Source organism: Equus przewalskii, chromosome 5 (genome assembly GCF_037783145.1).
Source record: "Equus przewalskii isolate Varuska chromosome 5, EquPr2, whole genome shotgun sequence".
In the NCBI taxonomy this organism is placed as follows: Eukaryota; Metazoa; Chordata; class Mammalia; order Perissodactyla; family Equidae; genus Equus; species Equus przewalskii.
This window is the reverse complement of record NC_091835.1, coordinates 417,647-924,340: the sequence shown is the minus strand read 5'-3', so window position 1 is coordinate 924,340 and position 506,694 is coordinate 417,647. Positions and strand designations below refer to the sequence as shown.

At 38.7% G+C, this 506,694-nt stretch overlaps 5 protein-coding genes and 1 long non-coding RNA gene across 87 annotated transcripts; 3 read left to right on the top strand and 3 right to left on the bottom strand.

The window, feature by feature from the left end:
• The first annotated feature begins 66,359 nt into the window (after positions 1-66,359).
• Positions 66,360-67,045, top strand: LOC139083194 (small ribosomal subunit protein uS5-like). The gene is made up of 2 exons (XM_070618155.1): positions 66,360-66,440; positions 66,545-67,045. The coding sequence occupies exons 1-2, from the start codon at positions 66,360-66,362 to the stop codon at positions 67,043-67,045; spliced, it is 582 nt and encodes a 193-aa protein (XP_070474256.1).
• Positions 67,046-67,708: 663 nt separating this feature from the next.
• On the top strand, positions 67,709-120,818 carry ACADL (acyl-CoA dehydrogenase long chain). 27 transcript variants are annotated; one of them, XM_070618176.1, is made up of 14 exons: positions 67,709-69,906; positions 70,069-70,239; positions 73,657-73,797; positions 77,752-77,900; positions 83,233-83,305; positions 87,854-88,079; positions 88,923-89,110; positions 90,350-90,463; positions 101,892-102,186; positions 102,892-103,016; positions 104,857-104,934; positions 110,546-113,169; positions 114,365-114,479; positions 117,496-120,818. In XM_070618176.1, the coding sequence occupies exons 1-5, from the start codon at positions 68,621-68,623 to the stop codon at positions 83,253-83,255; spliced, it is 1,770 nt and encodes a 589-aa protein (XP_070474277.1). In that variant the 5' UTR covers positions 67,709-68,620; the 3' UTR covers positions 83,256-83,305; positions 87,854-88,079; positions 88,923-89,110; positions 90,350-90,463; positions 101,892-102,186; positions 102,892-103,016; positions 104,857-104,934; positions 110,546-113,169; positions 114,365-114,479; positions 117,496-120,818. The 27 variants fall into 27 exon arrangements, 26 of the variants coding, with proteins under 26 accessions (XP_070474277.1, XP_070474286.1, XP_070474292.1 ...); XM_070618185.1 differs by lacking the exon at positions 77,752-77,900 and adding an exon at positions 74,162-74,247; XM_070618191.1 differs by lacking the exon at positions 77,752-77,900 and having other exon boundaries at positions 70,069-70,211; positions 87,915-88,079.
• A 4,210-nt stretch (positions 120,819-125,028) lies between these two features.
• On the top strand, positions 125,029-262,374 carry KANSL1L (KAT8 regulatory NSL complex subunit 1 like). Of its 13 annotated transcripts, none has more exons than XM_070619810.1 (15): positions 125,029-125,167; positions 141,541-142,648; positions 171,548-171,689; positions 181,517-181,714; positions 185,899-186,020; positions 203,081-203,246; positions 241,748-241,910; positions 243,237-243,344; positions 251,986-252,114; positions 254,113-254,231; positions 255,036-255,160; positions 256,636-256,690; positions 258,469-258,581; positions 259,672-259,837; positions 260,692-262,374. In XM_070619810.1, the coding sequence occupies exons 2-15, from the start codon at positions 141,570-141,572 to the stop codon at positions 260,920-260,922; spliced, it is 2,916 nt and encodes a 971-aa protein (XP_070475911.1). In that variant the 5' UTR covers positions 125,029-125,167; positions 141,541-141,569; the 3' UTR covers positions 260,923-262,374. The 13 variants fall into 13 exon arrangements, with proteins under 13 accessions (XP_070475911.1, XP_070475909.1, XP_070475905.1 ...); XM_070619808.1 differs by having other exon boundaries at positions 203,078-203,246; XM_070619804.1 differs by having other exon boundaries at positions 203,042-203,246.
• On the bottom strand, positions 243,436-249,846 carry LOC139083447 (uncharacterized). The gene is made up of 2 exons (XR_011540152.1): positions 248,421-249,846; positions 243,436-245,156 (listed from the first exon to the last, which is right to left on the bottom strand). It is a non-coding gene; the product is annotated as an uncharacterized lncRNA (long non-coding RNA).
• On the bottom strand, positions 262,222-277,996 carry RPE (ribulose-5-phosphate-3-epimerase). Of its 9 annotated transcripts, none has more exons than XM_070619820.1 (7): positions 277,770-277,951; positions 274,744-274,832; positions 271,683-271,762; positions 266,984-267,123; positions 266,462-266,596; positions 265,818-265,904; positions 262,222-264,167 (listed from the first exon to the last, which is right to left on the bottom strand). In XM_070619820.1, the coding sequence occupies exons 1-7, from the start codon at positions 277,878-277,880 to the stop codon at positions 264,042-264,044; spliced, it is 768 nt and encodes a 255-aa protein (XP_070475921.1). In that variant the 5' UTR covers positions 277,881-277,951; the 3' UTR covers positions 262,222-264,041. The 9 variants fall into 9 exon arrangements, with proteins under 9 accessions (XP_070475921.1, XP_070475922.1, XP_070475925.1 ...); XM_070619821.1 differs by having other exon boundaries at positions 262,222-264,196; positions 277,770-277,947; XM_070619824.1 differs by lacking the exon at positions 277,770-277,951 and adding an exon at positions 277,104-277,548 and having other exon boundaries at positions 262,222-264,196.
• Positions 277,997-279,526: 1,530 nt separating this feature from the next.
• On the bottom strand, positions 279,527-497,992 carry UNC80 (unc-80 homolog, NALCN channel complex subunit). Of its 36 annotated transcripts, none has more exons than XM_070619770.1 (65): positions 497,859-497,992; positions 496,815-496,863; positions 493,983-494,139; positions 492,518-492,819; positions 486,871-486,994; positions 484,104-484,177; positions 480,767-480,906; positions 457,991-458,252; positions 456,743-456,877; positions 454,482-454,698; positions 453,656-453,832; positions 452,419-452,687; positions 450,996-451,364; positions 445,894-446,040; positions 441,838-441,985; positions 439,625-439,773; positions 437,278-437,444; positions 436,424-436,522; positions 432,468-432,682; positions 431,145-431,251; positions 429,686-429,782; positions 411,631-411,803; positions 394,726-394,938; positions 391,024-391,195; positions 388,065-388,198; positions 382,204-382,369; positions 377,008-377,211; positions 374,762-374,862; positions 369,614-369,814; positions 362,692-362,799; positions 361,379-361,517; positions 350,655-350,836; positions 350,011-350,142; positions 347,411-347,597; positions 346,655-346,786; positions 344,906-345,049; positions 341,594-341,694; positions 340,505-340,591; positions 337,327-337,510; positions 335,436-335,530; positions 333,904-333,993; positions 333,127-333,228; positions 330,830-331,010; positions 329,461-329,729; positions 327,857-327,991; positions 326,173-326,311; positions 325,442-325,538; positions 318,935-319,105; positions 315,578-315,670; positions 314,201-314,236; positions 313,633-313,851; positions 309,115-309,315; positions 306,730-306,853; positions 305,666-305,791; positions 304,290-304,413; positions 303,348-303,554; positions 300,375-300,559; positions 299,370-299,535; positions 297,813-297,992; positions 294,857-294,995; positions 292,626-292,682; positions 286,114-286,195; positions 285,058-285,169; positions 284,241-284,440; positions 279,527-283,431 (listed from the first exon to the last, which is right to left on the bottom strand). In XM_070619770.1, exons 1-65 carry the CDS (start codon positions 497,948-497,950, stop codon positions 283,168-283,170), a joined length of 10,050 nt encoding a protein of 3,349 aa, XP_070475871.1. In that variant the 5' UTR covers positions 497,951-497,992; the 3' UTR covers positions 279,527-283,167. The 36 variants fall into 36 exon arrangements, 34 of the variants coding, with proteins under 34 accessions (XP_070475871.1, XP_070475872.1, XP_070475876.1 ...); XM_070619771.1 differs by having other exon boundaries at positions 346,655-346,783; XM_070619775.1 differs by having other exon boundaries at positions 391,060-391,195.
• Between the last annotated feature and the right edge of the window lie 8,702 nt (positions 497,993-506,694).

The window sequence follows — 506,694 nt, the reverse complement described above, 5'->3', positions numbered from 1 at the left end:
GGATTTTTTATTAATTAAAATAAATTCAGAATGTGAATTATTTGATATGTGGCAAGCACGCAGATATTTTTCTTGGTTTCTTTAGTACTGTCCTTTGGATTTATATGAAATGTTAGATTAAAATCTTTAACAACTCCCCATTGCCTAGAGGATAAAGTTCAAAGATTATGAAGACACACAGGACATTTTAGGAACTTTTTCAGTTTTGTTTCCTGGCGTTTCTTCTTAATTATTCTTCTCCCCAATCATGCTGAGTGGTGTAGTGAGTAAGAGCACAGACTTGGGTTTCAATCTGTTCTGTCACATCCTAGATAGATAACTTTGATTATATCTCACATAAAATAGGATATTTAGAAAGTCTTGCTGTGAGACTTAAATAAGACAACATAGATAAAGCGCCTGTGTCAGGGCTATTTATTTTAAGGACTAAATAAATGAAATGGTGGTTATTATGATAATCATCACCTCTTGAAATTGTTATGAAAGTTCCTATTCATAAAATTACTTTACATCTTCCAAGACTTTGCGTGGTTATTACCTCTTCCATTGACCTTTCCTCCCTTCATCCACCGTGAACATCCACCAATATGTTCCTATAGCACCTTGTACCTATTATCATATTTATAATATAGCACCATTATTTGTCTGCATCACAAGATATCTGTATCCCCAGAACCTAGAACAGTGCCTGACACATGGTTGACACTAAATAAGTATTTTTAAAAAGCATGAGCAGATGGATGAATGAAATTATTCCTAATGTCTTCCATCCCCTTAATCTTGAAGGTAAGAAACACGTCCTATTGACATTTGTATCCTGAATGTTTAGGTGAGTAATCAAGCCCAGTAGGTACTCAATAAAAGTTTAGTAAACAGATTAATGAATTAATGAACACAAAGATGTGCTAATAAATGAAAATCCTACAATTTCAGGTGAGATAACCCTGAGGTATGTATCCACCTTCTAGAACCAGATGGCAAATGGGTACAAACTGTTTTCAATTGGTAGTGTTTGTTTGGAACGCTTTTTTAACCAGGATTATGTGGCTGTGCCCAACTTCAATAGGAAAGAATGCTGTAATTGATTAGCACTGAAAGAATTGTTGTGACTCTGCCCTGAGACACGAGGGAAGTAGTGGCCTGCATGCCATGAATTTGCTGCTCCTGAGGATCTAGGGCATTCTCTTCATCAAATCAGTCTGTTTAAAAAAAAACAATTATTATGAGGACAATATTGAACTGATCACATTTTCAAATTATTCAGCTGGGTCCTGCTCTACCCAGACGCACCAGTGAACAAAACATAAAAAAACAGCAGTCTTCGCGGATTTACCTTCTGCTGGTGAGAAAACAGATAATTAGCTAAATATATAAGTATCAATATAGGAAGTTATAAGATGATGCTGTAGAGAAATGTACAGTAGGGGAGAGGGAATGGGGAGCACAAAAGGAAGAGGAGGACTGGGAACAGAAAGACCAGGGAAAACGAGAGAAAGTTGAGAAAAAACTCAGAATAGGTTAACCTCGATATTTCATATTTTTAATTTTAAAGACAGTTTCTTCCCCCCAGATAAGTAATCCTAATCATTGCTTTATTTCCCCCTACCAATATATGAGTTCAGAGTTTACCTGTCAAATTCCGTAGGTTGTAACCCCTGAACATCACATGGCAAATAAGATCTAACAAAATTTAACCCAGTAAAATTAGTGCATCTCTGCAGTTGGTTTTTGTCTCAATGTCAAAATTCAAATTCCATTACTTTTAGCAAATAAAACACAATAAAGCTTTATGCTATAAAATATACACACACACTCAAAAGGTTGAGAAAGATACCAAGATGTTACTGATGGTTGTGTATAGACAGGTATAATTCTGAGATTTTTGTTTGCTTGCATTGTTTTCTTTACTTTACACAGGCATTCTTGACGTTTCATAATATGAGTATATTGCTTTTGTAATTAGCAATTAAAGACAAAATAAAAACTTCTTTTAATTTTTAAATCACATAGTGGCAGTAGAACTAATGTCAAAAGGAAGACACAGTAACAAAAACATTTTTTAAAGACAAATACTATACTTGCAAAAATAGGTGGCAAGGAAGTTTAGGTTTTAAAAGAAATGAGTATCCAAATAAAAATTAAATAGATATTCAATGAAAACTTCCACACAAATTACCCAATTATCATTTAGTTGTTTATGGTGAAAAAAAAACCCAGCAATTTTCTCCCAAAATTTCAAAAGACAGGGATGAAACTATCTCTGTTAGGTGGTATTTGGCAAGAAGGCTCAAGTTTTCATTTATTTGGGGCACTATTGCTAAACAAGGCGTTCCTGGTTTGTTGATTTCTTTGCTTAGCTTCTGCTCTGTGATGTGATGTGATGTGTGCACTATCCAAGATGGAGGCAGAGCAACGTGCCAGGAAAACCATTTGATTTGTCTTTTGCCTGGCAGTCAGGAAGCTCAAAACAAATCTAATATGTTTGTACAGTTCTCCCCATATAATTATTTTTTCCTTTCTTAACATCTTTTTGTCTCAATTTTTGCATTTATTTTTAACTGCCCTATCAAAAGTGCTTTTATTGTAAGCCCTATCAAATCTGTTTAGGAAGATTGGTGGTAGAAACTCTAATAACCATATTGATAGACTTCATGGTTTCATCTTTCCAGATATAAACTTTATTTACAACCCATGAAAATCAACCTCCTGGATCAAATAAAAAAGATGATAAAATGGTTCATAACATTTCTGGACATCAAGCATTTTCTACCAAAGAATATTTCAACGAATAAAGTATAACTAAATCAGAAACAGATTTAATTTCCCTTGAAATTCACATGGCTTTAGACAGAATTTAATATGTATTATTTGCTGAGTTTGCTAAACCCAGATAAAAAGAGGATTAGCTAAAGTTTTCTAAACAACTAAAATTGTATTTTTTTCCTGTTTCAACTGAAAAAAGAATTAAACTTGAGAAGTGTCATAAAATATAATTGAAAATATGGAGACCCCCAATGGAGTAATAATAATAAATCAGACTCTTATTGTGGGTTTCCTTACTTCAGAGATCAAACTCACACTTGAAAGTCCCTTCATGATAACATATGTAACGAGAATTGAAATTAAAATCCCTGCCTTTCTTTCTTCGCTTGTGGCACCATCTCTTCCTCGTGTGTGTTATTTTTCTCTTGAACTATGCTAAGCTTGAATACAAACAAAAATTCTGTACCTAATACAAAGTTGTTTCCTGAATCTTGGATAGGCTTAGAGGTCAGTCTTGTCATTTGATGAATTTCTGTACTTTATTGGAGATGTCGTGGAGAATAAGACACAGTTACACACATTGAAGATATTTTTCCCAAATGGCAACTTCTTGCTTCTTAAAGGGAGAGAAATTAAGTATTCATATCACGTAGGTTTTTTCTTTGAGAAAAATCTCTCAGAACCAGGGAACGTTTCCCTGGTCAATGGATTTTTTCCCCACTTCATGACACTGTAAAACCTATAACTGATTTGTTTTCCTCTTTGCTGCGATCTGTTGGACACAGGTACGACCCACCTCTGGCATCCGTGCGGGAAGGACCTCTGACATGAATTTCTGTGTATGGGTCTTTGAGGGTCAACTTTTGTACAACTGATTCTTTTCAATAGGTTCAGCGATTTTCTTCAACCACTTCTCAGACGCTGAATGAAACTCTCTCTGGGGACCTGCAGTCATGTGGCAGACCCACCCGTCCTTTCGTCTTTCCCGGTCCCCCTTGAGCCAGCAGCGCTACCTGGGCTCTGGCGCTGGGTTGCCTGCACCTCTGTCTTTCCGGAATCATTTGGATATTTACTGCGTATAAAACGTATTTATAAAAATTACTTTAAAACTGAAAGTGTTTATGATATTGATGAAAACATAGGTTCCATAAATTTAAAACAATTCAACAAAGATGGAAATTATTGAGTACGCCAAAGCAGCAAATCAGCCTCAATCCCACACTCATGTGTTGGTTGACTGGATTTCCGATTATGAAGTTAAAGTACAAAATTAAGAACATGTGTGAAATGCTGGAAACGTGTGATTTCACGCTGTGGCTTAAAGGCAGGAGGACTCCCCTTATTACATCGGTCTTTGGGTCCACGCTTGCAGGACAGCTTCTGTACACACTTGATAGTAACTTTCTCTCTCCTGATTCACCCATTTCACTTTGATTTTCCCTGTACCTAGTTTTCTTTTCTCTTTTATAGCCTATTTAGTTGACTCTATTTGCTTTGATAAGGTTCCTCACCATTTTTGGGATGAGGTGGAACATACAATTATCAATTAAATATTTATCAAATAAACAATGGCTTGCTTACCGTTTTATAGAGTGTTGAGGAAAGTTATTTGCGCTGGTTTTGCTCTTCGGGCAGGCCGTTGTGATAGAAGGTTATGGGCTAAAACACCAGGAAGATTTACATATGAGGTTATAGGCAAGCTGCTTGATCTTGCTGGATTTCTGTTTCTTTTTCTATAAAAACCGGGATAAGACCACTTTCCCAGGAATGGTGGGGATCAGACAGCCTTGTGCACTAGGTGACCTTGCCAGCATTTGGGATATATAGTCGTTACTCTCCAAGTGTAAGCTACTGTTCTGATGACCATGTGCAGCTTACTGCTCTGTGTTATAAGTTTTGCTTCAGCTAATATAAATACATATATTAGCCTATATATTTGTGCATCACTTCTGCAATGACCCCCATCACCTCCTTGTCAATTTGCCCCTCTTCAGCTGGTTCCCTTTTATTACAGTTATTTACGGGATCTGGAGGATTATCCCTTCTTATATGAAGAATTAATTGTAGGATTATTTAGATGTGGTGTGTACAAAGTACAAAAGCCTATCAAATTTTCTTCCCCAGAAAAAAATATTATCTAAAAGGCAATATATATCACAGCAAACATCTCTGATTTCTCCAGTTAAGTTTTCTTTAAATATTTGTGGTGAATTTTCTCTAAAAGGTCCCTTCAGAATTTAATATAAAAGATATTAGGGCATGAGCTATTGCGGCTTTTACCCTAATTACTCATCCACATTTAGGGAGTCATCTGGTTGTCATCTTGACAATGCATGTTACTATACTGACACAGATAAAATAATTTTGGAAAAGAAAATAAAAGAATTGGCCTCCTAGCAAACACCTAGAAAGCCAATAGAACGGCCTGCTTGAAGACAGGAGACTTCGCGCCGGTGTCTAGTGCCCCGCTGCGGTGCAGCGGGAGAGCAGAGCGGAGCTTGCAGAGGAGCAGCCGGCTGCGCTCAGAGAACGTCATTGCGGTGACTCAAGCCTTTGAAGTGGAGGAAAGTGGAAGTGGGATTAACATGTTTCAAAAAGTAGGACCAAAGCTCTCCTCCTCCAAGGAAAAAGTCCCAATTTACTTGATTACTGACACATTATCTCACCTTGCAAGCTCCAATTATGTAAAGCAAATGCGTTGGTGGTTCTCTTTTAATAGCGTTATTTTGGAACAGGACTGCCGTTAAATACTTTATATCTGGAGATGTCTCTGTCAAGAAGATTCCTCTAATCCAGTGCATATTCCATCAGACGGGACAAAGTCAACAAACGAAAAGATCGGTTTTCCACAACTTCCAATCTCCTTGTCCGTTTAACTATACCACTCACGTTTTATGTAATGAGATAGAGAGAGAGAACTGTATTTAGTAGAACTTCTATTGGGAAGAGGGTTGTATCTGCTTTTAAGAAATGCTTTAATATGCTGGCCGAAAGCAACAGTAATGTTTTCATTGCATAAGAGAGATTGGAAAACATCGTAAATGTTGGAGGATTTGACCTGGGAGGGAAGATATTTCACACAGCAGCTCTAAAGGAGAGCAGCGAGGCGGAATAGAGCTATTTCCTGCTTGCACCCCATCAAGACCCGCCCAACCAAAAACGCAATTATTTTTGGACTATAATTCCTTGTTGCCCTGCCTCTTTCACATAAAACATCGACGATGTCTGTGCAGCCATGCCACTGCCTTTGTACTGCAGCATGCCAGCTCTCTGCAAAATTAATGACTCAGCCAAATACCAAAAGAACTTTTCTAAGTGATTTTCTCACCTCCTAAAAAGACATTTACCTCTTCATTGAACTTGATCAGCCAATTAAATTCTAAAATCTATAATTTGTGCATCACATGCAATGACCCGCCCCCATCACTTCCTTGTCAATTTGCACCTGTTCAGCTAGCTCACTTTTATTCAAGTTATTTATGGGGTCTGGAGGATTGTTCCTTCTTATATTAAGAATTAATTGTAGGATTATTTGGATGTGGCTTGTGTGAAAATACAAAATCCTATCAAATTTTCTTTCCCAGAAAAAAATTATAACATTTCTATAGGAATAAAACCAGGCTACATTTTTTTCCTAAAAGCCTTTTAACGTTTGACCTCAAACAAAAAACTAAGAATGAGCTGCATTAAGCCGTGTTTCTCTAATGTTTTAATTATGTAACCTAAGTTACTCCAGGCTTCCCACCAGATTGTAGGAACAGATAGGCAGACATTAACAGCAAAAGGTCAAATTTCACTAATGTTTCCTCCCCCTCCACCACCACCACCAACTTGTTAAGGCAAGTCATCCAAGCTGCTATGTAGGAGACTCCCCTCGCTCTGCCCTGACCAAGTGTTTCTGGGAGTCCTTAGGGCTATTTCGCAGACGCTCATGCTCATCCTTCCTGCCGAGATTCACCACTGAACTGAGCACCCAGGAACAACCACCATGCGCCTTAGCTTGGTGGCACCTGCTGGATATACCAAATCCGCGGTGTACTTGCTATTTTTCACAGGTATCCATTGGGCACCAGTATTTGTGTTGGACACCCACAATTTGCCACTGTGCATCTGCTGCATTTGGCCAGGTCTGCTGGGCGTCACTATCTCCTGCCCCGATTGAGTCATTGAGGTGTCTTAACTTGTCAAAGCAACACAGTTTTCTGTTTAAAAATAGGAGACAATGCCACTCTCCCCTTATGTTAAATTCTATTAAGGGTCCCTACACACTGCTGCTGATATGGTCAATATTTCACAATTTAAATGAAACCAATTTTTGTTAAGGTATGATTTTATACCCTCTCAAATAGGGCATGCATGGAGTACTGCATGAAAGTGTACCATTTGTGCCCAAAGAAAGAGCTGAGTAGAGACTGTTAGACCATGCACTGCTGGCCAAGCCATTGGTGAGGGGCTACAGCTCCCCAGAGGATGAGAAGACTTTTTCTTCCTACAAAGGTGACAGTGCCTCCCTGAGCCATGGAGCCTTGTGCCCCTGGGACGGCATACACCCAAAGAAGGTACCTGTTTGTGCAACAGTGCTACAACGGCCAGCAGCAGCCTAGGGCACAGGCATTCCTTTAGTGGGGCTGGGACAAGGAACCAAACCAAGTGACAGGCACCATGCAGTATTCAGAACCAGCCTTCCCACCACCCCTGCAGAACCAAGAATCGAGGCTTGCTTTCTTACTTAATCAAATGCATTGTGCAAAACTCCATTTTTCCTCAATGAGTTATCCCAGAAGTCTCCCCGGTCCTCATGCAAGGGAGCTTCTGGCAAGACCTGTCATCTAATTTATCAGATATGATCAGACATAGATTACTATCCCTTAGACCGAAGCTAGAATCCTACTGTCATTGAATAGTCCTGTACACTGTCTGAACACTTGATGTAATTTTTCATAAAATCCTTTCTGAAATAACATTTTATATTTTTAAAAACACCTTGCTCTGTAAATTGAACTAAGAGTAAGTAATAAATATTAAGTATACTTCCAAGGTCTACAGTCACCTTAGATGGCATTGTCCTGCCTTAAGATGTTCCACACCTCAACTCAGGGGTGGCAGCAAGCATGGAAATACAGATTCTTCCCCCAGGGGTCTTTATGCAACATTTGCTGACTTGAGAAGCACTTTGATTTAGAAGAAAAAGCACTAAATTCAACATCAGAAGATTTGAGTTCTAATTCTAGCATTGCCACTGGTTCTAGCCATGGCCAATTTTCTAAGCCACAAAATGATGGCAAAACCGATTCTGCTTATTTCACTTGGTTGTTATGAATGTCAAATGGAAATATTTGAGAAACTACAAAAGCACTGGATAAATGTAAATCATTATTATCATCTGCTATCCACAAGCACCTAGAAAACATTTTATAATGAAACTCTTCATGTAATGATGCTTAATGAAATGGAATATTTTTAAATATACAAAGAGAAAAAATATATATATCCATTATTGCAGCATATTTTCAAGGATTATACTCCAATTAATTAAATTTCAAGATATAATTATTCCATTCATTTAAAAATTATTACACAACTTGCTAATGTCAGCAATGTGCATTTATACAAATAATTCATCTTCTAGCCTCACGATACGTATGAAGAGAGCCCTGAAGGGGAGTGGGGAACCCTGGACCCATTTCCAACCAGTTGTGGAATTTCAGCAAGCTCTGTGTCTTCAGATCTTCCCTTCTGAATCCCGTGATTATGAACATTTAAAGAGAATCAATCAAACCCTGGAGCGTAGTCTTCCCAAAGACAGAGCAATACACTGGCTTAAGAAAACCCATTTCCAAGGAGAATTCTCTCAAGAGTGTTGCAAAAAGAAGCCAGATATGATGGGCTGATAAGACCAATATGTGGAAAGTATTAATAGTAATTTCCTAGTCTGCTGAATGTCGGAAAGTCTATAGGAATACCAGTGAATTGTTTGTGTTAGACAAGAAATGAAAATAGAAAAGACTTCTCAAAGTGTCACTTTTTAAATTTCATACAATTCTTCCCCCACAATTCACCATTGCATTTCTACAGTATGCATACTGTATGAAATGCATGCGTTGGTTCCAGTGATATTTTTCTTTGTTGTGTTTCTTGGGAGATCGAGCAGATCTTTTGTAAACTTTTTATTGTTGTAGAGTCACATGAAGTTGCAAATAAATATACAGGGAAGTGCCATGAATCATCCTTTCTGCCTCCGCAAGTGTTGACATCGGGCATAACTATTGTGCAATAACAAAACCAGCGAGCTGACATTAGTACAGTTCACAGAGCTTAATCAGATGTCACCAGTTACACATGCGCTGGTGTGTGTGTGTGTGTGTGTGTGTGTGTGTGCATGCGTGTGTGGTTCTATACAATTTTATCCCATCTGTAGCTTCATGTAACTGCCACTACAATCAAAATACAAAACTATTTCCTAACCATAAGGCTCCCTCTTGCTACCCCTTTATCACCACACTCATTCTACCCCCAAATCCCTGACCCTTAATCTAGTCTCTACAACTGTGTTATTTCAAGAATGTCATAAAAATGAAATCATACAGGATTGGCTTTTTTCATTCAGAATAATTCCCTTGAGGTCCATCCAAGTGGTTGTGTGTATGGAATTCAGTTTTTAAAACCCAAATGAATCATCATTCTTCAGATGTCTCATTTGAAAATCAACCCATGTAATGATAAATGTTTATCCTCGTTTGGTAGGAAAAGAAACCCGGTTTACTTTTAGGCGAGGCAACTATCAGAAGTGATCCTACTCTTTCTGTCTTATCTTAAGTAACACTGTTCCTAATCTATTCAGATAATTATGCTCAGAACATCTGACTAGCTACAAAAAAGTCTTGTTCTTACAACAGCCTTCTAGATTAGTTGGTTCAATATGTCTTGTACTATACTATATATAAAGCATTCAACTGAACTTTCTATTACCAAAGATCTATGCTTTCATATACATTTTATCTCCAGTTAATGTAGCAATGATGGGCAACAGCATTCTTAAAACAGTTTGTGGTAGAATGAACAACTGTTAATCTCTTAAAGGAAAATTCATTGAACAGTTTGAAGAGAGAGAGAGAGAAAATATACCCTCAATCTCTTTAAGACCCTTCATCATCTTACTCTAGCTGAAATTTGGCCTTCCCCTAAGAACTCTGTTTTCCCTGCAAGTGGTATCTATTTTCTTTCCACACCTCATATATACAAGGTCTGGAGATGAAGAGAGTCACTTCCAGAACATTCTTTCTCCTTCCACCATAGAACACTCCAGCTTTGAAGTTCCTGCCATCAAGCCATGCCAACTGCTGTCCCTCCTTGCTGTAGTCATCTACAGAGCCCCAGGTCACTCACCTTCACAAGAACTGAGGATTCAAATGTCCATGCAAATGATCCTTCCAACATTCTGACCTCACAGTACCAATAATCTTGTCCTCTAACCATATCCCTCTAACCATATTCTCTTGTGCATGGCTTCCTTCCCCTCTTGCTTCCACAAGGAAATAGCTTCCACAATGCCTCCACTAATGTCAATTGTTAATTTTCTCTCTCTACTTGATCACGTCCATCAACATACACATTTGTTGTAATGTTTCCTATGTTTTAAAAAAAACCATCTTGACCCCACTGCCCCCTCCAGCTTTTCCCCAATTCTCTCCTCCCCTTTATAGAGAAGCACTTTAAATCATCATCTCCACTTATTGTTTGCAATTCCTCCCCTCTAATTTTTCTTCTTGAACCCACTGGATCTTCACTTCCACTGCTCGACCAAAACTGCTCTGAGCAAAACAACAATTTACTCCCATTTCATAACTGAATTCTCAGTCCTCAACTTAATTGAACTATTAGCTGCATTTGATGAAATTGATCACTCCCTCCTCTTTGAAACTCTTTCTTCAGGACTCCACACTTCCCAGGTTTTCCTCCTATCTTCTGAAAGCTCTTTTGTTTTCCCAACCTCTGTCATCTGTTTTTCTCTTCACTCACTTCCTAGGGGTTCTCATCCAGTCTCATAACTTCAAATACCATCTATATGCTGACAACTTTCGAATTAATTCTCCAGCCTAGTTTTCTCCCCTGAACTCCAGGCTCATATATGTAAGTTCCTGGTAAACCTCTTCATTTGGATGTATCACAGTTATTTCAAACATAATATATCCAAAAATGAAATTCTGATTGCCTCCTCCCCAAAGCCTCTTCCCTACCCAGTATTCCCCAATTCAACAAGAAACCTTGGAATCATTCTTGATTTGTCACTTTCTCCTACTCCTCATATCCAATCTATTAACAAATTCTGTCAACTCTGTCTTCAGAATAGACTCAATTTCTGACTGTGACCACTCCTCACTCCATCTCTATTGCTAGCACTCTGGTTTTCAAGCTACCATATTTCAACTGAATTATAGCAATATCTTCTGAATTCATCTACCAACTTCCACCCTTGTCCATCTTACAATCTGTTCTCCACAACTCAGCCACAATTATCCTTTTTAAACATAAGTGACATTACTGCACTCCTTGGTCAAAACCCTCCGGTCCATTTCCAGCTCACTTGGAGTAAAAACCAATGACCTTACAATGTCCTGCAAGATCTTTATCATTATGTGGTTCCCACTACATCTCTCACTTCTTCCCTTAATCATTCTCCCTCTTTCACATTCTCTTCTTGCCATTCCAGTCCCCTGGCTGCTTCTTGGGCACGGTAAGCAAATAAGGACTTTATACCTGCTATTTTCCCTCCAGGACAGCACTTCCACTTGTTACATTCTTGGCTCATTCCTTTAATTCCCCTGAATCTCTGCTCAGATCAGCTCTATCACCGACACTGACCACCTCTCCTACTTTCTTCTGCTTCATTTACCCCTTTAGACCTTATCATCTTCAGATATACCATCACTGTTTATTTCTTGTCTCAGCACCTCTTTCCCACCCACAGAAAGTAAGCTCCATGAGGGCAGGGACTGTGTTCAGCACCCTGGACAGTGACCAGCATAACATAGGGCCTCTGCTTTGGAAAACACTTATTTGTGATACAAAAATATAATATTTATCCAAATTATTTTTAAAGACGAAGAAATATGTTTTATTGTTGTTTTGAGTTAGGATTTGTTTACATAAAGAGTTTTAAAGGATTTTTAAAAGAATTTTTAAGGATTTAAATAGGTTAAGATTTTTATAAATTGTACTTATGGACAGTTAGGGGAATTTATTTGACCGTTATCTTCAACCCACAGAGTTTAAGGAACGATATTCACATCCCAGGGTTTTTTTTAAAAAATTTATCATGAAACAATTTTAAGCTTACAGAAAAGATGCAACAATAGTACAAAGAACTCTCATGTATCCTTCACTATATTCACAACAATTAACATTTTTCCACATTTACTTCATCATTTCCTCTCATGCACGCACACAAGGGAATAAGTATAGACATAATGCTCCTTCATTCCTAAACACTTCTTAATATCAAGCAATTTCAAATGGAAATAATAAACTAGAAATACTGCTAATTGACCGGCATGGAATATTATAAGCCCAAATGCAATTCTTTCTGACTTTAGGAATAATTAAGATTTTAAAAATAATTCACATACTGAGTTCTTAGTTTCTTGATGAGCAATATATACTCTTTACTTTATTCCTCTCATAAGAGAGTATAGAAAAACCTAACAGTATGAAATAACTTGGTGAGCTTGGGCAATAAAAGGACACGTCCTGTAGAAAAAGTAGCTTAAACTGGAACTATTTGTCTTATGTACTAATATTACCACCAGAAAAAATAAATACAGGTTATATGTAATGGAAGCATTGGGGATGATCGCAAGGCTCTAGGGAAAAACCAATGAGTACAACAAATCCTTAAGTGATTCCCAAGGAGAGGAGAATATGTTGAGTAGAGATGAAGGGGGTCAGAAAGAACTGACCTATTTGAGCTGAGCTATTAAGGGTGGCTTGGTTTCCAATGAATAAACAAAGGAGACAAGGGCACATGTTGCAGAACACATGGCAAGAGCAAAGGCCCAGAGGTAAGAAAGTGAAACGTGCTCAAGAGCAGCAAGACCAGTCAGTTTGGAGCAGGAATGTATATGAAAGATAGCAGCACAAGAGAATGCTGGCAAGAGAGGGCGGGCTTGGTTGGGAAGGACCCTGCATATAAGCCATATTTCAGTGAGTTCTGAACCCACTGAAAGTGTTTGAGCAGAGAAGTGAAATGGAAACCACTGAAGGTATTTAAACAGAAAAGTAAAGTGCTCAGAGTGGGGTTCTGAGGATACTTTTAGGACAAAAAGAAATTGAAAAGCAGATGGGAAAATATCACAGTGATCCAGCTGTACTGGAGCCATTGGGAAGGTAAAATATTAAGGACTTGTTCCATGAATGAGAAGAAATTATTATTTTAACGTTTTAGGCCTAGATATCTGAAAAATGGAAGCAATATTATAATAAATCAGGAACCCCCTTAGAGGGTGATCTTCATGAGAAAGGGGGCCACATCATCTCCATTCACCAACGTATGTGTCCCTGGTGGCTGACGTGGTGCCTGGTGTTCATTCAATCAATATTTGATGAAAAAAATGAACAGATTAATCTAGGAGGATAAATTAAAAGAACACTTTAGGAAAAATCAAATTTTTGAGAACACATAGAGATAATGAGCAACGTGTAGGGATAATAACAATTAGAAATAAAGAACTGAACCTTGGGAGATTGTCAAACCTAACTGATCTAACACTTATTGGATGTTTTTAAAAATACTTAGTACCAGGGATTTAAAAAAAAAAAGAAGGGAAAGATACTGTTCCTACCCTCAAGGTACAAAGGGTTTATTAGAACAGAAATCCATATTTTTGATTGTTTTCTAGATGGAAGTGAAAATTTGATGAGATCTTTAAAGAAGGGAATGCATAGAAGACAAAAGGTAGCAGTTCTGGATCAGAATATTTAAGAGCACCTATTTAATGGGTGAGAAGAAAAAGAACCTAAACAGGAGATAGACAAAAGACTTCTCAGAGAGGCTGGGGGAAAACAGAAGGACAGAGGTCAGCAGAAAGGAAAGTATCAATGCATGTGATACTGTTGAAAAATCAGGTTATTGAAAACTAAGTTATTGGTGAGCCAGAAAATGTTAGGAGTAAAAACAGATGCTAGAATGGAAGAGGGTTAAGAAATGTTTAGGAAACTAAAGACATGGGATGTAAATTTGTTGTTGTTCGTGCCATCCAGTCAATTCTGACTCCTAGTCCCTTGTAGATAGCAGAGCAGAACCCCACCCGATCTTTTTGTGCCATCCCCCCCCCGCCAGTGCTATATCAGACAATGTTCCACTTGTTATTCATAGAGTTTTCATGGCCAATTTCTTCAAAAGTGCATGGCCAAATCCTTCTTCCTAGTCTGCCTTAGTCTAGAAGCTTCACTGAAACCTGTCCACCATGGGTGACCCTGCTGGTATTTGAAATATCAGTGGTAAAACTTTCAGCAACACTCAGCCACCACAGTATGACAACCAACAGACAGGTGATGTGGTTCCCTGACCAGGAAATGAACCTGGCATGTGGCCCTGAATCTTAACCACTAGACCACCAGGGCTGGCTGGAATATAAGTTACCCTTTCAAGAAACTTGGTAATGAAAGGAAAGATATAGGGAAAACAGGACAATTAATTTAAGAATCAAGGCAGAGTGATTGCCTTTTAGGATACTCAAAACTGACATTTTTTTCAGCATAGGAGGAATTAGGTACAGAAAAATCGGCAATCATCCTCCTTTGTCACTTCTTCCATACTCTTTACCTATTTCTATATTGTCTAAATCACACCACAATATAATTAGGTCTATATTTCTGTTTCCCCTTGACTGGACTCCTTGAGTATATCATTCACCTTTGAAGTCCTAGTACCTGGCACATAGGAGACACTCAAAAGTTTGAGAGCTTGAACTGAAAACTCAAGACAAGAGAGGATAACTGACTGAGTATGTTCCTGAAGGAAGTAGGAGAGTTTAAGATGGAGGAAAAAGCCTTGGGGAAAAGAAAGGGGGCACTTCTACGTTCAAGACAAGGGGAGAGAACTGAATCTGTGACATATAGGCACATTGGGGAGTAGAGAGGTGGGAAGCTGAGGAAATCCCCTCAGATAAACTGGATCCGGTTAAGGAGAATAGATCTGCTGAAAGGTGTGGGAGGGAAAGCTGAGGAGAATGGAATACATTTGCAAGAGAGCTAGAAAAAATGGGACAAAAATTGTCCAGGGCCAAGCGAGAAATGCTGAATTCATAATACTTATCACAGTTGTTCTCAATCCTGGATGAATATTAGAATCACTTGGGAAACATTTTTTTTAAAATAATTTATGTTCTTGCTCACTGAAATTCTGATTTAAGAGATCTGGAATGAGATGCTGGTTTTGGCATTTTTAAAACCCTCAGGTACTGCTAATGTGCAGCCAGAAATAAAAGCCTCTGGCTCAGTAGAACTTTGTGTTTAAACGGAAAGTACTTAGCATTATTGGTACTGTTTGGATTTCAAAGAGAGAAAAAAATGACAGCAGAAGCTAACATCATGTCTATAAAGACAGTGAATGGGGTAATTCTATGTACTGCAGTTCACTGATTGTCATCTCTGCTTTAACTGCTGTGAAAGAAATGATCAGCTATGGTGCTGGTTTTTCTCTACATGCTCACAGACTTCTGTGAAGGCACGTTATCCTTAATGGTATTTCTCTCTCTCTCCCTCTCTCTCTTTCTCTATCTCTTTATCTCTGTCTTCAGTTAGAGGTTGGAGTCCCTCTGCTGATCTGAATGCAGTCTGTTATTTTACACAAATTACAATGCAAAACTTCATACGTTCCTCCTGAGCACCAGATAGTTCAGGTCCAGCAATGGAAAGATCTCAGTTTATTGATATTTTTACTACCATCACTGACCCAGATAAGATCACTTAACACAGTCTTGCTCTATAAAGCTCTAATCGTATCATCACTGTGTGGAAATGAGCCTGTATTTACTTGACAAACTGATTAGAGGAGATTGAATGCACAGAGTTAAGGATAACATATCTATGGCAAAGAAAGGGAAACCCTCTAAATAAAACACCAGGCTCCACTTAGCTCTGACACAAAGGCAGTGGCCAAGGTCCACTATAAGTAGAAATGTGCTAGCTGTTCCTGGACATTTTTATTTCTCTTTTATTTTGTTGTAAATTACATACTTAACAAGAAACAAAAAGAAATATTCTGACACAGTTCAAGGGTTAGTATTCTTTCAAAAGTACAAAGCAAGTTTTCATCTAAATTTAATTGCAAGAATAATAGCTAACATTTCTTAGCTTCCTATTATATGTCAGACACCAAGCTAAATGCGTCAGTTCATCTAATCCTTAGATCACCACAGGATAACAGCTATTGTTACTCCTATGTTACAGAAGAGGAAATTAAGTTTCAGAAAAACCTGCCCATGACCACAGAGCCTATAAATGGTAAAATCAAAATAGAACCCAAATCTTTCAGCAAGCTCAAGTACTTTATCATGTTATATTAGAAAATTAGGGCTGTAAGCAATTATGGAAAATACATCAGAAATTAGGGCTAAAAGCAATTACGTGCAAGTGTCTTGATTATTCTGGGATGTGGCACCTTCTCCAGACAGTCTTCCCTTTTTTATGTTCCCCAAACTTATTGAAATGAGAGCTTGCCTGGCTGAGAAGGAGTTGTGGATATTCTGTTGCACACAACAAGAGAATGCTGATACTGTGTGGAGTTTTGTTATTAGCTTTATTTTATTTTATTTTATGTGGAAAGTATGTGTTTGAGCCCACTTGCATAACAAGCTATTTGCAGAAATTGGGAGACAAAAGCTTGGAGAACTAGTTAACATGAGTATATTGAAGGACAAAGGCTTCCTAAAACTACATAGAGTGCCTCTAGTGTTGAGATTTATGTTACTCTATTGCCATCTTCTGGTTTTATTCTAAAGCGCATTTTCTAATTGTCAATCTGGTTGTGCAGATAGGTGAGAAATATTTTCATAGTGTTATGTATCTCAGAATGTAAACTCTGGAGATTGCAACAGACAGCATAACTTTAGACTACACTCTTCATTTTATACATTAGTTTACCTGTTCACTCACTAATTAATTGATAAATATCAATGAATCTAGGACTGAGCTGAATGCCTCGATAGGACAGCCAAGTTGTGGTTCCTTCCATCAGGAAAAACTCAAGCCTTAAGGAAAGTAAAAGACTTATTCAAAGTCACCCACAGGTTCTACAGATATAAGGCAACCAGAATTTATCATAACAAAGTTATAAGTATCCTTTAATTTCATATAAAGCACCTAATTAGCACTCTGTATAGTCATATAAAGCAATGCAAGAAAACAATGTCTAGCCCTTGTCTACACCCTTCCGCTCTTACATGTCGCCATTCTTCCCTTCGAAATTAATGCCCAATGTTACTGAAGCATCATAATCAGCTACACACAAGCTAGAGGATGTTGTCCATTATCATCCTTGAAACACTACAGCTATAATGTGATCCAATAAACACGAATGCATCTATAGGACACGACAAATCTGAAATCAGATGGAATTATCTTAAACTTTTAACGCCTTAGAGGTGACATTTCTCTACTGTAGAAGAGGAAGCAAATTAGTAACCCACTAACTTAGGCTAGCTCCAATGCCACTTTGTTAGATCTGCATAGGAGATTTATTTTTAATTACTTACAAAAATTCGAATATTAGAGTATTTCATATAAAAATTCTAATTTTATATTGTGCTTGAAAAATTGAAAGATCTGAGACAGGGAGAGCATTTCTGCATTGTAACAGCGGGCTAGCCCTGAGTAGAAGCTGTCCCCTTTGGATGGGGCATGGATTCCCAGATTGCCTTAGTCCCCACCACATCTCCCCAGATGATCCGTTTTACATGTAAAATTCTTCTCTCTTTAACGTAATATTAAAACATACATGTACATATAATAAACATAATTCTAGTTTATCCATTTTGACTCTAGTATAATATTCTATTGTAGGAGTATTACTGAATTTATTTATACATTCTTACATTATTTATTCTTTACATTATTACATTATTTATACACTATTCTATACTAATGGATATTTAGAATACTCTCATTTTTCTACTATTATAAACAATTCTGCAATAAACATTCTTACATGTTTTATATATTCTTATATGTCTTATATGTCATATATATTCTTATAGAGGTCTCTTTCTGGATACGTGTGACTTTTCTATAGAGTAGTGGACCTCAAACTTCAGTGTGCGTCACTGCTACAGGGAGGGCTAGTTAAACACTGTTGATGCCCCTCCCCCGGCGTTCTTTCTAATTCAGTAAGTCGAGGGTGGGGATCTAGAATTTGCATTTCTAACAAGTTCTCAGATGACACTGATGCTGCAGGTATAGGGAACACACTTTGAGGGCCACTCCTGTAGGATCTACACTGGGGAGTGGAATCACCGGCTTACCTGCAAGTTAAAGCATCCTCAGCTTGACTGAGTATTGTCCCATTGCACTCTCAAAGACAGGATCATAAATAACCACCCCACTATAAGTTTTCATAAATTCTCTTTGTTCAACATTTGGTGTTGTCATATTTATAATGTTTGCCGATTTGCAGGGCTTGAACTGGTATCACATTACAGTTTTAATCAGTAGTTTTCTGATTGATGGTGAGCTCAATCATCTTTGCCTATATGTATGGTTGTGTGGTTTTCCCTCTCCTATGAATGGCCTATTCACACTCACTGTCTGTGTTTGGGAGAGTCTGTTCGACATTTTCTTTTTTTTAATGTTAAAATCTCTGCTTCATTGATGTACCATCCAAGCCATCCTCCCCACACCAATTCTCAGTTGTTTTTTTTTTTTAAAGATTGGCACCTGAGCTAACATCTGTTGCCAATCTTTTTTCTTCTTCTTCTCCCCAAAGACCCCCAGTACATAGTTGTATATTCTAGTTGTGAGTCCCTCTGGTTGTGCTGTGTGGGACACCACCTCAGCATGGCCTGAGCAGTGCCATGTCCGTGCCCAGGATCCAAACCAGTGCAAGCTTGGGCCACAGAAGTGGAGCATGTGAACTTAACCACTCAGCCACAGGGCTGGCCCCTGTTTGACATTTTCTAATTGATTTGTGGAAGTATTTTTTATATTCTGGATAGCAATTCAGTATGTCTTCTAATATATAGAATTTCTTAACTTTAACAAAATCAAATTTTATCAATCCTTTCCTTTAAAGATTTTTAAAAAATTTTAAGAGAATTTTCTTTAGTTGGAGGCCATACAGATATACTCTTTTCTAAATGTTTTGTAGCTTTTCTTTACACGTGAAATTGGTTTTGAGATGTGGTATGAGCTAAGAATTTGTTTTATTTTTCCATATAGATAAGATATTGTCCCTCCATCATTTATTGAACAATTCACCCATTTTTGTGCTGCTTTTTAATGCCATCTCTGTCATTTATTAAGTTTCCATAAACAGGAAAGTACTTTTTTGACTGTCTAGTTTGTTCTGTTAGCTTATTTGTGTATCTCCTCATTAATAATTCACTTTCTTAATATGGCTTTGTAAGCTTCCTCCTCGTCTTGTCCTTCTTCAGAACTGTCTTGGTTCCTCCTGATCTTTTGCTATTTCATATGTATTATAGGATTTTGCTTTTATAGGAATTTTATTAAATTTATAAAATAATTTCGGGAGAAGAAGCATCTACTCTTCTCTACCAGCAGTAGTAGTCTTGGGTACAGACTGGCAATGAAACTCATTAGAAATAATTGACTTTATCCAGTGCCAAGTTTACTCAGCTTGAAGAAAAAATACACAGCAGCCAACATACAGCGTGCATGACAACAACATAGACAAAGTCTGGTGACTCCCATGGCTGGCTTCTAATTTCCAAAAATCACCACCTGGAACACATGTGGTCATGAACGACAAAAGTGAGTGTGCAAAAACAGCTCAGCCCAGTGACGCCATCCACACTGAGGCCTTCGGGTTTTACACCCTCCAGTCGTGAAGTCTCCTCAGGACCTGGTGACAGGCGTCCACTCTTCAGTGAAGCTGCGTCTCTTCAGCGCTGACTGCTGACCAGTCTCAGGATACTTAATGTTCAGTCTCGACGACGAACACCAGATGCTTGGTCCGCCACGTTCACCGTTTCTAAACGTTACTGACAAATAGGAAAGCAATTGAATTTTTCATATTGATCTCATAGAGTAAACTTCATGAGATCTTATTTCTAGTAATTTGTCACAGGATTCTTTTGGATTTTTACATATAGGTGATCTTTATCTGCTAATAACAAATTTTGTACTTTCCATTCAATCTTGACAACTTTTATTTATTTTTTCAATTTTACTGCTCTAATAACTAGAACTTAATTTTAAATAAAAGCGATATTAGGAAATTAAAGGGAATATTTGTGAGGTTTTGACATTTATTGTAATATTTGTTGCAGATTTTATTGGGTTTAAGATGTTCTACTTCTAGTTTATAAACATTTTTATCACGATTGGGCTTGGACTTTATTAAATAGTCCTTTTATTCTTAATTTTTCCCTTAATCTGCTTTGTTTCATTTTGATATAGCTACAGTAGCTGTCTTCTGCTTCACTTTTACTTAATATATTTTATTGATTTTTTACTTCCAAATTCTGTAGGTTCTTATGTTTTCAGCACATCTGTCATAAACAGTTTATGAAGTTTTTTTTTAGAAGTTTCCTGTTGCTGTTATTTTTGTTAATGGTTTTAATCCAACCAAATTCTCTCTGTCTTTCAGCTGGCGAGCTTAAATCATTTATATTCCATAGGATGTCTTTCATTGATTGTATCTTCTTTCTGTCTGTTCAAAATAGTTTTTCTACTCTTTCTCCAAACCGCTTATTGTTCATATATAGAAAAATTATGCATTTCTGTACACTACTTTTTACCCTGATACCACTATTGTATTGTATAGAATAGTTTCTTTAGTTGATTCTGTTGGCTTACTAGTTATACAATAATATTATCTACAATTAGTCTTTCCCTCCTTTTTAACTTTTGTGTATATACGTCTTTTTCTCTTGAGTCCAGTACAACGTTAAATAATAGCGGTGATAATGAGCAACCTTGTCTTATTCTTTTAAATTCCAGCTGTTTTTGTGGGTGCATATTTGAAACCTAAAGCCAAGTGAGGTCAAGCCAATAGTTACGAATCCTTAGGAGAGCAATTTTCCCATACCCAGAGCCAAAATTGAGATACATAAGCTTCCTCATCACCCCCTTGCCTGTGCTTGTGGGCAGACCTTTTTCTTTTCTGTTGAAAAGTAATTGATGTACAACATTATACTAATTTCACATATATAAAGAATGATTTGATATATGCACATAGTGTGAAATGATCACCACAATTAAGTCCAGTTGACACCTATCACCACACATAGTAACACATTCTTTTTCTCGTGATGAGAACTTTTAAGATCTATTCTTGAGATGTCATCATCATGGCAGCGTGAAAAGATCCTTTTGTCTCTCCCCGTAAATCTAAAGAGAGTAAAACATCCATAACTCAACAAAGGCTACATTGCACAACACACCAAGATGCTGGAAAGAGCCACACGTTGTTATATACAAAGGAGGGTGAACTGGAGCACATGGACAAAGTTAAACAGGGGAACAGCAGAGGCAGAACCCAGAATCCTGGACCCCCACAGGGCTGAGCCAGCCACCCCAGCTCCAGAGAACTCAGCCGGCAGCAGCAGAGGCATGCATGCAACTCCAGCCAGCAGCTGTGGTGGCACCTGTGGCCATGGGAAGTGGAGCAGCAGCAGAGGTGGAGCCCCATGATCCTGGACCCCCAGCCTCACTCAGAGCCTGGTAGCAGTGAGGGAGATGTGCACAAGACTCCTACATCCCAACCTCAGTAGTACCTGTGACCACAAAGTAACAGGCAAAAGCTGAGACAGTGCCTCATATACCAGGCTTCCTCCCTCCCCTCCCCCTCTCCCCACCACTGCAGCAGAGCTTCCAACCCAGGTGATCTTGAATGCTGCTAAGGGGTCAGCCGTCGCTGTGTCCCCAGTGGTAAAGCCGGCAACCACAGTGACACAGCAACAACAACACGTCAGTGACCCCCAGAAATGCAGACAGTGACAGTGAGAATGCCAGGAGATGCCAAATAGAGGTGGCAGAAGGTGGAACACACAGATCCTCAAATATACCCAGAGGCAGCTCAGGTAAGAGAAACCAGAAACTAGCACTATAGTGCCACACACTGAAAAACAAAAGAAAGGCTTCTAATCTCCAAGCAGTTGAAAAGTTTGAATCAAAACAAAGCTATATCTAAATAAAAACCGTGTTTGCTACAGCAAATGCACTGGCAGAGAAACGACTCAGCAAGCACCACAAAAAGCCATGGTACCGTGGCATTACAGAAAGAAAACAAGTCTCCAGAAACAAAACATAAAGTCATGGAAGATTTTGATCTCACTGAAAAAGAATTCAAAATAGCTGTCATGAAGAAACTCAATGACGGACTGGCCCAGTGGTGCAGCAGTTAAGTTTGCATGTTCCACTTCCGCAGCCCAGGATCCACCAGTTTGGATCCCAGGTGTGGACATACACATCATTTGTCAAGCCATGTTGTGGCAGGCATCCCACAAATAAAGTAGAGGAAGATGGGCACAGATGCTAGCTCAGGGCTAATCTTCCTCAAAAAAAAGAAAAGAAAAGAAACTCAATGAAATACAAGAAATCTGAGAAAGGCAGTTCAACGAGCTCTGGAATAAAGTCAATGAACAGAAGGAATACTTCACCAAAGAGACTGAAACTCTGAAAAGAACCAAACGGAAATTCTGGGACTGAAGAACTTAGTAAATGAGATGAAGAATGCATTAAAAAGCATTGGAAATGAAGCAGATAATGTGGAAGAGAGAATTAGTGAGCTCAAAGATATAAAACTAGAAATGATCCAGGTAGAAGAGAAGAGAGAACTAAGACTTTTTCAAAAATGTAGAGATTCTATGAGAATTATCCAGCTCCATTAAAAAGGGCAACATAAGGGTAACAGGTATCCCTGAAGGAGAAGAGATGGGGAAAGGAGCAGAGAGCTAATTTAAAGAAATAAAAGCTGAGAACTTCCCAAAACTTGGGAAGGAGCCAGATATAAAAATCCATGAAGCTAACAGAACAGCCAATTATCTAAAAGCAAAAAGACATTCTCCAAAACACATGATAATAAAACTGTCAAAAATCAACAAAAAAGAAAGAATATTAAAAATAGCCAGGGAGAAAAAGAAAACAACCTACAAGGGAACTCCCATTAGGCTATCAGCAGATTTCTCAGCAGAAACCCTATGGCCAGGAGAGAGTGGAAAGATGTAGTCAAAATATTTAAATATAAAAACTGTCAGCCAAGAATACTCTATCCTGCAAAGTTATCTTTCAGATATGAAGGAGAAATAAAGGCTTTCCAAGACAAGCAAAAGCTGACGGAGTTCACTGCCACTAGACCAGCCTTATAGGAAACGTTGAAAGGAGCTCTCTTACCTGAAACAAAAATGCAAGGGTACACAAAGCTTTGAGAAAGGTGATAAAAAGACAGACAGAATCAGAAAATTGCAAATCTGTATCAGAACAGGATAGTATACACTTAATTATAACATAAACGTTAGAGGGAAAGGAAGCATTGAAAATAACTATAATCACTTCGATTTGGTAACAAACTCACAATACAAAAAGAGATAATTTGTGACAACAAAAACATAGAAGGGGAAGAGGAAAAGGATGGAACCTATATAAGCAAATGAAGATAAGAGGCTGTCAACAGAAAAAGGACTATTTTATCTATGAGATCTTCTATACAAGCCTCATGGTGACTACAAAAAAATTCATAACAGAATCACAAAAAGTAAAAAAAAGAGGAAACTGAGAAACAAATCACAGAAAACCAGCAAACTGAAATGGCAGACACAACCACAAGGAAAAAGAAACAATGGAAATTAGAGCAACCAGAAAACAAAAGATAAAATGGCAGTATTGTCTTCATATATCAATAATCACCCTAAATGTAAACAGATTGCATTCACCAATCAAAAGACACAGAGTGCCTGGGGGCTGGCCCTGTGGCATAGTGGTTAAGTTCATGTGCTCTGCTTTGTTGGCCTAGGGTTGCAGATTCAGATCCTGGGCATGGACCTACACATCATTCATCAAGCCATGCTGTGGTGGTATCCCATATACAAAGTAGAGGAAGATTGGCATGGATGTCAGCTCAGGGACCATCTTCCTCAAGCCAAAAAAAAAAGAGAGACACAGAGTGTCTGGATGGATTCAAGAACAAGACTCAACAATATGCTGCCTTAAGGAGACCCACCTCAGCTCTCAAGACAAATATAGGCTCAAAGTGAAGGGATAGAAGCTGATACTCCAAGCATATGGCAAACAAAAGAAGGCAGGTGTAGCCATACTTATACCAGACATATATAATGAAAAATCCATTCAGAAGACATAACACCTATTAATGTATATTCAACTAACATAGTAGCACCACAGTATATAAAGCAATTATTTAGAAATCTAAAGGGAGAAATTGACAGCAACACAATAATAGTAGGGGATCTCAACATCCCACTTACATCAATGGATAGGTCATCCAGACAGAAAATTACAAGGAAATATTGGCCCTAAATGAAACAATTAGACCAGATGAACTTAATAGATACATACAACATTCCATCCAAAAGCAGTAGAATACATATTCTTCTCAAGTGCACATGCAATATTCTCAAAGATAGACCATATGTTGGAAAACAAAACAAGTCTCAATAAAGTTAAGAAGATTGGAATCATATAAAGCATATTTTCTGACCACAATGGTATGAAACTAGAAACCAACTACAAGAAGAAAGCTGGAATTCACAAGTATGTAAACACTAAACAACATGCTACTGAACAACCATTGGATCAATGAAGAAATCAAAGGAGAAATCAAAAAATATGTGGAAACAAATGAAAATGAAAACACAACATACTAAAATATATGGGATGCAGCAAAAATGGTACTAAGAGGGAAGTTTATAGCAATTCAGGCATACCTTAAGAAATGAGAAAAATCTCAAATAAACAACCTAACATTACATCTACAGGAACTAGAAAAATAAGAACAAATGAAGCCCAAAATCAGTAGAAGGAAGGAAATGATAAAAATAAAAGTGGAAATAAATGAAATAGAGACTAAAAAGACAATTGAAAGGATCAATGACACTAAGAGCTAGTTCTTTGAAAGGATAAATAAAATTGACAAACTTTTAGCTAGACTCACTAAGAAAAAAAGAGAGAAGGCACAAATACATATCAGAAACAAGAGGAGAAATTATAATAGATAACACAGAAATATGAAGAATTATAAGAGAATACTATGAAAAGCTATACACCAAAAAATTGAATAACCTAGAAGAAATAGATAAATTCCTAGAATCATAAAGCCTTCCAAAACTGAATAAAGAAGAAATAGAGAATTTGAATAAACCAATCACTAGTAAGGAGATTGAAATAGTAATCAAAAACCTCCCAAAAAACAAAAGTCTGGGACCAGATGGTTTCTCTGGTGAATTCTACCAAACATTCAAAAAATAGTTAATACCTACCCTTCTTGAACTCTTCCAAAAAATTGAAGAGGATGGGATGCTTTCTAACTCATTTTATAAGGCCAACATTACCCAGATGCCAAAACCAGACAAGGATGATGCAAAAGAAGAAAATTACAGACCAATATCGCTAATTAACATAGATGCAAAAATCCTCAACAAAATATTAGCAAATCAAGTACAAGACATTAAAAGGTTTTAACTGGGATCTATTCTAGGGAGGCAAGGATAGTTCAACATCTGTATATCAATCAACATGATACACCATACTAACAAAATTAAGACTAAAAATCATATTATCATCTCAACAGATGCAGAGAAAGAATTTGACAAGATTCAGCATTGATTTATGATAAAAATTCTCAGTAAAACTGGCATGGAAAGAAACTACCTCAACCCAATAAAGGCCATATATGACAAACCCACAGCTAACATTATACTTAACAGTCACAAACTGAAAGCTATCTAAGAACAGGAACAAGACAAGGATGCCCACTCTCACCACTCTTATTTAACAAAGTATTGGAAGTTCTAGCCAGAACAACTATGCAAGGAAAAAAAACAGAAGGTATCAAAATTGGAAAGGAAGATGTAAAAATGTCACTGTTTGTGGATGATGATTTTATATGTAGAAAACCCTAAAGAACCCACAAAAAAACTATTAGAAATAATAAACAAATACAGTAAAGTTGCAGGGTACAAAATCAACATACAAAAATCAGTTGCATTTTTACACACTAACAATGAACTAGTAGAAATAGAAATCAAGAATACAATCCCATTTACAATCATGATAAAAAGAATAAAATACCTAAGAATAAACTCAATCAAGGAGGTGAAAGACCTGTACACTGAAAACTATAGGACATGGCTGAAAGAAATCAAAGATGACGTAAAGAAATGGAAACATATCTTGTGCTCTTGGATTATAAGAATTAACATAGTTAAAATGTCCATATTTCCTAAAGCAATCTACAGATTCAATGTAATCCCTGTAAAAATCCCCATGACACTTTTCACAGAAATAGAACAATGAATCTTAAAATTTTTGTGGAATGACAAAAGACCCCAAATCAAAGCAATCCTGAGAAAAAAGAACAAAGCTGGACGTATCACACTCCCTGGTTTCAAAATACACTACAAGGCTATAGTAATCAAAACAGCATGGTACTGGCACAAAGACACACATACCAATGGAACAGAATTGGGAGCCCAGAAATAAACCCACACATTTATGGACAGCTAATATTCAACAAAGGAGCCAAGAACACACAATGGAGAAAGAAAAGTCTCTTCAATAAAAGGTGTTGGGAAAACTGGACAGCCACATGCCAAAGAATGAAAGCAGACCAATGTCTTATACCATACACAAAAATTAACTCAAAATAGATTAAAAACTTGAATATAAGACCTGAAACCATAAAACTCATAGAAAAAAACATAGGGAGTACACTCTTTGACATCGGTCTTAGCAGTATCTTTTTGGCTATGTCTCCTCAGGCAAGGGAAACAAATTAAAAAATAAAGAAATGGGACTACATCAAACTAAAAAGCTTCTGCATAGTGAAGGAAACCATTAACAAAATGAAAAGGCAACTTACCGGTTTGGAGAAGATATTTGCAAATTGTATATCTGATAAAGGATTACTATCCAAAATATAGAAAGAACTCATACAACTCAACATTAAGAAGAAAAACAGCTCAATTAAAAAATGGACAGATGATCTGAACAGACATTTTTCCAAAGATATACAGATGGCCAACAGGCACATGAAAGGATGTTCAACATCACAAATTATTAGGGAAATGCAAATCAAAACCACAGTGAGATATCATCTCATGCCTGTCAGAATGGCTATTATTAAAAAGACGATAAATAACAAGTGTTGGAGAGGATATGGAGAAAAGGGAACCCTTGTACACTGCTGGCAGGAATGTAACTTGGTGCAGCCACTGTGGAAAACAGTATTGGAGATTCCTCAAAAAATTAAAAATAGAACTACCATACAATCCAGCTATTCCACTTCTGGGGATTTATCTAAAGAACACGAAAACACTAATTTGAAAAGACATATGCACACCTAGGCTCATTGCAGAACTATTCACAATATTCAAGACTAGGAAACAATCTAAGTGCCCATCAACAGATGATTGGATACAGAAGATGTGGTACATATATTCAATGGACTACTACTCAGCCATAAAAAAGATGAAATTTGTCATTTGTGACAATATGGATGGAACTTGAGGTTATTATGCTCAGTAAAATAAGTCAGATGGAGAAAGATGAGTACACTATGATTTCACTCACATATGGAAAACTAACAAATACATAGATACAGAGAACAGATTGGTTACTAGGGGGAAAGGGTGAGGCGGGAGAGTGAAAAAGGGAAAGGGGCACAAGCATACAGTGACAGATGGAAACTAGACTTCTGGTAGGGAACATGATGTAGTCTATACAAAAGGCAAAATATAATGATGTACACCTGAAATTTATACAGTGTTATAAATCAATGTTACCTCAATAAAAAAAAATAAAGATCTACTTTCTTAGCAATGGTAGACTTTTCTCTTTGCCTTTTCTCTTAGCTTGTAGCCATTTAAGGGTTCCAATTTAATGCAGGATCTCTGTTTGTGCACTTCACCTTTTGGATAATCACTTAAACTCAAGCCCTTAATTGCAGAGATCAGGGAAAACCCCTTCTTGCCACAAAAGACAACTAAATTTCCAATTCTCACTTACTGTACTCTTTCTTTTACTCTTCATTTTTGACAGTTGAGCTTTCTCTGACTTTCTTATAAACTCAACTATGAATATTAATTTAAATTTTAAAAAGGTAATACATTGTTATAGTAATCAAAATTTTAAGTAAGCCATGAAAATTCTCTCTTTTATGCCAGTCTACCATCCGCTCAGTTCCCAACACTACCCACACCCCCCCAAAAAAAAACTCCACAGGTAACAATGGTTGTTTCTTGTATATCTTTCCAAATTTTCTTTATACTTGTGCAATCAAATATAAAATATATTCTAATTATCTCCCTCTTTTTACTCAAAAGGTAGCATGCCATACACATTATCCTCTTCCTTGCTTTTTTTTCATTTAACAATATATCTTGGAGATCAAAAGATATTTATACATAAATTGCTTCCTCATTTTTATACAGCCATGCCATATTTTATTGTTTGACTGATCATAATTTATCTAGTCAATTCCATATATTTGTAATATTTACATTTTCTTCTATTGCAAACCATGTTGCAAAGAATAATTTATGTCTAGATCATTTACCAGGTATGCAAATATAGCTATAGGATAAGTTCCCAAAAATTGTATTACTGGGTCAAAAGGTATAGGTATTTGTGATTTTGATAATTATTACCAAATTGTCTTCCTTAGGGGTTGTAATAATTTGAACTTCCCACTGTGAAATGTGAAACAAAATGGAGTCACTTATGTCTAAGGGGTTTAAAATGGAGCTGGGAAGCCATTAAGGAACTGGGGCTCATGCACGTCCTCAACAGGCAGGACGTAAACTTTTGAAGTGAGTAAAGACAAAAATTCAGAGACCGCAGCATGAGATCTGCAACTCATCACCTTGACAGAATTTTACCTCCCTCTAACTAGCCTTAGCAATCAATTGGTTAGCCAAGATTAGCTTTCTGCCGCCAACTCCAATTAACATTGTTTGTCATACAAACCTCCCTCTTTTGTCTTTAAAAGCCCCTACCTCGTACTCCCTTGCTGGACACTATTTGGGTTGTTATCCAAATCTGTGCTCCCCACATTGTAATTCTTTGATCCCAAAATAAATGTCTCTCTGTCTCTCATTTTGGCTCTTTATATTTAGGTTAACACCACCGACAGTGTATAATCTGCTTAGTGCTACCGATACTTACTTAGCAAAAGTCCATGGTGGAAAATTGGACAGGAATGATTAGCTCTGAGTCTGGGCTCCTACAAATTCCAATGCTCCATGCTAGCTTATGTATAGCCATTAAAAGCTCATCTGGTGTCTCCTTGTCCTAGTAGAGTTCCTCACCCATGGCAGCCTTGCTCCTCTGCCCACCTGTCTTGCAAGGCAATTGCATCTAGGGGTGAAAATGGGTGCAGGTCTCTCTGATGTGCCACCCAGATCCCCATCAGATTCATCCCTCTCTGAAGTTCAGTTTACTCAGTCTTCTTTGTGTCCACAGCTCTTCAAAAGCTCTAAAAATAAATAGGACTTCTTTCGTCTGTTTGTTTATTCAGGTTTTCTCACTACAGATGAAGCAAGGGTCTTGCCCTTACGTATCCTACTTGAAAGTTTTCTTGTCTTATTTTGGACAAGAAATGAAATACCTCTAGTGCTTCCCAATAACCATGATACTGGGTTGAGGGCTGAGATAGAATATTTTATGATTTTGAGGAAATATCCATCAGTCTCTATTTTATTGAGAATTCTTTTATTCATCAATGTTTGTTGCACTTTGTCAAATACTTTTTAGTATATACGGAGAAAATAAGAAAATTTTTGGAATATATTAAGCACTCTTACGACTTCATATATTAATAAATTTCATCAATGCTTCATGGATACTCAAAGAATATATTCACCATACTACAAAAGTTAATTTTGCTTTGTAAAGTAATCTTAAAATGTTTTTCAATTAGTATATGAGATAAGCCAACTTAAATATGTGAATCAATTTATCTTATTTTTTTCCAAGTCTTTTACTATGTAGAAGTGATTTTTCTATAAAGTTATTCTGTTACTGAGGAAGTTTTATATTTTTGTTTTAGTGACTATTGTCATAATTACACCATAACATAAAGCCCATTAACCCTCTATCAAGTCCCTCCTACAAATGATGACAAAATTAAAGTGTTTTCTCTACCCTGCCCTAACCTCTCCCCTTCACCATTCAATTTTGGTCAATAATATTATCATTCTAATTGTTTTCCTTTGTACTATTGAATATTGTTCTGCAATCAAAACTGCATGCAGAGCAACACCCATTCATGATGAAAACTCTTCACAAACTACAAATAGAGGGGAATTTTCTAACTCGATAAAGAACATCTACTAAAAACCTACAGCTAACATCATGCTTAATGAGAAGAAACTCAAATTCTTTTTACTAAGATCAAAACCAAGGCAAGTATGTCTCCTCTTATAAGTCCTTTTCAACATTATACTGGCAGTTCTAGCTAATGCAATAAGACAAGAAAAGGAAATAAAAGGTATATAGATTGGGAAGCAAGAAATAAAACTGTCTTTGTTCACAGACACAAAGATCATCTATATACAATACCCCAGAGAATCAATAACAACAAAAAACCCTCCTGGAATTAATAAGCAATTACAGCAAAATTGCAAATATATGAGGTTAATGTACAAAAATCAACTGCAGTGAACACGTGGAATTTGAAATTAAAAACACAGTACCATTTACTGTAGCACCAAAAATTAAAATACTTAGGTATAAACTTAATGAAATATGTACAAGATACATATGAGGAAAACTGCAAAACTCTAGCAAAAGAAATCAAAGAAGAACCAAATAAATGGAGAGAGAATCCATGCTCATGGATAGAAAGACTCAATATTGTCAAGATGTCAGTTTCTCACAATTTATTCTATAGATTCAATGCAATTCTAATCAAGATCCCAGCAAATTATTTTGTAGATATCAACAAACTGATTCTAAAGCCCACAGCGGAGAAGCCAACACAATATTGAAGAAGAACAAAGTTGGAGTTCTGACACTACCCAACTTCAAGACTCTCTGTAAAGCTACAGTAATCAAGACAGTGTGGTATTGCTGAAAGCATAGACAAATATATCAATGGAACAGAACAGAGAGCTCAGAAACAGACTCACATAAGTATAGCTGACCGATCTTTGACAAATGAACAAAGGCAATACAATGGAGAAAAGATAGTTTTTAAAAATGTGGTAGTGGAGGAGAAGGGGTGGAGCAAAATGGCGGGGTGAGCTGACCCTGGATTCTCTCCCCTCCAAAATACAACAAAGGATTGGAAAAACTGAATTTCAGAGAATAAATCTAATGCCAACACATTGGAGACCTACAATACCAAGAAGGCGGAGAACATAAACCTTGCTGACGGCTGCGGAGGTGCTGGAACAGGTAGGAGAGAACGTCGTTCCCTCCCCTAGAGTCTGTGATCGCTGCTGCGCAGTCTGGGAAGGAGCAGGGGAGGGGCCACGCGACTGGGGAATCATCCAGGACTCCTGCCGCTGGTTCAGTGGAAACCTGCTGATGGGGGAAAGCTTCTGTGCATGGGGTCCCCATAAACCCAGGGCCTCGGGAGACCAGAGAACAGAACTGATCTGAATCCAGATCGGCTTGCGAGAATAGCAGCCCCTCCCTCACGGAAAAGTGCACTGGGCGCCGCCATCTTGCCCAAAGGTGGAGAGCTCAGAACACGCGGCTCTCGACCCCCATCTAGTGGCGACAGGCTGTAACTGCAACTGAATTCTACCACCATGAAAAAAACCGCTCCTCTACCATCCAGCAATTTATAAAAGCCCCAGACCAGAAGGAAAACAATAAAAACATAGAATTAAGTCCTGAGGACTTGGAATTAGGTAAACTAAGTGATAATGAGTTCAGAGCAGCTATAATCAAAAAACTCAATGAGGTAGAGAGAAAGATAGAGAAACAAGCCAATGAGTTCTGGAGTTACTTCACAAAAGAGATTGAAATTATAAAGAAGAATCAAACAGAATTACTAGAGATGAAAAACACAGTGGACCAGATAAAACAGAATACAGATTCCCTGAAAGCCCGTGTGGACACCATAGAAGAGCAAATTAACATAATTCAAGATAGACAGGCTGAATGGCTCCAGACAGAGGAAGAAAGAGAACTAAGAATTTTTAAAAAACGAGGAAAATCTCCGAGAGATAGTGGATTCAATGAGGAGTAAGAACTTAAGGATCATAGGAATTCCCGAGAACGTGGAAAAGGAAAATGGAGCAGAAAGTGTGCTTAACAAAATTATTGAAGAGAACTTCCCAAATCTAGGGAGTGACAGAGAAATGTGTGTAGAGGAAGCTTTCAGATCGCCTAGATTTGTCAATGTAAAAAGACCCACTGCAAGGCACATAGTAGTACAACTGGCAAGAAGGAAAGATAAAGAAAGAATACTCAGGAAAGTAAGAAAAAAGAAGAGAATAACCTACTAAGGAGCCCCTATCAGACTTCCAGCAGATTTCTCTGCAGAAACCTTGCAAGTTAGGAGAGAATGGAGTAACATATTCAAAGCTTTAAAAGATAAAAATCTTCAGCCAAGAATACTCTATCCAGCAAGAATTTCCTTCAGAGATGAGGGAGAAATTAAATCTTTTCCAGACAAACAAAAGTTAAGGGAATTTGTAACTAAAAGCCCTCCACTACAAGAAATCCTCAAGAAGGCTCTCATAGCTGAAAAAAGAAAAAAGGGAGAAAGGGGTCACAATCCACAGACTAGGGAGACCGATGAATAGAACCAGAACAGAATAGCAAATATTCAACTATAGCATTAGGGTAAAGGTAAGGAAACTACCAAAGCAAGAACGATCTTATCACTCTAACTACAAATTCATAACACGAGTTGGAATAAGAAATGAAAATAATTATTTAGGAGGGGAAGAGCAAAGGGTCTAAATCAGTATTGGCCAAGTAAGTAAGAGACCACCAGAAAACAGACTATATTATACATGTGATTCTAAATACAAACTTCAGGGTAGACACTAAAATAAAATACAGAACAGAGTCACAAATCATAAGTAAGGAAAAATCTAAGAAACCCAGCATAAGAAATTGCAGTATTAAATGGGTAGGCTAAAGCACACAGGAAAAGAAACACAGGAAAACAAGATCATGAGCGACAGATTGACAGCATTAAGTCCACATGCATCAATAATCACTCTCAATGTAAACGGATTGAACTCTCCAATAAAAAGACACAGAATGGCAAAATGGATTAAAGAACAAGATCCAACAATTTGTTGCCTCCAAGAAACACACCTCAACCCCAAGGACAAACACAGGCTCAGGGTGAAGGGGTGGAGGACAATACTTCAAGCTAATAGCAGGGGGAAAAAAAGGCAGGTGTTGCAATTCTTATATCAGACAAAGTGGATTTCAAAATAAGACAGGTAAAGAGAGACACAGAGGGACAATATATAATGATCAAAGGGACACTTCATTAAGAAGAAATAACGCTTATAAATATCTATGCACCCAACACAGGAGCACCAAGATTCATAAAGCAACTATTAACAGACCTAAAGGAAGATGTTAAAAGCAACACAATAATAGTAGGGGACCTCAACACCCCACTCACATCAATTGACAGATCATCCAGACAGAAAATCAACAAGGAAATAGTGGAGCTAAATGAAAAACTAAAACAATTGGACTTAATGGACATATATACATCACTTCACCCTAAAACAGCTGAATACACATTCTTCTCAAGTGCACATGGAACATTCTCAAGGATAGACCATATGTTGGGAAACAAGGCAAGCCTCTATAAATTTAAAAAAATTGAAATAATAACAAGCATCTTCTCTGATCATAATGCTATAAGGCTAGAAATTAATTACAAGAAAAAAGCTGAGAAAGGCATAAAGATGTGGAGACTAAACAACACACTACTGAACAAGTAATGGATCATTGAAGAAATTAAAGAAGAAAACAAAAAATACCTGGAAACAAATGAAAATGATAGTATGCCATACCAACTCATATGGGATACAGCAAAAGCTGTATTAAGAGGAAAATTCATCGTAATACAGGCACATCTTAACAAACAAGAAAAATCCCAAATAAGCAATCTTAAACTACACCTAACTGAACTAGAGAAAAAAGAACAAATAAAGCACAAAGTCAGCAGAAGGAGAGAAATAATAAAAATCAGAGCAGAAATAAATACTATTGAAATGAAAAAGGCAGTGGAAAGGATCAATGAAACAAAGAGCTGGTTTTTTGAGAAGATAAATAAAATTGACAAACCCCAAGCCAGACTTACAAAGGAAAAAAGGGAGAAAGCTCAAATAAACAAAATCAGAAATGAAAGAGGAGAAATAACAACAGACTCTGCAGAAATACAACGGATTATAAGAGAATACTATGAAAAACTATATGCCAACAGAATGGATAACCTAGAGGAAATGGATAAATTCTTGGACTCCTACAATCTCCCAAAGCTCACTCAAGAAGAGGCAGACAATTTGAACAGACCAATCACAAGGAAAGAGATTGAAACAGCAATCAAAAACATCCCAAAGAATAAAACCCCAGGACCAGATGGCTTCCCTGGAGAATTCTACCAAACTTTCAGAGAGGATTTAATACCTATCCTTTTCAATCTATTCCAAAAAATTAGGGAACATGAAACACTTCCTAACACATTCTATGAAGCCAACATCACGCTGATACCAAAACCTGACAAGAACACCACGAAAAAAGAGAACTACAGGCCAATATCACTGATGAACATAGATGCAAAAATTCTAAACAAAATTTTGGCAAGCCCAATTCAGCAATTCATCAAAAGGATCATACATCATGATCAGGTGGGATTCATACCAGGGACACAGAGATGGTTCAACATCCGCAAATCAATCAACGTGATACACCACATCAACAAACTGAGGAATAAAAACCACATGATCATCTCAATAGATGCAGAGAAGGCATTTGACAAGATCCAACAGCCATTTATGATAAAAACTCTGAACAAAATGGGCATAGAAGGAAACTACCTCAACATAATAAAGGCCATATATGACAAACCCATAGCCAACATCATACTCAATGGGCAAAAACTGAACGCCATCCCCCTGAAAACAAGAACGAGACAAGGATGCCCTCTATCACCACTCTTATTCAACATAGTACTGGAGGTCCTGGCCAGAGCAATCAGGCAAGAAAAAGGAATAAAAGGAATCCAAATAGGGAGGGAAGAAGTGAAACTCTCGCTGTTTGCAGACGACATGATCTTATATGTAGAAAACCCCAAAGAATCCATTGGAAAACTGTTAGAAGTAATCAACAACTACAGCAGAGTTGCAGGGTACAAAATCAATTTGCATAAATCAGTAGCATTTCTATACTCTAATAACCAACTAACAGAAAAAGAACTCAAGAACACAATACCACTCACAATTACAACAAAAAGAATACAATACCTTGGGGTAAATTTAACTAAGGAAGTGAAGGACCTAGATAATGAAAATTACAAGGCCTTCCTGAGAGAATTGGATGACGACATAAGGAGATGGAAAGACATTCCATGTACGTGGATTGGAAGAATAAACACAGTTAAAATGTCTGTTCTACCTAAAGCAATCTACAGATTCAATGCCATCCCAGTCAGAATCCCAATGACATTCTTTACAGAATTAGAACAAAGAATCCTAAAATTCATATGGGGCAACAAAAGACCCTGAATTTCTAAAGCAATCCTGAGAAAAAAGAACAAAACGGGAGGCATCACAATCCCTGACTTCAAAACATACTACAAACCTACAGTAATCAAAACAGCATGGTGCTGGTACAAAAACAGGTGCACAGATCAATGGAACAGAAGTGAAAGCCCAGAAATAAAACCACACATCTATGGACAGCTTATCTTCGACAAAGGAGCTGAGGGCATACAATGGAGAAAAGAAAGTCTTTTCAACAAATGGTGCTGGGAAAACTGGAAAGCCACATGTAAAAGATTGAAAATTGACCATTCTTTTTCACCATTCACCAAAATAAACTCAAAATGGATCAAAGACCTAAAGGTGAGACCTGAAACCATAAGGCTTCTGGAAGAAAACGTAGGCAGTACACTCTTTGACATCAGTATTAAAAGGATCTTTTCGGACACCATGCCTTCTCAGAGAAGGGAAACAATAGAAAGAATAAACAAATAGGACTTGATCAGACTAAAGAGCTTCTTCAAGGCAAATGAAAACAGGATTGAAACAAAAAACAACCCACTAGCTGGGAAAAAATATTTGCAAGTGATAAATCTGACAAAGGCTTAATATCCATAATATATAAAGAACTCTCACAACTCAACAGCAAAAAATCAAACAACCCAATCAAAAAATGGGCAGGAGACATGAACAGACATTTCTCCAAAGAAGATATACGGATGGCCAATAGGCACATGAAAAGATGCTCATCATCGCTGATCATCAGGGAAATGCAAATCAAAACTACACTAAGATATCACCTTACACCCATTAGAATGACAAAAATATTTAAAACTAATAGTAACAAATGTTGGAGAGGTTGTGGAGAAAAAGGAACCCTCATACACTGCTGGTGGGAATGCAAACTGGTGCAGCCACTACGGAAAACAGTATGGAGATTCCTCAAAAAATTAAAAATAGAACTACCATACGATCCAGCCATCCCACTACTGAGTATTTATTCAAAGAGCTTGAAGTCAGCAATCCCAAAAGTCCTATGTACCCCAATGTTCATTGCAGCATTATTTACAATAGCCAAGACATGGAAGCAACATAAGTGCCCATCAACAGACGAATGGATAAAGAAGATGTAGTACATATATACAATGGAATACTACTCAGCTGCAAAACAGAACAAAATCATTCCATTTGCAATAACATGGATGGACCTTGAGGGATTATGTTAAGTGAAATAAGCCAGCGAGAGAAGGATAATCTGTGTACGACTCCACTCATATGAGGAATTTTAAAATGTGGACTAAGAACAGTTTAGTGGATACCAGGGGAAAGGTGGGGTGGGGGGTGGGCACAAAGGGTGAAGTGGTGCACCTACAACATGAATGACAAACATTAATGTACAACTGAAATTTCACAAGATTGTAACCTATCATTAACTCAATAAAAAAAACAAGTAGTAGTGGAACAATTGAATATCCACATTCAAAAAAATGAATCTACACAAAGACTTTGTATCCATCTCAAAATTAATTCAAAATGAATCACAGATCTAAATGTAAAATACAAAACTCCTAGAAGATAAGATAGGAGAAAATCTAGGTGACCTTGACTATGGTGATGACTTTTTAGCTACAACACCAAAGTCATAGTCCATGAAAGAAATAATTGATAAGCTAGACATCATTAAAGTTAAAAGTTTCTACTCTGCAAAAGACACTGTCAAGAGAATGAGAAGACAAGCCACAGACTAGGAGAAAATACTTGCAAAAAAACATCCGATAAGGAATTGTTGTCTAGAACATAAAAAGAACCCTTAAAACTCAATAATATGAAAACAAACAGGGCCGGCCCTGTGGCCAAGTGGTTAAGTTCTCACGCTCCACTTCGGCGGCCCAGGGTTTCACAGGTTCGGATCCTGGGCGTGGACATGGCACCTCTCTTCAGACCATGCTGAGGCAGCATCCCACATGCCACAACTAAAAGGACCCACAACTAGAAACATACAACTATGTACCAACGGTGCTTTGGGGAGAAAAAGGAAAAGTAAAATCTTTAAAGTATTTAATAAAAAAGAAAAAAAGAAAGAAAACAAACAAACCAATTTAAAAATAGGCCAAAGACCTAAACAGACATCTAACCATAGAAGACATGCAGATGGAAAATAAACATATGAAAAGGTGCTCAGACTTATATATCACCAGGGAATTGCAAATTAAGTCAATAATGGGATATTACTACATACATATTAGAATGACCAAAATCCAAAACACTGACAACACGAAACGCTGGCGAGGGTGGCACAAAAGAAAGTCTCAATCATTGCTAGTGGGAGTGCAAAATGGTACAGCCACTTTAGAATACAGTTTGATGGTGTCCTACAAAACTAAGCGTTATCTCCCCATATGATCCAGTGATCACATTCCTTGGTATTTACCTAAAGGAGTTGAAAACTCTGTCCACACAAAAACCTGCATGTGGCTGTTTATAGCAGGTTTGCTCATAATTTCCAAAACATGTAAGTAACAGAGATGCCCTTCAGTAGGTGAATGGGTAAATAAATTGTGATACATCCAGACATCCAGGAATATCATTCATCACTAAAAAGAAAAGAACTATCAAGTCATGAAAAGACATGAAGGAACCTTAAATGCATATTGCTAAGTGAAAGAAGCTGATTTGAGAAGACTACATACTGTAAGATTCCAACTATATGACATTCTGGAAAAGGCAAAACCACGTACGCAGTAAAAAGACAAATGGTTGCCAGGGGTTGGGAGGTGGGGAGGAATGAATAGGCAGAGCACAGAGGATTTTTAGGATGGTGAAAATACCCTATATGATACTATAATGACGGATATATGTCATTATACGTCTGTCAAAATCCATAGAATGTATAATACCAAGAAGGAACCCTGACGTACTCTACGGACTTTGGGTGATAATTCTGTGAATCTAAAACTGCTCTAAAAAATAAAGCCCATTTTAAAAATGCAAAACAAAAGCTTCACGCAGGCCTTCTGCCAAGAGCCCAGCTGCCAACCAGTTTCTGCAAACAAGAAATATTGCCTTTGCAATTCGGAGTGAATCCTTCACCTTAGCAAATGTATTTTTACTGGAACTTTCTCAAGTCTGCTGCAACTGGGCTCTCTTTCGATCGTCCATGCTTCTTTTCACTTTTTTCCATAAACTTCTGCCTAATTTCAACCCTGCTCACACCATGTCCCAGATTTTTTTTGCAAAAAAGGAGAAAGCTTTTACATTCAAGGATGAGTTCCTTACTTTCCGTATATTTCTGTGGCTTTTGCCCAAGAGCATCCTGCAGTTGGTGGTTGTAAGCAACGGCTATCTCTTTTGCATTTCAGGTTAAACTTCCCATTTAGAAATATATTTCTGTAATGTATTTCTTAGATCCATCACTACTGAGCCCTCTCACCACTCTATGCACTTTTTTTCACTTCTTTTTTTGAGGTTCCTATTAGAATGCAGATGCCTTATGAAGATTTTGTATTTATGTTAAGGTCTGTGAAATATCCCCATCTCCTAATTTATGAGATAAGTTTGTGAATAGCTGTTTTCCTTGTTTCTCTTGCATGATTTTTATGAGGAGAAAGAGAAAGAAGCTGACATGTACCCAGGTACATACCAAAAGTCTCACTATGGATGCAAAGGATGTTTATTATACTTTATCTAGTATTTCTATGTGCCTTATAATGGAAAGAGTAATGGATGCTGTGCAATGGCCAGATTCCCATTCAGGATGGAGGCACTCATCCCCCAGGTTCTGGGAGTGTTGGGAGCTGACAGCTTTCATTGCCACCTCCAGTAGCAGTTTACATCCAATACCAGGTCAATGCTGCTCTATAAGCACTTGGCACCCTTGTCTCAACTCAGAACAACTCTAAAGAGTTATCCCCACTCCAGATCTCCCTGTGGGATTAGCTAAAGCCTTTGTTGTAACTCTTACCACCCAACGGGGGTTCATCTGCCTACCGCAAGACATGCCAATAGTTGGGAGGCAAGGAGATAGGAGAGAAAGGGTTTTATTATAGCTTGCCATAAAAGGGGAAGATGGCCAACTAATGTGCAAAAGAACCATCTTACAGGACAAAAATTACAGGCCAGTTATATAGGAGGCTGGTCTCCAGGTAGGGGAGGCTTCTGGTCTTAGTTCCTGACAGTATTTTGTTTTACTGCATGTGCATCAGAGACTGGAACAAGGCCCTATACCCTGATCTTGCAGTTGTCATTGATGGTGGCTACCAGCATAGACTCTCTGACCGGGGGGTCATCACATTCCTAAGGAACTCAAAAGAACAAAGTTATCAACTTATAGCAGATAGGAGGGCCCATAAAATCTACAGAGCATGTCTCTGTTAGTTAATCAGAGGTCATTCAAAGTTACAATATGGTTCTCTTCTACAATGTGGCTTCCTTATGTCAACCTTAATTTGAGCCAGTATCATAACTGCATTACAGTTTAACTCCTACCTCTGCCCAATTTTATTTTCTTCACTCCTCACAGGTATTGATCCTAAAAGCACTCCCCCAAAACTTCTGATATGCTAACCTCCATCTCAAAGTCTTTTCTAAGGCATTCAACCTAAGACCATAGGCTCCAGATGTAGACTGAAGAAGCAAATGAAATGAAATTTTGGACCTGCATCATGTTGACTTGAAAAGCCTCAAAATTAGTTTATTTGGGAATAGCCAAAAGAATTGCAAGTCAGGGTGTGCATACTATGGCAAACCACGGGCAAACCCAACAAATAAGGAAGGGGAGCTGCCTTAGAGAGTAAAATGGGGAGCAGAGAGGGGCTGTTCTAAATGAAAGTCCATTGCGGGAAAGTAACAGTTCTAGGCACCAACAGCTTCTCATTGGCTGAGCTGTGGCATTTCTCATCGGCTGGGCTGTTGCTGGGTGGGGAGAGAAATCTTCCTTAAGTAGTAAAGTAGTTTTACTTCCTGTCAAAGATGCAAGTGTCTGTGTCTTCCTGTTTGGTGTAAATGATGATGTATAATAGGGCATAAGAGCTCCCTCTACAGGTCTTCCTGACTCCAATTTAGTTAAGGTTTCTTTTACTAATTTCCACAATCACATGCCTTCCAACTGGCAGTAAGGATCTCATCACTGGAGGCAGGAGAAGCATGAATATCCCCCGGCATGCTGTAACAATGAAATTGTTTACAATGTCATGGATAGTGAAGTAGGATGGATTGTTGATTTAAAGGGAGTGTACTGAAAGGGACAAAATTTAAGCCATTTGAGAAATTCAGAGGAAATGGTAAATATTAAGCCTATAGACTTAGATGGCTTTGGGGTGTATTAGTTTGCTAAGGCTGCTTTAACAAAGTACCGTAAACAACAGAAATTTGCCATCTCAATTCTGGAGGCTAGAAATCCAAAATCAAGGTATCAGCAGGATTGATTCCTTCTGAGGGCTATGAGAGAGAACTTATCCCATGCTTCTGCCTAGCTTCTGGTGGTTTGCTAGTAATTTTTGGTGTCCCTTGGCTTATAGAAGCCGCACCTTGATCTCTGCTTTCACCTTCATGTGGTGTTCTCCCTGTGAGTGTCTCTGTGTCCAAATTCCCCCTTTTTCAAAGGATACCAGTCATAGTGAATTAGGGTCAACTCTAATGACCTCATCTTAACTAATTACATTGATAATGGCCCTACTTCCAAATAAGGTCATATTCTGAGGTACTGAGATTTAGGACTTCATCATATGTATTGGAGTTGGGGGGACACAATTCATCCCATAAAATGGGTGAGGGATACATGCATTAGAGAAGGACAATGCAAGGATGAGGGCAATTATTTCCCAAATAAGTGATAAATGTATAAACCTTTACATATCTTCAGCAACATGTAAAGAGATTTTCATCTATAGCCAGAGAGAGGAAAGACTGAGGATTAGGCCCAAGGCTTAATTACAAGAGTATTAAAGCACCAGAGAAGGTTGAATTCTCAATCCTGGTAAGTCTGATGGTTTCCCTGATTGGAAAGGCCTGGGACCCTGAAGAATGGAATAAGGACGTTTGTTTTGATGAACTCAGCAATCTTGAATCCCAAATCCTCCTGAATTTTCTGGGTCGACAGAAGTGGCTCACTCTTCTCTGTTAAAAACCAGCACTCTCTAATGACTTGGGATGGTGCAGAGGCCTCTGCTTTGAAAGACAATATGTACCTCCCTCAAGATCTATGCCATCCCTGATACAGACCCTGATAACAGTTTCCCTACATTAAACCCAGCACATATGGGGTTAAAACCAAAACACTCATTCCCTGCTTACTCCCTGGCTTCCTGGCTCCAGAATCCACTATCCTCCATGGAAACAGACACAGCCAAGGACAAGCATCTGGATTCATTATCTCCTCCCTGCAAAGACATATGGGCTGGTGGGAAAGCTGCTGACCAGCAAGGTCACGGGCTCCCTCCTCTCTGCAAGTAGTCTCAAGGCCAAACACAGGCTGGTGGGAAAGCTCTGACCAGCAAGGTCATATGCTCCCCCTCCCCTACCTAAAACCCCAAATAAAAATCCTTCCTTTTAGCTTTTTGGGGAGTTTGGGATTTCAGCATTAGCTGCCCTCTCTCCTTGCTCAGTGCTGTGCAATAATAAATTCCTACTTTCTTCCACTATCCCTGGTGTCAGAGATTGTCTTGCTGTGCAGCAGGTGAGTGAATTCACTTCAGGTTTGATATCATCCCCTCCTTTTGGCCACAATAACAATAACTAGGGTTAAGTCACAACATAATCTGGTGGAGGAAGTGCTAAACCTACTAATATAGGAATGGAATTATACCCCAAAGGAGCTGTAAGACCAAGCCAATATGTACTGATAGGGGTCATGAGAATACATATGAGATTGTACTCTGACTGTGAGGGAACAAGAAGAATAGAATATAAAATTGGATAAGGGAGAGTTTATCAATATGGGAGCACTCTCCCATAATACAAGATTTAATGCCCTATAAAGGACACTGGGAAATGGAGATAATACGCTGCTAGGATGTTTCAAGGAAGCTTGGAGAAAGCATTTGCCCACATTAAATGAACTAGAAGTTTCAGACTGATGTGGCAGACAGTGAGAAAAGGGATCAAAAAGCTCACAGAAACTGGCAGGCTAAAGTGGACATATTATGTAAGGCTGGAATACTCAACAGATGAGTATGCTGAAAGACATTCTGTTTACCAAAATGATAAACAATGAGTTTGCAGATGCACATCAGCACATTAAGAAGTTCAATGGTGTCTGTCTACTAGAGGCCAGGATTAACAGCAGGAGATGCTGTTACAGAGTTGGGCTCTTTCACAGGAATGGAGATGACAGGATCCTAGAATAACAAAGGCCAGATGGGATTACTTAAGCATGAGAAGAAAGATGGGCACAAATATTGTCATGAACGACCAGGGAGACCTGACCTACATAGAGCTATGGAGAAGGTTAATAGAACATAACATCCCCAGGAGCATGAAAGATGAGCAGCCAGCAAGTATTGCTCAATCTGAAAAATCTAAATCAAGCAAGGATGATCAGGAGCCTGAGGGCAGCTGCCATAAAATAAAGTCACGATAAACCCTTGCTTAATTTTCAGACAGGAGCTAGTTTTCAGATTCAGTACCCATTAACCGAGGAGAAGCTGGGAAAACAACCCTGAAACACCACACCAAAGCATACAGTAATGGTTCCTCCTCTCTTCTCATAAGCAACTATGGCCATTTGCTCAGATAACTGAGGATTATTGGCATTGATGCCAAGCAACCCAAAGCACTATCGTGGCCCCCTGATTAGTGGTGTGCTATAGCAGGACCAGAAAATAAATGGAGAGTCCTAGCCCAGATCTGGCTCACAGTGGATCTACTAGGTCCATGGACTCACCCAGTGGCTATTCCTTGAATTCATAATAGAAATGCACACACTTGGGATTTTTCAGAACCCCAACATTTGTTCCTTGGCCTGTGATGTGAGCGCTATTGTAGTGAGTGTATTAGTTTCCTAAGACTGCCTTAACAAAGTACCACAAACTGATTGGCTTAAACAACAGAAATTTATTGTCACACAGGGTTGGTTCCTTCTGCTGGATAGGAGGAAAAGATCTGTTCCAGGGCTCTCTCCTTGGCTTGTAGAGGCTGTTTTCTCCCTGCGTCTCTTTGCATCATATTCCTTCTACATGTGTCTGCCATCTTATAAGGACACCAGTCATAGTGGATTAGGGATCTACCATATTCTTAATTAGATCTGCAGTGATCCTATTAACCCTATTTCCAAATAAGGTGACATTCTGAGATACTACGAGTTAAGACTTCAATATATGGATTTTGCAGGAGAAAGGGACACAATTCAACCTACAATAGTGGGGAAAACCAAATAGAAGCCTATGAAACTGCTGCAGCCAAGATAGTAAATAAAAAAAAAATACATCCCAGAGCAATGATTTGTGGTACCTTTAAAGAACTATAGGGTGCAAGAGTGGTGGTTCCAGTCACATCTCCATTTATTGCACCAGTCTGGCCCCTACAAGAGTCAGATGGACGCTAGAGAATGACAGTGAACTACCACAAACTTGGCACATAAGTACCACCAATTGCAGTAGCCTCAGATACATAGTATACAGCCAATGATCTAACAAATATATTGTTCTCCATCCCTAACAAGAAAGATGATTATCAACAGTCTTCATTCTCTTGTAACAAAATAGTACACACTTATGGTCTTACCTGAAGGCTACGTTAAATCTCTGCTTCTCTGTCATAAGAGAGTCTCAAGAGACCCAGATGATCTGGATATTCCACACATCACTTCATTCCACCATAAAAATGACATCACATTAGTCAGTCAGATAGGCAAGAAATGGCAAGTACAACACGCGTTCCAGAGGGTGGAAGATAAACTCTCCAAAGAGACAGCGTATTCCATACTTGGGAATACTGTTCTGACCTCCATAGCAGTGACAAAAAAGCTGGCAACTTTGAGAGAGGCTAGAGAAAGAGGCTCCTCAGCAGGCCACATAGGCCATATGACTTAGCAGATCCAATATTATTAGAAGTTTCAGTTGTAGGAAAGATGTCATGTGGAGTTTATGACAAGCCCCAATGGAGAATACACAGAATATCCCTGGAAGAGTGAATCACCAGGGCATTCCCCACAAACTGTATTCATGCAAATTTCTGTCTCAAAGTCTAAGTTTTCAGATGATCTAATCTCTAGAAGATTCTAAATACCTCCATCTAAAATTATTCCTTAAATTGTTAACACTTAGACAGTATCTTGAAAAGATATACACTTTACTGGAATGAGACCATCGCCCCACCAGTCAGCCCCAGGTTCAAAGTCAGCAATTACGTTACCATACTGATGCCTGTATGACAATGAAAAAGCTGGACTTCTATAGACCTGACTCACTGGCCTCCAGCTCATCAACTCTCTCCTCACCGTCCCTCCCTGCTTGCTCTCCCTTTTTACCTCCCGGTCCTGCATTAAATCACTGGGGAGTTTATAACACAAGGGAATGATTTCCTTCCTATGTGAAGAGAACACTAATCCCAGTAGCTGTTGTTTAACTAATGTCACATGTTATTTAAAAGAGAAGAATGATTCATTGAAGCAGTCTCACCAACTTAGAATCCACATTAGAGAAAAACTTAACAGTTCAGAGTGGAACTGGCAAGAAATGACAGATTTTTCCACAAACTATTTCATGATTATAAATTGACCATATTCCAAGCAGCTAATGAGCCATATCTTCTATTTTCAATATTCAGGTGAAATATTACCCCCACCTCCAGTCTGTTGATGCTGTGGTCTGAGTGTTTGTGTCCCCCCTCCAAATTTGTATGTTGAAATTCTATGCCCAATGTGATGGTATTAGGAGATGGGGATTTGGGAAGGTGCTTAGGTCGTGAAGGTGGAGCCTTCATGAATTGGATTAATGCCTTTATAAAAGAGGCTCCAAAGAGATCTCTTATCACTTCCATCATGATACAATGAGTGAGGATACAATGAGAAGTCTGCAACCTGGAAGAGAGACATCACCTGACCATGCTGGCAACCTGATCTTGGACTTCCAACCTTCAGAACTGTGAGAAATTATTTTATGTTGTTTATAAGCTACTCAGTCAATGGTATTTTGTTAAGCAGCCTGAATGGACTAAGACAGTTAGTGAGCCCTGTCAAGTCTCTCTCCAAAAATATATATTGAGAACATATTCACTTCCCTCTGTCTCCACTACCACATCTATTTCTGGGTGACCATTATCTCTTACCCAGAAAAGCTCAGTAACCTCCTAACTGGGCTCCATAGAACCACACACTGATCCCTTCTCCACAAATGTAAACAATCATTCTACACTCCTGCTTAAACCACCGCCCCGTCCCCAGGACTTCTGTTTGATGCTAAAATGAAATCCCAAATCTGTATCCTGGTCTCCAGTGCCTGGTATGACCTGGCCCCTGATTGCCACCCCTCCCCACATCTCACACCACTCTCCCACTCACTCACTACATTCCAGTCCAAACACAACAACCTTTCAAGTTGTTCTCCCTCCAGGGTTTGCACCTGCTCTTCTCTCTACCTGGAAGGTAGAGATGATCACAAAATTAAAAACCATCTGCTACTCCATTTTGGAGTTTCATATATCTTTGTACATTAACCAAGAAATAGCACATACATTGGGAATCCACTTCTCAAAACTAACAGGGGGTAGGGGCTGGCCCCGTGGCCGAGTGGTTAAGTTCGCACGCTCCGCTGCAGGCGGCCCAGTGTTTCATTGGTTCGAATCCTGGGCGCGGACATGGCACTGCTCATCAAACCACGCTGAGGCAGCGTCCCACATACCACAACTAGAAGAATCCACAATGAAGAATATACAACTATGTACTGGGGGGTGTTGGGGAGAAAAAGGAAATAATAAAATCTTTAAAAAAAAAAAAACAACTAACAGGGGGTAAGTAAAAAAGAAAAATTAGGGGAAGTAACGGAGAAGTACTGTCTCTCAGAATCCTAGGGAGCATGTATCTAGCATTGGCTGAGCAAAATGAGGAGGAAGACAATACGCCCCTGCCCCTCCAGCCTCCTATGTTCCCCCTTGTGAGAGCCATGGACAGCACAGAATTCCCTCTGGACTAAAGTGCTGGCCAGTACATGACTGTGCTCCCTTACTTACAAATTCAGCCATTTTAGAGCTGTCATATTTAATGTCACTTTCCTGCTAATATAAAGAATTAGACCATTGGTATAATTGCAATGATTCTAGATGAAGCAGGAAAACTGAATTAGGTATGAATGGGTTTCTTCACAAGCATCCACCCTCCCTAGAAATATGTTTCAGGAAATTGAATTACTTAACCCTAATTATTGGATCTTTATAAGTCTGACAGCTTTCAAAAAGGAATTCTCTAGCTTCATATTCAGAAACAAAATCTGCATTATTTACTTTCTACAGCTCTAATTGTTGCTTTACTCTTGACTAAAGTCAAAAGAAAGACCATGCAAGAGGGGAGCATGAAAACAAGATGACACAGTTTTAGCCTTGCCTGCTCATTATCTGAGTTCCAACTGACCATAAATGAAGCAAGTACCACCAGGATTCCTACTGCATTCTAAATTTTTGGTATATATTAGGATTCTCCAGAGAAACAGAATCAATAGAAAGATAGATAGATAGATAGATAGATAGATAGATAGATGGTGAGATAGATAGATAGATAGATAGAGATAGAGAGCAAGAGAGAGAGAGAGATTTATTATGAGGAATTGGCTCATTTGATTATGGAATGTAAGGAAACAATGGAATATAAGGGAAAGTTACTACGCACCCGCAGTTGATACTCAGTGTTCATTCATTCATGTAGTAAATATTCATTGAACTGTCATCATGTGCAGGACAAATGTGGCAGTGAATGAAACAAGACCATGCTGCACTCATCAAAGTTCTGTTAAAAAAAGGGGTTTTTTGAGGAAGATTAGCCCTGAGCCAATATCTGCCACCAATTCTCCTCTTTTCTGCCAAAGACTGGCCCTGAGCTAATATCTATGCCCATCTTCCTTTTGCTTTATATGTGGGATGCCTGCCACAGCATAGCTTGATGAGCAGTGTGTAGGTCTGCGCCCAGGATCCTAACCGGGGAACCCTGGGCCACCGAAGCGGAACGTGCAAACTTAACAACTATGCCACCAGACTGGCCCCAAAAGATATTTTAAAAGTCTAATGGCTAACATTTTTTTTGCCACTGATAAGGGCAAATCCTATGCTAAATATTTTATTCACATGCATTTCTCATTTACTTCTCAAAAATCTAAATTAATTCCCATATTTTAAAAATTACGTATGAAGGAAATGTGGTTGGCTGAATAATGGCTTCCCAGAGACGTCCCCGTCCTCATCCACAGAACCAGTGAGTGTGTTAATTTACATGGTAAACTGGAACCTTGAGGATATGACTCAATTAAGGATGGTGGATTCTGGGTTCCAGGTGGTCCCAATATAATCACAAGGGTCCTTATAAGAAAGAGGAAGGAATATCAGAGTCATTGGTAGATGTGAAGACAGAAGCAGAGGTGAGAGTGATTTGAGAAGGGACCATGAGCCAAGAAATGCAGGCACTTCTAGAGGATGAACAAGGCAGAAACCATCCTCCCCTAGAGGCTCCAGAAGGAGCACAGCCTGATGAGACTCTTGGTGTTAGCCCAGCGAAACTGACTTCAGACTCTGACCTCTGGAGCTTGACATAGTAAATTTGGGTTGTTTTACGGCACTACATTTGTGGTGACTTGTTATACCAGCAATAGGAAACTAGTACAGGAGGACAGAATTCTTAGGAGGTGAGGGCACTAAAACCACTGGTTCTCAATTAGGGCCCTACCTTCCAGTGATTGATTCATCAAATCTGATGTGGGAGCAGGTTATTTTGAAAATGTTCCTCCAGTGACTCTAACATTCACTCACAGATGAATAAAAGCTTTTGGCAGGGAAATGAGAGATGAGAACTCTCTCCTAAAATGTCGTGCAAGAGGTAGAACTTCCAGGCCACAATTACATTTCATTGCATCCTAGTGATTATTTATAACTTTAAGTTGTTAAATCCTTCTACCCACCGAAATTAAACACTGTAACTAAATAGGTTGAGGATAAAGTAAAAATCATAAAAAGTACAATTCTGTACTCACAAAAATACGATTTTGTGAACAGGTTTTTACCTCTTCACAGATTTACCTCCTCATAAATTACAGATGGATATACTTTGCCAATATTCTTTAAGATCTTTCAGCATTTTACCTAATTTTACCTAAAGCTGTCACTTAATCTTTTTGTATATCTTTTGTTTGATATTTCACCATAGAAAACAAAGCCCCCATCTGTATAGGTCCCACTATACTCTACCTCTGTATATCTCAGAGTCCTTAGGAATCTGTTCATCCTACCCTTAATAGCTCACTTACTCAAGCGTACTCTCTCATCCAATGTCATTGTTTGTTTAGCACATACAAGACTCCCCTCTACACATCCTTTGACTTGTGGAGATACACAGACAAATAAGACACAGTCTCCACCATCAAGAAACCATTTCCTCTCTGCTTTATCACCAATTTGTAAACTCCTTTATAACTGTATCTTTTATATCAGATTATAATTTTTTATGTCTATGTCCCAAGACTTGAGCTCTTGTGGGCAGGGAGCAGGTCAGGTTCATCTCTGTATCTGGGGAATTCCATAAATGTGAGCTTACACATGGTCCTGATGGACTGAATCAACCCAAAATGTGAATAAGGTAAACACACAGAGAATTCACCCTACAGATCGAATTTCTTAAATGAGAACATAGAAAATCACATTATATTGGGAGGATTTTACCAGATGGAGATAGCAGATATGGCATATTCAGGGCTTCATGGTCAGCAACCATTTCCTTTTCCTCCTGAGCACAAAGGAAGACAATATGTTCCAGCCTCCTCAATATAGATGGAGCCAAATGAGGCCACATGGGATCACGTGATGAGTTATGGCCCATGAAATGTGGGTCAAAAGAATGTAGGCTACTTCCAGCCCTGGCCCCTAACATCTGTTGGCCTTCAGAGTTTCAGTTCACTTTTTTCCTCTTTCTCAACAACCCCAGGGGCCATAAGTCAAAGATATTGGTGTTATAAAACAGAAAAAGTCTGGACACCTAAATGTCTGCATGTAGTCAGCCTCCTCCCCCAGCACCATTTTCATTAAGAACCATGATATAAGAAAACAATAAACTTTTACAGCATTGAGACCCTGAAATGTTGAGGTTGTTTATTACAGGGGTTATGCCCTGACTAATACAGACGAGGATGGCTTTCCAGGCAGCAGGAGTCACACAAACAAAAGCAGAAAGGCAGGAAAGCACATGCAATGGCTGGAAAATATAAGAAAGAAAGAGTCAGAAATCCATCCTAATGAAAAACTGAGAGCCAGATGCCAGAAAGGCCTAGATTGATGAACAAATGTGAAAGAAAAGGAACAGCAATAACTTTTTAAAAGTGATGAAATCAAAATAGTATTTTAGGAAGTACAGCTTGGAAGCAATGTGATCTAGATGAAAATTTAAGTTCTTTTGATGGGATAAAATCCCAACTCAAGGCAAGCTATGTGACAGCTCATTGGCTGCCATGTCAGTGAGGAGGACTGGAAACAGACCAGGTGCCTACCAGTAGCCCTCTTTTCACCTCCGATTCCCAGGAATGACATCAGCATCATGGTGGAGTGAGCTTTCCTGGTGATCACTCCCCTCCATGATACAACAAAAAAGACATTCATACTTCAACAGAGGACATCCAGACAACACAAAAGAAGTCTGAGAGACACACACAGCCATACCTTGGAGGGTGGAGAGGCTGGAGCCTGCCTGGGAGGAGGTACAACAGGGTAAGAGAAAATTAGCTCCCTCCCCAAAAGACTGAGATCCAGAATTGCATGCACCCTGCGAGACAGAAGGAAGGTGGAAGGGGGTGCCCATTCATGGGAACATCAAAGATCCCTAAGGTCCCTCACAGCCTAGGAGAAAGTCTCTTACCAGGGTGAAAGCTAACACAGGGGTTACTTCATGAAACCTACACCCCAAGAGAGCAGATAGCAAGTGCAGAACAAGTAAGCCCATGAGAGCACACAGAAGAAAGTGCTCCTCCCTCCCACCAGCCCAGTACCTTGGATCTCGGTGGAATGGAGAAAGCTCAGAATACGCAGCTCTTGACCCCCACCCAGTGGTGATAGGTAGTAATGGCCATAAATAATACCAGGATGCAGAAGAACAGAGCCACGCCATCTAGAAGTATCAAAAATTATATTAAATCTCCAGACCAGAGAGAAAATGACAAGTATCCAGAAATCAGTCCTGAAGACACAGAAATATGCAATCTAAATGACAGAGAATTCAAAATAGCTATCATCAAAAAACTCAACGAGTTAAAATAGAATGTAGAGAAACAATTCAATGAGTTCAGGAGTCACTTCACAACAGAAATGGATACTATAAAGAAGAAACAATCAGAAACATGGAGATGAAAGACACAATGGATGAAATAAAACAAAATATGGCTTCCCTGAATGCTCAAGCAGACATCATAGAGGAGCAAATCAGCATAATTGAGGATAGACATATTGAAATGCTCCAGATAGAGGAGGAGAGAGAACAAAGGCAAAAAGGAAATGAAGAAAGTCTCTGAGAAATATCTGACTTAATTAGGAAATGCAACATAAGAATTATAGGTATTCAAGAGGGAGAAGAGAAGGAGAATGGAGCAGAAAGCTTGTTCAAAGAAATAATAGCTGAGAACTTCCCAAACCTGGGGAAAAAGATGGAAATCCAAGTGAAAGAGGCTATCAGATCTCCTAAATATGTCAATGTAAAAAGACCTACTGCAAGGCATATAGTAGTGAATCTGGCAAAAGTGTATGACAAAGGAAAAATACTAAGGGCAGCAAGGCAGAAGAAAACAACCTACAAAGGAACCCCTATCATGCTTTCAGTGGATTTCTCTGCAGAAACCTTACAGGCTAGGAGATACTGGAATGACATATTCAAAGCTTTGAAGGACAAAAACTTTCAGCCAAGGACAAAACTTTCTACCCAGTGAAAATATCCTTCATATATGATGGAGAATTAAAAACATTCCCAGATAAACAAAAGCTAAGGGAGTTCATCACAACAAGACCCCTCCCTGCTACAAGAAATCCTCGAGAAGGCCCTCATACCTAAAAAAATGGGGGAGGGGGGAGAAAGGGGTTATAAATTACAGAGTAAGGAGATAAATAAGTAGGAAAAAATCAGAAAATTGTAGCTATACATCAGAACAGGTTAGCAAATACTCAAGTATAACACTAAAGATAAAGGGAAGGAAAACACCAAAAACAAACATAATCTTGTCATTTTAATTACAAACTCACAGCGCAAGATGGAATAACATGTGACAAAACAACTTAGGAGAGGAAGAGGAAAGAGACTGAATTAGTTTAGTCTAAGGAAATAAGAGGCCACCAGAAAATGGACTATTTTACCTATGAGATTTTGAATACAAACCTCATGGTAACCACTAAACAAAAATGCAAAACAGAGACACAAATAATAAATAAGGAGAAAACAAAGAAATCCAACATAGAAAACTACACAACTCAATTGGTAGACCAAAACACATGGGACAAGAAACAAAGGAAATGCAGGAGATAGATCATCAAGACAGAAAATCAATAAGGAAACAGTAGAATTAAATGAAAATGAAAAGCTAGACTAGTTGGACTTAATAGACATATATAGAGCACTCCATCCAAAAACAGCAGAATACACATTCCTCTCAAGTGCACATGGAACATTCTCAAGAATAGACCATATGTTGGGAAACAAGGCGAGCCACAATACGTTTAAGAAGATTGAAATAATAACAAGCATCTTTTCAATCACAATGCTCTGAAGCTAGAAATTAATTCTAAGAAAAAAACTGAGAAAGGGACAAAGATGCGGAGATCAAATAACAGGCTATTGAACAACCAATAGATCATTGAAGAAATTAAAGGAGAAATCAAAAGATATCTGGAGATAAATGAAAATGAAAACATACCATACTAAGTCATATGGGATGCAGCAAAAGAGATACTAAGAGGGAAATTCATCGCAATACAGGTTCACATTAACGAACAAGGAAAATCCCAAATAAGCAATCTCAAACTACACCTGACTGAATTAGAAAAAGAACAAACAAATCCCAAAATCAGCAGAAGGAAAGAAATGACAAAAATAAGAGCAGAAATACATGCAACCGAAACAAAAAAAGCAGTAGAAAGGATCAACAAAACAAAGAGCTGGTTCTTTGAGATAATAAATAAAATTGACAAACCCCTAGCCACAATTACAAAGAAACAAAGAGAAAGCTCAGATAAATAAAATCAGAAATGAAAGAGGAGAAATAACAACGGATACCACAGAAATACAAAGGATTGTAAGAGAATACTACGAAAAGCTATATGCCAACAAAATGGACAATCCAGAAGAAATGGATAAATTCTTAGACTCTTACAACCTCCCAAAGCTGAATCAAGGAGAAATAGACAATCTGAATAAACCAATCGCAAGTAAAGAGATCAAAACAGTAATCAAAAGCATCCCCAAAAATAAAAGCCTAGGATGAGATGGCTTCCCTGGAGAATTCTACCAAACTTTCAGAGAGGTTTTAATACCTATCCTTTTCAAGCTATTACAAAAAATTAGGAAAGATGGAACACTTCCCAACACATTCTACAAGACCAACATAACTCTGATACCAAAGCCTGACAAGGACAAAACAAAAAAGAAAAACTACAGGCCAATATTGCTGATGAACATAAATGCAAAAATCCTCAAAATATTGGCAAGCTGAATACAGCAATACATCAAAAAGATCATACATCATTATCAAGTGGGATTTATACCAGGGACACAGGGATGGTTCAACATCCACAAATCAATCAATGTGATACACCACACTAACAAAATGAGGAATAAAAACCAGATGATCATCTCAATAGATGCAGAGAAAGCACTTGACAAGATGCAAGTCATTTATAACAAAAACTCAACAAAATGAGGATAGAAGGAAATTACCTCAACATAATAAAAGCCCATATATGACAAATACACAGCCAACTTCATACTCAATGGGGAAAAACTGAAAGCCATCCCTCTGAGAACAGGAACAAGACAAGGATGGCCATTCTCACCACTCTTACTCAACATAGTACTGCAGGTTTTGGCCAGAACAATTTGGCAAGAGACAGGAATAAAAGGAATCCAAATAGGGAATGAAGAAGTGAAAATCCTAAAAGTCCATCAGGAAACTACTAGAAATAATTAACAATTACAGTAAAGTTGCAGGGTACAAAATCAACTTACAAAAATCAGTTTCATTTCTATACTCTAACAATGAACTTACAGAAAGAGAACTCAAGAATACAATTGCATTTACAATTGCAACAAAAGGAATAAAATATCTAGGAATAACTTGAACCAAGGAGGTGAAGGACTTATACAATGAAAAATAGTAGATGTTGTTGAAAGAAATAGATGATCACATAATGAAACGGAAAGAGATTCCATGCACATGGATCGAAAGAATAAACATAGTTAAAATGTCCATACTACCCGAGGCAATCTACTGATTCTATGCAATCCCAATCAAAATCCCAATGAAATTCTTCATGGAAATAGAACAAAGAATCCTAAAATCCATATGGGGCAACCAAAGACCCCGAATTGCTAAAGCAATCCTGAGAGAAAAGAACAAAACTGGAAGCATCACAATCCCTGACTTCAAAATGTACTATCAAGCCATAGTAATCAAAACAGCATGGTACTGGTACAAAAACATGCACACAGATCAATGGAACAGAAGTGAAACCCCAGAAATAAAATCGAACATCTACAGACAGCCTATCTTCAACAAAGGTGCCAACAACATACAATGGAGAAAAGATAATCTCTTCAATAAATAGGTGTTGGGAAATCTGGACAAGCACTTGCAAAAGAAGGAAAGTAGACCATTATCTCATGCCATACACAAAAATAAACTCAAAATGGATCAAAGATTTGGAGATAAGTCCTGAAACCATAAAACTCCTGGAAGATAATATAGGTAGTACACTCTTTGACATCGAACGTAAAAAGATCTTTTCAAATACCATGTCTTCTCAGACAAGGGAAACAAAAGAAAAAATAAACAAGTGGGGCTTCATCAGACTAGAGTTTCTGCAAGGCAAAAGAAACTAGGATCAAAACAAAAAGACAACTCACCAATTGGGAGAAACTATTTGCAAATCACATATCTGATAAGGGGTTAATCTCCATGATATATAAGGAACTCACACAAGCGAACAACAAAAAAACAAACAGCCTGATCAAAAAATGGGCAGTGGAAATGAACAGACATTCTTCCAAATTATACAGATGGTCAATAACCATATGAAAATATGTCCAACATCACTAATCATCATGGAAATGCAAATCAAAACTACACTAAGATACCACCTTACACCCATTAAAATGGCTATAATCACAAAGACAAAAAGTAACAAATGTTAGGGAGGGTGTGGAGAAAAGGGAACCCTCATACACTGTTGGTGGGAATGCAAACTGGTGCAGCCACTGTGCAAAAGAGTACAGAGATTCCTCATAAAACTAAAAATAGAAATATCATATGACCCAGCTACTAGTAGATACCCACTACTGGGTATCTACCCAAACAACTTGAAATCAACAATCCAAAGTGACATATGCACCCCTATGTTCATTGCAGCACTATTCACAATAGCCAAGACATGGGAACAATCCAAGTGCCCATTGACCAATGACTGGATAAAGAAGATGTGGTGTATATATACAACGGAACACTACTCAGCCATAAAAAAAGACAAAATCATCACATCTGCAACAACATGGATGGACCTGGAGGGTATTACACTAAGTGAAATAAGCCAGCCTGAGGAAGACAAACACCATATGATTTCACTCATATGTGGAATATAAACAAACACATGGACAAAGAAAACAGTTCAGTGGTTACCAGGGGAAGGGGGGTGGAAGATGGGCACAGGGAGTAAAGGGGAACACTTATACGGTGATGGACAAGAAATAACGTACAACTGAAATTTCACAATGATGTAAACTACTATGAACCCAATAAAAAAAAAATCCCAACTCAAGTTAGATTATCGAAAAAAAGAGTTTTCTCACTCACATAAGTAAAAAGCCAGGTGTAATTGGATCCAGGGTTTCATTAGGACTCAGTCTCCCTCCTTATTACTCAGCTTTCCCCTCTGATGGTTTTATTCTCAAGTTGTGATAATCCCCAGCAATTCCAATCTTGCTTTATATTAAGATCAAGTCCAGTAGAAAGAGATTCTCTTTCCCAAATAAAAGTAGAGTTATTTTATTATATAAAAATAACGCTCTGAAATAATTGCTGTTCTCAAGTTCAGGTCACATGCTCTTGGCTGCAGGAGAAGAGCAATCCTATTATATCCATGACTCATTGCTGCAGCAATGCTGTGTAACAAACAGCCACAGAGCTTCAGAGGCCACAGTGATGAGCATTTACTGCTCACATGCCCGGGGTCTGCTGGGATTGGGCCAGGAAGGCTCTGTCCCTCTCACAGCCTTCCATGGCTTAGCAGGAGCACAAAAAAAGAATCAGAAACACGCAAAGCTTCTTGAGGACTTGATTCACTTTTACGTAATTCTATTGGCCAAAGGAAATCAGACAGGTGGGGAAATAAATTCCAACTTTATAGGAAAACTCCAAAAGGTACATGCTAAAGGGTGTGATATGACAAAGATGAAGAACTGAGACCACTGATGCAACAATCTACCACACCCCTCAAAACCCCATGGGCAGAGTGGGAGAGGGATGGTTCTCTAAGGGAGACGTGAGTGCTGTTACTGGAAAAAGTGGTGAATAGATGCCGGTTAGCAAAGTCACAAGATGGCCACTTGTGGCTGATGGAGCAGAAAGCAGAGTGTCTGAAAACAGATGCAGCACTAGTTTCCTCTGGCTGCTGTAACAAATACTACCAACTGGATGGCTTAAAACGAAAGTTTATTCTCTCACAGATTGGAAGGGCAAAAGTGTGAAATCAAGGTGTCAGTAGGGCAGCGCTCCCCGAAAAGCTCTGGGGAGAATCCATACTTTGCTTCCTCCAGTTTCTGGTGGCTCCTCACACTCCTTGGCTTGGGGCTGAAGATCCAGTGTCTGCTTCTGTCTTCACATGGCCTTCTCCTCTGTGTCTCTTCTCCTTTTCTTACACAGACACTTTTTAAAAACTTTATTTTTCAGAGCAATTTAAGGTTTACAGCAAAATTGAGGGGAAGATGCCAAGACTTCCCATAAACTCCCTGCCCCGACATGTGCATAGCCTCCCCCGTTATCAACATCCTGCACCAGAGGACATTTGACAAACCTACCTTGACAAGTTATAATCACTGAAAGTCCATCACTTACTTAGCGTTGACTTTTGGTGTTGTATATTCTATGGGTTTGGACAAATGCATAATGGCATGATGGATATCATCATAGTATCATACAGAGTATTTTCACTGCCCTGAAGATCCTCTGTGCTCCTCTCATCCCTCCTCCTCTCCTCCAACCTCCGGCAACCACTAACCTTTTGCTGCCTCCATAGTTTAGCCGTGTCATGCAGTTGGAACCTTATAGTGTCTACCCTTTGCAGATTGGTTCCTCACTTAGCAATATGCATTTAAGGCTCCTCCATGTCTTTTCATGGCTTGATAGGTCTCTTCTTTTTAGCACTAAACAATATTCCATTGTCTGGTTGTACCACAGTTTATTTATTCATTCACCTACTGCAGGACATCTTGATTGCTTCCAAGTTTTGGAAATTATGAATAAAACTGCTATAAACATTCATGTGCAGGTTGTTGTGTGGACATAAGTTTTTAACTCCTTTGGGTAAATACCAAGGAGTGTGATTGTTCGATCACATGGTAAGAGTATCTTTAGTTTTGTAGGAAACTATCAAACTGTCTTCCAAAGTGGCTGTACCATTTTGCATTCTCAGCAGCAATAAATGAGAGTCCCTGTTGTTCCACATCCTCATATCATTTGGTGATATCAGTGTTCTGGATTTTGGCCATTTTAGTAGGTTTGTTGTGGTATCTCACTGTTTTTTGTTTTTGTTTTGTTTTGTTTTTGAGGAAGATTACCCCTGAGCTAACATCTGTGCCCATCTTCCTCTATTTTACATGTGGGACATCTGCCACAGCATGGCTTCACAAGCAGCATGTATGTTCACAACCGGGATCTGAACTGGCAAACCCCGGGCCACCGAAGCGGAGCGTGCGAACTTAACCGGTAAGCCACCAGGCAGGGTCCTCACTGTTATTTTAATATAGGCACTTTTCATTGAGTTTAGTGTCCACCTAGTGAATCCAGAATGATGTCATCTTGAGATCTTTAACTTAATTCCATCTGCAAAGACTGTTTTCCCAAATAAAGTCACATTCTCAGGTACCAGGGTTAGGACTTGGACATATCTTTTTGGAGGCTACAGTTCAACCCATTACAGATGCTATTAGAAAGGGCCAGTAAAGACAGAATACAAACTAATACAGAGTCTTTGATAGTGAGAATGTAAAGAAAGCAATGTCTGAAAAATGTTAGAAGTAGAATCACTTGTATTTGAGACGGGTGAAGCTTGTCCATTTCCCCAAACTTTGAGGCCAGGTCATAATAAAAGCAAGTCTCAGACCAAAATCTACTGCTTGTACAGACGTTTATTAAACATGTATTTGCGAGCAAGAACAAAACGGTTCACACTGCATGATAAAAAAAAAAAAAAAACCCAGCTCTTTTTCCTATTAAGTGTTCTAATGACCTTTGTATAAAAGTCCACTTGAAGCTGACTCAAAAATATTCCAGAGGCAGATTCTATTAACATTATAGTTGTCATCAGAAATCCAGTAGATGGACACAAGATCGCTTGAGGATAACACTCATGGTGCTAAGTGTGGGAAGCATTTCTGAAATATTCCAGCTAATCGTATAACTTTAACACCACTAATTATCCCAGTACTATCTGATTAATGATTATGATGATGAATAAGTCATTAATTTTACCAATTAAAATATATTTCTGATATTCACTTTGCTAATTAGCAAGGCATCTGGGTTTGGTATCCACATCTGGTGAGACAGAGAAGGCAGAAGCACTTGAGGAAACTGAGGCACAGAAAAGAGTAAGTGATTGCCCTAAAGTCACGTAGATAGCAAGGGTCCCAGCTCATTAACTCTGCATCCCACAATGATGAGCCTGGTCTCTTCCTCTTAATCTCTCTGGACTACTTATATTGGTAAATACTCTAGACGCAACTTGACTCTACTGCTTTGAGGCTAGAACTAAAAAGAATAGGTTGTAATTGAAGCTGTAGAAGTGATTAAAGAAAATGTGTGACGCAAGAAACCCATCTCAAACTTTTCCACATTTACTGTCATCTGATGAAAAGAATCCTAAGGGTTGTGTGTGGCCAAAAAGGTTAAGGTCCATTCATAACAGTAGTTACTTTGAGTAAAATACTTGTTTGAAATAAATTACAAGCAATTAGTTCCTAGTTTCATAAATCCTAATATGAGATCATGTTTAGTACCCCCAGATAATACTGATTTTAAATAGGGTGCCAATATTTGCCACTATTGTATTTTTAAGGGACTTTACTTGCCAGCAATTTAAATATATTATTTGTGATCAAAGTTCCTCCATGATCAAATTGTGATCAAATTGTTGTCCATAGTGGGAAGAAAGTTCAAGGAACTTTTAAAAGTTAAAAAAGAAAAAACTCGTAGTTTTCCCAAGTGGAACTCATTTATTAAATTCTTGGGATATTTTTAGCATAGCTCTAATTTTGAAATTAGCGCACCAGGAGAAAGGTGATCTCTAAAGCAAGTTTACACAGTTTGGGAACAGATCAAGGTCAGTCTCTCTCTCGCTCCTTGCTCTCTCTCTAACATCTTTCTATCTATACATCTTATTTAATTGAGCGAACCTTCGAATGTAACAACCTTCAAATTTATGGTTTGCTGTGTAGACACAAAGATACTTTGTCAAATATCCCCAAAAGGCAAATACCTTTAAATTGAGAAAATGGGACACCGTTCATCAACTCCTTGACTGTCAATCTAGGAAGATAATATTGTGCTAGAATTTTCATTAGCTTCAAAGCTGACATACTATGGCATAGATGTCTGCATTTCATCCAGAAGCAGCTGGGTGAAAATTCACAATGCAAGCGTCATTTAGTGCCTGTCTCCCTCTGGTAATAAAAGAAAACCACTATCACCCTCTGGCTATTCAAAGAAAACCCCAGGGATTTGTCTCTGCAGTTTCCTCTCTTTAGCAAGGCCTAATAGCTGAGGCAATATCCGCTCTCAATCTGCAGATTCCACCCAGGTGTGACTGAGACCACACCTGCCTGCAGACCTCAGACAACCAGCAAGAGTCCAGGAAGCTGGCACAACCTTGCACAGCTGACACTGACATGGTGCCTCTTCTGGCTTTTGCAAGCTTTGGGGCTCTTCCTTCTCCATGGTCACTGGTAATTAAGTCTACTATGGGATGCCAGGATTTACCTCTTGCATCACAGCAGCAAGCTCCCAGTAGCTGTTCTTTATCCATCCTTTCTCTGTGCCAGCAGCTGGCACCAAAGTCCTTCGCATTTATTTCGTTCTTTCTTCTACTATAAGAACCAGGACCCAGGAAGGCCTGGGCCTGGATTTTGAGGGAGGGCTGAGCTGTTTTTTTCACATTTTCCCCAAAGCAATGAAGTCTTCCTCATCCACTCAACGTTTCCAAGCCCCAGCCTCAACCCAGGCCCGCTGTTCTGAAAATTCCACTTTGAAAGAGAGGCAGTTGAATGGTAGGAGGCTTTAGCTAGTCAAAATGTGTGATGGTTAAGAAGAAAATGTTTACTAACCATTTAACCAGGTGGTTTACTAATATTTCATTTAGCTTCACAACAATCCTCTGCAGTGTCCCTCTTTCACAGTTGAGAACTCTGACATCTGGGATAAGCACCTTGCCCAGGGTTCTGCAGATGGTATTCGATAGAGTAGATAGAGCCCACTCAGCCTTCCATAGCATCTCTTTATTTAGTATACTCTCCATCTCTCTCTCCCCACCTCCCTCCGTCTGTCTTCCCCTCTCTGCCCTCCCATCTCCTTTTCAAGATCAAGGTTCAGAATAATTAAAACAGTGAATAATTAGCTCATGAACAGACACAGGACTTATCTCCATTGTACTGTTAGCCCCTGATTTATATTTATTTGTTTACTGTCTGCTTCCACACTCAAGCTCCACAGGGCTAAGAAACATGTTTTATTCAATTTTGACTATAGCACCTGGAAGAGTGTCTGGCATGCAGGCAAGTATAAGACTCCCAACAAATATTTGCTGAATGAATGGATGGATGGACAAGCAGATGAATGGAACAGAAAGTCTAGAAATAGATCCAAATATATAAGGGAATGCAAAGATAGGGGTGGCATTTTAAATCGGTAGAAAAGATGGATTATTCAATAAATGGTGCTGGGAAAAAATGGTGAGTCCTGTGGGGGAGAAAATGTATCATTATCAATAAGTTTCATAGAGATTGAAGATTTATATAAAAAAATGAATCTATAAAAATTCTAATATAAACTGTGGGAGAAATTTCCTGTGGGCGCAGATTGGGGCACTCCTATCTGTTTCCATAAAGCACTGCACTTCTTTGCCAGTTAATAAAATGGCATCACGCTCTGTTGTTGGAAGCGTGTGTATGTTTACGTGTATATGTGTGCCTGGCGTAAGGGGGGTGGGGCCCGGCAGAGAAGTAAACACGGAAGGAGAAAAGTTGATGATTTCTTGAACAGGAGAACAGATGCCTCTTTCTCTTAGAGTGAAAGGAAGAATGGGTGGGCATGCAGACAGATTTGAGGGGACATGGGAAGTTGAAGGAGTTCCCGGCAGACAGAGTAAGTGCAGGATGGTTCATTTAAAATAAACAAATAAATGATGCTCTTGAATTACAAGTGTAATTCATGGTCCACATACTTTCAGTCCAGAAGCTGACACTCAACAATATTAAAACTTGTAACTATAGATTAATTTTATGAAATATTTTCCCTTTGATTAAGATGCCGATCACTCAAGAAGTGTACCCTACAGAAACAATCCTCCCAATTTAGGAAGGGGCTGTAGCAGACACATTCTGTCATGATGTTCAGGTTTCAGTGGAAATTATGTCAAACTTACCTACTCAAATAAAGCTTAAAAAATTGTCGAATTGAGGGGCTGGCCCAGTGGCATAGTGGCTAAGTTCACATGCTCTGCTTCGGCAGCCCAGGATTTGTGGGTTTGGATCCTGGGCATGGAGCTACACACCACTCCTCAGGCCATGCTGTGGTGGTGTCCCACATACAAAATAGAGGAATACTGGCACAGATATTAGCTCAAGGACAATCTTCCTCAAGCAAACAAAGGAAGATTGGCAACAGAGGTTAGCTTAGGGCCAATCTTCCTCACCAAAAAGAGATTATCAAATTGAGACCAGGTCCAGTTACTATGGCAAAGGACCTATATTCTGGGAGAAATCTTACCACGAAGGCTTATCTTACCCTGAACAAAAGTCAGCTCTGCAGAAGAATAATTCCACGTTACACAAGCAAACTGGCTTAGCAATCATCCTTCTGACACTGTCCAGGACCCATACAACAGCATTGCACATGCTCAAATTCCTGTAGTCAAAGACTGTAACACACTAAAACTTGTACAAAATTTCTCCACTTGATGAGATCACTTTTGCTTTGCAACAGAGAACATATATACTTCTAATGAGCTCTGTGCAAAATAAAAACAAATAACAGAGCAACCCTAGAAGATGGATTTTGTAATTCTTTTGACATTTGAGCGATAATTTCTTGTTTAACAAGGGGTCTGACTAGTATGTTTATTCTGGGCATGGCCCAGAGGGAAGCAGTGTAGACACAGGTCAGGGTTTGAAGCGTGAGTATTAAACACATCCACTCTTTTTTTTTTTTTTTTAAAGATTTTATTTTTTTCCTTTTTCTCCCCAAAGCCCCCAGGTACATAGTTGTATATTCTTCGTTGTGGGTCCTTCTAGTTGTGGCACGTGGGACGCTGCCTCAGCGTGGCTTGATGAGCAGAGCCATGTCCGCGCCCAGGATTCGAACCAACGAAACACTGGGCCGCCTGCCGCGGAGCGCGCAAACTCAACCACTCGGCCACGGGGCCAGCCCCTAAACACAACCACTCTTAATCCTGACAAGCGGAATTTCTATAAAAATCCTGTGGGCTAAAGATACTTGAATTGTTTTTTTTTTTTAAGAAAATGTTCTAAAACATAAAACAGCAACTACTTTTGAAACTATTGTCTTCTGCAGGGGAAAAATATATATATTTCAGATAAATTTTGAAAAACAAATTCCAGACTCATTTTTCGCAATGTATCATCGAGATATTCTTCAAATCAAATATAAAATAATAAAATAATACTTCCTAGTCACTCAGTTTTTATAAATTTATAAACAGGCAGACACCTAGTGACTCCGGTTAGAGGAGCTGGCATTTTCCTCAGTCTAGGAAAGGACCACGTGGACCACGACATGGACTCACAGGTGTCAGAGCAGAAGCACTGAGCAGCCTCATCCTAAAGCCCCTCCCCTCTAAGAGGCATGGCACACACAGACTCCAGCTTTTACACATACAAGATGTGTATCTTTGTGTAATATCAAATAAGCACTAGAAGAGTCAGAGAGGAAGAGCTATATGCGGGGAGGGGCTGTTGTTTCCTTCTCACACTCCAAGGGTTAAGGAATTTTACATTTCAATTGGAGAACTGGGGTAATTTTTTTTTCTTCTTTGAACTTCGAGTTTTTTTAAAAAGTGTTTTTAGGAGTTGCTCTGCCTTTTTTGTACTCCAAAACACAGATACTTCTCAATGATGACAATAATAATTACCATTTACTGAGTGCTTATTATAATCCTGTCATTGTTCTAACCACTTGATCCCCATTATCTGAAAAGTCCTCCCAACACCCATGATATAGGTACTGTCGTTCTTTGTTTACAGGTGAGTAAGTGGAGGTTCAGAGAATTTATGCTGCACCTGCTAAGTCCATGCCCCTACTAGCTGGCCTGCTGCAGTCAGCATGTGTACAAAGTGCCCGCAGAAGACTCAGGCAAGCCAGGGCATTTCCCCAGCACCAGGCAGACTCCAGCTGAGCCCTTGGTGCACTTCCCCTTGCTTCTGTTTTAATTATGAAATAATCTCTTAACTTCTTGGTTCCACTTTCCTGAACTTTCCTGCTGTCTGACAGGCGGCCCCGTGACACTGCGTATTTGTCATCACAGCTAAATGAAGTTTAAAGCTTCTGAGGAGCTGGACAGCCCCTCTGTGCCGTCACGGTCTGGAATCTCGCATTCTCCTATGAAGAGTGAACACTTTGCTCCCCCAAAGGTGAAGAAAGTTTAAAGACTCACATTCTCAGCAGTTGCTTCTACCAGACCAGAACATGTAGCCAGAATTATTACTCAGTTTTAGAATCTGGACAAATGAAACTTTCGTACCTTAGCTTGTTGTAGTATTAGCTTTAAAAATCCCTCGTGTTGATTACAAACTGATTACAACACTTTCAAAGTGTTGACTAGTAAAGGGGGCTTTGCCATTCTCTCTCTTTTTCCAAAATTGGGAGAACCAGCAACTGAAAGAAATAAACGGAGTACCCCTTGCTCACCCAGGGATCGGGCCACAACACAAGGATTATCTACAGTGTCCAGTGAAGATATTGGTCTAAATATTGACAACTAGAAGGAGCAGCTGCTGCAAATCCTTTCCAAATGAATGACAGCTGACTCAGTCAGAAGGAAGGGTCAGGTTCCGTGGGTTTTGTTTGTTGCTCTGGCGACTTGGGAAGAGCACAGCAGCTCAGAAGAACTAAGGTAAGGAAGACAGTAATGTAACTATGTACTGGGCTCTGACTGCTGCCAGCCTGGATGCTTTACATATCTTGTCTTGCTTTAGCCACAAAACAATCCTGTGAGGTAGATACTATTAATATCTCCATTTCACAAATAAGGAAACAGAGACATGGAGAGATGAAGTCATTCAGAGCAAGATTTCCCACCTTGAGATGTCCAATCTGTCAAATGCTGTCACTCATGTTTTTCCACTGTGCTGTAAAAATAAAGGGGGGAAAGAAGCAAACCAAGTAGGCCCCCCCACAGTGTCAGCTCCCTACGTGGTACTGTTACCTCGCTCCTTCACTTATCACACCCTGTCTTGTATTTCAAATCATCTTGGGCAGTCTAATTTTCATAACTGTATTTCAAGCTCTTTCAAAGGACAGACTTTATCTCGTACAACATTGTGCCCTCAGCTTTAGGAGGAACTCAATAAGTATTTTTTGAGCAAGAGAATAAATGAATAACTGAATGAATTTCACTCTCCCAGGCTTTGGGGACTCTTTATCTCCTACCACTTCAAATTTAAATTTCTTGGTGTGATATTCAATAATAATAGAAGTACTGGCCAACAATCACTGAATAGTTACAATGCAGCAACCCCTGCGCCACATTCTCTACCAGCACCTGCACCTTAATCCGGACAACGACAATAGACAAGTGGTGAGGAGCAGAGTCGGGAGGCAAACTTAGGTAGTCTCACCCCTAAATCTGTGCACTCAGCCCTGTGTCGCGGGTGCCTCCCAGGCGCTACCTCGCTACTGAACCTGAATTTCTACTTCCTCCCAACATACATCCTCCAGTTAGATTGGCTTTCTTGTTGTCCTTCCTTCCTTCCTTTCTATAAGCCTTTCCTAATTTTGTTCCACGCTCACTTAGTGTCCTGATCTTTCTTTCCCTTCTGCTAACTCCTAAAGATCCAGGTTCAAGGTATATGCACTAACTGGAATGTTCCCTGACAACTCTGACCCTAATAGACATTTCAGTTAGTAAAAGCATGGCTTGTAGAACTCTTGGGTGAAAGACGTGACTTATTCCTGCCAGGAAGATATATAGGGAAAGGGTTCATGAAACATTGGGTGATTTGCCTAAATTATCTGGGTAGTTTGTTTACCCTTTCGTTTCATTTTAGCCCAAATCACTCTGTGCTCAGAAGCATATTTGTTCTTATTTCACAAGAGGAAACGTAGTAACTTTACAACAGAGAAACCTGGTTGACACCATCTTAACCAAATAAAGAAATTAAAATTAAGGTGTTTCAAATTAACCTCACCAAGTATGGGACAAAGCAGCATCAGGGACATTCTGATGCAACATACTGAGAGGGACATCACATTACTTATGTACCAATTCTGTCATGAATTACAAAAAAATCTAATTTTTGTCAAATTGATTATAAAAAGCCATTACTAAAAGTCATCATCGCCTGCAAAGGCTTGTGAGTATGTGAGTGGACGAGAAGAAAATCAGCTAACACTTACAGAGTGTTACATGCGGAGGTGCAGCAACAGCGTCCTGGCCCAGGTCATGGCCATGGTCGGGGCAGAGGTCAAGGTCAAGGAGCTTGCTGAGGCAAGGCCAAGGGGAAGAAGTGGCTCCTCATCACTAAGCTGGGCCCCCTGATCAGGACATGAGACAAAGTTCTTGGAGGAGTTCTATCTCTTCTCCCTGTCAAGGAGTCTGAGCCCATTGACCTTTCTCTGGAGGCAGCTCTCAAAGGCGGGGTTTTGAAGAATAGGCCCCTGCAAAAGCTAACCTGCACTGGCCGGTGGACCAAGTTCAAGGCATTTGTCGCCATCAGGGACTACAACAGCTATGTTGGTCTGGGTGTTAAGTGCTTCAAGGAGGCAGCTGTCGCCAGACACAGGGCCATGGTGCTGGCCTACATTTCCATAGATACAGGGTGGCGAGGCCACTGGGGGATCAAGATTGGCAAGCCCCACATCATCTCTTGCAAGGTAACAGGCCTCTGCGTCTCTGTGCTGGTGTGCCTCATTAATACCCCCAGAAGCACTAGCATCATCTGGGCCCCTGGGCTCATGAAGGTGCTGAGGTTGACCAGTATGGACAACTGCTACACTGAGGCCAGAGGCTGTGCTGCCACCCTAGGCACTTTGTCAAGGTCACATTTGCTGGCATCTCCAAGATCCACAGGTATCTCATCCCACCACCCCTAGAAAGAGACCGTGTGTGCAAAGTCTCCGTGTCAGAAGTTTACTGACCTTCTAGTAAAGACCCACAGCAGAGTCTCTATGCAGAAGATCCAGGTTCTAGCTGTAGCCACCACATAGTGTTTTTATACAAGAAAAATAAACTGAATTAAGACTGAAAAAAAATCAGTTGTGTTAACTATACAGAATCCTAGACCTCATCATTAGACCTTCTGATTCAGCACGTGCTGCTGCTGAAGTGACCTCAGACACACCCACCACAGAGATAGTGTCTTATCATCATCCTCATTTTTCAAAGGCTCAGGGAGACCACGCAGAGAAGGGTCTCTCATTGCCCCATACTAGCAGGTTACTTGATCAGCTAATTATCATCTTGAAAAACCAAGAGTTTGGTCCCATGAAGCTACTAAATACCCTGGCACAGACTCCTTCTGGTCCAGGTAGGTCAGACCGTCAGCCAGCAAGTCCAGAATTCTAGCAAGCCCGCATGGAGCCGTATGCTCCCACTGCCAACTAACATTATTCACATGCTTCTGTTTGGAATGAAACTTTTTTAAGCTTCTTTTTTATTTTCAGCATTGTTTTTAGTTCTGTTGCCACCCAAAATTGGGGTTCTCTGCCCAATGCACATAAACAAGCTAATTAATTATGGCACCAGCCTTTGAGGGCAGAAATCAGCTTTTTATTCTGCCAGATTGATCTCCAGGGTGACATGGGGCGTGTGCCCTCAGATCTGTCTCCCCGATTCAGGATTTGGGAGGAAATTTAAGAGGTTAGGGAGAACAGACTGGCACAGGGAAACACTGGCGGGGCAGATTTTGATTGGTGGGCTTCAGGCATTAATGGCGAGGTTCTGAATATTTATGATAGGGTTCTAAGCACGTGGTGGAGAAAGAATTGTAACACCGGATCTTCCTGAATGTGGCATCCCTCACTTCTGATAAGAGTCCGGCTTTCAAGTTGTAGTCCTGCCCTAGTCCTGTGGGAAGGGCATCTTTGGTTCTGAGGTCATTTCAGGTCAAGATTTCTTCTGAAAGACAATCCTTAATCATTTTTGTTGATCAGGGATGGAGGTCTGTTCAAACTGGCTCTAAATGGGCCCAGGATTACAGTTCTTCATTTCTAACACAAAATGTGTCTTTCTCACTTGCATCATTTCAGGCCCTAGATAACTCTCCTCCAGTTATAACGCCGTCACGTCTGCAGAAGTGCGCTCTGTAGACTTACCGTAAAGCTCAAAAAACCTTCAGACATTTCCTTTCACCAAAACACCAAATCCATGAATTTCAATACCTCAGACTTCATCCGGTTGAAATGTGGATTATAAAACAGTACTTGATGAATGAGGAAACAGGAAATGGCCAGACAATTCAAATGAAGTACTATTGGAGAACTGAAGTTTTAAAATATATTTTAATCTTTTTTTTCCAGGAAGTGGACACCAATTTTTGCAAGACAAGAATGATAACGGCACAGTTCTTTGGCAACAGTGTTCGTGTAGTTGTCTGTGTGAAGTCAAGCAGTTCCCGATTGTTCACCTTACTTTCTCGGGGCTTGTGTTCGGGTCCATTGTGAGGCTCCATGGCTCACAGCCGCTTCTCACCGCGGCTCCGGAAAGAGCTGCTTAGACAAGGAAGACGCTGCGGCAGTCACCGCTCTGCTGGGAGAGTCTCCCGGGCGATAGGACGCCCGCGGGCCGTGTCGCCGCCCACTGTGAGGCTAGGCTCCCGGCGCTGTCGGCGGCCGGACGGAAGGCAGGCAGACAGCTCGGCCGCCCGGCGGGTCACCGAGGAGTCGCGGCCGTCCCGCCCCCGTCAAGGCCGCGCGCCTCCTCCGCGGCTGCCTGCGCCCGCGGGCCGGCGGCCCCCTCCCTCCCCACGGCCTCCCGGGGGCGCGGCGCGCGGCGGGCCCCCTCCCTCCCCACGGCCTCCCGGGGGCGCGGCGCGCGGCGGGCCCCCTCCCTCCCCACGGCCTCCCGGGGGCGCGGCGCGCGGCGGGCCCCCTCCCTCCCCACGGCCTCCCGGGACGCGGCGCGCGGCGGGCCCCCTCCCTCCCCACGGCCTCCCGGGGGCGCGGCGCGCGGCGGGCCCCCTCCCTCCCCACGGCCTCCCGGGGGCGCGGCGCGCGGCGGGCCCCCTCCCTCCCCACGGCCTCCCGGGGCGCGGCGCGCGGCGGGTCCCCTCCCTCCCCACGGCCTCCCGGGGGCGCGGCGCGCGGTGGGCCCCCTCCCTCCCACGGCCTCCCTGGGGCGCGGCGCGCGGTGGGCCCCCTTCCTCCCCACGGCCTCCCAGGGGCGCGGCGCGCGGTGGCCCTCCCTCCCTCCCACGGCCTCCCGGAGGCGCGGCGCGCGGCGGGCCCCCTCCCTCCCCACGGCCTCCCGGGGCGCGGCGGCTCCCTCCCTCCCCACGGCCTCCCGGAGGCGCGGCGCGCGGTGGGCCCCCTCCCTCCCACGGCCTCCCGGGGGCGCGGCGCGCGGTGGGCCCCCTCCCTCCCCACGGCCTCCCGGGACGCGGCGCGCGGCGGGCCCCCTCCCTCCCCACGGCCTCCCGGGGGGCGCGGCGGCTCCCTCCCTCCCCACGGCCTCCCGGGACGCGGCGCGCGGCGGGCTCCCTCCCTCCCCACGGCCTCCCGGGACGCGGCGCGCTGCGGGCCTGCGGCCTCGGGCTGGACGTGGGAGCCGGGACCGCGTGGCAGGGGAGCCGCAGCGTCGCCGCCCGCTCCCCGCGGGCCGGGCCGTCTGTGCAGAGCAGGGCGGCGGCGGGTGCGGCGTGGGGAGCGTGGCATCGGTCGGCTGGAGGCGGAGAGCCGGGAGGGGCTACCGCCGCCCGGTGGACTGGAGGGAGCCCCGGCAGTGCCCAGAGAGGACGGTGAGGACAGGAGAGACCCGTCAGGCAGGCACGTTAACTGGCGGTTCATTGACAAACGCTTGTTGAGGCAAATAACCCATAATCAGTCTATAAATCAAAATTGGGGTGAGTTTATTAGGAGCCAGGTCGAAGGACTATAACCCTGGGTCTGTTTTCCCCAAGGAAGGAAGAGCACCAAATAGTGGGGTGTCCAGCGTGGTTGTATACCGTCTTGGAACAAAGAGCTTTCATCTCTCGTGACAAGAATATCTCCTTTACTACTGTCAGGAGAGGTTTAGCTGCCACAGCAAGTCGGTGGTCAGCAGGTCAGTGGTCACAAGGGGAGCACAGCAGGTCAGTAATTAAGCCTTACTTCCCAGAAAGAGATGCTTATCTTTAAAGAAATGCTGATATGGAGGAAGCTACATCTCTGTCTTTAAGGGCATCATTCTCATCTTTGGGGCATAGTAAATATTTAAAGCAGGTGTACAGTGCATGCTCAGCAGGCCACTTCAGGCCCTTTTGGGAAAACAAGGTCAGGCTGAATTAGATTTAAACCAAATGGCTTCCTCACATGCTCCAGTATATCCTATTGCTTTTCCTTTATTTATCAGGAAGAAAATCTACTCTCATACAGAGAATGTTGGAAAAAGGAAGACCTGAGGGTCCCTCTGAATAGGTCAGGGGCTATAGTTTTATTATAATGGTTCTTAAACTTTAGTGTGCGTGTGAATCACTTAAGGATGTTAAAATACAGATTCTGGTTCAGTAGGTCTGGGGTGAGGGCCGAGATTGGGTATTTATAACCAGTCTCCAAGTATTGCTGGAGGTGCTGGTGGAGACTGTCTCCCTTTTATAATGTAAATGAGACTTAAAAATAATAGTAATAATTAAAACCTAGCCTGTTAGATTAGTAGCAGTTTATTGCCTTAGGAAACAGCAGACAATTTATTCAGGACAGATTTCCTGGTCTGTGTAGAGGAAAAGGGCCAATTTATTCAGTATAGGTTCCTTTGGTCTTTAAAGTAAGAAATGGGTGTTCCAGCAAACTTGCTGTCAAGTGTCCCGATTTTCTTCCCTCTGCATGTTCTCTCTTGAACACCTTTGGCTCACCTGAAAGTCTTTCTAGCACTTCTTTCACTTTCCTGTGTCTTGGTGTATTTTACTTAGAAATATTCTGAAAGTTCCCTTAACATGGCATATAAAATTTTAAGATGCAGGCAGACTTGAATGTAACTTCTGCTCTATTATTTACTGTTTTGACAAATGCTTTAGTGTCTTAGAGCCCCAGTTTTCTAGTCTCAGCACACTTTTTTCCCTAAGGAAAAGTCGCAAGTATGGAAAAGCTGTATGGACACATGTGTGCATTATAGTTTTATTTCTGTGAGCAAGAAGTTGGAACCAAACACTTCAGTTATGGGATAAAGTAAATTTTAGTCTGTTTGATGTGACATTGCAGTGGTCTGCAAGGCCCCTGCACGTCCTGGTTTCCTGTTACCTCTGACCGCATCTGCTACTCTTCTCATTGCTCAATTCGCTCCATCCACACTTGGCCTCCTTGCTCTCTCTAGAACACGTCAGATACCATCCTGCATACAGCCTTTGCTCTACTGGTATTCCCATCCTAGAATTCCTTTACTCTGGAAATCTGCTTGGTTAACTCTGTCATCTTTAAGCATTTGTTCAAATCTCATTTTTCTAGCTAACCCACCCTGACTGCACCACTTCGTACTGCAGCCTCTGTCCTCGCCTTGTCCCAGACGTGCGCTCTGATGCCTGCTCTCCTGTTCTTCTCCGTAGCGCATATCCCCTTCTAAGTTATTATATAATGTGCTTCTTTATTTATCATTTGGTATTATTCAGTCTCCCCTTCTGGAATGTCAGCCTGAAGATGGAGATCTTTGTTTTGCTCACTGGTGTATCCCAGGTGACCTGAACAGGGCCTGGTACGTAATAGGCACTCAGAAAGTACTTATTGACTCAGTGAATGAAGAAGCCACTAAAGAGGATGATTTGGATTAAGAGTAGCAACCAGGAAAATGTTTCTGAAGACGAACGGCAGTCCCAGTATAAAAACTGTAGTATTAAATGTTCGCAACTAAAGGTTACCACTTCAGAGACATCTCAGATTGTGTTAAATAAAACTCAACTAAAAGTTGCAAATAAAAAATAAACCTAAAGCCAAATGACACAAAATGTATAATAAGTGTATTAGCTCCAGCTGCCGTAACAAAATGCCATGCACTGTGTGGTTTAAACTACAGAGATGTCTTTCTCATCATTCTAGAGGCTGGATAGTCCAAGATCAAGGTGTGGGCCAGTTCAGTTCCTGGTGAGCTTGCATCCTGGCTTGTAGATGGCTGCCTTCTCCCTGTGTCCTCATGTGGCCTTTCTTTGGTGCTTGTGCGCAGAGACATCTCTCTCCTTCTTATGAAGCCACCAATCCTCCCAGATTAGGACCCCACCCTTATGATCCCATTTAACTGTGATTACCTCCTCACAACCCTATCTCCAAGTACAATCACACTGGGAGTTAGAGCTTCAATGTATGAATTTGGGGGACACAATTCAGTCCACAGCATCAAGCAAAAATACATAAACTAGAACAAGATAATCCATTTCAGGGGGAAAAAAAGATTGAAACAACCTAGTTGCTAATAAATAAGGCTAAATCTTCTGGACAAAGACTGAAAAAGAAAAAAAGAGAAAAATAGCATGGTCCAACTAAGGAAGAGAGAAACCCAAACAGGATTTCATGCAAAACAGAAAAACATCCATTGGCAATATTTGAATGTATGATAAAAAGGTTTTGGGTGGTTAACAGAGGGAAAGGGGGGAGGGAGGAGGGCAAGAGGAGTGATTAGACACGTGTGTGGTGATGGATTGTAATTAGTCTTTGGGTGGTGAACATGATATAATCTACACAGAAATCGAAATATATAACGATGTACACCTGAAATTTATATAATATTATAAACCACTGTTACTGCAGTAAAAAAAAGAATTAAAAAAAAAATTTTTTGGATGTGAGCATGAAAATGTGCAAAGTGGTACACAGATTTGCAAAATCTTTTCAAGAGTACCCCAGGGGGAAAAATCTGAAGAGCATTGAACTAAAGGACTGCATAGCAGTCTCAGTTTAAGCTCAGTGTAGGGGCAGGGGAGGGAAGAGTCAGCTTCTGAAGGTCTTGAATAATTCTCTACTAACGCTTGCAGAGATTGGTGGGCATTCTGATTTTGACTGACAGCCAGCTTGGCTCTGTAATATAGCAAGAACATCAACATGGTTTATATCTTACACACCTGCCATTTGCAACTGTGTGATTCTGGATAGAATATTAATTTGGGGGAGTTTGCATTATCTTAAACATTGTACATGACATGAAAACTTATCAGTATTGTTTGATTGTAATATTTGAACTTTGCATAGTTTAATCCACATCAAGTGACAACACTGTTTTTCCTCAACTCAAACATGTGGTTAGTTCTGGCATGATGTCCTCTTTATGGATTTGGAAGTGAAGAGTGAGTTGAATAAGGGTTAACTGCTTCTTAATCTTATCTAGGTGAGGTACATCCTATCAAAAGTGGTGCCCAAATCTGAACAGGTTTGTCAAATTTCAGGCTCTTTCTGCCTGCCTCTAAAGTGTCTCTGGGGAAAAAAAATCAGGGTTTTTCCATGTTGTTCAGTGACATTAGTTTGGATATGAAGAGTAACAATTCACTTAATTTTCTTAACATATATATATTTTTAAGATGTTCTCATTCCAGAGGGAAGGAACGTCCAGAAACTCCTTCTGCTAAAAAATTAACAGATATAGGAATTAGAAGAATCTTCTCTTCAGAGCATGACATTTTCTGGGAAAGTGTAAGGAAGTTTTTTCAAGAAGAATTGATTCCTCGTCACGCAGAGTAAGTGGACATTTTCCTTTAATATACAGTAGGGGTACTGATATCGAACTTGAAGTGAGTTCGCTCACACATTGTGCAGCAAGCCAATCTCTGACACCGGGTGTAGTGGAAGAAAGTAGGACTTTATTATTGCACAGCACTGAGCCAGGAGAGAGGGCAGCTAACACTGAAATCCCAAAATTCCCCAAAAAGCTAAAAGGAAGGACTTTTATTTGGGGTTTTAGGTAGGGGAGGGGGAGCATATGACCTTGCTGGTCAGAGCTTTCCCACCAGCCTGTGTTTGGCCTTGAGACACTTGCAGAGAGGAAGGAGCCCATGACCTTGCTGGTCAGCAGCTTTCCCACCAGCCCGTATCTCTTTGCAGGGAAGAAACAGTGAATTCAGGTGCTTGTCCTTGGCTGTGTCTGTCTCCATGGAGGATAGTGGATTCTGAAGCCAGGAAGCCAAGGAGTAAGCAGGGAATGAGTGCTTTGCTTTTAACTCATATATGCTGGGTTTAATGTAGGGAAACTGATATCAGGGTCGGTATCAGTACAATAAGGGCCATTTCCTAGAATGCTGTGTGTTCTGCAGAAAAGTTACTGTGTTTAGTGTTTTATAAACATTCTTACTGCTCTTCAGTATAATACAGTGATATTAGGGGACTCAAGCTTATTGAAAGGTTCAAAGGTTTATAAGTGAATTTTAAAATAGATAATTCAAAAATAAGAAGGAGATCAAAAGGTACAAATTTCCATTTAAAATAAATAAATCCTGGAGATGTAGTGTACAGCATGGTGACTATAGTTAATTCTGTATCGCATATTTGAATGTTGCTGAGAGTAGATTTTTTTTTTTAAAGATTTTATTTTTTTCCTTGTTTCTCCCCAAAGCCCACCAGTACATAGTTGCATATTCTAGTTGTGGGTCCTTCTATTTGTGGCATGTAGGACACCGCCTCAGCATGGCCTGATGAGTAGTGCCATGTCTGCGCCCAGGATCCGAACCAGTGAAACCCTGGGCCCCCGAAATAGAGTGCGTGAACTTAACCACTCCGCCGCCAGGCCGGCCCAAGAGTAGATCTTAAAAGTCCTCATCACAAGAAAAAAAATTTTCTAACTATATATGGGGATGGATGTTAACTAAACTTATTGTGGGGATCATTTCACAATATATACACATATCAAATCATTGTGTTGTACACCTGAAGCTAATATAATATTATATATCAATTATACCTCAATTAAAAAGAAAGAAAATTTGGAAATTTGCAACTCAATCTAAGAAAGGTATTTTTGAAAGCTCTGGTTAAGTGGCCACAAAATATTGGTCAATTTCATATTCTTTGTTTTCTACTTTATGAATGACTTAAAATGCATAAAAGCTCAAAAAGGCCAGCATAATGCAAATCTTGGTAGGCAATTGGCTACCTCAAAGTATTTTTATTACTGGGCGAGATATTGATTGATTAAGTAATTACTGATTACATACTTTACTGATCCAAAAACTGTGATTTCTATTAAAGTAGGATTTTGCTATGTTTCCAAAATTTACTCAGTGCCAGTACTTTACTACAATTAGAATGGTTTTTTAAAATATTACTTAAAAAGAGCTTTCATAAGTTTTTATTAATACTTTCTTGGTAAGAATAACCAAAACTAGCTAAACTCTGATGCCATACATAACTAATCTTAGGTAAAAAGCAACCAGCTTCTTAAAGACAAAAGAAATGTAGTTTACTTCACTCTAGGAGAATTTTTGTTTATTTCTTTACTGATTTTAAATTTTGTTCCAGAAAAATTGTTGATGAAGACTTGAAGTAAAAATAATAGAAGTTGACAAATTTGAGGTTGACAATAAAATAGTTCCAAAGTTACTTTAGGCAATACACAAAACATACCAAAGCAACACAGGAGTCAAGCTTTCTTTTAAAATTTCCTGAGGTCTCTGTATTTACCTTTAATCAGTATCTTCAAATACCCTATATCTTACTAACCATGTCTAATTACCACTTAAAAAGATAAAACAAAAATTCTCAGATTGTTTACCTGTCTCCAGCTAGCCATTTCTTTCCTCATTTTCATTTTTAAAGGAGAAAAGCAGAGGTTGCACAATCCTACTAAAATATCTAGTTTTTTCATAAGTTCGTTTGATGGAGCCATGCTGTAAGGTGCTTCTGCTCTTCTGTGGTTTCTACTTAAACTGTGATGAGGTTGCCCATTCTTGTCAGCTGTCATATATGCTCGTCCCATTAGTTCAGCAGTTTAAGGAAACATGCAGAGGGCAGTTGCCTTTACAGGACAGTTTGGGCAAATTCCCACGGCTGTGTGGCACAACTAAGACTACCAGCTGAGAGAACCTACACCCATGAATATCACTGGGTGCGATTTGCAGGTCCAGCAAGTAGTCAAGAGCAGGGGCAGGGAAAGAAAGCGGCAACTATGAAGAGGTTAGGAGGAGAACAAGGAGGAGAAATGGTAAAAGAATCATGCAGGTAGAAGGGTATGGCCAAATGTCAACAATAGTTACCTTAAATTAAGGGAGCATTCCTGCACAAAATCATTCATAAATTCAAATTGTCACCATTTAAATAATACAAAAAAATGTTTTTGTAATTTTACAATGTTTGTTATTTGCAGATGGGAGGAAGCTGGAGAGGTGAGTAGGGAGCTTGGGAAAAGCTAGGACACAAGGCCTGCTCAGTGTCACCATGCAGCCCAGTGAATCGCGATAGCACTGGGAGCCTGGTGCTTGGCAGCTGTGGTCTGTGGGGAGCAGTGAGTGTGGGGACATTTGAAGCTGAGTCTTGTTTGTAAGCACACTGCTCACTGTTCTAAAATCATGAAAACGATGTTTTCTAATCTTCATATAAGATTGGAACTTCACTGTAAGACATGAAAGATTATGCCACCCTGTACTCTTGCACATTTTTGAATGTAGGAAGATAGGAAAATCTCTTTTTAAGTTGTTAAAATAGGTGCTGTTGAAAATTAAAGAGATAGCTTCATTTCTAATTGACCTATTTGGTTATTTTTCCTCCTTTAAAAAGAAATTTTAAAGAGAACAGTAGAGTAGAAAAATATTACTGTCAAATATACCAAAAGTTTTATATATGATAGCAAAGAAAGATTTCACTTGATAAGTGGGCAAAAGATTTGAACCAGTTCATCAAAAAAGAATGCAAATAGACTTTTTTTAGATGAAAAAAGTTCATCCCTACTACCTGGTGGTATCATTGTGGGTATCTACAAAAGTGAGTGAAAATGAAAGATCATAATACCCCGTGCTGACAAGGTTGCTGGGAAAATAACGTACTCATATACTATTTGCAGCATTATAAATTAGAACAGTAAATACTTTGAGGATTAAAAATATGGATACATACAAAATGTGAAAATAGGACTGCTCTTTGATCTAGGATGCCACTTTGGGGAATAATCCCCCAAATTTGGAAGTAATCTAAATATCTGGCAGTGGGAGAATGACTAAGTAAATTATGGTACATAAGCAATTTGTAATATTTTGCAGTTATTTAAGAATATTATTGTGACAACTGTGATTAAAAAAATAAGATTTTTCGTGTCGTATAATTTAAAAAGAAAACAGTTAAGTACAACATTTACACCATGACTGCAGCTGTATTGGAATATATCCTTATGGCAAAGGTAATTTGTCAGAATGAAAATAGTTGCTGTGTTGGGATAATACAGTTGTAGGTGATTAATATTTTTAAATGTTCCATCTTTTAATTCACTAAATAAGTGTTCGTTGAGTTCTGTTAGAGTACTCTTATGTTAGAGCCATAAATTAAAAGAGTAGTAAAAACAAAAGGTTTCGGGGAGACAGGCTATTACCACACAATGTGATAAGATCTTTAATATTTTGTTGTTTTTTTAATTGGAAACCAAAGAGACTAAAAATAGAACAAAATAGCTATTTTGTGCTTTAAATTTTCTTCTTTTTTTCATATTCGAGTTGGGCAGGCCCAGGTTTTAGTCTTCATTCGGATATTGTCATGCCCTGTATTGCAAACCACGTCTCGGAAGAACAGATGAAGCATGTACCCCTGGTGATGGCAGGGAGATGCACTGGTGCCGTGGCAGTGAGAGAGCCCAGGCTGGAGGGTAACTCAACGTTCAATTGGTTTTGAGGTCTTGGAAGCAATGCTTTAACAGCAAATATTTTCCCAGTACTTGCTTTATACAAAGCTGAGATATTAACACAATGTAACAAAAATAAATGATAGGATATGGGTTGAATTTTGGGCAGATGAATTTCAGATGTGGTGTGACATTCATATGGAAATGTCCAGCAGTCTGTTAAAAATATGGATTTGGAACTCTGGAGACAGACTGTAGGGGCAAGAGGTTTGAAAAGCCATTCATGTATAAGCAAGAACTGAAGCAACGGGAATGAATATGATCATGTATTCAGTCGTTTGACGGTTCTTAGTAAGTGCCTTCAGTGTACCAGGTATACAGTGGCGAACAAAACAGCTGTGGGCCCTGTACTTATTGAAGAGAATGACAAGAAACAAATGAATATGTTCATAATTATAAATTGTCATAGGTACTGTGAAGGAAACTAAGTGCTATGCCAGAGACTAATGGTACATGTGTGTTTGGTGGGGAAAGAAAAAGCGAATTTAGATAGAAGCACTAGGGAAGACCTCTGAAAAGTGGTGATATTTAAGCTGAGATCTGACAGATGAGAAGGAACCAGTTATGGAAGGATGGGGTGAAGAGCTTCCACACGGTGGGACCTGATCCTCGTGCGGTGAAGTGAAAGGATGGAAAGGAGACCGAGGAGGAGACCTGGGTGTCCTGTTTCATTTGGAGCTGCACAGGATGCAGCAACAGAGACAGAAGGATTGAGTTTGAAGGAAATCTCGACAAGTGCTGTCACGAGCCTGAGGGGAAGTGAGTTTGAAAAGGCGATAGGACAGGAGTGAGAAGTTGGTAATGTGAAGGCCACAGAGAGGTTGAGACTTGAGAAAAGGTCACGGCAGGCCACTGGTGATCCTTTGATCCGGACTTCAGTGGAGAGGAGGAGCGGAAGCTGCTTCGGAAGGCAGTGAGATGGTATTGAGAACACAGGCTGATCTTCTCCAGAGTTGGGAGGTGAAAGGCAGTGTAGAGGGGGCGGTAGTTTAACAGGCAAGCGCGGTAAGGAAAATGGTTTAGGTAAAGAGAGCAGTGACCTGCAGGCCAGTGGGGCAGAGGCTGCAGAGGAAGGACCTGAGGACGTGGCAGAGGCGGTAATTGAAAGTCCAAGACTTGTTTCTGCAAAGATCAGGCCCTAATGATTTAAATGTTCTTTTTTGACACCGAAGTTTATTTTTAAATGTCTTAATATTCTATAGTGTCACTTGGCAATATGCTTGAATTGTATTTATCTTTCCCAGATATAAATCTGTAATTACAGGCGAATACTGATACTTAATTTTGCAAAAATATCTGCCTTTGTTTATTTCTGTTGCCTAAAAATGTGACCTGAAAGAAGTAGGAATTTAATCTTCTTCCTTTGCTTTTAAGATAACTCTCTTAAGATAACTGGCTGACTGCCCAATATTCTGATCACATCACATTAGCTCTCTGATCAGCGTGTTCCAGTTCCAACCCACTTCATGTTACCTCTCATCTAGAGGCAACAGAATAAATGAGAGATCTTGATTTATCTCCAACTTCCACTACAGAGGCTTGCTTGATTTTAGCTTATTTAAATTCTCTGTCCTCATCTGTGGTTAGGAACACGAAATTAAGAAGGACGCTGAGGATGAGGATGGAGAAAAGAGGCGGATTGTTTGGAAGTCTGGTGCGAGTAGTGGAAGGATAGCAGATCAGTCTGATGTTTAGAGAGACCAGCCAAGGGGCCGTGTGGGTAAGAGACAGCGAAAGTGGAGGAAGCCGCCGCGAAGGAGAGGGTTAGAGTGTTGAGGGGTAAGGTGAGAAGTCTAGAGAAAGCACGTGGGAGGGAGAGAATACAGAAGAGGGGACTGTCAGAGGTGGCGCGGCTGCTCGCTGTGTCCTCGCTTTGATCTGGCTTTCACAGAAGGAGGTTGAGTTCGCTGGAAAAGACCCAGGGCTTCACCGCCCCTTGCCTTCCATATACACAGGAGACTCCTTTATGTACACTTATGTACATTTGCACGATCCTGGAACATTTTATATGCTTTCAAGCTGATTGTCTTATTTGGCCCTCCCAATAACCTGTAGGAAATATAGAGATATTGTGATCCCTATGTAAGGAGAAAACAGAAAATGACAAATAAAATATTTTAACCAAGCTCATAGAGCAGATTGATGCTCTGACACCAGCGGTGTGATCATGGGCACAATCTCTGAGCCTCAGTGTCTGTATCAGTGAAATGGAGAAAATGATGCTTACTTAAATGGGATTATTGGGAGAGTCTGAATTCTTGGCAACACTAACTGGTATATTTTAAAGCCATTTTTATTGTTTCATATTTATCATTCAAAAGTTTTTTTTAAAATCAACAAACTGAGCTAGTCCTTACCTTTGTTACCTTTGATATGTCCTTGTATAGAAGAATTATTTTAATAAACCATATACAGATTTTAGTAAACTGATACTTCATACTGATTTATGATGAAAATTATGATGCTAGAATACAACTAAGGTCAGCCCTGTGGCTGAGTGGTTAAGTTCATGTGCTCCACTTTGGTGGCCTGGGGTTTGCCGGTTCAGATCCTGGGTATGGACCTACACACCACTCATCAAGCCTCACTGAGGCAACATCCCACATAGAACAACTAGGACTTACAACTAGGATATGTAACTATGTACTGGGGCTTCAGAAAAAAAAAAAAAAAAGAGGAAGATTGGCAACAGATGTTAGCTCAGGGCCAATCTTCCTCACCAAAAAAATTAAAAAGTGTAAAAAAACAACTCAGATACTTTAAAAAAAAAAAAAAAGAATACAACAGCGTGCAGCTTTAATATGTTCCCTGTAAGCATCCATCCTTTTGCTGAAAACCAGGCTACAGAATGACTCACAGATTTTTGTCATTTAACTTATCCTCTCAAATAGGTGGCCTTGTTTCTAATGTCAGGTGTCCCCAAGACTCCCATCCCAGGGTCTGTGACTTGTCAGGAGGAGTCCCAGGATTCGGCATGTGATCGTACTCACAGCTATAATTTATTACAGTGAAAGGGCACAAAACAAAATCAGTGAAAGGAAGAGCCTCGTGGACTGAAATCCACAGAAACCCAGGAGCAGCCTCCAAGAGTCTGCGCCTGATGGAGTCGCACAGCACCGCTCACTTCCTTCAGCGAGTCGTGACAACAACACCGCTCGCTTCCTTCAGCGAGTCGTGACAACATGTGCAATGCTGTCTCCCAGGGTGGCTTCTTAGGGACTTAGGGCCCGGGGCTTTGTTGGAGGCTGGCACACGGGCGCCTTCTGCCTAGTGTGTACCGTGAGCTGAGGCTGCCGGAAGGAAAGCAGACGTTCAGCATAAGCCATAGTGTCGGCACAAACAGTTTAGGCACAGCGAGCCACTCTCACCCGTTCTGGGAACGGTGAGAACTCTCCTGAAATCCGAATTCACAGACACCAGCCAGGAGCCAAACTCGGAATCAGGCCTTTCCAAGGATAGCAGCTTGAAGCCTGCTGTATTAACTCTTTTCTGCACACTTGACATTTTTAACAATGTAATTCAACTAATGTTTACTGAGTGGCTGTAATGTGCAAAGCGCTGTGCTGGGTGCGGGGCACGTAAACGTGATCTTGATATACACCATCTCCTCAAAAGACTCGAGTCTAATAAATGGGGTAGGTGGGAAAGAGGAGATTTTTTTATTAATAACTGAAATTCAAGGTAAATGCTCTAGGAGAGTGTGTTAGTTTCCTATGGCATCTGTAACAAATTACCCCAAACTCGGTGGCTTAAAACAACGGAAATTTATTCTTTCACAGTTCCGAAGCCCAGAAGTCCAAAATCAATACCAATGGGCCCAAACCAAGGGCCAGACCCCCTCCAGAGGCTCAAGGGGAGAATCCATTCCTTGCCTCTCCCGCCTCCTGCTGGCTGCCAGCATCCCTTGCTGTGTGGCCTCATCACTCCAGTCTCTGCCTCCGTGATCACCTTGCTCCAGCTCTTCTTTGGTCTATGTAATCTCCCTCTGCCTCTCTCTCGTAAGGACATCTGTGGTTGTACTTAGGGCCCATCCAGATAATGCGAGATAATCTCCCCATCTCAAGATCGTCAAATTAATTTCATCTGCAAGACCCTTCTTCCGTATAAGGTCACACTGATGGGTTCCGGGGATTAGCACCTGCTGTCTCTGAGGGTCCTTATTCAGCCTGATACAGAGAGCCGTAAACAGACTACCATGGGGTACAGAATACAAAGACCTACACGGGAAGAAGAATCAGGAAACTCTCACAGCAGTACATGATGGGGACTATTTATACATGATCTAGTCAATGTAGGATATTTAGGGAAATACGAAGCTACCTAAGTGCTCAACAATAGGAGATTGTTTTTAAAAAGCGTGATAAATCCATACAAGGAAATTCTATGCTGCTAATAAAAATTATCTTATAGAAAAACATTAGATATTAAGAGATCAAAATCATACGTATGGTTCCAATTTTATAAAAATACATATAAGTGTGTATCTGTTTCTATAGAAAAATACTAGAAGGGGCTATCCCCATGGCATAGTGGTCAAGTTCAGCATGTTCCACTTTGGCGGCCCAGGTTCACAGGTTCAGATCCTCGATACGGACCTACACCACTTGTCAGCCATGCTGTGGTGGCAACCCACATATAAAGTAGAGGAGGATTGGCATGGATGTTAGCTCAAGGCGAATCTTCCTCAGCAAAAAGGAAAAGAAAGAAAAATACTGGAAGGATGTATTTTTTAAATGTTCGTTCCAGGAGGTAAAATAATTTTTCTTCTTTATCTGGAATATTGTCTGTACTTTTAATATTTTAATTATGAATATTTGTTTTATATTTAGAAAAATAGTCTATTCTACTTTTAGAGCAGGCTTGATAGAAGAAGTGGCATTTGAGACATAGTCTTTTAAATCTAAACTTTTGAGCAACAGAGATAGGTGAAGGGGACCAAGGTGACTACAGGCAGGCTAGTATATGCTGGCAAATAACCTCAGGGATATACTAGGCCATGAAATGTCATCTGAGTCCAATTAGGGGGTCTTGAATGCTAGTTGGACCTTGTTATGCTCTATAAAATCTGGTTAGTTTATGTAATGTTAATCAATATACATTTGTATAAGCACTTTAGAATATAATACATCAGACATGATTTTTCAGTGCATTTGTGTAAACATTCCTATATTAGTTAAAGATCTACTTTTACAATGGTGTAACCTGCTTGAATTATCACATTATATATGTACTTACATAACAACATTTGCATAATTCAATTTTTACCAATTAATTAACTTTTCATCCTTTTTTTCAGTTACAGTGATTTGCAAGGAGTAAGAACAAATGCCAGAAAGGATGGAAGTGACTGGCTTGTCAATGGAAGCAAGGTGTGTAATGAGGGGCTTCGTCGCCCTTCCCTCCAGTCATGCCATGGGTGACAGCGTCTCAAAGACTCCTTGTCACTGATTCTTTCAGATCTAGGGATTCACGCAGGAACTGAGTTTATTTGAGTTCACACAGGAATTGAGTTGTTTTGCTTTGGAGACAGTAAGAATTTTGCAACATTTCTGTTACATGAGATCTGTTCCTCTTCCATGTTGCATGCTCCCTCACTAATATGGAAAATGTTCTTTTAGCTTCCACACAGCCCTTATCAAACCAGAAAAGGGGAAGGGAAGGCTCACATTGTCCAAATATGGGACAAACAATAGTTAATGGTTAATAAATTTGATGTTGATGAGAAACTGGGGAAAAGACTTTCTCATAAGTATCAAGAAGAGTTTCACAAGATCTTAGGTGAAAAGGATAGTTTTGATAGAATTTGAGAGTCCTTCAGTCGTTCTGAGAGTCACATCAATTACAAGTCCCCTCCAATTAAGGTTACAGACAGGCTTAGGAAGAAGTATATCCCTTAGAGTCTAATATCCAGTGATGGCAGAGGGTTTTTTTAACCTAAAACTGTGTCTGGTATACACTCAGTCAACATTTGTTGTTGACTGAGTGTTAAGTGAGGAAAAGATGTTCATTTTCTACACTAAGGAAGTCTTCCCAAACATGTATTTCAAGACCTGCTGAAGGACTAATTTTTGTTTGTTTTCTTTTAAATTTTTAAAAAATTTTCTAATTAGTTTTACATTAATTCCTTTGCATTTACTAAATCATAAGCTTAAATGTTGTGGCACTGTCAAACTGCTATACAATTTTCTAAACACTCTCAATTTCTGTACTTATGCTGTCAAGGACTAATAGCAGTTTGTGTACTGACGTCAGTCTGAGGAACACATTTTGAGCAGCCCAGTTCTAAAGACCATTCTGTAATCTAGTTTGACAGTTACTAGACAGAAAAACAATATCTGTGGTATCAGACTGATCTGGAAAATGTGCACCCTGTCTCACCCTTTGATGTGCTGATATGCATTATGAACCTCTAAAAGTTGGATACAGTATGTCTTATGCCCTAGGAAATTCTCTTTTTATAGACTACCATAAGTCACTGGTGTTTTTCAAATATACTTTAAGAAATATTAGTCTAAATTATTCATCCAAAGGATTATAATAAACAAGTGCCAGCTCTGATATATAATCAGTAAACTCTGCACACACAGGGCTTATTATGACAGAAGAGTTGGAAATTTGGTCAAAAGTGAAATGGAAAACATATTCTCCTATGATTTTAGCTTTCTAAGCAGGCCCAATCTGCTAAGTTACAGCTGTCAACTTAAAAAGCAAATTCGCCTCATATTTTAGCCTCAAAATGACTTTATTCAGGAATAGCCAAAAGAATTGCAATTTAGAATGTGCATGCTATGGTGAACCCAGGCAAATCCAGCAAACAAAGAAGGAAGCTGCTTTTATAGAGAAAAGAGGGAGGGAGGGGCTGCGCTAAATGAAAGTCCATTGGGAGAGAGTAGCAGTTGTGGGGGGGGCAACAGCTGCTCATTAGCTGAGCTGCAGCATTTCTCATTGGCTGGGTTGTGGCATTTCTCATTGCCTGGGCTGCGACCTTTCTCATTGGCTGGGCTGTTGCTGTGAAGGAGTAAAATCTTCCTTCAGTTGTAAGGTAGTTTTACTTCTTGTCAAAGATGCAAGCATCTGTCTCTTCCTGTTTGGTGTAGTTGACAATGTGTGATAGGGTGGGAGAGCTCCGCTACAGGCTTTTCTGACTCTGATTTAGTTAAGGTTTCTTTTATTAATTTCCACACTGTCTTCTATGGGAACAACCCAGGAAAGTACCACTGGCTCTATTTCAAAAACTCTATTAGAAATAACAAAAAATTTAAAGGAGTAAGTAAGTAAATATAGTGCATAGATAAGATGTACCCATTAAAGCATTGACACAAAGTTTTTAATGGTATAGGAAAATAATTATATTAAGTGAAAAGATCATATTAACATGTAAGTGAAAAATCCATATAGAATGTAAATATAGAATAATTTCAACTTTATTTAAAAAGACCAGAAAGGAAGTTCACAATGATATTTGTATGATGGACTCATAGAAGATTTTTTTTTCCTTTTTCTTTATAAGAATATGCTATCTATATAACAGCTACAGTGAGCTTATGTTATAGGCATTCAATACCAAAAAAAAAGAAAGATGACCCTCTGTATGGATAATCCCAGCTCTATTAAAGTTTTGACTGTTATAATTAGGAAAGAAATCAAGAAAGTCCTCTTACAAAGAGAATTACCTTATAACTTTGTTGGAAAAAGAGATTGATTATGGTGGAAATACTCACATTAGGTCAGGCTATTGCAGAAATCATTCAGAATCTATTAACCTTCTTCTATAATCATGTCCAAGAACAACCGTGGGAGAACTCCATTCAGCCTTACCAAATTGAGATCAGAGTGTTAAAGTGAACAATTTTGGCCCTATAGACCGCTCCTTCCTTCCTTTCCATTCTATTGTTTATTACCTATAGTTAATATATGTCTGAGACCATGGATTTAGAGCATATGAGTACTAATTCCTGGATGCTGTGTGATTGAAAACAAACAAAAAAACCCCACCATTTCAGGAATTCAACACAGCTACACAAATGGTCATTAACATCTTAGAAAGGAAAGAAATTGGGAGACCTGGAGGGTTTTTGAGCAAGGGAGTGGTATAACGTAGTAACACTGTAGAAAAATATTTTTACCATGATGTGTAGAATTTTTTTGAGGAATTTGTTTTCTCATTTATTCAACAAACATCCTTGAGGCCTCCTATTGCCAAACGCTATTCTAATTACTGAGGGTAGATATGTGGCTCGGAAACAGCTGCTGCCCTCAAGGAGCTCCCGGGACAGAGAGATGCTGAGGGTCTTTTATTATTGTGTCACTTAGAACCAAGCCACCACTACTGCCTTCATTTTTTCTCATGTAGACAACTCTAACATCATTGGCCCATTTCCCATTATTTGTAAGTGTCAGCATTGTGGATTTTAGAGCATAAATCTTCTCATAAAGGGCATGGGTGTTAGGTGATGAGAGTAACCGACACCATTTTGTACCTCCACTATTTCAAAGGGATAGAGACAAAAATAGATCATTTGAATACAATTTGATAAGTACTAAGATGATGGTAAATTCAGGGGCTATGGGAGCACTTAACCCAGCCTGGGGACTTTGGGAAGACTTTTTGGAAGAGGTGCTGTCTGAACTTCATCCAGGATGAGTAGGACTCATCCTAGCAGAGTTGGAAAAGGGCCTCCCAAGTAGAGGAAACAAGATTTCCAAAGACCCATAGGTAAGGACGACCTTGGAATATGGGGGACAGCAAGTAATTCAGTAGAGCTGATGTGAGAAAGGGGAATGAGGGAAAAGTGGGGCAAGAGGTAGCGGGACTGGTAAGCTAGTGCCAGTTTGTGATGAGTTTTATATGCCGTGCTAAGGTTTAGAATTTATCCCAAAGCCTATGAGGAGCTATTCACAGATTTTAAGATGTGAAAGTGGTGTGATCAGATTGCATTTAGAAAGATCTCTCTGACATCACGATGGATAGTAGAGCTGCAGAAAGATCAGTTGTAGGAACTTAAGTAAGAAACGATGAGGGCCCTAAATAAGATATGGCATGGAAGTGAAAGGAAGTGAATAGATTGAAAAAGTGTTGAAATGCTTAGAGAGAACTAGATGTCAAATTGAATATGAAGCAGTATGATAACACGATTTATTGACCCCGTTCATTGAGATAGGGAAAATAGGTCAATATTCAGGATTAGATGGAAGTAGAGGTGGGAAGGAATATGTTCTGCCCATGAGTTATCAGTTGGAACGCCCTAGAAGCAGGTTGATAATACAGGTCTGGAAGCTAGCAAGAAATTTGACTTAGATAAAGGTTGGGAGTCATCGGCTTATGGATGGCAAGTAAAGCCATGGAAGTGGTTAAGATGACCAAGGAAAGATGCAGAACGAGAAGATAATTATAATATTTGCTCTCAGTATATTTGTTTTCTGAATAAATACTACCTGATAATCTAATATCTCTTATTTAGTTTGTTGTTTTATCCCTCCTTAATCAGTATCTTCCTTATTTAGGCCATTTGGAAAGAAGTAGGCCGACTATCATGAAAATCAAAACTATGCCTTTTCAAACACTGTCAAATCTGAAAGTACAAAGACTTTAATGGTATAATGCCATTTAGAGCACTATAGATTTAGATTCCTTTTTCTCATCTGCAGCTTCTTTCTAAAATACAGTTCATCATTTTTATAGACAATTTTGTTTTAATTTGAGAGAACATAACATCTGTTAATGATTATTATTATTTACAATATTAATAATGGAAAGAAAATGTATAGGCTTCATCTTTGAAGCATTGGGTATTTCCCCTGCTCTGTAATAACCTCATGTGTGGATAATGAACTCTGAAAATACTTGGATAGAGGACAGAGGGTGGTACGGAGCACGTCTTTTCTGATTTTGTGTTCTTGAATGTACTTTCCCCCAGTCGTGCCTTGCACATGGCCCTGAGTTACCGTGGAGCATCACAGTATATCGGGGTGTTGCAGGTGTTCATCGCTAATGGGTGGCTCAGTGATGTTGTGATCGTAGTGGCGGTCACAGATCGTGAAGCTCGCTCTCCTGCCCATGGCATTAGCCTTTTTCTGGTGGAAAATGGAATGAAAAGATTTATCAAGGGATGAAAGCTACATAAAATGGGACTAAAAGCCCAGGTAAGTCATAATATAAATCATATTCAGGTAGTAATTCAGCTTACTCAATTATTAATGATAAATGATTATTTATAAACAATTGGGTTTACACAATTATGCCTTATATAGAGAACTACATATGGCCCAATCATATGTTCCTATGCTAAATTCCAAAATACGCTTTTCAGAAATAATAACGGAAATTTACTCCAGCATTTATGCAACTGCATCTCTTTCTGGTGGTGAGTAATGGAAGTGAATTTTGAATATCTGCTTTAGAAAAGGCAAAATTAACTGCATGACAATAGGCCCTCTATTTATTAAACTGATTAAAGAAAATTATGAAATAAGAACAGGAAATATTTTTTCTATTATTTTATAATTATTTTTCAATTACCAAAAATCCCCTACATATTTTGCTTAATGTGCATTAGAAATCCTTAGTCCTCAGTACCTAGAGAACTGGACAGTATTGGAACTAGAATGACAGAGTATTGAGTGGGAAAGCCACAAGTTGTGGAATCAGATGGGCCTAGCTTTGAATCCCTAGTTTACCACTTCCTCGTTGTGTTCATTAACCACTCCCACATGGTTTCCAGTTTTTGGGGTTTTTTTTTGTTTTTTTCTTAAATGGAAATAATAGTCACCTCATCGGGTTATTGGGAGATTTAAATGAAATAATTGTGTGATCTCTTAGGGTACTGCAGAGTTATTCTGTGAAGATGTACAGTTGCCAGCTAGTGCCCTATGTGAAGAGAATAAAGGCTTCTTTTAAAGATTGGCCCTGAGCTAACATCTGTTGCCAATCATTTTTTTTCCCCTTCTTCTCCCCAAAGACCCCCAGTACATAGTTGTATATTCTAGTTGCAGGTCCTTCTAGTTCTGCTATGTGGGACACCACCTCAGCATGGCTTGATGAGCAGTGCTAGGTCCAGGATCCAACCCGGTGAAACCCTTGGCCGCTGAAGCAGGGCGCATGAACTTAACCACTCAGCCACGGGGCCGGCCCCAGGAATAAAGGCTTCTATTACCTCATGCAAGAGCTTCCACAGGTCAGAAGTATTAAAGATTTTATCTTTTGATTAGATAATGGACTTGGAATTGAATAACATAGAACTATATAAATCCATGCATACAAAACTTGTGATACAGCCAATCATTTGAGTGTAACTTGAAGTCATAAAAAAAATATATGAGTTGTGTAGGCTAGATAAGCAAATAACTGAACTCAGAGGTACCCAGTCAAAGCTTATAAGTGAGTAGGGAAAAATAGATATTTCAGTTCTGTGATTCTTTCTTGGAATGATTTTAGCTTCTTAACTACGTCAAAGATTCTTAGCTCTTTGTAAGGAAGTATCAGCCAAAACATTTGGCAGGTTTTTTAATAATACTTGGGAATCAAAGGGGAAAGCTGTTAAGTTCACACTGAGAAGTTTTGGCCACACAGGGTCAGTCTTCACATCTGTGTTTTTGGAGTGTGGTTGCTGAGTGATCATTGACCTCACAGGTCAACATAAGAGAGTGCATCTGCCCAGTGACTGCCACAGCATGGGCTAAACATGAAACTGGGGACAAGGGCTAGGAACACTGGCATGGAAATAAAATATGAAAATCACCATCAAGATGGAATTAAACTGACTATGGATACCTTTGCACTAATAGGCAGAATTTAAGCTGTGCACTTTACAATGTTGATTTCCAGAGATATGTTAGGAAATGTGATGTGCAGAGATCAATAACTTTGGAATTTCTTTTCTCATAGATGAGTAAAGAGAAGAGAGAATTAAATAAATTACATAGATATCTATATATAGTACAATCATTCATAAAAATAATGGTTTGCTGGGGCTGGCCCCGTGGCCGAGTGGTTAAGTTCGCGCGCTCTGCTGCAGGCGTCCCAGTGTTTCATTGGTTCGAATCCTGGGCGCGGACATGGCACTGCTCGTCAGACCACGCTGAGGCAGCATCCCACATACCACAACTAGAAGAACCCACAACGAGAAATATACAACTATGTACTGGGGGGCTTTGGGGAGAAAAAGGAAAAAATAAAATAAAATCTTAAAAAAATAAATAAATAAAAAATAATGGTTTGCTTTAGAAAGTTATTACAGATATGTTAAAACATTCTTATAAACCTCTATGGGAGCCTTTTCTTATAAAGAATTAAGAAATAAACTAATCTTTAGGAGTTTTATAAAGGTTAGTTATAGAATTTATTATTATTGAAATCAGGTGAAAATCACTTTTGTAATTAGAATAATGTTCAAGACCTAATTTTTGGGTTATAGGAAAGGCTATTGATTGCTGAGTTGGGAATTTCAGCCAGTGAATTCATGTTTGAAGAAACGAGGACCTACGTTAAACAAAGAGAAGCCTTTAGGAAAACAGTTGCACATATACAGGTAAGTTTGTCATCATGGTTTAGTATTAGATGATATCACTTTCCTCATCTGAAATGCATCTAGGCTAAACATAAATATGGAGTAATTTTCCTATACGTGTTGTTAGAATCCATCGGAGTGGATGAGGTCACTGAAGGAGAGAAGGTAGAGAGTAAGACAAGAAGCGAGCCTAGGACAGAGTCCTGAGAAAAATTACAAGATTTAGAGGTAGAATAGGAAAGGAAGAGCTTACAAAGACAACTGAGAATGGACAGTTGGAAAAGAGAAAGCAAATCAGGTAAGTGTTGTCAGAGAAGCCAAGAGAAAGAGGATTTCAAGTAGGAGGGAGTGGGCCACATGCTGCTTAGAGGGAAAATAAGATGAAGGTCAAAGAGTGCCCATTGGGCGTAATGATATGGAGGTTTAATTCATAAGAGCCATTGATGGACTGGTTTGCAGGTGGTGCCAGACCAGAGTGAGTAGAGGAGGAAATGGAAGTGAAGAGGTAAAAATACTGATGGCAGGCAACTCTTTCCTGAGTTTGGCCCTGAATGGTGGCTGAGAGAAAGGTTGATGACTGGGACCAAGAAGAGAAAAGGGAGGAGCAAGTAGGGAGGAATTTTGGGGGTCAAGCGAGATATTTAGAGATGGTTAATTTTTTATTATTATTATTAGGATGAGAATGCTGGAGCATATTTTAATACCTAGAGAAAGGATTTAGTAAAGTGGGAAAGATCGTAGATATGGAGAGGATGATGAGCTGCGTATGATCTTTGAGAAAGTGTGAAGGTGGGTGGCAAAGCACATGGAAAGATAGGCCTCCCCACTCGTACAGGACAGGAGAGGTGCTGCCTCCATTGTAGCAGGAAGAAAAGAGGAAAGGATGGGCATGGGTTCAGCTCTGTTGGTAGAAAATGGCAAAAGCTCTCTTCTGAAGACTTCCATTTCCTTCAAGAACAATAGGGAAATTAAGTTCTTGAAAGAGAAGTAGGTGAAGAGGGCATGTACGTGTCCGAGGAGAGTGAGGAAGGTTTGAAATACCCATTCAGAGTGAGAGACTGAACTAACTAGAGAAACACAATAAGCCTGCTTGCAGTATCCAGGGCTCAGGTGAGGTTACTGACCATGAATTTATAGTGGTCCCTTCTGTTTTTGTGTGCATCAGTCTTACTAGAAGGGTTTAACTGCCAGGTTCAAGCACAGAGAAGGTGGATGATTGTGTTTAATTAGGGTTGGGTTTTACCAGGAAGTTTAATGTATTTGCAGAAGAACTCAATAAGTGGTGGCCATAATCACTAGCAACGCCAATCAATTTTAGACCCTCCAGTTTCTTCTTAAATGAAGGAACAGTTTATACACAATGCAGTCATCAAATTGGTGAAACATTTTACCAGCAAAAACCCTGGAGTTGGAAATCTACTTGAACAGTTTGAAGTGCTCCAGGTACTTTCGCCACAAGCGGCTTTACTGTAGACATGTCTGCCGCAAGCATTTTCGCTGCAAATATTTTTGCCACATAACTAATTGGTTTTAAGGCAATTTTGCTGCAAAAGGTAAAATAAGGAAAAATAAAAGAGGGACATTAAAAAGGACATAATGAAAAATTAATCACAAAACCAAAAAGACTTTATTGTCAAGTACAAAATATTTGAATACATTTAAAATGTGTGTAGATTCACGGCACTACTGCACAAATAACTGACTTTATTTTGCGGGTTATACCTAAGCATTTGTCAGCCAAGTCTTTTGTTCTTAGTATTACACTTTTTTTTTTTTTTTTTGTGCTTGTGATGCATCTATGCATCTTCTCACTTGGCATCCATTGCACTTTTTCTTCTTCACTAAAATTTCTTCCTTCATTAAGAGAGGCATCAGTTTCCAAATACTAGGATGCATATTTGTAACTGAGCTTTGTATGGCACTGTGAAAAGCCTTCTACTCTGTTTTTGTTCTTGGTATACTGTCACAGTGTCCATTGATAGACATTCCAAAGTTCTATGGGAAATGTGAAGCTAAGATTTATATAATGTTGACCTTAAACAAATAGATAGCCAGTTCTTTCTCCAGCACAAATGGGTTCATTTGGGATCAGCAAAGAATTGCAAGTTGGGGTCTGCAACCATGGTGAGCTATGTGCAAGATCCCAGCAGTAAGGAAGGAGAAACTCTTTTATAGAGGGGAAGAGGAAATTTGGAAGGCGGTTGTAAATGAAGAGTCCATTGGAGGAATTGAGAGTTTGACGTTAAGTGGCTTCTGTTTACTAATTTGACGTTTTCCCCCTTTGATCAAGATCTTTCTCTGAAAGCATCGCTGATCAAGAGTCAGGTTTTTCTGGTTTCAGCAGCTTTTTGTCCCTCAATACCAGGAAGGACTTTTCCTCAGTGATGTCTTACAGGGAAAGTGCACAGATTGGAAACCTATTGAGGTCACTGACCTTCAGGTAACAAAGAGGGGTGGAAGGGAAAACTCTTAGCTTTTTTCTTTTCTAAAGTCCATATGTTATGAAGGTCATAGGCATTGGAGATTATCAGGAGTGTTATGTCATCATCAAAGGTTTGGCGGACAAACTTCCAACATGCCTGCTCTGGACATCCTGGGAAAGCTGTCTCATCAGAGACATGTAGTCTGTTTCAATTCTGGGGAATCTTTACTTTCAGGTCACCAGCTGACATGCAGGTCCAGTCAGGGTTTGGTGCTTTCTTTAGGTGTGTCATGCGAATCCGAGAGTCAATTTCCTGGAGTTTTGTGGCACAAGGTTAGTTAACAGCACCTAACAGGGGCCTTTCCAGTGAGGTTGAAGAGAGTCCTACTGGAGGTGTCTTTTCCAATAGACAGAATCTCCATGTTGCAAGGTGTGGTGCTTAAGGTCTTCATCTCCCTGGACTGCACTGTGAAAGATTGCTTTCTCAGAACATGGTTATTTTTAATAGAAGCAATCAGGCCTTTGCAATACTAGAGTATATCTCATTTTATCAGCTGTGGGTCAAAAGAGGCAGGAGCCAAGTGCCTTGGGTATCCTGTGACTCTCTCAAAGGGTGAGAGTTTATGAGTTCCAGAGGGGATGGATCTGAGATCTAGAAGGACCAACTGCAATGCTTTTGGCCAAATTTTGCAATTGAAGATCTCTGCAAATTTTGCCAATTGAGTCCCAATAGCATTAGTGCATTCAACTAAACCAGAGGACTGAGGGTGGTAAGCAGAGTGAAAGTGTTGTAAAACCAGCCAAAGAGTGCAGACTTGTTGAAGTCCCGGACTGGTAAAATGGGTTCCTTGATCACCGTGAAGCTCGAGCGGAGTTCCCCAGGTGGGATAGTTCTTCCCAAAAGGACTTTCGCCACAGAAGAGGCAGCAGCCTGTCTGCAAGGGAAGGCTTCAGTCCACTGAGAAAGCACGCAAACTAGGACTAGAGCATATTTGTCTCCATGAGACGGGGAAGCTGTATAAAATCTATTTGCCAAACCTCAGGTGGCCCATTAGGTAGTTTAAAAAGTCCAGGGGCAGTACAAACGGGCTTCCCTGGATTGTGGTTTGGTCGAGTGGGAAGCATGAGATAGGCACTTTTTGTGGCCTCATTAATATTTCCCCACCAACATTGATTCATGAATGCTGTCGTTTTGCGAGTAGACCAACAGTTTAATGCATGCACAGTGGTTAGGAGTGGGAATTTGAGAATCTTTGGTAGGACTCAGTTGTTATTTGGTCTGAACCAGACCTCTTTTTATCAAACCAATAATTGTTGAATTTCCAATCTTGTCTTTCCTTTTCTGAGGCCAATTATTTGGCTTCTCTAGCCAGTTTTTCTAAGTTATCATTTGGGGAAATATCCTTTTGGACAATGGCAGAGGCTGTTGTTGGTTCCTTTAAGGGCTGCATTTCTTGAAGAAACATCAGCAAGGTGATTTTCTTTGGCTTCCAGGAAGTCAATTTTAGAATACCCCAAGATCTTAACAATAGCTAAAATGGCAGGTAAAAGTATAGCATCCAAGAATTCCTGAACATAGGCACCATTTTTAATTCCTGAACATAGGCTGATCAATAGACAGGTTCTCTGCACATAGTGGACCTGTTCCTCAGTGCCAGGAAGGACCTTTCTTGGTTATTGTGTTCCACAGTGGAGCGAAAGTGCTTAGTGGTTGGAAACCATTTAGGCCTCATTTGAGTAATACGGAAGTTCAGGAGGGAGAAGTCTCAGGAATTTCTTATTTAAAGTCTGTGGTTGGCCAAGGTCATAAGCATCAGAAATCATTTTAAATTGTTGAACTAACATCACCTTATTAGGTACATCATCTTTACAAATGTTCGACAGGTGATAAGTACAGAATTTTGCAATAAGTATACAGAGTAAGATTAAAAGCAATACTATAAGCCCAGTTTGCAGGATGGTTCTAAATCAGGAGCGCAGACCTGACGGTAACCAGCTGACCAAATCAAATACAGTGGATTATTTGGTGAAACTTGTAGCCAATGTGCTTGCTCTCTAATCTTATGTAATTGGGTTTCTATTTCCCCAGAGGCATTTATCCGTGTGCAACAGGAGGTGTTCACCACGGCGCAGACACCTCCTTGCTCAGCAAGGAGATAATCGAGGGCTATGTGATTATCCAAAACTACCTTGGCCAGTGAGTTAAGCAACCACTGCTGAGCTGAAATTGCTTTGGCTGTGGAGTCAGCCAACTCATCTAATGTCAGGGAGACATTCCTGATCGTTTGTTCATTGGCACTCACTCCGATCTGCGGGAGGAAAGTATTCCCATGGTGGCAAACCCAGAATCATGCACACCTCCTGGAAGTTCTTGGTGAAAGTGGTTATAGAAGTTTAATGGGAGAGACCAGCGAGAGGCCTCTGTTTGGTCATGTAGAGAGAGTAGGACAGTCAATACGGCAAAGGCACACTGTCCTTGTGTTCTCCAGCTGTCAAGGCAGTGAGTTTCCCAAGCATAAAGCCCATTACAAAACTTCCACATGTGAAAGTATAACCAGGGGCTGTACATAAGGCTCCCACATAAGTGAGGGTATCTATGGACTCATTCATTGGTATAGAGGCTTTAACATATTCTAAATAAGGCTCACACATTATGTTGTTACATCCAGAGATGTTGCCAAAATATATGGGTATAATCAAGAAATTTACAGACGGCCCAAGTTACATTGGGGGGTGCCATCAAATTTTTCATACAAATATTCAGAATATCTTCTCTTTCCCTCCCAAGGCTAGATTAAATTGAAACAAGGTACAGGTTTAGGCAGGCTTATCACTCTGGCTATAAAACTGGACTGTGGAACAACTTAGACAACGGCGTTTGAAATCCCAGTGAAATTCTTAAAGGGTCATTCCTGTCTTGGACTGAGTGAGGTTTCTGATGGCAAATCCAGCAATCAGAGAGGGGTTTTTTTTGCAGAGGATTGGGAAATGTGGACAAGAGCATTGTCCTTCCAAGAAAGAGAGGGAGAAAATAAAGGAAAAAGCAACAGTGAGAAGAGGGTATCCAGGCCTGGTCCAGTCATCTTGGGAAAGCTGTCTGCCTCAGATGCCAGCTGCTTCTCTTCTTAGCCAATTTGACTTGGCGTCTTCAGTGTTTGTGCAGGATCAGATGTCAGGCGCAGTCTTCTTTAGCTGTGAGATGTGTACCCAAGGCTCGAGTCCCTGAAGTTTGGCTGCCCTGTACGTAGTGAGGAGGACCTGGTATAGTCCCTTCCAAGGATATTTCAAGGGCAGCAAAATATTGGAAATGTTAGTTTGGAATGTTGTAGCCTGACATTTAAGGAAACTAGAAGAATTTAGGATCTAGTCCAGCTTACAGGTATATAACAAAACCTTAAAGACAATTAATATGACTAGGAAGGGGCTGTTCTAAACAGAACTAATTTGGGTTTAGCATTTGAATCCTCAGAGGGTCCGATTTTAAAGGGGCAGGTGTTTGCTGGAGAGGTGACTGGCTGTCTATTTGTTTACGGTCAACACTTTGGTGGCTCATATAGGGATCCAAGGCAGACTCCCAATGACTCCGAGGCTGGTGAGGGAGTGCCCTCCCCAAGGAACGAAGGGCACCAAAGAAGTGGGGTGTACAGGGTAGTTATATATCATCTTCGAACAAAGAGCATACATCACATCTGACAGGAAAGTCCCTTTGACAATTGTCACAAGATGCTTAGCTGGCACAGCAGATTAGTGGTCTGCAGGTTGGTAGTCACAAGGTGAGTGGTCACAAGGTGAGCACAGCAGGTCAGTAATTAATCCTTACTTTAGGGAGAGATACTTATCCTTAAATGCGTATATGGGGGAAGTTGCAGCCCTGTCTTTGAGGGCATCATTCTCGTCTTTGGGACATAGTAAATATTTAAAGCAGATGTACAATGCGCGCTCAACAGGCCACATCAGGCTCTTTTGGAAAAAAACAAGGTCAGGCTGAATTAGATTTAAACCAAATGGCTTCCTCCTATACTCCAGTATATCCTGTTGCTTTTAATTTATTTATCAGTTCAAATGAATAGCCTGATTTAAAGAGTCAGACCAAAGTGCCACCCAACTACTTGCAGACAGAGGACCTTAACCAGAAAGGGATGAAGCCTTAAAACAGATCTCAAATAAAGCGTGGAGAGCCTCAGAGGCACAGAAGGCAGAAGCTCAGATCCAGGAGAAACACTGACCCCAACTCCAGGGCTGGTGAGGAAAGCAGCATGCTCAATGGGCTCCTCTGTGAGTACTGCACCTGTTTGCCACCAGCCTCGGAGTTGTTGGGGGTCTTCCCTGGATCCTGATGTGAGCCACCAAAGTGTTGACCTTAAACAAATAGACAGCCGGTTATTTCTCCAGCAAAAACTGGTTCATTCAGGATCAGCAAAGAATTGCAGTTCAGGCAGTTCAAAACCATAGCAAGAACGTGCAAGTGCCCCAGCAGCAAGGGCTGTTGTAAACAGAGGAATTGAGAGCTGATGTGTAGCAGCTTCTCATTGGCTGAGCTGTGACAGTCTCTCATTGGCTGAGCTTCCTGCCGGTCAGGAAGAGGAAGTCTTTCTTCTTGCTCTCGGGCTCTGCTATCATCCCAGGGCAAGAGAGCTCCCCGTTTTGGCCTCGTGACTCCAATTTAATGATATTTCTATTTATTAATTTGACTGTAATATAAAAATGGGAGTACTGTGTCAATGGAGAAATGAAACCAAACTGTCAACCGGTTATTTTGTCTTTTACGCACAATTGCCTTATAGCCAATTAGGTATGCAGGGAAAAGGTTTGCAGCGAAAATTCTTGTGGCGAAGATGTCTACAGCAAAGATGCTTACTGCGAACACGTCGGACATGGTGTTAAGTAGAATGACTTGCCTGAGAGGCTTTGTGAAGGGAAAGGGGGAGATGACACACTTCGGTAGCTTTTCAGGAGCAGCGCTATGGAAATTAAGTTCCGGCGTGGTGTAAATCCTGGCACAGCTGCTTCAGTCTGTGTGGTCTGGGCAGGTTGTGTTCTCTCCCAGAAGTACTTTCCTGTTTGTGAGATGTGACTAACATCAGTAGCTACCTCGTAGAGTTACTCTGAGGATTAGATGAGATAATACACAGAAAGTGCTTAGAATATTGCCTGCTTAGTAAAGTAAGTTCTCATTAAAGTTAACATTATTGTTATTTTTCCCTTACGTAATGCCTTCCTTCATTTTGTTCCACCAAGGAGAGTTTTTATCAACTTCTTCCTCTTGCTCCTAATCTGGATTTGCTCCATGTCATTTTTGGGAACTCTTTGCTACCAAATGTTCTTCAAGTTAACTGTTTCCATTCTGAAAAAACTTCTTTATATCCTAACTTTCTTATTGACATATAGATCTAAAAACAGTTCATCTGAATCTGTAAAAATGAGGCACACAATCAAGAAAACATTTTAAAAAACAGTATGACTTGACTTGCCTGGATTGTAATTTCCTTAAGAGCAAGGGTGTCGTACTTTGTGTTCCCTTTCATTTATGCATGACTGATTTACACATGTCACTGACTTCTCAGGGACTGCCCTCTTCCCCCAGGCATTTAGAAATGTTGGGGGGCGGGGTGCACTGTGACAGGGGTGTAACTGGTATTTCGTGTCCTGGAGGCCAGTGTTGGTTAAATGTCCCGTAATTCAGAGAGATCTTTGTATAGCAACTAATTGTGTCACTCAAAATGCTAGTAGTCTCCCATGGAGAAATACTGACATACACAATTTATTCTTTTTTGTTTCACTGAGCAAATATATATTGATTGCCTTCTAAAGGTTGTGTGCTGAAATGTAATTTGATAGGTCTAACTCTGGAAATACACACTACAGCCTCCTAACAATATGAAAAGAGTGATACCACTGGTATCACTCTGTGACTTTCCCAACTGTACCCAAAGTGGAATTAGTATCATTTGCTTCTCAAATTAACCACCACCACTTTCACATTAAAAACGTGTATTAAAATGCTCATGCCTTTAGCCCTATTCTGGAAACTAAAAAAAGTGAAACAAATAGACATAATTTATATACCCTTGGAAATCTACTCTTCCTGTGTCTGTGGACTTCATATGAACTTACAGTAAAGATGACTGATATTACCCGTATTGCCTGTATAGCTCAGACTGTTAAATGTGATTTCACATTTAACCATGAAAAAAATAGAAAATTGATATAATGTTTTCCTATAGGAGAAAAAAGTTCTTCTCTTCTAAAATATTTATTTATCTAATATGTGTGTATATGTGTATGTATGTATATATGTATTTTGATAGTAAAAACAGAAGTAGTTTTAATCCTTTTCAAAGCAAGCGTCATTTTATAGTTGCCTTCTTTCAAAGTAGTTTACTAAAATTTCACTAGGTGGCAGTAGCATTCTGCTTCCACAGGTATGTGATTGCTATGAGTAGTAGTGTGTTTTCCAGCTAAATGTATGTTCTGAGATTTCTGAGACATTTCTTCTGATCTTCATGTTTTATCTAAATAGGTATCTTTGAAGAACGTGTTCGTGTTCAGTCTCGGTGTGTACTCAGGAGACAGGAGGCCAGTGCGCACCTGCCCGTCTGTTCTAGAGCTGGGGTCATGTGGCTCCCGTTGCTGAACTGAAGTAGACAACCTTTAAATGTCATGTTATACTTGGCCAAATGTCATCTTATGACCATATAACTATTCAATTTCCTTTCTCTTTGTTATCCTTCAATTTTGAATATTTGGGGCCTTTCTGACCATTTGGATGAGTTTCACAAAATATGCTTTTCTTTTAGAATGGAGACCTACATACTTAAGTAGCAAGAGTTACAAGATTTTCATTTCTTTTCATCCATACTCTCCATAGTTGACGTCAAGTCTTATGATTTTCCATGGAATGAACAATAAAATAGTGAAATTCAGATACTAAATAATGATAATGTCTGGCATTTATTGACGCTTTCTGTGTGCCAGGCATTGTCCCAAATGGATTGTCTCACTTTTTTTTTCCACAACAACTCTGTTGAGTAAGTATTATATTCATCTTCATTGTACAGATAAGAACATTGAGGCATAGAGAGGTTAAATAACTTGACCGAGATTACAAAAATATTTTAATTCTGAGACCTACACTCTTAAGCCATACTTTACTTTTACAACCCAGAAATTTAGATAGACCTTCTTTTCCTCCAATTCACCCACGGACAATGAAGTGAAAATTCAGTGTTCTTTTCTAATGCAAGCTTTAGGTATTTCCTGTGAGGTATACGCTCTTGATTTTAAGGTAACAAAGTTCTAGGAAAGGAACAGGAGAGGTGAAAAATAACGCTTCTGTTCCTACATTCCTCCAGAAGACCTTGAGTGTGGGGTTAATTATAAAGTTAGGTAGCAAGCCTAAGTTGTTATATTTTACATCTGGGGCATAATATAGTAGAGCACAACTATTGCTGTTGTGTAAATGGAATACTGGGTTTGACAACCTCTCCAAAGCATCTTCCAGTTCCATAATTCTATGATTCTAAGAATTTTGTCATTCAGAACTCTGAAAGAGACAGCATCTGATCCACTTAGTAATTTCAGGGGAGTGTTTTTTTAATGCTAGCTGCAGTATTATCTATTAGTAACTGTTAATAAATATTAAAAAATGCTGCCTCAAGCATGTCGATCATTCACAAAAAGCTCCTTACTAGTAACATGTGGTACAATTATGAGCCACCATTCATTAGAGAGTAATTTCTGAAAGCATGATGCAGTGTCTGCAGTGAAGAGCAAAGACCAGAGCTGTTTAGTAACTCTGAATTCAATGCCAAGAATGTGTAAATATTTCATCTTTTTATCCCCAGATAGTAAATTATGTACTCTTGGAGGCATTAATTCCTTCAAACCTGTGGACTTCACTGAATGCACTGAAGCAAGAATTCTAAATGAGCATCCTGGTCTGAAATTTAACTTCAGCTTCTAGAAGCTCCCAGCATTCCCACAGAAACAGCTCTCACATGAGAGAATTGGGCTTAGAGATCTTGATTGTCTCACACTGTAAATAGCGCATAAATTCTCAAATGTGCCATCATGGGGGGAGGGGGCAAAAGTATCCTGAGACTTGTCAGATTCCCCTTTATTTTCTAAATGAGGCATCATAGGTAGTGTCATTGCACTAAACCAGGAGCAGGTTTAGAGCTCAGTTTCAGGGATTTTCATGGAATATATACTCATCTGTTTTCAGTGTATAGAGGAGTGTTTCTCTACTCTTTTCATGTCTTGTTCCATCTTTAGATTTGCTGTGAGTAAACTTGGATTGAGGGATGAAAGTGAGAAACTTTGTGCTGACTACAGAGTAAAGATTTGGCCTAATTAGATATAAATGAATAGAAAGGAAGATAGAAAAAGTAAGGGAAAGAATGAGGGGGAAAGAAAAGTTTTGATGTAACTGAACATGTTCTGAATTAGAGGCCAGGGTACAGAGGTGGAAAAAGAGTCACACCAGCCTTCCCTCCGCTTGGTTTAGGATCATTTGATGCCAGTGACATTGTTTCTAGAACAGGGAGGGGTAAAACCGAGGCAGAGGCAGCTGGTTGGATTTTTCACGAGCACAGTAGCTATGCTGACACACCTGTGAGGCATCTGCCCCTCAGAGCTCCTGCTGCACCTGGTACACCCTGGGCTTGCCTGGTCCCGGGTCTCATTAGACCCCTTTTCTACGCTTTTCCAGAAATGGAAATCGCCCAAACTGTCCCCACCACAGTGATGTGGAAAAGTTTGGTTTTGTGGTTTGAGCATTGCTGTAACCAGTAGCAGAGGCAGGGCCAGTATCCTCGGAGAATTTGGTCCCTAAAGCCTCCCTCGAAGAACTCAGTCATAGCTTTGGACTTGCCACTGCATGGATGGGGTGCATTTCACTTCTCCTTTGAGTTTCACTGTGCCGCCTTTTGTCACTAACTTCAATGCCTTTGATTAGCCACGGTGAAGGTCTCCCTCCTAAATTCCACAGCAGAATGATCAAAACTCTGTTTCCATCTGAATTTCCAGAAGGAAGATACAGCCAGCTGACCATAGCTGGGCCTTGAACCTACAGTGCGGTGTATTTTGGGAGGTTACTCAAGATGGAAAACCAGTATTTCAAATACAAGCCAGTTTCCTGAAGGAGGTTCAAGAATTGGTACCAAAGAGACCAGATGTAAACCCAGAATTCAAGGTGTGAGAGCCAAGAGTCAGGAATGCAAGAAAATTTGATTGAAGTGAGAGCAGTCGAGAACAGTTGAAGATGGTCCGGATAGAATGATGTCCAAGAATACTATTGATTGTCTGTGGCCAGCAGGAGGAGGTATGTAGGTGTGTTAACATTAACAGTTCCAGGCCATTCAGTTCAAATTAGAGACTGTGCTAGACAAGCTATGGAGAGCATAAGAGGGAGGCTGGGGAGAGGTGGAGAGGTTGGGGGAACTTTGATCTTTTGAGTGCTCTGATTCTGTTGTTCTTCCGTTGCATTCCACAGACCTAGATTAAATGCTTTGCAATATAAAATAATGTCTAATAAGACAAATAAAATTTTTGATGTTGTCCCTCCAGTTTATTACTTTATTACTTTGCTCCAAGACAAAGAAGCCGAATAGAGAAACGTGTGTACCTAATTTCATTAATAAAGAAAAATTCTTCATGGATTTAGATTCCAGGGGAAAATCAATGTTTTCAGTAGCTGTACCTAAAGGTCTGTACCACAAGATGGTGCTCATCCATTAAAGTCATGCTGTTTTTCAAGAAGTTGCCCCTCAATGGTCTAAATTTTTTAATCTAAAACATGAGATGTTATTTATGTATTTACTTTTCTTTTAGTACAAGTTTTCTTAACAAGGAAATACAGTGGGTTTTAAATTTAAGCTGTTTAGTTAACATGTGCCTCTTTTATGGAGAGAAAACCTCCAGGAATTCCACTTTTGTTTTGCTCTAAAGATCTTTTATTATATAATTTTTGATATGCTAGTGACTCAAAATGTGCTCATTCTCTTCTTTCATTTCCTTTAAACTCGAGATGGTGCAGCATAAGCCAGCGGAGTTAAAAACTCAAATTCGTGTAACCAGAGCTTTTGTGGACAGCTGTCTCCAGCTGCATGAAGCGGGCCGTCTGGACTCAGCCGCTTCCATGGCAAAATACTGGTATGCGGGCGACAGCGATTGCAATGTGGTGTTTGCACAGGCTGTTAGGGAATTCTTCCAACTTTAGACTCAGGCTGGAGGGTCTCAAAGGAAGAAGCCTATGTAAATGAAAACTAGAAGCGAGAACCAACGTATTTAAAAATGCTGAAAGGTCCTATTAAGCGTATTTATAATGTGCTAAAAATTACTCAAGTTGATATTTAACTTTTAGCTTGCCATTGAAAATAAAATATTAAGAGATTGAAGTAGGATGACTGATTAGTTCATTCAAGTAATAGTTTAATTTCAGCTTATCTGAAGAGCAGCAGTTTAGTGAGACCAAAAAAGAACAGTAAAACTTAGAGACCTGAGATCCTGAGATAGAGTCCCAGTTCTTTCACTAAATAACTGTACTCAAATTTAATTCTCTCTGGGCCAAGATTTTGACATCTGTGAAATGAGTGGATTGGATTGGATTTTTATATTGTGGTGTTTTCCAGATCTAAGAAAAATTTCTAAAGAAGTGGCTGTCCCATAAAAATTGCACACACTCTACTAGGTAAAAAGGAAAAATGTCCTATTAACTTTAGAAAGGCTTTCATTTGCATTAAAGATGATTAGCAATGTTATTAAAGATGAGTTAATTGAAAAAAGACCCCTATAAGGCTTTTGTGTATTTTAAGATACAAGAGCATAGTTTAAATCAGATTCGGGAAGTGGGTTTGGTTTCCTCTGTTTTACAAAAAACAAACATTCTTACATCTCATTAACCCAAAAATAACCTAGAAAAAATTCCTGTCATTATTCATTAACTTGCATTCAGTTCAGTCAGAGGTAGAACAGGGAAATATGCAGAAGAGTGCTTTATGTAATGATTCCAAGATAATAAAATTGCGGGGATGAAATTGGTGTGGAATTACTAGGAACTTAGACTTTTGAGGAAAGCATTTTACATTTACCTTTATAGCAAGTTCTTTGACTAGTTGGAAAAAGTGTAAAAATATTTTAGATAAGATATTTTTGGAAGAATAGATATTTGGACAGCTTTTGACCTCATTCTTCTTTGAAAACACTGGGTTTATAGACATGCTGATATTTCACATTGAAGCAGAGGAAGCGACTAGTTATGGCCCAGTAAATATTTCACTAAAATACTTACCAAACACAAAAATTTATAGAATTCCAACTATTGTTGCCCCCAAGTCTTGTCTGTTAATCATTATATTGTTACTGTATTCTTAGGGATATCCTCACCTGTCCTCTGGCTTAAGTTAAAAATGATTTTAAATAGGAAAATGTGTCTATGCTTTCCTTTGCTTTATGTTTTCCACTATTGAAAAATAAGTTGAAAAGAATTTTGAGCTAAATTCTATTTTTATCTTAAGTTGAATACAATCTCTACCAGTTATCATATGGATTTTAAAGATAATTAAGATTGTTGTGATAAGATCAGAAAAGAGTATTTCTCAAGTATTGCATATTAATACACATATACTTCAGGAGTAATAATTCCTAAATCACCTTTAATAAGTTTACTCTATGATGGCATGTACTTTAAGAATAGTCTTCCTTCTTAGGTTTTCCTTTTTTCTTTCAGTTTATTTCTGAAAACCTTAAAAAAACTTTTTCACAGTTACTGAAATTCAGAATTGCAACCTTCAAGTAGGAAGAGACATCTTGGAAGGAGAAAAAGACATATTACAAAGGCAAAAGGAAATAGGTGGCTGTAAAATTATACAGTTAACTTAGATCATATAGAGAATCTAAATAAGTTAGACCAAATTCAAATTTTTACTATATCCTTTTCAGGCCTAAAGTAGCCAAAACTTAATAATCTAAACTTTCTACATTTTGTTTCCAGCCTCAACAAGAACCCAGCCAGAAATATAGTTGATGAGGAAAGTATTCATTGTGTGAAAACTCTCCTGAGATTTATTTCGTATGTAATTTGTATCAATCTTCTCTGGTTGACTAATATGGCTAACTTTAATTGTTTGATAAATGTATGCATGTAAGCACTCATAAATCATGTTTCCTGATTGTGAAGCACCTCATGAAAATCCATTTTAAACGTTTCTTTCCTGCTTTTTTATTTTGGTCGTCTAGAGCATCTGAGTTACAAAACAGACCAGCTTATGACTGTGTTTAGCTCCACGGAGGCGGGGGGTACATGTGGGAGTTCCCAACCGCAAAGTGAATATGGCTGTGGTATGACACTCTCCTGGATGATGGGAAGAGAAAGGAAAATTTCTTTCCTGTACTTTGTACATTGAGAATAGAGGGAAAAGAGGTGCAAAACCTTTGCATTTTCAACTGACTGCAGAGTGTTTTCAGGCAGATGGCAATAGCTTTATGTTATTGGCTCACCACTACGATTTTGTCATTTTAAGGAAAAGTGAAGAGACCAGTAGCCTAAAGCTTGATGCTTGGCTTTATTGAATCGTTGTACAGAAGGACTAATATCACTTTTTTATAGTTTAATAATATTTTATTTTATTGATTAACCATAATTATACAGGTTATTTATAGTTTTTTACTATGACAACAATGCTACAACACTTTTATACATTGATCTTAGATACATGTGTTTTCGATTACAACAGGACAGAGCCCCAAAAGTAGTACTGCTAGTTGAAAAGTATGCATATTTTAAATATTAATACGTTTCTGGATTATTTCCTCCCGTTTGCAGCAACTCAAATGAACAAAGTCTGTGGATGACTTCTCCTCCTAAGCTATGAATGTTATTGCCTTTTAAAGTTTGTGTTAATCTAATGGGTGAAAAATAGGTTATTATTCTTCCTTTAATTTGCATTGACTATTAATTATTTTATTTTATTTTACTGTGGTAAGAACACTTAACATGAGATCTCCCCTCTTCACACGTTTTTAAGTGTGCTGTCCAGCATTGTTCACCAGGCGCGATACTGTATGCAGATCTGTAGAGCTCATTCATCTTCCTAATTGAAACTTTATGCCTATTTATTAGTGAATCCGCATTTCTCCTCCTCTTAGCCACTGGCAACCACCATTTCTGTTTGAGTCTCTGAATTTGTCTATTTTAGAACGTCATATAGGTGGAATCATGTAGTATTTGTCTTTCTGTGACTGACTTATTTCACTTAGCAGCATGTCCTCAGGTTCAGCCAGCTTGTCACAGACTGCAGAATTTCCCTGTTTTAAGGTTGAATAGGATTCCATTGTATGTATATACTACATTTTCTTTATTCCTTCATCTGTCCATGGACATTGAGGTTGTTTCTGCATCTTGGCCACTGTGATTAATACTGCAATGAACATCTGCCTGCTAATATTGCTTGGAGGTCCTGATTGCAATTCTTTTGTATAAATACGTAAAAGTGGGATTTATGGATCATATGGTAGTTCTGCCTTTTTTTAGGGACCTCCACACTGTTTTCCATAGTGGCTGCACCAAGTTAAGTTCCCTCCCACAGTGTCCAAGCGTCTGATTTCGCCACATCCTGACCAACACTTGCCGTTTGTTTTTTTGTTAATAGCCATCCTGACAGATGTGAAGTGACGTCTCATTGTGGTTCTGATTTGCATTTCCCTGATGATTAGTGACAGGGAGCATTTTTTCATATACCTGTTGGGTATTTAGATGTCTTCTTTGGATATAGCACTTGTTTAAAAGGAAAACACAGAAAAATGGCACTACAGAAAATTTAACCTGCATCTGAAAAGGATCTAAGTTGTCATATTTAAATATTTGATTATTTACTTTGCTCTAAAAAACAAAAGTATTAATTTCTTCCAACTAGAGTTATTTCTTTCAAATTAAAAGAAATTAAATACACACTTTATTATATCACATACAAATCTTCCTGTTATTAGTTTAAAGCAGTCCAAGTTTGTCAATAGGCCGCATCCTCTTCTGTATTTCTCCCTCCATCTCTGTAATTTCTCCTTTCCCTCTTCCCATAGTCTTTTGCCTCAATAACTTCCTCATGGCATTTCTCCTCATCACTCTAGAAAATATATTTTTCCTCTTATTTAACAATATTTTCAGTTTATAAAATTTTCCCAAGGAAGTTTTTGCTTTATAGAGGGAAGTCCAATTTAGTTCTGAATCTGAGAATGAGAATGCTGTGGGCTTCTAAAAACTTTCTAATTTTAATCTAAATACAGAGTATCTAAAGGGAAAAATGATCAAACTAGTATTCAAACTGACTTTCAAATTTATCACTTTGGCAATCATAATTGAAAACATTTGATGCACTTATAGTCCTTAATGAGGAAAATAAACATTTTATTAAAGTTACACTTAGAATAGAAGCTCCAGCATAGATATAATTTACTAGTTTTCTGTAGCCATTGGGCAGCTCAGAAAGCTCAAATCACAGGGTGTATATAATTTATAATCTTTTATAAAAACTCAGCAAGAACTAGGGCTTGTTCCTTCCTTAGGAATGTGTGCATGCAGTAGCTAACTGGCTTCTTTTTTTATCCATCCTTGGACTTGGGTTTTGCTCTATCCTTCCAGAACTGCTTCAAATAGGCCTTAATCAGAAGCAGATTTATTGTTTAGCTTTGTATAGTCATGACACCAGGAGTAAACACTGAGTTACGCCAGCACAAATTAAATCATCACGGGAATTTTGCCTGTGCGTTTTCATGTTTTATTCAGAATATTAATTCATCTCATGCACAATATTCGTAATGCTAAGAAGGTTAAATAATAATGGATGTTTCTATTTTCTACTTCACTGTGCTGTTACAATGGCTGCTGGGAATGTAGCCACGTCGTGGCTCATTGTGCGTCTAGTTTAGTTTGGGTTCTAAGGAAGGCATAGCAGGTGGACAGGGCCCAGGATCAGAGTGCAGCATCAGTCTTGGTCTCTTTTCTCAGAGGCAATTCCTTCAGGTCAGTAACAAGCAAAAATTGTAGCTTGATGGCTTCTTTGAAATCCCTGGCTTCAATTTGAAAGACATGTTTCCTTTCAGAAATAATAATCCCCTTCTTGGCCAGCTTATTAGTTCAAAGATCATATGAACTTTTAAACTAGATGGCTCTCTCTCTCCCCGACGACATCGGGAAGGAACTTTTTATAAGATAATGGAAGAGAGCAGTAGATAATATCAAAAAAGCTAATCCAACAAATTAGGCAGTATGTGGATGCAGTGTACAGACTGATTTGATAGAAAAAAATCATGCTAATTGTGTTTCTCATATCCTCAGATTAAGCTGTATTATTTGTGTGTGTGTATGTGTTGCTGACTCTTGGTTTCACAGATAAAAGTGGTACCTTTTTTGCTTTTCTGTTTTGTTTCATTTTATTTGTTTTCGGGGTTTTTTTGTTTGTTTTTAAAGAGCTGGTCTTGAGCATGTGAGTCTGTTTCTGTCTTACTCAGGCTTGGGACCTCTGAGAAGTGGGGCTTGAGTTTGCCACTTTTCAGGCCTTCTCTGCCGTGCTGGGAAGAGCAGCCAGAGATACAGAGCGTCATCCCTGTGGGGCTAAGCACCCTCCTGCTGCCTTGCTCTGTGCACTTTAGTTGACGACTGAATTTGATTAGTAACCTATAAAAGGTCTACTGATCTCTGTCATTGCCTGCTCCACTGGAACGTCCTTAATGTGAAACACATGCCCTGCCCGGTCCAGCCTGAGCCCGCTGAAGCCGAAGCCAGGTGGGCCCAGTAAATGCAAGCGCTGGATTCTGTAGGCAACAGTGGAATCTCTTCAAAAGAAGAATTATATTTGAAAACACAAAGGTCTCTAGGTTTCATGTTTCATCAGAGAGTAGGTGTTGAGACTTTAAAATTCCTTTGTAATACAGTAATTGAAATAAGTAAATAATTACCCAGTTCTTACTGTTTGCATGGTACCATGATGAATATGGAGAATAATAACCAGAATTGGTCATGTTCCTAGAGAGCGGTCACATTTAATGTCTCAATTAAAAATTATTAAAAAAAAGAACAAACAGATTCTATACTTAAAAAATATGCCTTTGCATTTGTCTGCTAGGAAAGTCTGAAGCTCAATAATGCTTCCCACCCACCTGGGCCAATGACAGTCTTGTGCTGTCATAAGAAAGGTCCTTGCCAACGTGCTGGGACACCCACCTTCTCCCTCCAATGGCCAGTACTCTGTTATGTGACCATGAAATAGCAGCCGTTAATTAGTAAATGTATTAACTTCTCTGCCTCTCGGTTCCTTTACCTGCAAAACGGTAATATTTATCCTCCCTAACTCCTGAACTGAGAGGATAAAATGAGGTGAGAAAAGGTAAAAACAACTGTACAGTGTCGTGGTTGCTGTCACCGCCACCAAAAGTGAATTCCTAATAACATTTTTTTGTTTTTTTCTAGCAGTGGACTCAGCCACTCAGTATTTTAACTTCCTATATTACTGGAGTGACTATTAACCATTTCCAAAAAATAAGTTACTTGTTAACTTTGTGGGAAGTAATATTTTCTGAAGCGTCAATTTATACCCGTGATGGCGGCAGTGATGGTGGGAATCTTAAAGAAATGTTATAAAATACGTGCTCTCTTTTTCTTTTGTTTTCTGTAAAACCAGTGGATTTAAACTTTTTGGGGAAACATTAAAGATAACAAGAAATTAAGACATTCCATCCATTTCTAAATCCCAAACAACCTCTTTTTTAGAATGCTATTATATGTGCTGAATTTCACAAAATTAAATCAAATGTAACATATTTATAAAAGTTATTTTGAATTTGTACTCTCTTAAGCAAACTAAAACAAAGCTATGCAGGTAATCAATATCTTAATAGAATTTTATAATTATACCAATCTGGGATGAATGCCATACTGAGAAAAAAGTAATTTATGAAGAAATTTTATTGTTTGGATTTTATTAAATGAATACTTTTGTTACCTGATGAGACAAAATTTATAATTTCTAATATCTTTTGTTTATTCATTCAGTCATCTTCTGATTTATCCAGAGCTTATGTGGATGCCTGAGTTTGGCCAATCTCTGGTGGCACCAATGAAATAATGGGGGAACTGATTGCAAGAGAGATTGTGGTGACAGGCAGACGTCTGCCCACATCCTGGAATCCTATTACAACTAATCTGGTTTTAAATCTGCTCAAGATAAAATGCAACCTGGAAAGGGAGCAAACACTAAACATGCTCCCTCTGTAGAGGAAGGAGTCAAATACAAAAAAAGATTAACACAATGGGAGGAGAAATCTTTGAATCCAAAGATTCTAAAATTCTCCAAAATAAGGCTTAACTTTTAATTTTGTATATTACTAAAAAGCAAAGATTTCCTGATTCTAAAAGCCTTAGTGTCTTATTTATCCCTAAAATTCTAAAAAAGCATAATTGCTTAAATCTTGCAGATTTATTTATTATTAATTTATTTAATTTATTATATAATTATAAATAATTAATTTATTAATTTAATTAATTTAATTTAGGATTTATTATTAGGCAGAAATTTTATTATACTGTAAAAACATTAATAATACTTAGAGCTCATTGACTTTGAAAGGGAAAGATAAATATAATTTAGAATGTAAAATAACTTCAGCTATCTTTGCTCCCAATTCCTCAGACATAGTGGTTTCTACTACCCACCCTAAGCCTGTGTTGGTGAGCAGTGGAGCCCTGTCTTCAAACAAAAGCCTGTGCAGAGTCCCTGTGAGATGCTGATGAACGAAGAGCCACTCTAGTGGAAGCGGGAAGCCTTCCTACCTCACTGCCTGGGAACCAGCATTTGCCTCCCCCAACTAGAGAACGCGGTTGCTTCTCTATCTACTGACACCTGGGCTTTCAAGAGATTTCCATCCCAGTTTAATTTATAGGAGAACACAGAACAATCCATCATCCTTTAGTTTCAAGATATTGGTAGATTATATAGATATCAAAACAGTAACTTTTATTTTGAAGCAGTGTACTTTTTAAAGTTAATTTAACAAATCTTTATGTCTTCTCTAAGCCACGATGTTGAATATGATGGCAAATGAAACTGGCAGGATCTCTGCCTGCTTAATAAGTGAATAAGCAAATAAGTTGTCATAAAGAAGTAAATAAGATAATTTCAAATCATGATAAGTGCAATAAAAGAAATACAGTGATCATTTAGAATAGGAAAGTGGGAGACAACACTTAATTTGAGACTTAAAAGTAATTGTTATCGTGGGGCCAGCCCCATGGCTGAGTGGTTAAATTTGTGCGCTCCGCTGCGGTGGCCCAGGGTTTCGCAGGTTTGGATCCTGGGTGCAGACATAGCACGGTTCATCAGGCCATGTTGAGGTGGCGTCCCACATGCCACAACTAGGAGGACTTGCAACTAGGAGATACAATTATGGACCAGGGGGGATTTGGGGAAAATAAAGAAGAAGAAGAAAAAAGATTGGCAACAGTTGTTAGTTCAGATGCTAATCTTTAAGGAAAAAAAAAGATTGGCAAGAGTTGTTAGCTCAGGTGCCAATCTTTTTTTAAAAAAAGTAATTGTTAACAAAAAAGATAAACCATTAATTTGTAAACTGCTGCATCATTTCAGGACGTGATTTCTTTGTATATACTGGTGAGACAGTGAATAAAGTCATTTTTAAATGGAAACAGATGTATTCTTGTTCAACTTAGAAAACCTAAACATTGCATTTGGTGTTGTTGATATTAAACATTGGTTTTTTTTCTGAGGAAGACCAGCCCTGAGATAACATCTGTTGCCAATCCTCCTCTTTTTCCTTGAGGAAGATTGTTGCTGAGCCAACATCCATGCCCATCTTCCTCTGTTTTATGTGGGATGCTGCCACAGTGTGGCTTGACAAGCAGTGCTAGGTCCGTGTCAGGTGTCTGAGCCTGGGAACCCCGGGCTGCTGAAGCAGAGCATGTGAACTCAACCCACCGGGCCAGCCCCTTAAACATTGTTTTTTAATGTAATCATTGCAACTGGGTAGAGCAGAAGGAAGAGAAAATACTTAGACACTATTCCTTCCTAGAATTAACACACCTTTGATTTGCTCTTGGGTAGAAGTTTGTATGATTGCCAGCTTGAGTTCTTGCTCATATGTGCTAAATACCATGCAAAATGGGTTAAAATAAATTTTTATTCGATTTTACTGTATTTGCCACTTTCATCTTCCTCCTACTACCTGGTAGCAATACAGGACTAGACCACCTGCCCCCAAGATCCTGTCTGTTTTTTCTCAATCTTAAAGGAAACTAGATTTTAGAAGCACATCTGTAGGACAAAAACTAAATTAACATAGCAGGAAAAGCCTACTGTGTAGTGGTGGACAGACCTGGGTTTGAATGGACTCTATCATTTAGGAGCCATTGGACCGCAGGCAAGTAATTTAACATCTCACAATTCTTTCAGGTGCAAATGACAAAAGAAACCCAATTCACACGATCCTAAGCAAAAGTACTAGCTTCAAAGGATTGTGGAGTAGCTCACATAGTCTAAAGAACTGTGGGAACTAGGGTCTCAAGGGCCTGTGTCTGGGGCTTAGAACTGCCAGCACTTACACTGTATCCAGTTATTTTTACTTTTCTTTGCAAATTGACCCAATGGACACTGCAGAGAAATGCCATTGCAGGGCCTGTAAAGATGACCTTGGGCTGCTCCAGGCCTACATCCTTCAGCACGATGTCATTTTAAGGTAGGGAAAGGTGCTCTGTGATTGACAGTCCCGTCAGGAACACGCGGACGGGGGAAGCAGTTCCTGAAGCAGGCAGTGGAATTGTCAAAAGAAAAGGAAGACAAGTCTGCTGGGTAGACATAAATTCTCCTCAGACACTCACAGAGCTGTTAACAGTCCACAGAGCTAGGAACAGATTCCAGGAATCTTTATATAGCAGAAAGTGAAAGGCTTTCTAAGGTAGGATATTTTCTTAGAATGATCTCTGGGATGTTTTCTGTCTCTCCTAAGCTGGGTGTTTTCTTTGTCTTGCCAACTTCAGTGTGGTTTTGCACCCAAGAAGAAGCATGGGTTGTGTCATAGGCTTAAAGCTGAAAGCAGAAAAGGGAATTCAGAAGGTGTTTCTTAGCCTTCCCTTTGGTTTTATTTCTTAAATCGCTGATCTTTGTGTTTTGCCTGTGTGACTTTGTCCCCTAGGGAGGGGATTTATCATCTATATCTCATGCAGTGCCAAGTGCTCAAGAAACGATGAATAATAATAACGCTCAAAAGAACTGACTGGTCCAACACAGCAAGAAAGCCACACTGTGTAAGTAATTAATGAGAATCAAAAAGCCTGAATAACTTTGGTTTTTGGTGAGATTTTTAGAATCATAATTATTGCTGTAAAATTATTTTTGCCCTTTATTTATTTGATGGTGTCATTAAAAATCACAATATGTAAAGGAAGCTGTTTTGATTTGCTATTTAAAATCTAACTGCAAATCTTTCCTCATCTAGTAACTTTAGTAGTTTATTGCTCAAGGTATAAGATTTCCAGGAGACTGGTGTTTTTCATGTGTCAGTATTATTTTGGGCACACACAGCATTTATTTATTTGGAGTCATTAGAAACATTTGACATTGAGATGGAAAACAACTGTAGGCCTGTGATGTCTACTGCTTTATAATAAATGTTGAAAAGAAGTTCTACTCTACTTTTGAAGTCTCATTTTCCATTTTTAAGAAAAAGTTACAGAAAACTTCAAACATACTCAAAAATAGTGAAGATAGTATAATGAACCTCTAGCGTCAACATTTGCCAATGTATCTCCCCCACTTCTTTTTTCTCAGTTATTTTAAAGCAAATGCCAGACAATTTTATTTCACACATACAGATATATTTCAGAATAGGTATCTGATTTATGAAGATGTTTTTACATAACATCAAGGACATTATCATAATTTTAAAACTGTAATGAGTTCCCAATTAACGTTAAATTTGTCTTGGTTGTATCAAGAATGCCTTTTGTAGTTGGTTTGTCCAAATCAGGATGCAAACAAGGTCCATAAGTTGCTTTTTTTTTGTATTATCTTCTAAGTCTCTCTTTTTTTTAATAATAGTCCACTTTCTCTCTTTTTTTCTTTTTCTTTTTAAATTTTATTTTTTTAATTAACATACAGCAAATTTGCCTGGCTTAGGTATACATACATACAGTTAAATTGCCTTTGTTTTGGTTCTTTGAATTTTTGCATGTATATAGATTCATGCAAACACCACCACAATCAGGACACAGAACAGTTCCATTACCCCAAAAACTACCTCGTGCCCTTTATAGTCACATCCTTTCTGCACCTCTAACCCCTGGCAACCACTGATCTGTTCTCTGTTATTACAGTTTTGTCATTTTGAGACTGTCATATAAATGGATCAAATAGTATGTAACATTTTGAGAATGACTTCTTGGCAAAAATGAATTTAAGATTCATTCATGTTGTGTGAATTAATAGCTCCTTCCTTTTTAGCCCTAATTAGGATTCCACTGTATGGACGGACCACAGTTTGTCTGTTGTTCACCTACTTAAGGACATTTTGGTTGCGGAGATTAAATACCCAGAGAGGAGCTGTTGAGTCATAAAGGTGAATGTATGTTTCACTGTCTGGGAACTGCCATGCTGTTTTGCAGAATGCCTGTACCACTTTGCCTTTCCACCAGCAATGTGAGAGTTCCAGTTGCTCTGCATCTTCTCTAGCACTTGTATTTTTTATTTCAACCATTCTAATAGATGGATAGTGGTATCTCCGTGGCTTTAATTTGCATTTCCCTAATGGCTTATGATATTGAACAGCTTTTCATGTGCTTTTTTGACTTCCACATATCTTCTTTGGTGAATTGTCTGTTCAGATCTTTTGCCCATTTTTCAGTTGGGTTGCTTGTTTTCTTGGTATCCAGCTTTGAGAGTTCTTTATGTATTCTGATATTGTCAAACATAAGGCAAAGCCAGGCTGACACAGATTCAGCTAGTAAAGAAAAATGAGCCCTTTTGGACTCCGTTTATTGCTTACATAGAGAGTGAAAAGACGAGTAGCCAAAGGTGCCAGCTCTCTGTGGCCTTTGCACAGGATGACACTGAAACAAAAGAGGCCAGAGGACTGCGGCAAGAATGAGGGGGCACTCTGTTACTGAGGATTCCATTCCATGATGCTGCTGATCAATTTTATAGCTGCAGGTGTGCCCTAAGGGTAGCGAGGCAGAAAGCCTCGTACCCCATCAGAACACTGCAATGATAGGAAACTGTCTCTTGACAGCCCCCTGGGTAGATAGGGAAACGAATGAGAAATGGCCTGGTAGCAGCATCTTGCAAGTCTCCCGTGTTCAGATATTCCAGGGCAGTCTCAGGGCTTTCTGTCAAGATTCAGCTACCTACGTGGCCTCTGTAGAAATGTGCATGGTCGTCAGACTCGGCTGCTCCCCTGTAGATCCAAGTCCTTAGTTGGATATGTGATTTCTAAATATTTTCTCCCTATCTATAGCTAGTTCTTTCATTCTCTTAATAGTGGGCTTTGTAGAGCAAAGTTTTAATTTTGATGAATTCCAATTTATCATTTTTTTCTTTTATGGATCACACATTTCATATCATATCTAAGAACTCTTTCCTCAAACTCAAGTCATAAAGTTATTCTTCTTTTAAGAATTTTATATTTTACATTGTTCATTTAGATCTATATTCCATTTAGTAATTTTTATAAGGTGTGAGATTATGTCAAGGTGCATTTTTTTGCATATAGGTCTAATTCTTCCAATACCACTTGTTGAAGAGTATCTTTTTTTCATTGAATTGCCTTTTCACTTTTGTCAGATCAATTGACCATATTTGTGTGGGTCTATTTCTGGACTCTGTTCTGTTTCATTAATCTATGTATCTTCCCCTTTGCTTAGTTATAGTAGCTTTATAGAAAGTCTTAAAATCAGATAAGGAGATTCCTCTAGCTTTATTCTTTTTTTCCAAAATTGTTTTGGCTTTTCTAATTTTTTCTCCTTTCCATATAAATTTTCGAATCAACTTGTCTGGATCTACAAAAAAAATCCTGCTGGGGTTTTGATTGGAATTGCAGTAAATATATAAATCACCTTGGAGGGAGTTGCTATTTTTATCATGTTGAATCTTCCAATCCATGAATGGGAATGTCTCAATTTATTTAGATCTTTGATTTATTTCTTCAGCGTTTCATAATTTTTAACATAGAGATCCTATATGTTTTGTTATATTTACCATTAAGTATTTCTTTTTTTTTTTTTGGCAGCTACTGTAAATTGTATTGATGTTTAATTCTGGTTTACAATTGTTTATTGCCAATATAATTGATTGTTGTTTGCTGACCTTGTATCCTGTGGTCTACTAAACACACATAAATTCTGAGAGTTTTTTGTAGATTCCTTGGGATTTTCTAAATAGACAATACTGTCATCCATAAACAGGGACAGTTTTATTTCTTGTTAATCTCTATGTCTTTCATTTCTTTCTTTTTTCTTTTTTTCTCTTTCTTTCCTTCTTTTCTTCTTTCTTTCTTCTTCTCTCTCTCCCTCCTTTCCTTCCTTTCTTTCTTTCTCTTATTTTACTTACCAGGACTTCCACTACAATATTCAGTAGGAATGGTGAGAATGGACATCCTTGTTTGTTCCTGATCTTAGAATGGAAGATTTGGGCTTTCACATTAAGTATGATTTTTTAAAGTAGATTTTTAGTAGATGCTCTTGATCAGGTTGAAGAGGTTCCATTCTATTCCTAATCTGATGAGAGTTTCTATCATTAATGGATGTTGAATTCTGTCAAATGCTTTTTTTTCTACATCAATTGATATGATCATGTGGTTTTTCTTCTTTGGATTATTAATATAGTGGATTACACTGATTGAATTTTGAGTATTGAACCAATCTTGCATTCCTGGGCTAAACCCCAGTTGGTTATTGAGTATTATAATTTTTGCATATCATTTGGTTCTATTTGATATAGTTTATTGGTAATTTTTGCATCTGTCTTCATGAGGAACATTTGACTGTAATTTTCTTTTCTTGCACTGTCTTTGCCTGGTTTTGTTATCATGGTAATGTTGACCTCATAAAATGAGTTAGGGATTATTTCTCCCTTTTTCCTCCATTCCATTGATTTGTTGGAAAAAACCTGGTTATTTATTTTGTAGATTGTCCACCATTATTGATCTGTCTGATTGATCTCTCATGGTGACTTCTAATTTATTTCTCTATTCCCCTGTGTTTCCTGGAGGCTCATTGTTAGAGCTGGAGGCTTGGTTAGCTTCAGGCCCAAAAAACTCAGTAAGTGGTGCTGTGAATATTCTATTGCATCACACCATGAGACACATAATATCTAATTATTTCACTTTATAATATAATATTAGTTATCCACTGAGATTGATCAGTGGATTCAGATGGTATTAGTCTGATACCTCTATAAAATTCCCCATCAATATTTTACATGGTTTTAACATCCATTCATAATTATTTGCAAGATCTATTATTTCATTAGGAGCTGTAAAAAGATGATTTTCTAATTTTTTAACTCCTTTTGCATGTATTAACTTTCATAAAGAAGAACTTCAACTTTTTGGTTAGTCTGTGTGTCTGTGGGTCTTCTAGGAACCAGAAGTGGAGACACAATTAGAAGTGCAAGACGTTTGCTGAGAGGTAACACCAGTGAAAGATGAAAAGGGAAAGAAGTCATATTGGGCAGGGAGAAAAGAGCCTGAGGCCCTGAAGCAGATCTGACAAAGCCTTGCCCAATCCATTCCAATGAGGAGCCCTGGAGGCAAGACTGTCTGTTAGAGGAGTCCTGCATTTGGCAGAAATGGCCAGCCCCAATTTCCTCTGCCCTGCTCAGTCATTGTCCAAGCCTGCTTGGGAAGAGGTTGGCCTCAGCTCAGAAGCTCATGTGAGTCCTGAAGGTGCTAAGAACTGGAGGCTCAGTTAACTGTGCTCCTTACAACAAAGCGGCAAGTTCTTTCTTGAAGAGAGATCTGGGAGTTGGCACCTCTGTGGCTGCCACACCTTGAAAGAGAATGTGTAAATAAAAGGCAGAATAAATTTTTGATTTTTTTTCCTTTTATCAATTTTTAGAGTAATGAGTGGGTGCCCTAAGAACCTCCCATGATAATGATTTTTTTAAGTATCAATAAGAACTCATGGATTTTGGAAATGTTTATGTATTTTAATTAATTGCAGTCATTATTCTTTTTGATGCATAAATTGTTTCATCTTAGGCCAGTAAGAGTCCCTTCAAGTTTGCTCTTGTATTTTTTTCCTTTTCATTATGGAAAATGTGAAACATATACAAAACTACATGAGAGAATAGTATAATACACCACCATGTTTCGTCACCCAGCTTTGACAGTTATCAACTCATGACTAATCTTTAGTCATCTATATCCATATATACCCCCTACTCTCATGGATTATTTTAAAACAAATACCAGACATCAGGTAATCCTGAATCATTTTGACTTGACCCATTATTTATGACAGTGTCCTTGCTCTCTGATACAACAAAAATTTCCTGTCCTAGAGCTGAAATCAGCCATTTTCCCAAAGATCCTAGTTTATTTTAGTGGGGTTTTCCTAGTTTCAAGCTATTACCAAACTTATTTATTTTACTTTGTTTCATAAAATCCCTCTTGAAATTATTTTGATTACTAAAAATTGTACTTTTCTTTAGCCTTTTCCTTAAATCTAAGCTTACCAGAAGTTTAACATATCCCAAGACAAGTTATGTTCCATTTGACAGTAGAAAATTATGTTAGATAGACTGTTTTCTGTTGCAGGAAACAGATAACCCAAATCAAATTTGGCTTAAAAAATGAAGGAAGAGCTCACAAAACTGGAAAGCTCAGAGATAGGGCAGGCTCAAAGCTGGGTGACTCAACAGCTTAGCTTGGTCACTGAGGACTGGCTTCACCCGTTCTTTACATCTCTGTGTCCTGCCGTTTATAGTGTAGGCCTGGTTTAAAACTGGCTCCTCTAATGGTCATGGGATGGGCTTTCCTGTTCATGTCCAGAGTGAGAGAATGCACTTCTGCCCAGAATTTTGGACAAAGGAACTGCAGCTCACTCTCATGGGTCTAGTTTTAGTCATGTTGTCGACCTCTGAACCAATGATTGTGCCAAGGGAAATGGAATACGTTAGTTGGCTTAAGCCAATTCAGGCACACTTTGGGATATGGCCATAGGAGCAGATTCACTCAAAGCACATGAGATGGGTGGAGGGCTGGATACCAGCGTGAAAATCAGGAAAATGTTAGGAAAGGGAGATTGTGGAATAGAAACCAAATAGGCAACTAACAAATATCTACTATAACAACTACAAACTAGATCCTGGTTGTTAGCATCAGTGCCTGAAGATCATCACATCTCAAATGAGACAGTCTCATTTGTTGTCACATTTAAAATTTCAAAATTAAAATCATTTCAACATGACTTTCATAGTAGAGAGTCTTAATATCCACCCATGCACAGGTCTCCTTTCTGGGCACATGAGAAGTTTATATATCCTGGTTCTCTTGTAATTGGGCAGAGCTGTGTGACTAGTCCTTGTCAATGGATTGTGGATGCAAGTGATGTATGTGTCTTAACCTGTGGCAGCAATTGTAGAGGTGCTGTGGAGGTGACATAAGAACAAAGCATGGAATATAGATGCAACATATGGAAGGCAAGTGTTCAGGAAATTTACCTGGACCTGCAACAGATTTTGTGTGAGATAAACTTCCTTTGTGTTAAGTCACTGTGATTGGGGGTTATTTGTTACTGCATCATAACCTGACCCATCATGACTGATACAGCTTTCATATGTTCTTACATGATATATAACTGAGGAAATAGAACTTGTGTAACATTAATATATAACACCTTTAGTGACCCCCAAGAAATTGCTATGATGTTCACATTTCATATGAAATGAATCAGACTGTTGGAATAGTTTTTCACTGTAGTGATTTCTGGCCAGTATTTCTGGATATGCCCGTTTAGTGTAAAGACCTATGGGATTAGTGTTCCATAAACAACACTTTTATCATTTCATTTCCTTATGCAAAAATCTTTAATAGTTCCACTATTACCTATGGAATACTTTATATTCCTTACTTAAACTTGCATCACAGCCTTTCATATTTTGGCCCTAACCTACCTTTGCAGACTTGTCCACCATTATTCTCTTTAATTGCATCAATATGTTCAGCATTCTTAACACCCTGTGCACAACACAGAGCCTGAAAAGGGAATGTAGTTCAAAAACTCTCTTGTAGCTGTCTTTTTGTTTGACCTTTCCCCCCGCAAACTAGCTTGCTACATTTAGCTGACTCTGGTTTAGACATTTTGTTTTGGAAACTGGTGGAGACCATTGCCTAACCAACATCTATTCTTTCTTTCTTCCTAAACAATAATCCCTATACTATTGGAGGTGACAATATGTTCAACTTTAGCTGTATTTCCTAGTCCCCCCTGCAACTAGATATATCCATATGGTGAAGCTGTAGAATTGTTGAGAGGGACTTTAGGAGAGGCACCGTGAAGGTCCTGTTTGCCTTCTATCCCTTTCTTATCTGCTGCCTTGAAAGTAGTTATGACGGCTGGAGTTCCAGTAGCCGCCTGGGACCATGAGGTTACTTTGAAAATGGAAGCTAGGGCTGAGAATGGCAGAAGAGAATAATAGAAAGGAGCCTGGATCCCTGGTGACCTTGTGAGCTGTTGTATCAGCTCTGGGCTATCTACCTCCAAACTTTTTTTTTTTTTTTTTTACCATGTTTCATTGAGTCTTAAGATGCACCTTTATTTATATATCATTAAGAAAAAGCCCACTGCCAATGAAACTGATACAATGCTTTCTTATTGCATTAACACTGAGGTTGTTCCAATTTCAGAAATAAATTGTAAAAAAAAGTCTTAGAATCAATAAAATGTTATAAAAGAAATAATTAACCTTTGCGTTTCTTTTTTTATTTTTTGAGGAAGATTTGCCCTGAGCTAACATCTGCTACCAATCCTCCTCTTCTTTTTCTGAGGGAGACTGGCCTGAGCTAACATCCGAGCCCATCTTCCTCTCCTTTTATATGTGGGACGCCTACCATGGCATCGCTTGACAAGTGGTGCATAGGTCTGCACCCAGGATCTGAACCAGTGAACCCTGGGCCGCCGAAGCAGAACGTGTGAACTTAACCACTGCACCACTGGGCCAGCCCCAACCCTTGTGTTTTTAAGCTATCATTACTTTGGGCTTTTGGATACATTTCACACAGACTATCTGTCTCCTGACTGATACAGACTAGTTTTTAATTTTTCTGCCTGTCTACATTTTGGACTTAAAACTCCTTGAGATTTCTGAGTCAGCTTTCATCAGAGAATCCTTGTTTTAAAAATCGACTTTATTGAAGTATAATTCTCATACATTAAATGTACCTGTTTTAGTATATGTTTTGGTGAGTTTTGACAAATGCATGCACCCATTTAACTTCCACCCTGATCAAGATGTAGAGTATTTCTATCATACCTTATATCCATCCCAGTCAATTCCCCCCACTCCAAGCCTAAGCAACTGCTGATCTGCTTTCTGTCATTATAGGTTAAATTTGTCTTTTCTAGAGCTTTATATAAATGGAATCATACAATATTTACTTTTATGTCTGGCTTCTTTCACTCAGTGTTCTGTTTGAGACTCATCTATGTTGTCTTGTGTATCAATAGTTTGTTTTTACTGCTGAGTAGCATTCCGTTACATGGATGTACCACAATTTACCTTTTCACCAGGTGATTCATCTTAGGGTTATCTCCAGCTTAGGGTATTGTAAATAATGGTGCCATGGATACTTGTATGCACAGGGAGCCATTTTTGATTCCCATATAGCCATGGGCCAGTCCTGACCACTCTTGTATCCTGTCCTGGTTCTAAAATCCTATAGCTCTTGCTACCCACCCCTGCCCTTTGTCTCCTTGTCTGTTGATACAGGCTAGTTTGAGATGCATCTGTCCTGAATAGGAGTTATCACCTTTAGCCCTGCTGCTTCTCCTATTCCACTTCTTAAACATGATCATAAAAAGAAAGAATTAAATATACCAGAATATGACAGTGGAGGACAGTTGCCCTGGGCACAGAAATATAGAGGAATACATGGTACAGGCTTCCAAACCAGCTTTCTATTCTGTGAGAGGTAGTAGGGAAAGAACTCTGGCTTTGGAGCTAGGCAGGTCCATCTTCAAATCCCGGGTTGGTCATTTATTAGTGGGAGAATTCAAATATATTATTTAACTTCATTGAGTTTCATTTTTTTCTACCTGGAAAATGAACAGAACACTCACTTTGAAGAATGTGAGAATTAAATGCATGCATTCATTCAACAAGTAATGTGTTGAAAACCTACGTGTGCCAGTTCTTGTTCTAGGCTTTGGGAATAGAGCTGTGAGCAAAACAGCAAAAGTGCCTGACATCATGGAGCTTACATTCTACCTTGAGAGACAAGACAACAAAAATGAAAATATCAAAATCTATGTTATGTTAGAAGATGGTCAGTGCCATGGACAAAAACAGAGCAGGGAAGGAGGATAGAAAAGGCTGTGCTTGTAACCCCTCCTTGGCCGTGAGCTGCTTGAGACAAGGGTATGATCCTTCTCTTGTATTGCTAGCATTTGTCATAATGTCAGCTGAATATTAAGTGATGCACAGGTTTCCTGAATGCAAGGAGGTACTGAATAAAAACCAGTGCCGAGAAGAGAAGTTTATCTCATGAAATCATTGTAATACTGCTTACCTGGACACTTTTACGTGCTTTCAGGCAGGTAATAATTATGTCAGCAAGAATGCTGCCCTTTCCTTCTCCTTGTTCTTGCTGGTTCTGTAAGTCTCCTAGCTACAGTTATATTTTTTATTGGAAATCAGAAAGCTTTTAATGTACCTTCTGAATATTATATCCTTGAGTTAAAAAAATTAACCACATGCATTTTTCAGACTTTTGCTGAATGAGGAGTGTAGAAAACCATTTGACAAATGGTTCAGTATGTCACTTTTTCTATCAAGGAACTTTGGTATTCTACAGTTTTTGGAAAACTGGCATGCACATGCTGCACATATTAAAATCATGCTTTAGAATAATATTGAATATCAAGGGATGATGTGTTTAATAGGTGGTTAAATGGGGTAAACAAAAACGGTATGCAGTGGCATCTCACACATATAAAATACAGTAGGCCTTACAGATGATTGTGCTTTTCCTCTTTGTGCTTTTCTACATTTTTTACGTCAAACTTGTATTATTAGTCATTTCCTACCCCAGAAATTCCTATCATTTTTCAAGTATCATAAACTGGATATAAAGAAACAAAATTTTATTTGTATGGTGGCTTGATAGACTGAAATATTTAAGTTCTGCAAATTTGGCAATTTGCACAACTGACTATAAGATAAAAGAATTAACCTAGAATATTGGAAACAGCCTACCTCCTAGGGTTGTTTGATGAACAAATTAGATAATGTATGCAAAAATGCCTTCTGAATAATTACTTGTGTAATTACAAAGCTTCATACCTGCATCATCCGCTATAAATTCCATGAGAGCGGGAAATTTGTTTACTGCTATATCTCCAGTACTCATCATACAATATGTGTTCAATAAATATTTGGTATGACTATTTTGTTTTGGTAATTGATAATTATTTCAGAGGAGAAAATTGTATCCTCAAGTGATTTGATGGCACTACGATTCCTTCAAATTAAAATCTGAATTCCTGTTATTCAAGATTTACTCAGTCTAGCTGACAATGTCTTTTCCAGCCCCGTAATGTGATACACACAACTTGTACTCAAACTCAGAGACTCTCCTGAACTATTATTGATGCCTTCTTTCTTTCTCTGCCTAAAGTCTTTTAAAATACCCAGCTCAAATAAAAAAACTTCCTTTGCTTTATTCATTTTTGTATTTCTGTCCCCAGGGACTAGGACAGCCCTTTGACTATGGTAAATATCCATTAAATATTTGTTGATTTATTTTCACAACACATTTGCGTACTATTTTTATTCCAGTTAAGGTAAATCAATTTCCCGAAACTCTTCTCTTACCCCATATGAAGGTGTTATTATTGTTTTGAGCAATTTTTAACAAGTATTCTCTCCTACAAATGCAGCTTGTCATAAAAATTATTGCAGTCATGTCACAATGTACTAGAAAGACGAGCAATGAGCCACTTATTCTCCAATTCCAGTAATCTGTGTCATGTCTTAAGCTTTGTTACAACTCCATCTCCTTGGATTTCACCCGCACCCCCACCCCCACCCATGATCTCATCCAATTAATGAGATTGAAATAATAGCAAATGTCTTTCTGAATCTAAAATTCTAGGGCCCTTCTTCCCCTAAATCATTCCATGTGTAAATTACGTGCTTAGGAAAGCCTGTATTTCAGGAGCTATATTTAGTGCTCAGTTTATTTAAAAAAAAAAAAAAAACTGAGTGCGTGGCTGGGGCAAGGCCGGGTGTAGTTCAGCGGCGAGCGGAGCGCCGGGCCAGGTGCAAGAGTCTCGGCGACGTCACGTGTCCCCGGCCAACTATCTTCATATAAAACTCCGCTTATTTGCGCTACTGCGGACCGGAGTCAACTCCAAAGCCACTCAAACCAGCTTTGTACAGGTCTTACATAGTTTGAGCTGCCGGCTTCTGATTTTCACCATAAAACGACCCAGCTGCGTCCAAGGCAGATGTCACCCGTCTTCGGGGGTCTTACAGAATTAGGACTCTGGGTCGGAGCGCAGAGCCCAGGCAGCAGCACACTGCACACACCCCGACTCGGCAGCTCCGACGAGGCTCTCGGCGGCAAGCGGGCGCGGGCGACCTTCCGCTCGCTGTTCTCCCGTCCCGGCGGCACAGCAGCAAAGCAGGGCGGGGAGCCGCGGGCCGCGCGCCGGGGCGGGGACGGTGGCGGCGGAGGCCGCCGCTTCCAGAACGCTCCGCCGCCCCGCAGGCCCCGCCCGCCGGGGCTTCCCCGCCGCCGCGCTCATTTGCATGGCGCGGCCCCGCCCCCGCTGCCATTGGCCGGCGCCGCCCGCCCGCCCGCCCGCCGCCCCTCCCGGCCCGCTCCGTCCCCCGGGCCGCGGCGCTGCGGGCAGCGAGCGGACTGTTAAACCGCGGCGGCGGCGGCGGCGGGCGCGGGGCTCGCTCTGAGACAGGCGGCGGCGCCGGGCGGGGAGGCAGGTGGGCGGGCAGCTAGCGACCACCTCAGCGGCGCCCACCACGGCCGGGCCGACGGGGCGGCGGCGGAGGGGAGCCAGGGCGCCCCAGCAGGCGAGTGGCCGGCGGCTCCGCGGCGGGCCGGGCGGTGGGCTCTTCTGCGGGACGGCGGCGGCGCGGGGAGGGGAGCGGAGGCCGCCGGCGACCGGCCGCAGCCGCTGGGCCCGGAGCCCTCGGCGCTGTCGGACTCCGGGTCCCGGCACGGGGTCGCGCCGCAGGGCAGGGGTCGGAAGGCAGCCAAATTTAAACGGCTGAAGCGAACAGCCCTGGCCGGGCGGAGGGGCGGGGCGGGCCGCGGCGCGGTCACGTGGGCGGGAGGGGCTGGGCAGGCCTCCCTTTTGTTTTGGCTGGCGCGTGCGCAGAAGGCGGGACACGTGGTCTGAGCCCGCCTGCCTCGGCGGCCGCGCCTCCAGGCGATGGTGGCGGTGCTGGGCGGGGCGGCCCTGAGGAGCGGCCGCCCGTGTGGGCTGTGCCCTTGTCGTCTTGAGTAGTACTTCGCCGCAGGCTCACGCTGACTTGGCTTTTAGGACCGGATGGGTTGGGGGGATCCAGACTCCTTGGGGAAGGCGTCTCCGGGTCCGGGTGGCGGGGCGCGGAGGGCGCGGGCGGCGCTGCTGGTGTTAGCGGCGGCGCACGGGGCTTCCGGCCGCCGGCCTCGAGGCGCCTGGCGGGGCCGGGCGGGAGCCCGGGAGAGCGCCCTCCTGAGAGGCTGGCGGAGAGGGGGCCGCGCCGCGGGGCACGGGACTGCCGGGGAGCACGGCGTCCGCGGCGGGGGGCTCCCATCCGTGAGCTGGGGCGAAGCCACACAATGGGAGAGTCATGGCCAGGCCGGGCGTGCACGTCCTCCGGGCCCGCGGCCGCTGGCTGCTCTGCCTCCCGGCTCCCAGCCGCGTCCTCAGGTGAGTCGCGGAGGCCGCCCCTTCCGCGCAGCTCCAGCCCGCGATCGCCGTGTCTCCCCCAGCCTTTCTGGGCTCATGTTTTACGTGAAACTTTCCTTAATCCAGGCCAGTCCTAGCACACTGATTTTTTACATATACTTTTTGCGTGTGTGTCGCATGTGCCTTTTCAGATAACAGTTGCTTATCTTGTTAAATAACCTTGTTATAAAATAACTTGGAAAATAAAGATGAGTGGAAAAAAAATCCAAATAATTTGTATTTCTTTCTAAATGTTTTCCTATGCATATTTGTCTTTTTCCTAAGATTGGGATCCTGCGGTATTTTCATTTAACTTTACCTCATAAACATTCCCCTGTCATTAAATAGTCTTTGGAAAAATTACTTTTGGATGCCTAACGTTACATCTGGTAACTCTCATCTTTAGAATTTTTCCTGCTGGCAGATGTTTGAGGCGTTTCTGCTGTTTCGCGAGTGTAAGTTTCACTGCAGAGGTGGCCTTATTCCGTCAAGCTTGGAAAGTGCTTTTCCGGCGCTTTCGTGAGAGGAATGACGAGGTCAGAGTCGGGGCGTTTGGCGCACGTGTTTGTGAGCTTGTGACACCGCGAAAGGAGCATCCCTCCTGTTGTGTCTTGGTTCATCTGGCATTGGCGTTAAGACGGAACCCTTGCTTTCACTGGCATTGAGCTCTGTCGTTCGTGTCTGACGGAGCCGTGTTGTTCTGACTCGCGGTGAGCGCGGGGGGAGAAGGCGCCCTGCGTGGCTGCCGCGCTGCGGGCGCCCGGGGTGGCTGGTGCTGTTGCGGTTTTGCCCTCTGGGAGGTCGGGAGGGTGCCCTGCGTTTCTGTGTGACGCCGGGGTCCGTCGTTGGCAGTGTGCTGCTGTTTGACCCCCTGCTTTGAGCGCGGATCCAAGCGCAGTTGTCTGCTGAGAGGTCGACTCTTCCCGCCGTCCAGCTGCCGCGGCCCTTGTCCAAGAGCGCCAGCCAGTTGTGATGCCATTTAGCACGATAACTTGGACTGTTTCCTTTATTCATTCATCCATCTTGAGTGGAATTCACTTACATTATTCTAGTTTCACTTGCAGCCTTTTCTGTGTTTAAAAAGAAAAAAAAGCCTACGGTCTAAAATTCCCTGCTTCATTATTGAGAGTGTTCGTGCTAGCCCGCTTATTGATGCCTGTAACATCTTTGACTGCCTTTAACCTAATACATAAACCTTATATGTCGTATGTAATTTTTTTCATAATTTTCATTTATTCAATTATTTGTCTCTCCATGTCCTTTTACATTTGTTTATACAGTATTAGATAGTAGTTGAAGGAGGCAGAAAGGTTCAGAATTGTGTTTAGGATTGTTTTTGCCAGTTGGGTTTGCCAAGTTATAAACAGCAAGGAATAGAGCTCCTTGCAACAGAAGTCAAAGCTAATAGGGAATTAGCAAGCCGTTTACTGACTTGAAAGCGTATCGTCTCTTCTGCCTCGGTCCTTAAAGTCTTGACTGCATTACAGGACTATAGTGGAACATTGTACGTAGTGATGACCCTGAGTCATCAATAAAAGCTTACATTACTTTCAGTATGTTTGACTTACAAAGGCGGGGAAAGTGTATCGTTTCCAAAAGGTTTTTTTTTTCCTTTTAAATGTTGTCCTGAAAAGAGACTTCGCTGAACTATGCTCCTTATTCCACGTGGGATAAATAAACAACCAGCCAATGTTAGTAAACATGGTAATATTGTACCAGGCGTGTAGATAGTCCATAATGAAAATCTGAAGACAATTCATAATGAAAGTTTTTAATACTTGATAATATTTTTAGGTTTTTAGAAACACTTTTTATTTTTATGTGGATGTGATATTCTCTAAGTATTACAGAATTGGGAGAAAAATCGTTCATTTATGATACTGAGGCTTTGTTAATATTTTTAGTGAACTTTTTGTTCTTTTCCAGTCCCATGAGAAGAATTCTAAAGCATGTTTTGTAAAGTAATTTTTTTAAAATGTTTTCTTTGCAAAATTTTTTCCTCCGTCTTCTCCCTAAAACCCCCCAGTACGTAGTTGTATATTCTAGTTGTGAGCGCCTCTGGTTGTGCCATGTGGGACACCACCTCAGCATGGCCTGATGAGCAGTGCCATGTCGGTGCCCAGGATCCGAACCAGCGAAACTCTGGGCCACCAAAGCAGAGCGCCCGAACTTAACCACTCGGCCACAGGGCTGGCCCCTAAAGTAATTTTTAAAAATTTTCATTTGGTGGTCAATCATTAACCAGTGTTTAATCACATGAAGTTCACTTGGAACCAGAATGTATAGAGTGAGCAAATGTAATAGTGCACTTCTAATTGTAAATTTCTGAATCCAAGTTTGGTGTACTCAGAAAAAAAATGACTTCATTTATATTCGTATGAATCATGCACTTATAACTGAATAGTAATAATTCTGCTTGAAGTATGATCTGTTTGATGTGCTATGTGGCCACCCAAGTGGTGTTATCTTTAATTAAATTCCTTTAGTCTTCAAAGAGAATTCCTTTTTAGGCATAGTTTTCAAAGTGGAAGAAGTTCTTGCTATAAACACTATTGAATACTAAGTACTGAGCTAACTGTACCCTGGTCGTGCCAGTTACTGCAGTTTTCTGCTATAAATTGAGAAGACCCATAGGGCATTAAGAAATCTTGAAAACACAGCAGTGTATTTCGTATTCATACTTTCTGTAATTCCTATATTTTGGGGGAATAAAATCATACCAGAGTAAACTCTTTTTCAATACTTTTATTGTTTAATTGGATTTTTCCTTTGAGTTAGAAATTAGAAATTTTGAGTCCCCTGTTATTTCAGTAATGTTGGAAAGAGCTTTTCATATTTTGCCAAAAGAATTTGTCTTTCTTTCCTACTCTTTCTCTGACTTATTATAATGGATTGGCTATCTGAAACACATTTGAGTTGTAAGTGTGAAAGTAGTTTAATGTTTGTTCCTACTTCAGGATTCTCCCCTTTCTCAGAAATGCCATTGGTAGTCTTTTCACTTTATTTTAATTTAAGGATGAATCTGCATTCTTTATAATACTTTTATTCCTAGCTTGTGTTACTGTGTTTAAGATAATTCAGATTATCCAGATTCCAGTTGAAAGAGTAAATTTAATGTTCAGGGGTAGATTTGGATAGGATATTTTTCATGGATTATATATATTCCTGCTAGAATATAAATCATAGTCAAAATCAGAAGTGGTATTTTAGGGGGATGGAAAATCAGATTTGGTTTTTAATTTTTAATGTTCATTCTCAGGAGGAAGGGTGGTTCTTCTTATCTAGATTGTCTAGATTATAGTTTCAACTCTGAAATAGACCAGATTAGCAAACTTTTGATTTTCTTTAGAATGTATGCCAAAAATTGTTATATATGACCTACATATTAATTTGTAAAGACCTGATTACTAAGTGTTGAGATCAATTCAGTAATTATTGACATCATAATTATCTCAATATGTATATGCAGCTTTTGAGGGATGACATGATACTTACTATATCTCATGATGTCCAAGGGATCAGATTGCATTTAATTAATGTTAAGTTCATAAATATGTATGATTTATAAATCTTAAAGATTAAGTCACTAATGGAAACATTTTGGAGACAACAGGACAACACTTTATTTGTAGTAACATCAGAACAGCTAATTTCTTCCTTAATTCACAATGAACATTCCTTGCGTTAAATTGTAGGCCAAAAGTTAGGATTTATGGTATAGACTTAACCTTACAATCCCCCCATTTTTTTCTGAATTAATTTGATTTTTATATTACAATAATAAAATTTGTTATAACCAAAAAGAAGGAAAAAACTTTTGATTTTCTGTAGTTTTTAAACGTTTATTATTTAAAGGCATAAACTTTGTCTCATCTCACTGAAATTTTCTTTCTCACTATTTTTTATGAGACTTCAAAGAAAAGTGGATATATATTGAGATCTGAACTGTTCACTGTAGGGTTATTTATTTGGTGGATTATCTGTAACAGTTTTACGACATCTGTGTTTGTTTTTTTGCCACCCCAAACATTTCTGGGCTGCTAAAGTGCTATGGAATTATTATTATTTATTTATTTGGAGTTAAACTGGAATGTAATTTGAAAACCCTGTAGTAAAAACTTTAGTAAAAGTGAAAATCATGCCCAGAAGATAGAATTGATTTTTGAATAATCTACAACTGTTGCCTCTTGACAGATATTCAAAATGATCTCGTTTTCTTTGACAGGGTTGTGATATGGTTGGTTTCTTAACTTGCAGTTTTGCTTGTTAAATCTTGTTAGCTTAATATTTTAGTTTCTGTATGTTGTGGCCAAAAGGAGTTTAGTTTTTTTTCAGTTTTATCTGTTCCGGGTTCTTTGAAGTTCTGTATCATTAGACTAAACTCTTTGAAAGAAGGGACCTACTTTGCTTGATTATCTCGAAATAAGTAATCATCAAAGATGATGCTGGTGCCTGGAGTAAGTAAAGTACAGTATTTCAGCAGCTAGAAAGAAATTTCTTAGATTTAGCTAAGATCCAAATACTTTTTTTACACATAATTATGTGCATAATTAGAAACTGAATAATTAGGAACCAAAGTAATTAGAAACTGAATATTCATAAGAAGATCAAGATGCTTCTTAGCTCTTTGAGGATTTTCGTTTTCCATATTCTTTCTGTATAACCTAAAATATTATGGGTGCCCCAAAATACTAAACAATATGTTTGGGTAAGAACTTTGGGGACTGAAATATTTTAGTTAATGATTGGTTCTTGTTTACTTATGGGGACCATATACTTTACACTTTCTGCTGTCTAGAACAATAGTCTTTAACCACATGTGACTGTTGAGCACTTGAAATGTGGCTAGTCCAAGTTGAGTTTGTGCTAAATGTAAAATAAACACTGGATTTTGAGACTTAGCACACATACAAAAGAACATAAAATATCTCATTAAGATTTTTATATTGATTACAGGTTGAAGTAATAATATTTTGTACATAATGAGTTCGATGAAATTGAAATTTATTTCATATGTTTCTTTTTACTTTTTAAAATATGTCTGGTAGCAAATTTAAAATTACACATGTAGCTCACGTCCTACTTCTGTTGGACAGCAGTGTTCTCTACTAACATTTCCTAGCCTTAAGACTCTTCCCAATAAAATATCTCATGAACCTCCTTCCTTGAAAGTTTGAAATAATTTTATTATTTTGGATGGTATTTATTGAAGAGGTGTTTATTAAGGGCCTGCTAAGTGCTGAACAGTATTCTAGGCTACAGCAATGAATGAAAACATTGAAATCCTGCCATCGTGCAGCTTTCATTCTAGTGGGAAGAATATGTGATAAATAATTTTTAGTAAAAATTTTTAAGTGAACTAATTGTAAGTATACCATTAATTATTTATAATTTCATGTAATATAATTTTAATACAGTGCTTCATTTATTGAGTGATAATATGCTATTTAATGTACTTTTGGCATTTCTCTTGTTTGGTGTTCTCTGAACTTCCTGCCTCTGTGGTTTAATGTTTGACATTAACTTGGAGAAATTCTCAGTCATTGCTTCAAATGCTTTTTCTGCTCTTTTCTCTCTTTACCTTCTGGTATTCCTATTGTATGTATGTTAGTACCTTTTATAGTTGGCTCACAGTTTTTGGATATTCTGTTCCATTTTTTTCAGTCTTTTTTCTGTTTGTTTTTCACTTTTGGAAGTTTCTATTGACATATCCTCAAACTCAGAGATTCTTTTCTCAGCCATGTTCAGTCGACTAATGAGCCCATCAAAGGTATTCTCATTTTTGTTACAGTGTTACTGATTTCTGCATTCTTTTTTGATTCTTTCTTAGAATTTTTATCTCTCTGCTTACATTATGTGTCTATTCTTATATGTGGTCTGCTTTTTCTGTTAGACCCTTTAGTAAATTAATCATAATTTGTTGTTGAAGTTCTTTTAGGTTCACAGTCTGAGGATTCCGACATTCCTGCCGTATCTGAGTCTGGTTCTGATGCTTGCTCTGTCTCTTGAAACTGTTCTTTGCCTTTTAGTATGCCTTGTAATTTCTTGTTGAAAGAGGGGACATAATTTGCTTGGTAAAAGGAACTCCGGTAAATAGGCCTTTCGTAAGATGTGGGGGTATGGGAAGCATTCTATAGTCTGATGATTAGGTCTGTCTTTTAGAGAGCCTGCCTGTGCCCCTGGACTGTGAACTTCACAAATGCTTCTCAATTTGTCCCCCCTCTTAGGTGGGACAGGATGACTAGAGGGGGCTGTTTTTGGGTGTTTTCCTTCTCCCACATGGAAGGCTAGTACGGGCTGGAGTTGCATATTCCTTTAACTTTTAAGAAAAAGCAAGACTTTTCAACAGATTTCTCAGAAAACCATGTATCATCTCTCATTTCTTTAACCTCATTTTATTTGGCCTCACTAGCTCTTGATGTCTTCTCTGTATACTGTTAAACACTTTGGTATCTCAGTTCCACTCTCTCTGGAATTTTCTTCTACCTCACTGACTGGACTTTTTAAGTCTCCTTTTAGGGCTCTTTTTCTTTCTTTTTTTTTTTTTTTTATTAATGTTATGATAGATTACAACCTTGTGAGATTTCAGTTGTACATTTTTGTTAGTCATGTTGTGGGTACACCACTTCTCCCTCTGTGCCCTCGCCCTACCCCCCCTTTTCCCTGGTAACCACTGATCAGATCTCCTTATCAATATACTAATTTCCACCTATGAGTGGAGTCATATAGAGTTCGTCTTTCTCTGACTGGCTTATTTCGCTTAACATAATACCCTCGAGGTCCATCCACGTTGTTGTGAATGGGCCAATTTTGTCTTATTTTATGGCTGAGTAGTATTCCATTGTGTATATATACCACATCTTCTTTATCCAATCATCAGTTTCTGGGCATGTAGGCTGGTTCCACGTCTTGGCTATTGTAAATAATGCTGCGATGAACATAGGGGTGCAGCGGACTCTTGAGATTTCTGATATCAGGTTCTTAGGATAGATACCCAGTAATGGGATGGCTGGGTCATAGGGTATTTCTATTTTTAACTTTTTGAGAACTCTCCATACTGTTTTCCATAGTGGCTGTACCAGTTTGCATTCCCACCAACAGTGTATGAGGGTTCCTTTTTCTCCACAACCTCTCCAACATTTGTCACTCTTGGTTGTGGATGTTTTTGCCAATCTAACGGGTGTAAGGTGATATCTTAGTGTAGTTTTGATTTGCATTTCCGTGATGATTAGCGATGATGAACATCTTTTCATGTGTCTATTGGCCATATTCATATCTTCTTTTGAGAAATGTCTGTTCATGTCCTCTGTAGGGCTCTTTTTCTTTTGTAACTCCTCCTCCTTTGCCCAAATAAATGTGAGTGATCCTCAGGGCTTGATCCTGGGCTCCCTTCTCTTCTTTGCTTATACTCTCTCCCTCAGTAAATTCTTCTAGACCTTTGGCTTTAAATACTATTTATATGCCAGTGACTCCCCCAAATAACATCTCTAACTGTGACTTCTTGCTTAAACTCTAGGCTTGTTTATCCAACTGCCTCCACTTGGTTGGCTGGCTAGTAGGCACTTCAGACACAACGTATGCCAAACAGAACTTTTTATTTTTCTCTTTCAACTTTCTGTCTCCCAGGTCTGCCCCGTTTCAGACAATAACACCACTGACCACTCAGTTGCTCAAGCAAAACAATGTAGGAGTCATACTTGATTGCTTTCTTGACCTTAACCCCACAAAATCTGTCAAAAGTTTTGTCAGCTCTACCTTGAAACATTCCCTAGATTCGCCATTTTTATTTCTACTGCTTCCTCCCTAGTCCAAGCTGCCAGTACCGTCTCTAGTTTAGATTACTTCAGTAGCTTCCTACTTGGTCTCCATCCTTCCGTTCTTGGAAGCTGTTTCCATTCTTTCTCCAATGCAAATCTTTTCTCTACAAAACAGCCAGAGTCATTTTTAAAAAATGTAAATCAGATCATGTTACTCTCTCATCCATTATCTTCACTGGCTTTCCTTTGACTTACATAAAATGTCCATGGTTTGGACCCCAATTCCATCTCTAATCTTGTATCCTGGTACTCTTTCTCTCTGGCTCATTATGTTCTAGACGTATTTGTCATTTTAGTTCCATAAAGACACCAAATTTATTCCTGCCCTAAAGCTTTGTTAGTTGTCCGTTTTCATTGTAATGCTCTTACCCCAAATCTTGGTTAGATTTTTATTGTCATTTCAGGTCTCAGAGCAGATGTCGTCAGCACAGAGGCATTCCTTCATCTACAAATCTAAATTAACTCCTGCCCCAATGTAGTCATGCTCTATCACTTTCTTTTGTTTACTTTTTATGAAAACACTCTGTAACCGTTATTTAGTTGATATTTTCTTATTTGTATATTAATTCTATACTACCATTAGCTAGAATGTAAGCTCTGTGAGAAGGGAAACCTTATTTTTCATGTTCACCACCATCTTTCTAGTGTTTAGGATAGTGTCTGTTACATGTTGCTCAATAAGTATGTGTTAACTGAATTGTTGAATGTTTGGTTTTAGATTGAATATATATCAAATGGAGGTTAAAGTCTTGCTTCTTCCAAAAATAGACAAAACTACATTTATGATTCAGTGTTGGCCATTTCTTCATTTTCTGCTTTAAAAGAAGTCAACTGTTTTATTTCCATAAAAATTTTTGAAACATTTTTAGTTTGTTTTGTTTCTAAAAGATGAAATAGGTTTTCAGCTGCCATTCAGAAGCACTTTAAATAACATGTTGCAGTATGGATACTCTTTATACCCAAATGAAAACCAGATGGCTTTACTTGTAGCTAGATAGTCTGTCTTGGTTTTTAAATTGGCTTCTGAAATACTGGAGGAAGCTGTAAGTGCTATAAAATAATTACGATCATGTGGAATACAGTTTATGGAACTAATGGAGGTATCTTGAAGTAAATTTGCAGTTATTATTTTGCTCTCTCAAATCAGTATTCCTTTCCTTATGCATTCTGCCTCTAACTAGTCCATTATGAATGAAAGTGAAATAAAACACGATTGATAATAATTACAATTTAAAACTATATAAAGGTCAAAACCATTATTGAGAGTTAACCTGAATGGTAAATTCTGGGACTTCCAGGAGTATGTACATCTGATTTGTACCAACTCCTGAACATGTGTCTTCTGCATATATGTCAAAGGCTCCCAAATTGTTATGTTTTAAATTATTTTTAAATATTTATTTTATTTAATATTTATTCTATTTTTGAGAAGGTCCAACTTATCAATTTTTTTGAGTCATATTTTTGGTGTCATATCTAAAAGATCTTTGCCTAACCCACTATCACAAAGATTTTTTTTGCTTCGTTTTTTATAGAAATTTTATGGTTTTAAGTTTTACATTTAGGTCTATCATCCATTCTGATCGGTGTGACCATTTTTATGTATGGTATGTGGCACGGGTTAAGGCTCAGTTTTTTGCATATGGATGTCCTGTTGTTCCAGAATCATTTGTTAAGAAAACTAGTCTTTCTACATTGAATTGCCATTACGGCGTTGTGAGAAGTCAATTGACCATGTTTGTGTGAGTCTGTTTTGGAGCTCTCTATTCTTTACATTGATCTATGTGTCCATTCTTTTAGCAGTGCCGCACTTAGTTGACTATCATAAGTTGATAGGTAGTATGGGTCCTTCAGCTTTCTTCTTTTTTTGTTATTGCTATTTTAGTTCTCTTCTCTTTTCGTATAAATTTTTGAATCAGTTGTTGATATCAGCAAAAAATCCTGCCAAGATTTTGATTGGGATTGTGTTGAATCTATAGATCAAGTTTGAGAAGAATTAACATTGTAATAATATTGAATAATCTAACCCTAACACTCTAAAATCGAGTGAACACAGTTTATCACTCTATTTATTTAGGTCTTTGATCTTTTTCATTGGTTTTTTTTTTTCAGGATATAGTTCCTGCACATATTTTTTAGATTTATACCTAGGTATTTCATATTTTTGGAGCTATTGGAATTAATACTGTTTTACAAATTTCTACTTCCAATTTTTTGTTTCTGGTATATGGAAATATAAGTGATTGTTGTTTCTTGACCTTCTGTCTGCCGCCTTAGTAATCATATTAGATCTGTGAGCTTTTTTCCTTCTTTTTTTTTTTGGTGAGGAAGATTGTCCCTGACCTAACATCTATGCCAATCCTCCTCTATTTTGTGTATGGGATGCTGCCACAGCATGATTTGATAAGCAGTGTGTAGGTCCATGCCTGGGATCCGAACCTGCAAACCCCGGGCCGCCGAAGTGGAGTGCACTAACTTAACCACTATGCTACCAGGCCGGCTGACCTAGGAGCCTTTTTTATAGATTTCTTGGGATTTTTCTGTGTAGCAAGTCATATCATCTGTGAACAGACACGGTTTTACTTTTTACTTTCCAATCTGTGTAGTTTTTTATTTCTATTTTCGACTGTTGTACTGGCTAGGACCTTCAGTATGATGATGAATAGGAGTGGTAAAAACAGACATCTTACCTCATTTCCAATCCTAGGGCAGAAGCACTCAGTCTTTCATCATTAATTATAAAGCGATCTCTAGGCTTTTGTATATTTGCTCTTTTTTAGGTTAAACAGTTTCCCTCCTTTTCCTAATTTGCTGAGTTTTTTTTTCTAATCACGAATGGTTACTGGAGTTTGTTGAATGCCTCTTCTTCATCTATTGAGATCATATTTTTTCTGTTTTAGTCGTTTGATATGGTGAATTTCAGTAGTTAACTTTTTAAATGTTGAACCAGTCTTGTGTTTATGCAATAAGCCATACTTGGTTGTGATATATTATCCTTTCTATATGTTGCTGTGTTTGTAACATTAATTTTAAAAATAATAATTGAAATAGGCATTGTTACTACTTATTACTACCTAAATCCTGGTACACCTTTAAAAATCATGACTCACTTGGTTATTAATTCAGTCAGCAAATACCTGACAATTATTGTGTACCAGGCATTGTTTTAAGTGCTGGGGATTAGAACATTGAACAGAATAGAGTTCTGCCCTTTACCTGTATTCCTCCCTAGAATGTAATAAAATGTCAGGTAGTGCTTAGTGCTACGAGAAACAATAAAGCAGTGTGAAGGAGTGGAGATCCGTGATGTGAGGGGCCAAAGCTATTTTCAATATGTTGGTCAAGGCAGGCCTCTGTGATGACTGTAGAGCAGAAAAATGAATGAAGTGAGGGAGCCAGCTATCTTATTTGTGGAAAATTGTTCCAGGCTGAGAGAATTGCAAGCACAAAGTCCCTGAAGCAGGGACTTGCTGGTGTGTGTTAAGAATAGCACAGTGGCCTGTGTTTCTGCCGTGTGGTAACCAGTGGAGACAGTTGTAGAAGGCGAAGTAGTCAGGGACCTGATGATGTAGACCTTTCTCGGCCATGGTACAGATGACTTTGGATCTAAGTTTAACGGCACCCACTTATTTATTCACCAGATATTCATTGAACACCTGCTGTATGTCAGATACTTTTTCGTGTTGTTGATATAGTACACAAAATAGTAAAAAATCCCAGCCTTCATAGGTCCTTAGAAGTGTTAGTGACAAGAGTAGTCATTTACATAATATGGAGGAGGTTGTCCGAAGTGGTCGAGTGTAGAGTAATCAGTTAGGAAACGTTGGTGTACACAATGATTACGTATTTAAATAATTTTAAAAGTTGGAATAAATACACTGTTTTATGCTAAAACTATGAATATAATTAAAACTTTTTTTATTTACAGGAGGCATCTATTTTTATGCGTCTCATTTGGTTGCAAAGTGAAGAGACTTTCAGGCTAGGATTTTTTATAATGATACACTTGGGAATAGAGTGCAGAAGAACTTCATGGAAATCCTAGAATAGGAACTGTGCTATGGCTGGGCCTTCCAGAGACTAGAACCCAAAAGTCTTCATATCCAAGTGTATTAGTTATCTATTGCTGTGTAGCAAACTGCCTTCAAATTTAATGACTTAAAGCATTTCTTTCAGAATTTCTGTGGCTCAGGAATCTAGACGTGGCTTAGCTGAGTGCCTGTGACTCGAGGCTTCTCACACAGCAGCAGTCAGGGTATTGGCTGGGTCTGGAGTCATCTGAAGGGTTGGCTGGGGCTGGAGTCATCTGAAGGGTTGGCTGGGGAAGGATGTGCTTCTCAGACCACTTGCATGGCTTTTGGCAGGCTTTTTTGGTTATTCCTGTCTGTTGGCTGGAGACATTAGTGCTTGGCCATGTGGGTCTTCCCAGCTCATAACATGACCCCTGGCATCCCTGAGTGAGAGAGTGAGATAGGGTGACAAGATGGAAGCTTAGTCTCTGTAACCTGGTCTCGGAAGTGACGTCTCGTCACCTCTGCTGCCTTGTTTGCTAGAAGCAAGTCACTAAATCCAATCTCCACTCAGGAGGAGAGGGTTACACGAGGGCATGAAACCCAGGAGGTGGGAATTATTAAGATCCTTTTAGAAGCTACCTGTCATACCAAGTAAGCCCTAGAGATCTCACCAGAGTTTGTGTATGTTTATTCTAGTTCTCTACCATAAATGTGCCTTAGCTACTCTCAATCTCTACATTTCTTTTCCTTCTCTTTTTGCTGCCAACTCTAGTTTGTAACTGTCAATCTGTGTAGCTTTTCTCTACCTCTTATTTTTAGTTTTTCCTTATCTTAATTTATCTAGAGCCTAAGATGAATTCTCCTGCTTCCTGATATTTCACCTTCTGCTCCTGTTGCTAGCCACTTTGATTATCTCATTAGCACCCTGTTCACATTTTTGAGAGGGAGAAAGTGGGTAGGGAGGGGACAGAGTTTAGTATTTTGAATATGACCACCTCATCAGCAAGAACTATGATTAAGGCAGTTTCCCTTAGAGAGCAATGGACTTATCTGAATACTACTGTAGATGTTTATAGATTAGAAGATAATAGTCAATCTGTCAATCAAGTGACAGATTGAATCTTGAAAAAAGAATTCTCGGTGCTACTTTGTTTTATAATTATTTTTCTATTTCTCATAAAAGTAGAGTGTAAAATATATATATGTGTAAATCCCAATAATCTGATTATTTTTGTTTTCCTGGTTTTCTTTTTGGATTTAAGATAAATGAAAATCTGGTTTATAGGATTTATTATTTTTGAGACATTGTATAAAACTGTATACATTTTGAGACATACAGAATTTGGGGAGAGGATTATACAGAAATCGCTAGTTGTTTTTGAGACATTATGCAGTAAAGTGTAAAGAAGGCAAAAATTTGTATTTTTATCACATAGAATTAACAACAGTTAACATTTGTTCATTTTGCATTAAGTCTTTTCCCCCCAATTAATAAACTTGTAGTTAAAACTCAACTCTTAAAGTGCCAGTCTTAGTTTTGTTTCATGGAATTTACCTGATGCAACTACTGTTACAAATTTGGTGGATATTTTTCTGGTTCATTTTTTACTCTTATTAACATGTAAACACAAATACACATTACTGTGTGTATATATGGTATGGTTTTGTGTTTGTATTTGATTTATATGATACCATGCTATGTATATTCTTAAGTGTTTTTTTTCTAACTTTATACTGTTTCTAGGGTGTGTCCATGTTGATATATAGAGATCTATGTCATTCTTTTTTAACTGCTATATAGTGTTCCATCATATTTTAGTATCCATTCTCTTATTGTTAGATATCTAGGTTGCTTTGAAAGAATGTTTTGCTGTTGTAAACACTGCTCTCTTGTGCACCTGTGACAAACACATTTTCCACATTATTGTCAAATTCTTGAATCAATTTATAGTCCAAAGAGATGTGAGAAATCTTATTTATCTACGTTCCCATGATAAATGATATTTTCAGACTTAAAACAGTATTCTTGAATTTGGTGGTTGGAAAACTGGTCTCTTTATTACTCTACATTTCCTTCATTGCTGTGAGACTGAGTATATATGTTTAATGACCATCTGGATGTCCTCATCTGTGAAGTGCTTGACTGCTGTATCCTTTCCCCATTTGTGTGGGTTCTTTATCTATTCTGGAGTACTCATCCTTTGTCTGTTGTACATGTCGCAGATATTGTCTCCTAGCCCATCACGTTTTTTTAACCCTGTGTATGGTTTTTTTTAATTACATAGAAATTTTTGTGCCTTTTTTTCCTTTTGATCATTCTTGTTTGTCTTTGGAAAGAATCAGCTTTTGGTTTTGTGTTTATAAATAGGAACGAAGGATGTAGAGTTACAGCTAGCACCCGAGGACATACAATATGGGAGTGTGGCCATTTAAATAACTACTAACTGTTATGTGTGTTGAAACAAAAATTTGAAGTACAGTGGTTCCAAAATATCTTCAAAAACTTATAATTGTTAATGATATGAAACTTTTTCACTAAGCATTCAGTCTTCATAGTTTTCAATAGTACTGGATTAACTTTTTCTATGAATCAGAATATACTGTTTTGTACTTTTTCTTTTGGTAAAATACGATGAAATTTGTTTAATTGTGACATTAATCTTTAGTAGTCGTCTGTCACAGTCCCCACTGTTTTCCAGGCAAGGGTAGCAGCTTTTCTAAGGATAACTGATGACTATCTGTTTGTGAGAAGGGAAAAAATGATTACAGATGCTTTTTCAGGAGTAAGTTTTGCGCATTGCAGTTAGGCGAGTTTTCACTATCACATTTGTTTTTTTTTTTTGAGGAAGATTAGCCCTGAGCTAACTGCTGCCAATCCTCCTCTTTTTGCTGAGGAAGATTGTCCCTGAGCTCACATCCGTGCCCATCTCCCTCTAGTTTATATGTGGGATGCCTACCACAGCATGGCTTACCAAGTGGTGCTGTGTCCACACCAGGGATCCGAACTGGCGAACCCCGGGCCGCCGAAGTGGAATGTGCAAACTTAACTGCTGCGCCACTGGGCCGGCCCCTTCACTATCACATTATTTTTAAGGGCTGTGAAATTATGTCCTTTTTGTTTGTAGTTCAGTTCTCTTACGTTATTTAGCATATTTTCGTTATTTAGCATATTTTAGTTATTGTTATTAATACGGTTCAGATTGTGAAGTTTAAATTGAGATGTGGAGATTTTGAGCAACTTGTTATATTTTATACAGATAAATAATTCTTGCTTTTGGCTGAAAGTATGAGATTGAGTCACATTTTTAAGTATTAGTCCCAGATTCCAGGTTGGAATTTTTTCTTTTGACTCTCACTAAACATTGTCCAAAAAATTGGAATCTTGAGATGTAATTACATCCAAACATATTTGTCTCACATTTATTGTGCTAGGTTGCGTGCAACTAATTGGAGTATGGAGTATTAGGCTCACAGTTAGAGCAAAGAATAGTTTAGTCCTTGTTGAATTCCTTATAAGCTAGGAAAGAGCAGAGATAATGTTAGGAGTTGGGAAATAAAGGAGGAGTTTGGTTCCATTCACCAGAATGGATCAGAAACATTGAAAATGTTGCCCTTGGAAAAAGTATAAGGATAAAACTTTTTTTCTAGACATTTGATCATTTATTTTTACATTATTTTAGGTTTCCAGTAATTATCTGCAGGATTCGCCATGACCCCAGCTCTGAGGGAGGCAGCAACAAAGGGTATCTACTTTTCATCTTTACCAAGTACCATGGAGTCTGACAAGATGCTATGCGTGGAAAGTCCAAGAACTGTAGATGAAAAGCTAAAGGGAGATGCTTTCTCTCAGATGCTGGGATTTCCAACTCCCGAACCTACCCTTAACACTAATTTTGTGAATTTAAAACATTTTGGCTCTCCTCAGTCTTCAAAACACTATCAGACAGTTCTTTTAATGAGTTCTAATTCTACATTAAATAAACACAATGAGAATTATAAACAAAAGAAATTAGGAGAACCCAACTGCAATAAGCTGAAAAACATACTGTGTAATGGCAGCAACATTCAGCTCAGTAAAATCTGTCATTCTCATTCTGAAGAGTTCATCAAAAAGGAACCTCTGTCAGATACCACAAGCCCGTGCATGACAGATGTACAAATTATTTTGGATTCAAATATAACCAAAGACACTAATGTGCAACTGCAAAACTGTAAATGGTACCAAAAGAATGCACTTTTGGGTAAAGTTACTGATGCTGAGATTCAAAAGGGTTTATTACACTGTGCTCAAAAGAAAATGGGGCCTGGCCACTCAAATGTGCCTGCTAGTTCCTCAGCTGCTGAGAAAGAGGAGGAAGTGAATGCTCGTTTACTTCATTGTGTGAGCAAACAGAAAGTCTTACTTAGCCAGGCTCGAAGAACTCAGAAACATCTGCAGATGCTCCTGGCAAAGCATGTTGTTAAGCACTATGGTCAGCAAATGAAATTTTCCATGAAACATCAACTCCCCAAAATGAAGATCTTTCATGAACCTACCACAGTTTTAGAGAACAGTTTACCTAAATGCACTGAAATTAAGCCAGACGTCAATATATTGACTGCAGAGAATAAATTGTGGAATGATACAAAAAATGGCTTTGCACAGTGTACAGCTGCAGAAATCCAAAGATTTGCACTGTCTGCTACAGGGCTGTTGTCTCATGTTGAAGAGGGTCTGGATTCTGATGCAACTGATAGCAGCTCTGATGACGATTTGGATGAATATACCATTAGGAAAAATGTGGCAGTGTAAGTGCAAAATCATTATTAGACCTTTTACTGTTCTGTATATAGCAACAATTTTGTCTTGATTTCAAGATATGTTGAAAGGAAATAGATTTTCTAAAAACTTAATGCTATAATATTTAAGTTACAAGACTTCGGTGAATTTTTAAAACATTCTATATTTTAAACTACTGTGTGTGAATATATACATACTATTTAAAAATAAGTTACTCAACTGTTCTGTCCAGGAATAATGAAAGCTAATTAGCAGCATTTTTTCTGTTCTTGAATGCAATAGGCTATGGACTAGGCTTAAAATTTTGCTTAAGTGATCTAGCCAATATGTATAGCTAAAACTCAGAAAATTTGAAGTCTTCACATAGGGAGCCCTCATTGGCTTCAGGAGTTTGTCAGTTGAGAGTACATATAAATTGACCTGCTAATTTTTTTTGTTATTGAATGCTTGTTATGTGCTGGACCCTAGAGATTCAGTTGTGGGCCAAATATTCACAGCCTTTACCCTCTCGGGAATCTCCTTCAAACAGGGATATCTAGATATTTAAAAAAGCAAAATAAAAACACAAAGAAAAAGAGTTTTACTTATCAAACCTTGTTAACATTCCAGCTCTATCTGATGCAAGTTTCTGAGATGATGGAAATGTTCTATATCTGTGTTATCCACTAGGCACTACCTCGTGTGGCTGTTGAGCACCTGAAATGTGGCCAGTGCAACTGAGGAACTGAGTTTTTCCTTTGTTTTTCTTTTGTGAGGAGGATTGGCCCTGAGCTGACATCTGTGCCAATCTTCCTCTATTTTTTTTTTCTTTTGAGGAAGATTAGCCCTGAGCTAACATCTCCCACCAATCTTCCTCTTTTTGCTGAGGAAGACTGGCCCTGAGCTAACATCCATGCCCATCTTCCTCTCCTTTATATGTGAGACGCTTACCACAGCATGGCTTGATAAGTGGTGTGTAGATCTGCGCCAGGGATCCGAACTGGTGAACCCTGGGCTGCTGAAGTGGAGCACGAGAACTTAACCACTGTGCCATCATGCTGGACCCAATCTTCCTCTGTTTTATGTGGGATGCCGCCACAGTGTGGCCTGACGAGTGGTGCCAGATCTGCACCCAGGATTTGAACTTGTGAACCCTGGGCTGCTGAAGTGGAGTGCACGAATTTAATCACTATGCCACAGTCTGGCCCCTCAATTTTTATTTAATTTGAATTTTATTTAAATAGCCAGATAAAGCATAGTTTTTAATCTAGCTTTCAGGGTCAGGGAATCTGTTAATATCTCTAAATTGATGCAAACTACTCTGTGTGTGTGTGTGTATGTTTGTATATAGTATTTTGGGAGGAGGAAGTCCATCATTTTTATAAAATTCTCAAAGATGAATGAGAATCATTATAGAATTAGAAACAGCACATTAATTTTTACTAATAAATAGAAGATCAGTATTATATTAATTTTTATAGTGAGGATAAAATGTAAAGCAAAGTGAGCATTCCAGTCTTTGGGTGTTCTGTTATCACTATATTTGAAATATATTTGAATGTGGGAGCTAATAGTTATTGAGCACATATTAGTTTTCTGACTGGCATTGTGCTATTTATTTTACATATGATATATTATTCAATCCTTTCAACAACTATGGGAGGTAATTGTTGTTATATTTATTTTACTTAAGAAGAAACAGGCTCACCTTGGTTAAGTCACTTGCCCGTGGCCAAAAGGCAAGTAAGTGGTAGACTAGGAATCTTGTCCATGTATGAGACTTTAAACCCACGTTCTTTTTGTTGGGCCATGCAACTTTGTCAGCATTATATCACTGATGCTTGTAACCACAAGAATGATTAAGCACGTGTTCTGAAAGTAGTCCAGAAATTTATCCATTTTTATATTTATAATGCTTTTGAAGTAATTCAGTTTAATAAAATATAGTAGATAAATTTAGTAAATGATTTACTTTTTGTTGAGAAGAGCTGACTGGCAAGTTCACCTCTTTTAAGCTAGAAACAGAAATAAGAAAATCTTGTCTTTCTAGATTATTTTGACTTTCATTAATATTCTGTTTCATTGATCTCCTACAGCACTTAATCTGCCATAACATTTACCATTAAATCATATTTTGTCCTATGTGATTTGCTAATTTATCTATTAGTCTTAATAACTCAACACCTAGTAAGGGTGGAAACCACATTTTATACTTTAAAAAGATCTCTTATATATTAAGCATATAATTACTGATGGCTGAAAACATTTTGTTTTAAGATTTGCATTTACTTCTGGAGTTTAGTGAGAAAACAGTAAGTTCAGACATTTCTATAAAACATACACAGACAGGGAAATTCAAACTTTTGGAAAAAATTTTTATACAAAGCATCAAGCAATATACATATCATCTCTTTTCTTGTTAACTCTACCAGTTTATTGAGGAAAATTGAAGTAAAGTAGCCTGGAAAAAAATTTGGGATCAGGCTTGGAAAGTTTATTTCTCATTCTAGCTTTCTTTCTTCCCGTAATCAACTGGAAGGGCTTCAGGGATGCTAGACATGCATTTTAGGAAAATAATGAATCTAGTAAGTTTAATATTCTTTAAGATAAACTTCTAGCCTCTTGCATTATTGACCATTTAATATTATGATGCCTTGGTTATTAAAGCTCATATCTGTATTTCCACAGATCAAATACACTTTGTTCTAAGATTACACTCATCTGATCAATTCAAATCAATATTACTAAATTTATATAATAACTCTCTAAATTCCTTAATTCATTGAATTATTTGATAACTGTCTGGGTTTTTTTGTTTGTTGCTTTGTATTTAGCTATTTGAACTCTATTTGACATTTCTTGATTTTATATACCTCCCCCAAAATTAGATAGTAAATTTTGAATATTTTTACTAATGCTAATAGATTTTTTGTGGGAAAGATTGTTTTGCAACATTTTATTAATTTTGACATTGAATTTGGAACAAATAACAGCATTAATTATTTGTATCTTTTGATGTGAGTACAAAAATGGTTTTTTAAATTGGAATTAGATCTGTTTCAAGTTGTTAAATTCATTTTATAATTTAAAACATCCTGATGAGTTAATTTTTTCTTTTATTTTTACTTTCTTCTCACATCTCTGAAAGCTCATTTTTCAAACATAGATGAATATTTTTAACGAATAAAGTTCAGAATTAAACATAAAATAGATAAAAAGGGTGCATTTTGTGGATCTAAATTTTGAGGTGAGTACTAACGCATTCTTTTCATTCTCTCTCCTGAATATGAATAGACTTCTCAAATTGTAAGATTCAGTGGCAAATACTAAAGCTGACTTCAGCTTAATTTTAAGGAACTTCCGAACGAGTACTACTTTTTCTCTCATTGTATACCCACTACCTAGCATTGTCTACTTTTTTTTTTTTGGTGAGGAAGATTGGCCTTGAGCTAACATCTGTGCCAGTTTTCCCCTATTTTGTATGTGGGACACCTTCACAGCATGGCTTGATGAACTGTGTATAGGTCCACACCTGGGATCCAAACCTGTGAACCCTGGGCTGCTGAAGCAGAGTGTGCGGACTTAACCACTATGCCACTGGGCTGGCCGCACTGCTGTCTACTTTTTAGTGGCTGTTTGGTATTTGTTGGGTGAATGAATGAATCTTTCTCTATTTGTATATGTAGTTGTGAAGATAAGAAAATTGGGGTTGGGAATCTGAAATTTCTCTCTGTATATTTATCTTTTCTTCTTCCATTTTGTAGTTATCTTTATTTGATTTTTCCCCCCTTTCTTCCTTTGTCTCTGGTATCAAACTGGCCACAAAATATATCTTACACATCTTAGAACCAGCATGAATGTGTGTTCAATGAATGAATGAATGAATGAATGAAATATACCAAAATATGGACATTAAAAAGTAATTATTATAATATTTAACATTTGCAACTTTAAAATTGATAAGTAAAATATGTCTTAAAAATCTTAAATTACATTACTATAAATGTCTTCTATTCTTTTTTTTTTGTTTTTAGTTTACATCCCTGATAAGAAAACAAATTTATTCAATCTTATCAGGAAATTTAGCTGTGAAGGAATGTAATTGTTTTAGGAAATTGGAAAGCACTCACGTTAGCCATTTCTATTACCATTGTTATTTTAAATATATATTTGACTTGCCCCTTTTCCCTTCCCTCCAAAAATGTAGGCAATAGTTTATTGATAATGACATTACTGATATCTTTTAAAAATAACTTTTGCTTGAGAGACTAGTTTGCATTAGAAAATTTTTTTCAAGTCAGTTTCCTTTGGAAAGGAAAATAAGAGGATTTTATATTTTTTGTAAGTTTGAGATATAATCCTTATACTATAATATGAATGGAATTTCACCCCATTGTTCTGTCCTTTGGTGAAGAAACACAGATTCTGAACTGAGTTGTGTTACAGTCATGGCTTGCTCTGTGACCTTGAGCAAAGGTTAAGGTTATTCTGAACTCTGATTCAGATTCTTCTATTTCGGTCTACTTTAAAGAGTTCTAGAGTTAACCTGGTGAAATATTAAATATAAAGTACATATACATAGTAAGGCACTGATTTCACAGCCAATAAAGAGTGTCTTGTCAAGCAATTTGCTGTTGTGCTAGACTGGAGCTTAATATTCTACGGGAAGCTCGGGGAGCCCGTGTAAGATACGTGTCTGAGTTAACCCATTTGAGAGGTGAGGAAGCTGGAGTATTTGTACGTCAAATCCCATCAGTTACTGGGTGAAGGCTGTTCTTGGTTGTGTTAATTCTCTGGCACTTCTGTTCTGCCACTTGGGTGACAAAGCAGACTAAAGCAACAACAACAGAAAGTCCCCCGGTCAAAGAAATGCAGGTACTGGCAGCTGGAAGACAGTTGTGTGTGCTGAACAGGTAAGTGAGGAGTGTGGGCGGGTCCCTGACAGATGCTGCTACGGTTACGTTACCTCTCATCTTGTGGTGAGGCCATAAGGTTCTAGCATTTGTTTTCCTCTGGGAACTGATAATTAGTTACTTTCTTCCAGGATGCATGTGGGAAAACTCAGAGATTTTGGACACAGACATGTTCTTATCCTCCTAATTTGTAAAAAAGAAAAAAACATGGTGTCTTGTCTTATTTGAGGAAAGCTGCCAGTATCTTCCAAATCACCCAGCTGTCTTGGGTGTTGGGAGAAAAATCCCTTCATTCCGCATGTTAGTCCCCATGTATTCAAATTTTCTTTGAGTTTTTGCTTCAGTATGTAAATTGGCAGTCTTGATAGGGAAGGAAATTCTTTTAAACAAAATTAGACAGTCACCAAGAAAGAAGGGAGAATTTTTCCTATTTAGTTATAAGCCGTCAGGTGAATCTTTCCAAACTGAAAGACAAAGGAGAACTAAGTAAGTAGTTTCTTGCAGACGCACAGAAATGAATACTCGTAGTTTTCTTCGTGCTTTCCTATTTTGCTGGTAGAGAGAAAAAAGAGTAAAAAACCAGGTGATAAATTTCCCCTTGAGAAATTGGATAGATAGGAGTATGAACTAACTGTGACATTCTGAGAGTAAAGACTAATAATATTTAATTAGTAAATTACAAATAAGAGTACCTTTAATATTTGTATAATGTGAAGTTGACAAACTGTTTTTGCATTCGTTACCTTTTAAATTGTCTAAATAGATGGGAGAAGTTTGATTTTATTTGTTTTATTTTACTTGTATGGGAAACAGAAAAAGTTGAATGAAAAACAATCCTAGGTAAACTGCAATGATATTCAGTGACGATTTGTGACAGAAGGGTAGTGAAGAGTAGAAATTCAAAATGTAATTGTGGAATGGATTAATAGCTACAAAATGGTAAAGAAATATTTCTATTGTGGCATGTGGATATTGTTGAGGACAGTAATACTTCAGTTAAAATGAGCTCATTGTTTCCTATTATTTTAAAATTTATTTTAGAGCAGTTTTAGGTTCACAGCAAAATTGAGCAGAAAGTACAGAGATTTCCCATATATCCCCTATTCCCCCTAGGCACAACCTCCCCAACTATTGACATCCCCTACTGCAGTGGTACTATTTGTTAGAGTCAGTGAACCTGCGTAGATTCACCATTATCACCCAAAATCCATAGTTTACATTAGAGTTCACTCTTGCTGTTGTACATTCTGTGGATTTGGACAGATGTACAATGACATGTATCCACTGCTGTAGCATCATACAGAATAGTTTCGCTGCCCTGCAAAAGCTGTGCTCTGCCTATGCAACCTTCCCTCCCCGCCGACCCTTGTAAACCACTAATATTTTTACTGTCTCCATAAGTTTTTCCTTTTCAAGAAAGTACTATAGTTGGAATCATATGGTATGTAGCCTTTTCAGATTGGCTTCTTTCGCTTAGTAAGAGGCATTTAAGTTTTTTCCTCGTCTGTTCCTGGCTTAATGGCTCATTTCTTTCTAGCACTGAAAAAATATTCCATTGTCTGGATGTACCACAGTTTATCCATTCACCTGTTGAAAGATGTCTCCATGGATTCCAGGTTTTGATAATTAGGAATAAAACTGCTATAAACATCCACATGCAGGTTTTTGTGTGGACATAAATTTTCAGTTTATTTGGGTAAATACCAAGGAGTGCAATTGCTGGATTGTATGGTAAGAGTATGTTTAGTTTTGTAAGAAACTGCTAAACCATCTTCCAAAGTGACTATATTGTTTTGCATTCCAACCAACAATGAATGAGAATTTCTGTTTGCTCCACAGCCTTGACAGCATTTGATGTCAGTGTTTTGGATTTTGGCTATTTTAATAGGTGTGTAGTGGTATCTTATTGTTATTTTGATTTGCATTTCCCTAGTGACATATAACGTGAACTATGTGATGTGAAAGATATGAACATCTTTTCATGTGCTTACTTGCTATATGTATCTCTTCTTTGATGAGGTATCCATTCAAGTCTTTTGCCTATTTTTTAATTGGTTTGTTCATTTTCTTACTGTTGAGTTTTAAGAGTTTTTTGTATATTTCGGATAACAATCCTTAATCAGATATATCTTTTGCAAATGTTTTCTCTCAGTCTGTGTCTTGTCATCTCATTCTCTTGACAGTAGCTTTTCAGAGCAGAAGTTTTTAACTAATGAAGTCCAGCTTGTCGATTATTTCTTTCATGGATCTTGCCTTTGGTGTGGTATCTAAAGTAGTGTCACCATATGTAAGGTCACCCAATTTTCTCCTATGTTATTTTCTAGGAGTTATATAGTTTGTGTTGTACATTTAGGTATATGACCCATTTTGACTTAATTCTTGGGAAGAGTGTGGGGTCTACGTCTAGATTCATTTTTTTGCACGTGGATGTCTAGTTTTTCCAACACCATTTATTGAAAAGACTGTCCTTTCTCCATTGTATTGTCTTTGCTTCTCTGCCAAAGGTTAATTGACCATATTTATGTGAGTTTACTTTTGGGCTCCCTATTCTGTTTCATTGATCTATTTGTCTGTTCTTTTGCCAGTACCACACTTTGTTGATTGCTGTAGCTTTATACTAAGTCTTGAATATGAATAATGTCAGACTTCTGACTTTTTTGTTCTCCTTCAGTATTATGTTGGCTATCCTGGGTCTTTTGCCTCTCCATGTAAACTTTAGAATCAATGTGTTGATATCCACAAAGTAACTTGTTGGGATTTTGATTGGGGTTGCTTTGAATTTGTAGATCAAGTTGAGAAAAACTGACATATTGACAATATTGTGTCTTCTTCTTCATGAACATGGAATATCTCTCTATTTTGTTCTTTGATATCTTTCATCAGATTTTTGGAGTTTTTCTCATATAGATCTTTTACGTCTTTTGTAAAATTTATACCTAAGTGTTTTATTTTGGGGGTGCTAATGTAAATGGTAATGTATTTTTAATTCAGATTCCACTTATTTATTGCTGGTGTATAGGAAAGCAGTTGACTTTTGTATATTAACTTTGTATTCTGCAACCTTGCTATAATCGCTTATTAGTTGCAGGCTTTTTTTGTGATTCTTTTGGATTTTTTCCCATAGATAATCGTGTCATCTGTGAACAAAGTTTTATTTCTTCCTTACAAATTTGTATTTCTTTTATTGTCTTATTGCATTAGCTAAGATTTCCATTACAATGTAGAAAAGGAAGGTGAGGGGATATCTTTCCTTGTTCCTGATTTTAGCAGGAAAGTTTCTAGTTTCTCACCATTAAGTATGATGTAGCTGAAGGTTTTTGGTAGATGATATTTATCAAGTTGGAGAAATTTCCTCTATTCCTCGTTTACTGAGAGTTTTTATCATGAATAGCTGTTGAATTTTGTGAAATGCTTTTTGTGCCTCTATTTATATAATCATATGATTGATCTTTTTTTTCAACTTCTTTTTGACTTTTTTTTAGATTGGCACCTGAGCTAACGTGTTGCCAATCTTCTTTTTTTTTTTTTTCTTCTTCTCCCCAAAGCCCCCCAGTACATAGTTGTATATTCTAATTGTAGGTCCTTCCAGTTGTGCTATGTGTGATACTGCCTCAGCATGGCTTGATGAGCAGTGCCATGTCTGTGCCCAGGATCCAAACCAGCAAAACTCCAGGCCACCAAAGCAGAGTGTGTGAACTTAACCAGTTGGCCACGGGGCTGGCCCTTGATCTTTTTTTGATTGAGGTCATAATAGTTTATAGCATTGTGAAATTTCAGTTGTACATTCTTATTTGTCAGTCACCATATAAATGTGCCCCTTCACCCTTTTGCCCACCCCGCAACCCCCTTCCCCTCTGGTAACCACTAAGCTGTTCTCTTTGTCCATGTGTTAGTTTATCTTTTACACATGAGTGAAATCATATGGTGTTTGTCTTTCTCTGTCTGATTTATTTCACTTAACATAATACCCTCAAGGTCCATCTATGTTGTTGTGAATGGAACGATTTTGTCTTTTTTTATGGCTGAGTAGTAGTCCATTGTATTTATATACCACATCTTCTTTATCCACTCATCATTTGATGGGCAATTGGGTTGCTTCCACTTCTTGGCTATTGTGAATAATGCTGCAATGAACATAGGGCTGCATAAGTCTCATTGAATTGTTGATTTCAAGTTCTTTGGATAATTATCCAGTAGTGAGATAGCTGGTCATAGGGTATTTCTGTTTTAATTTTTTGAGAAATCTCCATACTGTTTCCCATAGTGGCTGCATCAGTTTGCATTCCCACCAGCATGCATGGTGTATGAGGGTTCCCTTTTCTCCACATTCTTTCCAACATTTGTTATTTTTTGTCTTGGTGATCATAGCTGTTCTAATGGGTGTCGGTTGATGGCTTAGTATAGTTTTTTTTGTCTTGGAAGATTGGCCTGGAACTAACATCTGTTGCTGATCTTCCTCTTTTTTTTTTTCCTCCCCAAAGCCCCAGTACATAGTTGTATGTGCTAATTGTAAGTCCTTCTAGTTCTTCTATGTGGGATGCTGCCACAGCATGGCTTGATGGGCAGGTCCATGCTCAGGATCCGAACCAGCAAACCCCAGGCCGCTGAAGTGGAGTGCATGAACTTAATCACTACGCCACTGGGTCAGCCCCCTTAGTGTAGTTTTGATTTACATTTCTCTGATGATTAGTGATGTTCAGCATCTTTTCATGTGCCTGTTGGCCATCTGTATATCTTCTTTGGAAAAATGTCTGTTCATATCCTCTGCCCATTTTTTGATTGGATTGTTTGTTTTTTGTTGTTCTGTTGTGTGAGTTCTTTATATATTATGGAGATTAACTGCTTGTTGGATATATGATTTGCAAATATTTTCTCTCAGTTGGTGGGTTGTGTTTTTGTTTTGTTCCTGGTTTCCTTTGCCCTGCAGAAGCTCTTTAGTCTGATAAAGTACCAGTGTTTATTTTTTCTTTTATTTCCCTTGCCCGAGTAGACATGGTATTTGAAAAGATCCTTCTAAGACTGATGTCAAAGAGTGTACTGCCTATGTTTTCTTCTAGGAGTTTTATGGTTTCACATCTTACCTTCAAGTGTTTCATCCATTTTGAGTTAATTTTTGTATATAGCGAAAAATAATGGTCTTCTTTCATTCTTCTGCATGTGGCTGTCCAGTTTTCCCAGCACCATTTGTTGAAGAGACTCTTTTCTCCATTGTATATTCTTAGCTCCATTGTCAAAGATCGGTTGTCCTTAGATGTGTGGTTTTATTTCTGGGCCTTCAACTCTGTTCCATTGATCTATGTGTCCGTTTTTGTACCAGTACTATGCTGTTTTGATTACTGTAGCTTTGTAGTATATCTTGAAGTCAGGGATTGTGATGCTTCCACCTTTGTTCTTTTTTTTTAAGGATTGCTTTAGCTATTCGGGCTCTCTTCTTGCTCTATATGAATTTTATGATTATTTGTTCTATTTCTGTGAAGAATGTCATTGGGATTGCATTGAATCTGTAGAATGCTTTAGGTAGTATGGACATTTTAACTATGTTTATTTTTCCAACCCTTGTGCCTGGAATCTCTTTCAATTTCTTTATGTCATTATCAGTTTCTTTCAATAATGTCTTATAATTTCGATTGTATAGGTCTTTTATCTCCTTGGTTAAATTTATTCCTAGATGTTTTATTCTTTTTGTTGCAGTTGTAAATGGAATTGAATTCTTGAGTTCTATTTCTGTTAGTTTGTTATTAGAGTATAAAAATGCAACTCATTTTTCTAAGTTAATTTTGTACCCTGCCACTTTCCTGTAGTTGTTGATTATTTCCGATAGTTTTCTGATGGATTCATTACAGTTTTCTATATATAAGATCATGTTGTCTGCAAACCGAGAATTTCACGTCTTCATTGCCTATTGGAATCCCTTTTATTTCTCTTTCTTGCCTAATTGCTCTGGCCAAAACCTCCAGTACTATGTGAATAAGAGTGGTGAGAGTGGGCACCCTTGTCTTGTTCCTGTTGTCTGAGGGATGGCTTTTAGTCTCCCTGTTGAGTATGATGTTGGCTGTGGTTTTGTCATATAGGGCCTTTATTATGTAGAGGTACTTTCCTTCTATCCCCATTTTGAGAGGTTTTATCATAAATGGGTGTTCGAGCCTGTCAAATGCTTTCTCTCCCTCTCTATGGAGATGATCATGTGGTTTTTATTCCTCATTTTGTTAATGTGGTGTATCATGTTGATTGATTTGTGGATGTTGAACCATCCTTGTGTCGCTGGTATAAACCCCACTTGATCATGGTCTGTGATCTTTTTAATGTATTACTGTATTTGGCTTGCCAATATTTTGTTGAGAATTTTTGCATCTACTTTCATCAGCGATGTTCACCTGTGATTTTCCTTCTTTGTGTTGTCCTTGTCTGGCTTTGGTATCGTGGTGATGTTGGCCACATAGAATATGTTAGGAAGTGTTCTGCCTTCCTTAATTTTTCAGAATAGTTTGAGAAGAACAGGTATTAAATCTTTGAATGTTTGGTAGAATTCTCCAGGGAAGCCATCTGGTCCTGCACTTTTATTTTTTGGGAGGTTTTTGATTATTGTTTCAATCTCTTTACTTGTGATTGGTCTATTCAGGTTCTCTGTTTCTTCTTAGTTCAATTTTGAGAGGCTGTATGAGTCTAAGAATTTATCCGCTTCTTCTAGGTTGTCCAGTTTCTTGGCATATAGTTTTTCATAGTATTCTCTTATAATCCTTTGTAGCTCTGTGGTATACATTGTAATTTCTCCTGTTTGCTTTCTAATGTTATCTATTTGAGCCTTCTTTCTTTTTTTTCTTAGTGAGTCTGGCTAAGGGTTTGTCAGTTTAGTTTGTCTTCTCAAAGAACCAGCTCTTTGTTTCATTCATCTTTTCTACTGTTTTTTTTTTTCAGTTTCAATTTCGTTTGTTTCTGCTCAGATTTTTAGTATTTCCCTCTTTCTCCTGACTTTGGGCTTTGTTTGTTGTTCTTTTTCTATTTCTGTTAGGTGCAGTTTAAGATTGCATATTTGAGGTTTTTCTTTTTTGTTAAGGTGGGCCTGTATTGCTACGAATTTCCCTTATGACACTTTTGCTGCATCCTATGTGAGTTGGTATGGTATATTTTCATTCTTATTTGTCTCCAGATACATTTTGATTTCTCCTTTAATTTCTTCAGTGATCCATTAGTTATTCAGTAGCATGTTGTGTAGTCTCCACATGTTTGTCGCTTTCCCAGCTTTTTCTTGTAGTTGATTTCTAGTTTCAGAGCAATATGGTCAGTAAATGTACTTGATATGATTTCAATCTTCTTGAATTTATTGAGGCCTGCCTTGTTTCCCGACATATGGTCTCTATGACAGTTTTCTTAGTTTTCTCTTTATTTATTATTTGTGTCTCTGTTCTGATTATTTGTTTAGTGGTTACCATGAAGTTTGTATAAAAAATCTCGTAGATGAGATAGTCCATTTTCTGATAGCCTTTGATTTCCTTAGACTAAACCAATTCTATTCATTTCCTCTTCCCCTTCTGGGTTATTATTGTCACAACTTATTCCATCTTGTGTTGTGAGTTTGTGGTTAAAATGACGAGATTATATTTATTTTTGATGTTTTCCTTCCCTTTATCTTTAATGTCATGATTGTTCTCTAACCTCTTCTGATAGAGAGCTGCAATTTTCTGATTTTATCTATGTATTTATCTCGTTGCTCAGGGCTTTGTAAACCCTTTCTTTTTTTTTCAGGTATGTGGGCCTTCTCCAGCATTTCTTTTAGGAGGGGTCTTGTGGTGATGAACTCCCTTAGCTTTTGTTTATCTGGGAAAGTTTTTATTACTCTGTCATAAATGAAGGATATTTTCACTGGATAGAGTAGTCTTGGCTGAAAGTTTTTGGCTTTCAGAGATTTGAGTATTTCATTCCATTCTCTCCTAGCCTGTAAGTCTTCTGAGAAATCTGCTGAAAGCCTAATAGGGGTTCCTTTGTAAGTTATTTTCTTCTGCCTTGCTGCCATTAATATTTTTTCTTTGTCATTGACTTTTGCCAGATTTACTACTACATGCCTTGGAGAAGGTCTTTTTACATTGATATAGTTTTGTGTTCTATTAGCTTCTTTTGCTTGTATTTCCAACTCCTTCCCCACGTTTTGGACATTCTCAATATTATTTCTTTGAACAAGCTTTCTGCTCCATTCTCTTCTTCTCCTTCTGGAATACCTATAATCCTTGTGTTGCATTTCCCAATTTTGTCAGATATTTCTCAGAGAATTTTCTTCATTTATTTTTAATCTTAGTTCTCTCTCCTCCTCCATCTGAAGCGTTTCTATATTTCTCTCCTCCAGACTGCTGACTCCTCCATAATATCAGCTCTGTTGTTCAGGGAGTCCAGATTTTTCATCTCATCCATTGTGTTTTTCACCCCCAACATTTGATTTGTTTTTCTTTGCAGTTTCAATCTCTTGTGAAGATGTTCCTGATTTCATTGAATTGTCTATATGCATTTTCTTGTAACTCATTGAGTTTTTTTATGATAGCTATTTTGAATTCTCTGTCATATATATATTTCTGTGCCTTCAAGATTGATTTCTGGGCACCTGGCATTCATCTTCTGGTATGGAATACTAAAATATTTTTTCATATTGTTTGATCAGTGAATTTGTGCCTCCATATAGTGATAATATTTGGTTGCAGCTTCCACCTGCTACCACTAGTGGGGGTCCAGAGCTGTGTATTCTGAGCCTGCCATGACCCTGGCTCACTTGCTTCTAGCTGCTGCTTTTCTAACGTATGCTCAGGCTCTCTGGCCAACTAGCTGATCTGGAGCACCAGGCTGGGGGAGGGCCTCTTTCTTTCACCTGAGTGATCCCAGGGGTTTCTTGCTCTGACCTTGCTAGCTGCTCTCCTGGGGTGCTGGCTTGATGAAGACACCCTGGCAGTAGCTTAGCCACCTCTTTGTGGGGCTTTCCCATGGGCTGTGAGGGAACTTGGAGAGCAAAGGTATTGCCACGGAGGGCAGCTCCTGCCCACTCTCCTCTCAGAGCTATGTGCAGTCTTGCATCTTGGGTTGCTGCCATACAGGAGGTAGAGGAGATCCCTTTAACTCCTCCACTTCCTCCAGGGGGTCCATCACCTCCATCTTCAGACATGTGGCTGTGTGGATATCTCAGACGTCTTTTGTGCTATGTGAATGTCCTCTGTTGGTATATGAGTGTCCTTTTGTTGTGTCTTAGTGGGGAGAGTCTAAGAGAAGAGCTCAGTCTGCCATGATGCTGACTTTGGTGATGAGATGCCTGGTGATGTGATGGATTACATTAATTGATTTTTGAATGTTGAACAAACCTTTTATATCTAGGATAAATTCCACTTGTTCATAGTCTATAAATTTTTTTTTTTTAAATATTGGCACCTGAGCTAACAACTGTTGCCAGTCTTGTTCTTTTTCTGCATCTTTGCCCCAAAGCCCCCCAGTATGTAGTTGCATATTTTGGTTGTGTATCCTTCTAGTTGTGGCATGTGGGACGCTGCTTCAACATGGTCTGATGAGCGGTGCCATGTCTGCACCCCAGATCTGAGCTGGCGAAACCCTGGGACACTGAAGCGGAGTGTGCGAATTTAACCACTCAGCCATGGGGCCCGCCCCATACATGTTTTTATACATTGTTGAATTTGATTTGCTAATATTTTGTTGAGGATATTTGCATCTATCTTCAAAGAGATAGTGATCTGTAGTTTTCTTTTCTTGTAATGTCTTTGTCTGGTTTTGGTATTAGGGTGATGCTGGCCTAATAGAGTGAGTTAGGAAGTAATCTATCTGCTTCTATCTTCTGAAATAATCTGTAGTCCATTGGTAAAATTTATTCCTTAAATTTTTGGTAGATTTTACCAGTGAACCCGTTTGGCCCTGGTGCTTTCTGTTTTGGAGAGTTATTACTGATTCAATTTCTTTAATAGATAAAGGCCTATTCAGATTGTCTATTTCTTCTTGTGTGAATTTTGGCAGATTGTGCATTTCAAGGAATTAGCCCATTTCATCTAGGTTATCAAATTTGTGGACTTCAGAGTTGTTCCTCATATTCCTTTATTATACTTTCGGTGTCCGTAAGATCTGTGGTGGCATCTCTTCTTTCATTTTTGATATTAGTAGTTTGTGTCATCTGTTTTTTTCTAGTTAGCCTGGCAAGAGTCTTATAAATTTTACTGATCTTTTCAAAGAACCCCCCCCCCCCTTTTTTTTCCCTGAAGATTGGCACCTGAGCTAACATAGGTTGTCAACGTTGTTTTTTTTTTCTTTTCCCTTCTTCTCCCCAAAGTCCCCCAGTACGTAGTTGTATATTCCAGTTGTAGGTTCTTCTGCTTGTACTATGTGGGTTGCCACCTCAGCATGGCCTGATGAGTGGTGCTAGGTCTGTGCCTAGGATCCAAACCGGCGAAACCCTGGGCCGCCAAAGCGGAGTGTGAGAACTTAACCACTCAGCTACGGGGCTGGGCCCAAAGAACCGCTTTTTGGTATTCTTGATTTTCTTGATTTTTCCCAAAGGATTTCAAGTTTATTGATGTCTGCTGTAATTTTTCTTTCTTTCTTTTTTTGTACTTACTTTGGATTTAATTTGCTCCTCTTTTTTTAGTTTCCTAAAGTGGAAGCTTACATGATTGATTTTTAAATCTTTCTTATTTTCTAATCTATGCATTTGGTGCTATAAATTCTGTGCTTTTCCCCGTAAGCACTGTTTTTACTGCGTCCCACTCGTTTTCATGACTTTCATTTGCATTTTCATTTAGTTCATAGTATTTTTAAATTCCTTTTGAGATTTCTTCTTTGTCCCCTGTATTACTTAGAAGTGTGTTGTTTAATCTCCAGGTGTTTTGGAATTTTCTGTTTAATTTTTCTGTTACTGACTCTTAATTTAATTCCATTGTGATCTGAGAACAGACATTATATGATTTCTGTTTTCTTAAACTTGTTCAAAGTGTGTTTTATGGCCCAGAATGTGTTCTCTTTTAGTGACTGTTTCATGTTAGCTTGAGAAGAATGTTTAATCTGCTGTAGTTGGATGAAGTAGGCTATAGGTTAATGGTGATTTTGAGTTCAGCTATGTTCTTGCTGATTTTCTGCCTTCTGGATCCATGCATTTCTGATAGAGGGAATGTTAAAGTCTCCAACTTTAATAGTGGATTCATCTATTTCTCCTTGCAGTTCTGTCATTTTTTGGCTTACATCATTTGATGCTCTTTTGTTAGACACATATACGTTAAGGATTGTCATCTTGTTCTAGTGTTGACCCTTTTATTAATATGTAATAGCCCTCTTTATCCGTGATAACTTTAAAAGCTCTGAAGTCTGCTTTGTCTGAAATTAATATGGCTACTTCTGCTTTTTTTTAATTAGTGTTAGCATGGCGTAACTTTCTCCATCCCTTAACTTTTAATCTGTATGTATCTTTATATTTAAAGTGGATTTCTTATAGACAATTTCTTATAGTTGGGTCTTGTTTGTTGATCCACTCGGACAAACACTCTTTTAATTATGTGTTTAAACCATTGATGTTTAAAGTGATTATTAATGTAGTAGATTAATATCTACCGTATTTGTCATTTTCTTCTGTTTGTTGCCCTTGTTCTTTCCTCCTATTTTTGTCTTCTATACTTTTCCTGCCTTTTGTGGTTCTAATTGAACATATTATATGATTTCATTTCTCTCCTTTCTTAGCATGTCAATTATACTTGTTTTAAAAAACTTTTTTTATTGGTTACCCTAGAGTTTGTGGTATACATTTACAGCTAATCCAAGTTTACTTTCAGATAACACTATACTTCTTCCCAGGTACTGCAAGTACCTTACATTACCAAAATAACCATGATTCTTACCTTCTGTGCCTTGTATCACTTCTGTTATTCATTTCACATGTATACATAAGCATATATAGGCATATATAAGCATGTACACACATACATACATAATCAGTTACATTGTTATTATTATTTTGAACAGTTAAATCCGTTATCTGTTAGCTCCATTTAGAATAAGAAAAATAGAAGTTGTTATTTTACCTTCAGTTATTCCCCAGTGTTCTTCCTCTGTTTATGTAGATCTGAGTTTCTGACCTATATAGCTTTGTTTCTTGCTGAAAAACTTCTTTTAAAAATTTGGCGGCTAGAAGAAAGATGTCAATATAATGTGGAATTTGGCTTGGGTTTTTCCAAACCACTTCAAACACATTACTGCTTTCAAATGATCAGGGGTAAGCTTTTTCACAACTAAAGAGAAAGTCTTAGTGGTATAAGAAAAATGCAGGAAATTCTGTAAAAATACTCTCCTATAGTGCAGTGAGTCGCTGGTTAATTGGCTTAAAATATTGCTATATTATGCCCCTACGTTAAAAGATCTGAGGAAGTTGCAGGTTTCATTGAAGAAGCTATGAAGATAATTCCCTTGTGTTAAAAAGAAACTGATTGATGAAGAAGGGTATCTGAATAGTATTTTAAATTTCTATTAAACTGGTTTCCATTAGAAGTGAATGTCTTCAAGGAGCCACATCAAAGGAAGAAGCACGAGCTCCATGATATGAAGCTGTAAAGGGTGGACTGGCTTGTTCTTAATACAAATGCCAGTGGAAATTTAACTGTACTAATATTTTTATGAGGATTGTTACTGTTTTATTAGAACTCAGATTCAAAATTTTCTTAGATTTTGAGCCATCTGGCTCTGTTTTTTTCATAAGTTCAGTTACTTTTTTTTTTTTTTTTTAGCAGAACAGGGGTTATTCAGGAATGCATATACGATATTGTAGCAGAAACACTTGTCCTCAGTTCTGGGTTAGTGGTAGTCACCTTTTTGAGTAACAACGGTGGCCGAATCATCCTTTGTCTCATTTCTGTTCAGTACCATCATCGTGACTGGAAGGGCCATCACTTGCCCATTTGTGTGCAGTGGAAAAAAGGGCTCCTCCCTCTGAGCAGAGTTAGATTTGGAGTGCACAACTCCTGCTGGATTTTAGCCCTGCTTGGCCTTTCAGTTGGGCCCTTGCGCAGTGTATAGGTTGGAAACACTGCATGGGGGCTTGGCTTTCTGAACAAAAGAGGCACCACGTACAAACACATACACACACGCAATGCTTATTGAACTGCTGAAGTTCATGACTTCAAACTGTTCCTTTAGCAAATATATTTTGATTAGTTTAAAAATTCATTTATTTCCTTTACTTATATGTCCCTAGTTATCACTGTTTGGTGTTATGCAAGGATTTTAAAAACACAGTTAAGACTATACTTAACAGACCATTAAGTTTCAAGATTCTTTCCATACAAGAGAAAGGTGGTAGTGTTGATAGAATACATAAGTCTGCCTTAATGTCTCCGTTTTTCTTTCTCTCTTCCTTTCTTTGGCTGGGGGCAGGGTGCAGGGATAGATGATAGGAGAACAAGACTGCATTTGCCAATCTGATTTGTGAATTCTTTTAAACTAACACTGAAAATTTCAGATTAGGCACTTGACACACTGGGTTCTGCCAGAGTTCTAGGCAGAATTGCACAATATATTAAGATTATCTTTGTTCCCTTTCATTTCTACTGCCTTTGGGAACAGTCTCAGATTGTCCTTGGACATCCTAAACCTCACCCTTTAACTTGCCAGATTTTCCTAGAGTTCACAACTGTTTTTTTATTTCTTTTTTTTTTTTTTTTGCTTGTTTGTTTCTTCTGTGTGTGTTTATAACTAGGTAGAATATTAACATTAACTTTTATGGCAATAAGGTTTAATCTTCTTAAAGACAGTAAACATTTTAAATAAGCACTTGTTAAGCTAAATGACCCTAATGGCATAAAATATTTTTGAGGGAGGGGTGCATTGCTTAGGGTATGTGCTAAGCTGTCATAACAAGAAGACCTCAACATGAATATGTAGAATTTATTTTTCTCTCATTTAATAGTCAGGCATTAGGTATGCTTCACAATGCTTTGCAAGGACATGTTGGCATTGCTGTCCTCTAGGATGCTGCCCTTGCCTGCATTGTTGAAGCAAATTGACCAGTACTTCATCTGATTTCCACACCCAAGATTCAGATGTTGCACACGTTATTTTGGCTGACATCTAATTGTCAAGGACTTAGTTACATACGCACACATAACTGTAAGTAAGGCTGGGAAATATAATCTCTAGCTCAGCTGCCAGCTAAAAGTCAAGGGGTTATATTTTCAAAAAAGAAAGGAGAATGGATATTGAGGGAAGATAAGCAGTCTGTTCGGTTTGCCTCTTTGGCCACCCGGATACACTTGTACTCCCTTCTTGTAGAGAAAACACATCAGTTCCTCAAGATTACAGCTCAAAGTCACATTCAATGAATGGGCTAAAGTCCTCTCTGTCAGATCCAGATGTGGTTCCTTATGATATGGTGACTATAAACTAATAGACTAGTTTTGTAACCTTCTTGCCTTCTTGTTTCTTGTATGTATATTGGAGTAGAGACAGGAAAGCTACAATAAAATCTCCCACAGAAAATGGAAGAATGGGATATGCATGATAGCTCCTGGTCCTAACAATAATTAATAAAACTTCTTGCTTGGAAGTGGAGTTAAGGTCTTGGTAAGATCCTAATTCTGCTTTCTGAGTGAAGTTCCTTTGTCTTTTGTCTTCCATAGTCTCTGAATGCTCTTTGGGAATTATTCCTTATCCATTATCCTTTGTGTTATATCTGAAGTGGGTGTTGCAGAGTGTGTCTTTATTGGAGGCTGCACTGCATTCTCACCCTGCTTCCTTTTGGTGCAGATTTGGGCTTCCCAGGTAGAGCGTGTTAGGCTTGTGGCCTTTTTTTTGCTGATAGAGTTCCCTCAAAAATGGAGGTTTCCATTCTGTTTGCCTTGAGTCAGTTTAACCTGAAAATATCACTGCCAAAGACCTCATTTGTTCGTAGTTGTTAAACCTACAGTCTAGTTAATTTAGTGGTTATTTTCCCCAGACCATCCAACTCTCCCTCAATTTAATGACTGCTACCTTGAGGGCACCTGAAACAGTAAATTTGGGTAAGAATTAATCTGATTTTTGCTTCTAGACTGGCTCTCATTGTGTGGCTTAGAACTCTTAAGAGAGATTCTTGGAATACATTTCTTTGTTGTCAGCTGTAGAGAAACAGTTGGCTTTTCTAATCCTTCAAGGCCCTGTATTATTGGATTATCCATTAAGTTAGAAGTGGATTGTAGTCCGAGAGCTTCTCTAAGCAGAGTTATGCTCTCTTTTTTCTCTGCTTGTAAACCGACTAATTCTTGCCTAAATTCATTTATATAAGGCTTAAAAGAGGGAACAGCCAACACATTACAACATTATGACTTCTTCCAGTTGCTTCTGCTAGAACTATAGTCTCGGCAGGCACTTGGGCTGTCTTTTAAATGATCATGTTTTACTAGTACAGTATATACAGTATAGTATAGAAAGGATCCCCAACTATAATGTTTCTTTCCTGTCTGCTTGGTATCCTACCCCTAAGTTAATACCACATGTTTTGGATTTCTCTTATGGCCCACCCTATTGGTCATAACAGTTTTTGTAACATTTAGCATAAAGGCTAATTTGTTGTAAGAAAGAGACTTAAAACTATAGTGGCTCAAAGATGATTTAACTGTTTTTCTTACTGAACGGTTGAGAGGTAGATAGGTGATACAGGATAGATAAATATCTCTGCTTCTTTGAAATAGTCCAAGAATGCCCCAAAAAGGAATCCATGAATCACTTTTAAGATTTTTTTTTTTTAAAGATTCTGGCCCAGTAAGCAACTATAGTTTTTTTAAAAGGCAATGAAATTCTGAGTATGAAATCTTAGAAACAAAATAGAAACTGTTTTAGAGAAAGAGAAAGTGAGGGGTAGATTGCTATCATGCATAGGCACGTGAAAGTTCTTTGGTTCTAGTCATAATGGAGTGGAGTTACTACACTTGCTCTTTGGTTGTAAATAACTAGAAAATAGTAACTGGACAAAGTACATGAAACAGTCACTGTTTTCAGAAAATAGACATAAGGTAATAGAAGGCAGAGATTCAGTGATTCCTGAGAAAAGAGAAAAAGATGAGATGAGCCCTATGATTGCGATTGCTCTTGTTTTCTGCCTGGAGTCACTTTCTGTTATCTGGTGCAGGGAGAGGAAAGCCAAGTAGAGCACAGTAGTCTTGCTTGATTGAGACAAAGATTAAAGTGGGGAGGCTGAGATAGCTGGTATTGGTAGATGAGAAGACAGAAGAGGAGGGACCTATGCATGCAAAGAAAGAGCTACAGATCTTCACACGGTCCTCCTGAGGCCTCTTTGAATGCCAAGCTGTGCATGTGCAGGTGACACTCCATAAGGACGAAGAACTATTAGGAAGCTATAATCTGAGTAATGTCCACTGCTAATACAGGGTTGAGAAATGTTTGAATTCTGAATAAGCAAAGTGGAGAGACTTTGTTGAACATCTGGCGCATTCAGTAGAGACCCCAGAAAGGTCACACTTCCAGATTAAGGCTGAGTTAGCCCTAGTAAGTGGCTACTCCATACTTGCTCTAACAGGTCTTAAACGCAAGCTGAAAAGAATGAAGTTGAACAGCGAGTAATTTAATAATCTGTTAAAACAAAATTTATTACTCTTTAAAGGAAGACCATAAAATCCAAAGATTCAACAACATAGTGTTCATAGTGTCTGTAATAAGTACGTATGTGTATATACATACACACATATACACATGTGGACATACATATCCAACTACTAGTCATGCAAAGAAGGAAGATAAAAATCATCAATAGAAATAGACACAGAAATGACAGAGATGATGAGATTAGTTGGCAAAGACTTTAAAATATTGTAAATATGCTCAGGTACTTAAAAAGAAAACACAAACTAACGAGAGAAATTGAAAATACAATAAAAACCGCTGAATTTTCAGGGGAAAAGTACAATATCGAAAGTGAAAACTGCTTCTGCTTAACAAGAGACTAGACATGCAGAAGTAGCCAATAAATTTTAACATACAGCAACAGAAACTATCCAAGATGAAGCTCATAGGATAAAAAGACCAAAAAGAAAATGAACTAACATCATTGACCTAGGGACAAAAAGTTCTAACATATATGTAATTGGAGTTCTAGATATAAAAGGCAGGGGAGACAGAAAAAATATTAGGAATTTTCCAAATTTGCTGAAAACCATAAAACCACGGATCCCAGAAGCTGAAAAATCACAAGCAGCGTAAAATGAAAACCATACCAAGGTGTACTGTACTCAAATCATTAAGTTCTAGTGATAGAGAGAAAATCTTAAAAGCAGTAAAGCGGGGGAGACATTTTATGTAGGGGGGCAAAGATACGAAAAAAGTCATTACTCACTTCCCATCAGAAGGTAAGCAAGCCAGAGAACAATGGAATGATAATTTAAAAGCTGAAAGAAAAGAAAAAAATCAATCCAAAATTATTTTAAAAAACAAAGGCAAAAATAACATTTCCAAGTAAACAAAAGCTGAGAAAATTTGCTTTCAGTATACCTGTAATGTACTACAAGAAATCAGAAATGATCTTCAGACTGAAAGTAAATGATACTGACTGAAAAGTCAGATCTATACAAAGGAAAGAAGAAGTGGTAAGAAATGGCTAATATGTAGGTCTGAAATTGTGGACTTTAAACTGTGCGTTTCTGACTAACTCTTGGATCAAAGGAGAAATCACAGGACAGTTTGTCAAGTGTTTTGAATGGAATGAAAGTGAGAAAACCGTGTATAAAGTTTTGCAGGCTGCAGCTGCTAGAATCCTGAAGTGGTGCTTAGGTGAAAACTTATGGTTATAAATGCTTGTATTAGAAAAGAGGAAAGGTGTAAAGTCTGTGGCCTCAGTCTCCCCCTTAAGAAACTACAAAAACGTGAGCAAATTAGGGGCTGGCCTGGTGGTATAATGGTGAAGTTTGTGCGCTCCACTTCGGTGGCCCAGGGTTCACAGGTTAGGATCCTGGGTCTGGACCTACACACCACACATCAAGCCATCCCACATACAAAATAGAGGAAGACTGGCACAGATGTTAGCTCAGGGACAATCTTCTTCAAGCAAAAAGAGGAAGATTGGCAACAGGTGTTAGCTCAGGGCCAATCTTCCTCACCAAAAAAACAAAACAAAACAACTCAAACCAAGAAGAAGGAAAAAATGATAAAGAGTGAAACCAATGAAATATAAAACACAAAGGCAATAGAATCAGTGAAACCAAAAGCTCGTTCTTTGAAAAGATTAAGTTGACAAACTTCTAGCTAGATTGATCAGGAAAAGAATTATTAATAGCAGGAAATAAAAGCATCACAATAAAAGCATTATAATGCTTATAAATGTTATAGGCATTAATAGAATAATCAGGGAATATGATGAGCAATTTCATGCTAATAAGTTCAGCAACTTAGATGAAATAGACTTAGTGCTTGAAAGACACAAATGACCAAAAGTGACACAAGGAGAAATAAAAAACCTGAAAAACTTTATATTAGAGAAATCAAGATAATAATTAAAAACTTTCTCTCATAGGAAACTCCAGGCCCAGATGGCTTCAGTGGTTAATTTTATTGAAACTTAAGAAATAAACAATAGCAACCCTACACTAACTCCTTCAAAACATAGACAGAGGAGGGAACACTTCTTGACTCATTTTATGAGGCCAGCGCTAGGTTGATTGCAAAATCAGACAAAGACATTACAAGAAAATAGCAGATCAATATCTCCTTTGACTGTAGATGCAAGATATCCCTAGTGAAATAGCAAATAGAGTCTAGCAAAATATAAAAAAGCTAACACATTGTGACCAAAGGGGTTTATACCAGGAAGCAATGTTGATTTAACATTCAAAAATCAAAGAAAAAAGGAGAAAGAACATATGATAATTTCCATAGACACCGAAAAAACACTGCACAAGATTCACACCCACTTGTGATAAAAACTTAGAACAAACCCAGGATAGACTTCTTCAATCTGATAAAGGACATTTACAAAAAATATGTAGCTAACGTTACATTTAATGATGCGAGACTGAATGCGTTCTCCATAAGATCAGAAAGAAGGTAAAGATGTCCACTCACAGGCTTATAATTAACATTATACTGGAATTCCTAGCCAGTGCAGTGAGGTAAGAAAAATAGTTAAAGGCATCCAGATTAAAAATAAATAAATAAAACTTTTTATTTGCAGTTGACATGATAATATACATAGAAAATCCTAAGGATTCTATGAGGAAGCTACTAAAATTCCCAAATGAATTTAACAGGGTCATGTCACCCTACAAAAATGAATTGTATTTTTATATACTAGCATCCAGACAATTTATGGATGTTACATACTAGCATCCAAACAATTTATGGATGCTTTATACTAGCACCCACAAACATGAAACACATAGAGATACATTTTAATAACTGTACAAAACATAGATGAGAAAAATTAACAGTATGTAAATAGAGAAATAATACCTTATACATTGATTGGAAGATTCAGTGTTAAAGTGTTAACTTTCCACCCATAGATCTGTAGGTTCAGTGCAATCCTAATAAAAATGCTGCTACTTTTTTGTCTTTTTTTTTTTTTTTTTTGGTAGAGATTGACAAACTAATTCTCAAATCTAAAATGGTCAAAACAATATTGAGAAAGAATAAAGTTGGAGAATTTACACTACTGGATTTTAAGAATTACTCTAAACTGCAATAATAGTGTGGTATTGCGTTAAGGTGTTGACATAGTTAGATATCCTATCTATATGTCAACATATATGTATTCTATATATATGTGTCTATGTATAATAAATACAGTATTTCAAATATATATTCAAAAAGATAATCTTATCTATTCAAGGATAGTTTTTTTTTCTATTAAAGGATAATAGAATCTTTAACAAGTGATCAGGTCTAGATATCTTTCAGAAGAAATTGAATCAGGGCTTTTACTTCACACCATACACAGAAATTAACTTGAATAGGATTATAGATCTAAAAACTAAAACACTAAAACTTCTTGAAATTTTAGAAACGTGAATAAATCTTTATGACTTTGTGTTAGGCAAAGATTTCTTAGGACATAAAAAGAAGTATCCATTAAGGAAAAGTTTGATAAATTGGGCTTCATCAAAATTAGACTCTTGCTGCTCCAAAGACACCATTAGGAAAGTGAAAGGCAAGCTGCAGACTGGGAACTGTAAGTATTTCCAATACATACAGTCTGACGTGGGTCTTGTATCAATAAGAAGATAACCCAATTAAATATGAGCAAAAGATTTGAACAGACACTTCATCAGGGAAGTCATAATCCCCTGAGAAGCATAGGAAGCATATGAAAACGTGCTTTACATCAGGGGTTGAAAACTATGGCACATGGACCAAATCTGGCCCATTGCCTGTTTCTGTAAACAAGGTTTTATTGGAACACGGTCACATCCATTCATTTATGACTGTTCTTTAAAGCGATAATGGCAGAGTTGAGTAGTTATTAAAGAGACCATGTGGCCCACAAAGCCTAAAATATTTACTATCTGCCTCTTTACAGAAAAAGTTTGCCAACCCCTCGTCTAAATGAATCAAATTCTAGGGAAGTATAAGCTCTTCCTAGGTTAGCAAACACTAGTGGAGAAGTTTGGACTAATTTAATGTCTTTTTCCTGGGACAAACCTTATTTTTCTTGAGATTGCCATTTTTCACAATTGGATCTTCTTTTTTGATTTTTTTATCATAGTTAATTCGTTGTTATTAGTAAGCTAACAAAATCTTTACATTAAAGGCAAAAAATTTATACAGGTCCCTCTTTAAGTCTTGGTAACTTAAGATGTAATCTTAGAAAGCTCTGCCTCATTCTGTGGAAATACACATCACAGTCATACAGGGATGTGGATCCGTGATGTTGACAAGAAGGTAGTACCACAGAAACTACTGAAAACCACTTGGTTTACACAGCTGGTACCTGCTTCCTTCAGCAAGTTAAGTGGTGACTGCAAACAAGCAAGGGTGGGGATTGAAGGCATTTGCCAGCTTTCTGGAGACTGACTGGTCTCACTGCCCAGGTTCCACTCATAGGTGCCTCTGCCCTGATCTTTACTGGAAGTAGGAGCCCCACTGTGTGATCAGCATGTGGTGGTCTGTGGTCAGTTCAACACACCGCAGATAGGTGCAGGGAGCCAATGTTCTGAGTGGCCTGGCAGTCCACGCTTATACTCTGGGTATGCCTCGTATTCTTACTGGTTTGTTGTTGCCACAGCTATGTTCTGATTGGTTACACTCTAAGTTAGATAAGCCATTGCATCATTGGTTATGTAAGTTGTTTACATAAAGCATGTTTTGTCTTTGGGCTACAACAGGTGTTAATCTTGTTAGAGTGAGACAGCCATATGCTTATCTGTAAGATGTTTACAACTATAATTATTTTTAGGAAAAACATGTTTTCAGGCAAGGGAGCATTTTTGGTGGAAATGCTTATCACTTTTAAGCATAGCAAACAGATTTTATTCACTCCTATTAAAATGTAGGAAAATTAATTTCACATGTCACAAAGCCCCAGCTTTGTTTAGTTTACTTAAATTTAATCTGATATTACTATTTTTCTATGTTAGTATAATTTAATGTAGTGTATGGACATAAGTGATTTTTGTAAACTTAATTTTAGTATCAGAATATTTGAACTAGAAGTACAATGACATGAACTCCATAAAATTTATCTTTTTATTATATTTGACCATTGGCTAATCATCAGTTTGATAACCAAGCAAAATTGCAATGTTATAGGGAAATTTTTCAACTGAAATAAAATTTAATGAAAGAATGTTTAAGATTATCTTTGATTTCCCCATACTTACTCCCATGCTGTACTTCTGCAAATCCTATCAACTCTAAAATGAACCTTGAATCAGTCCTTTTATCTTCATCTCTTCTTTATCTCCCACTCCCTTCCCAGTCCAGGCCATTTTCATCTTTTATTCAGTGTTTTTGTCAGAACAGGCTCTTGTTAGAGTAACAAATTAACCTCCTAATCTCAGTAGTTGAACCCAGCAAAGGATTACAATGTGGTTTGGGCTGTGGTCCTCCTTCGTCTTGGAGCTGTCTTATCTGCACTAGTGGTTTGAACGTTGTCAGGTGGACTGGAGATGACTTGGTCACTTTTGTTCACAGCCCATTGGCCAAAACTAGTCACATGGCTCCAACCTAAGTGCAAGAGAGGCTGAGAAAAGTAGGACAGCACGTGACATATTTGGAGGTCACAATTATCTGTACCACATCCGTGTTATTATAGTTGCATTCTAATTGATTCTCTTATTTCCTCTAATGCCCCCACTACAGTGCTTTTTCTACCTAGTAACCAGAGTGCTTGGAAAAAAATACTTTTGTTACCACCTTGTTAATAATTTCCTTTTTGCATAAAATCCAGCACTTTGCTCTGACTTGTGCAAGTGCTGCGTGATATGGCCCTTACCTTGCTCACTAATTTCGTGATTGGCAGTTAGTGTTATTAAATATTACCTATGAATAGTATATTTTGAATAGGCATTCTCTTTTGTCCATAGTTAAGAAAATATGATTTAAAAGTGTCAAATTTACAAAATCGCAATAATGACTATAAACTGAATAAATAATATACAAGAGAAGTCCTAATTTATATGAAGGTTTCCTCAATCACATTGTATACAATTAGACTAGCCTTTGGGGAATGCTGCTGTAATTTAAAATCCTTTTAGAATGAAAAAATTCCGTATAGTAAAGTTACAATAATTGTATTCTGTTTCTCTGACAAAAATGATCTCTTAGAATAAATGTTTTCTCTGGCTAAAGTTATATGAAAGGCATTCCATTATGATTAAATGTGTAAAAATTGATAAACTTTATTTTTTAGAGCATTTTAGGTTCGTAGCAAAATTGAACAAAAAATAGAGTTCCCATATACCTCTGTCCCTACACAATATAACCTCCCCCACTGTCCATATACTGTCCCAGAGTAGTGCATTTGTAACCATCTGTGGACCTGCACTGACACGTCATTACCACTCAAAGTCCACAGTTTACATTAAGGTTCACTCTTGGTGGGTTTTATGGGTTTTGACAATAAATGCAGTTTTTAGGCATTTTTCATGAAGTTTGTGTTTTGCTATTAAATAGTTCTTGCCCCTCAGTTATACCTTCTGTTTCTGTCACGTTTTTCCTTGGCAATCTGAAGCCTAATTAATTATCCCAAACACACATGCACGCACACACACACTCTAATTGTTTTCTATTTGGAGTGGTTGGAATATTTTCTTCAAGTAATTAATTTATAATCTCACAAAATATAGATTAGAGCAGTGCTCTTGCCAAAAGATAGAGGAGATAGGGTTCAACCCTTATTTTCAAACATGCATGAAGGAAATGCTTGATAAAAATTCTTTGTCATCTCTGGGCTGTGAATTCTGGGAATCAGATTTTTAACCTACTGTTTATCTTAATAAACATCTCAAGTCGTATGTATTTGTTACACTTATTTGAAAAGTAGCAGAGCATTCATATTGTTGATCATTTTTAACAATTTCTTTAAATTTATTTTAAGTATTTAATTAGGTAATAGTGATTCCTGTTATAACAACACAAATTACATATAGTAAAATTGAGTACTCTGGTTTGTAACATGGATTTAAATCTAGCACAGTTCAAATGACTTGTCAGATACTTGACATCTGCTTACGTGAAAAGCTTTGTAACAGTTTACATGGTGTTAATATTTTCGTTCTTGTTTCCTTTCCTTTGCTGGCCCACTCCTATTTCAGCCCTTGAGCATTAATAAAGTATTAAGTAGCAAAGGAGATTATCCTACTACTGGATGTTGAATAAAAACAGGTGTTTGTGGGGCAGAAACATAAAGAAATTAAATCTTTTTCGTTTATAAGAAGTTGATATGCCATTCTTCTTTCATGTAATTAGGTGTTTTGTAAAGGACTTTGGGATTGTATGACAGGAGTCAAGGAAGGTACTAAGCAGTCTCTGAAAACTTGATTGCCTTTGTGCTTTGACTAATGGCGTTTGTCTTGTTCACAGTAACTGTAGTACTGAATGGAAGTGGCTTGTAGACAGAGCAAGAGTTGGCAGCCGATGGACGTGGCTTCAAGCCCAGATTTCCGAACTAGAATACAAAATCCAACAGCTAACGGATGTTCACAGGCAGATTCGTGCCTCCAAGGTATTGTCTGTGTTCTTCTATTTTTAAAAAAGTTATTACTGTTTTAGTTTCTACTCAGCTCTCCACACAAAATAGTTGTGACAAGGCTTTATACGAATGTAGTTAATGTTAAGATTTTTGATATATTAATTGCTGTAAGTTGAAGCTATCTTTGTAATGCCTTTGTATTTATCACGATCATTTTATCATACTTTAGCAGTTCAGAACTTCTTTATTGAATTCCAGTTAATAGAAATGATATATATATCTTTATAAACCCCTACTTTCTTGACATTTATTTTAACATATGTGTGGAATTCTGGGTGTACCTTATTGGGATCTCCTTAGAGTTTTTTTGTTTTGCTTCAATAAAAATTATGAACACATATAAAACTGCTAGAAAGCAATACAGTGAATACCTGTGTACCCACCCCCAAATGTATCGAATGTTAAATTTTTCCTAGTTTGGGTTTAGTTTTTAGAATAATAATAAAGCATGTCCTGTACAGCTGAAGTACTTGTATAGTACTTCACATAATGCTGCAGAAGGTGAAGCTGAGCTGCTGTACTTTATAGAAAGGTGCTGGGCTGACCAGCCACGTGGAAAAGAGGAACTAAATAAAATAAGTAAAATGTATAGAGTATATGTAGCATATCTACATTTTTATACTTCCTGTGTGTTATTTAATTGTGTGAATGAAATGGAATTGTATGAATACAATGGAATGTTCATTTCTTCTCCTATTTTTCTATTGATAGACATGTACATTGTTTCAATTTTTCTGTCAGTAAAAACAGGAATGCAGTGACTATCTTTTACGTGTCTTTTTGTGAAACCGTGGAGAGCTTCTCTTGGGTAAATGGCTAAAATTGGAAATGCTGGATTTCAGGCCTGGCTGTCTCCAGTTTTCTTATACTCACTGATGTGATTGCGTGGTCAGTATGGCAGTGCTCCTGTTTCTCCACATCCTTGCCGACATTTTATATTTTCTGACTTTTTCATTTTTCTAGTATAATGGGTGTGAAATACTATTTTATTACTGTTTTAATTTAATTCTTCCTGAATATAGTGAGATTGGGCTTCAGTGTAATTGACCATCAAATTGTTTTTGTCTAAGAATTAACGTATCTCTTTCACTCTTTTTTTGGGGTGGTGGTAGTGGTGTGTGTGTGAATTCTTTTTAAATTTTGGATACTATTCATAGTCAGTTATAAGTAGTACAAACCTCATGTTGTAGCTTGTCTTTTCATTTTTTAGCATAGCTATTTTTGCACAGAGATTTTAACTTCAATGTAATTATATGGATTAATGTTTTCCTTTATGGGTTGTGTTTTTCTCTGTCTTGTTTACGAAATCCTACCTCTGATACTTAGTTCTGTATTTGTTGTGAGGTGATGACCTAACTTTCTCTTTTCCATGTGGCTAGTCAGCCCAGCACCTTTCTATAAATTATAGTAGTTCATCTTCACTTTCTGCTTTAGGTATTAAATCTTCTTTGAATGTTTGGTAGAATTCTCCAGAGAACCCATCTGGTCCTGGACTCTTATTTTTGGGGAGGTTTTTGATTACCGTTTCTATTTCCTTACTTGTGATTGGTCTATTCAGATTCTCTATTTCTTCCTGATTCAGTTTGGGGAGGTTGTAAGAGTCTAGGAATTTGTCCATTTCTTCTAGGTTGTTCGATTTATTGGCATATAGTTTTTCATAGTATTCTCTTATGATCCCTTGTATTTCTTTGGTATCCGTTGTGATTTCTCCTCTCTCATTTCTAATTTTATTTATTTGAGATTTCTCTCTTTTTTTCTTAGTCTGGCTAAGGGTTTGTCAATTTTGTTAATTTTTTCAAAGAACCAACTCTTTGTTTCATTGATCCTTTCTACTGTCTTTTTTGTTTCAATATTGTTTATTTCTGCTCTAATTTTATTATTTCCCTCCTTCTACTGACTTTGAGCTTTGTTTGTTCTTCTTTTTCTAATTCTGTTAGGTGTCGTTTGAGGTTGCTTATGTGAGATTTTTCTTGTTTAGTGAGGTGAGCCTGTATTGCAATGAATTTCCCTCTTAGGACTGCTTTTGCTGCTTCCCAAATGTGTTGGTATGGCGTGTTTTCATTTTCATTTGTCTCCAGATAATATTTGATTTCTTCTTTAATTTCTTCAATAATCCATTGTTTGTTCAGTAGCATGTTGTTTAGTTCACTTTCTGCTTTAAAATAACTTTAGTCATGTATTGAGTTTCCACATATGGATGAGTCATTACTGGACTTACTAATCTATATATCTAGCTTGATTATATAGCTTTATAATAAGTTTGCTTTTAATACGAAAGTCCCCCATGTTGTTTTTCAAAAATTTTGTGTCTATTTTCTTAGTCTTTTCATCCCACAACAAATTTTTTATTTCATTGATCTACCTTTTCCCTGTTTTCTAATTCGTTATTTTTTCTTCTTTTATTTTTTGTTTCATCTTCATTGGATTTACCATACCATTACTGCTGTTACTGTTTTAGCTTTTTGATCTTATAACTCTTATTTTCAGTTCATACTCAAGTATCACTTTGAGTATATACCATGTATTTAATTCTTTCATTGTTGTTCTGCTGTTAATATTTTTAGGTTTCCAATGTGATTGTCTTTTTAATCCAAGAGTTATTTAATAGTACATCTCTGTATTTCTGAACTCATGAAACTTTTTTTTTTCTAATTTATCATTTAAGTACATTGTATCTGTGAACTAATTAGCTTGTGTGGATTTCATTTTTTGTGATCAACTACTAATCAAATTTTGTAAATGCTCAATATATAATAGAAAAGAATGTATAGTCTTTATTTGTTGATTATAGAATTCTCTATTTATTAAATTAAACTGGTTAGCTTTGTTGTATATACCTGCTATATCTTTATACATCCAGATCTTTCAATTTCTGATACAGATTTGTTAAAATTTTCCCCCATCATTGTGAATTTTTCAGTTTCTTCTAGAAATTGTGTTAGTTTTGCTTCTTACATTTTGAAGTAATGCTGTTTGGTAGATGTAAATTTTTGATTATTCTAGGTGTTTCTTTCATAAGGTACATATAGCTAGATTTGAAAAATCCACTCTGATTAGCTTTATTTTTTATTTGCCCTTATTCTACTCTCTTTGTATTTGTGTCTTGTTTTTCACCTCTCTTTTGTTGGATTGGTAGAATTTGTTTTATTTCTTTCTTTTTCCTCTGCTGGTTTTGAAGCTATATATTATAGTTTCATCCTTTGTCATTACTCTTAATTTTTAACATACTTCCTTAACTAGAAGTAATTCTAACAATGACTAAAAGTACTCTATATTTTTGTACTTTTTTTTTAACTTAATACATGGATCTTAATACTTTTTAACTACTCATTGAATATATCTACTCCAATCTAGGTTTTTTTCTTTTTACACTCAATAAATTACATTTCTAACAGATTTCATAAAAAAATGGGCTTACTATTCTTCTGTGTTCTACCTATAAAATTAGGTTGTGGGTTAAGCTTCTGTAACAAAGAAACCCCCAAATATAGTGGCTTTATAAAGGTACATAACGTTTCAAAAGTGGGAGGGGTGAGTACAGGCTGGTGGAGCAACTTGGTTGTACAGGGTCATTCAAGGACTCAGGTTCCTTCTATCTTGATGCTCCACTGTCCTCTAGGATGTGCTGACTGCACTGTTGGACAGGGTGTCGTCATCTCCTCACTCCAGCCCTTGGGAAGTGAGAAGAGAAGTGCAGCAGGGTTTGTCTTTGAGGTGACTTGGAAGTTGCACTATGTTGTCTCACACTCCATTGGCCCAGATTCACCCTCACGGCTACAACTAGACAGAGGGGAATGAAGGCTGAGTAATACAGTCTCTCACTGAGAAGGTGTATGCAGAACTAAAACTCCAGTGGGGCTGGGGTCTTGTTGTAAAAAGGAGAGGAAAATGGATACTGGGAAGTGTTTGCACTCTGCTGTATTACCTTTTCTCTCTTGGTTTACTTCCTGCTGAAGTACATTCTTTAGTAGTTTTGACATTAAACTCCAAACATTTGAACTCTCTGTCTTTGTACGTCTCAAAATACGAACTCTCTTTGTCTTTGTATGTCTCAAAATACCTTTATTTTACCCTCACTCTTCAATGATAATTTTATTTGATATAAAATTCTGATTTGATAGTTTTCTTCCCTTAGTCCTGTAAAGACCCTGTGTCATTGTCGTCTTTGATACTGATGAGCAGTCTACTGTCAATGTAATTGTTTTTCCTGTGTAAGTACTCTGTCTTTTCTATCTGGCAACTTTAAATTTTTCTTGTTTATTTGATATTCTAGATACGTTTTTTCTTTTTTTGAGGAAGATTTTCCCTGAGCTAACATTTGTGCCAGTCTTCGTCTATTTTGTATATGGGAGATCACCACAGCATGGCTTGATGAGTGGTGTGTAGGTCTGTGCCTGGGATCTGAACCTGCAAACCCCAGGCTGCAAACCAGAGCATGTGAACTTAATCACTACACCACCCGTCCAGCCCCTGATGTTCTATATGTTTCTACTAACAGGTGTCTAATTATGGATTTGTCTTTATCTTGTTCTCAGAATACACATTTTTAACTGTACAATTCACTGAATTTTGACAAATACATAGTTGTGTAACCATCAGCACCATCTCCTCTCGTAGTCCTTGACCTGCTGTTTCCAGGAAAGGAGAAAAGTGCTTGTTTTATAGGAAATTCGATAAAAATTTGCTTACTTTCTCACACATTGATTTACAACTTCTATCAGGTATTCATGTTGAGATGTCCTGAAAGAGATGGGAATGTGAGATATTAGAGAAGGCAGGTTTATAAGAAGATGTAGGTTGGGAGTTATTTCAGTAGAAATGGCAGGTAAAGCTATGTTGTTATATTGTAGCAATTTTTAAATAAAATCCATTCACCTCTCTTTCCTTCCTTGTTTTTTTGCCTGCCTGCCTTCTCTCCGTCACTCTTTCTCTTCTTTCCTTTCACACATAGTTATTAGGTACCTAATATGTGCTTAGGGCATACAGTAGTGAACAAAACCTACAGCGTTCTTAAATTTTTAGGGTTTACAGTCTAATGGGGATAAAAGTTAAGCAAATGATTACACTGCTAAATACTGTTTTAATTCCAACCAGGGGAAATTTAAAATGAGATTTTTCTAGCTTAACGATATTTGTTTCCAAAAGATTATAAGCTGTTTGCTTGGAACTCAGAGTATATTTCCCATAGAAGCAATAATATAATGAGTTCTCATGCAATCCCATGAAGTCTTATTTAATCTAAATATTGCTAAATATCTATTTGTAACTTTTTTGTGTGTGGGAAACTGTATCCTACATGGTTAAACTGTGGACATAATGGAGATAATATTGTAGGGTTGATGGTGATTGGTCTGAAAAGAAAAAGCTGAGAAGGGGAGGAATCAGAACCCTTGAACCATGTGGTGAGCCCAACCCCACTGGGGTCTGCACATCAATAAAGATTAGTAAGTTTTAGGCTCTGTCTATCATTAGTTTGTATTCTGCTAGGGGAGATAGACCATTTAAATTGTTAATTGCAGTATAATGTAATATGCACAGTGATATATGTTTTTAATAAGATACAGAAGTGGCATAGTGAGAATACTTAACTCTTAGGGTTAGTTATCAGATGAAACATCAGTAAAGAGGGGATGCCTCAGTATGAGTTTGGAGGATAGATAGTAGTTTGCTTGATGAACTGATAAAACTGGGAAAGGGCATTCCTTAAAGGTTTGAAGGCATGAAACAACATGATCTGTTTTAGGAATGTCAAAGTAGTATGGTATTCAAAGGAGCAGAAAGTATGAGTTGTGCAAGGATGGGAGAGGAAGCTAAGGAGTGATGAATGTTGTTTAATGCCTTATGCAATTTGGTGGTGACATCGTAGGAGGTGAATATAGAAGGATAGACATAAACCTTAGGCTTACCTGTTCTGTCTGTTGGATTTGAGGGAACTATGTTCAAGAATAGTTTCCTGATGGAAGTTTCCTATTCAATAACTGTAGTTCTGTTTCTCATTTTGACTCTCTATTCACCTGGGCCTTCAGCTGTAGTGATTTCCTAATCCTTTCAAGATCACCAGCTAATTTCTCCTCTTTGGCATTTTTTTAAAGGATATATTGCAAGCGTTTTTATAGCAAATAGAGTTCTAAGAACAAGTCAAGTTTAAAATAATTTGGAAATTTCCAAGAAAGTGGGTTCCTAGTTAAATTGATGACTAAGTTTTATATTTGAATCTAGACAGTCTGGTCATATTTCTTTGACTTGAGAAAGGATATTTTAAATTATTCTGTGTGTTCTAAGCAGTACCATATAGTTGTTGTTTAAACATTTTAAAAAGTTTGATTATGTGTCTATGTAACACCTATTGGAATAAATTATTTTAGGGAAAGAAATCTAAATTTCCCAGTAATATATGGCCTTACATTTTTCTTGGTTCAGGCTAGATGCGTATCTGGCCCATTGTTCCCTTAAGAATCATACTATGTTTATTTTATGGGAAACGTCATTACAATTATGCTATCAAAATACAATATTTTCTCTATTTTGGTAGTTTCTCCTTACATTTCTTAAGGACTTAATCTAGATGTTTAATTGCTTATTTACGTGCATTTTAGTTGAGCTGTTATTATACTGAATAGGGAATGGAGCTCTTTCTTTGCTCTTATAGCTTCTTGAGTTATTGTAATTAAAAAATTGAGAAGAGTGGTTAATGTTCTCTTGAGTGAGACAGAACGTTTTATTTAACATGTCATGAAAGGAAAACACCCTTTCTTTTCAATTAAATTAGAGAGAAGGGGAAGGGAAAGAGATTGAGAGATGCTCTTTTGTAAATACCCTGTTTGAATCAGTGCTAGTTTGTGCCACTAGTCAGGAGACACACACTGAGGAGATCTGCTATTCCCTCTGCAAAATTTAGGTCTGTAAATTGTCATTTGCCCCTTCTTTGACACACTCTGGGTGGTCTAAATTTTGCTTAAATTTTTAGGGAGGAGAAAAAAGCAGATATTAGCACATTCCATCCCTTCCTTGTTCTTGCAACAGCCTTGTCATCACTTTACAACTTAGATGTTTCGCCTCTTTTCTCCTTCACCTTTCACTAGGACAACAGCTGCTTCTCGTTCTCAGAAAAAGGTAGAATAGTTTTCCTTGCTTGAGAGGCTGGCTATCCTATGTTAAATGGTTTCTCTTTTAGATTTCTTTTGTTATGTAATAGGGTCTTCCACGTTTTTTAAATGATACATTTTCTGTATTTTAACATTTTCATTTAAATTTGTGCTTAAAATTAGCTTTAGTGACCATATATAGTTAGTAGAGCTGTTGCTGAGGTAGTCGTCGATTTTTTCACACCCCGTCTTCTCTCTGGTGACCCTGGAGAGTTGGGGGGCTGTCTGTGGTTGTCATCAGGAACAGTGTCTTCTCTGGAGCAGCCAGTTCACTTTCGTCTTATGCTAGAGTTTTCACTCGTCTCAGTTGTTGGAACTCATCTTTCTAAAAAATTTTCATATTTCTGTTATTTGCCTTATTTTATCTATCATTAGACTATTCTTTTCCTGATTTTTTAAAAAAATCAGCCTTATTGAGGTGTAATTGACAAACAAAATTGTAAGACATTTAAAGTGTACATCACAGTGACCCAACACATGTATATTCTTCTCCTGACGTTTCAGAGCAGAAATGATCTCTGCAGTGTTTCCAGAGGATTGAATCTGTTTCCTTTTCTTTTCTGGTCTCGGCTATGGCAGAGAAAAATCACTGTGAGAGTTTTGTCCAGGGCAACAGTTTAAGGGAAAAAAAATAGATTATGAAGTTGACTATGAATGTCTCCCTGGTTGAATTTTAAAAATACCATTCTTCATTGAATTAACTGCAGTAGGCTCCCAACTTGTAAAAGGTAGTATTCTGAAGGTTTGGAAATTGGGCTTTTGAAATTCAGAATCAGTCTTCCCGTAGAAACAATATTATAAGTAGGGGTTATGAAACCAGGCTAATTCACAGCAGCCTGGCCCATAATGTAAATTGTAATCAAACCAAAGGGAATTATAGTTATACTGATAGGGTGAGAACTTGTATGTATGCAGATACTTGTGAAAACCTAGTGAGAGACTTGTACAAATTTTGAATGGATGTTTCAGATACTTTCAAGAGCTGTATTGATGGTATATATCTATCAGGTCTAATTTAATTTTTAAAATATCAAGTGAAACAAAAACTTCTTTTAAATACATTTCTTCAGATTTCTTGACAGCCATATTTGTGCATTCTAGGAAAATAGTTATTGAGATGGGATTAACAATTGGCTCCCCTTCTCTTTATAAAAGTTAACAGCACTGTTATAAGTGTAGGTTAAAAAAAATAATTATAGAGGCAGATTGGCATTGATGTTAGCTCAGGGGTAATCTTGCTCAGCAAAAAAATTAATAATTTTTATTATTTATTGCTTTTACTAAGCTCAGTGGTAATATATTACTACAAAATAATAAAGTGTATGTTTAGTATCATACCTGAATATGTTCATTCTAAAGTGATATATCCTCTAAATTATAGTATAAACTAAAATTACTCATATATAACATTATAAGTTATAGCACTTTCCATTCTATAAATAGCACTTACACATGATATCAGCTGGCCCACAGCAGTCATTTAATTTGTTCCATCTTGAATACTGTACAGTTAGATTGTTTTAATCTATTTTTTGTTACAAGAATATAATATTTCAGCCACATGGGCGTTTACTATGTTTCGAACTAGCCTATAGGAGCTTACTGGCATTCTGCAAAAAAAAAAAAGTGTGTGTGTGTTTATACACACACACATAACATATATTTTATAATAATATATGTTGTTATATTAATATAATAATATATAATATATATAAATAATAATATATATTATTATTTCCAGGAGGAAGTGTTGTAGAAGGGGTAGGAAGGGAAGAATTTTTGTGGTGAGAACTGACTATGAAACCATTCAGATCATATGTGTGCACTCCTTTTCCACCTTTCTCTCTGTCTTCGTTGTCTCTGAGGGACCTAAGGGTGAGAACAGTTGGAGTGAAGAAGCTGGGGAGATGGGAGCCAGTTGAGGAATGTGTGTGTGTGTGTGTGTGTGTGTGTGTGAATGGTCAGCAGCTAGATCTCTACTCATTCCTCCAATTACTTTCATTTCAGAAAATACCCCATCCAAGTTGGAAACTTGTGTCTTTGTTAGTAACCTCATCTACCCTGTAAACGACAAGGACTTTGGCCTGGAGGGTACTTGTTCTCAGTGGTGCCGTCTTGCCCATGTTGCTGGCTGGAGCAAGCGGGCTGGGGCTCCGCAGAGGGCTCGGAAAGGCATGGATGTAATATTAGATTGTTGTGTGATGTTGTAAGTTTGGTATTTTACTCTGTGAAACCAGAGGTGCTCAAATAAAAAACTCAAATGGAAATGCTCATGACCAAAATATGGGAAGATTATATCAGAAAGTGTTCCAATTTCAGTCTGAAATGTTCATAGTTTGCATTTAAGCCTTTAACTTTATTCTAAATGTGTCATACTTTTAATGCTAATGACTAAAACAAATACAAAGAAAAGTAACTGTAGCTATATAATTTGTAACAGTATTTTATAAGCCTAATCCATCAGACGTACGTGTTATTTTAGCTGCACGTGTTTTAGATCAGCCAATTTTTTATAGAGTTAAACTGTACTTTCAGTGTATATTTTCTGATTTCTGAGGGATAAGAGGAAGCATGGTTTCAAGTGCACTGTAATATTACAGTTGATTTAGCAGTCACTTTGTTTTCATTTCAACTCTTTAATTGCTCTTTGCCTAGGGGATAGTGATCCTAGAAGAATGTCACCTTCCAAAAGACGTTTTGAAAAAACAAATACAATTTGCAGACCAAGCAGCTTCATTAAACACTACAGGGACTCCCCACATTCCCCAAGAGAGTCAAGATCCTTTACCAGAACAAGATTTTGAAATGTCACCAAGTAGCCCTACACTACTTCTTCGCAACATAGAAAAACAGGTAATATGAAGTAAGAGTAAGATGTGAGTGGCATGAAATGACTTTTTATTTTTTCTGGTGAGGAAGATTGGCCCTGAGCTAACATCCATGGCAATTTTCCTCTATTTTGTATGTGGGACACTGCCACAGAATGGCTTGATGAGTGATGTGTAGGTCCGTGCCTGGGATCTGAAACTGCAAACCCCAGGCCTCTGAAGCAGAGTGTGTGAACTTAACCACTACACCACCACGCTGGCCCCATGACTTTTAATCGATTTTATAAACTATTCAAATAAACATGTGTGTCTGCTTTAGATATTGATTATTAAAGTTGCTTATTTGGCATTAAATACAGTTAAAATATTTAGTATATAACTAATGTCTGTTATAATATTGATTTCATTAAGATTATTTTAATATAATTTGTAAAGTATTGGTACACAGCCATAGGCTTAGAACTCATTTATACCAGGGTTGGAAAACCTTTTTTCTAATAAAATTGTTCATCATTGAACTTTTTTCATGGGGAAAAAACAGTGGTACCACTTCATAAATCTGAATGGTTGTTTGATTAATTTATTGATAGAGATTTTTAGTGAAAGATGATACTAGAATATGAATTCTTTCATAAAAGATGACTATGTAATTGGAAAGTTGAATAAGCCCTAAAAAATTACTTTGATTCCAAAGCCTTCCCTGGCATTTAAATCCTATTATAGATAACTCTGGAAGTTTAATTCTTCTGTCCTGTGTCTATCCTTTGAAATCAAACCATTTATTTTGATTTAGACTTTGGTGGCTCTTGAACAAACGTGGCTTTCTAGAAGTTTGTTGACTTGCAACCAGACTGAATCTGCTGGAATATACCCAATTGGGACCACAGCTGCATGATTATATTGTTCCACTGGGTAATATGGATTCATGCAGGCTCACATCTAATTTTGCTGAGTTTTTCTGACATACATTGTGATATAATTTAGTACCACATTACTACTGTCTTATTCCTAATAAGTTGGAATATGATATAACTCCTCTTACCCCATATTTCTTAAATTTACAATTGCCTAGAATTTTCCTTAATTGGAATGCGTAATCCAACTCCTCTGAATATTTTTTAATTCAGAAACTTATTTTGTAATCATCTGATGTAAAATTGGAATGCACTTTCCCAGATGAGTGGTGTTTTGAATGGGCTGGTTATCTTCCCACTTCTCTCTTTTGTTTTCCCCCTTCTCATCTCATAGGATCAATACCCTTTCAGTTTGACCCTAGTTGTTTCACGCTCCAGAATAATGTATTTGCTTCGTCAATCAAATCTTCACTTTCTTTACCTGTAGGTCACTAATCCTTTGGAAAGAGATTTCTCATATTTTTTGTTTCTTCTTGCACCAATTTCTTTGATTAGACCTGAGTTAATACTAGAACTGCCTAATTTGTGGGGCTCGGGGCAAAGTTAAATTACATAGCCCTTTGTTAAAGACAATTTTTAAGAGTTTTAACTCAGTGACAGTGTAGCATTCTGGGCGCAGCCCTGTGCAACTGCCCAGGTTGCTCACCCATGAAGTTGGCCCTGGGTATCGTGTTCGTTTTAGGTCCCACTGCTGACAGGAGTGCCAGAGGCTTTGGTAGGGAAGAGAACCAAGAGTTGTGAGAACAATAGTAATGGCTCTGGATGTAGGGAGAGTGGAGGGAAAGGGTGCAGAAAGGGGCAGCACCCGTCACTTGTAGAGATCATTAATAAATTGCCCGTGAATAGGTCATTTGCTATTGAAACGTATGCTAATAATGTTTTTATAGGCCAATTAAAAAAAAAATAAGTTGCTTTCAAATACTTATTGAAGAAGAAAGTCCAGGAGTGAGTTAAGTAGCAGAGGTGGCAAGCCTGATATCACACATACTATTCTTGAGATTAATCTATTGATGTCTAACTGTTCACTGGCCTTAGTGGAACTTGAATATAGATAAGATAATCCTTTGACCTGATTAAATTAATTTTGTTGGAGGAATGTTTTGCTTACCTAACGAAATTTATTTATGTATCTCAAAAGCAACTAAAGAGTTGCCAGCTAAAATGTAAAGGCACTATTGAGTTGCAGACTATCAGTTTTTAAAAATAACGTTCATTTGTAGTATTAATGCATAGTTGCATTTTAGATAATATAGTTTCTTCATAAATTGAATGATGATTTTATTTTAGAACTTCAGGTAATTTAAAATCAATTTCAGGGGCTGGCCCCGTGGCCGAGTGGTTAAGTTTGCGCGCTGTGCTGCAGGCAGCCCAGTGTTTCGTTGGTTCGAATCCTGGGCATGGACATGGCACTGCTCATCAAACCACGCTGAGGCAGCATCCCACATGCCACAACTAGAAGGACCCACGACGAAGAATATACAACTATGTACCCGGGGGGCTTTGGGGAGAAAAAGGAAAAAAATAAAAATCTTAAAAAAAAAAAAAATCAATTTCACACTGGTGTATTTACATTAGAAAACTTATCAATAGCTAGTAAATGTTTTGATTTTAAAGCTGATAGTTTTGTTTTCAGAGTTCAAATTATGCCTCTCCCAGTTTTAATTTTATTCTCATTTTTACTGTGAATTTCATATCCCAGATATGGACTCCAATATATGAGATTTTATTGGGCTGGGGTGGGGTATTTGTTAGGGTAAAGCTAGGGGTTGGTAATGATGCTGTCCTTCTGGGCTAATTATTCACACATACCTGACCAGCGTCCTCCAGTGGCTTAGAAAATTTTACATGGTATTTTTGGAGGTAGAAAAATGAGAAGAGTGTCTCAGTGTTGCAGACTGGAAAATATGACATACTCTATAAATTTATTTGTATGACTAAACTAATGAATACTTGTTAAATGGATAAAGAATCTTTTTATTAGTGATTTTGAAAATGAGCTTTAATCTAAAAATGAGTAATAATTTTTAAAATAAATCATTAGGTACATATTATTTTTCAAAAAGATAAAACATTTCAGTCTTTTTCATGAAAAACTTTTTGAAGAATTCAAATATTGTATTTAGTTCTATCATATTCTTTAGTCTCATTTTTTCTAGTAACATATTAGATTCAAGATAATCATTTCATATACCCTTCTATTTTATAATAGAATTCCCTGCAGTTAATAAACATGGTGAAATAGGTCTATATATTTTTTAAAATATTATCACACTATATTAAGTGAGAAAACCAGGTTTTAGAAAATTGATGTGGCATGACAATGAAAAGGGTTTGTGTGTGTTTGAGTACACACACATGTTATGTATACATTCATACTTAGATATACTCAAAAAATTTAGTCTTTAGGGATGAATATATACCAAGATATGAGCAGTGGTTTTCTCTGTGAAATATGATTATAGGTGATTTTCTTTTCCTTTTCTAAACCTTTCTATGCTTTCCCTTTTTTCTCCAATGAACATGGATTACATGTGTAATGAAAATAGTTGTCATTCTTTTGTAGAACTGTACTTTCCATTGACATAGCCTGTGTTTATTATAGTTATTGTAGCTGATTTTTTGAGAATAATTTCATATTTATTATATATTACAAATACTTAAGTTTGGGCTAAGGGTCAATGAAAATTTTGGGTACCTAAAGAAACTGATATTTTTGAATTAGAAAAAATACTGAGAAACAGTCTAGCACCTGAATTTGAATCCTAAATCCATTTCTTACCCAACTTTATAATCCTTGATCAAGCTGCCTAATCTTTCTTTGCTTCAGTTTCCTCATCTGTAATTGATTTTAATAATAGTAATATCAGTAGCTCTAATATTATCTACTTTGCAGATTAGTTGTAAAGATTAGAAATGGTCTTTGTTTAGTGCCTAGTATAGTGCCTGGCACAGCATAAATTATAGCTATGATTTTGTTATTATTAATTTGGCTGCCTCAAAGAAAATATTATGTAGATGCTATTAGCTGAGTTCAAATGTTTTAAAGACTGAGATGACTAGATTAAAGGAACTGTAACAAGAAAGGATCTGAAAAAGGGGTACTTTAAAATGTCACTTTACTATAAGTGGAAAAATCAGTAGTGGTGTAAATTGTCTTTGTAGATTAAAATATCTACCAAAATATAAACAGTTGCTTGTTTCATGAGAAGTTAAGCATTTAATATGAACTAAAGACCTGAGATGTAACTTACATTTCTTGCTTAGCAGGAGTAAAAGCTTGACTGTTTTCTTGCAGAGTGCACAGTTGACTGAGATCATCAACAGTTTGATTGCACCTCTCAACTTGTCCCCAACTTCATCACCCCTCTCCTCCAAATCCTGTAACCATAAATGTATGGCTAATGGTGTTTCCAGGAGGTAGGTACCCGTGGGATAGTTTTGTTTCCAAATTTGGCTTTGCTTATTTTATTTTTATTTTGTTTTGATTTTTTTTAAGTATTATAGCTGGTTTTTTCTTCTTACTTAAGTGCTATTAGAGTACAATCAGTAGACCATGGATGCATTTTTAGATAACATCAAACTTATATAATTAAGTAACTATAAACCTGAGAATGAGGTAGAAAGCTTTCCAGAAAGTTTTATCATGTTTCTAAAAGGAAAAACAGTGATACCATTTGCTATAGAATTACTGCCTTGTTTAGTATACCTTCCATTCTGTACATTTTATATTCTTTAGCTCCAAACTGCCCTTGCAATGCATTTGAAAAAGAAAGACCTACGTATACTTTGGGCACAGAGGATTGGTGAATATCATCCATAAAATTCAGCTTAAGTTTTACTCAATCATTTTGTGTCTCAGGTTTTATAAGGTAGATTTGTTTTCTGAGTGTAAATAATGTAATAATTCCTACAATCATTAGCAATTTATTATGTTATATCAGCTACTATATATATGTAATGCATCCTCATTCTTTTTTAGAAAAGCATTTGTTTTGTTTACTTTTCTCTTTGAATCTCTTCTTTTAAAGATGCAATTAGAATTAAAGATACCAATAGAATATCATTTTGTGTGTGCATCCAATTTTTTTCCAATAAAATTGTAGTGTGAGCTTCTTTGCTTTAACTACCATCGAGGACTAAGTGTAATTTAGTATTGAGAAGTATTTATATTAATACATGATTTATTATTAAAAAACTTGTTAACACTGCATGAAAGGGAAATTTATACCATGGTGAAAGTCGTGCTAAGTAGCCAGCACATTCTTAATGAGATTAGTGAATATAAAATGTCTTAAAATAAAAATGCTGTTATTCAATTTTTATTTCTAATTTGTTATTTTGAAAGTCTAATTTTTAATACTTTTACAGTTTTATTTGTCCTGGGTCATTTATCCATTATTTGTTATGGAAACAGTTCTGTTGGCTTTGCTTTACTTTTTGTTGACTTTATATTCATTCCTTGTATCACTGATGATTCACTTTGAAAGTAAAGATTTTCACACGTTGTATAGGACAGCTATGATATCTTCATGTGTGAGAACATACCCTAATTAAGAAAGCCATAATTACAAGTTGAGCCATTAAACACCATCGAATTGGTGTGTGAGCATGTGATTTTGGGTTACACCCATTTTGGTAATGTTTTGTCTACCTAACCAGGGATTACACTAGTACCCATATACTTACGTGTGTGTGTACATGCTTTCATTTTAATACACTTGCTTGTATTTTGGGGCATTCATTCACTAAATATTTATTGCATGACTATCTGCTGTGTGCCATACAGTAAAAGTCCTAGGGATACAAAGATGAAGAAGACAGAGTCTCTGCCTAATAACTCACAGTCTAGTAGGTGAAACATGCAATTATTTAAAATATCATATAATAATGCAGTTGTGTCCAGTTGTTTGAATATTTGCTTTTAATAGCTGTCATAGTTGAAAAAGATGCCTCATAAAGATACATAGATCCAAAGGAAAGGAATGTAATGTTGGCTGTGTTTACTAAATCTTGGTACTTTTTCAGTTCTGTCTACCAATAGTTCAAAGGTTCTTCTTGAAATCAGCTAGTAATTACCATTTTTCCTAATGTCAAGTAGTTATTCCTACAAACTAATTGGCAGGTTTGTTTTTGAAAGTTTGTAGCAGGTTCAAAACCGACTAAAATTCTTTGATAGATTTAAAAGCAAATAAAAATTTGTTCTCCACCTTTTTGAAGTGTGTTGATATGTAACGTTTTAATTAATTTTATTTTTACTAATTATTTTATTTATTTTTGGCAACAATTAACATTTTTTCAAAATACTTTGTACATAACATGAGTTTCTTTCAAAAAGCATTTATTTTCACATTTGTTGCCAAAACATTATATTTCCTTTGAAGGAAAGATTGTATTTATTCTCTAACATTTTCTAGAAAATGTAATACAGCTACCTTTCATCAAAGAGAACAGCAAATTTAGAATATTAGAGTTTTTGTTTAAAATGTATAGTTTATCTTTAATAACTCTTTTTAAATGTTTTGTTACCGCATAGCCAGCAAACTGCTAGGTGAAACAAAAGATATGGGGGATACTCATGATCTCTTTAAAATTTTTGTAAAAATTGTATTTATGATAATAGATAACATAATATACAAATCTGTTTAACCAGGAACATAGAAACTGGAATATGTTGCAGATAAAAGAGTAGTAAATCTGAAGGACAAGTAGAAAATTTTGAGTGTATGTGCTTGATGTGTCAGATGCCAAAGAGAGGTACTGAGAAATATCTCTTGGTTTTGTCGGTTATAAATTGAGACCTTAGCAAGAGCAGTGTCATGGTGTGATGGAGAGAGAAAGATGAGAGCAGGGTGGTAAGAGAACTGAAGAGGAAGAAGAGAAACTGTCAAGATTATACTTTGAAGGCTGCTGATTGTAAAAGCTATAATAAAATGGATGTACAAGGTCAAGGAAGGTATTTTTGTTTTTAAGATGGGAGAAATACAAGCATCTTTGCTAGAACAAAGGGAAGGGAAAGAGCCAGAAATGAGAAAGGTAGAAATACATATTATAAAGTTATGGAGGGATGTTATGACAGGAGAAGATACACTGGTTCTTTGAGAGTGGCACAAAAGAGATTGAGATGGGTGTAGATGCAGTTGTTTAGAAAGTGACTGTAGCCAAGTTAAGAGTGGGAAAGGATGCTGGAGGAGTTAAGTAAAGGTTTGAATAGACATTGGCAAGTACAATATTGCCCCTTTCCCTTCATTTCCCTCCTCTCTCCTGTTTTTGTAGCATGAGCAGCCCACCCCTGGAGAAGGATGTTATGTGGTTTCTAAGTTGTTTTTTTTAACTCCCTTAACTATATTGTGAAAAGTACTTAATTGATACTTGTAAAACTAGTTAAGAATTTAATTTAAAAGTATTCTCTCATTGAACTTTTTATAAAATAAATGTGTAGTGAAATTTTATAAATTTAACAGATTATTGTACATTACATTTGAGATTACCATAGATTTTGAAAATTAATTGGAGACACAATTTTATATTATAGTAATATATATAAAGCTTTGATTTAAAGCTATCTGTGTTGGAGCAATGTGAAATTTATCTATTTCTAAGCCTTTTGACCCTGAGAATAAAATGTCAAATGAAGCCTAGTTTTATTTCTCGTGTCTTGTTGTTTTTCAAATATTGTTATTTTTTTCTTCACATCTAATTATACATGAAGAAAACATCTTTCAGACTCAAAGCTTTTCAAGAGTAAGGGTGTAGTCTGTTTAATGTTATTCAAACTTGACACTTAACCACAAAGCACTTTCTGAAGATATCCCCATTAAACGTATCAATATTGTTCATCTTATGTATTTAAGTAAATGTGAAGGTAAGAAATTTCATCATTTGAATAAGAATTTTTAAAATTCTGGTAAAATGTACATAACATAAAATTTAGTATTTTAACCATTTTTAAGTCTTCTGGCATTGAATACATTCACATTTTTGTGGAACAGTCCCCATCATCCATCTCCAGAACTTTTTCCATCTTCCTAAACTGAAAGTCCATACCCATTAAACAGTAGCTCCTCATTCTCTCTTCTTCCCAGTCTTTGGTACTGCCATTCTGCTTTCTGTCTCTGTAAATTTGACTACTTAGGTGCCTAATACAAGTGAAATCATACAGTATTTGTCCTTTTATGACTGGCTTCTTTCACTGAGCATAATGTCATCAAGGTTCACCCATATTGTAGTGTGTATCGACATTCGCTTCCTTTATGAGATTGAATAATATTCTGTTGGTGTACAGATCACGTTTGTTTATCCATTGATCCTTGGATGAACATTTGGGTTGTTTCTACCTTTTGGCTGTGAATAACACTGCTATGAACAGGGGTATACAAATATCTGTCCGAGTCCCTGCTTTTGAATATTTTAGTGTTTATTTTGAAAATGAGAAATTAGTGAATGTTGTTAATGATATTTCCAAGTCGAAAGCTAGGAAAAAGCAGGAACCCAGAAAAATAAAGCAAGGCACAGCAATCTACTTTTGTCTGAGGCCAAATTCTGAGAAAATTAAGTTGAGGCTTTGATAGCTTTGTGGGAAAGGAAGAGAAACTTAAAGCCAAATCCAGAAAAATCGAGTGAAGTTTTACTAGCTTGTGGAGTGAGAAACAGATATGCCTCTGGTCGGGAGATGAAAGGACAGCCTCGCCATGTTTAGCTGGGACCGCCCTCCTCCAGGGATGCACCCTCGCAGTGAACATAAAGCTGAGGAAAGACTGCTTTCCCCCTCCCCACCCCGGCGTAGGGTGGGAGATTGGTCTTGGTGCTGAGCAGAGCAGAGGATAAAAGGAAAACAAAGCAAACCCGTCTTTGAGACAGTCTGACCATGGTGGGGATTTTCACGAGGATTGTCAGTCCAGATTTGCATAAATGTGTCGTCCAAGGCATCCCTAGTGTAAAATGCTTCTGGAATGGCTGATACTCCAAGGTAGACAGCAGAGGCCAATGCAGATCCTCTCTGGAGGAAGGCCCCTTCTTTCTCAACCCCGGGAAATCCTCGGGAATGGCTTGTCAAGGGCAGTGATCACCACACAGTCAAATATAATCAAGCATGTGAGGAGACAGAGCAAGAGAGTGAGACTAGGAGAAAATAACAGATAGCAAAAACAGATGATAAAGTTTTCAGATACTAGAATTATCAAACACTGATTATTTAAAGCACAGTGCTTATTCTGATAATAAAAATAAAAGATAGGCTTGAAAACACCTGCAAGGAAGAAACTGTAAAAGTGATGTAGCACATCTGGAAAAGGTCCAAATAGGAAAATACTGAAATTAAGGACTTAAACAAGTGAGTTTGGCAGCAATGTGGACACAAAAGAGTCATTTAAAAAATGTGGAGAGCATATTGAGCAAGTCCACTGTAAGACTTAATTGGAGACCTGGAAGATGAGAGAAAGGATGAAGCGGAAGCAATATTTGAAGAGTATCAGCTAAAAAAAATTACCTGATCTTGTGAAAGACACCAAATTTCTGAAGCTGACGACAGATTCCTGAGGAGGACAAATAAAAAGAAATCTCCCCCTAGAAATATAGAGGAAAATGTGAAAACAAGACAAATGGAACAGTGGGCGTAGGGGAGGAGGAAGACATTACCTTCATTGAAGCCACTGTTTGACTTACAGTTAACTTCTCAACAGTAATTACGGGAGCCAGAGTACAGTGGAATGATATCTTCAGGATGTTGAAAGAACTGTCTACCTAGAAATTCTCTTCTCAGAGAAAACATCTTTCAGGCATGAGTGTGAAACAGATGTTTTCAGACATTAAAATGGAGAGAGCTTGTCACTGGCAGACTCTAATTAAGGATAACCGTAATGAGTGTGCTTCAGGCTGTGGAAGGTGATGATCCTACACTGGTAATTTGAGATGCAAGAAGGAATAAAGAACAAATAAAATGGGAAATAACTCTGTGGGCATCTGTAAACAAACAGGAGTAAAATATGTCTAGTGGGGTTAAAAAAAAGTCCATGGCAACAATAGCATATGGTTCTAGAGAAAGGTAAATGGATTCAAATTGTTCTCAGGTCCTTGAATTGTTCAGGAGGCCCGTAAAAGTGCTGATTTAACTTTCCATCTTTCTTAAGTATGAAGAGGAGGTACACATAGAGGAGGGGGCTTCTTGGGTGCTAATAACGTTCCGTGTCTTGGCCTGCGTGGTGGTTATGGGAGAGTGGAGGAGTAGGAGAGGCATTGCTTCGTATTTACAGGTTAATCGTGAGATAAATGTTTTATGTACTTACCTATAGGTATCTTATATTTCACAATAGAAAGTTAAGAAAAATAGGGCACAAATTATATACTTCAAAAAGGATAAATAGAAAATACTGTGGTTGTCATAGTTTTGAAAAAATATTTAAATGCTGTTTAAATATTTTAAATCCTAATATTTAAATCCTAAAACTGAGCAAAATTTGACTAGTTCCACACTGTTAAAATTATAGCCATAAAATATCAAAATTTTAAGATGGGAATGCCACATTAAGTAGGAATGTGATATTTAATTTGTTTAATTTGTTGAAGGGCAAACAAAGAGAATTGAATCTCATTTCAACATGTTTCTTTAAAATTTAGTGATAGAAACTGATACAGGTATTGATTTTATAATCCTTCCTCTTTTCTTTTATCTGTCAAATCTGTCTTAATCTAGGATGGCTGCTCTGTCTTTTCCAATGAAAGCATTCATACATACTTGTGGAAAGCAGATGAAGAATGGCTAAAGAGAAGGACCAGTAGCTATAGCATATTTTTAGTTGTCCCCACGACCTGAAAAGTACTGGTATATTCAGTTGTGAATTTTGAGGTACATACTCAGCTGAAATGTGTAAATTAATACAAATGTCAGACCTAATAATAGCAGTACAATAATAGGAATTTGCAGAATGTTTGTAGATACAGGCAAAAGTATATTTCAAAGTAAGGAAATTTGATAATTTACTGTGATAAATAATATATATTTGCCTTGTATGTTCTTAAAATTGTCATTATGGTGTCTAAATATTTATATTCTCTCTGATCCAAAAGTTGTATAAAGTCTTAACCAACATTTGACATTGTTCAGTGTCCACTCTAACCAAATTTCTACATCATATTATCTTAAAAGGTCTGTGTTGGGTCTCTTAAAATGTAGTGTGCCACTCAACAGATCATGACTAAGAGTTAAGTGTATGTCGTGCAGTAAACAGACCAGTTGTTGGGAGACAGTATATGATTGTGTGACAAGTAAAGGAGATAGTATATATAAATCTCTTATGACATGGCCTGGCACATAAGATGCTGCCTGCCTCATAATATTAGCCATTGATATTTTATGTAAGGACATAATGTGTATTAAAATTGTAGATATAGTCTGTTATTTCTTTTATACCCTAGGCAGTGTACTAGTCACTGATTTAGAACTATTTCTACTCTTTTAAACAAGTGCTTCCGAGTGGCCCAAGTTACGATAAGGATTTTGAGGGCATATGTAGGGCCTCACAGGCCAGCTATTACTGATGACATTCATTGTGCAGATACATACTAGGAGCCACTGAGGTACCATTTATCTTTCCATCATATCTCTTGGGAAGATGTAAAACTGCCATCCTGCCTTTGTCCACCTAGTTTGTGTGGGACCCTGTAATTAAATCAAGCACTCTAAAATTCAGGATGAACACACTGTTGGGTTTTATTCTCATATTACATAAAACATAGCTCCTCAAAAAACCATCTTGGGACATTTAATCTCTTCCCCTCCCCCCCAAAAAAGTTTTACCTTTTGTTTATTCTTAATCAATTATAGTGTTTTTTATAATTTAGTGGTTTCAGGGTAACTTGTGGTTATGGGACTATATACATTTTTACATACTCTTTTTGTTTTAGACATTTTGTGACCTTGGGCAAATCAGTTAATCTCTTTACATCTCATTTCTTTATCTTTAAATTTACTGGGACACAAATATTTTCTGAAGTAGTTTCTAGTGCTAATATTCTTTAATTAAACATTTATCTTTGAGGAATTCCATTTTCTGAAACAAATGAACAATAAAAGCATAAAGATTTCAATACAGCCTAAAATGTGTATCTTTTTGTGACATCACTGTTCTGCTTGCTTTGAATGTAATAATTTTATGTGAGTTTCAATCAAGAGATTTAGTGAATAGATAGAAATTACTCAACATGTCTTACTAACTTTAAAGCACAATCTAGAAGTTACTACGGAAAGAGATACCCAAGACAGAAGGAGGAATGAAGATTCTACTCAAGTGCCAAAAATTTTCAAATAAACCATTTGGGAAGAATTAAGTAAAATTTAGTACATTCTGCCTTTCTTAGATGATACTGAACTTAATTCCACTTTTCTTTGATGACTCAAGCTCATCACTATGACCAGATCCTCAGGAACTATTGAGATGAATAGGTGTAGATCTGTAAACGAATCCACTTAGTAGTCAACAAATACCGCATGAGGACTTGAGTGGCCAGGCACTGATTTGGGCACTGGGGACACGAGGTTAAACAAAAACAGATGTGGTCTCTGTCCACTAGTTTGGGAAAAATGACGTCAACCAAATAATCACACAACTAAATGTGTAATTTTAAACCCTGATCAAATACTATGAAGAAAACTCATTATTAAGAATATCACTTTGGAGTCAGACAGATCTGAAATCACTCTCAACTCTGCCACTTAGTAGCATTGCGATTTTGGGCAACTTTCTGAATCACAGTTAATGAGAACAGTCTGATTCCAAATTGTTGTGACCATCAAATAAGATTACAAATGTGATATTATTTTGCTATTTTTTCACTTGTTGTCTCTCTGCCTGCTTGAGCATGTAAGCTCCATGAGAGTAGGAATTTTATTTTGTCTGTCTTCTTAACTGCTATTTCCCTAACAGCTGGATCAGTGAGAGTCACATTTTGGGCACCAATAAATATTTATTGAATGAATGAAATGTCTTTCAAGATTTCTTGCAGGTAATCAGCATTCCATAAAAAATATTTTGCTCTTATTTGTTTTTTCTCCCCCATAGTTTGATTGATATTTTAGTTGCTGCTCTCATGGCTGTCTCCTGTAGTTCTGCTGCCTCTCTTCTGGTTTAACTCTGACTAGAAAATCAGATGACCAGAGTGGTAGAAGTATCTGTACTAGATTAAGAGACGTTTCTCTAGTAGGAGAGAAGGCCTCTCTTAACAGTAACAGGAGTAAGCTTTCGTGCATGGACTTAGTGAGATCTTTTTTGGTTATTTAAAAGGTTTTTGCAATTTCAGCTGTAGTGTGTTTACTTGGAGTTGCCAGATAAATAATCTCATAAATGAAGTGTTACAATTCTAATAAAGCATATTTATTCTAGCTTTATATCATATATCACAATTTTTGTATATAATTAGGTTAGAAGAAATTTAAATTTTGAATTTTTAAAGTTTAGCCACCTATTCTGTATATTAATTTTTAGTGGACCACATAAAACTTACTGTTTGATATATATAGATAGATAGATAGATAGATAGATATTTTTTTGCTGAGGAATATCAGCCCTGAACTAACATCTGTGCCAGTCTTCCTCTATTTTTTACATGTCGGTCGTTGCCACAGCATTGGTGATGAGCCGTGTAGGTCCACACCCAGGATCGGAACCTGCGAACCTGGGCCACCAAAGTGGAGTGGGCCAAACTTAACCAGCAGGCCAAGGGGAGGCCCCTGATATAATTTTTGAAAAGTATTTAAGGTCATTTTTATAATATCCTAATGATCTGTTCTCACAATGTCTGAAATAAATTCACCTGGTTAATTATTTTCCAGGGCACCTGTTTGCCCACTTGTTATTCATTGATTCCCAACCCCCATCTCTTGTTTAATGGCAGTATCTCTCAGAAGTCAGATGTTTTTTAGTTTTATTAATCTTGGCAGCAGGATCTAAGATGAGTCACCAGAAACCGAGCAACTGCAAAGATTGAGTGTTCAAACAAATGAAGCATTACATTTCTTCATCATAGAGAGTTAGTAGCTTTTAGATCTCACACTCTAAAATGAAGATGAAATTTTGTAAATGGATCCTTATTTAGCCCATGGGGTATTATCTCTGAGAAAGTGAATTTCTACCTGAAATAACGTCTAGATTTTTATGATGGTGGCAGTGGTTTATTTTTGCTTTAATGAGTCCTAAGATATGATATGAAATTAAATTCCAATGAATCATCGCCATGCTATTTATTTCGACTAATGGTAATTATCTCATGAAATGCAACCATTCTTTCTAATTGGGTATCATGATTGAAAAACTGCAGTTATATTGGCAAACTAATCACATATAAAGTAATTCTTTAACCCTCATAATATTTGCAGTAGTCACTTCTCAGTTATGAGGAAGGATTGTTTATTAACAGCATATTCCAGGCTGCTAATAAAGCATAATAAAGTGAATTCACATATTTTGAGCTTTAACAGTTCTCCAGATTTTGCTAACTCATTTCAGCTATTTCCTTTCCTGACACATTTTTTTCCTATGGACTTTTTAAAAGCAAATTCTATTGGTAATTTAACTGTAAATATTTTTGTATATTTCTTTGATAAACTCTTTTTTTTAATATACCCAGCATGTTATCATCTGCTTATTATTCTTATAATATTAGCCATAATTTGTTACTATCATGAAATTCTCTATCCATATTCGGATTTCCCCAGTTGTCACAAAATTATCTTTTTATGCTTAATTTGTTGTAATCAGGGTCCAAACAAAGTCCATATTACATTTGGTTATTATGTCTCCTAAGTCTCTTATTCTCAAATAGCCACTTAAAAATGTATTAGAAGTTCTTAATACAAAAAAGAAGACTGTAACTTTTAGATGATGTTTTTTCTTTTTATAAAAATAGTACAAGCTCATTGTAGGAAAACTGGCAAATTCACAAAATACTAAGAAGAAAGTGGAAATCACTTATATTGCTAAGAGTATGTTTACTTCCTATCATTTTTATCATTATTTTCATAGTTGAGATCTATTGAAAGCAGTTTTATTATATCTCACTTCAATAATATTATATCTGTCATTTTATACTTAAAATGTTTTTTCCATTTTAATGGCTGCATTAAGATCTACCTTTTTTTTTAGAAAAGGTATGTATTTTAATTCTTTTAGAGAGACCACTCTAATGTAGAATGCCATTTTACAGTCTCCTTCAACACATTTTCTTGTTGTTAGGGTTGAAGAGACTTGTATTTTTGAGTAAGGGGTATAGTTCCCCTACTTAATACCCCGAGTGGAAGAAATGGCCTGGTCTAAGCATTGTTTTCTGTGTACCAGATAATGCCCGGATCTTGATCCATTGGTCATTTGAGAGAGGTGTTTGCTTTTGCCATTTGGAGGACAGGTAATGCCCCTAGTGGGCCATTGTCGTAAGTTTATATAAGTCCTATTTTGTATAATTTCTTTAAAATTGGTTACTGCCATCCTCTGTCATTGAGTTACCTGAGTGTGTGATGTGTTTGTTTCTCCAAACACTATCATGGAAAGAGAGGATAGTAAATTCCACGATTGGCAGGACTTTGGGCATGAGCGAAAGTTTGGGAAAGACTGCTGCCTCCATTAGCTGCTGTAGGTCGGATTCGTCAGAGAACTCCAACTCGTGGAAAGGAGACACTTGAAACAGAGATTGCAAGTCATGCAAAAACAATGATTTTAGGTGTATTTTTATGGATACATTAGTTTTCTAGGGCTGTCTTAACAAACTACCGCTAACTGGGTGGCTTAAAATAACAGATGTTTATTCTTTCACCGTTCTGCAGGCTAGAAGTTCAAAATCAAGGTGTCAGGCAGGGCCGTGTTCTCTGAAGTTTCTAGAGAGGGGTCCTTCTTTGCCTTTTCCTAGCTTCTGGTGGCTGCTGGCAGTCATTGGCGTTCTTTGGCTTGTAGACCATCTCTCCAGTCTCTGCCCCTGTCTTCACATGGCATTCTTCCCTGGATGGGTCTCCTCTTTATCTCTGTGTCTCTTATTGTAGGTACATCAGTAATTGGATTAATGGCTCACTCTAATCCAGTATGACCTCATGGTACCTGATTACATCTGCAAAGACTGTATTTCCAAATAAGGTCACATTCTGAGATTCCTGGTGGATATAAATTTTGTGAGGACACATTCAACTCAGTACAGTGGGTGTGGGTATTTGTGTAAATGAGTATATGGGGAACTGAGGGCGCTATCATAATCTCTTTGGGAATGTACATTCTAATTCTCTAATCCATTTTTTTAATACTTTTTTTTTTGGTGAGAAAGACTGGCCCTGAGCTAACATCTGTTGCCAATCTTCCTCTTTTTTTTTGTCTCTCCCCAAAGTCCCGGTACCTAGTTGTATATCCTAGTTGTAGGTTGTTCTAGTTCTTCTATGTGGGATGCCACCACAGCATGACTTGATGAGCAGTGAGTGTGTAGGTCTGCGCCCAGGATTCAAACAGGCGAACCTGGGGCTGCCCAAGCGGAGTGCATGAACTTAACAACTCAGCCACAGGGCCAGCCCCTCCATTGTTGATTTCTGCTTTTTCTTCAGTGTATTTAATGTGAGAATGGGTGAATGTGGGGAAATGTTGAAAACTACTGGCCCAGAACAATCTTTTTAAATACTGCATTGAATACTTACTATCTGCTGTTCCTTGAGAATAATAGATAAAAATAACTTCTTGAATTCTTTTCTATGCTTTTATGCTTCTAGCATTCTAAATTTATAACCAGTCCCAAAAGTTTTCTATTTACTAAAACTATTAGAGCAGAGCATCATAATATTTATTCCAGTCCTTCTAAGAACACACTTTGGCTTATGCAAAAGGTTGTTGAACACTTGAGTAATTTACTGTGAAAAAATCAAGACTATCTTTGACTGGGTTTATGAAAAAAATAGATTGAAATTAGACTATTCTTCCACATCCATCCACCATGACCACCACCACCAAATGACACCAAGGGGTTAGCTAATAGATGTCCCTGTGTACCTATATCTTTAGATTGTTTTATTTACTAATTATGCTATAAGTACATAATGTTTACAGAAATTGATTTTGGTAGTGATTTATAATAAAATATCAGGTAAAAGATTAATTGACTCACTTCCAGGCCTTAGGTTCCTGTAGTAATCAGAGTATAGGAATACATTGTTTAAAAATGCACTTGAAGTTTTCCATTCATACTCTATAAAAGCAAATTGAGTGCCTATTGTTATCCATAAATATCTTAACTGCTAAAATTTTCCAGAATTGTAAGTGAAAACCAATGATTTCAGAAAGTTATTAAATAAGAGAAATTCAAGTGTTAATAAAATGTGAACTCAGGACTTTTTGATATTTTCTTAGATAAAGCTGTCAGTCATTTTGTACTTTTTAGATTAAAACAGATTTTTTAGACTTGATTCATGCCTTCTCTTTTACAAATCAAACCATCTTATAGCTCTCATCTGCTTATTATTATTATAAATTTATGATGGGCATACTTGATTGTAAGATAAAATAAGATACATCATATCTTACTATCAAAAACTAACTTTTGTGATCAAAGAATGATTTAGAATGGAACTCAAGGCAGTGTAAATATATATCTTTCTAAAAGCTGTCTTGTAAGCTTCTGTTTAGGGCTGCTTTTGGCTCTTAGGGTAAAATGTTCAATGTTTACTCATCCCACTAAACTAATTATTTAGGTGTAGTATATGTCATACACGCACTGTACAAAGCACATAGCTGGAATGACAAACCTGACGTATATGTGTATATATTTCTCCAAATATTTATAGCATCTGCTGTTTGCAAGGTACAACATCGGGAACTTCTGATACAAGCATAAACAAAACAGTCTCTGCACTAATTACAGCCTAGAAAGGATGACAGACATAAATCAGATTATCATACAAAGAATTGTAAAGTTATCACCATGAAAAATGCTCTGAAAGAAAGGTGAACACTGCTGTCAGAGCTCCTGAGAGGATTTGACTGCATCTTTGGAGAGACTACACAAGGGCTCAAAGACTTCCCTGAGGAACTGACTTTTGAACTGAGAGCCAATGATTATTGGAAATTACGTAGGTGAAGGAGGATGTGAGAAAATTCCAGGAAGCAGAAATAATGTATAATGGGTGTGGTACTGTAGAGTGTGAGTTATTTGAGATGAAAGGAGGCCGTGTAGCTGGAACACAGAACAGGAGCGAGTGTGATGCAACATGAGGCAGGAGAGAGAGCAGGGGCCGGGCCTATTAGAGTCTTTTACATTCAGGATTTGAGTCCTTTTCTCAGAGCAATGGGAAGGATTTGAGAGATTTTAAGCAGTGTGGGGATGGGAAGAAAGGATATGAAAGGATTGGATTTATTTTCCCAAAAGATTGGTATAGATGGGATTGGAGAGGGAAAAGTGTGGTTGAAGGGAGACCCATTACAAGGCTGTTGGAGTAATACTGGCACAAAGTAGCTTGGATTATACAGTGGAAATGGAGCAAGGCCTAGGTTTAAAAACCCATCCTTACTGCTCCCCACAACCCCCAAGTGTTTCATTCATTTTAAAGCCAAATTATGCTATCTCCTTATAACAGAGGATCTAGGCTATCCTTTGGGGGATTTTTGTGGCTCTCTGATCAAAAACTTCCAGTTGGAAATCTAAAGAAGTGTAATGTGTTGCCTTACCTGGTACTATCCCACTTGTAAGCTTGCTATTTCAAGTCCAGTGGTGATTATATATTGATGTTTATTGATAGTTGTCTCGATAATTATATTATGACACTGGCCCATTGCATCCTCAGTTTCTGGGGTTTCCTAAGTGTACCTACAACTCAGTGGGAACACTAAGTCTTACCTCTTACTGAAATGTTCTTTCCCTCCTGGGTTTTCACTCCCTCCTTCTTCTATTATTACTACTTTTTTTGTTTGAATGTCGTGTGATGATGGTGTCTTATGTTGACTTATCAATGATATCTTTGTCTTAAGTTCTTGTTTTACTTAATACTGAGTTACCTAGATATTCTATTATTATCTCCTGAGGCAAAAGCCTTAGGTTATAGAGTCATGTGAGCAGGGTTGTTGTCTTACAAAGAATTTCCTCATAATTTTCCTCTTGTTCTGCTTTTCAAGGAGGTGCATTGATTGACCCTCTCTTTAGTGTAAAACACTATGCAAAATAAGTGAATTTATCAGTGATTTGCAATAACTCTTTACAACAACCTCATCAATTATTTATAAAAGTGGTTCGTGTACAGTGTTAGCTTTGGTGAGAATAATGTGCTTTATACATTGATTAGTAGTGAAATAAAGAGATGTCACGTCTTTCAGTTTCAGTAAATTCCCCCATTTGTTTGAGAAGGATAAATTTTTATCACACTTTGCAAGGATCCTTAATAGAAAGTGTTAGTCAAAAGTCATCTAAGGGTGAATTGTCTGCAATTGGGAACATACTTAAGTAAAGAAAAAAAGAATAAAATTAAATTTCTTTCTTATGATAATGTCAGCCACCTTAGAAATGTGAAAATGTAACATTTGGTGACACAAACGACAAGCTTTCCACTTATCTTTAAACCAGCTGTGGGCCTCTAACAGTTCAAAAGCTGTGTGCCGTCCTTCCCTAAGAAGATGGTGGCTCACATTCTCGAAGGTTCAGTCTCAGTGAGGAAGGTAACTACAGGCTCACTAACAAGGAAGAGTTGTAAATAGAGGAAGAGTTAGTTGGCTGGCTTCAGGCTCTCAGAAAAAAAGCTCTGCATTCTCCGTAGGCGCTCCGCAAGCAGTGTCTCTTTTAAGGAGCCAGTATAATCTGCCTAAAGGTGTTTCTAACTTGCTGGATGAAGAACCTCTTTTTGTGCTGGATCTACTCCTATCTTCCTAGATCCTAGCTCTCCTGACTTGATCACCTCTAATCCCTACTACCTCCTGAAACCTGTCTTCTTCCTGACCTTGACTCCCTTCTGTGCCAGCCACCTGCCCTTCCTGGTGCCTAACTTGATACTGACCATCGTCGATGCCTTCTGCTCACTCTTAACATGATAGCCCAGTTCCATGGCTGGTCTCTCAAGAGCAGACTGTTACTTAGCACTGATATGCTTAAAAGTCTTCATAGTAAAACATATGCTATGTTATAGAAAGTAACGTCAGGATATGAGATTGAACCTGTTAATTTGAGGGTAGCATTGTATCCTTAAAGCTTTCTCAGATATAAGATCTTTAGAACGTTTATTAACTGGGGCTTAAAAACATTCTTGACTAGAGCTCTCTGAAAACTAAAGTTAGTATTTTAAAAGTGAAATAGTTAACAGCTCTTCTCCCTGCACTGGTCTGGCCAATAGTACAAACCCACTTATGTATTTGTTGAATGTTTGATAGTCACCAAATTCCATATTTAATTATTCGCTTTGGTTTCACCAACATAAGCCATTAAGATACGTTTGTTTCTGGTTTCTTATTGCTGTGTAAAGCACTCTGAATTACTTACTTTATCAACAAGCTAATAGAGTATTTTATAGCAGCCATAAATATGACTCAAAACCAATGATCTTGCTATAGAAAAACCATATCTTATGTTTGCCATTAAACACCGATTCTACTTGAACCAAATAGCACATTTGGACGTTATATGTTGATTAGCAGTATCGCATATAGAAGATTCATTTGTTGATGTTAGAATACTAAACTGACTAGCTTCTGTCTATATAAAGAAGGTTGAAATTGGTACATATACTGCCTGAAAAGCTTAATTATTTTGTATGTCATATACTGGTATGAGTGAAATTAAATTTATGTGGCAATGAGCATTAACTTCCTCCTGATGTTCTGAGGTTTTGAAATATTTATATATAATGTTTAAAAATTAAGATGAAGAATAATTATTAAATTAATATGCTTATTTTCATGTGTAGTTTGTGTGCTCTGTTTCACTATTTTATAATTGTGGCTTCTGTATCATCAGAAGTTTAAAAAATTCCTAAAACATAGATGGATTGCATCTTTGTTTCAAAATTCACTGAAATGGTATGTGGTGCTTATTTAAGAGCAACTAAACAGTTATGAGACTTTAGCCCTTTTTAAACCTATAATCCTATGTAATTTCAGCCATGTGCAAAAAGAATTTGATGTAAATAGTTACAACACTGTGTACTACCTGTGAATTATTGATTTATAATGAACATTTACATTGTACTAATGAACTCAATGGAATCATTTCTAACCTGTGAGATATTTGTTTTGAAGGAGAAAATAGAAATAGAAATTGTTTTCACAACTTGAATATGTAGTTCCCCATTAATATTGGTTCTTTCACCAATTATTACCACAAAATTGGCTAAAATTAATACTCTTCTGTCATAATGGATCAAGGCAATTTACATTTAGTTTTCTTTGTCTTGTTTGTTTGTTTGTTTTGTTTTATTCCCTCCACTCCTCAATTATTTCATGGCATTTCAGTGCTTCAGAGAATTTAGATGAGCTCTCTTCCTCCAGTAGCTGGTTACTGAACCAGAAGCACAGTAAGAAAAGGAGAAAAGACAGGACAAGATTGAAAGCTCCATCCTTGACTGTCATGAGTACAGCAGCTCGAACACGGCCACTTCAGAGTTTCCACAAGCGAAAACTCTACCGATTGAGCTCTGCCTTTTATTGGACTCCACAGGTAAGGTTGCCTTTGGGAAAACATCAGCAAAGATTTTACCGTCAATATATTTCACATAAGAGAGGATATGGATCGTACAGTTATTTAGAATAATGACATCTAGAAGGCTATAAATATATAGTTTATAAATGACCTAATAGGTATTGACATAAGTGGAATTTAATAATTTTTCAACATAGCAGAGTATTCTGAAACTTTTCATATCTCCATTTTTTGTAATCCTTTGTTATTCTTAAACTAATTTGAGGGACAATACATAGCAAGGTGATTTTAAACTTTACTGGTAAGGGTAATAAGGAAAACACAAAGGTACTACCTGTTTGTCTTTTGCTTAGCAAAGAAAAAGGTAAAGAAAATCTGCACAGCTGTCAGCTATTTGGGAGGAAATGACATTGCTCTCCTTTTTAGATTTGGTACTTGTTAATTCTGGTGAGCACTCCTTTTCTTTTTTCTAGGATATAAGCAATTCAATTTTAGATGTCCATCTTTATACTTTTTACAAAGTAAATATACTCCATTAGAAGCATTCATTTAGAAAAGTGTATTTTTTATTTTTTAGCAAAATGTTATGTGTACATCTTTCAGTGCATCTCTCAACACCCTGTGGTTAAGGGCAAAATAAGTCATCTCTAGTTCTCATTGTATGACATGCTTTTTTTTTCCTATTATGTTTTTAAATAATATGTCAAAGGAAAAAAATTCTCTTTGATCTATCTATACTATCATTTAATATTATTTCTGATGATTACTATGTTAACTATGTTAAACATATTTGCATAAAAGTCAAGATGCTGTTTCATTAGAAACCATTTTTGAGTTCGATTTTGTAGGATCCAGTTATAAATAGGAATGTGGATTCTGACAAATTAGTTTTTATTAATAGATTGATTTTTACCATTTAGTAGTTCAGTTATTATTAGTATGCCCCCCAACTTGAAAATTCTTTTTAATGGTTTTATTTCAGAATTTTAAGAAATTTTACATAATCAAACTAATAATGAAAATAAAAAATATTTTTATTTAAAGTTTTTATATATAAAATCATATTTTATTTAATGATTTTTATTTAAAGTTGCTATAAGCAATAGGTAATATTTTTGAAATTGATTTTATATTTTCATAGTTACAAACAGAATTGTCTATCTAAAATATTTTACATATGAATATACTATAACATTCTGCCTGGAAGTAATCTGCTTGAGTAATTTAGAGGATTTCCTAGATGTTACTAAAATACTACATATGCCTTGATAATGTAAAGATTGGCCTGGAAAGGTGTAAGCAAATCTAAAACTTTCAGCAAACAAAGGAAGAAACAAGTGTTGGACTGTTGTTACTAGTACACCAAATAATTTGTCATATTCTAGTCACAATGCTGAGCATTTTCAGTATTTTATTTAATCCTCAAATATGTAACTGTGAGGCATTATTAATTCCACCTTTAGTTGCAGAAATTGAGGTTTGGGGAGATTAAGTAACTTGCCCAAGGTCACACAGCTAGTAAGCAATAAGTCTGGTTCCAAAGCCCATGTTCTTACTCATTACATTGATAACAACAAAAATAAACCAAATTTTTTGTGTGCTTGAATTCAGTAAAGGCAATATATTTGGGGATTGAGGAAGGGGCTTTGTGTGGTTAGAGGTATAGTCATGCACCACATAATGATGTTCTGGTCCGTGACAACCCACAAAAATGATGCAGATCCCCTAAGATTAGTACCATGTAGCTTAGGTGTGCAGTAGGCTATACCATCTAGGTTTGTGTAAGTGCACTCTGTGATGTTCACACAATGAGATCACCTAAGGATGCACTTCTCAGAACGTATTCCCATTGTTAAGCAATGCATGACTGTAGTAAGAAATGCATCATAAAAGATGGGCTTTGAAATATAAACAGAATTTTGAAAAGGTATGGAGGAGATAAAGAATTTTAAGTGAATAATTGGAACAAAGATGAAAAAAATGATGGAGAATAGCAAATGCCCCACTTCCAACTTATCTCTCAAATTGGCAAGATAATAGTTAATTACCTTTCTGAACTTAATAAATCTCATTTCTCTCAGGATGCCTTCCTTTGACATCCCCTCTGTGGGGTATATATTGATATAACACCCTGTGTTATAGTAATTGATTATTTTATAATAATCCATTTATTTTTCTGTCTTCTCATTACATTGTAAGTTTTTAGAGAATAAGGACTATATACAATAGTCCCCCCCCTTATTTTTGCTTTTGCATTCTGAAGTTTCAATTACCCGCGATCGACTGTGGTCTGAAAATATTAAATGGAAAATTCCAGAAATAAACTAAGTTTTAAATTGTGCCTCGTTCTGAGTAGGGTGGTGAAATTTTGTGCCATCCCACTATGTCCCTCCTGTGACATGAACCGTCCCTTTGTCCAGCGTATCCTCGCTGTATACGCTGCCTGTCTGTTAGTCGCTTAGTAGCTGTCTCTGCTATCCGATTGAGAGTCATGGTACCACAGTGCTTGTGTTCAGGTAACCCTTATTTACTTAACGATGGCTGCAAAGGCCTAGAGCAGTGGTGCTGGCAATTTGGATATGCCAAAGAGAAGCTGTAAAGTGCTTCCTTTAAGTGAAAAGGTGAAAGTTCTTGACTTAATAAGGAAAGAAAAAAAATCATATGCTGAGGTCACTAAGATCTATGGTAAATTTTATTAGAGTATACTGTTATAATTGTTCTATTTTATTGTTAGTTATTGTTGTTAATCTATTACTGTGCCTAATTTATAAATTAAACTTTATCATAGATACTTAACAGGCATACCTTGGAGATATTACAGCTTTGGCTCCAGACCACTGCAATAAAGTGAATATTGCAATAAAGCAAGTCACACAATTTTTTTGGTTTCCCAGTACATATAAAAGTTATGTTTACACTATGTGGTAGTCTGTTAAAAGTGCAGTAGCATTATGTCTAAAAACACAATGTATGTACCTTAATTAAAAAGTGCTTTAGGGGCTGGCCCCATGGCCTAGTGGTTGAGTTTGCATGCTTCCATTTTGGTGGCCCAGGTTCATGGGTGGTTCCCGGTAGCAGACCTACACCTCCTGTCAGCAGCCATGCTGTGGCGGCATCCCACGTACAAAATAGAGGAAGACTGGCAGAGATGTTAGCTCAGGGCGAATCTTGCTCAGCAAAAAGAGGAGGATTTTCAACAGATGTTAGCCCAAGGTGAATCTTCCTCAATAACAACAACAAAAGTAGTTTATTGCTAAAAGATTGTAGCCATCATCTGAGCTTTCAGAGAGTTGTGTATAATCTTTTTGCTGGTGGAGGGTCTTGTCAAAAGCGCACTATCTGCAAAGTTCAGTGAAGTGAAGTGCAATAAAACGAGGAATGCCTGTATAGGAAAAACCATATTTATCTATAGAGTTTGGCATTATATCTGTAGTTTCAGCATCCATTGGGGTTCTTGGGACACATCCCCTGTGAATAAAGGGGAACTATATTCCTGAACATATGAGGCTTTCAAGAGTAACTGTGCAATAGTATATGCTCAATGAGTAATTGTTTAATGTGTGAAAGAATTGGTGTGGTAGAACGTAGGAAGATATTTAAAAGGCAATAGAGAGCGAGAACTTGTGAGTGTGTGTTTCCTTGATTTGCCTTGTGAAAGTTCCAGTGGAACTTTCTGTAATGATGGAAATGTCCTATAAATGTCTGTCCTGTCCCATACAGTAGCTATTAAATCCATGTAACTATTGAGCACATGAAATGCAGCTAGCAGAACTGAGGAATTGAATTTTTAGCTTGTTTTCTTTTATGTTTTTTGGTGAGTAGTATTCCATTGCATATGTATATATACATATCTTCTTTTTTTAATTATTTGATGAGGTCATAGTTTATAACATTGTGAAATTTCATTTTTCAGTCACCACATATATGTGCCCCTTTACCCCCTATGTGCACCCCTCAAACCCTCTTCCCCTCTGGTAACCACTAATCTGTTCTCTTCGTCCATATGTTTGTTTATCTTCCACGTATCAGTGAAATCATATGGTATCTGTTTTTCTCTATCTGGTTTATTTCATTTAACATAATATCTTCAGCGTCTGTCCATGTGGTTGTAAATGGAACGATTTGGTCTTTTTTTATGGCTGTGTTCCATTGTATATATATGCCATATCTTCTTTATCCATTCATCAGTCAGTAGGCACTGGGTTGTTTCCACATCTTGGCTATTGGGAATGATGCTGCAGTGAACATAGGGGTGCATAAGTCTCTTTAGATTGTTGATTTCAAGTTCTTTGGATAGATACCTAGTAGTGGGATACTGGGTCATGTGGTATTTCTATTTTTAACTTTTTTAATGTTTTTTTATTTTTATTGAGTTCAGAGTAGTTTATATCATTGTGAAATTTTAGTTGTACATTATTTCCTGTCTGTCACCACATAACTGCTCTATTTCACCCCTTGCGCCCATCCCCCACCCCCTTCCCCTGGTAACCACTGAACTGTTTTCTTTGTCCATGTGTTTATTTATATTCCACATGTGAGTGAAATCATATGGTGTTTGTCTTTCTCAGTCTGGTTTATTTTGCTTGGCATAATTCTTTCCAGGTCTTTCCGTGTTGTTGCAAATGGGATGATTTTGTCTTTTTTATGGCTGAGTAGTATTCCATTGTATATGTACACCACATCTTCTTTATCCAGTCATCAGCCGATGGGCACTTGGATTTTTTCCATGTCTTGGCTATTGTGAATAGGGGTGCAATGAACATAGGGGGACGTATGTCACTTTGGGCTGTTGATTCCAAGTGGTTTGGGTAGACACCCAGTAGGTGGATAGCTGGGTCATATGATGTTTCTATTTTCAGTTTTTTGGGGAATTTCCATTCTGTTTTGCACAGTGGCTGCCCCAGTTTGCATTCCCATCAGCACTGTAGGAGGATTCCCTTTTCTCCACACCCTCCCTAACATTTGTAACTTTTTGTCTTTGTGATTATAGCCATTTTAATGGGTGAAAGGTGGTATCTTAGTTTAGTTTTGATTTGCATTTCCCTGATGACTAGTGATGTTGAACATATTTTCATGTGTTTATTGGCCATCTGTATATCTTTGTAAAAATGTTCATATCCTCTGCCCATTTTTTGATCGGGCTGTTTGTTCTTTTGTTGTTCAGTTGTGTGAGTCCCTTATATATCATGGAGATTAACCTCTTGTCGGATATATGCTTTGCAAATATTTTCTCCCACTTGGTGGGTTGTCTTTTTGTTTTGATCCTAGTTTCTTTTGCCTTTCAGAAGCTCTTTAGTCTGATGAAGTCCCACTTGTTTATTTTTTCTTTTGTTTTCCCTTCTCTGAGAAGACATGGTATGTGAAAAGATCCTTTTAAGTTCGATGTCAAAGAGTGTACTACCTATATTATCTTCCAGAAGTTTTATGGTTTCAGGACTTATCTTCAAATCTTTGATTCCTTTTGAGTTTATTTTTGTGTATGGTGTGAGATAATGGTCTACTTTAATTCTTTTGCATGTGGCTGTCCAGTTTTCCCAACACTATTTATTGAAGAGATTATCTTTTCTCCATTGTATGTTCTTGGCACCTTTGTCAAAGATTAGGTGTCCATAGATGTGCGGTTTTATTTCTGGGCTTTCACGTCTGTTCCATTGATCTGTGTCTCTGTTTTTATACCAGTACCATGCCGTTTTGATTACTGTAGCTTTGTAGTACATTTTGAAATCAGGGATTGTGACGCCTCCAGCTTTGTTCTTTTTTCTCAGGATTTCCTTAGCAATTTGGGGTCTTTGGTTGCCCCATATGAATTTTAGGATTCTTTGCTCTATTTCCATGAAGAATGTCATTGGGATTCTGATTGGGAGTGCAATGAATCTGTGGATTGCTTTGGGCAGTATGGACATTTTAACTATGTTTACTCTTCCAATCCATGTGCATGAAATCTCTTTCCATCTCTTTATGTCATTACCTATTTCTTTCAATAATGTCTTCTAGTTTTCATTGTATAACTTCTTCACCTCCTTGGTTAAATTTATTCCTAGATACTTTATTCTTTTTGGTGCGATTGTAAATGGAATTGTCTTCTTGAGTTCTCTCTCTGTAAGATTGTTATTAGAGTATAGATATGCAACTGATTTTTGTATGTTGGTTTGGTACCCAGCAACTTTACTGTAGTTGTTAATTATTTATAATAGTTTTCCGATGGATTCTTTAGGGTTTTCTATATATCAGATCGTGTTGTCTGCAAACAACAAGAGCTTCACTTCTTCACTCCCTGTTTGGATTCCTTTTATTCCTTTCTCTTGCCTAATTGCTCTGGCCAAAACCTCCAGTACTATGTTGAATAAGAGTGGGGAGAGTGGGCATCTGTCTTGTTCCTGTTCTCAGAGGGATGGTTTTCAGTTTTTCCCCCATTGAGTATGATGTTGACTGTGGATTTGTCATATATGGCTTTATTATGTTGAGGGAATTTCCATCTATCCCCATTTTGTTAAGAGTTTTTATCATAAATAGCTGTTGGAGCTTGTCAAATGCATTCTCTGCATCTATTGAGATGATCATCTGGTTTTTATTCCTCATTTTGTTATTGTGGTGTATCACATTGATTTGCGGATGTTGAACCATCCCTGTGTCCCTGGTATAAATCCCACTTGATCATGATGTATCATCTTTTTGATGCATTGCTGTATGCGGGTTGCCAATGTTTTGTTGAGGACTTTTGCATCTACGTTCATCAGCAATATTGGCCTGTAGTTTTCCTTTTTTGTGTTGTCCTTATCAGGCTTTGGTACAAGAGTGATGTTGGCCTCATAAAATGTGTTAGAAAGCATTCCATCTCTCCTAATTTTTTGGGATTCTTGAGAAGGATAGCTCTTAAATCCTCTCTGAAAGTTTGGTAGAATTCTCCAGGGAAGCCGTCTGGTCCTGGGCTTTTATGTTTTAGGAGGCTTTCAATTACTGTTTCAATCTCTTTACTTGTGATTGGTCTATTCAGATTGTCTATTTCTCCTTGATTCAGCTTTGGGAGGTTGTGAGAGTCTAAGAATTTATCCATTTCCTCTAGATTGTCCATTTTGTTGGCATATAGTTTTTCATAGTGTTCTGTTATAATCCTTTGTATTTCTCTGGTATCCGTTTTTATTTCTCCTTTCTCATTTCTAGTTTTATTTATCTGAGCTTTCTCACTTTTTTTCTTTGTAAGTCTGGCTAGGGGTTTGTCAATTGTGTTTATCATCTCAAAGAACCAGCTTTTTGTTTCCTTTATCCTTTCTACTGCCATTTCTGTTTCAATAGCATTTATTTCTGCTCTGATTTTTATTATTTCTCTCCTTCTGCTGACTTTGGGCTTTGTTTGCCTTTTTCTAATTCAGTTATGTGTTTTGAGATTGCTTATTTGTTATTTTTCTTGTTTGTTAATTTGAACCTGTATTGTGATGAATTTCCCTCTTCGTACCACTTTTGCTGCATCCCATATGAGTTGGTATGGTATGTCTTCATTTTCATTTGTCTCCAGGTGTTTTTTGATTTTTCCTTTAATTTCGTCATTGAGCCATTGGTTGTTGAATAGCCTGTTGTTTAGTCTTCACATCTTTGTCCCTTTCTTAGGTTTTTTTCTTTTTAGTTAATTTCTACCTGTTATTATTTCAATCTTTTTAAATTTATTGAGGCTTACCTTGTTTCCCACCATATGGTCTCTCCTTGAGAATGTTCTGTGTGCACTTGAGAAGAATGTGTATTCTGCTGATTTTGGATGGAGTGTTCTATATATGTTTGTTAAGTCCAACTGGTGTAGCTTTTCATTTAATTCCACTGTTTCCTTATTGATTTTCTGTCTGGATGATCTGTCCATTCATGTGAGTGGTGTATTGAGGTCCCCTACTATTATTGTGTTATTAGTAATTCCTCCTTTTAGGTTTGTTAATAGTTGGTTTATGTACTTTGATGCTCCTGTGTTGGGTGCATAGATATTTATAAGTGTTATGTCTTCTTGATGGAGTGTCCCTTTGATCATTATATACTGCCCCTCTTTGTCTCTCTTTGCCTGTCTTATCTTGATGTCTACCTTGTCTTATATAAGTATTGTGACACTTGCTTTCTTTTATTTGCCATTAGCTTGGAGTATCGTCTTCCCTCCCTTCTCTCTGAGCCTGTGTTTGTCACTGGAGCTGACATGTGTTTCCTGGAGGCAGCATACTGTTTGGTCTTGTTCTTTAATCCATCTCGCCACTCTGTGTCTTTTGATTGGAGAATTCAATTCATTTACATTTAAGGTGCTTATCAATATATGAGGGCTTAATGGTGCCATTTTATCACTTGTTTTCCAGTTCTCCTGCATTTTGTTTTTTTCTCATCCTGTGTATTTTGGTCTACCAATTGAGTTATGTAGTTTTTTATGATGCATTTTTTTGTTTTCTCCTTATTTATTATTTGTGTCTCTGTTCTACTTTTTGTTTAGTGGTTACCACAAGGTTTGTATTCAAAATCTCACGGATAAGGTGGTCCATTTTCTGATGGCCTCTTATTTCCTTAGACTAAACTGATTCAGTCTCCTTCCCCTTCCCCTCCTAAGTTGTTTTGTCACATCTTATTCCATCTTGTGTTGTGAGTTTGTGATTAAAATGACGAGATTATTTTTGTTTTTGGTGTTTTCCTTCCCTTTATCCTTAATGCTATTCTTGAGTATTTGCTAATCCTTTCTGATGTATAGCTACAATTTTCTGATTTTTGTCTACCTATTTATCTCCTTACTCCATGCTTTGTAACCACTTTCTCACTTTTTTTTTTTTCAAGTATGGGGGCCTTCTTGAAGATATCTTGTAGGGTGGGTTTTGGGCTCTGAACTCCCTTAGCTTTTGTTTATCTGGGAATGTTTTTATTTCTCCATCATATCTGAAGGCTATTTCCGCTGGATAGAGTATTCTTGCCTGAAAGTTTTTGTTCTTCATAGATTTTGAATATATCATTCCACTCTCTCCTAGCCTATAGGGTTTCTGCTGTGAAATCTGCTGAAAGCCTGATAGGGGTTCCTTTGTAAGTCATTTTCTTCTGCCTTATTGCCCTTGGAATTCTTTCTTTGTCATTCACTTTTGCCAGCTTCACCCCTATATGCCTTGCAGTAGGTCTTTTTACATCAACAAATTTAGGAGATCTGGTAGCCTCTCCCACGTGGATTTCCATCTTCTTCCCCAGGTTTTGGAAGTTCTCTGCTATTATTTCTTTGAATAAGGTTTCTGCTCCATTCTCCTTTTCTTCTCCCTCTGGAATACCTATAATTCTTATGTTGAATTTCCTAAGTGAGTCGGATATTTCTCAGAGACTTTCTTAATTTCTTTCTAGTCTTAGTTCTCTCTCCTCTGTCTGGAGCATTTCAATATGTCTAGCCTCAATTATGCTGATCCACTCCTCTATGATGTCTGCTTGAGCATTCAGGGAATCCATATTTTGTTTTATCTCTTCCATTGTATCTTTTGTCTCCAGTATTTCTGATTCATTCTTCTTTATAGTTTCAATCTCTTTTGTGAAGTAGCTCCTGAACTCGTTGACTTTTTTCTCTACATTCTTTTAACTTAGTTTTTTGATGATAGCTATTTTGAATTCTCTGTCATTTAGATGACATATTTCTGTGTCCTCAGGACTGATTTCTGGGTACTTGTCATTTTCTTTCTGGTCTGGAGACTTAATATAATTTTTGATACTGCTAAAGGACATGGCTCTGTTTTTGCCCATCGTGGTGTTACTTGGTCTCAGTTACTGCCTATCGCTGCTGGATGGGGGTCAAGCATTGCATATTCTGAGCCTTCTTTCTTCAGCCGAGATCCCAGGCACTGGAGCCAGTGCTGGGTGGGTGAGGGGGAGGGACACTTTCTTCTATGTGCTCTTGGGGTTTGCTCTCTTTGCCCTCACTATCTGCTCTCCCGGGATGTTGGCTTGATGAGGTTACCCCTGCATTTGCTTTCACCTCACTGGGGGCTCTCCCCTAGGCTGCAGGGCCCCTCAGGGATCTTTGTGTTCCCACGAACGGGCATCCTCTCCCACTTTCCTTCCCTCCCAGAGGCCACCCATGGTCCCAGATCCCTGGCTTTTGGAGAGGAGTAAAGTTTTCTCTCACCCCATTCCACCTCCTCTGGGAGGGGCTGCAGTCTCTCCAACCTCTGACATGTGGCTGCCTGGGTTTCTCAGACATCTTTTGTGTTGTGTTTGGATGTTCTCTGTTGGAGTATGAATGTCTTTTTCGTTGTATCATAGAGGGGAGAGATTACCAGAAGGGCTCACTCTGCCAGGATCTCTATTTTTAATTTTTGGAGAAAAGTCCATACTGTTTTCCATAGTGGCTGCACCAGTTTTTATTCCCACCAGCAGTGTATGAGGGTTCTCCATATTCTCTTCAACAGTTGTCATTTTGTGTCTTCATAACTATAACCATTGTAGCCTGTGTAAGGTGATATCTCATTGTAACTTTGATTTGTATTTCCCTAATGTTTAGTGATGTTGAACATCTTTTCATGTGCATATGGGCCATCTGTATATCTTTGGAGAAATGTCTGTTCATATCCTTTTCCCATTTTTTGATGGGTTGTTTGCTTTTTTGTTGTTGAGTTGTATGAGTTCTTTATATCTTTTGGCAATTAACCCCTTGTTGGATATATGATTTGCAAATATTTTCTCCCACTTGGAGGGTTAGTCTTTTCATTTTGTTCTTCGTTTCCGTTGCCTTGCAGAAGCTCTTTAGTCTGATGAAGTCCCATTTGGTTATTTTTTCTTTTCTTTGCCTTCCCCAAGTAGACAGAGTTCTCAAAAAGATGTGTCTAAGACCCATGTCAGAGAGTCTACTGCCTGTGTTTTCTTCTAGGAGTTTTATGTTTTCACGTCTTACCTTAACATCTTTAATCCATTTTGAGTCTATTTTTCTGTATGGAGAAAGATAATGGTTTACTTTCATTCTTTTATTTGTGGCTGTCCAGTTTTCCCAGCACCATTTATTGAAGAAACTTTCCTTTCTCCATTGTATGCTCTTGGCTCCTTTGTCAAAGATTAGCTGTCCGTAGATGTGTAGTTTTATTTATGGGCTTTCAGTTCTGTTGCATTGATTGGGTGCCTGTTTTTGTACCAGTACCATTCTGTTTTGATCACTATTGCTTTGTAGTATATCTTGAAGTCAGGGATTGTGATGCCTCCAGCTTGGTTCCTTTTTCTCAGGATTGCTTTAGCTATTTGGGGTCTCTTGTTGCCCCATATGAATTTTAGGATTCTCTGTTCTATTTCTGTGAAGAATATCATTAGGATTCTGATTGGAATTGCATTAAATCTGTAGATTGCTTTAGGTAGTATGGACATTTTAACTATTCTTTCAATCCATGTGCATGGACTGTCATTCCATTTCTTTATATCATCAATGATTTCTTTCAATATTGTCTTAGAGGTCTTTCACCTACTTGGTTAAATTTATTCCTAGATATTTTATTCTTTTTGTTGCAGTTGTAAATGGGATTGTATTCTTGAGTTAACTCTTTCTGTTAGTTCGTTATTTGAGTGTAGAAATGCGACTGATTTTTCTAAGTCGATTTTGTGCCTTTCAACTTTGCTGTAGTTGTTGATTATTTATAATAGTTTTCCAATGGATTCTTTAGGGTTTTCTATATATAAAATCATGTTGTCTGCAAACAATGAGAGCTTCATTTCCAGATTGGATACCTTTTATTTATTTTTCTTGTCTAATTGCTCTGGCCAAAACCTCCACTACTATGTTGAATAAGAGTGGTGAGAGTGGGCATCCTTGTCTTGTTCCTGTTCTCAGAGGGATGGTGTTCAGTTTTTCCCCATTGAGTATGATGTTGTCTGTGGGTTTGTCATATATGGCCTTTATTATGTTGAGGTGTGTTCCTTCTATACCCATTTTATTGAGAGTTTTTATCATAAATCGATGTCGGAGCTTGTCAGATGCTTTCTCTATGTCTATTGAGATGATCATGTGGTTTTTATTCCTCATTTTGTTAATATGGTATCACATTGATTTGTGGATATTGAACCATCCCTTTGTCCCTGGTGTAAATCCCACTTGATCATGTTGTATGATCCTTTTAATGTACTGCTGTATGTGGGTTACCAATGTTTTGTTGAGGATATTTGCATCTATATTCATCACCGATATTGGCCTGTAGTTTTCCTTCTTTGTGTTGTCCTTGTCTGCTTTAAGATTAGGTTGATGTTGGCCTCGTTGAATGTGTTAGGAAGTGTTCTATCTTCTTCACTTTTTTGGAGTAGTTTGAGAAGGATAGGTATTAAATCTTCCTTTAATGTTTGGTAGAGTTCTCCAGAGAAGATACCTGGTCCTGGAGTTTTGTTTTGGGGGAGGTTTCTGATTACTGTTTCAATCTCTTTCCTTGTGATTGGTCTATTCAGATTCTCTATTTCTTCTTCTTCTTCTTTTTTTTTCTTAAGGAAGATTATCCCTGAGCTAATATCTGCTACCAATCCTCCTCTTTTTGCTGAGGAAGACTGGCCCTGAGCTAACATCCGTGCCCATCTTCCTCTGCTTTATATGTGGGACACCTTCCACAGCATGGCTTCACAAGCAGTGCATAGGTCCGCACCCAGGATCCAAACCAGCAAACCCTGGGCTGCCAAAGCAGAATGTGTGAACTTAACTGCTGCACCACCAGGCTGGCCTTCTATTTCTTCTTGATTCAGTTTTGGGAGGTTGTTTGATTCTAAGAATTTATCCATTTCTTCTAGACTTTTCAATTTCTTGGCATATAGATTTTCATAATATTCTATTTAATCCTTTGTATTTCTGTGGTATCTGTTGTAATTTCTCATCTTTCATTTCTAATTTTGTTTATTTGAGCCTTCTCTCCATTTTTCTTAGTGAGTCTGGCAAAGGGTTTGTCAGTTTTGTTTATCTTCTCAAAGAATTAGACCATAATTTCACTGAACCTTTCTAATGGTTTTTTTCCCCTTCAATTCATTTATTTCTGCTCTAATTTTTATTATTCCCCTCCTTCTGCTGACTTTCAGTTTTGTTTGTTCTTTTTCTAGTTCTGTTAGATGTAGTTTTCTTTACTTACTTGAATTTTTTCTTGTTTTTTAAGGTGGGCCTGTATTGATTTGAATTTCCCTCTTATGATCACTTTTGCTGCATCCTGTATGAGTTGGTATGGTGTATTTTCATTTTCATTTGTCTCTAGATATTTTTTCATTTTACCTTTCATTTCTTCATTTTTCCATTGGTTGTTTAGTCTCCACATATTTGTCACTTTCCCACTTTTTTCTTGTAATTGATTTCTAGTTTCATAGCATTATGATCAGAAAAGATGCTTGATATGATTTCAATCTTAAATTTATTGAAGCTTGCCTTGTTTCCCAACATATTGTCTATCTTCAAGAATGTACCATGTGCACTTGAGAAGAATGTGTATTCTGCTGATTTTAATTTGATCGTTCTATATATATCTATTAAGTCCAGCTGGTCTAGTTTTTAATTTAATTCCACTATTTCCTTGTTGACTTTCTGTCTGTATGATCCATCCACTGATGTAAATGTGGTGTTGAGGTCCCCTACTATTATTGTGTTGCTGTTAAATAGTTGCTTTATGTACTTGTTGCTCCTTTGTTAGGTGCATATATATTTATAAATGTAATGACCTCTTGCTGGAGTGACCCTTTCATCATTATGTCCTGCCTTCTTTGTGTCTCATTGCCTTTTTTATTTTGAAGCCTAGTTTGACTGATGTAAGTATGGCAACAAGTGCTTTCTTTTGTTTGCCATTAGCTTGAAGTATTGTCTCCCATCCCTTCACTCTGAGTGTATGTTTGTTTTTGAGCTAAGATGTGTTTCCTGGAGGCAGCATATCACTGGGTCTTATTCTTTAATACATCCAGCCACTCTATGTCTTTTGATTGGAGAATTCAATCCATTTACATTTAGAGTGATTAATGATATATGAGGGCTTAATGCTGCGATTTTTATCCCTTGTTTCCTGGTTGATCTTTATTTCCCTTGTTTTTCGTCCTTTGTATTTCTGGCTGCCACTTCAGTTTGGTGTTTCTCTCTGGTGGTTTTCTCTTTAATTTTTTCTCTGCTCTGATCTTTTGTTTAGTGCTTACTTTGAGGTTTGTATAAAAGATCTCACAGATGAGATAGTCCATTTTCTCATAGCCTCCTATTTCCTTACTCTAAGCAGGTTCCATTCCTTTCCTCTTCCCTGTGCAACTTAGTGTTGTCACAACTTATTCCATTTTGTGTGGTGAGTTTGTGATTAAAATGAAGTGATTATAGTTATTTTTGATGCTTTCCTCCCCTTTATTTTTAGTGTTTTAAGTATTTGCTAACCTTTTCTGATGGAGAGTGACAATTTTCTGATTTTGTCTGTCTATTTATCTCCTTGCTCAATGCTTTCTAAACCCTTTACTTTCAGGTAGATGGGCCTTCCTTATCATTTTTTCTAGAGGGGGTCTTGTGTCGATGAACTCCCTCAGCTTTGTTATCTGAGGAACCTCTTATTTCTCCATCATATCTGAAGGATAGTTTCACTGGATAGAGTATTCTTGGCTGAAAGTTTTTGTCTTTCAGAATTTTGAATATATCATTTCACTCTCTCCTAGCCTGTAAGGTTTCTGCTGAAAGCCTGATAGGGGTTCCTTTGTAGGTTATTTTCTTCTGCCTTGCTGCCCTTAATATTTCTTCTTTGTCATTGACTTTTGCCCGTTTTACTATTATCTGCCTTGGAGAATGTCTTTTACATTGATGTAATTAGGCGTTCTGTTAACTTTACTTACATGTAATTCCAGCTCCTTCCTCAGGTTTGGGAAGTTCTCGGCTATTATTTCTTTGAACAACTTCTCTGTTCCTTTCTTCCACTCTTCTCCCTCTGGAATACCTAAAACCCTTATTTGCATTTCATAATTGAGTCAGATATTTCTCAGAGAATTTGTTCATTTCTTTTTAGTCTTAGTTCTTTCTCCTCTATCTGCTGCATTTCTATATTTCTGGCCTCTAAATTACTAATTCTGTCACCCATAATATCAGCTCCATTTTTTAAGGATTCCAGATTTTTCTTTATCTAGCCCATTGTATTTTTCATCTCCAACATTTCTAATTGGTTTTTATTATAGTTTCAATTTCTTTTGTGAAGGATTCCCTCTGTTCATTACTTTTATTCCTGAGATCATTAAACTGTCTTTCTGAGTTCTCTTGTAACTGGTTGACATTTTTATGATAGCTGTTTTGACTTCTCTATCAATTGTTGTAAATTTCTGTGATTTCAGGATTGATTTCTGGGTAATTGTCATTTTCCTTCTGGTCTGTAGTGTCAGTATACTTCTTCATGCTATTTGATGGGGTGGACTTTTTCCATCCCATAGTGGTAGTATCTGGTCACAGATTCCACCTGCCACCACTGGGTGAGGGGGCAGGAGCTGTGTTTTTTGAGCCTCCTCCAACCCCTGGCAGATGTGCCTGTCCATTGGAAGCTGTGCCAACAGAGCCCATCTTCATTTGTCTGCTGGCCATTGCTGCTTTACACATGTAGGCTTAGGCGCTCTGGTGGCAATTCCCTGTTCTGGCCTACTGACTGAGCTGGTGCCCCAGGTGGGAGTGGGAGAGAGGCACTTTCTTTCAAATGTGCCGTCCTGCATGCCCCTGCTCTGCAGTCACTATCTGCCTGCCTGAGCTGCTCAGCTTGGGGTGGATGCTCCCAATTGCTTAGCTGCCTTGGTGTGGAGCATTCCCACAAGTTGGGAGGCAACTTCAAGAGTGCAAGCTTTCCTGCAGAGGGCTGACTTTTCCTGTTCTCTCAGAGTCAAGCACCAACCACCGCACAAGGTCCCCCGTCCTAGATCACTTCCGCTCAGTGGGAGAGGAGATCGTACCTCCTTCCACTGCCTCCCAGGGCCGTCCAGCACCCCCACTTTCAGATGTATGACTACGTGGATCTCTCACACATCTGTCATGTTGTGTGAATGTCCTCTGCTGGCTTATGAATGCCCTTTTCGTTGCATCTTAGTGGGGAGTGTCTTAGGGAAGAGCTCACTCCTCCATGATGCTGATGTCATTCCTGTTTTATTTTTATTAATTTGGATTTAAATAGCCACATGTGGATAATGGCTACGAAGTTTGATATGACAAGTGTAGACTCAAACTTACCCTGATAGCAGTGAGAACACCTGGCACTCATTCTTGTTTTCTAGTACCAGTCCCTACTGAAAGGAACCAGGAATTTTCTGAGAAACGGCTTACCTCTGGGACTGGGAAGAGAAGGTATATGAAGAACCTGGAACATATTAAAGTTGCCAGAAATCAAGGAGGTGTTCAAAAAAAGAAAATCTTGGGAGCATGTCAAAAGATCCCAGGAGCTAGTTTGTAGAGGCTCCTACTGGCCAAAACTGGGGCTATTTGAGCATCAAAATAACTAATGACAGTAATGAACCATTGCAAAAGTAGGAAGCCATGAGTTCATACTGATATACTGATGATAGAGAGGTAGATAGATAGATAGGTAGGAATAGATACGGAAAGGGAGGACTTTTCCATATAGTAGAATGCTGATTAATAACAGTAGAGTGAGCAGTGAAATTAGAGAATCATTGCAATATTCATAGTGAAGATTTATTGTGCATGAATCAATGGGTGAAAAATCTGGGGTCAAGATTGTGGAGAAGTTTGGGAAGAGCAGGATATTTGTATGGTCTTAACTATTTGGTAGAGAACAAGTCAGTAACCTTGCCTGAGTCATCAAAACTAACATAGCCTATGAGTAGGATACTATATCCCCATGTAGTATTCTGGCTCGGGATGCATAATCTGAATTGAACCATGAGGAAGCATCAGATAAAACCAAAATCAGAAACATGCTATTAAAAAACAGTGACAACTTTCCTGTATTCTTAAGAAAATGTCAATGTCATGAATTCCAAGAAAGGCTGAGGAACTGTTTTAGAAGAAAAGAGAGACTAGAAAGATATGTGACAACTGAATATGTGATCGAGATCAGAATTCTTTTGGAGTGAAAAAATTATTGGGACAATTGAGAAAACTGGACTACTGATGGTAGATTATATAAAAATATTGTATCGATGTTGAATTTCCTGAATGTGGTAACTGTTGTGCAGTCATGTAAGAAAATATCCTTATTCTAGGAAATACACATTGGAATATTAAGGGGTAAAGTGGCTTAGGCATCTGTTTTATGTAACAAATTAACTCCAGTGCATCTAAAATGGTACTAGCTATGTAGCATCCTTGGCTAATTGAGAAAACAATTGTTTAAATCATTTTCTATAGCACTTACCTCTGTGGTAGAGTACTGGTTGAGAAAAGCTTATATACGGCAGTGGAGAGAGGTAGGAGTCTTTCTCTACAAGCTGGCATCTAGTAGATAGTTGGCTTATCGTCACTCTCATTGCAACAACTACATCTATAAATTACAAAGGCAATTAACTTACTGTTAAAGACATCATTGGGACTTCTGATTTCAGCTTCAACATGTAAGGAGCTTGGAAGTTGTCCCTACTGTCCTTATAACAAGGAAACGGTGAACATTTTCATGGATCCTTCAGAGAACTAAGGTTGCAGGGCAAACTGCAACCCCAGAATATGGAGAGACAGGCAAATCCAGAGTCACAGCCAAGATCTGCTTACCTGGAGCAGAAGCCACAGGAACCATAAACTAACTTGTAGGAACACTTAAGTGGTAATTTTGATGAGTTGTTTGAACCTGAGTGTGGACTACCTTGAGAGTAAAAAGCTCCTGGCTACCACAGTCTTAGGAAACTCCCTTCACTTTCATGGACCTTACCTCTAGGCACCCCACTAGGTTCTCACAGCAAAGAGCCAAGAAAGATCCCTGGAGGGTCTGGCATAGAAGGGGAAGAGTAACCTTTATGAAATAAACCTAAGGCATTGTCTTTAACAAGGCTTACTCTTCAAGGGGAAAGACTTTACCATAGCCTTATTGCACCTGGGAGAAGAGGATTTCTCCCAGTCCTGCACCCTGTAGCCTTTCTGACTCACCTAAGCGAGAATGGAGGTATAAAATAAGAAACACTTGTTAAAGTCACAGACTAGGGACACAGATCCACTAAAACACTGAAATTTAATCTTGAGGAGGAGTACTTAAGAACGTCAAGTGTCAACATGGGGGACAAAAACAAGGACACTAGAGGAATTTAAGGTCTCTGGCACCTACAACTATAGCAGACATTAAACACAACCCAGCTCTTAGCCAGATTACATAAACACCTCACGATAAAGGCCTTTTTACCTCAGATCCTCTTACCTGATATATCACGTCCAGCTTTCAACAAAAGAATTACAAGGCCTTCTAGGAAAAACACTCTGAAGAGACAAGAAAACCATCAGAACCAGGCTCAAATATGACAAAGATGTTGGAATTCTCTTAATAACTATGATTAATATGTTAATAGATACAGTAGAAAACATTCAAGAACAGATGGGTAATGTAAGCAGAGAGATGACAACTCTTAAGAAGAATCAAAATAAATGCTAGAAGTCAAAAACACTGTAACTGAAATGAACTATAAGCGCCTGTCACAGGCTCATCAGTAGACTGGACATGGCTGAGGAAAGAATCAGCAAGCTTAGTTAGGTCAATAGAAACTTCACAAACTGAAATGCAAAGAGAAAAAGGAATGAAAAAAACAGAAAGCACATCCAAGAATTTTGGGGCAATTTCCTGTGGTGTATCAGTTGTATAATTGGAATACTAGGAGGAGAAAAAGAGACAATGGAGCAGAAAAAAACATTTGAAGTAATAATACATGAGAATTTTCAAAGTTAATGATAAGCACCAAACCACACATCCAGGAAACGGAAGCAGTAAAACGTTAAGCAGGATAAATATCAAAAAACAAACACTTAGGGATAACATATTCAAACTTCAAAAGACCAGAGACGGGGAAAATGTCGGAAAAAAGGCAGAGAGAAAAACATCTTAGCTGTAAAAGAACAGGGATCAGAATTCTAGCTGACTCCTTATCAGAAACCATGCAAGCAGAAACAGTGGAATGAAATATTTAAAGTGTTGATAGGAAAAACCAAACAACTGTAGTGGGTCAAATTGTGTCCCCCCCCCCCCGCCCCCACCAAAGATATATCCATGCCCTAACTCCTGGGACATGTGAATGTGACTGTTAGGGATTGAGTTGTGTCCCCCAGAACTCATATGCTGAAGTTCTAATCCCTGGTAACTCAGAATGTGAGCTTATTTGGAAATACAGTTGTTGCTGATATAATTAGTTAAGATGATGTCATTAGGGTGGGCTCTAATCCAATATGACTGGTGTCCTCACAAGAAGAGAAATTTGGACTCTGATGCATGCACACAGGGTGAATGCCATGTGAAGATGAAGACTGAGATCAAAGTTACTCTTTACAAACCAAGGACTGCCAAAGATTGGGAACAAAAACCAGAAGCTAGGGGAGAGGTATGGAACAGATTCATCTTCCTCACAATCCTCAAAAGAAACCAATCCTGCTGATGCCTTGATCTGGCTTCCAGCCTCCAGAACTGTGAAACAGTCAATTTCTGTTGTTTAAACCACTGAGTTGTGGTCCTTCATTATGGCAGACCTAGCAAACTAGTTCAGTGACCTTCTTTGGAAATAGGGTCTTTGTAGATGTAATTAAGTTAAGAATCTTGAGATAAGATCATTCTGTATGTAGCTTGGGCCCTAAATCCTGTGGCTATTGTCCTTATAAGAGAACGGGGAGAGAGGTTTGAGGCACAGACACACAGAAAAGAATGCTATGTGAAGATGAAGGCAGAGATTGAAGTTATGCTGCCACAAGCCAAGGAGTGCCAGGAGCCACTAGAAGCTGAAAAAGGCAAGGAACAGTTGTCCCCTAGAGCTTCAACGGGAGCACGGCTCTGCCAACACCCTAGTTTTCGACTTCTGGTCTCCAGAACTGTGATAAAATTAATTTCTGTGGTTTTAAGCCATGTAATTTGTGACAACTTGTTATGGCAGCACTAGGAAACTACCACAGAGTTTGGTACCAGGAAGTACCAAAAGGTGCTGCTTTAACAAATACCTAAAATTGTGAAAGTAACTTTGAAATTGGGTAACAGATAGAGGCTGGAAGAATTTTGAGGTGTATGATAAAAAAGCTAAAATTCTGACGAGAGCTTAGAAGGAAATCAGAAGGATGGAAGACAAAGGTGCTGTTATCTTAGAGAATACATATATTGTCAAGAACAGAACGTTTCTAGAAATATGATCATTAAAGGTGCTTCTGGTAAGATTTTAGAGGGAAATGTTGTTAGAAACTGGAAGAAAGGTGATCTGTGTTGTAAAGTGGTAGAAAACTTGGCTGAATAATATTCTGCTGTTGAGTGGAAAATAAAACTTGTAAGCATTGAACTCTTGGATTACTGAGGAGATTACCAATCAAAGTGTGGAATTTGCAATCTGGTTTCTCCTTGCTGTGCATAGTAAAATATGAGAGGAAATAAATAAATCAAGGAAGGAATTGTTAAATAAAAAGGAACCAGAACTGGATAATTTGGGAAAAAATGATATAGCGTGCTCTGGAGAGAATCTAAGGGTGTGGCTGGAGAAAGTTTTGCAGAAGGGATTAGGCATCCATCTTAGCAGGAGCCAGGGATAGAGACGGCCTTATCCAGGAGAGATCTGGGGAGAACCCTCTTGTCTCATGGCATGGATCCTCTTGACATACAGGGGAGACCCACAAGGTTTTTGAGGATGTCATATCAACAAACACTACCAGCTTAGACTGCAAGGGGCAGAGACTGGACGAAATGAAAGAAAGTTGTTGGACCCTCCAAATTTTACAGGCAGGAAATGGACGGATAGAGCTACTCAGCTACAAACATGTACTACCCTTCAAGAAAAAGGAATCATAGACCTAAAGGTGAAAGGAGAACGGTAAAGCTAGAAGAAAACATAAGAGAACACCTTCATGTCTTTGGTCAACTTCTTAAACAGAACACGAACAACATTAATCATAAAAGAAAAAACTGTTCATTTGGGGTTTGCTAAAATTAAGACTTTGTTTACATTAAAGACAGCATTAAGAAAATTAATAAAGTATACAGCAAGGGAGGACATTGGCAACACAAATACCCAACAGAGATTTTCTCTTCTGAGTATATAAGTATATATTACAAATATGTATTTTGTAAAACTCCTAAAAAACCAAGAAGAAAAAAACAACCCAATTAAAAATAGGCATAAACATAGAGTTGTACACTTTAAAATGGTTAAAATAGTAAATTTTATGTGTGTTTCACCGCAGCAAGGACTTCTTTTAAATGAAATAGTGTAAGATTTGAACAGATCTTTTGTAAAAGAAGATAACCAAATGGCCAATAAATGTGTGAAAATGTGTTTAAAATCATTATTCATCGAGGAAATGTAATTAAAACTACAATGAGGTACACTATGTACATCTATCCTTATAACCCAGCAATTCTACTCTTAGGAACTTTCCCAGGAAAAATGAATACAAAATGAATACAAAAAGACTTGTACAAGAATGATCATAACAGCTTTACTCATTAAATCCCCAAACAGAAAACAATCTGAACGTCCATCAGCAGGAGAATTTTGGCATATACATACAGTAATAAAAAGGATGGACTACTGATACAACAAACATAGATATATCACCAGATATTATGTTGGGTGAAAGAAAAGAGTACATACTCTGATAAATAGAAACAAAACTTACTGGTGGTGATAGAAGTTAGAACTATGGGTACTTCAGTGAGAGGGGTGGGGATTGACCAGAAAAGGTGTAACCAAGGTTTCTAGGTTGTTGGAACTTCTTCATATCTTGATTGTGGTGGTGGTGGTGGTGGTTACCAGGTGTATACGTGTGTCAAAATTCATCCTGTTGTACATCATCTTTACCATAGAAGTGGACATGTGTCCCATGTTATGCATCCAAAGGTAGCCCAGTCTTCTTATTTTGGTTGTCTATTGTTACATAATAAGCCATCACAAAATTTAGTGGTTTAAAACAATTTATTATTATCTTTTATGATCCTGTGAATTGCCTGAGCAGTTGGCTTTCCAGTCTTGCCTAAAGTCTTTCATACAGTTGCTATAAGATGGTGGCTGGAACTGGAGTCATCTGGAGGTTTGAATGGACTAGAATACCTGGGCTTCTTTCTCTCTCTTGGTGGTTTCAGGGTCTCTTCTTGCACTCTCTCCATATGGTTTCTTTAGCAGTGTAGTTTTGCATGGTGGCTCAGGCTCTCAAAAATGCAAATATGAAAGCTGCTAGTTCTTCTTAAGACTTAGGCATAGAACTAGTATGATGCTTTCAGTTGAATTTTTTGGTTTAAGTGAATCAGTGTGCGACTTAATGTGGGAGGGATTATTAAGGGCAGGAATACTGGGAGACATCATTCATTGGGAGTCATCAATGGGGACTAACTACCACAGTTCCTCCTCTGGTTCCCACTCACTGATGTTTCTCTCATGTATAAACCATGTAACCCCTTGACCCATAAAAAAATATAAACCCAAGACCCCTAATGTCTCATCCCATTACCTCATTAGGCTCGGGCTTACAGTTGAATTCCATCATCTTAAATCATGTCCAGGTACCTGAACTGTTGTTGTGGCTCTTCAGGTGTGGTTCTTTGGATGTAACTTCTCAAGTATGGTTGCTCTGGATTGAAAGACTTGTGAACTAATGTTACTAGTTATTTGCTCTACACATACCTAACATACAATAGTGAGACAGGCATAATCAGAATAGAACTCTGCTCAGATAGGGGGAAATGGGAGGAATATAGCAACTCTAAAAATACACAATTAGGCACGTGTTGCAGGTTTGTTGATATGAGTGTGTTCCCCTGGAAGTGGTTCTTTGTTGCTGTTAGCTGTGCCCTCTGAGCTCTTGGTTGCATTCTCCAAGTCACCTTTTCTTTTCCATAAAAAGAGCCCCTTTTGTGTATGTGTTAGTTTTGTCAGCATGCTTCCTGACTGTAGAAGAATGAAGGCCCAGAGGCCTTTTCATTTTGGACTATTCCTGTCTTAGTCCAAGTTCAAGTCTTTAAAATTGTGTGGGTTTCTTATGTATCACATTAAAATAAACTCTACTGGACAAAAGTAATACCTACAAATCTCTTCAAGACAGACTCTTCTCGATTTTGGACTTTGTGTAAGGCTGTCTTGGGTCAATACCCTTAAGATACTCAGAGGCACTTTTGTCCAGCAGAGAAGATCATTGAAGCATGCCTTTAAGATTCTTAGAAGCCCTGTTGTCTCAAACCTTTCCAGAGTCTTAACAAAGGGTCTCACAGTCTTACCCTTGAAATCTTGACACTAAGCTCACAGTTTTACTGGCAGTTGCTTGGATTTTATCTTTGCACTGTCATTTCTTACTATGTGAATCTTTTGCTATCTGGAGTGGCTGGAAATGAGAAACAGTCTTATTTTTGAACTCAACAATTCTTGGCTCTGTATTTCCTCTAAATTCTGCTTGAAAACTTAACAGCTCCTTTTTAAGCTCATCCTACTCCATCCATACTTTATCATAGGCAATTAAATGAAACCAATTGGCAGTTGGAAAATTTTGCCTAGAAACCTCCTTAGCCAGATCTCTGAGTTCTGTATAAATGTACCCTTTTTATCCTGCATATTTTTACAGGCAACTGTTACACTACTTGTTCTGCCAGAGCAATAAGATGAAAGAAATAGGGGTATAAGGATTGGAATAATTATTTAGAATCATTATTTGCAGAGGTTATGATCCCTTTGCTGGGTAAAATCAGTAAAAACCATAAATTTTAATGCATTTTTACTTGATTTTGCCGTTTCTACAATACTAATCTCTAATAAGAATGTCAATAATAGGTTAACTTATTAGGCATTTATCATGTGCCAGGCACTGTTTTAACTTATAAGTACTTTACATGCATTTCTTATTTTATAGTATACCCCATTTTTATTTATTTATTTATTGAGGAAAATTAGCCCTGAGTTAACTACTGCCAGTCCTTCTCTTTTTGCTGAGGAAACCTGGCCCTGAGCTAACATCCATGCCCATCTTCCTCTCCTTTGTACGTGGGACGCCTGCACAGCACGGCATGCCAAGTGGTGCCATGTCCACACCCGGGATCCAAACCTGAGAAACCCGGGCCGCCGAGAAGCGGAAAGTGCGAGCTTAACTGCTGCGCCACCGGGCCGGCCCCAGTATACCCCATTTTATATGGGGAAACTGAAGCACAAAGTGGAAGGAGGAGATGCACATATTTAGCACTATTTAAATAAATATAAATACGAGTCTGTAGTTTTCTTTCAAATGTTAATACTGTTTTAACACTACCTCTTTCATGAGATTGAGTAAAACTTATGATTTGAACCTTTGTGAATTGTTCCCCACTCCCCCCTCCCCCCCACCCTGTTTCTTCCTATGAAATCTCAGCCCATAGCAAGAATTGTTAAAGCTCCCTGTAGTTTCTAAAGCTATTTTGATTTTTTGGCTTTCTTATTCTCCCATCTGAATCACATCTTTTGCTGTCTAAGCCTACTTATTCATTACTACGACACTTAAGTTTTATCTTGGAGAATTTATGCCTTTTTATGCTTGGTATAATATTGCTTGATTTATGTAAAGCATTAGAGATATCTTTAGATTGAGAAAATTTAGATTGGAAAATGCATTGACATGCATAGATAAGATATGTTCTCCAGAATAATGCTCTAGTATAAGTCTTACAATGTAAACGTGGCTAATAGCTTTCTTTAAAGTACAATTTTATTTGTAATTAAGAATTAAAGAAAAAATGTTTATTTGGCCATAATATGCTTCTTCACTCCCTTCTTGTTAAGAGTATCAATCACTGTGCAACGTTAGGCCCTGCCCTGTTGGTGTCTTAGTCTTAGATAATAGGAGCCACCTTGACTACCTCCTAGGACGGGGGGTTCTCCATCCCACAAGACAAGAGGACAGAGACTTCCAGCATCCAGGTTAGAATTCTGAATACAGTTTTCCTTAGAAACAGCTTGTGGGCAGTTGGGTATACAAATAGTTTATATAGGATGCTAATCATACCAATATTTCTAGTTTAAGTTAGAGTAGTGATTTTATTTTATTGTAAGATTTTAGTTAGTAAACGTCAGTGTTTGAGCAAGAATAAGCCAAGAAATGCATTCAGTTATAGATCAGAGATTATGTTATATGAAACTGCTAAAAGTATAGATAGTGTGGCTGGGAGTGGGGAAAGGAGGTGGGAAAAGCCCAGAGTTTTCTTTGGTCCTGCTCCCAACCACCTTCCTTCAGATTGAGGGGTGGCAGTGGTGGTGATTGTTTCTTCCCTGTTAATACTTGCAGCCCCTGAGTACAAATTGGAAATCACCATACTATGAAGATCAAGATGTGACCTGGGCAAAATTTTTAAATAAAGGAAATGTTATTTGTAGGACCCTACTTGTCTTTTATCATCCCTTTTCCCTCATGGTGTCTCCCGTTCTCTCTGGTGTCTACTGGTCTATGTAAGCTTCCTGCTTACCCATAGTATTCTTTAAGCTCCCTAACTTCTTTCTTTCTTTTTGTCTTCTTGCCTTTGTGCAAACATAACTAGTTGGTGTTGCCTCTAGGTGACCCTGCTACTCTCTGGTAAACTGTTTACCAATAATACTGTCACTCTGAAGAATGCTATTTGAGAAGTCCTACAGAAGTAGCGAATTAAATATAAAGTAGTCACATCAGGACTATGGCAGGCTGGATGGGAAACTATTTTTAGCAGGAGAATTTTTTCACTGTTCATAAATTTTAGCATGTAATCCAAGAGCCATTTCTTATATATTTATGATAGCAGCTGTCCTAGACCTAACATATTTGCAAGTTGAGGTAAAATTTACAGTTAAGAATAAATATAAACCTTATGAAATAAGGCAGAACTATTCCTATTTTAAACTCTGTGTTCCTTTATATGTCCCCCAAGGCAAATTTGCAAAAGTGGTGGTTCCTGGTATTCAATAGTCAGTCTCATCGTTGTTATTTCATAGATTATTAAATTTTAAGGCTGTGTAGTTTATTAAAATAATCCACTTATAAAAGCTAAGGTAGGGGCTGGCCCAGTGGCACAGCAGTTAAGTTCACACGTTCCGCTTTGGTGGCCTGGGGCTCACTGGTTCAGATCCTGGGTGCAAACCTATGCACCACTTGTCAAGCCATGCTGTGTCAGGCATCCCACTTATAAAGTAGAGGAAGATGAGCATGGATGTTAGCCCAGGGCCAGTCTTCCTCAGCAAAAAAAAAAAAAAAAAAAAAGGAGGCTTATGAGGGCTAATCTTCCTCAAAAACAAAAAAGGAAAAAAAAGTCAAGGTATATATAGTAAAAATTTCATTTTAAGTTTTTCGTTTAATTTTAAAATGCGAAATTATTAGGTTTGTAAACTTTATGTGTGTGCAGGCTCCTTTTGTGAGCAAATAAGAATTTTAAAGAAAAATAAAGATGTGTTCTTAAAGAAATTTAAATTCCTGTTGGAGAAACAAGCCACAAACATGTGCAAATTAAATTTGCAACATAAGAGAGAAATATAGGGAGTCCCAGCTAATATTCTTTTCTACAGTGAGGGCAGGGAGAAGAAAAATCTGAATTGAAATGACAAATAATGACTCAAATAGAAAATAGGCTAATTCCATGGTGTAGTAAGTGTCTGATTAAATGAAGAAGAGGAGGTGACTTAAGGGCTTGAATGCATCCTTATTCTACAGGGGAGCCGACTCCTCCTCCTCCTCCATGCCACGCCCACTCCGGCTCCAGGTATCGGAGCATCTGCCCTAGACAGTGAAAGTATCCTGCTTGAGGATATCCTCACCCTGCTGCAACAATTCTCTACTCCAGGGACTTTTATAGGTTGACTCGGAGAGATAAATTTATAGCATATATAACATTGTTTCTTTGAGAAAATATGCTTTTTGTAAATTGTAGATAAAATTGGCTCTACCGAATTCTAAAGAGCCTAAAAATTCTTTCCTATGGGGAGGCAGCACATTTTAGTGGTTTCACACATGGATTTTGGAAGACACATTGTTTGGGTTGAAAACTTAGGTCTACGTCTTAATAATAGTGTGTAGTATTGTACAAATCACTCATTGCCTTGTTTTCCTCACCCCTGAAAGTAGGGCTTACCTTCATGTGGCTATCTTCAGCTGGAAGGTCAGTTGAGCTGGAAGAAAGTTAGCCTCACCTGCTCGTCCAGCAGGTAGTGCTAGCTGTTGGCCTAGGAGACTTCGTTCTCCTCATGGCCTCTTATTCTGCAATTGCTAGAATGGCTTTTTTACATGGCACTCAGGACACTGCTCTAAGAGGGCAAGGAGGATACTGTAATCCTCTTGAGGCCTACGCCCTGGCTCTTAATAACATCGTTTTCACTGCATTCTATAGGTCAAAGCAAGTCTCTTGGCCAGGATAGATTCAAGGGAGTAGAGAAATAGACTCCACCTCTAGAAGGGAGTTGCAGCAAAGGAGCATACACAAACACAAGGATGAGAGGAATATGTGACCAGTAAGCAGTCTTCCACTTGGGGTCTGCTTCGAGGGGGTGGATAACCCCAAATTAAGACATCAGCTGAATCAAGCAATGAAGAAAGGAAAAAAATAGGGCTGCCTTATAGAGTTATATTGATTTTAAATAAGATAACACATGTGAAAGGTGCTTAGCCCAATGCCTGGCGTGTAAATTCTCATCAAATGTGAATGATAATGACGATGATGATGATAATGATTCAATGATTATGACAATACTGGGGAATCAATGCTGGTTGTGGTGTAGGGAAGTAAAATGAATTAGTTTTGAAAGATGGTCTTAGTATTTTTGAACAGGACAAATTGCTCTGGGATGAGATTGGAGAAACAGAGATCAATTGAGAGGCCATTACGGTACTCCAGATGTAAGGTTATAAAGAGTAGAATGAAAGGACAGATATAAAAAAATTTGAAAGAAGAAATGACTAGTCTTTTTCACTGATTGAAGAAAATTAAAGAGAGAAAAGAAGCAGCACAACAAATTATGGTATTGCTGAGTCCACTTCGTAAAATGCCCAAGTCAAGTCGTAATAAGAACACATATCAGGGATTGAGGAGCAGTAGAACATGGCTCTCAACTTAGTGTCATCTGATTCATAATTCTCTGAACGCCATTGCGAAGTGGATGAGTGAAATAATCTTTCAGAACACAAATAATCAAACCTTAACTCATTAGCTTTCAACTTGTGGTCCTCAAGTTTATGTTTTTTCTTTCTAGCCCATTCTCCTTTATATGATGTCTTAATTCTTTCAAGCCACAAAAGAAAGATTGGTAAATATTCCCCATCTCTCTTGCCTACTGTAATTGATTGGTCGTGGCTCTTGGCTGTCTCTGAAGCTCTGTTTGAGAAAGATTTTGACATCTGGCTTGAGGAACGGAGTGCTATGGTTAATTATAAATGTTTGCCAAAAATGAGGGAAAGACTGGTAGTAAACATACTATATTATTTGCCATTCCTGTACTAAGGTGTCATTATATCAACATTAGCATGTTAAAGTAACTAGTTTACTTTCCATATTACTTAGAAGGTAATATAATAAATACATAAATGAATGCAGTGCTTTATTGTCAATAGATGACTTGCATATGAAATTTAGGAGTTGCTTAGCAAATGGGAATAATAGTCTTTAGTTCCGTAAAAATCTTAGGGAGGGGCTGGCCCCATGGCTGAGTGGTTAAATTTGTGCACCCTGCTTCGGTGGCCCTGGATTCGCCAGTTGGACTCTGGGCGCAGACCTACACACCACTCATCTAGCTATACTGTGGTGGCATCCCACATAGAAGAACTGGAACGACCTACAACTAGGATATACAACTAGGTACTGGGGCTTTGGGGAGAAAAAAAAAAAAGAAGATTGGCAACAGATGTTAGCTCAAGGCCAATCTTCCCCTCCAAAAAAAACATAGCTTAAAAAAGAAAAAACCACATATATCTAATAAAACTTAAAAAAAAATATCTTAGGGAAACTAAGCCAGGGCTAGTTTGCATACTGCTTAATAATATTTATCCAAAAACATCTTTGTTAAAATTTTAAATCTTGTGATAGCTTTGTTCATTTTCATATAGATTTTGGCAGAAGAACCTCAAAGTGTAAGTTAGCTGATCTTTTTTAGCCATTTAAAACATTTCTAAGGAATGAAACATTTTATTCATTATTTCATTAAAAGTGGGGTTTTTTGGCCCACAACACCCAGTCTTATTATTCTTACGCTGCTTTATTAGTTATCCTCTTCTTCTTGCCTTTCCTCTAGAAGGGCTGTGTATATGAAGGATGTGGATATGTAACTGGTTCCTCTTGGACCTGCTTTTGCTGTCTCACGTAAATTCTGGCATGTCATGTTTTGATTTTCATTTGTCTCCAGGTATTTTTTTATTTCTCCTTTGATTTCTTCATTGACCCAGTCATTGTTCAGTAGCATTTTGTTTAATCTCCACATTTTTGTGGCTTTTCTGGTTTTCTCCCTGTAGTTGATTTCTAGTTTCATACCTCCGTGGTCAGAAAAGATGCATGGTATTATTTTGATCTTCTTAAATTTATTGAAACTTGTTTTGTGGCCTAATATGTGATCAATCCTGGAGAATGTTCCATGTGCATTTGAAAAGAATATATATTCTGTGGTTTTTGGATGGAATGTTCTATATATATCCACTAAGTCTGTCTGGACAGATGTGTCGTTTAAGGCCAGTGTTTCCTTATTGATCTTCTGTTTGGATGAGCTATCCATTGGTGTAAGTGGAGAGTTAAAGTCCCCTACTATTACTGTGTTACTGTCTATTTCTCCTTTTATGTCTGTTAATAATTGTAAAGCAATAATTTATTGGGGTGAAATTCATGTTACATATGATTAACCATTTTAAAGCAAACAATTCAGTGGCATTTAGTACATTTATAATATTGTGCAACCACCATCTCTATCTCATTCCAAAAAGTTTTCATGAGTCCAAAGTAAAATTCCTTACCTGTTAAGCACTTTCTTCCCATTGCCCCAAATCTGCAGCCCCTAGCAACCACCAGTCTCTCTGCATGGATTTATCTATTCTGTATGTTTCTTATAAGTTGAATCATACAGTATGTGACCTTTTGTATCTGACTTTTTTTATTTAGCATAATGTTTTTGAGGTTCATCCAGATTGTGCACATGTCAGTATTTCATTCTTCTTTTATGGCTGAATAATATTCCATTGTATGTATTTACCACAATTTGTTTATCCTTTCATTCATTGATGGACGTTTGGGCTGTTTCCATTTGTTGACTATTGCAAATAGTGCTGTTACATGTGTGTACATGTACTTGTTTGAATATGTATTTTCAATTTGGGGGGATACACCTACTAGTGGAATTGCAGGGTCATGTGGTAATTCTATGTTTAACTTTTTGAGGAACCACCAAATTGTTTTCCACAGTGGCTGAACTATTTTACTTTCCCACCAGCAATGTTTGAGGTTCCCAGATTGTCTACAAAATTTGTTATTCCTCAACACTTTTATTTTCTGGGTTTTTTTTCTTATAGTCATCCTGGTGATTGTGAAGTTGTACCTCACTGTGGTTTTGATTTGCATTTCCCTAATGGCTAATGATGCTGAGCATATCTTCATGTGTTTGTTGGCCATTTGTATATCTTTGGAGAAAGTCTATTCAAGTTGTCCACTTTTTAAATGAGTTGTTTGCCTTTTTGTTGTTGACATGTAAGAGTATACATTTTAGATACTAGACCCTTATCAGATACATGATTTGTTCAGTATTTTCTCCCATTCTGTAAATTCTCTTTTTATTTTCTTGATAATGTCTTTTGATGTACAAAGGTTTTTCATTTTGATGAAGTCCAATTTCTTTTGATTTTGTGCTTTTGGTGTCATATCTAAGACTCCATTGCTTCATCCAAGATAATGAAGATTTACCCCTATGTTTTCTTCTAAAATATTTATGGTTTTAAGCTCTTATATTTAGGTAATTGAACCATTTTAAGTTAATTGTTATATATAGGGTTAGGTAGAAGTCTGCCTTCATTCTGTTGCTTCCTAATTGTGGATATCCAGTGGCAGATAATCATTTGTTGATGAGCGTATTTTTTTGCCCATTGAATGGTCCTGGCACTCCTGTTAAATCAGTTGGCCATAGAGGTATGGATTTAGTTCTGGAGTCTCAATTCTATTCCATTCATCTATATGTCTATCCATATGCCAGGAAACAATATTTTGATTACTGTAGATTTATAGTAAGTTTTGAAATCAAGGTGAGTCTTCCAACTTTGTTCTTCTTTTTCAAGATTTTTTTGGCTATCTAGGATTCCTTGCAATTCCGTATGAATTTGAAGATTGGCTTTTTCATTTTTGCCAAATTGCTGTTGGAATTTTGATAGGGATTGTGTTGAATGTGTAGATCACTATGGGTAGTGTTGTCAGTATTGAGGAATAAGTCTTCCAATCCCTGCACATGGGATGTCTTTTCACTTATTTATGTCCTCTTTAATTTCTTTTAGCAATGTTATATAGTTTTCAGTGTTCAAGTCTTTTATCTCCATGGTTAAATTTATTTCTAGTTATTTTATTCGTTTGGGTGCTATTGGAAATGCAATTATTTTTTTTTCTTTTTCATTTCTTCCTTTTTTGTTTTTTTTGGGGGTGAGGAAGATTTGCCCTGAGCTAACATGTGTGCCAGTCTTCCTCTATTTTTGTATATGGGATACCACCACAGCATGGCTTGATGAGCAGTGTGTAGGTCCATGCCTGGGATCCAAACTCACAAACCCCAGGCCACCAACACAGAGCATGTGAACTTAACCACTGTGCTACTGGGCTGGCCCCTGCAATTGTTTTCTTAATATCCTTTTTGAGTTGTTCTTTGCTGATGTATAGATACACATCTGATTTTTGTTTGTTGATCTTGTACCCTGTAATTTTGCTGAATTCGTTTAATAGCTGTAGTAACCTGATTGTGGGTTCTTTGTGAGAGTAGAGAAAAGCAGCAGATTTGGCTTTGGCTGCTGGCATGTTTATTTATTTAATTATTTTATCTTAAAGAGGCAGTAAAGTATTTCTGATTTTATTTAGAAGCTTCAAAAGATTAAAACAGGCTTCCCATTGTTGTAGCTGGCTTTTTCCAATTGCATATGTAAATATACCAGTTTGGGTGAACTGAAACTGCCCAATGTAAGTATTTCAATTTTTACTAACTTTTATCTTAGTTTTTCAACATTTATACTTTTAATTATAACTTATATTAGAATTCCATTAACAAGTTTTGGTGTTACAATATTGTCTTTGGAAAGCATTCCAAGTTAGACATAACATTTATTCCCAAAGCAAACATCCAGGCAAAGTTGACATAACCTCTTCATATAATATTAGCTTAAACACTTTAATTTTTATAGTCTTATCAACCTGAGTAGCCTAACTGTTGCCCCAGACACTTGCTGGTCAGGTTTCTCACTCTGATTTCTGCCTCTTGATCTTTTAAATTTTTCAAACTGTGGTGAATAGAACAGGTTTGTCTGATGTACTTTAATGTTGGGGGGCCAATAGGGGGATCCTTTTAGCTCATCCAACCTTAGATAGTGTTTTATTAAAACCTTCATTTTAACTTTATTCATGTCTGTTCGATTTATCCCATTTTTCTTTTTAATAACTAGCTAAAGATTTTCATCCTGTTGGGATGAGTCCTGTGACTCTTCCCTTTCTGATTTCTCTTTGTTAACTTAATGTTTTCATTAGCATCTGTAAGACCATGAGAAGAAGCTGAGACCCCAAGTTTGATTAAATTTTTAAGACTAGTCATTGTATTTTCCTTTTAATACGTACCAATAAAACAGCTGTTTATCATGAGAGCTCTCTAAAAAGTTTCCCAACTTAAGGATCCATTGTTTGGTCATTTTTTTCTCTGGAGTCTAAAGAATATTGTGGCACGTGGTATTACAAAAGAAAATCATCCCTCTTTAGACATTGCCTTATAGCTATAGGTCAACCAGTCAGCCAGTTTCTCCCAAGGGGCTCTTAGGTAGAATAGATGCAGCACCTCCATGTTAACACTTTTAAAAGGAAAGACAAATAAACAACAAATATCCAACAAGCACACTTTCCGAAAAACCCTCGGCCACAAACAGAAGCCAAAACAAAGACTAAAACCAAAACCAAAGTGGTTCCAGTCCCAGCTTAGTCCGTGTCCTACACTCATGGGCCACCCAAGAAATGAAGACCCACTATGCAGATCTTCCCAAATGAGCAAGGACAAGGGACCTCGGTCTGCACACTTGGGGCCTTACCAAAATCTGGCCAGGGCGTCACGACTTCAAAACAAATGGAGCCCAGGGGGCTGCCAGGTACCCATTATTTTTGGCCAGTCTTGTTGGAAAAGGTTAACTAACATAAAGACAAAAAAAAAAAAAACTACCAGCTACTTACAAGAGATGTCTTGCTAAGCCCTGAACCTAGTTTCCTCCACCACCAAAGCAAAAGCGCCGTGGGCCAACGACGTCTGGCTAGCAGCCAGTCGCTTGGGGCTGTCCCTGAGACAAGGGGCTCAGGCAGCTGCAGGACAACTTCCAGGAGAGGCCTTTAGCCAGAGGCCGGTGTGCCACAGGCGAGACATTCCCCTGGGACATGGTCTCATCTGGGTCACCAAATTGATATCAAACCTGAAGTGAGTTCTCTCACCCGTTGTGTAGCAAGCCAATCTCTGACACCGAGTGTAGTGGAAGAAAGTAGGACTTCATTATTGCACAGCGCTGAGCAAGGAAAAAGGGCAACTAATGCTGAAATCCCAAACTCTCTGAAAAGCTAAAAGGAGGGGTTTTTATTTGGGGTTTTAGGTAGGGGAGGGGAAGCATATGGCCTTGCTGGTCAGGGCTTTCCCACCAGCCTGGGTGTGGCCTTGAGGCTACTTACAGAGAAGAGGGAGCCCATGATGTTGCTGGTCAGCAGCTTTCCCTCCAGCCTGTATCTCTTTGCAGGGAGGAGATAATGAATCCAGGTGCTTGTCCTTGGCTGTGTCTGTCTCCATGGCAGATAGTGGATTCTGGAGCCAGGAAGCCAGGGAGTAAGCAGGGAAAGAGTGCTTTGGTTTTAACTCCACATATGCTGGGTTTAATGTCAGGGAACAGTATCAGGGTCAGTATCAAGTTAAGGATGTACATTGTAATCTCTAGGGAAACCACTAAAAGAAAAGTAAAAGAATGTATAAATATCACTTAACAGAGTGGAAAAATATAACAAAATATTTTATTAATCCTAAAGAAAGCAAGATAGGAATCAATGAAATTAAAAAAACATACATATACAATAACTTTCGATAAACATCATAGAAAATAAATCCAATTGTTGGTTCTTCAAAAAGGTTAATAAAATTGATCAGCCCCTAGCAAGATTCCTCAAGAAGAATCCCAGTTTGGTTTTACATTTAAAAATCTGTTAATGTAATTCACCACATAAATAGATTAAAGAAGAAACGCCATATAATCAATTCAATAGGTTCACAAAAAGCATATGATTAAACTCAACATTAATATATTTAAAAAACACTTTTGGCAAACTAGGAATATATTCTGATAAAGAATATACCAAAAAAAAATCCTACAATCATTCTTAATCCACATCATTCTTAATTCTGAGAAATTAAAAGCATTTCCTTTTTAATCAGAAACAAAACTATCTCATTTGACCATTTCTATTCATTATTGAACTGGTGAGCCCATCTAGTACGGTTGAAACACCCTAAATAATAGTGAATAAAGGTTTTAGGGTTGAATAAAAGAAGCTAAACTGTCATTATTTGTAGATAAAGTGTTTGGATAATGAAAAACTAAAAGAAACTATTAGAATAACGTTTAGCAAAGTTGTGAGACATGTTCAATATATAAAACTCAATTGTAGTTTTAAATTCCTCTTACAATTGAAACAATAAATAGTAAACTACCTAGGAATACATCTAACAAAATAGGTGAAGACTTTTAGAGCAGAAAATTATAAAGTGTTTTTGAAAGAAATTAAAGATAATCTAAATAAATGAAAAGATACGCTATATTCATGAACTGGATGATCTTTAATCATGATAACTATGAAAAATCTCCCAACTGATTTACAGATTCAGTGTATTTTCAAACAAAATCTATAGGTTTTTGGTGAAAATTAAGCTGTTTTTAAAATTTATACGTAAGAGTGAAAGCCAAGAATAGCCAAGACACCCCTGAGGAACGAGGTGGAAAAAGTTGCACTATCACATGTCAAGACATATTCAATGTTGTAGTAATTAAGACGTTGGTTATTAGCATAGACACAAATGGCACAACATCAGAGATCCCTGAAACAGTCCCAGACATGTATGGAATGTGGTATATCACAGGTAGCATTGTAGATCAGTTTGGGGAGAATGAACTAACTGTTCAGTAAAAGGTGTTAGGTCAATTGGTGATTCATACAGGGAAAAAAAATGAGATTGGATCCCTACCTCACATTATATAAAAAAATAGATTTCAAGGAAAGACCTAAATGCAAAAGGCAAATCTTAAAACTCTTAGGAAAAAAAATGGAAGAATATCGTTATGACTTAAGAGGAGGGAAGAATTTCCTCATCAAGATACAAAAAAGTGCAAACTATATAGAAAGGAAACATTTACGTTAAGAACTTCTGTGGATCAAAAGACATCACAAAGAAAGTGAAAAGGGAAACTCAGGGAGCAATATATAGCACCTGCAAGGATTTGTAACTTTCTAGAGTATATAAAGAGAAACTTAAAAATCAACAAGACATGCTAATAGAAAATCGTCAAAACATGTATTTCCCAAAAGAAGGAAACATGAATGGCCAGTTACAGGTATGAAAAGGTGATCAACGTAAATAGTAAACAGAACAATGCAAATTTTAACCAAGGAAATGATAAAATTCATAGCAGTTACTCCTGGAATCGTGAGAGAAAAATATGATTAAGGAATCACATTGTGTTAGTTAAGATATGAGTTTAGCTGCATTTGACAGAAACCTCAAAGAGTGACGTAAACAAGATGTCGGTTTATTTCCTCGTCTTGGAGCAGATGGAAGACCCTCTAGATGTGACAACCTCGCTGTCCTCGGCTCTCTAGACCAGGCTCCTCCTGCCTTTCTGTTTGATCTTTTGAGCACTGTCCTCATCCACGTGGTTACTGCACCTCAGCAGCAACGCTGTGTTTCAGGTATCAAGAGGAGCAGAGGAATAAGTGACCTTCTTACGGCCACTTCCTGGAGGTTCCACACATAATTTCTCTTCATGGTCTTCTGGCTAGAATTCAGTAATTTTTAGATGCAAGGAGGCCTGAGAAATGTACCCAGCTGAAAGTCAGGAGTTCTAAAACAGGGAGAAGAGACCACAGATAGTTGGGGGGAAGCAGCAATCGCTGCCACAGGCTCACATGGGCAGGGTAGGAGGAGAAGGCATCGGAGGTATCAGTGTTTCTGTTTCTCAAAGAAGGGTGGTGAGTATAGGTGTTTCTTAAGAATAATTTTATACCTTCCCTATAAAATATATATTCTTTTGTTTATATGAAATGTTTCATTATTTAAGTTAAATCAGTGGATACTTTTCGGTCTTTATTTTGCTTGAATCTCTTGCAACATATCATATTGTTGCTCACACCCTCTAGACATTTGGATTTTTATTGGCAAGAATCTCCTGCTTTTTCTCTTATTTCTCCATCCATTCCTTTTCAGCCTCCTGGGCTTCACTTTCTCTGCAGGGGGAAAAAAGGCCTTTTCCTAGATGTCCCTCACTTGTCTCCATAATTATTTAGGATAGTTTCAAATTGGCTAATGGGTTTCCTGGACTTGGAAAAATTGCAAGAGAAAACTAATTATATGGTAAATATTCAGATTTTATCACCTTTTATTCATAATACTCTAGCCGTATATGGGACAGGGGAGGTTAGCACAATATTTTCTTTGTAATTTCAAATAAATAGTCTTTATACCAAAAGAACAAATAATTCTAGAGTGAGTCAAAAGTACCAGTGCATCTTGTACAGGTAAGAAAGAGCAACTATTCCCATAAATATGTACATATAACATCATTAGAATAAATCTTGGAAATGACTCACATTCTTGTAATCGTGTATTCACATATCATATCTTTTTATAAAAACTCATCAACTTACTTAACCATCCAGAATAATTACCACATTTCCCAGTCATCCTTGCAGCTAAGTATGACTGTCTGACCTAAGTGTTGGCCAATGGCATGTAAACAGAAGTCATTACTTGCTAAATTTTAGTGTATGTTAACAGAGAGTATTTCTTTTTTCTGATAGGAAGAAATAGTCTCAGGCATACATATACATTTGAAATGTTTTATCACATGATTTTTTTTTGAAAGCAAATAAGGTAAAATTCAGTTGGTCAGCATTCCAGTTTCAACTATATGTCAGGGACTGTGTCTGTTCTGGGAATAGAGGATTGTACAAATTACAGTCCAACGTTCAAGGAGCGAACAGTCCAGAGGAACTCTAATTGAAGGCCATGGTAGAGAGAGGTATGCCCTAAGTGCTGTGGAAGCTCAGAGAAAAAGCCAAAGTTAGCCAGGAAACTCAGACTCAGGAAAGTTGACAAGCCTAATGTAAGTTTATAAAATAAAAATGTTTAAAAATAGCATCTGAAGATCTCAGTTATTATAAGCATTTTAGATATCTGTTACATTAAAAAACTAAAATCAGTCCTAATGTTATTGTAGGGGGTAGAAGTGAGAGTGAGGGAAGGAATACAAGTGAACTCTATTAATTTTTGAAATATTTTATCGATTTCATAGATTTTTTCTATACTAATTTTATAACCAGAAAAAAAATTTTTTTAATCCAGCATGTAAACAGAATATGATTTTTTTTAAATGTTGCAACCCAGCTTTTTTGATTTAGCAACATGGTTTTCTTGAGATTCCTGGACTCAAATCATAACTTTATCTTAAGAAACTCAATCACTTAACATATTGCATGTTTCGTCATATCTTTTTGATGTTTTCTTTTAAGTTATGTGGAACAGAATCACAGCACTTCACTGTTACTCCAGTGTAGATATTGTCTGGCATTAGAATTTAGGCAGAGACTCCAGATGCGTTCATTAGTTCTAACAGGTTGCAAGAAGGAAAAGATTATACACCGTTCTTAATCTTAACATCGTACCTGTCCATCATCACTTACAGTTCTCGCCATCTAGTGTGTAACCATTTCTTTTGACGCAAAGTTCCTCAAACTCATTTCTCTTTATTGTGATTTTATAAGATGGCAGAAAGACCCATTTTCATAGACATTGCCCTTCACTTTGAAAAACTGAAAAGTGGGTAGTCACATCTCATCATGCTCACAGCCTTCAGGAGCTCCTCTCACTCGCACTATGTTGTTTTGAAGCTCTTTCTCCAAGCCGACTTACTAAGCCAGGACTTCTTTCTGGTGTCATTCAGATACTGTACTTATGTTACTCTCTCTGATTCAGTTTTCAAGCAAAAATGAAGTCTTTAAATGATTTTTTTTCTCTTGTAGACTTTGCCTTCAAAAGAAACGTTTTTAAATACTACGCAAATGCCTTGCCTGCAGTCAGCTTCAACTTGGAGTAGCTGTGGACACAATTCAAAGTCTCAGATATTAAAAGAACATGTGTCAGAGTTAGATTCTTCTTTTCATTCTGTCCTATCGTTACCATCAGGTAAGCTTCCTTATCAAAAATTTCTAAGTAACTCTGGATATTTTCTATGGTGAAATCTAATCCTATAATTATAGGGAATCTAATAAAATTTTATTTTATCAGTTGTTTTGTCACTGGATATTAGAACTAAACAGTTTCCGTAGAATTAATCTAGTCACATGCTGAGTTAATGTTCTATCTTTGCAAGTTGATTCTTTAATTCCTCGGAGACCATTTTGATTTACATTGGGAAATAACTAGCTTTTGATTTTTTTTTTTTCTTAAAAGATTGGCACCGGAGCTAACAACTGTTGCCGATCTTCTTTTTTTCTGCTTTTTCTCCCTAAATCCCCCTAGTACATAGTTGTATATTTTTTAGTTGTGGGTCCTTCTAGTTGTGGCATGTGGGATGCCGCCTCAGCATGGCCTGATGAACGGTGCCATGTCTGCGCCCACGATCTGAACCAGTGAAACCCTGGGCCGCTGAAGCAGAGCGTGCAAACTTAACCACTTGGCCATGGGGCCGGCCCTGATCTTCTTTTGGGTGTTAAATTTTTAGCATTTTAGTGTTAACATGGTTGAGCTTATGGAAATATTTCTCAGTAAGTCAATGTTCCTTTTCTAATGTGTTTTGCTTTTTAAGTTGATTTTGCTTTTACATTGATTGAAGGAAAAAAACTAATTAATAAATGTGAAGCACATCTACTTTGTTACTTAGCTTCTCTTTTGGTTGTGAGAGTACAGAATGTAAACAGCAAATTGAGCATCGAAGTCTCTATTCAAAGGAAGAGAGCATTTGTCAATAGGTTTTAATCTTTGTAAAGTAGATTCATTTTGTGATTCATAATATTAGTAAAGTAAGGGATTGTGAAACGATATTTTCATAAAAGGTTGCATCTGAATTATAGTGGTTTCTCCTCAAGTAATTAAAACCATGTAATTCTATCATTTGGAACCCTCATTAATTCGAATGCAGTTTGTGGGGGTGTGGTGGAATGGACTTGGAGTCAGCCAGGTTTGGTTGGATGTTTTTCTTAAACTCTTGGGTACATTTGTTTCATCTGTGAATATTTATTAACATTTGTAATTTTGTTCATCTTCTGTACTGTTTTAGTTTATGAAGTTGTTCATCATTAGCTTTTATTTACTACATATGACCAGCAATTTCGAAAATACTGCTACTGATATGCTTGGAAACAGCATTTTGCCACTTCTGATAGTTCTGACTTTTTAAGCTTTTGCTTATTTTTCTAAGTTTATGTGCTATTTATAGAAATTAAGCAATCGTAATATTAGAGTCTGTGGAGAGTGGTGCTCACTGAAAGTACTTTTACTTGATTTTTCCAGATGTGCCTCTTCATTTTCATTTTGAAACACTGTTTAAAAAGACTGAAGTAAAAGGAGATCTTGCAGAAAATAAATTTGTAGGAGACTGTATCATATCTCCATCACCTGGTATGTCATTGACAAATCTTGTACTTATATACCGTTTACATCTTTCATATACTATTTTTGCTTTCTAAGGAAATAAAATTCAACAAAGGAATAAATGTAAATCCTTAATTTTTAATATTCATGTTTTAAAAATCACACCACACACAAATAGAAAAATTTACAGGAGTAATCCTAAAATAAATGTGTGATACTTATTGAATGAAAATTATGAAATGTTATTGATAAATTAATAGAAATTTAAATAAACATGGAGAAACAGCATTCCTGGATGGTAAGATTAATAAAGATATTAATTCTTCCTGTTGGTTTACATATTTAATGCAATGTAGCTTCAAGTTGTAATAGAATTTGGTTAACTTAACAAAACAATTCTTAAGCCCATTGGGATGAATAAAAAGGAGACTGTAAAAGGAATTGCTAGAAAAAATCTTGAGAGAATCTAGCCTAACCACATATGGAAACATGACAAAAATCTCTTGGTGTAGATTCTGTTTTGCTTACATTTAGGAAAATGGATCCATGATGAGGCGGAGACAAAGCTTATTTATTATATAAGGGAAGAATTGTAAATCAATAAGAAAGTGGAGAACTAGTCAATAAACAGTATTGTTAGTATTTGAGGGTAGAGTTTCACACTTATTTCATATCATGTATCAGAATAAATTCTAGTTGGTTCCATGAATTTTACATAAAACACTAAAATTACAAAAAACTTGAAGATTTATAATGAAACATTTATGAGTACTCTGAATGGGAGTGTGGGGACATTGTCTATGCTTGGAAGCAATCAGAAGAAGACAGAAAAACATCAACATATTTTGACTATGTGCAAAGCTAAAATCTTCTCAACATCAAAAAGTCATACATTTCCAGATGAAATAATCATCTACCTCAAAAATTCAAGAATTACCTGAATGCCTGTTAGAACTGGAGTCCTGAAAGGTAGGAGATTTTAAAATACATTTATGAAAATCAGTAGCTTAAATAAATGCCAGTAATAACCAGTTAGAATATGTAAAAGACTAAATTATCCTAGACATACTGATAATGAAAATATGAAATATCTAAGATTAAACTTCAGGGACCTACATGAGGAAAACTTCAAAAGTTTACTGAGGAACATGAGGGTGTGCCTACATGGAGAGAAATACCCTGTTCCTGTCAGAAGATAGCATTGTGACTTAAGATGTCAATTTTCCCCAAATTAATTTATAATGTAATTCTAATCAGAATCTAATCAGAATCACATATTCTTCTTTTGGAACAAAGTTATTCTTAAGTTTATCTCAGAGAGAAAGTTAAATAGCCAATAAAATTTTTAAAAGATCAATAAGATGTCAGATATCATCTGTATCTTTGTATATTTGTATTTATAAATATGTATATTTATAAATATACATAAGTATGTATCTATGTATATTTATAAAGCTGTAACTATTAAAGTGTTGTGGTACTGATGGAAGCCAGAGTAAGGGAACTAATCAAAGCCTAGCGATAGACCCAAGGGCTCATTATATGATAAAGGTGGTATTTCCTATCAGTGTGGAAAGGATGGCCTGATCAGTAAATTGTGCCAACAAACAGTTCTTACGAAGCATTCCTTACACGCCAGCACTGGCCAAAAGGCTTTATATTTGTTAATTACTTTAATCTGCACAACCCTATAAGGTAGGTATTATTATTATGTTTCTCCTTGACTGACTTCCCCCAATCACAGTTGAGCCAGGATTCAAATCCAACCAGTCTGGCTCAGAGTCCATGCTTTAAACAACCAGGTTTCTTCCGTAATCAGTGGCATTAAATAATGACTTTCTGGAAAAAAATAAAATAAAATGAGATCTCTGCCTCATAGAGCACATTAAAACAAATGTAAGATGGATGAAAATTAAAATACATTCCAAATGATTAAAGAGTGAAATCTTAAAAATATCTTCAAAGAATTAGAAGGAAAACCAGGTGTATTTAATGATAAGGGAAACGATAATAGCTAACATTCACTGAGCGCTTGTGTGCCAGACACTGTGCTAAATATTTACTGTTTTTTCCGATTACATTAAGAAGTTTAAACATTATAATCAATTCTGGCAAGACTATGTAGTGAAAACAGGACCGTCAAAGATTTCAGGTAGCATTAAGAATTGATAGAAGTCTCTTGGGAAGTACTCTGAAACGCATGACAAGGCCTTTAAACTACGTGTTTTTTAAATAAACTCATTGAGGAAAAAACTGCATTTATTTCCTCACAATGAATGTTTACTAAACTGTTGGTTCTCTATTCTGATCCAGCAATCCATTTCCAAGAACCTAGTCTAATCCTAAATATGCAACCGCCTTGATGCACAGATATATTCATCTTAATGTTATTTGTAATCGTGAAAAACTGGGAGCAAGTTGAAGAGCACAATAGGGATGTGGTTGACTGTTTACCACAGTGGAATACATAGCTTTTATTATGTAAGTTCATGTAAAGGTGGGAAATCAGAGAATGTTAAATTATATAAAAACAAAGTTTTCCTTCTACATATGGTATATTTATGACTATGTACAAGTGTTTATTCTTCTGTCGACCAAATGCAACCCTTTTTGGGATCTGATTTGAACAACTCAGCTGTATACACACAAACACAGTTTTTGAACAACCAGAGAAATGTGAACATGGACTGGCTGTTGGGTACTAATGAACTGTTAATTTTGTTAGCTGTAGTAATGGTGTGGTTGCATAAATACACACACACACACTTGACCTGTTTGTTAGAGTCAAGGTGACACATATGGAGATGACAAGATAGGGTGTATGCGATTGGCTGTAAAATACTCAGCAAAAAGCAGTGGGTGGGGAGATGAAACAAGATTGGTCATGAGTTTGAAATTGTTAATGCTGAATGACAGGTGCATGGGAGTTCACTATTCTAGTCTCCATTTGTGTTTGTTGAAATTTTTCCACAGTAAGAAGTTATCCAGTGGTTACTAGAGGGGAAACGGGTGATTAGGCACATGTGTGTGGTGACGAACTGTAATTAGGCTTTGGGTGGTGAACATGATGTAGTCTACACAGAATTAAAACTGTATTACAATGTACACCTGAAATTTATATAATGTTATAAACCAATGTTACCGTATTTGAATAACAACAAAAAAAAAACATTTAAAGAGAGAAAAAAAATGAAAGCACTAAGGACAAGGAAGAATTGCCTATACTTAGGGGAAAAGACTAAATAAGTACAGGAAAATATAGGTTATGTTTTTTCATGATATAATTCTCCCTGAAATTTATCCTGAGACTAAATTTTTTTAAAAAAAGAAAAAAATGTATGCACAAAGATGATTATTTTAAGAATGTCCATAATAGAAATAATATAACAATTAGGTCTAAACAGCTAAGGAACAGTTAAATGGTACTGTCTCTAATCAGAGGAATGTTAGACAAGCATCTTAAAAAATAATGAAGTTATCAGATTAAAAAATTACAATTATACATATATGCAAGTAGAAATTGTAACATTTGGAATATGAATATGAAATGTATGTACGTATGACTGAAAAGGAATATGCAAAAATGAAGTTATATGCTGTGAGATGAGTGAGGTTAGATGATTACATTTCCTCTAATGTTGGTGTTATTTATCTGACTTAAAAAATAGGGCCGGGGCTGGCCCAGTGGCGTAGTGGTTAAGTTTACACGTTCCGATTTGGCAGCCTGGAGTTTGCCAGTTCAGATCCTGGGCACGGACTTAGGCACCCATGCACTGCTTATCAAGCCATGCTGTAGCAGGCATCCTACATATAAAGGAGAGGAAGATGGGCACGGATGTTAGCTCAGGGCCAGTCTTCCTCAGCAAAAAGAGGAGGATTGGTGGCAGATGTTAGCTCTGGGCTAATTTTCCTCAAAAAATAAAAAGGGCAATGTAAATGTGTTAGACACAAAATTAATAGTTATGTATCAACAATGTAATGACATGTTAGTAATAGGAAATTAAGAGTTAGGAATGGAAGACATTTGAGTTGAATGCTGCAGTCATATTAGGCAAATCAGTGACGCATTCTTTTGTATCCCAGTCTCTGCCCTATCTTCTCATTCCATACCATTCCCAACACAGATAATTAAGCATTAATTAGTTTTCATCCTATGTAAATATCTGTCTTAAATAGCTGGTCATTAGTTTTTTATTTTTACTGTTAAAGATTTCTACAGAATTAAGTGAAACTAGAGTCCAGCATCTATTGAGCAAACTCTGCGGGCAGGCAGACTGTTAAGTGCTGAAGAATCAAGGGAGAATCACAGGAAGTCAAAGGAATTAAAATCTTACAGGGGAACAGACACACCAATAACTATTAAATGATGTGATGAGCACAGACACGATACAGGTGTTCTAAAAAGAGGGCGTGGATAATCCTGCCTAAGGGAAGGCAGAGGGAGAATGTTAAGGCTGTTGGGAAAAAGAACAAGACAAGGAACTCCAGGAAGACGATACCAACGGTAACTTTATGTACTTCATTCCAAGTTAGAGGAAGAAGAGGGAAGTGTTCCAAATCAGCTTCTCAAATGACTTGGGGAATAGCCTTAGACTCAGTAAGTGGAATAGGGTCTGACATTCTGCATTTCCAACAAGATCCCAGGTGATTCAAATATTGTTGGCCCTTATTGAATGATAAGGTTTTACAATGGTGTGATGTGTTCAGGTATACGCTTCGCCTGGGATTCATGCAGGGTAAACTGTGAAGGCGAGTAGATGGAGGTTTGTGTGCTCTGCCAGAGCTTGGACTTGATCTGTAGTGTCCGTTAGAGTTGGCAATTACAACAGCACTGCTGACTTCAGGTAAAAAGGAAGTAGGAAAAGGAGAATTGTAGAGGACTGAAGAGTGAATAGATTAATTGCAAATCATGAGAAATACCAGATAAAGCCAACTTAAGGGTCCGTACTCATCAAAATATTCAGTCATGAGAGACAAGGCAGTGGAACTGCTTCGGACACAAGACCACTTTGGAGACCTGACAAGTGAATGCGAGTGAGCAGAGTTTTCTATAAAGAATAGTATAGGAATAATTGGTGAAATTTGAATAAGGTCTACAGTTACCTAATAGTATTAATTTCTGGATTTTGACCATGTGGCTATATAAGAGAATGCACTTGTTTTTGAGATATTGGATGTATTTATTGAAACATATGGAGGTATTCAGAGTAGAGGGGCATCATGTCCGCAACTTCATTTCATCAGAGCTGAAAAAGATAAAGCAAATGTGACAAAATGTTAACATTTGGGCAATCTGAGTAAAGAGAATATAGGAGTTCTTTGCACGATTGCAGGTTTTCTTAAGTCTGAAATTATGTCAAAATAAAGTTGTTTTTTAGCGTGGCCAGGCAAAAGAATAGCACAACCCACATAAGCAAGCCAGAAATCTAGGACTCAGCCTTCACCCACACTTCATATCTAAACCAATTGTCAACACCATCTCATTTCAAATCTGCTGCTCTATCTTTTCTACCCCTTTCACAGTCCAATCTAATGATCCCTCATCTATACTGCTGAAATAGTCTAATCAATTTTTCCCTCCAATCCCTGTGATCTTTTCAAAATGCAAATCTAATTCTCACACCTGATCCCCACCTCCATTCCTTTGAAACATTTGACAGAGACAAGTCTCCAAAGAGGACCCCTAAAACTCTGCCTGCCTAGGCTGGCTGCCTTTTGGTAGTTTTTCACATCTTACTCTCCGCTACCAGCTGCTGTTCAGGTGCCAGATCCACCCTGCTCCCTGCTGCCTTGGGCCATTGGATGTACCATTCTTTCCTTCCCTTTGCCATCAGCTGCTGCTGTTCATTTGTGAAATCGATCACTTTATTTGGGGAAGCCTTTGCTAGGGCTCTCTTGCTAGTTCTCTATTATGTACTCTCATAACTTCTCTCAATAGTACTTCTCTATCACATTAGTTGCAGTTTTTAAGATAGTGCTTGTAAATTACATCAAGGGCAGGGAGTGTGGCTGTTTTTGCTCACCACTGTGACCCCGAGCTGTAACAGTGCCCAGCGTGTAACTGGCTCTCTACAAAGCTGCTGAATGAATGAATGAAAGGGAGAAAGGGAAAGCAGGAGAAATACAAGACCTGGTCAAGGTGGGGTTTTAGGATGGAATCCAGGAGAGGATTTGGGAAAGCAAAAATGGAAGGTCTGGGAGGGTGATTATAGACAGACAGGTAAGCAGAATGTGTGCAGTTAGATTCTGAATTATCATGTATTTCCTACTGTTTCAAGAGTCCATTGTAACCTTGCAAGATACAAAAGAGTAAGAATGATAAATGTAAAGAAAATTTTTGAGTAAAACTCAATAAAAAGTATCACCTATGTGAAGGTTGTTTTCTTCACAAAGTTAGATGTGCTTTAAGGAGAGTGGTGAATAGCTTTTAGAAGGGTAAATTGTCTGGAATTTGCTTCAATACTCCAAAAATGTTTCCATTCAAACAAATGTAGGCACTACTGGAACCACATGTGCCAGGCACATACACATTTTAAAACCTCTCACAATTCTGGTTACCCTTTCTTAGCAATGAGTTGAGAATTACGCCTGCCATCTTATTTTCCTATTTAACATCTTTCTCCGCATTCCTTTTTTGGGGTGGTAAGAAATCTTGGGGGCCATCTTAGAATTCTGCCTAACATTTCCCCTGAGCTCTTTGAAGTCAGTTTTCCTGTATCTAGTTTTGCTTCATGTGAACCTCATTCTCATTCCTTTGCAGTACTTTTTATTCCTTCTCTGGTAACTTTTAGGATAGCTTCATTGTCATGTACTGTATAATTTTTTTTTCATTTGCTTTGTTTGACACTCCTTGAAATCTTACGGTTAACATCATTGATTCTGAAAACGTTTTTGGCTATCATTTCTTTGAATATTGCCTCCCATTCATTCTATCCTCTCCTCTCTTACCCCAATTCAGTTTGTCTTCCTTTTTTTCTTTCATGTTTTCCATCATTCTATTCCTTTGAGTTGTGGATTTCTCTTCCAACCCAATGACTGTCAGTTTCAGCTGTGTCCATTCTATTCAGCTCAGTTAGTGATTATTTTGTTTTTAAATTTAAGCAATACTCCATTTCTGAGATTTCCCTAGGCAATATTAGTTGCTTTAAAAACCTATTAACGTGTATTCTGTGAACCCATTAACTATTTCTTGAGATGGTTCTTGCATTTGTTTGCACCTCATTTGTTTCTTGGTGTCAGCATGTTTTGGAGTCCTGGTTGTGTGCTCGTATTTACAGGAGAGAGTCGCTGTTAAGGCTAACCTGCCACAGCTACTTATGGGACCCTTGTCATGGAAGGGGCCGATTTGCACTCCTATTTTCAGAGGCAGCTGGGGAGGGGCAGGGCAGGTTTCAAAGTGGGGCACATTGCCTTCTCTCTCCACCCATTTCTCTCTTCAAGGCTCTCAGATTTTATCTGTAAATCTCATCAAGAAGCCCGCCTGAGGTATCAACACGTGTAGCCAGCCTGCAGTTGCACCAGACAGCTGTCCTGCTCCCAGTTTCCCTTTCCTCCAGGTCTGCAGCCCCTTTGGTGTTGATCACATCTTTCTGGCAGTACTTTCCCACGGCCTCCTGCGCAGAGTTTGCTCTTCAGTCAAATTCCATATTGGTATTAGTCTTTCAGAGATTCCTCACAAATTCTGCTCTACTTACAAGTTCCTTTTTTCGCTTGCTAATGTGGATGTGTATGGGCAGGTCTGTGCATGTGTCTGTGTATGTAAAAATTTTGTCTAACATTTGTAGGGTGCTTTGCCATCTTGAAATCAAAGCCCAGGTCACTGGTGGTAGGCCATGCTCTTTTTTCCAGTGTTGGTGAGAATCCGGCACTTCAGCCTACATTTCTTTTTTCTATTCCTTTCCACATCTCCAAACCCTTCAAGAAAGAAGCCAGTTTGGTTACTAATGTAGTACTGGAAACTTGGGGTTCACACAGACAACAATAATCATGATGAAACTAACATTTAATGAATTCTTAGCATGTCAGATATCCTTCTAATGTCTGCTACAGAAATCAATTCATTTAATCCTCATAATCCCAGGATAGCTGCTCTTATTCCTATTTTATAGATACGACAACCAAGGCAAAGAGATATTAAGTGACTTAAAGTTTTAAAAAACTCATTGTTTTAAAACAGTGAAAGAATGGTGCTAGTCACTCTCAGAGGTGGATGGAATCGGTCCTGGCTCTCCAGAAGTCCCAGTCTGTTCTGATTCTGTAGAGTCTTACTTGGTCCTGAATTATCTCCAGATTTAAGGGTGAGCAGAAACTAACACACAGATCCAGATCAAATTCAGCCAGGATTTACAGATGTGAACCAATCGTCTCTATAAAAATCTGCAATTAAGACTTTGAGAACAGATCACTTTTCCTTTTCATCCCCTTCAAGTAATGAAGCAAATACAGGAAATTGGGCATTTCCTGAAGATGTTTTTAAGAAATCTTACTCTGGGTATTTTCAGTTTAGGAATATTCCATCTTGATACATCAGTATTTCATTGCATGTAATTTTGATCTAGTATATTAAAATTCTGCAATGTTATATAAGTAAAGACAGATTAACATGTTCATTATCTGTTTGTGTTAAGGAACTAAAACATCACATTTCCTTTCTTTCCATTTGTTTTAGTACATAATACTTCTCTGAATCAATGGAGGAATGGGTATTCTCCTACTTGCAAGCCTCAGATAAGGTCAGAATCTTCTGCACAGCTGTTACAGGGAAGGAAGAAAAGACACTTGAGTGAAACAGCATTAGGTAGGTTAAAATGAGGATATGAGCACTAGAACTAAAAACTGAAAATAAAAAATCCTGATGTCCAAAGAACTCCTGCCCCGTGGGAGTCAATAATCCAGAAGAGTCGCTGCACAGAACATCCACGGTCCTCCGGGCATTAGACAGCATATTCATGTAGTCAATTCAGAATTACGTGTGGACTGGGCTTCCATCCACTGTGTGGCAGTTGAGGATTTCCTTCCTATGTTCCCTGCCTCGAGTTGTCTTCTACCAGCTGTCCTCCTGGACAGGACTTAGTCTCCAAGGTTCTGTTCTTGACTCAAAATATGTCAGTACAAGGTTGCCTTAAAGAAATTTATTACCATTTCTGGTACCTACTGTGGAGGTGTCGATTCACTGAAGCTTCTTCAGAATTTTGAGAAATTAGATGAGATTCAAAGGTAACTCAACCACCTAGTTCAGTTTCCCTTAGGAATTTATAGTTCCAAGATGATCAACAGAAATATCTTCTAGTAATACAAGGTGGGGTTTATTGTAGGAATTTGGGACAGGATAGTTTCCATAATTATTGCAAATAATGATTAAAAAGACTTAATTGGAAATATATTAAATAGCAAATTATCTATATACTCTTTTGGTTCTTGTTCATTGTTCCACTGGATATAACACTATATACATTGGTCAAGTATTCCCCAGATGTAATATGTCAATGTACCAATAAATCAGAAACTAATTTCATCCAAGATGTACTGGACTGGATTTATACGTGATTGATTTAACACATTTATCTCTGCTGTCTCCAGTAATCCCACCATAATAGACCAACTCACTACCCGATAATCACTGTCTCATAAACTAGTGCGGCACAAAATTAACCAACTCCAACCCCTCGTCCAGAGACTTCACTATGCTTTTTAGTGCTTCACTCTTAAGACAACCAGAGTCACCTAGCTTTTGAGGAACTTTCATACACATGTGCTGAAACAGGGAAACTTGTATCTCTTAACAAGATGCACTATGAAATACACATTACCTAAAATGTAAAATGTTTTACTTGAACTGATAGTTCTAACTTAGTGTTTGATGCAAATGCAGGGACAGAAGAACAAGTAAAATGCTATACTACAAAGTAACCAGACAGCTCCCTAAAGTGCAGGACACCTGGTCTAGTCTTATTTAACAAGTCAATGTCATGAAATTGAACTCTTATAAATTATAAGAAACTTAGGAGACAATACCCAATTTCAGCATGTGCACTGATGTGAAGAAACTACGACCCATAGAGGACGTTTTTTAACAACTTGAGAAATGTACATGTGGATTGCGTATTAGATTTTACATTACACAGAAAAATACTACTTTTTAAGATCTGTACTAAAGTAAAATAAACAAGGGAAGTAAATAAATGAATAAATATATACTCACAAACAGGGAACCAAAACAAAACAGAAAAAAGGAAGGTGGAAGAAACTCAGAAAATACCAACAATAGAACTAAACTACTAATTAACATCCTGAGAGAAAAACTTCATCCATGAACTAAGAACAGGATGCTATTTAAAAAAAATAGAGTAACAGAGAATAAGAACTTTTAGAAATTAGTACTTTAATAGAAAACTTTCAAAAATTAATAGAATGATCAGAAGTTAAGGAAATCTCCCAGAAAGTATAACAAAGTCAAAGATGTGCAAAAATGAGGGAATAGATAAGAAAATTAAAGAGGTTAAGTCTTGGAGGGTCAACCTCCAAGTTACAGAAACATGCACAGAGTAAAGGAGAGGTGAGCTTATTAAAAAAGGAATATGCGATGTATTGGACTAAAAACTAATGGAAATAGTTGTGCCAGGACTGTGGATATTTTTTTCCTTAAATTTTGTTTTGTTTTTTGATACATGAATTTTAAAAGTAGTGAAACCAATGAACAGATAAGGAATCAAATGTCACCTAACTAGGAAAATAATTCTAATACCTATCAGTCATGTGTAATGTATGACATTCTCAATGGATCTCTCCATGGCAGGAGAAAGAACTAGGTTTGAAGAATTTGCTTTTCAACCTACAGAACCAGGATCCCACAGCAATTTTACTGCTGTTACTAATGTCAGCGTTATATCAAGAACCCAGAATTCATCATCACAAGTAGGTTTTTTGTATACTGAACTCTAAAATTGCTTATTTATAGACTTTTAAACCAGCTGATTTGAAAAAAATATGGAATATTTTATTAATCTATTACAGCTTTATTTACTAGTACATATTAGCATATTTAGAACTGTCTTATTAGGAAGCAACACATTTGATTAAACTTTTTTACTGGGGAGTTAATTGTTCACTAACCCTTGGTTATGGCTTTTTTTTTTCTGTGTTAAAAACTTAATCATAACCATCCATACTCCTTAATCTGAGGCTAAGTATCATCTTGCTAATAAGATTTCAGCACTTATTGTTCTCATTCTGTTCCGTGTTTTATCTGGTCAGGGAGGAGAAGTCGAAAGGTGGGAGGGTTTACAAAGGCCAGTGTGATGCCCAGGGACCAGGAACACATACATGAAGACTGTAATAATCATCTTTGCTAAATGGCTCACCAAATATTTCAGAGACTCTCCTAATAAAGAGAGTCTGTTAAACGATCATCCCATTGACATCTAGGGTGCTTTATGCTAATCTTTTCTGATAAGAGTTTTGCATGTTAAGGCATTCATTTTTTTTATGCTATTAAAAATAGGCTTGTATGGGTGCACACACAAACGTACACTGCATACCTGCCCAAAAGGATTGTGTTGGTTTATAGAAGACAGGTATGCTTTCCTGTTTTTCTTAACATTTTATAACAATGTATTTATACAACTTGTCACAGGTGCACTGCCATATTCTCTTTCTATAACTCATGAAAGGAGAGTATCATCACAGCTAACTAGATCCTGCTGTAATCCTATTTTGCAGAATACTGCACGACGGAGATTGCGAAGTGAGAGCTCCTATGACATAGATAATATTGTGATTCCCATGTCATTAGTGGCCCCAGCTAAGTTAGAGAAACTCCAATATAAGGAAATACTTACTCCAAGGTATGTATAATACATCTTTTTATCTTTTTTCTTCCTTCTTTTTCTTGAATAAACTTAAACTTTTAGAGTGAAGTTAAAATTTTAATTACTGAAAAGAAGATGCCCCCTTCCCTATTCCTTCCACTTGTATAACCACGGAGGGAAAATGGTGAAACAAACCTTTCCATTACTCACATTGGAAAAAAGTGCCATTTAGTATCACAACTGTACTTCCCAGTTTCTATTAAGAATTGGGAATTCCTAGGATTTATTTCCTTTAGCACTCTTGGAGTCTTTGTTTCATTCAGTGAGATTAGATATCTATTAGGTATATAGCACAAGATACTTTAGGGATGGAAACAATTACAGTAACCATCCTTGCTCTTTAACATGGAGGTCTGCACAAGGTTGCAAAGAGTTCAAAGAAAGCAACTCCTTTGCATGGAGTATTCATACCATAGGACAGTGACACCTGTGAAAAGAAAAATCAGATTTTGATGTACTGCCGAGTCAGCAATAAGCACATCAAATAGAAAGAGGAGGGGAAAGTCTGGGAGGACGTCCATGGAGGAGGGAGGACGGCGAGGGTATTTCCATAGGGAGACCGCGAGAAAGGCGCAGGGACAAAGGTGCAAGTCTCCGTCAGAGGACGTTTTGTGGAGGACGATAAAGGAAGTTAAAGGTAGAAAAGAAGTTAGAACCAGACTGTGGAGGTCCTTCAATGCCATACACAGATCCGCTGCCTACTGGCAGCAAAGTGAGTCACACTCTTTTAACAATGATGAAAGTTTCTTAATTTTCTTAAGAATATGAATCTATCACCAGGAAGAAGCGATAGAAGAGGCCAGAAAGAGACATGAGCTGAGTGACAACTACAGTAATTCCTGCCTGTCTCGATTCTAGCTAATTTCATAATTACTTTGAGGTATTAGGAGAACCTTTAATACTCTAGGAGGTATCATGAAAATTCCCACAGAGAATCTGTGATATGTTCTACATGAGTAAGGAATAACTTTTGTGGTTATGCTGTTGTATCGAACAGCGTTTGGAACTTACAGTGGTCGGCGGAAGCTGGCTGGCTGAGCTGGTTGTTTAACAGAGTCCTGTGATGCAGTTGTTAACCTCAAGAGGCCATGATGCGAGTCTCCGCACAAAGAAACTGGCACATGCTACAAATCAGGGTGGTTTCTTCTGAGCCAGTTTATCAGCATACTGCTGACTTAATTCTAAATTAATACATTCTTAGGTATAAAATGCAGTGATGCAGGACACTGTTCACTAAATCCCAAAGGAAAGCCTCATTTTTAACTTGTCCTTTACTCATAATACAAATACTTTCTCTCTTTAAAAAAACAAAGTATTAAAGTACAACCATTCGAATTATGGAAGTCCCAAGGAAAGAAAACAATACTGCATTAGCTGTCCTTAGAGAATAAAATTGCTACATTTAGACAGATTAACAAAAGCTATTTGATATTGGTTTGTATCTTCAACAGCTGGAGGATGACTGTTCTTCAGCCTCTGGATGAATATAATTTAGGTGAAGAAGAGGTAAGTTGCTTTCACTTACGGGATCACTACACTTTATCTATCACGAAGCCTGCTTAACTTGATATTTGAAGAACTAAAGGGAAATAGAAGCTCTTTAACGTCCACTGACTTTTTCCTTTCACTTATGAAAAGAAAGTTCTTCATTAAGGATGTTAATTTGATTAGAAAAACGTTTTTGTGAAAATTTGACTACAAAGACAATAATGAATAAAGAAAAGCAAAAATAAAATATACCATTTGCGGGGCCAGCCGCATGGCAGAGTGGTTAAGTTCGCACGCTCTGCTTCGCAGCCCAGGGTTTCGCTGGTTCGGATCCTGGGCACCAACATGGCACCACCCATCAGGCCATGCTGAGGTGGCGTCCCACATGCCACAATTAGAAGGACTCACAACTAAAAATACACAACTATGTACTGGGGGGGCTTTGGGAGAAAAAGGAAAAATAAAAATCTTTAAAAAAAATAGATATCTATATATACCATTTGCTTACATGAGTTGTTAAGATAGTCTACATTCATTCCCAGTATTAGTCATATTTTTCTGTGTGAGGAGACTTAGTCTTAATATTCAAGCCTACAATGCCATATTCAAAATCTTGGAAACAAATTGCTTTTGAATTTGGAAAATTTTGGATTTTAGAAAAGTAATGTGGTATGTACATCATGTAATACACGTAGGGAGCCTAGAGCAGTTCTCATAATATTCATGTTTCTATAAGTGAAATATTTATAGGAAGTGGAACAGCCTCACATCATTTCAGATCAGGCTATGTCACGAAAGAATTATGAAAACTTGTTTTTTCAGATTTTTGGAAGTGCAAGAAAAGGGACCATGGACCTGTATGAGTAAAACTTAGATGAAGACAACAGTTACAGGGGAAAATACTGTATAACCACACTAATTCCAAAGTGATCATCTGTGGAAGCAGTATTAAATAGAAGACATTTTGTCTCTGTCACAGTCTTTCTATGCCGACTGATTGTGTTTTTCAACTAGCAAAATTTCCTGTTTAATACCTTTTCCTCTTTTTTTTTTGTTAAGGAAGATTCGCTCTAACATCCATTGCCAATCTTCCTTTTTTTTTTCTTTTTTTTTCTTTTTTTTTTGCTGAGGAAGATTCACCCTGCGCTAACATCTGTGCCAGTCTTCCTCTATTTTGTATGTGGGTCGCTGCCACAGCATGGCTTGAAAGTGGTGTAAGTTTGTGCCCAGGATCCGAACCTGCAAACCTGGGCAGCCAAAGTGAAGCGTGCTGCACTTAATCACCACACCACAGGGCCAGCCGCATGCTTTTTCCTCTTTTAATGCACTCTTCCCTAGTTCTGAATGATCCTAGCCAGGAAACCGAAATTCTTAAACTACCAGAACCAGTCTGAGAACTCCAGATAAGTCATTTGCTAAATTCTCATTTATCTTGATTAGTTTCACTTTTCTTTGATATTAACATGTTCCTAGAACAGTGTAATCAATAATGGGCAATCAATACAAACTTCTGAACAAATAAAGTATTAAGAATATTTTATGGAAATGCAAAGCACTGTGAACCTATTTGTAACCTAGGTAAGTCTTGAACCATGACACAAAAATTTTTAAAAAGTTTTTAACTCCTTGTTTTTAGGAATTTGAAGCTCATTTCGTAACACTTACTCTCTCGAGCTAGAATGCATTTATTTTAGAGTTTTCTTCCTTTTGTTCTCTTGATGAGGAATTGTTTGAAACCTGTTGTAATATTTCAAAATGTTTCTGATAAAAGCAAAACTTTTTATTTCTAATTACAGATAGAAGATCTTTCTGATGAAGTCTTCTCTTTAAGACACAAGAAATATGAAGAGAGAGAGCAAGCCAGATGGTCACTCTGGGAACAGAGCAAGTGGCAGAGAAGAAACAACAGGCAGGTGTCATAAATTTAAAACCCAAAACCACAGAATCAACAAAAATTCTGCATGAATAATGAGAGCGCCCACGAAAAAGGAAGAAAACAGACCAATGTACCACTAGCTATTTGGGCACTAGAAGCAAAACACTACATTTACTGAGCTTACCTTCAAAGTCTATGTGGGCTATTTATGAAAGGAGTTTCTGTGTTTTACACCACTCTATTTCTCACGTTGTCAGCCTCTGGAATAGTAGATTTAATTAAATAATGTGAAAATTCTCCCTAGATAATGTAGGTCATTTCAGTGTGCTGTAATACTGGACGTAACACTAGGGATTAGACTCCGGGTAATCTATTGTAACACAGCCACTTAAACAATGTTCTTCTAAAAAACAGACTCAAGGAAACTGTTCAGTCTAAAAAGCAAACAGTCAAAATAATTTGAACATGACTTTGACAGAAGGGGGTAGAAATCCTAAAAATATAATTAGTAATTATATATTTGAGAAAATCTCTGGTATTTTATTGTTTACGTTTGAGTATTTTTTAATATAGCCAAAAGTCAAAAAGCAAAATCATGTTGAAATCTGGTAGTCACTTTATTGAGGGAGCATCCCTCACTTAATTAGTATTGTTAAAACACATTTCTCTGGTTAAGTCTCAAGATAGCCAGAGTTGTTGTAGATCCTTATTCTAAGAGTTATGAGGTCTCTAACATGAGATTCAATTCTTATTTTTCTCCACATTCCAGACATGTAACTTTCCAGAAGTACAGAGGAAAGTGTGAATGAGTCCTTTGTGGATGACATTAATCAGAGAAAAACTACAAGGGTCAAATAACTGTCCTTTCTTGTCCTTTTTTTTTAAAAAAAATGCAAACCAAAACCACTATTATAATCTGGCAAAAGATTTCATAAAGTACTACTTAAGTCTTTGAGATATGAAGATAACAGCATTAAGATAAGCAGATGAATTTTTAAAAATCTTTTGGGCAGAACTATTTAAAGAAAACCTACCAAGTTAAATTGACTTAATGACACCTTGGGTTGTTCATAAAACCTTAGGACCTCAAGAAGTAACAAATAATTAAATATTTTCTTGCTAGAGCTTACAGTAAAAATGTCGAAGGACAGGACCTGCTTTTGAAAGAATACCCTCCTGACTTTAGTGGTGGCCAGCTCTGTGCTGACAGTCCTGCTGAGCTTCCTTCAGAGAGCCAGGATCTGAGTGCACAGGGCTCACCTTCATTAAGCGAAAGTCAAGAAATCAAGGTAAGTGTAATATACATCATTATTTAAACCCCCTTTTAATTGCCTTTCAGTCTTTTTTAAACTTGTCTGCAGAAACTGCTGGTTGCAAATAAAGGTTCCAACCTGACGTAACAAATTCATTTCGACTCTTAGTCTAGAATGCTGGGTACGAGTCGGAGGACCCGCCTCCCCGCCTCCCCGCCTCCCCGTGCCAGCACTAACCACAGATCCCTTCTTACCTTTTTATGTAACATGGCAGTACCTGATTTCACCTGCTCACTTACATCTTAGGAAAAAAGGACCCTATCAAAGTTGCATTACAAAACAAATCTGATTAAAGAGAATAGCACCTGGCACACAGTAAATTGTTAGCTGCTGTTTCCCTTCCTCCTCTTACAGAAGATTTTTACCTGTCTCCCCATAATCTCGTTCTAACCTCAAGGGCAGTGTTTTCCACCACTGCATCCATAAAGTTCACGCACTTTTCTTCATAAGTATGTGTTTGAAAAGAACCATGTCGAGAATGCAGACTAGAGAAATAAGCAAACTGTAGAAAGCTCGGAGAAGTCAATAGGCGTCTGTAATAGGCGTTCCCAGAGTGCTCCCAGGCTGAAGATGAGGCCCAGTGCCCTGGGGCAGCGCTTCCCCCTCTTGGAAGAGGCAAAGTGAAGAGATAATCCCAAAGTCCCTAAACAATTCTCACTGTGTTCCATTCTAAGTTGCGAGATATTTAGGTTCAAATGAAAATCTGCCCATTTATGTGCTAAAGAAGAGAACAATAGTTATGACAAAATTGACATTTACAGATCACTTGATACATGAATTTAAACAAAACAAACTAGTTGAAACTTAACTGAAAATGTTTTCTCTTTCAGTCTTTGTGGTGGGAACGACGGGTTTTTCCACTGAAGGATGAAGACACAGAAGCCTTATTATGCCAAGATGAAAAAAACGATCCGACTGAAAAATCAAGCCCAAGTTTCCTCAGTGAAGTCTTCTGTCCCAACGCATCAGAGAATGGCCACCATCCAAAAAGGCAGGCAGACGGAATGGAAGAGTACACACCCTCTGGTCTAGGACTTACGCATGTTAAAAAAAATAGGTGACAGGAGGGAACAGGTTAAGAAAACCCTGTAACTGAATGGAAAACAGGAGAAAAAAATCAGCCCCGTTCTCCATCCCCTAGATCCTCCAGTCACAATTCCAGAGTGAGAGCGTGCACTGCACGTACTAATCTTTCATGCTGTTCACGAAACAGGCAAGGTATGTCTCTGTTTCCTTTCTGAACCGCAGGAGTAACTAGCTTTTCACCTACAGACAAGTGCTAGTCATTTGTGTTTATGATGCAAATCACAAGCACCAGAAAATTAACTGCTGCAATCTGATGTCAAATCACATTACTGAGTAAATAACTTTTAAAAGACTTCACAATCACACATGCATACATACATACATATATACACACATGCCTGTGCATCAAATGACAGCCCTTTTTCCTACACACATGGTAATTCATTAAAATTGCCTCAGAAATACACTAGAATATACAAATATGTGTGTATAGAGCATACATACATACTCACACACATATATTGTTTTAAAACCACTGGCAGTGACCACTCCACTTGAAAATGCATATATGAACTACCCTATGAAATATTAAGCTGCAGTAGTAATAAAGCAGCACAGGTTTCCAATGATAATGGACATCTGACAGTCTTGACTGTGGAGAGGGAATTTTTTAACGTTTAACCAGTAGTAGAAGATATTTATGGAAATTTCTATACCAGATAACACAATACTCCTTTATTTGAAATCACTGATATCTCTTGGACTAAACACAATTGTCTATTCACTCCTAACAAAATAAGACAAGCAAAGGAGAGTTAAATATTGGTGTATTTTAAAATTATCCCATCTTCTAAAACCCATTTGGGTTTTATCTACTTTATGTATCTATCTCATGAAGAGAAGACACCAACTTAAAACGGACAACAAACAGGAAACTCCTATCAGGATAAAAAGTATTGTTGTATTTTTAGTTAATGTGGTCATTCCTTACCATAGGTTACTCTATTCAAACAAGCATTTATTCTTACTTGTATCCTAGAGTGGTAATTAAAATTTTTCAAAGGATAATGCTTCAATATTGGATACTGGAGTGTATATTAAGGAAAATTCCTTTTGAAGCTGTTACATCATTTTTTTCTATGTAAAAGTTGATGACGATTTATATGAATCGCTTTTTCTCATGTAAAAAGGTTATCCAAGTTGTAATACCCACATAACTGACAATCCTGGCCATCTGGCCTAGTCTGGGGCATTTGACACAAGTTTTTTTAGGGATCAAAAATTATACTAGTCCCTTTAAAGAGAAAAAAAAATTCAAATTCAATACTGACAAATTTGTTTGTAGTTTTACTGTACATTTATTTTTTAAAAAAAGAAAAGAAAAGCCAGACAAACCCAAGTTGTCCAGGCAAATAAACTCAAATCTTTCTGTCATGTCTGATATTATAATCTTCTATGTAAGCTTTTTAATTAAAGTTATTTCTGTATGCCTCGTGTTGTCTGATTTGATTAAACGCCTCCTGTTGATGGCACAAACCTCTTCTAAGCCAAAATAAAAACACACATTAAGAAACAAATTTTTACCTTGTAACGTAGAAAAAAAACAAGCAAGCTCTATTCTGTTCTTAAGTGTTAATGTTCTTATTTCTCAAAATTCATAGTAGCCTAAAGAATTTTAACGACACCAGTCCTGTTATTTCTTGCCACACCTATTACACAGTAAGAGTGCTGACAAGAACAAAATGGCATACACATTTGTTGTCAAAGTGTAATCTGGGACACAATTATAAACATTTAGTTTATGCATTAACTCTGTACCTTGTCATCTCTTAGCCTACCTTGTCTTTCTTGGATTAATAAAATATATACCCTTGGGATCAAAATCCACAGTTCCAGAATATTCTCAGCCATCTGGTTCAGCGACAGGGTAAAGTTAGACTGGAAATGAGACAATGTTAAGTAGAGAAGCTTCCTTTGCCTAATCCACCTCCCAAGGGCTCCACTTGTACAGAGTACAGACCAGAAACCCATGCCCTCCTGGGTCGTTCCCACGGTGCCAGCCTGCCGCTGAGGGTTCGTTTCTTCATTTTTTAAGTGGGGACAAAAATACCTGTCCTACCATTCATAGGAATGATTTATAGATTTAATGAGATTATATCAAAGTTCTTTATAACCTACAAAACATAACTTATATAATAACAGCTACTTTGTAATGAGCACCCTCAATTCTACCATCCTACAATTCTAGGAACAGCAGTGGAAGCTTTACATATATAACAGTATCTCTTTTAACCTCAAAACAACCACGCATGGTTATTATAATTACATTCAAGGTATAAACCAGTTGAGCTGAAAGAGGTCGGTTGATTTGATTTGCTAAGGTCAAATCGTGGGAAAGGAGAAGAGTCAGGGTTCAACTCCACATTACTTCCAAATAGAGGCTTTGCTTTCTGCTCAGAGCGAGCACAGCATTACTTCCTGTCCTTAAGAACAGTGGGTGTAATGAAGAAAAGGGGGGAATCACTGAATGCCCTGGCCCTCCAGCAGAGAGCCACCCTGATAAAATCTACGTATGTATGTTGGAACAGACCACCTGGAAATTCCTGGGCTTCATACATTGTTTTATGTACCAAATACAAGGTGCAGCGTGAAGAATAAAAGTTTTAGAAGCAAGAAGACTATGGTACGCCATCCCAGCCTTAGATTTTTCATAAGTTCCATTCTACTTATATTATCAAGCATATACACAAATCAAAAATGACATGAAACAGAGAAAACATAAGGACTTCCTTTGCTTTTGGAAAACAGCTGAGAAACAGCAAAATACTCTTTTAGGAAATGCAGAAAAAACATTTTTTCCATAGTAACTAACAAGCCTTCCTTAGGCATGAAGACACGTTTGTTTATAACCTTAATACAGCCATATTTTTACTTTATAAAAATCAAGTCTCCCAGTAAAAATGGTACTTTACCACACTAATCTTTAAATCCCATCACTAAAAATGTAGTTATCCACACCAACTTCTAGCCTCTTTTAACATTCTGCAAATCGATTTTAGTCACTGGAATGCAGCAGTGCTCAGAACAGCAGCACTGCCTCAACTGTGATACGATTTGGCCGTCAAGATGCCTGTTTCCCGGTGAAGGGGCGCCTTCATGAGCGGAAACACTGGCCGCCTTGTGGTTTCATCGGTCCAGACAGCGCTTCTGAGCAGCTTCCGAGCACACGCTTCTCAACAGGCTGATCACAGACCTGGGGTCTTCGCTCCTCATGATGGCACTGCCAGACACAATCATGTTAGCTCCTGCCTGCAAGAAGGAAACACCAGGTCATGCCTCCAGGGCAGATGCAGAAAAGCCTAGAAGCCCCGGGCTCAAGTGTGCACCTGGGCACCTTTAGTCAGCACTGCAAGCGTACGAAAGCCACTTTGTGACGAACAGACTTCAGAATCTATTTCAAGAAAGAACAAAGTGAAAATGCTTAACAAGTGAGAATGCGGAATTATTTTTAAATGTGTCTAAGAATCACTTTTTTGTAACCGCCTTTACATAAACTATACTGCATCTTCGCTAATATTTACATAAGGTTTAAAAACTTTTCATCCTCAACTTTATTAAGGTTTTTCCAATATATACCAATGCCCCCACAGCTACTAAAAAACCACTATCTTTTAATCTTTGAATTATGTGTATGAACTGCTAGTCTGAAAGAACTATTGCTAAAATGTGAAATTATCCATAAAGTATGGCAACATTAAATTTAAGTCATTTCTCATTTTGATGCCAGAAGGAATGGAATGTCTTTATTTATGCTTCATTGCATTCTAACGGTTTGGAGGTGGCTCAAAAAAGACTTTCAAGATGTTTGAAAACGTGGAAGCAAAGAAAGAGAAAAGCAAACAAGATGACTCCAAATTTAGCTCTGAGCTTCCTAGGACTCGAGGAGGGAGACCCAGTCTGTTACGTGCCTCATTGCCAGGACAAAGGGGGACTCCGGGAGAGCCACTGAGGCGGAGGAAAACCTCTCCAAGGAGATAGTGTCACTCCAGGATACAGTGCACATCTCCCACAACATTCCTTACAGAAATGTAAAAAAAGGAAAAAACTTTTATAGGGTTACAACTTACTATCAGTTGTAATGTCTCTCAGTGTAAGCAGGAATAGCACGATGGCCACACACAGTTCAGGAAAAAGCATTCCACAAGGGGTCCAAGGATATACGCTCACCAACCATTTGGCCAGCGTCCCTTCCATAAATACTCACCACAGCCAAACTTTTGATAAGTATCAAGCAGAAAAGTGTGGCATTTATACAAAAACCTGGAAGTGTAGATAAGACCGTGTTGCTTAACAAAAGCAGGCCACATAGACTTTAACTGCCTGAATCGCCACAGGAAGGGGGCGTCCTCTTAGGAAGCTCCAACTGCCTGGAAAACCACTCCTCCCACCTCTCCGCAGGGGCCAGAGGCATCCAGAGCGCAGATCTAGACTTCACCAGACACGGCTCTAGTCAGCTCTCGCAAGAGATGAACTGGTAACCCATACAACTGCGTTCTACAGAATTAACATTTGTTCCCCTTTGTAAGCAATTATGTTTTCTTTCCCTATTTTGGAAAAATGTCTCGCTCCAAGACCCTGGAACTTAATGATCTTCTAAAGGCTGGCATTCAGCATATTCTTTTTCAAAAGAGAACTTTCTTCAGCATTACTGAGATAAACAGGACTTACTATTTAATGATTATGTGATCTGAGAACATTCATTTATTGTTCTTTATTTTCCTAGTTCTACATTTGAACAAAAAGCACTCTTCCAAGAGAAAGGCAATTTAGGAAATACAGGAGAAATCTCTTCGACCCACAAGACAATGTCCTGGGCATTAGATTCGCTAGGACACTGGTCTAGGTCACAGCAGTTGAGGAGCAGTCTCACCTCTGCACATTTATGGATAGTGTCAGGACCCACTCCACCATCGACCTCTATGTCCAAAGACGGGAACTGGGTCCTCAGCCAGTGAACCTAGACATACACAAGGAAGTAAGTGACTCGTGAAGTGGATATGTGGGGGGGATAAACCAAATAAACAGTAAACCAGAGACCCAGTTTCGGCCACTGACACAGCACTCCAACGCCACGTGCACTAACTTCATGTCGGGGCAATTACGGTCAGGGAAACTCCCTTTTCAATACACTGAAACCAATTAAGTTTTATAAAACTAAGCTCTGTTCTGTTTGGCAAATGGCATCCAATTTGTCATGGCTTTGCAGAGAATATACTTCACGGAAACAAGATAAAGACAAAACTCTTAATATTCAGCGAAAACTCCCAAGAGATCTAAAGGCTACAGAGATATTGTTTTGCAAGAAAATTTCAAGATTAGGGTGTAGTATCTTTTCTGATTTCCACACCGAAATCTCTTAGAGCATTTATCATACGTATTATAATAATCTGTAGGCATCCCCATCTCCCCACCTTCAGAACAGGACATGTCTAAATATACAAGTGGTTCAAGATATGCTCAGTGAACAAACACACACAATGAAAGCCTCACCCCAGAATCAAATACTTCTTTTACCTTTGGCATCATATCTTCCATGAATTTCTGCCCTCCAAACCCAGGTTCCACTGTCATAACCAGGGCCATATCTATCTGATTAGCCCATGGAGCCAAATACTCAACTGTAGTTCCCGGTTTGATGGCAAGGCCAACCTGTAACAGAGACACATTTGCTATACACATTAACAATTATTTCCATTTTATATTACTGTGACATACCAGGCCCAGCAGAGATATTTATTCGTAGAGAACAGATTACATACATAAATGGAATGCATAAATTGTGCAGACTATAATTATTTTTTAAAAAAAGGCTATCAAATGTCAAAGTTTCTAAAAGGTAGTCATTTTCAGGAAATATTAGTGGAATATATAAATATTGTCTGACAAGCAAGTTATACTTCAATTCTGGCTTCCCAGATGAAGAACAGTCAGTTGCCTAGGTCCGGTCTTCTCTACCTATCATTTCCTGTCTTCCACCAAACCTTCTGAACTCTGAGGGAACAGTATAAAACATTACTGTCTCTGCTGACCTCTCACCTTCATCCCATTCTCCCGAATGTCTTTAATCAAAGCCCCTGGGTTCTCCGTAGCCTCGAGATGAAAGGTATATTGATTGGCTCCTGCTACGGCCATTGGCTTTACCCACTGTTCCGGCCTGGACACCATCATGTGCATGTCTGCAAAGAAGAGACACAGCTCCTGAACACGGCCGTGAGGAGAGCCCCGGCGCAGGCACTGAAGCCAGCCTGCAGTTTCCCTTCTTTCGGATAGAAACTCTTCTGGCATCACAACTGTCAAATAGTGACACTCTGTATAGCCAGCCTCCTTTTATCCTGAAGACAAGGTTTTGGTTAAACTCATTTACCAAAAAACCCATTTTTCCACAAAAACCATATGGTGCTATATATGAAAAGTAAAGACTAGAAATCAGGGAACCTACGTCCAGGGCCAGGAAATGCCACCCTAAAATCTTTAAAAAGTTGTATTATCCATTTGGAATTGCTTCTTCATTTGTAAAATAAGAAAGCTAAATTAAGTGATTTTCTCCACCAATATTTTACTGAGCTCTTACTGCACCATTAACTATCTTAGGCCCAAGGGACAGAGCAAAAACCAGGCAGACAAAAAAATCTCTGCTGTCATGGGGATTACATTCTTAGTAGAGGAGAGAAACCATAAAAAACATGAGTCAGTACAATACACACTCGGTTGGTCGTTAACAAGGCCAGCGTGGCTGGGGGCCCTGGGGAGAGGAGATGAGGTCAGAGAGGCCCGGGGTGAGGAGGCACAGCACAGAGCTCCGCAGGCATCGGATCCGATTCCGAATGCGATGGGAGAACACTGAAGGATTCGGAGCGAAGAAGGGACAAGATCTGACTTAGGAGGCCATGGCAGTAAGTCCCGTGAGAAACGACAATGGCAGCAATTGAGGATGGGGAGAAGTGGTGGCACTGTGGGTATGTTCTGACAGTAGAGTCAACAGGAGTGGCTGTGGATTCGATATGGAGGGTGAAGGACAGTCAGATGGCACAAAGATTTGGGCCCGAGTAACCCGAATGGAACTTTCATTAACTGAAAGGCAGAAAACTGCAGGAGGAGAAACAGACTTAGGGGGAAGGATGTTAACTAGAAGCCTGACACGCATCTTAATTCTAAACCCTGAATCATAGAAATGTTAGGGGAAATGGGGATGGCCTTCCTAAAGACCTTGACTTACAACATAATAGCACTGAATGAGAAGGAAAGGTCAGCTGAAAAGAGGATAAATCAACAATGCTGTGAAGAGGGAAACAGTAAACACTCCTGTGCTGGACAGACGGTAGTGAGAAGAATTTTGAGTTTTTTGTTTGACTAGAGGAAGCACATTTCTGACAAAGCTGAGCTATAAAATGCAATAAGGCTTTGAAAAATGTAGGGAAAAGAAGGTATACCGCTTGACTAAAGAAGCCAAGATTAAAGTTTATATTTCTAAACTACCAAAAGTAATAAAAATAGAACATATTTTAATAGGTAACACATTGTTTTTAAAAGACCGATTCTATTTGGCGTTTCTTATTTCTTTGTATTATAAACAAGGACAACTCAACCTGGTTTCAAACACCTAGTTAGCAGACTGCCATGTCCCTCAAGCCCCAGCACGCAGCCCCTCTCACTGGAGCAGCAGCCTCACGGGAGAATCTCGAGTTCAAGGAGTGAACAAGCCCGTGAATCTGGTCAACGTACTGCGCGAGATCAGCAGTTTTCAAACATTCTATTATTAGGTTCCCTTTACACTCTTAAAAATAACTGAAGACCTCAAAAAATGTCATTGGTGTGGTTTATATTTATTGATATTTAATGTATTAGAAATTCAAACTAAGAAACTTTTGTGTCTATTAATTTATCAAAAAAACAACAATAATAAATCTATTACATGTCAATGTAAGAGTGTCATATTTTACATTTTTGCAAATCTCTACAGTGTGGCTTAGCAGAGGACATCTGTATTCTCACATCTCCTCTGCATTCAATCTGTTGTAACATGTCACTTCATATGAAGAAAAGGGAGAAAAGTGTATGGAAAACGGAGGAGTACATTAATATCCTTTTCAGATAAGTGTGGATATCCTTCTATTTCTAACACCAAAACTCAACAAGTGGTCACTCAACAAGTGGTCTTTTTATAAAGGTTAGCTGCAACGCAGAATCTGTAAACCCTACCTGTGAACTTTTCATACTTTGTTACACTAAAACCCATTGGTCTGTCTACACTTTGAATGGTTAAGTACTGGCTCACTGAATTACACAAATCTTCTCAACAGTGACACATTTCATTATATAATATCAAAAAAATCACATTCATTAATATGACTACAGAACTTTTCAGAAAAGCTCTAACTTCTGGAAAACTGTCAAGCTTACAGGAATACACACAAATTTTCCAAAATTCTAACTTTCACTTGCAAGCTCTAACTTTATCAGTGGCAACAAAAACTTATAAGGTATTTTCCTTGAAGTCGCAGGCTAACTTAGTTAATTTTAAAGAAAATGTCAGTAAAACACCCAAGTCTGATAACCATACTTCATCAGTGAGTTCTTCTTTCAAGTGAAAATGGTGTTGGCGAATAAAGCGGCTAGTTCAGTTTGCTCAAACAATGGCTCAAGTGCTTTTCCTTGAGACAACCAGCACCTTCAAGTCCACGGCTGAAGCATTTTATACCTATTTCCCACTTTGTCACACAAAGTACAAAGACATGCCCTCAAGGATCAAGATTTACTATAATTAATAACTTGTACCATTTCATCAAGGACGCTCACTGTGAAAGCACGGCGATGAATAACATAACGACCACTTGTACAGCTCAGTACTTCTGCCCTGACTTGGGCTAAGGCACCAGCGCACTAACCCACCACTGCTTCTGTACTCTCAGTACAAACAGTGGCAAATATCATAATAGAAGGACAGTTTTGACCTCCCGTAGGTCCCCAGACCATACTTGAAGACTGATTTAGATAACAGCAAAAACATACTTTTCCCTATCACTTTATTTCTTAGATGGTTTTCTTCTCAATACTGAGATTGAACAGTTAAAAACTTTAGCAGTTATACATACAACCTGTAAGATTTAATTCCTAGAATACACTCATGAATCAATTAGCCAACAAACAAAAAATACTTCTTAATATAAAAAACAAAGGTCACAAAACCCAAACGTTAAAGCTTATGGAATCCATTCATCTTTATTTTAGACCTACTTCTTAGAAAGATTGACTAGCAAGCTTATCATTAAACAGTAAACTAAATACAGGAAGCAAAAGCATACTGTGTGTGGTGGTGGCACTAGGGTTGGTAAAAGGAGAGGCAGCACTGACAGTAGGAGACAGAAACAGCAGTGAGAAGTGAAACTAGGAGCACAAAGAGGGAGAGAAAAGGGAAAACAACAAAGCCAGACGTAGACGACTCTGTGGCCATTGTACAATGGGGGTAAACAATGCTATTTATTTCATCCACCTCTGATAGTCATAAGAACAAACTCATCTTGGAAAACTCATTTTCCAAAATGTAGTTAAAAAAAAAAAGTTTAGATAATCAGAGGATTATATTCCACTATTTGGAAATTTCAAAACGGTGAACATGTTGGTGGAACATTGTTTCCCTCATGCTACCCAAATCAGGCAATCAAGTACATTCTCTTAGGTGCACTCACAGTAGATGGATCCTATCGAGAGGCTGTGTCCAACAGAACTTTCTAGAGTGACGGCAATGTTCCACGGTGGCACTGTACACTACAGCAAGCACTAGCCATATGTGACTTCTGAGAACCTACAATATGGTTAGTGCCACAGAAAAACTTAATATTTAATTTTATTTAATTTGAACGAATTTAAACTTAAATAGCTCTATGTAGCTGATGGCAACCATATTGAACAGCACAGCTAATGTCTTTCATAAAATTGGTCCACAATATGGCAATAAAAAAGTCTAAGTTTTGCTAAATTCCAACAGTTACATAAAACCATATGTAGAAAAATTCATTAAATTCCTTACATAGAAGAGATTTGGTAAGTGAGGCACTGCTAACAGTGTAAAAGACCAACAACACGTGGACTGAGTCCATGTTCCTCGAGAAGTCATTTCTAGGTCACTGTGTGATCTTAAAAACCTGAATTCACATTAACCCACAACACTGGAGTAGAGGATGCATAGGCCTCATTAGCAAAAAGCTCCAATTTGCACAAAATAATTAGCTTCACTTCTAGGGCATGGATCAGTTGATTCATAACTTCATTTAACAATTATGCTGAGCCCAATCTTGTGTCTGTGCTGAGCCCTAGGAAAACCACAGTAAACAAAGTGGATGAAATCCCTGCTTTCAAGGCGTTTATAGTCGGAAAAAAGTAATCTCATATTGAAGGAAGTTCTAAGAAGAAAATTCAGAAAGTGATATGATAACTGGATAAAGATTAATTTAGGATAGGGTACTTAGAAAGGCCTCTCTGAGGAAATGACATGATCTGGGGTCAAAAGATGAGGCAGAGCCAGCCACAAGAACAGCTTTCCAGGCAAAGAGATTGGCAAAAGTGCCAGGGCCCTCAGGCAGGAAAGAGCTTAGCTTATTACAGGCAGCCATGATGCTCCAGCACAGAGACGGGGGAAAAAGGGTTCAAGATGAAAATGGAAGTTAAGAAATCAACCATCTACTTTTCCTTTACTTGAGCAACACATCAAGCTTCAGATGGCGTAACACCCACTTACCAAAGAAAGGGTCCTGGCCTAGCTGCTTTCGGAGGCTTTCTACCACAGGGTGACCAAAGGTGATGTTGGGAACAAAATGCCTACAAGACAAACAAAATCTTACTCTGAAAATGTTTTCAAATCAGTTTCTGTATTTTTCTCAATATGTATTCTGATGGGGGTAGATAGGATTACACGTAATTGCAACATTTTTCAATTTAATATTTCACATCATCGGTATTAAACAATACTAACAATATCTGGATAATTTTGGTTTTACAAAGCAGTATCTCCTTGACAGTTCAACAAATCATAATAATGTCACATGACTTGACTCTATAATTCATAATCCCTGACAGGTAGAAACGGAAAGATGATAAAATCAAAACCCCCAAAGTTATATGACTTGCCCATGTCACACACTAGTTAGGAAGTACAGGACTCTGATGTGGGTCTCTCAAATCCTAGTCTGTCACAGGCTGCCTGGGGCTACTTCTCATCCACCACTATCCAAGGGCACTAAATGACCGTTTAAACTTTCTTAGAGATTATCAATAAAGAAACTTGGTGTGTGTACTAATAACCACCACTTACGGAGGGTTTACAACATGCCAGGCATTGTACCTCACTTCATTTCATCTTCACAACAGCCTTAGGAAGGAGATGCTCTCATTATCCTCATTGGAAGAGCACAAGATAAACAACCTCTTTAAATCACCAGTTAATAATTTCTAGGGGCAGGATTCAAATTAAGTCTTCCTGATATCAGACCCAAAGTACTTAACCATTATCCTACTCCACTTAGGCCTTTGTTCTATCACTGGCTCACTTCAATTTCTTTAACAAAACCTCCTACATGCAAGTACCACGCCAGGTGCTTCAGTACTGTATTTTATAAAGAAACAAGCGAGAGCTCCTGCTGACCTCAGAAAAGTTCACAATCTCATTGGGAAGAGACGGCTAGCAACTCACCAGAATCCACGACCCTACGGTTGTCAGCAGGAAGCCAACTTCACCAAAGACCACACTTCGCGAGTCCTTTTACATCCGGGTGGCCCAAGTGACTAGTTCTCACCAAAGGACTATGAGCTTAAGTGGAGTGTCACTGCAGAGCCCAGGAGGCTGTGTGGTCTTCCTCTTCCGCTCACTGTACCCTTCTGCCAGTAAGGGAGCCCTTGGGGAATGGCAGTGCCACAGGATGGAGGAGACCGTGGCCCGAGTTTCTGCATGGAGGCCACTCACACTGAACCGTCACATGAATGAGAAATGAACTTTATAACGTTAAGCCGCTGGAATCTGGGCTTTGTTAAAGTAGTAGGTATTACCCTACACAAGGACTGGAGGGAAAGCTAAACACCAACAAGAAGGCAAAAGGAGGGAAAACAGCTCCAGAGACAAGGAGCACAGCATTTAAAAGAGGGGAAGATCATGAGATTTATAGAACCAACTGAATTTGCAAAGAAGGGAAAAGGAACGAAGCTAAGGCAGATAAAAGCAAGCTATGTTCAAATAACGGGGAAGATGGTGTCAAGCAGTCTGCCTAGTGTGAAAAAGGCGGTAGGCAGACTGTGTCACGTTAAGGGGTATCAAATGCCAGGCTCAGAGTCTGGACTTTATCCTTTGTGAATGTGAAGGGAGGTTTTAAAGCAAGAAGCAAATAAAAAATAAGATGCAAATAATAAAGTCAGAAGAAAGACTGGGCAGTAAATCGGAATAAGGGAGGTTAGAGGTGTTGGTAAATGGCAAGGAACAATAAGAACGGAAAGAAGGACAGGCCAAAGCAACAGGATTTGTTAACTGACCAGACGTGGGGGCTGAAGAGAGAGACTAAACCATGGCTGAGGTCTTAAGCTCAGATGACAGGCAGAGTGAGTGTTAATAAAAAATTAAAGCATACATAGGCCAGGCACCCTTCTAAACACTTCCCATGTATTAACTCATTAAAATCTCACAACCACCCTATGAGATGGGTACTATTATTATCTGTATGTTACAGACGAGGAAGAGTCCCAAGCTCACACAACCAGGAAGTGAGGGGCAGACATGAAATGCAGGCCAGGGCTCCAAAGTCCAGGCTCTTAACTCCTAGGCTTGTCTGCCCCTCCACTGATGACTAATCAAAGTCCAAGGGAGGAAGCGAGACTCGAGGGAGAGAGGGCAGGATTCAGGGCCTATCTGAGAGGGACAGGCACAGACACTTCCACTCACCAGCACTTTGGTCCGCAGAGGCTGGGTTTCTAGTATTTTGGAAATCATTCTACCATTTGACTTAGAGCAATGACTGCCAGGGTTATGGATAAACCCTTATTATTTACTTAGAACTTGGAAGAAAGGGTTAGATAAACAGCAGGAAGGCCTAGTGAATACTATACCCCACTAGAAGGGAAACATGAAGATTTTGTTCACTGTTCTTTTAATCTGCTGCATGGTGTTGGAAGTACTTTTGTCGTCTCCACCTTAGGTTTCATTTATCATGAAAATAAACCTAAGAACCACATCTTGAGAAAATGTGAGAATAAAACAAACACACTTTTAATTCATTGGGAAATGGAAGCACATGAAACTACTGACCCAAAATTATATGACTAATTTCGATACTTCAGATCCATTTGTGTTTTTTTTTTTTACCTGAGGAAGATGAGCCCTGAGCTAACATCTGTGCCAATCTCCCTCTACTTTATATGTGGGTCACTGCCACAGCACGGCTGACCAGTGGTGTAGGTCTGTGCCCAGGATCCGAACCACAAACCTAGCCCGTCGAAGTGGAACCCAGCAAACTTTACCACTATGCCACAGGGCCAGCCCCATGCACTAGGTTCATCAAATACACTGGAAGAACAAAAACGGACCAATATCCTTACAAGAAACCACAGGCTTACAGCTAAACTATAATAAAAAAAGGCTACAAATCCAAGGATGAAGTCAAGAGTGCCCCAAATTTGCCTGACAACAGTAACCATGGAACACCTGCCACAAAAGAGCTTCGCCCCAAGCCTAGAGGCAGCAAAGAGCACCTGGAATGCGAATGTCTAACAAGAGCCAGGGAGCTCTTATCAGACCAGCTCGGAAAATATGAGCTTACTTCACTCTAATGAAGAAAGAGTTCATTAAGGAAGCCTGCTTCATAATTATCTTATGCTTTTTCCTTGAAGGCACTTTTTGGAGTAAAGTCTGCAAAAAATAAAATGCAATTAAAAGAGTATCCTTTGCTGCTATGGAATTTATTGAGATTAAGGTATGATTGTTTATAATACACAATACAATCATTTAATCTACCATCAACGCGAAGCTTTGTTTATAATTGTCATGCAATCTACTTCAGGCAGATGAAACCTTTACTAGGTCTCCCAACAAGGCAGAGATGGTAAAAGGAGGATTCAGGTTGATACAAAATCTACCAAGCTTGTAACCAGAAACACTTCCTGTGAAAGAGGAATCACAAACTCCTATGCCTACAGGGGTTGGCAGATAAGGCGGAAGAGCAAAACAGGGCAGACATGGCCAGGGGACACGTGAAGAACACCCGGCCTGGCTAATGGTGGCTGCCATTTAGCTCTAGCCCACGTGGCCTTAGGGGACTGTGGGCTCAACTGGCAAATCTTTGGATGTTTTTCAAAAGTCAGAAATCTAGTATTAATGTGAAATCTTTCCAATTTTAAATCCTAGTAACTAATTTAGAAATTGCTTATTTGTGCTGTTCCGATACTTAGGACCAACACGTTTCCAGTCACTGCCCTATCATATGTGTTTACATGGCTTCCAATTTTCTTTTCCAGAGAATCCACTTGTCCTTTATTCCAAATATCCAACCACACTAGTGCCCCATCCCCTACAGTGTCCCCAGAACTTGTTCTTGTCTTTCAAAATGAAGTCGTTCAGCTTTAACCAGGAGAGAAAGTGGGGGCTTCAGAGGGAGAGGACGGGAACAGAAAACAAGCAGTGCACCCAAATTCAGTGTAATGGTGGAAATCTTTAAGGGGGGGGCAGGAAAAAGAGAAGCACGGAGGCAGAAGGTAAGCTGGGGCGGATCCCCTTGGCAAAGGGCTCCACGCTCCACTTTCCCACCCTGTCCTAGGAGACCCTGCAGCTCAGCCAGGCTCTGCCTCTTCTGGTGGGACATTTGGGATGGGGCTGAACGTCCCTAAACTGGTCTCCTCCTTTGCAAAAGGGGAATAAAAATAGGTCTTAGCTCAACAAGTTGTGAAGCTTAAAAGGGAAAGGGTTTTAAAATGGTGTTTAGAGAATCTAGTTTTTTCAAACCAAGACATTTCTTGGCAAAGGGGGTGCGGAGTCAATAAAAACCAAATACTTTTATCTTAATAAGCTCAAGGTCTGCCATAGGGCCGGGAGGGGGCAAAAGCGATTCCTTAGAGATCCCTCCATTATGATAAAAGCATTCATTCATTCAACCAATTATAACTAAGCTTGTCAAGGTCCTTCACCTGCAGAGAACAGAGGTAAGCCAAAGAGTCAGACCCTGCTTTCAGGGAGCTTACAGCAGGAGAGACGTGAAATAAGTAACACAAGTAAGTGTATAAATTATTAGTTCTTTGAGAACAACTTAACTATTCTCTGCAAGCCCAGTACCCACAGAAGATATTTAAATTCTGAGACAACACAAGCTGTTGCCTGCTTCCAATCCTGGCTCCACCATTTCCTAGCCACGAGGACACAGCCAGGTGGCCACCTCTGCATGTCCGATTCCTCACTACCAGATGCCGGTGCCAAAAGCAGCACCAACCTCCTATGGTTGTGAGTTCACTCACAAAAAATGTCAGAACAGAAAGAGTTAAGTGCTCCTAAATATTAGCTACTATTGTTATCATTAATATTCTGGATTGGTGAACTGAAACAATTTTCTCTATTCATTCATCTACTCAAACATGGTACAAGACATTTAAAACCAAACTGCTTTCTGTATCAAACAGACCACACACACATACACACACACACGTAGCCTCTTCTATCCTGAGACCCCTAGGTGTCTTAGAGACAAAATTTTTTTCACTTTGTGTCAAAGACACAAAAATGTAGCCAGCTATCTCTGAGGTACACATTCCATTCAGGAATATTAACTGTGAAATTGCAGGGCTTTCAAGCAAAGGTGTCAAAAATATCTAAGTAGAACTATATATGACAACAAACTAAAAACCAAACTTTTGTACGAGGTAATATTTACTAATCTTCTTACACACTCAGCCTAGAATTCTTAGTACTTTAAGGTCAAGACTTTGCCATTACCATTTGGGCAGAGTAGTTAACTGAGTGCAATGCAAGGAAAACAAGAGTTAACCAGAGAGAACAAACAAAGACAAAACTCGTATTACAAGAGGAGAGACGGTAAAAAGGACGGGAAATAAGTGATCGCCTTCTGTAAATAACACGAATTTGCAAATTTGCATGAGGGCACCCAAAAACTTGATCTATTTAAAATAAATTTACGTTTCCGCGTCGACCCACGGTAATGGCTGTTAGGACTTCACGGCCAGTTATCAGTGGGCCCAGGGAACCGCCGCGCCCACCAAGATCCAAGCGGCGCCGTCCCCAGGCCGCGATCCGACGGCGTCTCACCGGCTGCTCCAGGTCCGCTTCCTCATTTTACAGCCTCTTCCTGACTCCGAACAGCACTGTCTATGCGCTCTAACGACAGAGCTGAGCGCTTACAGAGACGCCGCCTCCCCTGAGGGCAAGGTGCCTGCAGCGGACGGACCCGAGCATCGAAACTCGCACGACGGCGCAGCAGCCGCAGCCCAGCGAGCACGCGACAGGCGGCCCCCACCGCCCGCCCTCTGCAGCTCTGCAGCTCTGCAGCCCCGCAGCCCCGCAGCCCCGCAGCCCCGCAGCCCCGGAGCCCCGCAGCCGCGCCGCCCCCGCTTCTCCTGACGGCAGGCGCCCGGGCCGCAGCCGCTTCCGGGCCCCGGCGGGCGGGCGGGGCGCGTGTAGGCCCGCTGCGGAGAGCGCCTCCGGCCGCCCGGCCCCCTCGGAGCCGCCTCCGACCCGGCGCCCGGCGGTGCGGGGACGCCGTGTCCCGAGAGGTGCTCAGCGCAGGGTGCCGGCCGGCTGCGCGGCAGCCCCGCCCCGAGCCCCGCGGAGTTACCCGTCCATTACATCCAGGTGCAGGTAATCGGCCCCGGAGTCCAGCATCCGGAGGCACTCGGCCCCTAAGTTGGCCAGGTCGCTGTTGAGGATGGACGGGCCAATCTTGCAGCCGGACGCCATGGTGCTGGCGCCCAGGAGCAGGTAACCCCGGCAAGACGACGGCGTCGCCGCGATTGGCCGCGCGGCCTTGGCTCCGCCCCTTCCCGTCGAGCCTTCCGAACTCCGCCGGAAGCGGCCGCCCGGCGCAGAGGAAGTCCCGCCTCCCCCTCAGGGGCGGGGCTGCCAGCCTGCGGCTTAGGGGCGCGGCCGCTCTCGAAGGCCCTTCCTCCGGCCCCCGGCCCCAGCGGTGTGTTCTCGCAGCCGGCCTGCGGGTCTCCTGGCGCTCGGGTAGTCGCTTCGCTCTTTGTTTCACCGTCGTTTGCATATGCGCTCCTTTCCTTTCCAGCTCCTGTGCTTGCCTTTAAAAACAAAGCAAAACCCGTGGCTCCTAATTTCTCTCCTCGAGATCCTCTTAAGAGCTAGGGGAGTAAGATGGAGGGCGGACTGGCCGCTGCCCGCCGGGACCTGGCGGCTCGCGGGCGCCGCAGGCTGCGCGGCGCTGACTGAGGGCCCGGGCCCAGCCGGCCGCCGCCGCTCTCCTCTGTTTCTGGCCCTCGTCCCTCTTACCTTCTCTTCTGTCTTCCCCCTCAGAAATGCTCTTGACAAATGGTAATACGTTTATTTAGTGTTCAGACACAATGCAAAGGAGGGTGTCCACGTAGATAATCCCTAATCAGTCTATAAATCAAAACTGGAGTGAGTTTCTAACGAGCCAGATCTGAGAGCTAGACCGGGGCCTTTCTTCCCCAAAGAAGGAAGGTTATATACTGTCTTGGAACAAAGGGCATCCGTCACGTGTGACAGCAACGTCCCTTTTACAAGGGTCCTCAGGAGATCTCCCAGCAGCGCAGCACAGCTGTTCACACAACAGGTGGCAGGTCTGGGTCTCGAGCTGGGTGGTCACAGGTCAGCACAGCCATCAGTTCCTAGCCTGGGGAGAGATGCTTATCCTTAAGGAAATGCAATGTGGGGGAAGTTGCAGGTCTATCTTGAGGGTATTGTTCTCATCTTTGGGACACAGCAAATGCTTAAAGCAGATGTACACTGCATGCTCCACGGGCACGTCAGGGCCTTTTGGAAAAACAAGGTCAGGCCAAGTTAGTTTTACACCAAATGGCTTACTCATATACTCCAGTCTATCCTGTTGCTTGCGGTTTATTTAGCAGGGCTATTCCTCTGCCTGATGTACCTAGGGTCATTGGGTCAGGAAAAGAGACGTAGTAAAACCACATGAGGAAACAACATAAATTTAACAAGATTATACCTTAGAAGGTAGGATAGAGTACTTTGTACTGTGGCAGTAACTTGGACGCTATGGTGCTTCTGGCCACATTCGGGGGCCAACCAGAGGAATCTTTAACATTCCCCCTGGGAAATCTACCAGTCATTCCAGCAGGCCATAACCTGGGCAGAGAAGTCACCCTGGGGTACTGACTCCCCATGTGCCCATCCTGCTTCGTGTTGAAATTGGGGGTAGAAAGCATGAGTAGGATGGAGCTCATTTGGGGCTGGAGGGAGGAATAGGAAGTGTCTCACTGAAAGGTGACCTCAGGCCAGACTGGGGGTGCTGAGGAGAGGCATCAAGGAACACCCTAAAACGGACACTCACCTGAATGAGTTAACCTATTCTCTATGTTAAGAAATGAAACTTCATCACGCATCTTAAATAGTTTTAGATTTACTTTATTATATGTGCATATTCAAACACAGAAGTCTTAATATGTTTCATAAATATCTTTCATAAACATTTCAGCATTTATTCATATGCATTTTTTCCATGCTCTTTGGTCATTCGTTATTCAGAACAGACTTCATAGTCATCTGAGAGAAGTTGGCTGTGAAATCAATCTTTTGTTTTACCTATAAAATGGCTAATAAGGATTTTCATCCTGCAGTCACAGTGACTATTGAAAAATATTATGGAGGTACATTGATCTGTAATCCTAAATGATCATAAAATAATATAAGTAAATTTGTCTTAAGCTTTTCCAAATACATTCTGCCCTTAACTTGTTTTTATTCTCCTGAGTGTCAAACCAAACTTTGTTTCTGAAATGCTGCAGTTGAGACCCACTAAAGTCAATGAGGAAGTGAGGCTTTCTACTCACTGCTAAAGACAAGGCCCTGGAGTTGGAAGTGTGAGGTCACAGGCAACAGCATGACACGGTGTGACAGCGGCAAATCCCAGAGACTACTGAAGTATCCTGTGTAACTTGAGGAAGGGTATTTAATTTGTGTTTTGGACTGCAATTCTATTCGTGATCCTTTCTTACCTATAGATCCCTATGTACCCCCTATTCTCATCTCGGATGCTCTTGGAGCTGGACAGCAGAGTGGAGAATGTTCTTCACTGACTAGAGGGGATGTAATGAAGAAGAGAGGAGATGTCACCCTGCCTAAGGTACTCCTGGAGGCTTGAAATGGCAAAGCAGCTACTTCCAGCCTGTGCAACGGACCCTAACCAGACCCCAACACCACAGATTTTTTTCCCCAACATTATCACGTCCATTTATGCCTTTTGACATTGTAGTTCTCAGTGCCTTGTCCCAGTGCATTTAGTAACAGTTTCCTTTTTGGAAGAAATCAAATAACTTATCTAATAGAATTATAGAAAGCAGCAAATTCTGAAAAATGAAAGTAAAATGTTTTGCTATAGAAATGCTGTCTCCAGAATCTGAACTGCTTTAATTGAATCCGAGTAATATAAATGTACACCCATTATCATGGATGATACTTGTTTAATCCAAGGTCTCTCAGAAGTTAATTTCTGAAGAAGCAACTTCTTGGATGAATCCAATTTTTAATACATGGGAATAGATGCCTGTTTTAATTTTCCTCTGAAAAAGATAAATATCATTAAGCATCCTAGCTTAAGAAATTATCTAATAATACCAATACTGTATTTATCATATGTAATAATTAGCTTTTTAGTCATATATTCAATAATATTTTGAACATTACAAAAATTGTTAATTATCTTGAACTTTTTTCCAATCTTCCCCGACTGTTTTTTTTTTTTTTTTTAAATAATTAGTCTTCAAACTCCAGGTAGTGGTATTCCTGAGAATACATCTTGTGGCAGTCTTATGCACATACATATAGATACTTTATCGACTACACATAAACATTCAACACATTACATTCAGTATATGTAAGGACACGTCAGATGCACACATCTGCAAAGTCTTAGTAGTCCCAGTATGAAAACATTCCCACTCTCTAAGGCCCTGTTTCTCAGAGTGGAAGGCTTTTTTGCAAGGTACAACATTACTCAGCTTATTGAAAGTTTCCAACAGACTTCCATAACACGAGAGTGAAGGAGTCAGGCGGAAAGGCAGACAGGCAAGCAAAATCATGTTCAAAACAGCCCCATCCTTTTAAAATATATATAAAGGTATTTAGGATTCTTTTTGGGAACTTCACAATATTCTTTGACTCCTTTACTTTAAATATTTGATACAATTATACATAGAGAATTTGGATCAAGAATCAAGAAAGTGGAACAAAGCACACACATGTATAGAGACTCATGTAGCTCATACACTTGTAATTACCAAACATAAGGCCTCTAATGCTAATTGAGCAGCATAATTTTTAATAGGCGAAAGACATCAGCTTAGAAAGATTCATAAAACCACTTATACGTATATTTCTGCACTTAATTAATTCAGCATTAAGAGTAAATTTTCTGGAAATATTGTAAAACATAAAAGAGGCCATTTACCACCTCTATTTTCTGAAGTTTTTGATTTGAAATTTTTAATTTTGTCCTTTAACTTACAGGTATCTTTCATTCTCCTAGTGAATGGGACCAAATCCCCAAATTATATTTGAAAGTGTAAATCACTATATAAACAATGCCTATTTAATAAGCAATTCTAACAGAAAAATAATTTTCCTTTGTGATTTGGGTGGGTTTCATAGGTCTCTCTATATACATATACTTTTCATAGCCAAAGTCGACAAAGTTTAAGCATACAGAATGTGTTTTAACTCATTGCAATGTAATCAGTCTATATTTAACTTCAACTTGAGAAACTAGAAAATACACACACACCCCACCATACCAATTTATGTATGTATATGAATTTTTATATGCTTAGTATTTATGACAGTTTTCTAAAACTTAAAATTCTGAAATTAAATTTTTAACTATATGATGCTTAGTCATTCTATAGGGTCAGCACACTAGATATGACCTTACAGGCCTTCTGAATTTTATATATTTCTTGAAGTCACTGAACTTCAACTTAAAGTAAAATACACAAGCTGACTGTGTCTATGAGATTTCTCACTTTCTATATTTTTTTCTCATATACTTAGATGTCTAAAGGATCATAAGACTATTGTTAACGTTGGGAAAAAGTTATTTTATTGAACCAATTCTAACAACAGTAACCTTTATATCTGAAAATATGTCCTCGAGGGCAGGCACAGGATACTGTTAAGGAAAGCAATCACATTTTCCAATATCTCCTACTCTTGGCATTGATGTAGTCAGGTCTAGAAGTAGGAATACCATCTCTTTCTAGCTATTATATTTACATTTAGTTTTTATCATAGTATAGGCTGTTTACGTTCTTCTTAATTCAGAATTACATCTGATAATTTCTAGAATATTCTTTCTCTAATGTGATTGGTTAGGAATAGAATGATCTTAGGACGTTAGCATTTTGATTTACAACATGCAATGAAAATGACACTTCAAAAATAAATATTGAAAAGTTCACAGCTCTAAAAATAGTATTTTTTCCTTCCTCTAAATGGCTGTATTGTTGATGAAAACAAAAATGGCTGCAGGCTTATTTAGTTCTCCCAAACTAATATTTTCCTTATTTATTATTTTTATGTAAATTGCTACTTATACAGCCATCTGATTTAATATTTTTGAAACTATAAAAATAAACATTTGCATGAGATGTATAATGTGAGTAACCTCAAAAAATTGCATTTTCTTTTTAGAACATATTATTTGTTAATATTCCTAGGTAAGCAGCTCTGTAATAGTACACATTTTTAACTGCTCAAGGCTTCTTGAATCATAAACAATGTGCAACAAAATGGCTCTTTCCCCTTATTCCTCCCTGGCTTTTATGGTCTTCACACAACCAAATCATCATAGCCATTCATTTTTTCAAGATGTTTATGAAACAATATGTGCATTGGCAGCAAAATCTACTGAGATTTGTGCCACCCATTGGATATAAAGTGCTGTGTTTTCATCTTTTCCGGGCAAAAGAATTCAACTTTTAGCAAAGTGATCCCTTCTACATCTTGTCTACACCTGCAACTCTTACAAAATACAGAATTAAACATGAGACTCATCTAGGTCCACATCAGTCTCCCCCAGCTCAGTGGGAGTAAAGGGGAACTGGCTGGATAGCAGGGGGTTCTCCATGCCATTTTCCTCGTTGATGTGAAGGACAGTGTCTCCGTGCTGTAGGAGGACGGATGTCTCAAGGCCTGTGAAGTCATCAGGGGCTGAGAGTTGAGTAGAGAGGGGGCTGTGTGCCATGGCACCTTGTCCTTCTGTGTCCTCCTTTTCTCCTTCTTCAGCGGGAAGGGTCTCACTCTATGATCAAAAGGATCATAACATCATGGAAAGCTGGGATGAGTGCCAAGAAAGAGTATCAGAAATGTCATTGTCTAACTGTAGCTGGAGAAAGAATCACAAGGCTAGTCCTAGTTCTAGCCTGTGGTATATCTAAGAGCTTATATCGGCCCTCCCAGCTTTCTGTGCCTCTGTTTCCTAACCTGTAGCATGAGCATAATTTTTTGCCCTGCTTACTTTGTAGACTGTGAGGATAAGATGAGATAATGGTGTTACAATGCTTTTTAACCATTAAAGACAATGCAAATGTATATAGTAATATTGCCCGTTAGCTTTCTTTTAAATAACACATGAGAAGTATGTGGGACCTATGGGAATTCAGTTATACATATCTGAAGCATCAAAACAACCATAAAAATATCAAAACAATGAGGCAAAAAGATCAAAACAAAAGGTTTCTCTCATCTAATAGGACACAGAAGGCTCTATATTTAAAGGCTTCATCTAAATTGGCAACTTTATTATTTTCTTTAATTGAACTGTCTTTCAACTATGTATTATATACTGGTTTTCAGTGGTTATTTTAGGTGTGAAATATTTTCTCTCAGATTTTTCATAACAAAGAATACCAAGACTCCTTAAGTTGATGTATTCCTGGCCATATACTTTGTGTAGATTCTCTTCTTCATGATGATAGGACCATTGTCTGTCTCTCTAACAAAGGTTACAGACCCAGACTTAAATTATATGGGGTAAATTTGCATATCCAAGTGGTTCCCAGACATAGGTAGGCAGGGAGCAAGCCTTGTCTGTTTCTTTAGCACCCTCACCTGCTTGGGAGACAGGCTGTGAAGATCAGCAATGACAATGGCGGGGGAAGATGTGAGGACTGGTTTGTCCATTCCTTCTGGTTTTCTAGGTGGGTCTGGGCTGCAGCCCTGGGGCTGGCCTGTGGCAGGAAGTGTGTCTGCTGGGGCTCCTGCTGGCTCCCGCTGAGCCTCAATGAAGGTCACAGATCGTTTCTGATCCACTGTAGGTCAGAAGTAAAGCAGTAAATAAGGGGAAATACGCTGTCAGTGCTTAATAATTAGCTTTAATTGGTGTCTCCTGGCTTTTCTTAGTAAAGACATTGCTGGTTTATTAATAAACACGAGCATATTTGACTATTTGGTATGTTTTGATTGCACCTTTTTATAACAGTATGTCTTGGGTAGAAAATCATTTTTACATAAATGGCCTAAAAACAAGATTTTCATAGAGCACTAGGTGAACTTGGTCATCACTCATAACAACTGCCTACTGGACTTAGAAGTTCCTATTATTCATCATTTCTTTGTTTTCAAGAAGACATATAACAAACCCAGATCCTGGCTTGGAAGAAAATGCAAACTTCTATAGTCAAATCTCATAGTATTTGTGGTTTACCCTGGACTCTTCCATTTCCCTAGGTTCATGGGGGTAAGAGTGAAGGTTGGGAAAGGTAAGAAGAAAAAAGGCACTAAAGTTTTCTGGGAAACATCTTCCCTTATCCTAGTGCCTTCTCAAAGGTGTGCTTATCTGCATGAGCTCAGTTTCTATAGGCCTTCCTGGCTGAGTTGAGTGGCATTGTGTCAATAGTATAGTCAGAAGGGACACAGAAGGCCTCACCAGATGGCTTCGTTTTAGGTTGAATGCTCCTGCGAGTGGTTGACAGCCGAGCTGCAGGGTGGTTTTTGGGTTCAGTCTGAGTCTTCTGACGTGATAGTAGAGGACGTCTTAGCTAAAGAGAATAGGCAGAAGCTGGCAAGAAAGGTCTAACTGCCTGGGAGGAAACACTGAGCTCAGAGGATTCTCACTCTGGTTTACTCCTTTTCCTGTGGTTTTCTGTGGACTCTTATGGTTGTTCCTGACATTCATAGCTGATAAAACAAACTTCTTTCTGTGTATTTAACTACCAGTGTTTGATTCAGACATCCCCTTTAAGCAATTCTATCTCCCAGTTATGACTCCTTTATATATCCTAAGAACATTAATTAACATAACTTAAAATAGCCAGTGTGAGAATTTCAGTGAATTTTAGAATACAAAACTAATAATTGCTTATGAATCAGCCTTTCCTTATCTAAAAGTTATAGCTGAACATATGCCAACTCTCAAGAGGAGGTTAATGAAAAAACCTCAGATGCTGGGAAAGTGTCTGGTACCCCAGTCAATGTTGGGAAGCTCCCGTCAAAGCTAGAGTGCATAGGCTTATTTAAATATCTGTTTAGAGAGTAATGTGAAGAAACCCCACTTAAGGAAATTTGAAAAGATGATCTTTGATTTTGGTTTCAACTTGAATCATTAATCTTGAAATGAGGAGAAAAGGACAACTGCATGTATGCCTCTATACAAAAAGAGGGCTTAAATCAACTTTATAACAAATCTTTCTTGGTCAATAAGTTTGACTGGGAAAGAAGGGTTCTGGATGTGGAACAAATATGAGTATAAGCCCACTTTTTTTTACTAAATAGTCAGCTTTGCTGATAAAAAGGTTCAGAGCTAAAATAGAGGCTGAAAACTCTCAGCTTGCCCAAGCACTTACCACATTTTAAAGTTGCTCTGTACTGCTTATTTCAGATGGAGAGAAGGCAAAATATAATCTTAATATACATGGGCTTTAAAAATTGAACAGAGCTTGCATTTCATAAGATGACCCTCCTGCCCTTTCGGGGGTCTGCTTACCTGCCTCAGGCCCCTTTTTCTCCCCAGGGGCTGCTGAACCAGGAGGTTCTGTTGGCCAGGTTCGCTCTGTACACTTGCCACCCTGTCAAGCATCAACAGTGTTAGCGCACCCTGGAGAGAGGACAGGAGACCATCTCTGGTGGGTGTTAGCCAAAATCACTTATATGAAACAGTCACTTCAAAGATACCACTATCTTTGAAGGAAGGTTGGGAAAGAATCCCTGGTATGGAAGTTTTCAAAGGTTTGGGAGGGAGAACGAGGCCTTGTAGCCCCAAACTGCCAAAATTGAGATTCTGTTTTCAATCACAGATGCCATATCTATCATTCAGCAAAACATTGATTCCATCACACCCCTGGTTTGGAAGCCACCAAAAGGTTTAAGATGTCATATTCTAATCTCAATTTTTCTTTTTGATGGGAAGGGGAAAGGTGGTGACAAACAAAGACAAACAACTCTATCACATGGATGGGAACACCTTTTCAAAAATTTCAATTTAAATGAAAATAAGATGGACAAATATCAAACACATCAGACACAGAATCCATTTGGGTGAAGGGGCACATTCAACACATGTTTGCAGCCTGAAGTCTCTGTGACTACTGAGTAAATGAATAGTCACATGGGCAGACAATTAAATGTTTTTTTAAAATGGTTTTAGATTTAAAAGGCTGGCAAAGTAATTAAGCTATCGGTAGAACTCAGAAGCTTAATTAATTAATATCAGGTAGCTGCATTCAAACATATCGTGCAATTTATAAAAGCAAGAACCTGCTCCCCCCAAATTTACTGTGTATGTGTGTATTTTATATGCAAAAACAACTACTGACAGTGGTCACTATTTTAGTGTTGAGTGAAGCTGAAAATAACTGTCATGGGCACATGATCCTTTTTCATTCTGCATGCATGTATAATAGGTATTTATAATGGGAGTGTAGGTGACAAAAAGAAACGTATTGTGCCCCAGAGAACACTGTAATCCTGTGGATGATGCCAATGTGATTATTTGGTTAATGGGTAATTAATTTCTGCTTTGCCTTTGCAAAAGGAGAGTCATCTATGAATAGTTGTGAGAGTAAAATATTCCACAGAGGAATTCAGAGTCAGCAACTGTCCAGGAAAAAGAAAGAAAGACTACCTTCATTCATTTCTGTTTTTTAAAAACTGAGCTATCTAATATCTAGCCTCAGTTGTAGCGAGAGATATTGGTGGCAAGATGGGCAATCAGATGTTTCCCCTGTTGTGTTAACAACCAGTTATTCATCACATGGTTGACACAATCACATTTGTTATTTCTAAAAAGTCTTAGTCATATTTCAGCTAGAAGAAAATCGGTGATTCCCAAATGGAGTTTATCAAAGATTTTATGAAGTAAGGATGTAACTATATCTTAATTACACCATTTGGGATACACAATAGAAAATTCCATAAAGAGTCCCCAAAACAGATGTTGTTTTAAACTCTCTTGTTCTCCTGAATATCAAGTTCATAAGATCAATGTACATTATTTTTATACATATATGACCTTCTACCATAGATGACCTTTCTATGAAAATGGAAAATTACCCCAAAGGAACAATACAATAAATTCTGATAAGCAATCCAGACTATGTTGCTGGCATGTTTGAAGTGACATCTCCTTATTAATTATACATTTTAACATGTGTCTGCAATTGGAAAGAGTATTCAATTACCATATGCACAAAAGTAGAAACAAGTTTCTCCCAAATACCAAGCAAAGCTTTCGTTGAACGGATTCTTCATTGACATCTAAATGTTACCTCAGTTCCCTTGGCCGAAAAGTGAGGTTCATACTTACCACCTACCTCCCATTAAGGTAGAGAAAAGAAGTTAGTTGATGTAAAATGGTTTGAATATGAAAAGTGATGTATATAGCATGCTTCCTTGTTTTACATTTGATATTTGTCATGAGTTTATTGCTTCTAGAACACTAAAAAGAAGTGGCTAATAAAGTGTCCTGAAAATAATTGGGCCGAGAAAATGAAATAGAGGCAGTCCACTTGTCTCATTTTTTTTTCAGTAATCTGAGATTGTGAGAAAAAAATGGTGTAAGAAAAGAAAAGAAATACACATTACTCAGGGAGTGTTAAATGTCAAAACATAATGGTAATTTCATGATGATTATTCCAAGGGAGGATCATAAGCATCAAAATTTTCTCTATGGATAGAGAGGTTTATATCTAAGAAATGGATCGAGGTTATAGCTTTGGTAATTAGCAGTTCTATGTAAATGATACAGCATTTCATCACTGGAATGCACACATCAAAGATGAAATTATTCCGTGTCCTTGGAAATCTATCCCAGCTAATAAATTAAATTCTGCCTATGAATGTGATGCTAACATGTTGATATTTTGGACATCAAAGTCTGGCTTAGCTGTGTGCAGTTAGGACACATTACTAATAAACAGCCAGAGAAGTTAATAATGGGAGTAATTTATGCAGATCACGTTTCTTTTTCTCAAGTCTGTATCAAACTGGAGTTGAATATAGAAGTAGTTTCAATTTAGTTTCTCTCCATGTCATGTAATATTTAGACATCTGTATGATTTGCGATGTGCGACCATACAATGCCTAGTACTAAAACCAACCAGGAGAAGACCAAGGTGTTTGCCTTGAGCACCTCTCCGTAGAAAACTGGATTCCTGAAATTTTTAATCTTGAGAATGAGAAATGGCTCATTTCCACTGTTTCACCAAATAACAGGGTAAAACAGTAAGGATAAAAGCAAATAAAACTTTCTAAATTGAAGCTAAAATCATCCTTTGTATTTTTGAGTCACTGAAAAACATCACTATGGCAAACCATATAATAATCCAGATTTTGGAGAAGTAAATGCACTTGGGGCTTGGCAGCACTGGTGTAACTCAACTGTCTACCAAAAAAACCCACCTTATTCAAAATGCAAGGAAGTGATTTATAAACTATGGAAATTCGGCCAATGGTAGGAGAACAATTGTGGCACAGATTAGCTCTTTTCCCCTCTTTCAGCACGATGGCCTGGACTACAGTGTATAAATATGTATGTGTCTATTAATGGAATATATACCTAACGGTATTTCTTAAAATAAAGGATCAGTGAACAAGGGCACATTCAGCAATGCAACAAAAATTCATATCATTCATCTCAAATTACAAAAAAAGTGTATAGATTGAAATATATTTCACAAATAAAAAATTTAAGTGGAAGCACCAGGTGAGACTAACCCATGGAAAATGAATTAATATTTTCATTGCTTTTATCTCCACTTTTAGCTTTTAATTTTAATATGGTTAAAGAAATCTAGAGGCAGAACACAAGACACAAAGCATAGCCATTTACACTGAGTGATTGCCTTGTGATGCGAATGCGTAAAGCCAGCACCAAGGGAGCTATAAAACGTTTGTAGAGAACAGGAAAATAAACAGTAGATAAATCCTACTCTTCCCTTTTCCAATAAAAGACCACTGTTTTAAAATTTACTTAGCATCCACAACATCCAAGAAAATGTATTTTACATGCCAAAGAATTTAGAGATTAGAGGCTGGAATTAGAGTAACAAGGGGGAATAATCTGGATCTTCGATATCCCGTAGGAACTGATGTAGCACTGGCCAAGTACATATCTGTGTACCACAACACACATTTTCTTAGCCATTAATTCTCAGCTACATGAGGAAGCTGCATGAATTTTTTTCTGTGTACTTGCCAAGTTTTCATACTTTGAAGTGTGGGTGATCATGATATGGGTTCTACTAAATAGGTTATTTTCATTTCATCTCACCCAGACTATACAGTCTTGTTCAAACTTGAGCCACATTCTTATTTTTCACTGTGATTCACATTACCCTTACAGAATCAAATAGCACTGTAATTTTTTTTTTTTTAATTAGAGTTGATTGGCAATTTCTGCCTTTCAAAGCGTTCTAACGTGTCCAAACAAAATCTAATTCTCAAGTATAAACATTCAGGCTTAAGTACTTGGATAACCTTTTGTATGTGTGATTCTTCTGGAGAGAACATATGGTCCATAGGGTGTGTTTTTGGGGTTGGGCACAGGGAGGGAACGCCTACAGTGAGTTTCTATACCTCTCAGAGCAACACTCCCAGCAGAAGAGAATCTCCCATGGGATATGATTTCAATTTATTAATTTCCAAAAGAAAGAATCTTTGCTCCATAGCATAGTGCTGCTAACAAGCTGATATTTCTTGTGATAAATCTTTAAAAGAAACCAGTTAGCAGGGGTTAAAAAAAATCCTGGAAGAAATTTTCAAAAAGTCTGCACCATTGTTATTGGTTTCCACCAATGCATCAGGTTATCCTAGTTATCCTGGTCTCTTCCTCATTTAGCGCTCAGACCATTTTCCTTAAGAATACTTTGGGTGTATTTTAGGTCCTGAGTGCTCAGATGTGTGCTAAATGTAATTTACATGGTTAATGCTTTACCATTTCTTGAGGATTTTAAGAGTCTGCAGCATAAAAATGTTTCATGCCAAGAATAAGAAAGCCTGGAAACCAAATATAAAAAGTATATATCTTATTTTATAAACCCACCTCTTAGTAAATGCCAAAAGTTCCTCTCCTCCAAAGAGAACTTGGTGACATGATGGAGTTCAAGAGGTAAGATTTGCAGTGTATGGCAAAGGTGGATGTGCTACTGGCTGGTGGAATGCTTCTGCATTAATATAATTATTTAGAATCCAAAGTAAATGCCTCAGCTTCTGGTTTCTCAGTGAGCACCACTGAGTCTGGATGACTGACACCCAGACCTAAAACACACCAGTTATGGGAACAACAGATCAACAACAGTTGGTCTAAAACAGTTACCAAAGTCCTGACATGATTGATTAACTCAGCTGTAGATAAAATTTATAGCTTTCGCTCTGAATCAGTCTCATGTAGCAAGAACTTTGGGTTTATTCCCATTGACACTGGAACCAAGGAAGATTGGATTGGTTTAGATAAATCCAAATCAGTCATTTGAACCCCGAGCCTCCAAGAGAGGGCCAAATCCTTAGGAGATTTATAAAAGTCCACTCAAACTCCTGCCTTCTCTCACCAACCCCAGCCTGTATTTACTCAGCAAGAGTAGAATTTGGCCTAATCAGCAAAGCCCTGGGACAAAGTCAGCCAACAGAAGTCTGATTTCTACTCTCAGTGGGCCACTGAAATTATCTTCTAGACAGGGTGCTCCTGTCTCGCATGTAATATTAAGCATTAAACAAATGCATTCTTTGAAAGCAGCGGTCACGGTGCTAGACTTGGTTCAGATCTCTTCAAACACTATGAACAACGAAGAGAAACCATGTTGAGGACTGTTTGGCTCTTCCTCATCCCCAAAGCTCTTGATAATGGAATTACGTCTGCACTCTGCAGCACTTCCACATTTACCACCAATAAGAGACTCATCTGTCAAGGCAAGGGCTCGCAAACACAAATGAATGTCATGAATTATGGGTCCAGTAAAAAAAAAAGATACACCTGATGATGGGACTAAATTTCCCATTTTCAACTGCAGAAGAAAATGTGAAATCCAAACGAGATGCAACGAAAACAAAGGACAACCTTTCACAGGAACGGCCTCTCAACATTTCCTCATCTTTGTGAAAGCAATAAACACGGGTAGATAGTGCTCACTATATAAAGCAAACCTGAAAGAGAATGTTTGTCTCGAGATAGAACAAAGGCACTCTCAGGATGAACAAGAAGCATTACTCCTAATGAGGATTAGTTGAGAGGTATGAATCAACAGCACAAGATTAGGAATGTTTGACCTGGTTTACCTGAGTGTTAAAGGTGCAGTCCCCCTTCCCGGTACTTTAAACCAACAGCCAAGAAATTATATTGTTTGCATCATAAGACTTCTCTTACTTACCAAGAAATGTTTGTGTCTGATATTTCATGGCAAGTCATCTTTGTGGGAGTCTTTTTGGGAGTCACCTTTGTGCCGGCACAGACATTCTTTATACAAGTGTTTGAACAAGCTACTATAATACCTGCCACATAGCATGCATTAAAGAGAGGGAATTATATAAGTTGTATTGACATTGCTACTCTTATAGCATCATTGTTTTCTTACCATCTGTGGTATTAGCTAAAAGACCTGTCTCAATTTAATAAGGTGCTTCCTCATGATGGGGAGTTGTATTAAAAGGCTTCTGCAAAACAATTCTTCAGGAATATCATTGTGGGAGGGAATGATTAGATGGGATAAATTTAACATTTGGCACATCAAACTTTTTAGATGTTCATGGGACAAGCCCCTAAAAGAACTCCATGGATTTTTTTTCTTCTTAGTAAGCTTTTTAGGCCATTTGCCATGGAGCTCTGAAGCTGAAAATGAAGGAGGCTACACCTTTGACTTCCAGGCTCGTGTGTGTTCATGAGTAACAAAGGGAAGGAATGGAAATAGATATCAAGACGGGGCAAGAGGAGACAGAGAGACAGAAGAGACAGGAAACAGCTCGTTTCCCAGCACAGACACCAATAGACAGGTAGCATTGACACTGTACCTAGAGAGGCTGCCCTCGGCGGCCAGGCCCTGGGAGTCATCGAGGACATTAGGTTCACTGCAGGAGGGGTAGGGAGATGAAGCATTTAGGGAAAGAAAATGCAAACAAATAAAAGAAAAAGAAAGAAGGCATGCAATTTTCTGCTTCCAAGAACCAAAAATAAATAGATTTAACAGAACAAGGAAGGAAAAGGAGACAGTCAACCATTTCACCTTGTGCTGGGTTTGTCAAGACATAGGACTCGAGGCAATGGGGGAGGAGGGACTTTGGATGGATACGACTCTCAAAGGAGTGATCTATTTGTTGGTCAAGAGTTAGGACTTAAAATGAGCTCCAAATGGACACATGAGCTCTGAAACACACTGCAGAACGAATCTGTAGAAGATGAAACTACCGTTCCTTTGATAACCATTTGGCTGGACGGTGAGTATTTTTAACCCATCTTATGTACATGATGTTTCATTGACTAGGATCCTGCTTCTTTCTTGTGTGTGGTGACATTATCACATAGAAACCACTTACCATGAACCGCGACAACCAAACTCTTGGAACTGATGCCATTAAGAAAAGCAAAGAAAGAACCCAACTTCCCCCCCTAATTTTTCAATGAAAATGCAAGTAAACAAATGTAAGGAAGCTAACCCTGGAAAATTCACATGGAACTCACATTTACCCCCTACTCCATCCTCTAGTGACTGAATTGTAAATGTCAAAAGAAGACATCTGTCAATTCAGTGAGAAACTAATCAAATAGTTCATTGATTTATTTGGACGCAGCTGATTTGGGGATTTGTGAACAGAAACTGTCATACTTTATCTTTCTTTCCTTCAGTGCCTAGCATTGGGCTAGGCACCCACAAATCATTCAATAAATATTTGTTAAATTGGATGGAATTAACCCATTTAGAAAACTAGAGTGCCGGCCCCCAAAGAATCATTTACCTAATTGTACAAAACAGCATCTGACTCCAGAAAGAGGCCCCTTCCCTAAGGCCCAGAGACAGTATCGCCTTCACTAGCCTTCTGAAACAGGACTCAAGCCCAAGGGTGTAACTACGATTTTTCTGGATTTCTAGTATATCCATAATAGAATAAATTTTCTCCCTGGCAATGAATTAACTCCTTAATAGATATGTACAAAGGGAATTGATGGCCTGGTTATTTTAGGCAAATAGCAAAAAAAAACCCTATATTTTAAATTCCTACCATTTCTTAATTTAAATAAAACTTTTAAATAAATTGCTAGATAGTTTTCTTTTATTCTTGATAGAAACTTGCACATTGCTAGCAATTAAAAATAAATTGATATTAATTACTTGTATGACAAATTTGGGGGATTTTTGGACATTTTATAGTTTGGCTTTGATTCTGTTAACACATTTTGTTTATAAGACTTTCTTTTCAAAGGCAAATTACCAAATGTATGTAATTTACTTATTAATCACCTTTTATCATTTTTCCCTATTTGAAAGGCCAGTTCTTTGAAAGAATTCAGTTCCTGAAGTGAAAATATCTTTGGCTCTAAAACGGATAATGTTTGGGCTCTTAAGTCAGATAATTTTCTATATCATACTTACATATATATATAAATCGTGGAAGTTTTTTATGTATATTCTTAGAAGGTATAGAGTGCATAAATAAAATATTTTAAAGGGTTTAGTCATGGAATCATAGAACTATAGCTCAAGAAGTTACCTTAAAGGTCATCTTAGCCAATCTCCTCACTTCACAGAGGAGAAAAGTGTGGGCTCTTGTTAAATGACCAGCCAAGGTCACTCAGAGTGGCATAGGTCGTTTTCTGCTCAGTTAAGCATCACTACCTCCAACTAAATACTGATGACAACCAGAAGTCTAAACTTTAGCACATGTATCAAGCTAGTTCTATACACCTGCCAGGTACTCATTATTAGCTTAGCTAATGATATATCTGAAACACAAAAATGTCATTTGACAACCAGAAAGAAGACCATGTAACTATTTCTGGAGAATCTGTAAGAGAAACAATGCTTGGATCAGAAATTAGGATCCCTTCTACTGGCCCGGCTTAGAAAACTCTTTGCAACATGTTGCCTGCAGGACCCTGGTTGAAAAGTTCTTTGTTGAATGGTCTACTTTAAAAATGTTATGATTGTTTGCTTCTCTTTTGGCCTTTTTAGAATAATAGGAGTCAATTTTCAGACTTTCTACGTTTGCCCCCAAATGCAGAGTATAAGATATCTGTGGCTCTTTACCTTTGGCTGGGTAACATGCCCACCTCAGCCTGAGGTGCAGACATGCTGGAGACGTGGCTGGAGAGCCGCCTCCTTCCGATGGCACTCAGGAGGTAAGCTTCTTGTTCACTTACCACACTGGGCATGCTTACAGAGTCATCTGAAAGGGGCAACAGAAGGGAGGGTTATAAAACCATGACATTGATCAGAAAACCCAAACCAATTTGTACTTGGGTTCCCATCTTGGCTTGAAAATAACCTTAGGGCGGTCTCTAAAGCTAAATGATCATTCCTCCCTTTGTACAGACTAAAAAGCAAGACCCCAAAGGTCTCAGTGTTTAGTCTGTACAAAGGGACGAATGATAATTTTTCCCATCCACTTATCTCCCACCCTTGAACAGCCTTCATCAGATAAATGTAAACTTGTCCATTTTTACAAGTAGATTATTTGTGAAAGTCAAGGGCCATCTGCATATTAAAGATTTCAGGAAAGCTGGATTATAAATTTTTAAACATTCCAGGAATAGTTCAATAAGGGACTTTGTTATTGAGTGAATCAAGTACACTTCTTTGACACTCAAAAACTACATTCAGTACATTTAATGATTTTTAGGCTACTGAGGGAAAGAGACTATTTCAGAGAGTTTTAGGAAAAATATTTAAAAACCTATAGTTTAGAAATAAATGCTTATTTTAACCTAAATTTTAAATGTTAAGCATGTAATATTGTCACCTCCATTTAGCAGAAATCAACGTATTCATGTCCATATGAAAGTTAGCTCTAGCACAGTGTTTGTGACAAGGTGATCTCATTCTAAGTGAGCTAATGTTGCCTGTTGCTGAACAGTAACATATTCTGATTAACAGACGGTTTGGTGCACTTATGCTACTATATAAACTGATCTGGCATCATTTAGCTAAAATACCCCAAGTGGTCATATTTCTAATGAAACTTCTTTCCAACCAAAAAGGTGTACAAGAAAAGTGCTAGAAATTTTAATTTGTTAATTAATGACTGACTTTTGATTCTTGTTATAGAATGGGTTTTCCTTTTTAGCTGTATTCGCAGAGAAGAGAATAAGAAAATGTGCCTTAAAAACATGAAAAATATGGTAAGGCAGATTGAGCTATTTCTACAAAGGCTTTTCCCAGATCTCACTGATATTTTTCCCCCTTATCCAAACTCATATATCACTTTACACTTCGTCCCTCAGTATTATTTGGTGATTAATCATGTGCTGCCTTCTTTGTTAAGTGTTCTTTCTTGAAAATTTGTGTTATCTTCTCTACAGGATGATATGTGAGGTCTCAGAGGGCAGAGAGCATATCTTTCTCAGACCTTCTTGTTCCTTGTCTTGTACCTGCTAGGTGTTAATACAGGTTTGATGACTGAATGGGAAAATAGTTTAATTCAAAGCAGTCAACCATCTGGCTTTCACACGCCACCCCATATAAATTAATACAGACCCACATCACAACCACACATTTGTTAGCAGCCCTGTGTTCACTGGGATGGTTGTGATGTCCAAGACAAGAGACTCTAGCAAAAAACTGCGTGTTTGTCTGTGTATGAGTGTCGGCTCTTGGTGAATGATATCTCTGTTTATATCTTCTCTACTTTTCTTCCCTAGCTCCTTCCTACTGGCAAAGTCATCTACTTATCCATAAGGTTACCTGCAAAATCTACTTAGCCCTATAAAAGATAGGAAGTGTCATTTCCTATAATTAAAAAAGAATTGCTGGGAGACACTCCTTCAAGTATTAAAGAAAAATAGATATTACTTTAAGTTCTGAACTATTACCAGGACTTAATGAATATTCAACCTGCTGATCCTCGTCTCTCATTTTGTTTTCTTGGTCAAGATTTTTCAAGATTTCCCTAACTATGATTTTAGGACTATTTCCATGAGCAACGACCAGGGCGATTTGGAAACAAGTCTGTCTGTAGGTCAGCTGCAGGACAATATGATTATTGCTTTGTTATCTGATGACCCTGAAACTAAATCTGGAAATATTACTGATATGTTTTGACAAAGCATTTATTTACTTCCCTCTCCTAACGTCCAACTGTGGTATTAAAATACTTTCATTCATCTGAGTTAATTAAAATTCTAACCTCAACTCGCATTTCCTCTAATTTAGTTTGTAGTGGGGTTTTTTCTTGCTGTTTGGCATAGAGAAGCTCTGCATGAAGATCTAGATTTTGTTTTCATCCTCCAGGCACTGACAGCACACTTTACTGTAAGCGTTATAGCAGAGTGTCTTTAAAACATAATGGGAAAATAATCAATGCAATTAAAAAAACATTAAATGTCAGTGGTATTTAATGGAACCTTTCCCCTTTTACTTTTTAAAACCTGTTCCTATTAAGCATACATATGAAGTATGTCTTGACTGGATTTTCCCTCATGTCCTAACACCAAATCTTAATCATATGCGTTAGAAGCTCCCGGGCTGCCTCCATCATTGGGGACAGTCTTGATTGTCTTCCCTCAAGACAGCCTGCTGGTTCATGTTCCAGGCAGTATAGCCAACCACTCTGTTCTGAGTCCTGAGCATATGCACTGCTCGCATTTCCTTGCCCAATGGAGTCATGTAATTGCTGATCAACTTTCTAAGCACGATGGCCAGGAGAAAGGGGAATAAACACTTCCTTTAGTTACTGAAGCACAATTTAAATGAGAATTAGTGGAAAAGGCCAAATAACTAAGCCTAAAGAAAATTTAGGAGTCGCTAAAGAGTTACTTTTTGCCTGAATTCCTTCCAAATGACCAAAGATATCAAGGAATTTATAGAGAAGCAGGCAGTAGAAATCACAAAATCAGTCATAGTTCCATTTTAAATCTTTTATGTAAAAATGACCAGAGGATCAGAAATGAAAAAGGTTGGAAAGGTAGCAATTCTTCCTGAGCCCTCTTTCGCATGGCCAAGCTGTGTCATCCATGCCCCCTCTGCCTGATTCTGTGGGGCCACCTACTTTCCTCATCTTCTTCATCAGTCCGACTCAGGGTGTCCTGCGAAGCCTGCTGGGAGGGCTCACTGTCCTGCTCCCAGACAGTGCCGGTGCCCGTGTTGGAGCGGGACATGGTGGCCAGGCTCAGGCGGTAAGCGGAGGTGGAGGTGCCCACGGTGCTGATGGATGTCTTCCCTTGGTAGGCTGGGGGGTTGAGAGACCAGAGGAAATCCATGGTGAGGGTCTCGAGAGAAAACAAATGTTTGCTTCAAACTCCTCTCTGACTACTTGTATTTTTCAGGAAAGGTCAGTTAAATAGTGTGTCCCAGACAAATGATCGTTAGGACAAAGGAGAAATGGAAGTTAGGCTGTTAAGAAGAAGAATCAGCCACTGATGAACTTATCATTGAATGGTTTCTTTGTGGGAGCATAGCAGCTCTAACAATGTCAAATGCTTTGACATTGTTGCCTCTCGCTGCTCTTCAATTTCATTTTCCAAGGCTGCTAGAATTCAAACGAATGTTGACAAGAATTGTAGCTTCCAACTTGGCAGCTTTTCCTGAGAAATATACCTTACCTGACACAAGCATATAGAAGTAATAAATATGTTATCTGGTGGAAACCTCACGATCAGCATCAGGATACATAATCAAAACTGTGCTGTCATTCTCCTTTTCTGGATTTACAACTTATAAAATACCCCCTTGGTTCTATGTCAGATTATTTTATTGTGAAGCAGAATATTTGAATGGCACTGTGTAGATTTCACCAAGATTGCGCTTGCCAAAATTTTTGTCTTTAATACAATGCAAGCAATGTGAAAATTTTAGAAGGAAGGAAAGCCACACATACAATATTCTACTTATGGATACGACTGCCCTCTAATGGCAGATAATGATTTCCTTTCCTTTCCAGCAGTAATCTGCTGTTGATATAATTGTAAAAAGTAAATGATGTATTCCCAAAGAAAATCTTTTGAATAATGTAAAGTAACCCCTAGCCTGCCAACTCTAGCCCAACCCTCTCTCCCTCCAATTCGTGAAACGTTAAAGGCTGTGTAACCTATCGTAGAGACCTGCCGGAAGTCCCCTCACTGCCGTCACTGTCATGCATGTAAGTTGTGTGTCCTCTGGGGAGCCTCAGTTCCCTCCTGGTTTAAGCGGCCTTTCAGTTATGCACCTTGCAGGTGTTGGTGAGGATTAAATGGAATAGTATCTATGAAATAATCTACCACATAATAGGGATGCTCAGTGAATGTACGTCCCTCTTCTCCTTTCCAAAAAGGAAAGGAAGGTAAGAATTTAAACAGGTTTTCTTTCCTCCAGTAAAATATTCAAGAAAGAACTTAACTACTGAAATGAAGGTTGAAAAAAATGCTTAGAGAAGGAGTAAAATTAGACTCCTACAATACTCCCTTGATTTGTTTTGTGATTGACAATGATCACATGGTCAGATGTACCATGCACTGACATGGCTGACTCACGCATGGGGCCAAAAGAGCGGCGACCTGGACAGAGGCATTCTTTGTAGGCTGTGAGTTTCATCAGTCAAACGAATTCAAAATAGCCCGTGCCTCCTCACCTGACCCACTGTGAACGGCCTCTTTCAGGATCTTTAGTTCACTGTTGAACTCAGCAATGAGGGAGCTCTTGCACAGAGGGCGTGGGATGAAGCGCCTCTCCAGCTGGTCAGCAATATGTTGCCGGGCAGAGAGCTCTTCATGATTCTCTGCTGGTTGGGCCAGAAGCTGAAAGGCAGGCGTAGACTGTCAGGCCCTCAACTTTCCCGTCTATAAAATGGGCTGATTGTCTACATTTCATAGTTGGTTGCGAGGATTAAATAAGGTAACGCATACGAAGTTGCTAGAACAGTGCTTTACACAGGAGGTGCTTAATCAACACATTGCCTTGAATCATTGCCCCAGGAAATTGGGGCCTGAAAAGAATAACAGAGTAGATGAATACTGAAGGTCTCAGGGGAAGAACACACTTTAACTATCCCATCTTTTTCATGTTTATTTAAAGTCAGATCTCAGGGGCTGGCCCCATGGCTGAGTGGTTAAGTTCGAGTGCTCTGCTTCAGCGGCCCAGGGTTTCACCGGATCCTGGGCGCGGACATGACACCGCTCCTCAGGCCATGCTGGGGCTGCGTCCCACGTGCCACAACTAGAAGGACCCACAACTAGAATACACAACTGTGTAGTGGGGGGCTTTGGGGAGAAGAAGGAAAAATGAAAAAATAAATAAAAAACATAAAGTCAGAGCTCAGTCATGCCACTGAAGAAAGGAAAACATTTTCCAGATCTTTCTATTGGGTCAATCTTTTTTGTGCGTGTGGAGGGGAGGTGAGTGGGAAGAGGGCAAAATTTTATAGACTCTAATAAAGCTCTTACTGGGAAGCTTATTCGAACAGGAAATCCTGTCCTCTGGGATTCATTTTTGAGCTGTTTCTCGTCAAGCCTGGTGTTCACAGGTCCTACTAATCAGCTCTACTGCGTCCCAGGAGCGGGGCTGTCACAATCCTGCCTCAGTCTGGAGGGCAGCACATGCATGGGGCTGTCACTTCCAGAGGGGGCGCACACCGCACCTTGCACTGGATGAAAGGGCGCAGGAGCACGAAGATGGGGATTCGGGTCCGCACGATGAAGTCGAGGAAGTCCCACAGGGCCAGGCCGCCCACCCTCCGCAGGGCCATCTCCTTCACCTGGAGGCTCAGCCAGTACCACTGGCTTCCCAGCTGCCTCTCGAAGCAGACGAGAATCACCTTCAGCGCTTCACACCAGGAAAAAAGAAAAGTGAGCCTGCAGATCTGCATCGGAGGAGCCCCGCCCACACCCCCACAGCCCTTTATGCATCATAAAATTTTCGACATTTCTAAACTCTCTCCACATTTCCGAAAACTTACGTGTATTCCCAAGCGAGACTGCTTGGACATCAGGACAAAAATGTGTATGGTAAACATGTTTTGATTCTGATTAGGAGAACAGAAATACCTTTCTTAAGTGCATTTGAGTACTATTTTGGAAAATACAGAGCAAAGCGGTTCACAGACTTGAGACGGAAACGTGTTATAGGTGTGATGTGGGGCTGATGCTTTGCTTTCCTAAAGCTGTCGTAGAGGCTTGGTGGCAATACCACCATATCACTCACAGCCTAAGCTAAAACAGGAGTGTTTAAAAATATTTGCGTTTTTTTCTTTTATGCATAGAAATGATATATTTTTCTCATTAACAGTAAAAATCAAACCATGTGGAAATGTACAAAGTTAAAAAAAAAATCCTTCCCCTTCTCAGCTCCCTTTCCAGCCCCATCCCAAGTGGCTCCCGGAGGTACCAGTAAACGTGTTTTGAGTCTATGCTTCCAGCTGAAACCTCCACCCTCCCGCCCGCCCCCTCACATTGCACATCATGTCTATTACTAACCCCTGTTGGATTTCTCTTACAATATCTCTTTCTTCCCAGATTCTGGCAGGCCTCTCACAATCTAGATTTATTTAGTTTTTTTCAGGAAGCAAATTTCCCAGGGTATCAGGACAAACCAGGACATTGCAAAGATGTCAGAGATGATGGTGGGAGCCGCGTCTGCCACCCCAGGTCTCTCTCCGCACAGGGTCTGCCGGGGGGCAGTCAAGGAACCTGGGCCTTCTTGGTCCTTTCTTAAGCTCATCTCAGCAACTAAAAGACACAGCCAGCCAACTCCCTAGAGTCCTCAAGAGTCACACACCTTCATCATCTATTTAGGCATTGCCAGGGGACAGCCATGCCATATAACACAAAGAGAGATGTTTTAAGATTCGTCTTGAGCCATCTCCGTCCTCAGAATCTCACTTTTCCCAGCAATCACTCGTCTCCATTCCTCTCCCTCAACTGAACAAACAAATAAATGAACAAAAAGCAACACTCCTCTTTCCCTACCCTGATCCTGGTGATATTTCTACTGTTGTGTGCCTGTTGGCCTTCTTGGGATTGCTGCCATTCTGCTTTCCACCTTCAGCTCCATCGGCCCAACAGACAAGCAGGATAAAAAAGGCTCAAGAAGAGCAGGGACGCTGGTGCCACATGGCTTGGATATGAAATTTGGCTCTGCCACTTATTCACAGTGTGACTTTAGGTGAGTTACTCAACCTTTCTGGGCCTTAGCCTCTGCACTCCTAAAATGAGAGGAACATTGACTTCTTAGAGTTGTTGTGAGGATTCAATGTGATGATAATGTAAAGTCTAGAAAGCACTGCTTAGTGCATAATAAGTGCTCAAAATAAATGTAAAAAATAATTTAAAATAGAGGTCCAGTAGCCTGGCCAAGTAACCAAAGGATCCGCGTTCATTAAAAAGACAGACAGTAGAGAGAACTAAAAATACTCATCAAGTGTTTTCTCCTTTCCATGTCTTACATGTTAAGCTCTCTTTCTCCATCATCCTCTGTGCAATCCCAAACTTCAGGCAGGGCTTTGTCCCAGGGTCCAGATTTTCTTTGAACCCTACCTTCTCATCCCTCTGACAACCAAATCCCACATAGGTAGGTCCTGTGTATATGCATCCTTGTTGCTTCTTTCCTTTTTCATTCTCATTGTCAATCACTTCATTTTCAAATACATCCCTTTATAATGCAGTCCAAACACCTCACACACTCCACACTCAGAGGGCCTGTTTTTACCTGTATGCATTCATCTTATACTCCCCACCAAGATTTGCTTGGATGAATTGAAAAACGTCAGGCAAGATTTCCTCAACTTCCTCCTTTTGAGATTTTCTGCTGCCAGTCCTCTTTATTCTCAGTGCTGTGGCAAGAGTGGTCTTTTCCCCCTGGCTTAGTTCATTCAGGGCCAAGGAGTGGCTTTCCAGGGTTCCATGGGTCAGGACCAAGTTCAGGCAGGAATGGGGGAATGGGAAGGTAGGACTAGAAAGGGGAGGGAACTGGGAAGCCTGAGATAGGAGAACAAGTCGACTGGCCTCACTAGAGTGAAGATCAAGACGGTGATTTAAAGATGATATTGTAAGGGAAGAAAAACAGCTAGTAGGAACGTAATATACTGCAAGGCCACCATGTCCTGCTGCACAGGATGTGGACTGCCCAACTCCAGGGGCTCCATTCACATAGATGATGGACCAATGAGCCCCAGAAGTTGTGCGATGCAGTGTCCTGTACACTAGACTGAGTCAGATCTGATAACAGCTACCAATGATAACCTCATTAGTGATCTCATACTTAATCAGCAAGGAGGACTCTTTACTGCAAGTGCCTTCTTTACACACCCAGACACATTTATAAAACCAACCAAGTAATTTAGGCACCACAGATATGAAAGTACTTTGTGTTTTGGCATTTGTTTACCGAAGGAAACCAGACTCTTTTGCAAGGGTGATGCTTCTTACTTGTTCAAGGGGCTTCTTTAAATACTTTCTGGATAAAAGTCTTTTAAAATACTTTTTGAGTCACAGTGGAACATAAATAACTACATATGTATATACATACACATGTATGCATGTATACATACACATACACATGTGTATAGAGAGAGAAGGGGGAGGGAGCATGGGAGAGGGAGAGAGAAAGCACGCACCCAAGTATGCTGCTTGGCTGGTTGACTCTGCCAGCCCTTCCCTGCGCAGGTCTTTCCCTGCATCCCCAGGGGTGGAGCAGTGGGCGGGAGAGCTCTCCAACATGAAGTTCTTGCTCCTGGATGTGCTGATGATCCGTGGTGGCAGGAGCACGTTTATGACTGTCTGCAGCAGCAGCTGCACCTCAGGCTGCTCTAGCCATGGGCTATCTGAAGGGCAGAGTTTGGAAGAGGAAGTGGAAAGAGAAACAAGTCACAAGGTAGACTTCCCACGTTAAACACAGAAAAATTCAGCCCTCTTTCCAATTCCAATCTAGAATACCCCAGAAATTTGGGTGTTTCCCCACCAAGTCGAGCTTCTCCTATGGACAGAAACAGCACTCCTGGTACTGGGTGTTTCTCTGTAGCGGGCACCCAATGGTGCATGTTCCTAGCCAATCTCCCGCTTACCATTTCCATCTCCTTTCTTTTTCCTGCTCAAATACTCATAATGTACCATCTTTACATTTGAGATAAACTTTTCCTAAAAGAAAAATGCCCCAAGAAGGAAGAGAAATGAAAACATACTGGAATTTAATGACAGTGGCAGGATTTATGCTAAACCTAGTGGCAGTAGGTTATAAAGTCCATTCACCTATCAATTCACATCATATTGTACTTCAGTTAATACCGCTTTCTGAATTGAAGCAATGTTCTCTTGACTTTTGCTGTACTGAAACGATTTTAAAGAGGATGTGTCTTCTAAGAAGTGGAGCAGAGAAGCTCTTGACCCAGGGTAGCTAAAGTGAAAAGAAATAAAAACTCTATTTCCTAAGGTAACCCTATTTAAATCATTCAGATTGACTTCATGATGGCCTTCATGGGAAAAGGAAAAAGAAATAAAAGCCTGACATTTAAGAAAACACAACAACAATGATAAATTTCTTTTAGTTAAATTAATCAGACCTTTGCTTCCAGATCCTACTGTGAGGACAAATGGGATGAGTAGATTTAAAAGCATCCCCTCCCTTCGCTCTTGATTGGTGAATGGGGAGATCACATGGCTTAAAGGAAAATCTTCTTTTAATGCCTGTGCAGCAACAATAGAAAAAAAGATTAATGGAGCCCCACACGCATTCAGTAACTCTGTTTTTACACAGCAGGATGGAGATGGTGACTCCCTGCCGGCTGCTCCTGTAAACTATGAGTTCAGTTGTCATCGTGCAGCATGAGATTCACTCAGTTTTTACCACTGCTTTACCATTTACCATTTGCTTGACATAACCGAAAGCTACATACCTAAAAAACAGTAACCTCTTGAATATTAAATGAAAAATTCTTATACTTATGGTCTGTTACAAAAACTGCATTTTCCCATTCACTTTCTCCGTGTGTCCACCAATAAATATTTCAGAGACAAAGAAAAGGAAAAAACATGAGAACTTGCCACCTGCTCCATTCGGAAGTTATTTCAAAGTCATCTGACCCCTGCAAAAGGCCTTCTCCAAGCCAGGAAACAATAGGTAATATAGAAAGAAATAAATGATCTCCGCACACATGTTATTAAATGTACCACTTTAGGGATGTCATTGTGTCTCTTCTGCATGGTGGCCACAGCTCTAGTTTAATCCTTTGTCTATCATGTACCCATTCTATGAATGATGACCATCAACCTTGGTTGTCAGATAATGGTTGGGGCAGTTATCCATTTACACCAATTGTCTCCTTCCCATTGGTCACAGAGATTTCTGATGATTTCCCACTCTCTAAAATTAGGTGACACACAGAAATAGGCAGGGAAATTGGTATTTTGCACTTTTTTTTATCTTGGGAATGATTATTTTAATTTATTTAAGAAAGAAAATAACTGGGAGAATTAAAAAAAGCACCCATGATATTCAACCCACAATCACTAAGGAAAATTAAGATATTCAAAGTCTAGTAATAACATTGGCAAGAATTTTATATTGCAATTCTTTCTGCAAATAATTTAAAACGAGACTTTGAATACTACTGCTCCATTTAATTAACAATTGTGAGCCGAATATCTGTCAACCATTATTTTCCTAGGGTATCTTCACACATTTTAAATGACCGAGGTGGTTTCTGAGGTTGTGTCAGGACTAAATGACTCTGCTATTTTTGAGATCTCAAGAAGAATTACAGAAGCACAACCTAGGGCCAAGCTCAGGGCTGAAGCTCCAAACCTGTAAGTTTGGAGATGTTTACACTTCTGTCTCACAGATTTTGCCCAGCCTTTGCAGAAGGAAAAAGAGAACACCATGGTCTGGTGCCTCAACCAGCAACTCAATGAGCGTGACAAACAGGTAAGGCAGTCACACCTGTATCTGCAATGCTACAAGCCGGACAACAGCTGTGCTGAAGGGCAGAGGTGGTGAGAGATAAGGGCTGAGATGAAGAAGGGGTAATCCGTCAGCAACACTGGAAGGTCCTACCACTCCCATCACCTGAAATACAAACAGAGCACATGACCAGCCTGGACTATGCAATTCCATGCAACCGCAGATCGGGAGTCTCAGTTCATCATCATCATCATCATCATCATAATTTGAAGGTTGGGATGTCACTTTCAATCTGTTCTTGTTGCCTTTTTTTGAAGGCATGCAATGTCTGGAGTCAGATCAAACATTACACTGAATTCAGCCAAGGTTTTGTAGAATGTTGTTTACAGCGCAGTATGAAAACATGAGAGATGAACTAAAAACTATTCTAATCAGGAGATTGGACATACTTACTTGCGGATTCAAAGGAATGCAGTCAACATTCTTTAATGGAGCAAATACTGACGACGATGATGATGGCAACAGCTCTATTTGCACTAGGCATTCCAGCTACAGATTTATTGCTCGACTAGTTAAGCAGCAGAACCTATTCAATGAGATGCTCTAACATGGTTTCCACATTGTACAAAACCTTGTCAGGACCAGACTCTAGATATTACATAAAAGATAAAAATTTTTTTTCCTTACATAAATCCTAGACTGGCCAACTCATAATGTCATTTTGCACTAAGAAAGAAACAAATCCTCTTTGCATTTTAAACTCCTCCACCCCAGACTACTCAACTTCTAGCCAATTGTGCAGTCTCCACCACCCCACTCTCCAACTGGCAGCCCTCAACTCTCAGCGCAACTTGAAGAGGTGACTTGTCAAAGTAGCGCGTGGGAAGCAGCACACGAAAATCCCATTGGTGTGGGGATGGGCCCTTGTATCTCCCCACGCACCACCTTGAAATGTACCTCACTATTTTCAGTGTCACCTGAGCCATCTGTTTTCATGGTAGATGGGGGCACAAAGTGGTTGACCTGTAAATCTTCAATTCAGAGAAGTCAATAGCAGAGCTAAATTTTGCAAAGTTTCATAAGATTGCCACTTGGCTACTCACCAGATTGACACAGACATTGATCAGTGACCTAAGGTGAGGCAGGAAGGATATGATTGGCTGCCTCTGAAGTGTCAAACAAACCCCTTCAATCAAATTGCTGGCAGGCTCCCACTCAACCTGTCGCCTGGAATACAATATAGGAGCCATTAGCCACTTGGCTCCCTTCTGGAGACAGTCTGAAACAAGTGAATGAGACAGTGATTCTGATGCCATCTAAGACAGGAGGGGTGTCTTGGACAACTGAGTGCTTCACATGGGATCCAGTTTACCCATTTTGTTCCAAAAGTACAGAGCGCACTGGGAAGGAAGGAAGATACTGAAAACGTAGCAAGGCAGTCCTGCCCCACTCTATAATGAGACAACATCTATTGAAGAAAAAACAGAGATGATGAATGGGTGGCATTTTAAGTTCCCTGGTTTTAACTTTGAGAGAGGGTGTAAGACTACCGTTTTAGGAAACCCAACACAGGGGTCATTACTCCCAATAAAACTTCTCTGACCCCAGGCTGCCTTTCTCAAATCTATCAGACTAAAGTTGATCTCATCAGCTTTTATACCAGACTACAACTAATTGGATTTATATGGCTTAACTCCTGCCAAAAAGATCACACTATAGGAAACTAGCCTGCTTAAAAAGTGTTCTTTCTTGGCCTCCTAAGAAATTATATTTTTTGGCTACTTTCTATGGTAGTATAAATGGGGTATACATAACCCAATTAGATGATCACGGGGTTTTCTGTAATGAAAGTCCATCCAATCTGTAATTGTCTCAGTACCAAAAGAGGCATTCCTGTGCCCTCCACATAAACAGGTTGGGCTTTACTGATGTCAACACTATCTCCAAATATTATCCGGGAAACAATTTCTAAGCTTATACTTCCTACCAAAATGAAACATCTGCAATGACAAAATGGAAACATTCCTAAATGAGGATATATTAACATCTCTGATGCCCAAGGAACACACAGTTTCAGTAAATATTTCTCTTGTTGAATTGAGATCACCTGAAGAAATTAAATCCAAGGTAACCCCAAATTCACAGTATGCATCCCAAGAAAATTGCCTACAATTGACCAGTCTATGTATAGATCCAGAAATCTACTTTTAAGAAGCATGATATTCTTTATAATGGGCTCAGTTATACAACAAATGAATCAGCCTATGGAGATGTTTGACATCTTTAGACACAAAGTTATTTAAGAAAAAGAATTTAGTTTGATACACCCTTGTAAGACTTCGAAGACTTTGGTCATTTGCTGCTAGGCACAAACACTCCATTGGGACCACTAAAGACAACAGGAGTGCTTTACAGACAAGCACTTCCATGCCACTGAAAAAAAGAACCTTGAAATAACGTATAAGCGTTCATCATCATGGTATAAAACAATATAGGAATAAACTGTCAATTATTAGAATGCAAATCTTTCAATTTCTTTTTTTATAAATCCAACAACTCCTGATGGCTTCATAAATGAAGAAGAAAACCTGGAAAAGTTCTGACAAATTGAACACTAAGTACTACAAATTCTTGCAGAAGAGTTGCACTAATTTTGGATTTAGTTTAAAAGGAGAGAAAATGCTCTCACTAATTCAAACTTGAAATTTCCAAATTAGTGGGTTTATTGGCATTTGTCAATTGAACCATCTGTTCACTGTGGCTCTAGTTTTCTGAACTGGGCTCAGATCTCCAGGGAGACTGGTTCAGAGGCATCCATCCTAGAAAGGCTGCCCATGGCTATTTCAGGCCCCTGAACGGAGATCAAGTGGTAATAATGTTCATTTAGTACCACCTGAATTAGGCGAAAAGGTGAAAATTAGGTATTTGTTATCAATCCTGGGATCTTTTTAAGCTGCTGCTCGGCTGATTATTGTAAAGCTTGGTGTTTCTCTAAACTGAGACCTAAAATACTATGTTAAATACGGTATTTTTTAAAAATTTTTTCTTTTTTCTCCCTAAAGCCCCCCAGTACATAGTTGCGTATTTTTAGTTGTGGGTCCTTCTAGTTGTGGCTAATATGGTATTTTTTGAACATCAAATTAATTTTCCTTCTCTTCTTGGTGGGTTTATTTATAAGGCATATCCTCCCTTATTTCAAAAGGAATGGAAGCATACACATTGAACTTTCTGTGTGTGTGTCAGATAAGGAACATGATAGCTAAGAAATGAGTAGATTTTTCAAGATAAATATAGTTTTAAAAGAATATGTTATTTCCTCAAAATGTAGACCCTGCTACTTATGCACTCATATACCTGAGTAGCTATGCATATACACCAAAGAAAACTATCAAGCCATTCATTCAACTCCAGATTGACCCACTATTAAAAAATGACAAACCCTAACTTTGAGGCTCACAATACGAACTACTGACTAGGAGGCCCCTCACCTCAAAGTAGGCATCTTATGAATTTTGTTGAACATTCTATCCAATCTCTTTAAAATGAGGATAAGGGCTGGCCTCACTGCCTCGGCTGTCCAGTCGGTGATGGGGAGCATCTCCATGATGTAGCGTCGAAGCCCACGGCTCTCCATTGTCTGGGTGTCGTATGGGGCCAGCTTCAGAAGGGAGTGTGCAATTTCTGCCAACCTGGAATTTTTTGTTTTAAGAATAAGCTTACAATGCCACAATGAGAACGTTCCTACACAGCCTCTTGCTAATAAGCCTCCTTCCAACACTCCAACTCGCCGAACTAAGAACATTCTGGCACATTATCTCTAATTTTTAAATAAACTTTTTCACAGACAAATCAGAATAAGGCCCATAAATTTCAATTGGCTCATATCTCATAACTCTTTTTAATTTGCACATGCCTCCTCTTCTCCTCTTTTCTCCTTTTTTTTTTTTTTGCAACTCATTTGTTGAGGAAATTAGCTGTTTGTCCTTATTATTTCTCACACTCTGGATTTTGCTGATTGAATCTCCATGGCGCCACTTAATCAAGCCCACTGCTCCCATATTTAATTCAATCAGTAGTTAGATCTAGGGGCTAGCTCAGGTGAGGTTTTGATCTCCTGCAAGTGTACGTCACGGTTGATGTGCACTTTCATCAGGAGGCACATGACTCTTAGTTGTCACTCTGTACGATGTCAGCTGCTGCCAGAGATCATTGCACAAATCCATTAATTCATTAGAAGTAGTACAATGGTAACATTGCACCATTCCTTTTCCCAGGTATTAACTAGAGCATTTTAATCAGAAGAAATTTCCTCTTGATTACTCCAAGAGAGAGAAGATGAGTGCTTGAAAGGATGGGCAGCTTAAGAGCTCCCCGGGGGGTTCTACAGGCACTCTGGTTTAGGAATCACAGACAAGCCATTGCCTCTCTAACACCTGGACTGCTCTACAATCGCCCCATCCTACTAGCACTGTGGATGGAGAACTCACTCCCGCACGAGGCAGCTCACTCCCTCTTTGGAGGTCCACACTGTGAGACACTCTCCTCATGTGAGGTCCCCCAGTTCCCTCAGTTTCTTCTACTAGGCTTAATCTGGAGGCATGAATTCAATCCATCCATAGCCACCCTCCGTTATCAAGAAATAGTTATTGTCTCTTCATCCCTTCTTGTCTTCACACTGTCCTTCTGGAAATTGTGTGTAAGATGTGTGTGTTTTGAAGAAATCATTTTAAACAGCCTGTACATTTCTTTTGTTTGTCTCTTTCTCACAACTGTGCCATGCAGAAAATAACTCTTTACTTTTCAGGTTATTGGTGTGACACATGAGTATATCTAGATGCATATATTTCTCGCCCCTTATTATTTTATAGATAACATTGAGAAATGCTTGAGAAATGATCAATCTATTTTAAGCTTGAAGATAATATTTAGAGCTGAATTTGAGTCATTTTATGAATTGCTACCTGAATTGCTCTAATCCTTGGTCATGTCACAAAATAAATTTGCTTTGAAGATAAAACAAAAATTTCCTTTAATACAGTCTTTGCTATACAGTCACATGAATGATCTCTGGGTAAAAAACATTCCTGTGGTCCTTTCCTGATGAGAACACAAAAGATTTTCCCTTTGAGAGCGAGAGCGAGAGAGAGAGAGAGAGAGAGAGAGAGAGAGAGAAGAGGAGAGAGAGAGAAGGAAGGAGAGAGAGGGAGAGTTGGAGAGAGGTAGGGAGGGGAGGAGAGAGAGGGAAAGAGAATTGGCAGATCTTACTATCCTGCTAGTCTGTGGCTTCAGCAAATGAGGGACTAAATTCCCTCAGGGCAGAGACTCGATCTAATCAGGAACAGTTTCCCTGAGAGCCTTGCAGTCAACCACATATTCTGCAAATGCTGGAGTACAGATCGCCTCAACACTGCTTCTTGGCTCTTTGGCTCAGATCAAACACTTCTTACAAGTCTATCTTCTGTCTTTCATATCATCCCTTTCTCTTTTTTTTTTATCAACCCTCTCTCCTTGAGTGATACTATTCATTCTTATGTCTTTAAATACCACCTATATGCCCACAATTTCAAAATTTATATACTTAGCTCTGACCTCCACATATATCCAAATATGTACTTAATTTATAAGAGAAACATTAATTATACCCTTTGATTGGTGTAGGCTCAACACATATGGATCTACCCCTACTCAGCAGCACAGAATATCTCTGTTTGGCTAGAGAACACGGCAGGTCCATTTTATTAAAAGCTTGTTGTGAAAAATTGCATGAATTGAGGGTATTTAGTCTGGCGGTAAAAATTTTGCCTACCCTCCTGTATAAATCCAGGCCATGAAATAACTGTGCTCTTGAATGACATTCTCCTGGCTCCAGATAGGTTGCTTTTGCTGAACTGCATTATGACGTTATGCCAACTTTAGTACTGACAGGCACCCACTTTATTTACCATGGGGAGGTTGCTGAGGACGGTGTTCATCAAATCACTCTTTCCTTTTAACAAGCACCAACCAGGAGACATTTCTTGTTCTTTGTATTTTAAAAAAGTAATGTTTTACCAAACAACTGGTTATTTTTTTATCTTGTTGACACCATGATTTTTATGACTGATCACTCCTCCCTCATTGCTTTGATAACTCAGAGGTTCAAGGTCAAATTCATGTTTCCTGAACAGCACCGAATATGACCAAATCATATAGATTTCCTGAGCTAATGATATCATAAACATAATTATTTCCCTGATAATTTTTCATATTGTCCAGACTTTCTAATTTGTATATTCTATCTCTTTGTATCATACAGTTTTCTACGTTGCCCCAAGCGCTCTGTAAAATGATAAATATATAGACATGCGTGACGTAGCACCAGCAGCCCTCATTATAGTTATCTTCTTAGGTGTGCCTCTTGTGTGGGGACTGTGACCATGTGGAAACTAGGACTTGATTTTACATCCCCAGGGTCTAGCATAGAATTTGCATCACTCTCATTAGCACTATTATCTGTTGAACTCTGGATCAGTGCCACCGGCTGAGCTAAGTCATTGAGCTAGAGCTCATTTAACCTTTAACAGGGTTCGGCCTCTAGAGGGAGCTCCTGGCCTCTCTGCCTCCTGCTCTCCCCTCCCTCCAAAGCCTAGGGTCTGCAGATATAGATGGTCGGGGAATAGGACAGTTACTAATCCAGGATCACGATCTCGCCTCTCTCATCCATCTTGGAGGAATCTCTTCCCCTTTCTCCCACAAAATGGCTGTCAGTAGTAGTGATTCTCTGATTCTGGGGAATGCGATGCTGCTCTCTCCACTCAGTTACTTAGGTAGGCTAGACATGATCATGGGAAGAGCGGGGAGAGGGACTGAATGGAGTTCTGGGCTGCTGTTGCACGAGGATCTTAACACTCCAGACTTTCCTCCCCTCCCCAGTGCAGGAGCTGGAATTCTGAGTGTGAAATAAACCCCTCCCATCACGCACAGTGGGGTGCGTGAACAGGGCGGCGCTGGAGTCCTGGGTATGCGCCCGGGGCTCAGAGAATGCGAAGTCAGGCTGCAGGGGAAGGAGCCTGTGTTCGCCGTACATCTCTGGCCTTGCATTTTCCCTCACTGAGCGCTTTCTAAATTTTTCAAAGGCTCATTTTAAGGGAAAAAAGAAATCAATAATCAGGAAATTGGCATTTTGCCAAATTGAAATGTTATTTCTGAGTGACTGGAACCTCAGTCTACTGTCGGCTTTCTAGATACACTAAACTTCCCAAGTGAATGTTTTGCCACCCATGGAATCTTCCTTTCAAGGAATTTTTATGACCCTTTACAAACTGTTACAAATCTGGCTGGAAGGTCCTCTGGAATCACGTTCCTTTTAAGAATCTGAAAATACAGACCCGGCCTTTAGGATCTGAGTAAAAGTGAGACTGCATCTCCATAGGAAGAAGGAACTACGAGCGCACAGGGACGCAGCTCTGGGCCCTCCCGGGCAAACCAGGAGCAAAAAATTTACAGCGATGACTGGCCTCGTCGAGCTTAGAATTTTTACCACGACGCTTTTCTGAAACGCTGGAAGGTGATCGTGCACAGTTGGTGTAAAGGGGTCTCGGATCCAAGCAAAGTGTGGCTCAGCGCCGGACCCGAGAGCAGTCGTGCATTTTCATGTAAAATAACAGAGAGGAAACATCGGGCTCTTGTGAAAAATTAGAATTGGGCCAGTAAATAGCGCGCGGAAGAATGGCTGCTTTTCTAAGAATTCAGGTGATGAAGCTTCCCTTTCCCCCTCATTATTGAGCAGCAAATACAAGGACTGTACTTTTCTGTCTTTGAGAACATTTTCCCGTCCACCCTGAGATCCTTTTTGATGGATTTAACATACATTTTCCCAGAAGGCCCTGTCTGATATGCATCCAAGTCATAGGAAACAAATCACTCTGGATATCCCAAGATTTTATCCTGGGCACCACGCCCCGCCCAAAACCCGGACACACCGCCTGAGCTGCGTCCACACGTGGGCAGAGAAGCGAGGACAGTACCTCATGTGGGACTTCACGTCCAGCAGCTCCAGGGCAGTGACCCGGGGCTCCCCCGCCAGGTTCTGCAAGATCTTCAGCCTCGGCCCGCAGTGCTTGTAGAATTCGGTGCAAATATTCAGCAGGGACTCCCGTGGTCTCCTGAACTCCTCCCGGGCAATTCGTTCATCCAGCTCCTCTCTGGGAAGGCCTTGCCCTTCCTCCAGTAAGTGAAGGTTTTCCCTGGGGAATTATACAGGTTCACTGGGGGTCTGGAAAGGTGTGTGTGTGGAAACTGTGAGAGGAGGGTAGCACACTGAAAAAAATGATTCTTTATATTATCTATAAGCTAATGACTCAGTAAGGTGGGGCCTAGAAGAACCTCATCTGAAGAATAAAGAAAGTTTATCATTCTAGGAGAGACGGTCACCTCAAATTGTAGAGGCTTTACATTAGTCACTTCCTCAGGGTCCACCCAGAAATAGTATGCCAGGTGTTATGAAATGAAATCTAAAGGAACCATAACCCAGCTCAAAAGGCAATCTTCACAAGATGTCAGAATTAGTATGAAATTAGGGATGTCTTCCTGTACCTGATAAAGTGCAGTTTGGCGCCTTGCTCCTGGTACCTGTGAGTCAGAAAAACAGTGCGTAACTATCAGAGCCAAGCAGGGCCCTGTGCTGGGGCTTCTGAAGGACTGTTTCTTACGAAAAGCTCCTGAAGCTACACATTTTGAAATGCTCACAAATACACAATACTAACCCTAAAATATACAATCTTTATCTTACATTTCACTACCACATACGCTGCAATTATGGCTGCTATGAAAGCTGTTCCATTGCCATATAATTAGTAGAAAGACAGACAGTATAAAAACACACACCAACATATGAAACGCAGCCAAATGAGGGGAAGCTTTGAGAACTTTAAAAGTGAAGTGAATCTAAGTTATACTTTGAACACCACCTGCTCTGTTTTAGAGGCTCCGAGGCAGAAATGTGGCGGGCTCCCTTTCAGTTCTGCAGACTTACTGCTTTCTGATGGACTGATTTCCACTAGTTCTTGAATCTACCCCCTAATATCACTTCAACTTTAATCATTTTTCCTTAATATAAGAAATTGTGGCCTAAGTTAACCATCACATCAGGTAATTTATCGTTGGGTTTGGAATTTGTTTTTTTTTTTTAAATATAAATATATATCATAAGCAGGGAATTAACTTTACATAAATAGTGATACACACTTAAAAATGTGCTTCAGAGAGAGAGAAGAACGTTATTTAGCTTCTCCTTAAGATCTCCCTGTAATTACTCCATACTATGGAAAGAGAACTTTCTCTCAAACAGATTTGGGGTTTGCCCTATCTTAAATCCTCCTTAGAAGAAGGAGCTGATTCCACTGGTGTGTGTGTGTTGGATATTTCGAGGTTAACACAGACAGAAGGAAGCAGGTAAAGGATTAACTGGGATAGCCATCGTCTGAGTTACACCAAAGTGGAGAAGGAGATTAAGTTAATGACCGTGAAAGCATCATTTAAGGACCTAAGTCAAAGTCTGGATGAAATGTCTGGGGAAAATCTGTCCAGATGAGAGTGCTGACGCTGCATAACTGCCCTGGGAATGAGAAACCACCTCCTGATTAACTGTTGTTTCCTTTGCCTTTTTCTTGGAGGCAAATGAAACAACACTGGAATAGTTCAAAGACCACCCAGGAGGCAGAGAACATCTTGTACATTCATGCAAACAAACTGACACAGATGCCAATTTATGACAGTGGCGAGGATTTCTCTTTGACAATTTCCAAAGAAGCCTTGGTATTTTCTTGTAACTCTAAACTCTCACCCCTTCTTTTCTTTTCCTTGGAGATTTCCACACTCAATATTGACTATTTTCAGGATTCCTGTCATTCCCAACAGCTGAGATTCACGTCGCATGAAACTGAGAGGCCACAGAAGACACCAGTGAATTACCTGGTGTTCACCCCAGACGACACGGTGTGATTGGCGGCGGTGGTCCCTTTATGACCCTGGTCACACCTGCTCATCTGTGGGGCTGTCATGGGCCTGCAACAAGGACAGTAACCATCACAACAAAACAACAGCAGAAGTGGAAACATTTAAGAAATCCTCAAGATACTGAAGCTTACGTAAATTTTAAATTAGTTTTAGAGTCTTAAAAAGACAGACTGTCTAGCTTTGGTCTTTTCTGTCACACTCTTTTGCTGTTTCTGTCCCAAGAGGTACTTTAAAGGGAACTTTGATTCCAAGGGTCTAGAAACTAACCATGATTTAAATTCTTCCACTTCTTGGTTCTGAGTAATAAACTATGACTCCTCAAACCAGACATTAATGAAATTACACTTCTAAGTCTATACTGATTAAGTGAGAATTAAGAGCTCTTTTTTCAATTCTACAGGTACCAGGAATTCAACCATTCTAGACAGTAAGTAAAAGATAAGGGTGTACATACTATTTTGGCACATACACCATCATCAACCACCCTATTTTTCTGAGAAACTATCAAAGAATGAAAGAATCTTTGTAGTCAAAATTAGGCCTAAGACTACCCAGGAAAGGGAGAAAAGTAGTGTCTATTATGGCAGTAATTTGGATGCTTAAGAGTAGATTCAAATCATCTCGTTTCATAGCTGCAGGGTTCCCTCGAGATATGATGTTGACTTTGCCTGTGTAGCAGCATCTGGGACAGGGAAGGGCGGATATAACCTTTCAAAGCAGTTGCTTGTGCGAACTCCAGAAGGCTTGCTTTTGCGGTGTGCATTTTCTGTACGCCGGGTGTGGCTGGAAAGTGAGTAAGCTTCTAACAACCACACCAGACCTTCTCTTCCTGTGCTCCTGTTGTGGTGGCGGAATTTAGAGAAGGCTGTGAGACCTCCACCACCTGGGGCCACTCTAGTGATTATGTGACATCATACGGCAAAAGGGAGATTATCTGGGTAGGCCTAACTTCATCACACCAGCCCATAAAAGGCAGAGTTTTCTCTCTCTAAGGACAGAGAGATTGGAACCATGAGGCCTCAAGGTGCCGTTGCTGGCTGGAAAGAGAGAGGGGCCATGTGGCAAGGAATACAGGTGACTTCTGAAAGCGGAGAGTGGCCCCTGGCTGACAAGCTGCATGGTGCTGGATTCTGCCAAAAACCTGAAGGAGCTTGGATGTGGATTTTCCCCCAGAACCTTTAGAGAAGAGCCCAGACTGACTAACATCTTGATTTTGGCCTTGTGAGACCCTGGGCAGAGACATCAGCTGAGCCTGCCCAGACTTCTGGCCCACAGAAATAGGAGATAATAAATGTGTTTTGTTTTAAGCCTCTAAATTTGTGGTACTGTATTACACAATAGAAAACTAATACTGATACACTTGTAATGGACTTATTTATGTGTCACTAGCTATGAAACGGTGAAATTTTTTTCATGAGTAAAGAAATTAGGTGCATGGAAGTGCAATGGAATTCTTCTTACCTTTGTAAAAACAGTAAAGCCAATTTTATTGTGAATAATTACAACCTACCAGTGAGGCTAGTTTTCCACTCCACCCAAAGAATATTAAAGCCACCGGAATATTTAAAGCCACAGAATTTTAAACGACAGAGCTCCGTCCATAACTCTTTGTGAAATTTGGGTAAGTCAATTTTGGATGAGTTCGTTGACTCATCCATATAAAAGAGAATAGAAAGGAGGAAGGCACTAATATTGTGTAATATGAGGAGGAATAACTCAAGTCACACTTGGGGAAAATTGGCTGCCCTTCTCTCTAGTAGCAGGAAGGGGCTGGTGATGTGACTAGATGGCTGCAGAAGGAAGAGGGTCTGTCTGATATTTCGCTGAGGATGTTCTTTCTCCTCCAACGGGCATGAAACCATCAGCAAAGCAGTGGGACTATATCCCACTACAAGAGGCAATTTGTCAGGCTCCCCGTCCCACTGCTTCCCATTTCCTCAGTTGAGGTGCATTGCAGCCTCTCAGCAGTGACGGTCTATCTAAGGCTTTTGAGCTACATTACGCTTGTAGCCCATGATTAGAAACTAAGCACATATTGACTTAATGAGTGAAAATCTCACTCCCTCTCTCACTTGCTGTTGCATGCTGAAAAAGCCCTCCTGGACTGAGGGATTTCAGCTAGCCCCCTCATCAACAGAGCAAGCAGAGGCTGGGGACGCTGGGGCCTTTTGGTGGGGTAAATCATAGACAAAAGTTTAAGCTAAGGATGTAGCCAAATGGGATGGAGGAACAAAGACACCAACCCAGGAAGAAGGCTTCCTCGCCTCCGCCCTGGGGAAGAATATCTCCTTCCAGCTAATTTTAGGTGAGAATGCAGAAAGCAAGCCAGTCATGTGCATAGTTTCCTGCATCCGCCTTCCCCTCGCCTCCAACTCCCCAGCCCCCATCCTTCTCTGGCATGCGGCAGCTCAGTTCCTCCTGATTCTGCACCCGAGAATCTTTCGATAAGACTACCTTCTTGGAACTTTGTTTAGGCCTGAGCTCTGGTGTCAATTCACCTTTCCATTCTCAAACTTCTCAGCCCTCTCTCAGCACTACTGAGTCCTGTCCCACAGGAAATCTGTCAATTCTAGCATTAGACTAACATTCTGTGGTTTATGTCTGTTACGTAGTTTCTGACATTACAGTAAAAAGAGAACTCTTTACAAACAGTAAAATGATAAAAGAATGTTTACTTGGAATTGCAGACATTTCATGTTTCATAAAATAATATGAGCTAATAAAAATGAGGGTCACATTTTCATTTCACTAAATTAACCCTTTTCCGTAAGATGTGTTTACCCACTGGGTTAAAACTGCCACAGAAGTTCAGCAAGCTACACGCAAATGTGTGTTTAGCAATTATTATTATTATTCCGAGTACTTAGCACTATTTATCCAAACTTGGTAAGGTTTGCAGTTTTAAGACATAAAGGGCTGAGTTAGGGGCCGGCCCGGTGGTGCAGCGCTTAAGTGCACACGTTCTGCTTTGGAGGCCCGGGGTTCACTGGTTCGGATCCCGGGTGTGCACATGGCACCACTTGGCAAGCCATGCTGTGGTAGGCGTCCCACGTATAAAGTAGAGGAAGGTGGGCGCAGATGTGATCTCAGGGCCAGTCTTCCTCAGCAAAAAGAGGAGGATTGGCAGCAGTTAGCTCAGGGCAAATCTTCCTCAAATAAAAAAAAGCAACAACAACAAAAAGGGCTGAGTTAGGGCGGGTATCTGTAAATAAAGACTGAGTTTTGGAGATCTTTAGCCACCACATTTTTCCTTCATCTTTTTGGTGGATACACACAGTTTAAGGCTGCGGGTGTTTCTGCCGGTGGGATTACCTGGTGAGGACCTCGACACTATACAGCAGGGCCTGCAGGGATGTCGCGAGAGCAGCGGTGGCCGCGATCTCCTCTCGGGCAGCCGGCACTGTCTCCACTTGTGACGTCTGCCTCTTTAGCTTTTGTAGGTAACATGGCACTAAAGCTTCCAAAACCATCAGCATCTGAAGACTTTAACCAACAGAAGGAAAATCAAGTCACGTTCTACATTCTGCTTTTGCTAGTTTTGTCATATTTAGGAGCCTGGAGAAATGAAAAGCCTCTAGAGAGATGAGGAATTCTGAGCCCACTTCCCACCTCACCCAAGTCAAGAGTAATTAAATCTGTTGGAAATATTGACCAACATTAACTAATTAATTAATTGAGCACTCAGTAAAAGGTGATGCCTCTAGGAAGCATCTGATCTGTCAGGGGAATTAGCATATGTCCAGTTGGTTGAAGGAATAATAGAATGATAATAGGTGGAACTATGTGTTCTATCTAGAGAAACAAGCCTCACAGTTACAACAAAGCTTCCATTCAGGAATTTGCTGGGAGTGATTCTCCAGATGAAACAAATTTGAGACAAGCTAAAACCCTTCCCCAGAAAACTGGCTTCTTAAAGCTTAAACAATTTTACAGCAAGAGTCTGCGGTAACAGCCATTGTGATGCAGGCCTGAAAATGCCTGCTTACTGGAGTGAATAATAAAAAATCTCAACCGTATTTTGCTAATAAGAGACACATGTTAAATATAAGCATATGGAAATGTTGAAGTCAAAGAGTGAGCAAATACCAAAAGAATGCTGGTGTAACTCTCCTGACGTCAGACAGATAAACTTCAAGGGAAAAAGCATTTCTATAGATAAAAGATGGAAATTTCATGATTATAAAAGACAGTTGGTGTACTTGTACTACCAGCTATCAGACTTATTATAAAGCTATAATAATTAGGTAGTATAATATTGGTGCAAGGATAGACAAATAGACATGTGGAACAGAATAATGAGTCTGAAAGAAATCCACAGACACTTGATTTATAACAAAGACAACACTGCAATGCAATGGGGAAAGGCTAGTCTGTTCCATAAATGGTGCTGGGTCTATTGTCTATTAGATATCTGTATGGGAAAAACACACCTGGACCCTTACTTTACACCATACCAAAAATGAATTCCAGATGGAATGTTAATCTAAACATGAAGGTAAAAACAATCAGGCACCTAACAGATAATTTAAGGGGATATATTCATAACCTTGTGTTAGCTAAGATTTCTTAAGAGGACATAGAGAGCACTAAACAGTAAAGAAAAGAGTGACACATTGGGCTACATTAAAATGAAGACAACCTTAGGTGAATAAAATAATGTCACAGAATAAGAGATGTTATTTGAAATATATATAACCAGGGGCATGCTGAAGTGGGTACCTAACAGGTCAAGAAAGCCTACTATATGCATCTCTTTCCAGCTTGGTGTTCAGTGATGTCCTTCTGTCATCTTGTATTCAGTAATTGCTACATATTGGCAAATTGGCAATGCTATGTATCAGAGACTCCCCCCAGAGAGCTGGTTGTTAAATGTTTACCAATACACACTTCCATATAAGCTAAAAAGTACTTATATCAGACTCTTTAAACAAATTCTACACATCAAATAAAAAAATACTGATAATCTCATTTAAAAATGGGTAGAATACTTCAATAGACACTTTGCAAAAGTAGATATCCAAATTCCAATAAACATTTGAAAGGCTTCCAAACCTTTTAGTTAGCAAGAGGGAAATAAAAATTAAAACCACAATAAGACATCACCATAAACAAACAAAATAGTTAGAATTAAAAAGACTGACAATACAAAGTGCTGATGAGGCCATGGAGTACTGGAACACTTATACACGGCTGGCGGGAGTGAAAATGGATGCAATGGCTTTGGAAAACTTTTTGGTAGTATCTACTAAAGCAAAACATGCGCACACTTCCTGACCTGGCATAGCATTTCCCCCTACTGAGACGCAAACACTTGTGCACACAAAGACGGACACAAAAATGTTCACTGCAGCATTATTTGTAATAGCTTCAAACTGGACACTACACAAATGTCGGTCAACAAGAGAAGAAATACAAAAATTGGGGCATAGTCTGCAATGGAATATTATGGATGAATGAAGAAGAAAAAACTACTGTTACGCACAATTATATGGTGAATCTTGTGAAATAATATTGAATAACAAGTCAGACATTAAAAAGTAACAACTACATTATTTCATTTATAAATAGAGTTCGGAAAGCTGAGTTGTGATGTTGCAAATCAGTATAGTAATTCCTCTACGTAATTTTTCTATTTGAGTGGTAGTTACATAGATGTGTTTACTTTATGAACATTCATGAAACTATAAAGTCATGATTTAAAAAACTCTTTTTGTATGAATGTTATGCTTCAATAAAATACATTATTTAAAAAGAATTTGGTGACCGGCCCTGTGGCTGAGTCATTAGGTTCATGCACTCAGCTTTCGCAGCCCAGGGTTTCACTGGTTCGGATCCTGGGCGAGGACACGGCACTGCTCATCAGGCCACGCTGAGGCGGCATCCCACATGCCACAACTAGAGGGACCCACAACTGAAAATACACAACTATGTACCAGGGGGCTTTGGGAGGAAAAATAAAATCTTAAAATAAAAAAAGAATTTGAACACAACAGAAACTTGGTGTTACAAATGTTGAAGTCATGTAAGAACTGAACTTATTCCCTTGAGAAATATCCCAGGGAACAGCTGCTTAAGAGATCCTGACTCCACCCAGGAATTAAGAACACCTCTGGCTTAAACAGGGCAGAATAGAGTATTAAGAAGGATAGTTTTTTACAATTTTAATTTATCTTAATAATACTGGCCTTTCACTTACAATGACAAGACAATTTGACTGTGAACTCTAATTTCTCTTGATTTCAACGTGTTTGGACTTTAACTTGGAAGATTTCGCATCTCACAAGGAATTTGATAATGAGAGGATTTTTTAGCCAAATTTCGGAGTTTTCTAAGTCATTGGCGTTTTAATATTAGAGAATCTTTATGCACTGTTTTACTGTTATCAGTTAATATCACCGCAGAGTCTCTGATACGCCCTATTAACAACGTAGCTGGACACACTGGAATGGAAAATAGAATAACGAGTATTTTCACACTTGGGAACAGAGCAGATTTGGAGTTAACCTAATGCATGGTTTTGATCCACGCGCAAGCCTTTTTTGGAGCTGTGATATCGTAGGAGGAGCCCATAATGATAGGCTGCAGATTTGCCCTCCTGAGGGCACAGCCACGCTCCTGGTTGACCACAGGCATGATGTTTAATCCCTCTTGTTTAAGACAATAAAAGCTGGGAATGTCAGGGGAGAACATTTCTTACTCAATCCTCAGGTTTCCTTCCGATAGAAAGAGTTCAATTAATATGAATCCTGGTCCCACTTTGCCCTTTTACTCATTTTGCTCTGGGGGAGAGGGAAAGACTTCCCTGAGGGACAAACTGATAAAGATATACTGGGAAAAATTGGCTCAGCTCTTTCCCTTCTTCCTGGAAGAGCTTGCCAACAGAGTAGGACTTCTCTCTTCCAAATTGTGAGTTTTCAGGGCAGTCCTGTTTCAAGCTTGATCGTCTTACTTAGTCTTTGTCAGTATAAAGGTGATATTTCAATCTCCCTTTTGCCTTCTCTTTGTCTTCCTTCTTTTGTTTAGAACATGGGCAAGAAAGAGGGGATTCTTCACTGGGTCCTCTCAGAGACTTCAACTCTTAAGACTGATGCTATTTCAGGAGTTTCTGAGAAAGAATCAATGTGGTCCTCAAGATAATTGTAACATTCAGCCCAGGGAAGGAGAGCAGCGATTGACACCAGAGGTTGTGGCAAGAATAAACCATGTGCATTTTCTTCCGGTGGTTCCTTGTGCGGTGGTAGAAACATGGTGGTAGAAGGCACGATGGGGTGAGGCGACTTGACGCTCAGCACCTCAAGACAATTGAGCAATGTTTCACAAGAAACAACTACAGAAATAAATTGCTCTGGGACCAGAGGCAGTAGAGATGATTGGTGGTGGAGGATTGGGAAATGTAAGGTGGAGACGGGGGAGAGGTCACCCCGCATGTGAGCGGGATGTTCTGACCCTACCATTTGCTCTCTATTTCCCAGTGGTGTGGGGAGATAGCACAGTCACACATCGCTTAAGGACGGGGACACATTCTGAGAGATGCGTTGTTAGGTGATTTTGTTGTTGTGCGAACATGATAGAGTGTACTTACACAAACCTAGATGGTATAGCCTACACACCTACTTTATATTAATCTTATGAGACCACTTGCGTATATGCAATGTTGTTGACCAAAGTGTTGTTATGCAGTGCAGGACTGTATATAACATGCAAACTGATAGAAGACTATTAAATAACAGTATTACGATATAAGATTAATCCTGAATAATAAAGCAGTCTGGGACTATCTGACAGGTCAGTTGCTTATAATTGTTTCAAAGATTACTTAAAAAAATACAAATTCCCAGTATTTTATCCAATTTATAATCACTAATATGAAAGAATTTCCAGCATAAAATAAAACTGACAATGGTTAAAACACCGCTCAGTAAAATTTGTTACTGATGAATAAATGGAGATGACAGGGAACTGCCTCTTAAGGGCAGTGTTGAAATTTGACTTGGGGAAACCCGCAGGGATAGTGATCAGTGCCTGAAACACAAAAGCTCAAATGACAGAAGCTCTAACTGGCAAACTGACATAAATCAAAATAAAATAAGTCATCTCCATAAACCTAATCAATGAATTAAAATCTTTATTATAAATTGTAGTTGGAAAGAGAAGCTCAGTGAAAATAACTTTGACAAAATGAAAAGGGAAAAGTCGAAAGTGGCTTATTTGCTATATAAAATGACCAATCAAGGAATTAAACTGGCATAAGGAAATTACTTTTAGAAAAGAATCCCTTAATGAAAATTTATCACTATAGGCATGATTAGGATTAAGATGTTTGTATTTATAAAGTCAGAGTCAAAATATCTTTGGAGTCAAAATATCCACTGGGTTAAAATACTATGGCTGCAACAGTCGAGTCAACATTCTTATACACTAGTTGAAAACCAAAAGTAGATTTAAGGAAGAATATGAGAGTATAAGAAATTGATGATAAGGAGACTGGGTTCAGGCAGTGAGAATTAAGAATCTGAAGTAAGGTGTGAATCTGTAAGCCCCAAGAAATCTTTTTTTTTTTTTTTTTTTTAGCAGATTCCTGTTTCTTTTCTTTCTTTTGTTTTTTTTAAAAATTTTTTTAAAGATTTTATTTTTTCCTTTTTCTCCCCAAAGCCCCCCCAGTACATAGTTATATATTCTTCGTTGTGGGTCCTTCTAGTTGTGGCATGTGGGACGCTGCCTCAGTGTGGTTTGATGAGCAGTGCCATGTCCGCGCCCAGGATTCAAACCAACGAATCACTGGGCTGCCTGCAGCGGAGCGCGCGAACTTAACCACTCGGCCACGGGGCCAGCCCCTCTTTTGTTTTTTTTTTAAAGATTGGCACCTGAGCTAAAAACTGTTGCCAATGGGTTTTTTTTCTTCTTCTTCTTCTCCCCAAAGCCCCCCAGTACATAGTTGTATATTTCAGTTGTGAGTGCCTCTGGCTGTGCCATGTGGGACGCCACCTCAGCATGGCCTGACGAGCGGTGCCATGTCCGCGCCCAGGATCCGAAGTGGCGAAACCCTGGGCCACCAAAGCAGAGCACGTGGACTTAACCACTCAGCCATGGGGCCGGCCCCCCCAAGCAATCTTTATGTCCCAAATAGGTTACTGTATTTTCCTTTCAGATCTGTTTTATTTTTCTACCCAGTGTTCCATAAGTCACCTGATCGATAGACGTTACAAGAAAGATAACAAGATTATTAGGTTGGAACTAGACTGGTATGAATGGACAGGTGCTGGTTCTCCAGCCCCCTTTACCAGGAGGTCACTGGCCATCCTCCCTTCCACTTCAAACCTGAGTCAGAGCCACAGCTCACCCAAGGACATGAGATCATCAGCTGCTCTGAGGAGGCAGGAGCAGTGGAGGTGACTCTGGTTCAGGCCAGAGCCGGCATCTTGGAATTGGGACAAGACTCAGACGAGAGTTATGCTCTTGTTCTTTGTGTGACGGGAGTTCTTAGTGCTCCTTGAAAGGAGTTTTCTTAAACCGTCTTGAAAGTCTGTTCTGAAATTGTATTTGCTATTAATTTGTATTACATGTGAGGACAATATTTTCTAAATAAGACTAACCATCTTAGCTGCTGTACAAATTCCAAATTAGGAGATTTCCAATGAGCAAAGATTTACTCTATTTTCCGGAACCTCTGCTACGACGTTTCCTAAATTTAGTTTTTGAAAACTTACTTGCCAGAATGTTACAGGCTGATATTAGCAAACACAACCTTTGTACTCATTCAGGTTTTTTTCCTTTGCTATATTTACTTATCACAAGGCACAGAAAAAGGGCTGCAGTTACCTTCTGAATGATTCAGGAGCGTATGCCACCACAGTAACACAAAGCTTAATGGCCTCACTTATAGAGAACGTCAGGTCTTCATTTCCATAGCAGAAATCTAAAGAGACAGAAGGTTAGAGCACATAAACAGAGTGGATTCTGCCAGGAGTAAAGGAGAACTTATCACTCCTAACTTCTCTTTCCACTTATATTTTATAGCCATTTTTCTGTTAGACTTTATTCCTAAACTGTAAACACTATTAATTTCCTCATCCACGGGGACTGATAATTCTGTTGTGAATAATCAGATGAAAAATAAAAGCACTTTTTTTGGTGGTTTTTAAAAATCTCACCTACTAGAAGACAATGAAAGGCATTTGGATGTCTAAAGTAAGACGTGAGACTTTATCTTTGAATTACCACTAGTTCCACACATCCCATGATAATAAAAGACCATTTGGGAGGGTTATCCACTTAGAATTACCGAGGATAATGCAATTTTCTGAAAACTGCAATGCTAGAGCAGTGGTCTACCAGACATCATTTTAATACAATTTTCAGGGCAGAGAATCCCTTACTCTAGGATTTACAAGAAATTTAAGAAAAAGAGGAGATAGGAAAATGTGGTCAGCCAATTTACACCACTGTTTCATTTATTTTTGCTCTTTTGATTTAGTAAAAATATCCCATATAGTTATTTTTTTAAATGATTACACAGAGAAAAAGAATGTCAAGGCAAAATCTGCTTTTACCTAAGGACTTAAGAGGCTTCTCGGCTTTGACCAGCTCTAAGATGTCTAATATGTCAGCGGTCTCTCCCTCCAGGGACTGCAGTAAGTCAAACAGGCACTGAGCTGACACGCCTTTGCTGGGGCCATTGTAGGCAGCGTCCTGCATAAAGAAAGGCAATTTTAATTTATTGATTCCCACCTCAGTACTAATATTGTTTGATCAGGAATTCAAGTTTCATAGAGACTACCACCAATAACAATTACAGTATCTATCCAATATTCAGCTTACATAATTTTGCATCCAATACACCTGACTTTTACGGTGTCTATTAAATGCTAATCTGGTACAAAAGAGAAATTTGTGGAAACTTATAAAAATACAGCAACGCGTGAACTGCCAGAAAAGTTCATGCCAATAGCTCCTCCAGTCCGTGATGATAGGACTCAACATTCCTCAAAGAAATTTCCACAATGAATTAGTCAAATACTTGAAATACGTTTGGGGGAACAGATGCTTATTTTCACAACTCTGGGAATTTTACAGGTCCTATTTGCTAATGTATCTTCAATAATGGAGATACTTGCCATCTCAAATCTATTTAAAATGCCTTTGGTTCATTTATTAAAACAACAAATCCTTATTAAATTCCTACTATGTGCCAGCCACTGTTCTGTGCACTGAGGTTCTAGAAAAAACAAAGAATAAACAAAAAACACACAAACAAAACAAAAACAACTAAAAACAAACAATCAAACAAAAAACAAATCCAAGGTCTTGCTTTCACAGAGCTTAAATTCTATTGCAGGGTGTGGTAGATACATATCAGTGAAACAAACACATGTATGATGTGTGATATGGTAGTGAAAGCTCTGAAAAAAAATCACAAAGCAGGCCAAGTGGTAGAGAGCAACAGAAAGGAATGAGAATTAGGAACTTTGCCTTTTATCATTTCCTATTTTCCATTACTGATTAATTAGGTATACAAAATTGGAGAATTTGGCTATTTACATCTGAGGGGCTGAGATGAGAGTTTAAGGGAAACATTGAAGAGAAATGATTTTCTTGTTGAAGGAGAAATGATTTATGGTATCCATTTCCCATTGGTTGTGGAAAGAGAGCAGAGAGACTGATTATACAACGGACAATGGCCAGACCATATGTAAAAACAGAACTCAGATTCACAGGCCATGGTCACTTGCCAGGAAACCAGCCGATTGTCTACGGCAATGAGCCCAGGAAGCTGGCCTGCTCTAAGTCAGGCTTGGGGGAAGTCAGACCAGTGCCAGTGGAAACCAAATAGTTTCTGTAATAATTGGCCCCCAAATGGCCAGGACTTGATTAATAATTGACAGCTTCCCTAATCTTTGTCCCTATTGTCAGTTTAGCAGCAAGTAGAGAAAGCCAACTATGCACTCTCAACCATGCACTCTCAACCAGTTTGCATAGGATGCCCTGCTTCTAGCTGGCTGGCTCATAGCTCCCCATACCAGCAGCCTCCAGTCACAGCACAGCCTCCAGTCTCGGCACACCTGAAGACTTCCTTTTTCTCCACTGTAAAGTTTCCTCACTCCTCTGTCTGCCTTTGAGTCTTTGCCAAAGCACAAGTGACGGGGGCTGACTCCCTTGCTATAGCAAGCTCTGTATAAATAGGCTTTGCGTTTCTCATTCGGTTGATCTTCATCTATTTCTACAGAGTTTACTCACGGGAAACTCCAGGAGAGGGGCCACACTAGCAAAAAGCTGGAGCACAAAAGGCTTCCGGTGGAGAATATAGAACTGGTGACAGGCAAATTCGATGGCTTGACGCAACTGGGGATTGCTTTCATAGTCAGAGTACACCTGTGGGAAAATGCCGCACGTTCAGAAAATGCCTTGACAGCACATCAAAGTTGTGTTTGCTTTTAAAATTCATTGCCATGGAAAACATGGAGAGGAATGGCTCATTTCATAAATGGAGAGGGAGGAGTGTAAAATGGTATAAGTTTTCTTGGGAAAATTTGGTAATATACATAAAAAACCTGAAAATCTGTATATACTTTTTCCCAGGGAATTTGTGACTAGGAATTTATCTCAAGGAAAGAATTGGGCAAGCATACAAAGATGTATATATAAGACTACCTGCTGTAAGGCTTCTTATAATGGTGGAAAATTGGAAACAACTTAAATTATTCATAAGTTGTGGTTGGTTAAGTGAATTATGGTACATGAATACAATGCAATACTGTGCAGGTATTTAAAAAGCTGCTTTAGAGCAAAATGTAGCTACGTGAAAAACTGCCCATGACATTCTTAGTGTTGCATGAAAAGAGCAGGTTACAAACTTGAATATATGATATAATCCAATTTTTGTTAAGAAAAAATAAGGGGTGTGTGTAGGATAGAGCGCTGGGATTGTCAAGTGCAAACAATGGTTATCCAGGAGGGCTGACTGTAGGTCGTCTTTATTTTCTTTCAACTGCTTTTTTTATCTTCTGAATTTTATACTGAGCATTTACTGTTTTTGGTAATCATTTAAAAGGTTATGAAAAGTAGAAAACATTCCAACTATTTCAAAATAGAGCAGAAAGCCCTGGTGCTATTAAAAGTAAATTTCTTGCCCCGGGTAGGTCAAACCAACTCCATTTTGTACAAAAATGTATTGCTTTCATAATTTTTATTAAAACTTCCTTCAAAGCAAAGAACCAAGATAAGCCCCCAGGCCCTGTTTGAACTTTATTCAGGACCCCTAAACATAGTTAGATACATGCATGCTAGATGTAAGTAGGTAGAAACTGTTCCTGCTGTATTCATCTCCTCCATTCCCATCATATTAAATGTCACAGCACCACAAATCTCAATTCAGAGAGGGGTCAGAGAATCCCTCGGGAGAAACATCAGCTGAACGCTTGCCATACATCTGAATAAAAAGAGCAATGGTCCTCAAACTTCTCAGGGCATCAGAACCACCTGGAGGTCTTGTTGAAACAGGTTACTGACCACAGAGCTTCTGATTCAGTAGATCTGGGATAGGGCTTAAGAATGAGAATTTCCAACAAACTCCCAGGTGATGCTGATGCTGCTGATCCAGAGACCACACTTTGAGAACCACTGCCCTACAATCAATGGAAATCAATATCCTAAGTTTGGGAGATTCAGGATAGAATGGAATATTGTGGCCTCTTGGAAATTTCTAGGAGGATTTCATTTGGTGCTTTCTGCTGTTACAAAAGAAGTGAACTCCATCAGGAAAAAGTTTCAGTATAGGTCTTTTTGACCGACTAGACGAGCAGGACTCAGGTTAGTTTTCCGGTTAGGAGAGGTCCCAGCACCTGCAGCATGGTGGGCAGAATCCACTGGTAGCCGCTGAGAGAGAAGAGGTGGTTGAAGTGCACAGCGCTGTTGATGACAGTGGCCGCGTATTGCCTGAGCAGGGCACTGTCTTCTGGGTGGAGGATCAGAGCCCCGTTAAAAACATTGAGGAAGAGCATGATTTCATCTCCCCAGGGAAACTCGCTCGGCATGCCCAGGAACATCTCCTCCAGCAGCTGGATCCACAAGCTTTTCTGGAGAGTGTCGAGGCCAAACAGCTCCTTCCCAGCTGTGAGAACATGAAACAGCAGAGACAGAATTAGCCCCACGTGGGAGCGCGATCAAACCCAAGGCAGTGCTGTTTTCCATTTGTTCCAGCTCCAGGATGGGAAGAGCTACTGCTGAAATGCTTCCCAGCGCAATTTTTCTGGCTTGGTATAGCACTTCCTAGTTCTCAAAGGACTTTCGTCATCACCTCTTTGAGTCAACTCTGTGGGCAAGACAGGGCAGGAATTTGCAGCATGTTGCTGCTGGATAAGCTGTGACTTTGAGAAAAAATAAGTTATTTCAGAAAGAAAATGGCAGGGCTGGGACAAGTTCTTGGTCGTTGAACTCCTGATCAGACTAGAGCTCTTTCTACTATTGCTCTGAGCTTCTGGATGAGGATGTTCAGGCATGGGGATGCGAATTTAAGTAAACTGTCCCAAATTAATACTGAGTCACAGAGCGAGGTCTCAGAGTGGGTCTCTTCCTGTTGCTCTTTGTGTCTATTTCTCTCTCAATTCAGGTATAATTTAGAGAGAGTACAATGCACAGATCTTAAATACAGAGTTCAATGAGTTTCGATAAAAATACACACTCGTGCAAGCAACACTCCAATCAGTATATAAACCATGTTCATCACCTCAGAGAGGTCCCTCAAGCCCCTTTCTGGGAAATCCATTCCCCCAGCCCAGAGGCAGCCACTGCTCTGATTTCTGTCACTGTAGATTAGTTTTGCCTCCTCTTGAACTTCATATAAACACCTGTCCCTCACTTAGACAAGAACTCCCCTAACCACACCATACTACTGCCTTCAACTGCTTATGATTAGCTTAGAGCAGTGGTCTCAGAGTTTGGTCCCTGGAAGAGCAGCATCAACATCACCTGGGAACTTGTTAGGAATGCAGGCTCCTGGGCCCCGCTCCAGAGCTGCTGAACCAGAAACTTGGGGCAGGGGTGGGACCAGCAGTCTGTGGTTTACCAAGGCCTCCAGGTGATTCTGATGCACACTCAGGGCTGAGAACCACTGGCTTAGAGAGCTGTCCGCTAATGAAGATGCTCTCCAGTTGAGGACAGAACAAGGCGTGAGAAGAAGCCGAGGGAGAGGAAATGCTTCTTTCTTGATACCTTGAGGATCACTGAAGAGCGAAAACTCAGCATCAATAGCACTCCGGGGGAACGAGGGCAGTCGGAGGAGGTCCTCCTGCAGCATGGAGACGTGGGACTGTTTGTGGGCTGTGGGGATCTTCTGGGTAAGGGAGATGAGAAACAAAACCCGCCCTACTTCCTCCAGTTTCCGAGTGAACACCTAGCAGCAAACAAAGCAGGAGAGAGGAAAAGTCAAATTAGCAACTCCGAAATCACCAAGAGGGAAGAAATGGAAGTAGTATCTTTAATGGAAAACTTGGCTGATAAAGAATTGGGAGGGAAGCAAAATGAGGGAGAAGGTTTTTTCTTTACCACATAGAGAGAGCTAACAATACTTGATTGACTCTCACTTCCTTTTGCATCTGTAGCTCGGCAGAAGGAAGTGTTTCTCATGGAGTGTGCAGGCTGGACGAGCACAAGGCAAGCATTGTCAAGAGCAGTTCAATATCAAATAGAGCCCATTTGTGTGGATGTCATAATATGGAAGACCTTCTCCAACAGGAGCCAGTCAGTCTGTTCCAATGACTCTTACCATCTCCACCGACGCCTTAAGCTGTTTCCTGTCAGTTCTGGGCTTGCCTCTTAAAAATAGACTGCAGTGTGATCCAGGAGAAGCCTGTCTTGGGACAAAAGCTGATGGGACCTAGGTCAGTGCCCCTTTAACCTGGAGTTTCAGTGGCCTGGACATGAGGCTCTTGGTCCCTTCTCTCAGTTCCTTTTCTGTTGACGGTCAGTGGGAGGGGATGTGATTAGGAAGTTCAAAAGCAGTGAGCAGCTCTCGAGGAAGCTTCGGAGCTAGAACCACAAGCCTGCATATGTTCCTCCTTGAGGAACTCAGAAGGAAGTCTTAAGATTGCAACTTGGAGTGTACATAGAGCAAGAGTCCCATTTTATGCTATTTTTAAAAAACATGTTCTTAAACACAATTGAAAAAACATACTAAGGAAGTGCTATTATTAAGTATGGTTTTAATTATTTTGCTGCCAAAATAAGGGGCTGGGATCATTTGGGAGGAATCTTTTTAGAAACGATTTATATTTAAGATCTTACAGTTTTGCCCCCAACCTCACACTTCATGACACATTCACTATTTTCTTTCTTTTAACTGCAATTGAGGTAGTTAACTATATGCTAACTATATTTTCAATTACCTAGTGGTCTAATCATATGCCATTCTCATTCATCTCATGAACGTATTTTTGAATAATTTGACATCAAACTAGCATCCTTGATGTCTGCAGAAGAATTGAAATGATAAAGTAGCCTGAAATTCTTGTTTAGACATTTTAAAAAAAATTAATGAATGTAACACATAGACCATATTAAAGTTGTATCATTATTAGAATTATGTATTATAGCTACATTTTGCATGTAAAATGTGAATTTCCTAAAGCTCAAAGTCTGATTTGCAATCGGGCATGTGAACATTATTCTGCTCTTCAGTCTTAAATCTAAGTATAACTGCATGATTGTCTCCTCCTGTTATTTATTTAGTTTTTAAAGATTGGCACCAGAGCTAACATCTGATGCCAATCTTCTTTTCTTTTTCCTTTTTCTTCTTCTTCCCCAAAGCCCCCCAATACATAGTTGTATCTTCTAGTTGTAGGTCCTTCTGGTTGTGCTATGTGGGATGCCGCCACAGCATGGCTTGATGAGCAGTGCCATGTCTGCAGCCAGGATCTGAACCGATGAAACCCTGGGCCTCCGAAGCAGAGAGCACGAACTTAACCACTTGGCCACAGGGCCAGCCTCTCTCCTCCTGTTTTGAGAGAAGTTCATAACATGCCCAAGGTCAGACCACGGGTCAGTGGCAGAGCTGGAACTGACCTCCTTAGTTCAATGCTTTTGTCAGGTGTACCACCTTGATCCCTTTATTTATTTTTTCCAGCCAGTGTAAATCTCTGTGTCGATGTTCTAATAGCTACATAATGTGTACTTCCAATCATGTTTTACAAAAATGGGAAATGAAAATCCATCCTTAGAAACTAGTAGGTAAATAAATTAGAAGATTTCTATTGTTTAAATCCAATGATTCATAATAGCATTACTCCAAGTGAGTGTTCATTAATACCTTTACATTATGATCCAACTTATGAAACTTAATTAACACACTATTTGGGGGAGCTATCTGTCGACCCAGGGCCCATCCATCCACTCTCTCTAGAGAAGATCATAACAGAATTACAGAATCTCAAGGTTGGCGACAGATACACTTACGGATCATCTATCCCAAGGACATGACAAAACCATAGCACAAAACTGAGGTGGTCAGGCACCTGTTTCTGAATGAGCTCCTGTCCTTTCTCAGGATGCATGTGTACCAGGTTGAGCTGTGGAGACACTGACCTCCGGAAAGGATAAATGTCCCGAACATAGGTCTGTGGTGGGATTACACAAAGACAAATAGGATTCAAAGGGTTTACACTTTTACTCTTATTTCCTCCTGCTCAAAGGTCAGACAACCAAAAGTCATATATTTTCTAACGGTTTTATCACTCTTTGCTCTCCAGTTCTATAAAATCCCAGGGAAGATACCCCCTCCTCAGGATAGCTTCAAACCACCCAGGCTGAGTACCCGTCCCACACACCAGGGCGCTGTGTCAGGAGCAAAGGAACCAACAGCAGTTTGCTGAAGGGCATTCTGGAGAAGAAGGTTCTGTAAAGTGGTGTCAGTGAGCTTCTTGAGTACCACTTGCCCATTAGATGTGGTCACCATGGTCATACTCGACATGATAGAAAGGGAAACCAGAACAGTAAAATTCCAAGTAGACACATGCAGTTATCAGACAGGCAACTTAGTCTTTCATCTAGATGTAATAATAATGAGTAACTAGTTGCTTTACTTGGCTTATCGCCTTTAAATAGTACAATGACCCCATAGTAGGTGCCACTATCACCACCAGCCACACAGACAGACAGCGAGGTGGTGTGACCTAAGTGGCCATACTCATAGCCTCGAAACAGCGAAGTCTCCCTGAGGGGAGTGCCCTCAGGAAAGGCACGCCGAGCTCCAGACACAGCTCAGCATGAGTGTCACCGTTGCAGAGGCTCACCTTGTTGTAGTGGATAAGGTTCCATCGTTTATCCATGAGAAAATAGTGTGTCGACTGGGATTCTGGGATATTAAAAAACTCCAGACATTCCTAGAACAATACAACAAATTTTAATAAATGTTTAACCTATTGTGTGCCAGGTAGTAAGCTGAAAGATACAAATATCACAGAAGCAAGGTAACTTCTTACAAGAATTTTATATATATATATCTTATACACTTATTATATTATATATGTGTGTGTATATATATACATACATGAATACACATTGGATTTGCATACACAGTTATCCAAAGAATGATGGCCTAAAGACTGGTAAAATACTACGAACCTTCTGCTCTCGTGCTGCTGAAAGACACACCATTGCAGTTCAGACTGAGGGGTGAACTGGGGGGCACAGTGGTACCTACTGGCTTCAGTATCGGGAGGCAGCACGTCCAGCAACAACATTAAGGGGATACAAACTACAATGCACTGAGCACTTATTATATCCTGGATTCCATGTTCAGTGCTTCCCAGGAGATGACTCGTGTCATCCGCACTAGCATCCCAGGACTGCTCAAGAAACTGGATGAGAGAGGCCCTGTCGTCTGGTTCAGGCCACACTGCTGGTGGTGGAGCAGGGTTTGAACTCACTCTGTCTGCCCTCATGCTACCCTCTCATTCAACGTGAGAAGGAAAGTGGAGTGGTTGTTGATGTTTGCTTCATTAGGCCTCGGAAATTCTCTGGAGATGTCAGGGTGAGGCCAAAGGAGGCTTGACAATCCTTTTTACCGAAATAAAATACACAAGTTTGGCAAAGCTCAATTTTTCAGAGGTCTTTCTAGTTATGTCTGGGCCCAGAGCTGTGTCCAGCAAGTGAGATTACCCCACTTTGGACTGCAGATAATTGGGGAATCACTGTGCTAGTTTATTTATTACTTTACCTTAAAGACCTTACAGGCATGTGTAGCTGTGGATTGAATTTCTTTTAAGGGGAATAATTGCCACAACCGTAAAAACTACTTTCTTGACTCACCAGGTTTATTCTAAGGTCTATATTTTCTCCTTCTCCGATAATTTCTGTCAGTGGCAAGTCAAGACTGCATATCATTAACTAGATGCCACAGAAAGGGTCTCTGGCATGGACGGACAGCTGATAGCCAGAATCTGCCTCAGCGCTCTCAGTGTGCCAACCAGGGCACCACAGAACTACCACGCATGACGCCAGGAAGTGCCTGAGCAGCAAGCTGCAGCCTCCCAAGAGGAGCTGTGAATACACGCCAGAGCGTCCAGCTGCTGCTGTAGCCGAAAGAGAGCCCGCATGTTCTGTCTACTTCGCTGCAAGGCAATGCAATTCAGCAAACGTGGGAAAATCAGGAAAGGAAATAGAGGAAGGATGCAACAGTGGGGCAGATTCTAGAAGAAGTAAATGAAGGCACATACTCATTTGAAGATACAAAAATGGAATTGAATTCTAAACTGGGTTATCAGTGAGGTGGCCACCGATGTTGTGCGTAAAAAGGTCATTTCTGTCAAAAGTCATCCCCTACCTTTAATAGGGCTTCAAACTGAGTGTCTTCATGGACTGGTAGCTGGGTTGGGATATCACACTCATTCTGTCCATGAACCACCAAGGTTTTGGTACCTACGGGAGGTAAAAATCAAAATAAAAGTTTGTATTTAAAGAACAAAATATTAAAATATTGTCAAAAGTTTATTTTTTCATTATGATGATCATTATTACTATTATTGAATGCTTAATGTAAGCTGTGTATCATACTAACTGCACTCCTTTATTTATAGTTAAATATATATGTTAAATACATTTACTTATTATTAAATAATGATAGCTACCATTTATGGAGTTCTCAGTACTTTTCCATGTGTTTTGTGTGCCTAATCATACTTAAATCTCACAGCAACCTTATGATATAGGTATTATTACTCTCATCTTACACATAAGGAAACAGAGAGAACTTATTCTTATAAGAACTTGTAACTTAGTCAAAGACACATTTACTTAGTGGAGGAGTCAGAATTCAAACCATAAGCATTGCAACAAGTAATATATTCCTTTATTTTAAATGAGATGGTCAGGCAATAATGGTTGAGAGAATATAACCAGAGATATCAGTCAACCCACAATAACTACCTCGAATGTAGCTTAAACGTCCATTTTTTTTTTCAAAGATTTAATTTTTCCTTTTTCTCCCCAAAGCCCCCCGGTACATAGTTGTATATTCTTCGTTGTGGGTCCTACTAGTTGTGGCATGTGGGACGCCGCCTCAGCGTGGTTTGATGAGCAGTGTCATGTCCGCGCCCAGGATTCGAACCAACGAAACACTGGGTCGCCTGCCGTGGAGTGCGCGAACTTAACCACTCGGCCACGGGGCCAGCCCCTTAAACGTCCATTTTCTGTGTTCTGTCTGGCTGGGGAGATGGTATTTATTCTACTTCAGACATTAATTATAAATCTTTGTGAACATTATGACATACCTTGATGTTTAATGAATTGTTTTTAAGTAAATGCATGACAGTATGAGTTTCTTTGCTATAATAAAAACTGACCCCTGTGTTGAATAATCTATAGAACATATAAATACACAACTACCATTTATTGAAAACTTACCATGGGTCAGGTAGGACAGCAACTATGTCACACACCTAAACTCCTTTATTCCTCATGATTGTGAAGTCGGATTATATCCCCACTTTACACACGAATAAAGAAAGCTTGAAAAATTAAGCACTTTTTCACAGCTAATCCTAATTATACTGACACTAAATAGCAGTGCTATTTTCACACGGGCCTCTTTGCTGCTGGAACCTATGTTCTTATGTGTGTATAATTTTGTCTTTCTCCTTATTTCAATACACGTATCATCTCACATTTTCTCAGTGACTGCACAAGGATAAAAGTTTGCCAAAATTTTTATCTTAAAGAAAGACAAGCTCTCCAAAGGGAAAAGGAACTGTATCTAGAGTTACATCACCCTCATGTTCTTTTGTAGTTCTTCTTCCTGCTTTTCCCTTTTCCAATTTTTCATAAAGCCATCTCTCATTGAGTTTACAAAGGACTGGGGTCCATGCCATGCAAACAATATTATTCTCCTTGCAGTGCCAAAACTTCATTCAAAAAGGCTTTCAGTTCAGCTGGTTCTCTGTGGTAGACTTAAATAAATCTCCAACCTTGGCAACCCTTCAAGGACTGAGTCATGGGATCTCAGTTCTGGTGTCTCCCTTTTCATGCAGCAATTGCTGACTTCTAAAGGGCCTATTGTACTTCTTCAGATTGCATTAAACAAAAATTCTTTGAAACACTCAACACCAGGGTCAGAACTCTGAAAATTTTCTCATGAATGAAAGAGATGCTTGGTCTTTAAAAGGGTTATTTATACTCTTGAAAAAAGAGTTACGCCATCGAAAGCAGTCGTGGGTTACCTGGCATGGAAGCGGTCACCAGGAGCTTCACCTCACACTGCTCCTTCTTCATGGTCTGCTTCAGATCCTTGAAGAAGAGACCCTCTACATAACCCACCACCTCCCACAGGAAAGTCAGCGTGGCTGAGATGGCATCCATGCCCCACTCGCAGGGGGTCCGCACGAAGTACATGATCAAGCCCACCTGAAAGTCAGAACAGGAAGAGTTCACACAATCCTGAGCTCCCACTTCCATGGCTTTTCTTTTCTCAATTAAATATTCTTTTGTGCTTTCATGTTCTCTGTTCAAATGCTTCTTTAATACCTTCAGTGACAGTAAGCAGGAGAGGGTGTAACTGGAAAACTGAACAGAGGAGGTTCCGAACATTTTTATGTATCACTAAAACGGTTACTTCTTAAGAGCAAAGTAGAAGATTGTTTTTCCAGCCTGTAAGTCACTTGATAGCTATGGTGCTCAGGCCACCCCAAAATTAATCTCTATGTGACGTATTCCCCAACACTCTTTGCAGCTTGGATTACATCTAACAGTCCAGATCTAAAAACACTCTGCTTGGCTAAATCAGTGAACGTAAACGTTTTTGTTTGCATCCTCTAAAGTAATCTTGAAAAACTGTGTGCCCTTTTGTAAAGTTTTAGGTCGACATTTCAAATGTCTGATAAGTTTATTTTTTGTTAATAGGAGTAGAATATGTTAAACATTCTATATGTTGAAATAAGAAGTGTACTGGCTGTAACTGGAAAGTGTATTTCATCAAATTTGATGAAATAACACTTTATTCAACAATGCAAAACAAAATCAGAAAGAAACAATGTAAAAGCGCCCCCTGCCCCTCAACGTGGCTTTTATCCATTATTTCTTGAAAAACTTGTTAATTCTAGAAAACGTTCCAGCTAGGCTGATAGAATCAGTGTTACTAACCTAATCTGCTTTAGTGGTTCTGAAAGCTGAACACCCTAATGAGAGCCAAGCCTCACCCCTAGTAGAGATCTACAGAAGACAGGACAAGTGCCCGATCAACCAGAAATGAGGCTTCCTTAAAACCAATATGGTACCTAAGATTCTGTCTCTGTCTTACATGCCGGTCCACGCAGCCTGGCGAAACCTGGAGTGGTAAGTTGAGGATTTGGAGATTTATTCCTTTAAAACTATCCGGGCACTAAACCCCTTTAAAAGTCTTCACAAATCCCCAGAGGAGGCTGAAGATCACTGAGTCAAATTAAGCAATGGACTTAAAAATCCCTAACAAAGTCTGAAAGACATGGGCCAGTGTTCCCACATCCTTACCATACACATCTATAGTAGTTGTTAGAAAAAAAAGATGCAGAACAAGAATCATGAATGACTCTGCTCTTCACTGCTTCACCATTCTGAGCACAGGATCCTTTCTTTAGTCCACCCAAAGCATCTATGTGCTTGGGATTCGGGGGAAGTTTAGAGTTCAGACGGAAATGCAAAAACAAGGATTTATGTTCATGCAAAACAAGACTATACAGCAAGGCCAGAGTGTTGCCAGCCCTTTTTTCTATTAGCTTATCAATTATCTAGGTGGGAGGACTTATGTCTACCATTAAGGCTTACTTGGAGTTGACAAGAGAGTATGGCAGATGGGTAATGAAATGTCTATCTTCTTGTCCCAGGGCTAAAGGACAGAGGAGAGCACTGGTCTAGGTAAGCATTTCCCCTATCCAGTGACCTGGGGAATGGGCAGGCACACTGAAGGGGCTCTTCCCTCCAGTCTGTTTGGATCTCTGACAGGAGTTCACCTCAGAGCCTTTTAATATCAACCTGGATGCAACGTAAGTTTGGCAGGGCACATACTTATGGAGGGAGGCCCTGATATTTGGCTTTGCTAATCGACCTTTGGTTTGTGTATGGTGTAGACAGGACCAAAAAGTAGCAGAAAGCTTGGCTGGAGAGCTTTCTGGATAGAATTCTCACAGGCTGGTGTCACTGAGTAGGATGCTCTAGCCAGGGGATTTCCTAAGCAGGAGCCTTATGGGACTCACGACCATAACTCAGAGGGGTCTGCAGCACCAGCAGGAGCTGGGGTGAGGGTGAGCCTCCCAGAAAGCACTGCTGGGAGCAGACAGGCCCTGTGTTACAGCAGCCACAGGCTTCCGCTTCCACTAGCCCAGCATCTAGCAACCAGCCATCTAAAGGGCATCGTCTCACAAAGGGAGGATCCAGAGCAAACACCAAACAAGGGATAGAACATCGAACCAAGGCCTTTTTTTGTCCCCAACTCCATATAGCATTTAGAGATGAAAGCAGTGCAAGGGGGGAGAATCTCTGGAGACTGAGTATTTATAGCCAAGAGAGATTGGACACTACCCAAAGGTACTATTTATAAGTTTTTATCAGTCTGAACTCAAAACTGGATTGGACACTCATTTATAGTTTTTCCCTTGTCAACCAGCAGGTGGGGCCTCAGGAGGAAAACCAAGTCATAGACAAGAGAAAGGAATTACAAATTTTCTCTGCACTTAGTCGTTGTAGTGTGAGTGAAAGTTATCATTCTGCTGCAGGTGCACATGGATAACTCTTCTGTCCCCACACCTGCTAGAAGACTGACAAGACAAAGGAGAGTTCTTCCAGCTAGATGTTCACTTGGCCATCTGTCTGCCCGGATTAAGGTGCAATTTCAAAGGATGGACATCAGGCCAACAGTCCTAAAACTACAGATTCGTTCAGGGTATAAGGAGGAGAATATGAAAAAAGAAGTAAATTATGGAGGGTTCGGGAAGAAACTGTCAGGATGGTTTGAAGCATAGATAGTTGCTATGGAGAAATACACTCACAAATACTTTCCATCTAGGGCAACACTTTCCTCTGTGTGTGTTTTAAACAGCAAGATACGAAAAGATGAAAAAATGAGTAAAAATGTCATAGAAGTTTTCTCAACAGAAAACCAAAATTCAGAACCAACAGAACGAAGTTGTACAATGCCTAAGGAAGACAGAGAGGAAGTGGGCATTTGCTGAGTGCCCACCAAATGACAAGGACCGAGCCAGTATAGGCTTCTCCATCTAAGCAGTGGTGAAGTTAGCTAACCAAGACTCATCTTCAGTCACAGAATTAATGGAAATTTATTGAAAAAACCTCCTAAGACCTTTTTCTCATGTTGCTGCTTCCTACATGGAAATGAACACTGATAACTCACCAGAGGCTGAAACTCACCAAGTAGTTGAATAGGATGTGAGATGTCTGAGCAGGAAAGTCTCCAATATTCAGGAGAAGTTTGCGCAGCATGTACATTAACTCATCCTGAAAGAAGAGAGCAGATTTTCTATGTCTCATTCAGCCGCCATACTGTAGGAAAAAGAATTAACTTCCTGACATGAGGAGAGGGTTTGTCTCACTTTTGCTACATGATGATTTCCATTATGTTCAGCATTTTAATAGAGTATATGTGACACCTGTTAAATAGTATTTAAGGCAAATTTAACACCTTCTCCTAGGAGCTAACACATGAAACCACTGAGCAGTAGTCAGCTTTTTTTAAAATAAAAATTTGGACTGTTTCCATGGGTCACAGGCAAATCACAGGAAACCCGTATATTTAGTCAACTATATTTGCTATGGCTGCCAGGTGTGATGGAAATACAAGAAGGACCTATGCTGAGAAACCATTAAACAAACCAGGTTTATTGAACTTTATAGTTCTGCTTTCTAGCTTTTGAGTCAAAGAGACTAAACTAGGCCAAGGGAGGATAAGTAGAAATATATGCAATTAACCTTACCTTTCAGAAACTAAATTTAACCCTCCAGTGAACAGGACCATAACATAGAAATGAACAAATAATTTTTAATCATCAATGTATTTTGTCATTGCTCCGAAAATACGATTGGGCATAATCTTCTTACAGGGTGGTCCGGCAAATTAGATTTTTTGATAAAGAGTTTCAACATATTCTAATAATCCTACCTGTATCCATCACAGACTACTAAGCAATCAGAATTCAATAAACGTACCCAATACTAAGAACATTATTCTGAATTTCATCTTTGTTTAAAAGACTGATAATATTTCAGTATCTTAGGGTCATCACCAGCAGTGTACCACACACATGGAGACATCAGTTAACGGAGAAATTCAAAACAAAACAGTACAGTTTAATATCGCTCATCATCATCATTACCTAAAATATAGCCATGTATCAGAGGATACTGATGTTGCATGCACAGCACTATAGAGTCCATTCCCTGCTTTTAACACTGTTCACACACGTAGCTATACAGCTACACTATAAAGAAAGTGGAATTTACCTGTCTATTGCTGATGGTTAGTTTTTCCAGAAAATGTCGAAGAACTGTTGATGGATCCTCAATTAGACAATTCCATAAGACTTGCTGGGCCACAGCACTCACTTTAGAAGAGAAAGGAAATTGAACATTTGTCTAAAATGGAGATAAACCTATTAGATAAAGTCTTCAAACAATTTACTAAGCTTTAATTAGTCTCTCTTTTTGGGCTTAACAAGGTTCTGTGAACTCTTTTTCTATCGAAAGGTAGATATTTGTTTTCTTTGTAGTTGTTTCTGAACATTTTCACCTATTAAGAAAAAGTAACAAGAATATATAGAATGGTCTTTAGGTATTAACGTTACGTTTGCAAAGAATACATCTATGCTATACAGCGGCAAAGCATTCAGCCTTAAAAAAAGGCAATCCTCCCATTTGCGACAACATGGATGGACTTTGAGAGCAATATGCTAAGTGAAATAAGTCAGACTGAGAAAGACGAATACTGTATGATCTCATTTATATATGGACTCTAAAAAAATGAACTCAGAGATAAAGAGAATAGATTGGCAGTTGCCAGAGGTGGGGAGTGTGGGAAGTGAGTGAAGGGGGTCAAGAGGCAGAAACTTCCGGTTATAAGATAAATAAACCCTGGGGATGTGATATACATCACGGTGACTGTAGTTAACAATACTGTATTGTAGTTTTGAAAGTTGCTAAGAGAGTAGATGTTAAACGTTCTCATCATAAGAAAAAAAAATTTTAACTGTGTGGTGATGGATATTAACTAAACTCATTGCAGTAATCATTTTGCAAAAATATACAATATTTCAAATCAGCGTGTTGTACACCTAAAACTAACACAATGTTGTATGTCAGTTATACCTCAATTTAAAAAAAGAATACATTTGTGAATCTTTGTTTTGGAAATCCCCTAATATTAGCAGGGGTGAGTATTTATTAAAGTCATGTTTCATTGTTTGCTGTATGGAGAAATTCCAAAAGTAATTATTTGATTTTTAGATAATATGTTTTGGTTTAGAATGCATATGAACTAGAGATGATCTTTTCCTGTTCACGTGAATGATTTAAATAGTATCTCCTTCAGAAGATAAAGTAGTTGAGCCAGTAATAATTATGCTCCCACTTCTAATGAGGATGTCCTAGAAATAAACAATTATTCCTCATGTGAAAGAAAGTGCTGCTTCTTTTGGGAAGGTGGTAGGGCTAAGATTACCTGGAAGTGCCCAGGCTGAGTGAGCAGGTGGTGGAAGGGAGTGCTGGGGAAGCATGGGCTGACCTTTGTCTGCATGGTTTGATTAGTTTAATATTCATATCAGGGTATCTGATTCTTCAAACCAGAATTTAGCATGAATTTATCATTAAGCCTACAAATTATATTGCCTATAAATGATACCAACATTTTGCTTCAGAAACTACCTACCTAATTAAAATTAAGAGCTATATAAAGAAATATTAACAGGAGATATGTAGATAAAAGCTTTAGCTTTCATGTGTATTTATAAATAATTAAAATAGGTGTGGGTTTTTCTTGGGTTGAAACTTGTTGCAAAACTATCTTTGTAATATAGTTTTTATTCTAATTGCTGAAGTAAGGCAGTTTAATGCTTAAAACATGAAAAACACAGAGAAAGACAAAGAAAAAAATAAGACTGGTAGGTCTAGCACTCATAGAAACAATAGTAAACATTTTGAGTATGTCTTTTCATAGACGTGAAATATATATTTACACGTATTTTTAAATAATATTATATAGAACATTCTTTGGTACTCAGTTTTTCACTTAGCAATATACTGAACCCTTTTTATGCTAATATACTTGTAGAATATTATTTCTAACGTGCACAGAATGATGTCATATGGAGGGACCATGATCAACTAATTGCCTGTTGTTGGATACTTAAGCTCTTTTAGAATATTTGTTATTTTAAATAATTTATAATGTACAGAATCTTTTTTTTTTTTTTTAAAGATTTTATTATTTCCTTTTTCTCCCCAAAGCCCCCCGGTACATAGTTGTATATTCTTCGTTGTGGGTTCTTCTAGTTGTGGTATGTGGGACGCTGCCTCAGCGTGGTCTGACGAGCAGTGCCCTGTCCGCGCCCAGGATTCGAACCAACGAAACACTGGGCCGCCTGCAGCGGAGCGCGCGAACTTAACCACTGGGCCACAGGGCCAGCCCCTGTACAGAATCTTATATAAACCTTTATATAGCCCTCATTATTGCCTTAGGAAATTGCTAGAAGTCAAAATCTGTGTCAAAGAGTTTTCACACTTTTAAGGTTTTGACGCATATCATGAAACTATTCCAGAACACTTGCATCAAAGTTTATACTCCCCTTAGCAAGGCGTGAGGATGATCTTTTCCCTGAAGCTTTACCAACTATGGGTATTTTCTTTCCTTCTTTCTTTCTTTTTGATTTAAAATGTTTATATTGCTATTAGAGATTTGTTTTCTTCCTAATTATTTTTTAATTTATTTTTTATTGAGGTAACCTTGGTTTATAACATTGTATAAATTTCACGTGAATCATTATATTTCAATTTCTGTGTAGACTACATCATGTTCACCACCCAAAGACTAATTACTACCCATCGCCATACACACGTGCCCTATCACCCTTTTGCCTCCTCCCCTTTCCTCTGATAACCACCAACTATGAGTATTCTCATTTAAAATAATCTTTACAATTTCACAGTTGAAATGTAAGATTTCTTTGTTATATTAAACATCAGTGTTGTTTACAGATATAATTGGCCACTGGATTGTGTGCTTATATCCTTGCCCATTTTTCTATTGGGGTTTTAAAAAATCATTATTGAGTTATACGAGTTTTTTTTAAATAACATTAACCATAGCAACCTGTTATCTATTGCAAACGTAAGTTATCTTTACCTCTAGTTCATCATTTCACTTTATGAAATGTAATCACCTTATGAAAGGTAATCAAGTGGCAAAGATGGGGTTGTGGTGTCAAGCTAATAGCTAAGATTTCTAAGGTGGCCAAAATTACTGTTTGATTTTCATGTGACCAAATACGTGTTATTCTGTTCTCTGGTCACAAACAATGCTCCTGGACCCAACTATTTATTTTAAATGCAATTTCTTTGTCATAAAAGTGATGAAGGAAGAGGTGGAGAAAGTGAAAGTGTTAGTACAGTGTACTACAAATCTACAGCTATAATATGTGCATAAAACAACTCTACGTGTGGCCCTTAATTAACGTCCTCTAGAGCACCCTACTGGCCTCCATTGGATGAACAGCTTAAGTATTTCATTAGAGTTACTGACAGTTTCACTAGTAAAAACTGTACCTGCTACTCCATCTTCTCGCACCTCACCATCTTCCATGAGATGGACAATGGGGAGCACTGCTGCACAGATGCATGCTGGGAACACTGCCTGTGGGGGCTGAGGCACATGGTGGTTTGGAGTGTGTTCAGTGGTGTGGTCCTCATCTGGAGAGGGAGACATAATCAGGTGCTTTTCTCCGTATTGTGATTCTAACACAACGAGACTTCTCAGTTCAAGGCTTACCTATTTAACATTCTTTTGTATACAGATATCTAGTTGTCCCAGCACCATTTGTTGAAAAAACTATTCTTTCCCCATTGAATTTTCTTGGCACCCTTTTCAAACATGAAATCAACATAAATGTAATGGTTTACTTCTGGTTGTTCAATTCTGTTCCATAGATATGTATGTCAACACAGCTACCACACTATCTTGATTACCACAGCTTTGTACTAAGTTTTGAAATTGGGGAAATATGAGTCTTCCAACTGCATTAATCATTTCCAAGATTATTTTGGATGTTCAAGGAAGCAGAGAAATTGGAACCCTCATACTTTTTGGTAGGAATGTAAAATAATGCAGCCACTTTATTTATTTATTTATTTTGAGTTTTATTTTTATGTTTTTTTTGCTGAGGAAGATTAGCCCTGAGCTAACAACTGCTGCCAATCTCCTCATTTCTTTTCTCTTGAGGAAGATTGACCCCAAGCTAACATCTGTGCCAATCTCCCTCTACTTTCTATGTAGGTCACTGCCACAGCGTGGCTGACAAGTGGTGTAGGTCTGCGCCTGGGATCCAAACCTGCGAACCCAGGCCACTGAAGCGGAATGTGCTAAACTTAACCAGTATGCCACAGGGCTGGCTCTGATACAGCCACTTTTGAAAACAGCTCAGCGGTTTTCCACAAAACTTGTACATAACTGTTCATAGCAACATAATTTATAATAGCCAAAAAGTGGAAACAACCCAGATGTCCACTAATCGATGAACTAATAAGCAAAATGTGGTATATCCATATAATGGAACATTCTCTGGTAATAAAAAAGAATGAAGAACTGATACAAGTGACAGCATGGATGAACCTTAAAAATATTATGCTGAGTGAATGAATCCAGTGAGAAAAGGCCATATAGAGATGATTCCATTTATAGGAAATGCACAGAATTGGCAAATCCATAGAAATAGAAAGGAGCTTATTCCCTGCCAGCGGCTGGGGGAAGCGGTGGATGAGGAAGGACTGAGGAGGGACTGCTAATGGGTACAGGGTCTCTTTTTGGGATGATGAAAATATTCGGAAATTAGATAGTGGTGATGGTTGCACATTCTATGAATATACCCATAACCACTACACTGTATACTTCAAAAGGGTGAATTTTATGGTGTATGAATTACATCTCAATAAAAGTGTTATAAAAAATATAGATGTGCTTTGGGCCCCACCCCCATAAGTTATGATTAATTAGCTCTGGTCAGGGTTGAAAATTGTTAACTGTCTAGGTAACATTCAACGAGAACCCCCAGCAATACCATTACATGTAACATAATTAAAACAGAAGCAACTTATCAAGGACAATTGCTGTGTTAAGTCAACAATACATGTTTTTTAGAATACCACTCAATTTAATATGTTTTTAGAACTTCAAGTCATGAAACAAGTTATTTAATGAAGACAGCGTAATGAAGTGAGGTAATAATATTAATTGAAATATATTTCAAAACACAGGAGTCATGAGGAGTAAAGAACACAGTTACAAGAAGACACACACACCTTCGGCACTGACGGCTGAACGCACCGACCAGACCGACCCTCGGCGGAAGGAGTAATTCCTGTGGGAAGTGCTGGAGGTACAGGATGGACTCACGGACAGTCGACGGGATGCCAGATTGGCGACTTCTTCTACTGGCAAAGAAAATGGGGAACGTGAACTTTGGTTTTATAACAGAAAAGTTACATCATCACAAGCATCGTTGTACTTACATCACAAGTGTGTACTGCTCTCAGAGCATAAGGCTTAAGTAACTTAGAGTGTACTTAGGAAAGGAACAACAAACTTCACAGAAAGAAAGACAGAAAATTTCTCCCAAAGATTCCACAAAAGCAAGGCAAGGAATCACTAAATTTGGAATGGTTCACAAATCATTTTCTGATACCAACCAACAAATTGTCTGCACTTGCGAAGCTTGAAAGTATCTAATGGACTAACCCCATTTGTAACGGTGAAAGATTGACTGTATTTAGTTTAATACACACTCTGGATTCAGCTGTTCCCTGAGTCACAGTCCCTGGTCCATTATCATATTGGTTTATTCAAGGGGGCTAACATTCTCCTCTGTAAATAAGCCAACTCTAAACATTTAGAAAATAACAACTTTCCTCTTTCTTTGGATGGTGTCAGGAGGTGAGAGAGAGATAGGGGGAGCATATCATCTCATGTCACACAAAATCGTCCATGTTTATTTCAAAGCAAGTCCTTTCCCTTTCCTGTGACTCAGCCCCCCGAGAAGTCCTGTGTGTAGAGGGCACCTTCTTCTTCCGGCTCTGAGTTGGGCGTGCAGGTGGGCTCGTAGCAAGCCTCCTGGGTGATGGGGATGGCGGTGATGAGGCTAGCTTCTCGACCTAGACGTTTCTTCTCCTCTTCCTGTTGCAAGTTCTTTAAGATGTGTTCTGCCCTTTGATGGGAGCGGGACACAGCCCGGGCTGAAAAGGATTTCTATGGAGACAAGAAGGCAAGTTCATTTAATAGCAACTCTTCTGTGAAGTCATGGGCATAAAGAGTGTTCCAATGAATTACACAAACACAGTAGTTTGTCCTCAAGAAATGGTAGGGCACCCACAATCTAGATTCATGGAGATTTATTTGTTTATTTTTCAACCAAGTTTCCAGGTTGTGTACAACTAAGCTATTCTTTTTCACTCAATCAGAATAATTCTTCAAGAATGTCTGTAATTTCTGGAAAAAATCCTATTTCAACTTTAGGATTTGGGGTGATATCAATGATCCACTCTTTAAACACTAAAATCAAACAAAAGTTTTAATACTCTATTTCTTTCCAAAATTTTTGAATTGGTTTTAAATGAAGGTCATTTATTTCATAAGGTTAATAAAAGAGAAAGTCAGAACCACAGAAAGGTGGAGGAGAGAGATCTCTCTCTCAAATAAACCAATTAGTTATGTGAGTCACTTTTTGCATCTCAAGTATCTGCCATACCATAAGTACTTAATCTTTGCAGATAAATATAGTGGTATATTATAAATACTTAATAATATTTGCAGAAACAATGTTACTGAATGGACATTATTAGAGTTGATAGTGTTACTAAGTTGAATGCAAAATTTGACTCTGTTTACCAGTAGAAAAGGCATAATGTTTAAGGATCGATAAAGGAGTGGAGATTCATTCTGCAAAATGGCTACTCTGTTTGTGCCTTAATTATGATGCTTATGCTGAGACAAGTTCCAAGAGCTTTGGGGACAAAGTCAATAGTCTCAGAGCAGGGAAGTGATTGCTGGAGTTCCTCACTATCAATGCGAAGTAATGTTTACGCACAATAGCAATTCCACATCTCTGTTGGCCAGTGTTCACATGGAGTTTTAGCAACAGACAAGGGGTGTTGATCATTCTTCTAAAGGGCTGCATTCAAAGAAGCTCCCTTTATGCAGGATCTTAACGTAAGACTAATGGTTGCCTACAACAAACGACACAATAGCAATTCAGGGCATTTGATGGGCCACATGGCAATTTATTTTCAGAGCCAAGGGTTAAGATGGTTTATTATAGTAAGCAAGGTAAGAGTTGTGGAATCAAAGACAACTGAATATAGAATCAGGAGACTTGGTTTGAAATTCACTGTGAACTTGAGATAGGGAGTGTGCTTGGCACAAATGAATCTATTGTCTGTCTGGGAAAAAACTCAAAGATCCTTATGCCAGTGGCTCAGGTGCTGGAATTACCACACATGTTGGGGAGGAAGCAGGTGTGCTTTTCTCTTTGGCATGAAAATCATCAGAAACAAAGATACTGCATGTAGAAGAATTAAATTACAATATTCTGATGGGTAAAGAGTTCCAACACACAGTTCTCCAAGGAAAATGCCAAATGCCTAGGAAATGTATGTGTGATATGCAAAAACGTTCAACCTAACTTCATATTTTCAACTAACTTTTAGAGAAGCGCGAATAAAAAACAATAACTTTGTTTTTTGTCATTCAAAGTGACATTAAAAAAACTAACGTTTTAGTTAATTCAAATAAAGAAGATACTTCTATGTTCTGTTTTGTAAGGGTAAAACAGTATAATCTTCCTGGGGATAATTGGTGAGATGTATCAAAAATCTTTAATATTTATACACCAATTGCCCTAAATCCCATGGGCATTTCTGCAAGGAAATAATCATGGATTTGTCCAAAGAGATGTATTCTTTTTCTGTTTTTGCTTTATTTTTCAAATTTTCCACATCATTCTTGTAATTTAGAAAAATACTATTCAATAGGTAAGAAAGCCATATTTTGACGATTCATTTTTTCAAAAGGCACGCATTCTCAGTTCTTATCCATAAGTACACTGTGTTCTAAACTCGCCTGTTTATGATCATATCACACACAGCAGAGGTATGTTTGAGTAAATAAGCCCAAGGTCTCGCAGTGATGTTTGTGATGACGACACTGACTATCAGCAAAAGGAAGAACAAACCAAGTTCCAAACAAGGAAACAAGAGCTGCCAACTCAGCTCTTTTCTTGTTCGTTCAGGGTCAACATCATTAACTTTTGGGTAGCTTATGTATTATAGGTTAAATTAATACGTTTGTTTTATAATAAATAGAGGCAAAAGGCTACCTTTGGCCAAGAAGTCAATTCCTAATGATTTTAACACTTTAGAAGGTGGCTGCTGCTTTGATTATAAAACAAAACTGTGCTGGCTTGGACAGCTGCAAATGCTCAGGACCAGATGTTAGTTCCTTCTATTCTAGCCACAAAACAAAGACCTTTTGTGACTGATTTTCTGTGTTGTTATTACATTCTCATGACAAGAACAACCAAATTGGCTCACACATTCATTGTTCTTCTCTCTTCCATGTACACCGTGGGGCCTGAAGATATGGAAAAGAAAGAGTCTTTACTCACAGACTGGTCTTCATTAATGGGGTCCTGGACACTCCCGCTGCACTGAGGGACCCACGGGGGGTCAAACATTGGGACAGATGGCATGCCCAGCACTGGCGAGGGCAGGGTGAAGTTTATACTAGGAGGTGGGATCTGTTAGTTGAAAGAAGAATGGAGTGAGTAGGATGGAAAATAAGCTAGACTGAGTCTGAAGCATAATTATGACAGAATCTTATAGAGCACAGGATGTTACAGAGCACAGGAAGAACCTCTCTGGGTCTCAGCTCACTCAGAATAAAATGAAGGGCTTTAACTAAATGATCTCTCTTTGTGTTAATCACCCCATCCTCCAAAAACCATCCATCTGTGTATACCTAGCAAAATGTCCGGAGGATTATACCCCAAACTTTTACGTGCTTACCTCTGGGGATGCCAGTGAGATTTTGAGGCTTATAGAGACTTTATTTTCATGCTCTACATTCTTCTATATTTCAATTTTTTTAGCAACAAGAATTCATTCATACATGAGTTAGGTTTATTTATATAGTGAGAGAGAAAAAGTAAGCATCTCTTGGGCCATACACTGTGGATCTGAGGTTCATTAATTTACATAAGCCTTGGGTTGGGTTTGCTAATCTAATTCCCATGTGAAAAGGATCCCTCACCTTAAAAATCTGCTGTGCTCCCTCCTCCATCCGGGGCCAGACCTGATAGCGAAACCTCCAGAGCGTGTGGAACTTGAGGACGGCGTTCAGCCTCTGCACGGTCTCTGGGTGGTGGAACTCGGACATCAGCATGTCGGACACGGCCTCGGGGACTTTCACCGCACATAGCAGGAACATGGCAGCTAGAGACAGTCGACAGTCCATCAGCAACACATCTTTCAATTTTGTTTAACTCCTGGGGATGGGAGAAGGGGGAACTCCTCATATCTCCTGAAAATGACTCCTGAGCTAAATGGAGCCAGGCCACTGACACCGGCAAAAGCAAACTTTGTTTTCCAGCCACTGGAAACCAAACATCATCCTTTGTGCCACCCACAGCCTCCCGATATCTGGTGTGACGGCAGGGACAGCGTGACATTTCAGTAGAATAACTCATTCTACTGTGAGCTACTGCAAAGCTTCCCATGGCTCACAGTAAAAAGTAAATGCCAGAGGAAGCAAACGACAAAAGGACATTACATACTGAATTATCCTTTTTAGGAAATGGCTAGAGGCATCTCATAGTAACTCTGGGACAGTACCATAAAAATGTCCATTGAAAACTGCCTCAGAGGCCAGCCTAGTGGCATATTGGTTAAGTTTGCATCCTCTGCTTGAGCAGCCCCGGGTTTGCAGATTCAGATCCCAGGTGCAGATCTACACACTGCTCATCAAGCCATGCTGCGGAGTCGTCCCATGTGCAAAATAGAAGACTGGCACAGATGTTAGTGCAGCGATAATGTTCCTCAAGCAAAAAGAGGAAGATTGGCAACAGATGTTAGCTCAGGGCCAATCTTCCTCACCAAAAAAACCCACAAAAAACCAAAAAACCTGCCTCAGTTACATTAGTTATATTAAAATTAAAATTCACAATGTAGACTCTATTAGAAACTTTTACCCTTCTGAGAGAGAGAAGAGATTGAGGAGGCAAAAGAGATTTCATGAATCATAATCTGTTGTTGTTTTTTTAATTTTGGGAAAAGTCAAATATCAATAAGAGAAAGGTCAGGTGCCATGATAAGTTACAAAGTTAATGAATAATGAGGCAAAAAATATACACTCTGTAGCGTAGATGGAGGAGCCAGTGTCAATCACAAAACATAACTTAAAATCTCTCTTGTACTTTTCCCCAGAGCCTCAAAACACGCTCAGATGATTGTGCTGGAACAACTCGGGCTGAGGCCCAGCTTGGAAACTTCTCTGCTATGTGATCGTGGGCAAGCCTCTTCACTGCTCTTAGCCTCTCTTTCTTCACTGGTGAAACGACGGTGATGATGATGATGATGATGATGATGATGATGATGATGATAATGATGATGATACCTGACTCCAAATTTGTTCTTAGATTAAATTAACATATGAGAAAGTGCTTTGTGACATGAAAAGTACCACACAATTCTGAAGTGCTCTTTACTTTTTAGAGGCAATGTGGTGCGAGGGAAGGGCTCCTGGCTCTGCTAATTCTGAGCTGTGTACACTTGTATAAGTCCCGTCAACCCTCTGAGTTGCAGTTCACTCGTCTATAACATGGATGTTATGAGGATCAAAAAGATAATGTGTGTACAACTGAAATCTCACAAGGTTGTAATCTATCATAACATTAATAAAAAAAAGATAATGTGTGAGATATGGTTTTATAACAAATGTTAGCTATTGTGTGATCATTAGTTTTTGATAATCCTTTTCTTTATCCTATTAGCTTCTTACATCTCCACTCTTTCTCCTTTCTTTACTTTTCCTTAAAGTGTACTCTACTGTGTCTCAATTTGTTGGGGTTTTTTTTAAGATTTTTTCTTTTGCTTTTTCTCTCCAAAGCCCCCCAGTACATAGTTGTGTATTTTTAGTTGTGGGTCCTTCTACTTGTGCTCTGTGGGATGCCACCGCAACATGGCCTCATGAGCAGTGCCATGTCCGCGCCCAGGATCCGAACTGGCGAAACCCTGGGCTGCCAAAGTGGAGCGAGCTATCTTAACCACTTGGCCATGGGGTGGCCCCCGTGTCTCAATTTTTCAACACAATGGTCACTCCTTAAATCATTGCAGTTTGAGTTCTACCTCCATCTCTTTACTGAAACAGTTTTCTTCTAATGCTCATTAATCAGCAGGTCCATTGGCATTTGTACAGCACTGTTTCCTTTAAGTTTTTAACATATTCCTAACAATCTCCTTTAAGAGCTATTCTCCTTTGCTTCCACGGTTTGAGATTATCTAAATTCTTTTACTTTTCTAATCATTTTTCTGGGTCTTTCGCTGGCCAGGCTCCTCTTCCTGTCCTCTGAAGGTAGAGAAGGCCCGCGGCCTAGTGCTCATTTCTTTGCCCTTTCTTCTTTACTGATTCTCTCCCAGAGATCCCATCCACTCTCAGTGCTTCAGACGCCGCATACATCAAGTTCTTCCCAAGTGTCTCTAGCTTTGGCCTTTCTCATTAGCTTTAGTGTCATATCACCAACTCCATGTCTCTTCATCATCCCAAAATCGCTGTTTCTAAAACCAAAGTACTTCACTCATTGCTGCCACATTAAACTCGGTAATAATTCACACTCTATGTACAACATTACTCTTTGGCTCAGTGCCCACGAGTAGTTTTCCACAGTTCAGTACAATGTCCACAGTCCTAAGCCTGTCATTCAAGGTCTGTTACAATCTGAGTCCCACTCACGTGTCTAATATTATGGACTGGTGACCCCTCTACAAAACCCCCTCTACTCCCAGTTCTTTCTCAGGAATTTCCAAATAAGCCCAGTGCATTTCCACACCTCATGTGGCTTTGCACACACTATTTCCTCTTCCTTCGAACTTTTCTACTGCCCAGGCCACCCGTTCATGCATTCCATGCAAGTGTCCACGGCTGTCCCATATTTGAGGAGCATGTCCTGCCCTGAACTCCTGCAGCTCTCTCTGAGAAACATGCAGCAGGGAGGCAAAAATCTGAGCTTTAATCTGAACAAAGACATTTTCCAAAGACGCTTGTCGCAGTATAACACAAAAGAGCAAAAGCCTGGCATCAACCCGAATTTCCATTAATAGGTCCAGGTTAAATAAATTATGTTATGTCCATTCCTTCAATGGAATATTTGGCAGCCATTAAAAACACTGAAGTAAATCTATAAGCTGATGTTAAAAAATAGTCTCCTGGAGTGTCCTAACCACTTTGGTTTGGCACTGCCTGATTCAACTTGATTTTTGTTCAAATAAACTCTTCAAATTTGTAATATGCCTAAGTTTTTTTTTTAACACTTGGTGTCAGAAGAGGGAACTGAAGGAGAGCCCGACAGCCCCCAGGAGCAATGAGCAACCACACACAGGTACCTGTTAAGCTCCTCGAGTTTGCTGTTTTCTTGCTGGCTCTAAAACTCATGGGTAGGTCTTTCTTGGACTCCAGATCCTAGCTCCATGGCTTTTAAAGCTTTCAGATGTCATTTGAGTATTTCTTTTTCAGTACTAGGTCCAGAAACTGGCCAGAGTCAGACTGGATCAAACTTAAAAACCAGACTCGGCTCAGGAATGGACTGGTAGAAACCAGACTGGGTCCAGGGTCGGACTGAGTTCAACTTCAACTGGACAGGGTCCAGTGTGAAGCCGCAGGAAAATAAAATTTTGTTTTAAGGCTGAACAAATAGGTTAACCTCATCAAAGATAAACGTGAATTACAGTGGCTACGATGGAGAACTTTTAATCATCTTAGATAAGTTTATCCATTTATGAGGTAGCCTAGAGAAAAAAGGGCCTCGGTCAGACATTCACTATACAAGGTAGAGGGAAAATTATTTTTCTTCTCTACAGTTACTGCTGGCCAGGATGAGAACTGCTGGGACACCCCACTTGCCACAGGGTCTGCAGGCAACATCCTGGGAAAACTGGCAGAAGTTGGCAAAAGGTAAGAATTCTTACCAAAGTCAGCTCTCTCAGAGCTCCGTGGTGCCTGGTTGAGAGAAGAGGGTAAAATTTCACATTGTCGTTTCTTTTACAAATTGGCAGGAAAAAACATTGGTTATAGAACCTTTCTCTCCCAGGGACAGCTATGGTCTTCTTGTTTGTCTCATTTTGTGTCCTGAAAACTTGGCTTGGCAACTTTCGGGCGGCCCCGAAAAGATGGTCAGATAGAAATATGGGTTGCAACCTATTTGTGGCTAGGAGCCTACTGTTGCCAGCTCTCAGGAAAATTTTCTAGAAATACTCTTTCTTTTGGCTATCTTTGGGAGTGGCTCTGGATCTTGGGAAAGTAGTATGTTTTGCATCCTCTTTGAGGACCCTTGCTGTGTCCATGGGGTTGTTCGATACTACCAGGAATAGTTACCGTTTGTCCCAGCTGAAACCAGATAGGATATTCAAAGTGACTTTTTTTTTTTTTTTTTTAAGTAGCTCTATGGTCAGAAGTTGGCCCCATTGAAGCTGATATTCAGAGCCTTATAGAAACATTTTTTTAAGGCCTTCTCCCCTAAGCTAAAATGAAGACACATACCCAGAGGGAAAGAAAAATATTCAGACGGCCATTGTGGAAGGATTTACTAAAACATTGCAAAGAAACACAGGTCTAAATATAGAACATAAGACTCTTTCCATCTTAGTGGAAGATTTTCTCCCTGATATAAAGAAGCAAATAAAGGCTAATGTAGTTGGATGGCTGGGTCAGCATCTTGACACTCAGGTTGCAACCCAATTCTTTGAGGAATTAAAAAATAACTGTACTTGTCTAACAAAAAGAGCATTTACAAGAACAGAAGTGTGGCTCTAGAAATAACTCAAACAGCACTTATCCTTCTTACCAACCCCTAAACCTCCCCCATTCATCTCACAAGGCTTGCAAATATTATAAAAGATCTGGATTAAGAAACAAAAGCCCTTCTTGGAGAAACTTACATCCTCTCTCTGTGCCTTTGTGATATTAATGTTCTATCTGGTCTTCTCTAGAAACCCAGAGCCACTTCTTGAAATCCAAACTTGAGGGAGGTATTCTTATTAGAAAAAAGGAAAGGAAGCCATTTGGGAAATTAGGTGAATGAAAAATCTTAAAAGTCTTTTCTACAAATATTAGTAAAGCTTTAGCCATCTGAGCAGGTAATCTTAACTTATTCTCTCTGACAGAAAAATAATTTAGATCCAACTGCTCTTTCATAAACTAGTCAGTTTTGCATTACTGTACTGTCTCATGGCTAAAATTTTAAAACAAAAGCTGTAAGATCTCCACATCTGTATTATGTCTATGTTTATGTATATATGTTATAGATGTGTAATATTTTTCTACCGCCAGATAGCGTTGCCAAAATTAATTGTAAAGAGCTCTATTTAATTTGCTTAGAGACAAATAAGCATTTGTATAAATCAAGTACACCCTCAGAAATATAGAAACTAACCCACATGTTTTCCATGTTCATGTGATCTAGGATAATCTTTGGTAAATAAAAGCTAGATTAAGTTAGCTGTTTTAATTAAAACAGGCATGTTTTTAGAGTTATCAGCACTAAATATAACACTTTTATTCTACCTAGGTTTACTAAAAGTGAAATAAACTCGTTATCTCTGTTATAGAATTTGTCAGCAAGAAATATAACTTAAGATAATGTTCAGCTGTTTAATGTCTCATGAAATTTTCATGAGTAATCCAAGCAAAATTGTTAAGGAGAAATAAATTAAATAGACGTAAGTAAGATAAAAGTTTATAAATGAATCTTTCAACAATAATTATGCTTTATGGTATGTCTACTTAAAAATAGCTTCCAAAACCTTTTTGGTAACTTAAAACCATAAAGTTATACTGAGATAAGTTAAATGATGGATATTCATTGAGAACCTGGATTATATCCAAATAAGAGAAAGTACTGAAGCATTAATTACTAAACATAGGTTTATCCACTTTTGGCTTCCTTTTACGGAAGAACTAGAGATATTCAAGTCTAGCAGTGCACAAGTTTGTGCCACATTGTAAAAGTTACTATGAGGAAGAATATACTTCTAGAAATTGTGAAATATATTTATAAATTTGCAAATCCACAGAATGCTGGTGTAACAGTCCACAATTGCTTACTTCTTAGTTTTCACCAGGAATAAAGGATTCTAATTGTTAATAATTCTAATCAACATACATAATTAAAAATACTTAGAAATAACGAGGGTGAAAGATAGGTCAGGAATGTAGAATGGCTGGTTGTTCCAAAAGGAGGAAGAGAAAAAAACAGGACAAGACCTGAGTGGACTTTTAAAAAGTTGTAGAACGTTTGTGGAAAAGGAATCTCAGAAAAGGAATTTTACATATGGTCAAGCTAGCTAAAATTGGAATGGATTTATTCAAATTTTTAAAGAATGAGTTTTAATATTAAAAGTACACTAGTGAAAAATTACAATTTTGTTTTCTGTTTGTTAAAAGGACAAAATTTTCTTGGACTATTGGTGCTCTTGATAAAAGACTGTGAAAGGTGCTTTTTAATCTTTCCGGTAATCTACTTGGGAAGTAAAGATTTTGTGTCTTACTGTGCTTCACGCTGTCTTTATCAGGTCTTTGATTACTTAAGAAAACCCAATCTTCTCAATATTAAAAGAGCTAAGTTTTGTTCACAACTATGTAACCTTCAGTATTTGCCTTTAAAATCTACTGTCACTTTAATTAAACAGATAATTATTATTTCATAATGACCTGAGATCTTATTTAGTAACATGTTCAAGCCTTTTGACATTTTGACAACTTCCCAAAATCAAATTCTAAGCACAGTCTTTTTGACCTCAAGTAACTTTGAGATCTCCCAGAGGACCTCTAGAAAATCTCAAAGAATTTGTTTCTCACCTTGTAAAAGAGAAATGTTAAACTATTTAGGTTTATTTGGTATGTTAAATTATGTGAGAAGCATTGTTAAATAAGAAGCGGTGATAAAACTTCGTAAGCTATATGAGTATGGATATTTGGTACTATTATAGGTATTCGAGAAATCGAGGTTCCTGGGCCTGTCAGGAAGTGACCTTCCTTACTTACCTCGTAAGGCTGCAGGGAACCCTGTTTAAAGTTTCTAGAAATTTGTCTATACTCTTATTCTCCAATTATTATCCTAAATTATTGCATGCCACAGAAATAATTATATTTCCTTATAAAATGAACTATCAGCGGATCTTTAACTATGGCTATTTTTTAAGTCTCTTTGTCATTTACAGGCAATTCTTGTTTTACTTTGATGCTCACGCAAATGCGCTTCATCTTCATAGAGATTCAGGGAAAGAACTCTGACAAGTACTCTAGAATACAGATTTCAGATAACTTTAAGATCATAAAATTGAACTGGGTAAGAATTTCCAGAACTAATGGAAAAATAAGATTCAAGCAGCACAAGTATTAATAATATGAGATTGAGTGGACCCTGAAGATGATTATAATTTTTTTTACAACCTTTTCCTATTTTGCTGTTTCCATAATGTTTTATTTTTCCAGATTTAAGGAAACATTTTCCTCTTAAGCTATCTATGATTTACAGTAATTTTATAAAGTATATCTCTGTAAACAGAATTAAAACATTTACTTTTTCTCTCTATCTGTTCTCTCCAGAATTCGGAAAATTATTGAGTATTCTTATTTTCATGGCAATATATTATTTGCATAAGTCCAGTAAGAAACTGTTCTCCTTATAACAGGACACAATTGGAAACATTGGCTATATTACCAATGCTTTGATTAGAATGTCATATTCAATAATATACATAAAATCAGATATAACCAGACAGTTTTAATGGACCAGCGTTGACTTTATGGAGCCAATAAAGTTCCTTACAAAAACCAGCCTGGTATCTTGCTTGCAGGGTTCCCAGCAGCCTTACCAGGTAAGTAAGGAAGGGAACTTCATGGCAGACCCAAGAACCTCAAGATATCTTGAGAACCTCAAGAAGAGAGAGGAATTCACTCAAATCTATGGCAAAGTCTGATGATGAGTTCTTGGCCTGGCTTCTTAGTCTAAAGAGGCTTTTGTTCCCATTAATTTTTTTTATTGTGGCCATAATAGCTTATAACATAGTGAGATTTCAGTTGTACATTATTGTTTGTCATACATTATATAAGTATGTCTCTTCACTCCTTGTGCCCACCCTCCACCTTCCTTCCCCTGGTAACCACTAACTTATTCTCTTTGTCTGTAAGTTTGTTTATGTTCCACACATAAGTGAAATCATATGGTGTTTGTCTTTCTCTATCTGGCTTATTTCGCTTAACATGATGCCCTGAAAGTTCATCCATGTCATTGCTAATGGGAGGATTTTGTCTTTTTTTATAGCTGAGTAGTATTCCGTGTGTGTGTGTGTGTGTATATATTTATATATATATATATATATATATATATATATATATACCACATCTTATTTCTCCAATCATCCATCAATGAGCACTTGGGTTGCTTCTACATCTTGGCTATTGTGAATAATGCTGCAATGAACATGGGGGTGCATAAGTCTCTTTGAGTTGTTGATTTCCAGTCCTTTGGGTAAATGACCAGTAGTGGGATAGCTGGGTCATATGGTATTTCTACTTTTAATTTTTTGAGAAATCTCCATACTGTTTTCCACAGTGGCTGCACCAGTTTGCATTCACACCGGCAGAGGATGAGGGTTCCCTTTTCTCCACAAACTCTCCAGCATTTGCTGGTTTTTGTCTTGGTGATTACAGCCATTCTAACGTGTGTAAGATGGTATCTAAGTGTAGTTTTGATTTGCATTTCCCTGACGATTAGTGATGTTGAGCATATTTTCATTTGCCTACTGGCCATCTGTATGTCTTCTTTGGAAAAATGTGTGTTCATATCTTCTGCCCACTTTTTGATTGAGTTATTTGTTTTTTTGTAATTCATTTCTGTGAGCTCTGTATATATTATGGAGATTAATCTCTTATTGGATATATGATTTGCAAATATTTTCTCTCAGTTCACAGGTTCTTTTTTCATTTTGATCCTGGTTTCCTTTGCCTTTAGAAGCTCTTTAGTCTGATGAAGTCCCACTTGTTTATTTTTCTCTTGTTTCCCCCACCTGAGTAGACATGGTATTCGAAAAGATACTTTTACATCTGATGTCAAGTACGAGTGTACTGCCTATATTCTCTTCCAGAAGTTTTATGGTTTCAGGTCTTATCTTCAAGTCTTTGGTCCATTTTGAGTCTTTTTTTGAGCATGGGGAAAGATATTGGTCTACTTTCATTCTTTTACATGTGGCTGTTCAGTTTTACCAGCACCATTTATTTAAGAGGCTTTCCTTACTCCAGTGTATGTTCTCGGCTCCCTTGTCAAAGATTAGCTGTCCATAGATGTGTGGTTTTATTTCTGGGCTTTCAATTCTGTTCCATCAATCTGTGTGTCTTTTCTTGAAACAGTACCATGATGTTTTGTTTACTATAGCTTTGTAATATATTTTGAAGTCAGGGATTGCAATGCCTACAGTTTTGTTCTTGTTTTTCAGTCTTGCTTTGGCTATTCGGGGTCTTTTGTTGCCCCAGATGAATTTTAAGATTCTTTGTTCTATTTCTGTGAAGACTGTCATTAGGATTCTTACTGGGATTGCATTGAATCTGTAGAGTGCTTTAGGTAGTATGGACATTTTAACTGTTTATTCTTCCAATCCATGTGCATGGAATGTCTTTCATTTCCTTTATGTTATTAGCAATCTCTTTCAGTAATGTCTTATCGTTTTCTTTGTATAGGTCTTTCACCTCCTTGGTAAAATTTATTCCTAGATATTTTATTCTTTTTGTTGCAATTGTAAATGGAACTGTATTCTTGAGTTCTTGTTCTGTTAGTTTGCTATTTGAGTGTAGAAATGCTACTGATTTTTGTAAGTTGACTTTGTACCCTGCAACTTTGCTGTAGTTGTTCATTATTTCTAATACTTTCCTGATGGATTCTTTAGGGTTTTCTATATATAAAATTCGAACTGACTTTGCCCAAATAAACTCTTAAAATTAAAAAACAAAAAATGTCTCCTAGATATAAATAAAAAATGCAAAGTGTCACAGGTCTTTACGGTATGTCTTATTTGTTTGAAAAAGGAAAGAGGTAATCTACACATACATTCTCATGTGGGGATATGTCGTAGTGTACCCAGAAGGGATCCTGAGAAACTAAAAAACTGTCACCTCTTGGGAAGGGGACTGGGAGTCACCAGAAAGAGGGTGATACTTTTAACTCCACACACTTTTGTATTATTTGAGTGGTTACCGTAGGTGTTTTGCAATTAAAATAACTACATAAAACCAAAGGAATACATACAACAAATGGAAAAAAGGTGAAGAACACACATTTTGCACCTACCATTTACTAGCTATGTGGCTTTGGACATGTCACTTAAATTTCAACAAATTAGGATGTACAGCATTATTTGCATAAGATTTAATAAAATTAATGATGATGGTTCATGGCAAATCTAGGAAATAGCAACAAGAATTTTATCTTTTGTAAAATACAGTGAAAAGGTAGATTCTGGAGAAAATCATTGTTATAATTTGGTAACACCCTGCGAAAGACATACTGCTCTTTGCAAACAAGATAGTGAAATGAAAAGAGAGCACACAGGACCCAGGCCTGTCCCCCTCTAGCACACAGCTCTGTCTAGAGTTCCAGCAATTGCTATCAGTCTGACCTGGGAATGAAAATGGAATGAATGCACCTTTCTCTTGCTTAAACATGGGGATGAGTGTCAGCAGGACCAGGGTTCCGGGTGGTCTTTCTTTACCTGCTGCCCCTGCCATGTGCTCATCCATACTGAGCAGGAGCTCCCAGGCAGCTGGCTGGATGTCCCCATACATCTCCTCCGTCAGAATTGGTGCTGCCTTGATTAGCAGAGATAAAGGAGCAGGCGACAGGCTCATCACCTGGGGAAGGATGGAAATCACATCTTAAAATCTTTGAAGACACTGATTGCTGCACTCCTCCTGACACTTGAGTGTCGTTTCCCCTCTCTGCTTTCCTTAAGTGACCTTAAAATACTTTCTAAAATGGGAGCGTACTCACTGGTATGGTGTATAATAAGCTTTATACCTCATTAGCTGATGCATAATTAGAAAAAAATCATACAAATTTTATGAGGCTTTCACCACAAAAACTGCTCTGCAACCACCTAAGGAAAAAAACCGTAGAATAAGTACAGCTCTATGAGAAAAGAAAGACTCCAGCCAATAATGTTTGTACTGAAAGTCGTGACCGAATTCCCAAGCATTCTGTTCTCCTTCCTATTAGGAGCTGACTTCCCCGGAAACTGAGCAGCCTGTAATTTATAAAGGAGTTCCATTTAGAAAGTTAGCTTTCTACACCAGTGAACTTAGATGGCATTTTCCCTTTGAAACATTATACGTTGTGGTTATTGCCCCAGACTGGCTCACAAAGTCCTATTTAATCCATTATTTCAGATAATTTAGGTGATAAATGTAGGCTCTGGACAAGTCGGCCTTTAACCATCATTTTAAACACTTCACAGGAAAACACGAAAAGCTTTTCTTTTTTTTCTGGGGAAATGGATTATGATTTAGAGCTTAGGTTGTAATAACAATACAACAATGTGTCAAGCGCTGGACAAGTCGGTAAGTGTACTATCTCTTTATTTCCATGCAATAGTCTTTTGAGGTGCATCTAGTGTTAAAATCCCCATCTCAGAGATGAGGCAAGTAAGACCAAGAGGAGTTAAGTAACTTGCCCAAGGTCCCAGAGCTGGGGCAGCAGATGTGAGATTCAAACCCAGAACGTCCTATTCTGAGAATGGTGAGCGCCCGACCACACACTGGTAGAAAATCAGCTCCATTGGAGGGGGGCGAGTGGGAAGGGTCATGGTTCTGGCTTAACTCCCCAAGCCTTGCCTCTTTGGAAGCTGGCAGTCTAGCAAGAAGGGATTCTTTCCCTTGAACACTGGGTGGTACTCTTACCCACCAATTAAAGTGGGCTTTACACCAACACTGCCAACTGGCATTGTATGTCTCAAACAGAAGTAAACGGATATCCGGAGCCCCCTCCCTATCATGGCTCCAGGAATGGTTCTGACCCAGTTGTCAGTACCTGCAGTCTGATGTATTTCAGCATCCCAGAGTCCTTTTTCCCTTCCAGGTTGGCGTCTGAAACCCTCTTCTTCAGAGAAGGCGTCCTCAAGCATGACTTGTCTGAGCACTGAAAAGAAGATGAGATATGTGATGGAGAGGACGGTACTCTCTCAAAAGCCAACAGTGCTGCTTTCCCCCCAGTTCTCCAAACAACCATCTTCTTCTAACGGGAGCGATGATTTAAGGCCTTTTCAAGGGCTCAGACTCTCTGAAAGTGATAAAAGCCGTTACTTTGTAACAAAAAGGAAGCTTAGAGATATTTAGCAACAAACTCCTCTTTTACCACTGAGGAAACTTGAGATCAGAGAGGTGGAGTAACTTGACTGAATTGCAAAGCTGTTTATCAGCAGAATAAGAAAAGGACACAGATCTCTTGACTTCCGTTCAGGGCTGATTATATTCCACCCAGCTGTTAAGAACACAAATCTTTTAAAAATATTAATTCAGCTAAAATCCATTTTATCTAATAGTCCCTTTACAGGGTTGGATGTTACAAGTTGACCATTTGGTTATGGAAAAAAGAATATTTAATAAAGGAATGTTAGGAAGTTGAAGATAAAAGACTCATCAAGGAAATATGTGTTCATAGCATCCGTCATCCAGGCTGAGTTGTATAGGTAAGATGGTTTCTTTAAAAAAAAAAAAACGCATAAAAAGAAAAACAAAAAAACATACTCATCTGTTGCAGGCAGCAGCTCTTCCTTCCAAGTGTCCCCTCAGCCAGGGTCCAGGACAGCCTAACTCCCGAACATAAGCACAGAGGAGACGTATTTTCCCCTGCCTCCCTAAACGCCCGGTAATGGGGTGGACAAAGCAGCTGGGAGAAGGGCCGCTCCTCAGGGTGACAGGCCCTTGTTTATGTATCCTGAGTCCTGATTCCTCCTCTTTCTGCACTGCAGGCTGTGCAAGGAGGGACTCCATCCCTTTGCGCAGAATAAGTGCTCATCTGTGTCTCGAGAGCCATGTCAATGAAATGCTTTCTCCTTCAATGCCAAAGGAAAAAGACTGAACTCCTTAAGAATTTTTGAACAGAGTTTCACAGTATTACAGATGGAGATATCTGAAAGCAAAGGCAAATCTAAAAGCACAAGCACCTACCAAGAGCGTCTTTCAAAACTCTGACAAAGACCCAAGACAATGCATCTGTTATGTGACTAGTGGGGAATGAGCCTTTTAAAGGATCTACTTGGAAGCAATGAATCAGAGCTCTTGCTGTGTTTTCTAAAGACAAAAACATGGAGGTACGCACTTAGGAACCCATCACTTGGCCAGAGAAATCCCGCATTGCTTTTTTTTTTTTTCCTGTGAATGTAAAGCAATATACAACATAAGTAACATGCCTATTTTATATAATTTGAAAACTATTCTAAAATCATATATGGCAGTCATTTTCTATATAATTGTAGGGATGTGCCTGACTTCCTTTTAAAATGTCAAGTTATTTAGAAAATGGTATCTCTCTTTTACCCTTTCTATTTATAAAACAACACATGCAAATTGAAGAATATCTGGAAAATACAGAAAAACTGGGAATAAAACAAAAATTCCTATAATCCTCAACCCAGTGATGGTCATTATTTGGTTCTTTTCAGCCTTTTTTTCCCAAATACATCATAGCAAAACAGTGAGGATGTTATGTATGTGACACACAATTTTAAACAATCCATTTCACTATGACCTTATAATGAATATTTCCCCAGCTCATTACAATTATTTTAAAATATGACTTTTGAATTTTATAAATATTTTACCCATTCTCCTTTGGCTGGACATTTTGTCTTTTTCAGAGTTACTTTTGAACAATACTTCTTAATTAAATTATAGGTTTATTAACCAGGCAGATACAGGAAAATACTCAGCTTAGAAGGAACAGGATGGATATTTATATTTGCCTCTGAAACTCTGGGAGATGTCGGGTTCTGGTTAATTCTGTCTACTGGGGACAGAAGGTGTAAGTCATGCTTCTCAGATATCAACTATTTAATATCCTGGCGTGCTTCTTAAGGAAACCTCATGATAATTAGAATGCTTATTTTAGTGAAAAAGAAGGGAATTGGAAGGGCTTTCACACTAGGTGATGGGCTAGTCAATCTTCTTGAGTGACGTGTTCAGGCTGGAAAGATAGATACTAAATACGGGTACACGTGTGATGGGCACTTGTGCACACTATGTGAAAGTCCTAAAGTCCGTCTACTGGTATGATCTTAACTCATACTAACAAGGCTATCGGTGGCTGCTTTTTGCTTTGGTAACTTGATATAAAACTTGGCTAGAAGAGAGCTAGGAACTGGATGGGGTAGGAGGCTAGTTCTGAAGGCATCTATTGGTTATTAAGGGTTTTTGCAAGAGTAAGGAATTTCACTGGACTAGGAGATGCACATAGTCGTTGGAATTACACATCAGGCTGGGACCTGTAAGGAAACCCAGGACCAAAGAACAGAACGTTTCACTAACAGAGGACATCATTTATTGTTGAGGCAGTCTACCACAGGGAGCTGTGATGGAGGGGAGGCAGCTACACAGCCCCAAGAGCTGTCAAGGATACTGGGACATGCTTGCTATGGCATGGTACAGAACTTGGACTACCGTCATTTTCTTCTCTGTATGCATAGAAGAATACTGAATACTGACTTTGACTTCTCTCCTCATCCTGACCACTACTAATTAAATTTGTAATGCAAACCCAATCATTTGACTGGCTAGGGATTTATCATTTGTGGTGTTTGGATCAAAAAGAAGAGAAGTGGGCCCACCAAATTCCCATCCTGGGAAAAATCAAGACCTAGGGCCTGATCTGGCCTTACAGCAGTGTTGCCCAGAGCTTTAGAAAAACGTCGGTCCTGCAACAAATCCACTGGCCTCTTGCCATTTGCATTGGCTTCATGAAATTCACCAACTCCATGCCCTTTCTTTGCTGGGCGCATATCATCTTCTACCCTCTTCTCCTTTCTGGCTGAAAGGAAAAAATTTATTTTATCTACTTCTTTTTTTATCAGCAAGCACTAATTGGACAGTTACTCAGTTTGGAACAGAGCATTGGACAAGGTAGAGGTATATAGGAAAAATCAAATAATTCTTTGGTGAAGGTGATTATATAAATAATGATGACTTATAAAAACCCCTCAAGTTTGGAAACGCTCTAAAATAGACTAACAGAATGTACAGTGAGTCTCCGAGCTTTGAGGTGCAGATTAGCAGGTTGATCAGAGTTAGATGGGTTACAAAACGTACTGGCTGCCATAAATACATTCTGCCATGAAAACCAATTAAACAGGAAATAGGAATGAAATAGCGATTGCTCATAAGCCTCAATTTTTGTCAGAATCACTGCTTTTACTCTTGATTTATTGCCTGCTCTGTTTTTGTTTTGGCTCTGGAAATGTGAGCATTGCTCATTTATGTGACAGATTCAGAGCAGGCAAATGGAAACATCGTGAGAGAAAAAAAGAGCTTAAGCAAGAGGCTGGCATTTTGGAAAGAAGGTGTTTATCACGGAAGATTCAGTACATCTTTTCAGCTCTCCACCTGCATGGTTCGTTGAAATGTGTTAAGGTTAGAGGACGTGTATTCTTGCTTTACCTTCTCTCTCCCTTTCAGAAATGTGAGCAGCGCAGAAGGTTGACAAGCCCTTTCTACGGCTTCAGGCTAGTGTCCTGCTTTGGCCGGAGGTGAAAGGCACTCACAAAACACCCTAGAACTACACAGCCCACTCAGCCACTCAATATTTACTGTCTTTCTACTGTCAGTGAGGTACTCTGCTAGTTATCACACAGATACAAAATGTTAAGACTGTTTCCATTTCAAGAAGTTGATAATTAATTGGCAGAGGAGAAACAGGCATTTAAATAGGCTCATTCTGCAGGCAGAGTGATCTTAAAACCTCTCAGTGCTTGTCACTACTCATAGGATAAAGTCTAAAACGCTGCCACGACCTGGGAGGCCCTACGTGATCTCATCTCTATCTGCCCGTGCAGCCTTTTCATGCACCACGGTCCTCTGTGCTCCAGCCATGGTCCTTCATCCTCACCTCTTCTCTCTGGTTGGAAAACTCCATATCCAATTAACAGGCATGCATCCTTCAGTCCAAGCTCATCTGTCACTTTACTGAAGAGGCTGTCTTACTCCCCCCAGCAAGTCAAAACCTCATCCATCAGCTTTCTCAACATGGTGCACTTAACACTGTTAAAATTTTACATCAATTTGGGGGTTTATTTGATTACATACTGTCTTTCCAACTAGACCGTGCGCATCATATGAGAGCAGGGACCATATCTCTTTTGTCCAGCATTATACCCAGCACATGGTATGAATGCAGCATGGTCCACAGGTTCTTTAAAACTTTGATGAATGGGTAAATGGATGGATAGATGAATTAATGAGTGAAGAATGAGAAAAGCACAAGTAAAGCAGTACTGCAATTTTGAGGAAGGAGGGAGGGAAAACGACATTAATCATCCACCTGCAGTATGCCCTGTGGGGACAACGAGGGAGATCAGAACAGGCCTCAGGGAGGAGGTGGCACTTGCATTGGACCTTGACGGATGTCTGGCTTTGGTCATGTATGGATTACGGGTGAATGCACAGGTGGAGCAAAGGTGAGAAATCTCAGTGTGTACGCAGAACAATAGGCATTAATTAGGTGCATTTTTGCAACTTCCAACATAAATGGTTTTTTCCTAAAGCTAAGGTAGTTTTTATAGGAAGGAGAACTTACCTAAATGAAAATAGGTTTTATTTATTTTTTTTTTTTATTTTTTGTTTTTGTTTCTTTTTTTTTGGAGGAAGATTAGCCCTCAGCTAACTACTGCCGGTCCTCCTCTTTTTGCTGAGGAAGCCTGGCTCTGAGCTAACATCCGTGCCCATCTTCCTCTAGTTTATACGTGGGACGCCTACCACAGCATGGCTGCCAAGCAGTGCCATGGCCGCACCCGGGATCCGAACCAGCGGACCCCGGGCCGCCGAGAAGCGGAACGTGCGAACTTAACCGCTGCGCCACCGGGCCGGCCCAAAATAGGTTTTATTTTTAATGTAGTGTCACTTACATTTGAGATATATATGTGTATAGACATGCATATGTGCCCACACAAACCATGCATACCCACACATACACATGCCTGTATTTTTCCTTTCACGTCATCATTTAGCAGTTCATGCAGCTTATTTATTACCCACATTGATCTATTCCCCACCTGATTTTCCCTCAGAACTTCTGTAGTTTGAATACAACGAGAAGCAATAAAGTCTAGTTTAAGAAGCCCTGACTTTGATATTCCATTTTTCTAAACTAAAGTCTGGTTGAATACGTTATAGATGTGAAGGTAGACAATCCCATCTTTCTGAGCCTCGATTTTTCATCTGTAAAATGTGGAGAACAGTATCTCCTGCAGAAGGTTTGTAAGACTCAAAAAGCACTTTGTCAATGATATAACCCGCCTTATACCCTCACACATGTGCTTCGAAAAAAATACTAAAACATCACATCCCAGGAGACAAATTAGCACACTTACAACATGCACGAGATACATTTTTTTTCCTTTAGGATGTCTTATATTATCCAAAATTTCTTCAATGAACCTGTATTACTTTCATAATAAAAATTTTGCAATTAAAAAAAAAATCCCTTTGCAAATCCTAAAGCATTACAAATTGCTACACAACTCAACTGTGCATTTTTTGCTATTGCTCATATTTTCTAGTTGTTTAATTCGTATTTTATTGCCATCCCTCCACCCAAACGTAACTTGCAAACTCTTTAGTAAAAAGATTCCTTTGTTATTTTTTATTTCTCCCAGAAATTGTGCCAACAGCAGGCGCACCATGAATGTGCATTGAAATGAATAGTATTATATAAAAAACTCTTTGCAGAACCACTTGTGAGAAGCGGCTGAAGGGGCAGCCAGCAGCACTTAGGCAGTCTTGGCCATCATGTCTGTTCAGGGGCAGGTGGGTATCTCAGGGCTTCCAGGGCAGGAGCACGACAGCCCTGGCTCCTGCCTTCATCTTCCACTAGCTCAGCTGCTCAGCATAGTTGTCAGGAAAGTGCAGCCGAAGGCTTAGAAGATGCAATAGTTTCTTGGAGGAGTGTCCTTTAGTCTAATTGGAACTAGATTACTCTATTACTTATCTCTGAACAGTCAGGCCATTTATTACTTGTTTCTTAATACATAACTGTATCAGTTTTCTATTACTGCTGTAACAAATTATCACAACCTTCCTGGTGTAAAGCAGCACAAATTTATTATTTTACAGTTCTGGAGGTCAGAAGTCTAAAACTGATTGGCAGCGCTCCTGGAGACTCTAGAGAATCATCCATTTCCTTGGATTTTCCAGCTTCCAGAGGCTGCCAGCATTCCTTGGCTCATAGCCTTGTACCTCTCTGACCTCTGCTTCTGTTGTCATATCTTCTCTGCCTCTGACTCTCCTCTCTCTTTTCTCACTTATAAGAACCCTAATGATTACATCGGGCTCACCTAGATAATCCAGGATAATCCCCCCATTATAAGGTTCTTAACTTATTCACATGGGCAAAATCCCTTTGGCCACATGAGGCAATCTATTCACAGGTTCCAGGGACTAGAATGTGGACATCTTGGGGGAGGAGAGCATTATTCCGCCTACCACGGTAACCTACCCATCACTACCACCTCCACAAATTCATTATTTGTTCACAGACATAAGACAAAACCTGAGAAAAGATTCCATGTTTGCTCACGGACATGAAGACAAAGCATTTGTCTTTCCTGCACGTATCTTCTGTCTTTGCTCAAAACAACACAGATCCATAGCCTGGTTTATTCAACTGCAGGGGCCTGAAATTTGTATTTCCAGAGAAAAGACTGTTAGGACACCATTAGTACATTGTCAGGTGGGCATTTTCTCACCTCCTTCTGTTTCTTGCCCCGGAGAGCCACGTTGCCGATGTTGCTGCTCTCCCGGAGGGCATCCACAGTGTCGCCGTAGAGAAGCTTGATGGCCCTGACCAGCCGGGCGCAGGAGCGGCTGTGGTACAGGTAGCAGTGTGGGTGGCAGTAGTCAACATGCGTGCAGATGAAGCTCTGCTGATTGCACAGCAAGATCATGACCTGGAACAGAGACATCACAGAGACTCAACTAGGCAACCAAAGGACAGAAAAATCATGGACATTTATGTCCGGTGGAAGATGGAAAGTCAGAATGTCAACTTTCCTTGCTGGGTCTTGAAACCACAGTGATTCAGTAACTCCCACAAAAGAACAGAGTTACAAGCCTTCATGTACTTGGCTTCTTTGGCTGCCTCCATTTACACTTGATAGAAAGATCTTTTTGAAAGAATAAAGGTTAAGTGATCTTCAAAAACTTAAAGCAATTGTTGGGGAGCGTATGACTTCCAAATATTTTCAAATCAAGATTCTGAACTTAAAACACTATTTTTTCAGCTCTTATGTTGTGGAAAGAGCCAGAGAGAAGAGCAGAAACTGGTAAGTTCTGTCCCAAAGGATTTGGCTGGTCTTGGCAGCTGTGGGATGTCTTCAACTGCAGCCCACATACATAGACCTTCAGGATGTTTCTACATCTTCCACCCTGGCCTATAACCTTCAACTGGGCCTTGAACCCCACTGTAGAGCCCATTTCCTCTCCTTACAAACTAATTTTTTCTCTGGCTTTTGAGCCATTTTAGTTCTTCATTTGTAGCTTGATCTGGCTCAAATCCTCACATCTTCTAGACTTCTCAGGAATGATTCCAGAAAAGAACTCAGTTGATTTAAAGGATATGGTTATTTTAAGGTAAGGAATGAAGGCCCTTGAGTTTGTAACTTCCTAAGTTGCCTTCCTAAAAAGGGAGTAGCATTCCTAGAGCCACAAAGTTAGTCAAACACATATAGGGTAACCTTCCGAATGGTCCATCCTTCATGAAACTAGTTCCCACCCCAACCCCTAATCTTTTGAGAGACTGTATGCCATACTGGATGGAGAACATAAGTAAGTCTACATGGCAGGGTCAAGTAAACCTGCCAGGCAGGGCTGCCACACATTTCCTTAGGAATGAGAGGCCTGGCTTACTCTGAGACGAAGATAAAGAACAATACAATCAATTCCATACCGCTGTCAAACTCAGCTAACAATACCTCATACTCTTCAAGGTTTTCTAAAAAGTGTAAGTGTCGTCTGAGCAGTAAATCTCTCTCAAGATTTCCTGAATATCTTTGATATTCCTGTTTATACTGGTAAACAGGGCACATGTTTCCCTTGTTATTCTCAAATCTGGCTGCTCAAGAGAAACACCAAGAAAGCTTAACAAAAAACAAACAAGCAAACATAAAATGAGCATTTTACTGGACTTTTGTTCAGGAGATTCTGATTTAGTATGTCTGGGATGGACGTGGAAGTAACTTAGAAATCTATAATTTTAAAATCCTACCTGGGGCTGTCCCTTTGGTAGACTTAGTTCTAAGATGGTCCCCAATGATCCCACCTCCTGGTATTTACGCCTTTGTGAAACGTCCTCCTGTTGAGTAAGGGGTGGCCTAGTGACTTACTTCTAACCAACAGAATGAAGGTGATGGCATGACGCTTCCATGATTGGGTTCTATAAGATAGTGACATCTCCCTTTTAGCAAAGTCTCTCCTTTCCTGGCTTTGATGAAGCAAGCTGCCATGTTGGAAAGGCCCGCATGGCAAGGAGATGAGAGTGGCCTCTGGCCAGCATCCCTTGAGGAACTGAAATTCTGCCAACAACCACATGAGCTTGGAAGCAAATCCTTTTCCGGTCAAGCAAAAGCCTGCAGATAAGACCCGAGCCCTGGATGATACTTTGATCATAGTCTTGTGAGAATCCCTGAAGCAGAGGATCCAGTCAAGCTGTGCCAAGATTCCTGACTCACAAAAACTGTAAGATAATTAATGTGCGTTGTTTTTAACACACACATATATAGTCATGTGTTTTTCTAATATATATATATATATTTGAGTGCATGGGATAGCATTTAACAGTGAGGCAGTCAGGACCTGAAGGGCGTGATATGGAGAGAAAGGGCGTTCACTGAGGTGAGTAAAACGTGAGCACAGGCCCATTTCCCCTTGAGGCATTGCTACTTCTTAAGCATACGTAGCCAGGAGCCAGGCAGAGCTTTAGGGAAGCTCATGGGGCTGGAAGATAAAAATTAGAGTTCAAAATTACCAAACGAGGGAAGAACTGAGTGGCCAAGATACTGTAGATTAAGAGAATGTACAGGGAGATTCAGAGAAGTGAGACCGACACTGGGAGAGACTGTCTCCCCTTCTAGGAATTTGCTGATTAAGTAGCCAGGAAGCCAAGCAGAAACCAGTTTATAAGCAGAGTGGAGGTTTTGGCAATTTCACTGTGATGGCGAAACAAAATTGGAGTTTCTGACCTGTCAAGAACGAGGGACCCTAGGACATACCCCAGAGTCTCCCTGGGAACCTCGGAGGGCTCCATACTAGGAAGTATGTGGGTAGGAGGGGGGTCTAGAAAGAGTGCAAGTCAAGTCAGCTTAGTCCCTGATTCAACTGACATGATCTGCTTTGCTGTCTGCCAAAGGATAGGGTATCCTCTCTGGGAGAGAGAACATCATCTGGAGTCTCTATAATTTTTAAAAATTAGTAAACTTTGTTTTAGAGCAGTTTTAGGTTCACAGCAAAATTGAACAGAAATTAGAGAGTTCCCATATACTCCTTGCCCCCACACACGCATAGCCTTCCCTATTATCCGTGAGAGTGGTACATTTGTTACAGTCAATGAACCTACACTGACACATCATTATCACTCAGAGTCCATAGTCTACATGAGGGTTCACTCTTGGTGTTGTAAGTTCTGTGGGTTTCAATAGACGTATAATGAAATGAACGTCTACCATTGTGCCGCTAAAATTTTTCATCCACCATGTTTGTAGTCAATGAAATTACCAGGCATGTTAAGGAGAAAAACCAAGAGAAGTAAAAACAATAGACTCATATATTGGAATTACTAGCCTTGGACTCTAAAATATCTGTGATCAATTATGATCACAACGGAAATTTTAAAATATTTTATCTGAGTGATAATGAACGTTTGATGTGTCAAACCTTGTGTGATACCGCTAAAGCTGTCCCTAGAGAACAGTTATAGGTTTAAATGAATATGTTAGTAACGTGGCTGAAAATCAATGATTTGTGTATCCATATCTTTCTAGATAGGAAAGAAAGCAAATTAGGCTCAAAGAAGGTCAAAGGAAGAAATAAAGATAATAGCAGAAATTAATGAAACAAAAATCAAAGATTCCAAAAAAAGACAAAACCAAAAGCAGGTTCTTTGACTAATAAAATTGACAAACGTCTAGCAAGACTGATCAAAAACCAAGAGAGAAAAGACATAACCTACAATACCAGAAATGATAAAGGTACATCACTATAGATCTTACAGAATTTAAAATGATCTTAAGAGAATATTATAAACATCTTTTTGCTAATAAATGTGAATATTTGGATTAAATTGAAAAATTCCTAGGGAAAAAATCAATTTACCCAAACTGCTCCCAAAAGAAAAAGAAAATCTCAATGGTCTTAATTGCACTGCATAAGTTAAATCTGTAATTAAAAACCTTCCTACAAGGAAATTTTTATGTCTAGAACATTTCACCTGTGATTTCCTCTAAATATTTAAAGAAGAAATATCACTGGTCTTACACAAACACTTCCAGAGTGCTTGTGTGTAGAACACTACACAGAAAAGTAAACAGCACTATTGAGGGAAATTTAAGAGGTCCTAAATAAGTGGAGGGATATAAATTAATGGAAATGGAAAGATCATTTTATACATTGGAAGACTCAATATAATAAAGATTTCAATTCATCAATTTTAAATGATCTTTATATTCAATGTAAGGCTTTTTTGGAAGCTTTTTTTGATGGAAATTGAGAAGGTAATTCTAAATGAAAATGAATCTAGCCAAGAGTCGACCAGGCCATCCTGAAAAAGAACAAAGTTGGGAGACTTACACTTACGTGAGCAAAAGAAACCTGATGCGACAGAGTACACAGTATATGATGCTAATTATACACATTTCAAAAACAGACAAAACTAATCTATGGTGTTGGAAGTATGGCGGTTCCTGTTAGGGGAGGGCAGTGACGATAAGGGGCCTGGATACGGTTTCTAAGGTATTAATGTTCTTCCTGACTTGGTGATGGTTACACAGATGTGTTCACTTTGTGAAAATTTATTGAGCTTTTGCGTGTTTTTCAACATGTAAGTTGGACTTCGCTAAAAAGTTTTCTTTAAAAGCAGCTGCCTCAGGGATTCTCAAAATCAGCCAGCTTTGGGAACCACTTCCATAGTGAGAGCACAGCGCTGTAAACTTTCAGGGGCATCACGCCCAGTCAGCCATTATCTGACTCTACCAACAAGTCAGAGGGAAATCAGAAGAGATGGTGACAATTCGTATCTAAGATCAGTAACATAGCTGGCAGGACCCTGCCAATTGTGGATCTGATGTCATGTTTCCGTATCCTTCACCTTCTGTCTTCATGCCCAGCTCAAACCTTGAACTCTAACTATGCCTGCAGTTTCCCTGGGATCCCCTCCTGCCTGTGCCCTCTGGATGGCCCTTTGGGGTATGACCTTCATCATCTTAGAATCTCCATGTCCTGGTTTAGAATTTGATCTAATGCAGGCCCAGGACTGACACCATGATCTTGCTCTCAGCGTTTGTGCTAACCTGTATAAAATTGACCACAATGCCTTGCCTGTGTCACTCAGGCCATCTCCACCACTAACCTGGCCTGGTCCCTCATGATTTTCCCTGACGTACGTAGACCCACAAGTCAGCCATAACAAAGGACCCTTGGTCTTAGTTAAGTTTAAAATGAATACAATCCACCAGCATATTGATCCTAGTGGGCGTTCAGACAACCAGCTGAAATATAAACCTGTGGTTTTTCTTGGAGGCTAACTTGGATTGATGGTTTTAGTATAATCTTTTGTCCTCCCTCCACAGATCTTCCTCAGTGCCAAAAGAAATTGACCTCAGGCTCTTTCTGAGATTCCTACTTACGTGAAGCCATGACATGTTCCTGTGGTAGTTTTCCTCCGTGCTGGCAGTACTCATTCCCTCCGGCTCAATGCTGGGTTCACTTGCACTCCAAGGACTCCCTTCTTCAAAAGAAAAATACCAAGAAAGGTGTATTGTTCCGTCTCCCTGGAGAGCATCTTGGTGTGGTACAGCTGTCCATGCTTTTGAATCCCAGGGCAGACTACCACAGCCCAGTGGGTTGCAGGGCATGGCATTGACTTCAGTGGAGGAATATTAATTGGACTGTTCCCCTCACCGCCAGTTGAACTGGCAATGACAAAGACATTTATGATCTCTGTTATGGTGGCTTCCATTCTGAGACATGGGAGCAGAGAAAAAACAGAGTCAAGTCCTTGAATTGCAGAGATGAGCAAGTTATTGGTGGAGTGCGCCCCAATCCATTCCAGACTGCCCAGACCTTGCAGGTGTAGCTAAGCAGGGACACCAACCAACCTGCAGTGTCCACACAGCATGCTGCTGCCTCCCACTGCTGCTGTGACTATGGCTAGGGCTATTGCTGTTAACACCACCTGGCTTTGCTATCAGAGCAATTTCTAAGATGGGCCGGGGCCTCGGAAAAACTAAGGGAATTTGGATGTAATTGCGTCCAATCGTGGACAACCCTTTTGTCCAAAAGGGGTTTGGGATGAAGGAGACATCTCTCAGGAATTCACTACTTTGTATACTAGACAACATAGCTTTGTCCTCAAATCTAAAAGCTTTTTTGAGTTTTCTCCATAACAAAGCCATGCCTCTCGCCTGGATAGTTTAATTCAACTGGCTGGGTTAAATTGATCAATTCAAATAATTAATTGAAATAACTTTTTCCCCAAACTAACTTATAATATTGTTACAGCTTCAGACATATAACAAAAGTAGTCACAGGGTTCTTTCTATTGTCTCCTTAAAAAATAAGCTGAACCTTAGGTAATGCATAAATTAGCTATTTTCAAGGGCGAGGGTGGGTGGGTGTAGAAATGTTTCCTATTTTAAACTCTCTGATTAGATCTACTCAGATTGATAATTCATCCACATTTCCTGACTGACTTCTGAAACAATTTACCTAAAAAGGAGAGCTTTCTTTTCTTTTCTTTTTTTTTTTTGAGGAAGATTAACCCTGAGCAAACATTGGCTGCCAATCCTCCTCTTTTTGCTGAAGAAGACTGGCCCTGAGCTAACATCCATGCCCATCTTCCTCCACTTTATATGTGGGACTCCTACCACAGCACGGCTTGCCAAGCGGTGCCATGTCCACACCGGGGATCCAAACCAGTGAACCCCGGGCTGCCAAAGCGGAATGTGTGAACTTAACCACTGCGCCACCAGGCCAGCCCCAAGGAGAGCTTTTTATATTGCTTCTCATACAGGGACAGAATGGCAAAGAAAATGTACTTTGACTTTTACTTAATAGTTGAAGTCAGGCAGCGGTAAGTCCTATCTGCATGCCTGCTTAATCTTTTTCTCGTCTACTGTGATGATCAGCCCATTTTGGGTTTCAGAGTCTCTGGATCCTACACTGACGGTCTACAACTCTAATGCTTCCCTTATATACAGAGCTCATTTTCAGGTATTAACATACTTTACAATCATCCCTGAATTTATCTTTAGAGCTTCTCCTCAGAGTAGGCAAGGATTAAATAGAATTTTTCCCATTGGATAACTAGAGAAAACAAATCTCTGAGACATAAAGTGACTGGTGGAAGGTCACTGATTGTCAGGTCTGGATAATCTGTTCTTGCTGATATTTTGGTTGTTTTTACTGTAAAATAGAGACTTTAAAATTTAGAGAACCTTTAGCTACTTGTCCCCAAGGGAAATTCTACATTTTGCTTTAAAGGTCCTCAACAGAAGAATGGATGCACAAACATCTGCATTTCAAAACCCTGTCCTTGTTGTTAAAGTATCTTCTTTACCAAAGGCATCCTCTGGATCCTCGCTGTTCAAGCTGGGGTCCCCGCACCAGCAGCATCAGCTTTGCCAGGAAGTTTGTTAAAAGCACAGAATGTCAGGCTCACGCCTCAGACATGCTGAATTGGAGTCTGCATTTTAACAAGACTCCCAGGTGGCCCATGTGCACGCTAAGGTTTGAGCAGCCCTGCCCTAGAGAGTAACCGACGGCTCTGCTCTCCATCCATCAATGTGTAAGAAAATGGACTTCAGCTGTTTCAGGATTTGGGCCCTGTCTTCCTACCCCCCGTGTCCCTGCACACCCCACTCCTCTATGTTACCTAGATCAGTGACAGTGTCCCTGCTCTGGGACAGCTGCAGCTCCTCAGCCTCAGACTCTGAGTCCTGCCGTGATAACTTGCTGCTCTTTAAGCTGCCGACCCGGCGAATGCTGGACAAGGAACCCCCCTTCTTCACCTGGAAACTGCGGGTTCCTTTAATCTGGAGCAGGCGGGGGCCTCCTATCCTGATCTTCCTGCTGGGAACTGTATTAAAAGAATAAAATAGGGCTTTTCCCCCTTAGTTTTCCCCAGCCAGTGTTAGAGCCAAGCTCTCCCCAACCTGTCCCTGAACAGCCTCCTCTCTCGGCTCAGGTGAGCAGCGTGTCTGGACAAGGCGCATCTCCCAAGCCGCTAGTCAGGCGGCTCAGTTAGGCAGGCAGGAGGCTGGGTCCACCAGGAAGGGCTGGTGCAGCTTCTTTCTCGGACATAAAGCTCATTGGTGCTGGGAACAACCTGCTCTTTCTGGCCCAGGGTTCACAAGCATGAGTGTGCCCTCGCAGCAGCATCATCTAGGACTGTCAGTGCACTTACATCACATCATTGCTGGATTCAACAGAACCACACAACATTTGTCCTTGTTTTGAAGTGGGACTTACAGAATTCTGTGACTTATGTAAACCCCTTCATTTTGGAATACCTCATTAAGAAATAAAACAAGAGGTGCTTCTCTCTCCAACAGTCAGCAGCGGGTTCCGCTCAGCTCCTCAGCAAAGGCACTAAAGGGTCTGTTCTCATTGGGCTGCTGAGAGTGAGTGTGAAATGGTTCCATTTTCAGTGCACCTAGTGATTTCATAGCATCCTCCTTTCAGTCAAAAGGCTGGGTGAGATGTGAGTCCAAATGTTGCAACACCCTGAGTCAACCTTACAGTCTATATGTACCAAGAAGAACATGCATTATTCATCTTTAGTGTTCTGGAAGAAACAGTCATCAGTGAGGAAAATGAAAGGGTAAAACAAACACATTTACACTTGAAACCTACTTTTTTTTATCAAAAGCATCCTTATTTCCCATAGTCATATATATATACCTCCTTTCTTTTCTTTTGAAGATTTGGTGTTGTTACCCATTGATTTTGTACAGGCGGGATAAAGAAATTTTTCAGAGCTTAAAGTCATTATCAGGAAGGGGCCATTTTTGTAAAGTTTTCTTCTTAAGATGGAAACAAGATTCTAACTAATTATTTAAGGCATAGCTATTAATATTTTTAAAAGTCCCAATCACAAAGATTGCATTTTAGTCTCAGGTTTGTCACTCACAGGAGAGTTAGTGTGTGACTGTGATAGAATTTGTACAGCTCTATAAAATGGTAATTAAATGCATAGTTTTAATGCCATATAAAGGACCCTAGAAGGATTCCCGTTGAATGTGAAATATTTCATCTCTGATTTACTTGTGTGATTGAGAAAGACTAAAGTTACCACCACTCAGCTGGCGAAGGCTGCGTGGATTTCCCTGGACACATCTGGATAGAAATTCTTGTAGCACAGTTGGATAAATCCCACAAAGACTATAGACCATAAGGCTCTATTTTAATTATAGCACAAAACTCATCCGTTGTATGTTTCAATATAATTTTTAGGCTTAATTGAGACTTTATGATCTACTTGAAAATGCATTTGAAACAGAATATAATTATCTTTTCTAGTGACTATGAATACTATTTCATGTCAAAGTAGATTGGAAAATAGAGAAAAAGAATAGAGAGATAATTTTTTGATTTTTACAGAGGCATATTCTAGCATTCTTTTCCTGGTTTCATGATACCTTTCAACCTACAAATGCAGCAAAATAACCCCAAATTAACGTGATCTGAAAGAAATTGAATTTTGAGACACTGTTCCGCCACCAAAGATAATTGGAGACATCTTATAGCACTGAAAAATTAATCTTCAGAATTATGGCGTTGGTTGTTTACAAAGGACATAGCTGTTAGAATTCAGATTTGGTCTTGTGCATGAAAAACGTCAGCTGAGATTGTACAGCACTGAATTTTAGACTTTATCTCCATGACAATGAAAACTAGTATGAAAGTGAAACAAATTTATCTAAATTGGATAAAACATCTCTTTTTCCCTTTTTTCTCACCCCACGTTGTATCCATCAGCAAGTCCTTTTGGCTCCACAACTCAAAATTTCATAGGTTTTTGAAAGCCCCATCACTTATTCCCTAGACAAATGCAGCTCCCTACCCACTCCCTCTTACCCCCACGCCCCCAGTTTGACTCATCTTTCAAATAAATAAATTGTAAATACACATATTATACCACTTTTCTGGTCAAAGCCTGTCCACAAATCTCGAACACAAGTAAAATAGAATTAAATTTCAGCCATATCTACAGACCCTATTTATTTGCCCTTTGGCTTCCTTTCTGGCCCCATCTTCTACCATTTTCCCCCCAACTGTTCTACTGTGACCATGTTGGCCTTTTTGTCTGCCATCAAATGCTCTGAGTCCATTCCCGCATCAGAGCCTTGTTCTCAGGGTTGTCTCTGTTGGGAAGACTCCTCCTTCAGCCCTTTGCTTGACTGGCTCCTTCACATCCTACAGGTCTCTGCTCAACATCACTTATAGGATCCTTCTGACTACACCCCTCCCAGTCCAGGTCACTACTAATCCTCTGACCCTAATTTGTTTTTCTTCATACTACTTATCTCTACTTGACAGCCTAGTATTTAATGTTGTTCACTATCGTGTTATTAACTATTAGCTAATATAAACTAAATGTATGTCGGGAATTTTTCCTGTTCATTGCTGTATTCTGGGAGCCTGTAATGGTGCCTGGCATACAGTGGGTGTTCAACAGATGATTGTTGAATGATCAGACACATCTTGTATTTTGGAATACCAGTCTTGATATGTATTTGGAATATAGGTAAAATGATCTGACGGACCCTGCTTGGAGATTTTAGGCAGACATCTTCAGTTCTAAGGATTATTTCATGTTAGTTTTCCTTAGTAGCATCTGAATTGTGCTCAGGTTGCTTATTTCAAGAACTCACATTTTTAGCTTTTATAAAAACAGATGGTATGAAATTTTAAATAAAATTTTAACTTAATAATCTAAGTTAGCAGGTCCCTATGTCCCCATTTTCATATTGGCTTTAGCAGCTGGTATCTGCTTGTCAAAAGGATTAAGAACTATTTAGGAATCTTCGGGAAAGTTTTGCCAACTAGCAAAGGACATTTTATTTATAATTTCAGTTTTCTGCTCCTCATTTATCAAACAACTTTCATATATTGAACACAGCCATTGTATGAGAAAAAAATCACTAAGAATTTGTGTTTGGATTTTAAAAATGATTTACATAAATAATAATCATGATATTAAAGTGTTCTTAAAAGTTAATCTGGTGTTTTATTTTTTTGAATGGTGTGGAATTTAGTCCACTGAAGTTCAATGATGTTAGTATTAGGAATTTTTACTTCAGCTACTTTAAGCGATAATTAACATAACAACTTTGAGAGGGCAAAAAAAATTCCTGTGGGATATATTTAAAAGATGGAAGTTCCTCATCATATGCAGTTATCCTTGTCTGAGGTACTAATATTTGAAAAAATATTAATTTGATACTTCTTCATACTCAGAAATTGCTAAGTCTTGGCTGATAAATACTTAGTTCACCATAAATTCAATACTATATAATGATTATTTACATTTTTCAAATGTCACGACAACAGTCTGATCTTGAAATATTAAAAAATGTTTCCAGTGTACATCAATTCCTTATAATATTTTAAATATTTTATATTTTCTCTATCTAGAGCTATTCTTTTCGAGAATCCTTCACTTCTTAACTTATCCAAAGTTTGTGGAGTCATTGTCTACAGGACGCTAGAAAATACCTAAATGCATAAAATCATCTTTGATTTTCTTTACAAATGTGCCGATGTTCCTTTAATTGAAATTCACTAGGAAAACACTGACGGGCAATGGAATTTAAGAACTAGCAAAATCAGATAGAGAAGTTAAGAGCTTAAAGGAGGCTTTAGAGCCCAACTTAAAATTTTGCAATCTTTACTTTAGCTCATATTTAGGATTTTCTGCATGGGTTCTAATCTATGTGCTCTTGAAACAAAAAATAATAATAATGACAACAATTATTTATTGTGTACCTGTTATGTACCAGGTATTGAGTTTATGCTTTACTTGCGCTGTCTCATTTAAAGCTCTCAACACCAAATGAGGTAGATGTTTTTAACCTAATTTTACAGAGAAGAAAACTGTGGCTTAGAAGCTAACTAACTTGGAAGGTCACACAGCTAGTTACCACATTTCAGCATTTTCAGATGCACATTTTTTCACATTTTAACGTATCTGAAATTGAGATTTGTCTTACAATTGACAGCATCTCAAGATTACTAGTGCCAGATAGCAATTGTGAGACATTTGTTACTGCTTTAGAGCACCAGCGAGAAAATTTGAAGAATAGGTGTCAGTATCTTTGAACTCCAAGGAGCCAAATGGCAGTCGAGTGTGGGAGTGGGTGACGTCGAGTTTGGGAGTGGGTGATGTGGTAGGGCAGATGTGTCTGGCAACATTGCTGAAACAGGAATTAAAGGTAGGCTAGCTTCCTATAATTGCAGGTTGGCTTAAGTAACTAGCACCAATAGCTTAACTACTTTTGTAGATTCGTTTAAGAAATGATGTATTACTAACATTCTAATGACACAAAGGACATTACCATACAGAAAAACATGGACACTGACGATTTTGAGTTGAACAGTGATTAAGAAATTTGACCTCTGAGTTGAAGACAGTGTAGAAAAACTTTAATTGGTTTATTTTATTTGTACTTTCCTTTTTTTTCGCTGCACGAGTGATATATAGTGGTAATAAAAATCTACATTTAATTAAGTCTGAAAGTCCTCTTTCAATAAGAATGAAACACAAACTATGTGATAAGAAAGTATGGTGTAAGAGCTGAATTAGGAGGATTTTTCCTTTCTTTAGATAAAATAATGGTTCATCTTACAACTGATGGCATCTTACATTCAACGGGATGCGGAGAGTTACTGAGCTGGAATTAGAAGCCTGGCCTCTGACTGCAGAGTCCACTCCTACCTCATTGAGGGAACACAGTACTGTTTGGAGCTAACAATTTCGGGCTTCTTTTGGTGTACAATTCTGCAGTTTAGACCCCACACCAAATATCCTATGAGAAAACTTGAAACATGAAATAATGCTTTTCCATACCTTTCTTCTCCTCAACACCTGCATCTGATTTCAGGGTGTGGCTACTACTGTGGAGGGAATCTTTTGAGTCTTCGTTTTCATCCAGGACTCCAGCAAAGCTGATCTTCCTTTCATATCTGTGTCGGTCCATATCCGGATCCAAATGATGTCTGCAGCTCTCCGAGTCCTGAAAGGCCAGCGAGGAGCACATGAATGCTGGCCTGTTCCCACCTCTGCATCCGTCTGTGGTCACCTGCCTCCATTCTGAATGGCACACAACTGCATTTAAACAGCCGAATTCCTCTTTATCGAATGCCAATTTTAGATCTCGGCCATAAAAAGTTTTCTTGAATTAAAAAAATCTCCCCTAACTCGTAGCTTTTCCCATTTCTTCACATGCTTCCCCTTCCAAAAGCACAGACCATGTTCCAAATCCAGAACTAGCTTCCTCACCTTCTGACTCTGTCCGCAGTTTTAACTGCGTCTTTGGCATTTGTCTGTTTATTAAGCAATCATGCACTGAGGGCATGGAGTACGAATGTGTTAGGTACTGGGGGATAAATAAGAAATTGTTCTCATCCTAAAGGAGCTCAGAATCTCATGACAGACACTGAAAACGTAAACAAATGATAACGTCCAAGACCGAGAGACAGAGTAGGAGCTTAGGTCAGACTTGGAGGCTGTGGTCAGCAGAGTAATGGAACCCAAAGATGTCGAGGCCCTAATCCTTGCATTGCAACGGGAATTTTGTACATGTGATTAAGGTTAAGGACCTTGAGATGGGAGATTATCCTGGATTAGCCAGACAGGCCCAAACTAATCACACAAATCCTTAGTAGTAGTGAACTTTTTCAGGCTGTGGATGGAAGAAGGATAAAAGCGATGCTGAGTTACTGGCTTTGAAAATGGAGGAAGAGTCCATGAGCCAAGGAACGTGGACAGCCTCTAAAGATGGAAAAGGGCAAGGAAACAGTCTTTGAGCCTCAGAAAGGAATGCAGCCTTGGCCACACCTTGACCTTAGCCCAGGAGACTTGTGTTGGACTTCTGATCTCCAAAACTATAAAATGATATGTTTGTGCTGCTTTAAACAACTAAATCTGTGGGAGTCTGTCACAGCAGAAATAGCAAACGCATACAGACGTGATGCTGGAGTCTGGAGGGTTCAGTAAAGGTGGCACAGCAGGTGAGTGGGGAGGCCGTTCAGGCCTGGGAAGCCTCAGGTGTGAGGCCAGAGGCTCCAAATAGGATCGCGCACTGGGGAACTTCTCACTCCCTTCCAGGAGGGCCTCAGTATAAGAGGGTTCCACTACTATCTGCTCATGAACAGAATGAGCTCGTACCCTCAAGTAAGCCTGGGGCAGTGTACGTACTTAGTAGGAGTTTGACCTGGGAGGCCCCAAATTGAAAATCTGACCTGTTCTGTGAATGGAGACTTGCTCATGCTGAAGATCATAGTTAATGATTAACCTATAAAACACTTTTGGAGGACCTGATAAGTGAAAAATATAGAAAATGCGAAGTTTATTTTTATAGCTCATTTTTCTAATTATGACATAATAAGCCCTGACATTCAAATATATATGGAAGACAAAACGTATTTTAAAAAGCCAAGTTTGCACCAAGATTAAAATCTTCTGCTTTTAATTGTTATTAATAAAATTTTAGACTCTACATGATGTTTCTTCTTTTCCCTTTGGATTAAGAACTGAGGTTACACTTTGGTACTCAGAAAATTATATCACATCTAGAAAAATAAAGAAACTACAGGAATCTACTGTGTGAAGGAATCCACTGAACATTGTCATAAATATTCTAGGACTATAAATATGCTTCCCTGAAATTAATCCCTTTTAGGAAAAAAATAACCTAATCCACTTTTCATTTTGGTAGCCAAATTTAATTAAATTTCTTAGTTGGGACAAAAAGTAACAATATAACAATTCTGATTCTCAGAAGTAGTTAGTTATCTCTTCTAATTTCTTCTTTTATCTACTTGTCAAATCCTACCTATCTTCCAAAGCTACCTTAAAATGCGACTTCTATAAAAACAATGATAAACAAACACATAGCAACGGAGATTGGATTGGTGGTTACCATGGGGAAAGGAGGGGAGGGCAAAAGGGGTGATGAGGCTCACATGTGAGGGGATGGGCTATAATTAGTTTTTGGGTGGTGAACATGATGTAATCTATACAGAATTCGAAATACATTATGATGTACATCTGAAAACTATATAATGTTATAATCCAATGTTACTGCAATTAAAATAAATAAATAAATAAATGAAACCAAAAAAAACAACAAATGTGACTTCTTCCAGGAAGGTTCTTCAGATTTTTTTTCAGCCTTTTCTTTGGCCAACCACAGCCCTCCGCTCCCTTCTCAGGGCCTCTCTTATATTTTGCTTTAGGAAATAGTTTTTCACATGTTGGTTCTCCTGTTACAACATATTCAATTCTGTATCACCCCACCCCCACTCTTGTTCACAGTCTTCTCTCCATAAATCTCATCAGTTTAGTCCTGATAACGGGAATTGTGTTATGCTACTGATTTTATAACTTTAGGAACATTTTCAATCCAGCAGCATACTCTTTATAACCTGATGTGTTAAATCCCGGATACAGTTGGTAAAGCTTCTAGACAATCTTGCATTAACCATCTAATAGGGTATTTTCCCTAAGGAATGAATGTAAACATACAGACACTTCCTCACTGCCTTTTTCTGTATTATTATGACTCAGTTATGCATTGAGTGGGAATTATTTGTTTTAATTCCATGTTGCTTGGTCATTGGTTATTGGTTTCACTAATTCGATTGGGAAACATTTGAATAGACCAGCAATTTAACAAACCAAATTCTCTATTTAAAAAATGTTTCTTTATTGTCCCCAAGTTTGAAAGTTAATATTTAAAGAAAAATTTGATTATTATGCTCTTTTAGATTATAAATCTTGTATAAATCCTTCTTTATCTTTTTTTAAGACATTATTTATTAGTATGGTTTACAAAAAGAGTGAATAAAATGCTACCAGAAGTTCTTTTTTGGAAAAAAAAAGGACAGTAATTAAGTTGTATCTAGAGATCTATCTGGGAAAAGATTGCTAAGTTGGTAAAAATATTTTTTATTAACTTTTAAAACCTTTTGACATCATTTTTCCATTTTTTTGGCCTCCATTCCCACCAATCCTGGGACTGATGAGAATATTCTCCAGGAATTTTCTGATCCTATCTAAGAAATAACTGTGGTTAAACACATTTTTATTTTAATTATTGTACTTTAGGTTCTTTTGCTTTCTCGTCCACATTTTGGCTATAACTAGGACCTTTTCAAACAAATATTTCCCATGGAAATCTCATCCATTCTGAAAATAGCCTGATGGCATTTCTATCAGAAAGACTCTTTTCTTGGTAGAAAGTTTATGGTCTTGATCTTCTCCCATCCTCAAGCCTCTGATTCTAGAATATATATAGCTTCTAATGTGATTATTTTACTACCTTATACTTTCATTATTCCGGACATTAGGGTAGCTGTTTATTTTTATTGCTATTAAAATGCTACTAATAAAACATTTCAAAGATCTATAAATACTCTTGCAGCAAGTGTTTTGTTAACACGTTAGAATATCTCATTTTGATGATATTTATGCTTAGCCTGTTAGATTTACTGTTTAGTACAATTTCTTAAAAAACAATTTCAAGCATTTACAGCTTCTGTATTGGTAAAATAGTTTTATGATAACCATTGTTTTTCTATAGTAGGTTAGAATGTGACTTGAGGGGTTTTTTGTTGTTGTTGTTGTCTTTTTACCATCAACTATAGTTAGATCAGACGTGATAAAAAGCTTCTTTCTCGTTTATTTTATAAAGGTCACCTAACAACACAATACATAAACCTATGCTTGACAATGAAAATCCTAGGGGGATGAAAAAGAGATTTCTGAGACCTTGTTACAGGTGACAGCAGTGGACACTCCCCTCCTACTGACTGAATGACTGCAGGCTCTGTTTTAGCTTAACTTTTTGGCATTTCCTACTAGCCTGCCAGTTGATTATACAGCAATTTTTTAAAGATTTGGCCAATTTTTAAAAAAAAAATATTTGTTACAATAATAAGGGGCATTAAACTATAACTTTATAGAGTTGAAAGGGAGAACAAAAATAACTCAGTCAAACTTTAAGATTCTTAATTTTTTAAATCACATTGGATTAAAATGGTGACCAGTAAAAATCTGAAAAGTTAAAAGTAGATGCACTTCTATGCTTTTACAAGACTTCAGGGTCATTAGAATGCTGATGGCATAACACTGATAAAGGCCTACAGACCAGACGCTTTATCACATTTGACTTGAAACAAACACAGGTGTTGAGCAGTGGCCTTGATTTGATTTTAGAGTAGTCACCTTATAACAGTGAAGGTGACAATTCAGAAGATTAAAGCCCCAGGTTAAAATCAAATAAGGGCAGTAGGAGGAACTTCTTTTTCCAATATTCAAATGATGAAGTTTCACAGAACAAATATTGGTATGTTTCTCTTGAAAACATGTGTTTTATCCAAAAATGCTTCCAACTTGAAAATATCCATTTTATGTTTTAGAGTGTGAGGAAATGCACTTTTCAGACATTGGGAAGCCAGATATAGAGGCAATGCTCAGGGACACTAGAGCACTGGTTCTTCTGTGTCCACCGCTCCCTGCCCCCACTGCCAACTAGTCCATCTCAGGGATTGGGACATGGCCTTACTCATGCTGAGTTTGGTTAAAAAAGCAGAAGAGGGGCTGGCCCCATGGCTGAGCGGTTAAGTTTGCATGCTTTGCTTCAGCAGCCCGGGGTTTGCTGGTTCGGATCCTGGGCACAGACCTACACACCATTCATCAAGCCGTGCTGTGACAGCATCCCACATAGAAGAACTAGAATGACTTACAACTAGGATATACAACTATGTATTGAGGCTTTGGGGAGAGAAAAAAAGGAAGATTGGCAACAGATGTTAGCTCAGGGCCAATCTTCCTCGCACACACACACACACAAACACACAAAAGCAGAAGAGTTGATGGATTGTAAAATTTGCTTAAATGGAAGCACATAGACTGTTAGTATAACAATTTTTCTGGTAGAGTAGTGTAAATCTTGTGTAAAGGAAAAAAAATAATTTGTCTGGTTCTTCAGCTTTAGCTGAATGAGGCCTATGGTTAGAGAACCCCTGGAAACTTGGCGCCCATAAGAACTAAGGGTGGAGGTGTGCCTGTCCCACATGCTCTGAGAAGACTCTTGGCTCTTGCACAGTATTTGTATCCTCTGTTAGACAAATCAGGCCTCAATGGTACAGGACTGGGTGTGTATGTGTGTGTGTACCTATGTGTGTCTCTGTACGTGTATGGACATTTTTCTGCCAATCCACATTCCATAAGAAGTACTACAGGAATAAAAATATATGTTTGGGGATATTTACCTGCTCAACACTTAAATAAGTCTTTTTGCCCATAAATTAAACAAGAAAACTCATTGGAAGGACATTTCCATATGGATTTATGAGCAGTTAGCATGAAAAAAATTGTGTCAGTGATTTCTGGAAAAGGCTGGTCACAAAACTCCTCATAATTTGAAATGTAAAGGAACCTAAAGGTTCTTGGACACTCCTAGCATAACTGACATGACAAATCAAACATTTTACTCAGTGATTTCAAGGTCAACTTTAGAGTTTTTTTGTTTTCAACAGAAAAAAGAAATTTCCTTTTTATATATGAAAATTCCTTGGTTGATGTTTTTAAATTATATGATACATTTGGCCATTGGACATTTGAGGAAATCATGAATACTCGAAACCTAGCCATGCGTCTGGCCGCTCCAAGGAGCTGATTGTTAACACGTGTGATTTACTTACCACAAGAGGCTCAGTGCGAGGTCTGGGCAGGCAAGAAAAGGTCTCCCGCAGGAAGGTGGTAACCTCCAGGAGAAGCTGGCATGCTGCCATCTTCAAGGCAAAGGGGCAGCCACATTTAGAGGGGTTCACAGTACCTACGGAGGGAAAGAGCACTTTCATAAACAAACCAACCAGTAAAAAGACAGAGTTTGATGGACATAGCTACACATGTGTAAAGTCAAACTGTACATGAGAATGTTACCCATACACGTCCAAAATGAAATTGCATATGAGAATGTTACCTATACATGTTCAATTTACCTATTCCCTTTAGCATAATCTATGCATTCCCACACACCTCTCTCTCCCTCCATTTTGCAATTCTATAATGAATGCCTCAGTATTAAAATATCAGTCAATAAGAACTAAATTATTCTCCTGGGGGCATCACAGAATAACAAAATACAGCTTCGCTACCCTAGAAAGTCTTTTAATGAAAACAGAAGCAGAAAGCAGTGTTGCAAGATTTTCACATTGCTCTTCAATTACATTTAGATTATATACAGGGTCATGAACTAGGCTGGGACAACAAAAATCCTGTCAGCTCATTTTATGACCGATGTCTATCCTGATGTTCTGAGGGCAGTGAAGTTGTTTCAGCTCTAGTCCAGACGTATTTCTGCAGCGTGGACAAGATATGCTTGATCACCTCTATCTTACAGTTTATACAAATTAGCCTATCATATTAAGGCATAGCTACGCTAGAAGTATGCAAATATTCTCCTTTGCTCTGAAGAATGTCAATCTTCGAATGAGTAAAACACCACATCCATCATAGACCAAGAAATGGATTTTGCTCTAAAGGCAGATAGTAGCCAAGGCGACAACACAGAGACTTTCTAAATTCTCAGGATTAGTTCTCAGATACATGTCGTCACTAGTCATGCAGAAATATACTGATTATATATCAGTGTTCCGAAAAGAAGCCAAAGCAATGTAGAGATCTACCTCTCACAAAAGAAAGAAAATATTCTTCTATTTTGAATGAATCAATTCATCAAACAATCACAATATCATGACATATCAATATTCCCAAAAATATCTCTAAAACGTTTCCTGTATATTAGGCTTTCTGAACTAAACAGAATATATACAACACGGTTTATATAGATAGTAGGTGGAAATTATGTTCTTTCTGAAGCTGTCTGGCTATCACTTCCTCATAAAAACCTTTATTTTTTCTCCAGAGGTAATATGTGACTGGGGACATTGCCTCTTACTAAGAATGGAAGCGACAAACTCCTCCAAATCCCCAGACTGATACTTGCTTGCAGCACAATTATGTTTAGTGCAAGATGTGCTATGTATTGACTTGAAAGTGGAAATAAACCAGACATTCCAATCTTATAATCAGTGGAGGCTACATGATTCTAGAATTTGCCTGGATGCGCAACAGTTTTCAAAAAATAATTGAACACTAGATATTCCGTATAACCTTCTGGATCTGTCCTTTCACTCCTGAGGTTATCATCCAGATTCTTCTTATCAGTCATGTAGACAACAAACTTGGTCTACCCAGGTTCTTTCATAACTATCATCTGAAATATTCTGTTACAATGAACAAGGACTGGGTTCTACACGATCTCATCAAAAAGCTAGCATACCAGACATAATATATTGGTGAATGACACTTATATGGTCTCATGGAGCTTAGACTTCATTTTGGCCTATGAGGATGCATCAATATAATGTTGTTTTAGCTCCTGTCTGTTCTGACGGACCCCTAGGAAATCCAGGACAGTCTTAGTATATCTACTGGCAGGGCTTCACTAGGTTTTGTGATTGCTGGATAATCCTCAAGTCATCATATGGATCAGACTTAATTCCATGAGACAGTCTAGGATAGTCTAGACTCTCGTGAACTTGAGGGAATCTTGGGGCCAACTTTCACAGTAGGCTGAAAGACTGATGTCAGAATTTGGTGTTTAGTCAATAGCTAAATCAAGAAAATTTCTCTTATTTGATAAGGACTGAGAAAGGGCAAAACAATGAAAAAAATTGCAAAAACCAAAATCCTTGGCATGAAATTGGAAAGGAAGACAATAAATTTTCTTTGATTACTATTTAGTTCTGTCCAATATTAACACCCTAGCCATCCTTTTACATTTCATGACTACAAAGGCAAAGTATATTTGGCATCACTTAACTAAGGACAATCCTTAACATAAAATCAGGGAGTTTGAGTTTCAAATCACTAGGGAAAGTCAAGAGGGAGAGCCCTTACTGTCTTCATCAGATAATGTTACTAATTCCATAACCATATTGGAATTCTATACTCCATAAAAGGCAGTGGTACACATACACACAAGCTTGTATGGTATAGAACACGTATATGCACAAAATGGTGTTGGAGAGGGATGTACAAAAATCTCTCTGTCTCTACTCTTTTATGGTGGGACTTACTTCTAATTTTAATAAGTAAGTACGGTACAGGAGACATTCACCGTTCTAAGAGTCTGAATCTTTTAATATTTCAAATTCATGCTAAATACTATAATTACTCTGATTAAATATTTCAATATTTTAGTGATTTTTGGAAGCATTTCATATTCAGTTCTTTTTGGTCTAACTTTTTTTCCTCCAAGAGCAATAACAAAATGCAAAACCTGACCAAACCTCTTCTGGGACAGTCATTTTCCACAACTATATTTTCTCAGAGAGGCCTAATGTTAATCTTTGTATGATAGTAAGGGTCAGAGACTACAAAGCAATGGAAGTTCCGTATTGCCTGAAACTCTTTGCCTCTGTCTATAATCTCCTCTTTCTGGTTTTTGCCCTCTCTTTGTGTGGCTTTATGCACATGCTTTGCATCCATGCACAGGGAATAGGGGAAAAGGCGCAGTGGGGAGACATGAGAAGGTGGTAAGAATATGAAAAAGGAAAGAGAAATATTAAGTGCTCCTAAAGCAGAGGTTCTTACAAGCGGGGGTTCTTGTAGTAAAGGGAGTCTCCTTACTGTCATCTAAAAAGTCTTCCTCCTCATCCTCCTTTCTCAGTCTCCTCTTGGTCTCCTCATCATAAATGAGACCCAGCAGGTTGGCTGGGCTTTCACTCTCCCCGTGGCACAGCTCATTCAATCGGACGCCAATCGCCTATCATAGGGAGACAAAGAAAAAAAAATAGCATAAAGTACAGTCATGAAGCAATTAACAACGTTTCGGTCAAAGACGGACTGCATATATAATGGTGGTCCCATACAATTAGTACCATATAGCCGAGCTGTGTAATAAGCTATACTATGTAGGTTTGTGTAAGTACTCTATGATGTTTGTACAACCACAAAATTGCCTAACGACACATTTCCCAGAATGTAACCTCACCATTAAGTGATGTATGTCAGCCTGTAAAATAGGTTCTCATATTAACAGAGGACATAAGCAACTAATTAATGGGAATTATTTCCAGCATGAGCCTCCTCTGTATGCCACAGTGCTGTCACCACCACATTTCCCAATGTGGAAACCCAGACATGAAGGGCATTGACCTATCTCCAAGGTCATTTAGTCTAAAGACTTGTAGAAACTGGAATGATACCTTTGTATTCATATAAAAATTTTTCTGAAAATATTTCCATTTACTCAAAGGTCCTTTATTTTATAGGTGTAAGAGTATGCAGTTGTTTTTAATGGAGGATTTTGTTGCAGTAAAAGAAATCACAGCTCCTCAGAGTGCTTCTGATTATGCTATTTTATGAGAATGTCATTGTCATGCCAATGAGTTTGGAGGTTGGCATGAATTCCGGTCCTGCAATTTTATTTATATCTGCCATTATGTATACAATTCACGGCTTTTTTGTAGACTTTGTTCCCTCTTCCATGATAACCTATGAATTAGTAAGAAATACTAACAACTCTTTTCATAGAGTACCCAACATTAACACTAGAAATATGACTTTTAATAACTCAGAATGTGGACAATATTGGCTTTTACAAGATATTCACAGAACCTATACTTGCTACCTGTTCTTCTGAATCATCACGCACTATTGTCTGATTCACCAAAATGAATTTTCCACAAGAAGAGACAAAATACACTGCCTCTATTTAATTCGTTTAATATTCCAATTACATAAAGTATGCAACAAAAGAAGAGACACACTCTTAGGAAGGAGAGTCAAAAAGCTAACATGAGCACTGAACTTGGGGTTTGACAGTTTTGTTGCTCTATGCATTAGTAAGAACAAAATTCTACCTAATTTCCTTTCTTCCTGTATCATCCCTTTCAAATATTTAGTACCGTTACTAAATTCTGAGCATGCAAGAAATTAGACTCACTGCTAGAAACTGACAAAGATATGTCCTGAACTCTTTAATTAAAAACACAAGTTATTTGAATGTCTTGGCTAGCTGGAAACAAAGAGATCTCCCTAAACTCTGGAATTAAATGAGGAGTAACCAAGACCACATCAATGAAAAAGATGTAATGTAAAAAGATATTGCAGGATCCTAAAATTTTAGTTGCTAACCTGAGAAGTTTTACGCAAACAAAACAAAACATAAAAACGAAAACCACAATCTCAACAAAAAGCTGTGTCCTGATGCTATTATTTTGGAGATCTTCTCTAAAGAAGGAGACAGGCAGTTACAAGTGTGGAGTGGAGCCAACAAACCTAATACTGAGAATCAAAGGGGAAAGCTCTGCATCGATCCTTCCAGGAGGTTGAAACTAAGCAATTTAAATTAAATTGGCAATTTTAATGAAATCTTAAAGAGTTGTTCAAAATATAACCTTGTCTGGGATAATATTAAATGTCTAAATAATAATTTAGAGCTCCTTGTCTCTTCCAAGGCTAGAAGAATGGCTTGGACATATGTTTATTCCTCTCTTCATTCATCAAATATTTATTGTGAGGTAATTTGCTAGTTATTAAATAAAAAATAAAGCGGAATAAATTGTTATAGTATGCCAGTATCTTTGTTTAATGTACCCTAGTGCATTATACCTTCATACAAAAGGTTTGGCAAGTAGGAAGGTTAGAAAAGTTGAAAGACTTGCTCAAGGTTGATCAGCCAGCTGTGGACTGGATTCAAACACTGGGTGTTTGACTCCGTATCTTTTGCTCTTTCCTTCAATGAGCTTACAGTCTACTGGGGAGATAATAGCATACCAAAACAACACATTAAGTGGTGAAAGAGACTGAAAGCACTTTATTAGTTCAGAAGACGGATAGATTAGACTCAGTTCAGAGAATCAACGAAAGCCTCATTGCTGTAGACTTTGAAGAATTGGTATTTTGGCTGATGGGGAAGGGAAAGAGTAGATATTCCAGATGGAGACTTCAGGCAAATGCACCAATGCCTTCAGAGACTGATAAGTAAGCCGCTTGGTTGAAGCAAAATTTTGTGAGAGGACATAACGTGCAGGAAGGCTGAAAAGGTAGACTGGCACTAGATCCTACAGTTCTTGAATCTGAACTTCATTTTGCATTCTGAAGAAGGATGAAAGGTCATTCTTGAGTGGAGGGGGAACCTGATCCCTTGTTTGAGGGACTATATTAGCTGCCTAGGAATGCAAGACAAATCATGTATCCTGCTTTCAAAAATTAATGTCATAACTTACTATTATTGAACACCTCTTAGGTGCAAAGGATTGAGATAAATATTCTTTAGATACACTAGCTCATTTGACGTCATCATCCATAATCCTGGCATGATTTGAACAAAGGTTCTGGAGAGAGAAGTGATGTCAGGTTAAGCAGTTTGGGTTTCATCCCAAGGGAAAAGGAGGGCCACTGAAGCATTATAAGTAGGTGAGAAACACAATCTGATTTGCATTTTAGCCTAATCACTCTGATTTGCATTTTAGCCTAATCACTCTGACAGCTGTTTGGAGAATGAATGGAAGGGGGCAAGTCTGGAGGTTGAGAGCTGAGTATAAATGTTCTGTTTTTAGATGGGCTATGCCATCGGGAGATCATTTTACTGGCAGTGTGTAGGACGGGTCAGATGAGGGAGACTATGGGGAGGACACCAAATGGGAAATTACTTTAGTCATTCAGATAAGAAATAATGAAGATCTGACCCAAAGGGGCATCAGCAACAAGGAAGAGGTGGAATCAATAAGGGAAGGAGGTTTGGAATACGTTCAAAGGCTGTCATCTTAGATGATGGTGGTATCATTAATAAGAATAGAAAGTTCAGGAGGGGCTGAACATGGGGGTGTGTTTATATGGAAAGAAGTGTTTTATTTTGGTCAGATTGAGTTTCAGGCTATTAAGTGAATGCCTCCCAAGGGCTGTTGGCAATGCTGGCCTGGGATCTGAAAAGTGCTACGATGGAGAAGTCTATGCCACTGGCATACAGATAACAGTTGAACACATGGAATAAATGTAACCCCGGGGAAAATTATATGGCAAGAAATTATAAGAGATCCTGGGAATGTCTACAGTTATAGGCAGGAAGAGGCAGAGGACCAGGGAAGGAGACAAGAGATAATAATGTCTAACTTCATAAATTTATTGGGAGGATGAAATGAACTAAGTTTATTTTCCCTTAAAATGTTTTGTTCAGTGCCTCGTGCATAGCAGATATTCAATAAACTCTCTCTCAAGCAAAGGTAAACACAAAACTTCTTCACTTCACTCAAGCGCCCCAATTTTTATAGAAGAAAATCAAAAGCTCACGTCTCCCCATTGGTAGAAGAGCTTGGCAGCATTCCACTGCAGCTTCTGGTTCCGCTTGTTGCCCACGATGGGAGACCGTCCCCTGGACAGGCCTTTCTTGGTGATATTCACATGATGCCCTTTCATCCACTCTGGCCAGTTGCCACGGTTGCAGCGGTGAACAAAACGGGCACATTCCAGGAAGAGCGCTGCTCTGGCTACCACAGGCGCTTCCTGAGTAGGGTCGTTAAGGAAAGAAGGGTATGGGATTAATGCACAATAAACTGACCTTAAAGGGAATTACTATGTACTCTTAGATTAATTTAATCTCCATGTTTTGATCTAGCTTAGCTGTATTTCTCAAGCTAGTGTTAGCAGGGCTAACATAGTCATGGGAAATCTGGAAAATGAATCCACTTAGGCAAATTTGGATATTGAAGAATTAGACATTTTAAGTAGGTTTCTGTGCTTAGTCTTCTCCTATTGAAGAATCTCAAGTAATTTCATGACTCTATCTTTGCATATTTAAGAGGCAGCTTCATTTAAGCATGAGAGTAAAATTACTTTTGATAAGTAGTTTTTAAATGTGAAGCTTTTTTAAATTTAAAATTTTGACACGAAGCAAACAAATATTCAATTTCTAGAACCAGTCTTATGCTAACCAAGGGTGTCAACAGCGATTTTGTTCCAACAATAATCTGCTGTCTATGACCATCCACACGCTCCAAGGGAGTACAACTGCTCCCGCATTTGGCCAGTAAGAAAAGGAAGTGCTGGCTAGATTCCGTTGAGTTAGTCTTTTTTTCCCTCACTTTGTCATGCATAACAGACCGGATTCTGCTTAAATAGGTAGGATGTCAATTGAAAATGTTTGACAAAGAGGAAATTATTTAATAAGTAAATAAAAATCAGAACATTTCTTCAAGAAAATAAAAATATGGCTCCATCTTGTCATGTCAAGATATACTCAAAAAAATAAAAGAAGAAACAACTTATAGTTGATACCCAGTAACTGGGAAGGATCAGATATCTACTGAACTCTTTATAAGCTAAAAAAAAAAACAAGAGAAGGAGTGCGAAGTTTCTCATAGAATGTCAACAGGCCACAAAAAATACATACATCAACAATTACTGTATATTTTGACTTGTGCTAGTTTTAAAAAAATATATCACAATATTAGCCATCACTTCAGAGTCACCATAGGTTGCTTAGCAACCACAGGTTTTCAAATTGAAATCCTTTTCGTCATTTCAAGCAATGGTATTCTCAACAATGCACTGATCCACAGTGTCAAAATAGGGGCTAATATACAGGGAGCATTGATTAGGTGCCAACAAATTTTTATGAACTGTAATTCTTAATTAGCATAACAAACCTCTGATCTAGAAATAATATCCTCATTTCAATGATTTTTAAAATGAGGTATAATTTTTCCACTATCATACACCTGGGAAGGGGGAGACATGGAGTTGAATCTCAGGTCTCTGTGATGCCCCGATCTATGCTAGCTCCCATTTGGTATCTAAATTGTCTTAATTTATACTCACATGAATTTTGGTAAAAGATGATGTCTAGAATGCATATAGAAAGTCACTGTTCAAAAATGGGACATTAATGTCATGTAATATTATTTTCTAAAACACATAATATGATCACATCATTTTCCCACTTAAAATCTATTATAGGCTCCATCCACCTCAATCATAAAATGAATAAAGATACCCAACCTTTGTTATTTGGTTCATCTCCCTTTCTATCTTCATCTCAAGCACTCTAGGGTCCAATTATGACAAATGGTTACAGTCCAAATATGACATCTCATACCTTTCCATATGTTTCCATGGCTTGCAGGGCATTTAAGTCCCTTTTCCATCTGGCAAATTGCCACTTTCATTTTTTGTTTGTTTGAGGAAGATTAGCCCTGAACTAACATCTGCTGCCAATCCTCTTTTTGCTGAGGAAGACTGGCCCTGAGCTAACATCCGTGCCCATCTTCCTCTACTTTATATGTGGGACGCCTACCACAGCATGGCTTGCTTAGCGGTGCCATCTCCGCACCCGGGATCTGAACCAGCGAACCCCAGGCCGCCGAAGCGGAATGTGCGAACTTAACCACTGCACCACCGGGCCAGCCCCAAATTGGCACTTTTAAGACTCAGTTTAGTTACATTCTCTAAGAAGCCTTCCTTAAGCCCTTCCCACTCCAGGCAGAGTTAGTTACTTCATACTTCTGAGTACCACAGTATCTCAAGCACACTGGATGATTCAAGTAAGTTAGCCTGTTAAACATTTTCTCATTGTCTACGTCTTAAATGAAGCCATCACGAATTCCAATAACAGGGGCTGGCCCCATGGCACAGTGGTTAAGTTTGGCATGTTCTGCTTCTGCGGCCTGAGTTTGTAGGTTTCAATACCAGGCATGGACCTAGGCCGCTCGTCAACCATGCTCTGGCGGCAACCCACAAATAAAGTGGAGGAAGATTGGCACTGATGTCAGCTCAGGGCTAATCTTCCCCAGCAAAAAAAACCACACAAAAAGAAAATAATTCCAATAAGAAATATATTTATGTAGGGACATAATTTTACAAAGAATGTGTTGTATTGCCATGACATATAATGTTAACCTATGCAAAAAGACAGAATACAAGATGAACACTAATGATGAGAATCTATCATCAACTACATTGGTGTCAAGACTTGGTAGCAGGTCACAGGGATAGAAAGACTTGAGATTGCAAAGGGTCAAATGACTTTCTGCATCAAACCTATCAAAATTGTGGCGCCATAACACAGACTAAATATCTACACTCTTTTCTTGTATTAAATATTTATTTTACTAAACATCCCAGATATGCAAATCTGTGTCTGAAAAAGGCTGGACTATCTGTCTCTAAAAACAAATGCCAGTCTGGAGGGCAAGGCGAGTGATGCAAATTTATTCTTAGCCTGTCACGTTTTGACACATTCCCAATATAAAGCAATCGGATTCATTGCTCAATGACAGCAAGACAGAAACAATGCTGCTGGAATAGCATTGTGTTATGAACCCTGGCTATTTCAGGACTAACAAGGACAAAACATAAGCTAACTCAAAGGTATGAGGTAGAGGATCTTTTTATTGCCCTTAACTATTAGATGGAACTGAGAGGATTAACAGTAGATGAATGAAGAACCCAAATTGTGCTATGTGAGGCTTCCTATGTAGATTGGCTTGTCTTCTTTAGAAGAAATGATTTTATTTGCTTAGGGAGCTCAAGGAACTTTTAATGAAAAGCAATTTCAATTCTCTTCTTTCAAAAGCCTCTTAGGATAAAACTCAGATATTATCAGTTACTGGCCCCAGGAAATCCTAAGCTAAGTTTGGAAATGGAATTGAGATCAACCTGAAAATAACTCCCAGCAAGTAAACAGAACAACATTAAAGGGAAAGTTGTTATTATATAATGAGTTTGATCTATGTAAATTGTGAAACCCAGCAACTTTTGGAAATGTCACTGTCTGCATTAAAGGATGATAACACAGAATAACTCAAATATTGTCTTTTTCTTATAATTTTTAAAACCTGGTGGGTGAAGGCAGGCTGGGGAGTCCTATAGTCAAGATGGCACTAAATAATACCAATTTCTAGGGTGTTGTTTTGTGCATATTACTGTACAGACAACTGAGGGAGTTGTTGAGTCATAAAGCTAAGTACTCTACTGTGCATCCTAGTACAAGATACTTAGCAACAAGTACTGACTTCACAGTATATGTGAAAGAGCATTCAAGGCATTCTAGTGTGGGTGTGGCTGTTAGGAATTTTTTTCATTATCAATTTCTTTCAAAGTGTAGCGTAGAAGGTATTGATTTTAGAAGCAGGATTATGGAATACCTTGGACAAAGGATTCTTCCTGGACATAAAGGAAAGTTAATTTTTCCTCTTTTGATGGAGCTTACCTCTTATGGCTCAGTGCAATCTGAAGAAGCAGTAAAAAATGGAGGCATGACAGAAAGGATAGGGATGGATTCACATGACAGAGAAAAACAGCACAAATGGAGAAAAACAAATCAGAAGAATGCTGCATAGCTGAAAAGAAGCAGAGTATCAGAGGAATAGTCAAGTGACTATCTAAACAAGATTTGACACCGTTGGCATACCAGAGAGAATTTTGCTTGTGGCCCTGAAAGAAAAGTAGGCACATTTAAATTTCCTCTTTCTTATTAACAGGCTGCCAGATTACCTTTTGATGTTCCATAACGCCACAGAATGGTTTCTGTGCCACTACACCATGCCTTCATAGTTCCCAGACAAGCAAGAATCAATCTTAACTGGGAAGACAAAATCTTAGGTTGAACCACACAGAATTTCTAAGTTTAAAGGTCAAAAATAGTTGAATACTAACAATTTCACATGGTTTGATCTTATGTTAGGCGTTCTTTGCAATGGCTACAGTTATCTAGTTAACATTACAAAATGTCATGAGAAGGTCATTACACAGCAATGTTAGATTTCTCTAACATCCCAAACTAGGAAACTTCAAGCTTCAGGCTGCTTTTCCTTGACTTCCTGTGTCACTTTTTCCTGCATTTTATAAGATCGTTACGTATATTGAATGTTTCCCTTATGAAAGTGAAGCAGAGAATTGGATACTAATTCAAATAGCTGTGCTTTATTTTACCTCAGGACCTACAAAATATTGCTACCAGATACGATGGTTAATTGAAGGTTATAATTGCAATACAGTTCTTTCCCTTAAGGACCGTATCTAAACTTATGGGAGAAGAAGCCCTGACTGATCCTGAAAACTTGTTAGATAACAACATGGGACAGGAACTAATGGTTTTAAAGACTGAGTATTTTATGTTGACCCCTGGGGAATTACATAATATTTTTACTGCCTTACAATAAAATAGAAAGCTCTTCCTGGTGTTATTTAAAACCTATGGAATAAGCAGTTATTGTGGGTTTGAGTGTGCACTGGAAGCTGGTCTGCTAGAGGGCATGGGCTTGTGAGTCAGTCTTTATCGCCTGTCTTGACTTCTCTGTCTGACTGAGATCACGCAGTAACTGACACAGCACCTCTGCCCCCGCCCGTCTCTACAGTAGCTGTGGGCAATGAAATGACTCAGTTGCCAGGCCAGAGGCAGGCATTATTGTTCAGTACAGGATCTGGATGGTTAGTCATGTTAACACTTACTCAGATCCTGCTAATATTTTGGATAAGTATTTTAAAAATCAAATGCGGAGTTCGGTTTCTGACAATATGATGGATTAGGTGTGAAGACAAAGTTCTTTTGGTTTAGACACCTGAAAATGCTGAATAAAATATCCAAACATTTCTTCATTTTGTTTTTGCTTTTGTTTCTAACATGAGATAATAGACCATTGGAGAGTAGAAATTACAAGAAAGGGCAATTTGGGGGGGAGGGGGGAGGGTGTGAGCTAGTGCGGGGATGCTTGCCCCTGGGGTTGCTACTGAGTACAGAGAGACCAGAGCACGGGCTTTCAATAGGCCACAAGCCCAAGCAGAGCGGGATGTCAGGTCATACACTCCTGTAGAAAGCCAAGATCCCAAGTGGAAGCCACCCTCGATGGATGAATGAGAAAAGATCTGCCCCATGGAGGTCGGCTCACCTCACTAGACTTGGCTCTGGGTAGAGCAGGAAAAAAAAAGAGGCAAAAAGTCTTTTATGAGAACTCCTAATCAACAACCTGCATTCTCACTAAGTTGGGACCAGAATGGGCACTATTTCCATGTTCCTCACCCCCCGAAAAGTTTCAAAAAGATGTTAGGTTGGTGATGTTTCCAAGTGCCTGGCAAAAGAAATGGAAATCCTCTCTGGAGGAATACTTTAAACCAGCCCTTCCTGAACCTTCAAACTTGAGTGTACATAAGAGTTACTTGGGAATATGGATAAATTAGATTCCTTGGTCTCACCCCAGAGATTCCAATGCAGTAATCTGTTGCAGGGCCTGAAAATGTGCATTTCTAACCTGCTCACAGGTAATGTTGATGTTGCTGGTCTGTTGGATAATGCCACTTTTAACACACGTCTTTATCCCACAGATAAAGTTCCAAGGAGTTAAGCTCACATTAAAAATACATAAGAAAATAATCCACCAGGGGCAAGAGTCAGCAGAAGTAACAAAGAGCAGAATCAAATACACAAAGACTGCAGTTATTGGAATCATAGTGTATCAAATACATTTAAATATTCATGTGGGTATTGAAAGTATGGTGAAGGAATTAGATTCTCAAAGTTGAACAGGCAGTTTTAAAACAAGAATCAAATAGAACTCTTACAAATAAAAATGTAGTATGTAGTACTTGAAATTTAAAATTCAACGAATAGACTAAAACACAGATTAGATCAGGTTTTTCCAACTTCAACACCATTGACCATCTTTCTTTGTGGGGGCCACACTATGTATCATGGGAGGTTTATCAGCATCTTTGGTATCTACCCACTAGATGGCAGTAGCAATCCCTGAGTTGTGGCAACCAAAAATTCCTCCAGACACTGCCAAATGTCCCCTGGTGGGAAAATTTCCCTTCCTTAAGAACCACAAGATTAAACACAGTTAAAAAGAGAAAACAGGAAATGGAAGAAATTCTCAGAAAATTACCCAGGATGTAGCACAGAAAGAGACAAAGAAATGAAAAATATGAAAGAGAGGTTGTCAAAGACAGAGGATAAAGGGAGAATATCTATCATACTTGTTTTCAATTTCTAGAAGTAAAGAATAGAGAAATGTGAAGAACACAATCTTTGAAGAGATAACAGTTGAAAATTTTCCGGAATAGATGTAATAGGCCAATTACATGATTCAGGGGCTTAATGAACCCCAAATAAGAAAAATAAGCTAGAAACACAAATAGAATATAATAGTTTCCAAACTAGTAAAGGGAAATAAAATATTTTAGTGAAAGTGAAAAATATCAACAATAAAGAGAAGGTATTAAAAGCAACTAAATGAGGGGGGACAGATTACCTATAAAGAAGTGTCAATTACAGCAGAAGAGAATGAGATGATATCTTTGAAGTACAGAAAGAAAATGTTAGTCTATAATCATAATTTCAGCAAAAGTTTCTTTCAAGATTGAGACCAAAATACATTTCCAAGTAAACTGTAGCTGAGAGAGCTACTGCCAATCAATCATCACTAACTTCTGAAAGGTTTCCTTCAGAAGAGGGATATAGGTCTTAGAAGGAACATCAGAGATGCAAGGAGAAATGGTGAGCAAAGAATATGCTAAGCTTCTGAGTAAATTTAAAAATCATTTTCCCAAAAATCAATAAAAATAATGTCTACTTTGTCAATATTAAAGCAAAAACAGGAAAGAACTAAATCTTGATGGGGTTAAAACCCTCTACAGTCTTTTATTGTTTGAGAGAAGAGTAAAGATACCCATTAACTTTAGGTTTCATTTAGTTAAATATATATGCAGTTTTTAAAAGCACAAATAGAATGTAATAATTTCCAAACTAGTAAAGGGAAATTTGAAAAAAAACAAACCAAAGCAAGAGAAATAAAACAAAATCCAACACAATTTAAAAGAAGGCATGAAATGGAAATGAAAACACATACACAATGAACAACAACAAAAATGTAATAGGCAAACGAAGGCAGAAGTGAATTTATTCAGTAATCACAACCTGTGCAAATGTAACAAATTTTTTAGGAAAAAAGATTATTAAAATGGTATAAAAATTCAAATATAAGATTTTTATAAGAGACATACCTAAAACATAAAGATGTAGAAAACTTGAAAGTAAAAGATTGGCAGAAAGACATACTAGGACCATACTAACCAAATAAAATTGTTTCAGCCATATTAGTATCACAGAAAAATATACATTAAGGTGAAAAGCATTACTAGAAATAAACTGAGTCACTAGACAAAGTGATAAAAGGTTCACAGCACCAGAAACATGGTACTCTTCTAAACTGTCTGCTTCTAAATAAACAAAACAAAAACTGTTGGAACTACAAGTATAAATGGACAAATCTGCCATCACAGTGGAGATTTTAACACAATCAATTTAGTAATTTACAGATCAAGCAGTGAGGGGAAGAAGATAAGGATGTATAAGATTAGAATATAAAACACCGTACCCAACAAATAGAGAATACACATGGTTTTCAACCACACGTGGGACATTTATGAAAACTGATAATGATCTAGTTCGTAAAGCAAATGTAAATTAATTCCAAAGAATCAGTATCTGAAAAGTCAATAACAAACGGATTCCTAACAAAACCCTGGAATTTATAAATTGAAACACACACCTACATAATCTAAATAATCCATAGGTCAAAAAAGAAATCACTAAAGAAATTAAAAAGTACTTAAAAATAAGTCATAACAAAAATACTACTTATCAAAATTTATGGCATGTAGCTAAAGTAGTACTTAGAGGGAAATTAATAGCTAAATGCTCAGGTTTTTTTTTTTTTTTTTGAGGAAGATTAGTCCTGAGCTAATGTTCACCACCAATCCTCCTCTTTTTGCTGAGGAAGAGTAGCCCTGAGCTAACACCTGTGCCCATCTTCCTCTATTTTATATATAGGACGCCCGCCACAGCATGGCTGGATAATCTGTGTGTAGGTCTGCACCTGGGATCCAAACTGGAAAAACCCAGGCCACCAAAGCAGAGTGTGCAAACTCAACTGCTACACCACTGGGCTGGCCCCTAAATGTTCAGTTTTGAAAAGAAAAAATAAAATTAAGAGCTAAGCAATCAACTAATAAGCTAAGGAATAACACAACGAAAAAGTGAAAAGAAGGAAATAACAAAAATAAGAGCAGGAATTAATGAATTAGAGAATATTACAGACACAATAGAGAAAATTAAGAAGGTCATTAAAAACTACTAATGAAATTAACAAATATTTGGCAAGCCTAATATCAAAAAAGAAAGGAAATATTTTGAGGAATAAAAATAGATAAAATACCTAAAGCTGCTGCAAAGATTAAGAACTAATAAGAAAATGTTACAATTTTATGCCAACAAATATGAAAATGTAGGTGAAATTGGTAAATTACTGAAAAAAATTAAAATTACTTAACTGACTCAGAAAGAAATAGAACCTTTGAATAATCAATTCAGATCTGAATTTCAACCATCTCTAAATTTATCTGTGGACTCAATAGAATTCCAAGAATAAATCAAAGGATTTTCATGGAACCTGACAAGCTAATTACAAAAGTCACATGGAAGAGCCAAGAGCCAAGAATAGTCTAGGTGATGAATAAAGTCCCAGCCATTAAGACAGAATAGAATCACTCAGGGTCCACACGGAATGGAATAGAAAAGCTCAGAATCTCAGCAATGCATGTATGGAAGCCTGACACACGATGACGACAGCACCGAACATCAGAGAGTAAAGGATGAGCCAGTCAATGTATTATGCTAGAATAATTATGCTTCCACGTCAACAAAAGGAAAACAAAGAAAACGAATTCCTATCCTTACCATTCACATAGTAAATTCTAGTTAAAGACAAGTGTGAAATGTAAACTTTAAAACTTTCAGAGGAAAATCTAAGAATATATTTATTATCTTGGGATTTCTTTAAAAAGACATAAAAAATGCTAGCCATAAAGGAAAACTTTGATGAATTAAATTACGTTAAATTAAAATATTCTCTTCATTAAAATACAGCATAAGGAATGAAGAAAAAACAAGCCACACACTGGGAGACGATGCAATGCAAAGAACAGAAAATGGATTATTATTGACACTATCTATACTGTCTTTATAAATTACCAATAAAAAGATAAATAATCCTCCAATAAAAGAATAAACAAAAGACATTAATGGGATCTTTCACCGAAGTGAAACATGACTGGTAAATAAATCTAGAAAATAAACTTAAGGTTGAAATAGAGTAAAGTGTTGTTACTCTAATGCATCAGATGGGTAAAAATCAAAATCTTGTACATACGAGTTTTGGCAAGAAGACAGAGCAATCAGAGCTTTTAATACACTGTTAGTGCCTATGTGTAATCATTGCAACTGCTTTGAAACATGCTTTGGCATCATAGAGTAAAACTGACTCAATAATTCCATCCTTATGTGTATTTAGATAACTATTGTGAATCAAGGCCCATATGCAGTAATATTCATGGAAGCATTATTGAAAATAGCCAAAATTTTGAAAAAATAAAAATGTCCATCTAACACAGAATAGATACGTAAACTGTGGTATATTCAAACCAATACGATTCATGAGCGAAAATTAATGTCATAATGCTGAAAGCATCAAGAAGGAGGAACTCAAATTTAACACTGAACAGAAAGAGGACAACATGCTTTAACGTAAATGAACCTCAAATCTAGGCCAAAGAAAGTAAAACAAAACAATATATTCCCTAGGGACACAAACTCATGTGGTAAAATAAAGCAAGCACAAGAAAGAGTAAAACAAAATTCAAGAGAGCAGTGTGTTCTGGGAGGTGGGGGTGTGTGGTTAGAGAAGAGAATGCAGGGGATTTTAAAGAGCAGAAATGTCCTATTGCGTCAGATATGTGGTGGATATGTGGTATTTAAATTTTTTTCTTTAAACTCTACATATTTATGATACACATTCTTTTTATGTTACATTTCATAGTTATAATCTTTTTAAAAATTCAATGATATAAGAGTACTACTAGAATTAAGTGAATAATTTGATGATTTAGTTTGGGTTATTACTGAATTATTTAAACTTTTCTTATGATTCAAAAGAGAACACAGTATTATTTTGCTTTGGCAATTCTTCTTATGCATATGTTCTTATCTCCTTGAAAGAAGCTGGTCTGCACTGATGACCAGGCAGTCTATTGACGGTAAGCCCAAATGTGGGTTAAATTTGATGCAGGGACTCTGAACGTGTGACTATACCTATGGTGACCAAATGTCTCAATTTCCCCAGGATAGTTCCAGTTATGGCTGTTTAACTGGTATAATTATCAATAGCACCTCCTTTCACTCCCAAAAGTGTCCCAGTTTGGACAAAAATTATATAATCACTCCTCCTAAAGCTTTCTATTTATAAGGCTATATAATTAACCGGAATTAGGTTTTCTCCATGCACAGATTAGGGAGAATTCTATGATCCCACTGCTTTTCTTATATTCATGGAATTGCTCCTAAAGCAAACTGACCTTATTATGAGTGTCACTCATGCAAATAAATTACCAATCAATTAGAAAGCACTATGTCTGTACATGTTATAAATTCAACTGGATAAAAAAGGATAGACTATTTTACGTGGAATATATAGAAAACAGATGTGCCTTTTGGTTAAGCTGTTTAATTTTTCTATCTATTTTTGTGCTTGTCGATTATATAAACTTAGAAGTGAAAAGAGTCCTTTCTAAAACATGTCTTTTTAAAAATGCCTTCCAGTTACATCTATTAAATTTATATTAAAGAGAAAGAGTGCTAGGAAGAGCTGCGTTGGACTTAAAATTGAACCAATTATTCCTAAGTTTAGTAGTCACAGCGATAACGACAAGAGGATTGTTCACAGCAAACAAAAACCTTTAGATGGGCAAGACTTTGAACACTGACATTCCTAGTATTTCTTCCACTTGATACTTTTTAATTCTGAAGAAAACTGCCAAAAAATACCACATTTAAATTCTATAACTAAGGCAATAAAACAACGAACACTGTTTTGAAATAAAAATTATGTTATAATGCAAAAATTGTCTTAAAGCTGCACTTAACAAATAAGTTCAGGGGGCTGGCCCCGTGGCCGACTGGTTAAGTTCGTGCGCTCCGCTGCAGGCAGCCCAGTGTTTCATTGGTTCGAATCCTGGGCGAGGACATGACACTGCTCATCAAACCACGCTGAGGCGGTGTCCCACATGCCACAACTAGAAGGACCCACAATGAAGAATATACAACTATGTACCGGGGGGCTTTGGGGAGAAAGAGGAGAAAATAAAATCTTTAAAAAAAAAAATAAGTTCAAAGTCCAACAAAAACAGACAATATAAGAGCTACATGGGAGACCGTGTTGAACTGGAATGTGTGGTGAACAGAACATATTCATCTTTCCCTTCCTCTTCCAAATCCCATCTGACGAAACGGCAGAATCTACAACTATGTCTGTATCTGTATCCGTATCTACACCGACATCTGCACTGCATCCGCACATCTATCTGTCATTTAGCTATCATCTATCTGTCATCAATCTATCCATCTATGTCATTTATATCTACACCTACGTCTCAATACTAGATAGAAATATAAACATTCCTACCTATATTTACATACATATTTGTATATACATTCATATATTTATATGACTAAAAGCACAATGCATTGGAAAACATATAAAACATATTTTAAAAGTGATGCATTTCTGAAAGACAGGAAGCAGATAAGATCAGACATTAAGTAAAGCCAAAGACCGAGGAAGCAAAAGCTGAAAACGCATTTAGCAGAAGACATTTGTGAAAGTCAGAGCAATCCTGAGGAACTCCTAACCCCGATCAACAGGTACAAACAATTGCAGTTGTCACACCTGTACAAATAACTAATCACAGAATGCCACTTTGATTCAAGCACATGGGACGTGCAGCTACATTTCCCTTCCCCTCAGTCCACTGTTCAGAATTCACCAGTAACTTCAGTTCCTTCACTTTTCCATACCTGAGAAACTGAATTTAAGTGTGCCCTTATTTGGGGACGATTTCTTGGCTTGATCCTTTCCTCTCATACAAATAAATAAAATAATGAATGTGAAGGTGCTTAATAAACTATCAAGTGTAACAAAAATGTTACTACTGTTATCCTGTACCACCGCCTCTGCCACCATCACCACTACCAGCACACCACAACCACTACCACTATCATCACCTATCCCTTTTATTCAACCAACCAGCTCTACCCGGATTCTCTCTTTGTCTGACAATGGAAACCGCTGGGCTCCTATAATCCTTAACTGAATCTGACCTCTGGAATTCTGACCTCTGACCTCTACACACTCCTTGGCTTTGACCTAGAATCAAAGACTCTCAGATAAGAAGGGAACTTGTACTAACCACCCACTTCTTAAGCCCACTGTACACTGGCCCCCACTGAATCCAGTCTAGAGACAAAGAGCTCATTGCTTCCCAATGCAGCTACTTCACCACTGGACATCTACAATGATCAGAAAACGCCCCTTTGAGGCTCAACACACTGATTATAAGCATCAAGCTGCCTTTATTTTATTTCTTACCACAAGATTATAAGATTTAGAGGTAAAACAGGGCCAGAGTATGTTCCACAGGAAAGGAAGAAAGCAGAATTTAGTGGTTTGGCAACTATTTGGACATAGCCTTATTTTGGGGAAGTAAAATAAATTTTAAGTTTTCTATGGGGTTTGGCCCAACTTAATGGTAGGAGTCAAACTACAGCCAGGAATAGAGTGTACTTGTACCTCAAAACCCCTGTATCACATCTCCTTTGAGACTGTAAGCATTATAGCAGTTGGAAATCAGACGGGGCCAGAGCCACTTGATGAGAGGGAATGAAATCTCAACACCCAAGAGACTTGATTATCAAAGCATTCATCAACATTGCTCTTACAATACTCTCCAGTCAGAAACCAGTGTTAACTTGTTCTATTGGGATTTCTCAAGCTTCAAATGTGTTGCATTCTTTGTGACAAGCCTCCTATTTCTCCCGTGCCTATGTATATTATATAAATCCTAAAAGCTTTCCAGGTAGGAGGCAATATTCCTTCTGTTTTTATATCATCAATAAATGTTAATAAAATCATTCCAATTACTTGACTAAAGAGTCTCATTTTGCCAGTGATAATGCTTTAGTTGAGATTGAGTTCTTAACGTTTTTCATTTCATGAATGGGTTTTTGGTCCATGAACCTTCTGATATTATATGCTAAATTTTGTGTGTAGGTGCACTTCTCTTGGGAGAACTTCCATAGCTTTCATCTAATCCTAAAAGAGTCTATGTCCCCAAAATGTTAAGAACCACTGGCTTAGAGGGTGAATGTGCTGTATGATCCTTTAGATTAAAAAATCTCATATATTTTCCTATTATCAATTCATCATGTATTCATGTGATAAGGAAAGATTCAAATGCTTTTGGACCATTAAAAATCATTCACAATCTTCTTTATTATGGAAACCATATGCATTTAAGTATATTTTCAATGTATCAAGAGATACTCATTCTGATTGATTTAATTTTTTTTTTTTTTTTTTTTTTTTTTTTTAACTGAGAAAGCATACGGTATTGCTAAGAGTCTTGAAGGGAATCAGAAAATTCTGCTCTGAGCCCAGTTTGAGCACTGACCGGCTTATATGACCTTGAGTAAAGTCACTTCAGCTCTTGGGGCCTCTGTTCTCTCATGTGGAAGAGAAGTGAATGAAAAGAGCTGTTCCATAAAGTTCATTGCATGATACATATTCATGTGGAGATTTCCGCTCAGGATGTCTGAAAGTGTGAGGGCTAGACCTTCCCAGTGAGTGAAAGACAATCTGTCATCTCTGTCATCAGGTGCCTATTTCACTGATAGTTGTCCAAATGCTATTATCCCATCATTTTCTGATTTCTTGGCCAGCTCTGCCTAGCTCTCTCTCTCAATTCTTCTACGAGTTGAAATAACATGGTTTGGTATTATCATTTTCCTTAATCTCATTAGGCAGTTGTTTGAGAAATTTGATGCCTCACTTGTCTAAAAATTTTCCAAAGTAGCTATGACTTTAGGACTGAGATAAAGATGGACACGGCAACACCTTTGGACATTACAGCTTAAACCATGTGTAAAATGCTAATGCGCAATTGTCACTGTGAGTTTAATGACCGTTCCACTAGCTTCTGTCATCTTTACTTTCCTAATCGCATTTAAACTATCAGGTAAAAAATAAAGAATTTATTAATTGTGCATGCTTAAAAGTAAGTTCCTATAGTGATCTCACACAATTTTTTAAGAGAAAGTCAACATGGTGGAGTACAAAATATAGGATCTGTGAAGACAGACCCAGGTTCTAATCTGCCTCTATCCTTTGCTGGCTTTGTAGCCCTGCCCTGTGAGTTGGTCTTTCTGAGCTTCAATTTTTTGCTTTAGAAACCTAGTAGGCACGCAATAAATGTTAGTCATTAGTTTACTAACTTTAGACTGTTGTACACTAGGAAGTCTGGAAAATAGATCACTCTACAAATATAATCTTCATAAGAAAAGGTGCAAAACAGGCGAAGCTCTCCACTGAGTGTGCTTGCGTTACCATCAACAGTAGCACCATGCCTGGCACATAGGAAGCTCTCCATAGACACTGGTTGAGTTAATTAATTACTTATTGTATGATGAGCATCTTGTAAGCCACAGTGACTCCAGGCTTTTAAATTCCACCCCCTTGCCATTTGATGTATTTGATACTTAGAGAACTGCCCCTCCTCCATGACTGTATCCAGTTCAACATTACTTATACTCAGAGAGGAGCCAATGAGCGCTCCATTCACCATGACCGCACCTTCACTGTCATCCTGTTATTCCAAGACTTCCTTCTGTTCCCTAAAAAATCCTCAGCATCCGCTACTACCAACACCATGTAGTCATGTCTGATTTTATACCCTGTCAACAGTTTCTAATCATTGCAAATCTGAGAGTTACAAAATAGGAATTTGTGGATATTTTAACGAGCATTTCTTAAGCTCCTTGCCTTGTCAAGTTCTCTTGCTGTAGACAGGCATCTCGTTGTTCTTTGATTGCTTAATTGCCACCAGGCTCTGCTCTCCTGGAGACCTGTGACTCTCTACATTTTACAGTCACTGTAGCATACATCAATACACATTGAACATTTTGGAATTAAAAAATATATCTTTGCAAAGGCCAACATCCGCGAATGGGAAATGGACTGAAAAATCTTACATAATGACAAGTCATCATTTTGAGTGATTCCAGTGGTATTTGCATTTAAGGCTTGCTGCTTACGAAACATCCTGAGAGCAAAAGCTGCAAATGTCACAGAAAAATGTCATGAATTACATTATCAGGTTTGGATGATTTTCCATGTTTTCTATAAAATATGAGTGACCAGTGGTCATTATTCATGTGTTATAAAGCCTAGAAAAGGGATCGTTTATAGACAGGTTTGAAGTTTTTTGTTGTAAACAAAGTCCATTTTAGTTTTTCTTTTTTAAAAGTGAAAATAAAACACTTTTATTTCTTGATATATACTTGGTATTTTGTACCCAGTGTTTATACAGTATATGAAGAGTTTATTAGACCAGAAGTAAATAAAGGAAATTGAGATGCTGAGTTCAAAACTCACATCTGGGCCTAGTTTACCAGACAAAAATACTTTCTAAACAAGATCCACTTTATACTCCCTAATCCCTTTCAGGTGTGTAACATCATAGGCGGGTCCAAGCGCTTCTGCACAATTAACTTCAATTGATGCTTCATTCATATTTTTCCTCCAATTGGCAGACAATTAAGCCAAGACTCAGAGCTTAAAGGACTAACACATGACAGACATAAGGCTAATAATAATATGATCATAATAACAGCCTACTTTATTGAGCAGTTACTATATTTCAGGCATGAGATGAGGCCTTTACATCTAATATCTCATTTAATCCTCACACCAGCCCTAAGAGTAGGTACAATATTATTATGACTCTTACTCTCATTTTACAGAGGTTTAGCTAGTAAATGCCGAGTGATTTTAACCCAGGCAGTCTGATTTCAGAGCCCTCAAAGATTTTTAATCATGATGCTAAACATTCTACTTCCCAGATCATATTTATTACGATTTTTGTCCTTTTTATTTTCTTTCACCACCTATCTTCCTCCTTTTGCCACTAACGCTCAGAAAACAGAACAAAACAAAACACAGCCTCACGGTTAGGGTTAGGATTAGGGATCCATCCTTCCCTCCATTAGCAGGATTCACTGGAATCGGGAACAGGGCGGGCAGTCTCCTGACAACTTACAAGATCCAAGGCAGCTGCCAGGATGGACGCATCCGGAATTGTGCCCGGTTCACAGCAGTTTAACAGGAACTGAAATCGCTTCATGCCTTGTCGGATTGCTCCCAGATTCACGACGTTTTTGCTTTTTCCGCTATCTTGGTTGGGAGACAGATGGTCGTCAAAACTGTGGCAACCTGTGGTGGATGAATGAAGGAAAGAGTGTAGTGGACCACAGATTTAACAAGAGCTTCAAAGTTGTAATAACGTGTTTTCTGTAGCGTTGGCCTGAAAACTTCCTCCTGACTCCCCCTCCCTCCTCTCCATCCAAAAGCTTATTTGGACACACCCTGACCTTTCGGAATCTAGTGACAAACGACATATGTAAATACAGGTTTTTACATAAATATGTAAACATACAAATTTAAATATTTGTTTATTTAAATTTAAATATTTGAATATATAAATATCATTTTGCTACCAGGTCTCCTTTCTAAATGATGACAGCTTTAGGTTTATTTATTTAATTATTTATTTATTTGTCATTTCTTACTCATTAATTTGTCTTCTGATTTTGCTCTCTTGCCATAAAGACTATTTTATTTTTCTGCAAATTTTAAAAATTAATTAATTTTTTATTGTGGTAACATTGGTTTATCACATTTTTAATTGCAGTAATATTGGATTATAACATTCTGTAACTTTCAGATGTACATTGTAATATATTTCGAATTCTGTGTAGATTACATCATGTTCAACACCCAAGGACTAATTACAATACATTACCACACATGTGCCAAATCACCCCTTTCACCCTAGCCCCTGACCCCTTCCCCTCTGGTAACCACCAATCGAATCTCTGTTACTATGTGTTTGTTTGTGGTTGTTTTTATCGTCTACTTATGAGTGAGATCATACAGTATTTGACTTTCTCCCTCTGACTTATTTAGCTTAGCCTAATACCCTCAAGGTCCATCCATGTTGTCACAAATGGCTGGATTTCACCATTTCTTACGGCTGAGTAGTAGTCTGTCATGTATAAATACCACATCTTCTTTATCTATTCATCCCTTGATGGGCACCTAGGTTGCTTCCAAGTCTTGGCTATTGTGAACAAGGCTGCAATGAACATAGGGGTGCATGTATCTTTATGCATTAGTGTTTTCAAGTTCTTTGGATAAATACCCAGCAGTGGAATAGCTGGATCATATGGTAGATCTATTCTTAATTTTCTGAGGAAACTCCATACTGCTTTTCATAGTGACTGCACCAGTTTACACTCCCACCAGCAGTGTATGAGGGCTCCCTTCTCTCCACAACCTCTCCAACACTTGTTGTTTCCTGTCTTGTTAATTATAGCCATTCTGACTGGAGTGAGGTGATATTTCATTGTAGTTTTGATTTTCATTTCCCTGATAGCTAATGATGTTGAGCATCTTTTCATATGCCTGTTGGCCATCCATATATCTTCTTTGGAGAAATCTCTCAAGATTTTTTGCCCACTTTTTAATTGGGTTGTTGGTTTTTTTGTTGTTGAGATGTATGAGTTTTTTCCATATTTTGGATATTAAACCCTTATCCCATATATGGTTTGCCAATATCTTCACCCAATTGTTAGGTTGTCTTTTCATTTTGTTGATGGTTTCCTTTGCAGTGCAGAAGATTTTTAGTTTGATGTAGTCCCATTTGTTTATTTCTTCTTTTGTTTCCATTGCCCAGTCAGGCATGTTACTTGAAAATATGCTGCTAAGATGGATGCCAAAGAGCATGCTGCCTATGTTTTCCTCTAAAATTTTCATGGTTTCAGGTCTTAATTCAAGTCTTTAATTCATTTGGAGTTGATTTTTGTGCATGGTGCAAGATAATGGTCTACTTTCATTCTTTTACATGTGGCTGTCCAGTTTTCCCAGCATCTTTTATTGAAGAGACTCTCCTTTCTCCATCGTACGCTCTTGGCTCCCTTGTTGAAAATTACTGTCCATATATGCGTGGATTTCTTTCTGAGCTCTTGGTTCTATTCCATTGATCTGTGTGTCTGTTTTTCTGCCACTACTGTGCTGTTCTGGTTACTATAGCTTTGTAGTATATTTTGAAATCAGGCAGTATGATATCTCCAGCTTTATTCTTTTTCCTCAAGATTCCTTTGGCTATTCAGGGTCTTTTGTTGTTCCACATAAATTTTTGGATTCTTTGTTCTATTTTTGTGAAAAATGTTGTTGGAACTTTGATTGGCATTGCATTGAATCTATAGATTGGTTTAGGAAGTTTGGACATTTTAACTATGTTAATTCTTCCAGTCCAAGAGCACAGAATCTCTTTCCATTCCTTTGTGTCTTCTTCAATTTCTTTCAATAATGTTTTATAGTTTTCAGTGTGTGGATCTTTCACGTCTTTTGTTAAGATTTTTTTCCTAGGTATTTCATTATTTTTGTTGCAAATGTAAAAGGGATTGTATTCTTAATTTCTCTTTCTGCTACTTCGTCATTAGTGTATAGAAATGCAAATTGATTTTTGTATGTTGATTTTGTATGCTGCAAATTTACCACATTCATTTATTATTTCTAAAAGTTTTTTAGTGGATTCTTTAGGGTTTTCTATATATAAAATCATGTCATCTGTAAATAGTGACAGTTGCACTTCTTCCTTTCCAATTTGGATCCCTTTTATTTCTTTATCTTGCCTGATTGCTCTGGTTAGGACTTCCAATACTATGTTAAATAAGAGTGGTGAAAGAGGGCATCCTTGCCTGGTTCCTGTTCGTGGAAGGATAGATTTCAGTTTTTCTCCATGGAGAATGATATTAGCTGTGGGTTTCTCATATATGGCCTTTACTATGTTGAGATACTTTCCTTCTATACCCATTTTATTCAGAGTTTTTATCATAAATGGATTCTGTGTCTTGTAAAATGCTTTCTCTGCATCTATTGAGATGATCATGTGATCTTTATTCTTCATTTTGTTAATGTGGTTTGTTAACCACATTGATTGATTTGTGGATGTTGAACCATCCCTGCATCCCTGGAATAAATCCCACTTGATCATGGTGTATGATCCTTTTAGTGTATTGTTGTATTCAATTTGCTAGTATTTTGTTGAGGATTTCTTCATCAATGTTCATCAGTGATATTGGCCTGTAATTTTCTTTTTTTGTGTTGTCCATGTCTGGTTTTAGTATCGGGGTAATGTTGGCTTTCTAGAATGAGTTAGGAAGCTTACCCTCCTCTTCAATTTTTTGGAAGAGTTTGAGAGGTATAGGTATTATGTCTTCTTTGAACATTTGGTAGAATTCAACAGGGAAGCCATCTGGTACTGGAATTTTATGTTTTGGGAGGTTTTTGATTACACTTTTGATCTCCTTACTGGTAACTGGTCTACTGAAATTCTCTATTTCTTCTTTATTCAGTTTTGGAAGGTTGTATGATTCTAAGGATTTATCCATTTCATCTAGATTTTCTAATTTCTTGGTGTATACCTTTTCATAGTAGAACACTATGCACCCAGCATAGCAGCACCTAAATAAATAAAGCAATTATTAATAGATATAAAAGGAGACATTATAACCTTTTGTATTTCTGAAGTATCTGTTGTAATTTCTCCTCTTTAACTTCTGATTTTATTTATTTGAGCCTTCTCTCTTTTTTTCTTGGTGAGTCTAGCTAAAGGTTTGTCAATTTTGTTTATCTTTTCAAAGAACCAGCTCTTGGTTTCATTGACTTTTTGTACTGTTTTTTAATTCTCTATTTCATTTATTTCTGCTCTGATTTTTATTATTTCCTTTCTTCTACTGATTTTGGGCTTTATTTATTCTTCTTTTTCCAGTTCCTTTAGGTACACTGTTATTTTCTTTGTTTATTGAGGTCAGCCTGGATTGCTGTAAATTTCCCTCTCAGAAACACTTTTGCTGTATTCTATAAATTTTGGCATGTCGTATTTTCATTTTGAATTGTCTCCAGGTACTTTTTGATTTCTCCTTTGATTACTTCACTGACTCAATCGTTGTTCAGTACCATTTTGTTTAATCTCCACATTTTTGTGGCTTTTCTAATTTTCTTCCTGTAGTTGATTTGTAATATCTTACCTTTGTGGTCAGAAAAGACGCTTGGTATTATTCCAATCTTCTTAAATTTATTGAGAGTTGTTTTGTGTCCTAATATGTGATCAATCTTGGAAGTGTTCCATGTGCATTTGAAAAGAATGTATATTCTGTGGTTTTTGGAAGAAATGTTCTATATATATCCATTGAGTCCATCTGGTCTAATGTGTCATTTAAGACCAATGTTTCCTTATTGATCTTCCATTTGGATGATCTATCCATTGGTGCAAATGGAGTGTTAAAGTCCCCTACTATTATTGTATTACTGTCTATTTCTCCTTTTATGTCTGTTAATAATTGCTTTATTTATTCACGTGCTCCTATGTTGGGTGCATAGACACTTATGTGTTATATCCTCTTGTTGTCCTTCTTTGTCTCTTGTTACAGTTCTTGTTTTAAAGTCTATTTTCTCTATGTATTGTTACCCCAGCTTTCTTTTCATTGCCATTTGCATGGAATATCTTTTTCCATCCCTTTATTTTTATTTTGTGAGTGTCTTTAGGTCTGAAGGATGTCTCTTATATGCAGCATAAAATGGGTCTTGTTTTTTTATCCAATCAGCCACCCTATGCCTTTTGATTGGAGCATTTAGTCCATTGACGTTTAAAGTAGCTATTGATAAGTATGCATTTATTGCCACTTTGTCACTTTTTTCTGGGTGTTTTAGTATTTCTTCTCTCTTCCTTTCTTTGTGTTTTGTCCTCTTCCCTTGTAGTTTGATGACTTTCTTTAGTACTATTTTTGGCTTCCTTTCTCTTAGCTTTTTGTATTTATTACAGGTTTCTGATTTGTGATTACCATGAGGTTCCTATATAATATTTATGTATATAGCAATCTATATTAAGTTGATGGTGTCCTTAGCTTGACTTCTTTCTAAAAGCTTTACTCTTTTACTACCCTCCTCTCATATTTTATGTTTTTAATATGATATCTAACCTCTTTGTGTGTGTATCTGTTACCCTCTTATCATGGAAACAGGTAATTTTAGTACTTTTGTCTTTTGACTTTCACATTATCTTCATAAGTTTTTGGCCTGTTACCTTTACTGTATTTTTGCCTTTATCAGTGATTTTATTGCTTTTTTGGTGATAATTTTCTTATTCCTATTTGTGGTCTTCTCTTTCCCACTTAAATAAGTCCCTTAAGCGTTTCTTGTATGGCTGGTTTCTTGGTGATAAACTCCTTTAATTTTTGCTTGTCTGGGAACTTCTTTATCTCTCCTTCCATTCTGAATGAAAACCTTGCCAGGTAGAGTATTCCTGGCTGTAGGTTTTTTCTTTTCAGAACTCTAAATATATTGTGCCACTCCTTTCTAGCTGGTAAGGTTTCTGCTGAGATTTCAGCTGATAGCCTTAAGGGGTTTCCTTGTATGTAACTTGTTGCGTTTTCTTGTAGCTTTTAGGAATCTCTCTATGTCTTTAATTCTGGAATTTTAATTATAATATGTCTTAGTGTGGACCTTTTAGGGTTTATCTTGTTTGGTGCTCTCTGTGTTTCCTGTACCTGGATGTCTGTTTCCCTCCTTAGGTTAGTAAAGTTTTCAGCGATTATTTCTTCAAATAGATTCTCTGACCCTTTGTCTCTCTCTTCTTCTGGGACACCTATAATACTAATGCTAGTGTGCTCGATGTTGTCCCAGAGGTCCCTTAGACTGTTCTTGTTCTTTTTAATTCTTTTTTCTTTTATCTATTCAGCTAGGGTGATTTCCTCTAGTCTTTCATCCAGCTCGCTGATTTATTTTTCTGTATCATCTGTTCTGCTATTGAGTCCCTCTAGTGTATTCTTCATTTCCAGTATTATATTCTTCATTTCTGATTGGTGTTTTAAATATTTTACAATTCTTTGTTGAAGTTCTCACTGGGTTCATCCATTCTTCTCCCAAGATCAGTGAGCATCCTTATGATTTTTTCTTTGAATTTTTTGTCAGGTAGATTGTTTGTTTTTGCTTTGTTTAGTTCTTTTACTGGCATTTCGTCCTGTTCCCTTACTTAGAATATATTCCTTTGCCTCCTCATTTTGCCACTTTTTTTGTGCTTATATCTATGTATTAGGTAGGGCATATTTAAAATGATTCTTCCTGTAATTGACAACTTCCTTCTCGTTTCTATAGAAGAGGCAATCACTGTGCAATTTCAGATGTTACAATAAATTTATATCTAGGAAAGCATCTTGATTTGTCAGTTACAATGCAAAGAATCACTGACTATTAGAGTTGTAAAGGACCTTGTAGGTGGGTCATTTAATTCCAAGGTTTCCAAACCTGGCTGTGTATCAGAATTATCTGGGAAGTTCCTGAATCTCATCCAGACCTTCAGAATCAGAATCTCTAGAGGTGGAGTGTAAAAATGTGTGCTTTGTAAAGCCTCCCAGATAATAATGATGCAGTCATCCTGACCCTGCACCATGGTCAGAGTTTGGGGAACCACTGAACCTTCTTCCCTTATTTTTCAATAGTTAAGCTGCCTATGAATGAGAATTAGTCCAGAGCTTATTAAAACGCACAATATCAGGTTCTATCAATAGAGATTTTGATTCCATAGGTCTGGGTGTTATATATATTTTTAATAAATACTCCACGTGATTTTGATACAGAAAGTCTAAGAATCACACATTAGGGAAGAACAACACAAAGCACTGTTTATCATCTTTTTAAATCCCCAGGCACATTTTTTTAAAAAAATTAAATATCTCATGATTTCTCCATAGCTCCTAGCATATATATTTTTAGTTTTTCTTTTATAAGGTTATAATATTGAATATAGCTTTTAAAACAAGGCTCAAGCCCTTTCTCAGGATTCTGAAATGTACCTCTGACACCTAAGCATATACTCCCAGGATGAGAATCACCGACTGAGAGCTTGGCTTAATTTGTGCTGACACCCTCATTTGCAATATTACCAACACCTGCTCCTCACTAAGCAGTCATATATTTGATTTCCAGAAATGGCTTTCTCACTTATTCTGTCAAGAATACTCTGACCCCTTCTACCCACTGCCCCACTTTCCCACCTGTTGCCTCAGCACAAAGGTGGCTCTTGTAGCTGTTGCTCTCAAGTGAGGTATCCTACACACAAGTGTGTCACTACTGGTGGTTTCAGGCTGCACAGTGAATACTTTTCTCCTAATCATAAACACAAATGTTTGCAAATTTGCTTTTGAAAATCAAATCCAGAGTTACAATTATCCCTTTAACAACTTGCATTCATGGTAGTTAAAGGGGGTGTTTACAGTTATGGGCCCAGGTATACCATGAAAGTGTTTCACATACAGGGATGTCAGCCTTCATATCCACTAGTGGAAAAAGGTGGGCACCCACCTTTTTATTGAACACATACTTTGGAAGCAGTTCTTGCTTTGGGAATAGATTCCTTTGAACCACAAGACAAAAATTATGGCACAGCATAAAAATAATGACCAATTTTTGGCCTACAACTTTCAAAATGGCTCAGAATCATACTGAAGTATGTAGATGTGAAATGATGATGCCTGGGATTTGTTTGAAAACACATTAAAAATATTAAAGATAAATGAAGGAAATATGGAAAAGTTTTGATCAATATTGAAAGCAGGCAATGGATATTTCAGATCCACTGGACCATTCGCTTTACATTTTGTCTATGTTTGAAAATTTTCAGAAGTAGAGAAAATGGCTCAGAATATAATTAAAATATCATCATCAAAATTTCCCACATTTAATTTCTTACGGGTAGACTTCCTTTTCAGATGCAAATATTCCATATTCAAAATTTCATGTTCAAACTTTCCATATTTTTTTCAGTTACTGTAGCATATTTTGTATCAAGTGCAAAATGAAGCAGCACAAGAACAATCTGATGGCGAAAAAACTTCAAAACACAGTCTTATATGGCACAAAGAAGGCACAGTTAAAACCTACACATAAAGGACAAATATTTCCTGGACAACCTTGTTTCCAGATAGTTGCCTTTCAAAATGCTACTCTACTTACTGACTAGGCATTACCAAAGCTACCAGAACAGGTAACTTCCTGTTATTATTCCTATCTATGTTACTTTATCAATCATTTATATATATAGTCTTTTAATAGTTACACACATCACAGGAAATCTCATCCTTAAAAAAATTGTAACCCTAACAGTTCTTGAACTTAAAGTTTGAATTTAAGATAGGCCCCAAATAATAATATTTTTCTTGTTAGTGAATCCAATTGTTTTTATTATTTGTTACTATAATTAAGATTTAAAATACATTGATTTATAAATGCCTCAAATTTGTAATAAAACTAATACATAAGACAGGATGGATGGTCAAAAAACTTATTCCTATTTAACCAATTTATTAAGAACAGTTGCCATCATTTTACTAAAGAAAGCATTGTGTTCCACATCTTTTTCAATATTTTTTGACAGGATAATTAATTCTAAAAGAAATGTACTAAATATTACTAAAGGAAATGCTATTTTGATCAAAAGAACTTCAGAAACAATGCAGTTAAGGAGTGTAAGGAAAATAATAAGAAATGATCAGAAAAATGTCAACAAGAACTTATATTCTTTGCTTCACAGAATGATGTACATTTATTACAGGTAAGATCAGCAGAATCCTATGAGCCCAGGACTTAAGGTCATCCTGTAAATGAAAGCTATTTCCAATGAAAAATTTCCATTGTATCCATATCACATTAATAGATGACAATATACTGGCTACCTTTTGTGGGCACTTAATATGTACCAAGAACTGTATAAAATATTTTATAATTTATTTTGTTTCTTTTTTGTAACAGCCATATAAGATAAATCTTTAAAGATGATAAACAAAAGAATGAGAGAATGAAAGAGAACAGAGCAGAGAGATAAAGGGAGAAAGGGACAGGTTAAGTAGCCCAGTCTAAGTTCAAGCAATAGAAAGTTGTAAAGTCAAGGTTCAAATGCAGACTTACTGACCACAAGCCTGTACTCTTAACCACTGTGATACACTATATCTCTAGAATATTCAAGTGTATATGTTGAAGGAGGTCAGAATTTTATATCCTGCTGAAGGTAGTGATTATGCCAGGAAAACTTATTGTAAGACAAAAATCAACACTGTACCTGTTACAAACTGTAAATTGTACCCTGCTGGAATTCCATATTGTAATACTAACAAGAATGTTAAAAAGTAATTTGGTGGAGTGACATCAGCATCATGGCAGAGTGAGCTCTTCCTTTAGACTTGACCCCTGAGACACAACGAACAGCACATTCATATACCAACAGAGGACATTTACACAACACAAAACACATATGAAAGACCCATGCAGCCATACATCTGAAGGTGGAGGTGCTGGACACCCCCGGAGGAAGTGGAAGGAGGTAAGTGGATCTCCTCTCCTTCTCCCACTGGTGGAACCCAGGTTGTGGGACTGCACATGGCTCTGAGAAGAGACAGCAAAGGGGTGGCCCTCTGCAGGAACACTTTTGCTCTGCAAGTTCCCTCATAGCCCATGGGAAAGCCCCACACAGAGGTGGCTAAGCTATTGCTGGGGTGTCTTCATCAAGCCAGCACCCCGGGAGAGCAGCTAGCAAGGGCAGAGTGAGAAGACCCACAGGATTGCACAAGTGAAAGAAAGTGCCCCTCCCCCTGCCCCAAGCACTAGCTTGGTCAGTGGGCCAGAGCAAGGGACCCCCACCAGAGGGCCTGCACATACGTTAGTAAAGCAGCAGCTGTGAGCAGGCAATTGCAGATGGGACCTGTCAACAGAGATTCAAGAGGATGGGCACTAATGCCAGGGATCATGGTGGGCTCAGAATACACAGCTCCAGACCTCCCCTGGTCACAGTAGGTGGAATTTGTGATCAGATACTATCACCATGTGAAGGCACAAATCCACCCGATTGAGTAGTATGAAGAAATATATTAATACTCCAGACTATAAGGAAAATGACAAGCACCCAGAAATCAATCCTGAAGGCACAGAAATTTACAATCTAAATGACAGAGAATTCAAAATAGCTATAAAAATATTCAATGAGTTAGAAGAAAATTCAGAGAGACAGTTCAATGAAATCAGGAATAAAATTAATGAACAGAGGGAATTCTTCACAAAAGAGATTGAAACTATAAAGAAAAACCCATCAGAAATGTTGGAGATGAAAAACACAATGAATCAGATAAAGAAAAATCTGGAGTCCTTGAATAACAGAGCAGATATGATGGAGGACAGAATTAGCAATCTGGAGGACAGCAATAGAAATGCTTCACATGGAGGAGGAGAGAGAGCTAAGACTAAAAAGAAATGAAAAAATTCTCTGAGAAATATCCAACTCAATTAGGAAATTCAACACAAGGATTATAGGTATTCCAGAGGGAAAAGAGAAGGAGAAAGGAACAGAGAGCTTGTTCAAAGAAATAATAGCTAAGAACTTTCCAAACCTGGGGAAGGAGCTGGAATTACAAGTGAAAGAAGCCAATAGATCTCCTAATTACATCAATGTTGAAAGACCTTCTTCAAGTCATATAGTAGTAAAATTGGCAAAAGTGAATGACAAAGAAAAAATATTAAGGGCAGCAAAGCAGAAGAAAATAACTTACAAAGGAACCCCTATCAGGCTTTTACAGGATTTCTCAGCAGAAACCTTACAGGCTAGGAAAGAGCAGAATGATATATTCAAAATTCTGAAAGACAAAAACTTTCAGCCAAGAATACTCTATCCAGTGAAAGTACCCTTCAGATATGATGGAGAAATAAAAACCTTCCTAGATAAACAAAGCTGAGGGAGTTCATTGCCATAAGATCCCTCCAACAAGAAATGATCAAGAGGCCTTTATAAGCAAAAAAAGAAAAAAATAAAGGCTTTACAAAGCCTTCAGCAAGGAGATAGACAAAATCAGAAATTTGCAGCTCTCTCTCAGAAAGAGGTTAGCAAACACTTAATTATAACATTAAGGATAAAGGGAAGGAAAACATCAAAAATAACTATAATCTCATCATTTTAACCACAAACTCATAACACAAAATGGAATAAGTTGTGATGACAGTAACTTAGATGGGGAAGAGAAAAGAGATGGAACCTGCTTAGATAAGGAAATAGAGGCAATGAGAAAATGAACTATCTCATCTATAAGATTTTTTATACAAACCTCATGGTAACAGAAAGTTAAGCAGGGAAATAGTGGAATTAAATGAAAAAGTAGATCAGATGGACTTAATAGATATATGCAACACTCCATCTAAAAACAGCAGAGTACACATTCTCCTCAAGTGCACACAGAACATTCTTAAGGATAGACCACATGTTGGGAAACAAGACAAGCCTCAGTAAATTTAAGAAGATTGAAATCATATCAAGCATCTTTTCCAACGATACTGCTATAAACTAGAAATCAACTACAAGAAAAAAGCCGGGAAAGGTACAAATATGAGGAGACTGAACAACCAATGGATCATTGAAGAAATTAAAGGAGAAATCAAAAAACATCTGGAGAAAATGAAAATGAAAATACACCATACCAACTCATATGGGATGCAGCAAAAGTGGTCCTAAAAAGGAAATTTACAGCAATATAGGCCCACCTTAACACACAAGAAAAAGCTCAAATATGCAATCTTAAACTACATCTACCAGAATTAGAAAAAGGACAAACAAAGCCCAAAGTCAGCAGAAGGAGGAAAATAATAAAAATTAGAGCAGAAATAAATGAAACTGATATAAACAAACAAAAACAGTAGAAAGGATCAATGAAACTAAGAGCTGGTTCTTTGCTAAGATTAAAAAAAATTGACAAACCCTTAGCCAGACTTACTAAGAAAAACAGAAAGAAGACTCAAACAAATAAAATTAGAAATGAAAGAGGAGAAATTATAACGGATACCACAGAAATACAAAGGATTAAAGGAGAATACTATGAAAAACTATATGCCAACAAATTGGACAATCTAGAAGAAATGGATAAGTTCTTAGACTCATACAACCTTCCAACACAAATCAAGAAGAAATAGAGAATCTGAATAGACCAATCACAAGGAAAGAAAATGAAACAGCAATCAGAAACCTCCCAAAAAACAAAAGTCCAGGACCAGATGGCTTCTCTGGAGAATTCTACCAAACATTCAAAGAAGATTTATTACCTATCCTTCTCAAACTATTCCAAAAAGTTGAAGAAGATGGAACACTTGCTAACATATTTATGAGGCCAAATCACCCTGATCCCAAACCCAGACAAACACAACACAAAAGAAGAAAAGTACAGGGCAATATTTCTGATGAACATAGATGCAAAAATCCTCAACAAAATATTTGCAAACCAAATACAGCACTACATTAAAAGGATCATACACCATTAGGAAAGATGGAATGCTTCCTAACACATTTTACAAGGCCAACATCACTCTGATACCAAAGCCTGACAAGGACAACATAAAAAAAGAAAACTACAGGCCAATATAGCTGATGAACACAGATGCAAAAATCCTCAACAAAATATTGGTAACTCGAATACAGCAATACATCCAAAAGATCATACATCATGATCAAGAGGGATTTATACCAGGGACACAGTGATGGTTCAACATCTGCAAATCAATCTGATACACCACATTATCAAAAAATGAGGAATAAAAACCACATGATCATCTCAATAGACACAGAGAAAGCATTTGACAAGATTCAACATCCATTTATGATAAAGATTCTTAATAAAACGGATGTAGAGGGGAAGCACCTCAACATAATAAAGGCCATATATGACACACCCACAGCCAACATCATACTCAACAGGGAAAAACTGAAGGTTATCCCTCTGAGAACAGGAAAAGACAAGGGTGTCCACTCTCACCATTCTTATTCAACATAGTACTGGAGGTTTTGGCCACAGCAATTAGGCAAGAGAAAGGAATAAGAGGAATCCAAATAGGCAACGAAGAAGTGAAACTCTCACTGTTTGCAGATGACTTGATTCTATATATAGAAAACCCTAAAGAATCCATCAGAAAACTATTAGAAATAATCAACAACTACAGCAAAGTTGCAGGGCACAAAGTCAACTTACAAAAATCAGTAGCATTTCTACACTTGAATAATGAACTAACAGAAAGAGAATTCAGGAATACAATCCCATTTACAATTGCAACAAAAAGAATAAAATATCTAGGAATAAATTTAACCAAGGAGATGAAAGACCTATACAAAGAAAACGATAAGACCTTATTGAAACAAATCAATGATGACATAAAGAAAGGGAAAGATATTCCATGCACATGAATTGGAAGAATAAACATAGTCAAAATGTCCATACTACCTAAAGCAATGTACAGATTCAACGCAATCCCAATCAGAATCCCAATGATATTCTTCACAGAAATAGAACAGAGAATCCTAAGATTTACATGGGGCAACAAAAGACCTTGAATAGCTAAAGCAATCCTGAGAAAAAATAAAAAAGCTGGAGGCATCACAATCCCTGAAGTCAAAATATACTACAAAGCTATAGTAATCAAAACAGCATGGTACTGGTACAAAAACAGACAATGGAACCAGAAGTGAAAACCCAGAAATAAAACCACATATCTACGGACAGCTAATCTTTGACAAAAGATCCAAGAACATACAATGGAGAAAGGAGTCTCTTCAACAAATGGTGCTGGGAAAACTGGATCACCACATGGAAAAGGATGAAAGTAGACCATTATCTTTTGGCATACACAAAAATTAACTCAAAATGGATCAAAGGTTTGAAGGTAAGATGTGAAACCACAAAACACCTAGAAGAAAATATAGGCAGTACACTCTTTGACATCAGTCTTAAAAGGATCTTTTTGAACACCATGTCTACTCAGGCAAGGGAAACAAGAGAAAAAACAAATTAGTGGGACTTCATCCGACTAAAAACCTTCTGCAAGGCAAAGGAATCAAAATGAAAAGACAACTCACTACCTGGGAGAAAATATTGGCAAATCATATCTCCAACAAGAGATTAATCTCCAAAATATATAAAGAACTCACACAACTGAACTACAAAAAAAAAAAAAAAAACAACCCGATCAAAAAATAGGCAGAAGATCTGAACAGACATTTTTTTCAAAGAATATATACAGATGGCCAATAAGCACATGAAAACATGTTCAACGTAACCAATCATCAGGGAAATGGAAGTCAATACTACACTGAGATATCACCTTACACCCATTAGAACGTCTATAATCACCAGGAGAAAAAATAACAAACGTTGGAGAAGATGTGAAGAAAAGGGAACCCTCATATGCTGCTGGTGGGAATGCAAACTGGTGCAGCCACTATGGAAAACAGTATGGAGATCTTTTTAAAAATTAAAAATAGAAATACCATATGACCCAGCTATCCCCCTACTGGGTATTTACCCAAAGAACTTGAAATCAATAATTCGAAGAAACTTATGCACCCCTATGTTCACTGCAGCATTATTCACAATAGCCAAGATATAGAATCAACCCAAGTGCCCATCAACTGATAACTGGATAAAGAAGATTTGGTGTATATATACACTGGAATACTACTCAGCCATAAAAAAAGACAAAATCGTCTCATCGCAACAACATGGATGGACCTTGAGAGTATTATGTTAAGTGAAATAAGCCAGACAGAGAAAGACAAACACCATATAATTTTACTCATATGTGGAAGATAAACAAACACACGGACAAAGAGACAGATTAGTGGTTACCAGAGAGGAAGGGGGTTGGGGGATGGGCATAAGGAGTAGAGGGGCACATATATATGGTGACTGACAAATAATAATGTTCAACTGAAATTTCGCAATGTTGTAAACTATTATGACCTAAATTTTAAAAAGTAATTTGGCTATAAATGTACCTCTTTTTGATGAATCTTTTATGTAAACTCATTAGGATGTAAGAATGCCCCTTGGCTTCCCTGGCCATAACTAATTTTTTAGTCTCCATATTTTAGTTGAATTTATTTACTATTTGTTTTTCTGCATTAAATTTATTGAGGTATAATTTACATAGAATTTATTTTTTATAAGCTGTTAAATCTAAAAGGGGAATTTCAAAATCTAGTATTTCCTTAAGCAGCATTTCCCATAGAGCTTATGGCAGAGCTGAACACATAGAAGATATTCAGCAAATTTTGCTATCAGTTGAAAAAAAAAACATTGCTTTAATTAATGAAATATCTTCCCTCAAATAAAGACAACATGATTTCTAAAATGAAATATTCTTAGTGAATATGAAAGCATGGAAGAAAAAGGTAGCTGATCTCTGAATGTGATTTTCATTCCGTTAAATATTCACCAGATGTATTTTTCATTTGTTGAGTAATTTTTTAGATTTTAAAGAAATTCTATTGGCTACTGCACATTATCTTAATGAAATTCAGGTAAGACATTTAAATTGAGGGTAAGAATGTTTGACATTTTTCTTTAACAACTTTAAAGAAAGAAACAGAGAAAATATGTAATTAAAATAATTTAAATGAGAAAGAAAAGGCAACACATCTATAATGAATGCATAGGGATCATTTTTACACATAGATTGCAAAGTAAAAAAGAAAGAAAGAAAAGCTGAAAGATAAAAGATGTTCACATGGCTAAGGATGGTAGTTGTTGTTAATACAATGTACTAAGATTAGTAGATAATGTTTTGGCTCTTTAGAATAGCTGGGGATATCTGTCTTCTGCAACAGATTCCAAAGGAATTATCTCATAGAATACCTTTAATATTTTTAACAAGCCAGAGAACATCAGCCAAGCATGAGGGATGTATAAGTCATATTCTCCTGCCAGTCAAAAGCACATAAAAGATTCCAGCTATCAGTCCCAGAGTTTATGCTTCCATCTTCCAGACACACAGGAAGAGACTGTCTGCATTTCAGGTATTGCTGACACCAACTCATCCTAGACGCAGGCTCTATGAATATTCTCCATTAGATCTTTTCTATTTGTGAATGGAATTTAAAGACTACGTGAAAAAATGGCTGAAATCTGTAAGAATAGTGCTGAGAAAAACACGAAATCCAGAATGAGGTTAAGTTTATGAGAAATGCTAATGATAACATGTTTGGAACAAGAGTAAGAGTAAAACCACTGGCTGAGTACTGGAAGAAGGGAATGTAAGAGTCAAAGGAGGGTATACAACTCAATAATTCTTCCATCCTTCCACTAGGGAGGAAGAATCACAAGGGGGAAAGCAGAGAAAAGCTTCATGAAGCAGGCACCAAATGTAAGAGATCCTACTTCTGAGCCTGGGCCTCAGTTCCGTCAAATGACACACCACTGCAGATAGAACCTGGAGATGTGATCGCAGGACCAGTCAGAGGACACTCAGCTAACACAGCACACACCTGGAGAACAGACTTTAGCTGCACACTTCATTCTCAAAAGTGCACCAAACACCTCTTTATAATACAGATAGCTCTGAACAATAAATGGATCTTCTCCAAAATGTCTTGAGGAGTGGAAACAGTGCAAGAGGACTGAACATCACAAAGATCTTGATTGTGAGGAAGATTCTTGAACCACAGACTAATAAGTTTGATGAGTGCCCTAGCCAATTTCTGTAAGAGATAATTAGATAGATAGGAACATTAAAAAAAAAAACAACCCAGAAGTAATCACAGGAACCACTGTAGTTTCATGAAGAACACATTATGTTGAACTAAGCTACCTTCCTCCTTTTGATAAAGTTATAAAGATATCAGTGAGATTATTTTTGGTAAACTCTGATGATGTTTTTGTAATGAGGTGGGAAAGCATTTCCTGATCACTTATAAATTAAGTATGTGGTTGGCTGAAAAACTGCACCCACAAATTGTTAACTAATAAAAGTCAACTAGAAGTGTTCTACAAGTTACATCTTTATATTTGTCCTGTTCAGTAATAATATCAACAACTTGGATGAAAAGAAAGAAATATGTATATCTCTGCAGATGGATCTTTATAGCACAATTGTAGAGAAAAGATTCAGAATTCAACTTGGTTTGGGTTATGTCTCTTAATTTCCTTCCTGGGCAAGTGACTTAACCACCCCCCAAGTTAATGAAACAATAAATTTTATTTCTTTTGAAACAAAGAATTGATAATGGCTACATCAAAGTATAGCATGATATGCATTCATGTGGAGGAGATCTGGCAGAAGTTAATCCAAAATTCAATACGAACCAAATATGTGATGTGAAAATAGATAATGCAATCATAAATTATGCTCATACACTTGCTCCTCCCTGGAGCTTAACAGTTATGCTATCTAATACACTAACTAAAGTCAAATACGTTACACTGCATTCCATCCGAAGGTCCACGTTTTGTAAGGCACATCTAACTAGAATATATAGTAATACAGAATTAGGACAGTGATAAATCGAGAGACTCTTCCACGTAAGGAAAACAAAAGGAATCAACGCTGTTTAACCAGCAGAAATGAGATCAAAAGAGAGAACATGAAATGGATAATAAGTGAAACGAGAATTAAGTGTGTGTGAGTGAGCGAATGTGTGTGTGTGTGGTTACAGATGCCATAACTAGGATCAGTGAATCAAGCTTATGGATAAGCATATTTTCAGAATGTAAGGAAAGACTTTCTAATCATTAAAACTGCCTAGTTCTGGAACAGGTTGCTTTGTCAAGTAATAAACTCCTCTTCAGTGGACGTGTTCAGAGGGTGTCTGGCCACCTGTCAATGATATAACATGCACAATTCCTCAGTAGATAGGTGGGTGGACAAAAGAGTATCTGAAGGTTCTTTAAAGCTCTTATATGTTGATAAAGAACAGAACAGCAGAAGCAGAGGCTGTGTCTTGTTCTTCTTTGCATACCCAGTGCCCACTAGGGAATGAGGAGCACAGTGGGGCTTCCATAAACGTCTGTTGAACCAAACTGATAACAAATGGAGAAGCTATAGATAGCAGTACAACATACATTTGAGAAAGATGCGGATAAGAAATCAACGAAAGTAGAAAATGGACCATTTTATCTAATCAAATTTTTTGTTCTGTGTGATGAAAGTTGGATGTAATTCTTAAGCTACATGACATTTACCAAGACGCTTGAAGAAATTCTCCTCTTCATCTCTTCCGTTTTCCATTCCACTCCCTGGCCCACCTTCAGAAAGCTTCACGGCACTGGTGAATTTGACCTGAGGAAAAAAAGAAAGTAGTCAACTAAATTCAAAGGCAATTCTTTGTGTTTATACTAACGCTTGCCTTGAGAGTAAGTTGTTTAGAATATGAAGGTTACCTCAGTTCTGACTTCCACATCTACTTAGTCCATCAGTATAGTTTATTCCCATGCGCAAAAAAAGACATCACGTGTAACTATAATTTGAAGGAGGATCCCGGTCATAGATTTAAAGCGAAATAATCAGGCACTATGAAAATAATTTAGTGAACAATTGAAATATTCTCAGAGTTTAAACCTGACAAAGTCCAAACTCAAATTCATAAGCAATAAGCCATATTCATCCTTGACAAACACCACCGCAACTGAGAATAAGACCAAAGTGAAAGAGAGCCAAATCGATTTCAAATCTCTATGAAAGTACAAGTATAATAAATGAATTTATAATGTGTACTATAATTAAAGTGCAATAACATTTTTTTTCCCTAAGATTTAAAATGTGTTCTTGACCTTGGCCTTAGGCCAACAGTACTCAAAACGTTCAGGAAAGCAGGAAAGCCTCACCGACACTCAAATGCTTGGCCAATTTTTTAGCAAAAAGAATTTGAAGGGGGAATTATAAATATATGTTCTAAATGTCTTATGCTATTGCTATATTCTTTTAATAACTTCAAAATACTACTTTTAAAACATATAGAAGAAAATGGGTTCTAGTGAGATTCAAAGAAGAAAGAATGTAAGCAAATAATTTATATATAAAGAAATGTAACTCATCATATTCTGAAAATCATAGTGGCTAGGCCATGAGTCATCGGCAGGGAAGGATCTTGTAGAAAACTGATTTCACTGGGAATCATTACCTTCTGCAGACAGTATTCTCTACAATGCTTAACAGTGTTATGAAGAAGCACTTAATGGGAAAAGTCACCCTGAGTTTCTCTGCCTTTTTTCAATACGGAGAATAGTTCAGATGGTGGCAAAGCAGAGGAAAGAGGATGGATGATGTGTGCATGTGTTTCGATATGTAACAGGAATCAGAGAATTACTGGACTCAGAGAATTATAGGAGCCTCAGATGTCAAAAATTTCATGTGCTAAAAGTTTCATGTGTTAAAAACAGCTGGGAAATAACACCTATATACATCTCTATACTGCGTTATAATTTTATATAAATTTCATTGTCACACTTTTCCTGTCTATGATAGCGTGCTACTTAGACAGCTTGATTTCCATTTCTCATTTAAGTTTCCAAAATTTGTTCAACTTGAAGAGAATTTCTTCAGGTCTTCCTCATTTCCCTCCAGGTGTTTAGCATTTCTCAGCCCTGACATTTTTCTATCAGCAACTCCAGCATTCTCTTACATAAGTAATCTCCTGTTTACCTTGGAGCTTTGCCTGATGAAAGACAGGCGGTCCACAGAGCTGATGTCCAAGAGGTCCTCCACGCCATCTGCCAGGCCCGAGAGGGAGGACCGTTTCAGCCAGTTTCCTATTTAATAATTTTTTAGAAATTAGACCATTATAGCATTTGTTCCCAAATGGCTTAAACAGAAATGTCTCCATGTGCCCAAGAAGCAACGAAAGTTACATGGCTTGATGTAATTAGAAGTCGAAACAAATTGTTTTCAATGTACATGCTTTGAATCCAAATATTCAGCATTGGACTATAAGATTACATGACCAAGAAAGACCAGGCCTGAAAAGAAAAAGAAAAAGAAAAAAGAAAAGAAAAAGACCAGGATGAAAAGAACAGGGCCTCTGTGGTGTATAAACCGTCACCCACCCAGCTGTCCCTGACAACTTTCAGCCCTCCATTCAGTCCTGTTGAGTTGACCTGCTAAGTATCTCTCAGATCTGTCCACTTCTCTCTGTCTACATGGTCACCACCCAGGCCAAGCTACCATCACTTATACCTGGACTATTAGGCAGCTTCCTATCTGGTGTTCCTTATCCGCTCCTGCTCCCTCCAATATGTTTTCGACGTAACAGTCTTTTAGAAAAAGTGTACCTGCTTATGTTCTTCCTCTGTTTAGCATCCCACCTGGCCATGTAAGGCTGTAGGATGACGACGAACCTGACCAGCAAGCCTATATGCTCTACCACAGACATGCAGCCACTCTTCTCCTTGTCTCGGTTCTTCCATTTCCGCCCCCTCCTAATACCGTTGCGCATTTTATTGCTACCACCTGGAATGCACTCCTTCCTCCTTCCTCTTTCCTCTTTCCCTCTTCCCCTAAGTAGCCTGCAGATCTTAGCGTCACTTCTTCCAGGAAACCTTCCCTGACTCCTGCCTCCTCCCTCCATTTGGGTCAGATCTGTTGGTGCATGCTTTCATAGTACTATGTATATTTCCTTCATAAAACTCATAGTCTGAAACTATAGTTAGTTGTATGATTATCTGCTTCAGTGACTGTCACCCCTACTAGACTGCAAGTTCAGCAAAGTCGAGCACCATGTAATTTTGCTCACCATTTAATCCCTGATGCCTAGCATAGTGTTTGTACACTGTAGAAGCACATAGCAAGGGTTTGAGAAATAGCTCCTGAAAATAACGAAGAAAAGAAGGAAGGAATGGAGTCAGCCTCCGCCTTTGACTTGAAGGCTTTCCCTTTCTCTACCCTACTATGCATTGCTCTGTTTTGATCATGAGTTGATTTGAGAACATGGCAGGGAGTAAGATAATCCATACATAAACACAGACATACTTTTACCTATGGGGAGTTTAAGCTTCTTTCGGAGAGAAATTCTGCGGGACCGTGAGCGGGCGCGCCGGTCAGAGGTGGTCCCGGAGTGGGCAGTGGTGCATTCTGAAGTGTCCTGCTCAGACTGGCTGCTGGTGTCACTTGCTGCGCTCTGGGATTTGAACATCTTGCGCCAGAAATCTTTCCGCCCCAGGTTACCTCCTTGCATTTGTTCATCACTGAAAGCAAGCAGAGGGTGCAGTTAAACATCCGACAACACGTGTGAAATTCTCTTAAATTTCTTTCAACCTCCTACCAATGACATTTAGGCAAATCACGATGATCTTTAGGCAGGATGATCTTTGACGGGCTGGAATTTAGGAAGAGTAAGAGTGGGAGTGGGAGGAAGAAGACCAAGGTTGACTCTACGAGCTCTTCTTGAAAATAGTCATGTCTCAGCTGTCAAACTGAGGTGATCATTTTTTTCCAACCTTAATAAAAAGACTAAATATTATTGCAGATATCATCTGCAGGTGAGTCATAAAAGCAGAAGCACTTATGGTGTCGGTAAATATTTAACTTTTTTTGAAGTTCTCTGAGGCGTATGCGGTAGCATTATCCTACTCCCCACCTCCACTCCAGTATAGTATAACTCTTGGCATTAAAGAAACTCACAAAAAATTCTGGAACGAATGAACAAATAAAATGCAATCATCACACCCAGAGGATGCATCATCCCATAATTGTTCACCAAGTTATTTTCACAGTGCCTGAGTTCTTTAGCTTTCTTAAGTCAAAGAAACTTAAGTAAGGTTTAAAAGTAAAAAATATTAGCCCAACTCAATAAGACAAATGGGAACATCTCCAAAAGGATTTTTGTCTGGGGGATTCCATGAGAGGAAAAAGACAAGTGGCGAACAGTATGTAGAGTTAATCTCACTAGGAGTAAAAAAAACGCCAGTTGAAATCAGATCACTATTTTCACTCATTAAGTAGGCAAGGATTAAGAGGGAGGCAGAAAGAAAGCGATGGTTACTATCATACTGTCAGTGACAAGAGAGAGTGATTCAACCTTTCCAGAAATTTGATAATATGTTATACAAGCTCTATACCTACACCCATGACAGAGAAATTCAATTTCCAGGAAGTCATCCCAAGGAAATTATGGGACAACACACTAGGATATAGACACAAGAAGGTCAAATGCTCACTGAAGATTATGGGTCAACGCTAAAAAATTGGAAGCAACCTAAATGTTCAACTGCAGGGAAACAGCTGAATAAATCATGGAATTTTCACATGATGGCATACTCTGTAGTCATTAAAATCCCATATTAGAAGATTATTGATATGGGACATTGCTGATATATTGCAAAGTTAAAAGGTGGTGATCAAATGGATTAAACAGGCTAACACCAATTTAATAAAAAAAAAATACACATATGAGCATGAGTCTGAGCGTGTGTGCGTACACACGCTCAAAAATGTACCCAACACAATACACCAAAAGTTTACAGTGCTTAACTCCAGTGGATGGTATTTTGATTTTAAAACTATTTTTCTTTATGCTTTCCTGTGTTTTCCACATTTGTCAAGTTGAGCAACATATTTTAGTAATTTGGAAAGAAAAGATTATAGAAGATACTCTAGTAACATATGATGAAATTTGTTTATGGGATTTTAGGAAATGATTTGGTTACAAGCTTTGGGGTTGAATCTAGAATCTACCCCAAATTTGACAGTACTGCGTAAAGCAGTCATTTTCTGGAGATATTTTTATGGGGATCCAGATTTTATCTCTCAAAATCTCATCAGAGTACTAAATGCACTTTATTTTTATTTTAAAACAGGTCACTCTCTTTATCAAATACACTGTGAATTTAAACCAGTGATTTAGAATTTGACTTCTCCTTTATTTTATCAAATAATCACAGTGCGTGAAGCGTTTCTAACCTTTGGGGAATGTGCAGCACAATGATGAGTATATGACTACATGGTCTGAGTGGGTAAACATCCAGGAAGCCTATAATTTACCAACTTTTTGGATAAAATGCTGCATTAGCTTTGTCCAATGGGTGTGTATTAATAATAAGTTTCAGAAAAACAAGCATATAAAACAGCTTTTAATATTTCTCAGTTAATGTGACTTCTCTTTAAGGAGGAAGGAGTAAGAAGGGGAGGGAATGGGAGGAGAGAGAAAGAGAAGATAAAGGAGGAGCCAAGATCATCCATCCGCCTGTCTCCAGGGCTAACAGAGGACATGTGGCATGTTCAGATCCTGGGCACAGTCGGATCAGGGAAAAGTTCCATGTTTGACATTCTGTGACATCCCTCCAAGTTGAAATATTTATGTAGAGGCATATTAAAACATGTATCTTCATTCAAGGGGAAAGAATAGACACACGGTAAAAGCCGAGAAATCAGGTGGCATTTACGGAACACAGAAGAAAGAATATTTTGCAATCTAGAAAACTAAATCAGCTATCAAGAGAAATGGTTTTATTTTTTAAATCCATGTTACCTATTAGGCCATTCTCATTGATCAGATTAGCTTGATATGCACTAGTGCTATTTTGAAAAAAAAAAAAACAGTCCTCTCTCCCTTTTGGGACAGACTCTGTGGGGACTTCTAACTAGTCTGTGGCTATTCAGCTAGGCTATTAGACTAGCCACAAGACAAGTCTAATTATTTTTTCCTTAGAACTCAAGTTTGGATTTTTACCATGTCCTTAAAGTTTTCTTTAAAGGAAAAGCTAAACCTTAATTTTGAGAAAGGAAGTTAAAGAAAACAAAGGTTTAATGGTAATCTGACAATTCTCTCTCTTCATCAACTGACTGAGTCATTGATTCATGAAACCCATATTAAGTGCCTCCTATGGACTGAGCCCTATCTGGGAATTGGGGCCATCATGCTAAGCAAAATTGACTGCAGGGTTCCTGAACCCATGGAATTGATTTTCCTTCTTACTTTTCGCTGCCCATTTGGGGGAAGTCTCGAAGATTCTGAGGGCTACAAGAACTGTGAGGGCTTTTTGTTCTGTGAAGGCTTTGTTTGCTCATCGTGGATTACCAAGGTCCTATTTGATGACGGTGACGTTCCTTCTAGAATGCCCTGCAGAATTTCTGGAAGGATAATCATTGAATACTAACTGAGGGTTTGGGGAAGAAAAATGGTGTACTTACAATGATGTTCGCATTTTAAATATTGACCACTTGTGGGTAAATAGTTCTCAAAAGAAGAATGAATACGGATGAGCCTCGCACAGAACTTGGCTGCATATTTAGTGTCTACAGGAATCCTCACATTTCCCGGGGGAACTAATTTCAAGATCCCTTTGATTTTGCCCTTATGAAAAGTGGAGATTTCTGGATATCAGAGGACATTGGAATGGACCTCAGGAGAAGACCAAGGTGAAATGGAGTGGAATCCGTGTTTCAGCTAAAGCTGGGCACTACAGAAGTTTCTCTTACTTATTTCTGGAAAAACCCATTGACAGTCATTCATACATTTAAATTAAAAAGTTATAAGTGATTTCAAGTAAGAAAGTGGGTGACATCCCCACCTCACCTGATGCATATGCTGTTTTTTAAGATTTACATGCAGGAGTGTGCATGAAAGGCAGAGTGGGGAAGAGACTGGAGATGGAAAATGCAGTCAGGGAGGCATCCTGGAGGCACGAGGCTGGGTATTTGTGGTTTGGGCCTGTAGAGAGAGGGACTGGAGAGAGATACAGGTGGCAGGGGCAGATGGTGGGGAGAAACCTAAGCCATCCCCCTTCCTGTGCAGAGGGGCTTCTCATTCCCACTTCCAGGGTAATTTTAGGGTAATTTTAGACTAGTGGCTTTGGGAATGAAAAATAACGGGCAGAAGCAAGGAAAGTTTCAAAGGAAACAAAAAACAAATGGCAGCTTGGAATACAGTTTCTTCCAGTGAATAGTACTCAGCCCACTGACCTGGAGACAAAACCAATGCTACTTACTGCTCTGGAGTCTGCGAGGGACGACCCGACATGAAGCTGCGACACTCCTCAGGCGCGGAGGACACCTGGCCTTTCTCCACAATGCTTCCTGCCTCTGACCTATGCAAATATGCATTCCACCAATCACAACAGAGCAGGACACCACCCCCTCCATACTTCACAAAGCAAAACACTCTCTTATAGGCAGTCTATACGGCTTGCAAACCCTATCTCACCACAAGTCTATGTTGCACGGTGTTCATATCCTATCATTTGACTCATGATCTAGCTGTTGTATGTCCTGAGAATACCGCCACCATTGCAATCAGAGTCACGAACTGCAAGCAGGATTTTAAGTGTACGAGTTTCCTTTAATCTTTTGTAAGTGGCATTTCTTATGGAATAGGCACACAAGAAATTTATGTTTACTAGAAGGGAAAATACAGGGTACAGCTCAGCATTCATTTTTGCCAAATCTAAAATATTACTTACTGAACAGTAAGTGTGGTATGGTAGAATATGGTGTCAATAGTTGCTTTTCCTTTCCGGATAAAAATGTAAATTATCTATAGAAGACACTAAAACCTACATAACATTTTACCATATAATTAAGAGCTATGAAGTGAAGGTCAAGTGTGTGAAAGTTTGGGATCAACTGAGCTCTGGTTTGTACAGAGGCAGGATTTACTTGATAAAAACTCATTCCTTTTCTAAGCTGCAGCCGGGCCACCACCAGTGACACCAGCTGTACAGGACAGTTCCACTACCCCCCACTGTAGTTACACACCGCATCAGGAACCACAGGGATAGTGCATAGAAAATTATATTCTACTGACATAAGGTAAATGCTAGTATTCAGAGCTCAAGATTGCTACCTTTTACTGCCTGCAGGCTTAGATTCAGGTTCATTCTCCTCCACTTTTTTCCCTGGTGCCAACTTCTCGGCACTGTCGAGCAAAGCACTGAGGGCCACTCTCCTGAAGACATTCCCATGAGCCTCTTTGATAAACTGGACCAGCTGACGGATGTCACAATACAGCCCCTGTTTGGAAGCAAGAACGAAAGTGTGAGGAAAGAAAGATAGTAGTGTGATTAAATAGTTTTCACAGGAAGAGAGGGAAAATATAATTTCTTAGGCTTCTATCAGCATGGGAATCATAAAAAGAAGACAATTTACTATGAGGAAATCGATGGTATACTGCCACTCCATTGTTCCTACAGAACCCTGCCTGCCATCCTGAGTATAACAAAGGATGGTCACCGTGGGTCATGTTCAGAAAGTTGGCTGTATCATTAGAAAGACTTCGTTACATTTTTAACCACTGGATTCCCAAGCTTTCATTTTCTCTCTTAATCGTGACTTTGAAGAGATGTCTGCAAAAAAGGGCAATCAGAATTTTGTTTAGACTAGAGATTTCAATCCCTGTTAAGTTTCTCCAAATTTTCTGCATCATTGTGACAAAATATGCTAAGTCCTCTAAATACTTCTCGAGCCTGATATTCAAGGATGATACATTTTGCAGGACAGATATAACAAATAATATGCATATTGCAGCCCATTTGTACATGAACTTGACTATGAACTTAAGACAATGCAGGACTATTAAAACCAATATATTGGTGATTCAACATTTAAAAATATACACAGGACTTTTTTGAGGGAATATTAAGCTTTGCACTCAGCATTTCCCCCATCTGCTCCCTCTCTAGGAAAGCGGTTACTGTTTTCTTCGCCTTAGGAAAAGATTCATGGCAAAGCAGAACACAGAGCCTAAAAAACACTTACCTTGATAGCTTTGGGTTTCAAAACCTAGGATCACTGTGACAATTATGCGGATGATCTTTAGAAAAGCAGAAGGAAGGGCCACTGAGGAAAACATGGAAAGAGTGTCCCTTGGGTCCTGTGGTCAGCAAGGCCCTGTGCCCTCACTCTGCTCTTTGGTGGCACTTCCAAGGAAGGCAAGGCCTCGAAGAGCAAGGGTTGCAAACTAACTTAGGAGTTTAGCACTTAGGAGTGCCCAGTGCTAAGCACACAGCACAGAACACTGTGCAAAATAGTATGGGTGGACTGATGATCAAAACCCATGGAGCCTCTGCAGGTCCCAAGTCCTATCTGAGACTTGGGCATCTCTGCACCCCCATGTGAAGTGGGGAAACACAAAAATGACTAAGGTTCAGCTTCCAGTCCTTCTGGGACAATGGGAGTTCAAAGTCAAACTTCAGATGATTTAAAGAAAATAAGAAATACAGTATTTCTTCTACACATGAGTTTGTAGGCTAACATTTATAAGAGCTCACACATATTATAACCAACTTGTCAAATTACTTCTTTCCATGACCAAATTGAATGCATGGATGGCACCCATGTTACTCTTAAGCTCCAAGAACCTTGCTGGGCTGGCTGCAACAACGAGCAAAATTAAATTTCCTTTGGCTTGGGGTTTTATTCTGTTTATCTGAAGTTAAGCGAATAGTTTCCATGGTTTAGAATAGCTTAAAATCATTTCCTTGATTGAGGTAGATGAGCAGATAGTGTCCATATGTGTAAATGGGCTGATTTCTGTATAGGAGTCATAACATCTAAGAGATTAGTAAGATAGAGAAATCCTCCTTTACCCGCCAGAGAGACCTGAATCCATGTGGGGACAAATCTGATTCAGATTTGTCAGGCTTAATCTACATTTTAATATCTCAAACCACAATCTCCTTGGTAGCAATTAAGCACTAACCTTTTATAGCCTGGCTTTCTCTACCTGTGGTTTCGGTGGTTTAATTAACACAGTCTTTTATGAAGAGCAGCTAAAAGATTACAGTGTTCGATAAAAGAAAACAAAACCAATTTCAGTGGCATATCTGCATTAACTTTTAAAGTAAGCATGGTTTCAAAAAATGCTTGGTATAACATTCTTTAATATTTCATGAGCCAACATGCTGTGCTCTAATACCTTCCTTCTGAAGGGCTCAAAGTACCAACCACCACCCTTCTGAGATGGAAGAGGAAGACAAGTCAATCTGCAGGGAGGATAACAAGTAGCAAGGAGGAGAAATAATGTGTTGCTGAGCTTCCACTGTGAGTTACTGGTGACAATGGGAAAATAGATATTTTAACTTGCAAGTGCAGACTTTTAGACTTCAACTTGTCTTTCTCATGACCACGACATGGGAACTGGTTTCCGAGCAGAGACTGAGAACTCCTGTGGGAGGAAGAGGTGAGCTTCTCACCAGATTCTCGGGGCTGTGCAATTCATGTGTGGTTGAAGCGCAGCGTGTGATGAGGGATTTAAACATGGCACTGACGACAATGCCTTCCACATTTTGGGCTGTGGATTTGTTGTCCACCGTGGTGAAGTTATTTCCAAACCCAGCCTTGTCTGGAATGCAAAGGCACCAATTAAAGGCAACATTTCCATTAGGCTACACAGTTTAAGGAAGTAATGAAGTACTTGGCACCCAGGAATTAGTGAAGGGCTATACAAAATACAGAAACAGAGGATTCAAGATGGCCCTGGTTTAATAATCTCTATGCGGACTTGGAGACAAGCCACTCCGAGTCTCCTTCGGAGTCTTGACTGTGGCATGTTTCGTTGCTTTGTGGAATGTTTCAATCGACAAATCTTAGCCAAAAAAAAAAAAGGGAGAGAATCAACTGTTGACCCTAAGAAAGACTTTTAGATCTAGAGTAGTTTTCAAATAGGTGATCACTTTAAAAAAATGATCTACTAAATGGTCCCTCACTGGAGAAAGAATTTATTTGACTTAACCTTTTTGGTGGTGAGGATGCTGGCTTCTCAGTGGAAATCGTTGGGTCGGTCAGAAGTGGAGTGAGGTGGGGCTGACCAGCTGAGCTGGGCAGGGGGAGGGAAGAGATGGGAATTCACGTCCACCCTGGAAACCAAAGGGAGACCGAGTCCTGCCAAGAGCTGCACAGGATGTCCAGCAGCTTCTTGCTTCCAGAGACGCTTCGGGCATACAGAAGGAAAACCCACGACCTCTCTCAGAGCCACCTCCTTCTAACTCACTCACCATGAAATGCCAGTGACCTGAGGCCATCACTCTTGGTGGCATTTTACACTAGTTTCTCACAGATCCATGGACCTTTTGTAGGGGACACATTAGGTAATCTGTGGCCTTGCCAGAGGATTCCTCATGGCTGGTGAGCCACCTTGGACTGTGGGGGCAGGGGACGTGCAGCTCCAAAACTGGTCAGATGGGGCCCTGTGTGTCTGGCCCTTTCCACTCCCCAAGAATCCCAGCAGGAATCCATCACCTTAAAAAACACACCTTCTTACCAGCCTCTCACTGTCTGTGTTAACTGGCAGGGGCTTATCTCTAGATTTTACATTACAGAAAGAAATGTTTCAGTCTATGCTTATAGTTTCCATCTCAAATAGCTTAAAAAAGAGAAAAAAAATAGTTTGTAATCAAGAACTTCTCTTGCAGTATCTCAGTTACAATTCTCACTTCATCGTTAGTTTATAATGTGCTTAGTTTAAAACAACTTTGATAACACACGTTATTTCAGGGGTTATATGGAGGAACAATATTTTATTTTAATGTGAATAAATAATAAAGCCTGGGATACAAACAGGAAAACTCCTTCTAAATCCATCAACTATATCTTCATTATAAATTAATCAACTACTATCACACATATGCAAACAGTAAAAGCCTAGGCTAAGAAGCTATTTCTTCCAGGCTCTAATTAAAACGCATATTTTACTCAACTCGGGCTTCACGCATCACTTTCATTTCATTACTGCATTTACATTCAAGTGGTATTGAAGGTGTTTGGTTTATTCTGGATGCATTTGGAGTTCGCTGGTCGCCCCCTATGACACAGGTCTCTATACTGGAGTTCTCTTGAAGCAACGTAGCTATAAAATCGTTTGTGGTCTATCTATCAATTCATTTACCTGTTTAAAAAACCCATCAGTATATATGTGTGTATGTGTATATCAAAATTGTGTTACTGCTACATTTACATATTTTTTTCTTTCCTGTTTTATTTTGTGAAACAAATCTCCCAGCACTGTGCCTGGCACATAATAGGAACTCATGTCATATTTGTTGAACTAAGGAATATACTCCCTTGCTCCTTGACCTCTGCCTCCTGTGTCCTACAACAGAAGGTCATATGAGGGAGAGAGGAGTTCCATGTGTGGTAGTGTAAGGATTGGGGGCTAACGGTGAGGATGCCACAGCTTTCCCAAATTCCCATTTGCTGAGGTAAGCTGTCCTCAGAAAGCTCCAAAGTGTGTCATGAAAGATGATGTGCAAGCTTCTCTTGCTTATAGTCTATTATACACACACACACACACACACACAGAGGTATCTTTTCCTCTAAATTCTATCCCCACAAATTTAGTGCGCCCCTGAATCTCTGCCTGCCTCACCTCACCATGATTTCTCCTGGAACCTGGCGCAGCTTTACTTACTGTCAGTGACGGGCTCCATACAAAAGCCTAGCAAAGCATGCAAGAAGTCCACTACATTATTCAGAGAGTCCTTGTTCACATAGTCTCTCATGGTCTGTCGAAACTGCATCTTATCTAGCTTGTAGAGCTTAGTGAGGCAGTTCTGGGCCTGCAATGAAGGAAGAAAAGTGAAAAAGTCACAGGTACCAGCTTAAGCTGGGAGACCATGAGTCTGAGATAGAAGCCTTCAGAAGGCAAAGGCTTCCATCCATCCTGCCAGCTGGTGTTGGCCAACCTTGCTAGCCCCTCTTGTCTGAGTAAGAAGTGGGCACACAAGCTGAGCAGTACGAGGGAGCTGACTCTGAGAAGGGCTGCTTTAGGAAAAACCCAAAGCTAAGGTCTAATGCTGATGCCAGAAGTTCAGTATTTTCACCAAGATCAAGACTTTAAGATCTCAACGAAAAAAGCTCAAAGTGTAAAGTTTAAGTAGGTGATAAGATTGGTAATCCAGGTTTAGAAAACCTCAAAGGGTTTGTGCAGTGCGGGGGAGCATGCCATGCTCATGCACCGCTACTCTGAACTGAAGCAGATTTAATGGAGGAGGCGAGAGGGTTCTAGGAAGTGGGGATCCAGAGTCTTCTTGTATAGCTAGGAGAGAAAGATCCTTGAAACATAGAAGAGGCATAAAATAAAGACAAGTCTAGTTTGTTTATTTATGTGTCTGCATTTGAATATGCAAGTTTGGTATTTAAATAGAAGTTGGCCTTATGGACATGAGAAACAAGTGATCATTGGTTAGACCCTGCTACTCAAAATTATATTTGTTACAATCCAGCAAATAATTTTGCCATCTGGCAAAGGAAAAGGGGATAATCTCCACCATCAGAACAATTAGTCTAGTCACTGGCTGCAGAAGGCCACAGACAGAATGCCCTGACACTACCTGGGATCACTGGGGGCCTCCTAGCCCTCTCCTACCATTGAGCAAAAATTCACATCTGTGCAGTGCTTTCCTGTTTAAAACATGTTTCTTGCTTGTAAGTGCATAACAACATTTGACTTTCACACCTCTCTGTGATTTGATGAGTACCCCTATATCAGAGTGGTGGAAATTGAGGCTCAAAAAAGTCAAGTACTTTGTCCAAGTTGATATAGCAAGTTCCACGGGAGAGCTAAAATTAGAAGTCAGGGTCTTGCCTCCTCATAGTGGTTATTTCTCCTATGATATAGTAGTCTCATGAATAGTTCAGAGGAAAATGTATTTAGATATTACCCATTTCCAAAAAGGACGTAAGATGACTGATAATAGAGAGTAGTTGATATCTTAAGACAAATTCTGCATAAAAGAGATACAAGAAAGTCCATAACAATGGAATGAAATGGAGAAAGAACAGGAGAGGACTCTGGGTTGAAGGGAAAGGGCTAAGGACCAAGAAAGAAGGGGTGGCTGGGTGAGGACCACCTTAATCATGACAGAGAATTTTGGGCAACCTGGTATAAGCATGGAGGTCAGCTTAGGGAAGGCAATTCCTGAGAACTGAGACCTAATGAGGTGGGCCAGAAGAAAATTTAAGTTACATAACTTTGACAAATCAAGGCCCAGAGAAAGGTTCTTGGAAATTTTGAGAGGAAAAAGAAAGATTCTAAAAGGCTGAAACTTGGAATTAGCAATAGGCTTCTTGGTATGACCTTTTTATAATCTTCCATCTGTATCACAAAGTCAAGTGGATTGATTTTTTCTTTTCATTCTTCCTTTACTAGGTCCTAGAAGATTGGGAAATGAGGTGTTTTTATTCCAGAGAGGTTCCTAGTTGCTAAATCTTAAGCAAGCTCATTTTTTTTTCTTACAAAATAAATGCTGCTTGCTGTAAAATGAAGTTGGCAAAGCACTTAGAGAAAATGTGTCCTGCATGAAGTATTTAATTATCATTCCATAAAGAATTTGTGAAGATCTTCATTGCAGTATTTACAAAGCACTTTAAAATTCTGGGTTGGAAAGCCCTGAAGTACAAATTCCCTTATCTTCTCTATAAAATATACCCAAAAAGGCAGAGTTTCAAATCTACTCTTTAGAGGCTATTAGAGTGTCTGAATGAGTTCAACGGGAGGTATAAGTGAGAAACAGAATATCAAACATTAAGTATTTTGATTCTGAATGAATATTCTAAACTTCTCCAAGAAATATAAAACTGTTTAAGAGCGAATTCTCTTTCAATAATTTGGAACTACCAGCTAAAGATTAAATTAATCTAGGAAACACATACTGGAATTGCTAGGCACTTTGATGAATATCATCACAATAATCTTCTGTTTCTTAAAAAAAAGAAGACATATAGAAGAATAGAAGACCTGACCTGATCTGGTAGAGGTAAGAAGTATTCTTAATATCTTAAAAGTTAACTTCTGAAAGTCCAATGCTAGAGAAGTCTGGAAATGTCTAGTTTCTTGAGTTAGACATTCCCAGGAGAAATTTCTCAAATTTAAATCTCTTGGACAATGTGTTTACTAAATATGGACAAGCAAATATAATCCTTTTAATGAATATTAGACTGGGCTACAAGATACTGGAGGAGTTGCCATGTAGGTCAAGAAAGCTCAGAAGGAAGGCAGAAAACTGTCAGGACATCCTGATGGGAAATGTTCAGAACTCTTAGAGAGGAAAGTGCAGTGAACTAAGCAGTAACAACGGCCTGCCAAGTGGCTTCTGATCCGACTAGCCCTACTTTCTCCAAGTTTATAAAGATAGGTTCTGGTGTCAGAGCCAGTTTATACCTCCAGTTAAAGCATGGCACTTTTTATTATATTTTACTGTTTAATTTCACAGAATTGGTCTTCAGTATGAGGAATGCTGTGGTTTTAGCCTGAAAGGCATTTGTTCATATTGTGATAGAATAAAAATCAAAGATCAAAAATCACATAAACATATGCAAAGATTGGGGCAATGTCAGCTTGCTATTGCCTTATTAATTATTATTTTGATTTTTTAAATTTTTGGCCTCAAAATCCAGATCTTGGTCCGAGTTTTCAAGTTTCAAAATGTAGAATTGAATTACTATGAATATAACCCCCCCATATACATATAATAAACCATTATAATACAACATAATAAAATATAAAAGAAAGAGAGAAGGATAGATAGGTGGATGGATAGGTAGATGATGATTCAGAAACCCAGCATGCTAATACTGTGTGAACATTTCAAGACAAAACCTAATACCACAGAAAAATGCGCTGGCATTAGATTTTGACATGATCCTAAAACTCTGCTAAGATACGCCAAAGCGTTTCCTGGACTCAAATTTGCATCAAACCCTTATTTTTAAGACAGTATTTTCTTATGATTTCAATTCAATCGTGCACATGAGACAACTGTCCCAGCTTGGACTTGTGGAGGTGGGTTATTGCTCAAATCTGAAAGGAAAAGCAGCAATCAGTAGAAGCAAACGAAAATGAGCTGGAATAGGACCAGGTTCCATTATGGAATTATGTTTTGCAAGCTCAAATGCAGAGTTTCAAGTTTCACACAGTTCAAAGGGACACGATCTCAAATATTTAGAAGTCAAGGTTCATTCTCAAAGCAGCCAGTAAATGACTGGCTACTTTTCCAGTCCTGTTTTGTCCCAATAAGGGCCATTTTCCATATCTAAATAAGAAGAACAAACTAAGCTCTAAACTTTGACCCCTTTCTCTAACATAAAATATGCTTCTACGGTACCCTGGTGGGTGATTAAAAAGTCATTTGTCACAGACCATTGGAAGCTTGCTAAATGTATTCATCTTTGCAAAGTCTTTCAAACTATAATTCACACATTCCAATTTTACACCCTTTCACCAACTGAGAGTTGGCCTGCCCTAGGGCAGGAGGCAGTAGTGTTTTCCCAATTAAACTTTCCTAAGCTGAGGTTTTAGATGTCTTGAGATATCTTGTGGGAATCCTCCCACCCCAAGACTGAATTAATTACCCCTATTAAGTACAATATTTTGCAGGGAACACTGACCCTCATTGTCAAAGGACTCATTCCTAAATTGGAGGGAGGGAAGAGGGAGAGGAAATGGAATCTACTTTAATTCTCTTACATTCTCCCGGAATACCTGGTGTCTCAGACGATCTCCAGAGAGCCCTCGGTGTCCTTCTCCGCAACCATAGGCACATCCCAAAGACTTCACTATTTTGATGAGCATGGTGAGAGCAAGCCTATGGTTGCTTACAGGTGTACTTTCATCCTAGTACCCACGAACGAGAAAGGAAGAGAAGTTTGTTGACTTAGTCACTAAGGTTCTTTTGCTACTAAGATTCTATTTTAATATTAAACCAAATTTACACGTTTTACAATGACTACCTACAATTTGGGAAATAGAATTGTCAAGGGCTCAATAAGCAAACTAACTTCCCTAAAGTCTAGAATGTGATTTAAAAGAAAGAAAAAAGTCTATGCATTTTGAACACTCTGTAGTGCTAAAGGATAGGAATGCAGACCTCTTTCTTAGAAGACATTCTTTCACACCCTTGTTGGACTATCAGAACAAATGCCTAGAGACAGACAGTGGGGACTATCAGTGATGAAGGCAAACAGACCTTACCGGAAGTTACCTCATCAGCAGGCTTCGGATAACACCATCAGGCAAGGATTAATACTAAATTTCTGAAACTGATCAAAGTCTGGAACTTTGAAATTTCATGGCAATTTCTGACATTTTCAAAGAATTTTTCTACTTTTCACTGTATTGTAACACCCAAGCACAAGCAAAGTGAGAATATAAAGACATTTGTAAACATTCCGTTTGATTTTTCCTTTGAGGTAGAATAGGAAGCCCTCCCCAGTGCGTTATGAGAACTGTTATCATCCCCTTTTGCCCCATTTAATCCTTGTTAGTGGAGAGCACTGCTTCCAGAAAAATGAACTTCCTTGAATTATTTCCAGAGAAGCATAAGGAAGCCATTGCCAAGGAATGATGCAGATCCCAATGTGGGAGTGCCATTACTTCAAACTTCCTCAGTCCTTCTAGCTGGATTCCGCTATTAGCACATACACCGTGGACCTGAGATTCCAGCTCCTGTTCCTTAACTGCATATGATGTTACATAAGTTAATGAATATCTCTGTGTTTTAGTTTCTTCATCTGTGTATTGAAGATCCTAATAGCTTCCCTTCTTACTTCATTGGTTTACTATACAGAACAAATGAAATAATGGATAAGAATTGCTCTATAAATTGTGAAGGGCTTTTCCAGAGTCATATGATCAGGTCAACACATAAACCTTGGGGCCACACACATAGAAAGATGTGTGAGTAGGGTGTGAAAGGGATGTGAGTTATCCAGACATCATCATGTGCCATATGCGGTAGGGTAGACTCTCTCCTCCCCTAGAATTATGAAGTTGGTCCTCCTTTGCTAATCTATAGGCTCATGAAGCGCACATGGTGCTGAACCTCAGCGATTCTCCCTTCAGGACTGAAGCATTCACTCTCTGAGCTGCTGGGAGTATTGATGGCCAACAGCTCTCAGCTGAGGTCCTCTCCAGGCATTCCCCTTACCCACGGTTCTGCTCTCTTCCCGGAAGCAGTCTGCCTCCAATGGCAGATCAGAGGCATAAAGCATGGAGGGGATAAACGTGGGCTCCCTTACTTCACCTCAGGATTACTGTGAAGAGCCATCCAGCTCCAGAGCTCCCTGTGTGACAGGCTAAGGCCTCTGTTGCAACTGTGTGGTGGTTCAGCTTCTCCCTCTGCCCCATCCTGCTGCTTCTACAGCTCACACATGTTGATCCTGAAAGGACATCCCAGTGAACCTCCTGCACACATACCTCCATGGCTGAGTCTGTTCCTGGGAACGCTACAGCTCAGATGGTTGCAAACAGAAGACTCAAACTTATCTATATTTATTTATTTATGTATATTTGCGTTAATCTATACCAATTCAGAGATGTTTTAGTTGGATTAAAATGTTAGCTCCATGACCTTGGGCAAGCTACTTAACCACTCTGTGCCCTACAAAATTGAAATCATACTACTACTTATCTCATAGAGTTGACAATAAAATGAATCAAAACATGTAAGGCACATGATAATCACAAAACCAATGTTAATTATGATTTCTAGGTGTGGGCACTGCTATCCTTTGCAGCAACTTTGTGCAAGTGAGAAGAGGCACTCCTTGGCGGGGAAGAATCAGAAAAAGGCGAACCTTCTTAGGAGATGCAGCCCGTGGGTGAACAACTCGGTGGGCAGAGCTTGTACCGGATTCCAGTCCCTCCCGGCCACACAGCCTGGGGCGTTGTGTGGTGCACAGACTGCGCAGCCAGCGGCAGTAATGCCTCAGAAAAGGTCACCCTGGGTAAGTGCTGATTTGGAAGATTGGTTTACATACATTTTTAAATTACTATGTGTTCCTTTAAAAAAATTTCTAGCTCCAGAAGCTCTTTGTAAATATCTATTCAGGTTTGTGTTTCTTTAGAGCTTCAGATGTCCTTGGGATTTCCGTTCCTCTCACAGGAGGTATTCAGAAAAACGTATCAAGCCGCCAGCAGAAATCAGGACAGATATTAAATAACATTTCAAGCTCTCAGTCCTAGTTAGTGGCAAATATAGAACTAGAAATTACATCTTCCTGCCTGAATTAATCAATTCCCCATGCTTCTGGTGTTACTAGGTTGCAAAATGAGATAAACTCTCTGATTCCACTGAAAATAACTGATGGGTTTGGGGCAGAACAGACCCATGTGAATCACAAATATAACACATAGGTTTTATTTTATAAATTCTTTGTACTACAAAGAATATTATTCTGTAGAACTAACTACAAAGCATCTTGATGGCTGTTTTGGAGACCATGTAATCTGACTTTTTAAAAAATCTCATACTGGGGCCGGCCGGGTGGTGCAGCGGTTAAGTGTGCACATTCCGCTTTGGATCCCAGGTGCAGACATGGCACCACTTGGCAAGCCATGCTGCGGCAGGCATTCCACGTATAAAGTAGAGGAAGATGGGCGGGGATGTCAGCTCAGGGCCAGTCTCCCTCAGCAAAAAGAGGATTGGCAACAGACGTTAGCTCAGGGCTAATCTTCCTCAAAAAACCCCCACAAAAACTCATACTAATCAAAAGTGATAACTTTGGTCAAATAACATTTATATTATCAAGTATTTAGTACAATACCTAGATTTTAAATAGGCAAGACACTGTAAGAAATTAAATGAAAATACTACCTTTAAATTTTAGAACTAAAATTTTAGAACTAAAAACAAAATACTAATTATGAACCTCAGAGATCCTTGGGATACATAACAAGACCCTCATCAATTTAGTTTGAATATCTAAGCTTTACTGATAAAAGCTTATCAAAATTTCACAACTCTCTTTTATTTTTTCTTTATATTTTCCCTTGAATATTATGATGGGCATAGTATCATCTATTATCTCTTTGAGTGGCCAGCCTAGATTGATATGTAAAGATTGGAAATTTAGTGAGAATCTCACCATTTGCTGTGTTTATAAATTTGGTCCTTATAATTTGTATTTGTTTGCTAATTCCTACATAACAGTTGACTGCACAATCCCTTAGATCTTAGAATCCAAGAGGAAATCCCGTGTGATCTGTACCATCATTTAGATAATTTTCATCTAAGGTGAGATCTGACTCTCCTTGGATTGTCTTCAGTGATGGATGGGGAGGTAAGAAGCTGGGAATCTTAAGCACCAGAAGGTTCTATTAGAACAAAAAAATAACATATACATGATTATGGCAGGAGAAGAAAATCCTAAAGAGAAGGTTCAGGAACCCAACAATATTGGGGCAGGAATATTTGGATCAGAGTCCATGAATACTGGGAAGATATATGTAGATAAAGAAATGAAGAAACATGATAAATGCACACTAGATATACATCAAGAGGGACCGGAAAGAAATGTATGAAATGTAAGAAAAAAATGAGCAACTTATAGTTTAGATAATATGTAGCTGGCAGAACTCAGCACAGTGAAACCTTACAGTTGTCAACACCTGACCTGATGTGTAGATTGTCACTTGTTAGACATTCAAATCTTTTGTTGATTTCAATTTCCTAACAGCATTTTCCAACTAAAACCCCAAATTCAAATCAGTATAAGTTATGTGAAGTTAAACTGTGATAATTCTTATTTAAAACCCAAATTAAAGGAGAAAACTAATTACTGTTGTTAAGTGCAGAGATCATAAACCAGGTGATGCTCAGGAAAAGGGAATTAAATTCAGGAACGTCAATAATAAGAAAGCTAAAGATATGGGGATGTGACACATTGAGACATGACAGGACCAAAGCTGGTCTTCCAAACCAACACCAATAAACCAACCAACTAACCAAACAAAATTCTTCCTTAACTGTGATTGAAGCTGGCTACCAAAAAATGTGTTTCTTAGATCAAAAGAAATAACTTTATCTTGAGGAAAAATTATATTATCTGTTATGGACAGAATGTTTGTGTCTCTCCCAAATTCATATGCTGAAGCCCTGGCTCCAACGTGAGCTTACTGGAGACGTGGCCTTTGGAAGGTAATTAGGATTAGATGAGGTTGTGAGGCTGGAGGCCTGGTCCAATGGGATTAGTGCCCTTCTAAGAAGGGACACCAGAGAGCTTGCTCTCTCTCTCTCTGCACAGAGTAAAAAGAGGCCATGTGAGCACACAGCAAGATGGCAGCCACCTACAAGCCACAAGAAGAGGCTTCAAAATGAAACCTACCTTTCTGGCACCTTAATGTTGGACTTCTCAGCCTCTTGAACTGTGAGAAATAAATTTCTATTGTTTAAGACACCTAGTCTATGGTATTTGTTGTGGTAGCCTGAGAAGACTAAAATGCTGTTCAATTAGGTCAGACCCTGAAAGTCTTGAGAAAGAGGATATCCTTTGTGGCAGACTGAGAATTATGGCAATATAGTATATATAAGATGTTCTCTCGCAGAAATAACATGACCTGGAAATTAGCTCTAATAGTGCTTGGATGGCAATGGTTTTTGAATTTAGAATACAGTTTCATCTGTTTCTCCAAATGCCTGCTGAGAAGCTAACAAAGAGATTTCTAGACTCACCACTTTCTTGCTCTAGCAACCAGCTGCTGTTCTGAGTCAATAATTTGCTGACAAGCAAGCCCTGGAAAGAACTTAGGAGCAACATTTCACGAGGATGCAGAAGGTGGTTCAGTCATACCTTCTCTTGGTTCTTATCGTTCTTCTCATAAGGGCCACCTCCACCTCCTCCACCTCCTCCTCCATCACCTCCTCCACCTCCTCCATCTCCACCTCCTCCTTCTTCTCCTCCACCATCGCCAGCTCCACCAACTGAAGGGCCCCCAAATCCACAGGAGGAACTTCCAGATACTCCTTTGAATTGGAAAGTTCCCTCACTTGGTCTTTTTTCCACAGTCTCATTTTCTTTCTTTTCAGTCTTCTTTCTGTTCTTTTCTACACAGGGCACCACCCCAAGTTGAAGCAAGCACTCAACAATGTTGAGCGCCACATCACAGATGCGAGAACTGATGTCATGGTTAAGGACAAGATAAACAGCCTTCAGGACCACCTGCAGGAAGACAAGGATAAACAGAGGGTGATTAAGTTACTGGCACTGCCTCTTCCTAAATAGCTTTGGTTATTCTGTTTAATCTATTCCCTTTAGGCTGTTCTACGCACTTAAGCATAAATAAATGAGGTAATTTTCAGATGTTCCTAAACTGCATCAGGACCTTGTGTACATGCTTAATATAGAGTACAAGTCATCTAAAGAATTAAAAATGTACATGTGTGTTATCTCATTTAAGTATTCTAAAACTTGCCGTAATAGACAGTTAATGGGGATACTGAAGCATAGTGAATTAACGGGAAAGTAATTATTTGCCCAAATGGAAACTTGTGCAACTGACTTTTTAAACTGAAGTGTTTTAATCCTCTGCCACCAATATTGGATATAGAACAATGCCTTTCTTATGCACATAAAAGAGAAATTTTTGTGCATTCACAATTGTATCATTATTTACACTGCAATTTTAAATGCAAAATATTTGCATGTTTAAATTACGTCTTTTTATTGATTTTAATATTTTAAATTATTTGCTGAGCCAGCTTCCCTAATGTGAAATAAAAAATTTTGTGAAATATAACTGTAATATATAACAACGCTTACATATGTTAATAAGTATAATCAACACAGGCACTCTTGAGAATGCAAATTTAAATCTTTTAATGGACTTTAATCATTTTTTGCTGCTACACAGGAGGTTTGCAGTCATGTTGCTTATACAACAAAAAGAAATAAACTGAGAACCTTTCACTTTCACTCTAGAAAAAAGGGCCTTAGCAAACACACATTTACCTATATTTATATATGTGTACTCAGGATTCATTAATGTTTTTGGATTATAGAAATATTTTGAAATCAGATCAAATGTAATGTAATGCTTGAAAAAAATGTATCTGAGATGGTTAACACACTTGTAAAATTTTTCATATGGGTAGTTTTCCACTGTAAGGGTCAACATTTATGAGAAACCATATGCCCATTTTACCCAGCATTGTAAAAACTGGACCAAAGAATCAGTATCTTTCAAGCTTCATTAAGAAAAACTCTTGCTCCTTACAGAAAGATCAAGCATGCCGTTCTTGTGGACAAAGTTACTGGTCCCATCAGTATGTTCTGTGTCCTCCAAGTAGCTGTAGTTTATGCAGGAGTCTGTGAGGCTCCGAGGCAGGTTTGCACAGGCCAGGGGTTCATGTGGCATCTCAGGGATAGGCACCTGGTTGCAGAGCTTCCTCATATGCTCACTGAAGAAGTCTGCGTAGCCTACGTTGAACGACGCCAGCGTGGTGTTGAAGGTCGCGACTGTGATAGTGGAGATCTGGGATCGCACTAATGAAAGGAAAGCAACGACTTAGTTTTCCCATCTTCACCTGCGACATCGTGTTGGACAGTTATACGATCATGACCACAATCACAGCTGTAGCTTTTGCAGATATGTGACATTCTCAAAGCTATTCTCAACTCCCATGGAACTGTGGCAGGCCATGTAATATCTGATAAATAATGAATGTTATGGAAAATGTGAATTCCAACTGGCTTCCTTAAGACCCAGGCTAGAATTGAACTTTTGTCTCATAGGTAGATTTTACACACTGTTGAATGACAGACCCTATGATATAGTTAAACTAGCTTAGTTGAAGCATTTTCCCACAAGTTTGTGGCAGGTAAAATATTTTATTTTATCTAGCATATTTAAGCAATAATAAACAAGAAGAATTTTTTTCTCATTTGCTTGAGAGTAATAGAACATAAATTTGCAGTGGTAACTAATAGATGTCATCAAATACTTGAAAATAGTCCAGGGGAAGGAGAGATTAAACTGATGCTCACAGGTTAGGAGCACAGATTAAGAACTCATCTTGGATCCCACCCAGAGACACGTTTGCTCCACATGAAGCACACAAGGTGCTTATCTGAAATACCAGCTGTATGAAAAAGGAATCAGTGGCCTTAGAAGGCAATGACCTTCCTCTGCCAAAGGTGGACAAGCCTTCAGAGGGACATCACAGAGGGGGACAAAGTCCCGAACCTGGTTGCCCTCCATGACTCTCCTAGCCCTGTGGGTCCACGACCTCTTGAAAACAAACATGAATCACTTGCCCTTGCTTTCCCTCTGAGAGATATGGCGCTCACCGTGTGCTGTCAAATAGCTCTTGCTATGAAGGAAATTCTAAGAATGGTTCACAAGTAAATTACCAAGCAATGCAATACATGAAGGCAAGTTTTCAAAAAGCACAAAGAACCAGATTACAATGAAAATGGAACATGGAGTAAAAACAGGAAACAGGAAAAGGAACCTGAACTCCCGCCTGCAGGTGCCGCCTCCGACCCACCTTCCTTGAGAGTATTTTCTCCGTGACTGTTGGAGTGATCTGGCAGGTCACTCACCAGGGTGTGATGAGAATGGGAGTGCCTGGCGCTCAGGCTCTCCATCTCCGTGGCTGCATCCGAACTGCCCCGCCGGGTAAATTTCCCTGAGGTGAACAAGGGCACCACAAAACGGTTGGAAAACCTGAAATATTCTCTGCTGAGATCCTGTCTTTCCAAAGGACAGCAGTGAGCGTGAAGGGATGTTACCAAGTGCGTGAGGCACAGCCAAGCAGCAGGAATTGAACTTGCCTTGGGAATACTCAGGGTCAAGAGGATTGAGGAAGCTGGCTGTGGTGAGGTCAGCCCCAACGTAAGCCAAACGTCAGAAACTATCTGTTGCACCCCCGCTAGCTATCAGCTCCTCATTCTAAGCTGGCCTTCTTAATATGCCGTCCAGAAAGAAAAAAGAAAGCTTTCTTTTTCTTTTCTTTACATCTTCCTTCTTTAACACCCAAGTCAAATAAAAGTCTATCTTTGGCTTCACAATGAAAGTTAATGCGCAGCTAGAGTATCTAAGAAATAGGGCCTTTACCTGTCTAATTATACAGGATTCTTGCATAATTAATTCAATTATCTGCATTTCTTTGAATATGAAGTCAAAGCATTATTTTCATACTGGGAGGCTTGCATTTGGGCCCAAATTTCTTGACTAAACTGTTTAAGAAAGATCCAGATTTGCCCAGGAGCCCTAGATCCAGATTTCTAAACAGGTCACTCAAGCTCTGCCCTACTTTGGAAGGTCATTGTGCTCACCTAAAATGGTGGTTTGCCAGCCTCCTTTCTCAATGCCTCGCCTGTCTTCTCCAAGCCCAGAGAAACTTCCGAAGGAGAACGCGCTCCGGGTGGGCGACACATCCAGATGATCCTCGTGAAGCAGGAATGGCACCCCCATTCTCCGCGGCCTCCTCTTCCCCGTGTGGTGGAACGGGATGGAGCCTTTCCTCTCTCTGTCTTCTTTGCGGCTCTTGAACTATAAGGATGAGAGTGAGGGGTTAGGCACAGGGCCAAGGAGAGGTTACAGTTTGCTTCCCAAAGGCCACCAAGGTCTGCAGTAAAATGCAGAAAATGTTCCAGGAAGAAGAGACACAGAAAGTCACTGAATATCATCCAGGAAAGATGGGATAAATTTCCAAAATGTATTAAAAGTAGGAAAGAAATGAAGAAAAGGTAACATATTCCCTGGTCTCTCTGGTGAGTTGGCTTAAAGCAGTGGTTCTCAAAGTATGGTCCCTGGACCAGCAGCGTCAGCATCACCTGGGAACCTATCAGAAACACAGAGCGCAGACCTGCTGGGTCAGACTCTCACAAGGTAAGGCCCAGCAATTTGTGGAGTTTAATAAGCCCTGCAGGTGATGCTGATGCATTCTAAATTTGAGAACCACTGGACCAGAGTATAGGATCCCTGAGTCACTGCGTGGACCAGCTAATATTTTGTGTTTCATTTTTCAGGATCAAGATCAACTGTTTCAGCCAGACAACTTCGAATGTGTGCCACTGTTCATAAGGAGAGTCAAAGAAGACACAGAGCATGCATCGGTACAAACCCATTATTCCTACCAGTCAAACAAGTTCAGGATCCAGTATAAATAAGAGTTTAGAATTGCTTGGGAGGCTTTTAAATTATACCAGTGTCTGGGCCTAACCTTCAGTAATTCTGACTTAACTGGTCTGGAGTCAGGCCTGGGCAGTGACTGGGCACTGAATTTTTAAAAACTCGCCAGAGATTCTCACCTGCAGTCAGTACTGAAAACCTCTTTTTTCTCCCGAATGACTGATGTTTTAGGAAAACTACAGCTATTGCCTATTATTTCACTATTAATGAAGGCAGACATGACTGCTTGCTTAGCAACACTCTGAGCTCATAGATAAGTTAATAATCTGTTCTGTGTTCTTCATCGACATAAACTAATCATTTTGAAAAAGAGAAAACAAAGCTACCACACACATATTATTCTACACATATTACTTTCTATGTGGTTAGCTCCATATAATTATAAAAAAGAGGTGTGGAGTGGTAGATTCATAAGAGCATGAACTATTTAGCTAGAAGACCTAGTTTTGAGTTTGGACTCAACCTTTCACAAACTACCTAAATTTGTAAAGCTCAGTGTCTTTCTTTCCTTCTTTTTTTTGAGAGTAATAATTAACATTTATTGAGAGTACTTACTAAGTGCCAGGTACAATAATGACTGTACACACATTATCTCACTTAATCCTCATAACTTTGAGGTAAGTTGATTATGTACCCAATTTACAGATGAAGAAACTGAGACATAGTATCATTTGGCCAGTATCACACAAGTGAAAGTGGCAGAGCTGGAAATTGAACCTGATCAGCTGACTCCCAAGGGTACGCTCTTAGTCCTTTGTGCCAAAGACTCCACCTTTAATCTCCCATCTTTAGAGTTCTAGCTCCTTGTAGATGCTCGATAAATGTGTGTTGAATGGAAACCTGCACTGCGACTTACAAGGAGAAGTCGTGATGGGAGAAAATCTAGTGACCTGTTAAAATAATTTACTACTTTATTAACACAGCTTGGTTTCTTTGCTGTCTTTAAAACAGAAATGACTTCAGAATAAATATTCCATGATGATCCTGTCACTCTAAGACGTGCAGTAAGGCTCAGTCTCTTAAGGGCAAAACGTTCAGAATAAGGATTTCATTGGACTAAATGAGAATCATTTAAATAAAGTGCTTGATAAAACGAGTTGAACCATCTAAACGCAAGTTACCATCACTGCTACAACTACCTCCATCACCACACCACAGAAAGCACACTCCACACAGAATCAGGACTGAGCTTTGTAACATCCCCACGTAACGTTTAGCACGTGACGCACACAGAGGGACTCGCACAAGGTCATGCTGCAAGCTAGCATTCTAACTTGGAGCTCCTTCTGTTTCCTGACGTTCCTTTCCCATCTACCCCACACTGCAGCATAAGCAGAAGCACCTCATGATTTTTTTTTTTTTAATTACCAAAACATCACAGAGCATAAGTTGTTCTACTTACCTTCTTAAAAATGTTCATGCCAAGGTCTGAAGAGAGATCGGGCACTGCAGACCTACGTAGATTGGTCAATGAAACCTTGGAAAAGGCCTCAGGGCTGAGAGACTTGTCCTCTTCATTACATTTCATGGTGAGATCCTTAATAGACAGGAAAGGTGGACTTAACGATCAAGGACTTGGGGCTTTCTATCCAAATACTTTCCTTATTGAGGTGTCAGATTTTCAGTAGAGATATGCCTACTGTTGTGATATCTGTGATACTGTTTAACTCGTGTGTCCAGAGTTTTAGGTTCTGAATCCTGCTACTGCGGAGACATACTCCATCTTAATTGGAACTTCTGTTCAGAGTTTTCAACAGTGAGACCATGAAGCTCCAGATTCAGGCAAGCTGAGAAAATAGGAGGGGATAGGTATGTTTTTTTCTTTTTTTATTAAAAAAAGAAATGTTTTTCCATTTAATGATGCACCAAAGGAGATACTCACTTTGGGCAGAATCACCCACTACTAAAACGGAGTATATTTCCTTTTTTCTCTAATATTGCTCATGTTTATTTTTAGAATATGCAGATGTTTTTCAGACACAGCCAATTCACGTTTAAGTGAACCCAAACAACTGGAACACACCACAAATCCCGTGTTCTACATATTGAACACGTGGTAGTGATGAGAGAGAGGGAGGAACAAGTGTTCGAGCTGATATTACGACATTCATTTATCAAAAAGAGATTTTCAAGAGAATGTCATCACATCAGTACACATTCAGTTTATTCTTCCAAACAACTGGAATAAATATCAAGACTACATATCAGAAAGCAATATTCCAATGATGACATTGAGGTACTGGAAAATTTTGAACTATGCAAAACAAGTTCACGTTCAGTAAAATGTTAGTGTCATGCATTTTATGATATTGGTAATTGACAGATTATATGTGAGCATTCTCTATTAACTAGCACTTCGATTAGCCAAAAGCCCCAATTTTCCATTATTCTGGATCAACAGAAGCTTATTCTAGATTAGTGTGCACAAAAGGCAGTTAGATAGCACTTCTTGGAATGGTAAGTTACATGCTAAAGAGCAGCGAAATGGTCTAGCAGTACAAGATGGAAGAGAAAGGATGACAGCATCAGAGTAACCCACCAACCAACCAGTCAGCACTGGAATAAACGAGAGCTGGATGCACAGAAGAAAAAGAGACTCTGTTACAGCCGAAGTTGTTATTCAGATGCCAACGGACCGAGTCCCCCTTACTTGGGTTTTGTGGGTGTTCACTAGTGAGGGAGCCGCCGCCACCATGGAGCTGCTCCTCGGTCTGGGCAGCAGAGGAATGTCTGGCTCTGGGGGCTTTTCTGGCTTCTCTTCCAACATGTGTCGCAGCCTTTGTAGATAGTACATCAGAGACCACTGAGTGCCCTCCTCAGACCAGTGGGGCTGGAGCAGACAGCGAAGAACAGCTACGTCGAAGTAGGTGGCATAGCGGGACCTTTGACACGGAGGTATCACGAGAGAGGCCCTGTTCCCAACGGCAGAAAGAAGATGATTATATTGGCAATCAAAATGGTTGGCACAACATAGCTTATAGCTCTGCCTGTCTCATTTCTTCATCTATTCATTCACTTACCTCTTGTCTGGTTTACTCTCATATCCTCCTAACTGGTCTCACCCATTCCACTTTTGCTAGACACCACCTGGAAGTAGGGGCACTGGAGAGTTTTGAAGGATAGGTAGGAATAAGCCAGGCAAACATGAGGATAGGGCAGGTGGGTACACTGGCATTTCAGTCAGAGACAATAATGCCTACAAAGGTATGGAGTTTTAAAAAAATCATGAGTTTTGGGTGGGTATGGAATTTGCGTGGTGGAAAATGATGAGCATCGAAAGAAATAGATGAGGTGCAGATCTGATGTTTCTTTTATACTAAACTATCAGCTTTGACTTTTACCTCGATAGAAATGGGAATGATATTTGTGTACTTCATTAGGCTATTTTAATTTCACTTGTGATAATGTTAGGTAAAAGAATCAAGGAAACTCCAAAGTGCTAAACAAGCAAAAGTTACACTATGAGGAAAATGAAATCATTTTGCACATTCTAAAGTTATATGTCCAGGTAAGATAGCAAAGATAATTTTTAAAAATCTCAAGATTCTGGAATTCTATTGTTCAGGGTAAACACATGATATATTCATTACTTAGTGTTCCATTTAATTGTACTACCAAATAGTTTTAAGCAATTAGCATAATACATCATCTTAGATATCTTAGGGGATATGACAGTAAGTAAATTTAACTTCCTTATCTTCAGAAACATATGGTCCAGTGAAAATTATAGACAATAAACAACAAATTATTAACTTAAAACTTCTTGGATCCAAGATGGAATCCTAATCTAAAATCTAAACTTAACCCCTAAGCACAATTTCTTCCTGAGTTAGAGGGTGCAAAAGAGAAATTTTTGTACCCTGTTATCAACTAGCAAATGGTGTTCCCACGCATGAAGAGCTTCAGCCAAAAATGTAGCCACTGAGAGCGAGAAGGAGTGATTCTCCTGAACTTCCCACATCTATATTTTTTGAATTGAAGGTTATGACTCATTATTGTTCAAGAAATTAATTCAAAAGGATATGACTCCTATTAAAATGTTAACCAAGAAAACTATCAGAATGCAGCAAATGGAGAAGGATTTGTATGGGTGGTGAAACTTGTTTCACTTCACATATTTGTCGTGAGTCATGAGTTAAATATATTTCTGACTGTGGGCTGCAGTAAAAAGTTCAAATATACAAACCCAGACCAGGGCTGGTGCCCTGTGAGTCACTTCATAGCTTTTCTCCTCCCCAATCCAACCACATGTTGCCTGTTACTCGTTCTGTCTCATTAGCAGCATTGACTGCTATGTCGAGGGGCGAGTGCCCACGTACACAGTGGTTTTGAACACTATCTTGTAGTCTAAAATTCTTGAATATTTTAACTGACAAGTAGTGAACTGACTAAAAGTTAAAATTCAGTCATATAAGGTACTACATGAGTAATGATTTAACTGAATTGGCAGTGAAAAGAAGCTCCCACAGATGTTATGCTAGGGTTTATCCCTTTTCCAGGGAGCTAGAATACTCTTTGGACAACAACTACATGGTAGCTTTCAATCCATCAGAAAGACCCATAGATTCTCCTTCCAACCACTCCATCAGCTCCACAGACATCAACATCTCTCATTAGGCTTATTGTAGTTAACTCTTACTAGTCTCATTGCTTCTACTCTCGTTCCTCCACTCCTCTGCTCAAACCTTTCCAATAGGTTGTTTTTAGTCACTCTTAGAATAAAATGCAAGCTCCTTTCAGTGGCCAACATGGCCTGCGTAATCTGGCTGTGTCTGCCACTCCGATCTCATTCTTTAACACGCTTGTCCTGCTGTGCCGGTTATTTACATATTGCTTCTCAGCTCCAAATTTATCATTTTTGTTTCCTTGATCTGTGAGAACGGATCTGCATCCTTTAAATATTTTTCCATTGACATCTGGCACAATGTTAAGCTTTGTCATTAGAGGCAATGGGAAGGTATTGTAGGAAGAAAGAATTTTGCTTCCTGGTTCTGGTGAACTTGCTCGGCACATTCCTGCAGTGTGCACAGCTTCCCCAGTGCCAGCCTCCTGTAGTGTTTGTGGCTTGTCCAGTGCTTGCCTCCTGCAGTGCACATGGCTTCTCCAGTGTGCAGCTTCTGCAGCAAGGGCGTTTCTCTAGCACCAGGCTCCTGCAGCACGCACAGCTTTTCCTGTGCCCCCCTCCTACAGTGCAGTGGCCAGCAGCACCCAGCAGCTGGTGGCTTCCCCTGGCACACTCCATATCAGGAGGTTTTGTAGCAGAGTGCCTCTACTAAGACACCTCTCCATGAACGGCTCCTCCTAGCACCCTAGACTGTGGGTTTCTGACAATTTCCAGAGGGCAGATTTCCAGCAAGTTCTGGTGCAGCACTATAGCAACTTCTCTGCCATCCACTGAGGCACGACTTTACCCTTTCCAACAAGGTCAGAATATCAATCCTGGGGAGAGAGGAGTCTTTTGGGTGTTTTGTTTGAGCCCTAAAGTTTATGACTCTCCATTATATCTGCTATTCCTATATTCTTTAGAGTTCTCTTTACTTCTTGCTAGCCAGTTTCTCATCACTCCAATACTCCAGTCCTGTGCCCCTTAATAACCCCCTATATTAAACTTGCCCCACTCAAATTACTGTGTGGTTTCTCTCTGCTGATTGGAGCCATCCTGAGACATCTGGCAGCTGTGCTCCAGCCACACTGGCTCTCTTACCACTTTGCATACATCCAGTTTGTGCCTGCTTCAGAGCTTTTCTCTAAGGGGAAATTTCTACCTTCATGGCCTGGGCTTTCTCTGGGCTCCACTCCAATGCCATACCCTGAAGGAGGTCTTCCTTAACCACCATGTAGAGTGGCCTCCCTTGCCCACTATCCATCTCTTCATCACGTTCTGATTTTCTTCATAGCACAACTTGAAATGGTATTTCTTTACTTGCTTATTGTCTGTCTCTATTTATTTGATAAATTAATAAATTTCAGAAACTGATCAACACAAAGATGTAGAAATCAAAGTCTTCTGTACATACAGGCAATAAACATTTTGAAAATGTAAAGAAAAAAGAGCCTATTCAAAATAATAACAACTAGATAAAATGCCATGGGTTGGGGACTGAAATGATGAGGAATAAAATTGACAAGATAACATTATTATGCTCAAATTTAAATAACATTTGACCCAACAAGCTGAAGATACACATCTATTACAAAAAGTAATGGAAAGAATTTAACATTTAACAATTTAACATCAATTGGTATCAGTAATAGGTAGGGCATAGCTGATTCTCAGCACAGATTTGATCATTGTCCTATATCATGGTTTGAAAACACTTGAAAACAATAACCCCTATCAGGGTACACTAGGAATGAGTGCACAGGCACTAAACAAGTTAGCCTAGACCATCAACCCCACACTAAAACAAAGTGGTAATACAGGAAGTTGGTGGCACTTGGGGACCACCATAATACCATAGAACATTTTTTTAAAAAAAATCTTTTTTTTTTTAAAGATTTTATTTTTTCCTTTTTCTCCCCAAAGCCCCCCGGTACATAGTTGTGTATTCTTCGTTGTGGGTTCCTCTAGTTGTGGCATGTGGGACGCTGCCTCAGCGTGGTCTGACGAGCAGTGCCATGTCCGCGCCCAGGATTCGAACCGACGAAACACTGGGCCGCCTGCAGCGGAGCGCGCGAACTTAACCACTCGGCCACGGGGCCAGCCCCTAAAAAAATCTTAATAAACAGAAAGATAAACTATACTCATTAGGATAAATACTCAATGTTACAAAGATTTCCATTCTCCTTCAAATAACCCATACGGTTAATGTAATTCTCTTTTGTGTTCTGCACCAAATTTTCACGTATGCGGAGGGGTTTCGCACACTACCGACAATTCTCTGGACAACAACAGCTCTCCTACAATTCAACTCAATTCTGACTCCTGTCTACCCAGAGATAGCGTCAGAGTCCACGGGCCAAGGGTTCAGTCCCACAAGACTGCCCCTGCCCCCGCTTCAGATGCCAGTGCACATCCAGGTTGTTACCTGTACTTCTGACCAACTGGCTATAAATCCGAAGTTCCCATGGCTCCCTCCTAGGATTCGATTAATTTGCTAGAGCAGCTCAGGAAACCCATTCACTCACTAGACAACAGTTTATTATAAAAGGATACAACTCAGGAACAGCCAGATAGAAGAGATGCATAGATCAAGGTACGGGGAAAGGGCAGAGAGCTTCCATGCTCTCTCCAGGCTTACCACTCTCCACATGTTCTCCAACCTAGAAGCTCTATGAGCCTCACCCTTTTGGGTTTTTATGGAAAGCGCATTACACAGGCATGATTGGTTAAATCATTGGTCATTGGTGATTGATTCAACTTCCAGCCCTTCTCCCCTCCCCAGTGGTAAGAGGAGTGGGACCGAAAGTTCTAACCCTCTAATCACATGGTTGGTTCTCCTGGCAACCAGTCCCTGTTCTTAGATGCCAGACAAAAATCCCCTCATTAACATGATAGAAGACACCTTAGCTGCTCTCATCACTTAGGAAATTCCAAAGATTTACTCTGCACCAGAAATGGACAAAGAACAAATACAAACTTCCTATAATAAATCACATGACAAATTCCAACCAAAATTCCAAAGGGATGTATCTTTTATACGTCGATAAGACTGTTCTGAAACTTAACTGGATGGATGAATAAAAATTTGAAAGTAATCAAGAAAGGTTTAAAGGAAGTGTAAAGAGTGTAAATTGACAGATATTATTCTATGTTTTATAACAATAATATTTAGCAATGTAGTACTAATTAAGGAATAGACAAGAGTTCGGTAGTATAAAATATGGAGCTACAGGGGCCAGCCCAGTAGCACAGTAGTTAAATTTGTGTGCTCTGCTTCAGCGGCCCAGGGTTCACCAGTTTGGATCCCGTGTATGGACATACACACTATTTATCAAGCCATGCTGTGGTAGGCGTCCCACATATAAAGTAGAGGAAGATGGGCATGGATGTTAGCTCAGGGCTAATCTTCCTCAAAAAAACAAAAATATATGGAGCTATAAAAGATTAAAGTATTTATAAGAATTTAATATATAAAAAAGATCATCCATCACTTTAGTGCAAAGGATAGATTAGTCAATAAGTAATATTGGCATAATTGACTTACTCCTCAGAAAAATTTAATTTAGCCTATCTTAAATTAGCATATCTTATTCACCAAATAAAATCAAGAGAGATTAAGATTTAAATGCCAAATTTTAAAACCCCAGTAGTACTAGAAAACCATTTTGGCTATTTTTTATAATCATGGAGTGGAGAAGGACTTTATAAGAATGTAACGGCCCCAAATTTAAAACAACACAAATGCCCATCAACGGGTGAATGGATAAACAAACTGTGGTACATTGTGCAATGGACTACGACTGAGCAATAAGAAGGAGGGATCTATTGATATATTCAATAATTATGCTGGGTGAAAGAAGACAGACAAAAAAGAGTATGTTTCCATTTATAGAAAATTCTAGAAAATTGCAAACTGATCTATAGTGACAGAAAGCAGATCAGCACTTGCCTGTGGATGGGGAAAAATGGGGCGGAGGAGGTGCAAAATTACAAAGGCGCACAAGAAATCTGCTGGGGGGATGGGCATGTTCTTTACCTTGACTGTGGTGATGGTTTCATGGGTGCGTCCAACAGTATATAACAAGGCAAAGAGTGAGCGGGGCTGAAGCTTCAGGATTTTATTTAATTCTGACTTTCAGGAGGCAAGTACCTATGTCACACTTTCAATGGTAACCATATAATAGAAACAGACAGTTTCCTTCCAGTAGAAGGGAGATAGGGAGTGAAAACTCAGTTAATCAATTAACAGGCAATGAAGAAGAGAAAAAAAAAAAAAAACATAAAGACAAAACAGATCAATGGAACTCAATTGAAAGCCCAGAAATAAAAGCACACATCTATAGACAGCTAATCTTCGGCAAAGGAGCTGAGGGCCTACAATGGAGAAAAAGAAGTCTCTTCAACAAAAGGTGCAGGGAAAACTGGACAGCCACAAGTAAAAGAATGAAAAATGACCATTCTTTTTCACCATTCACAAAAATAAACTCAAAATGGATCAAAGACCTAAAGGTAAGACCTGAAACCATAAGGCTTCTAGAAGAAAATATAGGCAGTACACTCTTTGACATCAGTATTAAAAGAATCTTTTCAGAAACCATGTCTTCTCAGACAAGGGAAACAATAGAAAGAGTAAACAAGTGGGACTTCATCAGACTAAAGAGCTTCTTCAAGGCAAGGGAAAACAGGATTGAAACAAAAAAACAACCCACTAACTGGGAAAAAATATTTACAAGTCATATATCTGACAAAAGATTAATCTTCATAATATATAAAGAACTCACACAACTCAACAACAAAAAATCAAACAACCCGATCAAAAGATGGGCAGAGGATATGAACAGACATTTCTCCAAAGAAGATATACGGATGGCCAATAGGCACATAAATGCTTATGTCAGGATAAACGAAACACTGAATAATAATGAGATAAGAATCTACTTTCAACAGGTTAAAAAAAGTAAATAAAAACCCAAATAGTAAGGGAAAAAAGGAACATAAAATAGGAGTATATATTAATAAAATATTAAACAATGGTAGAAAGGATTAACAAAACCAAACATTATTCCTTTGACAAAACCAATAAAAATTAATCAAGAAATGCAGTAAAAGGTATGACCAAAATACTACCATTGAAAAAACAGACATAACTAGATACAGTGATGATTTCAGAAAAAGGGAGAAAACTATGGACAAGTTGCCTGAGAGTTTCAATACCTACATATTTATTCAATCAAACTGATTCAAGAAGAAATGAAAACCTAAACAGAGCCTCAAACTTTAAAAAATGGATTGCGGCAAATCAAATTCATATTAAAAATACACCAAGCCTAGAAGGTTTACAGCCAAATTCCATTAAACATTAGGGAACCAGACATCTCCAGTTTTACGCAAAGTGTTCCAAAGACAGAAAAAGAGGGAACATTCTTTTCATGAGGCCAGGATAACCTTGCTGCTGAAACCAGAAAAGAATAGCATAGAAAAGAAAAATCATGAGCCACTCTCATTTATGAGCATTGGTATAAAAATAATAACTTAAATATTAATGAAGTACATCCAGCAATGTACAAATTGGGTTTTTCCCAGGAATTTAAGGAATGGTTTATTATTAGAAAATCTATTAAAGTAATTCACCACCTAAAAAGATGACAGGAGAACATACCCATGTGATTTTCTCAATAGATGCAGAAAAACCTTTTATAAAATTTACTATTAATTTCTTAAAGTCAATAACAAAAATTAGAAAAGAGCTATAATAAGACAACAGGATAGTGGTACAGAGGCAGGCAGAGTGATGCAACAGAATGGAGAGCCCCAAATCCTACCTTCACATATGTGCAAATCTGATATTTAACAGAAAGAAAGTTACAAATCTGCAGGAAAAAAATAATTGTTTAAGAAGTGGTGAGTAAAAAATTAACTTATGTGTAAAAAAAAATCCCTATTTCATTCCTCTATATTAAAAAAAAAAGCCAACTTTAGAAGGACTGAAGCCATGGGAAAAGAAAAACAGAAGAAACAGAAAAAAATATTTATGACCTGGATTGAAAGGATTTGTAAGGAAGATAACATCCAAACTACTTTTAAAAAGTATTGATAAATTTAACTATATTCAAATCTAAAAATTCCATAAAAAAGCCATAAAGCGAAAAGTCTACAAAGTGGAAAAGATAATTGCTATGTATTTAGCCTACAAAGGATTATTACTCTCATGAATAAAGAATGCTTATAAATCAGTAAGAAAAAGACGAACAGCTCTAATGTGCAAAGAGTATGAAGGAAATTTCACCAAAAAGAAAATCGACAGAGAGACTAACCATAGAGAGATGTACCACTGCATTAATAATCAGGGAAATGTACATTTAAACAACGTGGGCTCTCACTTCACAACTGCCGGATCTGGGAGAATATAGGAGCCTGAGGACAGCAAGTATAGCTGAGGATGTGATTAAGCGGAAACACTCAGACACCGCTGGTAAACTCTTTCAGCTAACAATTTGGTGATATCTAGCAAATTTTAAAGTGCCTTTGCCCTGTGATCTAGAAATTCCATTCCCAAGGGAAATTCTAATCTTAGAGAAATTCTTGCCCATGTACACAAGGAGACATGTACAAAGATGTTTATTGTGGCAGTTTTGTTGTAGTAAAAAAACTAGAGAACAGGGGCTGGCCCCGTGGCCGAGTGGTTAAGTTCGCGTGCTCCGCTGCAGGCGGCCCGGTGTTTCGTTGGTTTGAATCCTGGGCGCGGACATGGCACTGCTCATCAAACCACGCTGAGGCAGCGTCCCACATGCCACAACTAAAAGAACCCACAACGAAGAATATACAACTATGTACCAGGGGGCTTTGGGGAGAAAAAGGAAAAAATAAAATCTTAAAAAAAAAACAAAAAACAAAAAACAAAACTAGAGAACATTCTGAAAGTCAGCCAAAGGAGAATGAGCAAATAACTGCTGGTTCACTCATTCATCTAACAAATACTAATCATGTGTTCTAAGTTGGACCAGGCTGGATGCTTGTAATGTCCTGTCTGCATGTAGATTACTGTAGTGTATTCACTTGTGAAAAGACAGAAAGCTGAACACTCAGGGGGGTGTGCTTTACTCTGCGCCTCTTTAGAGAACAGTAGCTGACTAAGACCTTGCACTTTATCAACATGGGCCAAATATCTACTTTGTATATACATAAAGTATCCATATATACACTATGTATAATCCATTTTATATAGAATCATACATATGTATTATATACATGTATATTTTTATATATTGTACATACATTATATATAATATAAATATATAATTTAAATATTTATGTGTTATATATATATATATCTTATATATGTATATATAGTTTTGCACAAATTGGGCTCATTATCTCCTGGATGACGTGCTATGCCTGTTCTTTCAAAGTATTTCAGTATCTAACCTTTCATTGTGTAATCATTTTAATAAAAAGGCTGAGTCTCAGAATTGTAGAGTTGCTGAGTTTTCTTAGCAACTAGACAGCTAGATTCAAAATGAAGGTTGCCATCCTGGGCAGGATATTTTGCATTACCCTTCAACCCTGCTCCCTGACCTCACCCACTCTCCACCCTCATCTACCTCCCTGTCCTGGAAGATTGATCAGTATTTCCTCTACCAAGGCCTTCCCTGCCTCTGGCTCCTGACTGAATTTGGCAAAAGGAGGTTCCCACCGGAGACTGGAAGGCAGAAGGACAATGATTTATTCCCAGAGATTTGCCTAGGGCTGCCACTGTGACCTAGGGCTGATTGATGGTCACAGATCTTGATAGCCACTCTCTCCACAGTTCACAACTGCTCCCTCCCTTGCCACTTCAGGCCTAGAACTGACAGCTTCCTGCTGACACCATCCCTGGAGTATGGTGGCAGCTCTTGTGGTGCCCCTACATCCTGTCCAAACCTTTCTAAGTAAGCCCTGTTTTAACCTCTTCTCAAATTATCTAGTATGCCATTTATTTCCTCCTGGGACCCTGACTGCCTAAATCCCCAAGCCCCATTTGAGGGAAAGCAACAACCTTGATTCTCATTCTACTATTTCTTAAGAGACTTCCCTCCCTACTACCCGACTCCATTTCTCTTTCTTAAAAAAGCATGGACTAACTCACACCTCTCGCCTATCATTTATACCTAGAACAACAGGATTTTTTTTTCAGTGTTGTACTCTTGGATTTATAAAGAAAAGATAAAGTATGAGGTTGTCTGGCTACCAGCTGGGTAATTTTAGGTCCTCAAGCATTTGCGACAATCATTTAACCTATCATAAGAGCCTGTGAAAACTATTGTTTTCTTGATTAGGCTGCTGTGATCAAGGCAGACATTAGTAGTTCAACGGAACTATTTCCCCCTTCCCACATTGGACTAGCTATCTTTACCCTTTACTTTCTGCTCCACACCTCAATGTCCCCAAATATTTCTAGTTAGGAAATCAGATTAGAGAGTTCCGGAAATTATTTCAAATCCCCAGGGCAGTGTTCCACATAAAGAGATGCCAATGGATTAATTCCATGAGAATTCCAAGGGGAGTGGGGAGGAGAGAAGTTGTCAAAAATGCAGACTCCCAGGTCCTACTCAAGACTTAGTAAACCAGAATTGCTGGGGATAGAACCCAGGAATCTTTATTTTAAACAACATCTCCAGGTGATTCTTAAACACTCTTGATAAGACTGGAGGACAATGGCCCTAGAGAAATGTGTAAGGCACAAGTTTCGCACTTTTAAGCCAACATCCAAAATAATTCCTATATGAAAACACTAACTAGAATGATATGTTGACAGTTTTGTCCCTGAGGGTGCCAGGTGACTCAGTTTATGTCTTTCTCTACACACAAAATTTATTTGACTGAAAGTAATTACTAACTGTGCAGTTGAGCCCCCAGTCATTAACCACCGTCCTGAAGAGCGCGTCAGTTCAGCCGATGATGGACTGCACAACAGCAAGACCCCACCAACATAAGGCTGTGATCAGGGACTAAAATCCAGTCTGTAACTTAGATAGCCAAAATTTGTTAAGTAAATTCACATTTCAATTGCTTAACATTTAAAGAGACTTCACTTGAAACAACAATGAAGTCAACACGGCCTTCCGTAGCAAATATTTATAGCCTGAAGTAACTTCATTTTAGATGTTATTTGAACACTAGTCTATTTGACTTAAAGTGTGAGCTGTACTGGAGTGAGCAGTCAATAAAAAACAGGAATGATGAATAAATTTTTAAATTTCATTTAGGACAGCATTATCAGACAATCAACTTGTCACTAAGTAAGCAATAAAAATCATTTTAATTAACTAATCAACTATCTATCTAATTAACATGTGACAGAAAAACTTGCATAACTAGATAAAGATGATATGGGGGCAGCTCATTGTATGATATGACAGAAAAGTTCTTTCCATTCTAATAGTCTATGATTCCACAAGTTGTTTTGTAGAAAAAAATGAAAAATGAAAATTTTGTGAAAGTATAAATACAACTTTTATTCTAAATATTGTATGTAAAAATAATGAAGAGAAGTACATATACAAAAAAATTAATGATGTTTCTATCTACCTGATGAGTTCATGGATGATTTTTACTTTTTAAAAAATATTTTATACCTTTTAAAATTGTTCTATAATTAGCACATACTTCTTTTATATGCACTTGTTTTTTGCATTATGACAAAAAAAGACTTGAAAAAGGTAAGAATTGCTTTAATTTATTTTCCAAGCAACTATGACCTTAGGAAACCAAGTTATTATTAATTAGGTTTGGGAGATGCTAGTGGAGAACACCCAAGGCAGAAAGGCACCCGCGACATAACGTCTGTGGAGGCAGAGAACTGTGGAAATCACTCGTGACCCTCTACAGTACTTAATGAAGCAGAAGGTAAGTCTATGCATAGGCAATTAAAGATGAAATCTCACACTAATTTTAAAAAGCTAATCACCCGTTCGTAGACTGCAGAGTTCAGGGAAGAGTGATGTTCGGCTGAGTGAGGGTCAGGGCAAAAGAGATGATGAATTGGATCTGTTTGATATAAGCAGACAGCTTTTGTTTCTAGGACATTTGCATTGCTTTGTTATTAAAGTTCTCTTCATTTCTGATTAATACACGAACTCCTCCAACAAAGACACATCAACATTAGCATTTTCCGAAAGGTCTACTTTGAGCATCATTTCCATGGCAACCAGCCACTGCAGCTAGGCAGAAAGAAGACCAAATTCATTCTTCTAAAGTGCCACTGATTCATGTATAATTCACACGTGTGGGTGTATGTGTGCTGTGGGTGACTGTGTGTATATACGTGTCAGGAAATGCATATATATGTATATATGTAGATGTTTGAGTGTGGCACTATCAGAGAATGGAAAAGACAATGCCCTTCCACAAAGAGGAAACCTTGAACATTATAGTTGGCTTTGCCTTTACAGGCAAATCAGATTGGAGCCATTAACACTGAATTTTGAGTGAGAAAAGAAATGTCATTTGCAATTTATATTTGCAAATTTCCAATGTTACTATGGTTGATAAAAATTACATAAGAAATAGAAGCTCCTGGATATTTTATGACCTCAAGATTTCACTCTAATATTGTTTTTAATAATTTCTTAAAGTCCGGCCAAAGCCTAGTCCTTGGGGTAAGAAATTACTTACACTTAAATTAAACTTTTTGACATTTGTGTAGAACATAATTAGTGAAGGAGGAATATGAGGATTTCAATAATTGAGATGAAGTATACAGATACAGTTGCAACAATTATCGTATATAAAATGATGGTGACATCATCATCATTATTGTTGAGGCTAGCCTCCAAAATAGGCCCCAATGACCCCTGTCTCTTGGAATTCACACCCTCATAGGGTCCCCTCTCACTCTGCACCAAGGTTGGTTGGTGCTATCCATAGAATATAGCAGAAGTGATGGAACGTCACATCGGAGATTGTTATAGAAGACACTGAAGCATAGATCTTGCTCCCTCTCTTTCTACGATAATTTGTTTTGAGAGAAGCCAGCTGCCATGCCACGAGCAGCCCTAATGGAGAGGCCCAAATGGCGAAGAACTGAGGCTTCCAGTTAACAGCTATCTGAGTGAGCTTGTAAGCAGTCTCAAGCGTAATCAAACCTTCAGATGCCTGCATCCCTAGCCGCCATCTTGAGAGACCTGAGCCACAAGTACCTAGCTAAGCTGTTTCAGGATTCAAGATCCTCAGAAACTGTCAGGTAATAAATGTCTTTTGTTTTAAGCTGCTAGGAAATTTGAGTAATTTCTTATACAGCAATTGATAGCTAACAGATTTTTGTACGAGATAAAACCCTAAATTTTGGGAATGGCTTTGGAGCCACGCAATAGGCAGAGACTCTAAAGACTTTGAAGAGTGTGTTAAAAAATAAAAGAATAAATTGCCTTGCACAAATTGCTAATAGAAACCCTGCATTTTGAGGCTGCTGGTGAGGACTTAAAGGGAAGTAAGGAGCATGATATTGAAAACTAGAGGAAAGAGGATTCTTGTTTTGTAGTGGCAGAAAATTGCCGGCTGTGATGTAGAAAGTTAAAGAAATGTGCCTAACAAACTAGGTGATCGAACTAAAGAGATTTCCAAAGGAAGTGCTGAAGGTGCCTTCGGATTTCTTCATGCTGCTTATAGTAAACTGAGAGAGAAGACATATGAACTAAATGAAGAAATGTTAAAGACTAATGAGCTGAGACTTGATGATTTTGAAAATTCTCAGCCTCTCCAGATGGGAAATAATGCTAAAATTAAGAAATGGCTTCTGAGCAAACATCAAATCTAGGGCACTTCCAGAAAAATTATGGTCTAAATATGAAGTCAAGGGTGGAGCTGTAAAATCATTTTGTTACCACTTCAGAATGATATAAGGTCATGCCTCAGAATATTAGTTCACCAGACAAAAGGCCCTTTAGGGATTTTGACAGTGTGATTCACATATTTAAAACAAAATAGGACCTCTAAGAAACTTAAGGGTGTTCTTCTTCAACAGAAGCCCAAGATAAAGAAGGGATTATCGCAAAGAGATTTGTAAGTGTAGCTTCTGTCTATTTTAGTGGGCCCCAACAAGATTAAAAGTGGACCCACAAAGTTTCTAAAGAATTATATCAACAGAAACACTGTCAGAGACAGTATAAAATGAAAAGAGGCTGTTGTACACCCCCCCAAATTTTACTGGCAAGAAGCAAGCTGAGAAAACTACTCAGCTGTAAATACCTATCTTTCTTGAAAAAGGGAAGTTGGCTTAGAGGGTGGAATCAATAGCCCAGAGAGTGGAGCCAAGTGCCATAAAAAAGAATAGGACTGAGTTCTAATCAAGAAGCTTCCAACATTTGCCTTGCTTGATCTCAGAACTGCTATGGACCAGCGCCTCCCATTTTCTCCCTTTGAATAGGAATGACCACAGCAGTTATCCTATGCCCATTCCACCATTATATGTTGGGCATGTTGGGCTTAGCTAATTTGTCTCTTTAGTTCACAGGTGAACAGACTGAGAAAAACTGTACTTAAGGAACTCTACTTAATTGTACACGAGGTGCCTCATTTGTACCTAGATCTAATTTTTTTTTTTTTTTTAGTGAGGAAGATTTGTTCTGCGCTAACATCTATTGCCAATCTTCCTCATTTTCTGCTTGAGGCAGACTAGTCCTGAGCTAACATCCATGCCAATCTTCCTCTATTTTGTATGTGGGTCAAAACCACAGCATGGCTTGACCAGTGGTGTAGGTCCACACCTGAGATCCAAACCTGGGCCACTGAAGTGGAACATTCTAGACTTAACCACTAGGCCATGGGGCTGGTCCCACCTAGATCTGATTTTGATGTTGATATCTGGACTTTGACCTGATTCTGTAATTGGATGAGATTTGGGGTGACCTTGTTGAAAGTAAGTGTATTTTGCATGTGGGAGGGATGGAAATCATTAAGGGCCAGAGGGCTGACTGTGGTAGCCAGTTTCTAAGATCTCTCCAATGACCCTTGCCTCCTTGTACTCATGCCTTTGCATTCTTTCTTCCTAAAACATATCTGAGTTGGTCCATATGACCAATAAAATACAGCAGAAGTGGTGGCATGTCACTTCTGAAACTAGGTTATAAAAGACACCTTTCTCTCTGTCTCTCTCCCTCATCATTCATTTTGCGGCAAGTCAGCTACCATATGGTGAGCAGCCCTATGGAGAGGCTCATGTGGTAAGAAACTGAGGCATTTGGCCAACAGCTACCTGAGTGATCTTAGAAGCAAATCCTCCAGCCGAGTAATGCCTTCAGATGACTGTAGTCCTAGATAACATTTTAACTGCAACCTCATAAGAAACCCTGGGCTAGAAAAGACCCAGCCAAACTGCTCCTGGATGCATAACCTTCAGAAACTGAGATAATAGATGTATTTACTGCTTTAAGCCACTAATTTCAGAGTAATTTGTTTTGCAGCAATAAGTACCTGATACACGAGTATAATCCAACTAGTCTATTGGTAAATCTATTAAAAATGGATAGGCAAAAGAAAATTACATCTCTGATCTTATATTGGATAATAATTTCTCATTTAGTAGAAAAAAAGACAAATTAGACACCTTGAAGGAGATTATGTGTTTCTTTTTCATATATGAATTGTTATATATTTTATATGTATATAATTTTTTAAAATCTGAAATGAGAACTGCTTAGTGAAGGAAATAGGCTTTGTCTGCAATGACTTTGAATTGTGTGGTATCTTAGGATCTTAGGAAAGAGGTATTGAGTTCAAGAGACTGGTAAATTTCATGGGTATGGAGTTCAAAAGAGTTGTCTAGATTGGATATAAAGGTCTGAGAGTCATCAGCATATAGCTAGTGATTGAACTATGGCAGTGAATAAGATCACTCAGAGGGAAAATGTGGGAGAAGAGGGAAAAACCAACAGTAAGAGGAGGGCCATGAAAGAGAAGCCAAAGAAAATTCTGGAAAGGGTCTGTTAGAGAGGTAAGAAAACAAACAAACAGTAAGCATAATGTAGAAAAGTCAAGGGAGGAATGTCAGGAAGGGTAGAGTGGTCAGCAGGGTTAAAATGCTGCAAGATCCAATTAGATAAGTACTAAATAAGGGTTGAGTTTCATATTTGTCAGAGGTCGTGGGAAGATGATGCTAGGCATCTAGGAATCTTTGTGTGCCTGAAAATGACTCATTCTGGCAAATAACCACAACATTTCCTCCTTTAATGAGAGATCAAAGAGAAAAGAGGCTCCTATTAAAACATGATTGAGGAGCCAGCCCTGACGGCCTAGTGGTTAAAGTTCAGTGTGCTACACTTCGGTGGCCCAGGTTTGGTTCCTGGTCACAAAACCACATGGTTCATCTGTCAGTCACCATGCTGTGGCAGTGGCTCACATAGAAGACCTGGAAGGACTTACAATGAGAATATCCAACTATGTACTGGGGCTTTGGGGAGGAAAAAAAAAAAGGAAGATTGGCAACAGATGTTAGCTCAGGGCCAATCTTCCTCCCCAAAAACATAATTGAGGAGAAGTATAGGAACCCAACTGTGCTCCCCCTAAAGATCCCTTCTCGTGGGAGAGCAGTGAAGAGTATAGACCATGGAACTGGATAGACTGGGCTCAAATCTAGCTCTTCCACTTCCTAGCTGTGTGTCCTTGATAAGTCATTTAATCTCTCTATGCTCCAGCTCCTCATTTTTAAAAGAATCATGTCTTCTTTGCATGGCTGTTCTGAAGATCAAACTCATTTGCTTATTTAGAACCCTTCACCAACAGCCATGTGCCAGGCACTAGAGCTAGAGCAGTGAGTAAAAGAGACCGGGTCCCTCTGCTGGTAGATTTTATAGTCTAGGGAAGGAGATAGCTGTTAGACAAATAATCACACAAGTATTTAAATTACAATTGTCTTTTGTCCCATAAGAGAAAATAGGGAGTTCTGTGACAGTCTTTAACATGGGCCAATGCCTCTCTGGGGATAAGGAAAAGATATTTAAACTGAGTCTTAAAGGATGAGGAGTTGGTTAAGTGAAGACAAATGGAAGAACAATCCAGCAGAGACTAACATCCTCCAAGTCTCACAGGTAAGGGGAAGCTTAGTGCATGGGAAGATCTCAAAAAAGGTTGGAGTTTACAAAATGGATCAAAGACCTAAAGATTAGACCTGAAACAATAAGTTTTCTAGGAGAGAATATAGGCAGTACACTCTTTGACATCAGTTTCAAAAGAATCTTTTCGGACACCATAACTCCTCAGACGAGGGAAACAATAGAAAGAATAAACAAATGGGACTTCATCAGACTAAAGAGCTTCTTCAAGGCAAGGGAAAACAGGATTGAAACAAAAAAACAACCCACTAGTTGGGAAAAAATATTTACAAGTTATATATCTGACAAAGGGTTAATCTGCATAATATATAAAGAACTCACACAGCTCAACAAGAAAAAATCAAACAACCCGATGAAAAAATGGGCAGAGGATATGAACAGACATTTCTCCAAAGAAGATATACGGATGGCCAATAGGCACATGAAAAGATGCTCATCGTCACTAATCATCAGGGAAATGCAAATCAAAACTACACTAAGATATCACCTTACACCTGTTAGAATGGAAAAAATATCCAAAAAAAAAGTGATAAATGTTGGAGAGGCTGTGGAGAAAAAGAAACCCTCATATACTGTTGGTGGGAATGCAAGCTGGTGCAGCCACTATGGAAAACAGTATGGAGATTTCTCAAAAAATTAAAAATAGAACTACCATATGACCCAGCCATCCCACTACTGGGTATCTATCCAAAGAACTTGAAATCAGCAATTCCAAAAGTCCCATGCGCCCCTATGTTCATTGCAGCATTGTTTACAATAGCCAAGACGTGGAAGAAACATAAGTGCCCCTCAACTGATGATTGGATAAAGAAGATATGGTATATATATACAATGGAATACTACTCAACCACAAAAAAGGATAAAACTGTCCCATTCACAACAACATGGATGGACCTTGAGGGTATTATGTTAAGTGAAATAAGCCAGATAAAGAATGATGAACTCTGTATGACTCCACTCATAGGTGGAAGTTAAACATAGAGACAAAGAGAACTGATTGGTGCTTACCAGGGGAAAGCGGCGTGGGGAGGGCACAAAGGGTGAAGTGGTGCACCTACAACATGAGTAACAATAATGTACAACTGAAATTTCACAAGGTTGTTAACTATCATAATCTTAATAAAAAGTTAAAAAAAAAAAAAAAGGGTTGGAGTTTAGTGACAGGGGTGTGAGTGCACATTGTCAGACTAGACAGCAGCCAGATCATGCGGAGCCTTCAGGAGTATGTCAAGGATTTTGAATTTTAACTTGATAGCAATGAACAGCCATTACAAGAGTTCAAGCCTAGGAGCAGTATCAATAATTTTTTTCCGTGACTTTCTATGTTCTATATTGGATGGTGGCAAGAGTAAATAAGAGGAGATTAATAAGCAGGCTATTGCAATACTCCAAGCAGGAGATGATGAGTGGCTTGGATGATGGTGATGGCCTTAGATATAGGTGGAGGTAGACAGATTTAGAATATTTTCATATATGCTTTTTCTCAGACTTCCTTGTCTCATAGGTTTAATCACCATTCATTCAGTTGCTCAAGCCAAAAACTTCAGTTATGCCTCATTTCTTTCTTTTGCTCACTCCCACACGTCAGCTCCACCCCAAAGCGTATCCCAATTCCTGTCTCATATCAGCCTTTCCACCCTTACTACCACCACCCTAACCAAGCCATGTCCTCTCTCACCTGGACCACGGCAGGAGTCTGCTAACAAGTCTCTGCGTCTTTGGCCTTTCAGCTCTATTTTCCACAAACCATTTGGAATGGTCTTTAAAAAATGCAATTCAGTTAATGGCACCCCACTGCTCAAACAACTCCAAGGGCTTTTTCTCACCCCTGGAACAAAATCCAAACTTCTTACCCTGTCCTCTGGCTCCTGTGTGACCTGACCCCTCACAACTTCTTTCACCTGATCCCTACAACTTGTCCCTGCTCACCACGGCACCCTGGTCACACTGGCCATCTTGCTGTTTCCAAACACTGAGCTTGTTACCAATTTGGAGGGTTAGAGTTCTTGTTCCCTCTGCCTAGATTGCTCCTTCCAGATCTTCATGAGGCTGCTTCCTTCATATCACTCAGGTCTCCGTGAAAGAAAGCCTGCCTCCCAACACTTTGCTTTTGCCTTCATAGTCTTAGAGTAACCTAGAGTAACCTAAACATACTTTTATTTATTTATTCATTCACTCTTTTTTTTAATCTATCTATATTTTTAGAAAATGAGCCCTTTGAGGACAACAACTTTGATATTGTCATAACCCTGGTGTCTAGCATACACTTAAAAGGTGTATAAATGAATGAATAAATGAAAATTTAGATAATATTATGAACGTAAAGATGCTAGTTCTGTTTTTGGCACAAAGAAGATGTCAATCAAAGGTAGTTCTTATTCTTACTCTCTTTAGTCTGTGTCCTAAGTAACTACCTTTCCCCAAATTTGACTTAATGATGCCCTTGATAACTTTGTTAGTGAGTTATTGTCATAAAATAAAACGATGTCATAAAACAAAATTCCCTTGGGGGGAAGGTCATCCTGATAGTTACTTTGAGTAAGTGGAAGCTAATATGGGAAGAGTCTGTCCATCTTCAAAAAGACTGTGGTGGGTGCATTTAGGGGAGTCACCCCTGATTCCCATCTGACGGTGGTCACACCCTTTCTAATCCTCTTCTCTTGAGTGTGGGCAGGACTTGTGACTTTCTTCTAATCAATAGAATATGGCAAAGGTGATGGGAGGCCACTCCAATAGTTAGGTTATTTAATGAGAAAGGTGCTGAGAGGCCACTCATGTGATTGCTATATAAAGACACTGTATTAGCAGATGGGAATTAGAGAGCATTTCCCTCCCTTGCTGGTTGTGAAGAAGTTAGCCGCCATGTTGTGAGGCAGCCTGTGGGGAGTGCTGCCTGGCAGCGAACCGTGGAGGCCTCTAGGAACGAGAGCAGCCCCCAGGCGAGGGCCAGCAGGAAAACAGGGACCTCAGTTCTGACACACAGAAGTTATAAAGTGACAAGTGTGTGTTGTCTTAGACGAGTAAGTTTGCTATAATTTGTAACACAGCAGCAGAAAACTAACACAAGAACCACAGACAGAAACTACAGGAAAGCAAAGTTTGGTCAAATATAAGAAGGCCATTCCACTGAATAGAGCTATTTAAAAGTGAAATGCACTTTATCTGAGAATACTACATTCTTCACTGCTGAAAGTGTCTCTGTGGTTAAAACATTGTTAGTGCATCAGACTGGATCGGTTCTCAACACAGCATTCGTCCCACATTTAAAATGATATGATTTTAAGCACTCATCATCACCATCGACCTGGTACGGTAAGTCATGTGGATAAACACAAACGATCTCTGCCTATATGACTAAAGCGCTGTCAGAAATTCACATGCTCTCATGCCGGCCCCGGTGGCCTAGTGGTTAAGTTCGGCATGCTCTGCTTCGGTGGCCCAGGTTCAGTTCCTAGGCATAGAACTACACCACTGGCCAGTGGCCAGCCAGTAGCAGCGGCCCACGTAAAAAATAGAGGAAGGTTTGCAACAGAGTTAGCTCAGGGCAAATCTTCCTCAAGCGAAAAAGAGGAGGATTGGCGATGGACGCTAGCTCAGGAAGAATCTTCCTCAGGAAAAGAAAAATTCATAATCTCAACCAGCAAAAGATTATTCAGCTGGGCCACTTGCTTTTAAAGTCCAAAATGAAGACATAAAGATAAGCTCTTTATGTATTATTTTCTAAAAGAATAACATAGTAGTATTTTAATTAGAAAACAATTATATTCATATGGCTCCATGCTTTCAAGAAATCCAAGAAATCTTTTTCTTTGTTTTTTGGTGAAGAAGATTGGCCCCTGAGCGAACATTCATTGCCAATCTTTCTGTTTTTGCTGAGGAAGATTATCCCTGAGCTAACATCTGTGCCCATCTTCCTCTATTTTTGCATGTGGGACACCTGCCACAGCGTGGCTTGATGAGCAGTTTGTGCCCAGGATCCGAACCCATGAACCCTGGGCTGCAGAAATGGAGTGCGTGAACTTAACCACTACATCGCCAGGCCAGCCCCATCCAAGAAATCTTTAAAATAGACCACACCCATGTAGCCTGGTTCTGGTGCCAGAGGAGGTAGATAATTTAAAAATTACTAAATCAAAAGACAAGCTAACACTGAGAGAAATATCTGTGGATCTTTTTTTTTCTTTTATAAACAATTTATCTAGAAAATATAAAGAACTCTTACAATTTATAAGAAGACAAACAGACCAGTTAAAACTTGAGCAAAAGGTCTGAATGGACATTTCATCAAAGAAGATATTCAAATAGCTAATAAGCACTTGAAAATATACTTAATGACATTAGTCATTAGGGAAATGTAAATTAAAACCACAATCAGATCCCACTTCACACTCACCAGAGTGACTGCCAAGGATATGGAGAAACAATGGACTCTCATACATTTCTGGTGGGAATGGGAAATGGGACAGCCTTTTTGGAAAATCATTTGGCAGTTTCTTAAAAAATTAAACAAATTTACCGTCCAACCCAGCAATTCTGGTCCTCGGTATTTGCCCAACACAACTGAAGACGTACGTCCACACAAAAACTTGTACGTGAATATTTACAGCAGCATTATTCATAATAGGTAAAAAGTTGAATCAACTCAAACATCCATCAACTGGAGAATGGACAAATAAAATATGATATATCCATGCAATAGAATACTATTTAGCAATAAAAGCAATGAATTAATTTACACACTACGATGTGGATGAACCTCTAAAAGAGTATGCTACATAAAAGAAGCCAGATGTGAAAGACCGCACACTATATGATTCCGTTTATCTGGAATGCCCAAAAACACAGAGACAGAAAGTATGTTAAGTGAACATCTGGGACAGGTTGTGGAGTGGGAGTGACCAAAAAGGGGCACGAGGGATTTTTTGGGTGATAGAAATGCTCTCAAATTGGACTATGGTAATAGTTGCACGATTCTGTAAATTTGCTAAAAAATCATTAAATTATACGCTTAAAATGAGTGAATTTTATGGTATATAAATTATACCTCAATAAAACTATTTTTAAAATATCAGCTTTTAAAATACTATCCACTAGACAGCAACCTCATTTGAAAGTAGGGATAGACAAATGGTCTCAGGGACTCGTGCCCCCTAGGTCGAATTTCTAGTTGGGTACAAAGGCAAACCTGATGAATCTAGGCCTCCACCGTTTCAGCAGGGAGCAGGAAGTGGACCAATATCTGTCCACAGGGAAGGCATTTGTAAGCCATTTCACCATGTCAAGCTAACAGGGACAGTGTTGAAATGTTTCAAAAAACAGACTTTTCAATTCCCTTTGAGAATTTTAGAAGTATCCATTTTAATACAAGGATCTACCGGCAGAAAATATTCTTGTACATTAAAGCAGATCCTTTCACATCCTTGCAAAATTATCCTTCAATAGCATAATTTGAGTTTCTGCGTTTAAATATTTAAAATGTTACCTAATTCAGACTCCTCATGGCTGAATCATCAATTCAGACATGTCTGCCTACCTCCACCTGAATTTGTTTGAATGCGAGTCATTCATAGAACATTTCTGGAATTATTAATCTAATTATACCCTGACCAAGAACATAATACGCATATCACGCACGTACACATTTTAAGGAACAGAGGCTGTAGAAGTAGCTAAAAATGCAGATTTAAGTTTTGGTGACTGGGGATACACTTTTGTCCCTAACACCACAATCACGTACCTGGAATGTGATGGTCCTCTTTCCTGGGAAGTTTGAGAGGACAGACTTCCATCAAAGGAGTTTCCTCGGTGGCAGCCTGAAATGGAGGCCTTGGGTGAGATGGAAGCTGACTGGAATGTTTCACAGACCACCTGGAGTCCCTTTTGGAAGTGAAGATAGCACATTAGTTTTTTTTCTTCAAGTATAGCCTTTAGAGTTAGCTATCATATGACACATTGTTTTTTAAATTTGAGTAACTTTTTTGCACCATAGCTAAATATGATGTCATAGACCAAGGGATTTTTGCCTTCATCTAAGAGGGAATGGGGACAGACTTCGAGAGAGCACCTACATCATTCCACCCATTAGGCTAAGTGTTTTCACATACTTTATTTCATTTGCTCTTGATTCTTTTCTTTTTCACCTCATATCAAGTATCTATAGGAAAAGAGTTCCATCCAACAATTCATCAAAGGTAACATCAGTACCAAGGTGGATGGAACAGAGACACAAGGCTGAAAACAAACACAGGCTAGTGAGAGCTAACTAAAGCGCATCCGGATCATGAGGATGGAAGTGCAAGATTCAGGTTCCATCACACGTCAGAGGAGGGGTGTAATACATTTTTCCAATTGGATATGATGATCTTTATTCTGATCTCTAAGTACCAATTCAGCCATTCTCTTACAGAGCAGCTTTTATTTACCTTTGGCTGATACATGTAATGCCCAAGTAATGTGAGACATTTTTCCATAGGTATTACAGATAAAATTCTTCCTAAAGTTACAAAGGGCCTAAAAAACCTATCATAGTATTTTAGCTCTTACGATTTCTATTTTCATACGTAAAATAAGAAAGCTTTGTTCAAACGTGATGCAGAGAGACAAATACAGCTAGAAATTTCATGAAGTCAGTCTTCTGAACTTGATCAAAGAATCCCCTAGCAGGAGCACACTACGTGTGCCTCACGTTAGGTGATTTGGAAGGTAAAAAAAAAGTACGATATGAACCCAAACCTTGAATGCAAAAGCTTAGAGTTAATTTTAAGACAAATGCATATAGGTTAGGGCAGCATGTCCAATAGCAATATAACACAAGCCACAAATGCCAGCCACATAGATGATTTTAAAAATAGTAAAACGAAATAGGTGAAATTAATTTTAATCATATATTCTGTGTAACCCCAAATTATTATTTCAACATGTACACAATATAAAAATTACTAATAAGATGTTTACATTCTTTTTTTCATACTAAGTTTTCCAAATCCAGCATACATTTTATACTTATGACACATCTCAATTCAGACTAGCCCTATTTCAAGTGTTCAACAGCCCCAAGGGCCCAGTGGCTACCCTATTGGACAGTTCAGGTTTAGAGTAATTAGACAAGAGTTTACAGGGAGTCGAGACCTTAATTGGTCCTTGAAAGAACGGTAGAATTTAGACAGGCAACTGGGAGGAAAGAAAGCATTCAGTTAGAGGAAACAGTTGGAGCAAGGACTTGGAGGCTGAACCACAGGCTCTGTGCACTGGAAGCAGTGCTTCCCTGACTGAGGGTAACGAGGGTCACTTCAGAAGGATGCTCCAGGCAGCAGGAAGCATGTAGAACAAGGGAGAGGAGTTTGGTCTCGAGGTGGTGGCCAACAGGATCCACTACAGGTTCCTAAGGAGGAAGGGATCCGATGAAAGGACGGCACCTTGCATATAAGAAGCCTCTGTGGAACCAGCTAATAAATAAACGACACATTGCAAAGATGGGCGAGGCATTATTGAGCGGTATTTATGTAAAGCAGGAGAGCCTGGAGGTCGAAAATCCAATGAGGTGGTTCAAGCTGCAGTCTAGTTTAGATCTAGAACCTGGATTTAGAGGGTGGAAGCAGGCACAGCGAGTAAGGGCACGTCTGAGCACACGACAAAAAGAAAACAATATGACTCAGCAAGAGATCAAACGGGATTGAGGAGAGCAAGGTCTCATTGTATCTAAGCTGCCATCAGTTGTAAGACACACCATTAATTTATGTTCAATTAGGAGAAAACCCTGTTCATTAAACTGGATCTCTTCTTTTTAGTGAGGACTTTTTATTTTATACTTATTAAAGGGGCTGTCTTAGACTTATTAAGGCATAGCTTTTGATTATATATCCATCCTGTATATATGTTAAAAGGAAAATATAAGTGAAATAAATCTGTGTAGGTGTTCCTAAAATTTCTTCACATTTAGAAATTTCAACTCAGAGCTGTTGATGGATGTTTTTCCACAGAATAACTTCCTCTGTGTCAAGAATGTTATTTCTTAAAAGAGCACTCCGCTATTTGCTCTGACATATTCTTCTAAGCCACTGACCCTGATTCTTCAAATTTAGATGCTGGAAATGAGCAAATTCATGTTGCACAAGAACAACAAGCATATCAAGACTGCTACCAAGCAGGGAGATTGTAAGAGGCCAAAGATCGCCAAACACACTCGATTTCAAAGACGTTAAAAGTGAAAAAAATTACATCTTAGAATGGATGAAGTATAGCATATAAATCACAGTGTCTGTACTTAGCAATTGCTCACTAAATAGATATAATAGGACTCCAAAATTTCCAGTTTGGAGGGCATGAAGAATGATGATACTCCTGACAATAATACATCAGTTGGAAAGAGGATCCAATTTTGACGGAAGGCAGCATAGTTTATTTTGCACGGGTTGAACTGGAAGTGTAGGCAGGTCATCTAAACATGTGCGAAGTTAATGGCAGGATACATTTCCATGGGGCTTTGAACTACTCTGGCCCTCATTTCTTTCTTTTCCAAACCGAATACTGCATGAGAAATTTGCATTGAATTATATTCTGTTTTATTGTGCATCTTCTGTTTTATGTGGATTAGTCTTGATTTCTCATTAAGCTTTTAGATTCCTTAATGGCTAGGACTATATCTTATGCCTCCTTTCTACTCCCTCCTCCCACCTGCTGTAGCACTATCGTGCCTGTATTACATACTAGGGAATTCAATACTTGACAGAAAGAAGATGATAGTGTAGTTAAGGTGGGACAAATAATGATAACTAACATTTATTGAGTGTTGCATGCCATTGAGATAAAGCACTCCTCGTTACACACTAGTCATTGAGATAAAGCACTAATCATCCACCGTCCTGTTTCAGCACCCCCACACTTCTGGGAAGTACATAAAATTATTTTCCATACTTGACAGATAGAAAACCTGAGGCTGTTTAAGGTTTCACATGCAGGGAAGAGAAGCCTGCTTTGAAGCCAAGTATCTCATTCTAGAACTCATGTCTTACCCTTCACACTACACCACATCCGAAGGCTGACTGCTTCCTTTCTCCTCATGATAAGAAACTTACCTCCCGGTGGCTTGTGTCCTGATTTGGCGATTCACAGGTCTGACTTTGACTGTTGATTGGAGAACTTCTCTTGGCTGCAAAGATGGAAGAAAGTCCCTTACAAATTTTATAAGATTATGGTAAGTTCATTTTATTTCATAAGTTCATTTCATTTTCAAATAAAAATCTCATTTTAATAGATCATTGTTGGTGCTGGCCCGGTGGTGCAGCGGTTAAGTTCGCACGTTCCACTTCAGTGGCCCAGGGTTTGCCAGTTTGGATCCCGGGTGCAGACCTATGCACTGCTTGTCAAGCCATGCTGTGGCAGGGGTCCCACATGCAAAGTAGAGGAAGATGGGTACAGCTGTTAGCTAGGGCCAGTCTTCCTCAGCAAAAAGAGGAGGATTGGTGGCAGATGTTAGCTCAGGGCTATCTTCCTCAAAAAAAAAGATTATTACCTTGGAAGAAGACATTTAATAATGTATGTTCTAAGAGAAATCAAACAACCAATTCAAAAATCTTAGAATTTCTAGGTTGTCAATGGAGATCTCTTCATCTATTCAGTCCGACTCAATAGGCTAAAGTGCTAAAAAGTTGGCAATAGTAAAAATAATAATTGTTAATTATTATCTACATAGTACACAGGAGTTGCCAAATCCTGTTGTAAGTATATTGCATATAGCAACTCAGTTAACACTTCCAATAACTGTATAAAAACATACGGTATATTATTAGACCCATTTTACAGATGAAGACACTCAGGCATAGGAAGTTTAACTTGCCCAAGGTCACTTGACCATATGTGAAGGTTCCAGCCCAGGCTATCTGGCTCCATCCAGGGTCTGTGCTTTAATGAACACATTAAGCTGCCCTTGAGGTAAGATTCAAAATCAGTTACATCTTTACCGGAGCATCAAGAACAGTGGGAAACTAAGATGTCGACACCCCATTTGAATTGTGAGTAAACTGGTGCTGAGGGGAAAGTGGGTACCAACCTCACAAAACCAGAGACCAATGGAGTGTCACCCACATGCCACTGCTTTTCCTTCTGGCCATGCCGTCTAAGCTGAGTTTCGTTTCCCCTCAGATGCTGGGCATCCTTTCAAGTACACAGAGATCAGGCAGAGGGGAAAGGAACCCACCATGAGCATCATCCAGAGGCCAAGGGAGGGTGAAGTGAATAGCCCCTGTTCTACGGGAGGACATAATCTCTTAACAGTTTTTATACACGCGTAAAATGATAGTTTATGTGTTAGAGAGACAGACCTAGATTTGAGGTGACTTCCTCATTTATATAGGAAGGTGATAGGACTTAAAAAAATTAAATTTATTTAATCAACATAAAGATATGGCTTCTTCAGTAATAGTTTTGTTTTACCATAGTATATTTTATTTTCTTCTGTCTTATTTCTATTGTTTTCAGCTTTTTAACCACATATATCTGTCTCCACTCTCAGATTGTTTGAATCCAATGAAATTAACCTCATTCCATCCATGGAATCTGAAGAACACTTCTGGCTATGATGTCTTTACTCATTTAGTTCCTTAATATTTGAACTGTGTGACAGACTGTTACTCTTGAATCTATAATTTATTTCAATCATTAATGTATTTTATACATGTAAGTTGTGGGATTAGTCCATACTTACTATATGAAAAAGTTCATCTTCCTTTTGAGCGACTATAGTAAGCATGATATGTCTCTAAGCATCTTATCGCATATATGAATAATAGGGCACTCCTAATTTACAAAATTCCTTAACATAATAGGTACCTTGCAAGGTTGTGTTAAATTATAGGAGGAAAAAAGTATGTAAAAATGTGTTTATAGTTTCCTTCCCTTTACAAAGCCCTTTTACATGCATAATCCTCCATTGCCTGCAGGGAAAACTTAGGGAGTAAGCAAACTATATATATACGTGTGTATACATACACATACATAAATATATTTTTGCCTCTGTAGATTTCTCACATCATTTATCTCTTTTTTAATTTTGTTATTGATGCCAAAAAATTGGTTTAGGAAGAGAAGGATGGATTTATTAAGTGCTTACTATGAAATGGGCACTGACGTGCACTTTGTGTGCACACACTATGAACATGCATTGTATGCACACTGTGAAGCCCTATAAGGTAGCATTATTATTTCCATTTTAAAGAAATGAAATGGGAACACTCAGAGAGGTTAGGTTGCACACATAGTGAGAGACACATCTGGAGTGAAGCAAGAGCTGCCCAGGCACTTTTCAAGCCGTCATCTTGTGCTTTTTCTATAGTTTGACAATAGGACTACTTCATTAGACAATTCCTGCAGTAAAACGCTTTGACAGCAACAAAACACTAAGGCGAGACTGTTAAGGAGCTGCTACTCCATCTGCCATAACGATGATGATATAATAAGAATAACAACAACCACAATAGCTACCATTTATTCACCTACTAGGTGCCTGGCATTCTTCTAAACAATTTTACAGAAATTCACTCATTTATTCCTCATAACAACTCTGTAAGTACTCATAATGTTATATTTTAACTCCTATTTTACAGATGAGGAAACTGAGGCACAGAAAGTTTAAATGACTTATCCAAAGTCACACAGCACGCAGCATGTGCCCTTGGTTTGGAGTTTCTCATCATGTGAATGAGCCCTGCACCTGGCACACCTAGAGAGCTCCCTGGAGGAATTTTCTTCCTCTTGGCTTCTTAAGGGAAAACCGTCCCATCCCCCTCACTCCTGTGTGTGGGGGAGTCTGCTAAGACCAGCCCAGGGGGCCTCTGAGACACAAACCTGTAACAATGTTCCTGATGGGCTTCACCAGTGCTGTGAAGCCAGAGACTTCGGGCTGTCTGTGCTCCCACATGGGCTGCCATATAACAAGTCCACTGGCCAGTCGGAACGTGAGGTCAGATTCCTGGGGGAAGAGAAGATCTATATCCGATGACTGGCTTCTAAGAACTGGGGGAAGGGATCAGTCAACACAAGGATTAACATCATTGACAAGATCATTTTCAAAAAGGGGTGATCTAGACCTTCTTTCATCACACAAAGGAGTGTTTCCAGGGTAAACCAAGAGCCCTAAATTATCACCACAATTACTACGGAAATCACGGTGTCTGCTTTAGTAGGCAAAATTAATAATTAATTAAAATGCAGCTTGGGCAAGGCATGAAACACACAAATTATTGTTTTGTGTTAGCAGTGATCACGGCCTACTCATTTCAAGAGTCTTGGCAGATCTCTTGTGCTTATCGTTACCATTCCTCTTAATAATTTAATTGTCCTTCTTTCTCTCTCATAAGGCAATATCCTCAGATGCTGGCCATTTTGACTTTCTGTTCTCCAGTCCATCTCTTGTTCTTGTATTTCATGGAGTCAGGAACATATATTTTGACCCTTCATAGTGTATTATTTTGTAATGTTGCCTTCTCCACAATCTTTAATTTCTCTGGGGCAGGAATATGTCGGGCATCCTCCCTCCCCCATAGGTCCTGGCATCATCACAATTCTCAAAAAAGCATTAGAAATTGGTACAACTCATACTCATTCAATTTATGTATAATTTAAGTTCTCTTCCAAGGGGTACATTTTCTGCTTCATCATTACAACATTTTGAGTGGCTGATATGTTTAAAATGCAATGTCATATTGTCTAAGTGCAAATATATGACATCCTGAGATTACATTTTAAGCAACTTAGCTTGTCACAACAATGTAGAAATGGAAGCAGAGAACATGATCACAGATTAAGGAACACAGTGAGATGCAGGAATTCCCTAGGGCAGTGATTTGCAGCCTTGGTTTGCATATTATAATCACCTGGGGAGCTTTTAAAACTTTTAAAAGCTTTTAAAAGGCCCAGGTCCCACTTCCTCCTCTACCCAGACCAATTAAATTAGAATCGCTGTGAGGTTTTCTTAAGTTCCCCCTCATGACTCTCACCCGTAGCCATGGTTAAAAACCACTTAGGAACAAATTGGAAAAAAAGAAAAAGAAAAAGTGATTCTGTAAACGGTGAATCAATGTAGCTCAGTGTCAAAGGAAGCTTCAACTGGAAAAGCTGATGAAATCCCTGAACAAATCTGCACGCTGGTACAGAGAGGACTGTTCTGCGGGCTATAGACTGGGCTCCTGGCACTACAGCAGGGCCCGCAATGGGAAAGCCTTTAGGATTCCCTATGGAAGTATTAGGAAAGCACATACAGCAAATTCATTCAGCGTTCATTCTACAAATATTTATAGACCACCTACAATGTACCTAGCCAGTCCTGGTGGTCAAGTGGTTAAGATTCAGCACTCTCATCATCCCAGTCCAGGTTCCTTTCCTGGTCAGGGAGCCACACCACCCATCTGTCGGGTGTCATACTATGGCAGCTGTGTGTCGCTGTGATGCCAAAAGCTATGCCACCGGGATTTCCAATACCAGTAGGGTCACCCATGGTGGACAGGTTTCAGTGGAGCTTCCAGACTACATAGACTAGGAAGGAGGACCTGGCCACCCACTTCCAAAAAATTGACCATGAAAACCCTATGAATAGCAGCAGAGCATTGTCTGATAGAGCGCCAGACAGTGAGAGGATGGCACAAAAAGACCGGCGGGGTTCCGCTCTGCTGGATACAGGGTGGCTAGGACTTGGAATCGACTCATCAGCACTAACAACAGCTATGTACCTGGTACTATTCTAGGTTCTGGGATCGAAGTGAACAAAGCATACAAAAATCCCTGCTCTCCTAGTGCAAAAGAGACAAAGTAAAGCAGGTAAAGGGAGGCATTGAACGAGGTGCTGAAGTTTTAGACAGGATAGCCAGGAAAGGCCTCATCGTGAAGGTGACTTCTGAGTAAGGGTCTGAATGAAATGAAGGAGCTGCCATGTAGATATTTCCAGAAAAAGCATTCCGTGAAAAGGGATCAGGAAGTGCAAAGGTCCTAAGTAGGCTCATGTGTGGAGTAAAAGCCAAGAGACTGATGCCTGGAGTCAAGTGAACCACAGAAGAGTAGGAAAAAATAAGGTTGGAGAAGCTATGGCGTCCCAAATAATACAGGGCCTGATAGGTCATAGTAAGGACTTCAGCAATTACTGAGTAAGAAGGGAAGCTGCGGGAGGGTTCTGAGTAGCAGAGTAACATCATTGGATGTATGTTTTGATAGGATCACTCAGCTAATAAGAATAGTTTAAGAAAGGCCAGGGGTGGAAAGAGGCACAATTTAGGGAGCTATTATTCTCATCTAGGTGAAAGATGATTAGACCATGGTGTTAGCAGAGGGCAAAATGAGAAGCGGTATATTCTGGATACATTTTGAAGATACTGTTTACAGAATTTGCTAATTGACTGGAAGTGGAGTGTCAAAGAAAGAAGTGGCAAAGATTTTTGGCTTTGCCATTGGTAAAGATGAGCAAAATGAAGGAGGGACAGGTTTGGGGACATCCAGAGCCACGTTTCAAAAATGCTAAGTTTGAGATGCCTGTTAAGTATCCAGCTAGACATACTGAGTAAACAGCTAGTCAGACAGGTCTGGAGTTAAGGGGAGAGTAAGCCACTCCCCTTGAAACGGTCATGGGCAAGTCTGCATACTACTATGTATGCTGTGAGAGCTACATATTTTTTATTCCCTATAGCATCTAGAACAATACTTCCCTGAGAGCAACAATAAAACGATAAAACAATAGTGCTAGTAAAAATATCTAACAATAATTGTTACATCACGGTATTATGTATGAATCACTGTACAGTATTTTCTGTGTGTCGTCTTACTCCCTTATTGACACTCCAATTCCAGGCCATAAGTAAAACTTGGGGGTCTTGAGCCAGTTTTCCTCAACTATCTATGTCATCTCCCCTGCAAGAAGACCTCGTTCCCTTCTTATTAATAATACATAATACTAATAGCAATAAAATGCCAACATTAAAAGCAACTAACATTTGTTACTGCCTCCTTATGTGTCAGCTTGAGCACTATACTTCATTTAATCCTCACAACAGCCCATAAATTTTTTTTTTTTGAGGAAGATTAGCCCTGAGACAGCTACTGCCAATCCTCCTCTTTTTGCTGAGGAAGACTGGCCCTGCTAACATCCGTGCCCATCTTCCTCTACTTTATATGTGGGATGCCTACCACAGCATGGCTTGCCAAGCGGTGCCATGTCCGCACCTGGGATCTGAACCGGTGAACCCCAGGCCACCGGGAAGCAGAATGTGCGAACCTAACCGCTGCGCCACTGGGCAGGCCCCATAAAATTATTTTTATGTTCAATTTACACTTGAGAAAACTGAGACTTAAAGTAAAAGCCTTAGACTATGCTCCATGCCATAGAGTCAGGAGCAGCAAGTACTGGATTCAAAGCACGCCTGTTTCCAAAACTTGGACGCTCAGCACATCTTCAAATAAAATTACAGCCATTCTGGCCACTCCTATTCTTCCACACTTTCTAATCCAGAGGATATTTCTCCATAAACAGACATCTTTATGAGCTACCTTTTTTTTAAGGAGCTTTCTCTCCTGCCCTCTTCATTTTAAGGACCATGTACCTACATGTAACGGCTACTTTTGGCACCTGGATCAACTTCTGATAATCATTTGGGTTTACTCCGAGAATCAGTCATTAAACATTTATCAAATGCCTCATATATGCCAGATGCTCTTCCAGACACTGGAGATGCAGCATGACCTGAACAGGCAGCATCCTCGTGCTCAAGAACCTCTGTTCTAAGGGGAGCAATGGGCAACAAGCATGTCGACAGACACATAACATAATTTCAGGTACTGAGGAGTGCCGAGAAGGAAAAATAAGTACAATCGTGTACCAGTAGCACTGAAGCAGCCAGGGAAATTCCTTCTGAGGTGGTGACACTTGAGTTGTGAATAAACTGAGGAGAAGGACGTGGTCATGTGAAAGTCCAGGAGTAGAGGGTGGGGTAATGTTTCAAATAGAAGGAAAAACCAGTGCAAGGACTTGAAAGCAAGAATAAACTTGTTGAGTTTGCAGGGGAGCCTCTGCTGAGCCTGGAGGATCGTGAACAACAGCGAGGCTGGTGAGACAGAGGGAGATGAGGCCCAGAGGATGGGCAGGAACCAGTCCTGCGGGTCCCTCGGCCAGGGGATGGTGTCCGTGAAAGTGATGCTTTCTATTAAGTGTAACGTTTATGAAAGACTTTTTTAAATGGAAAGTCAAAGCTTTTAAAGTAGCAACTTAATTTGATTTAACAACATTTAAAATTCTTACTATGTTTGATGAGCAATGTGGCCAACGCATGTGAAGCGTTCTGGGAATTTATGGATAATTTCAATTCTATTCCTACTAGCAATGGGACAGAGTCAAGTGAAAGTGAATTTTAACTAAAATTAGAATGGGTGAAAAGACTCACTAGTCCACACCCTTGTTAGTGATTGCTAATGGTCTCACAACGACCTTCACATACATACATATATGAATATATATATATATTGCTAACTTGAAACATCCATTCATCAGGACCCTAACACTTTATTAAAGAACAGTTAGGCATATTAATTCCTTCTTATGTCTTATCAGAGCACTTAGATGGAATACTGTAATTTATTCATCCACAGAAGTGACAAACAGTTCTTGATTTCTTTCCTTGTGTTGGAACTATACTATATCTTCACATATAGCCACAATTTTATGCAATGGAGGATCCAACAGGTTAAGTAATATCACCAAGATCACACAGCTAGAAGATGGTGGCACAGGAACTTCAAATTAGACTGTCTCTTTCAGATCCAAGGGGTACACAGATATAATTGTATTTTAACACAATTGGTTTCCATGTGATCCTCTGTTTTGTATTTTAAGCATTTAAAAATAATATGAAAAGCAATTCTCAGGTTGTACCAAACTGTCAAAAAGTCCACAGCACATAAAAATAAAAAATGTATGCTCTATACTCTGCATTATAATAAAGGTCGCTACAAAATGCTAGAGAAATCAAAGGAGACAGTGACTAAGTCTACATGGGGAAGGTCAGAGGAGAAGCTTCATGGAAATGATGACACTGAAGTTGAAGTCTGAAGAACCATGAGAGGAACAGAGGATGGCAAGGAGGGCAGAGCAAACAGCAAGGGAATGGTTCCTATAGTTCCCAGAGCTGGATCATGAGGGGGCCAATAGGGTTTGGCAGTTGATAACAGAGGATCTTAGGCCCCAGATCATGCTTATCTTTATATGCCATGTTTAATATGTTGGGCATTATCTTGGGCAGGTGGAGGACCACTGAAGTTTTCAAGTAGGTAAATGGTACATGGAGATTTGTGTCTTTGAAATAATGTTCAGTAGTATAATATAGAAATAAAGATCTCCATATTGTGGCTTGTATAAGATCATACAAAGACATGGACAACCAAATAGAGAAAGACCATTTGAAGCCTACCCTCACCTCACCTGTATCCCACCGCAGCCTGACACTAGCTTTCTGCTTACCTTGATCCTGTGGACCAGAGGAGCAAAGAGAAACACAAAGAGCTCCACGGTAGCCATGGAGTTCTGGAAGATCTTCCTCCGGTTGTTCTCTTCTTCATCGTGGGAGCTGCTCTGGCAAGGCTGCCCTGGAGAACTCTGGTTTTCAACCTGGTGGATGAAAGCGCTACTGCTGCCACCCCAGCTGGAGCCTCGGTCTGTGCCCCCAAATCGCTCGCTATTGCAGTCCTGGGGGGCCTCCAGGAGCATCCAGTGCAGGGTGTGAAGGAGCTTCGTCTCAGCAACACCCAATTTATCCTGGTGGCCTGCATGGGACAACCACACAGACAGGTTAGGACAAACTCTGTGAGCAGAACAATGGATGTCAACCTTGGGTCTGGGAAGAACATTCCTGCTTCGCTCTGTGGTTCAATTTCCTGGGAGACACTAGCATTTCTCTGTACCTCTTATAACCACTGCTGGAAGGGCTCATTATTATTCAGAGCTTTCTAACCAGCTGCAATCTCTGCAGAATGCTGTGCTGTCACAGGAGGAGAAACCACATGCATTACATCTCTTCTGTCAGATACTCATATATATTTCCAAATAGGAATCATAATGGTTTTTTTTCTTTTAAAGGTTGGCACCTGAGCTAACAACTGTTGCCAATCTTCTTTTTTTTTTCTTTTTCTTCTTTTCCCCAAAGCCCCCTCATACATAGTTGCATATTCTAGTTGTAGGTCCTTCTGGTTGTGCTATGTGGGACACTGCCTCAGCATGGCTTGATGAGCGGTGCCATGTCTGCAGCCAGGATGCAAACCAGCGAAACCCTGGGTGGCCGAAGGGCAGCATGTGAACTTAACCACTCGGCCACAGGCCCGGCCCCAGCATAGTAGTTAAGGGTATAAGCTCTGAAGATAACAACTACTCTATTTTAGGCAGTGTGACCAAGAAAGGGCCCTCTACAAAGGTAACATTTGAGCAGAGACCCAAATGAGGGGAAGGAACTGGATAGAGACGAGCATGTACACCACCATGGGGTAGATGCCTAGGACTTAGTACCATGTGAGAAAGGAAATCTGCAAAGTAATCTGAAAAAGAAAAATAACCTTTATGCATATGCACACACATACGCACAATACTACAAAGTTAAAGTGGTTGCTCTAGGAGTTGGGAGGGCAAAAGGGACAATTCTGATTGGAATCCATCTTAGATGGGTGATAGTCTTTAGCTTCCCTATAATATTTTAGTGTTTCAAAGGAGAATATATTCACATGTAACTTGTAAAATTGAAAATAAGAGAGCCAGTTCCCTCATTGGTAAAATGGAGATCATAGTCGTAGCAACGTGAAGAGGATTTCGTGCGTATTAAACGACATAATGTGTTTACAGCACCTGGGAAAATAGTAAATACCCAATAAATGTGGTTGTTATGACTGAATATAAAGGACAATGGTATGCCATAGAGGAGCAACACAGGAACACCAACCTAGCTTGTTTCTGTTTGAAAGCAGAGTCGCAGTGCAGTGGAGGACATGGGGCAAAGCAGCCTGCACCAGCTCCCATCTGGAAATGCTCTGGATGGCTTCCGAGAGGGCTGGAGAGAGGCCGTGCAGCTTGTTTTCTACCAACACTCGTTCAAAGGACTGTTGATACAAAATAAAAAGGCATGTAAAATAAGGAATCAGAGACTCTGATTGGTGAGAAAATGGACATCAAGTTACTACAAGATGCATATCTCTGGACCCAGTTCTTCAGAGGGCACTCGCGTGGCTCTTCATTGTGTATGTTGACATGCAATGGGTCAGCGATAATTTCCTACTGTTTACACATTTTCAGATTTTTGATCTAAAGTATATGGCTTGAATTATGAAATGATTTTTCTTTCCACCAAAATAAGCTTCCTCTAAAAAAGAGTACAAGACATTTAACTCATTAAATTTTGGGATGTAGTATTTTATAAAATGCTGCTGAGACAACCAACGTGACAGGCAGGCCAAAGTGAAACATCTTTTGTGAAAGCATCTTGAGGGACAGAATCTATGTCAACCTTCCACAGTTGTTTAGTAAGACACAATTCTTTCAAAAAATCTGATTTGGGGTTATTCCATGTCCTTAGCAATGACCTGGCACAAGACGTTCCTTACCTAATGCTTGTAACCATAAAGATACTTAATGTATCTGTTGAGTAAAGAAAGAAGGGGAGAAAGAGAAGAACGGAGGGAAATAAGCCCCCTTTAGTTTTTTGCTTTGCTGTTTATTAAATTGTCTATCCTGGCCCTGGACACTTCTAGAGAAAGAAGCCTCCCAGAGCAAGTTTGACCTACATAGTTCTTTTTTATTCTTGAAGGGGAAGGAGTATATAGTATATAAGGTGTTGGGGAAAGTGTAGCTACCAAATATTAGAATTAAAAGTTTAATAAAAATTTGACTTGTATGAACAGAATCTGTTTGCTACTTGATGCCCCAAATGGGCAACAAAATTGTGTAAGTACACTCTAGAGGGACAATAACACAAGTCCCATGTGTTCAAGTTGTATTATTGGAATTATTAGGATACCTGAGAAAAAGACATGGTTTAACATAGAGATTCTCCAACGAAGACTCTTTACTTTGTGACTTAAAAGAGAAAAATAAGAAATTCACCTTCATAATAAAAGGCACGCTGAGGTTTGGTTAAGGAGTGTAATCAGAAATACCATCTTTTGTGTTTTTTAAAGGAAACTAAATAAAAGCAGACCCAAATTCTTTTAAATTCTCCAGCCTTCAGGTATCTAAGTATTCATTAAGTGAAGGGTGAGTGTGTTAGACATTCAAAGGTTACAAAGAATTTGTACAGTCTTGATGAATACATTTTAGAAGATGCGTTACATATTTTATAATCTCAGGCAGCTCTAGCTACTTAGTATGACTGTCTTCTTAAATGTTACTAATATAATTTTTTAAACCCTGGAAATTGTTTTCTATATTTATATCTCTATATCTATCATCTATCTAGCTATTTATCTATCTATGAATGTGACTTAGTTATTTGATATTGTGTGACTACATTAAAATGTCAGACATATCTTTGCCAAGAACAGAGAAAAGTCAGGATTATTTTAAGCTAGCAAAATTGTAAGCACGATTTAAGCAAGGCTCAGAGATTTCAAGTGGCAAATTACTCTAACTTGAGCTAAGCGCAACAACAAATTCCATTAAAAGGTCCTTAATTACAAAGTTATATTTAAAAAATATCTCTGTGACAACTTTAAAGGGCAGGAGATACAACAAAAGAAATTCCTATTTGAGTGTGTATTTGTGTGTGTGTGTGTGTGTCTAATTCTCCTGTTGGCTTCCATCACAGTTTGTGGCCCTGACATATCTCAGAGCCCTTACTAGAAGGACATGCTGCAGTCATTTGCAAATATTCATGATAATATCCAAATGGGTAGGTTTCCACTTTTAGGTTATAATATATGCAAGTGAAGACCTTTATGTGAGCTCCAAATTTTAATGAAGTCTGAAAAATCTATCTCAATTTTGCTTCACAATTTCACGTCTTTTGTTCTCGGTTTGTAAAATGGAAATTTATAGGGATACAGGATTCCTTTAGAACCTCAGGACAAGCGCACCGTATTTAGCCTAAATGTTAATAGCATTATTTTAGTAATTATGTTGTATCATCCATCTTCAGACTTCCACAACAAATACAGGACATTAAAGTTCAGAATTGCATATTACTTTGTTTGAGTAGTTCATGGACACCTATCCTATGAACTTCCATTACATAACAGTCCAGATTTTGTTGATTAAGGATTTGACTTATTAAGCTTGCCTTGCAAGGCTCCACTACCTGGTTCTCTAGTCTCTCTATCCTGTCTTTTACTGCTCCTCCTCTCCCCACTCTGGGTGAAGGATCTTTAGATTTGCTGTTCCCTCTGCTCTTCCCTCACCTATTCCTCCATGTTTTCTTCCAAGTCTTCATCCAAGGGTTACGTTAGCAAGCAAACCTTATTCAACCACCACTTCTAAGATGAAACTCCCACCCTAGTGCTCCTAATTTCCTTTCTTGCTTAATTTTTCTCCATAGCACTTATGACCATCTGGTTACTGTGTGTTTTACTTACTTGTGTGTGGCCTGTCCTCCCCCCACTAGAATGCACAATCTATATTTGATTATTGCTCTATCCCGTCATCTAACACTGAGCCTGGCACACAGTAGGTGCACAATGATATTTGCCAATTAATGCATACAGTCAGTATGATTTAACGTCTTTCTTTGGGTTGAAATTGCCACACAGAATATGAAAATAATCATTAAAGGGTGAATGTCACATACCACACAAGAGGCTTCGTATTGCTTCCCCAGTTTAGGCCTCAAAAATGCACTGAAAAATTAATAGAGATATTTGTTATAAATATAAGTAAAATTATTATTAGAGCATCTTTATGACATTTTTCACGAATAAGACATGGTGCTATGAAACTCAAACTTCATGCTGTCCTACAGCTTGTTAATGAGCAGCTGTTGAACAGCTGAAGACATTTGTTTTTACATGTGTATTACATATATGAAAGAGGTATGGATCTCTAGGTATTTTGTATCCACTCATTCTGAAGACTTTTACCTTATTAGGTTCTAAATCGCCAATGGTTAGAAGTGGTGCATTACTCCTGTGTACAGTCATATTAAAAACTGAAAAGATGAACACAGGTTGTAGGTCATGATTTCTAGAATCTAATTTCTTATCTGATAAATCTCTAAAATAGGAAGAAGGAGAAGGAGAAGAAGAAGAAAAGGAAAAAGGAGGAAGAGGAGGAGGAGGAGAATGGAAACCTTGTTTCCTCTTTATTGGAATAGATTTCAAGACTTTCCAGGAAAAAGAAAAATTCCTTATCAAAAGTCATTCTCCCCCTGGGCTTTAACGAGGAAGATTACACTGGCTGAATCCGAGCAAAAATGGTTAACAAGTGGGCAAAGCAGATATACGCCAAAAAGGAGCTGGAAAAACAACAGGTCACTGGGCTGGAATTACAGCAGGAGATGGAGGGGGAATTGGACGCAGGAGCACAACCAGTCATAATTATCTTCCCTAGTTCCCCGCCCCCACTTCCTAGCCTCTCTGCCCTCCCACCCCCTAAATAATGTATATATTTATTCGACAACTGCCTAGCTGCTTGTGGTCAAACTTCACTGAAATATTTTTTAAATGCGTATTTTCAAGCGAGTGCAGAGGGCTTGCTTTCCAGCCCCCGAGAGGGAGCTGCAGGCTGTGGCGCGGCCTCAGTAGCAGTGCCAGCGGCGACGGAGGAGTCGGCCCGGGCGGCCCCAGGAGCGCCCCCAGCCCCGGGTAGCACGCGGCGCGCCCTCTGCGCCCCTCACCTGGTTTGCCGCCACAGGAAGGTCTGGATGGGCAAGGGGATGCCGCGGCCGCTGTCCTGCTCCTGGCCCTCGGAGCTCTTCCTCTTCACCATGATGGTGGCTCCTGGGAGTCCTACTGCAGGACCCAGCGCTGGCTCCTCGCTAGCCGCCACCGCCGCCTCCTCCTCCTCCCGCTGCTCTCCCCAACACTCATCCCCTCCTTCCCCGAGGCAGAGCTGGCTCTCTCCGCCCTGATCCCCCGTTCCTCTTCCCTCCCCCCACCCCTCCCCGCGCGTGGAACATGGCTGCGGGAGGAGGGGAGGGCTGGAGGAGCCGCGGAGCGAGGAGGGGGGCGCTCGGAGGAGCCGTCCGCCTCGCCGCCCCCGCGCCCGCTCCTTGCTTTCAGCACCTCCCACTGTGGACAGCGGCCCGCGCCGGCCAGCCCGGCGGCAGACGAGAGCAGTGGGCAGGCTGAGCGGCAGCGGGACCGCCAAAAGGGTCCACGCTGCGCATCGCACGCTGGTCCCCTGCGCCGCCTCTTCAGTGCCCAGGATTCGGCCTCCTCTCCTCGAAGCTGCACCCCGGGACTGTCCCCTGTCCTGCTTCCCAACCTCAGCGTCCGAAGAATTGTCACGATCTGGGGAGGAGGAGCTTTGGGGAACCGCAGAGCAGTCGCTAACCCTGGCATCGTTCGCACCTCTAGGAAGGAGGTCAGGAGTCTACCCTCAAGGTTGAGCAGAAGGAGCAGATGAAAATTATTAGAAGTGTAAACCAGAGAAGGGAGCAAGCTTGGCGAGACAGAGAAAGCTTGAAAGTTCTCTGATGTGAGAATTTATTTTAAAATGGTAACCACCAGAAATTAACCTTGCTTGTTTTGCCAAAGCAGGACTGTCTCCAAACTAACCAGTTGTGAGTTAATTACAACTTGAAAAGGAACATTTGAATCATGCTGTTAGGAAATGTGGTTTATCATAGTCCATCAGTGCAGTTGGGTGATCCTGTTCATCCCTTCGGTATCTGCCATTTCCTTCAGTTGTCATAGTCAAATGCCTATCTACTCTATAGGTGGATTACTGTTAAATGTTTAACCATAAAACAAGTAGGGGTGGGGTGAAGTAAAGCAGTCTGAGTAGAAAACCATTGCTGTGGATCCAGCTACCTGCAAACAAACAAACATAGTCAGGCACATTTTTGAACAAAGATATTGGTGTAACCCATGAAATGGAGAATCAGACCACAGTGCCTGATATCAACAGATAGAAACATTTCCTGTGTAATTAACTGCATATACATCTACTCCATATAGAGAGAACTATATGGTATAAATTGGTATTTTCAGTCACGGAAATAAAGTCTTCATTTAATTTCTTGAAGTCGTCTTTTAATATGAATCTTGTAACAAGGAAAGATAGATTCCAAATATAGTTTATTCAATGCATATTTATTGAGTCCATTTTATATGCCAAGCACTAATCTATATAGGTTCCATCTCATAAGGAATTCACAGGATTGAAGTGAAGACAGACCTGTAAAGAAAAGGGAGACATGATACGGATTCACTTATGAACAAATGGACAAGGCAGAAAATATGGGCAGGAATCAGTGGAGAAAGTCCTTGTATGGTGGGCTAGGAAGTTTGGATAGGAAGAGTTTATGCAGGGAAGCAAAAACTTCATTTCCATTTAAGGGTGATTGATGTGACAAAATGTAGAGGTCGTTTGAAATAGGCAAGAGCTGTGGATGGTAACCCCACCAGGTTACCCATCCAGATCTAGAAATGAGAGAAATATTCCATGAGACCCTGAACCAAGGCCATGACAGCTCAGCTAGAGATAGGGAGATGAGCTTTAATGACACTGCAGAGGTGAAATTAATAGGACTTGATAACCATGGGGGTATAGGAAAGTAAAAATAGATAGCACAGTGGTTAAGAGCTTAGGTCTTGAGCCAGACAATTTTGACTCTAGCCCTAGCTCATACTAGATATAATACCCTGAGAAAGGTTCTTTGCCAAGTTTTCCAGACAATAGTACCTTCTCTATAGAGATGTAGTGAGGATTAAATGTTAATACTTGTAAAGAATTTAAGGGAGTCCCTGGTCTATATTAAGCCCTCCACAAATGTCAACCAGAGCTCTAAGTTTTCTGTTTTGAGCAACCGAGTAAATGATGATCTCATTTATAGAGAGAAAAAGTTGACAGGGAGAATCGTGTTCTTATTTTATGCGTTTGTATGGGAGCACTAATGAGTTTTCCTTGAGTCTCTTTTGGAAATTCCAATGGATATCATGAACAGGCAGCTAGAAATATGGGTATGGAATTCAGAAGAATCAACTAGGTGGGATAAATCGATTAACACGGTGTAAAAAGTAGCTGTAAACATGGAAGTAGATAAACTAATCCAGGAGAATATATGGAAAGAGAAAAAGAAACAGCCCAACTGGAAGTAGAGGGGACATCAGCTTTAGTCTATTGCTGCAAAGGATGTTGTTAAGAGGTGACAGCAGAAGATAAGATAGTAGGGTAGGTAGACTGCTAAGACAGCCGCCCAAGATTCCCTCTCCCTGGTGTACATATATACCTTCTCCAAGTTATTCAATCAAATACAAATTTAGGTGCTGCTGTGAAACTATTTAGATGAACCTTCTTGATATTTTTAAAAAATTATTCTTAATAACTCTTTATTGTTAGAGAAGTTTTGGGTTTACAGACAAATTAAACAAAAAGTATAGAAAGTTCTCATATACTCTCTCTCTTCCAGCCCACAGTTTCCTGTATTATTAACAATTTGAATTGATGTGGTCCTTTTGTTATTGTTGGTGAGCCAATGTTGATACATCATTATTAACTAAATGTATGGATTACATTAGAGTTCATGCTTTGGGTTGTGCAGCTTTATTGGTTTTGCCAAATAATGTCATGGATCCATCATTATGATCATACAGAATAGTCTCATGCACTAAAACTCCTCTGTGCTTTACCTATTCATCCCTCCCTAGCCCCGGAAACTTTTCTTTTCACTGTCTCTAGTTTTACCTTTTCCAGAATGTGATATAGCTGAAATCATATAGTACCTAACCTTTTCAGATTGGCTTCTTTCACTTAGCAAAATACATTTAAATTTCATCCATGTCTTTCTTTCTTTCTTTTTTTTTTTTTTTTGAGGAAGATTAGCCCTGAACTAACATCCACCACCAATCCTCCTCTTTTTGCTGAAGATTGGCCCTGAGCTAACATCTGTGCCCATCTTCCTCTATTTTACATGTGGGACGCCTGCCACTGCATGGTTTGATAAGTGGTGCATAGGTCCACACCAGGGATCTGAATCAGTGAACCCCAGGCTGCCAAAGCAGAGCACACGAACTTAACTGCTGCACCCCAGGCGGGCCCCTAACCATGTCTTTTTGTGGCTTGATAGCTCATTTCTTTTCTTTGCTGAGTAATATTCCATTGTATAGATGTACCACAGTTTGTTTATCCATTCATCCATTAAAGGACATCTCAGTGGCTTCCAACTTTTGATAATTTTGAATAAAAAATCTGCAAACATTTCATGTGTAGCTTCTTGTGTGGATGTAAGTTTTCAACTCATTTGGTTAAATATCTAAGAGTACAATTTTAAGACCATGAATTGGCTTTGTAAGAAACTGCCAAATTGTCTTCCAAAGTGGCTGTACCATAGAATATTTTTAAAATAAGAGGGTTGGACATATTTATAGGCCAGGATTAAAGACTCACTGAAGAAGGAAATATTGAGGATATTTGAAGGAGAGGGCAATTAATTAACAAGATTCTGGAGGAGACAATATCTGGTGCACAGCTGTATTGATCATTCTGGGCTGAGGAATAATTTCAAAGATGGGAGATTAGAAAGGAAGAATGATAGAGGCTAAGTTAGCAAGATGAGATGAGAATGTACAAGAGTTCAAGCTCGATGGCTATGTGAGCTGTGAAGTAATCAGTAAGGTCATTTTTCAAGATTGATATTTGATGGAGGATGAGTAGAGAATCTATCAGAAAAATATTAATAGTAGATAACATATACTGAATAGTTGTTATATGTCAAGGTCTATTTTAAGTACATCAATCAATTGATCCAAAAAAAACCCTCTGCTATCAACTTTTAAAGAAGAGAAAACAGAAACACAGATGGTTACATAGCCTGCCTGAGGTTATACAGTAAGTGATAAAAGAAACTGTAAAGTCTGGCTTCAAATTTCTGCTCCAACTTTCTAATAAAATAGTGAGTATTGTGTTGTGTGAGGTTTGGAAGAAGTACTATGAGTCATGTAAATGGGAGCTGCTCAAGGACGTATGAAAGAATTGTTCTGTTGATGGTAAAAGATGAAGAAGAGCAAGTGTCCTTTCCACTCCCAAATGCCCTTAAGGCAATGAGTCATCTGGGGGTGGAAGAAATCTATAATAAGCACTGTCAAGATAAGTTCTCAAAATAACATTTTAGTGAAGAATCAAGATTACCGCGATAGTTTACTTCTCATATATCTATTGAAAACCTCCAAATATGTTTTGGCTTTTGGGAAGAAACCTGCCATCCCCAAATGCTTTCATCTGCACTGCCTTCTTTTCATTTCTTTTTCAATTCAGGTGAATACTGTTAGAGGAAAGTTAAGAACTGAGTTAGTCTGGTAAATTGTACTTTCACAGTTAATGAACCAGCTCCATCATAATCACTGCATTCTATAATCATCCAATGTGTAAGACATTGGATTAGATGTGGCGCTTTCCCAAAGATGGCGCTCAGTGATGGAGTGGCCTTGAGCCAGAAGCGGAAACTGGCTACTAGGCCTTAGGAAGCCTGTGAAAGGAAATTGAAGAAGATCCAGACAGATGTAGCTAAATGTTTGTCAGCCTTGAAAGTTACCCTCTTTCAAGTGGAAGGGCAAATTTTTCTAGTGGCCAGATGCTGAGTTGCCAGACAAGTATATAAATAAATATTCTTGGCATAGAAGCTAAGCAGGGGAGAACTATGGGTGGGTTTTGGAAAAGACTGCTTCAGTAAGTAGAATCCAGAGTGCTGTGTAAGTACATCAGAGCTAGTAGTAATATAAACACTCATAGTAATTATTAAAAACAGTTTTTGTCGGAGAAGATCCAAGATGGCGCCGTGAGTAGTCCTCTTTGTCTCTCCCCCTTCGAGTCTACAATTATTTGGACACTTATCGCTTGACAAAGGATAGCCAGACAGCATCTCAGGACGTCTGAGATACCCACGCGACTATACATCGGAAGGCGGATGGACTTTCCTCCGGGAGGATGTGGAAATAGGTGAAAAATCTCCGACCCCGACCGAACAGCCTAGTACCCGCAAGCGGCTTTCTTCCAACGGACGCCCCCAGAGGATCTACACACATCTAGGGCAGGAGCGAGCACACAACAGAGGAGCGACGGTGGAAACAGGTAACCAGAACCCTACCTAAACCCCCCGCAATTACTCCTAAATGCAGAGGGAAACTTTGGAGTTGCACACCTGAGCCCGCGGGGAGAGTCTCTCCCCGCCATTGGTGGGGAGACCCCGCCTGGTGTTCGCGGCTCCCGGAGGGTCCCAGAGAGAGTCGCTGAGGGTACGGAGGTCTCCCAGCTGCCGTTGCCCGCCCCGTGGGACTAGGGATTGCCGGAGATCTCGGAGAGGACTGGGGCTGGGGGAAGTTTCAAAGGCTGGCTCTGCGACCCGGAGGGGAAGCACCGGAGTTCCGCCCGGGTAGCAGACAAAACTCTCTGTCTCCCATTAGCAGAGGGGCCACGCCCAGCATTCACGGCTCCGGGAGAGGCCTTAGGGAAAGCCTCTGCACAGCACCAGTAGAAGGCACCCAGCCGGCAGCCACAAGGCTGGAAGACCCCAGGGCAAAAGCAGCATAGCTAGGTGAACTAACCACAGACTGTAGAAGATGCCAATAGCTCTCCTGCGACCCATAGAGGACAAGTGAGATTTTGTGGGTGCCGATAGCAACGGAGCGACAAATATAAGTGATCCCACCCCTGGCTGCTGGAAAAGCCCATAACACCGTTGCAGACCCCAAGGAGGGAGCACATCTAGATGGGCTGCAACAGTAGGCACCAGCAGCCTGAAGCCCCCCTGTGACAGCCCCCACGGCAGAGGAGGGAATCCAAAGGGCCACTGTGGCTACGAGGAGGGGCCCAGGCCCAGTTAGCTACTGCGGACAGGGTTCCTGGTTGGTGCAGTATAAACAGCTGCTCCCCCACCGAAGCAGCTGAAACAAGTGAAAGGAGCAACTAAACTCTATCTCCATGCGGAGGCACAAATCAACAACATCAAGCAATATGAAAAAATACATTAAATCTCCAGAACAGAAAGAAAGTAACAAATACACAGAAAACAATCCCAAAGAAAATGAGATATATAACCTAAATGATGATGACTTCAAAACAGCCATCATTAAAATACTCACTGAGTTAAGAGAGAATTCTGACCGACAACTCAACGAGTTCAGGAGCTATGTCACAAAAGAGTTTGATACGATAAAGAAGAACCAAACAGAAATATTGGAAATGAAGAATACAATAGAGGAGATTAAGAAAAATCTAGATGCTCTGAACAGTAGAGCCGATAATATGGAGGAAAGAATTAGCAATTTGGAAGATGGCAATATAGAATTGCTGCAGGCAGAGGAGGAGAGAGAAGCAAGACTAAGAAGAAATGAAGAAACTCTCCGAGAATTATCAGACACAATTAGGAGATGCAACGTAAGGATTATAGGTATACCAGAGGGAGAAGAGAAGGAGAAAGGGGCAGAAACCCTACTCAAAGAAATAATGGCTGAGAACTTCCCAAATCTGGTGAGAGAGATGGATCTTCAGGTGACAGAAGCCAACAGATCTCCAAACTTTATCAATGCAAGAAGACCAACTCCACGGCATATAGTAGTGAAGCTAGCAAAAGTCAACGACAAGGAGAAAATACTAAGGACAGCCAGGCAAAAGAAACTAACCTACAAAGGAACCCCCATCAGGCTATCAGCAGATTTCTCAGCAGAAACTTTACAGGCTAGAAGAGAGTGGAATGATATATTCAAAAATCTGAAGGACAAAAACCTACAGCCGAGAATTCTCTACCCAGCGAAAATATCCTTCAAATACGATGGAGAAATAAAAACTTTCTCAGATAAACAAAAATTAAGGGAGTTCATTGCCAAAAAAACCTCCTCTTCAGGAAATCCTCAGGAAAACCCTCATTCCTGAAAAATCCAAAAAAGGAAAGGGGCTACAAAACCAAGAGCAGAGGAGATAAGTAGAAGCACAACAACAGAGAGTAGCAGCTCTACATCAGAACAGATTAAACCATGGGATGAGAAAAAAAGGAAATTGAAGAAAACCGGAAAACAAGACACAAAATGGTAGTGGTAGGCCCCCACATCTCAATAATCACTCTAAATGTAAATGGATTGAACTCCCCAATCAAAAGACACAGAGTGGCAGGATGGATCAAAGAACAAGATCCAACAATATGCTGCCTCCAGGAAACACACCTCAGCCCCAAAGACAAACACAGACTCAGAGTGAAGGGATGGAGAACAATACTCCAAGCTAATAATGAACAAAAGAAAGCAGGTGTCGCTATACTAATATCAGACAAGGTAGATTTCAAAGCAAAACAGATAAAGAAAGATAAAGAGGGACAGTATATAATGATAAAAGGGACTCTCCACCAAGAAGACATAACACTTATAAATATATACGCACCCAACACAGGAGCACCAAAATTTGTAAAGCAACTCTTAATAGAACTAAAAGAAGACATCAACAACAATACAATAATAGTAGGGGACCTCAACACACCATTAACACCAATGGACAGAACATCCAGACAGAAAATCAACAAGGAAATAATAGAATTAAATGAAAAATTAGACCAGATGGACTTAATAGATATATATAGAACACTTCATCCAAAAACAGCAGGTTACACATTCTTCTCAAGTGCACATGGAACATTCTCAAGGACTGACCATATTTTGGGAACCAAAGCAAACATCAATAAATACAAGAGAGTCGAAATAATATCAAGCATCTTTTCTGATCATAATGCTATGAAACTAGAAATCAACTACAAGAAAAAAGCAGAGAAAGGTGCAAAAATGTGGAGACTAAACAACACGCTTCTCAACAAACAATGGATCATTGAAGAAATTAAAGAAGAAATCAAATTTTATCTGGAGACTAATGAAAATGAGAACACGACATACCAAATCATTTGGGATGCAGCAAAAGCAGTCCTAAGAGGGAAACTCATTGCAATACAGGCTCACCTCACTAAACAAGAAAAAGCTCACATAAGCAACCTCAAACAACACCTAACAGAACTAGAAAAAGAAGAACAAACAAAGCCCAGAGTCAGTAGAAGGAGGGAAATAATAAAAATAAGAGCAGAAATAAACGATATTGAAACAAAAAAGACAATAGAAAGGATCAATGAAACAAAGAGTTGGTTCTTCGAAAGAATTAACAAAATTGACAAACCCCTAGCCAGACCCACCAAGAAAAGAAGAGAGAAATTGCAAATTAATAAAATTAGGAATGACAGAGGAGAAATCACAACAGATACCAATGAAATACAAGAGATCATAAGAGAATACTATGAAAAACTATATGCCAACAAATTGAACAACCTGGAAGAAATGGACAAATTCCTAGACTCCTACAATCTCCCCAAACTGAATCAGGAAGAAATGGAGAATCTGAATAGGCCAATCACAAGTAAGGAAATAGAAACGGTAATCAAAAACCTCCCCAAAAATAAGAGTCCAGGACCAGACGGCTTCTCTGGAGAATTCTACCAAACATTCAAAGAAGACTTAATACCTATTCTCCTCAAACTGTTT

Bases quoted from the DNA above. Each gene is read 5' to 3' on its own strand.
- LOC139083194 (XM_070618155.1), top strand. From the start codon at position 66,360: ATGCGGAGGTGCAGCAACAGCGTCCTGGCCCAGGTCATGGCCATGGTC. The intron at 66,441-66,544 runs GCAAGGCCAAGG...CTCCCTGTCAAG, and splicing joins AGGTCAAGGAGCTTGCTGAG to GAGTCTGAGCCCATTGACCT.
- ACADL (XM_070618168.1), top strand. From the start codon at position 68,621: ATGGCTCACAGCCGCTTCTCACCGCGGCTCCGGAAAGAGCTGCTTAGA. The intron at 69,907-70,068 runs GTGAGGACAGGA...GTTTTCCCCAAG, and splicing joins GGCAGTGCCCAGAGAGGACG to GAAGGAAGAGCACCAAATAG. The intron at 73,798-83,232 runs GTAAGTGGACAT...CCTTTTTTTCAG, and splicing joins TTGATTCCTCGTCACGCAGA to TTACAGTGATTTGCAAGGAG.
- KANSL1L (XM_070619804.1), top strand. From the start codon at position 141,570: ATGACCCCAGCTCTGAGGGAGGCAGCAACAAAGGGTATCTACTTTTCA. The intron at 243,345-251,985 runs GTATGTCATTGA...CATTTGTTTTAG, and splicing joins TATCATATCTCCATCACCTG to TACATAATACTTCTCTGAAT. The intron at 258,582-259,671 runs GCAGGTGTCATA...TTTTCTTGCTAG, and splicing joins TGGCAGAGAAGAAACAACAG to AGCTTACAGTAAAAATGTCG.
- RPE (XM_070619820.1), bottom strand. From the start codon at position 277,880: ATGGCGTCCGGCTGCAAGATTGGCCCGTCCATCCTCAACAGCGACCTG. The intron at 274,833-277,769 runs GTAATGGACGGG...TATTTTTTGCAG, and splicing joins CCGATTACCTGCACCTGGAT to ACTTTACTCCAAAAAGTGCC. The intron at 265,905-266,461 runs GTAAAAGAAGTA...GTGTATGTCTAG, and splicing joins TGGAAGATATGATGCCAAAG to GTTCACTGGCTGAGGACCCA.
- UNC80 (XM_070619770.1), bottom strand. From the start codon at position 497,950: ATGGTGAAGAGGAAGAGCTCCGAGGGCCAGGAGCAGGACAGCGGCCGC. The intron at 451,365-452,418 runs GTAAGGAGCAAG...GTCTTCCTGCAG, and splicing joins ACGGCATGCTTGATCTTTCT to GTGGTCCTGAAGGCTGTTTA. The intron at 299,536-300,374 runs GTGCGGTGTGCG...CCTGCCTTTCAG, and splicing joins GCCCTTTCATCCAGTGCAAG to CTTCTGGCCCAACCAGCAGA.